Here is a 576,716-nt window from a genome sequence, read left to right as displayed (position 1 = left end):
GAAGCTATTCCCCTTAGGTCGACTACTGCCCCTGCAGTAGCCAAGGCCCTCATTGGTATCTTTACCAGAGTCGGTTTCCCTAAGGAGGTGGTGTCTGACAGAGGTACCAACTTCATGTCAGCATACCCAAAACACATGTGGAATGAGTGTGGAGTGACTTACAAATTCACTACACCATACCATCCACAAACTAATGGCTTAGTTGAGAGATTCAACCAGACATTAAAAGGCATGATCATGGGGCTCCCAGAAAAACTCAAAAGGAGATGGGATGTCCCCTTGCCATGTCTGCTTTTTGCTTACAGAGAGGTGCCACAGAAGGGAGTAGGATTCTCACCCTTTGAACTTCTGTTTGGTCATCCTGTAAGGGGACCACTTGCTCTTGTTAAAGAAGGCTGGGAGAGACCTCTCCATGAGCCTAAACAAAACATAGTGGACTATGTACTTGGCCTTCGCTCTAGAATGGCAGAGTACATGGAAAAGGCAACCAAAAACCTTGAGGCCAGCCAACAGCTCCAGAAGTTTTGGTATGACCAAAAGGCTGCACTGGTTGAGTTCCAACCAGGGCAGAAAGTCTGGGTTCTGGAGCCTGTGGCTCCCAGGGCACTCCAGGACAAATGGAGTGGCCCTTACCCAGTGCTAGAAAGGAAGAGTCAGGTCACCTACCTGGTGGACCTGGGCACAAGCAGGAGCCCCAAGAGGGTGATCCATGTGAACCGCCTTAAGCTCTTCCATGACAGGGCTGATGTGAATCTGTTGATGGTAACAGATGAGGATCAGGAGGCAGAGAGTGAACCTCTCCCTGATCTTCTGTCATCAGACCCAAAAGATGGCTCAGTAGATGGAGTGATCTACTCAGACACCCTCTCTGGCCAACAGCAAGCTGATTGTAGGAGAGTCCTACAACAGTTTCCTGAACTCTTCTCCTTAACCCCTGGTCAGACACACCTGTGTACCCATGATGTGGACACAGGAGACAGCATGCCTGTCAAAAACAAAATCTTTAGACAGTCTGACCATGTTAAGGAAAGCATCAAGGTGGAAGTCCACAAGATGCTGGAATTGGGAGTAATTGAGCGCTCTGACAGCCCCTGGGCTAGCCCAGTGGTCTTAGTCCCCAAACCTCACACCAAAGATGGAAAGAAAGAGATGAGGTTTTGTGTGGACTACGGAGGGCTCAATTCTGTCACCAAGACAGATGCTCATCCAATTCCTAGAGCTGATGAGCTCATAGATAAATTAGGTGCTGCCAAATTCTTAAGTACCTTTGACTTGCCAGCAGGGTACTGGCAAATAAAAATGGCACCTGGAGCAAAAGAGAAAACAGCATTCTCCACACCTGATGGGCATTATCAGTTTACTGTTATGCCCTTTGGTTTAAAGAAGGCCCCTGCCACCTTCCAAAGGTTGGTGAATCAAGTCCATGCTGGCTTGGAGTCCTTTAGCACAGCTTATCTTGATGATATTGCTGTCTTTAGCTCCACCTGGCAGGATCACCTGGTCCACCTGAAGAAGGTTTTGAAGGCTCTGCAATCTGCAGGCCTCTCTATCAAGGCATCCAAATGCCAGATAGGGCAGGGAACTGTGGTTTACTTGGGCCACCTTGTAGGTGGAGGCCAAGTTCAGCCACTCCAACCCAAGATCCAGACTATTCTGGACTGGGTAGCTCCAAAAACCCAGACTCAAGTCAGGGCATTCCTTGGCTTGACTGGGTATTACAGGAGGTTTGTGAAGGGATATGGATCCATTGTGACAGCCCTCACTGAACTCACCTCCAAGAAAATGCCCAAGAAAGTGAACTGGACTGTAGAATGCCAACAGGCCTTTGACACCCTGAAACAAGCAATGTGCTCAGCACCAGTTCTAAAAGCTCCAGATTATTCTAAGCAGTTCATTGTGCAGACAGATGCCTCTGAACATGGGATAGGGGCAGTTTTGTCCCAAACAAATGATGATGGCCTTGACCAGCCTGTTGCTTTCATTAGCAGGAGGTTACTCCCCAGGGAGCAGCGTTGGAGTGCCATTGAGAGGGAGGCCTTTGCTGTGGTTTGGTCCCTGAAGAAGCTGAGACCATACCTCTTTGGGACTCACTTCCTAGTTCAAACTGACCACAGACCTCTCAAATGGCTGATGCAAATGAAAGGTGAAAATCCTAAACTGTTGAGGTGGTCCATCTCCCTACAGGGAATGGACTTTATAGTGGAACACAGACCTGGGACTGCCCATGCCAATGCAGATGGCCTTTCCAGGTTCTTCCACTTAGAAAATGAAGACTCTCTTGGGAAAGGTTAGTCTCATCCTCTTTCGTTTGGGGGGGGGTTGTGTAAGGAAATGCCTCCTTGGCATGGTTGCCCCCTGACTTTTTGCCTTTGCTGATGCTATGTTTACAATTGAAAGTGTGCTGAGGCCTGCTAACCAGGCCCCAGCACCAGTGTTCTTTCCCTAACCTGTACTTTTGTATCCACAATTGGCAGACCCTGGCATCCAGATAAGTCCCTTGTAACTGGTACTTCTAGTACCAAGGGCCCTGATGCCAAGGAAGGTCTCTAAGGGCTGCAGCATGTCTTATGCCACCCTGAAGACCTCTCACTCAGCACAGACACACTGCTTGCCAGCTTGTGTGTGCTAGTGAGGACAAAACGAGTAAGTCGACATGGCACTCCCCTCAGGGTGCCATGCCAGCCTCTCACTGCCTATGCAGTATAGGTAAGACACCCCTCTAGCAGGCCTTACAGCCCTAAGGCAGGGTGCACTATACCATAGGTGAGGGTACCAGTGCATGAGCATGGTACCCCTACAGTGTCTAAACAAAACCTTAGACATTGTAAGTGCAGGGTAGCCATAAGAGTATATGGTCTGGGAGTCTGTCAAACACGAACTCCACAGCACCATAATGGCTACACTGAAAACTGGGAAGTTTGGTATCAAACTTCTCAGCACAATAAATGCACACTGATGCCAGTGTACATTTTATTGCAAAATACACCCCAGAGGGCACCTTAGAGGTGCCCCCTGAAACTTAACCGACTGTCTGTGTAGGCTGACTAGTTCCAGCAGCCTGCCACACCAGAGACATGTTGCTGGCCCCATGGGGAGAGTGCCTTTGTCACTCTGAGGCCAGTAACAAAGCCTGCACTGGGTGGAGATGCTAACACCTCCCCCAGGCAGGAGCTGTGACACCTGGCGGTGAGCCTCAAAGGCTCACCCCTTTGTCACAGCCCAGCAGGGCACTCCAGCTTAGTGGAGTTGCCCGCCCCCTCCGGCCACGGCCCCCACTTTTGGCGGCAAGGCTGGAGGGAACAAAGAAAGCAACAAGGAGGAGTCACTGGCCAGTCAGGACAGCCCCTAAGGTGTCCTGAGCTGAAGTGACTCTAACTTTTAGAAATCCTCCATCTTGCAGATGGAGGATTCCCCCAATAGGGTTAGGATTGTGACCCCCTCCCCTTGGGAGGAGGCACAAAGAGGGTGTACCCACCCTCAGGGCTAGTAGCCATTGGCTACTAACCCCCCCAGACCTAAACACGCCCTTAAATTTAGTATTTAAGGGCTACCCTGAACCCTAGAAAATTAGATTCCTGCAACTACAAGAAGAAGGACTGCCTAGCTGAAAAACCCCTGCAGAGGAACACCAGAAGACGACAACTGCCTTGGCTCCAGAAACTCACCGGCCTGTCTCCTGCCTTCCAAAGATCCTGCTCCAGCGACGCCTTCCAAAGGGACCAGCGACCTCGACATCCTCGGAGGACTGCCCCTGCTTCGAAAAGACAAGAAACTCCCGAGGACAGCGGACCTGCTCCAAGAAAGGCTGCAACTTTGTTTCCAGCAGCCTTGAAAGAACCCTGCAAGCTCCCCGCAAGAAGCGTGAGACTTGCAACACTGCACCCGGCGACCCCGACTCGGCTGGTGGAGATCCAACACCTCAGGAGGGACCCCAGGACTACTCTGATACTGTGAGTACCAAAACCTGTCCCCCCTGAGCCCCCACAGCGCCGCCTGCAGAGGGAATCCCGAGGCTTCCCCTGACCGCGACTCTCTGAAACCTAAGTCCCGACGCCTGGAAAAGACCCTGCACCCGCAGCCCCCAGGACCTGAAGGACCGGACTTTCACTGGAGAAGTGACCCCCAGGAGTCCCTCTCCCTTGCCCAAGTGGAGGTTTCCCCGAGGAAGCCCCCCCTTGCCTGCCTGCAGCGCTGAAGAGATCCCTAGATCTCCCATAGACTAACACTACAAACCCGACGCTTGTTCTAACACTGCACCCGGCTGCCCCCGCGCCGCTGAGGGTGAAATTCCTGTGTGGGCTTGTGTCCCCCCCGGTGCCCTACAAAACCCCCCTGGTCTGCCCTCCGAAGACGCGGGTACTTACCTGCAAGCAGACCGGAACCGGGGCACCCCCTTCTCTCCATTCTAGCCTATGTGTTTTGGGCACCACTTTGAACTCTGCACCTGACCGGCCCTGAGCTGCTGGTGTGGTGACTTTGGGGTTGCTCTGAACCCCCAACGGTGGGCTACCTTGGACCAAGAACTGAACCCTGTAAGTGTCTTACTTACCTGGTAAAACTAACAAAAACTTACCTCCCCCAGGAACTGTGAAAATTGCACTAAGTGTCCACTTTTAAAGTAGCTATTTGTCAATAACTTGAAAAGTATACATGCAATTGAAATGATTCAAAGTTCCTAATGTACTTACCTGCAATACCTTTCAAACAAGATATTACATGTTAAATTTGAACCTGTGGTTCTTAAAATAAACTAAGAAAATATATTTTTCTATACAAAACCTATTGGCTGGATTTGTCTCTGAGTGTGTGTACCTCATTTATTGTCTATGTGTATGTACAACAAATGCTTAACACTACTCCTTGGATAAGCCTACTGCTCGACCACACTACCACAAAATAGAGCATTAGTATTATCTATTTTTACCACTATTTTACCTCTAAGGGGAACCCTTGGACTCTGTGCATGCTATTCCTTACTTTGAAATAGCACATGCAGAGCCAACTTCCTACATTGGTGGATCAGCGGTGGGGTACAAGACTTTGCATTTGCTGGACTACTCAGCCAATACCTGATCACACGACAAATTCCAAAATTGTCATTAGAAATAGATTTTTGCAATTTGAAAAGTTTTCTAAATTCTTAAAAGACCTGCTAGGGCCTTGTGTTAGATCCTGTTTAGCATTTCTTTTAGAGTTTAAAAGTTTGTAAAAGTTTGAATTAGATTCTAGAACCAGTTGTAGATTCTTAAAAAGTATTCCAACTTTTAGAAGCAAAATGTCTAGCACAGATGTGACTGTGGTGGAACTCGACACCACACCTTACCTCCATCTTAAGATGAGGGAGCTAAGGTCACTCTGTAAAATAAAGAAAATAACAATGGGCCCCAAACCTACCAAAATACAGCTCCAGGAGCTTTTGGCAGAGTTTGAAAAGGCCAACCCCTCTGAGGGTGGCAACTCAGAGGAAGAGGATAGTGACTTGGAGGAAAATTCCCCCCCTACCAGTCCTATCTAGGGAGAACAGGGTCTCTCAAACCCTGACTCCAAAAATAATAGTCAGAGATGCTGGTTCCCTCACAGGAGAGACCAACACCTCTGAAATCACTGAGGATAACTCCAGTGAAGAGGACATCCAGTTAGCCAGGATGGCCAAAAGATTGGCTTTGGAAAGACAGATCCTAGCCATGGAGAGGGAAAGACAAGAGATGGGCCTAGGACCCATCAATGGTGGCAGCAACATAAATAGGGTCAGAGATTCTCCTGACATGTTGAAAATCCCTAAAGGGATTGTAACTAAATATGAAGATGGTGATGACATCACCAAATGGTTCACAGCTTTTGAGAGGGCTTGTGTAACCAGAAAAGTGAACAGATCTCACTGGGGTGCTCTCCTTTGGGAAATGTTCACAGGAAAGTGTAGGGATAGACTCCTCACACTCTCTGGACAAGATGCAGAATCTTATGACCTCATGAAGGGTACCCTGATTGAGGGCTTTGAATTCTCCACTGAGGAGTATAGGATTAGATTCAGGGGGGCTCAAAAATCCTCGAGCCAGACCTGGGTTGACTTTGTAGACTACTCAGTAAAAACACTAGATGGTTGGATTCAAGGCAGTGGTGTAAGTAATTATGATGGGCTGTACAATTTATTTGTAAAAGAACACCTGTTAAGTAATTGTTTCAATGATAAACTGCATCAGCATCTGGTAGACCTAGGACCAATTTCTCCCCAAGAATTGGGAAAGAAGGCGGACCATTGGGTCAAGACTAGGGTGTCCAAAACTTCCACAGGGGGTGACCAAAAGAAAGGGGTCACAAAACCTCCCCAGGGGAAAGGTGGTGAGACAGCCAAAAATAAAAATAGTCAAGAGTCTTCTAAAGGCCCCCAAAAACCTGCACAGGAGGGTGGGCCCAGAGCCTCTTCACAAACCAATCCTGGGTACAAGGGTAAAAACTTTGATCCCAAAAAGGCCTGGTGTCGAAACTGTAGTCAGTCTGGACACCAAACTGGAGACAAGGCCTGTCCCAAGAAAAGTTCCACTGCAAACTCCAATCCAGGTAACACTGGAATGGCTAGTCTCCAAGTGGGATCAACAGTGTGCCCAGAGCAAATCAGGGTCCACACTGAAGCTACTCTAGTCTCTGAGGGTGGGGTGGATTTAGCCACACTAGCTGCCTGGCCCCCTAACATGCAAAAATACAGGCAGCAGCTCTTTATTAATGGGACAAGTGTAGAGGGCCTGAGGGATACAGGTGCCAGTGTCACCATGGTGACAGAAAAACTGGTTTCCCCTGGCCAATACCTGACTGGAAAAACTTACACAGTCACCAATGCTGACAATCAAACTAAAGCACATCCCATGGCAATGGTAACTTTAGAATGGGGAGGGGTCAATGGCCTGAAACAGGTGGTGGTCTCCTCAAACATCCCAGTAGACTGTCTGCTTGGAAATGACCTGGAGTCCTCAGCATGGGCTGAGGTAGAACTAAAAACCCATGCAGCCATGCTGGGTATCCCTGAACTGGTGTGTGTAAAAACAAGAGCACAATGCAAGGCACAGGGTGAAAAAGTAGAGCTGGAGTCTGGAAAAATGGCCCAGCCTACCAAGAGAAAAGGAAAGTCAGTTGGGAAACCAACTGCAACACAGTCAGAAAAAGAGAACCTCTCTTCTCAGGAAGAAGTTCTGCCCTCTGAGGGAACTGAGCCTTTGGAGCTTGAACCTTATCAGGTTGAGCTCTTAGGCCCAGGGGGACCCTCAAGGGAAGAGCTGTGTAAGGGACAAGAAACCTGTCCCTCTCTTGAAGGCCTTAGGCAGCAAGCTGCTGAAGAGTCCAAGGGCAAGAAAAATGGAACACATAGGGTCTATTGGGAAGATGGACTCCTGTACACTGAGGCCAGAGACCCCAAACCTGGTGCCACTAGGAGAGTGGTAGTGCCTCAGTCGTTCAGAGAGTTTATTCTGACCTTAGCCCATGATATTCCCCTTGCTGGGCATTTGGGACAAACCAAGACGTGGGAGAGGTTAGTCAACCACTTCTACTGGCCCAATATGTCCCAGAAGGTTAAGGAGTTTTGCCTCTCCTGCCCCACCTGTCAATCCAGTGGTAAGACAGGTGGGCACCCAAAGGCCCCCCTCATTCCACTTCCAGTGGTGGGGGTCCCCTTTGAAAGAGTGGGTGTGGACATAGTTGGTCCACTGGAACCTCCCACAGCCTCAGGAAATATGTACATCCTAGTAGTAGTGGATCATGCTACTAGGTATCCTGAAGCTATTCCCCTTAGGTCGACTACTGCCCCTGCAGTAGCCAAGGCCCTCATTGGTATCTTTACCAGAGTCGGTTTCCCTAAGGAGGTGGTGTCTGACAGAGGTACCAACTTCATGTCAGCATACCCAAAACACATGTGGAATGAGTGTGGAGTGACTTACAAATTCACTACACCATACCATCCACAAACTAATGGCTTAGTTGAGAGATTCAACCAGACATTAAAAGGCATGATCATGGGGCTCCCAGAAAAACTCAAAAGGAGATGGGATGTCCCCTTGCCATGTCTGCTTTTTGCTTACAGAGAGGTGCCACAGAAGGGAGTAGGATTCTCACCCTTTGAACTTCTGTTTGGTCATCCTGTAAGGGGACCACTTGCTCTTGTTAAAGAAGGCTGGGAGAGACCTCTCCATGAGCCTAAACAAAACATAGTGGACTATGTACTTGGCCTTCGCTCTAGAATGGCAGAGTACATGGAAAAGGCAACCAAAAACCTTGAGGCCAGCCAACAGCTCCAGAAGTTTTGGTATGACCAAAAGGCTGCACTGGTTGAGTTCCAACCAGGGCAGAAAGTCTGGGTTCTGGAGCCTGTGGCTCCCAGGGCACTCCAGGACAAATGGAGTGGCCCTTACCCAGTGCTAGAAAGGAAGAGTCAGGTCACCTACCTGGTGGACCTGGGCACAAGCAGGAGCCCCAAGAGGGTGATCCATGTGAACCGCCTTAAGCTCTTCCATGACAGGGCTGATGTGAATCTGTTGATGGTAACAGATGAGGATCAGGAGGCAGAGAGTGAACCTCTCCCTGATCTTCTGTCATCAGACCCAAAAGATGGCTCAGTAGATGGAGTGATCTACTCAGACACCCTCTCTGGCCAACAACAAGCTGATTGTAGGAGAGTCCTACAACAGTTTCCTGAACTCTTCTCCTTAACCCCTGGTCAGACACACCTGTGTACCCATGATGTGGACACAGGAGACAGCATGCCTGTCAAAAACAAAATCTTTAGACAGTCTGACCATGTTAAGGAAAGCATCAAGGTGGAAGTCCACAAGATGCTGGAATTGGGAGTAATTGAGCGCTCTGACAGCCCCTGGGCTAGCCCAGTGGTCTTAGTCCCCAAACCTCACACCAAAGATGGAAAGAAAGAGATGAGGTTTTGTGTGGACTACGGAGGGCTCAATTCTGTCACCAAGACAGATGCTCATCCAATTCCTAGAGCTGATGAGCTCATAGATAAATTAGGTGCTGCCAAATTCTTAAGTACCTTTGACTTGACAGCAGGGTACTGGCAAATAAAAATGGCACCTGGAGCAAAAGAGAAAACAGCATTCTCCACACCTGATGGGCATTATCAGTTTACTGTTATGCCCTTTGGTTTAAAGAAGGCCCCTGCCACCTTCCAAAGGTTGGTGAATCAAGTCCTTGCTGGCTTGGAGTCCTTTAGCACAGCTTATCTTGATGATATTGCTGTCTTTAGCTCCACCTGGCAGGATCACCTGGTCCACCTGAAGAAGGTTTTGAAGGCTCTGCAATCTGCAGGCCTCTCTATCAAGGCATCCAAATGCCAGATAGGGCAGGGAACTGTGGTTTACTTGGGCCACCTTGTAGGTGGAGGCCAAGTTCAGCCACTCCAACCCAAGATCCAGACTATTCTGGACTGGGTAGCTCCAAAAACCCAGACTCAAGTCAGGGCATTCCTTGGCTTGACTGGGTATTACAGGAGGTTTGTGAAGGGATATGGATCCATTGTGACAGCCCTCACTGAACTCACCTCCAAGAAAATGCCCAAGAAAGTGAACTGGACTGTAGAATGCCAACAGGCCTTTGACACCCTGAAACAAGCAATGTGCTCAGCACCAGTTCTAAAAGCTCCAGATTATTCTAAGCAGTTCATTGTGCAGACAGATGCCTCTGAACATGGGATAGGGGCAGTTTTGTCCCAAACAAATGATGATGGCCTTGACCAGCCTGTTGCTTTCATTAGCAGGAGGTTACTCCCCAGGGAGCAGCGTTGGAGTGCCATTGAGAGGGAGGCCTTTGCTGTGGTTTGGTCCCTGAAGAAGCTGAGACCATACCTCTTTGGGACTCACTTCCTAGTTCAAACTGACCACAGACCTCTCAAATGGCTGATGCAAATGAAAGGTGAAAATCCTAAACTGTTGAGGTGGTCCATCTCCCTACAGGGAATGGACTTTATAGTGGAACACAGACCTGGGACTGCCCATGCCAATGCAGATGGCCTTTCCAGGTTCTTCCACTTAGAAAATGAAGACTCTCTTGGGAAAGGTTAGTCTCATCCTCTTTCGTTTGGGGGGGGGTTGTGTAAGGAAATGCCTCCTTGGCATGGTTGCCCCCTGACTTTTTGCCTTTGCTGATGCTATGTTTACAATTGAAAGTGTGCTGAGGCCTGCTAACCAGGCCCCAGCACCAGTGTTCTTTCCCTAACCTGTACTTTTGTATCCACAATTGGCAGACCCTGGCATCCAGATAAGTCCCTTGTAACTGGTACTTCTAGTACCAAGGGCCCTGATGCCAAGGAAGGTCTCTAAGGGCTGCAGCATGTCTTATGCCACCCTGAAGACCTCTCACTCAGCACAGACACACTGCTTGCCAGCTTGTGTGTGCTAGTGAGGACAAAACGAGTAAGTCGACATGGCACTCCCCTCAGGGTGCCATGCCAGCCTCTCACTGCCTATGCAGTATAGGTAAGACACCCCTCTAGCAGGCCTTACAGCCCTAAGGCAGGGTGCACTATACCATAGGTGAGGGTACCAGTGCATGAGCATGGTACCCCTACAGTGTCTAAACAAAACCTTAGACATTGTAAGTGCAGGGTAGCCATAAGAGTATATGGTCTGGGAGTCTGTCAAACACGAACTCCACAGCACCATAATGGCTACACTGAAAACTGGGAAGTTTGGTATCAAACTTCTCAGCACAATAAATGCACACTGATGCCAGTGTACATTTTATTGCAAAATACACCCCAGAGGGCACCTTAGAGGTGCCCCCTGAAACTTAACCGACTGTCTGTGTAGGCTGACTAGTTCCAGCAGCCTGCCACACCAGAGACATGTTGCTGGCCCCATGGGGAGAGTGCCTTTGTCACTCTGAGGCCAGTAACAAAGCCTGCACTGGGTGGAGATGCTAACACCTCCCCCAGGCAGGAGCTGTGACACCTGGCGGTGAGCCTCAAAGGCTCACCCCTTTGTCACAGCCCAGCAGGGCACTCCAGCTTAGTGGAGTTGCCCGCCCCCTCCGGCCACGGCCCCCACTTTTGGCGGCAAGGCTGGAGGGAACAAAGAAAGCAACAAGGAGGAGTCACTGGCCAGTCAGGACAGCCCCTAAGGTGTCCTGAGCTGAAGTGACTCTAACTTTTAGAAATCCTCCATCTTGCAGATGGAGGATTCCCCCAATAGGGTTAGGCTTGTAACCCCCTCCCCTTGGGAGGAGGCACAAAGAGGGTGTACCCACCCTCAGGGCTAGTAGCCATTGGCTACTAACCCCCCCAGACCTAAACACGCCCTTAAATTTAGTATTTAAGGGCTACCCTGAACCCTAGAAAATTAGATTCCTGCAACTACAAGAAGAAGGACTGCCTAGCTGAAAAACCCCTGCAGAGGAACACCAGAAGACGACAACTGCCTTGGCTCCAGAAACTCACCGGCCTGTCTCCTGCCTTCCAAAGATCCTGCTCCAGCGACGCCTTCCAAAGGGACCAGCGACCTCGACATCCTCGGAGGACTGCCCCTGCTTCGAAAAGACAAGAAACTCCCGAGGACAGCGGACCTGCTCCAAGAAAGGCTGCAACTTTGTTTCCAGCAGCCTTGAAAGAACCCTGCAAGCTCCCCGCAAGAAGCGTGAGACTTGCAACACTGCACCCGGCGACCCCGACTCGGCTGGTGGAGATCCAACACCTCAGGAGGGACCCCAGGACTACTCTGATACTGTGAGTACCAAAACCTGTCCCCCCTGAGCCCCCACAGCGCCGCCTGCAGAGGGAATCCCGAGGCTTCCCCTGACCGCGACTCTCTGAAACCTAAGTCCCGACGCCTGGAAAAGACCCTGCACCCGCAGCCCCCAGGACCTGAAGGACCGGACTTTCACTGGAGAAGTGACCCCCAGGAGTCCCTCTCCCTTGCCCAAGTGGAGGTTTCCCCGAGGAAGCCCCCCCTTGCCTGCCTGCAGCGCTGAAGAGATCCCTAGATCTCCCATAGACTAACACTACAAACCCGACGCTTGTTCTAACACTGCACCCGGCTGCCCCCGCGCCGCTGAGGGTGAAATTCCTGTGTGGGCTTGTGTCCCCCCCGGTGCCCTACAAAACCCCCCTGGTCTGCCCTCCGAAGACGCGGGTACTTACCTGCAAGCAGACCGGAACCGGGGCACCCCCTTCTCTCCATTCTAGCCTATGTGTTTTGGGCACCACTTTGAACTCTGCACCTGACCGGCCCTGAGCTGCTGGTGTGGTGACTTTGGGGTTGCTCTGAACCCCCAACGGTGGGCTACCTTGGACCAAGAACTGAACCCTGTAAGTGTCTTACTTACCTGGTAAAACTAACAAAAACTTACCTCCCCCAGGAACTGTGAAAATTGCACTAAGTGTCCACTTTTAAAGTAGCTATTTGTCAATAACTTGAAAAGTATACATGCAATTGAAATGATTCAAAGTTCCTAATGTACTTACCTGCAATACCTTTCAAACAAGATATTACATGTTAAATTTGAACCTGTGGTTCTTAAAATAAACTAAGAAAAGATATTTTTCTATACAAAACCTATTGGCTGGATTTGTCTCTGAGTGTGTGTACCTCATTTATTGTCTATGTGTATGTACAACAAATGCTTAACACTACTCCTTGGATAAGCCTACTGCTCGACCACACTACCACAAAATAGAGCATTAGTATTATCTATTTTTACCACTATTTTACCTCTAAGGGGAACCCTTGGACTCTGTGCATGCTATTCCTTACTTTGAAATAGCACATGCAGAGCCAACTTCCTACAGTGAGTCTGTTGTGTTGTGGGAGTCTGTTGTGGGTAGTGATAGTTTGGGGATAGTTGGGCTCTTTTAGTGTTTAGGTTTACATTTTTTCTGTCTTTGTACCCCTACTTTCACCCTTTTCCCCTTTCTATTTCTTGCACCCCTATTCCTTATCGTCAATTATAAGAATGTCTGGTAGGCCACGTCTTGGCAGGATGGGGGAAGAGGAGTTGGGGGGCTTCATCTGGCTGGTGACACATTTCTTGCCGCTCATGATCCAGGCAGGGGGCAGGGTCATACAGGGGTATCCGACAGAGGCGTGCAGAATCCGGTGGGGAAAGGTGCTGCATCACCTGCAGCGTGTGTATGCCAGCCAGAGGAGTGACCACCAGCTGAAGCACTGGTGGGCTGACCTCATCACCAGGGAGCAGGATCTCTTGGACCACCTGGGAATCATGATTGGTGGCTCTGTTGGTCAGTACGACTTATGTTAATGTGCACGATTAAATGCTCTGTAGTGACATCAGGGGATTAGTGCAATGTCTGCCAACTAACTTGCTGACTGTGTGTAATGCTGGGGAAATATAAGGGGATCATTGATGCACTATGGCAAGGATCACAATTGCTAGCTGTCAGGTAGCACGTGCTCAGCAAACTTACAGGTTACTTTTCCATGAAGGAAATTGGTGCGGCCTTTTTGTCAGAACAGCTAACAAAATAGGAGCCAATCATGTCTATATAGGGTACTATTGACAGAGAAGTACAGATGTACCAACATTTAGGCCAACTATGTTGACGCAATTGGTAGACTGACTTTAGAATCACTACATGATGCAGAAAATTAGTGCTACCTTCACGTCAATTGATAATAGCAAAGTGGCTCAGACATTTGTCTCATGTGAGTCTGGTGAGTGTGGAAGGATAGCGTTCACAGAAGTACTATGAATGTGTGGGATTATTGTGTTCCTTGATCTTTTTGGATACATGTCAGTTCTTGATTTGAAAACATCGTGAAAAGGTGTAAGGTGCCCTCATCTAACATCTTAAGATGTTTGTTGGAATTAGTTGAGCCACAATCCAAATATGGATGGCAGTCCAAGTGTATGCACATGGCTTCACATCTCCATGGTTGGTGCAAATCACCATAGCTGGCCCACATCAATTGACTATACTGTAACAACAGGATGGCTTACAAGAGTCCCTGCCCCTCCCTCTGTACATTGGGCCTATGTGCAATAAATGTGTCATGGCCACAAGGCATGTTTGACTGGTAATGCAGTCCTCAAGTAATCAGGCTTTGGATGTCTCTCTTGGATGCACATGCTGAGACGATTAAACTCCATATTTCTTAGTGTTCACCAATAATGGGGCATGTTTGCAACCACATGATAGTTAGGGCCAATGTATGTGTGCAGATATGTGTGTAACTGTCACAGGACACCCATGCTATGTACAAGTTGGCCGTGATAGATCAGATGCAGTACCATCATGCCTGAAAGGCTGCCATTTCCTTATTCAGCCTACACATTGTATATGTTTATGAAATTGTTGCACTGTGCACAGAGTTTGAGAAAATGTCTTCCTTCCATACCTTACAGGTGGAACGGCACCCTACACTGTGGGAGAGGTGGCGACATTTGAGGACCCGACCACTCCAGTAAGTGTTGAAATGTCTGTTTTGTGTTGTGTTTGCTGTTTATGGACTCGTGAGTTGGACGCATAGCAAGGTGTGATGCGTTGGGCAAGCTTTTCACTTGTTCATGAGTGGGAATGCAGTTCTCACATGTTTTGAGTTTGCCAATGCGTATTCAATGGTATCATGTAGGGATTGTAGGACATCCATGTAGGCCCCACTGTGAGTACAAGGGATAGTCATGTGTATGACACTTGTATCGCCAAGAGTCGCAATGGAAGTAAGCCCCAATTTAGTCAGCCTGTCAGACCCACATTCTCTAAGATTGGTAGAGCTAATAGCTTTCCAATAGACATTTGCTTTCCTATTTACCTACGTAAGTTTGAAACAGTAGGTAGAACATCCTAGCAGCATGTACTTCCACATGTAGTGCATCAAGTCTGTGGAACCTGAGTGCAATGGCCTAGGTGTGCATGCAATTCATGATCATGGGTGTTCTAGTAACTCTGTGTCTGATGTACGTCAGGCCTCACTGGAAGCATATGTTGTGTATCAAGTTCTGCATTTCCTGACATGTCTGATCCTATGAGTGCTCTAGGGTTTGCTGACTCCTAATTGTAGATAGACCTTATCAGTGGTGTGTCTGTAGAGACAAACATGTGTGGAGTTTCCTATACACTCCTCGGTGTACATGTTGTTGGCAAATTATAGTTGTGTATCCACCGCGCCCCCTCAAACACGGCCATGGGTTTGTGAATGGGGTACCTAGTACTGATGCTACCAGTATGTTACACATACATGTGAATAAGTGACGGTTTGGTTGCATACTAGTATACACACTCAGGTTTGGCACTTGGTACTATACTGGCAAGTCCAGTTACAACTTGCAGACCATGTGGCTTTAGTTTTGCTTTCCGTACACTGACATTTGTAGCCCAGCTCTTGGTGGAGGATATGCAGCATGATTCTTAGATGATAACTGTCAGAACTCAGATTGCAAGTCAAAGCCAGTTGTTACCCATCTTGTGGGTTATGGATGTGCTTTGTGTGATGTGACCTTTGTTGTCTGGCCTGCCATATACTTCCTCAGGGACATTCAATGCTCTGTATCGTGATATGAGCTGTTACAAGTACAGTAGATGTAATGTCTGATTAACTTGCTGTGCCGTTTCACACAATGCAGTTACTAATGTAGCATATCTGCATTTGTCTTCACCGCAGCTAACATGACTCCAGACCAGGTCCGTGAATTTCAGCGCCGGGCCATGCGATACCAGCACATCCTGCTGGTGGAGTCGGGGTTACGGAGGATGGCCCGGCGATATCGCCATGAACGTGCCTCCGGGGAATGGCGAGCCTTCCCACAGGGTGGGCCTACTTTGCCCACCACAGCCACCACAAGCACAACCACCAATCAGAGTCAGGTGGCCCCACCCACAGCTGCCACTGTTGGTCCAACATCTGCAGGACTTCCTGGCCCCAGCATTGCCACCGGTGCAGGACAGCCCACACAGACCTCCTCCACCGGTACCCAGACTGCCACTGCTCCATCTGTTGACCCTGCAGCCTTCAACAGAATTGAACATAAGATGGATAAAGTGCTGCGCAAGGTGAGCCACCTGAGCCGGGACGTGCAGCACATTAAACGGCGGGTCAAGGATATTAAGAGGACCCTCCGGAGGGCCAACCTCTAGACACTTTATTTGATGGACATGATACCCTCCCCTCCCTCCTCTTTCCTTGTTCTTATAGTTGGTGGGTTTAGGGGGCTTAGTGTTAGGTTAATATAGGCTGTTAGTTTAGTTAGTGTTAGTGGGTGTGGGGTGGGGGGGGCCTGCTTTTTTCTATTTTTTTACTTATTACATGGGTGGGTGGGTGGGTGGGGGGCTATGTTAGGGTTCTTGTGTGTAAAAAAAAAAAAAAAACATTTTAAAAATAAAAACACAAAAAATATATATTTGTTTAGGATAGTATAGTATGTGTTTAGGTTAGTATGTGTTGTCCTCCATGCGTCCCGTCTCATAAGGGGGGTGGGGGGTAGATGTTTAGAATGTTTCGTTACATGTGATAAGTAAGTGTAGCTTAGGTTAGTTAGGGACAGTTGTGGGTAATGAGTAGTCAGGGTAGATTAGGGTAGGTAAGACTTTTCCCTCAGTTTCCTCTTCTGTGATTCGCATTTAATAAATATATAGTTAACCCTTAACAGTATGTATTAAATGCTACTTGATCATGGGCTTGGAATTAGTGTACATGAATGTTGTTCTATTACATTTGTGTCCTATGCTACAAACAAATCCCAACTGAGCTGTAGGATTGGCAGCTACCCCAGAGCTACCTTGCAAAGTTTCTACCATTTGTTGCAACCACCAATCACAGTCAATATGGATCCCAATGTGTTTCTGTCGATAAGTATGTTTTCTAAGTCACAAACAGTGCTTCCAGACTTGGTATTGGGGGAACAGTTTTAGGTCTGACTGCAATGTGATGATCAAGGACACCCTTATAAGATGAGTTCTCGTAGGCACTCTTGTATTCTTGTCTTCATGACTCACATACGTCATTTGTGACACAGTTCAGCATGAGTACCTATTAGTATGTAAACTAAGACAGCTTCATTCATGCAGTTTTTGTATTGACAAGCTATGTAATTTGATAGTAGGCACATTTCAGTTATCTACTGCACAGTTGATATGTCACATTACCCAGAGACAGATTTGTTGTGTAAGTGCTATTTATTGAAAAGTGCTGTAGTGCTATATGTACATTGGAGTGACATCTTGCATTGTGATCCTACACAAGGGGTTACGGAAATGCTTTTGACATGCTGGGGTGATGTTTCAGACAATGCAGAGGGACAGGATTTGCCAATGAGTAAGAGAGAGACAATCACTGGGCAGGCTGACAAGATATACAGTGGTAAGCAGAACCGTCATTAAGTAGAGTTGTAAGACTGGCATGTTATAAAGTGCAGGTCCTTGGTAATAGTTGGCCATGTGGCAGGGACTAGTGCTTCCGGGTACTTTTCCGTGTGAAAGTGATCTGTTCCATGTCTTCTTCTTCTGATGTGTGTGTTGCCTCCTCTGTCCTTGTTGGTGGTGGTTGTGAAGGGGCAACACACACCTCAGTGTTAGAAGACGTGGAGTCAGACATCCTGGTCGCTGCTCTCTGTGAAGGTCTTAAGGGCAGTACTGCAGCAAGGAGGGCCTGCTGGTTCTTGAGAATAGCAGCCACATCACGACGGTAGGCAGCCAGGTCGGCCCTGAGCGGTTCAATGTTGCATTCGTGCACACGTTGACAGGATTGCTGTTGTAGGTGTTGGGTCAACTGTATTACAGCTGTGCTGATTTCCTTCTGGGTTTTCTGCAGTTCCTGCAAGATAGATGTTAGGGCTTGCATAGCTGCTGCCTGATCTGCAGATTACATCATGCACAAACGCACCCCCTCTAGGCTGGCTGCCTAAGTTTGCATCCCCACCCTCACCTCCTTGGCCAGCTCCCGCTGTACTCCAACTACAGTTCTCTCAAAGCTGGTGCCAGTGTCGTCTGAGTCCTCAGCTGTATTGGAGCTGGCAGGTCTTATAATTGGGGTGGTGGGTGGTTCCTCTGCGATGGCTGCTTGTTCTGTGCTCCTCCTTGTGACAGAAGGTGGGGTCTGGAGGGTTTCAAGGACCTTTTGGATGGTCTCCTGGGGAATGTTTATCAGCTCGTCATCCATGTCATCAGTGAAATCTGGGACAGGCATATCGGCAGGAGATCCATCTTCCTCTGCAATGAAACAGGGTACAATTAGTGTGTCTGTGGTGTGGCAATTTTGATGTGACGTACCTGCCTTTTGATGAATTCACTTTGTGATCTTGATTTGTGTTCATTTCTCAAGTCCTTCAGATGGGCATTCTTCCAGTCCTATGGCCCACCTGTGTGTCAAATGTATGTTATTGAGTTATCAGACTTGTCAGCCTCATCGCCTCCAGGGGTTGATTTTTGCCAAATAGACCCTCCGTGTACATCCATTCCCATGGTGAGACCTTTCACTGGCTGAGGGTGTACTGATGTCCCTGGCAGCACACTTAACAATCTGGACCTGCCCCAATCTCTGATCTTTCACATCGACTTAAATGTAATTGACATGTGGCATATCCTATGCATGGCAATGTTATGATCTGATATGGATGTTGACATTGGTAATGTGTGCTGCTGATGTTTGGGAATGTGTGTTACAATGGATTGCCCTGATAGTCGTATCAGTGTCCTATTTCCTCCTCTGACTGTGCAGGTGTATTTCAGTGACCAGTTACATGTGTCCCCTCCTCAATTCTGTTGTCTGAGCAGTATGAAATTTGGGATGTTGCCTTGTTACCCAGGCACAGGATGGACCCTGACTTAGGCAGCATGGGTGTGTCCTTAGTGCTGTGTAGCTCCTATTGTTGTTTACATTGGCTGATGTTTGTGACAACTATGGGCATTGACATTTGAGAGTACTGGGGCCTTTGTCTTATTTCTGGGGATTGTTGCAGTTGTCATCCTCACCCCCTAATTTAGGTGTGTATGATCCATGGGGAGGTTACTGCCATTGGCTACTTGAGCTGCACACAGAGCAGAGGTGGTAGTGGCAACTGTTGTCGCAGTTACATTGCAGTTGTCTGTATGGCTAGATGATTGCTAATAGGGCCCTAGTTAATGTAGGGGGTATGTTGGCTGACATGTGCCAAGATGTCAGTTTGACGTAGTGGCCTTCCCTCCTGTCGTGGCTTTCCCTTTGCTCCATCTTTGGCATGACAGCATGCCCCCATGGGACTGTTGTTGGTGTAGTGTAATGGTGTGCCCTAGCTTCTGTCTGTGCAGACCATGCCCCCATGCCGTGCCCCCTTACCCATGCCACTCCATGTATATGATGACTTACATGCAATGTGTAGTAGGTATTCCCCCCCCGGTTGCAGTTGACATAAGTGCATTATAATTCCCCATGCGACTTACCCTGCATGTGCGTTGTCTCCTGGTAGTCTGCGCTGTCCTGTCCTTGAATCCCTGTGACGATCTCCTCAGGGATGACGGCACCGACCATCTCCTCCGTGTGGTCCAGGGCCTCCTGGTGTGCTGGACTCCCACCTCCAGTCTGCAGTGCTGCCTTCCTGTTCCTGGCCATCTTTTCCTTTGTCCTGCGCTTGCAGTCATGCCAGCGTTTCTTGCACTCGATGACAGTTCTGCGTACTTCAGCCACACTGTTAATCTTGACGACAATTTGTTGCCATATGGCCTCTCTCCTACTGATTGGCAACTTTGATGTGACAAACAGTTGGTGCTGGTGTTCCGTCACCTCTTTAACCAGAATTTCCTGTTCCTCTGCACTAAAGCGACACTTTCTTTTCTTCTTAAATGTGTCCTGGTTCTTGTGTGGGTCCTCCTGGCTGGTTCCTGGTCTGCTGTCATCTTCCTGGGGTCTGTAGTGGCATCTGGGATCCATTTTGTCTCTCCTCTGGTGAAATGGCTGTGTTCGCTGGGGTTTTTGAGACTATTGCGTCCAAAAAAAACTGCGCATATCCGGTTTGCGTTGTCGTAAATCGACCCACAGTCATTTCCGCCGCGTTAACGTCATTTTCCTTTACGACTTGACACCGCGGTGTGCGTCAAAAATAATGACTCCCACATGTTGTTTGAGCCGCCGTGCGCCAAAGTATAAATATACGCCTGCACGGCGCACCAAAATGGCGTTAGCCGGCGGTAATATTTTTGACGCAAAACTGCGCCGGCGCAGTTTTGCATCAAAAAGTATAAATATGGCCCTAAGACTAATTACATTGATCGACATGCATGTTATGGAAGTTGAAGTGAGTGGGCCCTTGGGGGTCCAGACTACAGCTAAATGTTCCGGCTACTAACTGTGCCGGATGTTACACTAGGTAATAAGGCACCGACAGTGCTTTCAACCTAACAACGAGAAACTATTACAAGTGTAAACACAACTGGTTTCTTGCCCGGGAACCAGGTAGAGGCCCAAGTCTTTTTTCCTTTCAGCCATCGTCCTCCATGTTAGGAGCTCCGCTGTGGCTGTTGTCCATGTTCTTATTTCAGCTGTCACATGCCGCACCCCACCATCCAGTGATTCGCACTCAGGAAGTCCATGTATGGGGCGGGGGGGCATGTTCTCCATTGTTTTCTTTTTTTTTTTTTTTTCTTCAGTCCTGTGCGTGCAGTCCAGTGTTCTCTTGATCTTTAAGCACCAGTGCAGCCAGCCAGAACAGGCGGATCACAAAGTCTTCCAGAGGCCCTGCTGAGGCCTGTGCTGTCACTCCCCTGATGCGGATGTTGGATCGCCGGGACCTATTCTGCAAGTCTTAAAGTCTATGGGGCATATTTATACTCTGTTTGCGCCGGAATTGCGTCGTTTTTTTTTTTAACGCAATTCCGACGCAAAACTAACTCCATATTTATACTTTGGCGTTAGACGCGTCTAGCGCTAAAGTCCATGGAGTTTGCGTCATTTTTTAGCGTGGACACCTACTTTGCGTTAATGATATGCAAGGTGGGCGTTCCCGTCTAAAAAATTGACTCCGAGGCATGTGCGCCGTATTTACACTCCGGGCCAAAATTCACGCCCGGGAGTGGGCGGGTCAAAAAAAATGACGTCCAGCCGCTTTTGCGCCGTTTTTTAGCACCTGGACAAGGCAGGCGTTAAGGGACCTGTGGGCTCGGAAGGAGCCCAGAGGTGCCCTCCCATGCCCCCAGGGACTCCCCCTGCCACCATTGCCCACCCCAGGAGGACACCCAGGGATGGAGGGACCCATCCCAGGGACATTAAGGTAAGTTCAGGTAAGTATTATTATTATTTTTTGTGGCATAGGGGGGCCTGATTTGTGCCCCCCTACATGCCACTATGCCCAATGACCATGGCCAGGGGACAGAAGTCCCCTGGGCATGGCCATTGGGCAAGGGGGCATGACTCCTGTCTTTGCTAAGACAGGAGTCATTTCAATGGGGGTTGGGAGTCGAAAAAAATGGCGCAAATCGGGTTGAGGCGAAAAATTTGCCTCAGCCTGACTTGCCCCATTTTTTGGCGCCCAAGCTCCATATTCCCCTACGCCGGCGCTGCCTGGTGTACGTCATTTTTTTTCACGCACACCAGGCAGCGCCGGCGGCTAACGCCGGCTCACGTCATTGAATAAATACGGCGCCCGCATGGCACTTCAGAATGGCGTTAGCCGGCGCTAATTGTTTTGACGCAAAACTGCGTTAGCGCAGTTTTGCGTCAAAAAGTATAAATATGGCCCTATATTGCAAGTCCCAGTTACTTTCTTGGCGAGCAATAATCTCTTGCCTGTGATGGTCTAATTCTTCCTTCTGTGTGTCACAGGTGCACTCCACTGTGTCCACCCATTAACCCAACTCAACAACCCCTCCTTTTAGCTCCTTGATGGTGCTGGCAAGCTCCTGTCAGAGGGTGGCAAGATCTTCACGGAGCACCCCAAATAGTTGCTCTATAAAGTCTATTGTTACAGGATTGGTGTTTTGTTCCCCAATTTTGCCACTGCTGCCCCCCCCCCCCCCCCCTGGGTTCCATCCCTACACCGTGGGTGGGTTCCTGGTTTTTTGGCTAGGATTTTATCAAAAAGGTCTTTCAGGTTATTTTCTTTCTTGTCGCCATCACCTTCCAGGGAGGGGTGCACCTTCTGCGATTGTCGGTGTGCTCTCTCATAGACCACCCCAAGCAGCTCTGCCAGACCAAAAAGCTGTCTTCCCCCACCCAAACTTCTAGACCCTATTGTTACACCACCAGCTCTCTACTTCCAGCAAGGGTCACCTCTTATCCCCGCCTCCACATGTACTTTCTATTCCTTCTCTTTAAGCTCAACTGTCATTTCCTAATAGAGAGGGCCACCCGTCCGGCTTTTTCCCAAGACCTCCTACAATGCGGCAGCCATCTGCCTCTTTATCCACATGCCAGCCTTTGCTGTGGTCTCCATGCACCTCCAGGAGCTCCTTGCTCTGCATACCACTCTCAACTTGTTGGCCACCTGTTGTCTAGCCTCTCCCATCGGCCTGTCCATCACGCTCTCCGAGGGCCTCACCGTATCCTAGGGGGACCCAGGGGAGCCACCCGGGTCACCTGCTTGTCTCCACCCTGAGAGGCGAGGGCCGCTGTGCCCCTCCGCTGCTCATCTCCCTGCCACAGCGCGTTTCAGGCCCTCTCCCCGGGATCTCACCGCAGGCTCTCTTCTCTGATCTGAGGGAGCGATGAGCCGCTGCACCTCACACATCCAGCAGCGGCGATGCTCTTATTTACAGATCATCACCATGCCCCGGTGCACGTGGCCTCAATCTCTGCGCTCACGCTGCACCAGTGGGAGGGGGGCAGGTGTGGCGGCCCCCCGACTTGCTGGTCCAAATCTCAGGGCCCTGCAACCCACCACCCGTCCTGTCCGTTCTTCCAGCAGATGACTCTCCAAGCCACCATCTTGTCCACGGCTCGCTGGCTCTGTCAAAGTCCGCCTAGCACCTTCCTGCCTTTGCTTGGGACCTCGAATGGGCTAAGCAGAGCAATGAGTGTCTCCAGCGGTCCCCTGCTGGAACAGTGGGGCACCCACACTGCTCTAGCTGCTCCCTGCCCGAGTCAGACTACGGAGCTCCGTGATGGCGCTCCTAGTCTGCCGCCATCTTGGCTCCACCCCCCCATTTGACATTTTTGCCACAAACATCTGAAATCCCTAAAACTAGTGTAAATTATGGCTATGGAAAACCTAGAAGCAGATCCTGGGTTGAGTGTTCTTCTTCCAAGTATTTTGCAGTAGCAATTCCAGTAGTCATAGCAATCTGTCAGTTTTTGCCTTATAGCAATAGATCTTGTAGTCAACACTATAATTAACGTAGTTCATTATGTTGAAATGTTTTTGAATCCAGGAACCATAGGGACAGAAAGGACTGCTGTTTGCTCTTACTAACTGCCTTGGAAGCAGAGGAGGAATTGAGCAAAAATAAAGAATGGAGCTCTGGTGCTAGCCATTCTTTCTCTTTGACCAAGAAGCACTTGCCCTGTCCTCAGGTAGTTTTTGCTTTAAAAAATGGTTTCATCCAAGGGCCTCCTTATATCATGCTCCTTTAACAACTGATTCAGTCCTGCACCCGGGATTGTCAGCATGGAGGTTTGGAGAAGAGGGTATATGCAATTGGGTCTGTCTATATCAGATCCCAGGGCCTGCACATTTATGTATAAATTAAGTGAACATTTATTCATTGTATATTAGACATCCCAGGGCCTGTACATTTCTGCATAAGCCAGGTGAACATTTATGTTTTGTGTACTAGACATCTCCTTCTGATTTCACGTGAAATTGTAATCCATACAATTTCACGTGAAATTGTGTACTCTGTTAAATCCCAATAAAGATTAGGCAAAACCACAGAGCCTTTTTTTTTTTATTTTTTTTTTACATGTCTTCAAAACATGCTTCTTCTTGTATTGTATTGTAATAGTATTTATATAGTGCTTACTACCCCTGATGAGGCGTCAAAGCACTTTTCGGCGAGTAGTATGCTACTCTGGAACCCAACAAGAATTAGTATCGGGAAACATGAGTACAGTGTTAGTATTATTATGAGTTAATTTGGGCCGCGGATATGAGAGTTTGTTAGTTAGATTAACTGGAGTAATGGAGCGGTGGAGGAGGAAAGAAATCCAGAAGTGTTAATTGGGATTATATCCCTCATTTACTCATTCCAAATGTTTATGACTAATTTCCATGCACGTTGCCTGGAACTGCTGTAGGCACCTGAGACAAGCAATGACTCCTTCCCCCGGCTTCCAGTGCCGAGGTACGTGAGAGCCTTCCTATTTAAACCACACTCCCAGTAGCTCTCATTGCTTGGCTTAAAGATCCTTACCTGCGGGCTCCGGCTCCTGACTCCGCCTCCTGGATTCCCCGGTCTTACCTCCGGACCAAGGTGGTCATTCTGACCCTGGCGGTCTTTGACCGCCAGGGCGGAGGACCGCGGGAGCACCGCCGACAGGCCGGCGGTGCTCCAATGGGGATTCCGACCGCGGCGGTAAAGCCGCGGTCGGACCGGCACCACTGGCGGGGTCCCGCCAGTGTACCGCGGCCCCATTGAATCCTCCGCGGCGGCGCAGCTTGCTGCACCGCCGCGGGGATTCCGACCCCCCCTACCGCCATCCAGATCCCGGCGGTCGGACCGCCGAGATCCGGATGGCGGTAGGGGGGGGTCGCGGGGCCCCTGGGGGCCCCTGCAGTGCCCATGCCACTGGCATGGGCATTGCAGGGGCCCCCGTAAGAGGGCCCCTACATGTATTTCACTGTCTGCTGCGCAGACAGTGAAATACGCGACGGGTGCAACTGCACCCGTCGCACAGCTTCCACTCCGCCGGCTCGATTCCGAGCCGGCTTCATCGTGGAAGCCTCTTTCCCGCTGGGCTGGCTGGCGGTCTGAAGGCGACCGCCCGCCAGCCCAGCGGGAAAGTCAGAATTACCGCCGCGGTCTTTCGACCGCGGAACGGTAACCTGACGGCGGGACTTTGGCGGGCGGCCTCCGCCGCCCGCCAAGGTCAGAATGAGGGCCCAAGTCTCCTATGCTGGGGTTCTTGTAAAAGAAGGATGAAGAAAAGCATGGCACAGTAAGTGTTACCATGCCCCAGCGCCCCTGAAATACAAAGGTTAGTGAATACAAAATGATTGAGAAAACAGAGTTAAAGGCTGTCTGATCGAAACAGGAACTCTTACCTACCCACCTCAAAAAAAAGAAAAGGTTTGCTGCCATAGCACCTTGCTCGTTAGTTAAAATAAACAGCAATAACGTAGAACATTGTGAAATAATTTACAAAGTGACATGGTAAAAACTTATAACGATGCGCATTGTTTAATCTGCAGAATGTTTTTTTTTTTTTTTTTTTTTTAAACAGACAGCAATTCTGAATGTTATGTGATGGGACGAAGACAATGGCTTTCTCAAACCTGAGAGACATCAATGCGATATAGATGTTTTGGAGCTCATCTAGATATTGACAATTAACCTTTTAAGAAACTTTGGCCCCATCTAGTGCTTTGCATTAGTGACATAATAGTGGAATATTTTGTGACAAAACACCAAAGTTGTATTGTGTGAAAAGAACATAGTTGTATCGTCTGTTAAGAAAGTGAGCAAGATACTTATAGGTGTGTACTTTGGTCATTGACACAATCGCCGTTGGTGTATATTAAATAGCGGAGGGAAAGCCAAGCTCACAAAAACGAAGTCCACCTAAACGAAGATGTCCAGGACTGAACCATCCATGGCAGATCTTGCGCAAGCCCTAGCCTAAGTACAGGCAGAGGTAGCACAACTCAGAAATTAAAATTACTCCCTCAAAACAGAACTAGAGAAATACAAACTTAGGGTTAATCCTTAGGGACCCCCCCACAAGGTGCCACAGTCAACACTTATACCCAACAGGAACACAAACCCAGAGGAAGGAACCCCGGTGAATTTAACTGTAGTAATCCCCTGTACTTGTTCCCTTAGCACCCCAGAAGAGTTTCACCGGGGATAGCAGGAAATGACACCTTTATGAATCTGTCACCTTCAGTAACTTTGCAAACCAACTGCTTTCCTTGAGGATGCTGTTAAACTGGCTTTCGTTCTCTCCTACCCAACAGGGAATGCAGCTAATTGGTCTATTTCCTTGGTTCAGAATGATGGCCCCCTACTTGTATAATTCTTTGGTCTTTAAAGCCCAAATGAAATAATTATTTGCCAAACATACCTTTATGCAAGCAAGCAACACCGAATTCTTGAATCTAAAACAGGATAACAAGGATCTGTTGACCTATATACCAATTTCAACAGCTTGATTTCTGAGATTCATTGGACCGAAGAGAAACATAGGTCACTGTTCTATTGAGGTCTCCAAGATGACTTGAAAGTTGCAAATATAGGTGTTAAACTTGATCACCGCTTGAGTGAGCGAAAAGGAGAAAAGTTCAAGAGTGATTCTACTGGCCTCCTGGTGATGCGCACAGAAAAGAAAGAAGACAACAAATCCGACTGGTAGTAAACCCATGCAGAGGGGAGCTTTGTATGCCTCTTTCTAATGAAGAGAAGGAAAGGCGACGTTCCCATAACTTGTGTCTTGATTGTGCATGGCAGGCCATTTTGCTCATGAGTGTCCTATTAGACACAAGACCAAGGAGATAGCAGCTAAATGCCCCCCACCGAACATTCAGAAAACTAAATTGCCCAAAGAAAAATGGGGTCCATCTGTTGGGCACAAACCCTCTATAGTTTCAAAACACCGTACTTCCTAGACTTCTGCGTCATTTTATGATCACCATGACCATGATTTTACATACTCAGGTAAGGAAGGTTCAATCTGTTTTTCTTGATTCTGGATCGACAGGCTTGTTAGACTTTACTTTGGCCAGAAAACTGGGAATCACTTTCCTGTGCAAACCGGAACCAGAACCTGTGCGAGCAGTGGATGGTTTTGAAGTTATCTTCCAGACTTATCACGTACTATTGTCAGCCTATTACTTTAGTATGCAACAATGGTCACTCTACGTCCATTAACTTACATTTTATCGACGCCCCTACTTTAGGAGCTATCCTAGGGGTACAGTGGCTTCAACAACACAACCCAAGAATAGATTGGGACGCTTGGACTGTCACTCTCCACTCCACCTATTGTTTACGATATTGATATCAAGAGGCCTCCAACTGTAACTCTCCATTTTTGTGTGCAACTTCATGCGCCATTGAATCCGCTCAGCTCCCTATTCAATACCAAGCTTATGCGGACGTCTTCACCAAAGTTTCAAGCAATGAGTCTGCCCCCTCATCGCAGTTTTGACTGCCGTATAGATCTAGTACCTGGTGCTACATTACCTTGAAACAGGAACCTTTATCATTACCTTTATCAGAACCTGAGACTCAACATCTCAAACGGTATTTAGACAAATTATTGGTCATTGGTTTTATACAGCATTCCACATCTCCTGTGTCGTTCCATTTATTCTTCATTCCTTAGAAGAATGGAGACCTTAGGGTATGCATTAACTACAGGGGACTTAACAAAGTGACAATCAAGAACAAGCACCCTGTTTCACTTATTCCAGTCCTGTTAGACCAAGGCCCATATTTATACTTTTTTGACGCAAAACTGTGCTAACGCATTTTTGCATCAAAATGTTTAGCGCTGACTAGCGCCATTTCTCAATGCCACCCTGGTGTCATATTTATACTATGACGCTGGGTGGCACTAAGAATAGGTTAGAGCCATTTTTCCTGATGCTAACCATTGTGCCTTGTCGTAAGGCAAAATGACGTTAACGCAGGAAAAATGACTAATCCGGTTTACGACATGTAAACACGTCGCAAAATGGAGATGCACCATTTTTGCCTGCAATAGCGTCAAAAAGTGACGCTAACGGAGCAAACAGTGTAAAAGAGAGGCAAGATAGACCCCAAAGCGAGGTGAGACCCCAGGGAGACCCCAGACAACCAGGAACCAGCCATGAGGACATTGACAAGACCCAGGGGAGAGACAAGAAAAAAAGGAAATGTCGTTTCAGTGAAGAGGAGCATGAAATACTGGTGAGAGAGGTGATGGAGCACCAACATCAACTCTTTATCACCTCTAAATTGCCAATTGGAAGGAGAGAGGTAATTTGGCAGCAGATAGTGGACAAGATTAACAGTGGGGCTGACGTCAGAACTTTCACTGAGTGCAAGAAATGCTGGCATGGCTGCAAGCGGAGGACAAAGGAAAAAATGGCAAGTAACAGGAAGGCAGCACTGCAGACCTGAGGTGGGAGTCCAGCACCACAAGAGGACCTGGACGAAATGGAGGAGATGGTTGCAGCGGTCATCCCGAAAGAAATTGTCACTGGCATCACAGGACAGCGCAGACTACCAGGAAACAACACAGATGCAGGGTAAGGTGCATGGGGGAAAAATATGCCAAAATGTCAGGTGCAAGAAGGGGGAGGCACATAGCTTTTACACAATGCATGTCAGACCTGAAAATCAGGCAGTGGAAAGGGCAAAGAGGCAGGGCATGGGATGCCCTGCACTGCCCATGCCAGGTGCATGGGCTGTGCAGGGGCATCCAGGGGCACGTCACAGCACAGCACAGCACAGCACAGCACAACACAACACCAACCACCTCTGCATGGGGGTTCACCACCATACCAAGGATGGTGGAAATGCTGAAACAGACCAGGAGGGTAGCGTTGAACGTAAAACTGGTCTGGTGTCACAGGACAGCTGGTATTGCCAGAATGTAAACTGCCCCGTGCCAGGCCATTGGCCCACGGGGCATTTCCCATTGACAACAGTTGCCACTACCACCTGTGCTGTTGGCGCTGGTCATTTAGGAAATGGCAGTTAGGTGCCCATAGAACAAACACACTCGAAATGAGGATTCAATATGACTACGTGATTAATCCCCATCAATCCCTATCCAAGTGCAACTCCTGTCAACTGGTCATGTCCATAGACTCAATAACCACCAGGCACTGTCAGCAGCAGTAATCTCATACCCATGCATACCCTGGGTTTACCCCTGTGCCTGTGTCACATTAGCTGCAATGCCACTATGCAGCATCTCAGGTATCATAGTACAAAGACGACTGCATTGAGGGGGAGAACATATGTGTGTAGGAAGGCGAACACACCAGCACAGTCACAAGAGGAAATGGAACTCTGCATTGTCCATCAGTGCAATGCAACGTAGCACACATACGCAAACATCAACATGAGGAACTAGCTATGGTAACAAGTGCATTGTGTCTTGGCAATGCCATACATATAACAATGTATGGGAACCAAGATGACAATGTGCCACCAATAGGAAGTCAGTGACGTCACATATCAACTGCCACAACACAGAGACACTAATTGTACAAGATCTCATTGCAGAGGACGATAGCTCTCCTGTGGATCTGCCTGTCCTGGACTAAATTGATGACCTGGATGACCAGTTGACAACCGTCAGCCAGGAAACCCTCCAAGATGTCCTGGAAACCCTGCAGACACCACCTCCAGTCGCAAGGAGGAGCATTCATGTAGCAGCCATCCCAGAGGACCCACCCACCACCCCAATAGTATGACCTGCCAGCTCAAACACAGCTGAGGACTCCGAGTTCACAGTGACCACCTTTGAGAAGCAAGTAGTGGGAGTCCAGCAGGAGCTGGCCAAGGAGGTGGGGGTGGGGATACAAAGTATGGCAGCCAGCCTTGAGGGTATGTGCACGTGCATGATAACGGCCACTGAATAGACAGCAGCCAAACAAGGCACACAATTCCCACTGCATGGAGTCCAACAGTGTGTGAGGGACCTAACCACTGCTGTGAGAGAGTTGATACAACACCTGCCCTCCCAATCTCGCTGCTGCATGCATGACAACAATCAGGACTCCATGCACCAGAACTGGCCTCCCCCAGGGCAGACATGGCTGCCTACCACAGGGATGTTGCTGCCATACTCAATAATCAGCAGCTCTTCCTTGCTGCGGTGATGCCATATGTAGTTCCACAAATGTCAGCTGCCAGGAATTTGGTGTCCACTTCTCCAACCACTGAAGTGTGTGTGGCCCCCTCTACCCTACCACCACCACCACCACCACCATCAAGGGGAGAGGAGACAACACACACATCAGATGATGAAGATGTGGAACAGATCATCTTCACCCGTGGGAGTACCTGTAAGCACCAGCCCAGTGATTTCCCTTTGTCCTGTGCTTGACATCATGCCAGTGTTGCTACAGTTGGTGACATGCACTCTTCACCAACACACTGTTATCCTTTCCACTATGGACTGCAATTGTCTCTCACTACTCAATTGGCAATTCATGTTCCCCTGCACTGAACGACACTTCACCCCAGCATCTCCAATGACATGTCCCTCAACCATGGACTTGTGTTGAGTAACAATAGAATGTTTTTCACTAATGGGGTCACAGACCTGGACAATGTAAATATTGCACTACTATTGCACTTTGAAATGAACTGCACCTACACAACCACATTGTCTTTGTGTAATGTGACACATCTATCTTGCTGTTGATTTGTGATATGTGTAACGTCTATAGTCACTGAGTGTCAGTACAAGAGTGCAGAAATATTGGGGGCACATATCTACGCAGAAGGTACCTGCATGATGAACGTTAATGTTGTCCACATCCCCTACGAGCATGTCACTGTGTATGTGAAATTTGTTTAACACATTTATGCCTCACCCACTACATACAGCAGGAATGGCTGTGTAAGAGTGCTCAGACAATGTCAGCTGGGAGTACCAGTGAAACACATTGGTGTGAAATAGATACGCTTAACCTCATCTGAAATTGGCACTGCTCAGTTCAGCCAGGTTGACATGAACTTCAGGCTGCAGGCAGATGTCCCACAGTGCCCAACATTCTGACACACAACCTAAACAATGACAGCTTAAAAACCACACCTACCTGTCCAATACATGGGAACCATAGTCATCTTGAGTGGTGGGTACATTGGATGGCAGATGCATTGACAAGTAGATGTGTTGTAGCTGCCAATGTGACAACTCAGTTGGAAGTGGGAATGAACATGTCAAGAGAGGGATCTGGATGCAGGAACGAATCCCCAGGCGAACAGACAATTGGCACTGTACACTCATGCGAAGACCCTGAGACCCAAGCATATGACACATGCAGTAAGGGAGTACCTAAAGTTGTATTACATGTAGAAAACTGAACTGAAATCTATATTAAACACCTATCCTAACCTAATCTATACAACAGCAGCTACCACCACAGCAGCAGGGACCCCAAAGGCAGCGCAGAAGGCAGGAGAGAATATTCCGCCACAGAACAACCCTTCATGGCCTCAGGGTACACAACCTCATCCAGAGGTACAGGTTGAACTGGCAGGCCATTCAGCAGCTGCTCCGATACATTGAGCCGCAGTTGGCACCCACTTTGCTGACAGCCCGCACCATCCCAACAGAAACCAAGCTGCTTGCCGTACTTCACATGCTGGCAAGTGGCTCTTTTCAAACAACTGGTGCCCAGGTTGCCGGAATATCACAACCATCATTCTCTGCCTTTTTGCCCAAAGTACTGGATGCCATCATTGGACTTACACCCCGCCACACCTGCTTCCCTAACACACTGCAGAAGCAGCAGGAAACAAAACAGGAGTCCTAACTCATTAGTGGCTTCCCACATGTCCTTGGTGCAATCGACTGCACACATGTACGCCTTGTGCCACCTGCTGCAACTGAACACCTCTACCGCAACAGGAAGCACACACACTCTATCAATGTGCAGGCCATTGTCGATCACCAAGGATTGATCACCAACATTGTGGCTAAATATCCTAGGAGTGTCCATGACTCATTCATCTTCCGTCACTGCACCATCAATGAACACTTCCAGGATGGACGGTATGGCAATGGACTACTTGTTGGTAAGTACAAAAACCTACTTATATACACACTGCACAGCAACCCTCTAGGACACACAACACATTCTTCACAACAGCAACATGTGCACAGGAACACACTGAGGTCGTGACATCGCTAGCCATGTTTCTTAGGTCACCATTGAACCTGTCACACATCGGAAATTAGTGTACAGTCTAATGTTAAGACGTCAATGATCACAACGTATGGAGTGGGTTGCCTAAATGTCACCTTGCAAATTGTAAGTGTCCCAATGACATTTACATTAATCCATTGCATAAGTCTAAAGGTATGGGATGTCCAGGGTACATTGATATGAACGTGTTAACAACACTGTCAAAATTAATCTGTGTATGGAACTATCATCTCACCCCCAGTGAAGACACACGGACACCTGTATCACAAGTCACAATGCTAGGGAGGGCACACTGTACTGCAAATCCCAAAACATACTGCTGACAACCGGTCAGCAGCCAAACACTCGTTCAGCCAAGGAAACAACACAATGCAGATGGTACATCCTACAAGCCTAGGATGCGACATAATAACACAAAAGAGTCACAGACAACACAAGACAACTACTGCCATGAAAGGTAATTTCAATGGGGCTAGCTACATCAACATGATCCCCTTCATTTTCTCTTGCAGCTGATCAGGGGTGTGGCATCCAGCCATGGATAATGATACCTATTGGCAACCCGAGTACTGCAGCAGAGCATGCCTACAATGACGCACATAGGAGGACACGCACCATAGTCGAGAGGACCTTCGGCATCCTCAAGTCAAGGTTCCGGTGCCTCGACATCACTGGTGGTAGCCTCCTATATTCCCCGGAGATGGTCTGTAAGATCATCCTAACATGAGCTATTCTGCACAACATTTGCATCAAAAGGAACATTCCCCTCCTGGAACCCGAGCCACACATGCCTGAAGAGGAGGAAGAGGAGGATGGTGGCCTGCAACATGAGGGGGAACTACAGAACACGTCCGCTGGTATACGCAGGCAGCAACATATCGTAAACAATTTATTTTAAATATAATCACCATCACCACTTTATGAACTAATTTAAATAAACACCTATAATAATCACCATATCATCGTTTGGCTATTCATTTTTGCACATCTTCATCTCTAACTATCAGAATAAGAGTGTTGCCTCATGGAGCATTGCTGATATACCGATTAGGACACTGAAAATCCCAGAGCTAATGTGATGCGTAACATACAAAGGTCACATACACACACACTGTAAATGACATATATCATGTAAATTTCTCCTTTGAAGGCCAATAGCAGAGGACCACACCTGTTTCACACATACATGTTGAGATCAAGGTCCAACGCAGCATATGGCACACAACTAAGACACCATCACTCAATAAGGGGAAACATTGACTGATGTGCTTTTGCATCAGTAACAGGAATGTCTGACCAGACCCTTGACAGCAGTAAGTCCAACTGCATCCAATATTTGCAAGGACTATCTGTGACCAGAGTTCCATAGAAGCAGTACATAGACAGCACAAGTGCCACTCATATGAGCAGCATTGCGCACATGACATTCCATGTACATGTCAGCCCATTTCCTAACTCCTGACACACCCATGCACCTGGTCACAACCCACCTGTCTGAAGAGGTCCCTGGAATACTAAGATGTGTACCCTGATATTCCCTCCCCTACACAAACAGCTTGTCAATAGCAATCCAGTGTGCTACACCCTTTCCTATGGTATGCCATTGTCATAGAACATCTGACTGCATGGACGTCAGGTCAATTAATACACTGGCTTCTAGTTTCCAAGCCCTGTTAGCACCTGTAGATTGCTTCCCGTGTGAAAATGTCTGTTGGCCATTAGAATGCAAATCTCACCTACAGGACTTGTGAGAAACAGATGCAGCCCACACCTGTGATCACCTCCATGCACACCACCCATTACAACAAGCACTGCCCCTGCTGATGCCTGCAACAGCATAGGAGTTGCCATTTTGTCAAATACACCGTTAAGCATTGATACAAATTAAGCCATGTAACACAGCCCTTGGGTTCATTTGTCACCTTCAAAAACACAGGACATACACAGTTAGACATGTCAACTGTCTAGTTCATCCTCCAAACAGTCTTAGTCAGACCACTGATTATGTAACTTGTCAAATTGCTGTATCCTAATTCACCCTGCATTCTGTCAGCCTGACTGGCATCTGTCTGTGCGTCACACTAAAGTATCCCTGTGTCTACATATGTACCACACTTGAGTTAGCAAACCTCTCATTCATCAGGGGGTATTTGGGCATGTGCTTCTTCAATGCATACCCACATACATTGTATAGCATCATCTGCCTTTTAACTGTACCATATGAGTGAAATCCTCTGTGAAAACCAAAATTCATGGCCCATCCCTTGTCTGGGGTCATTTATGCATGAATGACAAAGTGTGACTGTGTCCCAGGGCCGTATGCAGGGATTGGGTAGGGGGCCTTCAGCAGAACCAGCAACCTCTGAAAATGTCTATGAAAAATCCACACGTGTCAGGACCCTGACAGTTCACACACACACACAGAATTACATTGCTCACAACATATTGATGGGCCGTGTGTGGTGAATAGCTGCCAGAATAATCAGCACAGAGGCTATGATGTTCCCAGATGCAGTGGGAATTGCAGAGGCTAACCTGTGTACAAATGTTGTAATGACACCTGCTGGAACATGACACCTGAGACATTATCTCACTCAGCATACCAAGGTTGCCCTGTTGACTGTCTCATTACACGTCTCTAGTGACAGGGTGGGACCATCCCCATGTAGGTTCTCATGTCCACATCCACTTTACTCACATTGATCAACAAAGGATACTCAGTAGATACAGGAATAGCTGCCACTGACTCATGATGAGTCCTGGACCGAACTGTGACAAATTACACCCCCAAAAATATACAGGATCAACATTGGACCACACACATGAATAAGACACCTATGTGTAATTGATCACTGGAAATATGTGGACATGTGCTGCCTCATCTGCTGGTCCACCACAGCCACTTGAGAGTTGTGGCTCACTTCTAGGACCTCAACTGTGGTGTCATCATACATTTGTGATTCACCTTTGTCTGTCTGGGCAAACAACATGGTACCCACTTCCTCAATGCATGTGTATGACTCACTGTGGGATTCACCAACTAGTGCCTAGGAAGCTGTTACCAAAACTCTAGGACATAGGATGTTGAAAATGTGGACCATTGACATGAACAAGCGTCTGCCATCTATCTGGTGCATGCTTTGTCATATGTGGTGTCTAAGTTACCCTAAATCTTGGAAGTCCACATTACGGATGTTGCTACATGTATGACTAACACATGAGGAAGCATTATTCTGTCCAACACAGCATGATGGTGTATGGTTTCTCACTTCATCAGATATGTCCCTCAGGAAGTGCAGAGTATGATGCAATCATGGCCACTGTGCAGATTTATCTGACTACATATTATCAGGACAGTTGTATTGACAAGCTACGTAATTTGACAGTAGGCACATTTCAGTTTTCTACTGCACAGTTGATATGTCACATTACCCAGACACAGATTTGTTGTGTAAGTGCTATATTTTGAAAAGTGCTGTAGTGCTATCTGTACATTGTCCATGATTGTGAGTCCATTAGAGTGACATCTTACATTGCTTTTGACATGCTGGGGTGATGTTTCAGACAGTGCAGAGGGACAGGATTTGCCAATGAGTAAGAGAGAGACAATCACTGGGCAGGCTGACAAGATATACAGTGGTAAGCAGAACAGTCATTAAGTAGAGTTGTTGCAAGACTGGCATGTTACAAAGCGCAGGACCTTGGTAATTGTTGGCCATGTGGCAGGGACTAGTGCTTCCGGGTACTTTTCCGTGTGAAAGTGATCTGTTCCATGTCTTCTTCTTCTGATGAGTGTGTTGCCTCCTCTGTTCTTGGTGGTGGTGGTTGTGAAGGGGCAACACACACCTCAGTGTTAGAAGACGTGGAGTCAGACATCCCGGTCACTGTTACCTGTGAAGGTCTTAAGGGCAGTACTGCAGCAAGGAGGATCTGCTGATTCTTAAGAATAGCAGCCACATCATGATGGTAGGCAGCCAGGTCGGCCCTGAGGGGTTCAATTTTGCATTCGTGCACGCATTGACAGGATTGCTGTTGTAGGTGTTGGGTCAACTGTATTACAGCTGTGCTGATTTCCTTCTGGGTTTTTTGCTATTCCTGCAAGATAGATGTTAGGGCTTGCATAGCTGCTGCCTGATCTGCAGATGACATCATGAACGAACGCACCCCCTCTAGGCTGGCTGCCTAAGTTTGCAACCCCACCCTCACCTCCTTGGCCAGCTCCTGCTGTACCCCAACTACAGTTCTCTCAAAGCTGGTGCCTGTGTCGTCTGAGTCCTCAGCTGTATTGGAGCTGGCAGGTCTTACAATTGGGGTGGTGGGTGGATCCTCTGCAATGGCTGCTTGTTCTGTGCTCCTCCTTGTGACTGAAGGTGGGGTCTCGAGGGTTTCAAGGACCTTTTGGATAGTCTCCTGGGGAATGTTTATCAGATCGTCATCCATGTCATGAGGGTAATCTGGGACAGGCATATCCGCAGGAGATCCATCTTCCTCTGCAATGAAACGGGGTACAATTAGTGTGTCTGTGTTGTGGCATGAGTGATGTGACATGCCTGCCTTGTGATGAATTCACATTGTGATCTTGTTTCGTGTTTATTGCTCCAGTCTTTCAGTTGGGTATTCGCCCAGGCCTATGGCCCACCTGCATGTCACATGTATGTTATTAAGTTATTAGACTTGTCGGCATCATCTCTTCTAGGTGTTGTTTTAGGCCAAATAGTGAATTGCCACCTTCGTGTCCTACTCAACCCTCCATCTACATCCATTCTCATGGTGAGACCTTTCACTGGCTGTGGGTGTTCTGATGGCACTGGCAGCACACTTAACAGTCTGGACCTGCCCCAGTCTCTGATCTTTCACATCCACTTAAATGTATTTGACATGTAGCATATCCTATGCATAGCAATGTTATGGCACGATATGGATGTTGGCATTGGTAATGTCTACAGCTGATGTTGGGAATGTGTGGTACATTGGATTGCCCTGATAATCGTATCAGTGTCCTATTTCCTCCTCTGACTGTGCATGTGTATGTCAGTGACCAGTTCCATGTGTCCCCCCCTCAATGCTGTTGTCTGAGCAGTATGACATTTGGGATGTTACATTGTGACCCAGGCACAGGATGGACCCTGACATATGCAGCATGGGTATGTCCTTAATGCTGTGTAGCTCCTATTGTTGTTTACATTGGCTGATGTTTCCAACAACTATCGGCATTGACATTTGACAGTACTGGGGCCTTTGTCTTTTTTCAGGGGATTGTTGAAGTTGTCATCCTCAACCCTCTAATTTAGGTGTGTATGATCCATGGGGAGGTTACTGCCATTGGCTACTTGAGCTGCACACAGAGCGGAGGTGGTAGTGGCAACTGTTGTTGCAGTTACATTCCAGTTGTCGGTATGGCTAGAGGTTGTTAAGAGTGCCCTAGTTAATGTGGGGGTATGGTGGCTGACGTGTGCCGGGATGTCAGTTTGACGTTGTGCCTTTCCCTCCTGGTGTGGCTTTCCCTTTGCTCCATCGTTGGCATGGCAGCATGCTCCCATGGGACTGTTGTTGGTGTAGTGTAATGGTGTGCCCCAGCTTCTGTCTGTGCAGGCCATGCCCCCATGCCATGCCCCTTTACCCATGCCACTCCATGTATATGATGACACATACAATGTGTAGTAGGTATTCCCCCCCCAGTTGCAGTTGACATTAGTGCATTTCAATTCCCCATACGACTTACCCTGCATGTGCGTTGTCTCTTGGTAGTCTGCGCTGTCCTGTCCTTGAATTCCTGTGACGATCTCCTCAGGGATGACGGCTGCGACCATCTCCTCCATGTGGTCCAGGGCCTCCTGGTGTGCTGGACTCCCACCTCCAGTCTGCAGTGCTGCCTTCCTGTTCCTGGCCATCTTTTCCTTGGTCCTGCGCTTGCAGTCATGCCAGCGTTTCTTGCACTCGATGACAGTTCTGCATACTTCTGCCACACTGTTGATCTTGTCAACAATTTGTTGCCATATAGCCTCTCTCCTACTGATTGGCAATTTTGAGGTGACAAACAGTTGGTGCTGGTGTTCAGTCACCTCTTTAACCAGAATTTCCTGCTCCTCTGCACTGAAGCAACACTTTCTTTTCTTCTTATAAGTGTCATGGTTCTTGTGTGGGTCCTCCTGGCTGGTTCCTGGTCTGTTGTCATCTTCCTGGGGTCTCTAGTGGCATCTGGGATCCATTGTGGCTCTCCTCTGGTGAAATGGCAATGTTTGATGGGTTTTCAGTTATCATCACAACTGTTGAGGTCAACCACGAAGGCATGTCCACTTATACATGGAGTTAAGGAGTGGACCACATGTGAGGAGGGCTGCCACCTAGGAAGCAGGTATCCATAGGTCATTCACATCTACATTTATGTGTCCAGGTGTGGACACCCATCAACAACTGATCTGCCAACACAATTTTCTAAACACCCACATTGATGCCAGCACACGTCTAGCATTGACCTGCATGCACACCTATTACATACCACATAAGTGTCACGTAAATGGAGTACAACGTATGGGGCATCATGCTGGGGGACAGTTACCCATCCAGTCCTACATGTACATTACAATACAGGGATGCACCAATTTGTGTGGAAAACTGGTGCATCATTGTGTTGTGAGAATGATGGTATGACCCAGTGCTAATATACTGACAGTGGTGCACTTCCAAGTCACATGTGGGACTACATGTGGCTACTAATCACCTTGTTCACACGCTGCTGCCTATTGCGCAGCATAGGACTCCCAGGATATGACTATCTGCTTGTGAATGGGTGACCCTTGCATGGGACACAATGTCACCATACAGCCTACTTTGAAATCTGATCACGTGCCAGCTCATCATTTCTAGCATTGAGTGCAACACACACGAGTCACTCACGTAACAGCCGCAATCACTACACGGGACAGACATTATCACACTTACTGGATACATCTGGGTCCGGAAATCTTGCCACATCTCCAATGGTGTAGGGGGCAGGTCCACCTGTAAGACATGGAAAAATATGCTCAGTGCCATATCACAGTCACTACGAGTGGACAACATATCATAGTGTGTAACATTTTAGATGAGTGACCTAGTGATTCTGCTTGAAGACAGTACAACAGACATACCACTGCAAACTCACATTTACACTGACACTCCAGTGATTGAGAGCCACACATCTGCACACATGCACTGGGCCAAAGACTCATGTGGTGCTATACCCTTACAACAACCATATGTGGCCAATCCATATAAGATGGTACTCAATGGCATGATTTGTATTTGGGTGAAAAACTCATGTCACTTCCCTGGTGCACTGCAATACAAGTGGCTCGGGTATTGTGGCTTGTGCATCAAGGCACACTGAGTATCTGTTTGATGGACATGGAGCTCAATTTTTATTCTGCAATTATCATGCATTCAGTGGTCCATGACTGATGTGGCACAGTTGTATGTAGGTAACAAATGCCCCATTGCCAGTGTCCCCTAAGGCGGGTAGGACCCCTTTGCCAACATAATGGCAGGGATCATGTGTGGGTAATGATGACAATGTAGCGCTAAACATGGATTGTCCACTTTGCTGTCAGGATCCAGTGAAATATAGTATGCTGCCGGTGTCTTGCCTTACCATCGTTGACAGAATGCAGGGGCACAGGTGTTGCCATGGCCCCTGAAACATGTGACTAAGTGATAGTCGTACATGGCTCAACAAACCTCTGACCTGCATTGCTAACATGTAGAGACGTGTGGACTCCATCTCAGTACTGGGACACTAACACTTCGTTCTGGTTGCAGCACGCCAACACATCTGCTACTGTCACTCAGGAGCATTCCACTGTAAACATGTCAATGGGATACTCACCGACAGGGCCACCGATCACCACACCCAGGTGGTCCAGCAGATCCTGCTCTCTGGCCACCAGGTCAGCCCAGCGATGCTTTAGCTGGTGCTCATTACGGCTGGTATGGCACACCCTCTTAAGGTGGTGGAGCACCTTGCCCCACCGCAGCCAACTCGCCTACGTCTGATACCCCTGTATCACCCTGCCACCCATCTCAAGCATCATAGGTAAGAAGTGGCACACCAGCCACACAAAGCCCCCAAGCTCCTCCTCCCCGATCCCTGTCAGCCTCGCCCTTCCTGACATGTCCCTCACACACAATTTGAAACAGTAAATAGTAAAAAATTAAATGAAAATAAAGGAAACTTACAGCCCAAACTTATGAACCCCAACTAATCCAACTAATCTACTACCCAGACAGATACCCCACAGTACACGTACTAAGTGAAATACAGTAAACTACACAAAATCACAGACACTGGTACAAGTAACAATCAGATTTCACAAAAGACACAACAAGAGGGACACCACAAGATACAATAATCGCCTACAACACATCAGCAACACCAAGACACTGCCACACAGTCAACAAATGCACAGACTGTAAAGTGAAAGTAAAAGTACACCTACTGTACCATGCCCGTTAACAGGATTTCCTATTACATCACATCCTGTCCCATTGCAACACGTTTTACGTCATGAGTGTATTTATTTGACGTATAAAATGTTTGCGTAACTATTTTCTACGCATTATCTACATGTGCGTTAATATACAACGCATTACCTGTAGACTTCGCTTTCACAGGATATCCGCATGAGTGTAGTGCAAGGGTGGAATTCATGCTAAGGGCCCATGTATCAGTAGTTTGCGTTCACGGGTTTTTTGACGCATTAACATACATTTTGTTTACTCTATCTGTGATTGTGTGATTTTGTTCTATTTATCATGGATGTACCCTGTATCAACATGCAAATGGGATGGTATGGGCTGCAGTGTGTAATATTTTGTGTCGCCACATGTGGTCGAGCATGCAACTGGTGAGCTGGGTGTGTATGGTCTGTTACAACGATGTGTGTGTTTCAGAATGAACGGCATGCAATACTTTAGACATCATGCATATGTAGGAATGTGTGCCAACTGTGTATCCACATTTGATGGCAGTCAGTGATCTACAACAGTCATGGTATGTGTTTGTAAAATGTGTTGACTCATGCGATGTTTGTAGTTGTTTGATTTAGAGGACATTATATTTTAGACGACAAACACCACTCAGGCATTATTGATGATGGTTGATGAGTGCTATGTAGGATATGTTACCCCTCATATGTCTCTAATTGTTGGTCTATGAGTTCATGGTGACTTGTGTGTGGACTACACAAATGTCTGCTATGTGTACATATTTGGTACGTACTGTGTTTGACACACCGGCCCATATTTATACTTTTTTAGCGCCACATTTGCGCTTCTTTTTGACGCAAAAACAGGCAAACTTTTGTAAGTTTGTGCCGTTTTTGCGTAAAAAAGTGGCGCAAATGAAGCGCTAAGAATGTATAAATATGGGCCAATGTGACTAAATTCCACCCATAAAATGTTTTGTACACATCAGTTTGACTCATTACAATTAGCTATGTTACTTGTTTTGCTGTGGTGGACCCTGGCTGCATGTGTTCACATAATTTCAGATGTGCATTCCACTGAAGTGTCCAGTCCAAGTGTGAGGGCATGTGTACCCTGTGTCAGGACTGGGATCCATGGCAGTGGCAAGACTGATTTCCAGGGATGGACTGCGCAGGGCAAGTGCTGTGAACATTGCTTGTCATACCCAGGACAATCATGCTATCCATTGTCACAAATGATGCCCCCACTTGTCACACAAGCTCCTTGCAGACATTACAAGTGTCACACTTAGTAATGTCAGTGGTCTGTCCATACATTCCTGTCCTGATATTTCACTTCCACTGCCTCATGTATGGGGCCCTTGTTTACCTTATAATTGGAGATGTCATAGTTGTGTGTCATGTGCTACAGTTGAACATGTTGGCAACGTGGATGTGACTCATATGCTGTGGTCCATTGATTGTTTCCTTTATTTGTGACATTCAAGTGATGAGTCTATTTGTTATGTGTGTGATGGTTGCTGTACAATCATGTGTGATGTTGCATCAGAAGTTGTCAGATTTCTATTTGTGACATGCTCCCTGAGGTAATACTCACATTCCTAAGGTACATGTGATGAAGAGTGAAGACACCAGAGCAGGATTGTGTGGTCAAGTAAGGTGTTTATTTACATATCTTAAGGTGTGTAGAATGACTATAAAGTGAAAAAGTTGTGTACTATTTGCTACCTGGGCCGCATTCCTACAGCTATGCTCTGCTGTTTCACCTAATTTTCCCTGCCACCATCCTCCTCCTCCTCCTCAGGCAGGTCTTAGTCCGGCTCAATTAATGGGATGCTCATCCTCACACAAATGTTGTGCAGGATAGCACAGGTCAGTATAATTCTACACACAATGTGTGGGGCATATAGGAGGCTGCCTCCTGTGATGTCCAGGCCAGGGGTGTGGAATTTATTAAAATATCTACTTGTCCAGGGGACAGGTTGCTTCTCAAATCTACTTGTCCGGTAAAAAGATCTACTTGTCCCTTTGGTGCCATGTAGTGTGGCGACAAATTATGGCAGCAATTAATAGCCTCTCTGATTATGCCAGGGCTACTACCATAGTAGGGCTTGAATACTTGGAGTTTCAATCCCTACTGTAGCAATTTCATTATTTTGCCACCTTTCTGCAGATCTGCATAATGGGGCTGGAGGAAGCAGTAAGCAATAGTTCCAGGGCTGGAATGCCTTTGAGTCTGCAAACCTACTAACCTGCATGTTTTAAAGATTTTTACCAGCTTCTCTCTAATATTTTCCCATAATAAGAAAGGTTGGACATTTACTCCTGACAATGGCAGAATTAGAACTTTTTCCAGGGTTGGGAAGAAAGTGGCTGGAGGGAAAATGAACTTGCAAATGCTCAATCGATTTTCACATGAGCAAATCTACACATCGTATTTACCCATGCTAAAATACAGTTCACAAATATTTTATAGGGGTTTAAGCTGGGGTTCCCATAAAACAAAAAGAAGGAAGAAGAAAAGCATGTAGCAGAAAGAATGTTACTGTGCCCCCTGGAAGACAAAGGCTAGTGAATACAAAATGATTAAGAAAACAAAGTTAAAGGCTGTCTGAGCTAAACACAAACTCTTGCCTCTCCTAAAATGAATTCACTACAAAAGCTCCTTGAACATTGCTTGTTAGTTGAATAGGAACAATAATTAAAAGGCAATACCTCAGAACATTGTGAAGTAATTTACAGAGTGACATGGTGAAAACCGATGATAATGCTGCACATTGTTTAGTCTGGAGAATGATATTGTTTCTTTAAAACAGACAGCAATTCTGAATGTTATGATGGCACTAACACATCTATAAACTACTAAACACACTCTTTTTGAGTAAGCATTGAATAATGAAAAACACAGTCTATTAAAGCTAAAGTTAGCCTAAGTAGAATACAAAATGGATTATGGTGCCATTTACAAAATTCACCCGTTTTGTCAGCGTTCATTAGGAAAAATCACACATTAGTTCATCAAGTATCAGTACGTTGTTAATTATGAATTTCATCAGTAAAATCTCTACTCTCACAATCTATACATTGACAATCAACCTTTTAAGAAACTTTGGCTCTATCTAGCGCTCTGTATTCGTGAGATAACAACCTTGGAATATTTTGTGACAAAACACCAAAGTTGTATTGCGTGAAAAGAACACAGTTGTCTTTAAGAAAGTATGCAAGATATTTAGAGGTGTGTATTTTGTGTCAATGACCAATCGCCCTATAGTTTATATTAAAAAGGTAGTGGAGGGAGTGATACTCAAGGCTAATACCATTTCTGTCTTTTCTATCCAGGGTCCCTTACTTTCAAGATTGTTGCATCCTAGCAACAGGACGCCACTGCTGTTGCATTCTAGAGTGTGGAGGCAGTAGTCACAAAGCAACCACTTGCTGTGGGGCTGGATATAAGGAGGGGTTGCCCATTTATCTTAAATAAACTGTGAATCTCAAGCTGCCGCCTCCAGTCTTAAGAAAATGGCGACGAGGATGGGATGGACTATCAAGGCAGATACTGTGTGAAGGAGAGAGGAAGGAACAAAACTAAAAGAAGAGGACGCCCCCTGACTCGCGCATACTGATTTGGGAAGATATAGTTATGTCTGCTCAAGGGAGCTGTTGTTCACGTTTTGAACTTTGGTGAGTGAATTCCATAAAAGCTGATTTACACTAATGGTGAAGAATGCGTGATTGGTTGCCGTTGGGCTCGCACGTTCATCAGCTCAGCATTGTCTTACCATTGTGGTCAGTGGGCTTTCATGATGCGCCTCGTGCGTGCTTTAAAAGACAGCAAGCCTTTAAATTGAAGAGTTAGTGCGTGTGGAACTTGCCATTGTACCGACAAAGCGTGCATTTGTTTCCGGTTCACGCTTTCCTCCTTGAAAGTAATCAGCGGCACGAGGTTCAGCCAGCAGCATCACAGGACAGTGGAAAGCATCATGGTGACGTGCGTCATGACGCAACATGTGGGGTGACAGAGTGCCTCACCTAGCTACGAATTGATGAGACTGCAGCGTACCGTTGCCATGGCGATAATTTCGGAGGCCACTAAGAAACCAGGAAGCAAAACATATGGCGAAAACAGCATTACGCTCAGCGTGATCTCATCAGAGGAGGACTGTCAAATCGCTGGGAGATCATTTCATTAACAATAAGCGGTGAGCAATCAGAAAATTGTCGAGACAAAGGTGACTACGGCCCTCATTATGACATTGGCGGTAAGTCCCCCTTAATCCGCCACTATACAGACACACAAACAAGTCCGCCAGCCCAAAGGTCAGTGATAAATTGGCAATACCAAAACCCACACCGCAACACCATCAGAACTACGCCCATAGCATTATGACCCACCAATTACCGCGGCGGACATTCAACCATGGTAAACCATTGGCGGTACATACCGCCACGCTCAAAATACACACACATATACAAAACTAAACCACATTGGACAGTTCAAACTACACACACGTGACACACATACACACACCACACCCACACACCCACACCACTATAAAATACACAACCACAATAACCGCAACCCCTTATGAAGAAAAAATATTGCCAACTGAGAGAGACAGACCAAGAGCACCCACAGAACCAGAACCACAAAACACCATCACCCATACACCATCCACGCACCTTACAGCACACACCCCAACACATCACCCCACACACCCTCACACACACCACACACACTACACCCATGGCACCACAAAGACACCCCAGGTTCTCAGAGGAGGAGCTAAGGGTCATGGTGGAGGAAATCATCCGGGTAGAGCCACAGCTATTTGGATCACAGGTGCAGCAGACATCCATTGCTAGGAAGATGGAGCTATTGCGGAGGATCGTGGATAGGGTCAACGCCCTGGGACAGCACACAAGAACAAAGGATGACATCAGGAAGAGGTGGAATGACCTACGGGGGAAGGTATGTTCCATTGCAGCAAGACACCGGATACCTGTACATAGGACTGGCGGGGGACCCCCACCTCCTCCCCCACAACTACCAACATGGGAGGAGCAAGTCTTGGCAATCATGCATCCTGAGGGCATGGCAGGAGTAGCAGGAGGACTAGACTCTGGTAAGTCAACTCTCTATTACTATCACCCCCTACCTGCATGCCATCACATACCCCCACCCCTGCCCTCACCACCTCACATACATCTCACCATCACAATCCACTCATCCCAATGCCAAGCCCTGCACGTAACACCCATGCACGGACCCCCATCACAGACCTGCATGGACACACTTCACTAAAGCATGCACACTTGAGACAGTCACCTAGCCTACCAAATCACTACTCACACAAGGCTAAGCTGCCATGGCAATAACAACCATATAGGACAACAAACCTATGCACAAGATGGCACACAGAGAAAAAATAACACTGCACTTACATCCCCACAGGTCCCCCATCCAACGTCACCGGAGAGGAGGTGCCAGCAACATCCAGTCCCCCCCCCCCCCAGAAGAGGCCCACAGTGATGACAGCAGCTCTGGACACCTGGATCGGGATGATCAACCTGGCCCATCAGGGACCTCCGGACAGTCGGTTACCCAGGCACAGTCACACACCACCACAGAGCCTCCCCCTCAGAAAACACCACCACAGCACCCACCCAGCGGGCCCATACCACTGTCCCCAGGACACGTCAATCTGCAGTGTGTCCACCACTACAGGGACCCCAGGCCTCCCCCCATACCCAAGACAATCAGGGACCTGGGGTCAGTTGCAGTGGGCACACAGTTCAGGGGACAGAGACACAGGGCAACAGGGAAGCTAGGAGGACTGCTGTATAGGCCCAGGGAACCGACTCTCCAGGAGGCACTCACCAACATCCTGGGAGCATACCACCATTCCTAGGAGACAATGGGCCAGATACTGTACAAGTTGCAGGAGACCCAGCGGCTGCAGGAGGGACAGTACCTGGGGATCAGGGAGGACCTAATAAAAATATACGCGTTCGCGGTCACAAAACAATCCTACATTGCACTGCGAGTTGCAATTAGGAAGGGAACACCCCTTACTAATTGCGAGTCGCAAACCCGTTTTGTGATTCGGTAACCAGGTTACTGAATCGCAAAACTGGGTTTGTGCATCGCAATGTGCTTTTTGCACGTCGCAAACAGCGAAAGTCGCTGTTTGCGACATGCAAAAAGCTACCTACATGTGGGTCTTGGTCCCTAATTAGGTCTGGTGTTAACAAAGACATTTTGTTTTTATTAAACTTCTATTTCTCTCTCTTTCGGCTGGCTTTACTGTGAGTGATCACATTCTGCTCTTCCACAAGGAGCATATTGCCACTCAAAGTAGTTTTGTTCAGTGTCAGGAACTACAGTGGCAATCAGTGACGTAACGAAACTGGAGGGTGCCCCTTTGCAAAGAACATGGAGGAGACCCCTCTCCAGACTCACTCAGGGCAGGTGCTGTGCTGAAGGGGCCCCCTGGAGGGCGGCTGCGGGGCCTTTGTTATGCCGCTGGTGGCAACGTGTGCTTTAAAAGTTAAAAACCTTTTTGGGGGGGTTTTGCCAATGTTTGTTACAATGTTGAGGGCCTGGTAGCTCCCACAACAATAAAGTGTTACAAAAGCCATGTCAAAACAAGACACGCATTGATGAAACTAAAAGACTTATAAAAATATGTCAGATCAGTTGGCTTTGTCAATGTTTGTTTATTTTCATGCTTCCCATAATCGTGTTGAAAATGGTTACACTGATTTTCCATTAGAAATATTTTTGGGAAATACTAGCATGCATCAACACATTTTACTAAATGACACTTCATTTGCATATAATCAGAGAGCATTCTGGGAGCATTATACTTAGCCTCTTAGCCTAAACTTTTCAAACATGTGTGTACACGTTTTTTTTTTTTGTACTGGAACCAACGTCAGTAGTGAAGTGTGACCTTAAAACATTTATTTACAGCACGCACCCTAATAATGAAGGCTTTCAAATAATGAACCATAAATACAAGTTCGAACAGCATTATCTTTTGGAAACACATTACCTCAACTGTAGAGAGTGCCACTCTCTGTAAACAAGCAGCCAAAGGGTTTGTGCTGCAGGGGGTTGGGCCTACTTGTCCCAAGGACAAAGTAAACATAAAAACTTGTTGCCCTTGACACCAATCAAGATGTCCAGGAATTCCACATTCGTGCAGGCACCTACTTCTGGATGCCAAAGATAATGGGAGTGAGTATTTTGTTAGTGCTTGCAACAGGATTGTCATGTAGCATGGCAGTTGATAGCTTGTGTTGTCTGTGACTCATATGTGTTTGTGGCATGGTGTGAGTTCCTGGGCTTCTTTGAGGTTTTCTCAGCACTGGGTTGTTGGACATGACAACTTGTATTTTGCTCATGGACCTGGGATATATGATTTGGTTTCCAAACTGTTGGTCAGTATGTATGTACCATGCGTTGTTTAGTGTCCCATATATCAGTGTGCTTTCACTGGAGGGGACATGATACATAATACACAAACAATGGGTTCAGATGTGGTGGTAACATGGTTGCATTACATGGCCTGGACACCCCATCCATTTAGACACGTGTAATTGCAGATGAAATGCAACACTGACGCCCTTCGAATTGGGTAGGTGACAATGCACAGCACATCTCCATAAGTTGGCAGCACTGAGCTGTTCAGTATTGACAATGCACGAATGTCACAAGTGTGACTTGTTTCTAGGCAACCCTTTGTTGTTCCCTCTGCCAGTTGCTCATATGCAACCATGCACCTACACTACCAACCTTTTTCCAGGGAACCTGGCTAACTGCCTTGTGGAGGTGGATATATCTGTGCAGGAAGGGCCATCTCCCTGTACATATGCTGTTTTGATGGACAATTGGCTCTTTCAGTGTGTGCAGCAGTGTGCAGTTTGCATTGGTGGCACATATGTTCATAGCACAGTCCACTTCCTTATTGCAACCTGCAAACGGCACCCCAGGAGTGGTGTTTAATGTTGTCACTGCCTCAGTATTTCCGTGTCACCTACATCTGAGTCAGCATTATAATGGTATGTGTCTCCTGGTGTTAGATCTGCTGCAACACACATTGCACACCACTTCCACGCTACATACTGCTTGGGAGGGTGGCCGATTGACTATGTGGCCTAAAGTAATTGTAAACAGTTCACCTTCCAAGTTGTACTTACAGTGCAGGCCATTTCATTGTCACTGTGGGCTTTAACATTGGCCCCTTGATGCTCTAGAGTGGCAGCTGATGTTTGTGGCAGCCGTCAGTTGTCCAGAGGTGTGTATCTCATTGTGTCAGGGTGTACAACATAACTACCAGTGTCACACCTCAGTGTCACCCTACCCACATGTCAGTGTAGTGGTGTATGTCTTGTGTGTCCTACAGGGTTGTTGTGCTGTGTGTATATTGCTAGGTTTGTTGACTTACCGACAAGTAGGCCATTGCCATACTGTCCATCCTGGAAGTGCTCATTGATCCAGCTGTGCTGGAATATGAAGGAGTCATGGACACTCCCAGGATACTTGGCCAAGATGTTTATGAACAGTCCCTATGGCCTGCACATTGCTAGACTGTGTGTGCTTTCTGTTCATGAATAGGGGCTCTGTTGCTGCAGGTGGGACGATACGGACATGGGTGCAGTCAATTGCACCGAGCACATGCGGGAAGCCATGGATTTGATAAAACCCCTGTTTTATCTCCTGCTGCTTCTGCTGGGTGTTGGGGAAGCTGATGTGGCGGGGTGTGAGGGAGATTTTGGCATCTAACACCTTGGGCAGGAAAGCCGAGAATGAGGGCTGCGATACCCCAGCGACCAGGCACCCGTTGTCTGGAAAGAGCCACTTGCCAACATATGCAGGACAGCTAGCAGCTTGGTCACAGGTGGTATGTTGTGTGGTGTCTGCAGACTAGCTGTTAGTTGTGGTTCAATATGGCTCAGCAGCTGCAGTATAGCTTGCCAATTGAGTCAATAGCTCCGAATGATGTCCTGTTCCCTGAGGCCATGGAGTGTTGTCCTTTTTTCTGAAAAGTCTCTCCTGCCTTCTGCGTTGCCTTTGTGGGCAGCGTGTGGGTGGTGGTGGTTGCTGCCGTTGGTCCTGTGCTCGGCGTTGTCTTGCAAGCTGCATCAGTATCACCTCCACGTTGTCCTGTTGGTCTGTAATGTGTGTGTGTGTTTTCCTTAAGTAGTGGTGTGTTTACCTCATTTTAACGTCTGCCCTGACCCAGGCGTTAAAATTTGACACAAATCGGAGTTAACGTCATTTTTTGGGGCCACCTCCCACCCGTGCGTCATTTTTGCCATGTTGGATAAATATGGCACTAGGGGGTTTGAGTCATTTTTTGGACGGGAACGCCTACCTTGCATCTCATTGACGCAAGGTGGTTTCATGAATCCTTAAAATGACGTTAACTCCATATTTTTTAAGCTAGACGGTAATGCGGCACAAAAAAGTATAAATAAGAGCCTTAGGCCCGTATTTATACTTTTTTAGCGCTGCATGTGTGCCGCTTTTTGACGCAAAAGTGGCGCAAACTTACAAAATACAATTGTATTTTGTACGTTTGCACCGCCTTTGCGTCAAAAAATGACGCAAATGCGGTGCTAAAAAAGTATAAATATGGGCCTTAGTGTCCCTAATTGATCCTAGGGCTTGCACATTTCTGTAGTGGTCAAGTGAACATTTATGTTTGAACCCCCCCATCACGGCCTCAGCACTTATTTGCTAGCTACAGGTTGCACACACAAAGCAGACACCAGACTCTACAGGATAGTTGAGACTGGAGAGGGGACCTCCCTTATTGACCTGAAACAAAAGTGGGAACACGATCTGGGGACTCAGATACAGATTCGGACTGGGATCGCATCCTGGAAAGAACACCCAAAATATCCAGGAACGCTAGGTTCCAATTCATACAGTTTTACGTGCTCTACTGTCACACTGTGATGCTTGCTGCATTGGTTCCCCCACACACCCAAAAACAAGGCCACAAAAAGGTTCCAAGACCTTGCATTTATCTTAGCCAAGAAAGAGCTGACAAGGAACTGGAAGAACCCGGGGGGCCCACAGCTCCGAGACTGGAGAAGGGAACTCAAGAAATGGGTAGATAGCGAAGGATCGGCACTGCACACGGAACTAAAGAAGGGAATGGGATCCCCTGAGATGAAGGAGGCTTGGGAACAGATTACCATAGCGCTATAGAGGGAACACCTGGCTCTGGGCGGGAGGGGACCCTCACAGATCAATGCACCTGATGACCGATACCCTCACAGAGGACAAACCAAACTACAGCCGAAACAAACAGTGCGGATCCCTGAGAAATGAGACTAGGATATCTCACATGACCTGTATGACCACGCACGAACGGACGGACATAATACATCACTACTACAGGAGGTAAGTTAAGGGAGGGGGGGAGCAACAAATAGGTTGAGCAATAAGCATCCTTAAATAGACAGACACAGTGTTTACTAATAGACGCATCATGATCTCCTCACCACACCACGAACATACACCTACTAACCTGGTGAGGAACAACAGACCAACCCGGAATTAGCACTGGCAGAAGGGATAGCAATAATGACCGTATCAACAATGGCAAGCGGAAATTGTTATTGAATTGTGATGCACACAGCTGCTATGTCTCTGGAACAAGGCTTTTAAGCTGGGGTTCCCATAAAACAAAAAGAAGGAAGAAGAAAAGCATGTAGCAGAAAGAATGTTACTGTGCCCCCTGGAAGACAAAGGCTAGTGAATACAAAATTATTAAGAAAACAAAGTTAAAGGCTGTCTGAGCTAAACACAAACTCTTGCCTCTCCTAAAATGAATTCACTACAAAAGCACCTTGAACATTGCTTGTTAGTTGAATAGGAACAATAATTAAAAGGCAATACCTCAGAACATTGTGAAGTAATTTACAGAGTGACATGGTGAAAAACGATGATTACGCTGCACATTGTTTAGTCTGGAGAATTATATTGTTTCTTTAAAACAGACAGCAATTCTGAATGTTATGATGGCACTAACACATCTATAAACTACTAAACACACTCTTTTTGAGTAAGCATTGAATAATGAAAAACACAGTCTATTAAAGCTAAAGTTAGCCTAAATAGATTACAAAATGGATTATGGTGGCCATTTACAAAAGTCACCCGTTTTGTCAGCGTTCATTAGGAAAAATCACACATTAGTTCATCAAGTATCAGTACGTTGTTAATTATGAATTTCATCAGTAAAATCTCTACTCTCACAATCTATACATTGACAATCAACCTTTTAAGAAACTTTGGCTCTATCTAGCGCTCTGTATTCGTGAGATAACAACATTGGAATATTTTGTGACAAAACACCAAAGTTGTATTGCGTGAAAAGAAAGTTGTCTTTAAGAAAGTATGCAAGATATTTAGAGGTGTGTATTTTGTGTCAATGACCAATCGCCCTATAGTTTATATTAAAAAGGTAGTGGAGGGAGTGATACTCAAGGCTAATACCATTTCTGTATTTCTTATCCAGGGTCCCTTACTTTCAAGATTGTTGCATCCTAGCAACAGGACGCCACTGCTGTTGCATTCTAGAGTGTGGAGGCAGTAGTCACAAAGCAACCACTTGCTGTGGGGCTGGATATAAGGAGGGGTTGCCCATTTATCTTAAATAAACTGTGAATCTCAAGCTGCCGCCTCCTGTCTTAAGAAAATGGCGACGAGGATGGGATGGACTATCAAGGCAGATACTGTGTGAAGGAGAGAGGAAGGAACAAAACTAAAAGAAGAGGACGACCCCTGACTCGCGCATACTGATTTGGGAAGATATAGTTATGTCTGCTCAAGGGAGCTGTTGTTCACGTTTTGAACTTTGGTGAGTGAATTCCATAAAAGCTGATTTACACTAATGGTGAAGAATGCGTGATCGGTTGCTGTTGGGCTCGCACGTTCATCAGCTCAGCATTGTCTTACCATTGTGGTCAGTGGGCTTTCATGATGCGCCTCGTGCGTGCTTTAAAAGACAGCAAGCCTTTAAATTGAAGAGTTAGTGCGTGTGGAACTTGCCATTGTACCGACAAAGCGTGCATTTGTTTCCGGTTCACGCTTTCCTCCTTGAAAGTAATCAGCGGCACGAGGTTCAGCCAGCAGCATCACAGGACAGTGGAAAGCATCATGGTGACGTGCGTCATGACGCAACATGTGGGGTGACAGAGTGCCTCACCTAGCTACGAATTGATGAGACTGCAGCGTACCGTTGCCATGGCGATAATTTAGGAGGCCACTAAGAAACCAGGAAGCAAAACATATAGAGAAAACAGCATTACGCTCAGCGTGATCTCATCAGAGGAGGACTGTCAAATCTCTGGGAGATCATTTCATTAACAATAAGCGGTGAGCAATCAGGAAATTGTCGAGACAAAGGTGACTACGGCCCTCATTATGATATTGGCGGTAAGTCCCCCTTAATCCGCCACTATACAGACACACAAACAAGTCCGCCAGCCCAAAGGTCAGTGATAAATTGGCAATACCAAAACCCACACCGCAACACCATCAGAACTACGCCCATAGCATTATGACCCACCAATTACCGCGGTGGACATTCAACCACGGTAAACCATTGGCGGTACATACCGCCACGCTCAAAATACACACACATATACAAAACTAAACCACATTGGACAGTTCAAACTACACACACGTGACACACATACACACACCACACCCACACACCCACACCACTATAAAATACACAACCACAATACCCACAACCCCTTATGATGAAAAAATATTGCCAACAGAGAGAGACAGACCAAGAGCACCCACAGAACCAGAACCACAAAACACCATCACCCATACACCATCCACGCACCTTACAGCACACACCCCAACACATCACCCCACACACCCTCACACACACACCACACACACTACACCCATGGCACCACAAAGACACCCCAGGTTCTCAGAGGAGGAGCTAAGGGTCATGGTGGAGGAAATCATCCGGGTAGAGCCACAGCTATTTGGATCACAGGTGCAGCAGACATCCATTGCTAGGAAGATGGAGCTATCGCGGAGGTTCGTGGATAGGGTCAACGCCCTGGGACAGCACACAAGAACAAGGGATGACATCAGGAAGAGGTGGAATGACCTACGGGGGAAGGTATGTTCCATTGCAGCAAGACACCAGATACCTGTACATAGGACTGGCGGGGGACCCCCACATCCTCCCCCACAACTACCAACATGGGAGGAGCAAGTCTTGGCAATCATGCATCCTGAGGGCATGGCAGGAGTAGAAGGAGGACTGGACTCTGGTAAGTCAACTCTCTATTACTATCACCCCCTACCTGCATGCCATCACATACCCCCACCCCTGCCCTCACCCCCATCACCTCACCACCTCACATACATCCCACCATCACAATCCACTCATCCCAATGCCAAGCCCTGCACGTAACACCCATGCACGGACCCCCATCACAGACCTGCATGGACACACTTCACTAAAGCATGCACACTTGAGACAGTCACCTAGCCTACCAAATCACTACTCACTCAAGGCTAAGCTGCCATGGCAATAACAACCATATAGGACAACAAACCTATGCACAAGATGGCACACAGAGAAAAAATAACACTGCACTTAAATCCCCACAGGTTCCCCATCCAACATCACCGGAGAGGAGGTGCCAGCAACATCCAGCCCCCCCCCCCAGAAGAGGCCCACAGTGATGACAGCAGCTCTGGACACCTGGATCGGGATGATCAACCTGGCCCATCAGGGACCTCCGGACAGTCGGTTACCCAGGCACAGTCACACACCACCACAGAGCCTCCCCCTCAGAAAACACCACCACAGCACCCACCCAGCGGGCCCATACCACTGTCCCCAGGACACGTCAATCTGCAGTGTGTCCACCACTACAGGGACCCCAGGCCTCCCCCCATACCCAAGACAATCAGGGACCTGGGGTCAGTTGCAATGGGCACACAGTTCAGGGGACAGAGACACAGGACAACAGGGAAGCTAGGAGGACTGCTGTGCGACAGGGGGAGTATAGGCCCAGGGAACCGACTCTCCAGGAGGCACTCACCAACATCCTGGGAGCATACCACCATTCCTAGGAGACAATGGGCCAGATACTGGACAAGTTGCAGGAGACCCAGCGGCTGCAGGAGGGACAGTACTTGGGAATCAGGGAGGACCTGAGGGACATCCACACCACCCTGGTCACCATTGCAGGGGTGCTGGCAGACATGGCCAACACCATAAGGGAGGCAGTGGCACCAAAGGGCCCCTGACACTAGCCAAAACAATGAACAGCCTTCCACCTCCACTGCCGCTAGTGGACAGGAACAACAGGCCACCAGCACCCCTCCCCCTGCAGAAGGAGAACCACCCCGTAAACGGTCCCTGCGATCCAGGCAGAAGCCAGAGAACATTGCCAAGAACCACGCCAGGAAATAAGACACTCCTGAATGTCACCCTTGTGTCCCACTCAGTCACCCTGTCCATCTTGAACTGCCATTGCTCCACTTCCTATGCCCTCTTGGACAATGCACCTGTGATACAAATAGATTGGACTCTTCCCTGGACTTTCCTCAACCTAGTCCATTGCAATACCCCATCCACTTATTAGCACCTAAATAAACACCCTTGGAACAAATACAAGTATGGAGTCTGTCAATTGATTGAAATATGTATTCGTTTAACAATCTGTAAACATTGCAATTCAACTGTACAGTAATGTATGCATAGGTATGACCTGTAGTTGGCAGCAGTCAACACACCAGGAGCCAGAGTGGGGCACAGATATCTGAAAATAGAGATGCCAAAGGGTACAGTAAGTAGCCATAGTAGTAGGAAAATCAGCCTGCCATGTACAATGTCCAACACAAAACTTTCAATGAAAGGTGAAGTTACAGTGTCTTACCTGTGTTTCACTGGAAGTACTGGCGTATGATTGCTGTTCTGTTGTCCTCATCCTCATCCTCTACCTCCTCTTTGTCACTGTCCACAGGGTCCACTGCTGCCACACGCCCATCTCCAGCCTCATCCTCCTGCAGAAAAGGCACCTGGCGTCTCGAGGCAAGGTTTTGCAACATACAGCATGCCACGATGATCTGACAGACTTTCATGGGTGAGTAGCACAGGGAACAACCTGTTAGATGGAGGCAACAAATCCTGGCCTTCAGGAGGCCGAATGTCCTCTCAATTATTCTTCGTGTTCGCCCATGTGCCTCATTGTAACGTTCCTCTGCCCTTGTCCTGGGATTCCGCGCTGGGGTCAGTAGCCATGAGAGGTTGGGGTAACCAGAGTCACCTGCAAATATCGATGGAAACCTGTTAGTCAAACACTAACCCTTAGGACCAACACCATACCCATACACCAACATATACTGGGTGGGAATCATGGGCTCACCTATTAGCCACACCCGGTGCCTCTGGAGTTGAGCCATCACATATGGGATGCTGCTATTCCTCAGGATAAAGGAATCATGCACAGACCCAGGATACTTTGCATTGACATGGGAGATGTACTGGCCCGCCAGGCACACTATCTGTACATTCATCGAGTGAAAGCTCTTTCGATTTCTGAACACCTGTTCATTTCTCCGGGGGTGGAGGGACAAATGCAATATGTGTACCATCAATAGCCCCAATAATGTAGCTGTGCATGTGTTTAATCAGTGCAGAAAACACTATGGTCAGCACTATTGAGAACATTGTCTGAGACATTATTGTTGCCAAGGCCACTGTAATGTGGAAAGAACCAGTTGCCAAGAAAAGGAGCACACATGGGACTTGCACAATAGGGGGGATACCAGTGGGGTGATGGATAGCAGATATCAGGTCGGGCTACGATCGATTGGGCACACAGTTCTGTGATTGTGGCCCTGTCAAGTCTGTAGGTGAGGATAATGTGCCTGTCCTCCATTGTTGCCAAGTCCACCAGGGGTCTGTACACGGGGGGATGTCTCCATCACCTATTCATCTGCAGCGGTTTTAATCTAGGGGGCAAAAGAGTGAGCAGCTGGTCAGTATTCCACATTTCCAAACTGTACACTGCATTGCATGTTGTGACAGAAACAGTATGTTTTTGGAGAGGCCCAAATGGTGCCTATGTGTACTGTGACTCAGTTAGGTGCCATGGCCCGCCCCCCCTGAAATGGGGCCTGCCTGTCCTGTGTGGATGGACATGTGGAAATGAGGTAATGCCGCTGACGTGCGCCATTGCGGGAGGCGGTCAAGTACCTCAGTGCATGCAACTCCTCATTTGTTGTCATTGGGCCCTATGGGTTACAGTGGGCAATGATGAAGCACCGCCGCGGACGTGACTGCCATTTTCTATCTGCTCACTCACTTGCTACCTGACCTTCAGCAGGAGAGGACCTACACTGCAAGTGCAGGTGTGACCTGTGTCTGGAACTGATCATAGCTCGAGTCACTAGGGAAAGGGCCCCTGCATTCACCGCTGCGGAGTTGGAGAGACTGGTGGATGGGGTCCTTCCCCAGTACCAAATGCTGTATGGGCCTCCAGACCAACAGGTGAGTACACTGTGAGCACAATGCATGGGGCATGAATGCATGGAGTGCTGTGTGTGAGGGCCTCGTGTAAGGGGGGGGTTGGTGGAAGGGTCATGGGCAGCGTGCTGCATGTATGGTGGGCAATGTCTGTGCATCAGGGGATGTGAGGGCTATGGTGGGCCATGAGTGTCAGAGGCCGAACAGTATGGCTGATACTTTTTTCTATGTTTATTTGTCTGCAGGTCAGCGCCCATCAGAAAAAGGGTATATGGCATGCCATCGCTAAGGACGTGAGGACCCTGAGGGTCTGCGGCAGGCAGAGCACCCACTGTCGCAAACGGTGGAAGGACCTGAGATGCTGGGCACGGAAGATGGCGGAGGCCCAACTGGGGATGGCCTCCCAATGAGGAAGGGGTGCCCGTCGAACCCTGACCCCCTGATGTTCCGCATACTGGCGGTGGCATTTCCGGAGCTGGATGGGCGCTTGAGGGCATCACAGTAGCCACAAGGGGGTGAGTACAGTTTCCAAATCTACTACTTGCGCGTGGTGGGGTGGTCTACGGGTGGGGGATGGGGGACAGTGGGTGCCCCTAGGCCGGACATTGCAGGGTAGGTCCTATGTTGGGCAGGAGCTGATGAACACCACCTACTACAAAGCTAGTATGCATCCACTACTGGGCAGGGGTCTGTGGGTATCGGGTATGCTGCTATCGGCGTTAGGTATTCCTGTCCTTCGGCTGGTGACTAGCATTGTGACTGGTAGTGCATTGCATAGTGCATATGCCCGTTCCCTGTGTGAGGGTGCTGTGTACGCCAACGGTGGTGTTGGGGCAGCCATTGACCAAGTGTATCCTTTGTCTCCCCCCCATCTTTTTGTTTTGTCACCCTGTCCTTATGTGCATTAGCATCATCTGGCGGAGGAGCAGAGGCACCGATGACAGAGGAAGCTGCATCCCAAATGGTCCATGAAGCCGAATGCACAGACGGTGAGGGCACCAGTGGGATGGAGGGCGAGGGGAGCACCACGGCGGAGAGAGGATAGGACAGTTCTGACAGTGATACCTCCTCTGATGGAAGCTCCCTGGTGGTGGCGGACACCTCTGTGGCCACCCCAACTACAGGTACAGCCGCCACCCCCATACCAGCACCACTCTCCCAGCAGTCCCTCAGTGAGTTTCCCGTGCCTGCTCACCCAGGAGGGTGAGCATCTCCTTCGCCCCAGGCACCTCAGGCCCTGCCCTAGTGAGGAGGCTATTGACCTCCTGCGATCCATTTCTTTTGGGCAGTCAACCATAGTGAATGCCATCCAGGGTCTAGCAGGCAATTTGCAACAAACAAATGCATTCCTGGAGGGTATTCACTCTAGCATGGCGGCCCAACAGAGATCAATCCAGGCTCTGGCCTCCTCCCTGATGGCAGCCATTGTCCCTGTCTCTAGCCTGCCCCCTACAGCTTCCTCTACCCAGTCCCATTCCCCTCAACCCCAACCTATCCCAAGCACACATTCAGACCAGCATGCACCCAAGACAACACACAGGAGTGGCTCGGACAAACAAAAGCACCACACATCATCCCACAGCCACTCACACAAACACCATCCAGATGCAGACTCACCAACATCCACTGCCTCCACTGTGTCCCCCTCCTCCTCGTCCTCCACCACCCTCCCAGTAGCGTCTCAACTCACACCTGCATGCACTACATCCTCATCCACTACACACATCACTATCACGCCTATCACTACACACCCCTCACTGGCAGTCACCACCCCCACATCCATGCACACGTCCCCTGTGTCCTCTCCCACTGTGTCTGTGCCCCCTCCTCCCAAAGTACACAAACGCAAGCACTCAGACATCCAACAGCCACCCACCTCACAACAGCATCCAGCCCATGCACCCAAACACAGCAGACTGACACCTCCTACAACCATTCCCTCTTCCTCCACTCCCAAACCTTCACCCTCTTCCCGCCCTAGTGTCCCTAAGAAGCTTTTCCCTCTCTGCCGTTGATCTCTTCCCTACCCATCCCCCCCATCCTTCACGTCGGGCCAGGGTGGTCAGAACCCAGCCGAGCAGCTCAGCCACCCAGTCCATGGCCACAGTAGTGTCGGCAGCTACTGCATGTGGGAGAAGCTCCAGAGTACCAGCCATCAGCACTGACAGTGTGCCTGCACCAGCTGCCAAGGGGAAAGGCAAGGAGGCACCACCAGCTGTCAAGGGGAAAGGCAAAGAGGCACCACCAGCTGCCAAGGGGAAAGACAAGGAGGCACCACCAGCTGCCAATGGGAGGGGCAAGGAGGCACCACCAGCTGCCTAGGGGAAGGGCAGGGAGGCACCACCAGCTGCCAAGGGGAAAGGCAAGGAGGCACCACCAGGAGGGAAAGGGCAAGGGCAAGGGGCCTGCCCCTGCAGGCTGGAAGGACAGGAGGCCTGGTGCTGGGACTGATTCTGGATCAGATGTCCGAGGCTGCAGGTGAAGGGCTGGAGCCTCCCACCACCTCTGCCATTCCCGACTCCAGCACCGCCACCAGCACCACTGCCTGCAGCACTGCCAGTAGCAGTGGCCCCAGTGGGCAGCCATCGGAGGCTGTAGGAGATGTGCTGGCGCCTCCCCCCCACCACTGCCAGCACCGCCAGCAGCCCCAGTGGGCAGCCGTCCGAGGCTGCAGGGGATGGGCTGGAGCCTCCTCCCAGCACCGCAAGCAGCCCCAGTGGGCAGCCGTCTGTGGCTGCAGGGGATGGGCTGGAGCCTCCCCCCACCACTGCCAGCTCCACCAGCAGCCCCAGCGGGCAGCCATCCGAGGCTGCAGGGGATGGGCTGGAGCATCCCCCCACCACTGCCAGCACCAGCACCGCCACTGCCACCACTGAGCAGCTGTCACCGCCGGCGGGCAGTATGTAGCCCTGCCTCCATGGACTGTAGTGCGTCCTGGACCCTGCAAATCCTTTGGGTGTGACACCCAGGTGAGAGACTGTGACCTTGCACTCCCCAAGTGCTGCATCACAGGGAACAAAGCCCCCTCCAGAACCAGTGGAGGAAGCCATCCACTCACCCCATCCTTGCCAGGATGAAGTACACTGGGCACAAGGCCCCCTCCAGAACCAGTGGAAGAAGCCATCCACTCACCCCCTCCTTGCCAGGATGAAGCTCACTGGGCACAATGCCCCCTCCAGAACCAGTGGAAGAAGCCATCCACTCACCCCATCCTTGCCAGGATGAAGCACACTGGGCACAAGGCCCCCTCCAGAACCAGTGGAGAAGCCATCCACTTGAGAGACTGTGGCTTTGCACTCCCCAGGACCAAGCAGCGGGCAGACCACCCACTAGAGAGACTGTGGCTTTGCACTCCCCAGGACCAAGCAGTGAGCAGACCACCCACTAGATAGACTGTGGCTTTGCACTCCCTAGGACCAAGCAATGGGCAGACCACCCGCTTGAGATACTGTGGCCGGGAGTCAAGTGGGGCCTTGGCCTATGTGATGTGGCCCTGTGGCCCATTGACATTGTGGACTGGGCTGTGTCCCTCCATTTGTATATATGTATATACTGTTTTAATTTTGAAGCACGATTTTCTACAATTGTATATTATTAAACTCACTTTAATCAATTCCTTTTGTCCTTGCATTATTCCTGAAGGGTACAGGGTAAATATTTTTTATTGCTGCATCACTTTATGTGTATGGTGTTGGGGGTGGGGTTGTTGCGTGTGCGTGTGTCTCTCTTTTTCCTCACCCTCCCTTGTGTGCTAGGCGGCAGTACTCACCGTGGTCATCTTCGCCGGCGTTGTTGTTCATAGTGAAGAAGGAGATAGACGAGCATGGGGAACACCTGCAACTCGGGCTCCATGGCGGCGTGGTTCTTCCTTGTGTCTCCAGGGGTGATTCCTTTGCCTTCTGTGTACTGTTTCTGACGTGCTTTTGAAGTCGTTGGTACCGCCCCGGAAAAGTTGGCGGGTAGGCCTGTTGTAATAGTGTGGGCGGTACGTTGTCTTCTGTCTGGCTGTTGGCGGTTACCGCCGCAGTGCTTGTTGCTACCCCGTGGCGTTCGGTGTGTTTAAGTGGCTGTCTGTGTGAGCGGTTTCCGCTGTGGTCATAATTCCACTTTTGTTACCGCCGGCCTGTTGGCGGTATTACCGCCGCTTTATCACCGACCACCAGGGTTGTAATGAGGGCCTATGTTTTTTATGTTCATTTGTTAATTAATAATTTCTAGTCAGCTGTGATAATTGTTTGTTTATGTTGGTTATTTTAGAAATAAGAAAGACACTGACTAAAATAATGACTTTAGTTACCAATGAGGAGTTAACCAGGTGTGCATGTCTGTGGTTAGGTGTTATAGTGTGTGGCATTGTGCCTGATAAGACACCAATTAGAGTAATAACAGACAAAATAAGACACCAGATAAAGTAATAATAGACAAAGGCCCATATTTATACTTTTTTAGCGCCACATTTGAGCCGCTTTCTTTCGCAAAAGCGGTGCAAACTTACAAAATACAATTGTATTTTGTAAGTTTGCACCGCTTTTGCGTAAAAAAATTACACAAATGCGGCGCTAAAAAAGTGTAAATATGGGGCAAAATTGTTTATATTTAAGAAAATGGATACTTCATCTGTAATAGCACCTCCAAAGTTTTTACAAGATCCTGGATCACCAATGGTATTAGAGGATTGGAGAGAATCCTTTGAAACCTATCTTGAGGCGACATGTGGGGAAGTATTTCCTTCAAGAAAGAAATTAGCATTGCTGAAGCATATTTTAGCCATAGAAGGAAGGAAGGTGTGAAAGACTTTACCTAAACCGTCACGAACAGTGACAACAAACCATGAAGGGGATTGCGAAGACATTTCAGACACTGAAGAAGTGAAAAACAATGAATATTTATGTGACATGAAAGCCTTGGTGAGGGGGAGAGGGTAAAGGTATGGGAAAAAGTTAAGTGTAGTTGTTGAACGGCACAAATGTTTTTTCTAGGTCACAACAACCAGGGGAAAGTGTTGAGCAATACGTTGCAGTTTTAAGAACACTAGTTGCAGGGTGCAAATTTAAATATATGCATGAAGAAATTAAAAGGGATCAGTTCATAAACAGGACCAGCAGTGTAAAAATACAAGAGAAACTATTAGAATTAAAAGATCCCTCATTGCAGAAAGTAATAAATGTAGTGAGACGCATAGAAAACAAATCAAGATATGTGAAAGAACTTAATAGTGAAAATAGTTGGAAGGAAGAAACCAAGGTAAATGTGGTACAAAAATCAAAAAAGGGCCAGTACTGGTGGCCAAATCAATCACAAGTAACGAAAGAAAGGCGTGTAATGGATGTGGGAGTATTAAATATACTGCGGATGCAGACACATGTCCTGATTCAAAATCAAAGTGTTTTAAGTGTAAAAAAGGTTGGTCATTTTTCACGCATTTGCAGATCAAACGGTCAGACCAAAGGGAAGAGAGCAGTAAATGTAGTATGTGATGACCAAGAAGAATACACAGATGATGAAGTAGAAGAGAATACAATTGAGGTGTTAGTTGTATAACAGAATGTAGTAGGTGAAATACAGGAGAGGTATCATCCTTCCAAGTGTGTCATAAGAATAAATGATGAAAATGTATTGTTGTGGGCAGACTCGTGCTCACATTATACTAATATAGACAAGGCAGCAATGCAGAAGTTGGGTGAAAGCAAGCTAGAAATCCCTGGCATAGAACCTGAAGGGTACTGTGGAGTGAAATTATCATTATTAGGATATTTCAGAAGCAAAACTGAATGCAAGAACAGAAACACTGTGGGTAAAATTTATATAGTGGAAACTGGAAAGGCACTTTTAGGATGGAAGGACCAAAAATACTTAGGCATCATTCTGAATACTAATCACCCTGACCAGGTATTGCTCACGGAGGAAGCAAGTAAGAGGCAGTGGCACGTGAAATATCCAAAATTATTCAGTGAGAGTTTAGGATATTAGGAGAATTTTGAACACCATATAGTGCTCAAAGCTAACAACATTCTCAAAGTTCACAAAGTGAGAAATGTTTCTCTTTCCTTGAGGGGTCAGTTGAAGGAAGAATTCTGTAGGTTATGTGAGGCTAGGATGATAGACCGATAGAATCATCGGAATGGTTGAGTCCATTAGTTTCAGCGCCAACGGCTAATGGCAAAATATGCATGTGCATTGACTTAAGAGACCTCAATCAACAGATTTGGGTGGATCACCACCCTTTTCCCCACATAAATGAGATGATTTCCAGTGTAAGAGTTGCAAATTATTTATCATCTATATACTTGTCTAGTGCGTATCACCAAGTGGGATTACACCCAGAGTCGAGACACCTTATGTCATTTATAACTCCTGAAGGAGCCATCCAGTTCATATGCATGCCATTCGGGTTAGCATCAGCTTCAGCAGTCTTCCAAAGGCTCATGAATAAGGTGTTAAAGGGTATTTCAAATGTATTGGTTTTCCAAGATGACATTTTGGTGTGGGCTGCTGACAGACTAAAACATAATGAAGTGTTGAATAGTGTTTTGGAAAGGTTACAAAATGTTGTATTATTAGTAGGTATGGACAAATGTAAATTTGGTGAGACACAGGTAGAGTATTTGGGACATAGTTTGTCTGAGGAAGGTGTCAAACTGAAAGTAAAACTGTAGAAGCCATTGAACATGCACCTACTCCCATAAACAAAGAACAACTTTGCTCTTTCCTCAGCATAGCTGAGTATTATTCTACGTTTGTAAGAAATCTTACTGACAAGGTGTTTGTGTTACAAGGTTTGATGAATGTAAGGAAATGGCTCCCTGTTGCAGTTACCCCCCACTTTTTGCCTGACACTGATGCTGACTTGACTGAGAAGTGTGCTGGGACCCTGCTAACCAGGCCCCAGCACCAGTGTTCTTTCACCTAAAATGTACCATTGTTTCCACAAGTGGCACACCCCTGGCACACAGATAAGTCCCTTGTAAAAGGTACCAGTGGTACCAAGAGCCCTGTGACCAGGGAAGGTCCCTAAGGGCTGCAGCATATGTTGTGCCACCCTAAGGGACCCCTCACCTAACACATGCACACTGCCATTATGTTGGTGGGGAGAAAAAGGCAAAGTCCACATGGCATCCCCCCAGGATGCCATATCCACAAAATACTGCTGTGGCATAGGTAAGTCACCCCTCTAGCAGGCCTTACAGCCCTAAGGCATGGTGCACTATACCACAGGTGAGGGCATAGCTGCATGAGCAATATGCCCCTACAGTGTCTAAGTCTATTCTTAGACATTGTAAGTGCACTGTGGCCATATTAAGTACATGGTCTGGGAGTTTGTCAAAAGCGAACTCCACAGCTCCATAATGGCTACACTGAATACTGGAAGTTTGGTATCAAACTTCTCAGAATAATAAACCCACACTTATGCCAGTGTTGGATTTATTTAAAAAATGCACACAGAGAGCATCTTAGAGATGCCCCCTGTATTTTACCCAATCCTTCAGTGCAGGACTGACTGGTCTATGCCAGCCTGCTGCTGAGAGACGAGTTTCTGACCCCCTGGGGTGAGAGCCTTTATGCTCTCTGAGGCCAGAAACAAAGCCTGCACTAGGTGGAGATGCTTAACACCTCCCTCATGCAGGAACTGTAACACCTAGCAGTGAGCCTCAAAGGCTCAAGCTTCGTGTTATAATGCCCCAGGGCACTCCAGCTAGTAGAGATGCCTGCCTCCTGGACACAGACCCCACTTTTGGTGGCAAGTCCAGGGGAGATAATGAGAAAAACAAGGAGGAGTCACCCACCAGTCAGGACAGCCTTTAAGGTGTCCTGAGCTGAGGTGACCCCTGCCTTTAGAAATCCTCCATCTTGGATTTGGAGGATTCCCCCAATAGGATTAGGGATGTGCCCCCCCACTCCCCTCAGGGAGGAGGCACAAAGAGGGTGTAGCCACCCTCCAGGACAGTAGCCATTGGCTACTGCCCTCCCAGACCTAAACACACCCCTAAGTTCAGTATTTAGGGGCTCCCCAGAACCTAGGAAAGTAGATTCCTGCAACCTTAACAAGAAGAAGGACTGCTGACCTGAAGCCCTGCAGTGAAGACGGAGACGACAACTGCTTTGGCCCCAGCCCTACCGGCCTGTCTCCCAACTTTGAAGAAAACTGCAACAGCGACGCATTCAACAGGGACTAGCGACCTCTGAAGCCTCAGAGGACTGCCCTGCAACCAAGGACCAAGAAACTCCTGTGAACAGCGGCCCTGATTAACAACCTGCAACTTTCTTGCTACAAAGAAACGACTTTAAAGACTTCACGTTTCCCGCTGGAAGTGTGAGACTTTCCACTCTGCACCCGACACCCCCGGCTCGACCTGCGAAAAACCAACACTTCAGGGAGGACTCCCCGGCGACTGCGAGCCCATGAGTAGCCAGAGACGACCCCCCCCGAACCCCCAGAGCGACGCCTGCAGAGGAAATCCAGAGGCTCCCCCTGACCGCGACTGCCTGTAACAAGGGACCCGACACCTGAAACCAACACTGCACCGCAGCCCCCAGGACCTGAAGGAACGGAACTCCAGTGCAGGAGCGACCCCCAGGCGACCCTCTGCCTAGCCCAGGTGGTGGCTTCCCCAAGGAGTCCCCCCTGTGCCTGCCTGCATCGCTGAAGTGACCCCTGGGTCCCTCCATTACTTCCTATCTAAAACCCGACGCCTGTTTGCACACTGCACCCGGCCGCTGCTGTGCCGCTGAGGGTGTACTTTCTGTGCCTGCTTGTGTCTCCCCCGGTGCCCTACAAAACCCCCCTGGGCTGCCCCCCGAGGACGCGGGTACTTACCTGCTGGCAGACTGGAACCGGGGCACCCCTGTTCTCCATTGAAGCCTATGGGGGTGATTCTAAGTCCGGCGGGCGCCAGACTTCCCCCACCAAAATACCGCTCCGCGGTCGTAAGCCTGCCAGCCCAGGGCAAATCAACCTTCCCACGAGGACGCCGGCTCAGAATTGAGCCGGCGTAGTGGGAAGGTGCGACGGGTGCAGTGGCACCCGTCGCGTATTTCAGTGTCTGCAATGCAGACACTGAAATACTTTGTGGGGCCCCCATGGGCCCCGCGGCACCCCCTACTGCCATCCTGTTCCTGGCGGGAGACCCGCCAGGAACAGGATGGCGGTAGGGGGTGTCAGAATCCCCATGGCGTGTAGGGCAGCGGAAAACCGGCGGGAGACCGCCGGTTTTCCTAGTCTGACCGCGGCCGAACCGCCGCGGTCAGAATGCCCTGCGGGGCACCGCCGGTCTCCTGGAATGACCCCCTATGTGTTTTGGGAACCTCTTTGACCTCTGCACCTGACCGGCCCTGAGCTGCTGGTGTGGTAACTTTGGGGTTGCCTTGAACCCCCAACGGTGGGCTACTTTGGACCCAACTTTGAGACTTGTAAGTGTTTTACTTACCTGCAAACGTAACCTTTAGTTACCTCCCAGAGGAACTGTTGATTTTTGCACTGTGTCCACTTTTAAAATAGCTTATTGTCATTTTTACAAAGACTGTACATGATATTGTGATTATTCAAAGTTCCTAGAGTACCTAAGTGAAATACCTTTCATTTGAAGTATTACTTGTAAATCTTGAACCTGTGGTTCTTAAAATAAACAAAAAATATATATTTTTCAATATAAAAACGTATTGGCCTGGAGTAAGTCTTAGAGTGTGTGTTCCTCATTTATTGCCTGTGTGTGTACAACAAATGCTTAACACTACCCTTTGATAAGCCTACTGCTCGACCATACTACCACAAAATAGAGCATTAGAATTATCTCTTTTTGCCACTATCTTACATCTAAGGGGAACCCTTGGACTCTGTGCACACTATTTCTTACTTTGAAATAGTATATACAGAGCCAACTTCCTACAATGAAGAAAGGTACATTGTTCGAATGGACGGGGGATTGCCAAAAAGTGTTTGAAAACATCAAAAACGAGATAGTGTCAGCGGTATCTTTGAAACCGTACAACCCACAAGACAAAACAATTGTGGTGGTTGAGGCTAGTGCTTGGGGCTTAATTAATGCAAAGGAAAAAAGGTCAAGAAAGGCTTTTGGCATTTGCATCATGTACATTAAAAGGGGTGGAAAACACATATTCGGTCATAGAAAGGGAAGCATTAGCATGCTGGTGGGGAGTAAGCTACTTTAAAACATATGTATGAGGAACCACTTTAGAGGTGAGAACAGACCACAAGCTGTTAGAAGACATATTTTCAACAAAGGGTGCAAGGAAAGCTACACCGAGAATAGCTAAATGGTTGTATTGCCTATAAGAATATGATTTTATCTTAAAAATATGTTCCAGGTATCAAAAATGTGAATGCAGATTGTTTGTAGCACTTACCTTTGCGTGACGACAAGGAAGATGAAGGAAATTATAACAACGAATAGTGGTTGGTCGCTAGTGTGGATGAAGTGTGTGGAGGAAGTAGAACTGAGGAGAAGTGGATGAGAGCCACTGATGCAGATGACATATTGAAGCTGCTAAAGATTTGTCTAACTGACAAGGTTAGTCAAGATAGTATGATCAAAGAAACCCTAAGTGACTACAAGATGGTGTGGGAGGAGTTGTCATGCGTTGAAGGAGTAGTAAGGAGGAATGACAAATTGGTTTTGCCTGTCACACTGAGAAAAAGATTAATGGAATTACTACATGCGGGTCATTGAGTTATGACAGGAATGATAAGAAGGGCTTGCATGGATTTCTGGTGGTCTGGATTGTATAGGGAAATTGAAGTATTTGTGAGTCATTGTGTGGCATGTATGTGCAGTGATAAGACTCATAGGCCCATATTTATACTTTTCTTAGTGTCGCATTTGCGTCTTTTTTTACTCAAAATCTGACAAACTTATGAAATACAATTATATCACAAAATGACGCAAATGTGGCGCTAAAAAGGTATTAATATGTGCCATAGAGTGGAAGAATCTCCTACTATGTCTACTAAGTTGCCAGAGAAGCCTTGGCAAAGGTGAGCAATGGATGTGTGCGGACCATTTAGCTATTGAGGAATAGAGGGGTTATATGCTGTAGTGTTAGTGGATTATTACTCAAAGTGTTCAGAGGTAGCGTTTATGAGAGAAACAAAAGCTTCAAATATTATAACTTTTTGTGAGGAGATATTCAGAAGGGAGGGATATCCCGAAAGTGTTGTAACCGATAAAGGGCCTCAATTTATAGGGATGGAGTTTCAGAGTTTTGTAAAAGAAAATGGAATAAAACATCATAGAACAGCAGCAAACAAACCCAGAGAGAATGGTTTTGTAGAGAGATTTAATAATGTATTAAAGGAATGTGTGCAATTGGCTTATGAGGCTGGATTAGGCTGTAAAAAAGCAGTCAAAGAAATGTTGTGGAACCACTGTAACACACCTCTTTCAGCAGCAACTGGAGAAACACAGTTTGTTCTCCTTAAGGGAAGGCAAGCTTGTTCAAAGGTTATCGCAGGGTAGATGAAGAGAACTGAGAGAGGAATGACGGAGAGGGGTGATGTGGAGCAGAGAGTAGCAAGATACCAAGATAAATATGTGAAAAGGCATAACAGCAGAGTGAAGAAAATGAGGTGCCAATTTAAGGAAGGTGATTGGGTGAGAGTATTTCAAATGGGACAGCAGAAGGTCAGATTTTCTAAATGGTTTAAACCCAAAGTGATTAAAAAAAACAAAGGAAGTTGTGTATGGTTGAATGATGGCAAAAAATGGAATATCAGAAGGGTGACATTGTGCAATGAATTGGAGAGTAGAATGTGGTTGAGGGAAAGAGGAAGAGAGAGATTAGAGAGTGACGATGGAATAAAAAAAAGATGGAACAAATAGAGAAGAAAAATTCAGTTCAACAAAGCGGATAAGGAAGAAACCAGTATAGCATGACGATTATATATGTACATAACTGTAGAGCTGTGGTCTGAAAAAAATGTGTAATAACTGTGTTATTAATAAGAAAGTTTTTCTTAAAAAAAAGCCAATTTATAAAATATATTGTCAATGTGGGAAAAGGGAGATATGTTGTATCCTAGCAACGGGATGCCCCTGCTGTTACATTCTAGATTGTGGAGGCAGTAGTCAGAAAGCAACCAGTTGCTGTGGAGGCTGCACATGAGGAGGGGTTGTTCCATATATCTTATATAAACTGTGAATCTCAAGCTGCCGCCTCCTGTCGTAAGGAAGATAAGAGCAATCCTACTAAGTGAGCACTGCAGGATCAAGCTGTCCCAGCACCTGTTATCTTTTACTTCCCTTGCTTCTCACTAATCCCTATACTTTCCCCCTCTGGACTACTCGCTCACTGTTTGTAGATACAACCTGTGATGGCCTAGTCCATGGAGTGTGGGTCTTGCTCTTCATTCCTGCAAAACCCTGGATTTAAGGTGAGTGGTCCAGGCCTTGTCACTCATTCCCAGGGTGGAAAGAAAGAGATTACATTTTATTTGCTCTATGGGGGCCTCAATACTGAGACCAAAACAGATGCACACCCAATTTCTAGGGCTGATCAACTGATTGACAGGTTAGGGACAGCCAAATATCTCAATACTGTTGATCTCACATCAGGGTACTGGCAGATATGTCTTACCCCTGGAGCAAAGGCAAAATCAGCAATATCTACTCCTGAAGGCCACTATCAGTTTACTGTTATGCACTTTGGATTGAAGAATGCCCCTGCCACCTTCCAAACATTGGTGAATAAAGCCCTTGCTGTGTTAGAGGACTTCAGTGCAGCATATCTTGATGATATTGCTGTCTTCAGCTCTACCTGGCAGGATCACCTGGCCCACCTTGGAAAGGTCCTACAGGCTCTGAAAAGTGCAGGCCTCACTATCAAGGCAAGCAAGTGCCAGATAGGGCAGGGTCAGGTTATATGCTTGGGCACCTTGTGGAGGCCAAGTTCAACCACTAAAACCCAAGATCCAGACAATTCTGGACTGGGTAGCTCCAACAACCCAGACCCAAGTCAGGGGATTCCTTGGTTTGACTGGGTACTACCGGAGGTTTGTGAATGGATATGGCACCATTGCGGGCACCTTTCACAGAACTGACCTCCAAAAAGATGCCCAAGAAAGTAAACTGGACTGTGAGCTGTCAAAAGGCCTTTGACACCTTGAAGGAATCAATGTACAGACACATGCCTCTGAACATGGGTTAGGAGCAGTCCTGTCCCAAATCAATGATGAAGGCCATGAACAACCTGTTGCTTTCATTAGCAGGAGGTTACTCACCAGATAGCAGCATTGGAGTGCTATTGAGAGGGAAGCCTTGGCCGTGGTTTGCTCCCTGAAGAACCTAAGGCCATACTTGTTTGGCTCTCACTTCCTTGTTCAAACTGACCACACAACTCTCAGATGGCTAATGCAGATGAAAGGTGAAACCCCCAAACTGTTAAGGTGGTCCATATCCCTACAGGGAATGGACTTTTCAGTGGAACATAGACCTGGGACTGACCATGCAACTGCAGATGGCCTTTCCAGGTTCCTCCACTTAGGATATGAAGATTCTTTTGGGAAAGGCTAGTTTCATCCTCTTTTGTTTGGGGCAGGGGTAATGTAGTAAAGCTCCCTTTTTGGCATGATTAATCTTCGTTTTTTGCCTGGTATCAGATGTAATTTCGACTGAAAGTGCACTGGGTTCCCGCTAACCAGGTCCCCAGTGCCTGATCTCTTCCCCAAAAACTGCACAGCCATTTCCCATTTGGCAAAACCTTGAGCACCCTTTGTAAGTCCCTAGTAAATGATACCCCTGGTATCAAGGGTCTGGGTTACTAAAGAGGGTGCCTAGGGGCTGCAGCACGAATTGTACCACTCTAAGGGACCCCTCAACAATCACATGACAGGCTGCTATTGCAGGCTGCATGTCTTGGTGCAGACAAAACTGAAAACATGGCATGGCACACAGCCTTTGTGCCATGTCCCCTAACACTGCATACAATATATGTAAGTCACCCCTAGGAGGCCTCACAGCCCTAAGGCAGGGTACATTATATTACATGTGAGGGCATATCTGCACAAGCATATATGCCCCTGCTACGTCCTTGTCAATTCTCACACATAGTAGGTGACCAGTGGAGCCATTTTAAATACATGTGCTGGACACTGGTTACTGACTTCCCCAGCTACATGATGGCTTCACTGAAGATAGGACTGTTTGGTATCAAACATCTCGCATTAATGTACCCACACTGACACCAGTGTTAGATTTACCAATACATGCACCCATGGGGCACCTTAGAGGTGCCCCCTGAAAATCTACCAGCTACTAGTGTGTTGACTTGTTGGTCCTGAGCGGTTCAGCCACCTTTGCCACGTTTCTGACCGCCTAAGGTGAGAACCAACGCTCTGGGAGGCCAGAGACAAAAGCCTTCACTGGGCGGGGGCTTGACACCTTCTCCAGACAGGATGGGCATTCCAGGGCGGGGAGTTTCAAAGGCCTAGCCATCCTTGTAATGCAACCCAGGTCTCTCGAAATGGCAGAGATGAACACCCCCTCCCCCCCATCCTGTACCCACTTCTTGGCAGCAAGACAGGAGGGAAAATTTGTCAGAATAGAAGTGGTCACGTCATGCCAGCCCAAATCCTAAGATGGACAAGCTGAAGTGGACTCCACTTTTTAAATTCCTCCATCTTGTTTTTGGGTGACCTGTAGGGTCAAGGTTATGTCCACTTCCCAATGGAAGTGGTCATAAAGAGGGTGTAGTCACCCTGGAGGTGGCCAACCAATTGCCTGAAACTCCCTGTAACATCCATAAATTGACTATTTAGGTGGCACACCTGAACCCAAGAACCCAGATATTGATGACCTAAAAGGTCCAAGGACACTGAACAGCTGCACCCTGTAGGAAAGTATCCTCTTTTTGGCATTGTTAGCCTCCACCTTTTGCCTGATGTCAGTGTGTTTTAACTGTATTCACTCTTTCACTACAAGTCACTGCACCAGGTCACTGTAAGTCACCCATATGGTAGGTCCTCCTAGCCCAGAGGGCAGGGTGCAGGTACCTGTGTGTGAGGGCACCCCTGCATGAGCAGAAATGCCCCTACGAATTCCAGCTCAATTGCAGTGGACTTCGTAAGTGCAGGGAAGCCATTTTACCCGTGTACTGGACAGAGGTGACTACCTCTGTCCAGCTACATAATGGTAACTCCGAACCCGGGCATGTGTGGTATCAAACATGTCAGAATCACACCTCAATATTGTTGCCAGTATTGGTTGTATGACTCCATGCACTCTGGGGACTCCTTAGAGGACCCCCAGCATTACTCCTACTGGTCTTCTGAGGTTTTCCGGGCACCCCGTGCTGCTGCCACCCCTCAGACGGGTTTCTGCCCCCCTGCTGGTTGACCTGCTCAGGCAGAGGAAGGCAGACCCTAGGATTTCCTGTGGGAGAGGGAGGTAACACCCTCTCCCTCGGAAATAGGTGTTACATGGCTTGGGAGGGGTAGCCTTCCTAAGCCACTGGTATGCTTTGAAGGGTGCATTTGGTACCTTCCTTGCATAAACCGGTTTGCACCAGCCCAGAGACCCCCCGGTCCCTGCTCTGGCGCAAAACTGGAAAATGGAAAGGGGAGTGACCACTCCCCTGTTGATCATCACCCCAGGGGTGGTGCTCAGAGCTCCTCCAGGTGGCCACTTGATTCTGCCATCTTGAATCCAAGGTGGGAACAGGCCCCTGGGAGCATCTGAGTGGCCAGGTCTGGTAGGTGACGTCACAGCCCCCTCCTGATAAGTGGTCACCCTGCTAGGTGACCAATCCCCCCTCCTAGGCTATTTAGGGCCTCCCTCTTGGGAAGGTACTCAGATTCGATGTGCCAGGTTCCAGCAGGACTCCTCTGCATAGTTTACTTCATTTTCTGGCCACTGAGATTGCAACTGGACCCTCAAGGAACTGACAATCTGCAACTTCAGCGACGACTCTGCTCTGCAAAATGGTTTCTCCAGCTCCTTCCAGTAACTGTAACATTTCCCTGGATGTGCATCCTCTGAGGGCGACAAGTCTTCAGCCAGCGCAAGAAGTAAGAAGGAAGAAGGAATCTCCCTTGGGGTGAAGGAGTCACTCCCCAGCATCCAAAGGCAGCAACTACAACAACAACTAGCAGCGTGGATCTTCTCTGCTCTGGAGCTGGGTGAATCCTACATCACAGGTTGTGGTCTGGAGTGGTCCCCTTGGTCCTCTCTACCAGCTGTCCAACTTGGGAGATGGTAAGCCCTTGCCTCTCCTTGTAGGACAGTACCCATGTGCACCGCAACTCTTGCAGCTAAAGGCTTGTTTGTTCCTCCTCCAAGGGATCGTAAGGGTTTGTGTAGCCCAGCCCCCAGCAACTCTTCTGCAATGCACAATCTCCTGGTTGCTGATCCATCGACATGGGACAATTCTCCAGGTGTGCTGAGTGGGCCTCTCAGCGACTCCTGTGTCTGCTGCCCGTGGGTCACCTGTGGAAGCTGTCTCTTTTCTTGTGACTCTGCCAGCTGCTAAGGGTCACTCCCGAATCCCTTCCCTTCCTTGGGTCGAGTCCCCAGGACCTTGCTGGTCTTCTTCAGCCTTGCAAACCTTCTTCTCTGACTCTTGCATTTGCCAGGGCTTGTTGGTGGTTTTCCAACACCACTGACTGAGTGCATCATGACCACCGACGTAGGACACCACTTGCATCACCTCTGAAACTCCTCTTCTGCTCCTGTGATGCACTGCTGACCTTCTTTGTCCACTGTCAACCTAGACCTGCATCCACAGAAGGGTGGGTAGTGGCTCCTGCCACAACCGGACACTCCAACTCCAACTACAACTTGACTTGGTCCCCTTTCTTTGCAGGTTTTCTTCTGTCAGAATCCACCTCTGAGTTCTTCCAGTCTTGTCTGGGGTGCCCTTTCTTTGCAGGTCCTCTTCTGTCAGAATCCACCTCTGAGTTCTTCCAGTCTTGTCTGGGTCTTGCACAATCCCTTTCCAAAGTCCTCCTGTTGGTTTTGGGGAAAACCCGGTACTTACCTCTGCTCTCCTGGTCACTGGGATTCACTCTGGTACTCACCTCTTAGGGTTCCTAGTGCCTCCAGCTCCCCTCTACTGATTCCACTGGGTACTGCCTTTAACATTCCACTTTTTTAGTACATGGTTTGGCCCTCCCCTAGGGCCCTCATTGTTTACTATTGCTTTTACCAATGCCTATTGCTTTCTATGCTACTTACTGATTGCTAATGTGTGTATATAATAGTGTTTAGTTATCTCCAGTTCGGGTATTGCCTATACAGTATGTTAGTATTTTTGTTACTATAATAAAGTACCTTTATTTTTGCAACACTGTGTGGTTCTTTCATGTGTGTAACTGCTGTGTGACTGTAGTGGTATTGCATAAGCATATGTCTCCTAGATAAGTCTTGGCTGCTCACCCACAGCTACATCTAGAGAGCCCTGGCTTCCTAGACACTGCCTACACCTCACTAATGGGGGATACCGGGACCTGGTATAAGGTGATAACACCATAGGTGCTCACCACACACCAGACCAGCTTCCTACATTGGTGGGATAAAGCACTTGCAATTGCAGGAAGAATCTGCGGAACACAACAGCCCTGTTAGGAACACTGCAGGTAGTGAGAAGGGGGTTCATGCCAGTAGGCCCACCTTCACTTCAGGGGAGTTGGTTCAGAGGAGGGATAGATCCTCCTCTCTCAATACTCATGTCTCCTCAGTATCTGAGGGGACCCACTGCTCCACCTCAGGGGAAGTTCCTTAGATAGGGAACTTAGGAAACGAAGGTTGGAGGAGGTCAAGCTGAGGCTGCAGCAGCACAGCTGACCCATGATTGGTAGTGTAAAAAGAGAGACCGAGTATGGGGTTAGCACCCCCTGGTGGCAGCAATCCTAGCTTTAGGGACATCAGATTCAGGGAGGACTCATGATTCTGGAAACCTGAGCAAGATTGTCCCACCTTACAAGGTGGGAGATGATATTTACAAATGGTTCACTGCTTTGGAGAGGGCCTGTAAAGTTCGGAAGGTCCCCCAAAGGCAGTGGGCAGCAATCTTGTGGCTCTCCTACTCTGACAAATGCAGAGGAAACTCCTCACCGTCAGAGAGGAAGATGCAGAAAATTATCCAGCACTCAAAAACACGCTGTTAGATGATTTTGGTTTGACCATTGAACAATACAGGAACATGTTCAGGGAAACCAAAAAACAAAATTGGTAGATTTTGTGGACTGCAAAGTGAGTGACTACCAGGGCTTATACAATTTGATTCTAAGAAACCACATTTTGAATAATTATATCTGATCAGATGCATCAGTACCTGGTGGACTCTGATCTGACCTCTCCTCAAGAATTGGGAAAGGAAGGCAGACAAGTGGGTCCGCACCAGTGTGAGTATAAAAACACACGGAGGTGACCACAAAAAGAAGGAGCAGGTAAGCATCAGGATAAGTGTGGGGACAAAGATAAAACTAAAGTCTTCATCAGGCCCACAAACCTCCCCTGGGGGTGGGAATATATCCTTGTCCTCAAATTTTAAGAAACATTGGTGCTACATTTGTAAAAACAAAGGCCATAGGGCAGGGGACATCTCCGGTCCTAAGAAATTCACCAATCCCCCTGCCACTACTAATCCCACTTCTACTCCTAGTGCCCCTAGCAATAGCAGTAGCGGTGGTAACAATAATAACAGTAGTCAGTCCAAAAGTGTAGCTGGGCTCCCCTTGGGGACTGTAGTGGGATCTGGGCTAGTCAGAGACCACTGAAGCTGTACGGGTCTCTGATGGGAGCATTGGCTTTGGCACCCTAGCTGCCTGTCCCCTTAACATGGGTAAGTACAGACAGCATCTCTTAATCAATGGTGTTGAGGCTGAGGCCTACAGGGACACAGGTGCCAGTGTCACTATGGTGACTGAAAAACTGGTGTCTCCTGAGTAACACCTACTTAGTCTCACATACCAAGTTACTGATGCTCTCAATAACACTTTGTGGCACCCCATGGCAGTTATGGACTTTAGCTAGGGGGAGGGGTACTGGCCCTAAAAAGGTTGTAGTGTCCTCCGAGCTATCTGTAGAATGGCCGCTAGGTAATGACTTGAAGAATTCAGCTTGGGCTAAAGTGGAATTGGAGGCCCATGCAGCAATGCTGGACATCTCTGGGCATATCTTTGTCCTTACCAGAGCACAGGTCAAGAAACAAAGAAAACAGGGAGCCCTGGAGCCTGGAACAGTGGCCCAGGAGGCTCCTAAACAAAAGAGCCAAAATGATAAAAAAGGTACCACCTACCCCCCAGCCTCCAGTTAATATTCAACTCCTGAGGTAGAATAATCTTGGGTGGGACCTGCACCAAAGGAGTTCAAAGCGGACACAGCTGAGCTCTTGGGTGCAGGGGGCCCACCAGGAGGAACTCAGTATGGAACAGTAAGCCTGTCCCACACTGGAGAGCTTAAGGCAGCAAGCTGCACCACAAGAGGCAGGGGGTGTCAGTGGCACCCATAAGGTATACTGGAATAACAGCCTCCTTTACTCAGAAGCAAGGAACCCTAAAGCTGGTGCCACCAGGAGACTGGTTATCCCTATGACGTTTAGGGAGTTCCTGTTAACTCTGGCACATGACATTCCCCTTGCAGGCCACTTGAGGCAAAGCAACACTTGGGGCAGGCTTGTCCCTCACTTTCACTGGCCCCACATGTCTGATGACACCAAGGAGTTTTGGCGCTCCTGTGTCACTTGTTAAGCTAGTGGCAAGACCGGTGGTACTCCAAAGGCCCCTTTAATTCCACTACCAGTGGTTGGGGTGCCCTTTGAGAGGGTTGGGGTGGATATTGTTGCCCCCTGGACCTGCCAACAGCTTCTGGCAATAGATCTATACTGGTGGAAGTGGACCATGCCACCAGGAATCCAGAGGCCATTCCTCTTAGGAGCATCACAACTCCTGCAGTGGCCAAAGCCCTCCTGGGAATTTTCTCAATGGTGGGTTTTCCTAAAGAGGTGGTATCAGACAGAGATGCAAACTTTGTCTGCTTACCTTAAAGCCATGTTGAAGGAGTGTGGTGTCACTTATAAATCCACCACCCCTTACCATCCTCAAACAAATGGACTAGTTGAGAGGTTAATAAAACTCTCAAAGGCACGATAATGGGACTCTCAGAGAAACTCAGAAGAAGGTGAAATGTCCTGTTACCTTGCCTCCTCTTCGCCTATAGGGAGGTTCCTCAGAAGGGAGTTGGCTACAACCCCTTTGAAATTCTGTTTGGACACCCTGTTAAGGGTGCCCTTGCTCTTGTGAAAGTAGGTTGGAAGCAATCTATCAAGCCTCCAAAACAGGACATTGTGGACTATGTACTAGGCCTCGGATCTAGGATGGCAGAGTACATGAAGACGGCTTCCAGAAAACATCAGACCAGCCAAGAGTTGCATAAACAATTACATGACCAGCAGGCTGTGCTACATGTTTACCAGCCATGACAGAAAGTGTGGGTCCATGAGCCCGTGGCTCCCAGGGCACTCCAAGACAAATGGAGTGGACCACACACTATTGTGGAGAGAAAGGGTGAGGCCACCTATTTGGTGGACCTAGGCATGCCTAGAAGCCCCCTGCAGGTGCTTCATGTGAACCACCTGAAGCCCTACCATCGTCTGACATGACATTACTCATGGCAACTGAGTAGAGACAGGAAGAACAGAGTGATCATCTCCCTGACCTCCTCTCCCACAATACAGTGGATGTCTCAGTAGATGGGGTCGTCCTTGCAGACTGCCTCTCTGAGTCATAAAAAGATGACTGCAGAAATCTCCTGGGACAGTTGTCGGAACTGTTTTCTCTGACACCTGGTCAAACTACATGGTGTGAAAAAACTATTGACACAGGTGACAGCCTGCCTGTCAAAAGTAAAATTTACAGACAGCCTGATCATGTCAGGGAGTGCATCAAATCTAAGGTTCAGAAGATGTTAGACATACGAATTATTGAGCCTTCAGACAGCCCCTGGCTAGTCCTGTAGTGCTTATCCCAAAGTCCCACTCAGAATGAGAAAAGAGAGATGAGGTTTTGTGAAGACTATTAAGGCCTCAATACTGTCACTAAAACAGATGCCCATTCTATCCTTAGGGCATGAGCATCTCTGACCTGCCTGCTGGCAGATGGAGTTGTCAGAGGATGGGAAAAGGAGCCCAGATTCAATCACTACAGGGAAAAATCCAGACTATTCTGTATTGGACTGCCTCTACCACTCTGGCCCAAGTCAGAGCCTTCCTTGGCCTGACAGGGTACTACTGGAGGTTCATTAAGAACTATGGCTCCTTTGTACCCCCCTTAAATGGCCTTACATATAAAAGAATGCCCAAGAAAGTTTTTGTGGACAGCTAGCTGCCAAAAAGCTTTTGATGACCCTAAACAGGCCATGAGCTCTGCTCCTATATTAAGAAGCTTATAGAGAGGGAGGCCTTTGCTGTGGTGTTGGATTTGAAGAAGCTGAGGCCATACTTGTTCGGGACTGGTCTTACAGGAAGTGCAGCATGATCAAGCACAACTGCTCTTGATCAGAATTGATGGGGATGGTTTGGTACCGATAGGCTGGAACTCTGCAGCTAGCCCCACTCTTCCTCTTTATCTCTGCTGGAGTGAGTCCTGTTACCAAAGGGATGCCCCCAGGTCCTGGACGTTTGACTGTATCAATGAGAGCTCCTCTTAAAGAAAAAGGTGAGAATCCTGAAGTTTGGGCTTCTCACGATTGCAAACAAGTCCACTCATGCTTGAACCTTGTCGCCCACCAACCCAAAGCTCCAGTGAAACCTATTTGTGCCAACAGGGACCGTTCTCTACGACTGGCAACCACTAAATCTGCATTTCGAGCTACAACAATCATAGCCTGCGTTGACTACCAAGGCGAAGCTCCAACAACGACTGGATCTTTGCTCGACAGCTATGACCATCTATGATGCTCTACCTGCACTTTGCGTGGAAAGCATCCTCCTTGCACTCTCCTCCAATGTGAATGGAACATTTTGTCAGACTGGAAGTTAACTTTTCAGTGGGACTAGCCTAGTCCCTGTACCTGGCCCATGCTCCATCATAATCACTCTAAGCATGCGACTTTCCCCAACGGGGCGCTCACTCTCACTGGATGAAAAAGAGGGAGCAACGAGTGGAAAGATGGAACCTATGCTGAGCTGGATTAGGCTTTCCTGGTGAAAGAAATGAGTTCTGCCGTCGCAGAACAAATGGCTGGAATGCTAGAGGTCGAACTTCATGCGTTTGGATTAGGCCCTTTTTTGAAATACCTATCGTCGTAATATGTAAATTTTATAATGCATTCTGAGATATTCTAGACAATAAGGCAACATGTACCAACAATTATTATTTTACTGCAAAGTCTGGATATTAAACCTAATAGGTGACCTCCACATCTTGAAATATTTTGACATGGCCAGAACATGTTTTCTACATGAATATGGAATCCTAATTGGCCAGTAAGTTGCCAGATACAAAACGTCATATTTTTCGTAAAACAAGTGTTAATAGACACATTTTAAACAAGTAATATGGATGCACACCAACTTTGCAAGGTAAGGAAACACCAACATTACGAATATAACAGCTGAATTCTAGCACAGAGTTCTCACGTGTCCACATTAGTGTTTCTGAACCAGGCCACTGATCAGACTCACTCATTTTTGTTATCATTCTTCTTAATATAACTGAGTAGATTCTAAAAATGACTAGATTGTGATAACAAATCAATGCATGGAGCTTACGTATTCATACATTTAGGTACAGTTATGTTTTAATATATCATTTTTAATACAGCTCCCTTACTATAAGTATTCTTCTACTAACAAGTTCACCCCTATTTTCATTTCCTGTTACAGGAAAACGAACTAAGTCAATTGCTATCAGCTTGAATAATCACTTGCCTCTCACGATACAATGGGTAGGCGGCATTCTTTCATGCCTTTGTGTAATATAGCATTGCCTTTTCAAGCTAAGTAAACATCACCAGTATGAATATAACAGTTGCATTATAGCAGTGAGAGTTCACACATATCCACTATTTCTAAACTAGGTTAATGGCCAGCCTCACTATTTTCTGTTACCATTTTGTTTTCAAAATAACCGAGTAGATTCCAAAAATGGACCAGTAGTTTGTCATAACAAATCAAGGCATGCCACTTAAGTATGCATACTTTTTTGACATGTTGTGATTTGCTATATAATTTTGAATACTGCTTCTTAAATTATATGTTCTTCTACTAATAGGTTTAACCCTACTCCCCTTTTCTCTGAAACAATATCTTAAGCTAAGTCACTTGATGAAATGGAATGAGCATGAAAAATCTCTTGCCTCTTAGGATGCAATGGGTAGGCACTATTTCATGCCTTTTGTCAGTTGAATATAACAATGCCTTCTTTCTGTGGGCAAAACCTATGAAATAGAGCTTCTACAATATAGAAGAAATATGTGATTATTTTATTGTGTTCTAAGAATACAGGCAAGCATTAAAACTGCTCAGTTTTGGGTAATTAGTCATCATACTGGGGAGAAGGGTGGGCAACCAACAGAGCCTTTTGCACCATTGCATCAAATCATAGACAACGATTGACTAAGGCGGAATCGGAAAGGGAGGAGCATGGTGTGAGGAGGAAGGACTGAGGACCGAGGCGGTGAGGGAAGAGGATCATGGCAGTAAGTGACTGGGCACCCCTATTCGCATTGGTGGCATTTCAAATCTAATCATCCACCAGGCAGCTGGCTCATGGTAGTTACATCCCACCAAGCCAAAGGGTGCCAAGCAGCAACTGCAGCAGTGGCTGTGTCCAGGGCGCTGCCACTTGAGGCTTGCAGCCGCGGCTCTCACTACCAGCGGCTCCAGAGGCCTGTTGCAGACTAATTTACATATCCAGCCACTAGGAGTAGGACCTGGGCCAGGATTTACGTAGTGGTGGCGGTGAGCAGTTGCAGGGGCATTGCAGGGGGGCACGCTGAGAGAGTTGCTAGGATGACTGACTGACCCCCGGCAAACCACTTCCTGGCGAGGGGGGCCTATCACTTTATCCTTTTGTATCGATTTGGAGTCTAGTATTGTGCAAAGGATTATGCAGAGGACTAATTAACTATCTGAACTAGAAATTGATACACCAAGGAATTGGTGAACGAATTAGCCTGAGGTACGACACCATCATCCTAAATCGGCATAAAACGGCATAATTAAAGCAAATTATAATTAAAGCACTCAGCATACTTATTATCCGCTCTCCTAGTTAACTCACCACAGCTGGGCCAGATTTATAAAGCCCTAGTGCCAGTGTAGCATCACTTTTTGCGACGCTTCGGTGGCGCTAACCACTTCTCCCTATTTACAAGGAGATGTAAAAAACACTTTTTGTGGCTTTACTCCTCCTTGCAAATATGGGCCCCTCCAACACAGTTTTCTGCGTCAGAGGGGCGTGCAATTAGTGTTGCAGCGGGCACCTTCCTGCACATAAACAGTCACACCCCTCAACACAGACCCCCTACACTAAGGTGCAAGGATCGCAGGCTGCTTAATTTAGCACCGGTGAAGGGGGAAACGGAGGGTTGCGCCATATTCTTGTAAATACGGCGCATCCCTGCTTTTCAAAACTGGTGCATTGTGGCGTTGCCCCAGTTTCTTGTAAATCTGGCCCCTAATCTTCAACCAGGTTGTTAGCCTGCCTTAGAGGTTATAAAACGAAGAGAACTAATAGGTTATTCAAAGGTAGTCATAAGGGTACGGTTGGCAATAGATCACCTATAATTAGGTTGAGCCCAGTAACTGCAGAAGCGCTCCAGTTAGGTATGGGTGCAGCTTTCGGTCTGGTGTGCCCCCCCCCCCCTCTGTTTTTACGCTCTACACCCTGGAAACCAGGAGTGCTCATAAGGCTGCACGCAAGTATCCACTAGGAAACAAAAGCCAACAAAAGACAAGTGGGAAGCTCCGGAAGGCCCACCAGCAGCAATTATGTTTGAGAATCTTCTGAAAATGAGATCTGGTAAAGCCTGCCAGCCGGTTACAAACAAGTTACGCAAGAGGCCGTCTTCTAAGGACTCAAATACAACTGATAAGTGACTAAAGGCAACTGATAGCTGCTTGGTGGAAGTCCTCCCATGAACTAATTCACCTGTGAAAGCTGGTAAATCAATATTTTGTTTTCTGAAGGATCCGATCGTGGCACTATATACAACCCCAGCCATGCCCTATCACCCCCGTTAAAATGGACAGCAACACAAACAGAAGATATCTAAGTCAATTAGCGTACGAGTACTTGATATTAACAAGCAGGAACTTACCCTGTGCAATTCAACAGGTGTCACTGCAGGAGGATACTCAATTAAACATGGAGGTGCAACTGACAAATGGCAAGGCCATTAAGGGGGTCATTATGACCCCGGCGGTCAGTGATAATGTGGCGGTAGTACCGGCAACAGGCTGGCGGTACATACCGCAACTTTATGACATTGGCGGGTTGGCTGAACCATCCCGCCAATTTACCATACCGACCGCCATGGCGGTAGCAGCTGCCGGGCCGGAGATAAGAATCTCCAGCCCAGCGGCTGCTATTGTACTGCTGGTGGCATCACGACCCAGCCTACCATCATGGTTTTCGTGGCGTTCACAACACCATGAAAACTAAGGCAGTAGGCCCTACCAGTGACAGGGAATTCCTTCCCTGTCACTGGTAGGAGGCTCACCCTCCAAACACTCCCCAGATGACCTCCACCCCCCCCTTCATCCACGCCCCCCCCCTTTTGATCCCCCACCCCCTTACACACACACTCGCAGACACGCACCACGCAGACACACTCACTCACAAAGGGATACACACATTCATTCATGCATGCATCCATTCACGCACACATCTGTACACACATTCACACCGACTTGCAGACACGCATTCACATTTCCCTTCATACACGCATTTTCACACATGCATACACATTCGCAAATAACACTACACACACATTTGCATTCACGCACACACTCACACATTCATGCACACAACCCCAGACACACACAACACCCCCCACCCTCCCTCCCCTGTCAGAAACTCAATTTACCTGCATCCAGGGGGTCTTCTGGCAGGCAACTGGGCGCTGCGACCGCCAACAGCGCCCGCCAGCAGAACACCACCAGGCTGTATTATTTTTCATAATACGGCTGGTGGTGGTCTACTGGCGTGGCGCTCCTGGTGGTAGCAGCGCCACCTTAACATCATCCGCCAGTATGGCCACAGCCAGATTTCTACCCTTCTTGTGGCAGAAATCCGGCTATGGTCATAATTTGGCGGAGGGATGTTAGCTGCATTTACCGCCAATGTCTTAATTAGGGCCTAAGAATCCTGTGGAAGTGGTGGTGCAAATTAATAGGCCACCTCAGCGGCCGAGGGATGGGATAGTCTGTTATCAATCAGGTCATGCGGCTGCCTTTGAAGCCATAAAAACACAATCCGAGCAGTTTCTTGGTACTAGAATGAATTGCACCTGGATGGATTATGGACTCTTTTGTTTTCAATTTTAAGTAATGCTGATGTGATGCAGGCTTTGGAAACTAAGACATCAAATACGGCACAGGCACCTAATCCCTTATCAGGATCAGGAACTTTTACATTAGTTGGCACGTTTCATCCAGCCTCCAAATCAAACTGTGGAAAAGATCTGACGCAGAATTCTCCAATGGAGGAGGAAAGAAATAGCAATGCAACAAGCAACACTAGGTCAGGGGTGGATGAAGGCCACGTTCCATGTAAAGCCCTGGTAGTGTCCTCCTCAATTCAATCCTCAATAAGGACGTCCACAGAAGACTTGCAACAAAAAAGTAATGTCAACTCCCTCCATGTCGAGACAACTTAATACAAGTGGCCAGGAAGTCCCTGAACAACAGTTGAATCAAGCTCAAAGTACACCACACTGATGGGACAGTTAAATAACGACATTACAGTCATCAATTGAAGCGATAAACTTTCAATAGGACAGGGCGGAGGCCCAGATTGATATTATGAATGTAGTAGCAGCATACATTGCTGGCATTAATAAAAAAAAAAAATTGAAGTACTAAGAGCTTTAATCAAAAGAGCACAAGCCACCCATATACCATCTCCTGTACAATGTTCTTGTGGCCCAATTATTGATAAACTACCTACTCTGCCTGAACTTTTGTCAAACATCGCAGTTAAACAGGTCACTGTCAGTAAAGAAAAAATTATTCCAATGTGAGGGCTCAAAGTGACGGAGGAGGAGAAGAGGAACAGTTGGTCCTTAGAGACAATGGGCCTCATTACGAGGCTGGCTACCATTGCGGAGCCGGCGGTAAGGACCACCACATTAAGAGTTGTGAGGTTTGGCAGATGCCAAACCTCGACAACCCCGTCTGGCCTGCTGCGGCTGGCGGTGAGCACCTCCAATTCGTCAGAAGGCCTCAGCCTGCTGGCCGGATTATGAGGTGGCAAACCGCCAGCCTTTCCGTGGCGGTCACCCCACCAAGAAAACCCTGGTGGTCACACACCCGGTGACAGGAATATCCATTCCTGTCACCGACACACACATACACACATGTCCCCACACATGCACACATCCTCCCCACCCGTCCACACACTCACAAACACCCCTTCACGCATGCATGCTTTCACATACACACCCATTCAGCATACGCATACATGCACTCAGACATCCCCACTCACCCACATTCATCAACACAGACACCTCCCACTCACTCCCATTCATCCAGACACCCTCACGCACTCACATTCATCCACAGACACCCCATACATGCGCACATACACGCACACACACATTCACCTGCACACACTTGCATACATGCACGCATTTACCATCCCCATCTGCAGACACGCACACACACACAGCTCGGACGCCCACTTACCTTTTCCATCGAGGAGGAGGTCCAGGAGGGGATGGGTCCTGGTGGTCTTCCATCGCCAGCACCACCACGCCAGCAGGACTCCGCAAAGACGTATTACAGCTTGTAATACAGTGGGAGGAGTCCTGCTGCTGTGGTGGTGCTGGTGATGCACCCGCCTCTGCACCGCAGGCCGCCAGCACGAATGCTGACGACTTTCCACCACAAAGATGGTAGACGGCTGCCAGCACTCGTAGTATGGCGATCTTGTGGTGGGTTTGGCGGTCAGGGAAATTGACTGCCAAAGTCAAAATGAGGGCCAATTAGATAAACGCCACCGATCAGGCAAAGTCATTGCCCCAACAGCAAGAGGAAGGAATTCATAAAGATGTCTCGAATACTACTAGTACAAGTTCCCCCTCCTCAAAATTAAAAAAGAGACAACGTAAGCGTATAAGGAAAGCCCAAAACAAGAAGGTACAATCAAAGGAAGTGGTGGGAAAGAATATCTATCTAATATTCACCAAAACTACAGGTAAGATAAACAAGGTGGTTCAGCCATCTGAGAGGAATGTCTTTCGTTACCTCCGCAGAGGGTACACCCCTGCAACATAATGTCAAGTCAACAAAACGAAGGCTTGCGCAGGCGGCTAATCAGGGTGTAACTTATCCCCTTTCTGAAAGTGATCCAAATCAATTATTAAATCAGAACTTTACTGCTGTAAAACAACACCAAATTCTTGATGCAAAGTTGGGAGTAACCTCTGCCAATTCTGAGGGTGTATTAAATCAGTCGACGGAAAAGAAGGCACGGATTGTCCAGATTGAGACCCTTAGTGAGAAACCATCTGTATTGTCCACCAACAAAACACAAGAAATGTTGTCAGGTCATCAATTAGCAGGACAGCCCGGAATCATTTCATCAGTTGTAGCTGCACAGAGCTCAGCTCAATGTTCCTCTCCCTCTCTTAATGATGCCTTATCACATACCAACTATGAGAGATCGATCTCCGTTGTCGCAACCCACTGATAGTGAGCAGAGGCTCTGGTACAGTACATGTTAATCCTGCCAGTAAGCCAACTTCTGGCTCAACATCTAAAGCAAAAGCTTGTCCGGAGAAACCACTGATTCTCAAACGAGTGACAGTATGCAGCCAGCCAGAATAAAGGCCATCTCATTTTGCTAATATCATTAAGCAAAAGGTCTCACAGGGCGACAAGTGTTTCAGAGTCTAGTGGGCTTCCGACCGTGCACCCAAACAACAAAGGTGGATCGGCTAAATTATTGTTCCAACCAGAATACACTTCACAAGGGCGGCATGAGGTCCTCAATAGGGGTAACATACTGAAGCTATTAAAAGAGATTCTAGTCTTGAAAAAATTTACCTCAGCAGAGTTGATAGCAGTTGAATTCTTGGCGGCACTTGGTAGTAATTAATCAGAAATCACCTCAACTACATGGAAGTCGGAAGCAATAGCAGACTTAGGGGCATATTGATACTGTTTGCGCCAGATTTGCATCACATTTTTTTACGCAAATCTGGCGCAAACTTAACTCCATATTTATATTTTGATGCTAGACCCGTCTATCGTCAAAATATAGGAGTTAACATCATTTTCTTACTGTGGAAACCTACCTTGCGTCAATGAGATGCAAGGTAGGGGTTCCTGGGCAAAAAAATGACTCTAAGGCATTTGCGCCTTATTTATCCTCCCGTGTAAAAATTACGCAAGGGTGAAGGAGGACCTTAAATAATGACGCTAAGCCTGCTTAGCGCCATTATTTAACACCTGGGTCAGGGCAGGCGTTAGGGGACCTGTGGACTTATTGCCATGTTCGGAGACCTTGGAAGCAGTCCACAGGTGCCCTTCCCTGCACCTAGGGACACCCCCTGCCACCCCCACCCCCACCCACCCCTGGAGAACAGCCAAGGATGGGGGAGCCCATCCAAGGTAAGTCCAGGTAAGTGTTACATTTATTTTTTCTAAGTGCCATAGGGGGGCCTAACTTGGGCCCCCCTACATGGCACTGTGCCCAATGGACAGAAGTCCCCTGGGCATGGCCATTGGGCACAGGGGCATAACTCCTGTCTTTGCTAAGACAGGAGTCCTGTCCATAGGGGTTGTGCGTCAAAAAATGACGCTAGTCAGGTTAGAGTTAAAAAAAATTACGCTAACCTGACTAGCGTCATTCTCTGACGCATAACCCCCAGTCTTCTCTACGCCTCCCCTGCCTGGTGAGCGTAATTTCTTTTGACGCTGACCGGGCTTTAGTGGCGGCTAGGGTCATTCCTTAAATATGATGCCCGGCTGGCGTCTAGGAATGGCGGCAGCCAGTGATTAACTTTTTGCGCAGGTTTGCGTAAAAAAAATATAAATCAAGGCCTTCATTTTAACTTTGTCCTCAATCTTTGAATGCTGGGGAAAAGTGCTTAGTAGACCCTACCATGCACATACCCTCTCCCGCTGTCAATGCAAGAGAAGCATGAACTGTCCCCGGCCAAGACAAGAAATTCAGTTTTAAAGAACGCAAAAGATAGACAACTATCTAAAAGAACAAATCATCAAAACAACCCACCAAATTCCCAATGAAGATCAATGGGATTGGCTTCCTCAAGCCTTAAATTAGTCTTGTGTAGCATGAGAAGAAAATGTTAATAATGTCCTCTCAGAGTAAGAATCTTTGCAGTTTTTATCTTGGAATACAGCTGGTGCAAAATCGCTGTTGCTTAATGGCACTCTCCCGAGAAACTGGGAACATATGGATATAATCACCCTCCAAGAAACCTGGGTCTAACAAGATCTCCCGGTAGTGGGCTACATTTACTACCAGACTAAGGCAGTTAAGCATAAGCAACTGGGCAGACCCAGTGGGGGCCTAGCCTCTTACATCTCCTTGCATTTGAAAGTAATCACAGAAAAACTGCTGCACATGGATACAGATTTCCAAATCATTAAGTTAAGTAATTGGGCATCACAAGACAGACCCCCCCCGTTATTGATCAATCTCTATATTCATCCCAGTCCTTCCCGGAAAAAGTGACAATAGAAAAGTTACTATCAACCATTACCAACAGCAGGCAATTATTTCCTGACTGGGACATAATATTGAATGGTGACTTTAATTCAAATTTAATGCAGGAATCAGAGGATGAGGAAATTCTTAATACAGATAATCTATGTTGGAATGTTACTCCGCAAGTAAACCAAACTACAAAATGACATGACCGCTAAAGGGAGCATTTAGTAACTTCAATGACATTTTTTTGAATGCGAGTTGTAAATGGAAGATTCCTAGATGACTCCCCACCAAGGTACACGTATTATGGTTTCAAATCCAGATCTATTATTGACTATACAGTAGTGTAAGTAAGTAATAATTTATTGTACAGATAATAAAATCCAATACAAATGAACAAGGAAAAATAAAATAAAACAATCAATGACAATCAAAATAAATACCCTCAAGGGGGAATTCAAACTAAAAGCACATCATAAATTGTGCATGCAACATGTTAAAAGACATTTCTCCCAATAATAAATAAGATACAAATCACCCAACCCAAAACCCCACATAAAACACAAGGCAATATACATAGGCACAGCCTTAACGTGCATGAATTAGTAATTGCGCTAAGCATCAGTTTATACCTTTAGAGCTAACCAATAGTGAGAAAAGTGACAAGAGTGTGGAAAGATTCCAACTACACGTGTTCGTTGCTCACAGTGCCATTAAATTTAGATCGTGCAATTTTAATAAATTTGGTCAGTAACACATTTAGCATTGGATTGCCAGGGTCCAGAGACTGGATAATAGCTTTTAGACAGGAGCGGACTCTCAATTTGATCCATTTGGTCCGGAGCAAGAGTCTACGGGCACAGACAAACCACATGGCCAATGGTTTCATCCGTATTACTACAGCCTCTACATGTCACGCTGTCCCCGGCGGGGTAGCAGCCATTTGGGCGGTGTTTTAAAAAACCCCAATCACCCATCCTTAGGGCAAGAAAGGCCTTTTTCAACCAAAACCCGTATGTACAAGAGAAAAAACTGGAGGGCATACCTGGCTTAAAGAAACCAATTACTGCCCAGGCATGCTTCCGATGGACAAGAAGAGAGCAGTCTGAATGATAAGAATACAGTTGGATAAGCCTTTTAATCTCTGATTTAAACAAGGGAATAGGGGGGATTATTTTCCCAAAGATCGCCAGCAACCAATTGCTGTTTGCATTCAACCAAAAATTGGGAATAGGTGCACTTCGATTTTGGCTCGCTAATTACTTGCCACAGGACTGCCTCCAAGTGGCCGTCCGAGGCCTGACGCATTTTATAACACAACTTCAAAAAAGCACCAGCGTCAACTGCCACCAAATCCAGAAGCCCAAATTCCAGCTGTACCTGCGCGGGTGAGGCCAGGTGTGGAACATGAAAGACTCTCTTGTAGATTTTATTAACCAACCTATTTAATAGGCAAGAGCCTTTGCCCAACAGAATTTCTTGACCACAGGCCATCGAGGGAGTGATTTTTGCTCTCATAACATCCATTAAAGGAAGAAGGGGCGGCCCCTTTAAAACCTTAGCTAATTTGGAAAAGGCCACCTGCAAAGCCACAGCTTTAAGTTCCATTTCCTTCTTATGTTTAACAAAACTGCCCCTGGAGTCAAAATGTACCCCTAGATATTTGTAGGATTGGTCGGAAACAAGTTTACGGTTTTTATAGTACCAGCTAAAGCCAGAATGTTTTTTCCTCCCAAAGGGAACCACTTTTGTTTTAGACAAGTTAACTTCTAACTGATTGGCGGAAGAATACGTGGCAAGTTGTTTGAGCAACCGTTGAAGGCCGATCTTAGTGCAACTAAACAAAACAACGTCGTCTGCATAAAGCAGGTGACTAAGACTGAAGCCACCAATCTTGGGGGGATGAGAGTTGATGGCGTTAAGAGGAGTTGACATATCTGCAATGAACAGATTAAAAAGAAGAGGAGCCAATATACAACCCTGTTTCACACCACAAGTGGTGGGAATTTTCCTAGATAAGGAGCGCCCGTCACCGAGCTTAATACGGACCCAGGTGTTAGTATGGAGTTCTATAATGGCAACCCAAAAGAACTGGCGGAATGCTTCACTTTGTAGTTTGACCCATATGGCACTCCGATGGATCCGATTGAATGCTGCCTTAAAGTCCACAAAGCAGCAATTCAGCATCAGGCCTAACGAGATCGCCCTATCAATCAAGATAGAGAGTGTTAATAAATTAGTTGAAGTGCCTGAACCAGCAGAGAACCCAGTTTGGACTATAGGAATTAGTGACTTCGATTCAGCCCACGCTTGGAGATCCTGCAACAAAAGGCTGGCATAGAACTTAGCCTCATTATCCATCAGGGCTATCATGCTAAAATGGGCAGGATCTGGCCTTGAGCCATTTTTATATAGAGGATGAAGAATGGCACCACACCAGGACTCAGGTATGCTTGAAGTTAAAAGGCAATGTTCAAACAAATGTGCAAAGTGGTTGGCCCAGAGGAGGGGATCCTGCTTGAATAATGCCTGTGGAAGACCGTTGGGACCGGGGGCTCCAAATTGCTCAGCCATCGAGATGTTGTGGGGGATGCATAATTGGAAAAACCTCCTTACTCCGTGCGGGGAGATTGGAGACCCTGTAAATGGGGGACACATTTTAAATGAGACTACGAAAGATCTATGGGCCCCCTCATCCAACGGTTTCCCATCCTGGTTGCTATATTAAAAAATGGGTGGTCAAGTAGGCCGCCCACGCTCCTTCTGAAATGTCAACAACGCCCGAGCCCCTTTGGTTACTGTTTAGATTATTGATAAGGGACCAAAATTATGTGGAGTTTGAATCTCAACTTGCACTTAAAAGTTTGACCCAAAACTGGCTGAGATAGATCTGATAGTCATCACAAACAGCCTTCCTATAATCTTCCCTCAGTTGTTTATATTCAATGAATAGACACTCAGAATCGGGGCTTTTCCTGATTGCCCTTGCTAGCCTATTCCGTGCTTTCTTTAAGTTCATGGTTCCCCTGGAGACAACAAAAGACCGGGATGGGGCACGATTGCAGGAGGATTGCTAGAATTTTGACCGTAAAAGGCAAGAAAGTTTGACCCACAACTTAATTATGGACACACAACCCAATCCCTCAGAATTAAAAAAGTTAATACATTCAATCAGTACAGCACCGCTAATAGAAGCATTCCATTTTATGTGCTTCAGTGATTCTAAACAAGCGCCAACACCCATTGTCCGCATGACATCATGAGCAGAAAATCTTGATTTAATAGATACAATTTGAGGACAATGGTCGCTCTCACTCCGGGGGGAAATCAGAAACCTTTCAATGAGGGGAAACAATTCAATATTACAGATGGTGTAATCTAAATAGGAGTGAGATCGACCATCGGATCTTGTCCACCATGGGGAGGCATCATCACGTAAGCGACCATTCAAAACTTTGAAACCTATACTGTTAAAATGCATTACTAAGTATTCTCCCAGCGGGCAGTCTAGACAACCCTGGGGCCTTAATTGTTCGGGAATTAGCTGGTGGTTACCACAATCTGGACCCTCAAGAGCCTCTGTTGTATCCTGAAACAGGTTTGTGTTGAAATCACCAGTTATAAGATAGCTAGCACGTGGGAAATCCCAAAATAAATTGGCTACAATCTGCGTCAGTCAAGACAGCCTGCCCCTTTTTTCCTTAGTTCCGGGGGCAATGTAAACATTGATTATTATGAGGGTCTCCTGCACAGTCCCATTCCTTATGACAATCCTCCCATACCAGAGGTAGTATACTCCCATCTAATTTGACGGTCACATAAATGGCCAAACCACCCTTGGCACGGCCATTCTTGCTCGTTCTATGGGCAGATTTCCATATCTCTAGGTACCCTACTAGTGCTCGGCCCAGGTTTCCTGGAGGGCAATTACATCGTGACTGTTAAAGAATGTTAAAAGGTTGGCCGAAGCAAACTTATGCACAGTTAGGCATAACTATGCCACTTAAAAAAAAAAATTACAAATGACTTACCTCGACTTACCTGTACTTACCTGGGATGGATCCCCCCATCCATGGGTGTCCTCCAGGGGTGGGCGAGGGTGTCCCTGGGGGTAGGGAAGGGCACCTGTGGACTGCTTCCATGGTCAGAGACCATGGAAATGAGCCCACAGGTCCCTTAACGCCTGCCCTCACCCAGGCATTAAAAAACGGTGCAAATCAGGCTGTGTGTAATTTTTTAAGGCCCGCCCACTCCTGTGCGTCAAAACGACGCGGGTGTATAAATAAGGCGCACATGCCTTAAAGTAATGTTTTGGACGGGAACGGCTACCTTGCATGTCATTAGCACAAGGCGGTTTCACACATCCAGAAAATGACGCACACTGCTGAATTTTGACGTTCGCTGGGTCGGGCGTCAAAGTATAAATATGGTGTTAGGTTTGCGCCGAATTTCCATCAAAAATCTTGATGCAAATTCGGCGCAAACAGAGTATAAATATGCCCCTAAATCTTCACACCATCGGCCTTAAACCTATTCAGGCACATTTGGTTCCATACGAATTTCAAAATATTGTAGGCTCCTCAAGAAGGAGCAGAAGAGGTTGGCAAGGTGTTTGAAAGAGTCCAGGAAATCACCTTCTGTGTGAACTTTTAAAGAACTCAAAAAGGGAATATAAGAAGTAAATTAGGAAGGAAAAGCTTGAAGCAAAATATATTTTCTGGGCCAAAGTAGTATACACAGCAAAGCAAAAGAACTCAAGACAGTTTTGAGAAATCGTTAATCGCCTAAATATCAAAGGCCAAACTATCAATAATTCAAACATCTCGGAGACTGAATGGGTGAACCACCTTAAAGAAACCTTCTTGATAAGACAGCAAAGATGTGATTATGGCATTTCAACAATAACACAGGCTATATCCTTGGTGAAAGCCACTCAAGGTCTAAAGTACTATGACTGTAATGAGACTCCAACTAAAGTTCAGAAGGAATTGACAAAGGCCTGCCATCATGGGACGCCCAGCCCAAATGGCTTGCCTAAAGCCTTATTTAAATTAGAAGCAGATTTCTAGTCTGGCTCATTAAGATCATTATATCAGGACATTAGATTGAGTGGGTCAGTTCCAGAAAGCTGGTGTGGCTCAATAATTAATCCAATTCATAGGGGCGGGGACAGATCCAATCCTGCGAATTATAGGTTTGGAGACCTCCTTGGTTCAGAGGCTAAGAGCTATGCTTCACTACTTCTTGCTGATTTATTAGATTGGACTATTCGGAACAACATTATCCCACCAAATCAAGCGGGCTTCAAAAAAGGAGCGGTCACAACCACAAATATACAAGTGACTGCATTTTTGGCTGAGCAAAGTAAGTGACAAAAGAGAAAATTATATCTTGGCTTTATCAGTTTCAAGGCCGCATTTGATTCGGTCAATAGACAGCTGTTCTGGAGCAAGCTGAAGTTGTGGGGGTTACCGGACCCATTGCTGAACGTAATAATCCTACTATACAAGTAAAAATGGGGTATGGTTCAAGGTTAACAAGGAAAATTCCTATGCATTTGGGCCTGAAGCAAGGCTGCGTGCTAGCCCAACACTTATTTAACTTGTTTATGGCTGATCTCTCTCCTACTCTGGACAAGGCAAATCTCCATCTGCCTCGTCTGGGAGCTTTCAAACTGACCCAGTTACTATATGCGGATAACCTCGTCCTGTTCAGCTACATAAAGGTGGGTTTGCAACCATCCTTAAATATATTGGCAAATAATGTCAAATCTAACCAGCAGAAGATTAACATTGCAAAATCAAAAAGAAAGTTGATCAGTTCCCAACGCTTGCATCCTATTCAAGAGGTCTTGAGTAACACAATGCTGGGTATAATGTCACACTACAAATACCTAGGCATATATCTGGATGTGTGGGGTGCGTTTTTATAGAAGAAACAATACATTGGGAAAAGGCTACAGCGCTAATGAGCAAGTTACTTACCTTTGGTAACGCTTTTTCTGGTGGATACAGTAGCTACCTATGGATTCCTCCCCTAATGAATTCTCCCCATGCGCAGCATTCGACGAAAACTTCTTTCAGCGCTGCACGTCGGCGAGGACGTCACAATTGCCCGACTCCACGCGGCTCCGCATGACGTCATCGTGGTAATAAGAGGCCCTTGCTGGCACGCTGACGTCAGTTTACGCCATTTTTTGACGTGCCTTTGAGACGAATAGGTAAATATTGAAATTTCAAACACCTCATATCTATATTCAAGAAAACTTTATAGAAAAGGCAAAAGTCAATAATAGCAACAATACCAATACACATTCGTAAAAAGTTTTGCACAATCATGAATGTATACCAATACATACAAATAGAACCCAAAAATACAAAAATACCTATAAATGTTCATCCTCATAATGCAAAACAATCAACAACACATGTACACACCCAAGGAAATCTTGGCATGACCAGACAGACTACGGGGAGGCGGGAGGGACCAGGAGGAATCCACAGGTAGCTACTGTATTCACCAGAAAAAGCGTTACCGAAGGTAAGTAACTTGCTCTTCTGATGGATACAACTACCTGTGGATTCCTCACCTAATGAATAGAGTCCCAAAGCAGTACCGCCTCGGAGGAGGGTGTCCGTCTGGTCATACCAAAAACTCCTGCAGCACAGAGCACGCAAAATGGCCATCCCTCCTCACCTCCGAGTCCAAGCAATAATGCTTTACAAAGGTGTGGAGGGATGACCAAGTCATGGCCTTACAAATGTCTGCCACTGGAACACCTCTAGGCAGGGCCGATGTGGTCGATTTAGCCCTGGTGGAATGGGCTCTTTTTCCCCTCAGGAGGATCTTTCTTCGCCAATGAATAACATATCTTAATACAAAGAACGACCCACCTGGATAGTGTTAGTTTGTGGACAGCCTTCCCCTTCCTCTTCCCCACGTAACCAACAAAGAGTTGGTCGTCCAAGCGGAACTCTCTCGTTCTGTCTATGTAAAAGCTGAGAGCTCTCCTTGGGTCCAGTCAATGGAGCCTCTCCTCCTCCTTAGATGGATGTGGAGGAGGGTAGAATGTCGAGAGAGTGATGGACTGTCCCAAATGAAATGGAGTCACTACCTTGGGGAGGAAAGCCGCCCTGGTCCTCAGTACCACTTTGTCCTTATGAAAGGTTGTAAAAGGTGGGTGAACAGAAAGAGCTTGAAGCTCACTCACACTCCTAGCAGAGGTGATGGCCATAAGAAACACAGTCTTTAGAACTAAAAACCTTAAAGGGCAAGAATGAAGCGGCTCAAAAGGAGAGCCCATCAAAAAGGTCAATACCAGATTTAGATCCCACTGGGGCATGAGAAACGGAGTGGGAGGAAACCTATTGGTAAGCCCCTTCAAAAACCTCAACACTAAAGGGGATCTGAACAAAGAGGGTTGATCAGGAAGACATAAGAAGGCCGAAAGGGCCGAAAGATAACCTTTGACAGTGGCCACAGCGCAACCTCGCTGTGCCAACGACAAAGCAAACATCAATATGTCCGACAAATGGGCGCTTAAGGGATTAATTTGTGTCTCTCCACACCAATGAACGAATTTAGCCCATCTGCTCGCGTAGACAGACTTGGTGGAGTGTCGCCGGGCTGATAAAATAACGTCCACCACTTCCGGTGGGAGAGAAAAAGAACTCAGGTTGCCCTGTTCAATCTCCAGGCATGAAGGTGCAGGCTCTGGAGGTGGGGGTGTTTAACCCGCCCCTGTGACTGCGAGAGGAAGTCTGCCCTGAAAGGGAGATGGAGCGGAGGGCACAGTGAGAGTTGGAGTAGGTCCGTGTACCACACTCTTCTTGGCCAATCCGGAGCTATTAGTATGACTTGGGCCCTGTCTTGGTGAATCTTCCTCAGAACTCGAGGAATCAAGGGTCTGGGGGGAAACGCGTAAAGCAACTAGCCATTCCAGGACATCTGAAACGCATCCCCTAACGCTCCCTGCATCGGATACTGAAGGCTGCAGAACGACGGGCAGTGCGCGTTCTCCCGAGTGGCATATAGGTCTACCTGGGGAAAACCCCACATCTGAAAGATATAAAGAACCAGATCTGGAAGAAGACGCCACTCGTGATCGTCTGAGAGGAGCAGACTGAGACTGTCCGCATGCATGTTTTGAACCCCGGCCACATGATTTGCTATTACGCAAACCCGATGGTCCTGTGCCCAGGACCAGAGCCGCAGAGCCTCTCTGCAGAGAAGATACGACCCTTCTCCTCCCTGCTTGTTGATATACCACATCACGGTCATATCGTCCGTCAAGACTTGTACCGACCGACCGCGAAGGGAAGGGAGGAAGGCCTTGAGGGCCAAACGTATCGCCCGCAATTCCAGCAGGTTGATATGATACACCTGCGGCACTGGAGACCAACAACCTTTGACCTTCAGGTCCCCAAGATGAGCTCCCCACCCCAAAGTGGAGGCATCCGTTATCACTGTGGTCACTGGAGGCGGCAACAAGAATGTCTTTCCTTGAGACAGGTTGCCGACCGCAGCCCACCATTGAAGATCCACTGCAGTGTCTCTGGAGATCCTTATCGACTCCTCGAGATCCCCTTTGTGCTGAAACCGCTGCCTGCGGAGACACCACTGAAGAGCCCTCATGTGCCAGTGTGCATGAGTGACCAACAGAATGCAAGAAGCGAACAAACCGAGCAAACGAAGGACCTTGAGGACTAGAACAACCGCTCCTTCTTGAAACATTGGAATCAACGCCTGAATGTCCTGAATCTGCTGTGGCGGAGGAAAGGCCCGATTCAATGTAGTGTCCAGTACTGCCCCTATGAACAGGAGGCGTTGAGAGGGCTCCAGGTGAGACTTGGGCACATTTATCGAAAATCCCAGACTGAACAACAACTGGGTTGTCATCTGCAGATGATGCAGCACAAGCCCCGGAGACTTGGCTTTGATCAACCAATCGTCCAGGTAAGGAAATACTGCTAGTCCCTTCCTCCTGAGGTCCGCTGCAACAACTGCCATCACCTTCGTGAAGACCCGAGGTGCGGAAGTAAGACCAAAAGGAAGGACCGCAAACTGGTAGTGCTGCGACCCTACCACAAAACAGAGATACTTCCTGTGTGACTTGAGAATGGGAATATGGAAATAAGCATCCTGCAAGTCGGCAGACACCATCCAATCTTCCTTGCTCAACGCCATAAGCACCTGTGCTAGAGTTAACATCTTGAATTTCTCCTGTTTGAAGAACCAATTCAAAATCCTCAAGTCCAGGGTAGGCATCAAGTGACCATCCTTTTTGGGGATCAGAAAATACCTTGAATAACATCCCTGACCCCTCTCCTGCTCAGGAACCAACTCCACTGCACCCTTTGCCAATAGGGATAGAACATCCTGTTCTAACAACAGGCGAGGATCTTCTGAACAAAAGGAAGGACAGGGAGGTAAGGGAGGAGGAATCTCCAGAAACGGGAAGGGCATAGCCTCGAAACGGGAAGGGCATAGCCTTTCCTTACCACACTGATGACCCAGGAATCGGATTTTATCGACTCCCACCTGGGAAGAAAAAGAGACAACCTTCCCCCTACTGGAGACACATGGGACGCAATGGTTAGAGGACTAGGGTTGCTTCCCCTGTTGCATCCCCCCGAGGGGGAGGAAGAGGAAGGGTGCTGTTTTTGGGTGGCCCCTCTAGTGCGGACTCTACCCCACCTAAAAGGGGTCGAAACAGCCTGCAGGCCCAAGGATTTTGCTGTTGCCCTACACTCCTTAAAGCACTCCAGCGCAGAGTCAGCTTTAGAGCCAAATAATTTAGCACCACCAAAGGGCAAGTCTAAGAGCGTGGCTTGAACATTCGATGAGAACCCAGACGTGCGCAACCAAGCATGACGCCTGGTGGCGATGGAGGTTCCCATGGCTCTAGCAACAGAGTCCGTGGTGTCAAGTCCCGACTGTATGACCTGCGTCGCCGCTCACTGGGCATCCGAGAGGAGTCCATGCAAGTCATGGGGCATGTCTGGCAACGCTGCTTTAGCTGCATCCATTATTGCATGAATGTATCTGCCCAGGATACACGTAGCATTAGCTGATTTCGGTGCCATGCTGCATGAGGAGAAAACCTTCTTGGCCGACTGCTTCATGCGTTTGGACTCCCTGTCAGATGGTACACCAGGGAAGGAGCCAGGAGCAGACTGTGACAAACAGGACGCCTGCACGACCACTCTCAGGAGACGGATGTTTTGAAAGAAATCTGGAGTCTCCAGGCGCTGACCTATACCGTCTGGCCTACGACCTGCTCACTGCTGACGAAGAAACAGGCTTCTTCCAAACCTCTCGTACAGGATTCATTAAATGGTAACAACGGATCCGCAATAGCCGTGGCAGGATGAAGCACCTCCGTCAGGATATTGGTCTTAACCTGTGCCATTGGAAGTTGGAGTTCTAGGAAATCAGCAGCCTTCCTGATGAGCGAATGAAATGAGGCTGCCTCCTCAGTATATTCCCCTGGCGAGGCCAAATCCCACTCCGGGGAAGTATCTAGCCCACTGGCCGTGTCCAACCCCTGAAACTCAGTTTGGGGCTCCGCAATCTCCCCTACCTCAAGGAGCTGCCTTTGGTACTCTCTCTCCTCCAACAACCTGGGGGCCTTTCTCCTGGACCGCAATTTCGCCTCCAGCCCCGGTGTAGACAAAGATTGTACTGACGTCAGAGAGCGGCGCCGAGAAGGCGTCATCACAGGATCTCTGGACCCCTCCGACGCCAGAGATGGATCCATTGGCACCGTGGATACTCGACCTCCACCCATCGACGCCATCCGGCTTCGGGACCCTTCCATCTCAATAGACACCGGCGTCGAAGACCTTTCTCTCGACGTCGATGGCTGCACCGCCGGCACCGGCGCCAGGCTAGCGTCTCCTGCCGGACAGAATGGTATGAATGGGGTCGGTCTGTACTGAGCCGGAGCGCCTAAGTTAAATGCCAAGGGACCAGTGGGGCCACCCGGCGCACCACCTCCCGGTGCCATGTTCTGAAATATAGCAAACATGGCATTAAGAAATGCCGCTGGGTCCGTCCCCGGAGCAGGGAAGGCAGGATACTCTTGAGGAGCCGGACTCGAATCCTGAGCATCTGGATGCGCCGGAGATGAATGAGGACACTGAGGCTCCACCACCTCAAAGACCGCTGGCGAAGATTGCGGAGTCAAAGGCTGAGGAGACACCTTCGGGCTGACTTCCCAGGACTTACGGCACCGGGCAGACGGAGACCTCGACCTCGACCGGCTTCCTCTGGAACGACACAGGGAGTCGCAATGGCGCCGCTTCTTATGACTCGACTTCCCCGACGAAGACCTATGGTGCCTCCTTTTCTCCTTCTTAGCTTTTGCTAAAAACAATTTAGCCTCACGCTCCTTCAGAGCTTTAGGGTTCATTTTTTGGCATGAACCACACTCCTGGATGTCGTGGTCCGAGCTCAGGCACCATAGACAGTGGTTATGCGGGTCAGTATCAGACATTCGACCTCCGCATTCCCTGCAAGGCTTGAACCCTGACTTCTTTGGGGCCGACATCTCGAAAAAAACACAACGTATCCCTTTGAACAGCAAACAATACAGGAGCTGGAGAAATAACCGTTATCAAAGGCACGGAAAAAAGAGAACTGACGTCAGCACGCCGGCGAGGGCCTCTTATTGCCACGATGACGTCAGGCGGAGCCGCGTGGAGTCAGGCAATTGTGACGTCCTCGCTGACGAGCAGAGCTGCAAACAAGTTTCCGTCGAATGCTGCGCATGGGGAGAATTCATTAGGTGAGGAATCCACAGGTAGTTGTATACATCAGAAATATCCTTTTTCTGCACTGGCTGAACAGTTGCACAGTCCCTCATATCTACTGCTATTAACAGTGATTTCTGCAGAGCTGCAACCGACAATGTCATACAATGGTGTGAGGCAGTACAGCCTGGATGCAACACTTTTGGATAAAATCCAGCTTAACGTGTTTAGGCGAGCTTTCCGTCTACCATGATCTCCCTCTCCAGCACAGATTTGCTTGAAATTTGGCTTGATCCGACGGGACTTAGACAGGAAAGCCAGTGCGATAAAAACATGGTATAAAATCAGCCAGGCTCTAGATGTTTTAAACAGTGGTCTTTGGTCAGCGCTTCAGAAGCACCAGCAGTCGGTTTAAAATAAATATTTGCAGTCCTCCATGAATCAATTACATCTTCAAGAGTTAAAGGAGGCCGGTCCTTCAGATGATTCTTTCAAAAAGGGTGTCAAATAGGGCTGTCAAATCACTGTCGTTTATAGAGGACAAAATCCGGTTCAGAGCCCGCTCTCAAGCTTGGATGGTCAAAGTACTATTCCAAACTGGCTCCTGCTAGTTACCTTTCTACCCCTTTTCCAGTTCGAATGAAGCAAAGCTTAATGATGTTGCGCCTGGGTAATATACCAACAACGGCTATCCTTCCTGCATGGAGGAACTCCACCTTGGTTCTATGCAGGCACTATAAACAGCATAAGGAAGACCATATTCATATAGTTTGCATCCGTCCTTGTCTGCATGACCTCCGGCAGAAGCTTTTGAAGAGAACCTTTAATGAGAGACTCAGTCGGACCTGTAGGGAAGCTATAGCAGTGGGCTTTAATCAGCATGATCCACAGCTAAATTGTAAAATTGTTAGATTCATGGAGAAAGCACTAGTGTATTATAAGGTCTATTATAAGAACCAGTCAAGCAAAGTGGCTAAATAGGGTTATATACTAGATTTTGAACCACTCTAAGAGATTCAACCATTTAGTTACCAAATTACAAATTTGATAGGTTCTTGGAGAAAGAACTAGTGCAATATAATGAAAATGTCACTTACCCAGTGTACATCTGTTCGTGGCATCAGTCGCTGAGATTCACATGGTATGCATGAGCTCGCCATCTGGTGTTGGGTCGGAGTGTTACAAGTTGTTTTTCTTCGAAGAAGTGTTTTCGAGTCACGGGACCGAGTGACTCCTCCTTCTGTGCTCATTGCGCATGGGCGTCGACTCCATCTTCGATTGTTTTCCCCGCAGAGGGTGAGGTAGGAGTTGTACTATAGTAATAGTGCCCGCGCAATGAAAAATGTAAGTATGTACCTATTAAAGGATTAAATAATATATATACAAATGTACAAAATTGAAGGTAACTTCTCAACTGCTACAGGCTTCCGGGGAGGTGGGTGGGTCCATGTGAATCTCAGCGACTGATGCCACGAACAGATGTACACTGGGTAAGTGACATTTTCAGTTCGATGGCATCTGTCGCTGTAGATACACATGGTATGCATAGACTAGTAAGCAGTTAGTTCCCCATAAGCGGTGGTTTAGCCTGTAGGAGTAGAAGTTGTCTGAAATAGAGTTCTTAATACAGCTTGACCTACTGTAGCTTGTTGTGCGGATAGCACATCTATACAGTAGTGTTTGGTGAATGTGTGAGGCGTAGACCAAGTGGCTGCCTTACATATTTCCTGCATTGGGATGTTTCCTAAAAAGGCCATTGAAGCACCTTTTTTCCTTGTTGAATGTGCCCTGGGAGTAATGGGCAGTTGTCTTTTTGCTTTAAGGTAGCAGATTTGGATGCATTTAACTATCCATCTGGCTATACCTTGTTTTGATATTGGGTTACCTGCATGAGGTTTTTGGAATGCAATAAATAGCTGTTTAGTTTTTCTGATGTTTTTTGTTCTGTCAATGTAGTACATTAATGCTCTTTTGACATCTAATGTATGTAGTGCTCTTTCAGCCACAGAATCTGGCTGTGGGAAAAAAACTGGTAGTTCTACCGTTTGATTTAGATGGAATGGTGAAATAACTTTGGGTAAAAATTTTGGATTAGGTCGTAGGACGACCTTATTTTTATGTATTTGTATAAAAGGCTCTTGTGTTGTGAACGCTTGAATTTCACTTACTCTTCTTAGAGATGTAATGGCGATGAGAAAGGCAACTTTCCAGGTTAGGAATTGTATTCCGCAAGAGTGCATGGGTTCGAAAGGTGGGCCCATGAGTCTTGTTAGAACCACGTTTAGGTTCCATGAAGGAACAGGTGGTGTTCTTGGTGGTATAATTCTTTTAAGCCCTTCTATGAATGCTTTGATAACTGGTATCCTATACAAGGAAGTTGAATATGTAGTTTGCAGGTATGCAGATATTGCTGCAAGGTGTATTTTAATAGAAGAGAAGGCTAGCTTTGCTTTTTGTAAATGGAGCAAGTAATTTACTATATGTTTTGGAGTTGCGTCTAGTGGTTGTATCTGATTATGATGGCAGTACCAAACAAATCTTTTCCACTTACTTGCGTAGCAGTGTCTAGTGGATGGCCTTCTGGCCTGCTTTATGACTTCCATACACTCTTGGCTAAGTTGTAAGTATCCGAATTCTAGGATTTCAGGAGCCAGATTGCTAGATTCAGCGATGCTGGGTCCGGGTGTCTGATCTGTTGGTTGTGTTGCGTTAACAGATCTGGTTTGTTGGGCAGTTTGATGTGTGGTACTACAGACAGATCTAGCAGTGTTGTGTACCAGGGTTGTCTTGCCCACGTTGGTGCTATTAAAATGAGTTTGAGTTTGTTTTGACTCAATTTGTTTACTAGGTAAGGAAGGAGAGGGAGAGGAGGAAAAGCGTAAGCAAATATTCCTGACCAGTTCATCCATAGGGCATTGCCTTGGGATTGCTTGTGTGGGTATCTGGACGCGAAGTTTTGGCATTTTGCGTTCTCTTTTGTTGCAAATAAGTCTATTTGTGGTGTTCCCCAGAGTGTGAAGTAGGTGTTCAGAATCTGTGGGTGGATTTCCCATTCGTGGACTTGCTGGTGATCTCGAGAGAGATTGTCTGCCAGCTGATTCTGGATCCCCGGAATAAACTGTGCTATTAGACCAATTTGATGGTGGATTGCCCACTTCCATATTTTTTGAGCTAACAAGCTTAACTGCGTTGAATGTGTTCCTCCTTGTTTGTTTAGATAATACATCGTTGTCATGTTGTCTGTTTTGACAAGGATGTATTTGTGGGTTATGATTGGTTGGAAAGCTTTTAGTGCTTGAAAAACTGCTAATAATTCTAGATGATTTATATGCAGTTTTGTTTGATGTATGTTCCATTGTCCTCTTATGTTGTGTTGATTGAGATGTGCTCCCCACCCTGTCATGGAAGCATCTGTTGTTATTACGTACTGTGGCACTGGGTCTTGGAAAGGCCGCCCTATGTTTAAATTTATACTGTTCCACCATAGAAGCGAGAGGTAAGTTTGGCGGTCTAGCAACACCAGATCTAGAAGGTGACCCTGTGCTTGAGACCACTGTGAGGCTAGGCACTGTTGTAAGGGCCTCATGTGCAGTCTTGCGTTTGGGACAATGGCTATGCATGAGGACATCATGCCTAGGAGCTGTAGTATTGTTCTTGCTTGTATTGTTTGGTTTGGAGACATGTGTTGAATGACCCTGTTGAAATTGTGGATCCTTTGTGGGGTTGGCGTTGCTACTCCTTTTGTCGTGTCTATTATGGCTCCTAGATATTGCTGTACTTTGCTTGGCAGAATGTTTGATTTTGCAAAGTTGACGGTGAACCCTAGTTTGTAGAGGGTTTGTATGACTTGATTTGTGTGGTTTGAGCATTGTGTGAGCGAACTGGTTTTGATTAGCCAGTCGTCTAGATACGGGAACACATGTATTTGCTGCCTTCTGATGTGTGCAGCGACTACTGCTAGGCATTTTGTGAATACTCTTGGAGCGGTTGTTAAACCAAAAGGCAATACTTTGAATTGGTAATGTATTCCTTTGAATACAAACCTTAGATATTTCCTGTGTGATTGATGTATTGGTATATGGAAATATGCGTCCTTGAGGTCTAGGGTTGTCATGTAGTCGTGTTTTTTGAGCAATGGTAACACTTCTTGTAGTGTGACCATGTGAAAGTGGTCTGATTTGATGAATGTGTTTACTACCCTGAGGTCTAGAATTGGTCTCAGTGTTTCGTCCTTTTTTGGTATCAAGAAGTACAGTGAATAAACTCCTGTGTTTATTTGTGTGCTTGGTACTAATTCTATTGCATTTTTTTGCAGTAGTGCTTGAACTTCTATCTCTAGAAGCTGTGAATGGTATTTTGATAAATGTTGTGATTTTGGTGGTATGTCTGGAGGGAATTGCATGAATTCAATGCAATAACCATGTTGGATAATTGCTAGGACCCATGTGTCTGTAGTTATTTTGTCCCATGCTTCGTAATATTGACGTATCCTCCCCCCCACTGGTGTTGTGTGGGAGGGGTGAGTGACGTGTGAGTCACTGCTTGTTGGTAGTGGTTTTGGGGCTTTGAAATCTTCCTCTATTCCTAGGGAATTGCCCCCCTCTATACTGGGCCCGAAAACCTCCCCTGTACTGTCCCTGGTAGGTGGGCGGTGCGGACTGTGAGGTGCTAGCTTGTGTGGCCTGACCCCGAAACCCTCCTCTAAAAGGTGTTTTGCGGAAGGTGTTATAAGATCCTCTGCTCTGCGGGGAGTAGAGTGCGCCCATGGCCTTGGCAGTTTCAGTGTCCTTCTTGAGCTTTTCTATGGCTGTGTCGACCTCCGGACCGAACAGAAGTTTTTCGTTTACTGGCATGTTAAGCACTGCCTGCTGAATTTCTGGCTTGAATCCAGACGTTCTGAGCCATGCGTGCCTACGGATGGTAACCGACGTATTAATGGTCCTTGCGGCCGTGTCTGCTGCATCCATGGAGGAGCGTATTTGATTGTTGGAAATGTTTTGACCCTCCTCAACAACCTGTTTTGCTCTTTTTTGCAGATCTTTTGGGAGATGTTCAATGAGATGCTGCATCTCATCCCAGTGGGCTCTGTCGTATCGCGCTAGCAGCGCTTGTGAATTTGCGATGCGCCACTGGTTTGCTGCTTGGACAGCAACCCTCTTCCCGGCTTTCTTTATCTGGGGGAGGTGCATCCCCAGAAGTGTGTGAATTTGCCCGTTTTCTGGCAGCCCCTACCACCACAGAATCTGGTGGCAGCTGAGAGGTGATGAATACAGGGTCCGTAGGAGGCGCCTTATACTTTTTGTCCACCCTAGGCGTCACTGCCCTACTTTTAACTGGCTCCTTGAAAATGTCCTTTGCATGGCGTAGCATGCCTGGGAGCATCGGCAGGCTTTGGTAGGAGCTGTGGGTTGAAGAGAGGGTGTTAAATAAAAAATCATCCTCTACTTGTTCCGAGTGTAGTTCCACATTATGGAATAGTGCTGCTCTAGCCACCACTTGTGAGTAGGCTGTGCTGTCTTCCGGTGGTGATGGCCTAGTTGGGTATGTGTCTGGGCTGTTATCAGACACCGGTGCGTCGTACAAGTCCCACGCATCCTGATCTTGGTCATCGTGGCTCATGGCGGTGTGAGCTGGCGAATGTGACGGGGTGTAAGTTGGCGAAGCCGGAGTTACAGGTGGAGGCGAGGGAGGAGGTGTTACCTTTTGTGCTGTTTGTTGCTGAGGAGTAAACTGAAGCGTTCTCTTTCGTTTGACAGGTGGAAGGGTACTGATCTTCCCAGTCCCCTGCTGAATAAAGATACGCTTTTGCGTGTGATCCACGTCAGTGGATTGCAGTTCTTGTTCAAATCTATGTTTCTTCATTTGTGAAGACATAGAATGCTCTTCAGTATAGGAGCCTGAAACAGGGTCTGATGTCGCTTTTTTCGGCTCCGAAAACCCTGTTGATTGTTTTTTCGGCTCCGAGGTAACCTTCCTCTTTTTCTGTGCCGAAAATTCTTGGCCTCTATGGTCTTCGGCGCCACTGTCTCGGCGTCGATCCGTGTCGACACCGAACTCTCGGTGTCGATGCTTCTGTTTAGCACTCTCTCGGTCCCGAGGAGGCTGCGTGCCGGTGTCTCGACCGAAGTCGGACGATCTCGACACTGAATGGGCCTTTTTCGGTGCCGATTGTTGGTCACCGAGAATTTGGGTGGAGCCATGGCCGGTTGGCAGTGGCGTCCCCTGGGCCTTCTTTCCTTTTTTAAGTTCTGATCTCGACGTCTTACTCACAGTTTTTGTAGAGTCTAGCTCGTCGGGGTCTGAATCCTGGATGGAAAAGGATTCCTCCTGTTCCTCTTCTGTCTCGAACTGTCGACGCTCCTTTGGCGTGGACGCCATCTGCAGTCTTCTCGCTCGACGGTCGCGCAGAGTTTTTCGGGACCGGAACGCCCGACAGGCCTCACAGGATTCTTCGCTGTGCTCGGGTGACAGGCACAGGTTACAGACCGAGTGTAGGTCCGTATAAGGATATTTGTTGTGGCATTCGGGGCAGAATCGAAACGGGGTCCGTTCCATCGGCGTTGTTCTCCACGCGGTCGGGCCGACTAGGCCCCGACGGGGTGCCGAAATCTACCCCGAAGGGCACCGAAGCGCTTCGATGTTCAACGCGTCGTCGTATGTGTCTATCTCGAACCGGATCGCAACGATACCGTCGAAAATCTTCTGGTTTCAGCTATCTTTCCGTTCCGAAACTCGGAGCGACAGGAACACGTCCGAACCCGATGGCGGAAAGAAAACAATCGAAGATGGAGTCGACGCCCATGCGCAATGAGCACAGAAGGAGGAGTCACTCGGTCCCGTGACTCGAAAACACTTCTTCGAAGAAAAACAACTTGTAACACTCCGACCCAACACCAGATGGCGAGCTCATGCATACCATGTGTATCTACAGCGACAGATGCCATCGAACCTGCTGTTTATTACAAGATCCTCTCAAGAAAGTTGAGTTTAATTATCTTGTGATCACTAGACAAATTAAGGTGATGTTTAGTAACTTGAACCATCTGAAATCAATTTGTTGCTGGTTGCTGCTGATTGCACATATACTTTAGGTCAGTTTATGTTGTACAAGTATTTCTTGCCATGTGTCATTTACAGGGTAGTTAACGTCTTGAACTACTAACATATTTTTAACTGCTGCAAACTGCAGGGGCACTGTCCCAATTAAATTTGTCATTTTGATGCAGCTGATTGCACAGGCCCTTTAGGTTAGTTTACTTGTATAAGAATTTTAGGCCATATGTCACTTTTAGGACAAGCAATGTTTTAACTTTTAGTATATGTGCTGTACTATTGCAAACTGCAAGTGCACTTTAGTTCGGCAATCCTTGGGCACCATCCCAGGAAATTTGTTATTCAGCTGCTGTTGATAGCACACACGCTTTAGGTCAGTTTACGCTGTATAAACCTAGCAGGCCAGCTATTATTTGGCTAATGTTCTGTCCTAATACTACTTTTGCTGTAATCATTGTAAAGTGCGGGTGCATTCTAGGTAAGCAGTGTCTGTTAACAATAAAATGATGTATTTTAAATTTTAGGAGTATCATAACTAATCTGGTAAATTTTTCTGCTTATTACCCAAGTGGTTTTTAGCTTCATGCTATTTTTTCGCACAAGGGGTTACAGAAACTATTGTAGTATTTTAGTGAAATATACTCATGATATGTATGATGGTCATTTTATTGTGATGGTTTTAATTAACTAAAACAATAAACAATCAATCAAATTATAGACATGGAGTATAAACATATCAAGGTCACTGAAGGCGTCAGATGAAAAAAATTGTGCATTCCTTTTCCCTACTCATTCCTCTGATCCTCCATTTATTGGACCTTGTAATTATTAAGTGTATAATTCAGGTATACTTAGTAATATGTGCTTGGAAAATGGAATTGATTGTTCAATACATTTGGGGTGCTCCTTAAAGCCATTAGCTATGGCGAAGCAAGGGTTTTAATATGCAGTACAATTGCTTAGAACTTCTTTGGTCCACCAACTTCAACATTCAAAACTGTCAATTGTCCCAGATTACCTTTTTGTGCTAGTTTTATCTGAGCTTTTGACTTTCAATTGTGTGTCACAAATTGCATCAATACAGTAAATTAAATGGCTGTAATGTTTCTGTGATGCTTTTGTTTTGTTAATATACATCTGTAGATTTAATTCACAAATAGTTGCCAGCGAAAGCTTCATTTTTCTGACCTGTGAGTTTTCGTTCAAATTTTGTTCACATTTTTGGATGCAACTAATCATTTTAATTTTGCTCTGTAAGCGCCCTGTAAGAAGTTTTAATGGTGAAAACAATTAAATAAACATCTCAATCTGCTACCCTAAAATCTGTAAGGGATTGCTGGCCTGAGCGTGCTGCTGCATCCTTAAAGGTACCACAATAATTGCTGGCATTCTAATCATGCGTTACTAGATTAGATATAACTTAGTGGTACAGCACTCTTGTGAAGATAGTTTGTTAATAGACCGATTAATTGGTTCAAGGATTAAAAAGCATGGACTTAAATCTTCAAAGAAATTTTCCTACTAGGCTGCAACTCATTTTATCTACTTTAAAAGGCACACTTCCACAAAGAAATTAAACTTACCCGTGCTGTGTTGACCTGAAGACTGAAATGGCTGGAGTCGAGACCTGCAACTCTTCTTCTGTATTAATGCCATAGAGCAGAATTTTGGTTCCTAGGGGTAAGCTACTTATAGAACAATAACCTGATAATGTGCTTATTTTCACGGCGAGTGGAAGGATGGAGCCAATTTTCAGACTCCACCAGAAAATGTTTCAAACTAAATCATATGCTTCTTTCTGTTGACTTTTCTTCAATACTTGTAGCAACTGCTACATCAGTGAACTTACTGGTTCTCTCAAGCGCAGGCAGTGCCATTTTGAAGAATGCCGTCATCTGTTTATGCCTGGTTTTGCCACATTAATCAAATTAATCGGATGTTTATCATGTAGCATGGAATTGGGTTGATATTACCTTGCTCTGTGTATACACAAATCTGAATTTTGTTGAGGTGCATGGTCAGCTAATAATTAGTAGATGCAATCATATTGGTATCGTAAGCAACAGTATTTTATTGGTAGGGAATTGACAGGGGTCTAAAAGCAGGTAAATCATTTTTACAGTTACAAGTAAGTGCATATTTGTCAGTACCTTTGCATAATACTCCTAAAAACTACCTAACTATACAGTGGGATATGACGTTACACATTCATACATGTTTCTAACATACTAAAATTCATATATGATCTGCATTTATAAATGTACAGCTCAAGACAAAGGGATGCTTTCCTCTTAAGGGCACAGCAATATGCATAACATCAACATGGGCCAGCCACATTCTATTATAAATCGTGGAGAATGCATCTGTGAATCAGTTACAGTACTTTTTTGTAGTTCCTCTCGGACACGTCAATCACTGCAAGACATTTTGCAACCTCCACTGACTCTATATGAAACAATTAAATACATACCGTACCATCGTTACGTACTTGGATGGTAGTTTGCCCCAAAATAAAAACAAAAATTGTGCAACCCATAGCAGCATATATAAGAGGGTCACACTGAATGATAACCGTGAGAGGAATGTGCATAGAACTCTGTCGTCTTCATATAACTTAACGTCCTAAGTGATACTCAAAGAAAGGCACTTCTCAGAACAGCCCTCCAGAGGTTACTGGTCCCATATTGCAAAGTGCTTTACCGTTTCAGAAATGTCACGTAAACGGGATCAAACACACCTTCTCCATTCACTCTGCCGTGCAACAAGTTTAAATACAATAAATAAGTCTTGGTATCAGTGCTTTCATGTCCTTCTGTCTTTCTATGGCATAGAGATGCACGTCTGCTCCTTGGACAGCGCATGTGGGACAAAAGTTTGGCTTGCATATAGTTCCGCAGGTTGAGATGCTGTTAGCAATTCCAGGATCCTGCGAGGAACTCTGACATGCTGAAGGTGATCTTTCCATATTCTCGTGTACTTGCACCACTAGATCATTGTTTATTTCTAAAAAATCCTTTCCTTTTAGACCCTGTTTTATATTTTGGTCACATAGTTGTTGGGGAACAGTCCTTGCTTTCCTCGTAATCTTCCTGTCCACCAGCCTGATTGATCTAGGCACAAAAAATATGCAATCAATTTACTAAAATAGTGATATAAGTCAATATTCAATTTGCCAATGTTATGATCACTTTTACCAAATTTATTTATCTATGTGCTTCACAAACTGCTTATAGAACAATCGCAGTGTTCATAGGAATGAGTGCGTTATTGGAATGAAGTTTTCATTCACGCTTGGCCTGTAAATGAAGTTTCTTCTGGTAAAACATGTGACCAAATCAGATCACCCACATTGATTTCTATACTTTACATCCTTTATTTTAGCCCCTCATTTTGCATGGTTGTTTGAGAAGTTTTAAGATTTTATTTTATTTTACAATTTTTTCATAGTGCTTGTCCTATACTGGAGTTGGTCGATTGCTTTAATGTACCATAGGGATGCTTCTTGAATCTACTAGCTTTAGTGAAGCAAGGGCCCTTATAAACATAACACTGGCTTGAAATGTGTTTGGTGTAACAATTTGAACATTCAGAACTGTAATTTGTGACATATTACCTTCAAATTCCCTCACTTCCACTCACTGTCAGCACTTTGCTTCTTCCATTTTCACCCGGACTCATTAGCTGCATAGTGCGTAACTCTTGCAAACCACACTTATTACCTGTTGAATATTTCTTCGCTATGTACTGCACATAAATGTTCACACACCTATTGCCCTACAGAGTACTGCTTCTCACTTATGGACCCCACTCACTGTCACAGCAGAACTTCTCTCGGAGTCACCACACACATTGCCTGCACTAGCTCAAACACTAAATGGCCAGTGTCATCGCATAATTATTTTCAACGAGAGTCTCTGTACATGGAAGCTTTTTCAGAGATATATGGTTAAGACAACCTGCAGGCAGGAGTCTTGGAGGATAATTTACGGGGGAGTCTTGAAGACTCAATTAGCGGGAGTTCTGCTTAAACCTGTGGGGCTCTCAGCCCATCAAATACATTTAGAGGCAGGGAAACGTCAATGTTTCAACAGAGAAGACAGCTCAAACTCTACTGTCAGAAACCCCAGATCCAGTGTACCACCTGCAACAGTGATACCATGTGAAGTTGTAGCTACTTGACATTTTGTAGGGCGGAGCTTCCTCCACTGAATTCTGCTTTTTAGGGCCAATCGAGCCGTGTCTGCTTTGAACCTTAACATGCTAACATTAGTGATGTAGTTCCATAAGTCCTAATTGAGAAAGATGAATCAATAACTAATCAGTGCTTACCTTCTTTTATGATATCTATGACATCATTGGCATTGAAGCTGAGTTCATCTGTGTCCTGAGCATCATAAGCATATAGGGCCCGGCACTGCGGCACCTGAGGCTTGGGTTTTGGCTGTGGTTTAGGTCGGCCTCCAGCAGGTGCTGGTCGGCTTGCCTGTCTGCGAACACTGCAATAACAACAATAAAAGTCTGTTAACACACTCATGATATGCCCAGCGCTACTGTAATAATGCACCCAAGACAAATGGCCAGAGCAAAGGTTGGGCTTACCAAAGGCCATATATGGAAGCATTTTACAAATGTTCATTTTACCTTCTTTTTTCATTATTAAATGAGGTGAGTGACACACCCAGCCAAGCTAAAGAATGCTTTCCAATGAAGGGAACAAACAGACAATTGTTGTGGAGGAAGTGATGTTCAGTTTGCCTATCAATATAATGCATATTTCTCCAGCTGGTTGTTTGGGCTCTGACTTCTCACGCACATCCTTATGCACTCAGACTACCACTTCTTACTGAGGTAGGGCGAAAGGCCCAGCATGTGGAAGAGAGATATGAGAGACACTAACTAGGCCTATACATCGTTTCTTCTGACCAACAAGTAAAAAGAATAATATCTACAGGCTCAGAAAGAATATATTGTCTACTCTAAAAGAACCTGATCTCTCTTAACCTGTCCTCATTGCAGAAATAACACTGATGCCTCCCACCCTATCTTCACTGTAGAAATAATACTTAATACTGTCTACCATGTCTTTACCACAGAAACAATACTAATCCCAAACACCTTTTCCCATAACCGAATCAATGCCAGGTCTTACCATCTCTCTCGTCATTGAAACAATACCGGGTGTCCCTAGCCCACCAACCAACCTGGAAACAACAGCTGGTCTCTTACCACCGCCATAAAAATACTTGTGTCTATTTGCCATCTCTATAAGCCAAACTTGCTGTAAGAAACAATTATTATTTGGGGTGGGTAACTATCCACCTAAAAGAATAATCACGGCCCATGTCAGGGTGAACTCTCAAAGTCACTAAATTAACCTGAGCTCGACCCTCTGGCAGCTATGGCACATAGCAGACAGGATTAACTTAGGGCAATGTGTAAAGTATTCATGTAGTGCCAAAACAGTAATAAAGTCAAAATGCATAGCAATCAAAATCCCACATTGAGGTATAATACAAGAGTAAAATGTATTGAACAAACTAAAAATCCAATAAGGAGACCCCAGAGATATGAGCTTTTAAAGATTTAAGAGAAACTAGCACCAAAAAGCACAAAGCACGAATGATAGTCTATGGTTGATCATAGATGCAATTTCAGACTCACCACGATGGTGTGTGGGTTATACCTCAACCAGGTTCCTCCTTGTCAAAGAGTTTACCTTCTGACAAAGGGCCTAATTTAGACCCTGATAAATCCAATTATAGCCTATGGGATTTAGTTTTTGGTGGACAGGATATCCGTCACCGGTCTGATGGAGTAACCCGTCTGTCAAGTTCTGAATCGGGCCCTTAGTCTTAAGTTACAATCCACTACAGGAGTAAACTTCTAAAGCTCCCAAAGACCTCCAGGGATCCACTCATAGAGTCAAGGGCTCTCTATCAGTGGCCAACACCAGGGTCCAGTCCAGTTCTAGTTCCCACTGGGCAGCTGGGTACTTCCAGGAGAAGGGCTCTTGTAGCTTGTCTCCCTTAGGTACTTCCAGGAAAAGGCTTCTTGTAGCTTATTTTCTCCATCTAGTCACACAGGAGGTCAGCCAACTGACTTCTGGAGTCCACTTCTTTGGTCACGTGTACAAGAGGAAGGAGGTCCAGTCCTTCAGGGCTCCTTTCAGATCACCTACAGCAGATCCAGCCCTCTTCTGATCTTTTGCAGGCCCATAAAGTGTTATGAATTGAGTGCCTTTAGGTACCACATTTGTGCCAGGCACCAGCTAGTGGGCGTGAATGACTCCAGGGCATGAGCTAAACAATGAGGTAAAAATTCCCAGGGGTTACCCTACACACTTTGCAGCCGTTTCTGCTTGCCTTACTGCAAACAGGTCAAAATGCCATGTGCTAGAGCATTTTCCAAATGTGAAACTCTACCCTCAGATTAAACATTTCCACATTAAATGTGGGTTCTGAGGGCTGGGTGTGTGTATAGGGAGTTTGGAGCAGATACTGTACACGTAACAAACCCAGTGACAGATGTCTGGTCAGATAAAAGGAGGGTCCTTCAGCAGCCAGCCAGTAGGTACACAAGAACTGTCTTGGCATTCTGTTCTATCCCTTTCAAGTCACCACAAGTATTAAATGACAATAGTCTAGTAGGCCAAAAGCAGGGTCCTTCAGCAACCAGACAGAGGATCCACAAGAATTATTTTGGCATCCTGTTCTGTCCTTTAATGTACGATCCAAGTGTTATACGTGGCTCAACAGACATGGCAAGCTGGATTGACACTATGGGGCATATTTATACCCCATTTGCGCCAAATTTGCGTATTTTGTTTACGCAAATTCAGTGCAAAACTAGCTCCATATTTATATTTTGACATTAGACCCGTCTAACGTCAAAATATTAGAGGTTGCACCATTTTTAGATGCATGTACCTACCTAACCCCATAGGCCCATATTTATCACCAGTGCTAAAATGAAGCACGGGTGGGAGGAGGGGCTAAATAATGGTCCAGAGCTTGCTTTGCACCATTATTTAACACCCAGGTCAGACCAGGCAATAGGGGACCTGTGGACCCATCTCCATGGTTAAACACCATGGAATGGGTCCACAGGTGCCCTCCTCAAGCCCCAGTAACACCCCCACCCACACCAAAGGGACACCGGAGGATGGGGGACCCCATCCCAGGTAAGCAGGGTAAGTGTTGTGTAGCCATTTTAGTTATAGCTCCGTGCACGTTATTTTAGCACACTAGGCCTGCCTCTGTGCACTTTAACCTACATATATTTTATTCAGCTTTGCTTATTATTTTAACAGTAGCCATATTTGCGGTCTTGTTTTATTTCTCTCTGTGTAGCTGTTCTTTGCCTTGGCCAACACTGTGTTCTTAAACATGACATTTCTTTCACTCTGTGCTTCTCTCAAGGCTGCAGTAAGATAGGTTGCTGGTAAACGTAGTAACGTTTTGTCTCTGGTATTCATAGAAATATACACATCCTTAGAGGGAGATTCCAGCCAGATGGCCACGACTGTATACTGATTGCTGAACACTTTGCTACAGCTGCTTATGCTTCAGGCCTTTGCTCAGGTATGGGGGATGATGTCTTCCCAGGGGAACCTGAAGGGAAGAACTAGAGCTTAACATGCTGTGCTCTAATATAGCTTAGGTAGGAATTAGTTTATTGACTCTAGAGAAAAATATGGTATCGTTATTTCTATGCTTTACTCTCTTTGTCACAATTTTAATCCTGTCAAGCTTTATCATCCTGGTTATTGCAGTACATGCTTTATTGTCTAAGATGAAGTTGCTTCATTAAAACCTTATTGAAACATATACTGCATCTGCTTGTCCTTGTATATGTGAGACAAATGTAACTGAGAGAAACGGATGAGATCTGAGTGACCACGACTTCCCTGAGGAGTCAATTGTGTCATGCGCTTGGCTGCCCAATCATCCTTGCTCTTGGGTAGAGATGATGCACTGCTAGTTAGCAGGAGCAAAACCCGGATTGGGGCGACAGGCGTCACCTGTAGTGGGTTAGACGCAGTCTCCCACACCGCAGGCAATTCTGCTGCTCAAAACCTGTAGCCTCATTAGAATAATGAGAGTCTACGCAACATAAGTATTTTTATTTTTAAATTATAGTGCCATCGGTGGCCCAACTTGGGGCCACATGCATGGCACGAGGTGCAATGGTCATGCTCAAGCGACACTGGTCCCATGTGCTGGCCATTGGGGTCATGTGATATGGATGGTTTTGCATAAAAAAAAATAGGCTAGTCTAGTTAGAGGCATTTTTTTGCCTCTAACCAGCCTAATGTCATTTTTTGGTGCAAAACCCCATTCTCCCACACATGCCCCCCCCCCCACCCGGCTAACGTCATTTTTTTTAATGCTAGCCCACCCTTTGCGCCAGCTTGCGGCATTCCATAAATTTGGCACCCAGGTGGCACTCTGTAATGACGTAAGCCGGCGCTATATACTTTTTGACGCAAAACTGCATTTGTGCAGTTTTGCGTCAAAAAGTATAAATATGGGCCTATGTTCTCAAAAGAAGGGCCATAGTTCCCACCCTCCATGAAAAAGTCGTTGTCTTAGCCCCTTCAGGTCAGCCCATTATCTGCTCCTTGGAGTAACTGCACCCCGTTTTCACACATATTCAAGGATAATCACTGGCTGGGAGAAGGTGGGGAGCCAATGCAAATTAGCCTTGAGGAAAATTAGGATGGAAAAATGAACCATCGAAAGGTTACTCTTCCTTAGTATTTATTGCAAATCTGAATTCATCTTTAAAGTGGATCTTTAATAATGATTAAAATATCTTTTTGGTATTAGTCACTGTAAGGAAAGGCTGACATTAAATTTCGGCATCCTACTTTTATATACCATGCATCCTACCTTGTGGGCTACAAGACATATATTGGCATGACATTAATATTTAAAAAGGGAGGCTGCGAGCAGTCAAAAGGGTTTATTTTGACAGGTTGAATTAAAGTTTTAGACTGCTACAATCAGACTACAATTGTAGGTCTGACACCATGTTTGCTCTGCCACTGGTGCTGTAGTCTACTAGTGGCATTTAATTTACAGGTCCTGGGTACACTTTGTACCATTTACTATGGACTTGTAGGCAAGTTAAATATGCAAACTATGAGTATGTCAATCCAATCATCATGTTTAAAGGGGAAGCACAGGCACCTCACAGCAGGGGTAAAGTGCACAGAGGTCTAACACCAGAAAAACAGATAGGGCAAAAATCTGGGGTTACAGGATGCCAAAGATAGTAATTTTATACACTAGCCTTTATCGGCTTTTCCTTTCTATAGGAATCATACTTGGGGCCTCCGTATAAGTTTGGTGGTCCCACCGCGGGATCTCCAAGCACACAGGGAGGAGGTCACCGCCATGGTGGTGACATTCCACCTTATTACAATGTTCACGCCAGGCTTCCCGGTGGGAACATTATAATACGCGGTTCCCTCCAGGCTGCCCGGCGGGAACAGTGCTACAATATTGGTCTAGGCCAGTGGTTCCCAACCTTTTGACTTATGTGGACCCCCACTTTATCACTAATGGAACTCAGGGACCCCCACTGAGTCATCATTGGAATCCGGGGACCCCCACTGAGTCATTACTGGAGGCAGGAGAACTAATTTTTCAATATTTGTTTTTTCATTTTGTAAGCAGTCGCAGTCCCCCAGGGGTCCCCGGACAACAGGTTGGGAACCACTGGTCTAGGCTCCCTTAAGGGAGCCAATGCCAATATCCAACTTTCCAGAACCCTCGAAATGCCCAATATCTGTAGACATTGCGCATTCCAAGGATGCTGGGCAGGGAGACCCCTGCACTGCCCACACCAAGCGGAGTTGTAATCAGCCAGTTGGTGCTGAGTTCAGCTCTCCCCTGGCTAAAAATAACTCAGGCTGCCGTCCCCCATCAGAAACCATGGTCCTGGTGGGGATGGCAGTCTTTAGGTGGGTCCGCCCACCAGGGCTGTAATGTGGCGGTCAGACTGCCTGAAGTGCGGCAGTCTGACCGTCAGTTTTCCCTGCTTTCACAGCTACACAATAAATACCAGATCTTTCCTTCCTTTTGACCACCACAATTGCAAAACTTGGTGTTTCCAGACTTTTCACTATCTCAGAAAGAAAACCTTATCTTTCATGCCCTTTCCTTTCCACGGAAACAACACCTGGTCACTTCTTACCAAAGAAACAATATCTGCTCTCTTTACCGGAGACACAACACATGTTTTCAGCTGTCCTGTCCTTAAGAAAACAATAACTACTCTCTCCCGTACTCACATTACCAAACAACAAAACCTGCTCTCAACTGTAATCTCCTACACAAAGAAACTACACCTGGATTCATCTGTCTTCTCTCCAAAAACAGTACTTTCTCTCCTGTCCTCTTCCTTACCAAAGAAACTGTACCTGGCCTCTTCCATCCTCTCCTTACTGAAGAAACAATGCCTGCTCTCTTCCATTCTTTCCTTACTTGCAGGACTAAAATCTCTGTAAACTTACAAACCTTCACCCCCCCCCAGCTTTCCCCTCCCGAAAAAGGATGTGGAACCAAAGTCCGGAGTATAAGTTACTACTGCCAATAGGAAATAGCAAGCCCAACACCACACATGGGCAACCTCTGATACAGCAAAACCCTGTCACAGAAAATAATGGAGATAGTGACCTAAAATAAAAATCTATTGTAAATACTGTTAAGTTAAATTATTTTTGTAAACAGGTAGACATGTACATATATTTAGTTTCATGTTAAAACAATCTAAAAATAATTTACATTCTCTAATTATGAAATATTTTAATTCCCTTTTTAAATTAAAACTTTAATGTAACATTACATTTTAAGAACATGTAATTACATTACTTGTAATTAATTCTATACATCCATTTGTATAATTAATGCATATTACAAAACATAATTGTTTAATTTTAAGTGCAAATGTATTCTGTCAGTTTAATATATTTAAATTCACTAAAGATTTATTTAAAAAAAGATTATTAATGCTGTAGCATTTATATACATTTAAAATAAATAGAATTAATTTACAATAAAATGTATCATTAAAATATTGTTACTAACTTTTTCCATGTTTGACAGACTTTTAACATTTTCTCTATACTTTACCATATGGAAATCTCCACCCAGACTGCGTAGATCACCGTATCATAAAGTATACAGAAAAGTGAAAGGTTTATTCAATTTGGGAGTAGTCAGTAAAAGTACGTTTAAGTTAAATATTATTCTACAATTCTTCTACGTTAATTTAATACATTTATCTTAAATCTAGAACAAACAAAAAAATGCTACAGCGCTGATTACTATTTTGAACTAGTTATTTAATTATACTTTAAAATTAAATTGTTGAAGTTTAGCTTAAATAAGGAAATTAATGCTTAAAGTTAAAAAAAAATCTTTAATATGCATAATTATTAAAAGTGATTAATTAAAAGTAATCTAATTATACATTAGTAACATTTAAAGTCACATTATTTGTTCAATTAAAAGGGTTATTAAAATATTTTATAATAATAAATACGTACGATCATTAAAATACATTTATATATTTTGTGAGCTATTTTAATTAATTTTAATATTACTTCCTATGAGGATTCATTTTAAGTCCCTATCAGTTGTTTCAGATGAAAGAGTGTTGCAGTACCAGTGAGTGCCCAAGTGTGGTGCTGAACTTAGTTCACCTCTGGGCTGGAGTAATAAACTACTGCTTTGAGTTGCATTTTGGCTGTAGTAATTTTAGAAGTGCAGTTTGTGAATAGGAATGGGCTTACTCTTTTGTGGGTGAGTGCATGTCCCTAAACTCACCCATATTCTTCTCTAAACCCTCCTATTTAGTAGTACGTATGTCTTCTTTTCCAGCCACTCCCCCGGTCCCTTCTACATTTACTACTAAATAGAAAACTTACATGTGTGAGAATCTCTCTATAAAAAAGGTGATGGTTTTGTTAAATTGCATTTTGTAGTAAGGTAAGTAGTACTACTGTAAATACTTCAAAATTCAGTTTGTTAATCAGGCCCTATGTGATCTCACTTCGCTACAGTAAAAATACCTAGAGAAACTAAATTTTTCCTGCTTTCTCCTTACAACGCAAACAATACCTGTTTTGTATATCTATACCATACCACAAAAAATAAACCAGATACCCCAGCCCTCTCCTAGCACAAACAATACCTGTTCTCTCTTGCCTTCGGCAACTTCACCAAGAAGAAGCCCAATACAGAGTTATGGAAAAACCCCTCTTGAAGGAGCCACCGTCACCACCATTAGGAAATTAACTACAGAAAGGGTTACTTTCATAGTTACAACGCATCATTTTGTGTGAAACTGGCGGACGCCTGGCTAATTGGCTGTTATCTAACCTTGAGTCTTCTAATACACAATATTTAGAGCCTGACAGTTGGATGTGCTTAGCAATACCTGCAGTTTTTCAGAATAGTCCTAGCAATGTGTATTTGTTTGGAGTGGGGCCTACAAAAACACTGCCATTTTGTTTTCCCTTACCGTTTAATTGCATATTGTTTATGGCCCAACCAAATATTCACTCTAATGGCCACTTCTGTTTAGAGGATAGAAACTTAAAGATATAAGGGCTGATTCACAGAAGCACTAATGAATATGGAAAGCAGTACTACAGGAATACTCTTTTGAGAGGTCCTACATGCCTTTGTAAATCGGCCTTAAATGTCCAAACTCCCTATCAGTAAAAGTGAAAGGGCACATTCCATTCTAGTTGTGCTAATTGCATATGATTATTCCTCAAATACTGCCATATTTAGCTGATTTAGGGGTAATGCACAACAACAATTAAGAGTACATAAAAGAGTACAACAGCGTTTTACATACATACTCAAACATTTTGACCATTGTTACCAAACCTCTGCTCTAATGCACAAAATGTTCTCAGGTAAATGACTCAATATATTGCTATTGGTAGGCTATACACCTTGTGGTGGTAAACGTCCAACAAACTTGAATCCTTTTGAGTTAAGTATTTTTGTGACAGTATTTGTTATGTCCTATTAGAACTTTGTTTCTTGTTTAGAATTTATGTTCTTATAATAATATGGTTAAATGTCCCAATATCAAGGTCAAAAATATCAACCTGTAGATGTATCGACTTAACAATGTTGGCTACCAGCAACTGCCAAGATAATCCTTTTTAATGAGGGTAGTTTAATCTTCTTAATATTTCAATTTGCCTTAAAGATACATCCGTAGTAGATGTTGAGAAGTCGAACTAAGGGCCCCATTAAGAGTTTGGTAGTCCCATCGCGGGACCGGCAAACTCGGGGGGAGGACACCACTGCCATAACAGTGGCGTCCCCCTTGCCCTATTACAATGTTCCCACAGCTCTGAACGACAGGAACATTGCAATAGAGCGTTCCTGCAAGTTACCATGCTAGGAGATAGGAACCGAGTGCTATCTCATAGAACAGAGGGGGCTGACCAGCACCCTCGGATTGCACACTGTCTGTAAAGCAGACAGTGCATGTTCCGATAGGGCATGGACAGTGCAGGGCCCCGTGGCACCCAGCACACCCACACCACCAGTCTTTTCATGCTGGTCAGAAAGACTGGCGGTGAGGGGAGTTGAAAGGGGAGTTGTAATCAGCCAGGCGCCCTGTGCTTGTATGTGTGAGACTAATGCAACTGAGAGAAAAGGAAGAGATCTCATACACCACAATTTCTCTGAGAAGGCATTCATGTCATGTGCCCGTTGCCACAAATCACTCCTGCTCTTGGGCGAGGTGAGGTGCTGCTAGTTAGCCGGAAAATCGGATTAGGCTGACAGTTGCCACATGGTAAGGGACTTTAGGATTCACATGGGACCATATTCATATAAGTTCAAATCATGCAGTTATGGGTTGTATTCTATGCTTGCCACAACACTAAATTATGTTGTTCACAATCTAATTTGGTATATGCTGGCGTGAGGACAGTATGCACGCTTCAAAAAGAGGCACATCTGCTTGCAGTGTATGAGCTAATGCTAGCCTCAAGAGCTACCAACATACCCTGTTTCCACTACTTCCCGATGGTGAACGACCTACTGAAGGCCCTGATGTTGCAGTACTACTTCTGACTTCTGTCTCGAGGTTGCAGGCTCTGCCTTTCCCAGAGAATTTGAGTTTCTATTTGTCAAATAATCGGTCGCTCTCTTTTTCTGTTATTGCTATGGGTGCCATGTTACTTCTGCATTTTTTTGCTATGCTTCTTTCTTGTTACCTGTCCTCATGTGACCATCCCAACAAGTGTTCTCTGCATAGGTTGTCCCTGGCCATTACTGCACACTACAGCTTCCATACAGTTTAGGTGCCATTATTTTCACTACCCCCGAAGACTCATCATCTTTCCTTTGCCACTCTGCGCCCTCTACAGAAACTGTCCCTGCTTCTTACTACACACTGTGCCCGCCATGCTGGGAGTGGGTGAAGTTTAATTTTTTCTGAGCCCCCATTCTTTTGCCCCCCCCCCCCCAAGCTTATTTTCAATTCTGGAAAGGTTATTGTGCATGAAATGGTTTGACATAGTTTTCTGAACCCATTAATACACAATGCATTGAGAGATACACATCCACCAAGGTGCCAAGTTCTGAGAGTAAGTAGTGTGGTGGCAAAGTGGACATTATGCAATTCTGATGTCATCCGTTACTACGAGGCATATGTAATGCAGAGTGAAATTGACCAAAGACGAACCTGATGAACAATACATTATAAATGACGAACTGTGAAATAAATACAGAGGTACTACACATCTATAAGATTGAATGGACTGAACTATCAAGTAGGCTGGTGCCAAGTAGCTGATCAGATCAAGACCCATCATAACGCAGCAACTACTGTATCTACTAATTTTGTACTGCATGTTGGCAGATAGCAGAACATTCTCAGTACTTGCTGCAAGGCTATGGAATGTGCTCTACCTCTATAAAGTTGACGAAAGCCTCAAAATGCATACAATGAGTTGGGCCTCAAGACTATCTAAAAGTTTGAATTGTTACCTCACTAAGATGGCTTAACAATGGTCAAGTATTCAGTTAAAAGTTCACGTTTTGAATACAGCAGGACAATACAGTACAATCTTTTCTTTCACATATATTGACACTCAGGTACTCCACTAATGTTACTAGATATATTCTTAGGGTGCATCACAATACGTGCATCTTTTTTTACCTGAGAAAGTCAATCCTTCATAGTGTGGCTGTAAGGAGACTTTATGCACAGTGGTATCTATTACCTCTCACTCTCATAACAGAGAAGACACCTACTGACATCCCTTAAATATCATTTATACTAAGGACAATTACTATTGGAAGACTTTGGGACACCTGCATTCTGAGGGCAACACAACCATGCACAGAAGCACAGCTCAGTGTCTTGCATGTTGTATGGCTCAGAAACAACCCAGAAAGGAGCTTTTCAACATACATTATCACAGCAGGCTGCTTTTAATTCAGCCAAAAGCCACAGAGTAGCATTAATTAGAGGCCATATTGGTGAACAGGAATGGACATGCGCCAAAAAGCAGCCATGCGGGAGGATTCCATCCGTTTCCTTTTTGCAAGCAACAGCCATTGTTGTTCTTCAATCCTGTACTCTGATGACCAAGCCCACATGCAGTCTGCAAACAACAGCAGCAGCGAGGCCAAAGCAGACACAAGTGGGCTCTTTCAGTGCAAACGGCTAATGCTGATCGGAGCATGCAGCGACTCCTCTTCAAGCAGTGCGAGGGAAGGGTCAGCGTTGCTGCTTGATGCGTTCATGCACTGGTGCACAGCCTCAGAAAAGCTCTGGGTGTTTTAATAGTGCAGTATCCAGGAGACCTTACCCGGCGGCACCTTGATCGGGCACTCTGAGGAAGTCCAGGCTTTGTGGTTTCTGTGCATTTTTATCTGAGCCACCTGAGACTTGCCTTGGCAGAGATGGCAGCTCCAACATGCTTGTGTACAGGTTTATAGAGCCCACGGCGTTCCCTGGTTTTGGATGTTGTCCGTATGGGGAGGGTCTTATCACTCCATTCTGATGATGACCTGGGATGAGAGTAAATTTAATGAACAAAACAAGAAGAAAACGATACAGCATATACTGGTTCTAAGAAACCTGTGAAAGCCATTGAAGAAAATATATACAAAGGAACCCTTGACTAATGCAGGGTGGTAACCAACCACAATGATACAGCATCCAAAAAGTTATAAAGATAGCTAGTGGCATAATAGACAGGACTGCAAATATCCATGACAGAAGCATGTGTGCACCCTGTGCATATGATGCTCCATGACACTTTAACCTTCTTAGCCAGGCAGCATGCATGTGTGGACATGGTTAGGTTAGGGCTCTTGTCGTCAAGACACTGAATAGAAAAAACCTAGTGAGGTTTTAGACTATCCAGTGTATTGTACTTGCATTTATATAGCGCTTCATACTTGCGATGAGGCACCGAAGTGCATTAGTGAACGCTACACAGTGGGGGAGGACCAGAGTCTATTTTCAGATATTCATTCTACCAAGGCTGCCAAGGAGAAATCCGAGTTTACCCCACCTATGACAGCATAAAGTAACATCTAAACATTGTTGCAAACTTCTTCGATCAAATGGCAGAACACTCAAGATCATGATGTGAAGTAGGATCCACTGTTAAATGCTGCTCAAAGTTGTATGAAAAAAAAGAAATACATATTTAAAGAAAACTCTACCAGTGGGTGTTAAATAAAAGAGCATTACTTTACCCGGAGGAGGTGGAGCCACTCTGCTTGGCTGCGTTCTACTGGTATTCCCTCGACTCTGTGCCATGTTCCTTCTTGTAGGGCCTAGAGCACATAAACAGAGTGTGAAAGGGCTGTGAAGAGCTGTCTGCAGAGATCATCCAGTGATGCCAACCAGTGGTGCCATGCAAACATTGCAAAAGATCATTCCAGAGATTATACACTGGGCCAGGCTTCTCTGACGAGTAGCTCATGAGCTATTCATAGCTAACCTGTGTGCATCAAAGCCACTAAATTAGAACCTTTGGCTTGGTTGAAATTATGTGTGTACACCTTAATCGTGTATTAAAGACAAAAACGTGTGTATTTTCCGAACTCATAAGGTGATGTTTGGAGACAAAATGGCTGACTTTAGAAAATATATTCAAAGCACATTTGTGAGTGATAAATCATGTGGCAAGACTTTACATATATTACTTTTGTGCCAGTGGCATTGCAGCTGTTGCTGTTTTGTCCCATGGAGATGCATTCCAAATTGACAAAGCTTTTTTACGTTACCGCTGGAATCCATGTTTGATGAACTTAGGTGATCGCTGGTAGTCACTAATGTAATCTTGTCTGAAAAGGTCACTATTACAACACTAATACAACACTAATACAACACTAATACAATTAGTATCTCACAATGATTTTGACTGATCGTAAGTGGCTTTTATTACACAAAAAGTTGGAGACCAGTGCACCGGTGGAATGGTTCTGATTTATTTTACAGGAAACCAAATTCCCCTGGGCTATGTACAAAGAAATAGAACATCAGGAGGCATCTCAACAATGCTTAGAATACAACTTTAGAATTATTTTTCTTCTCCAAACAGAAAGCTGTATTGACATGATTTCATGATAGGGATTATGTCAGAGATCTCCCTCAGTCCGATGTAGTATTCACTACCCCATATCTTGGAATTCCTAGTTCAGTATGTTTAAGAACTGCTTCTATGTTCAGAACCATACATAAGTATATTCTATATGTGCAAACTCCAACAGGAGCTTAATGTTAATATCAGCTCTGCCCTCCTAATAATGAACTCTCTAAGGGCCATATGTACGAAAGCTTTTTCCCATAGACACAGAATGGGTAAAATCCTTTGGTACATCTGGCCCTAAGTTACTCCACAAGAAATGCTAACACTTAAGGACCACTGAGAAGGACACCTTTCCTTTCCGAGACTGACTGCTCATACAGGCCCAATCACACAGCTAATACCTCACACTTAGACACCACAACCTCATTTTCCACAGTTTAGTATTTTGTAGATTATGCCACCTGAAGGGCATTATCCCAAAGGTATAGGAGGAGATATGGTTATTGGATATGTTGCCCATTTGTAAGCCCAATAGGGGGCCTGAATATAGAAAAGTGTGCATGCCATTTCCTTGTGCACCCCTGTTCAAACACCAGCTACATCTGAAACACCTCTGAGTGTCAAATGCCAAAATGTCAAACACCTGTTATAATAAGTTAACATAACTCAGTCAATGTGCGTGAAAGTGTGATGTGGGTCAATGAAACATCATGGAGTGGTTGCATCACCCATTACCCAGAGAAGATGTGCTGAAATTCTTTATTAACCTTTCTGAAGGACCTTTAAAGCCTCCCTCAAAGTTTAGATGCACATGTCCGAATCTGAGCGGCGTGGGGTGCCAGAACCTCTGGAGAACACCTACTGTGTTAGCAGGAAGAGTGGTTCCCAAATGATTTGTTGAACCGTCCATGCCACCTCCCATAACGAGGTGCTAAATATCTACCACCTCATTGAAAGGAGACATTCTACATGTCTTGGAAGCCTGCTCGCCCCTAAATGTGTTTCTGTATTACACAGAAATAAAGGAAATGCCACCGGTTGGAGTTTGCCACCTTTTCGGTGGCATAAGGCTGCATGCCAAAGAGGAAGAACCATCTAGTGATTGGGTCCAAAACCTTTGCCTGAAAATAAATAGTTTTAATTTTGAAAGACAACTGTAGGTGGAGCCAGCATAACCCCCAAATAACACTGGCTGCTTGACCCAACCACTAATTGGTGTATAAATGCACAGTATGTGAATCTAGAAAAGCTTCACCTTATGAAATAACCCTTTACAACAGGGTTATTAAAGAAGAGACCCCCTGGACTGGCCTGCGTTACCAAGATGCATCTGCTACACCTGAAACACCTCTGAGTGTCAATTGTGTAGGGATGCACTTTCTGTAATAAAACTCTGAGGTCTAATTCTGTTTCTCTCACTTTATGAAGTTGTGTAGGTTTGGGGGAAATGCATTCCTCGACTGCTAAAAAAGCAAGTGCTCAGAAAGACGCTAAGCGCCACTAATGAGTTCTATACAAGAGTGCACTATTAACATTAAACAACTTTCAGCTTATTTAAAGTTTATGTAGGTTTTGTAATTAGATTCAAAGATCTTAATAGAATCATGAGAGGACTTACGTGAATTTTTGGGAAGGCCTGGGCCGATACTGACTTGAAGCATCTTGCTGCTCGGCTTCAGAATTGCTACATCGCCAATACCTTGTGTAAACTGCACCTGGCGAGAACCGCTTCCTCCACTCCAAGGACCCCAGTTCTCCTTTTTCAATTTAACTTCAAGTCTGAGACAGAGGAATGCAAAGAAATGCAGAAAAATTAAATCAAGCAATGGCAAAGCCAAAAGGTCTCACCTTGGCAAGCAGATGTGGTATTCAAATTATTTCATTGCAACCATATGCCTTCTTATTTGAGCTCTGACAAAACAGTTTGATTCCTCCCTGCCTCGACCCTCCCTCATGGTTGTACAGCGCAGGGCTCTGCTTCGGATTCTGCTAGGAACACCTCAATGACGATTCAATCATGTCCCTTAATTGATGTAAGAGTTTCAGGCCAGTGGAGCAGCATACAGACCCCAACACATACACCTGGTTTTCCTCCATGTTTTCCAGGTTTTCCATTGCAGCCTGGTCTCTGTCATCCCATTCTATGGAGTTGCTGGTGAGTCTAGCGGAGATGCAGGCAGGGAGACAGAGGAAACATTGCTCTCTCCCTCTCTGTGACAGTAATGCTGACCCAGGAGGCAGGGAGCAAGCTGGGACAGTGGGGGCCTTCAGGTTCCCCGCACAGTCCCCAACATTGAGACTGGGTGCCCTGGGGGGCACCCAGTTTACACGGCAGGCCTCGGGGATGGGGTCCCCTGGGCCAAGATCAGCCTGGAGGGGCACGCAGCCCCCCCCCAAAAAAAACTTTTTAATCTTTATGCTGGGCCTAAGGCATGGGTGCACGGGAGCCGATATCAGCCTGAGGAGGAGGGACATGCAGGGTTGAGTTGTTATAGGTGTTGTCCGCAGGGATTGGCCACAGCCAACCCCCACTGCTCACGGCCTAAGGCAGTGCGCAGCGCAGGATTCGGTGGCTATAGGGGATGGCAGCAGGCCCTTCAGCCAGCCGCAAAAGGCCATGCGCGGCGGTGGTTGGATTAACATATAGTAATGAAAAAAATCATAGAAATTCAGTTATGGTTTCCTAAGGGCACAAGTTATAGTTACTTGAGATAGTTCTAACTATTACATTTAAAATGTGAGCCTAACTATAACGTCCCTGTAACCTAAGGTTTTTAAGTGAATTCCTATGTGTTTTAATTCTATTTCTTTCTTAACTATAACGGCCTTGTAACCTTTGTTTTTTTCATTATATATATATATATATATGGAAAATGTCACTTACCCAGTGTACATCTGTTCGTGGCATGAGACGCTGCAGATTCACATGCTATGCATATCCCGCCATCTAGTGTTGGGCTCGGAGTGTTACAAGTTGTTTTTCTTCGAATAAGTCTTTTCGAGTCACGAGATCGAGGGACTCCTCCCATTTCGGCTCCATTGCGCATGGGCGTCGACTCCATCTTAGATTGTTTTCCCCGCAGAGGGTGAGGTAGGAGTTGTTTATATAGTAATAGTGCCCATGCAATGGAGTAAGTATATATGTACATAGTGTGATTAAAAAGTGATATATTTACAAATTTATAAATGTACAAGTTTATTTTTATCAACTTATAATGGCTACAGGCTCCCGAGGAGGTGGGAGGGCGCATGTGAATCTGCAGCGTCTCATGCCACGAACAGATGTACACTGGGTAAGTGACATTTTCCGTTCGATGGCATGTGTAGCTGCAGATACACGTTATGCATAGACTAGTAAGCAGTTATCTCCCCAAAAGCGGTGGTTTAGCCTGTAGGAGTTGAAGTTGTTTGAAATAATGTTCATAGTACAGCCTGTCCTACTGTGGCTTGTTGTGTTGTTAACACATCCACAAAGTAATGTTTAGTGAATGTATGAGGCGTAGACCATGTGGCTGCCTTACATATTTCTGTCATTGGTATATTCCCTAGAAAGGCCATTGTGGCGCCTTTCATTCTAGTGGAGTGTGCCTTTGGTGTAATAGGCAGTTCTCTTTTTGCTTTAAAATAACAGGTTTGAATACATTTAACTATCCATCTAGCAATGCCTTGTTTGGATATTGGATTCCCTGTATGAGGTTTTTGGAAAGCTACAAACAATTGTTTGGTTTTGCGAAATTGTTTGGTTCTATCAATGTAATACATTAGTGCTCTTTTAATGTCTAATGTACGTAATGCTCTTTCAGCTACAGAGTCTGGTTCTGGAAAAAACACTGGGAGTTCCACTGTTTGGTTTAAGTGGAACGGTGATATAACTTTTGGCAAAAATGTTGGATTTGTGCGTAAAACCACTTTATGCTTGTGTATTTGTATAAAGGGTTCCTGTATGGTAAAAGCTTGTATTTCACTTACTCTTCTGAGAGATGTGATAGCTATTAGGAAGGCTACTTTCCAGGTTAAGTATTGCATTTCACACGAGTGCATGGGTTCGAATGGCGGACCCATGAATCGTGTTAATACAATATTGAGGTTCCACGAAGGAACTGGCAGTGTTCTTGGTGGAATGATCCTTTTTAGACCCTCCATAAATGCTTTTATGACTGGGATTCTAAATAGTGAAGTTGAATGTGTAATTTGCAGATAAGCAGAAATTGCTGTGAGATGTATTTTAATGGATGAAAAAGCTAACTTAGACTTTTGTAAGTGTAGTAAGTAGCTTACAATGTTTTTGCGGACACGTGTAATGGTTGAATTTGATTATTATGACAGTAATAAACAAATTGTTTCCATTTATTTGCGCAGCAATGTCTTGTAGTAGGTTTTCTAGCCTGTTTGATGACCTCCATACATTCTTGTGTAAGGTCTAGATGTCCGAATTCTAAGACTTCAGGAGCCAGATTGCTAGATTGAGCGATGCTGGATTCGGGTGTCTGATCTGTTGTTTGTGTTGAGTTAACAGATCTGGTTTGTTTGGTAGTTTGATATGAGGCACTACTGACAAGTCTAGTAGTGTTGTGTATCAAGGTTGTCGTGCCCAAGTTGGTGCTATTAGTATTAGTTTGAGTTTGTTTTGACTCAATTTGTTTACTAGATACGGAAGGAGTGGGAGAGGGGGAAAAGCGTAAGCAAATATCCCTGACCAACTCATCCATAACGCATTGCCCTTGGAGTGAGGCTGTGGGCGTGTTCCCCAGTTTTGGAAGTAGGTCTGTAGTATCTGGGGATGAATTTCCCATTCGTGGATTTGTTGGTGATCTCGACTGAGATTGTCTGCCAACTGGTTTTGAATTCCTGGGATGTACGCCGGCCCAACGGGGATGAGGCCGCAACATAGGAGCCGGCTCCTAATGGAGCCGGCGGTGTTGCGGCGGTGCGACGGGTGCAGTTGCACCCGTCGCGCTTTTCACTGTCTGCTATGCAGACAGTGAAAAGCTGGCGGGGCCCTGTTAGGGGGCCCCTGCACTGCCCATGCCAGTGGCATGAGCAGTGCAGGGGCTCCCAGGGGCCCCAGGACACCCCTTACCGGCAGCCTCTTCCTGGCGGTGCAAACCGCCAGAAACAGGCTGGCGGTAGGGGTGTCATAATCCCCAGGCCAGCGCTGCTTGCAGCGCTGCCCTGGTGGATTATCACCGCCGGGGCTAAAACGGCGGGAAACCGCCAGGGCTAAAACGGCGGGAAACCGCCGGCCCCGGCGGTGCGACGTCGCGGTCGTAATAAGGGCCTCCGTACCGCCAGCCTGTTGGCGGTACGGACGCTACATTACCGTAATGACCCCCTTAGTGTTCTGAGATCTAAAATAGGTCTCAGTGTTTTGTCCTTTTTTGGTATTAGAAAATACAGGGAGTAAACACCTTTCCTTTCTGATGGTGGGGTACTAGTTCTATTGCTTCTTTTTGTAACAACGCTTGGACTTCTAGTTGTAATAGATCCAAGTGCTGTTTGGACATGTTGTGTGCTTTTGGAGGCACATTTGGTGGTAATTGTAGGAATTCTATGCAATAACCATGTTGGATAATGGCTAGGACCCACGAGTCCGTAGTTATGTTTTCCCAATTTTTGTAATAATCTGTGAGTCTCCCCCCCACTGGTGTTATGTGTTGGGGATTTGTGACATTGGAGTCACTGTTTAGTTTGTGGGGTTTTTGGGCTTTGGAATTTCCCTCTTGTCTTAGGGAACTGTCCACCCCTATATTGTCCCCAAAAGCCTCCTCTTTGGTATTGGCCCTGGTATGTGGGTCTGGCCTGTGAGGTTGAAGGTTCAGTGCTTTGGGCCTGAAACCCCCCTCTAAAGTGTGGCTTCCTAAAGGTGCCTCTGCTCTGTGGGGAGTAAAGCGCGCCCATGGCTTTGGCTGTGTCCGTGTCTTTCTTTAGCTTTTCTAGAGCTGTATCCACCTCCAGCCCAAACAATTGCTGTCCATTAAAAGGCATATTCAGCACAGCCTGCTGGATCTCTGGCTTAAATCCGGAGGTGCGTAGCCATGTGTGTCTCCGAATGGTGACCGCTGTATTCACAGTTCTTGCGGCTGTGTCTGCTGCATCCATTGCCGATCGTATCTGGTTGTTCGAGATACTCTGGCCCTCTTCCACCACTTGTTGTGCACGCTTTTGGAACTCTTTGGGCAGATGTTCTATGAAGTGCTGCATTTCATCCCAATGAGCTCTGTCATATCTTGACAATAAAGCCTGGGAATTGGCAATGCGCCATTGATTGGCCGCTTGTGCTGCAACTCTTTTCCCTGCTGCATCAAACTTCCGACTTTCTTTGTCGGGTGGTGGTGCATCTCCAAAGGTGTGTGAATTTGCCCTTTTACGTGCTGCACCTACTACTACTGAGTCAGGTGTCAGTTGTTGTGTGATGTACACAGGGTCTGTAGGGGGAGGCTTGTACTTTTTCTCCACCCTAGATGTTATGGCTCTGCCTTTGACGGGTTCTTGAAATAATTGTTTCGCATGTTTCAACATCCCTGGTAACATTGGGAGACTTTGGTACTGACTGTGTGTCGACGACAAAGTATTAAATATAAAGTCATCTTCAATGGGTTCTGCGTGCAGTGCCACATTGTGAAAAGCCGCTGCTCTGGACACCACTTGTGTGTAGGCAGTACTGTCTTCAGGTGGTGATGGTCTTGCTGGGTAGCAATCCGGACTATTATCAGATACTAGTGCATCGTATAGATCCCATGCATCTGGGTCATCTTGGCTCATCCCTGTGTGTGTTGGTGATTGCATCATTGGGGGTGTTGCAATTGGGGACAGTTGCGGTGAGTGCTGTGGCGATGGCTGTGGTGAAAAACATTAGCCACCTTTGCTTTTGGCTGTTTTTCAGTTTCCTGGAAAGCGAGTTTCCGTTTCATTTTAATTGGGGGAAGAGATTCTTATTTTCCCTGTGTCCTTCTGTATATGGAGCCTTCTCTGTGTATAGTCTGGCTCTCCCATCTCTAGTTCTTGTCCAAACTTATGACCTTGTAGTTGTGAAGAAAGGCCTTGTTCTTCGGTATAGGAGCTTTGTTTCGGCTCCGAGGCTGGATGTTTCGGCACCGAAACCTTTTCAGCAGTCTTTTTCGGCTCCGAAGCTACTTTTTTAGGTTTCGGGGTGCTGATATCTCGGTGCCGAGTTTGGTCGGAGCCGGTATCTCAGTGCCGAGTATACTCTGTGCCGGTATCTCGACCGGAGTCGGATGTCTTCGGCTGGTGTGTGCCCTTTTTCGGTGCCGATGCTTGGTCACCGCGCTTACGGGTTAAACCATGGCCTGTCGGCGGTGGTGTCCCCTGGGCTTTAATAATTTTGGAGTGAGTTTTGGCCGGGGCTGTTTTACTCACTGTTTGTTGCCTCGCCGGCTGCTCACTCTCTGGCTCGGCCGAATCAGGAATGGAGAATGTCTCCTCTTCTTCGACGTCGGGGTGTCCAGCCGGCGTCGACGCCATTTGAAGCCTTCGAGCTCTCCAGTCCCGTAGCGTCTTCTTCGACCGAAATGCCCGACAGGCCTCGCAGGTATCCTCTTTGTGTTCGGGGGACAAACAAAAATTACAGACCAAATGCTGGTCTGTATAAGGATACTTAGCGTGGCATTCGGGGCAGAAGCGGAATGGGGTCCGTTCCATGAGCCTTGAAGACGCATGCGGTCGGGCTGACCAGGCCCCGTCGGGGAGTGGAAGCCCCAAAGGGCTACCAGAGCTCTTCTTTTCTTCGGTGTCGATGTGCTATTACTAACCCGATACCGAGCGCAAACAATACCGTCGAATTTTCCGATAGTTAACTAACTTTTCCGAACCGAAATACGGAGCGAAGAGGAACACGTCCGAACCCGATGGCGGAAAGAAAACAATCTAAGATGGAGTCGACACCCATGCGCAATGGAGCCGAAAGGGGAGGAGTCCCTCGATCTCGTGACTCGAAAAGACTTCTTCAAAGAAAAACAACTTGTAACACTCCGAGCCCAACACTAGATGGCAGGATAATGCACAGCATGTGTATCTGCAGCTACACATGCCATCGAACATATAGATATAGATGGAAAATGTCACTTACCCAGTGTACATCTGTTCGTGGCATTAGTCGCTGCAGATTCACATGCTGTGCACAGTCCGCCGTCTGGTGTTGGGCTCGGAGTGTTACAAGTTGTTTTTCTTCGAAGAAGTCTTTTCGAGTCACGAGACCGAGGGACTCCTCCCATTTCGATTCCATTGCGCATGGGCGTCGACTCCATCTTAGATTGTTTTCCCCGCAGAGGGTGAGGTAGGAGTTGTGTATGCTAGTAATAGTGCCCATGCAATGGAATGAATACGTATGTACATAATAAAGGTTAAAGTAATATATTTACAAATGTACAAATGCTGAAGATCTACTTCTAAACGGCTACAGGCTCCCGGGGAGGCGGGTGGGCGCATGTGAATCTGCAGCGACTAATGCCACGAACAGATGTACACTGGGTAAGTGACATTTTCCGTTTGATGGCATGTGTAGCTGCAGATACACATGCTATGCATAGACTAGTAAGCAGTTATCTCCCCAAAAGCGGTGGTTCAGCCTGTAGGAGTTGAAGTAGTTTGAAATAATGTTCTTAGTACAGCTTGACCTACTGTGGCTTGTTGTGCAGTTAACACATCTACACAGTAGTGCTTGGTAAATGTATGAGGCGTAGACCATGTTGCTGCCTTACATATTTCGTTCATTGGAATATTTCCTAGAAAGGCCATGGTAGCACCTTTCTTTCTGGTTGAGTGTGCCTTTGGTGTAATAGGCAGCTCTCTCTTTGCTTTAAGATAGCAGGTTTGAATACACTTAACTATCCATCTAGCAATGCCTTGTTTTGAAATTGGATTTCCTGTATGAGGTTTTTGAAAGGCAATAAATAGTTGTTTTGTTTTTCTAATTAGTTTTGTCCTGTCAATGTAGTACATTAGTGCTCTTTTGATGTCTAATGTATGTAGTGCTCTTTCAGCTACAGAAGCTGGTTGTGGGAAGAACACTGGTAATTCTACTGTTTGATTTAAGTGGAATGGTGAGATAACCTTTGGTAAAAAATGTGGATTTGTCCTGAGAACTACTTTATTTTTATGTATTTGAATAAATGGTTCTTGTATGGTAAATGCTTGAATTTCTCTCACTCTTCTTAGAGATGTGATGGCAATCAAAAATGCAACTTTCCACGTTAAGTATTGCATTTCACAAGAATGCATGGGCTCGAAAGGTGGACCCATGAGTCTTGTTAAGACAATGTTGAGGTTCCATGAAGGAACAGGTGGTGTTCTTGGTGGTATGATTCTCTTTAGGCCTTCCATAAAAGCTTTAATGACTGGTATTCTAAATAGTGAAGTTGAATGAGTAATTTGCAGGTAAGCTGATATTGCGGTGAGATTTATCTTTATGGAAGAGAAAGCTAGATTTGATTTTTGCAAATGTAGTAAATATCCTACTATATCTTTTGGAGATGCGTGTAATGGCTGAATTTGATTATTGTGGCAGTAATACACAAATCTTTTCCACTTATTTGCATAGCAGTGTCTAGTGGTAGGTTTCCTAGCTTGTCTTATGACCGCCATACATTCTTGTGTGAGGTCTAAGTGTCTGAATTCTAGGATTTCAGGAGCCAAATTGCTAGATTCAAAGATGCTGGATTTGGATGTCTGATCTGTTGTTTGTGTTGTGTTAACAGATCTGGTTTGTTGGGTAGTTTGACATGAGGTACTACTGAAAGGTCTAGTAGTGTTGTGTACCAAGGTTGCCTTGCCCATGTTGGTGCTATTAGTATGAGTTTGAGTTTGTTTTGACTCAACCTGTTTACTAGGTTTGGAAGGAGAGGGAGAGGGGGAAAAGCGTACGCAAATATCCCTGACCAGTTCATCCATAGAGCATTGCCTTGGGATTGATCTTGTGGGTACCTGGATGCGAAGTTTTGGCATTTTGAGTTTTCCTTTGTTGCAAATAGATCCAGGGATGTGGAATTCCTATGCCCGACGCCCGGGACATCTTGTTTGGGGTCAAGGGCAACAAGTTATTATGTTTACTTTGTCCTTGGGACAAGTAGGCCCAACCCTCTGCAGCACAAACCCTTTGGCTGCCTGTTTACAGAGAGTGGAACTCTCTACAGTTGAGGTAATGTGTTTCCAAAAGATAATGCTGTTCGAACTTGTATTTATGGTTCATTATTTGAAAACCTTCATTATTAGGGTGAGTGCTGTAAATAAATGTTTTAAGGTCACACTTCACTACTGACGTTGGTTCCAGTACAAATAAAAAAAACGTGTATACACATGTTTGAAAAGTTTAGGCTATGAGGCTAAGTATAATGCTCCCAGAATGCTCTCTGATTAGATGCAAATGAGGTGTCATTTAGTAAAATGTTTTGATGCATGCTAGTATTTCCCAAAACTATTTCTAATGGAAAATCAGTGTAACCATTTTCAACACGATTATGGGAAGCATGAAAATAAACAAACACTGACAAAGCCAACTGATCTGACATATTTTTATAAGTCTTTTAGTTTCATCAATGCGTGTCTTGTTTTGACATGGCTTTTGTAACACTTTATTGTTGTGGGAGCTACCAGGCCCTCAACATTGTAACAAACACTGGCAATAAAAAAAAAAAAAACATTTTTGAACTCTAAAAGCACACGTTGCCACCAGTGGCATAACAAAGGCCCCGCAGCCGCCCTCCAGGGGGCCCCTTCAGCACAGCACCTGCCCTGAGTGAGTCTGGAGAGGGTGCTCCTCCATGTTCTTTGCAAAGGGGCACCCTCCAGTTTCGTTACGTCACTGATTGCCACTGTAGTTCCTGACACTGAACACAACTACTTTGTGTGCCAATATGCTCCTTGTGGAAGAGAAGAATGCGATCACTCACAGTAAAGCCAGCCGAAAGAGAGAGAAATAGAAGTTTAATAAAAACAAAATGTCTTTAACACCAGACCTAATTAGGGACCAAGACCCACATGTAGGTAGCTTTTTGCATGTCGCAAACAGCGACTTTCGCTGTTTGCGACGTGCAAAAAGCAAATTGCGATGCACAAACCCAGTTTTGCGATTCGGTAACCTGGTTACCGAATCGCAAAACGGGTTTGTGACTCGCAATTTGGAAGGGGTGTTCCCTTCCTAATTGCGACTCGCAGTGCAATGTAGGATTGTTTTGCGAACGCGGGCGCAAACCAATGGCAGTTTGCACCCATTTCAAATGGGTGCTAACACTTTCACAAAAGGGAAGGGGTCCCCCTGGGACCCCTTCCCCATTGTGAATGTCACTGTAAACATTTTTTCAGAGCAGGCAGTGGTCCGCAGGACCACTGCCTGCTCTGAAAAAATGAAACGAAAACGTTTAATTTTTCGTTTTTGTAATGCATCTCGTTTTCCTTTAAGGAAAACGGGCTGCATTACAAAAAAAACAAAAAACTGCTTTATTGAAAAGCAGTCACAGACATGGTGGTCTGCTGTCTCCAGCAGGCCACCATCCCTGTGAGGCCGCCATTCGCAAGGGGGTCGCAAATTGCGACCCACCTCATGATTATTCATGAGGTGTGCATTTGCGAAGCCCTTGCGAATCACAGATTGTGTCAGGGACACCATCCTACATTCGGATTTGCGACTCGCAATTTGCAGGTCGCAAATATGAACCTACCTACATGTGGCCCCAAATTCTTAAAGAAAGTCACAAAAGTGCACCCATGGTATATGTCGTACCCCTATAAAATATTTGTGAACTGTATTTTAGCATGGGTAAATACGCATGTGTAGATTTGCTCATGTGAAAATCTATTGAGCATTTGCAAGTTCATTTTCCCTCCAGCCACTTTCTTCCCAACCCTGGAAGAAGTTCTAATTCTGCCATTGTCAGGAGTAAATGTCCAACATTTCTTATTATGGGAAAATATTAGAGAGAAGCTGGTGAAGATCTTTAAAACATGCAGGTTAGAAGGTATGCAGACTCAAAGGCATTCCAGCCCTGGAACTATTGCTTACTGCTTCCTCCAGCCCCAGTATGCAGATCTGTACAAAGGTGGAAAAATAAGGAAATTGCTACAGTAGGGATTGAAATTGCAAGTATTCAAGCCCTACTATGGTAGTAGCCCTGGCATAATCAGAGAGGCTATTATCAGAGCTCTTACATAATGAGATTGCTGCCATAATTTGGCGCCACACTACATGGCACCAAAGGGACAAGTAGATCTTTTTACAGGACAAGTAGATTTGAGAAGCAACCTGTCCCGTGGACAAGTAGATATTTTAATAAATTCCACACCCCTGAGATCTATTTGAGGTGTCCCCCAAATTTGAAAGTAATTGTTTAGTATTTGGGGGTGAATTTCCCATTCGTGGGTTTGTTGGTGATCTCGAGAGAGATTGTCTGCCAAATGGTTCTGAATCCCTGGAATAAATTGTGCTATTAGGCGAATGTGGTTGTGAATCGCCCAATGGCATATTTTTTGTGTTAGGAGGCACAACTGTGTCGAGTGTGTCCCTCCTTGTTTGTTTAGATAATACATTGTTGTCATGTTGTCTGTTTTGACAAGAATGTATTTTTGGGTTATTATGGGTTGAAATGCTTTCAGCGCCAGAAATACTGCTAACAGTTCCAAGTGATTTATGTGAAACTGCCTCTGATGTATGTCCCATTGTCCTTGGATGCTGTGTTGATTGAGGTGTGCTCCCCACCCTGTCATGGAAGCATCTGTCGTTATGACGTATTGTGGCACTGGGTCTTGGAAAGGCCGCCCTCGGTTTACATTTGTACTGTTCCACCATAGAAGCGAGATGTATGTTTGGCGGTCTATCAACACCAGATCTAGAAGTTGACCCTGTGCTTGTGACCATTGTGATGCTAGGCACTGTTGTAAGGGCCGCATGTGCAATCTTGCGTTTGGGACAATGGCTATGCATGAAGACATCATGCCTAGGAGTTTCATTATCATTTTGACTTGTATCTTTTGTGTTGGATACATGGCCTGTATTACCTTGTGAAATGTTTGAACCCTTTGTGGACTTGGAGTGGCAATCCCTTTTGCTGTGTTGATTGTCGCTCCTAAGTATTGCTGTGTTTGACACGGCAAAAGGTGTGACTTTGCGTAGTTGATGGAGAAACCTAGCTTGTGAAGGGTTTGTATGACATATTTTGTGTGCTGTGAACACTGTCTTAGCGTGTTGGTTTTGATTAACCAGTCGTCTAAGTACGGGAACACATGTATTTGCTGCCTTCTGATATGTGCAGCTACTACTGCCAGGCATTTTGTAAAAACTCTTGGCGCAGTTGTTATTCCGAATGGCAACACTTTGAATTGGTAATGTATTCCTTGGAATACGAACCTTAGGTATTTTCTGTGTGAAGGATGTATTGGTATATGGAAATACGCATCTTTTAGATCTAATGTTGTCATGTAGTCTTGCTGTTTGAGTAGTGGGATTACGTCTTGTAACGTGACCATGTGAAAGTGGTCTGATTTGATGTAGGTATTTAGTGTTCTGAGATCTAGTATTGGTCTCAGAGTTTTGTCCTTTTTGGGTATACGAAAGTACAGTGAGTAAACTCCTGTGTTTTTTTGTAGATTTGGTACTAATTCTATTGCGTCCTTTTGTAGCAATGCTTGAACTTCTAGTCCTAGAAGATCTATATGTTGTTTTGACATATTGTGTGTTTTCGGTGGGACGTTTGGAGGGAATTGGAGAAATTCTATGCAATAACCATGCTGGATAATTGCTAAGACCCAAGTGTCTGTTGTTATTTCCTCCCAATGTTTGTAAAATTGGCTTAGTCTTCCCCCCACAGGTGTTATGTGATGGGGTTGTGTGACTTGTGAGTCACTGTTTATTTTGAGGAGTTTTGGGGCCTTGGAATTTTCCTCGATTTCTTGGGAATTGGCCCCCTCTATATTGCCCCCGAAAACCTCCCCTCTGATATTGACCCTGGTAAGTAGGCCTTGTTTGTGAGGTTGTGGTTTCTGTGGATTGACCTCGAAACCCTCCCCGAAAAGGTGTTTTCCGAAATGTGCCACTGCTCTGCGGGGAGTAGAGTGCGCACATGGCTTTGGCTGTATCAGTGTCTTTTTTGAGTTTCTCAATGGCAGTGTCTACCTCCGGCCCAAACAATTGCTGTTCATTAAATGGCATATTGAGCACAGCTTGTTGGATTTCCGGCTTGAACCCTGAAGTGCGCAGCCATGCGTGCCTTCGTATTGTGATTGCAGTGTTTATTGTCCTTGCAGCTGTATCTGCTGCATCCATGGAAGACCGTATCTGATTATTTGAGATACTTTGTCCCTCTTCCACCACCTGTTGCGCTCTTTTTTGGAACTCCTTGGGTAAATGTTCGATGAAATGTTGCATTTCATCCCAATGAGCTCTGTCGTATCTTGCCAAAAGTGCTTGTGAATTGGCAATACGCCATTGATTTGCTGCTTGTGCTGCAACCCTTTTTCCAGCAGCATCAAATTTGCGGCTCTCCTTGTCTGGAGGTGGTGCGTCTCCTGAGGTATGAGAGTTGGCTCTCTTACGAGCTGCCCCGACAACTACTGAGTCTGGTGTTAGTTGTGTTGTAATATAGATTGGATCTGTTGGCGGTGGCTTGTACTTTTTCTCCACCCTTGGAGTTATGGCTCTGCCTTTAACTGGATCCTTAAATATTTGTTTTGAATGTCTTAGCATTCCTGGGAGCATGGGAAGGCTTTGGTACTGGCTATGGGTGGAGGATAGGGTGTTAAAGAGAAAGTCATCCTCAATTGGTTCAGAATGTAAGGTGACGTTGTGAAATTCGGCTGCCCTTGCGACCACCTGTGTGTAGGATGTACTGTCCTCAGGTGGTGAGGGTTTTGTAGGATAGGAGTCTGGGCTGTTGTCAGACACTGGAGCATCGTAAAGGTCCCATGCATCGGGATCATCCTGACTCATTGTGGTATGAGCTGGTGAGTGCATCAGTGGTGGAGTTGTTGTTGGTGATGCATGTGTTGATGGTGGTGGGGAAGGTGGTGGGGTTGTTTTCTTTGCCACCTTTGCCTGTGGTTGCTTGTCCCCTTGTTGAAAGGCAAGTTTCCTTTTTATCCTGATTGGGGGAAGAGTGGTTATCTTCCCTGTGTCCTCATGAATATGAAGCCTTCTTTGCGTGTAGTCAGGCTCTACAGCTTGAAGCTCCTCTCCAAATCTATGTAATTGGGAGGTTAATCCTTGTTCCTCTGTATAGGAACTAGTTTTCGGCTCCGAGGCTGGATGTTTCGGAACCGAAACCTTTTCGGAAGTCTTTTTAGGCTCCGAAGAAACCTTCTTTGTTTTCGGCGTGGTGTCTCGGTGCCGAAATTCTTTGGTGCCGCTGTCTCTGTGCCGAAGTTTCTCGGAGCCGCTGTCTCGGCTCCGAGGTTGCTGTGTGGTGGTATCTCGACCGGAGTCGGATGACTTCGACACCAGCATGCCCTTTTTCGGTGCCTTGGATCGGTCACCTAGTGTTCGGGTTAAGCCATGGCCTGTTGGCGGTGGCGTCCCCTGGGCTTTTGTGGACTTCTCGTGAGTCTTGATTTTCGACGTCTTACTCACGGTTTTGGTTGTTTCTTCGGCGTCGAGTTCTTCAGAATCCGACTCGTGGATGGAGAAAGCTTCTTCTTCCTCCTCGAAACGTTCTTGACCTGTCGGCGTGGAAGCCATTTGTAGTCTCCTGGCTCTTCGGTCTCTCAGCGTCTTCCTCGACCGAAACGCTTGACAGGCTTCACAAGTATCCTCCTTGTGCTCGGGGGACAAGCACAAGTTACAGACCAGATGCTGATCCGTATACGGATACTTGTTATGGCATTTTGAGCAGAAGCGGAATGGGGTCCGTTCCATCAGCCTGGAAGTCGCACGTGGCCGGGCCGACCAGGCCCCGACGGGGGATCGAAAAAACCCCGAAGGGCCACCGGAGCTCTTCAAAATTCAGTGTCGATTTGTTGTAACTAACCCGATACCGAACGCAAACAATACCGACGGTTTTTTCCGAGATTCTAACTAACTTTCCGACCCGAAACACGGAGCGAAAAGGAACACGTCCGAACCCGATGGCAGAAAAAAAACAATCTAAGATGGAGTCGACGCCCATGCGCAATGGAATCGAAATGGGAGGAGTCCCTCGGTCTCGTGACTCGAAAAGACTTCTTCGAAGAAAAACAACTTGTAACACTCCGAGCCCAACACCAGACGGCGGACTGTGCACAGCATGTGTATCTGAGGCTACACATGCCATCGAACATATATATATATATATATATATATACACACACCAATCAAATACAGCTCAGTGGATTGCTGGGAGCTCTTTGTGCAATAGCCTTTCACCCTCCAACATTAGAAAGTTGAGTATAACACTCACCTACTGCACAGTAGATGCTCTGCTGCCTTGAGGTGAGGGACAGTTCATGGAGGTGAGGCAGACGGATGAAGAGATACTGAAATTGAATGAAACATCATGCACTACTCACATGTTGCTAAACTTTAGAGGGAGTTTCCTTTGCATCTTCTCTTCGTATCGCTTTGACAGAAGGCTTAGAAATTCCGTTTTGAAAACCGAGTCCAACAAGCTGTCGTATTCTTGTTCGTGTAGGATAAAGAAGTCATCTTGTAACGTACTGTAAGGGAATTCAAACCATTGAGAATTTGACTAGCATTCACCTAACAATGACTTGACATGCTTTATGCTTCCTGGCTCGCTAACTTTTCTGATTTATAAAATGTAAACTGGAGCTGAAATAGCCGGTGTGTGTTCACAGTGGCGTGGATATAGTAAAGTTGTGAAGCTGTGAAATGCTAGCTCAGTCACAGGGGTAGTCTGTCCTAAGTGGAAATCAGTAGTCTTCAGGTGCTCACTGCTGTTGGTAATGGTCCACCAACCATATAAGAAACAAATAAAGACAATTACCCTGATGCTCTGGCACGTGTGCAGTAGTAAGACCTGGGGCTGTGCCCATGAATGAGTGGTAATCTGTTATTAGAACAGAATGGCATAAATGCCAACATATTTCCATGATACACAAATGCATGTATTATAACAATGCAGCACATAGTAAATAGAAATGGGTTCTATTTTCTTGCTGGGGATACTGACCCTAGATCTTTAACCAGTGTAAATTCTGCTAAATTTAGCTGATTAGAATTAGATTAATACCTCCAGCCTCAATTACCTTGTGCATGTTACGACAGAGTAAACATATGTGATTAAAAATGCTCTATCGTGTTATCTAAATGGTGCTGGATTTAAAGGGGAACTTTCAATTTAAATAACTACACAGAATTAGGAAATAACATCTGGAAATTTAACTTAATGCGCACTAACGTTTTCAAATATTTCCATGTAAAATGAAATTAATAAAGACAACCATAAAAGGCTAGGTTTTAATACCTTCTGTCACCTTTCCACAGCAAACGTATGTACATTCTTGTGAAAGTTTCTACTAATAAACTCTTAACACTAAAACAACATGCTTTGGTACACCAATTCATACTAGCTGGGTAACAAAAACAAATAACTAGATTATGGATGGTCTCTTCTAAAAGTAATACATTACTCAATAATATATAGTCATTGCGCGTCAGGGAACCTGAGCATATGATAAACCTAAGCATATGATACAGAATATAACAATGCAGCTCATCCTGGAACTACTTCTAACCACATTGTCTAGCAAAGTAGGCTTGCCATGCAGGGTATGGAGATAAACAGGCACCGTGCAGAGAATGGGACATACGAGTAGTGCACAGGGCGTAGAACAAACTGATGTGGTTTGATATTCAAACAGGGGATAACATTTCATAACTACTGAGGCACAATGGCTTGATATACAGAACAATACATAAGTGTAAGTATAGTCTGAGGTTAGTTTAGTCATCTAGTGGATATTTGTTCTTGCTAAAATAAGCACTACAAAGATCCTTATTACAGAAAATAGTACATTTGCTGGCCTGTCCAGGCTTAGCCATTACACCTTAGTGTAACAATGAATAGCAAATCATCCATCTTCTACTTGCCAAGTTGTCAAAAAAAGTGGATGTGCTGATTCCAAAACCCCCTGAAAATTCAGAGTTATTTTTGAAACCTTCTCATGTGTATGTACATTAATTGAATGCAGATGTTTGAAAGTACGGCACAAGCACATTTTGCAGGTCACCGCCTGTCCGGTCCCTTTCATCTTCAGCTATGACCAGTACGGATATGGCGACATATCACTTTCCTGTTTGTTAGTCTTGGGTACGAGTACATGAGCCACCATCGAACAACAGCAGCAATGTTCTTACATGAAGCCAATGCTCAGGAAGAAAGGACCCTGTCAGCATAGGTCTGGGGTTTAAAACTAACACTTAGTGCATGCACAAGGGCTCCTTTTCAGAACACTCATCATGAGTCAGTGCTTTATAAAGTGGGGGAAGCAAAACATGAATTTGTAGACCTTAAACAGATATTTCAGTAAAAGATGTCACAGCAGATCTGGAAACTCACCCAGATCTCACCTGGGAAATTAGCTGGCAGTGATTATCGCTGATACAGCAAATGGATAACAATAACTGGGTTATTTCTGTCATTGGATGGCAACACTTTAAAACTCAAACAAATTATGATTTTTTGGATTAAATAGCATAAAAGGCTTGGCAATCGATGGGACAGAGTGCTGCTATCAGCAGTCCAATCAAAGGAAAGGGTTGCTATGTTAGAGGCATGTGTATAGTGCACACACTGTCGTTAGTGTGCCTTCATGGCACTGTCAGCTATCTGGGGTGCCTAAGCATGTCACTCCTAGGTTTCCATAGCACACCGGGGTCCGAGTCATCCTGTGGTGGTATGTTACGGGCATTAAATTCTTGTCTTTCTCTTTGTGGTATGCAGTGGTTTGTTCAATAAGCTGAGGGTGTGTGATTTTGGTATCAAAGTAATTTGCCTGAAGGCATCCACCAATTACGCACACATATCTGGGGCTACTAATATGTTGTTTGCCTACTTAGGACAGTCTTGACCTGGTGGTACTGGCTATATGACTTCTTTAAACCGTGTAACAGTAAATATGTTCTGATAGGTTCTGTTGTATACCTGGTGTATCTTGTTGAGGCCAACTTGATAACCGATTATATGGCATATTAGTGCTGGGCTGGACAGGATATATAGTGCATCTTCGTGTGTACTGCTGGCGAGTTCAGCGTGATAACCAACTATATATGGCATATCAACGCTGTGTTGAACAGGAGGTGTGTCTTGTGTCTGATTGGATGTGTGTCTGTTTTCATGTTGGCCAGTGACATGCTTTCTCCTGTTGGATCTATCTAAATAGCTTAATCTTAGCTAGAACGACAATGCATGTCTGTACCCATTTGCACTAAAAAATCGTGACAGCGAAGCAGTCATGATCTATGCAATCCTCAAAGGGCAGTGGTACTGCCTATTTTTTTTTTTTTTTACTCTTATTGAAAGCGTGGTAAGAGACAGGTAAACAACATCTTGGTAATCAGACTGCATAATCAACTGAATAAACTTCATAGATCACAAGAAAATCAACAAGGTTCCCGCCCTTCCCAACAGTTTAGTCAACATTGGTGGAGGATCTAGGTGGATCTGCCAGTGTTCCATGGCAACCAGAAGAAACAAAGTCATTGCAGATCTTACCTCTGTAGCTATTCCGGGGCCCCATGATTTTTGACCATTTCCGGGGACAACCACGTCCTTCGTAGACCACCCTCTCAGCCAACATGCAACAATCCATGTCCCACCACCAGTCTCCCGTCTGTGGCCGCTGCTTGGCCCCCCAACAAACATGCAATATTGTGTTTGCCAATCATTAGGCCCAATGTCCACCAGATCAGCACCAGTTGAGTAATTTCTGTCTCATGGCACACGTTGAGGAGACACCATTTTGCAGTGGCAGTCATTGAACCCCCCTGAAACTTCACACATGCATGCCACCACATACTTCCAAAAGCCTCAGAATGCAGGACATGTCCATACAGTATGGTGGAACGTGCCTATTCCACCATATCCCCACTGACAAGTGTCTGAAGTGGCTCTACTCATCTTCATCAATGTAGTTTGTGCATAATAGGAACAATACAATATTTTGAACTGAACCAGGCAGAAGCCTGCGTTTATGGCCACCTCCCTTAGAGCCTCTAACCATTCATTTTCCAGCTCATCCAAATCTTTGGCCCATTATTCCCTCACGCGCTGCAGTGCATCAGGTGTGTGATTGAGTAGCTTTTTATATGTCGGGGAAATCGCTTTTCGTGAAAGGTGCTCGTCGAGTAGGTGATCTTCCAGGGGGGAAGATTTGGGAAGCTCTATTCCCCTTGCCAGTACTGCCCTGAGTGTAGTACTGCCCTGAGTGCGTGATGCACCTATAGGTAGCGGTAAACCTCTGTGGGAGGTAATTGATGGTCAAGTTGTAGGTCCACCCAAGGGATGATGTCCCCGTGTGCCCAAATGTCTCCCACCCGGGAGAGACCAATTAGGTCCCAGTTATCAAAACCTGGCTGTGCTCCCAGGGTGCCTGAGACTCTAGAATCCAATGGAGGGTAGCTTGTGTGATTTTACCTCACCATCCCTGGGTCTTAAGAGCTTTGTGCCAAATAGTCACTAACGTTCCTGTGGGGCCAATGAGGGAAGAGTTTTTAGGTGTGCCATATAATGCCCTGAGATGTTCAGATTGATGCATAATGAACCTATCCATCAGCAGTGGCAGTTCGTATGGGGGAGATGTACCCAGCTATTGACAGTGGTAAGCTGCGCAGCCCAATAATATTTCCGAAAGCGTTAGTCCACCATCGTACCAACCGTTGTGAGCTTGTGAAGTACAATTCTGGTCAGGCCCCCGTCCCAGAGTAGCATTCTGAGTTCTCTATTGATTGTTTTAAAATGTTTTAAAATAGGAGCCTGGTAGCTGGTAGGGTGCATTTTGCAGAACATAAGGGAACCGGGGTAGGGACATCATCTTAAAGAGGGCAGCCCTGCTTAGGAGAGATAAGGGCAGGGAACTTCAGTGACCAAAGTCTCGCCTCAGCCTATCTGGCGGAGGCAGGAGGTTCTTAATGTAATAGAGCTCGCGATCAGTGGTGATGTACATGCCCAGGTACTGGAACCCTTCAGTAGCTATTTTTGCTTCAGAATCTCGGGGCAGTCATGGCTTTCGGTCACTTACGAGGTAGATTAGGAATCTTTTCTAATTAATAGTATAGCCCGAGTATTGCCCCAAGGCTGTTATGATCTGCACAAGCATGTCGACAGTGTTAACGGGGTATGTAACATATAAGAGGATGTTGTTTGCATACAATAATATTTTGCCTTCCCACTTGTTGTCCTAGTGCAGTCCACGGACAAGTGGTTCTCGTCTAATCCATGCCACCAAGGGCTCCAATATTAGAGCAAAAAGAAGTGACAACATGAGGCAACCCTGGCGAGTGCCACGCTGAAGAGTGAAAACCCAGGATAGTCGTCCATTGACTTTTATATGAGCCACTTGGCCTGTGTAAAGCAGTTTTACCCAGCTGAGGAAACGTGGGCATAATCCCAGCTTTGCCAGGACCTCAAACATTTAGGGCCACTCCACGGCGTCAAAAGCCATTTTTGCATCAAGAAAGAGTACCAATGCACTCTTTTGAAGGTTGAGAGACTGACTCAGCATCGAGTGGAGGCGCCACAGGTTAAGAATGGTACTTCAGCATGGTATAAAGCCCAATTGGTCTGGATGGACCAAAGTTGAGATAACTCTGAGTAGGTGGAAAGCCAACACCTTTGCTAGGATTTTAACCTCAGTATTGAGGAGTGATAGGAGTCGATATGAAGAACAATCATCCAATGGCTTTCCTTCCTTGGGAATGACCACTATGGTGGCCAGACGTTGGTTTCTGGGCAATGAACCAAAACGGTGACTCTTCTCAAACATGCGTCGCAGGTAAGGGGCTAGTTTAGAGGCCAGTATCTTATACAGCTCGAATGGTACTCCATTGAGGTCAATGGCCTTGCCCAGATTAGGATCTTGGATGGCTTGACTTATTTCTGCTTCGGTCAACTCTTCTTCTAGGAGAGCTCTGTCGGATAGCTCAAGAATTGGAAGGCGGAGTTTGGCAAGGAGCTCCCTTTAGTCGCCCACCTCGGCGGTGGCTATCAGGAAGTAGATCTAGGTGGAGTAAGTGGCAAAGGCATTAGCTACATCCTCTGGGTCTCTCACCAGTGTTCAAAAGCCAGCCTGCACCTCCAGTACCCAGCAGCCCATCCCTGACCTTTTGTTTAACCAGGCCAGGAGTTTGCCTGCTTTATTTCCCACCTCGTAGAGGCAGTGTTGTGTAGCTTTATGACTTGCTTTGGCAGCATCAGTGGCTTCATCTTTATATTGCTTTTGTTTTGTTAAGGCATGATGGGCTTCAGTTGGGTCACGTTTCAGAATGTCTTTTTTCATCTCCTGCAAGTCTTTTATAAGGGTCTCCAGTATAGCCTGTTTACCTTGTCTGTGTCCTGATATCAGAGATAGACTCTACTCTCTAATAACTATTTTAAAATGCCTCCCATAGAGTCTGTGGCAAGACTATATAGGCATCATTCTCAGTGAAGTATTGGTCTGTGGTCTCGATAATACCCTCTTTAATACCCTGTACCTTAAAGTACCAGGGGCTGAGTACAATGTTGCACTGTCCCGACTACTTGTGGAGTCTGAAGGCCCCCCAAATCAGAGAGTGGTTTGATATGCCTCGGGCCACATGATGGATGTCCAAGTAGTGGTGACAGTGATGTGTGAGGGTTAGGAGATGGTCAATTCAGGAGAGGCTCCCGTGTGCCCCTGAGTGGAAAGTAAAATGTTGTGTGTTGGGGTTATGGGCATGCAAAGGTCAGTTCAGCCGAGGGGAGGAAGGAAATATGGCAGCAGCTGATGGGAGGAGCCAACAGGTCTGGGAGGAAAGCAGTCTCACTACCCAAGCAGCAGGGAGCTTAAGTTGGACAACAGTGAGTCATGAAGGCTATGCGGGACATAAACAGAACAAACATTAATTGTTACACCCTCCCAGGCCTGCGTATCGCCCCTGGGTGTCTGACCAAGTTTGATAGACAAGTAGCAGGAGTGACTTACATATATTGCGTGTATGGCCATTCTATATCCCCACCTGTCTAGGGCACAGTAGGTGCAGTCTGTCTTGTGAGTCTCCAGGAGGAGAATGATAGTGGGTAAACGACTGATGTATTGCATCACTAATCCTCTTTTTTTTTTTATCTCCTAGGCCATTTATAGTACCAGGAGAGGAGTTATATGTTGGACATATTGGAAGGGTCACCCATATGTGTTTGCATTTAGGAGCCTTCGACTGGCCAATCGGACCTCACCCATCCTCATTTCTTGTGAGATATGTTGTTGTATGTGTGTGTCTTTGCTGTCTGTTCAACAGAAACACAACGCAGCTGGACCTTCTGAAACAAACCAAAACTACAAACAAAACCCCTAAACTTCATCCCCCTCCCTGCCTCTCTTCATAGCAGACTTGGAACTGCCCAACCGCCAACACTGCAGAGTGCTTTTCGCCCCCCAACTAATACTAAAACAAGGGTGGCTGTGGCAACCACCACCAACATTCGCCCGCCCCCGGCATAGTTTGAACCTGTTAACAATAGTCTTCCGTCAGCATCTAGTACATAGGCAGCCATGGCGGAGTCAGCAGCCGGTCTGGTGTCTTATTTTTATGAAAGAGACAAGAGGAAGATGGTGGAACAAGGTGAAAATGCCCCCATTTCTGAGTCACTATCCCAGCATATGTTGCATCAGGTCGTTGTATCATCCTGCTCCATCAGCCCAGTCTTCCTGCCCAAATTGCCGGCGCTCCACTTCCTGGGCTTGTTGTTTCGGTGACCTTTACTCATGCAGCTTGTCCCCCGAGTCATTACAGGGGGTCTGTGGCCTCAGGAAGTTTCCGTTGTTGTTTGGAGTGGTTTATTTCTTTTGCACCTCCAGCCGGCCTCTAACTCTCAAGCAACTCCCATGCCACTTCAGGGGTAGTGAAATGCCAGGTCTTCCCCTCTGCCACCACTGGTAGTAGGTGCCGGGAACAGTAAAGAGTATTTTAACCCTGATCGCGCAATGCACCCTTCACTTCCAGAAAACGAAGGCACAGCTTTTGAAGGCGGAGTGTAACATCTGGGAAGAAGCTGATGATGGTATGCTCACATTTGACTGGAGGGGCACTTTGCACTGTAAAATCACATTGCGGTCTCTGAAATTAAAGATGCAGGTGATTATTGTGCAGGGTGGTGCTCTTGGTTTAGGCCTGGTGCTCGGAATTCTATTGGGCCGCTCAACTAAGAAGAATTTTGAGAGCCCACAAGTTTGGAGGCCTGTAAGAATGCAATCTTCCACAAAGAGATCAGCTTCTGGGCCTTTTGCCTTCTCCGGGACCCTGACCAGATGTGCATTATTACTTCTTGAACAACCCTCATAGTCTTCCAGTTTCACTCTCATGAAATGGACATCATTTAGGGGTCGCCAGGGTTGCAACTGTGATCCCTGACGTGTCCCTTGCGACCCCTGTAACTACCTTTGCGTCCCCTGACCTCAGAGGTGGCAAAATCAGTGCCAGGAACACAGTTGCAGCTTGTGCTAAGAATGGAGTATAATTAGCTGGAATATGACCATCCCAGGCAGCTGTGGTGAGTAAAAAATGTTTTCAATGTATGTTATGTGCGTGCTTGCGGGTAAGAGTGTGTTTATGTGAGCGATATTGTGCATTTGTGTGAATGTGTGAGTATATGTAATCGTGTGTGTGTGTGAGTGAAAGTAATGGTCAAATGGCATGTGATGTCACGTCCGCTATCCCTGGCATTTCGGTGAATTGACGTTCATGCTCATGATCAAATTTTTTACTTGCCGCCGCAAAGTGGCTGTTTCCGTCTGGAGGACCGCAAGGGAGTTTTCCTCCTCTTTCAAATGGGCATTCATGTTGTGGAGATCTGCCCCCACCAGCGTGACCTTCATGTACACCGTATCTATTTTGGTTTCCAGCGAACCAGCCATAATCTCTTTGATTGTGAGCAACTCAATTTCATCTGACTCCGAGTCTTTTCAACAGGGCCAGCCGTGACCTCCATCTTTGTTCCAGTTGCACCTTCATAAGGTAGCGCAAATGTATCCAATTTAGTCTGGTGGGTGGCCCATGCTCCCCAGCTCCCATCATCACCGCTCTTCCCTCCAAAAGAAATAGAGACAAACATTTGACTGGTTTCAACAGAAAGATGTATGGTCGTTAAGGGCATAAGCATTGTTTAGTTGGTGCAAACAATACTGCTTTTTCTAAGTTTGGAAGTGACCTTGTTGTAATGTTTATATGTTGTAAACATATAAAGGTACACTTGCACTCACAAGTGTATGAATGAAGGGATCTATGTGTAAGGAAGTTGATGGATCAAGGGAATTGTATATACGGAACAAGGGTGATACCTCTATTACAAGTAAAGGTTTCAATAGCCTGGCCTAAAACGTGTTTGAAATCAAGTAAAAAAGGGCGACCCTCAACCACAAAAAGGCAGCATTGAAAAAACTGTAAAAACAAACATGTTTGGGAGTGAAGTACAAGTTACTTACCTTTGGTAATGAAATATCTCGTAGAGACATATTCTAGTTGCAGATTCCTTACCTTATAATTTTCCCCCAGGCGTCAGACTGGATCCGGAGATTTTTTTCTTCGAGCACTACCCCTGCGCTTCGGTAGGTGGCACTGGTCGACTCCGAGGGTGGGAGGTCGGGAGCCGCCGCCTCAGCGCAGTGACATCGGTTTCTTTTAACGACTTTCCATGCCAAAGCGCAGAGCTGCTAAGAACACTGAGATTGGTGCGCCAGAGCTAAGGACCTGAAGGGGGAATCCCTGTCCCTAGAAATCAGTTTGCAAGCGGGGAGGATGGGTGGGTCAGTAAAGAATCTTCAACTAGTAAATGCCTCTACCAGATATTTCATTACCGATGGTAAGTAACTTGTACATCCGATAGAGACTTCATGTTGCAGATTCATTACCTTAGAATAGATACCCAAGCAATGCCATCCTCGGAGGTGGGCTGCGAACGAAGATCATACTAGAAAATCCCACAGGACCTAACGACCAAAGTAGCTGTCCCGGCGGACTTGACTGTCCAGGCAGTAATGTTTAGCAAATGTGTGCAGGGATGCCCACGTAGCTGCCTGACAGATATCCAGGACAGGAACTCTGCGTGCTAACGAGGGGAAGCAGCAGTTGTTCTGATGGAATGAGCACGCAAGCTCTCAGGGGGTTGCTTCTTGGCCAAAGCGTAGCACATCTTGATGCAAAGAAGTACCCATTGAAAGATGGTATGTTTTTGCACCGCCTTCCCTTCTTCGCACCCACATATCCAACAAAGAGTTGATCGTCAACCCGGAAATCTGTAGTATGATTTAGATAGAACACCAAAGCTCTTTTTGGGTCCAGACGGTGGAGTCTCTCCTTCTCATGGGAAGGTTGTGGGGGGGTGTAAAAAGTAGTTAAGGTGATAGACGGGCCTACATGAAAAGGCGTAACAACCTTGGGAAGAAAGGACGCCATAGTGCGCAACACTACTTTGTCAGGGTCCACAGACAAGAATGGAGGCTTAGAAGAAAGAGCTTGAAGCTCACTTACTCTGTGAGCAGAAGTGATGGCAACAAGAAAGACAGTTTTTAAAGTGAGGAGCTGTAAAGGACAATTGTGCATCGGCTCAAAGGGAGTACACATTAAGTAAGTAAGGACAAGACTGAGGTCCCAATGAGGCATGATAAATGGAGTGGGAGGAAATAAATGGGTGAGACCTTTAAGGAATCGATTGACAAAAGGAGACTTAGGCGGTCATTCTGACCCTGGCGGTTGACTACCGCCAGGGCCGGGGACCGCAGATGCACGGCCAACAGGCAGGCGGTGCATCCGCTGCAGGCAGCGCCGCCATGGGGATTCCGACCCCCTTACCGCCAGCCTGGTTCTGGCGGTTTTGACCGCCAGAACCTGGCTGGCGGTAAGGGGTGTCGTGGGGCCCCTGGTGGCCCCTGCAGTGCCCATGGCAATAGCATGGGCACTGCAGGGGCCCCCTAACAGGGCCCCACCAAGATTTTCAGTGTCTGCCAAGCAGACACTGAAAATCGCGACGGGTGCAACTGCACCCGTCGCACCCCTTCCACTCCGCCAGCTCCATTCGGAGCCGGCATCCTCATGGAAGGGGGTTTCCCGCTGGGCTGGCGGGCGGCCTTCTGGCGGTCGCCCGCCAGCCCAGCGGGAAACTCAGAATTACCGCGGCGGTCTTTTGACCGCGCAGTGGTATTCTGACGGCAGGACTTTGGCGGGCGGCCTCCGCCGCCCGCCAAAGTCAGAATGACCCCCTTAAAGAGTGAGGACTGATCAGGTAATCTTAGAAAGCCCAAAATAGCTGATAAATACACTTTAAGGGTGCCCAAAGCAGAGCCCTGCTGGGCTAAAGAAAGAATTAACAAAATAATCTCAGAAAGAGGAGCAGAAAGGGGATCAACAGATTTGTTGGTACACCATGCCACAAATTTATGCCAACGACAGGCGTATACCGTTTTGGTGGAGGGACGCCTGGCTGCCAAGATAACATCGCAGACTTCGGGTGGAAGATCAAAAGTCGTCAACTGCTGCTGCTCAATCTCTACGTATGAAGCCAGAGATTGAACAGGTTCGTGTGGAGAACCGTCCCCTGTTGCTGCGACAGAAGATCTGCCCAAAGAGGCAGTCTGAGTGGAGGATCGGTGGCCATGCTCAATAGCTCTGGATACCATACTCTCCGTGCCAGTTGGAAGCCACCAAGATAACTTGGGCCTGGTCGTTCCTGATCTTCTTGAGAACTCTGGGCAGAAGTGGTATAGGCGTAAAGGAGGCCAGAGTTCCACACGAGACGAAAAGCATCTCCGAGCGAGTGCCGCCTTGGAAACTCCAATGCGCAAAATAACTGATATTGTGCGTTCTCTGCGGAGGTGAACAGATCTAACCAAGAATCTGCCCACTGCTGAAATAGGCCTTGTGCCACCTCCGGATGGAGACGCCATTCGTGATCGGCTGTGCATCGATGGCTGAGTTCATCTATGCTGGGGTTCAGAGAGCCCCGCCAGATGTTGAACCACCAGGGTAATGCCCTGATATTCCAGCCATGTCCAGAGGCATAGTGTCTCCTGATAAAGGGTCCGGGACCCTACTCCGCCCTGTTTGTTGCAGTACCACATGGCGGTAGTATTGTCCATGAATAATTGCACTACTTTCCCTTTGAGAGAGAGAAGAAATGCTTTCAACACAAGCCTGATTGCCCGAAGCACCAGAAGATTGATATGGAGCCCAGACTCCGCTGGAGACCAGAGGCCTCTGATCCCTGCCTCTCCCATGTGGCCGCCCCAACCTAGAAGTGACGCATCTGCCACTATGGATAGATCTGGCTGGGGAAGGGAGAGGGATCTGCCGTGGACCCAATGTGGATTCAAAAGCTACCACTGCAGGTCTTACGCAGCCCCCCACCACCCCCCCCAAGATCTAGACCACGTCGGAGAGATTTCCCTGATGCTGCGCCCACTGGAACTTCAAGTCACACTGCAGAGCCCGAATATGCCTTCTGACATGTGTCACTAGCAGGATGCATGAGGCCCAGGAGCCTTAGAGTCAGTTTCACCGAAAACTAAGACAGAGGCTGAAAGATCGGAATCATAGCTTAAATATCTTGGATTCGCTTTTCAGGAGGATAAGCTCGAAACTGCACTGTGTCCAGAACAGCTCTGATGCAAGGGAGTGTCTGAGAGGGAGTCAATTGTGACTTTGGCACATAGATAGTAAACCCCAGCGTGTGCAGGAGGTTTACCGTAGTCTGAAAGTGGGAGACAACTTTCTGGGGCAAGTCTGCTTCAACAGCCAGTCATGGAGGTAGGGGAAGACAAACCCCTAACTGGCGCAGATGAGCTGCAACCACCGCCATCACTTTCGTGAACACCTGAGGGGCGCTGGTAAGGCTGACGGGGTGCACAGTAAAATAAAAGTGCTCATGACCTACCATGAATCTCAGGTAACGTCTGTGGGCAGGAAGGATGGGAATGTGGAAATAAACGTCCTGCAAGTCCAACGTTACCATCCAGTCTCCTGGGTCTAAGGCAGACAGGACCTGAGCCAGGGTGAGCATTTTCGAATTTCTCCTTCTTGAGGAAGTAATTGAGGTCCCGAAGGTCTAGGATAGGATGCAAGCCCTTCTCCTTTTTCGGCACCAGAAAGTAGCGGGAATAACAACCACGACCTACTTCTGTCCCACGGACCTTCTCTATGGCTCCCTTGGCCAAGAGTGCGACTTCCTGGCGGAGAAGTGCCAAATGATCCTTCAGGAGATGGCTGACTGAGGGAAGCATGGCAGGTGGGGCAGATTCGAAGGGGAAGGGGAGGGAATAGCCCTTTCAAACTATCTGCAAAACCCACCTGTCCATGATGATGGATTTCCAGTGGGCAGGTGATGGCGAATCCTGCTGCCAACTGGATTGGAGTGAGGGAACAGACTAGGAGGGTTTGGAGGCTGCAGCGGGGGCAGCGGTGGACGGGGCAGACCTCTGGTTTACGGTCCCACGCCCATGTGGGATTCTGCGTCCCCGGCCACGCAGTGGCTGAACAGCATCGATGGCGTGGTGGCTGGGTTGGGGACACGACAGGGAGCCCCTTCCGTGGCCACGAAAGGGGCGAAAGGCGGACTGTTGGGGGCGAGGGGCAGCGGAAAGGCCAAGGGACCGAGCCGTAGCCCAGGAGTCCTTGAACCTCTCTAAGGCTGAGTTCGCCTTGTCTCCAAAGAGACGCGAGCCATCAAGGGCATGTCCATAAGAGGCTGCTGGACACCCCCCGAAAAATGCAACCAGGTATGGCGCTTCAAGGCCACCGTCATTGCAACCGATCTGCCTAAAGTCAGTTGAACCCACATCGGATCATGAACTTTGCCGCATCTCGCCCATCGGTGACAGGTTGGGTATCTGCGGCAGAACTTGCGCAACCGTATCCCCCAGATAGTGGGTATAGTGGCCCAAAAGGCATGCAGTGTTCACGGATGGCACCGTGAGACCGGAGGAAGAAAACATATTCTTCCCAAATTGTTCTAGCCTTTTTAATTCCCTATCCAGGGGTGCGGAAGGGAATGCGCCCAAGGAAGAGGAAGCCTGGATGACAAGACTCTCAGGCGTTAGGGTCATTCGGGGCGGGCCGATGGCAGTGTGCAATAGTTTTGTTCACAGGAGTCCGTGTGTTGGGTTTGGACCAAGTATCCAAGAGGACATCGGTGAGGGCTTCATTGAATAGCAGAAGGGGCTCAGATGTGGAAGCCCCTGTCTGACGCACCTTCATCAGGAGATTTGACCTGACCTGAACAGTAGGCAGCTCATGGCCAAAGACCTCAGCCACCCTACTGACCACCATAGAATAAGTCGCTCCCTCCGCCGTAGCCACGGTAGGAGGAGACAGCATGCCAGCGTCTGGAGAAGTGTCCAGGCCACTGGCCTCGGCCAACTTCTGTGCCCAGTCCAAATTAGTGTCTTCCTGGTATTCATAAGGGTCCAGGGACCCCTCAATCCTTCCCCGAATTAGTATCTATAAGAAAAAGGGTCCAAATCCGACCTGGGGTGAGTAGGCCCCATTGAAGACAGAGACGGCGTCGGTCGACACCGTTCCAACTCTGTGTCGTCTGGGATGAGGATCGGTTGACGTTGATGGTGGGAGCGTCGACAATCGAACCAGCACTGGGGAAGGCCTCAGTGGTACAACCGTCGTCGGTGCGGATCCTCTTGAGGGGACCTCGGTGGCTGAAGCTGAAGACGCCAGCGTGGAACCCGAAGGCCAGTCGACCAAACCCCATGAGCCTGAAGGCGCTGTATTGGGGTCGGCCGGCCCAAAAATTAGCCGCATGGCCTCATAAAACTCCTTTAATTGGTAGGGGTCGCTCCCGGAAGTTCGGGGAAGTGCAGAGTGGACCCAGAAGCAGGCTCCGAAGATGGAGGCCTCGAGCATAGATGCTCCTCCTGCGTCGCATCAGCCGAGCAACGGGGTGAAGGTGAAGGGTGACGGGACCGCTTTGACTTCTTCTTTTTACCTGTGCCCGAAGACTTGAAGGAAGAAGAATGGTGGTGGCTCCACGTGCGGTCTCGAGACCTTCCCCTTGAGTGAAAAGGGGCCTACGCGGAGTCGAGCGCCGGGCCTCCATGAGCTTGAGGGACCGCTCCCTCAAGGCCTTTGGGTGCATGGCCCGGCACTCGGAGCATGACTTCGGGTTGAGGTAGCGCTCCAAGTACCAAAAACAGACCAGATGCTGATCCGTCACCGACATCATGCGGTGACAGTCCTCGCACGGCTTGAAACTGGTCTTTGGGGACATATCGACGAACCAAAAAAACTCGACAAAACGGTCGAAATCGGTCAAAAAGAGACCAGGGTAGCTCGCTCCGAATCAGCGTGCGGCGTGGAAAGAAAATAATTTACGTCACTGCGCTGAGACGGCGTCTATGTACTACCCCTGATGTCATCACGGCGACTTTGACGCCAACAATACGCGAGGAGTCAACCGACACCACCTACTGACGCTCAAGGGTTTTTTCTCAAAGAAAAAATCTCCGGATCCAGTCTGACGCCTGGGGGAAAATTCTAAGGTAAGGAATCTGCAACTAGAAGTTTCTATCAGATACATTCAGTTTTTAAATTAGCAATGCAACTTGGTATTTTGTGTAGTTATTTGGAAGCCTTTTCAAAAACAAGCACTAGCAAAGCGAACATGTTTGTCAATGGCTGGAATTTGGGACCGCATACTGAGAAGTTTTGTCCACCTAAACAACTTAAAATGTCTGGAGGTGCAACTACAGTCTAGGCAACTTAACATTCTAACTTGTAAATGCATCCACATGGACTGAAGTTAGTTGTGGAGTCTGGCCAATATTTCTAACTTTGCAATTAGAACTTTTTTGGTAGTAAGGGCAGTTTACTGTGAACCAGCTTGGGGGTGTTGCACAGCTAACACATTATAACATACATGTCTTCTACAAACATCAGACAGGTACTGACCTTACAGACACAGAAAGTATTCTCTCCAACTCTATCCTTCGTTTCAGTATCTCCTTCACAAGGCCTTTCTCAGGACCCTGCTTCATCTTCTCCCGGCCAATCAGGTACACTGCTTTTGGGGTGAGGACAAGGTCACGCTTCACACCCTAAATTGTGGCAATGCACATAATGAACAGGTTCAACTGTCTAAACATACATTATTTACACTGACAAAGATGTATTTAAAAGTTGCTGTAGAATGTATATTCTGCAGAAAGTAGTTAGGTAGAAAATATGTATTCTACTAAACGTTTTAATGTGTGTGACTGAAGAATATACAGAATGTACATTACAGAACATACATACTGGAAAATATATGCAAGACGTATGCTACTAAATGTATTCTTCTAGTACAGAATGTTCATGAAACAGATCAAAAATGCCATAGAAAGTAAACATTACAGAACGGTTCTATCAATGGAAAGTAAATGTCTCCTACCAACTGTCTACACATACTCCTACCCACCCCTAGGAGACAAAGGGCACATACACTAGTATGGGGAAATCTGGAGTAGCTCAAAACACAATGGGCCTGATTTAAACCTTGGCGGACGGCGGAGGCCGTCCGCCAAGGTTCCGCCGCCAAATGACCGCACCGCGGTCACAAGACCGCGGCGGCCATTCTAACATTTCCTCTGGGCCGGCGGGCGCTCTCCAAAGAGCGCCCGCCGGCCCAGAGGAAATGCCCCTGCAACGAGGACGCCGGCTCAGAATTGAGCCGGCGTAGTTGCAGGGGTGCGACGGGTGCAGTTTGCACCCGTCGCGTATTTCAGTGTCTGCATGGCAGACACTGAAATACTTTGCGGGGCCCTCTTACGGGGGCCCCGCGGCACCCCCTACCGCCATCCTGTTCCTGGCGGGAGACCCGCCAGGAACAGGATGGCGGTAGGGGGTGTCAGAATCCCCACTCCGCAGCCATGGAGGATTCCCCCGAGCAGCGGAAAGTCGGCGGGAGACCGCCGACTTTCCGCTTCTGACCGCGGCTGAACCGCCGCGGTCAGAATGCTCGTGGGAGCACCGCCAGCCTGTTGGCGGTGCTCCCGTGGTCGGTGGCCCTGGCGGCCACCGGCCGCCAGGGTCAGAATGACCCCCAATGTGTGGTAAAGCGCAGACTGGCAGAGGGGCTAAAGCCACCATGGTATATGTAGATTGGCACAGGGCATTAAAATCAGTTCAAGGCAAAAGGGGTGGCGTGGTGACTTAGACTGACAGACAGAGCGGCAGAGTGCATGTGAGATGGCACATAAAAACACAATTTGCTGTGCAGCAGTAGCTGGATCCCATCAGTTCAAGGGCACTAGGGCAGCTGAACCAGTTGTACTAGTTGCATAATTTCTAGACATTTTGCTTTTGTCTTACATACCGGGCACTGCTGGTGGAGGACACACCTATAGGAGACCCCTTCCTTAGCTCTCAGATGAAAGGCAAATGGTTGATTTCATGTAGGTCATGGCGAATTTTATTATTTTTTTAAATCTCTTGAGAACTTCAAAGTTTCTGCAAGTAGGCATATAATCTTAAACCCGTATTTTAAGAACTGCTCGCATTATAATTCTTGTTTTAATCTGTTTAGGCAAATAGGAACATGCACGCCAGCCGGGCATTTCTTTACGTGGTCCTGAGCAAGTTAACAGAAGTAAAGGTTCCGATAAATTTTTCCTACTGTATAGATTCTGAAAAATATGAAAAATATTGGATGCCAAGTGAAGTGTGTTCTCTTAAATGCCTCAGATAAGATTGTTTTCCTTTATAGAAATAAACAAAAATGTAATTAGAATTTGTTTGGGATAATCGGTATCGGTATCCCAGTCCTACAGGTATTTTTTCTTTCTTCTTCAAGTTAATAATCTACGACACATATTGATTGTCAACAATGTGATTAGAGGAGTTTCCCCACCAGGTATAGATTCACAAAATAACACGTTTTCAGGGAGATTCCCCTCTTGTTTGTAGAAAAAGTACATTTCATCAAGATTCAATTTCCTCTTTTAAATAGTGCATTTCTTTGGGTCACATATTGATTTTTTTAAATTTGTCATGGTGATGGATATGCAATGTATTTAGTTACAAAGTTACATTTTCAAGTCAGAAATGATTATTTTTTTGTGTTTTTCAAGGGAACTTTTTTATGTAACCAAGTTTAATTTTCTAACTCCACATACTTAATTTCTGGGGACAAAAATCGCTCAATTTTTCTTGTGGCATGCTAAATTAATCTACACGAATGACTTTCATAGCTTCTGCCTCTGTATGAAAAGCAAATGCGTGAGATCATATTAATTGTAGTTGGCAGCTCCCAAAGGCTTTCAGCTCACCAAAAGGCACTCACGCTAAAAAATACCCGCATAGTCACTTCTGGAGAGACTAGCATTTTGATTTGTAGGCCTTCTGTACATTAACTATACAGCAGATGTAATCTTCCTGGGTAGGGGTACAGACGAGGCTGGTGATCTTAATTACGTGTATAAAAGTGTTTAAAATCAGACAACATGATAATAAAGCACGCGTTACGGAGTGTAAGCATCAAAACTTGAAAAGCTGCAACAATTCAGAGGCACATCCCTGGTAAATGTGTGGGAATACACAGACAGCAAGTCTCTCAACCCAGCACTTCGAACTGTGAATTAAACGTGCCAATTGTTAATGAGTGGAATGTGTTTCACTTTTTTTCCTATCGGAAGCCGAAGTGAGAGTGAACTGGGAGCCATTTGGTGAAATGCACTGTTTTAGAATAATACAGCAATATTAGGATGTGAAGTCCACAACGATAACAATCCCACTATAGAGGGGAAATCATGTTATGACACATGCCTTTTTCCACCAACTTCATGTGATATAGTATTGAGAATGTCCACACAAGTTGGAGTATAGTGAATTTATGAATTTTAAATATTTGAGAATCGGGCCCCAATGTGAGTAAATAACTAAACAAGTCAGATTGAAAATTCAATTCAATAATATGCCTGCTGCATAGAGTAAGGGTAAAGTCCCAAGTTTGAACGCTGGCATGGCGGGATCAAGATCGATAAAATTAGGACTTTATTGACCTACAAAATAAAACCTATGCTTCACAGTGCTGTGAGATGCAAAATAAAAAGTAAAATATTATTTTTGTGACAACCCTCTCTAGAGGCTAGATCGGGACGACTGAAGTAGTTTGGAATTTGGTGTTAGAAGGATAAAGCACTGAGGTCACACCAACACAGCTTCACGGTAAAGCAGGCGGAAGGAAAACCAAAGATGGTTCAAAAGGTGTGCGACTTGTATCCTGGAAGTCATCACAAATCCTTAATGAAGCTTTGAATCTGGGCATAGCTCATAATGCAAGTAAGTGCAGAACCTGGGGGTACTCAAAACTATTATAAATAAATGGCATTCTTGTTATATCATCCAATAAGAGTTTAGTACATCTATGCGTTACAAGACATTGTATTTTGTTTACATTGTTCATCACCTACTGACTGCTTCTCCTCACATTACAAACATGCTCCAACTGGGGAAACTGAGCCTGTGTGCAGCAGGAGAAGCACTGCACAGGTAGCCCATGCATTAGAAAATGCCTGAGTTCAGCAATGAAAATAAAAATGGCAGCTAAAAATGGTGCAGCACATGGGTTCAACGAGGTCATTTACAAACTGCTACAGGTCTGATAACGCCTGGCATTGATCTGCACAAATCCTGCCATCTCTCTTCAGAATGGACACTGCTGCTCTAGACCAGCTCCCACATATCTGCTCAGATGTGCACATATCACTTTTTAAGCTCAATTTATTTGGAAAAAGGTTGCGTGGTTTATAAGCTGGGCTCCCTTGTGGGCACCAAAAACCACAAGGATGGTGTCTTTTTAGGGGTTCTGCAAGCTTCAGAGTACGATCCTCTGAATCAAATTTGCAGGAAAGCAGCCTTGATTTATTATAAGGCGCATCCTGATTCGTAAAAGATCTGCATCCACAGGGTTACGACATCGCATAGGCGCAGAAAAATAAGCACTTCACAAAGATGTGCAGGCATAGCCCGGGAAATCAATTGTGGATTTGCACTTGTGACTACGTAAAGTGCTTACCTCGTGCTGTTGTACATTGTGTACACTTGTGTTATGGGGTACACCCTGGCATTTGTGCATTTTTTATTGCCTTTTTTCTTCTTCAGAGGAAAAGTATTTTTCCCACGAAGAAGCCTCTGCTTCTCCGTCGATTTTGGGGGCATTTTCCTTCTAATTCCCATCTTTGAAAGGAATTGAGGCGCCTATATAATAAATAATTATTCCATAGCCCCTGAAGGGTTAAAACTCAGGCCCTTACTCTCGTCTTTGACAAGAAAACAATTCTCAGACCGTTTCTAGAGTGGAAACCGGAAATGGGTCACAAAAACGTTTGTGAATACTCAACAAACCCTTTAGTTTGTTGTTCCCAACCTTTTCCTAGGCATTCCTGTCAGCAAAGACCCACTCCGTGCCCATGGAGTAGGATTTACGTATGTGCATTGCTTATGTGCTATTCTACACTACTGTGGGGTCACTTCACACATAAAATAATCACTTTATTAGTGCAAGTACACTTTTTCTGAGCAAACTTGCTCATGCAAATCAAGAATTTGCACAAGTAAGATGAACTCACATGCGTAGATGGATATGTGAACAAGGTCTTGTCAGAACCCCTTTCAGAGGGCCATGGGCAAGCGGGAGATGACTGGGCCCAATCATAGAGGTTGAGGCCTTTTATTCCTGATGTCCCGGGGCCCGTATCAGTCCTGAGCAACTGGGCCAATTACACCTTCAGCACGGACTCTCAGTAGTACAGTGGGTCGAGCAGTCCAAGGAATCTCAGGGGAGGTAGATGCAAGGAGCGCATACAGGCTCACAACTCAAAATATGTCCAACGTCAACAGAAAATGGTTGTCCAGTCAAATAAAGTTTTTATGACCAAAGAGTATTTATATATCAAAACAAAGTAAAATACGGCATACACAAATAATAACCACAATCCCCTTGAGTTCAGTACTTTAGTGTTAGATAGTCAGGTCCCCGAGTCCCAATTCCTTCTCTCTATTAGTAGAGGCTGTTCCCTATTAACAAAAGGTGATATTCAGGCTAGGCCCCACTAGAAGTCCGAGTCTGAGCAGTCCCACTCTGACTCTTCTTAAGTCAAAAATATTCCAACGCCCAGTGAGCTACAAAGCATAAGAAGTTCCCCTGAATCCTTCAGCCCTGTGATTACCCACTCCCACAGGGGTTGCTCTAGCGGAGATCCCAGGAGCGCAGGCGTTGTGGAGGTCTGTAGCGGCTGCCAGCAGTAAGTAGCACTTTTGGCTTTGCAGGGGCAGCGGCTAGTTGTTGCCGGCGCTCCCTCCAGTAATACTCTAAGTTGCTCTTTCAGTTGCTGATGTTCCAATGCTTCAGCTGGGGCCCGGCCTCTTGACGGTCACCGTGGCGGCCATCCCTCTCAGCATCAGCATAACCAGTAGACCACCCTTGCTCTTCACGTGGTCCCTCTCTGGCATCCAGGGTTGAAGATTTACTCTGCACAAAGGCTATGGCCCAATCGGCACAACAGTAATTCACTCTTCATGGCGCTCCCTTCTGGTATACTTAGTTGCCAACTTTACTCAGCACGGGCTTCAGCCTAATCTGTACAGCAGTAATACACTCTTCACTTAGCCCCCTCTGGCATACGGGGCTACCGACTTCACTCTTACATCGGCTACGGCCAGATTGGTGAAGCCGCTTCTTCACATCTCCCTATTGGGATTCACTCGCCAGGTTCTCCCAATGGACCTCGCTCTCTTTAAGTGCTCTCCTCTTCCTCAAGGGCACATTGGTCTTGGCAAGGAGGCAGACACTGGTGCTCCAGGACACGTGGCTTTCAATTTCCCTTGGAAATGTCCCCTCACCCAGCTGGGATTCTGGAAGACATTAGCCCTTAGTCGTGGTCACAGGTAGAAGTCCTGCAGAGCTTCATCTCCTTGACATACAGCCCAACTGGCTGATTGGTAGTTGTTAGTTTTGGGGGCCTCAAGCTCCCCTTCTCATAGTCCATTTCCAGAAAGAAAAATGTGATTTAGTGTCTGTTCGTTTTTTGTTTGGTTTAATTAAAATATCAATACCAAATCGGAAAAGCATGTATTTGTGGGGAAAATGTGTGTATTTTCATATTTTTTCAGAAGCTGATGTATGGAAAAAATGGATGAAATTGTAAAATGTATTTAAAGCTGATATATGAGTGATAAATCATGTTGAGTTGGGGAGAGTATTACTGCTATTATTATGCTAGTGCCAGGGGCATTGCAGTTATGGCTCTTATATATAACTGATGTGTAGGCACTCCAATTTGATAAAGTCTTTTCTATGTAACTGATAGTAACCCTGCCTGATGCACTGAGGTGATCACTGTTGACAATCTTGCATGCGGTGTCCACTAATGTAAATTTGTCTTCTATGGTTACTTTTACAACATTATTAATATTAGTAGCTTCCGATGATTTTAATTGAACAAAAATAGCTCTTACTACAGAAATGACTGGAGACCCTGAGGCTCACAACTGAATGTCAGTCACACTGATGTGTACATCAAAGGGTTATCAAAGGGCCCCAGCCCTCATATAAGCTCCATCTCCTTCCAAAGATATGAACAGGCCGCTTTCCAGTGACCTCTCCCTGAATTAAACAACACCCACTGAAGTGGCTCTCCTTCCTTCAGTGTGTGCCCTACCCAGCTCTCAAGAATGCAGCAATACACAAATCTGTCTGAGGGGAATCCTCTACCCCCTCATGCTTCTCTAGTCAGCCCTGGGCCTCCCAAAATGGAACTCAGAGTCCTACATGTATTGTACCACTCAGAGGCACACAGCACACACATGCACCCACACATCCACTGTAGAGCGCTACATACTAACCTGATGTAGGCCAAGCGTGAGTTAAGCTCACAGCAGTTACAATTTACATGAGTGGGCCTATAAGCCTCACCCCAGTGGCACAGGTAAAAGACCTGTTCACTACACAGTATGCTGCCACCCACTGTTCTCGTGTTACTTAACTCCTGGTAAAGGAACCACCATGAGGGGTAGCACTTTGGGCACCCCTTCCAGTCCAACAAAAAAGCAATCTGTTAGACAAGCTGATGCTATGGCAAAACAAGCATGATCTGTGTTCACGCAAGACTAAAATAATCAGTACCAAGGATCCAGATATCATTGCAACTGAGGCACTCAGGGCAAGGGGACTTTTCTGTCCCAACAGGCCTCCAAAGAGGAATGCATCTGAAATTATAGCACGAGCATTAAAGATCATGGTGGCACTGTGGGAAATGCTGGATCATTTTGAGATTTGTGTGTTTAAGCAAAGGCAGTGAGACATCTGCAAAATTATATACAAAATCTAGCAAAGCACAATTTTGGCCTTGTGTACCAATTTTTGGCATTTAGCTGTTAAAACAGAAATTCTCATTGTGTGATAGCATTAGCTGAATATTTTCTGTTTGATTTAGAATAGCATACCTTAAATCTTCTGTCATACTTTGTGACTGTATCTGCAAAATCAATCTTCTCTCGCTTTCCCACAAACTGGCGCAGCTCCGGGTGCTCTTCCATCCCAATATAATCTCCAATGAAGTTCCTGTTGAGGCTGTTCCGCCGCCGCTCCTTCTTGTTAAGCAAGAGATCTGAGGCTAAAAGGAAAGTGGAGTCTTATAGATATGTATTTGGATTTATCAAGCACAAACCTAGCGCAGATGCAATGGAGCAGTATAGAAAAGAAGAGGGGTACATGTGTGGGGGGGACTGGGGTAAGAGAGAGGCAGGAGTGGTAATGGTAGCATGGGAAAGGGGGTGATCTGCAGCCAAGAGGTTGGAGGATTCCCCCTCAACCTTGTGCCATACATCCATAAATCAAAAGCAAATATATAGATAAAAGTACTCTGTCAACACAAAAAAATTACTAGAGCATTGCAGAAGACAGTTTTGCAGTGGATTTTTTTTTACTTTGTGACATAGGCACGTAAAGCAATTGAAACACAGCATTAGTTTTTTATAACCCACTTCTATGTTTTCACCTTGTTTTACATTTAACATATATAACATCATGTTTCGAAACTCAAGTAAGATGTAGTGATAGGCGTGGGCAAAAATATGCATTTATGGGGGTTATATGTTGAAACCACAAGTACTTCAACCACCCATGGCTCAACAACAAGTTTGAAACAACGACCTCGTTGGTATCACTAATGCCTTTACCAGGAATGCCTTTACAACGTTTTTTCGTTGTAAAGGCATTCCTGGTAAAGGCATTGGTGATCAGCATGCACGGTTCCAGCATGCGTCCCCCCTAACACCCCGCCCCTACAAATTACCGCAACCCCCCCACCCCCACAACAACCCCAACCACCTCCCCTAAAACCTAAAGCACCCCAACCCACCCCTAAAACCTAAACCCTGATCCCCTTCCCCCCTAAACCCTAATAACCCCAAGCCCCCACCCCCAAAAAACTAAAAATACCCTGAGTCCCCACCCGACCCCAAAATCTAAAGCACCCCAACCCACCCCTAAAACCTAAACCCTGACCTCCCTCCCCCTCTAAACCCTAATCACTCCGAGCCCCCCACCCCTGAAAAAACAGCCCCAGTCCCAGGCCAACTTACCACCTCCTTCACCTCGTCGACTCCCTTCTTCTGTGCCTTAACCACGCATGTATGTGGTTCACACATGCGTGGTTAAGGCCCGAAAACCAGGAAGTCGTGGAAAACGAAAACGTTGTTTCGCTTTCGTTTTCCACGACTTTGTGGTTTAGGAGTCGTCATTCCGGGTGTTTCCCATTTATGGGTAGGCTATGGGTGGCCCCCAATAACCAAAACGCTGCTCAAAAGGGTGGGACTGTGTAAGGGTCAATCTTAAGTTGAGCATGTTGTCAGTGAGGTAGAAAACTGTGGCAAAACATCCAGCCCTTCCTCTTCCAGGAGACTACTGCCATCACCAGAACATCACCAGCTAGAGCTGCTACCATTAACCGCAGGCCTGAAGTCTTTGCACTAGGTGGGCACACAATGACAATAGTCCGCACTTTAACACCCTCCTATCGCTTGGAAAGCTTTTAATCATGTGTCTAGATATTTATATGCATCACAAAAACTGCTCAACTTACATTCAAAAGAGCTTCATTGATTCTTGATTACATGACAGTTTCTCCTTACGGAAGCCTGGTCTTTGTATTTAATCCCAGTTCCAGAAAGGATCCATCTCCTTGCCTTGCAAACATGTTATTGCAAACTTTGTGCATTACGAACATTGCAGGGGTTTTTGATAGAAACTAAAAACCGTATCATAAATTATACATTTATGAAATTAGCTGACCAACAAATGTCAAAAACTGAGCAAGTCTACCTTGAGGTATGAAAAAAGTAGAGGACAGAATTCTCCTGTTATGCTTGACTGTCACCTCATCCTAGGAAATTGTGAAATATTTCGGGTTGATGAGCACAGATGGAGTTCAGGATGGTAAAACATGTGGTTATTAATTTATGTTGGCCTTATTTAATTTCTAGTCTTAAATACAGTTCATGACCATTTGGAATTCCAATGGCTTAAAAAGCAGTCAATGTAGATATTTTAGTATTAATGGTATGCGGTCTCTCTAGCCAACCACGGGCACCTTCTTTGCATCAGTGGTCTGGACATTTTGGAGACAGCAACCTATCTAATACTGCAGGGTTGGCAGGTTCCTTCCTTCTCTTACCAAATGGCTAGCTTCAAGCCACGTCCGGCCAGAGAGTCTGCCTCTTCCATTAAGGTCAGCCTCCAGCTGATGCCCCCTCACCACTGGGATGCTGACTGTCCTGCATGCAGTGAGCAGGCAAGTAAGAAAAGGCTGACTTCACCTAAAGGACCTATCCCATCCCGAACAATAGCACTGCAGTCCCACCCTATACTCTCATCAACTACCGAATGGCAGGAATGGCAGCAATTCAGTTTTACCGTCTGGGAAGACAACCTTGCCTCAGCCTGTGCACAGAAACCAGCCAGGGGCTTTCAAAATAGAACCCACAGTCCTCCATTACTCTGGTTCACTCATACATGTTATGTGCATGTCCATCCACATGCATAACAAGTACTTGGAATGTTAGTGCCAGGATCTGTGTTAGTACATGGAAGCAGAACTTTAAACAAGTGGGCCAGAAGGCCTCCACTTCAGTGACACAAATAACAGGGATTTGTCACAATTACTGAGTCATAAAACACAGTTTTCTGCCACCACCGCTTTGCATGTTAGATTTATGAAATAGACGGAAGTTCACTGTCACTCAAATTAGGGCATGCTTGGTGCACCCTTCTTTTGACGCAGGACCTCGCTCATGTCAAGGGGCAAGCCTAAATCTTCATGCACACACTGGATTAGTTTGAAGCTGGGCCCAAATAACAACCCAGGATACCAGATACTATGCATTCAAAGCAGAGGAACTCAACTGTACATCATTCAGGGAATATTCCTGTCCAAACGCAGAGTTATCTGGCATCTGTAGTTCACCTCTGAGACTTAGTATGAATCAATGCACTGGGCATTTTGGAGACAGCAACCTCTCCAGTACAATCATAATGTCAGTGACCAATTTCAAGAGAATTTTCACAGATGATTATGGAGTGGCCACTAGGAGAAACCCACACCGCCATATAACGCTCTCAACTTCTGGTTGAAAAAACTGACTGTGGGAGGGAACAAAAGGCATAAGGGAGAGCAGGACTTGGATAAACAATATTGTTTCTAAATATATCTATACAAAACTCTGGTTGTGCAGCAAACGCAACCTGCTTTGGAGAAACTAAATTGTGGTTAACATTTCTTCACTCTATCTAATTGTATCTGTCATCACAGTTGAGGAGTGTGGCCTCAGGCTGACATTTGGATGAAGAACACAGTCAGTGTTCCAGGGTTAACTGGCCTACAGGGAAATCAGGCACTCCCTGTAGGACTGGTCTCACAGGCAGGCGGGGCCCGTCCTTTAGGGCAGAGGGGCAATGCCCCCCCACCTTTTGCCCCTCATGAAGAGTGTCTGTCAGGCTTAGCAAAGGTCAGCCTGACAAACACTCTTCATGTTCAGGTCACGCAGTCAGGAGCAGACATACGCGATTTGCGCAGACTCCTGGCTGCCTAAGCTGAACTTTGCTGGGCTGAGGCGGTCACAGCTCCTGTGGGCGTGACCTCCCCGGCTCAGCAAAGGTGCCTCGAGGCCCTCCCCTGGGTGACAAAGAAAGCGTCACCCATTGACTTCGGCCCTGGGCGCTTCAGGTTTAAGCCCTGAAGCGCCCAGGGCGAGTGTCAATCAGTGACACTTCGTCACAGAGTGGGGTGGGGTCAGCAGTCTTACTGAGGGAAGGCAGCAGTCCCAACCCTCCTGGGACCTCCGAGGCTGAAGGTAAGTGTGTGTGTGATGTAAGTGTGTGAGATGTTTTTAAATGAACGGAAAGAATGAGTGTGTGTGTGTTGCGTGCTTTCCCGCCCACCCCCCCGCTCCCTCCTAAAGCTGCAGGCCGCCACTGCTCACAAGGCAGTGTGTGGAACATTGTTTTGGCTATTTGCTGGGCTCTTTTATGCTCTACATAACTGGTCTTTGCTATCCCTGGTATTAAAACATTGCCTGCAGCAAGCTCAAATTTATACTGTCTTTCGTACCTTCAAAAATACTTCTACATCGTGTCTTTAAAGACTACTCGATTTTACAAACACGGGCCACTTTTTCAGATTTCTATTTAATTAATGGGGACCGATTTTGTTTTGGTGCCTGGGCTCATTTTCTCTTCCGGTCCAACTCTTAGTGAAAAGTACATAGAGGTGAATAAAATCATGTCAGTTCTTCTGTTCTGTGCTGCACGACTCCTTAGGGTGAGTGGGATCATGAGTGCTCCCCAATCACTATGGGATCAACCCCCCACAAGATACATATCGCTTCTAAACTTGAGCAATATGTACAGGTTGAGAAAATTCTGAATTATGACATGATACAAACATATTTGTGGCAGTGTGGTCCTCTCCAATGCATTAATGTAGGTTTGTAACCCGTTAGATGCAAACACTGCAGCAGTGCTTAATTTGTAAATAAAAACGTGCCAGTGCTCAAAGCTCTCCTCTGAAACACGTGGTTGCTGAAATAAAACGTGCGAACACGGAATACTGAGGGAGGGTAACCCTGAAGACATTTCAGGCCTCTGTAATCTACTCCCTGCCCCTCCAGCTCACTCTTGCAGCTCTCTGCTTTCGAACTTTGTGACATTTTTTTCGCTTTTCTCTTCCCCCGTCTTTTCACTATGTGTGTTTTGCTACAAGAGCTCGCAGCAAATGCTTGAGGCAGAAGAATAAGCCCCGGCCCGCAAAAATAAGTGCCGGTGCTCAGCACCGGAAACAACACGCACAAGTTAAGCACTGCACTGCAGGCACGTGTCCCTCAAACCTCAGCAGCCAGCTTAGAGATGCTGATGGAACCGCCTGAAGCAGTTACTGCACAAAGAACCTCTATAGGTTTGCACTGCCACCTTCTCAAGATCGCTGAGGCAGTTTTTAGCTGTCATGCAGCACTAAACAAAACAGTATTTTTACCTTGTTCTCTCATTTGCACGTATTTTTTTCTTGCCACGTACTTCCGCCAGGCCTTCTGGATTGCCCGTGCGTAGCCGTCGTACTTCCTCTCCCTCATCTCCTCCAGCAGGAACAGCTGTACAAGATGGGTAAAAGACAGGCAATAATTGGAGCAAAGAAAAAAGACAGCTGCAATGCATTAGAGACATAGGTATATGATAGGAAAAGAATTGGAGACAAAGATAAAAGACAGACATTGCATTAGGGACATAGGCATATGACCGGAAAAGAATTGGAGACAAAGATAAAAGACAGGCAAAACATTAGAGACAAGGATAAAAGATAGGCAAAGCGTTAGAGACAAGGATAAAAGACAAGCAAATCATTAGACATAGGTAGGAGGCAGGCAAAGAATTCGAGACAAAGATAAAAGACAAGCAATGCATTAGAGACAAGGATGAAAGACAGACAAAACACTATAGACACAGGTGGAAGACAGGGAAAGCGTTAGAGAGAAGGATAAAAGACAAGCAAATCATTAGAGACATAGGTAGGAGGCAGGCAAAGCATTAGAGACAAGCAATACATTAGAGACATGGGCATATGACAGGCAAAGCATTAGAGACAAAGGTAGGAAACAGGCAAAGCATTAGATACAAAGATAAAAGGCACACAAAGTTGTAGAGACACAGGTAGAAGACAAGGTCATAGAGACACAGGTAGAAAACAGGCAAAGTCATAGAGACACAGGTAGAAGACAGTGTTGTAGAGGCACAGGTAGAAGACAGTGTTGTAGAGACACAGGTAGAAGACAGTGTTGTAGAGACACAGGTAGAAGACAGTGTTGTAGAGACACAGGTAGAAGACAAAGTTGTAGAGGCACAGGTAGAAGACAAAGTTGTAGAGGCACAGGTTGAAGACAGGCAAAGTCATAGAGACACAGGTAGAAGACAGGAAAAGTCATAGAGACACAGGTAGGAGACAAAGTTATAGAGACTCAGGCAGAAGACAAAGTTATAGAGACAAAGGTAGAAGACAGGTAAAGTCATGGAGACACAGATAGAAGACAGGCAAAGCATTGGAGACGTAAGAGTATGTGTTGTCAGCTACCCTCAGCTATACAAAGCGTTCTTCTTTCGCTTCCCCTGACCCATCGGGATACCCTAATTCTACAATATTAACCCTGCTGATATGGCACTAGGCTCTACCTAAAGCCAGGCAGTGGGGTCAGTAGGATCAGCCATGCATTGCAGGATCTCCATACCAGGGCCCCAAACCTCCATACCAGGGCCCCAAACCTCTCCAGCCACCTTCAACTGACTGCCCAAGTGTATGTGGAGGGAAAGATCCCTTTGCGGGTTTGCCCAACCTCCATACTGTGAGAGTGGCCCAAGGTCTGTGTTTAACACCCAGGCGTGGAAAGAGACCCCTTCTAGGGGAAACCGTGTAACATGTTGTAAGTGGAACTGGGAAAAATAAGGTGAGAAAACCTAAGTGTCCAAGAATGGAAGGCAGATTTACCTACATCATACGACAGCTCAGCCGGTTAATGTGCCTACTGTCAGAACAACTTTGAGCAAACTTGTGCTATGAAAAGATAAGAGGGCTGGAATCGAGTAAATTGCATGGCACTTGTCTAACTCTTCCTGATGTTGCTGTCGTATTACAAGCAGTGGCTAGCTGTCGTATTACAAGCAGTGGCTAGCTGTCGTATTACAAGCAGTGGCTCACTGTCTATCTATAGCCCTCATTCTAAACCCGAAGCCAGGCACAATCGGTTGTTTTGCCTGATTTCGGGTTTTGCGTTGTGGAAAATTACCATACAAGCCAGGATTTTGGTTGTGAAAATTCCCTCAGAAAATATAACCTGGAGGAATTTGAGTGGGAAAACAGGTAGGGAAGGTGAGCCTAACTCAGGAGTGGTAAAACCACCTCACCCGAGACTGTAAAACCCACCGTTGTGTAAAACTGTAAGGCGGAATAATGGCTGCCCAAGTGGGCTTAGTTTATATGATACTTCAAACATTCCTATATTTTTGCCAAGAGAAGTTGAGTTCAGGCCCAAACTTTGAATGATAAAAGCAAAAAACACAAACACACACACTTTGTGAGCTGTATTCTGATCATAAACATCACTGATACCCTTCTTATAAGTAACGTCATGAATCACTGGCAGAGTTTCTATGTATTTCAATTCTTTTTAAGACATGGCAGAGAAAGATTTATTTCTGATAACAGGGGTTATTAGATTCACGGTAATTCCACAGATATGGAGTATTTCATCTGGAGCCTCCAATTGATGAAAGGTGTCCCCTCAATCTTTTAAAATACACATTCAATTAACAGCTTGGCGTCCAGATGCCACATGTAGTTTTAAAAGCATATGTTGAAGGAAAGTGCGTTTTTCTCCGCAATTTAGACGCTGGCCTCAAATACTGCTTTACGCTCATGGTCCCTCTGTCCTGTATCGTCAGAAAAATGCTATTTCCTGGCGTCTTGTTCACCTAATCGAGCAACGCTATGAACATTTTAAAATAAGACAAACTCTAGTTCCTAGCGGTATACAATCAATGCAAAATTATGTACTATAATATAATTACATATTGTGATGCACCTATAACAGCAACCGAACTTTAGAATTACTCCCACCACAAAGTTAAACTATTGTGCGGTACTTCAAGAACTCTCTAGATGGTGCTATAGGACAACGGTGAGTTTCTTATGCTCTGCCGATATTGTCCCTTGTTGTCTGGTAGTAACTGTGCGCAATTACTGTAGCTACCTTTCTAGTCTCCGCTTCAACACTTGTATTTATTTGCATTTATGAAGCGCATACTAAGCCCGACTAGACGTTGCAGTGAACATAGTGGGCACTGGAATGTCAAAAATACTATTCTAACTCCAGCCCTAGAATATCTGGGGAAAGAGCAACTTTCCTCAGTGTTTTAAATGGAAATATAGAAGTGCAGGTACTCACTATTTAGAGTACCTGTTTGCTGCTTAGAAGTGCCGGTACTCTATGATTAAATGTATGACCACAGTGCTGAGAGGTGCAGGTACTCTACCATTAAATGTATGGCAGCAGTGCTGAGAAGTGCAGGTACTCACTATTTAGAGTACCTGTTTGCTGCTTAGAAGTGCCGGTACTCTATGATTAAATGTATGACCGCAGTGCTGAGAGGTGCAGGTACTCTACCATTTAATGTATGGCAGCAGTGCTGAGAAGTGCAGGTACTCATTATTTAGAGTACCTGTTTGCTGCTTAAAAGTGCAGGTACTCTATCATTAAATCTATGGCAGCAGTGCTGAGAAGCGCAGGTACTCCGCCATTAAATCTATGGCAGCAGTGCTGAGAAGTGCAGGTACTCTCCACGAACGTCAATTCACCAAAATGCCAAGGGTAGCCAAAGTGACATCACATGTTCTCTGACCTTCAGTTTCATTCACACACACATCCTTCCACAGACACACATTCACACTTACACAAACTCCCTCTCACGCAAACACACACATCCTCAAGCATGCACACCACATGAATTTAAAAGCATTTTTTACTTACCTCAGCTGCCAGGGAGGGCCATAGTCCAGCTAATTGTATTTTTATTAAACTAGCAAAGAATAATTAAACATTATTCACAATTAGTGTAATAAACAATTAGAGAAAACAACGAGAAAGGAGCCTCACGCGAAGGACGCACTGCCATTGTGCTCCTGGCACTAATTTTCCAACCTCTGAAGCCAAGGGTTGCAAAAACAGTGCCAGGGGCCACACGAGGCAAGCCAGGGGTCGCAGCTGCGACCCCTAAATGACATCCATGGTACTCTCTCTTTCAAGTTAAAGAAGTACAGGTACTCAGTACCGGATTGTACCTGTCCATTTAAAGCACTGACGTTCCCCCCAAAATTCCAAGAGGCGTATTTACTATCCCAACTCCACTCCTGGAATATTTTGGGGGAAAGTTATAAATTCTCCAAGTATTTTTGGGAAGGGTTGAAAAGTAGTACTTTTGAATAGCAGAATGTGCTGCCTGAAGGCACAGCTCAGGGCAACAAAACTAGGAATACCGACATGGGAAGGGTTCATTCCTGGCGGGTAGTGCCACAATGACCAGCGTGAGTACAACAAATGAATTTGGTCTCTCTAGGTATCTGCATCGCTCTAATGAGTCTCAAAGATGATGGTGGTTGAGGGACCCGGGAGAGATCTTTGGAGACTACTGGCTTTTCAGCAGACTCCACTTTGCAGGAAACTTCCAGATTTTCTTTTTCAGTTTTGGTGATTCCATGCCTGAGTTGCTCGTCCAAAACCGTTTGTTCACTCTGGTATTTTTAAAAAAATAGGTCCTTGAAGTATTGAATATACAACGGAATAAACCGCACAGGTATTAGAACGGGAAGTAAACATCCGAATGGGATGAGCTCCTCGCGCAGGAATTGGGAAAGGTCAGCTCTGTACCTATGTTAAGTTTGCATCTATAAGTTTCAGAAACCTACCGCTATTGGCTGAACACCAGAACTGGGTGAACGTCCCCCTCTTAATGTGGGTGGCTAGTGTCAGCTGTGCTGCCGATTAGAAGTTTATTGTGAGATTTCTTTTCCGATCACAGAAGCTAAAATGTGGACATGTTTGGGTCTCACACAGACTTGATTTTCGGATGAAATCCCTTTTTGGAAAGTGTTTATCTTTATGTGGCATGTATTTAACATCTGCACATTCTATAGGGCGATTTTTTTTTTAATCTGGCTACAGACAGTTTTAATCGTATGTCGACACAACATATAAAATCGACACTGAGGCTTTGAGTGAGCATCTCTCAGTCAATGGACTGATTGGGTGGGATCCCTACATGCATTGGCTAGATAGGGGAAAGATCCGGAACAACGCGTCCGGAACCACGCCTACGTGGTTGCCACATGCGTGGTTCCATTACACAACCGCTAGATAGAGTGTCAGTCACAGTTTGGTTAACAGTCCACATAATTTAAAGCAAGTTTATGTTTTCTGAAATTAAGAGAGAGCATATTTGGAACTTCTACCAAGGTAGATAATCTCCTTGCAGCTCATCTGTTCCTCACATTCACTTTGAGAGCACACAACACCCCCCCTCCCCCCCACACACACACACACACTTTCTAATATTAATTATGGCACTGTTTAGTCTATCATCTAAACATTTAGGGAAGTGTAGCCTGAGCTGTTGTGAAAATCTGCATGATGTAGAGCACTGACCCGAGGAGGATCTGTGGGTGGCAAGTGCTCCTGCGAATTACAATGGGGATCTTTCTAGATCAGTTAGAAGAGATTCGCTTTTATTTAACTCAAGGAGAGTCCCTGGGAACCCAGCCTCCTCGGCTTTTATGCACAAAACCGTATTGTGCAGATGTGACTACATATAGCCAACAAGGCCTACTGTTTTTGGAATTAAGTGACATGTGCGAACAATGTGCTTATTTATTCACAGTTCCTGACGTGGGAACAATTTATTTATTTATACACGGTACGCTGCCCGAGACGAAGGGGTAATGATAGCGTAATGATATGGATGGATTGTTTCAAAGAATTTGGATTTATTGGCAAGTTCTACATGTTTCAGAGATTCTTTCACTTTTCTATGATGAATTAAAAAACACATTAAAATCAGTGACGTTTTGGTAACCTCACAATCAGCGTGTTTATTCATGAATAAAAGCCACGGAGGCTTGAAAATGTGTCTGGGTGTCCTGGGACTCTTACAGAGAACAGCCAGATCTACTTGTCTTTGTGTCCTGAGACAGGGACAGACGGGCAGCACGTCCTGACTAGGATCACTCAGAAGAAATTAATACATTCAAGTGTGCACTCGAACATATACTCTTTAGTCATCTTTCTAGATCACATCATGATTCTCTACATCACACCATCATTCTAGATGTTTCCCGAGCACACCAGGATTCTACATCTTTCTAAATCACACCATGATTATAGATCTTTCTAGAGCACACCGGGATCCTAGATCTTTCTAGATCACACCATGATTCTACAGCTTTCTAGATCGCACCATGATTCTAGATCTTTCTAGAGCACACCAGGATTCTAAATCACACCATGATTCTACAGCTTTCTAGATCAGTGGTTCCCAACTTGTGGTCCGGGGACCCCTGGGGGTCCACAAAGCCTTCTCAGGGGGTCCGCGAGAGGCCAGAAAATTAAAAAATATTAACAAATATTGACAAATTAGGTCCCCAGCTTCCAGTAATGACTCAGGCGGGGGTCCCCGGATTCCCATGATGATTCAGTGGGGGTCCCTGGGTTCCATTAATGTTAAAGTGGGGGTCCACAGAAATCAAAAGGTTGGGAACCACTGTTCTAGATCACATCATAATTCTACAGCTTTCTAGATCACACCATGATTCTATATCTTTCTAGATCACACCACAGTGCTGCCCATAATTCACCACACAGCAGGCGGCATTCTGTGCCAGCTCTGTGGCTGCCGCTATCAGCTCCACATCCAGCCCTTTTACTCTCAGGGCCACTGAAGCAGACCAGGCCCCTAGCCCTCTTCAGCTGTTCAGGTTAGATGAGTGTCTCACTGTGCCTCCCCAATGCCTTCTCCAGCACACTGCCTAACCCAGCCAACTGAGGCTGGTGATGCCTCTCATCCCTGAAGAAAAACTGGCACTTGATTGGTTAAACCCATACCTCCAATAAGCTGGGCAATATGGCCTGCTACTCATGGGATTAGCTGTTGTTCATTGTGTTTTAGCTGGAGGGACAAAAAATGCAACAGCTGACTGCCCAAGTTATATATGATATGAAAAGTCTGACCAGCAGCAGAGACCATCTGCTGTGATTTGAAGAACTGATGATATGAAAGTAAACAAAGTCTCACATGAAACTTGGGCCGTGCCCGGTGAGTCCTTGTTATTCATCTTGAGATCCACACAGCTTGGAATAACCAGGAGACGGGCACAAGGCTGACCATAGCCGATGCATGACACTCACCAGCTCTGTAGAATTACCATGGTTCAACTGCCCATCCAATTTACACACTGCACCTCCTCAGGCTGCCGGACTCTGAGGACCAGCAACAGGCAGTAGAGGATCAGGTCACTGCTGCCGCCTCCAGGATCTGCTGGTCAGTGATGCTTCATCGTGGACCTCTATCTAGTACAGCTGCTCACGTACAGCTTGAAGCACATATAGAGCATCAACTCTGGGAGATGCTGAGTGGGCCACTGCCTACAGCTGTGTGTTTGGCCGCGCCCTGCATCCAACCACTGGCGGACCATGGTCAGAGCTTGAGTTGCTGGCTACTCAAGAGTTGAGCAGACACTAACTTGGGGCACTGTCCGGCTGAGGGCGCACTGCTCACCAGCGATGTAGAATTACCATGGCTAATGCGCACCGTTTACCATCCCTCTAAGTAATGCCACTTGTTTACGCCATCCTGTGATGACTGTTGAACTATGCTATGGTGCCAGACTGATGAGTGAGATCTGGGAAAATTATGTTTTGTTACAATATTTCACATCAGTGTAATAATAATGCAGTCACTACTCTGAGCCCTTGCTCCGCATAGATACTGCAACCTGGAGCTCACAAGCTCATATTTTGGTCAGGATCTACTTCACTGTTTGAGATAGAAAAATAAATGAAAATTGTTGATGTTAAGTTGCCAGATAAAACCATGTCAGTGGGTAATGGATCATCGTTCAGTAACACAGTGTACCGGTAGAATTGTTGTCTTGGTTCACTTTATGCAAATGGAATGCTTTTACTTAAGATACACTTGCAACAATTCACAATATTTTAAATTTCTGCCTGTGGAAGTTAAGTCTTGTTTATAACTAAGGCTCCCAGTTTTCCCTTTTTACTGAGTTTTATAGCTAAATACACACAGAAAACAATGTGTTCCCTGTCTGCATTTATTTCTAAAAGAGCAAAAAATACAGAAAATCGTGTTTCTTGTGAGTGATTCTCCATGCTGTCTGTCGTGAATTACAGGACAACAGCTGAGAAGATACACAGCATGGAGATAAAAAAAACAGGTTAGGATTTCCCTGAATACAGGTGTATGTTAAAATATGTGTAATATATTGCCAATACTTACCTGATGCTGTGTGTGTAGTGCTTTGCTATATTTGGCTGCTGAAGTTTCTAAAACACGACAAGCATCAAAGTATGAGTGCATGTTTATCAGCTAAACACATGTAAAAACATACCATTTTTGAATTTATGTGTTCTCAAACCACAAAACTAATATGGATAAATACCAATAGGATGGACCAAAAAGAAATATGGATAAATACAGATGGCAATGCAACTAAGTGTAAATACCTGTACCCATCAGTGTGTGTTGTGTGCACCCATGACACAGCTGCCATTCTGCTCCATATGTTGTAAATCTGAGAGCCCTGGGTTCTTTTATCATGTTACCGCGACATAACTATTGTGTTCTACTCACAATAAAGTTTTAATTAATTTGTTACAAATCTGACCCCTTAGTTTGAGGACTTCAGCTTCTTGTTTTGACTTTTTGATAAAATATAAAATATTGCTTAACTGAGCAAGCACCAGAAAAATAACGGACTACAGAAAACATTGACTCATGAGTGACCTGTGTGAAACACTGAGTCTCAGAGGCCCACTCCTCGCCCGAGGGCAGGCATGAAATTCAAGCCAGAGTCAGAGTGGCTCATACATGTCCTAACCGGTTGTGGTTTCAGAGGTGTTTTTTATTCAATACCCCCTCTAATTAGGACTGTAAAAAAGTTGTGTCGCTTTGATTATTTCAAACCACAATGACTAATGATAATGAGCATGGATGTGGGCTCGGATTGATTCCTTAATGCAGGTGATTTATTTGAGTGAGTGGGGTCTTATGGGACTGGAGAAGTCTTGCACTGCGGCTCTATACACCGGTTTAGGGTGCAGGTACCGAAGAGTACACAGTCAGCATTGTGGGCCTTTTGAAGGAATCTAGGGCCAGATGTAGCAAAGGTTTTTACCCATTCTGTGTCTATGGGAGAAAGTGTTCGTACATATGGCCCCTAGTACTGATGGAATCAGGTTACAGAATTGTGGATCCCAATTAAAAGTCTGATGCAGCACGAGTCTAATTAAAGAACCGTGGGTCAGGTTCAGGTAAGAGGTGCCCTGAAGGGGCGAAGGATCTGCTTCAGATATCGAGATCCCAATGGGGCCAAACCATCTTCTTGAATAAGATCTCTGACAAAGGGAGATACTCAAACTGCTTCATTTTTGGTTACCTTCACGAATGAGCACCCAGAGGAATTAAATGTAATGTCTCTGGGTCACATCTAAGAATTGAGCCTCAATTTTAGCTGCAGCTACCGTTTGAGCCCATTTCCCCTACCCACTAGTGTGAAAATCACATTTTGGATCAACTTCGAGATTCAGGTCTTCAAAGGAGCCAAACTGCAGCACTGTTTCCCTCATGAGCTTCAACAGTAGTTACATTTCAGCACTGGGCTCTGAACAGCTTTAGGAATCAGCCCCCAAAGGGATAACATTCTAGGACTTCCTTTAACGTCCTGAAGGCTGCTAGATATATAACTCAAAGCGGATGTCCTATTATATGTGTTTCCTCTCAGAAAAACAAAATACGCTTTACAAATGCCTGTTTAAGGAACGTTCTGCATTTGTATGCTGAGGCTGTAAAGGGTTAACAAGCGTCCCTCTGTCCTGCACAGCTGATGTCTGGGATTCTGACTGACAAGTCACTTTTTCCGAAGTGCTAAACATCAGCTCAGAAAGCCAGTGCCCAAAAGAGTCAGACTGCAGCGCCGTGAAGCGGTATCAACAAATAAACACCAGAAGTGTTGACCAATGCAACAATGTGTCAAATGTTAGGCTTGAGTTTCCAAAGATTCAGAGATGGGGGACAGAAGTCACTGCAGGAGAGGGGGAGACACGAAGAGGAACCCAGATGTTGTCACCAGTTCTGGTTTTGCCGAACGTTTTCGCATTCTTCACTTGAAATCAGATGGTTCAGCAATGGAGGAGCCGTGCACGGCAATTAACGTGTTTAAAATCAACTCTACCACATCAGGATAATCTCATTCACAAGGATACGCCAAAGCTGCCACCCTGCAGGCCTAGTGGTGTCTAAAGGACCCATCATGAGGTAGTGCTCTCCGATCACATGCATGCTAGTTCACAAAACTGGCTTCGTCCGTACTGCCACTGCTGCCAGTGGACAAGATGGCTCCAGGAGCGCACCACTCACATCTAGAGATATCTAGTCAAGGCCAACTCCCATCCTTCTGAGAGGAGTGAGTTGAGTGCATTCACTTGAGTAGTAGTGATGTGTGGAGTTCGCTTGGGTTGCCAACAGCCACTGCCCCTCTCAGCTATAGTTGGTGCAGCTCCATGTCTGAGAGCGCATTGTGGTCCAGGCTAGCAGGTTCCCTCCCAGCGCAGGTGTCTGCGCAGCGCTGGCAGAGCCTGCAGCTGCCGGGGCAGGGATGGAGAAAGGGGTAAGAGGATGGTGAGGGGAGATGCAAGGTCTCCAGTTACTGCATTATTTAAAAACTGGGACCCAGTGGCAGCGGGAGTTAGTGAGTGTGGTACCGCGGTAGAATGCCAGTTGTTGTTAAATATTAAGATAGAGTGCAGGAGTGTGTTCTTGAGCTGAGGGTGGCATGATGCCAGGTATTTGGAGTAGGGGAGGGTACTTCAAGGTGGTTGGCAGAACAACAAATAGATTACATTTAATGAAAAGATGGGGGCAGAGAGGGTCTGAAGGGGGTGGACCGTGTTGTGCATGGTCCAACTTGACTCATCTTCCCCTGAAGCTAAATCTGGGACTTCCTGAGCAGGGGAGGAGCGTTTGTAGCTGGGAGGGTCATGCGCAACCTAAAATTGCAGCTGCATATCCCTCAATAACGTGGAGTTCTCAACCTTAGTATTTCAAGTGACGTCATTGGCAATTCAAGCTTCACTCGCCTTCACTACTTAATGTCACTTGGGTTCTCTCGGTCCATAAAATAAATGCTATTGATAGGATCCGCTGGAAGCCCTTAGCAGTTAGACTAGATTCCAAACTCAGTTAATCCCTGCTCCTGTGGGAGGCCCCGTAAACACCAGGTTCTGCAGCTGTTTCTCTGCTGGACGCTCACCTGACATCTATCACTTCTTTCAGATCTCTGCAGATGTGCAACCGGGGAAAGAATGCGGGAGGCGCCTTTGTGCCGCGAACTGCCACCTCTGCTACCAGTCGTGTATCCGCAGACCGGCGGCTGACAGGGGATTGTACTTTGACTGAGTGGGAGAAGCTGACAGACACAGTCAGTGCGACGCTGGCCCTTGTTGAGAGATTCAGCTGAGAGAAGAAGGCTAGGGTGGTGGCATCGGAGAGAGGCGGGACAGTAAAGCTAAGTGGAATAGGCTGAGCGAAGTGAGACTGCGTTATGCATCGTTGTTGTGCATGGCTCCCCCATGACTCCTCTATTGCTGCACAAATGATCCACAGGATTACATGATCTGGGGTCCACAGATAAAATTACAGATGTGTAATGAACATAGTTCCATCACGTTGCTCCAAGTGACATCACATCTAACTTGAACTGCACTTACATTTCTGTTTCTCATCACTTGAGACCCCTGGCCAGAAACCAACCTTGCTATTGACTGTTATCCACCTGTATGGGCTTGAGGTGGTTGGGATGTGTGTGGCAATATAGCTTAAGGCCTGCGGGCATCAGTTACTGTTTGGCCCCACGGCCACACTGCCCAATAGTGGCAGACAGGCTGCCGAATGGAGAGTCCACAAATGAGGAAGACATTTCCCCCCAAAAGGCTCTCAGGGTACATTGAGTGATCACCTACAAAGGCAGTACTACAAAGGAGGGAGCGGGCAGGAATGGCACTGGAGGAGCTACCTTAAGTTTGTCTTTTGTTTTGTAACAATTCCCTTTTACGGCGTTTCCATTCATCTAACTTTTAATAATAAAAAGTGATACACACAGACATTCTAAAATCTATTGTGTGTCTGTGTGTGCCTGGCTTTGAACGCAGGAGGTGGTGGTAGTGGGATGGGCGTCACAGGAGCCAGACAGATGTACAGGTGAACAGCTTCTAGTGATGTACAATTACACACTGAAACGACAGTAACACGTTAAAGGGTTAACATTAGGGTGTATTCATCGCTATTGCAGCTTTAGTTAAAAGCATAATTACTTAAGTTTTATTGCCTACTGCTCAGAGAATCGACAGCAGTAAACACCCTCATCGGAGAGTGTTAACCAATGTCAATCCCACCCGAAATATGGGGCCTCGCCAAAGGCAAAGGCGCATAATCAGGAGAATATTAACGAACATGGGGGCAATAGGGATGTTAGCACGTGTCCCTATTTTCACCTAACGCAGGCAGGCAAACAGGCTGTCTCTGCCTACTGTATGGCCCTGCCTTGCACCAGTGCTTAATTTGTAAATAAAAACGTTCCGGTGCCCAAAGCCTTCCTCCTAAACACGCGGCTACTGCAATTAAATGTGCCAACACGGAACACTGAGGCAGCGTAATCCTGAAGCCATCTTGGGCCTCTTCAATCCATTTACAGTCACTCCCTACCCCTTCAGCTCACTCTTGCAGCTTTCTGCTTTCTCCCATTGTGACGCTTTTTCGTTTTCCTCTTCCTCCGTCTTTCCTATATGTGTCTTTTGCTCGCAGTAAATGCTTGAGGTAGAAAAATAAGTGCCGGCCCTTAAAAATAAGTGCTGGTGCTCCACACCGGAAACAAAAAGCAGAAATTAAGCACTGCCTTGCACTCTCAGTAATCTTAGAGTACAAAGAATATTAGTTAGAGCTCTAAGCAGTCTGACTGGGAGAGCCACTCCCAGCACTCAGTAGAGCGTGGAAACTACTAGAGAAGTTTATGTTCAGGTCAAGATCCTACCTGTGGTATCTACAGACCCAGGACGTTTTGTTTGTGTTGTTCTCTCTGCTAACACAATGGATCTCAGATAAACAGATGCAGTTTAAAGACAGGCAGTGGGAGTACAGTTGCATTCCCAATTCCAGCCCAGTGCAGACTGACAATACCAGAAAGGGATCCAGCTGTTTTGATATCAATTCTAGCAAATCTTCCGATGCATTCTGTGGCTATCATCCGTAGAAAGGTCCATGTTTCAGAAGTCTCCACAGTTCCACTGGTTGGCCTTCATGGCTAATAGGATATGGAAGCCAGCAGTTAGCTGAGGTGCCAGGTAGAGTCCTAGCTTTAAGAGAGCCAAAGGAAAGTGAGAATATTCAACCACAGCTGCTACAGCACCAATCTGGCAGCACAGAGTGCAGCAGGAGCGAAGCTGTGGGAGTGTTTAAAACCACCCACTAGCCAGAGCAAGAATGATTCAGAGGCAATATAGCAGGAAGTGATTATTCAAGCACATTGCAATGGGTAGAAACCACCGACTTCTGACACTTATTTTTTTGCAACTTCTGTCCAAAAAGTGTATATAAAGCACTGACCTTGGCAAACAGTAGCACAGTTCTACTGTGGGCTTTTGAGAAACAAACACACCTGGAGGTGCCAAAGAACACAACCTCTTCCTGTGATTTCACCACTGACATTTTACCTACAGAACAAGCATGTGTCATGAATAGGACCAACTCTGAGCCTTCAAAGGAATCGAGGCCAGTGAGCTTGTAAAAGCTGGAAGTAACTCCCACTCCAGCTTGCTCAACTCTTGTTTGTAAACTATCAACGCTTCAATGACTGACCTGCTTTCTTGACCACCATTGAGTACATCAGTTCATACATCCTGTTTGAAATCCTGCCACATGCTGAAAAGCGAAACTATTAATCTGCATGTACCCCCATCTTGCATCGCTTACTAGCGCTCCTGAAGCCTGCAGGCAGCGCCAGTACTCCGCCATGCCTCACCCTCTACAGGGGCATGCGCTCCTCGCTTCCTACCTACAGAGGGCAGTCTCTCTGGCTGCAACAAGGGGTCCAATGTACAAAAGGACAGGTTGCAATTAGTAGTCAAAACGGTCCACTGAGTGTCTGTGAAGTGCCTCAGCTCTAAGTCATAAATGTGCGTCTCAAAATCTCCAGTAGCAGAACGACTTGCCTAATGAATATTAATTAGGTAGGCCACTATTTGCAACTCCCAGTGATTGGCTACAATCAGAGGCACGGTGGCCTGCAAGGAAGAGCAAACCACAATACCTGTGTTTACATTCCATTTTTAAATATTTTTATTGCAGTTTTTTTTTTTAAAGAAAAAACACAAAAGTGAGAACCCATGGGGAGCATCTGAAATTTGTCAAACCATAAATACAGAAAAAAAAGTTACAAAAAACCCAAGAAATTCATGATTAATGCTACTATTATTAAAAAGTTAATGGTGGAAAGGGAGATAAAAAGCGGGATAAGGTGCATCTGAGCAAAAAAATCATATAATAAAGAACGAATCAATCATACGAAAGTGCATATTGTGTACATATTCTTATCCCAGTCCCCCCACCACTGAATGAACCAGTTAAGAAATGGACACTGGGGACGCAGTTGGGTTAACAAAAGAGCATAAGAGTTATCATTGTAACAGCCATGGGCAATTTACCTAAGAAAGCTGGGACCGACGATTCCATCCCGTAAACAGTGAGCAAGCACACTAGCCAATGACCAAAAGTTGGTGGGTATTGATCCAGCCAGGCAGACAAAATGCACTAGCGCAAAACTGCCATGGCGACAAAGAAAAACAACTGGCATGGCCCGGGCCACATCTCTATGCACTCCCAAGAGAACAAGTTGAGAAGTAATAGAGACATCTAAACGAAGTATTTACCACAAAATCGTGATCTCTTATTAATTCCTCAGGAGTTGGCCAGCTAAAAAACCTATGCGTCAAATCTGCCGCAGGAAGTTGACAGTGAGGGCAACATGTACCTACTAAGCCTCCCATTTAGCAATTTTACCAGGGCGTGTGATAAAAGATTGAATGCAGTTTTGTAATGTTATGCCTGCAGACTAGGCTAGGTCCAATGATTCCAGAAAAGATCAATCGATTACTTCCAGTTTCCAATGCCATTTCTCCATTTGCCTCTCATTTGAGTAAGAGTGCAGGGCTTCGTGGACACAGCTAATAGTCGGCCCTGAACCAGTAACTAAGATATACATCACTCGCGCTTAGGTAAAGCCGCTCGGTCCCCCGCAGATATTTTAAACAATCTTTTCAGGGGAGCTCAAAATCCATCCGTTACTCTTTAAAGGAGGCTGATCCACTACCAGTTATAAAGTCTCCCAATTTCCTCATTACTCAGGCCTCCCAATTGCGCGACTGTGCATTATGAAAGATCCAGGAAGGGACAGATTCCACTGCAAAGGGGTGTAATAATTATATCTCCCAAGCCCTAACTTCCTCCTCAGTGCAGTCAAGATCTTAAAAGCACCGAGGAGGGTCTTTAAACGAGTCTTCTTGTAATAGCTGGGTTCAACCTGTTTCAAAAACATCCCTTGGCCTCTGCTCCCAATAATAACTCATAGATAGGGAGTCCCCTGCAGCGTGTCCTGCTCCCTTCATCTGCATCCTTAATCAGCGGACGCATGTATTGAAGAACCGCCACCCAATATTATAGCTTAGAACAAGCCCCCTCTTTCCTGGGGGAGTGTCAAACATTTAAGGGCCCTCCTACGTTTAGAGTAGGACCAAATGAATCTATAAACCATTTCATCAATGGCTTTGATCCAATAGTTCTTTAATTCGAGAGGTATCGCCTGAAACAAATAAAGAACTTTGGGGAGGAATAACATCTTAAGTGCATTACTCCGACCTATTAAGAAGAGATGCAAATTGTTCTTCCTTGAGAAATCAACCTTGGCTTTTCTCAGCACTGGGGTGAGATTGTCCTCGACTATCTAATCTAACCTGGCTGCCATATTCACCCCCAAATATATTACATGCCTGGTATTTCTGATATCACTGCATTGTGTGTAGTTATTAATCACAATTTGTGTTTTAATCTGATTTAAAAAATACCCTGAGAATTTCCCAAACACCAATGCCTCCTTTCTAATCTCAACCAGCGCCACCCCAGGGTTGGGTGTCACCACAGCCACATCATCAGCATAAGCTAGGACTTTGGTTTCCCATCCCTGATTTTGTATGGGCCTTACTGCAGCATTTGCATAGAGTTTCCAAATCAGAGGATTGATATACACAGCGAAAAGCAGATGGGAACAAAGGCAGCCCTGTCTCGTGCCCCTCTGGATTTCAATTTTCCCACATTGACCCCCCCATGCGCTGAAGTCTAGAAGTTGGTTGCAGATATACTGCACGGATAGCAGTGATGTAACCGGGCCCAATTCCAAACCAACTCATAAGTAGCCATAGGTATCTCCAGGAGACCCCAGAGAATGCTTTTTTCGCATCTAAAAGAATCAAGATCACTTGGTCACCAGAGGCAGCGGATGCAACAAAAAGAGTAACTTCCTGTCTAGTGTGGTCCATTGTCCCCTTCCCTGGGACAAAGTCATGTTGTCCAGGGGAAACTAGTTTCGCAATAACTTGACTCAACTGCACTGCCAATCCCTTTGAGTAGATCTTAGAATTGCTATTAATAAGGATGATTGGTCCTTACGAGCCTGGTTCTTGCGGGCCTTACCTTTCTTTAAAAATACTACAATATTTGCTGAAACCTACGATTTGGGATCCGGCAGTTCCTTTTGTATCTGTAGAAACAGCTCAGTCAAAAGGGGACTTAGAAGGGGGGGGGCAAACACTTTATAGAATTCCAGCAGAACCTTACCTGTCCCCACTGCTTTCCCTGAGGGCAAACTAGCATAGGTCCTCTGCCGACATGGGAGCAATCTTCAGCGCACAACCTTATCCACTACAGCTGAGTCCAAATACTGTAGAGCATCAGCGTCATCCTGTCTATCTCCTTCTTTATATATAGTCTTTCATAATACTCTCAAAGTACCTCCTGAATATTATCAGGGTCTGTAACTAGAGCGCAAAAAACAAGTTAGGGGAGGGACCGGGAGGTTAAATGGTCCAGTGTACAATCTCCCAACTATAGTCAAATATATCGAGTACACTGTTCCAAAAAAAAAAAATGCTTATCATCCTAGGGGACCAATGGTCTCAGGAGCAAGAGCCCTCAAGCATCACAATGGATGACTAGTATCATCATCGGGAAATGCTCCACACCAAGCTGGTACTGCAATGCCTGGTGGGCACCCCAGACGGGGGCTCTAGACCATATTTTTATAATCAAGACTTATTATACAGTCGCAAGTGCCTACATTCAAGCACCCGTCTGCAAGAGAGGTCAAAAATTTTTTTCCTGTTCCTAAAGGCTCTATAATAATCTGGAACCCTTAGTATGTTGTGAAAGTACGAAGAGCATTATACTCTCTACATGACTTTCCTTTTTGTTTTTTAACCTTGGTCTTCATCTTCTCGATACTGATTAAAATATGATGTGGTTTGGGAGATGGATAACCAATTTTAATTAATTTTTTTTGACCTCTCTTGCAGACGGGTGCTTGAATGTAGGCACTTGCGACTGTATAATAAGTCTTGATTATAAAAATATGGTCTAGAGCCCCCGTCTGGGGTGCCCACCAGGCATTGCAGTACCAGCTTGGTGTGGAGCATTTCCCGATGATGATACTAGTCATCCATTGTGATGCTTGAGGGCTCTTGCACCTGAGACCATTGGTCCCCTAGGATGATAAGCATTTTTTTTTTTTTTTTTTTTTGGAACAGTGTACTCGATATATTTGTCTGTAACTAGAGCACCTTGGGCGTTCCTCACTTCTGTTATTTCACCCCAGGACATTTTCTGCCTAGTGTGAATTGCGAGTTGTTGCCCGAATCGCTCACTAAACTCATAGCACTGTTGCTTCCAAGCCAGATATTAATCCATTGCTTTTTAAAAGAAATATCATTAGTATCAGACTTGGCCAAAGGGACTTTACTCTGTGCATTTTCCAGATCCCCCTTGTCGTAGCCAACTGTATTAATTGGGATTCTGCATCACTGAGTTCTCTATAGAAATCTCTAATCTGAAGAACATGATTCTTTTGTCGGTTTATGCTAAAGCCAAGCATCTCTCCCCTCACCGACGTTTTAAACGCATCCCAGACAATGCTAATTGGGGCGCTTCCTCTCCGGCATCCAGTGGTTCAAATGTTCTATATGTGATTTGTCTGGAAGTAATGCCCTCTCAACTGACAGTTCTGCGAGACCCTCCCCCCATCAGGTACTGAAATTTAAACTACAAAACAGGAAACTCTTTTTTTCTTTATGGTAACCTGTGTTTGTTAAAGAAATCAGTGCAGCTTAAAAAAACGTTTCCTGTTTGGGAACACATTGGGAGGGCAGACAGTGGTTATTCGAAAACATTGCCAAAGCAGACGTTGTCCAACAGGGACAGCTTTCCTTTCGTGAATGGGTTACAACTTCCTTGAAGGAGTCAGTAACTTTACAATTGTTGGTCATCACAATTGTGGTCACAATCCATTGGCAGATCTCACTGTGATTCACAACTAAGATGGAAAATGCTTTTTATGCTTGTTAACTGCAATTCGGAATTAATTTATAAACCCACTTCACAATTCGAAAAGGGTTTACCAAATCACAAAATGGGTTTAGTAGGTAGCAGAATGGCATTTTGCAGTTACAAACCAAGTGCTTTTGCCAACTGCACAGTTTGCAACTGCAAAACGGCTTTGCACTTCATACTTACATAACTAGTGAAAGAAGAAAAGGCTGCCTTTTTAGTCTGTTGATTTTTCTACTCCGCCTTGACATTATGCTGGTGTTCCTCTAAATCATTCTTCTCCTTATAAGCCATAATCCTGTTTATTTCATTCCATTCATGGTTCTAAAATCTGCTTCCGCACAGTTAACATAAAGCATTGGCTGGAGCCCATCTGTGCACAGGAACAGTCATTGTGAGCTTGCAAGCGATTCACCAACTGCAGACACTCATTTCCTGGTGAGCATATGCCCTGGGCCTGTGACCTATCTGTAGTTGGTGCCCTGAACCTGTGTGGCCTGGCTGGTGTCTGAAGTCCTTACCTGGAATTATGCAAAACCTGGGTTTTCACTGATATTCTAAAGAAGGGGTGTTGCCGTTCATCATTTCACCCAGTTATGCTTTAAATTCTTAAGATACTCAGGCTTTATTAATATCTAAAAACTGACCAAATCCAACAGACACACTTTAGACATAAGGGTTCCAATCCTGAAGAGAAGTTATAGATTACTACCAGAATTTCAGATGTGCGTCACAACTAAGTTGTATGTAGGTCACATTTGGAAAAACAACAGACTCTATTCCAAAATCATCTGTTTTACCCTTTGGTTGTGAACCCAAAATTAAATTATAATTTCACCCACACAGTTATCAGTACCACTGAACTATGAACTTTGGTGATTTGCATCATTTTTGTCAAGTACTGTCAAGTCTACTGTAGTGTGTGTCTGATGCCATTTCTTACAGGGCTTGATCCAAGACATACTAAGTCCCTCGCTCATACTCACCGACTCTGGGGCTTTGATGAAGAGTTTGGTTTTTCCAAGCTGAAACTGATCCGGGTCCATATTGACGGATCGGAGGAGATGGAGGACGCCCTGCTTCTCATCCCCCCTCCAACTAGGCCACGTTTCAGGCGTCAGAATGGCATATCTGTTCCAGAAAACAGTGAACAGTTAGACATCAAAACTGCAAATAGTAGCTAAGTATACTGTACAATGAATACATATTGGAATTGTATCTCTTTGAAAACGGCACTTTGCCTCAACTATATGTGCAGATATCTCTGGTGCTGTAAAATCCTAGTGTGCCCTCACAAATATGGCATCCAGGATTACGTACAAAATGGACAACATGTTTACTTGCGTACACAATGGCAGCAATAATATAGATCAAGCATTGAGTACTGGCAAGGGAAAGGACTGCAGTTTCCATCTTAAACAGTGGAACATAAACATGCATTGGCTTAAAAACAATGTTAAGTAATATTATGTACATAAACTTAGGGCAGGCACATGAGATTGCCTTCACCTCGAACAATCGTTCCTTTACCGTGGTTTCATCATGCTGCAACTGAGCTCCCTAGATATGCTCCTTTCACCCTCATAAGACCTCGGCCCATGACGAGTAGTAGAAGCATTAAGGACAAACAAAACTCAAACAGATCAAGACGGATCCCATTACATGCATTTTTTTCTTCGTAACTTCTGACAGGCACTAATGGTGTTGCTGAAATTGTGCTTCAGTATGATACTGATGTAGCAGATATTTTAGTATTGCCTGTGACCTCAGGGGCTTTAATGCTTTAATGTATAAGATCCAATATTGGTCATTAAGTCAGAAATCTGAATGCTGAAGTCACAGTAATCATCTATACGTGACAGCGTATGCATTATGTTAATCAAAGTAGTAATAGTTTAGTTGTAAGGTGGTGCACTGACTAGATATATTAATGTGCATTCACTAGAAGCCGTTAGTTGGAAATGATGTGGTTTAGGCATTAAACTATATGTTTGACAAGTTAATTTGCTTTTACATTATAAGTCATGATTTAAATTCACAGTCTGCAGTAAAACGATAATAGTTTTCATCGAAAAAGTATTTTAAAAGTAACATACAACTATAGAAAATATAGTTCTGCACTATATTTACACGAATAGGCTGGGAGAGTCATTTGGTTTTGAATTTTCTGTAACATGTACATTAATAGAGCTTATTGATATTGAATTTAAGATTTAGAATGTTAAAATGTATATTAGATGCATAAATGAATGTGCCTGCAAGGCCCTGCTTCGGGACTGTGCAGAAAATGTTTAGTCATTCTAACTAACTTGTACTTTTCTTTCAGATATCGTAATCATGAGAATGTTAGCTTTGCAATAGATGCTCTATTGTCTTAAACATAGTGAGCTTGGGAACCCACCTTAGCACAGTACATGCAGGCACTGCAGAACTGACAAAGTATACCAATGTTTCTACCCCAGCAGATGAGCCAAGATGGAAGCCGTTTCACATGAAGAACCTGGGAATAGTCACTGATGTTTCAGTCTAGGTCATATGACTGTTTGCCACTGGGCAATCTCACCTTTTGTATCATATGGGGTGATGGGTGGACTAAATCATCTTGGCCTATAAACTTTAATATACCGTTCCCTGGCTGACTTTTGGTTGAAGATGAGTTGAGAGAGATCTTCACTGCATGCTCAACCCTTTGGACTCTGAGAGGTATAGCCGTCTGTACCCTTTGCCCTTTTGAAATGCTTTTCTGAGATTAAGAGATTTTTCCCTTGACCCAAGAAGACTCTTGGCCGAGCTTCTGAAATGATGATGTCTTCCATTTTTATCTGCTTTCTGCCAGATTTAGTCACCTGTTTCCCCAGATTTCCTTCTTCCAAATTATTTTTATCCTTTTAGCCTTTCTGCCCATAAGTGCTTGTCCCAGCACATACTAAATGGATCTGCTAATTCGTAGGGTTTCCCGTTGCCTGGGTTATTAGAGTTGCAACTTTAGAAATGCCAAATGATTAACGGAATTAGTCAACAACTATTTCGTCCTTTCCAGATTTTTATGTTGGTGCTTTGTGTGGAGTTATTAGAATGTTTAGTCTTTCAGATGTTAGTTTTCTTAACTTCTTTAGTAGGTTTGGACAGCCTATCAAGATCTTGTACCTTTACAATCTTGCCTTCATAATTGCTTATGTCACCCTGAGCCTTAATCTGTAATAAATACTGTTGGATTTTATTTCAGCTTGAAGTATTCTTTGTGTACCTAAATGCGCCATACTGTCCTTTAAAATGATTGTTGTGAAGCTTTATGGCCTTTCTCCACTCCCTTAAGCTGAGTGAAAACAAATATTTATCCCATCCGAGCATACTCATGAAAAGGAATATGCTACAAGAAATCCAAGTGCAAAAATCTTACAGGCATGGCACTTATAAGGTGGTGCAATGTTTATTTTTTATTGCAAGGATATGCCACAAAATAAAAATAGGTAATATGCTGCAATCTAAACATGACAGACATGCCTGTAATCGTTTTAAAAAAATAATAATAATGGCATATAAGACAAGAGTATATTTGCTATTCCCATGAGGCAGGTATACTTTTTTTTTTACATGTTTTTGCTGATATTTTATTTTACAGCATTCAGCCAGTGTCAAATTCTATACAGGAAAAAAAGAAAGAAAGAAATGCAGGGGCCTGTGTCATGAGCAATAGGATACCATTACATTACAATTATCATTTTATCTAGGAGATACATCATTGTAAGTCTTTATATATTTAGCGGATGAGAGTTCCTGCCAAGTATCTAACGTTCTATTACCAGAGAAATATCTCTGCCAATCTTTTTTTCTGTTGGTCTCTGTTATAAATCTCCATGAATATGTATCAACACATTCAGTCATCACAATAGGGGGGGGGGGTTATACAAATAGAGGGGGGATCTGCAGAGTTTCCTTGTGTTGTATTGGTGACACAAGACGGGGTCTCTGACCTTTGATACTACTTTCCTCAGTCCCTCTCATCTCTCTTTCCCCCTCACTGCTCCAAAGGGACCCGTAGCTGAATCAGTATCCGAGTGGCCACCTCCTTATCCGTCCCCTCAGACTCTTCCTCTGGGTGTTCCCAAGCAGTAAGAATCTCTGCCCAGAGCCCTGGCAGTGGGTATCGGCATATTCCTCTAGCATCATGCTTCAGCAAGGTCCTTTCCTCAGCCCCACTCCACTCTGTGACATCGGTTTTCCAAAGTGTTCTGCACCGGCCCTGACGTCGATTTCCATGCTATCGCTATGCACCTTCTCACCAACATCAAGGCTAGATCTATGAACCGGGATTCAACCCTATGGTTATGCGGTCTGGAAAACAGACCTCCAAAATGCAGGGAGGGATCTGTTTAATGTGTCATTGAGTGCCTTCACTACTGCGCAGCAGAACAGTTGAGGGTGAGGGCAACTCCATGTCATATGCCCGAAACCTGCATCCAGCCAGCGACATTTGGGACAGAAGCGGGTTTCACCTCCATAGATTACCCAATAGTCTGGGGTGGGGGTGTTAGATACGTCATGTGTAAGTAATTGAATTGGGTATATTTAACGTGCATATTTCTGGAAACCTGCTTCCACTCCCCTGCTAGGAGTTCCCTTCCCAAGACCTCCTTCCAACGATTCTTCAGCATCAGTAGGGGTTTACGGACCATGGCGTTAAGTGCTCTGTAAAACCACCTCACTAGGTGTCGTGCTGTTCCCAACAATACCAATGATTGCAAAAAAAAAAAAACACGCGTGGAGAGTCCTCCTGTTCGGACGACCATAGGTCCCCAAGGTTTGGGACAGAGCTTCGTAGGTCAGAATCTGGCCTGCTGGTAGGTCATAGTGCTTCACCAGGTCCTCTAGGGTGAGGAGGGTACCCAGCTGGAAGCAAATTCCTTACAGTTTCAAGGCCGGTGTCTGCCCATGATGACATCTAGTCCGTTGTAAAGTAAGTAGTAGGATTTCCATGTGGTATGCCTGCTAAGGACAAGGCGGGTGCATATAAGGGAGTCCCCCTGTTTTTTGCACACACCGTTTCCAACAATGTAAAGCCGCTGCTAATAGTATCCAAGGCCGGGAAGTCACTACCGTCGGGAGAAGGAGCTTCACTAATAACAAAGTTTTGTCCCAAATCCCATCCTCCACCCTCAGTTCACAGCTCCTCCACCCAGCTCCCCACCACCAGCCAGTGCAAGACCCATTGCATTTGGGCAGCCAAAAAGTACACCTCAAATTTAGGTGCCTCTAAACCCCCTCATCAAGAGGTCGATGAAGCACTTTCAGGGAAAACTGGTGGTGGCGCCGTCCCATATCAAATCCCACAAGAGGGAGTCCAGTTGGCGAAACCAGGAAATGGGCACCCTCACTGGAAGGTTCGTAAAATAATAGAGCATTCTAGGCAGCATGACAATCTTGGAGACTGACAGTCAAACCATGAGTGGCAATTTGAGAGAACGGCAAACAGGAACATATGACCTAAGTGCTTTCAATGCCTTCCTCAGGTTACCATCTCTAAGATCTTCTAGTGAGTGGAAGATCTGAATGCTCAGATACTGAAAGGAGGCGGGGGACCAAATCAGTTCGCGTGGCAGCCTGTCTGAGCACTGAGTACCTGGCAACAAATGAAATACAAGTCTTGGCCTTATTAGCCCGAAGGCCAGAGAACACAGTGTATCTGTCCAGTTGGTGCAGGGCCATCTTCACCCCTGTTGGGCCACCAGCCAAGTAAAGTAAAAGATCGTCAGCATAAAGGGAGATTATATACTCCTGGCTCTACACCACCATCCCCTGCCGGCCCCTTCCTGCCGCAAGAGCTCCACCAGTGGCTCAATGGCCAGGGCAAACAGAAGTGATGACAGAGGGTATCCCTGCCGAGTTCCTGGAAGACATGGTATTGTGAGGAGACAGTGGATCCAGTATTAACTCATGCCGTAGGTTGAGAGTACAGCAGCTTAATCCATCCCACCCATTTCTGCCCCATGCCTTTCCCCTGCATGACCTCAAGAAGGAAGTCCCACTAAGAGAGTCGAGCTCCTTTTCCAGGTGTACTGACATTATCGCTGCTTCTGATGTAAGTCTTGCCTCTTGCCGATAGAGGACTTGATAGAGTCTTCACAGATTAAGGGATGTGTTGCGAGAGGGGACGAAGCCGTTCTGGTCCTCATGGATAAGACCTCCCATGTGTGGGAGCAGTCGCCGGGTCAAGACCTTGCTCAGGAATTTTGAAATCCATGTTTAACATGAATAGTGGGAAAAACGCAGAAGGAGGGGGGGGGGGGTGGTGGGGGGGGGGGGGGGTCGGTGTCTCCTGCACCAGTGTCCCTCTTGGATTACAATAGCATCTCTTTTTTTACGGAGTCTGCATACAGGAGTTCTAGCTTCGGGGCTAATATTGCCAGAAAGCAGGAATAAAACTTGGCAGGCAAAACGTCTGGGCCTGGGTTCTTCCCAGCCACCATATCTTTAACTGCAAGACGAATTTCTTGTACAGTAAACGGATGTCCTAAGGCTTTGCAAGATTCTTTGGGAAATTCCCGCAATGGAAGCCACTTCAGAAAGGAGGTCAGCTCATCTGGGTCAGCCAGGAAAACCACTGGACGTCATAAAGAGGTCTTGTAATATACTTGGAAGGCGTCATTGATAGCCCTGGGAGAGTAAATGTGTCTGGTCCTGGAGTTACGATGTGTTTCAATGGGGGTTCCATGCGACTCTGGCCTGGTGAGCCAGGCCAATAGGCGTCCCTCCTCCTTATGTGCCCTGGCTATAAAATGTTCATAATCGTGACATTGCAGGTGCTCTACCACCACATGATACTGCTCCCGGATATAAAGGAGCCGCACCTCTGCACTTTTGTCTGGACCTAAGGCATTGCCCAACCTGTGTACTTTGCTCTCTATTTTCCCATCTATGGCTTTCTTAACACCTACCCAAGCAATGGCCCCGGACTACCACCTTCAAGGTCTCCCACTCCACTAATCTTACAGAGGTAGTTCCCTTGTTAAGCTAAAAGTAGTTGGTTATTGCATCTCTAAGCGTGTCTCTGAAGCATGTATATTCCAGAGCCTCGGGGTTCAGTCGCAAGTGGGGATCTCGGAACTTTCCTCTTTTGGCCAAAAGTCTAACAACAGGGGATTGTGGTCTGAAAGGGTGCGTCCTAAGTATTCAGTACATGTAACATATTGCTAGAGTCTGTCAGAACACACACATTGTCTATTCGGGTGTGGAGTCGGTAAAGGGGAGAGTAGTAAGAATAGTCTGATAGCCCTCAGTATGTCAACCAGTCTCTAAGGCCCTCTGCAGTTTTAAATGCTAAGGCCACCGTGAGGGGGGGCGTGGAGTGATCAAGTTGGACATCAGCTACACAATTAAAATATTCACCCACCAGAAGGTCATCTGAGATCAAGGGGGCCAGCAGTGCAGAGAGTGACCGAAGGGTGGTCACCTGGCCATGATTTGGGGCATAGATGCTTTTTATGTAATCCCCCTACCCAGAAGTCAGACCTTTATAAAACATAGCGGCCCTCAAAGTCAATAACTGAAATGATAAGTTCAGAAGGTGTCCATGTCCTTAATTAAATCAGAGACCTCCCGGCATATACAGAGATTGAGGTAGCATATAGCTAGCCCCGCCATCTGCGCCTCAGTTGCTCTGCCTTTCCACCAGTCAGATGTGTCTCTTCTAGCATAGCTATCTGTACCTTTTAGTCGTATTGGGTACCTATGAACATTTTTTCTCTTGCAGGCTGATCCTATACCCCTAATAATCCAGGTCAGGAAATTCAAAGAACGCCTAGTGTCTTGCGTTCTCAGGGTCAAACGTAGGCATCACCACTGGCCCCCACAGGCCTTCCACCGCCCCATCCACATTTCATAAGCATCCCAAGACAAATCAACTTTAGAATATAACAAAACCCCCTTAACTGTAAATGCCCCAATCCATAAGCAGACCGGCAACGGCTTACCGCCCAAACTAAAAAAACATGAACATAAATTTGGTCTCCAACCATTTAGAAAGAGGCTATCTATGGGGGAGAAAGCCAGTACCTAATGTAAGATGCTCCATTTCAGCAGCCCTATACAAGGCTTGCTGTGGGTAGTTCCCCCACAGGAAGGGACCCTGACCCTCCTGTCCTGACTCCAGGTAGGAACAAAGGGGTTCAGTGCCCTCCCAAGGCCTCCCCGGCAAAAGTTTACTAACCAATTAGCTAATATTTTGCCATGTGGTCTCCATGTACGGGGGACCTCCGTCTTTCACCTCCCCCCACGTCCATCAGCCCAGCTCGTCCACTAACTCTGGAGTCACAACAAAAGATGCTGGGCTATCCATCAAGGAGGGCCGAGAGTCTGAATTCTCAGATTTCTTATCTGAGGGTGGATCCAAGCCCACATCTGACTCTCCTGTAAGTGCAAGTGCTGCTACGGCCAGTATCGCAGCCGCTCACTCCTGTTCCGTTTGGGATGTCGTCAGTTGGTTCTGCTACTCTGCCTACCAATACTTTATGATCGGATTGTAGACCTCTATTGTTGTTTCCACCAGTTTTACATGATCATTCAGTTTGTGGTGTCCTGCCTGCAGCAGTCCAGACCCACTGATTCTGCACTAATGTCTTGCTGAAGTGTGTCCTTTGTGTCAGCAATGGCGGCAAGGATTTTGTCTAGGTGAAGATGGATATCGGTCTCCTCCGGTGGCTGAAGTGGAGGGTGTGAGTGTTCGCCTGGGCTTTGCAGTGGTCCTTCTGGCTTAGTAGTGGATTTCCCCATGTCCACACAACGAACAACCAAGTACTGCAGTTCCCAGCCTCGGACTCCAAGTCTATGGCTTCGGGTTCAATGGGTAAATTCCCCGCCCCAGGACACTCCCTGGGGAGGGGTGGGGGAGTCACCGGACTAGAGAGGGCATCTGGTTACAGCCAGGTCCAAACTGGGCTGGTCAAGGAAACTGCAGCTGATATAAGCCAAGGTGTGGGGCCCTCTCCCATGGCAGTCAGGCTCCAGCCATTCTGTCAGAGCAACAGGATCATATTACATATGATAGCAGTGAAATCCAGTAGCTCCCAAGGTGGCAAGCATCACCCTCCGCATGCAGGGGGCCCTCCACCTCTCCAGGGCCACTATTATGAGTCACCACTGGTCTCAAGGAACATAGGCAGTTCTGTCCGAGGGGTCTGCCATCCTCAGCCTGGTTCAGACAATGTAACACCAGCGCTTGCACTTGGGCCACCCTCTGACTCAGCTACATGTGCTCCCCAGGGGGGGGCAACCTCTGTCCAGCTCATTAGAGTCCGTGGTTCCCAGGCTCCATTCACTATTCTGGGCCTACCTTCCTCAGGACTGATTCATGCAGGAGTGTCCAAGTCACATCAGCTATTTGTGACCTCAGCAGCCCTCGGCTCCACCTCACCTTCAGAGGGCCTTTGCGTCCGTTCCAACAGGCCGACTAGGTCATCAGACTCGTCACGGTTCCAATGGCATTCTCCCGAGTCCCCTCCCAGGACTGTTGCAGTCACAACAGCAACCTGGTCCGACAGCCAGGAGCCCTGATCTCCCATCTCCGCATCATACCTGCATTCGCCTCTCGCGCCGATCAGGCCCAGCCTCCACCAGGACTCCCCAGTCTCACCCCTGTCAATCGTGGCCGACTACACGGCCCGGAGAACAGCGGGTGCCTGGTGCATATAAAAGCCTCATGTGGACTGCACAAATCAAGCGGTGGCCGAGGGACCATCCTGCCCTCAAGCGCTTCACTGCTGGCAGCACGGTCATGGCTCTCCAGCCGCCTCATTTCTTCACGGAGTCTCCGGCTCCTTGCGTCTCTCACCTCCCACATGTGTCATCTCCGGGGCTGCTGGCGCGGGGCTCCTCTGTGGAACCGGGGACCCCCCTCCTGTCGCTGAGTTGGACCCCGCCACCTTTCAGGGTCGGGAACCGGGGGATCAGGCAGGATTTTTGGTGGGCCACGAGCGAAGCCCACAGAAACGCGTCCATTGTGGCCGCCCTCTTGGCTCCTCCCTGAGTCAGGTATACTTAGAATATGTTTTAATGAACCACAGGAAACTAAGATTCCTATTAACATATAAACAAGGTACTGATAGCTTTGAATTATTGTAGCTTGAAGATATTGATTACACACACAAAATGACTTTAACAATCAACAAGATAAAGAATGGAAAGAAAAAGTATAGTGTTGGTTCATCTTCCCTGTTAACTGACGTGCATTTCTTTGCACGTGATTGGAGAAAATGAAATCACTCACAGTGTAAGAAAGCCAATTGCTGAAAAGCGCATAGACCCATGCTGTATGCTTTGGTAGGTGGAAGCAAAACGTGGCAGCTAAAGAGACCAATGGGTCATGCTTGTTTATATAGGTATACAGCTATTATTTTATTTTTTATTCATGAAATAGTTTGATTACAGGAGGATGCAGAAATCTAAAGCTGCCTCTAGACCAGATTTAAAAAGGTAAAAGAGAATTGAACTGTAATGAAAAAGGAGAATGTAGTATCAAAAAGTAAAACCTCAAATCTATAGTTTCATTCAAGCACTTGGAATACCAAGGGTGCAAAATGTGCAAATCTAATCTGACTAGGGAGTCATGTAAGGCACACCCCCAACTGAACAGAGAAGAGATCCAGTGGCTAAAAACTGTATTAAAATGAGCAAATCACTCTGGCAAAACAATTCTCCACAGAATGATTTAGCCCAACAGCAAACTTGAACCCTCGATTGTGACTACACAAAACTGATGTGACTCGTTAATTACCTCCCCCTCCAATTAAAATGATGGATATCTGCACCAACAAAATGGCACACACTTATGTGCACTCAGGGCCTATGTCATTCCCTCAAATGCAGTTAGAGCTAAGCTTTCCACGTTTTCCATGGTTCATGGGGCAAGCTCTAAAATGAGAATGTCAAGATGTATGTGTCTGATATTTATATTTAAGAAGCTAGCAAAAAAGCAGCAGTGCACTGTTTAGGGTTGAAGACAGGGATACAATTCGATTTTGTTTTGAGTTTTGAGGAATATACTATTTACTGCACCACAATATAGTGCTATTTAAACAGGTTTGTCTTCAGCGCTTTCCTAAATTAGAGAAGGGGGCGGGTGGTCCAGGTGGATACATGGATGTTGTTTGAGATCCTGGGTGCCTAGGCAGAGCAGGCCTACTGTCCAATTGTTTTAATCTATTTCTGCATTAGTCTGATAGTGTGCTGGCTGCTGGTGTCCTGAGAGTCGATGAAGATGGTGAGCTTCTCAGCCAGAGAGGCAGGGATTTCAGTTGCAATGGCTTTGTAGATGATGGAGATGGCCTTGAAGGTGTTGTGGGGTGTCAAAGAGAACCAGTGAAGATCCATTATGCCAGAGGTGATGTGGTCATATTACGTCAAGCCACTGGCATGTCATGTTGTAGTGCATAGCCCACCTTTGAAGAAGGCCACTGTGGAGCCTTGAAGGCTGTGCAGCAGTGCATTGCCAGATGTAAGAATATGAGATCTTGAACAGCTGTTTCACTTTCTTTGGTAGAGAGTGCTGGTACCATATGGTCTTGGCCTTTTTGGCAATGTGATTTTTGAGTAGGAATGTTAATGGAGAATCTAATTGAATTGACACTGACTGAAAGTCAATCTTTAAATCTCTCTAGGTTCATGCAATTAGGCCATGCTTGGATGTGTTGTTCCTTGTTGCTGTTTGAGAGAGAATAAGACATATTTGATTATGGTGTGGATAAGTTAAGGTAGGGGCTGTACACCCAGGCCTGGATGGGGCATACACAGTGTAAGGGATTGCATGTCTAAAGTGGACGAGACTTTCATGTAGATATGTGTGTTTCAGCAACTTAATGGATTTTCACACTTGTGTTGGTGAGTAGAGATCCAATGGGTTCCATGTAGGCAATGGGGAGCTCCTGGGATTAGGTGGAACCGAAAGATCCAATGTGAATAAAACAGTGCCAGTTGGATATTTGGGAGGACAACCAGTGAAAAACATTCCCAGTGAATTATTTTCGAGACTTCGGTGTGTCATATGACGGAATGGTTGACATTGCCAAAGGCAGCTGATAGGTCCAGCACTGCACAAGTCAGGGGTCATCTTTATCTGTGATCAGCAGGGTGTCATACACAATTTGTAAGACAGCTGTTTATAAGCTCGACGGTTATTTAAACTCGGAATGCTGTATGTCAGCAAGCCTAAAGGAAAAAGAGAAGATCAGTGCACTTTCTGTATAGTGTAAATTGTCAATGCCTCATGACAGAGAGGGCACAAATCATCAGCACTTAAAAACACAATAGTCCTCTTACTAGTAAACAAATCAATGTTCTAACCCAATAATCTGCTCCACTTTCTCCATGCCTAGAAGACCCTTTCTAGCTGATGGAATGGACTGGCCAGCTACAGAAATATACGAGTTGTGTTGAAAGTGCTCTGATGCCTCGTCAGAATTTTGAACCGTCATTCATACATGCATAAAGGAAAAAAACAACAGGTGCTTAAATTGGGCCACTACATATAGAACTCTGTGCCTTGGCAATGTGTTTTTTTAATTTTTATTTTATAAATCAGCTTTATCACTGCTCCTTTTATCACCTTACCACACCTTTATCACTGCTCCTGCTTGCCTGGTCAAGGACCAGTGCCACTGATGTCAGATGTATGCAAATGCCCCCAGCGTCAGGTGGCTCTGAACAGTGGCTTTGAATAAGGCACAGTGGCAGGCTGTCTTTTGGTGAATAAGACCTGGTGAAAGTGAGTGGACTCTGCCACAGCAATGAAAGTACTGAGGTATACTATTGGAAAACAAGATTGGCACACATCATTAATAATACCTGCACAGCTTCACCACCCTAGAGCCGCGAAAGCACAAGGTCCACTTTGGGAGTAATTTTTGGCCAGCAAAAATGATTTCAAGCACAAGTTCAGATAGTGGTAAAGCACGATCACTTCCACTTTTAGGCTTCATCTACAGTCAGTCCATTTCTCATCACAGAACACCAAAATCTGCTGGTTCAGGCAGAGATCATGTCAAGACTATATTACTACAGGCTATATATTTTGTTTGAAACATAGTAATCCACTTCATTTACATCCAGGCCTGCGATTTATGAATGTTAATTTGAAAGCCAGCAGCCTCTGAATAATCTTGCCTTCCCTAGGAATACCAATAAGCCCTTCGGAGGGTCCCCCAGAGCTACTATAATGTCATCCGCTTATAAGCAGATGGTGTGATTTTCCACGGCAAATCAGACACCAGTGATGTGCGGGTGGTCGCAAACTTGTTGAGCAAAGGGCTTCATGTAGAGCAAAAATGACAGGGGTGAAAGCAGGCATGCCTGTTGTATCCCCCTACGGATGGGAAAAGGAGCTTATGTGAGGCCGTTTACTCGAAGGGTCGTCATGAGGTGCCCATAACTGCTGGGTATCCAGTCACGAAACCACAAACCAAAACCAAAGTGAGTGAGTGTCGCTATTAGGTAGGGCAAGTGAACGCGAACAAACATCTTTTCGGCGTTTAGGGCTAGTAACAGGATTTCTTGTTTGGATCGTTTGGTCTTATCAATTATATGGAGAATCCTTTTGGTGTTGTCGCTACATTGCCGATGGGGAATGAATCCTGCCTGGTCTGGGGCTATCAAGCCTGGCACAAGCGGGTTCAGACAAGCTGCCAAATTGCTGGTGAAGTCCTTGGCATCGACGTTAAGGAGGGAAATAGGTTGGTAGGATCCATATTGACGTTTGTCCTTCCCCGGCGTGGGAATAATGACTATGTGTGCTTCCATCATGGAAGGGGGCATAGTGAGCAGATCACTGATGGAATAAGCGGGTCAGTATGGAGGTCAGACTGCCACAGAATGTCTAAGTTTGGGGATTAGTAGCAGATATCACTTCTTCTACACAAATTGGGCCCCTTGTATTGTTCTAAGTTGCGAGGTATGTGTACTGTGAAGGTAACTAACTATGTTAGCTGAAGCTACGGACTGGGCGGAGTAAAGATGCTCGTAGGATTCCCGAAATTAAGACACAATGAGTTCATCATTCTTGACCTCTGAGCCGTCGTTCCTCATCAGCTTCCTTACCTTAGTAGCCTGTCTCTGGGCATGCAGTAGATTAGCACTTGTTCCCCCTCGCGCAATACAAGTGTTTAAGGCCAAAAATTGAGTATTCTGCTTTATCAAGGTTTAATCTTGCAAGTTATGTCCTAGGTACCTCTAGCTGTCACCACTGCCTGGGAGCACCAGTGCAATGATGCATGCGTTCTAGTTTTCTTACTTGTTGTTGTAACTGCTCTGGTTTATCGCAAAGTATTTTGTTGTCCGCTGCAGATATGGCGAGGGATTCCCCTCTAATTACAGCTTTTAAGGTGTCCCACAAGACTGAAATTGAGGTGTCTGTTGTGCCATTGGTCACCAAGTCATTACGGATGGCCTGCTCTACTTGCTTAACCACTTAAGGCCTGTGGAGGAGGGAGGGTCTCCCCTAGGCGCCAAGGTTGGTGCCGACGAGTCTTGGGAGGGAGAGCTAGGTCTATTTTCACTGTTGCATGGTCTGAGAGAGAGTGCGGTGCTATGTCTACCGCGGTGACCAGGCCCTCTAGTTCTCTGGACCCAGAAAGTGGTCGAAGGGGGTGTAGGTATATTGTGCATGAGAATAGTAGGTGTAGGGTCTAGTCTGTTGATGTCAGGCACTCCACAGATCTCGTAACCCCATCTCCTGTAACCACTAAGCGCCTGTGCATGTAAGCGCCCCTGTCCCCCGATGCCGGGATGCTGAGTGGTTTTTGTTATTGTGGAAGACAAGATTAAGGTATCCTCCCAGTAATACTATCTGGTCTTCTAAGGGTATAATTTCCGTGATTGCACCGTGGATGAAATGCTCTTGACTCTTGTTTGGGGCACAGATGGAGCTGAGAATGAAGGCAAATTCCCGGAATGGCAGCCTTTCCAGCAACCCCAGAGAAAAGCCTGCTACTCTCTACTAATAAAGGGCTAAACCCAGAAACACATGTCTAGAGATATATAGCACTAGCTGCACCCAATAAGGTGAAGAACTACAGACTACAAATGCAGTAAGCACAAATTTGTACTGCATTTACCATAATGCTATGGGGCAAACTGCATGCTAGAGGGTGAGGCAGCGTGCTCCCAACTGTTTTGAATTCCCGGAATTTCACTTTATGAACGAGGAGTCGGCCCCTGATCTCCACTAACTTGTCTTCTACATTCCCCCTAAAGGATCTAGAGACTAGAATGGCCACCCCTGTTGTCTTGTTAGCTGTCAATGAATGGAATTGCAGTGGGTAGGCTCAAGACTAAAGGTGATGCTTGTCCCGGGCTGGCGAGTGTGTCTCTTGGGGCAGGCAGATGTCTGCCAGTGTTTTCTCTAGGTGTGACATGATTGCTCGTCTCTTCACCGGGTGGTTAAGGCCTTCCACAACGAGTGTGACAATCCGCGACCTATTGTGGGGAGATATGTTTGTGTGGTTACATTAGTGGTTACTACACCTATGGTCTCCCGGGTATCCTGTGTGTATCATTTAGGTATGAAGCCTAAGCTAGTGGAAGTTGTGTTTGAAAATGACGTTCATTAAAAGATCATGAGTACCCCCTGCAAACTTCCAGTTCTTTTTTGTAATGGCTGAAAGTGTAAGGGACACAAAATCCTTGCTGAGGCTTTGCTAACATGGACGCCTTTAAAAAGATTCCCCATACGTTCCTGGTTCTGGGACTTTCTGTGAGAGGGTGGGCAGGGCTCAGCCTACCAATTGCTTGACCTTTTCAGCACACAGGCCCTTCACAGAGAGCAGGGACTTGCTGAAGGAAGTATACATTTAAGCATATAAAGGCCCATTCAGCGCACCATTCTGAAGTCACAGAGATGCCAGGAAGTTCCCAAGGAAAACAGTTCTGGGGGGCATGCCTTTCCTGCCCTGCCCATCCTTCAGCCTGGCCCAGCTTTACCTACAAAGACTGGCGATGTTAAAATTGAATCGGAACCCAGACTTATGTCCCACGCTAATGTGACTGTGACACAGTAATCTTGGATTCAAACACCATCACTGTGTGGGTGTATGCGTCTCCTTGTTTTACAACCAATCCAAATCTGGAAACAGAAATGCCTGACCTTGCAGCAAGTCCATACCCCCAACTCACGAGTTAAGGATTTTCGTACTTAAAGTTCATTTCATAGATAACTTTCTATTGCACAAGAATACAAGTTGGAGGAGTCCAGAATGTACCTGCATGCACCACGCAGTATTTCGAAAACAAACTCACAACAAAAATATAATGGTGGCTTCCATGAGCACCAACACCTTAAAGTGGCGTAGAGTACCTGCAGCAACACAATATGCGACGAGCGGTAGGCTGCAGTGGCACAACATGCAAGAAGCAGCAGCAGCAGTGACACAACATGCTTTGTGGGTCATTACTCACGACACCAAAAAGTCTTTGACATAGTCTTATCCTAAGATATGTATTAGAAAATATATTCTAGGTCAGTTGATGCTACATCAGTGTTGCTTAGTGGTCATTACAAAGTTAAATCTGAACAAAATGAAAATTAAATCTATGGAGTGGTTTAAAATTTGGCAGAACAGAGTAGACGCAGGCATGTTAGAATAGGCCCACTCACAACCTATCCCACTGCCTTGGAAACAACACGTTGACTAGTATTATATGCTTGACCTTGCTATATGTGACAAACTTGCTTTTCCAGTACACCCGGGGGTCACGATGCACAACACTGGTCAGTATCCAACCTATGTATCAATCCACCCAACCCCCATCAAACATGCATGACAGGCAACACTGATCACCGATTCAACATATGTCTCAGATCCTTCAGCCACATGTCAACCATGTTTCACACAAACACAAGCCACCTTCCAAAATGTATCTTTATCTACCCACCACCCCTGCCAACCATGCATCAAAGCAACGGATACTGACCAACAATTGCCTCTTTCCACCCGAACCCTTTATACCACTGGACACAAACATATATTTCAGTTCACCTAACCCTCGGCTAACCATGCATCATACACAACACTGAAGACCATCCAACGAGTGTCTCAATCCATAGACCCATTCCCAGCTACACATTACACACAACACCAAACATCGTCCAATGGATGGTTCAATCTATCACACATCCTGCCAAACATGCATCTCTTACAACCTTGAGTGCGAATAAATAAATGAGTTAACTTGCCTAATCCTCCTGCCAATCCATATAAACCCTTGTCAACTATGCATTTCACACAACACTGAACATTATTTATATGGGTCCACTGAAAATGTTAAATGTGCCTAACGGTGCAACTTGCACTTAACGCTTGCTCTTTTTCTTTCAACTACTATTTACGTATGTCCAAATCTTACTTTACTATAGGATTTACTTGTGGGATTCATGAATATACACACAACCTTGAAAAAACCCAGACATGCATGCTGCATGGGGTGCAACACGTCAGCTGGTCACCATTTCCAAAATCTCGTTAAGCACTATAACAATGTTTTGAAGATCACCAAGGACTGCAAGATTAATAAAACATTTCACTGCAATATGATGATTTATGGACTTTTTTATTTAGAATATCTAAATTGGAATTTAACATTGGATTTACTACTTATGACTAACCTATATTCCTGTGTTATTGTTCTCCATTGTAGTGTGGGGTTTGAGGGGTATAACCCGCCTACAGGTTAGTCTAGTAGGATACAATTATTAGCCCTGCCTAAGGTGATATAGACCCCCCGAGATCATTACCCCTGCTCCTACTGGCAACTATTTCCAATGAAAGTGCAGCCCCCGCCAATCATGCATTACACATGACTATGGCCATCATCCACTATATGCCCCAATTCACCCAGCACCCTGACAGTCATACATCCTCTCCACTGAAAATCGGAGCACATGACAGTAAAGAGGCACTAATTGTGCACTATATATTTGACAGGATGATAACATGACAATCTACAAGCGATCATACTGATGGGCCCCAATCACAGCAAATAGATCGACCACAATCCCGGGCGCTCCCAACCTCTCAATATACCACAAACAACAGATGGGACTTATAAGGCAGTACCTGCTCTGAAGCGTGCCACATATAAGACTACTTTTCATGAGTGAGACCGTGCTCTAAAGCAGCTGTGGACCATAATGTGTGTGACAGTAAGTGGTTGCGCCTGAAAATGTGTGGGCGGATGAGTGAGTTAAAAGGTGAGCCTGAGTAAACAGATGATATAAGTATATCAAGGGTGCCACAGGCGTAACCTAGTAAAAATGCAAGCTTTACTGCACTTGCCAACTGGAAAAAGTTTAGCATCGGACACGGGGGAAGCTTCAATTATCCTCTTTAAGGAAACATGAGACCCAAAGGTTGCCCCCCCATTGACAAATGGTGCTCCATTTTGGTGGATATATTCTGGGGGACCCTTGACAAAATTGTAGCCGGATAAGGAGTAAAGTTTGAGAGCTTCAAATGGTGATGTCCTGTTCTGACAATGTACGAGCTCGCCAGCAAGTCTGTACATTAAGAGCTGTTGCACGGAGGGACACTAGTCATTGGTTGAGCTCAGAAAGAGCTTTCAAAGATAACATCTAGACAGACATTTTTCAGATATAAATTTAAGAAGTTAATAGAGATCCTGAAGCTGTTAGATTTGCTTGCAGATCCCACAAACACATATACAGCTTTTAAGTATCCCGCTACGATAGAAATGTAAGATCAGGCGAGATCAAGTGATTATATACGTATGGAGTGCAGATTTTTGTCCAATCTATTCCCATTACTTCTATCAAGCCTTTAACATCGATTAGATATATAAACACAAGCAAAAGGATGATAGACACAGATTAGAACTTGTCTGCTTGGACTCTTGCCTTGTCATTGCAGGATACCATGGGAAAATGGTTAGGAATTAAACAAGAAAATCACCTATTTGCAGCCACTGTACGACATTTAGGGCCATATGTACGAAATTCTGTTTTTGCATTTCCTAAATAGTGAATCCTAAGAAATCGCTATTTAGGAAATGCAAAACGGAATGTACAAAAAATAGAGATTTCCTAATAGGAAATCACTATTTAGTAAATGCTACAACATTTGTTCCTATGCACCTAAAGGCCCACAGGTACGAATAATTTAGCATTTCCAAATTTGCCGTTTCCTAATTGCAAATGACAAATTAGGAAATGCAAACCAAGGGTGCCTATGGGCCTACGCCCCACACTTAATGTACCCCCTTTAAAAAAGGTGGTGCATATGTAAAGTGCACAAATGCCCTTGGGGCATTTGTGCTACATGGCACTTTAAAAAATGCACATTGGGTGCCTTTTTTAAAATTGCACATGCTTACCATCACTTGAAGTTGATGGTAATAGCATTTCCTAAATGGCCATTTCACATTTAGAAAATGTTTTCAATCAATCAATCAGGAATTTGTAAAGCGCACTACTCCCCAGTGAGGGTCTCAAAGCGCTGACGGGGTTGGGGGTGAGGTTCTGTTACTGCTCAAACAGCCAGGTCTTGAACAGTCTCCTGAAGGGAAGTTGGTCTTTGGTCTGACGCAGGTGGGTGGGAAAAGTGTTCCTCGTCTTGGTGGCGAGGTGTGAGAATGATCTGGCTCCGGTTCTAGTTCTGCGGATGCGTGGGACGGTTGCGAGGGTGAGGTCGGAGGAGCTTTGTACATGTACTTAGGAAATCGCAAATAGGAAATCTCAATTTTCGATTTCCTATTTAGAGAATTGCAAAATGCGATTTCTACATGGTAGAAATTGCATTTTGCGATTCCCTGTCTGCCTTTGTACATGGAAAGGCAATTTAGTGTTTTCTAATGGATCAAAATTGCGATTCAGTCCGTTAAGAAATGCTAAATCCTTCCGTACATGTGGCCCTTACTGTTCTTGTATGGATTACTGGAAGAAAATCCTATACATATATAAGATTACGGGAAAACATTAGTGAGACTGACAGTTAAATGAGTTTGTGTTTTTTGTATACAGGATAGTAAGATGGTTCTGTTCATTTTTTTTATGTTCCTATTTTTCATTCCAGTTACATAAATGTTTCTGTTATCTTTTGAATGAACGACTTAGATGTTCTAGTTTAAAGCAAGTAAACATAAAACTAAACGATTGTAAGCGCGTGGAGAGGCAGGCCCGCGAGTGAATAAGTGCCTGGGTAGCTGAGTGAATTACTTTTTTTTTAATATTACAAAGAGTCTGAGCCAAACCTCTTCGGCTCATACTGATAAGTAAAAAGGGACAAAGTCTGGAGGGGCCATGTTTATGGAAAAATGAATCAAAAGGTAGCCTGAAGTTCTCCCTGAGAAACCCACATCTTCCTCATTGGGTACTAACCCCCATCATACATAGGTTATGTTTTCTGCATTTGCATAGCACACTTGCACCAAGTGCAGGGCACGGTAGAACCCTGGAGCCTGGCATCCTTTCCGTACAGTTTGGAGATTTTATTGACCGCTGGTGTAGGGCTGGGTGAGGTTGGCAGGGCTAGGTTTGTTCCACGTTTAGTTTTAAAATTATTCTTATTGGTTTATGTGAACTACAGAATGTGGCTAATCACATTCAGGGACCTTTGTAGCCTACTGTGTATGCAGAAAGAGCTGAGGCGTGTTCCACTGCCCAGCCTGTGCACTCTGTTCTCTAGACATGCATGCTGGCCTAATTATATACCTTTAATGAGGGCACTGCAGATTAAACCAGCCCCTGATCATCCATTTAACACCTGTGGAAAGCAAACATTTGATATCGACTGAAACAAAGTTTATCTTGCGACTTCTGTATGTGGCAACTCCGTGTGACTCTGACAGGCGCAACCTTCTCTTACTGCTTCAAGAAACTATAAGGTAGCGACAGTGTGGTACCTTCAGATGGATAGGACTTGTAATTAAAGAATAGCCTTTTGAAAGCCTGCTTGCTTAACAGTAATGGTTAAACAAGCATTTGCAATGCAATGGGTCTCGCATCTGCTTGAGTCAGAGCTATTGGCGTTGTAAATTCATAACTGGACCTTTCTTGCCACATAAACTGGTCAACCCTGCCTCATAATTTGATCTTTCCCAGCCACATAATTCAAGTGGCCCCGCATATAACTAAAGCACTTCCATTTACCTTCTTCCTCTATCTGCAGCCAAAAATGAAAATGTTGCCATTTAGCATCCTAATTTAAATCTGTCATGCTAATTCCAATAGAATACCACTTTCACCTCCCCACCATCAGAGTTGCTGGCTGGCTAACACAGTTTCCAAAACAAGACAGCCACGGAGGAGTAACGAGAGAAATAAACTAGAAGGATCACCCAAACATATCAAGAGTTTTTAAACAGTCATAGAGAAATAAGGATGTTAAGTTGGCCTGAGTCATGGTCATAATTGCAATAAGGAGATATTAATAAAAACAAATATAATTATCATATAACCCAAATAAAAACTTTAATCTGAAATACACGTTTGGCATTAGACTGTAATGCTCAGAACAGCCCCTAAAGGACACCACAATGAAAATAGCATTTATAAGAAACATGGTCATGTTACCATATAGTTAGCCCCCAGAAGGCATAACCACATGAAAAGAAAATTAATAAAAGTACTGCCATGTAACCATGTATTTAGCCCCTACAGGGCGTAGTGCATTACACATTTTCAGGGCTAGCAGGCCTACTGCAATGATATTACAAACAAGACTCTTAAAACACAAGCTACTCTCACCTGTAAAACAAAAGGTCCAGCCATGAGATACGTGAAAAAGACACTGAATAGAGGGAAGGGTTATTATTTTGGGGTCCCCCCTAACCTAGTGTGGGGCTCCAGAAAGGCAGAAAGAGCAGGTTGCGGTGAACGTTTTGAAGGTGGTCCAATTGTCCCAGGACTACCACAGGCAGAGTTATGAGCAAAACTTTTTTGTAAAAGAATGCCCTGCAAAGCATTATGGGATGACAGAGTGTAGCAAATATTGCAGTATGTTGACTGTAATGCTCAGAAGAGCCCCTAGAGGACACCACAATAAAAATGTCATTTGTAAGAAACATAGTCATGTAACCATATAATTAGCCACTAGAGGGCATAACCACATAAAAATAGAATGGCACAAAGTAATGCAGTACAACCATATATTTAGTTTCTAAGGGGTGTAGTGCCTTACACATTTTCAGGCCTAGCAGGCCTTCTGTAATACTAAGGCCCTTAAAACACAAATAACTCCAACCAATAAAACAAAAGTTCCAGCTATAAGAGAGGTTAATAAGGGACTGAATGGTGGGAGGGGTTATTTTGGGACTCCCACTAGCATAGTGTGGGAACCCATGGATGTCCTAAACAGAAAGAGCTAGTCATGCTTAAAGTTTTGGTGGTGATCCCATTGTCCTAGGAACACCACAAGCTGAGTTTTGGGCAAAAAGGTTTTGAAAAAGAATGCCTTAAAAGGCATTATGGGGTGACTTTTCTCAAGTGCAGTGAATATTGTAGTATGGGCTTTCCCGCTGTGCCAGGAGAGCCGTCTTGCGGACTACTGTGTTTTTTAGTAAAGCATTTATCAATTATAAGTGTTTTTGGGAAAGCTATCGAGCGTGAAGGTGGGAGCCAAAAGAAATGACTCTGATTTGGTAACAGTGTGAACAATGTGAACAATGTGACCAGTGCTCCAATATCTCCGATGGAGTTTGCGCTGTTGGCGCTGTTAGGGCCATGACTGCCATGTAGCACGAAGGGGAGAGACAAAAGAAAACAAATAGTTCACCCACGCTGAAGTATATCAGCAATTGTGCAATTATCCATGTATCAGGGTCAGTCTGCAACTGCCCCAAGGCAGGACAAACGTAAAGCAATGACCAATGACATCAAGGAATTTTTGAAAATCCAAGTCTATGAACGAGTGAAAGAGATAGGCGTGAGGTGGGTGTGGTTAACAGCAATTGTGAGCTCGACTTAAAAATACATTTTCTCCTAGATGTTTCACCCTTCACGGCTGCCACTGTGAAGTGCAAATTCTGAACCACTGGCTCAAAGGTAAAAATATATTGCATAGGCACTACAAAGGGCACTCAATGACACCCAGCGCTACCCTTGCACTCATTCTGTGCCCACGTTCACCAAACGTAGGAAGGCATATGAACCAATGTCCTCTATCAGACAAAGGCCTTTCACGAGGATGAAACACACATGTTCTGCCAATGCAAAATACTGTGCCAATGCCAAGTATCTGTAGTTTGAACTAGGACACACACACAGCATGCCCAGCCTAAAGCTCAAAAACACACTTACAGCAGAAGTGAGGCCCCCTTGGCCGTCACACCCCTCTGGCCTTCTGGAGGAAGATCTGTGCTAGACAAAAAAGGACAGCTGTATCAGCTTGTGTCTCACCTCTCTAAGAATTTCCTGAACACCCGCCTGTAGGCGTAGCCTGCTCTCCTCACTCGAATGTTTTCCTTCAGCCCCAGATATTCCACTTGATGCTTCACTCTGGAAAAACACATTTACATCACAGAATTTAGAATTTCTTTGTAAGTGTTGTACTTTTTACTCAGATTATGATAAACCGTTTCTATCCATATTACCATCTGACAACACACATCTTTGAGGTGGACACTGGCTTCTTAATTACATTGTATACACATATTCCATTTGCAGATCAGACACATTTTAAGATGATAATTTAAAAAAATTCTCTCATGGTAAATTCTCTATTAGTCTCAGGTCATTTTTCTTTAAAATACACGGGAACACAAGCACCTACTGGACAATCCTGGATACATCAAAGATAATTAGTTGTGAAGTCAAAGGTGCATGCCTAAATCATTAATACCTGTAATCCCTGAGTACCAGCTGGCTGGAGACCTGAGCTACAGATACTGAGATCTGATTGGAGAAGAATGAGAAGTAAGAATGCAGATGTACTTTAACAGATAAATCAGATATCATGACTCTTTACTCCGGTTAGCGTTCTCCTTTCCAAGGCATGGGAATATTACAATACAGAAAATAAGTGGTGCACTGCTAGCAGTAACAAAATGTACAGTGCCTCATTCAAAAACTGGTGTACGACATGCAACTGATGCTACTGGTGCTTGCAGGAAGCATTTGTGGTAGTCCAGGTGTGTGCTCTATGGATGTCATGGACACACACAAGAAAAGTGAATGTAAATGTAACAGCTTTGGCTGTGGCAGAATATGTCTGTGAGATGTCACACTATTCCTGGGAAAATGGAAGCTTGGAAAGCCTGAATGTAATGGGAATGTCACACCTAGGAAATAGGCCAAGAGATCACACAGTGCCACAGTTCTTACTGCATTTTGTTTGTAAGTCTAGACTTTTTGGTTTCTTTGGTTGCTAACATTTTCAAGTATTCCACAGTTTCACATGTAATCTTTGGATTTTGAAAAGCGCCTAAATGAAAAAGGCCTAGCAAGGCACAGCTTATCTGCATTTGCTAGTATTTTGGTGGAGTGAAGTAGGTCGTGGAGGCACACCACTAAATTCGGACCAACCCCCTCTTTTCAAGAGTCTCACTGCCACTCTGAGGTGGGCTTGTACACCACATACTCAAGGTTCAGGCTAAGACTGGTGTAACTTAATTTGCGATCAATGTGGAAATATTGTACAAGTGAAGTTCCTTACATAAAAACTGAAATAAACCTAGTCTATTGGCTTGCCACCTTAGTTGTGTCTCAAACTCTATGCACACTCTTGCTAGCAGACTCCCAAGTTACCTACCCTTATCTCAGTCATGGCACTCCCCCTGGCTCCTAGGTTTACACCCTGCCCCTGGCCTTTTTATAATACAAAAACCTTATCCCCACCTCTGCCTGCACTTAAGCAACAACGTTTTTAACTATGGCTCTGCTTGTAATCTGAACCAGATTAGTAACAAAAACATAATTTAATGATGCTTGCTGTCAAACTTTCAAGTGAAGAATATACGTTTGGAGAAAATACAAAAACTACCATATTATATAAGGGAAACGGAGATGAGTGAAGGATAACATTATATATATATATATATATATATATATATATATATATATATATATATATATATATATATATATATATACACACATAAATAAAAAATATTACATTGAGGTGCCTGAGGTACCCCGCAGAACGAAAGTAAAGAAAAAAACATACAACAAAAATCCTATGTTTTATGACAAAAACAAGCCATCTGAAACAAAACAGGAGCACAACAATGAAAAAAGGTCAAGCAAAATGAGAAAAGTTCTATAAAATAAATACCAAAGCAAAATTTGCAAACGAAAATATATGAACCCACGGTTGACAGCCTGAGCCTCCTTTAATTTATGTAGAATTGCCACACTGCAGAACTCTTGAAGCTGTGTTGTTTCGCTTTTCAAACAAGAATGAATGTCGCAGTTACGGGGAAAGTTACATTTTGAAAAAATAATACAAATAAGTCATATATAATTTTGAAAGGAACGTGAAAGTAAATATTGGATTACTACAACAGTTTTAAAAGGATTATGTCCGAACACCACTATCCCATACAGTTCTCCACTCCTACGAATGCAAACACGAATTATCATTACTTTTCATCTAAAAGGGTCACATGCTGCTATGAAAAATGTTTGTGACCCCAGTTTGTGTCTGAAGGTGTGATTCTGCTTAATATGAAAAGATGAATCAATATACTTGTCTATTGTTAAAAAAACAATTGTTACTGCTAGAAAATGTACTAACTTAGACATCTGTTCAGTCGCGGCTCGCTGCGCGGTGAAGGGGTGGGGCGGCACGCGGGGGCGTTAAGAATAAACATTTTTTTAAAAATTACGTGCCTCACTTTCTCTCCGCCACTCCTTCTTCCTGGTCAAAGGAGGCACAGGCTCCCAGCCTGCCCTGTGGCCAATCCTCAAAGCAGCATTAGGATTGGCTGGAGCACCCAGCCAAGGCGCTCCCGCTCCCAGGCAGACTGGAAGGCTGTGTCTGCTCTCTCCAGCCCGGCAGCACAGTGCCCGAGATGGTCGGCCAAACATACATGTGCACTGAGGGAGTGCATAGAGTACTCCCCCTCATCCCAGTGATTCCCAATGCCCTGCCCCTTTAACAACGAAACGATAATAAACATGGTTAATTATTGTTTCATTGTTAAAGGTTTGCAGCGGCTGCTGCTGGCAGGGGGGCGACGCTCCTCTGACCTAGCAGAGGAGCCGCTGCTGCAACTGCTCGTCAAGGGAGGTTGTGTTCCCACAGTGTGTTAAATTGTATTGATGCACATGAGGAAGACAGTGTTGCGCAGCTGCTGAAGCCTGGGTGCAATTGGAGAGCAGGGGAAGGGCAGTTTGGTCCTGGAGGGAGGAGTGGCTTCTCTGAAAGCAGTTCAGGTGCTGTGACGAGGTCTGAGACAGGGAGGACAGTTCTATGCTTTGTATGGGGTAGGTGACGTTTTGGTGGGGAGCGAGGGTAGGGCAGGTTTGGAATCGGAAGCCATAACTTGAGCGCACCTATCAGACAGTATGAAGTTGCATGGTGACAATGGTCTAGGCAGTGTGTCAAGGGCCCTAGTGCAAGCACAGAAATATGCCCCAGCTCCCCTGACTCAACTGTGAAATAAAGCAGTAATCAGGGCAGTAGCGACCTGTGTCAGGGAAAAGTAGTGGGGCAGTACGGGGCCAATAATAAAACAAAACAAATACACAACGAAAGAAGAACTTACTTGCCGCTCTTCTGCTGTGCACAGGCCAAGGCTCCCAGACTCCGATGCTACTTTCATGCTGGCAATACCCATGAGAGCAGCGTTGGGATTCAGCGAGCGGGCTGGTTTTGTGCTTAATCGGGGACTGGGAGCCTGTGCTTGCTGTTGCTCTCCACCCGGCAACGCAGCTGGGTTGGAGAAATGTCAGTGCTGAGATGGCCAGCCAAACCGACATGTGCACTCCTCCACCATTCTTCATATGTCCCCACCCAGAGTCTCAGCTCCTAAAGAAAAATAAAATGATAATGAAACTGTCACTGTCATTTTATTTTTCGCTTGACTCTGTTGGAAGGGGGGCGATGCTCCTATGCCATAACGGAGGAGTCACTGCTGAATCAGGGTTCATCGGACTCCCAAGGCCTCTTGGCCCTGGTGCCATTGCACCTACTGCACCAATGGAAGCTACGCCCCCTGCATGATGATGGGAGTTGAAGAAGAGGCCAAGGGTGAGGGCACCTAAGGGCTGCCAAAGCTTGCTGTTGCGACCTTTGGCACTGCCTTTGTGACCCCTAGCCTCAAAGGTGGCAAAATGCGAGGAACACAGGGGAATCTTGACCTTATGGAGGGCGGTCAGGACTCCACTCCCCTTGTTTTCTGTCAATTTTTCACTACATGAATATTGAATTATATTACATTATTGACTATTAGTGTACTAAAAAAGAGTAATACAAATAGCTGGGATATTACCTTCCCCGGCAGTGGTAGCAGAGGTGAGTTAAAAAAAAAATGGTTTTAAATGTATGGTGTGTGTGCTTGCGTGTGCTTGTATTAGAGAGAGAGAGAGATAGAGAGAGAGAAGGGTTAAGGTCTAAGGGCATGTGATGTCATTTCCGCTACCCCTGGCATTCTGGTGAACTGATGTCCACGGGTGAGCGGTGACATAAGCAGAGACTGGATAATTTCTCGTAATTACAGAACGACAGAAAAGCAGAGGCGTACCCCTCCACCTTCCAATGGTTACTCATAATCACATAACGGGGAGTTAAAATTAGGGAGGGAATGGTCCTCTTACCCTCTTGGCGGGTGGGCAGGCGACAGTTCACATAAAAAAAATGCTTATATTGAAGATTAAAATGCAAACAATTTATTTGCACAAGAGTCCAGTCTTCCTAGTGGGGACTTCAGTGTTGCCAGTCAGTTGCTGAACGCTTTACTATGAATGCATTGCGGTGCCCTGTGTTTGCCTGGTCGTGGTGTGTCTCCTCTTGGCTGGCTGCAGTCTGTGCTGAGCCCAGGCGGGGGCGTGCTTTGGCAGCAGTCGAAGGGGTGCGCTGCAGTCAGGGAGAAGACTCGAGTGCTGCAGGTGTAGAGGTGCCGCATCTCTGGAGAGGACCCCTGAAGGAGTCAGAGAGATACCCCCCAATACACGCGCAGTATGCTAGACTGCAGTGCATGGGTGGGGGGGAGGAGGGGGTCGGAGGTGGGTGTTCTATCCCGCCCGATCGGAGGAACTTGGGATCCAAGGGAATGAAGGAAGATTGAAGGGTAGATAACCGGGGAGTGGGTCAGTGGGAAAGGGTTCTGCTGGCCCCATGTAGCACAGTCAGTAGGATCAGTGTAGTTTCTGCAGCCGGCAGGGCTGGGGCCGAATCTTTGTGTGGTTTTGTCAGCTGTGTGCGGGCAGGAGTGGGAGGGCAGGGTTGTAGCAGCTGAAACAAGGTGTGGTCGGGTCATTCGTGCGGGTGGAGATGGGGGCCAAGGTGTGGGGGCAGGTGGGTAGTTTCTGAGTTGGAGGACAAAAGTGAGGAGGTCGGTGAGCAGTGACGGACTAGGGAGAGGCGATTGTAACTCATGTGAGAGCAGGTGAGCAGTGACGGAGGTGGGGTCAGGGGTGGCAGCAGGTGAGTAGTGATGGATGGGTGGGTGAACAGTGACTGAGGTGGGGTCAGGGGTGGCAGCAGGTGAGTAATGATGGATGGGTGGGTGAGCAGTGACTGAGGTGGGGTCAGGGGTGGCAACAGGTGAGCAGTGACGGAGGTGGGGTCAGGGGTGGCAGCAGGAGAGTAGTGACTGAGGTGGGGTCAGGGGTGGCAGCAGGTGAGCAGTGATGGATGGGTGGGTGAACAGTGACTGAGGTGGGGTCAGGGGTGGCAGCAGGTGAGTAATGATGGATGGGTGGGTGAGCAGTGACTGAGGTGGGGTCAGGGGTGGCAGCAGGTGAGTAGTAAAGAATGGGTGGGTGGGTGGGTGAGCAGTGACGGAGGTGGGGTCAGGGGTGGCAGCAGGTGAGCAGTGACGGAGGCGGGGTCAGGGGTGGCAGCAGGTGAGTAGTGATGGATGGGTGGGTGAACAGTGACTGAGGTGGGGTCAGGGGTGGCAGCAGGTGAGCAGTGATGGATGGGTGGGTGAACAGTGACTGAGGTGGGGTCAGGGGTGGCAGCAGGTGAGCAGTGACGGAGATGGGGTCAGGGGTGGCAGCAGGAGAGTAGTGACTGAGGTGGGGTCAGGGGTGGCAGCAGGTGAGTAGTGATGGATGGGTGGGTGAACAGTGACTGAGGTGGGGTCAGGGGTGGCAGCAGGTGAGCAGTGACGGAGGTGGGGTCAGGGGTGGCGGCAGGAGAGTAGTGACTGAGGTGGGGTCAGGGGTGGCAGCAGGTGAGCAGTGATGGATGGGTGGGTGAACAGTGACTGAGGTGGGGTCAGGGGTGGCAGCAGGTGAGTAATGATGGATGGGTGGGTGAGCAGTGACTGAGGTGGGGTCAGGGGTGGCAGCAGGTGAGTAGTAAAGAATGGGTGGGTGGGTGGGTGAGCAGTGACGGAGGTGGGGTCAGGGGTGGCAGCAGGTGAGCAGTGACGGAGGTGGGGTCAGGGGTGGCAGCAGGTGAGTAGTGATGGATGGGTGGGTGAACAGTGACTGAGGTGGGGTCAGGGGTGGCAGCAGGCGAGTAGTGATGGATGGGTGGGTAAACAGTGACTGAGGTGGGGTCAGGGGTGGCAGCAGGAGAGTAGTGACTGAGGTGGGGTCAGGGGTGGCAGCAGGTGAGTAGTGATGGATGGGTGGGTGAACAGTGACTGAGGTGGGGTCAGGGGTGGCAGCAGGCGAGTAGTGATGGATGGGTGGGTAAACAGTGACTGAGGTGGGGTCAGGGGTGGCAGCAGGTGAGCAGTGACTAAGGTGGGGTCAGGGGTGGCAGCAGGTGAGTAGTGATGGATGGGTGGGTGAACAGTGACTGAGGTGGGGTCAGGGGTGGCAGCAGGTGAGTAATGATGGATGGGTGGGTGAGCAGTGACGGAGGTGGGGTCAGGGGTGGCAGCAGGTGAGCAGTGACGGAGGTGGGGTCAGGGGTGGCAGCAGGTGAGCAGTGATGGATGGGTGGGTAAACAGTGACTGAGGTGGGGTGAGGGGTGGCAGCAGGTGAGCAGTGACTAAGGTGGGGTCAGGGGTGGCAGCAGGTGAGTAGTGATGGATGGGTGGGTGAACAGTGACTGAGGTGGGGTCAGGGGTGGCAGCAGGTGAGCAGTGACGGAGATGGGGTCAGGGGTGGCAGCAGGAGAGTAGTGACTGAGGTGGGGTCAGGGGTGGCAGCAGGTGAGTAGTGATGGATGGGTGGGTGAACAGTGACTGAGGTGGGGTCAGGGGTGGCAGCAGGCGAGTAGTGATGGATGGGTGGGTAAACAGTGACTGAGGTGGGGTCAGGGGTGGCAGCAGGTGAGCAGTGACTAAGGTGGGGTCAGGGGTGGCAGCAGGTGAGTAGTGATGGATGGGTGGGTGAACAGTGACTGAGGTGGGGTCAGGGGTGGCAGCAGGTGAGTAATGATGGATGGGTGGGTGAGCAGTGACGGAGGTGGGGTCAGGGGTGGCAGCAGGTGAGCAGTGACGGAGGTGGGGTCAGGGGTGGCAGCAGGTGAGTAGTGATGGATGGGTGGGTGAACAGTGACTGAGGTGGGGTCAGGGGTGGCAGCAGGTGAGCAGTGACGGAGATGGGGTCAGGGGTGGCAGCAGGAGAGTAGTGACTGAGGTGGGGTCAGGGGTGGCAGCAGGTGAGTAGTGATGGATGGGTGGGTGAACAGTGACTGAGGTGGGGTCAGGGGTGGCAGCAGGCGAGTAGTGATGGATGGGTGGGTAAACAGTGACTGAGGTGGGGTCAGGGGTGGCAGCAGGTGAGCAGTGACTGAGGTGGGGTCAGGGGTGGCAGCAGGTGAGTAGTGATGGATGGGTGGGTGAACAGTGACTGAGGAGGGTCAGGGGTGGCAGCAGGTGAGTAATGATGGATGGGTGGGTGAACAGTGACTGAGGTGGGGTCAGGGGTGGCAGCAGGTGAGTAGTGATGGATGGGTGGGTGAACAGTGACTGAGGAGGGTCAGGGGTGGCAGCAGGTGAGGAGTGATGGATGGGTGGGTGAACAGTGACTGAGGTGGGGTCAAGGGTGGCAGCAGGAGAGTAGTGACTGAGGTGGCGGTCAGGGGTGGCAGCAGGTGAGGAGTGATGGATGGGTGGGTGAACAGTGACTGAGGTGGGGTCAGGGGTGGCAGCAGGTGAGGAGTGATGGATGGGTGGGTGAACAGTGACTGAGGTGGGGTCAAGGGTGGCAGCAGGAGAGTAGTGACTGAGGTGGGGGTCAGGGGTGGCAGCAGGTGAGGAGTGATGGATGGGTGGGTGAACAGTGACTGAGGTGGGGTCAGGGGTGGCAGCAGGCGAGTAGTGATGGATGGGTGGGTGAACAGTGACTGAGGTGGGGTCAGGGGTGGCAGCAGGTGAGTAATGATGGATGGGTGGGTGAACAGTGACTGAGGTGGGGTCAAGGGTGGCAGCAGGAGAGTAGTGACTGAGGTGGGGGTCAGGGGTGGCAGCAGGTGAGGAGTGATGGATGGGTGGGTGAACAGTGACTGAGGTGGGGTCAGGGGTGGCAGCAGGTGAGGAGTGATGGATGGGTGGGTGAACAGTGACTGAGGTGGTGGGGGGGGGTTTGGGGCAGGTGGTTAGTGAATGAGAACTCAATGAACCAGCCCCACCCGTGCGTTCACCAAAGACACGTGGCTGAGGAGGGTCAGGGGTCCGGGAGGAACTTGGGTAGTGAATGAGGTACGGCACGGAGCTGGCAGCAGGTGGGTAGTGATGGGTGGGTGGGTGAACAGTGACTGAGGTGGGGTCAGGGGTGGCAGCAGGTGGGCAGTGGCGGAGGGGCAGGCGCGTAGTGGCTACACTGGAATTCACGGGGCAGGCAGGGGCGTGGCTTAGTAAGTAGGATGGGGGAAGTGACCCTCAGATTATCCAACAAATAGGACAAGCTGGGCACATAAGAGAGGCTAAAGGCAAAGGGGGACGAATGAAGATTGGCAGGGTTAGTAAGTGAGCGAAAACACAATCTTTTGTAAAGTAACCGTCATTTTCTAAGACTTTGAAAGCAGAAAGGAAAAAAGTGCGCGTGTGCTTTTGTCTGTTTTTACGCAAAAATTCCTGGTGAAATCCGACGGACACCTCACGCTACTTGACAGAAAGCGCTTGTGCCCAACTAATTGTCTGAAAATACACTTATTATTGGGTGTCATGCCCCAACCACCTCCCCCCCCCCCCCCGAAGCTAAACTCTGGGGGCAGGTGCTTAGTAATTGAGGTATGGGCAGAGGTGTGGGGCAGGAGGGCAGTGTCTGGGGTGTGGGCAGGGTCAGACGGGTGGTGATGGGTGGGGGGTAGCGTGTGTGCAGATGTGTGATGATAGGTGAGGGAAAGTGAGTGTATGCGGGGAGGCAGGTGGGTAGTAAATGAGGCAGAGGGTGGGTGAGTAAAGACTGGGGTGGGGATGGTGTGAGGAGAGGTGGGTAGCAGCTGGGGTGGGACCAGGAGCATACATGGTACCCTCGCTTTCTCTCTTACACACACAACCAGCCTCACCCTCCCTGGCAATGTCACGTCTCCTTCTCAACGCAAGTCGTTGCCACTTGTTGCCGTCCACATCCTTGTTCACTTTTAACCCCCGACGCAGCCCCAGTTCCTGTCACCCCCTCATCCCTGTCTGGCATCCATCCGTCACAACCATACTCCCCAGTCCTTGCCTCTTTATCACTTCCTGTCACCCTCCCAAACCCTGTCACAGTCACGTCCATGTCACTCATCCCACCCCTATCTGCCTTCCCCTTGCCAGCATCTTTTAAATGTCCCACCTCATCACCCGGTCACCCTCACTACCACTGGCACCAGCCTGTCGTACCTTCTGTCACCCAGCTGTTAGGACACCCCCAGCCACCCATGTTCACTGCTGCCCTTCACGTCAACCCCACTTTGAAAGAGCAATAACAGTGACTGCCAACGGTGCCACCCTTCTCTGGACCACTTGGCCCTCTCTGGCTCTGCCACTGGAAGGAGCCTAGGGAAAAGATGGGCTCTGGTGGTGCACCTCTGCCCCACCCCTCCCCCTTTCAATTACACAAAGCCAATAGTCTCCGCTTTCAAATACATTTAAAAAAAAACAGTCTGGAAAGTCATTTTTCGAGAAATTAATAGCAAGCAGTAACTTTTCCACATCAAATCTGTAAACAAAAATTAGCCCCATCTTGTACAGGTGCCTGAAACCTGTAACTCACCGCCCTGTACCAGGTTTTTATTTGTGACCCCCCCCCACCCCCCCAGCGTGTGTTGTTTGGATTTTAAAACAGTGATCCAAGCCAGCCTTGTAGATCTCGCCGATTTTGCACAATTCAGTGTACCCACTGCGTTGTTTTGATTGGTTTTGTATGTGTTTGCGTGTGCCTGAATCTAGCTGTATTTTTCTTTGTTTTGGGGACACTGAACATTGCCTCTCTGCTCAACGCTAACCCCAGACTGTCATCTGGGCTGGGTCTCTCAGCAGCCCGCTGCTGCTTGAGGCCCATGGACGTCAATTCACCGCATCTCACGCCCTTTCACCTCCACTTTCACTCACACACACATACTTATACATAAACACACATTCACACTTACATTCACTCTCTCTCTCTCACATAAACATACTCTCACCCACAAGCATGCACACAACAACATACACTTCAAAGCATTTTTTTTTACTTACTTCGGCTGCCATGGAAGGGGATGGTCCAGCTAATTGTACTCCATTTGTATGACCCTAATAGTGAATAATACGTTATTATTCACTATTAGTGTAACAGAAAAATGACTGAATACTGGGAGCCCCCACTGAGGTCCATGAGGACGAGCTGTCACTGTGTTCCTGACACTGAATTTGCCACCTCTGAGGCCGGGGGTCGCAAAGGCAGTGCCAGGGGTAGCAAAGGACAAGCGACCCCTGGCGACCCCTAAATGACGTCCATGCTGAACGCCCGTGTTACCCACTCCTGTGAGGACTCCATAGAGCACATTCCATGGCTTGCTGCACCACCGCCTTTCCTATGGGTTGTTTCCTGCTGCACCTGGGAGGACCCTCAGGCATGTACCGTGGCTGGTCGTATAGTAGCTGCTCCTCTGTTGCTTCACAATGGGTCCATTAGAGCTTACACTATGTGGCGGTGTTTTAATGACCATTTCTATGGTGGCTCCCTGGCACTCATGGGTGGACTCCCCAAGGCCCATGCCATGGCTTGGTGGATGATACCTATTCCTAGGAGCTGCTCCTCAGCGGCTATGAAAAGGACTACAGAGCATATAGTATAGTTGGTGGAAGATCGGACCTCCCAAGGGTGCCACTCTCCTGCTAGTCATTTCCTATATTCCATATTAAATGGGTTAAAAGGTGTGACCAGTTGAGACATAGCAGGTCTACGCATCTGCATCTATTTTCACATTCTCTCCTACAATCATGGGTATGTGTAACTACATGCTCGCCGAAATACGGTTTAAGCACTCTCTGACATCCACTAAACACCAAAACACAACACAGACCACACACGACTGACACAATTGCATCCAACCATAAAGTACATACTTACCAGGTCTACTGATGTAAGTGGCAGACTGCTGTTTTGGGGCAGCCCTACCGCCTACAGATTTGGACGAGTCATTAGACACCCTTTTAAAGGCTACTCGGCTGTAGCACCTCAGGTCCACGTGATCTGTATTGGCAACAGTGCCTGACCTGCGTTTGAGCCTGGCAGATCCAGGTGGTCGGTTCTCACTCCACACAGCTCGCGTTTAGGGGCGAGGAAGAGCTGAAGGCACCACAGAGGAAGCAGGCTGCCCTGGTGGAGCTAGTGTGGCATTCAGCCCCTTTGATCTCATCTCTTTTAGGAAGTTGCTAATGAGCAAAGTGCTTTTCTCGGTCATCTGTTCGGCTCTCTCACAAGCTGCAAGCCAAGACGGTGACTGTTTTTGATGCCATTCTCACGTGAGCTCTCCCTCCTCTTCACAGTCTGTCTGAGTCAACCTGCTTACAAGTTGACAGGGCAGCCTTGAAAATCCTGCTTATTATTAGAATAAACAAGTTCCTGAACCAGTCATCAGACAGTGCACGCTTCTTCCCGAATGAGAGTGATCAGAGATTGCACTTATAGAGCTTGGGAAGCCCCTGGAACAGGACATGTTTGGGGGAAACATCTCCAGCAGTGACATTTTCACCTTCTGAAAATATGAAAATGTATCTGCGAGAATGGGAGATAATGTTGGCTGTTTTGACTTTGCAAAGCTTAAAGCTACTGAGCTCCGACCATGTGTTTGCTTAGATATCACGCGCTATGAGGGCTACTCAACCCCGCTCTGTATGACACTGGTGTGAAAGCATCTGGTGGACCATTCCAGCCTCCTGCCTCTTGCCTGTCTGATTTTTGCTTGTTTCCACCTCCCTCTGCAGACTTAGGTAATGATAGTGTATGATCCTCAACAGGACTGCAATGGGAATAGAACAACAACAGGGAGGTGATGTCCGCTGTAGCCTAAAACCTGAGAATGACGTGTCTGGTGTCCCAGTGTAGGGAGGTGGAAGTGCCCCATTGCCAACCATTAATTGGGGCTCATTCTGTAGAAACCTCAACCCCTTCTCAACAGATCCAGGTTCTGATGGTGGCAGCGATCCTTAGCCAGGTCTCAACAAGAGTAGCATGGCACTGTGACCACTTGGCATCCGATCAAATGTTATTCTGGCAAAACTCTGCCCAGGATTGATGCTAAAGAGGTCCATGCTCGAGTTACAGGCCATTTATTGTCTTTTACTGTGATGTTATCATTATGCTTATTCGTTTCGTGAAACTTGGAAGTATCTTACCTTTTTTAGGTCACTGCATGTTTGGAAGTACGAAACTAGCATTTTATGTTTAAATGCCCTCTTAGTCCTTTTTTGGTTAAATTTAGACTGAAGCGGAGTGACAAAAAGACATGACAAGAGCACAGCTATAGTCCTCATGCACAAAAAAACACTACCCATTCAGGCCAACCTACAGACACTCGATTCCATCCAAATCACACTGAGTAAACTGCTACCCGTCCAAAAGAAAGGTTCAGCCACTTGCTAGGGACGTGAAGTGCTATACAAATGCAACTACAACACAACTTCAATACTATACAACATAGAGGAGAACATGTACTGATACACAGAAAGAGAAGAAAGAGACCTTAAGACACATGGAGCCTTTTAATCTCGCTGTCTATTTCCCTCCAAGAGCTGCGATACAGAGAACGACTGGACATGTAAGGTTACTCAACCAGAAACGTCCTTTGTTTGCAATATACATAGCACAGAAACCTGGTTTTGGGTGTACAAAATCTGTTTTTGGCATTGAAAATCCTACAACAAATAAATCGATTTTGTGTTCAATTGTTCCCTATAAACAAATTGTATGGTATTTGAATTGCACCTATATAGTGCTCCATACTCCACTGTGGAGCACTGAAGTGCATCATCGGGCGAGTAGGACGGCTTGGCTGATGTACTTGCTGCAAGTCTGTGTGCGAAGTGTTTAGGTGTCATGCCGGAGTAGTCAAAGCGGTGCTCTTTTCGTGTCTTGGGTGGTGGATGCAATGTGATGGAGGAGGAATATGCACAATAGGGCGCGCTCAGGTTATATTAGGTAGCTGTTACAGTTTACTCTGTAAGCCCCATATGGACTTTGTACTGTGAGCAGTAGTTGGGCCATCCACGTTATACGACATGTGGGTCTTGTGAGATGAGGGACAGGCCAGATGGAGGACACAGAGAAGAGACAGAGATCTACCTGGATGGTCTGTGTAGAAAGTGGTCCCATATATGAGTACTGCTGTATTCTGCTCAGCTGTGAATACACTGAGGGTTCTGCGTCGGCCCTGCATGGATGGACTCTAGTAATGTCTTCCAAGATGGATGCCATATGTGGCAGATTCCTTCATGCTTTGGCTGTGTGTCTTCTTAGGTAATGAGTGACTTGGTTTCTATGGATTGATGCTAGTGCTCGGACAGTGTAAGAGTGTCCAATCTTAGCTCTGGTCTGTTATGGTCATCAATAACACACCGGTTGGGAGTAGAATGGTCATCCAGCCTGCACTTTCCGCAGTTGGCTGTGGCACAGCCTAATTGGGACGATTCCTGTGACATATGAGCACTATTGTCTTCCAGCCAGCACTGAGTACAGCCAGCAAAGTTAGAGTCCAATTGTAGTGACTTTAGTGGAATTTCAACACCCTTGCCATCTAACCTGCTCATATCACAGCTCGCCATACCAATAGTGATGTTCATGTGCTCTTGGTCCCTCTTGGGCAGAGTATGCTATTCTAGTCTCAAATGCTGTTTAGGTTTGATTTCAGAGGTCCTGGGTTTTCTGTTTGCATCTTTATCTTGGGAAGAGCAGGTTTTAAGTAGCTTCTTGAACTTTGGATGGCTTTGTATAGTTCTTGTTTTGGCTCGCACTAAGTTCTAAAGTTTTGGTCCCTCCTGTCTGTTTGGTATTTTGTCCTCCATCACAGTGAGATGTCAGAAGAGGCGTCCTTGATATATAGTTGACCCTGGCCCAGTACTGCCGGTAAGGCATTACCCTGCGTGACTGTCTCCTGATTTTACTTAGGTATTTCTACTTAGTACATACAGACATTCACAGGGATAACACTACGCGTTCTGACTCACTACCTTGTACAGTCCTGATTTTTTTCTTTAAGAAGACGTAGACACAAGAGGAAAGGGGGAAATGATAAAAGGAGAGATTTCTAGAGAGCCAGAGAAAAAGGTTGACAAAGTTGGGAACAGTGAGAAGACCGAGGAAAGAGACAAAACTGAGAGCAGAAGTACGAATCGGAGAGAACGAGAGGGAGAAAAGAATAGAAAGTGAGTGTGCGGGAGGAAGGGGGAGGTGTAGCCAGCATGAGGAAAAAAAGAGGAACTAGGAAAAGTGAGAGACAAATAAACGTGGGAGGGAGAGAAAAGTGAGTAACTGAGAGAGCAGAGAGCGAGAGGGGTAAAGTGAACGAGAAAGAATAAAGATAAACATTGAGAGAACAAGAATAGAAGAACAGAGAAACCAAAGAGACAGAGAAAAGTGGGTGAATGAAGATAGGGCAGCTAGAGGGTAGAAAGGGGGAAGAAAGAATGTGAGATAATGGGTAAGAGCAAGCGGGGAGGGACGTAGTGAGCGAGAGAGATATAGACATGGTCTAGTTTTCTCCTGAATCCACATTCTGCGAGGAGTTACATGAGATGCCCTCTCCAGCAGCACATTGGTTCTTTCAGTGCCGGAGACTGAGAAACTCGTGAGTGCCCACTAATACTTGGAACACACCACTCTCTCCTACAGATGGCCCACTCTGATGCCTCCTCAGGAGACAGGGAGGTCTGGCTTGTCAACGGAGCTACTCTGAGTCACCAGAGCAGCGCTATGCTCTAACGCAGCCACAACTCACAGGGCTGGGAAGCTATCACTTTGTTGGAGGGGTCAGGACTTGAAGAGAGGCTTGGAAGTAAAAATCTCTCACTAGATATTGGCTCACATCTCATAAACTCCAAATACAAGGCACACAAGAATGGAAAAGGGCTGACAGTACTTGGATGGGTACCTTTCAGATGCTAGACATAGGACAGACAACCTCCACCTGCCTCACAGTTTGGGGATATGAATATAGGAAAAACATAATTACATTTTGGTGTGTCACCTTTTCTGATGCAACGTTACAGGTGTTTTGCTAGTTGTTTCACCACCCACTAGAGGTCACTGAGAGGCTGTTAAAAATGTGCTGCATGTCCTGATCTCAAAACAGATCGTCAGGATGTATCCTAGAATGGCCTGTGCTGAGAGGGCTCCTCACAGAGAGTAACCCCTCCTCAATCAATCAATCAGTTTTTTTGTAAGCGCGGCTACTCACCCATGAGCGTCTCAAGGCGCACTCTGTCTGCTGAGCTTCATAGGATTCAGCTGCAACCGCTTACCTCTACCCTGACCTCTAGCAGTACCCTGGCTTAATGGAAGCTGCTGTCTACGAATTACTGGACATCTTGTATAGCACATAACCTCCCAGAAAGTGCTACACCGACTGAAATGATTATTTTTACTCTGGTTAGACCCTGATAGTCATTCCAGGAGCTGTCTTGTCGGGGTCTGTGATGTTCTGGTAACTGTGGTACTTTCAAAGGAAAGCCTCGGCCTTTCCATCCACACACCCGGACTGTATTTTGAGACAATCGTCCCCACAGCTTTTTCCCACCAGCAAGCTGCATTATGTTAGGGTGTGCCCCCAGAAGGTTGGCAACTTAGGCCAGTAAGGAGGTTGAAAGGGGAGACACCTCGGGGAAAGTCAACAAATCTTTTAAATATTTCAATAAATGAGAGTGGCGCTTTCCATCTTATCAGAATTAATACTTGAATATCATTTAATCTGTCCATGCTCTGGTTAAGACTTAGCGGTTTCTCTAGATTTTGTAATCATCAGTCCATATCACAGTGAGTAATTTTTTAAGTCTTATGACATTCGCTAAAGTATTCCAGTCATTTCTTAAACAATTCTTTATTTGGCCTATCATAGGAAAGCCACACTCCAGCTAACCTGTTTCACTCCATTAGAGGGAGCTTTCTTAGGGCTATCTGTTCTAGATTTTCCCAATTTACAGTTAATGTCATCTGTTCTTCTATTCAAAATGTTGAAAGACCCTTGTTGTTTATCACATTGTGCTTTGCAATTTCTGTGCATTTTCGTGATGAAGTGCACTTGATTTCTTCCTGTAACCAGAGTATGGTGTGCTCCTCAGTGCAGGTCGTACATTATATATGATTGTGATGCATACAGGTATGCTGGCATGCCTCGTGGGCTCACCAAGAACAGCTGAAGCGAAAAATAACTTTATTTTACGGATGGCGCAAACTATTATGTACAGCAACACCTGAATTATGCAGCAACGGAGGAGTAAATTATGCGGCAGTGTTATTTAAAGAAGTATGCAGCGATAAATGGGTAAATTAAATTGCAGAACATTCTGTGGCAGTCTTGTTTTGGTATTTTGACATTGTATACACAATAAAGCTGTTCACCCAGAAGTTTCACCTCATGAGCCCCAGTGTTACACCTCAATACAGCAAGCAGCAACTGACTGGTGGCCAGTTAACATTTGCAAAGGGTCTGACAAGAAACCGTAGTACCAGAATTGTTTCACGTTTGATACGTTTAAGCTAGCAACATATAACTTGTTGACATCAGCAAATTATGCAACAGATGGTGGACTAATGTGGTAAATCTCTAATTATGTAAAAATAAATGGCACATCCACACCACTGAGTAATTTCAGTGGCCTCACTGTACATGGCTGATTACTTGCCGTAAAGTCACCTGCTGGCTTTTCAAGTTCTATTTCGTGTTTATGTACTTATACTCAGTGCTGGTAATGTCAGCCACACAGCGCCAGACGCCACTACCCCAGGTCCGATTCATACCTGCTTTCCTCCCAGTCCCGAGGCTTCTTGGTTTCATTGGGCTTGATGCAGCGGATATAGTGAGGAGTGCATTTCATCAGAGTGCTGACAAGGTCATTGGCTTGTTTCTGTAGAAGGAGAAACAATATTTACTCATGAGTCACCCCACAGCTGCAGGGCTTCTAACATGTCTGCAATGGGAACAGTGTGGCTGAAATACCAGGGGGGATGAGGCGAAATGAGGGAGTTTAATTACAATCTGGCACTTAGAGCCAGTTTCTCCTTTAAACCATACAACTTGGTTCTCAGTTACCAGGAGAGAATGAAAAGAAGACATTGATAAAAAAAAGGTGCACATCATGAATGTTACTACCAGTATAATGAATATTTACAGCTAAAATGTTTTAGCTAGAACAGTATTTTGCAAAATAAATGTAGGATAAAGTATCCTGTACAGCACACAATGAAGACATTACAAGTCATGAAGAAGTACTGTGATCATAGGGAGGAATGAGGCCAAAGGCAGGGCACCTTTATATGGTCATGGAACTGCCAGGGGATTTGAAATATTCCCATAATAGGTAGGGGCACTTTATTCCTTATAATGCATGGCCACACTATCACTCTCCCCACAAACCACTTAGATACTTGGTGTGATGCTTTTTTCATGTGAATTGGATCAGATGTTTTTAACCATGAAGAATAAAAGTAGAATATCTAGTGCAAATTAAACATACAAAAAAAGCAGTTAGATATTTTGTGCAAAAAGATATTAGATTCCGTGCAATACAAGCCAGATTAAAAACAACACTGCAGCTCAGAGTGTGTAGAAACATGGAGAGATTCTATTTTTCCTATAATTACCTAAAGTGTGGAAAAACGAAACATGTTGCCTTAAACATAGCCTTTCTGCTCATCACTGTTCATCTAGAAACAGAGCAGAAGAAGCAAAAGCCACGTTATATTTGCATTTGTTAGACTGTATCTTTAGTGATGATCTATGTACTGGCTCCTGGCTCCAGCAGCAAGCACTGGGAAGTCAGACCTCAAGTGTAATAAGGTTATTAGTCTTGATTCCAACCAGTCAGTGTAAAATCATTAGATACAAGTCTCTCCAGAAACAGCCAAAATGTGTTTAGTCCACAAGGACTTTGTCAATGTCTATTCATTGGCAGTATCGATGTGGATTCTGTGTAGAAAAAACTGGCAAGGTCTACCGACGGCCACGTTGAAAAAACATATGTGGGATGTGTAAATGGCATGTCTGTACCGGCTTAAGTTCACTTCTTTGCTATGTAACGCCATTCATTACCATTACTCTTACCTTTTGACCAATTCGGCCTAAAACAGCCATTCGGATCCAACTACTTCCTTCACGGACACTGTCCCACCAGCGCTAACATACTTTTCTGGCACTGCTTATTTTTTCCTGTACGTGGCTGGTGCAGATGTGCTATTTACACATCCGAGATATATTTTTTCACCTTGACAAAGTCCTTGTGGATAAACTCATGCCTGCTCTATATGCTATTGACCATGCTCCCATCTGCTTGTCATATAGTCTTGACTGACGGCTGCACCGGCCCACTCATATAACAACCTTAGGCAGCGGGGTGAGATTCTGGCGAGCACCTTTATAATACAATTTGTATTTCCCTTTTCTTACAAATAGCGACTGTAATTTAGTCGTATAATTAGCTTTACTCTTTTTTTCTTGTATCTCCGCTGCTATGATTTTAATAGTTGGTTTATACAGGGAATGCAGGCTCCTGGGTATCATACTGCTTTCATGTAAGCGCTAAAAACCATTGGACTCAGTGCTACTATATTTGGTAAGAGCAGCGCTTTAAATTTAGTGTTTAGAAACATCAGATATATGGTGACAAGTGGTGCATAAAAAGACAAAACTTAATAAAGACTGCTTCAATAACGGACAGAAAAAGTGATCCTAGCAAATGAACGACTTGTGTCCAAGTGCTATTAATGCCCAGGTTTTTTAGCGCTAGGTAAGTAACAATGACTATGGTGGTGGACTGATCGGCTGACTGAATTAATACAGGCTTATGTGTTGGACACTCCGACCTATGACTGACTGGGCAGATTTAGTTAGGACACTTTTTTTTTTTTTTACCCCAAACCCAACTGTTTTCGATGATAGAAAACTGCTGTGAGCTCCCATTGGTGGTTGTGCTCGCTGATGTCATACCTTACCATATGGTGTCATGAATGACCTCATGTGAGGTCACCGCTAAAGGAAAAGGCAGCCTGTTAACAGAGAAGCTCTGCTTCATAATATTCCATAAGCTAAGATGCAGTAAAAGCCAATGCAACAGCCAAAGAGCCCTGAATCTAACATGCTGCAGTGCTGTAGCACAGACAACCACTGGTGCAGTGGCCCTCGCCAAGCACTTCACACTTCAATTGTGAATTTACAAGCTATAGGAGAGCTGCTTCTCACCTCGAATGATGCAAAACACTTCCTGTAGGGATTGTCTTAACTTCTGAGGTTCTCGTGCTAACGCTGATAATGCGAAAAAGTTTGCTTGTCAGGTAGAAAGAAGTAAACTAACACGTGTTGCATCTCAGAAGCTGTGATGTTCTCCAGAACCACAGCTGGAAATATCCTGTGTATTCTAAGATGTGCTGAATGATCCACAAAAATCCTGACCAGAGCAGAAATATAAAGTCACGCGGCTCACACGCTGAGATTAAACTTATTCAAACATCCGAAAACCGCAGTTTGGCTACGGGTGGCCCAGTTGGGTTTGTGGGAACCATTTTAAGGACGCCGAAGGGTACATTTCCCGACATAAATAACACGAACTGTAACAACATCTGGTTTGCAATAGCAGATATGAGCCGTTTGCAGCAACTGTTTAAAACACTGCACCAAATCGATAAAAAAAAGCATTGAAGAAGCAGGGGTTTCGGCAACAACATAAATTCATCAGAATACCGGAAGTGACGTCACGCACGCTCTGACCCTCAGATGACACAACCACGTTGCATACCTTTTAACTTTATGTAACGGCTGGGCGGGTGGAACTCAATTTTAGCAGGAGACTCCAGACTTTTATTTTGTTCCGCAATGTAAGAAATTATTGTACCTATTTTACACAGTGTATTTAGAAGGCACTGGATGAACACTGATTAAACTGCAAGTCACATTCACGAAAGTAGTATTTATTTTTTTATGGGCCCTGACCCGCTTCACTCCTCCCAGCTGTGAAACTGTGAGCAACATTCTGCATAAACAGCTCAATGAGCTGAGGCTTCGCTTCTGGCAGAAAATGTTTCTATCAGCAGATCACTGACTCCATACTTGGCACAGCCCAGCCGGCCTTTCATCCCCCTCAAGGTTGGAAATCGACCACCATATTTTGCAAATAGTAAGATCAGTTATTTAGAGCATTGGAAACTCTGTGTAAAAAGACAGCTACTGCAGCCAGTTGCACCCAGCGATGAGGATGGCGGGCGAGTGGGCACAAGGCCCCTGAGGCGAGTGACCGGAGCGGTATGGCGAGGACCTCTTCTCCTGTCCTTAGTGCCTTAGCAGTCCCTTAGCTGCCACTGAGAGTCCACTGGAGGCCAGAGCGCAGACTATAGAAAGTACACATGGTTTCTAGAGAACTATTTACTTTCTCTTATTGACATTGCCTTTACAACCTGCGAGACCAGGAGTAGCCATGGCAATGTCAGGAGGCCACTGGTTCTAACTGGCGCCCTTGAGTAATGACGACTACAAACAATCTGTGATGGAAACAGGTTCCAACAGGTCTCTTCATATCAAGCGCTGGCAACCGAGTGAACTCCCTCATGGCGCCAACTGCCATCCCTCAAACCCTCCTGGTCCAAACGTCCTGCTTGGCAGAAGCCAAGGCACTCTGGGGGGACGTTACATATCTAAAAGGAGAGGTAAAGGGGGTAGTGACAATTGCACAACCTCTTCCTCTCCAAAACTCCTGTTATTTTACACAGTGCTGGACACTTGATGGCAAGTTTACAGTCTTGGAACTCCTCCCATCCAACCTTCTCCACACTGTTGATGTTTCTGTCATATTTCCTTCTGCCTTGTCAAGGGTAACCATGACTACACATGACAACATAAACCTGCTACGTTTTCAACTCCATCTATTATTTCTTTACCTAGTTCAAGCCATATGTGCTCGCTGTAAGGAAAAGGCTCCCTTTTGCAGTTACCCCCCACTTTTTGCCTGATACTGATGCTGACTTGACTGAGTAGTGTGCTGGGACCCTGCTAACCAGGCCCCAGCACCAGTGTTCTTTTACCTAAAATGTACCATTGTTCCCACAATTGGCACACCCCTGGCACACAGATAAGTCCCTTGTAAAAGGTACCAGTGGTACCAAGGGCCCTGTGACCAGGGAAGGTCCCTAAGGGCTGCAGCATATGTTGTGCCTCCCTAAGGGACCTGTAGGAAGTTGGCTCTGTATGTGCTATTTCAAAGTAAGGAATAGCATGCACAGAGTCCCAGGGTTCCCCTTAGAGGTAAAATAGTGGTAAAAAGAGATAATACTAATGCTCTATTTTGTGGTAGTGTGGTCGAGCAGTAGGCTTATCCAAGGAGTAGTGTTAAGCATTTGTTGTACATACACATAGACAATAAATGAGGTACACACACTCAGAGACATATCCAGCCAATAGGTTTTGTATAGAAAAATATCTTTTCTTAGTTTATTTTAAGAACCACAGGTTCAAATGTAACATGTAATATCTTGTTTGAAAGGTATTGCAGGTAAGTACATTAGGAACTTTGAATCATTTCAATTGCATGTATACTTTTCAAGTTATTCACAAATAGCTATTTTAAAAGTGGACACTTAGTGCAATTTTCACAGTTCCTGGGGGAGGTAAGTTTTTGTTAGTTTTACCAGGTAAGTAAGACACTTACAGGGTTCAGTTCTTGGTCCAAGGTAGCCCACCGTTGGGGGATCAGAGCAACCCCAAAGTTACCACACCAGCAGCTCAGGGCCGGTCAGGTGCAGAGTTCAAAGTGGTGCCCAAAACGCATAGGCTTCAATGGAGAGAAGGGGGTGCCCCGGTTCCAGTCTGCCAGCAGGTAAGTACCCGCGTCTTCGGAGGGCAGACCAGGGGGGTTTTGTAGGGCACCGGGGGGGACACAAGCCCACACAGAAATTTCACCCTCAGCGGCGCGGGGGCGGCCGGGTGCAGTGTTAGAACAAGCGTCGGGTTCGCAATGGAAGTCAATGAGAGATCAAGGGATCTCTTCAGCGCTGCAGGCAGGCAAGGGGGGGCTTCCTCGGGGAAACCTCCACTTGGGCAAGGGAGAGGGACTCCTGGGGGTCACTTCTGCAGTGAAAGTCCGGTCCTTCAGGTCCTGGGGACTGCGGGTGCAGGGTCTTTTCCAGGCGTCGGGACTTAGGTTTCAGAGAGTCGCGGTCAGGGGAAGCCTCGGGATTCCCTCTGCAGGCGGCGCTGTGGGGGCTCAGGGGGGACAGGTTTTGGTACTCACAGTCGTAGAGTAGTCCGGGGGTCCTCCCTGAGGTGTTGGTTCTCCACCAGCCGAGTCGGGGTCGCCGGGTGCAGTGTTGCAAGTCTCACGCTTCTTGCGGGGAGATTGCAGGGTTCTTTAAAGCTGCTTCTTTGGATAAAGTTGCAGTCTTTTTGGAGCAGGTCCGCTGTCCTCGGGAGTTTCTTGTCATCGTCGAAGCAGGGCAGTCCTCAGAGGATTCAGAGGTCGCTGGTCCCTTTGGAAGGCGTCGCTGGAGCAGAGTTCTTTGGAAGGCAGGAGACAGGCCGGTGAGTTTCTGGAGCCAAGGCAGTTGTTGTCTTCTGGTCTTCCTCTGCAGGGGTTTTCAGCTAGGCAGTCCTTCTTCTTGTTGTTGCAGGAATCTAGTTTCTAGGTTCAGGGAGAGCCCTTAAATACTAAATTTAAGGGCGTGTTTAGGTCTGGGGGGTTAGTAGCCAATGGCTACTTGCCCTGAGGGTGGGTACACCCTCTTTGTGCCTCCTCCCAAGGGGAGGGGGTCACATTCCTATCCCTATTGGGGGAATCCTCCTTCTACAAGATGGAGGATTTCTAAAAGTCAGAGTCACCTCAGCTCAGGACACCTTAGGGGCTGTCCTGACTGGCCAGTGACTCCTCCTTGTTTTTCTCATTATCTCTCCTGGACTTGCCGCCAAAAGTGGGGGCTGGGTCCAGGAGGCGGGCATCTCCACTAGCTGGAGTGCCCTGGGGCATTGTAACACGAAGCTTGAGCCTTTGAAGCTCACTGCTAGGTGTTACAGTTCCTGCAGGGGGGAGGTGTGAAGCACCTCCACCCAGAGCAGGCTTTGTTTCTGTCCTCAGAGAGCACAAAGGCTCTCACCGCATGAGGTCAGACACTCGTCTCTCAGCAGCAGGCTGGCACAGACCAGTCAGTCCTGCACTGAACAATTGGGTAAAATACAGGGGGTATCTCTAAGATGCCCTCTGTGTGCATTTTTTAATAAATCCAACACTGGCATCAGTGTGGGTTTATTATTCTGAGAAGTTTGATACTAAACTTCCCAGTATTCAGTGTAGCCATTATGGAGCTGTGGAGTTCGTTTTTGACAGACTCCCAGCCCATATACTCTTATGGCTACCCTGTACTTACAATGTCTAAGGTTTTGCTTAGACACTGTAGGGGCATAGTGCTCATGCACATATGCCCTCACCTGTGGTATAGTGCACCCTGCCTTAGGGCTGTAAGGCCTACTAGAGGGGTGACTTACCTATGCCACAGGCAGTGGGAGGTTGGCATGGCACCCTGAGGGGAGTGCCATGTCGACTTAGTCATTTTCTCCCCATCAGCACACACAAGCTGGCAAGCAGTGTGTCTGTGCTGAGTGAGGGGTCCCTAGGGTGGCATAAGACATGCTGCAGCCCTTAGAGACCTTCCCTGGCATCAGGGCCCTTGGTACCAGGGGTACCAGTTACAAGGGACTTACCTAGGTGCCAGGGTTGTGCCAATTGTGGAAACAATGGTACATTTTAGGTGAAAGAACACTGGTGCTGGGGCCTGGTTAGCAGGGTCCCAGCACACTTCTCAGTCAAGTCAGCATCAGTATCAGGCAAAAAGTGGGGGGTAACTGCAACAGGGAGCCATTTCTTTACACAAGCCCCCCCCAGCCCACAGGCCAGGAGACTCAGCCAAAGCTGGGAGAGTCTTCCTAGTCTGTCAGGCGAGGAAGAGTAGAGGAAATAGGCTGGTTTGTTGCAGGGCCTACTCTGCCTTACATCCTCCTGTTCAGGTCATTCCCTCTGGGGAACTGACCCACTTCCACAGTGATAGGACCCATACTGAACTGCCTCTTGTCTGTGCTTTTTATGTCTTCACCCATTCTCTCTATTTTGGGGTTAGAGGTATCCACCTCTGCTAATCTTATCTTAGCCAGGGTCACCCCTAGCTTACCCAAAGAGGTTACCCAGAGCTGGAGTAACCCCACCATGACCAACAGGGTCAGGGGGCCTAACTTGCTATTTGGCATGGGGTCAGACCACCATGCCAAGGATAGTGCAGCCATAAAGGCTAACACCCAGCAGAGGCCACTGACAGCTGTCAGTGCCCAGAACCACACCTTTAGCTCTTCACCTACAAGGGAAGGGGCTAAGTTACAGGCTTCTTTGGGTTCAGGGTGCCGGTCTGCTGTATTAGAGTGGGGGGTTACCACATCTTGTAGTAAACACCCTTCTTCCACTCTTTCTTCTGTTAGCTGAGGAGCCACCCACTCAGGCTTAACAGTTGCCTGACTAGCCAGGACTTCTTGTGGGTCAGGTTGGACTTTATCAGAGCCACTTTTGGAGTTCTCCCCTACTGGAGCAGAATCTCCTTGGCTTGCTGGAACCTTGGCTAAAGGTTGTCCACCTTTCCTACTCTGTTTCCTTTTCTTTTTCTTCTGGGGCCTACTTGCATTTACTGCAGAGGCAGGCACTCCAGAATCCTTGGGAGAGGACTGGCACTGGACCAGTTCCTCTCTTGGGCTCTGACTAACCTCTAGGTAGTCATTTCCAAGGAGACAATCAAGGGGGAGGTCTGTACTGACTACCACCCTTCTCCAGCTAAAAGTCCCACCCACTTCTATGGGAACAAAAGCCACAGGCCTATCAGTGACCCTGTCTGGGCTAACTCTTACTCTGGCCATCTCACCTGGGATGTACTGGTTTGAGAACACCAGCCTGTCATGCACAATAGTGTGACTGGCACAAGTGTCTCTCAGGGCAGTGGCTGGGATTCCATTCACCAGTAGGTGGTGGAAGTGTCTACTTCCCTCTGGAATCTCCAACTCACCTGTTGGGCCCTTTTTCCAATTGAAGGCTATGAAGACCTCCTCATCTGAGGAGTCATCTCCAATGGCTACACTGGTTACCCCTGGGATTTTGCTAGGGGGTTTGTTTTTGGGACAAGAAGTGTCCTTGGTGTGGTGCCCTGTCTGTTTACAGTTATGGCACCATGCCTTAGTGGCATCCCAGCTCTTACCCTGGTACCCACCTTTGTTTTGGGTTGTGTCTCTGGGCCCACCCACCGGGTCTGGTTTTTGGGGGCCTACAGGGGACTCTTTTTCTTTGTTTCTAGTGTCACCCACTTTCTCCTGGGGAGGCTTTGTAACCCCTTTCTTTTGGTCACCCCCAGTGGAAGTTTTGGTTACCCTAGTCTTGACCCAGTGGTCTGCCTTCTTTCCCAATTCTTGGGGAGAAATTGGACCTAGGTCTACCAGATACTGATGCAACTTTTCATTGAAGCAGTTACTTAAAATGTGTTCTTTCATAAACAAATTATAAAGCCCAACATAGTCATACACTTCATTTCCAGTTACCCAACCATCCAGTGTTTTCACTGAGTAGTCAACATAATCAACCCAGGTCTGGCTCGAGGATTTTTGAGCCCCCCTGAATCTAATTCTATACTCCTCAGTGGAGAATCCAAAGCCCTCAATCAGGGTACCCTTCATGAGGTCATAGGATTCTGCATCTTTTTTAGAGAGTGTGAGGAGTCTATCCCTACACTTTCCTGTGAACATTTCCCAAAGGAGAGCACCCCAGTGAGATTTGTTCACTTTTCTGGTTTCACAAGCCCTCTCAAAAGCTGTGAACCATTTGGTGATGTCATCACCCTCTTCATATTTTGTTACAATCCCTTTGGGGATTTTCAACATGTCAGGAGAATCTCTGACCCTATTTATGTTGCTGCCACCATTGATGGGTCCTAGGCCCATCTCTTTTCTTTCCCTTTCTATGGCTAGGATCTGTCTTTCCAAAGCCAATCTTTTGGCCATCCTGGCTAACTGGATGTCCTCTTCACTGGAGTTATCCTCAGTGATTTCAGAGTTGTTGGCTCCTCCTGTGAGGGAACCAGCATCTCTGACTATTATTTGTGGAGTCAGGGCTTGAGAGGCCCTGTTCTCCCTAAATAGGACTGGAAGGGGGGAATTTTCCTCCAAGTCACTATCTTCATCCTCTGTGTTGCCATCCTCAGAGGGGTTGGCCTTTTCAAACTCTGCGAACAGCTCCTGGAGCTGTAGTTTGGAAGGTCTGGGGCCCATTACTATTTTCTTTATTTTACAGAGTGACCTTAGCTCCCTCATCTTAAGATGGAGGTAAGGTGTGGTGTCGAGTTCCACCACATTCATCTCTGCACTAGACATTATGCTTCTAAAAGTTGGAATACTTTTTAAGAATCTAAAACTAGTTCTAGGTTCTAATTCAAACTTTTACCAAACTTTTAAACTCTAAAAGAAATGCTAACAGGGACTAACACAAGGCCCTAGCAGGACTTTTAAGAATTTAGAAAACTTTTCAAATTGCAAAAATCAATTTCTAATGACAATTTTGGAATTTTTCGTGTGATCAGGTATTGGCTGAGTAGTCCAGCAAATGCAAAGTCTTGTACCCCACCGCTGATCCACCAATGTAGGAAGTTGGCTCTGTATGTGCTATTTCAAAGTAAGGAATAGCATGCACAGAGTCCCAGGGTTCCCCTTAGAGGTAAAATAGTGGTAAAAAGAGAATACTAATGCTCTATTTTGTGGTAGTGTGGTCGAGCAGTAGGCTTATCCAAGGAGTAGTGTTAAGCATTTGTTGTACATACACATAGACAATAAATGAGGTACACACACTCAGAGACAAATCCAGCCAATAGGTTTTGTATAGAAAAATATCTTTTCTTAGTTTATTTTAAGAACCACAGGTTCAAATGTAACATGTAATATCTTGTTTGAAAGGTATTGCAGGTAAGTACATTAGGAACTTTGAATCATTTCAATTGCATGTATACTTTTCAAGTTATTCACAAATAGCTATTTTAAAAGTGGACACTTAGTGCAATTTTCACAGTTCCTGGGGGAGGTAAGTTTTTGTTAGTTTTACCAGGTAAGTAAGACACTCACAGGGTTCAGTTCTTGGTCCAAGGTAGCCCACCGTTGGGGGTTCAGAGCAACCCCAAAGTTACCACACCAGCAGCTCAGGGCCGGTCAGGTGCAGAGTTCAAAGTGGTGCCCAAAACGCATAGACTTCAATGGAGAGAAGGGGGTGCCCCGGTTCCAGTCTGCCAGCAGGTAAGTACCCGCGTCTTCGGAGGGCAGACCAGGGGGGTTTTGTAGGGCACCGGGGGGGACACAAGCCCACACAGAAATTTCACCCTCAGCGGCGCGGGGGCGGCCGGGTGCAGTGTTAGAACAAGCGTCGGGTTCGCAATGGAAGTCAATGAGAGATCAAGGGATCTCTTCAGCGCTGCAGGCAGGCAAGGGGGGGCTTCCTCGGGGAAACCTCCACTTGGGCAAGGGAGAGGGACTCCTGGGGGTCACTTCTGCAGTGAAAGTCCGGTCCTTCAGGTCCTGGGGGCTGCGGGTGCAGGGTCTTTTCCAGGCGTCGGGACTTAGGTTTCAGAGAGTCGCGGTCAGGGGAAGCCTCGGGATTCCCTCTGCAGGCGGCGCTGTGGGGGCTCAGGGGGGACAGGTTTTGGTACTCACAGTCGTAGAGTAGTCCGGGGGTCCTCCCTGAGGTGTTGGTTCTCCACCAGCCGAGTCGGGGTCGCCGGGTGCAGTGTTGCAAGTCTCACGCTTCTTGCGGGGAGATTGCAGGGTTCTTTAAAGCTGCTTCTTTGGATAAAGTTGCAGTCTTTTTGGAGCAGGTCCGCTGTCCTCGGGAGTTTCTTGTCGTCGTCGAAGGTCCCTTTGGAAGGCGTCGCTGGAGCAGAGTTCTTTGGAAGGCAGGAGACAGGCCGGTGAGTTTCTGGAGCCAAGGCAGTTGTTGTCTTCTGGTCTTCCTCTGCAGGGGTTTTCAGCAAGGCAGTCCTTCTTCTTGTTGTTGCAGGAATCTAGTTTCTAGGTTCAGGGAGAGCCCTTAAATACTAAATTTAAGGGCGTGTTTAGGTCTGGGGGGTTAGTAGCCAATGGCTACTTGCTCTGAGGGTGGGTACACCCTCTTTGTGCCTCCTCCCAAGGGGAGGGGGTCACATTCCTATCCCTATTGGGGGAATCCTCCTTCTACAAGATGGATGATTTCTAAAAGTCAGAGTCACCTCAGCTCAGGACACCTTAGGGGCTGTCCTGACTGGCCAGTGACTCCTCCTTGTTTTTCTCATTATCTCTCCTGGACTTGCCGCCAAAAGTGGGGGCTGGGTCCAGGAGGCGGGCATCTCCACTAGCTGGAGTGCCCTGGGGCATTGTAACACGAAGCTTGAGCCTTTGAAGCTCACTGCTAGGTGTTACAGTTCCTGCAGGGGGGAGGTGTGAAGCACCTCCACCCAGAGCAGGCTTTGTTTCTGTCCTCAGAGAGCACAAAGGCTCTCACCGCATGAGGTCAGACACTCGTCTCTCAGCAGCAGGCTGGCACAGACCAGTCAGTCCTGCACTGAACAATTGGGTAAAATACAGGGGGTATCTCTAAGATGCCCTCTGTGTGCATTTTTTAATAAATCCAACACTGGCATCAGTGTGGGTTTATTATTCTGAGAAGTTTGATACTAAACTTCCCAGTATTCAGTGTAGCCATTATGGAGCTGTGGAGTTCGTTTTTGACAGACTCCCAGCCCATATACTCTTATGGCTACCCTGTACTTACAATGTCTAAGGTTTTGCTTAGACACTGTAGGGGCATAGTGCTCATGCACATATGCCCTCACCTGTGGTATAGTGCACCCTGCCTTAGGGCTGTAAGGCCTACTAGAGGGGTGACTTACCTATGCCACAGGCAGTGGGAGGTTGGCATGGCACCCTGAGGGGAGTGCCATGTCGACTTAGTCATTTTCTCCCCATCAGCACACACAAGCTGGCAAGCAGTGTGTCTTTGCTGAGTGAGGGGTCCCTAGGGTGGCATAAGACATGCTGCAGCCCTTAGAGACCTTCCCTGGCATCAGGGCCCTTGGTACCAGGGGTACCAGTTACAAGGGACTTACCTAGGTGCCAGGGTTGTGCCAATTGTGGAAACAATGGTACATTTTAGGTGAAAGAACACTGGTGCTGGGGCCTGGTTAGCAGGGTCCCAGCACACTTCTCAGTCAAGTCAGCATCAGTATCAGGCAAAAAGTGGGGGGTAACTGCAACAGGGAGCCATTTCTTTACAGGACCCCTCACCTAACACATGCACACTGCCGTTGCAGATTGTGTGTGTTGGTGGGGAGAAAAAGCCAAAGTCGACATGGCATCCCCCTCAGGATGCCGTGAACACCAAATGCTGCCTGTGGCATAGGTAAGTCACCCCTCTAGCAGGTCTTATAGCCCTAAGGCAGGGTGCACTATACCACAGGTGAGGGCATAGCTGCATGAGCAATATGCCCCTACAGTGTATAAGTCTATTCTTAGACATTGTAAGTACAGTGTGGCCATATTAAGTATATGGTCTGGGAGTTTGTCAAAAATTAACTCCACAGCTCCATAATGGCTACACTGAATACTGGGAAGTTTGGTATCAAACTTCTCAGACTAATAAACCCACACTGATGCCAGTGTTCGATTTATAAAAAAATGCACACAGAGGGCATCTTAGAAATGCCCCCTGTATTTTACCCAAATACCCAGTCTGTGCCAGCCTGCTGCTAAGAGACGAGTTTCTGACCCCCTGGGGCGAGAGCCTTTGTGCCCTCTGAGGACAGAAACAAAAGCCAACTCTGGGTGGAGGTGCTTCACACCTCCCCCTGCAGGAATTGTAACACCTAGCAGTGAGCCTCAAAGGCTCAGGCTTCGTGTTACAATGCCCCAGGGCACTCCAGCTAGTGTAGATGCCCGCCCCCTGGACACAGCCCCCACTTTTGGCAGTAAGTCCAGGGGAGATAATGAAAAAAACAAGGAGGAGTCACCCACCAGTCAGGACAGCCCCTAAGGTGTCCTGAGCTGAGGTGACCCCTGCCTTTAGAAATCCTCCATCTTGGTTTTGGAAGATTCCCCCAATAGGGATAGGGATGTGCCCCCCTCCCCTCAGGGAAGAGACACAAGGAGGGTGTAGCCACCCTCAAGGACAGTATCCATTGGCTACTGGCCTCCCAGACCTAAACACACCCCTAAATTCAGTATTTAGGGGCTCCCCAAATCCCAGGAAATCAGATTCCTGCAACCTAAAGAAGAAGAAGGACTGCTGACCTGAAGCCCTGCAGTGAAGACGGAGACAACAACTGATTTGGCCCCAGCCCCACCGGCCTGTCTCCCTACTTAGACGAAAACTGCAACAGCGACGCATCCAACAGGGACCAGCGACCTCTGAAGCCTCAGAGGACTGCCCTGCATCTAAAGGACCAAGAAGCTCCCGAGAACAGCGTCCCTGTTCAACAAACTGCAACTTTCTGCAACAAAGAAACAACTTTAAAGACTTCACGTTTCCCGCCTGAAGCGTGAGACTTTCCACTCTGCACCCGACGCCCCCGGCTCGACCTGCGGAAAACAAACACCTCAGGGAGGACTCCCCGGCGAATGTGAGCCTGTGGGTAGCCAGAGTTGACCCCTGAGCCTCCACAGCGACGCCTGCAGAGGAAATCCAGAGGCTCCCCCTGACCGCGACTGCCTGTAACAAGGGACCCAACGCCTGGAACCAACACTGCACCTGCAGCCCCCAGGACCTGAAGGAACCGAACTCCAGTGTAGGAGCGACCCCCAGGCGACCCTCTGCCTAGCCCAGGTGGTGGCTACCCCGAGGAGCCCCCCCTGTGCCTGCCTGCATCGTTGAAGAGATCCCCGGGTCTCTCCATTGATTCCAATTCAAAACCCGATGCCTGTTTGCACTCTGCACCCAGCCGCCCCTGTGCCGCTGAGGGTGTACTTTCTGTGACTGTTTGTGTACCCCCCGGTGCCCTACAAAAACCCCCCCTGGTCTGCCCTCCGAGGACGCAGGTACTTACCTGCTGGCAGACTGGAACCGGGGCACCCCTGTTTCCATTGAAGCCTATGTGTTTTGGGCACCTCTTTGACCTCTGCACCTGACTGACCCTGAGCTGCTGGTGTGGTAACTTTGGGGTTGCCTTGAACCCCCAACGGTGGGCTACCTTGAACCCAACTTTGAACCCTGTAAGTGTTTTACTTACCTGTGAACTTAACAATTACTTACCTCCCCCAGGAACTGTTGATTTTTGCAGTGTCCACTTTTAAAATAGCTTGCCATTTTTGTCAAAACTGTACATGCTATTGTGATTATTCAAAGTTCCTAGAATACCTGAGTGAAATACCTTTCATTTCAAGTATTACTTGTAAATCTAGAACCTGTGGTTCTTAAAATAAACTAAGAAAATATATTTTTCTATATAAAAACCTATTGGCCTGGAGTAAGTCTTTGAGTGTGTGTTCTTCAGTTATTGCCTGCGTGTGTACAACAAATGCTTAACACTACCCTCTGATAAGCCTACTCTTCGACCACACTACCACAAAATAGAGCATTAGAATTATCTCTTTTTGCCACTATCTTACCTCTAAGGGGAACCCTTGGACTCTGTGCACACTATTTCTTACTTTGAAATAGTATATACAGAGCCAACTTCCTACACTGGTGGATCAGCAGTGGGGTCTAAGACTTTGCATTTGCTGGCCTACTCAGCCAATACCTGATCACACAACTAAATTCCAAAAATTACTATTAGAAACTGATTTTTGAAATTTCAAGCTATTTTTCTAAATTTTTAAAAGTCCTGCTAGGGCCTTGTGTAAGTCCCTGTTAGCATTTCTTTTAGAGTTTAAAAGTTTGTATTTAAGTTCTAGAAGTAGCTTTTAGATTCTTAAAAAGTAATCCCAACTTTTAGAGAAATAATGTCTAGCACAGATGAGATGGTGGTGGAACTCATCCTCACCCCTTACCTGCATCTAAGGATGTCAGAGTTAAGGTCCCTTTGTAAACTAAAAAATATAAAAACTGGGTCCAACCCTACCAAAGTAAAGCTCCAAGAGCTTTTGGCAGAGTTCAAAAGGGACCACCCCTCTGAGGATAATCCTTCAGATGGGGAAATTAGTGAAGAGGAGGATGACTCCCCCCCCCCCCCCTCCTGTCCTAAATAGGGAGAACAGGGTCCCTCAAACCCTGACTCCTCAAATCCTAGTCAGAGAGACTGGTTCTTCCATAGGGGAGTCCAGTACCTCTGAAAGCTTTGAGGGCAGCCTCAATGAAGAGGACCGCCTGTTAGCCAGGATGGCCAAAAGATTGGCTTTGGAGAAGCAGCTCCTAGCCATAGAAAGGGAAAGAAAAGAGATGGGTTTAGCTCCCATCAATGGTGGCAGCAACATAAATAGGGCCAGAGAGAATACTGACATCCTAAAAATCCCCAAAGGGTTTGTAACAAAATATGAAGATGGTGATGATATCACCAAGTGGTTCACAGCTTTGGAGAGGGCTTATGCAACCAGAAAAGTAAACAGATCTCACTGGGGAGCTCTCCTATGGGAAATATTCACTGGAAAGTGTAGGGATAGACTCCTCACACTCTCTGGTAAAGATGTAGAATCTTATGACCTCATGAAGGCTACCCTGATTGAGGCCTTTGGATTCTCCACTGAGGAGTACAGGATTAGGTTCAGGGGGGCTAAAAAATCCTCGAGTCATACCTGGGTTGATTTTGTAGACTACTCAGTGAAAACACTGGATGGTTGAGTAACTGGAAATGAAGTGCATGACTATGTTGGGCTTTATAATCTATTTATGAAAGAACACATTTTAAGTAACTGCTTCAATGAAAAGTTGCAACAGCATCTGGTAGACCTAGGTCAAATTTCTCCCCAAGAATTAGGAAAGAAGGCAGACCACTGGGTCAAGACTAGGGTAACCAAAACTTCCACTGTGGGTGACCAAAAGAAAGGGGTTACAAAGCCTCCCCAGGAGAAAGTGGGTGACACTAGAAACAAAGAAAAATAGTCATATGTAGGCCCCCAAAAACCAGACCAGGTAGGTGGGCCCCAAGACACAACCCAAAACAAAGGTGGGTACCAGGGTAAGAACTGGGATGCCACTAAGGTATGGTGCCTTCAACTGGAAAAAGGGCCCAACAGGTGAGTTGGAGATTCCAGAGGGAAGTAGACACTTCCACCACGTACTGGTGAATGGAATCCCAGCCACTGCCCTGAGAGACACTTGTGCCAGTCACACTATTGTGCATGACAGGCTGGTGTTCTCCAGCCAGTACATCCCAGGTGAGACTGCTGAGAGACGAGTTTCTGACCCCCTGGGGTGAGAGCCTTTGTGCCCTCTGAGGACAGAAACAAAAGCCTGCTCTGGGTGGAGGTGCTTCACACCTCCCCCTGCAGGAACTGTAACACCCAGCAGTGAGCCTCAAAGGCTCAGGCTTCGTGTTACAATGCCCCAGGGCACTCCAGCTAGTGGAGATGCCCACCCCCTGGACACAGCCCACACTTTTGGCGGCAAGTCCAGGGGAGATAATGATAAAAACAAGGAGGTGTAACCCACCAGTCAGGACAGCCCCTAAGGTGTCCTGAGCTGAGGTGGCCCCTGCCTTTAGAAATCCTCCATCTTGTTTTTGGAGGATTCCCTCAATAGGGATAGGGATGTGACCCCCTCCCCTCAGGGAGGAGGCACAAGGAGGGTGTATCCACCCTCAAGGACAGTAGCCATTGGCTACTGCCCTCCCAGACCTAAACACACCCCTAAATTCAGTATTTAGGAGCTCCCCAGATACCAGGAAATCAGATTCCTGCAACCTAAAGAAGAAGAAGGACTGCTTGTGGAATCACATTTCTCCTTGGTGCCAACTTGGGCCTAGTGGGCCCTATGATACACAATGACAATTGGGCCTGCTTCTGTTGAACACCGTATAATGCTAGATTAGCTAGGCCTTTGAGATGTGCTTATCTCTCTTGGAACGCATTATACTGCAAGGCTTGCTAAGGTTACAGCCATCACGAGACATCACTGCATGCTAGCTTGAGCAATCCTCACTTTCAAAACGTATGCACTTATTGTTCCTATTTCTCTTATTATAGCTGTATCACGCGCTATTAGATTCATAGGACATATTGTGCAAGTTCCTTGTCTATGATCTTAACCCTTATATGGAGCGTTATGAAGAATAAATGATAAATCACATGTGCTCTATTGCAAATTTGATCATGTGTCGGTATCAAGAACCAATTAAATGTATTAATGTGCTTGCGGTTTAATTGTATAAAAGATCATGTATTACTTCCTTTTTTAGACTGTTCAAGCTGGACTTAGGCTGCTCAGTCTCCATATACATGTTTTTCTTATTAAACTTTATCAAAAGAAGAGCGGGCTGGTCTTTGGTTTGTTTCCTGAATTGTCTGGATCTGATTTACATCTGAGTTGGCTTCGACATCTTGGTGCAGAATGCGGTGTTTGGATTGACGGTCTCCCCTGTCTGGCTCTGAGCTGTTTGGGGGGGGGGGGGGGGCACCCAGCTCTTGGGGGTTTCCCTGCCTTGCTCGGTGTGGCCCTCCCTGGAAAGGGTGCCAGTGCTGTGGTGAGTCTCTGTCACTTCCTGGTCCCCCTCTTGTTTTGTATGTATGCTTTGGCTGTGTCTCAATAAGTGGGAAGTGGAGTGATAAGGGGTGAAGTTGCTTTTGAGTTTTCTAATGTCCCTCCCCCGTGGACATTGTTTTTTGTTTCTGGCTCTTTTTCTGCTCTGCCTTCATTGGCATGCCTGTAGTGCCACCCCTGTTCAGGTGGCTACTCCTGCTTTTCCATTGGTGGCCGTCCACCACGTGTCGGATTCTGTGGTTGTGTGCTCCTTTCTCTCTTCACTTCTCAATTCCTTACCCCTTTTTTCAGGGCCAATACTGGTGTTTGTTTCCTCAGCTCCTGGGATGTGAGCAGGTGTCATGTTTTTATGAATGTGTGTAGCCGGTGGGGCTGCAGTGTGGTTTTCTGGACAGCTCGAGGGCTTGTCCAGGGTTGCAGCATGAGGGGCTGTAACAGTGGAGCGGTCAGCCGGTGGGGCTGAGGCGCGTGTTTTCCGAGACACCCAGTGGGGTGGTCTCTGGTCACAGCCGGAGGGGTTGTGACTGTTATGTACCCAGCCGGAGGGGCTGTGGGGGAAATCTGGCCGGGGGGCAGTAGTGGTCTGCCCCGGTAGAGCAGGCAGGGAGTGCACTGCTGATTTGCCTGTCACCGCCTAGGTTTGGTTCTTCTGTGAACCACTCTTCTGGACGCCTGATGCCCCGGGAGCCTCCGGATTGTCCCCAGGGATTTTTTGGCTCTGGGTGCAAGAGGTGGGTGGCGGGAGGGGTATTTAGATTGTATTATAGTACCTGTGTTTTGCATGTTGCCATTTATCACATTGTAGCATTGTGTTGTTTTCCATACTGTTCAGTTCTGAGCGTCTGTTCTATCGTGGTAAGGGCCTCTTTTTGACATTGCAAGGAAAATGACAGTATTGTTACTGTGGCTTTGCAGACATGTGTTGTTGTTACAATGCCGCCTACATTCTAGTAGCATATGGGATGTCCCTTGAATGAGGGGCTGTCCTGTATGTGGAGGATAATATAAAAATAAAAAATGCCTGAACTGAAGAATGGTTTCCTCCACATGGTGGGGGGGCTGACAAGGGCAGGGAAGATTGGAGGACGAAATAATTAGAGATAATAGGGGCTTACCAAGCTCCCTTCCTGTGGCGAGTGCACAGTCACGGGAACAAACACATCCATTTTTTTTGCTTGAGGACATTTTGATAGGCAGGATGGGAAATACACTACAGGCTGAGGGTACCACAACAGGGACCAAACACTCTGAGCTGCCTGCACAGCAGCAGGCAGAGACGGAACGTGAAAGCCGCACCCTAGCATGGCGTTTGATGGATGAGGAAGTGAAAGAAAAAAAAAAGAGAAAAAAAGTAAGAGACCTTATGAAAGAATTAGACAGTTATTCCTTAACCGGGGTTAAGAGGAAGTGGCTAACGCCATCAGAAAACATGAAGAGAAGTACGAACAGATATCACATGAACTGTAAGGGTATGTTGGCAAGGGGCGTGAGGGATCACACAATTTACTATGGGATATGTCCATGTATGCACATCACACGATCCATAACATCAAGATGTGGAAGGAGGTGCTCAGCAATACAAACACACAGCTGGAGATCACAAGACACAGTCTCTCGACGTACATAAAAATGTACAGAGTTAAACAGAATAATAGCCATGGGAGGGCTGTTTTGCCTGTGTAGAAATACATTGTTATCATTACATTCTTATTATTAAAGACAACACTAACCACTGAGTTGTGTTCTGAATGCTGAGTTTGTGCTTCTCCAGACCAAGCACTCTTAGCAAAATGCCTACCAGTTGGGATGCCATGTGAATTCTACACCTTGTACTCCCCTGTGAGAGGTGCTATAAAACAAATGAATTACATGTGACAAAGAGGATAGGGAGAGATGAGAGGCCCTTATGGTTTACTTCCTTTCCCCACCACATATTTATGTGTAAAAGCTTTCTTAGATCTTATATACCTAAAAAATAACAACAGAAATAGCTCCAGAAATAATTAAAGAAATTGCCCAAAGGATTCACCTTTCCTAAATAAAAGTAGTTGTGTTCGTGCCAGAAACTACTGTGGCAATGTGTGCTTTTAGAGGACGGGAAATTATATATATATATATATATTTTTTGCTTTTGCCAATGCTTGTTTATTTTTATTTCCCCCATAACTTTGTTGAAATGGTTACATTGATTTTTCTGTTATGATTATAATTTTTGGAAATACTACCATGCATCCGCACATTTTACTAAATGATGCTTCAAAGAAATGGCACCTAAAATTTCATAGTAGTTGAGCAAAATGTTTCTTTCCTAGTAAAAGTTTTGTGAAGATATTTTGAATGCAAAGAATAGTACATTTTACTTTCGAGCTTCTGCACATATTTGCATCTGATGATAGAGCATTCTAGAAGAATTGTGCTGGGCATCTGCCTACGGTAATTCCATACCCCTGGTTGTGCATTTCTTCATAGTTCTATACAGTACATACAAATAATTTAGTCATGTTCAATTATGGAAAAGATCTAGACATTACCAGAAGAGTTACTATGTGCTGAATTGTAAATGATATCAGGATATAATAGATATACAACATTAGGGTTCTTGTAGGCATGTAGAGTGAGTTAGTTCTGTGATAACATACTTCTGTTAGGGTGTATTGATATTCAAAATAAACATATTAGTGCAGTAATAATAATGATACGTGACGTGTTAGTAACAGTGATCGATTTCACTTAATAAGCGGCTAAAAGAAAATGACACAAGTGCTTGTCTATGTACACTTAGTACATGCAGTATGCTGAAGTCATGTGAGCGCAACTAAAGTATCAAAGGGGCAATAAATAAATAAATAAAAATGCAACACACATGTTTTTTATTTTATAGCAGTAACGGCAATACTGCTTATATTGTATCAGGACAGTAGAACTCCTGCAAATATTAATGGATTCTTTAATGGATCCAGCTAATTAATGTGCATTGCACTTTGTACAATGTCTCTCGTTATGGGAATATGTTTTGAACAAAAAAAGTGAATGTGATGTTTTAGGGTAAAAAAAAATACTAGTTACACATAACGTTTAAGATACACAAGGTGAATTCTGCACTCATAGTTCACAAACAAAATATAAATATGAAAGGAAATGCATTTATTGACGGGAAAGAAAACAAAACAAAAAGGCGAATAACACTTTCGGGTGCAGTTATGCACTGTTACAGGTGACGTCTCCTCCACAGGTAAAAGAAGAGTGCGTGTTTTTTTATCCCAAATGTATCCAATAGCGACTGGATGGTATTGATGCAATGTTTGTACTGTAATTTTATCTGTGGCATTAATTGATCATCTCTGGGCACAAACTTACCATTTATCTGCGAGGTTCCTGCATTGGTTATGGCAGTTAAGATTACCTTCCCCATTTCTGAAAACCACAGACTCTTGGCATGGCTCCGAGGGCAAAGGAGCACAGATTGTTGCAATATGTCACCATGACGAACAACGTATAAATTTACAGCTGAATGTTGATGCATAATAAATATTTGGATACTGTTAATTTGAAAGTTTATAGGATTTTCTTATACACCCTGGACGCAGGGATGTATGTATTTACGTATATATGTATGTGTGTATATCCAAGACTTATATAATTGGCTGCAGGAGGAGTATTTTTCTATCCATGTTTTTTCCTAGGTTTCAGAACATGGACGAGAAGATGTGTTTTCTGTATCCGTCTGTCTATGTTCCGTTTTATGTTTTCATAATTAATGGGAGTCTTCCGGGGTACATCTTAATGTGCACCGTGACATGGATTGCCTTCATGTGTTGGTAGATTGCAACTATATATTTTCCATACTGGTTTTCGGTATTGAACATACCTATATTAGGAGAGAGTTATTACTACCTTAAGATGTGCTGTGTAGTACTGCAATACAACTATTAATAATATACTTCTGATGATGAGGGTGCCAAATATAAATTGCATCCTGTTTGTGTTTTTGCACTGTGAAAGAGTTTAGCCAAAAGACAACTACAGGTTGTAGGCACCCAGTAAAGACTGGTGTGTGTCCCATGCCCATATTTTATCTTAAAGGGACATCTGCATTTCACAACATCACACTTGTACGAGAACGGGGAAGTGACTTCTGATGGCGGTGATGCCTGCAAGGTCCCAACCCCTCCAGCCTTGATGCAAATATTCTGTGTGTTGAAGGAGAATAATAGGATACAATGCTGTGTTCCAAAAATATTGGTTGTATACAGGTGTAACGTGTTTTCTCCTGACCTTTGGATTACCATTTGTTTGGTGAAATAGTTTGCGTGAATATTCCACTGTTACTGAGTGTCATTGTTATTTATTTTTTGAGTGCTGATTTCCGTTTAAGATGGTACTAGTATATGTGATTAGAAGGGCTATCCAATAGCAAATATTTGTTCATATCTATTAAATGCCTCAGTGATGGGACTTTAGATACAGGGACAGTAACAAAAAATTAATATGATGTTATCAGTAGATCTACAATGTCACTTCCGACTGTATGTCCTGTGTTACACTTACACTATAAGAGAAGGACTTGATGCACTGATTATACACTTGACTATACCATGATGGTTGGCTATTACTATTAATATATGTTTTCCAAATGTATTACTGCATATTAGAACATTGGAATGCTGGGGGCTCCATTGAAAACAATGGAGTGCTGCGGGCTTTTACTGGCTGGTAAAAGCCCGCAGCGCCAACATTCCAATGTTCGCTTTGTTCACAGCAACAGCTGTGAACAAAGCCTCACGGAGCCCGAGGGGATTTTAATCCCCTCGGGCTCCGTGAACATTTTTTTTTAATAGAACATTTTGCCCTGAGTGGCAGAATGTTCTAATAGCCTTAGAACCCGCCGTAGCGGGCTCTACCGGCTATTAAAGTCCCTCTCCCTTGTTAAATGCCCTCGCCTTCGGCTCAGGCATTTAACGCGGGGAGCAGGCCTTTAATAGCCGGTAGAGCCCGCTACGGCAGGTTCTAAGGCTATATTATTTCTCAAGTATAATTAAAGAAGTTTATGTTGCAAGTGTGAGGCGGTCATGAGAGGGAAAGAAATGTTATTTCTGTGTACAGATTTATGTCATGTTTCAATATACCGGTCTTCTTTCCGAAGCATGTGGTTACACACAGAGTAGAGAGCCTTTCCCCCCACGTACCTCGATTGGGTTTTCCTTTCCTGATTTAAAAAATTAAAACGAGATTAAAAAAAAAGATAATAAGGAGAAAAAAAACATTTTTAGATGGATATTACCCCTAGCTCCACTTTAGCCTCACCTAGTTGAGTTACAGGTTTCCGATGTAGCACATGTATGGTTTGCAGTGATAATGATTGTGCCTTTGATATGTGAATATTACTGTCCTGCCTACATCAGTTGAATGGGATGGTGCTACTAACGGTGATGTTGTATGTTGCATGTGTTATGATGATCTGGTTTTTGATATGGGTAACAGCTGACAGGTGGCACAATAGACTGTGGCATTAGGTGTGCGCAAAGAGGAGGGGGAGAATTAATTTATTTAATTTAGTTACCACATAAACCAGTCATATATGTCCCTTTATAAGGTTCTGTGCATCTGCTGAGCGGTTCTGGATTGATGCACTACGACTTGCTTCATTGGTTAAGAGAGGCATCCTTGACAAAGTTGTCAAACTGAGCACCGACTGAAATACTGTTTGACTGGCCTATGAACATGTCTGGTGCTGAGAAGTTATTATCTGATAAGACATTTTGACAGCAATTTGCATTGCCTTCAGTATCAGGTGCTGCAGGCCCTTCCTGGCTAGACAACACCACCTGGACATGATCTCCAACAGGGAGATTGGGCCTGGGTCACCTGTACAGTGGGAGGGACTGACCTCCTGGATCCACAGTTCTTACACCAAGAAGGTAGCGGAACATGGACATCCGCAGCAGCAGAAACGAGTGGAACAGCTGGTGGACCCACCATCACAGTAGAGTCTCCGCTCAACAAGGGCTGCTCGTGCTGCACGCCTCCAAGAGACCAAGGGTGTAAGCGGGCCCTGTTTGGTTCTAATACAAGGCAATTAAGTTATCCTTTGATGCCACACTGATGGGGTACCACCGACTGTGGCACAGCTGATTGCCATTCCATGGTACTGTAACTGCAGGCTGTTGCCTCCGGGAATAGGGTCCCTCTACAACTGCGACATTTAAGGATCTCTTCGTCTCCTCCAAATAGTATAACTTCACGGACTATGGGCACCGTCAACATCACCAACTGTCAACTTCTACTTCACAACCTTCATCTCCTGCAGTTCTGGCTAAAAGACCTCAGTAAACCTTCGGTTCTAGAGTCCCTGGCCTCCATTCTAAAATACCTTTTGCCTCAAGTACTGGTGACCTCTGGGGCAAAATATAAGGAATAGGGAATTGATCATTTTGACATTCTCTTTTGGAATTCAATAAGGCAATGATGTCTGACACCCCTTCAAGGCCCACCAAGAAATAGCCATGGGCACTAGATTATTTTTTGTGCTACTTCTCATGGTGTCTGCTGATTTCCCACAGATCACCCTTACTTCGAATAGGAGCATTTAATGACAATGAGACTTTGAAAATTAAAACTTTGAACTTCTTTCCCAAATTGTCAGTAGAGGTGCTGCAGGCCCTGCCCGAAGAAGGAACACCACCAGAGCACGGACTACATCCTGGCAACTGGGTGTGGGTCAAGGCCCACACTAGACGCCATTGTCTTCAACGGTGGAAGGGACCCTACCAAGTCCTGTTGACAACAGCCGCAGCAGTCAAGTGTGAGGGTCTCACATCCTGGATACATAGCTCACACACCAAGAGGGCCGCTGGACCAGAGGACATCCAATGACCACCTGCGGTGCCCATAAAGATTTCACCCTCACCGCAGGGGTACAACTTTCGCTCAACAAGTAACACAAGACAACACTGACAAGACTGCTTGTGCTGCCCCCTACAGGGGTCAGAAGGAGCAAGGGGGTCCTGCGGTGGCTCTTCACAGGACTGTTCATGCTGCGCTCCTACAGAAGTCAGGAGGTGCAAGAGGGTCCTGCAAGGATTTCTTCATAGACTGCTCGTGCTGCACACCTCGGAGGAGAAAGGGTGCAAGAGGGTCTTACCTGTATATATTCATTAAGTACCAATAGTGGTTTCAAGTGCTAGTAACCTCTGACACCACTCTGTGAGGTACCAAGAGGGAATAGAAAAATAAGTGGACCAACATACAAGAACAAACATTGTGATATTTGTTATACTGGAAGAATAATAATGCCTAGAAGAAGGAGAGAGGAAAGAAAATGGTCTGTGGTACTGACTGTCATATGTACCCCAGTTCCAGCTATAATAGTGACAATTGTATTGATACTATATGAAAAAGAAACACAAGTACCATTTCTAGACCAAGAACACTATGTGAATGAAAGTGGAAGTGAACAGGGGATTGTGAAAAGAGAACACAAAGAGAACACCAGCCTGGTGGAAAAGGTGGGGAACAGGGAAGGAGCAAAATGGGAGACAGATGGGGACGCTTACCGTGATAATGCATTTGTACAAATGGTTACATTGTATCAGGAACTGGTAAAGGTTTCAGATTGCTATATTTGCACCCACCTGCCCACCACTACCCAGGGGAGGACAAATTATACACACATTCCCTTAGCCAGTACATTTCATGTAAAATGGTAAGGAGTATATTGGAGAAAGAGACAAAGGTGAATGTGCAGAGTAAGGTCAGAAAAGGGGAAGTAAGGAAAAAGAGAAGGGAAAAGAGAAATAGAAAGTGAAGAAGAGAAAAGAAAAGAGAAAGTGAAGAAGAGAAAAGAGAAACAGAAAGTGAAGAAGAGAAAAAAGAAAGTGGAGAAGAGAAAAAAAGAACGTGGTAGAGTGTGTGACAAACTAATACCGAAACAAGGAGAGAAGGAACTCCTGGACGCATTTTACATAGAAAGGGACAAGAGCTATGCACCGGGGGAGGCTTACACAGGAATGAAAATACCATCCCTTCAAATACATGAGATGAAAGTAGCACCATGGTGCATTAGATACAGAAAGGGCAGCATCCCAGTGATAAACGCATTATATAGTCAAATATGCGCAGCTCTAACATCAGAAAAATGCACCAGCATAGACATCCCTGACAACAGCAGCATAGATGTGGGGGTCGGTGTCTGCTGCAAATACTCCACTCTGGACCAAATACGTGATGGGGAAAAAGGTTTGTCAATAGGCATCTCAGCCCTAAGGGGAATATTCTTTGTATGTGGGACATCTGCATACTTCAGATTGCCAGCTGGGTGGCAAGGCACCAGCTATCTAGTGTTTGTATTACCTTGCATGTTAGACATGACAGATCTGTCCAGGGTAATGAAGGAAGCACCCCGAGGAACACGCAGAAGAAGGGCACCCTCTTGGATAGATAGAGCAATAGCAGTGGAAGGAGTATTGGTGCCGCCATTCGGGATCATACATTCGGAATATCAAATACACAGATTAGCAGACTTAGTGGAAAGATTGGCAAGTTCTACAGCAGCAGCCCTGGGGAATATCACTGAGGAACTTGCATACCTAAGAGCTGTTATGATACAAAATAGACTTGCGTTAGACATCATTTTGGCAAAGGACGGTGGTGTATGTCACGTGATCCACCAAGAATGCTCTATATATATACCGGATAACAGTGGAAATGTAAGGAAGGCAATAGGGGAAATGGAGGAAATAGAAAAGGGAGAAAAGAAAGTGTCGGACTAAACGGGCGTGGGGAGAATACTGAGTGACATTGCCGCATGGTTCCATGGTTGGGGATCATGGCTGATAGAAGCATTGGTGGGGGGGAATAGTGGCATTAATAACATTGTGTGTGCTGATAAGGGTTTGTCCTTCCTGCCTATGTTGATGAAGAATATCTGTCACATGGATACTACGCATACCTGCAAAGGACGGTATGAGGATGATGCCAGGGAGGGTACCTCAGTTGAAATGACACCCATCCATCATGATACTTAGGCTGTCATTGAGTATCAGAGGGTGGAATGTGGAATCACATTTCTCCTTGGTGCCAACTTGGGCCTAGTGGGCCTTATGATACACAATGACAATTGGGCCTGCTTCTGTTGAACACCGTATAATGCTAGATTAGCTAGGCCTTTGAGATGTGTTTATCTCTCTTGGAACGCATTATACTGCAAGGCTTGCTAAGGTTACAGCCATCACGAGACATCACTGCATGCTAGCTTGAGCAATCCTCACTTTCAAAAGTACTAACGTATGCACTTATTGTTCCTATTTCTCTTAATATAGATGTATCACGCGCTATTAGATTCATAGGACATATTGTGCAAGTTCCTTGTCTATGATCTTAACCCTTTTATGGAGGATTATGAAGAATAAATGATAAATCACATGTGCTCTATTGCAAATTTGATCATGTGTCGGTATCAAGAACCAATGAAATGTATTAATGTGCTTGCGGTTTAATTGTATAAAAGATCATGTATTACTTCCTCTTTTAGACTGTTCGAGCTGGACTTAGGCTGCTCAGTCTCCATGTACATGTATTTCTTATTAAACTTTATCAAAGGAAGAGCGGGCTGGTCTTTGGTTTGTTTCCTGAATTGCCTGGATCTGATTTACATCTGAGTTGGCTTCGACATGCTGACCCGAAGCCCTGCAGTGAAGACGGAGACGACAACTGATTTGGCCCCAGCCCCACCGGCCTGTCTCCCTACTCGACGAAAACTGCAACAGCAACGCATCCAACAGGGACCAGCGACCTCTGAAGCCTCAGAGGACTGCCCTGCATCTAAAGGACCAAGAAGCTGCCGAGAACAGCGGCCCTGTTCAACAAACTGCAACTTTCTGCAACAAAGAAGCAACTTTAAAGACTTCACGTTTCCCGCCGGAAGCATGAGACTTTCCACTCTGCACCCGACGCCCCCGGCTCGACCTGCGGAAAACAAACACCTCAGGGAGGCCTCCCCGGCGACTGCGAGCCCATGAGTTGCCATAGTTGACCCCTCTGAGCCCCCACAGCGACGCCTGCAGAGGAAATCCAGAGGCTCCCCCTGACCGCGACTGCCTGTAACAAAGGACCCGACGCCTGGAACCAAAACTGCACCCGCAGCCCCCAGGACCTGAAGGAACCGAACTCCAGTGCAGGAGCGACCCCCAGGTGACCCTCTGCCTAGCCCAAGTGGTGACTACCCCGAGGAGTCCCCCCTGTACCTACCTGCATCGTTGAAGAGACCCCCGGGTCTCCCCATTGATTCCAATGCCCTACAATGCCCCCAGTGCCCTACAAAACCCCCCTGGTCTGCCCTGCGAGGACGCGGGTACTTAACAGACTGGAACCGGGGCACCCCTGTTTCCATTGAAGCCTATGTGTTTTGGGCACCTCTTTGACCTCTGCACCTGACCGGCCCGGAGCTGCTGGTGTGGTAACTTTGGGGTTGCCTTGAACTCCCAACGGTGGGCTACCTTGGACCCAACTTTGAACCCTGTAAGTGTTTTACTTACCTGTGAACTTAACAATTACTAACCTCCCCCAGGAACTGTTGATTTTTGCAGTGTCCACTTTTAAAATAGCTTGCCATTTTTGTCAAAACTGTGCATGCTATTGTGATTATTCAAAGTTCCTAGAATACCTGAGTGAAATACCTTTCATTTCAAGTATTACTTGTAAATCTAGAACCTGTGGTTCTTAAAATAAACTAAGAAAATATATTTTTCTATATAAAAACCTATTGGCCTGGAGTAAGTCTTTGAGTGTGTGTTCTTCAGTTATTGCCTGCGTGTGCACAACAAATGCTTAACACTACCCTCTGATAAGCCTACTCTTCGACCACACTACCACAAAATAGAGCATTAGAATTATCTCTTTTTGCCACTATCAGCTGTCAGTGGCCTATGCTGGGTGTTAGCCTTTATGGCTGCACTATCCTTGGCATGGTGGTCTGACCCCATGCCAAATAACAAGTTAGGCCCCCTGGCCCTGTTGGTCATGGTGGGGTTACTCCACCTCTGGGTAACCTCTTTGGGTAAGGTAGGGGTGACCCTGGCTAAGATAGGATTAGCAGAGGTGGATACCTCTAACCCCAAAATAGAGAGGATGGGTGAAGACATTAAAGGCACAGACAAGAGGCAATTCAGACTAGGTCCTATCACTATGGAAGTGGGTCAGTTCCCCGGGGGAATGACCTGAACAGGAGGATGTAAGGCAGAGTAGGCCCTGCAAAAAAACAGCCTATTTCCCCTACTCTTCCTCGCCTGACAGTCTAGGAAGACTCTCCCAGCTTTGGCTGAGTCTCCGGGCCTGTGGGTTGGGGGTGGGGGCTTGTGTAAGGAAATGGCTCCCTGTTGCAGTTACCCCCCACTTTTTGCCTGATACTGATGCTGACTTGACTGAGAAGTGTGCTGGGACCCTGCTAACCAGGCCCCAGCACCAGTGTTCTTTTACCTAAAATGTACCATTGTTCCCACAAATGCCACACAGATAAGTCCCTTGTAAAAGGTACCAGTGGTACCAAGGGCCCTGTGACCAGGGAAGGTCCCTAGGGGCTGCAACATATGTTGTGCCACCCTAAGGGACCCCTCACCTAACACATGCACACTGCCATTGCAGATTGTGTGTGTTGGTGGGGAGAAAAAGGCAAAGTTGACATGGCATCCCCCTCAGGATGCCATGAACACCAAATGCTGCCTGTGGCATAGCTAAGACACCCCACTAGCAGGCCTTACAGCCCTAAGGCAGGGTGCACTATACCACAGGTGAGGGCACAGCTGCATGAGCAATATGCCCCTACATTGTCTAAGTCTATTCTTAGACATTGTAAGTACAGTGTGGCCATATTAAGTATATGGTCTGGGAGTTTGTAAAAAACGAACTCCACAGCTCCATAATGGCTACACTGAATACTGGGAAGTTTGGTATCAAACTTCTCAGACTAATAAACCCACACTGATGCCAGTGTTGGATTTATTAAAAAATGCACACAGAGAGCATCTTAGAGATGCCCCCTGTATTTTACCCAATCCTTCAGTGCAGGACTGACTGGTCTGTGCCAGCCTGCTGCTGAGAGACGAGTTTCTAACCCCCTGGGGTGAGAGCCTTTGTGCCCTCTGAGGACAGAAACAAAAGCCTGCTCTGGGTGGAGGTGCTTCACACCTCCCCCCTGCAGGAACTGTAACACCTAGCAGTGAGCCTCAAAGGCTCAGGCTTCGTGTTACAATGCCCCATGGCACTCCAGCTAGTGGAGATGCCCGCCCCCTGGACACGGCCCCCACTTTTGGAAAACAAGGAGGAGTCACCCACCAGTCAGGACAGCCCCTAAGGTGTCCTGAGCTAAGGTGACCCCTGCCTTTAGAAATCCTCCATCTTGGTTTTGGAGGATTCCCCCAATAGGGATGTGCCCCCCTCCCCTCAGGGAGGAGGCACAAGGAGGGTGTAGCCACCCTCAAGGACAGTAGCCATTGGCTACTGCCCTCCCAGACCTAAACACACCCCTAAATTCAGTATTTAGGGGCTCCCCAGATCCCAGGAAATCAGATTCCTGCAACCTAAAGAAGAAGAAGGACTGCTGACCTGAAGCCCTGCAGTAAAGACGGAGATGACAACTGATTTGGCCCCAGCCCCACCGGCCTGTCTCCCTACTTCGACGAAAACTGCAACAGCGACGCATCCAACAGGGACCAGCGACCTCTGAAGCCTCAGAGGACTGCCCTGCATCTAAAGGACCAAGAAGCTCCAGAGAACAGCGGCCCTGTTCAACAAACTGCAACTTTCTGCAACAAAGAAGCAACTTTAAAGACTTAACATTTCCCGCCGGAAGCGTGAGACTTTCCACTCTGCACCCGACGCCCCCGGCTCGACCTGCAGAAAACAAACACCTCAGGGAGGACTCCCCGGCGACTGCAAGCCCATGAGTAGCCAGAGTTGACCCCCCTGAGCCCCCACAGCGACGCCTTCAGAGGAAATCCAGAGGCTCCCCCTGACCGCGACTGCCTGTAACAAGGGACCCGACTCCTGGAACCAACACTGCACCCGCAGCCCCCAGGACCTGAAGGAACCGAACTCCAGTGCAGGAGCGACCCCAAGGCGACCCTCTGCCTAGCCCAGGTGGTGGCTACCCCGATGAGCCCCCCCTGTACCTACCTGCATCGTTGAAGAGACCCCCGGGTCTCCCCATTGATTCCAATGCCCTACAATGCCCCCAGTGCCCTACAAAACCCCCCTGGTCTGCCCTGCGAGGACGCGGGTACTTAACTTAACAGACTGGAACCGGGGCACCCCTGTTTCCATTGAAGCCTATGTGTTTTGGGCACCTCTTTGACCTCTGCACCTGACCGGCCCTGAGCTGCTGGTGTGGTAACTTTGGGGTTGCCTTGAACCCCCAACGGTGGGCTACCTTGGACCCAACTTTGAACCCTGTAAGTGTTTTACTTACCTGTGAACTTAACAATTACTTACCTCCCCCAGGAACTGTTGATTTTTGATCTGTGCCCACTTTTAAAATAGCTTATTGCCATTTTTGTCAAAACTGTGCATGCTATTGTGATTATTCAAAGTTCCTAGAATACCTGAGTGAAATACCTTTCATTTGAAGTATTACTTGTAAAACTAGAACCTGTGGTTCTTAAAATAAACTAAGAAAATATATTTTTCTATATAAAAACCTATTGGCCCCGAGTAAGTCTTTGAGTGTGTGTTCCTCATTTATTGCCTGTGTGTGTACAACAAATGCTTAACACTATCCTCTGATAAGCCTACTGCTCGACCACACTACCACAAAATAGAGCATTAGAATTATCTCTTTTTGCCACTATCTTACCTCTAAAGGGAACCCTTGGACTCTGTGCACACTATTTCTTACTTTGAAATAGTATATACAGAGGCAACCTCCTACATTGGTGGATCAGCAGTGGGGTCTAAGACTTTGCATTTGCTGGACTACTCAGCCAATACCTGATCACACAACTAAATTCCAAAAATTGCTATTAGAAACTGATTTTTGCAATTCAAGCTATTTTTCTAATTTTTTAAAAGTCCTGCTAGGGCCTTGTGTAAGTCCCTGTTAGCATTTCTTTTAGAGTTTAAAAGTTTGTAAAAGTTTGGATTTAAGTTCTAGAAGTAGTTTTTAGATTCTTAAAAAGTAATCCCAACTTTTAGAGAAATAATGTCTAGCACAGATGAGATGGTGGTGGAACTCATCCTCACCCCTTACCTGCATCTAAGGATGTCAGAGTTAAGGTCTCTCTGCAAGCTAAAAAAGATAAAAACCGAGTCCAACCCTACCAAAGTAAAGCTCCAGGAGCTTTTGGCAGAGTTCAAAAGGGACCGCCCCTCTGAGGATAATCCTTCAGATGGGGAAATTAGTGAACAGGAGGATGACTTCCCCCCCTCCTGTCCTAAAAAGGGAGAACAGGGTCCCTCAAACCCTGACTCCTCAAATCCTAGTCAGAGAGACTGGTTCTTCCATAGGGGAGTCCAGTACCTCTGAAAGCATTGAGGGCAGCCTCAATGAAGAGGACCTCGTGTTAGCCAGGATTGCCAAAAGATTGGCTTTGGAGAAGCAGCTCCTAGCCATAGAAAGGGAAAGAAAAGAGATGGGTTTAGCTCCCATCAATGGTGGCAGCAACATAAATAGGGTCAGAGAGAATACTGACATCCTAAAAATCCCCAAAGGGATTGTAACAAAATATGAAGATGGTGATGATATCACCAAGTGGTTCACAGCTTTTGAGAGGGCTTGTGCAACCAGAAAAGTAAACAGATCTCACTTGGGAGCTCTCCTTTGGGAAATGTTCACTGGAAAGTGTAGGGATAGACTCCTCACACCCTCTGGTAAAGATATAGAATCTATTTATGAAAGAACACATATTAAGTAACTGCTTCAATTAAAAGTTGCATCAGTATCTGGTAGACCTAGGTCCAATTTCTCCCCAAGAATTGGGAAAGAAGGCAGACCACTGGGTCAAGACTAGGGTAACCAAAACTTCCACTGTGGGTGACCAAAAGAAAGGGGTTACAAAGCCTCCCCAGGAGAAAGTGAGTGACACTAGAAACAAAGAAAAAGAGTCATCTGTAGGCCCCAAAAACCAGACCAGGTGGGTGGGCCCCAAGACACAACCCAAAACAAAGGTGGGTACCAGGGTAAGAACTGGGATGCCACTAAGGCATGGTGCCAAAACTGTAAACAGGCAGGGCACCACACCAAGGACACTTCCTGTCCCAAAAACAAACCCCCTAACAAAGTCCCAGGGGTGACCAGTGTAGCCATTGGGGATGACTCCTCAGATGAGGAGGTCTTCATAGCCTTCAACTGGAAAAAGGGCCCAACAGGTGAGTTGGAGATTCCAGAGGGAAGTAGACACTTCCACCACCTACTGGTGAATGGAATCCCAGCCACTGCCCTGAAAGACACTTGTGCCAGTCACACTATTGTGCATGACAGGCCGGTGTTCTTCAGCCAGTACATCCCAGCTGAGACTGCCAGAGTAAGAGTTAGCCTCTTACTAAGAGATAGGCCTGTGGCTTTTGTGCCCATAGAAGTGGGTGGGACGTTTAGCTGGAGAAGGGTGGTAGTCAGTACAGACCTCCTCCTTGATTGTCTCCTTGGAAATGACTACCCAGAGGTTAGTCAGAGCCCTAGAGAGGTCCTGTACCAGTCCTCTTCCAAGGATTCTGGAGGTGCTACCCCTCCAGTAACTGCAAGTAGGCCCCAGAAGAAAAAGAAAAGAAAACAGTGTAGGAAAGGTTGACAACCTTTAGCCAAGGTTCCAGCAAGCCATGGAGTTTCTGCTCCAGTAGGGGAGAACTCCAAAAGTGGCACTGGTAAAGTCTAACCTGACCCACAAGAAGTCCTGGCTAGTCAGGCAACTGTTAAACCTGAGTGGGTGGCTCCTCAGTTAACAGAAGAAAGAGTGGAAGAAGGGTGTTTACTACAAGATGTAGTAACCCCTCACTCCTACACAGCAGACAGGCACCCTGAACCCAAAGAAGCCTGTAACGTAGCTCCTTCCCTTGCAGGTAAAGAGCTAAAGGTGTGGTTCTGGGCACTGACAGCTGTCAGTGGCCTATGCTGGGTGTTAGCCTTTATGGCTGCACTATCCTTGGCATGGTGGTCTGACCCCATGCCAAATAACAAGTTAGGCCCCCTGACCCTGTTGGTAATGGTGGGGTTACTCCACCTCTGGGTAACCTCTTTGGGTAAGGTAGGGGTGACCCTGGCTAAGATAGGATTAGCAGAGGTGGATACCTCTAACCCCAAAATAGAGAGGATGGGTGAAGACATTAAAAGCACAGACAAGAGGCAATTCAGACTAGGTCCTATCACTATGGAAGTGGGTCAGTTCCCCGGGGGAATGACCTGAACAGGAGGATGTAAGGCAGAGTAGGCCCTGCAAAAAACCAGCCTATTTCCCCTACTCTTCCTCGCCTGACAGACTAGGAAGACTCTCCCAGCTTTGGCTGAGTCTCCGGGCCTGTGGGTTGGGGGTGGGGGCTTGTGTAAGGAAATGGCTCCCTGTTGCAGTTACCCCCCACTTTTTGCCTGATACTGATGCTGACTTGACTGAGAAGTGTGCTGGGACCCTGCTAACCAGGCCCCAGCACCAGTGTTCTTTTACCTAAAATGTACCATTGTTCCCACAAATGCAACACAGATAAGTCCCTTGTAAAAGGTACCAATGGTACCAAGGGCCCTGTGACCAGGGAAGGTCCCTAGGGGCTGCAACATATGTTGTGCCACCCTAAGGGACCCCTCACCTAACACATGCACACTGCCATTGCAGATTGTGTGTGTTGGTGGGGAGAAAAAGGCAAAGTTGACATGGCATCCCCCTCAGGATGCCATGAACACCAAATGCTGCCTGTGGCATAGCTAAGACACCTCACTAGCAGGCCTTACAGCCCTAAGGCAGGGTGCACTATACCACAGGTGAGGGCACAGCTGCATGAGCAATATGCCCCTACATTGTCTAAGTCTATTCTTAGACATTGTAAGTACAGTGTGGCCATATTAAGTATATGGTCTGGGAGTTTGTAAAAAACGAACTCCACAGCTCCATAATGGCTACACTGAATACTGGGAAGTTTGGTATCAAACTTCTCAGACTAATAAACCCACACTGATGCCAGTGTTGGATTTATTAAAAAATGCACACAGAGGGCATCTTAGAGATGCCCCCTGTATTTTACCCAATCCTTCAGTGCAGGACTGACTGGTCTGTGCCAGCCTGCTGCTGAGAGACGAGTTTCTGACCCCCTGGGGTGAGAGCCTTTGTGCCCTCTGAGGACAGAAACAAAAGCCTGCTCTGGGTGGAGGTGCTTCACACCTCCCCCCTGCAGGAACTGTAACACCTAGCAGTGAGCCTCAAAGGCTCAGGCTTCGTGTTACAATGCCCCATGGCACTCCAGCTAGTGGAGATGCCCGCCCCCTGGACACGGCCCCCACTTTTGGAAAACAAGGAGGAGTCACCCACCAGTCAGGACAGCCCCTAAGGTGTCCTGAGCTAAGGTGACCCCTGCCTTTAGAAATCCTCCATCTTGGTTTTGGAGGATTCCCCCAATAGGGATGTGCCCCCCTCCCCTCAGGGAGGAGGCACAAGGAGGGTGTAGCCACCCTCAAGGACAGTAGCCATTGGCTACTGCCCTCCCAGACCTAAACACACCCCTAAATTCAGTATTTAGGGGCTCCCCAGATCCCAGGAAATCAGATTCCTGCAACCTAAAGAAGAAGAAGGACTGCTGACCTGAAGCCCTGCAGTAAAGACGGAGATGACAACTGATTTGGCCCCAGCCCCACCGGCCTGTCTCCCTACTTCGACGAAAACTGCAACAGCGACGCATCCAACAGGGACCAGCGACCTCTGAAGCCTCAGAGGACTGCCCTGCATCTAAAGGACCAAGAAGCTCCAGAGAACAGCGGCCCTGTTCAACAAACTGCAACTTTCTGCAACAAAGAAGCAACTTTAAAGACTTAACATTTCCCGCCGGAAGCGTGAGACTTTCCACTCTGCACCCGACGCCCCCGGCTCGACCTGCAGAAAACAAACACCTCAGGGAGGACTCCCCGGCGACTGCAAGCCCATGAGTAGCCAGAGTTGACCCCCCTGAGCCCCCACAGCGACGCCTTCAGAGGAAATCCAGAGGCTCCCCCTGACCGCGACTGCCTGTAACAAGGGACCCGACTCCTGGAACCAACACTGCACCCGCAGCCCCCAGGACCTGAAGGAACCGAACTCCAGTGCAGGAGCGACCCCAAGGCGACCCTCTGCCTAGCCCAGGTGGTGGCTACCCCGGTGAGCCCCCCCTGTACCTACCTGCATCGTTGAAGAGACCCCCGGGTCTCCCCATTGATTCCAATGCCCTACAATGCCCCCAGTGCCCTACAAAACCCCCCTGGTCTGCCCTGCGAGGACGCGGGTACTTAACAGACTGGAACCGGGGCACCCCTGTTTCCATTGAAGCCTATGTGTTTTGGGCACCTCTTTGACCTCTGCACCTGACCGGCCCTGAGCTGCTGGTGTGGTAACTTTGGGGTTGCCTTGAACCCCCAACGGTGGGCTACCTTGGACCCAACTTTGAACCCTGTAAGTGTTTTACTTACCTGTGAACTTAACAATTACTTACCTCCCCCAGGAACTGTTGATTTTTGATCTGTGTCCACTTTTAAAATAGCTTATTGCCATTTTTGTCAAAACTGTGCATGCTATTGTGATTATTCAAAGTTCCTAGAATACCTGAGTGAAATACCTTTCATTTGAAGTATTACTTGTAAAACTAGAACCTGTGGTTCTTAAAATAAACTAAGAAAATATATTTTTCTATATAAAAACCTACTGGCCTTGAGTAAGTCTTTGAGTGTGTGTTCCTCATTTATTGCCTGTGTGTGTACAACAAATGCTTAACACTACCCTCTGATAAGCCTACTGCTCGACCACACTACCACAAAATAGAGCATTAGAATTCTCTCTTTTTGCCACTATCTTACCTCTAAGGGGAACCCTTGGACTCTGTGCACACTATTTCTTACTTTGAAATAGTATATACAGAGCCAACTTCCTACACGAGCTACCCAAGTTACTTCCTCCAACCTCCACCAAATATGTAATTTTCAGCTATTGCCCTATGTTCAGTCACACCGCGGAACCATTCACCCTCACAACTCTGTAAATGTCGATAAAAAGTCTCTGAACATCACATAAGAGGCAGCCTTACGTTTGTCATAGACTCTTTCTTGGGTTCATTGTTCTTCGTCGACGTGCATGTCCTCAGCATGCCTCCATTTTCCCACTCCTCCCACAGACACACTAAGTGAGGACACAAGCTAGACACAGTAAAAGTTCCCCCAAGTGCTCGCAGTGGTGTGATGAGCCCACAAATGTAACTGTATTGCCTCCTTAAGAGATACACACCCGATCTAAGGCAACTGTGTAGTCACGTTTATACTGTTCCTGCCTCCTCACAACCTAACCTAAACCATTCCACTTCTGTAGAAGGTTTGATGTGTCTAGGAAGGGGAAAGGAACACATTTATCTGTTACAATTTAATTAGGGAGCCTTTTCTTGAGAATACCTGCTAAAGGAATTCAATAATGAAAATGTCACTTACCCAGTGTACATCTGTTCGTGGCATCAGTCGCAGTAGATTCGCATGTTCTGCAATAGCTCGCCATCTGGTGTTGGGCCGGAGTGTTACAAGTTGTTTTTCTTCGAAGAAGTCTTTCGAGTCACGGGACCGAGTGACTCCTCCTTTTGTCTCCATTGCGCATGGGCGTCGACTCCATCTTCGATTGTTTTTCCCCGCAGAGGGTGAGGTAGGAGTTGAATTGTAGTAATAGTGCCCATGCAATGGAGTGACTAAGTATGCACCTATTGAAGGTTGAGATGACACATATATAAATAATTGAAGGTAACTTCCAAACTGCTACAGGCTCCCGGGGAGGCGGGTGGGCACATGCGAATCTACTGCGACTGATGCCACGAACAGATGTACACTGGGTAAGTGACATTTTCAGTTCGATGGCATCTGTCGCTGTAGATACGCATGTTCTGCATAGACTAGTAAGCAGTTATTTCCCCAAAAGCGGTGGATCAGCCTGTAGGAGTGGAAGTAGTCTGAAATAATGTTCTTAATACAGCTTGACCTACTGTGGCTTGTTGTGCGGATAACACGTCTACACAGTAGTGCTTGGTGAATGTGTGAGGCGTAGACCATGTGGCTGCCTTACATATTTCTTGCATTGGGATGTTTCCTAGAAAGGCCATGGTAGCACCTTTCTTTCTGGTTGAGTGTGCCCTTGGTGTAATGGGCAGCTGTCGTTTAGCTTTAAGGTAGCAGATTTGGATGCATTTAACTATCCATCTGGCTATACCTTGTTTTGAAATTGGGTTTCCTGCATGAGGTTTTTGAAATGCAATAAAGAGTTGTTTAGTCTTTCTGATGTTTTTTGTTCTGTCAATGTAATACATCAATGCTCTTTTGACATCTAATGTATGTAGTGCCCTTTCAGCTACGGTATCTGGCTGTGGAAAGAACACTGGAAGTTCCACTGTTTGATTTAGATAGAACGGTGAAATAACCTTTGGCAAAAATTTAGGATTGGTCCTTAGGACGACTTTATTTTTGTGTAGTTGTATAAAAGGTTCCTGTATTGTAAACGCCTGAATCTCGCTTACTCTTCTTAGGGAAGTAATGGCGATGAGAAATGCCACCTTCCAGGTTAGGAACTGTATGTCGCAGGAGTGCATGGGTTCAAAAGGTGGACCCATAAGTCTAGTTAGGACAACATTTAGGTTCCATGAAGGAACAGGTAGTGTTCTTGGTGGTATAATTCTCCTAAGGCCCTCCATGAATGCTTTAATGACTGGTATCTTATATAGGGAAGTTGAATAGGTAGTCTGCAGGTATGCAGATATTGCTGCAAGGTGTATTTTAATGGAAGAGAAAGCTAGGTTAGATTTTTGTAAGTGAAGCAAGTAACCCACTACATGTTCTGGAGTTGTGTGTAATGGTTGTATTTGATTAATATGGCAGTAGCAAACAAACCTCTTCCATTTACTTGCATAACAGTGCCTGGTGGATGGCCTTCTGGCTTGTTTTATGACTTCCATACATTCTTTGGTAAGTTGTAAGTGCCCGAATTCTAGGATTTCAGGAGCCAGATTGCTAGATTCAGCGATGCTGGATCTGGGTGTCTGATCTTTTGGTTGTGCTGTGTCAACAGATCTGGCCTGTTGGGCAATTTGATGCAGGGTACCACTGATAGGTCTAGCAGCGTTGTATACCAGGGTTGCCTTGCCCAAGTTGGTGCTATCAATATGAGTTTGAGTTTGCTTTGACTGAGTTTGTTTACCAGGTAAGGAAGGAGAGGGAGAGGAGGAAAAGCGTAAGCAAATATCCCTGACCAGTTCATCCATAGGGCATTGCCTTGGGATTGTTTGTGTGGGTATCTGGATGCGAAGTTTTGGCATTTTGCGTTCTCCCTTGTCGCAAACAAGTCTATCTGAGGTGTTCCCCAGAGTTTGAAATAAGTGTTCAGAATTTGGGGGTGAATTTCCCATTCGTGGACCTGTTGATGATCTCGAGAGAGATTGTCTGCGAGTTGATTTTGGATCCCTGGTATAAACTGTGCTATTAGGCGAATTTGGTTGTGAATTGCCCAATGCCAAATTTTTTGTGCTAGCAGGCTTAACTGCGTGGAGTGCGTCCCCCCCTGCTTGTTTAGATAATACATTGTTGTCATGTTGTCTGTTTTGACGAGAATGTATTTGTGAACTATTATTGGTTGGAAGGCTTTTAGTGCTTGAAAAACTGCTAGAAGTTCTAGGTGATTGATATGCAGTTTTGTTTGATGTACGTTCCATTGTCCTTGTATGCTGTGTTGATCGAGGTGTGCTCCCCACCCTGTCATGGAAGCATCTGTTGTTATTACGTATTGTGGCACTGGGTCTTGGAAAGGCTGCCCCTTGTTTAAATTTATGTTGTTCCACCACAGAAGCGAGAGGTAAGTTTGGCGGTCTATTAACACCAGATCTAGAAGGTGACCCTGTGCTTGAGACCACTGTGATGCTAGGCATTGTTGTAAGGGCCTCATGTGCAGTCTTGCGTTTGGGACAATGGCTATGCATGAAGACATCATGCCTAGGAGTTGTAATACCATCTTTGCCTGTATCTTTTGTGTTGGATACATGCGTTGTATGATGGTGTTGAAATTTAGAATTCTTTGTGGACTTGGAGTGGCTACTCCCTTTGATGTGTCTATTATGGCTCCTAGGTATTGTTGTACCTTGCGCGGCAGAATGTTGGATTTTGTAAAGTTGACGGTGAACCCGAGTTTGAAGAGGGTTTGTATGATCTGATTTGTGTGATTTGAGCACTGTATGAACGAATGGGCCTTGATTAGCCAGTCGTCCAAATATGGGAACACATGTATTTGCTGCCTTCTTATGTGTGCAGCGACTACCGCTAGACATTTGGTAAAGACTCTTGGTGCGGTTGTTAATCCGAAAGGCAGTACCTTGAATTGGTAATGTATTCCTTTGAATACAAACCTTAGGTATTTCCTGTGCGATGGGTGTATTGGTATATGGAAATAAGCATCCTTGAGGTCTAAAGTTGCCATGTAGTCGTGTAGTTTTAGCAATGGCAATACTTCTTGTAGTGTGACCATGTGGAAGTGGTCTGATTTGATGAAAGTGTTTACTACTCTGAGGTCTAGGATTGGTCTCAGTGTTTTGTCCTTCTTTGGTATCAGAAAGTACAGTGAGTAAACTCCTGTGTTTATTTGTGTGTTTGGCACTAATTCGATTGCATTCTTTTGCAATAGTGCCTGCACTTCTATCTCCAGGAGATTGGAATGGTGTGTTGTTAAATTTTGTGCTTTTGGTGGTATGTTTGGAGGGAATTGTAGAAATTCTATGCAATAACCATGTTGGATAATTGCTAGAACCCAAGTGTCTGTAGTGATTTTCTCCCATGCTTTGTAAAAATTACCTATTCTTCCCCCCACTGGTGTTGTGTGGAGGGCGTGAGTGACATGCGAGTCACTGTTTAGTAGTAGGGGTTTTGGGGCTTTGGAATCTTCCTCTATTTCTAGGGAATTGCCCTCCTCTATATTGTCCCCGAAAACCTCCTCTATACTGTCCCTGGTAACTGGACGGTGTGGCTTGTGAGGTGCTGGCTTGTGTGCTTTGACCCCGAAACCCCCCTCGAAAGGGCGTTTTACGGAATGTGCTGTAATTCCCTCTGCTCTGCGGGGAGTAGAGTGCGCCCATGGCTTTGGCAGTGTCCGTATCTTTTTTGAGTTTCTCAATCGCTGTGTCCACTTCTGGACCGAACAGTTCTTTTTCATTAAAAGGCATATTGAGACCTGCTTGTTGAATCTCTGGTTTAAATCCAGACGTTCGGAGCCATGCATGCCTTCTGATAGTTACAGATGTATTAATTGTCCGTGCAGCTGTATCTGCAGCGTCCATGGAGGAGCGTATCTGGTTGTTGGAGATGGTTTGTCCCTCCTCAACCACTTGTTTTGCCCTATTTTGTAAGTCCTTGGGCAGATGTTCAATGAGATGTTGCATCTCGTCCCAGTGGGCTCTGTCATAGCGCGCAAGAAGTGCCTGGGAGTTCGCGATGCGCCACTGGTTTGCAGCTTGTGCTGCGACTCTTTTACCAGCTGCATCGAACTTGCGGCTTTCTTTATCTGGGGGTGGTGCATCTCCAGATGTGTGAGAGTTGGCCCTTTTCCTAGCTGCTCCTACAACGACAGAGTCTGGTGGCAGCTGTGTAGTGATGAAAACCGGGTCCGTAGGAGGCGGCTTATACTTTTTTTCCACCCTTGGTGTGATTGCCCTACTTTTGACCGGCTCCTTAAAGATGTCTTTTGCGTGCCGGAGCATACCAGGGAGCATAGGCAGGCTTTGGTATGAGCTGTGGGTGGAGGAGAGTGTGTTGAATAAGAAATCATCCTCGACCTGTTCTGAGTGGAGGCTTACGTGGTGAAATTGTGCTGCTCTAGCCACCACTTGAGAGTATGCGGTGCTGTCTTCTGGTGGAGATGGCTTTGTAGGGTATGCCTCCGGACTGTTATCTGACACTGGGGCGTCGTATAGGTCCCATGCGTCCTGATCTTGGTCACCCTGGCTCATGGTGGTGTGAGCTGGGGAGTGTGATGGAGTTTGTGCTGGTGAAACGTTAATCACGGGCGGAGGAGAGGGTGGTGGTGTAACTCTTTTCACCACTTTTGGTTGTGGTGTTTGTTCCGTCTGGAACTCCAACCTTCTCTTTCTCCTAATGGGGGGAAGGGTGCTTATTTTTCCTGTCCCCTGCTGAATGAAGATACGCTTTTGCGTATGGTCCACATCAGTTGCTTGTAGCTCTTCCTCAAACCTATGCTTCTGCATTTGGGAGGTTAGCGAGTGCTCTTCTGTATAAGAGCCTGAAGCTGGGTCTCTTGCAGTTTGTTTCGGCATCGAAACTTTGTCTGCGTGTTTTTTCGGCTCCGAGGTGACTTTTTTCCTTTTCGGGGCCGAAACCTCTCGGCGTCGATCTGTTTCGGTGCCGCTGTCTCGGCGTCGAGCCGTGTCCACACCGGCATCTCGGTGTCGAGGCTTGTCTCCAGCACTTTCTCGGTCCCGAGAAGGCTGCGTGCCGGTGTCTCGACCGGAGTCGGACGATCTCGGCACTGTTTGGGCCTTTTTCGGTGCCGACGGTCGGTCACCGAATTTATGGGTCGAGCCATGGCCTGGTGGCAGTGGCGTCCCCTGGGCCTTGTAAATGTTCCTCTGAGTGGATTTCGACGTCTTACTCACGGTTTGTGTATCGTCGAATCCTTCGGAGTCTGAGTCTTGGATCGAGAAGGTACCTTCCTCTTCCTGTTCCTCGAACTCCTGTTGGGCTGTCGGTGCGGACGCCATCTGAAGTCTTCTGGCTCGACGGTCTCGGAGTGTTTTTCGGGACCGGAACGCACGACAGGCCTCGCAGGTGTCTTCGCCGTGCTCAGGTGACAGGCACAGGTTGCAGACCAAGTGTTGGTCTGTGTAGGGGTATTTATTGTGGCATTTGGGGCAGAAACGGAACGGGGTCCGTTCCATCGGCGTTCTTCAGCACGCGGTCGGGCCGACCAGGCCCCGACGGAGGATCGAAAAACTACCCCGAAGGGCACCGGAGCTTTTCGATCTTCGATGCGGTGTGAAATCTAAGTACGCCGATCCCGAACGCAACAATACCGACGAAAATCTTCCGAAATTAACTAATTTTCCGTTCCGAAACTCGGAGCGACAGGAACACGTCCGAACCCGATGGCGGAAAAAAAACAATCGAAGATGGAGTCGACGCCCATGCGCAATGGAGACAAAAGGAGGAGTCACTCGGTCCCGTGACTCGAAAGACTTCTTCGAAGAAAAACAACTTGTAACACTCCGGCCCAACACCAGATGGCGAGCTATTGCAGAACATGCGTATCTACAGCGACAGATGTCATCGAACATACCTGTTTTTGGTTTGGGCAAGAGTTTTGGTTCAATTAATTTATTGAAATATACAATCACTTTGTTCTTATCCCCACACAGATCTTCAACTGCTTCAATATCAAACGTTTGCCAAGGACCAAACAGCCGATGAACTGGTGTAACTTTTAATCAGGCAATCCTTCAAATATCTGTCCTCTGCAGGCCTCCAGTATGCAATCCTTAATCTTTTAAAAAGAGGAGTCCTAACAAAATGTCCACATGGGCTGGTGCAGTTAACCCGCTTCTTAATGCAACAGGAGTATCAACTTCTCACCTGCCAGATTACATCTCCAGGCCCTGGATTGTTCATCGCTTCTTTTGCAATACAGTTGTAAATTGTGAGTTAGAAGTTTCTCCTTTTGCCATCCGTGCACAATATGATTCCTGACCGCTTCGTACTCTTTCACTCTTGCAAGCTTTCAACCATTCTTGTTCTGATGCAGCACTGTCCATTCAGCTGTCTCCATTTAGGTAGCTCCAAGGCCAGATGTGAACCTTCCTCGTAACTTTCGTTCGCCGCCTGCTAAGGCCATCCTTAGCAGGTTGACAGATATTCATATATATACATTTTTCACCTAGGGAATACTTGCACTTTTAAAGGTATGTTCTTTTAATTTGCATGCTAATGTTGCTAGACATTTTGAAACACTGCAAATCCCACCCATGAAAGACAAGCGGTTTGTGATAAGTTTATACTGCTGAATTCTCATCTCCAAAGAAAAGTCTTCTGCAGTTCTCACACAGATGAGAATAGTTTCTCTGAAATAGCAAACACTTGCTCTATGTCATTTTCTTAATGTAAATGCAATTGAATTTTCTTTGCTCCCTTCATACCGTGAGATAAGAGCCAATAATACTCTTATTCTATGGCATCAGGGCTTCTATAGACTGGACCTAGGTGTTGCTCTCCTAACTTCAATCATGTAACATGAGTACTCAACTTCATGTCTTAAATCTTTACAGTTTTCCTGCTTTTAGGTCAATCCACTGTCCTCTATTCTACTTAAAAGAACCCTCAAACCTTTGTGTTCACGTTCTGGTGCAGCATACATCAAGGTATACGGAAAGGCGTGCACTCCTCCTAGCTCTCTGAACAAGGCTGGTGGTGCTGGAACAATTTTCCGAGATGGGGTGTCGTCATTAATGTTACTTCACTGAAGCCATAAGGCTTTCAAAAAATTCAAGCGCCACAAAAAATAAGTGTAGCAAATATGCCACACCCGTTCAGGAGAAGAGTGGTAAGGGTGTGGTATGTATCTGGTGGTGCATTTGTAGCACATTCATTTATAGGCAGCGCATTATCCATTGAAATGGCCACTTAACTTGCAAAGATGTGCAGTTTTACTGATAACACCCTACAGCACACAAATGATATTGTGCAGAAGTCAGGTTTCAGCGATCACCAAGTGTCTAGATTTGATTCGATCCTATTAAAATCTTTGTTTCTACCATACTTCAGAATTACTAAAAAATGTGCTTCACTTGTGCTTTCCTAGCTGCTGAGAGAGATTTAGAAAGATGCGTGTAATTCATGTAAAGGCATTTAAATGTTGTTGTGTGTTAGAAAAAACGGACAACATACAGCCTTTCCTTTCACTCTCTTTACCCCAGTTTGTCACCTTAGTCACTTTAAAAAAAAACCCTCCTCAAAGTGAGGACCCGTTTCCCAGTTAAAATAAGCAGCAATTTGTCAACATAAAAAGCCTAGTATTTGACCTTTGGCTTTGAACGCACAGCCAATGTGACAACATAAAAAGTAATCTTTTTTATTGCTCATTGATATTCAGAACTCTAACATGGTTATTTTGAGGGCCTTTGAAAAGGGAGTGGGACTTTAATGGCCAGTAGAGCCCACTAGAGCAGGCTCTAAGGCTATTAGAACATTCTGCCACTAGAGGGCAGAATGTTCTAATAAATAAAACAAAGTCCTCCTGGAGCCGAGGGCATTAAAAACCCCTCGGGCTCCGTGAGGCCTTTGTTCCCAGCTGTTTTTCTGAACAAAGAACATTGGAATGACGACGCTCCAGGCTAAGCCAGGAGCACTCCATTGTCTGCAATGGAGCTCCTAACATTCCAATGTTCTAATAATTCTTCTTACATATATGAATTAATTCCTGACCTTATGTAAAACCTACCGCAAACAGTGAAAGCAAACCATCAGATAAAACAACATGCTCATTTGAGGTTTGCAGGCAAAAGGGAATAAACAGAAGGTCAACATTCGTACTGGTGTCAAAAGGTTCTGAAGAGATGTTAGCATTGGCATAAAAAGAAAGGCAGAGTATACAATTATGTTACAATACATTCTTCTGGTTAAAAATGAATAACTTTTAAATTCTAACATTCTAGTGTATGGCACTGAGCAAAGAAGATTACATATGGCACAACCAAGTGCAGTGTTACGTGAAGGGTACCAAGCATAGTTCTGTAGAAGAGCAAAACCAAAATGGTTGCAGCTGAAGATCCTTGATGTAAACGATGATGGTGGTGCACATTCGAGCATGGGGCAGAAGGCCCATGACGCTTCAAAAATGCATTCCCGGGGGCTGGCAGGAACCCCTCACTCACACATAGAATACATTACAAAAAACTCTGACAGCCAAGGCAAGGCCATCTTTTGAATGTGGCTCTGTAACAACAACAGAGAGAACAGCAAAATGTGCTTTACAAAATGTTTTCCAACGGCAGATGTGTTCATAGTGCCAAACCTGTATTGGGACTGGCTTGCTAGCAACAACCAATTATGATGCATGGCCCCAAGACATTTTTCCCCACACATCTGAGTACAGAGCACCTTTTTACTATCAACCAATATTTGTTAGTGGAAGTTCATTAAAAATGTTGGCTCCATCAAATCAGAGCAATATTTATCAGCGGTACAGCTTAGAAGATCCCAATGTAAAGCCTTGAATGGATCCCCATGTACAACGGGACATGCAATTGTAAATTATATTTTACACAAATTACATAAAGCTGTGATAAATTGGACAGCGGTACTTAACACTGAGACACCCGGTTAACTAAAATTAAGTAGCATTCATCACCAACGAGAATCACTTAATGTAAATGAAAAATCACTAAACGTAAATCATTAACTCGTGAGCCAAGAGGATCCCACTCTCTTCTTACTGGGCAGAGGCGGACAATGCCAAAGGCATTAACTACCTAAGTGCCGGAAGGTTTTCAAACCATTTGAAAACACCTTTTACATACTTTTTCATATTTATTAGTTGTCATTGGTACAGGTCACAGCTTTTTCTTGACAAGAAACGTATTTTTTTGAACATCTCAGCTCATATCATGCGTTCCACAAATGCCAGTTTACCCTCACAAAAGTGGCGCTTTGGATCAGGCACAGAAAGGCAGATCTTCTCTCTACACAATCTAGTAAAGAGGGCAGGCGAAAAGGAACTGGATGCAGAGTCAACCATGGGGATGCGAGAAGATTTGCTTAAGCACATAATGTGAATTATTATTATGAGAATAAGCTCCAGGACATTTCCGTTTACTTGTCCCCTAGAGAGCTCTTAAAGAGATATTCTGGCAATATTTTTGAGAGACCATAAAAAGCCACAACATAGAACACAAATACTTAATATCTGTATTAGCACATGAATCTTAATTTAATGAATGAAAGATGGATAGCTGTTTTACCAAACCCTCTGCCTGCTAGCATGGTACAATCATAAACAGCAAGATATATTATACACCAGGGGCGTTGGGTGCCCCCTCACTAGGCAGCTTAAGCAGGGCTGCGACTGGGTGCCAAGGGTTGAGGCAATGGGTCACAGTAAACATTAATTGGTTGTTTATGGGCCTCTTCTGTCTGCAGATCAGGTGACAAAGTGCTCCTAAATAACACCGTTTGGCAATAAATGACAGTAAAGTGGGAGGTGGTCAGACATCCCAGAAAATGAAGGAGAAAGGAAAAAGGGTGATATCACGAAAATAGTGGAAATCACAAAGGATTAAATAGAAAAAGTAAGCACGAAAAAGTAAGTAATGATGGAAGACAAAGGATGGGTAAATAGGAGGCAAGAAAGAATGGGGGGAGAAAGGAAGGATGAAATGAAGGAAAAGTAAAAGGAAATCAGGAAGAAAAGGTGAATTGTAGGATGGAATGGTAAAACGACTGATAGATGGAAGGGAGAGAGTTCAGATGAAAGAGCAGAAGAATCGATAGGTTGTATGGTGAATGAGTGGAAGGAGGAGGAATGGAAAGATGGGGAAAAGTGAAAGGATGGATGGGTGGAAGTATGGGTAGAACTATTTGTGGACATATTGATGGATGGATCCGTGAAATTATGTATGTATGAATAAATAGATGAACGATTGAAGGGTGCAGGTAACTCTCCTAGGGCTTGCTTTCTTGATGTGCCTGGGGTGAGTAGAGGTATGGTTAACGTTGGAGGTAGTTTCATTTTCTAAGTACTCCCTTGTAATACACACCTTGATTTTGCTGCTGGCAGTAGTTGGGCGACCTTTCTTCTCTGCCTGAAGGTTTTCAGGGAAGAGGGCCTTTATGAATGGCCTGGAAAACCAAAGAGATTGTACTGATATGTTCATGTTTTAACTTTGATTGTGATTTAATTGAATACATTATTACAATTACTATGCTGTAAGGATGCATACAATGTTTGCCATATCTTAAAGGGAAACTAAATGTGTTGCAAAAACTGCCCACATCAAACTGCCAAACCCACCTTACATAAGACAATTTGAACTTAAAAACAGAAGGACCGTCTTGCACACAGCCATTGAAGGCCCTTAGATCTTTCACACAAGATATTATGCATATAGGTGTAAGTCAGAAACACATGTGAATTCCATGCACATGCCAACATACATCAAAACATGTGTAACACATGAATATATGATTCAGAAGGAAATACAAATAAATAAGCAGACATTTGTAACTAGCATTGAGCTAAGCGCAGCTGCATCGAGAAACAAAGGATTTTGGCTGGAATAAATTTCATGAGAGTAATTAAGTTAAAACACAACTCTGGATCTAGAACATTTGGCCAAGTGATTTAGGGCCTTATTACGACCTTGACGGAGGGGTTTCCTCAGTCACAAATGTGATGGATATCCTGTCCACAGTATTACGATCTCCACTGAATATAATGGGATCGTAATACGGCGGACGGGATATCCGCCACATCTGTGGTGAAGGAAACCCCTCCGTCACGGTTTTAATAAGGCCTTTAGTGTCTTATTTATAAAACTGGAGAATTTAGATTGTATCCCAAATTCGTCACTCAACCTATTTCACGGGAATATGTACAAATGAATTTGTCTCTGTGCGCCTCAATTTCTTAATATATGTAATGTTCCCATCCATCTCCTTACTTCCTGGTTCATGTTACACATTCTGTTCTACAAGCAGCACCTCATGTCTGAGGCACTCCTGCCGAAATGAAAAAGTTGTGTTTAAATAGTAAATAAAAAATAATATGAATAAATATCTACCATAACAAATGAGGTCAACATATATCAAAATGTCTTTACAGGTTTATTATTGGTTAGTCTTTATATTGCCTCACTCACACTGCAGACACTCAGGGACCCCATATTGTCCCTTCCCCTGGCAGGGCGTTCATGGGGGGGGGGGGGGGGCATTCTGAGCTCCTGAGACTCCCTATGGAGTTCAGAGGCTTTCTCCAGGGCTGGGAAGGAATTGGTTATATAGACCCAGGGCCTAGGGCTATGTGATCCTTGAAGGGTGTGGAACCATGAGCTGAGGGAATATACAAATACTTCAGCAGCCCACAGAGCACTGTCCCGCATTTAATATTTCTTGCTCCCAGCCCCTGACCGCCACACATGGGGCTCCCATATCCTTGTGAAGGGTATATCCAGACCATGCTCCCATCACAATCCACTTAAGAACCTGGGGACAGGAGGGGGTGAAACAGATGTGGTGACTCAACGCTTGGTTTCTATCTGATCAGTTGTTCACCCAAATATTTAAAGTCCTGCTGAAGGCCTTTTTGGATATCAGTCGGGGGACAGTGGACTCACCTGGGACACTGTGGGAGGAGTGTAAGACTACTATGAGAGGGGAAGACACAGTCCTGTATTAGCAGCAAATCTTGTGAGAAGTCTGCCGGCATATCCGACCTAAAAACTCTATCTTGGCTTAAGAGACTATGCACCAGGTTATTCCTGGGGAACCGGTGTGCCATTACTTGACGGTGGAGAGGGCCACTTTACGCCAACTGTGTCTGGATGAGGCCCGCTGGTGTTAGGAGGCCTCCAATAGATGAGTATACGAATGGGGTGATAAATCCTGCAAACTCCTACAATAGCTTGTCACCAGTTAACTTGGATCTAGAATAGTGCCTAGAAAACCGGACAAAAAGGGGTACAAACCGTCACTGCCCCTGAGATTGCCTCCGCCTTCATGGATATCTATGGCTGCCTTTATGCCGAACACACGTGCCAGAAGGAGATGGCACATGCCCCACTTCTTGTGAACGTTACATTGTCCAGAAGGAGCCTCTCGGAAAGGGAAGATCTAGATCAGCCATTGCCTGTGGAGCAGGTCAACAAGGCCCTCTCGGATATCAATTCGGCCAGGACTCCTGGGCCGGAAGGATTCCCAACGGAATATTATCACAGACTGTGCCACAACATCTTACCTCCCATCCTGGACATGTACCTGGAGGCAACCAGTCTAGACCATTTTCCACCAGAAATAGACCTAGCCACCATGGAGGTGCTCCAAAACCCGACAAGCCACTTGACCTGTGAACCTCCTACTGGCCTATCTTTCTTATAAACACAAAGGTTAAATTGTTCACTAAAGTTCTTGCACAATGCCTTACTTGAGTACTGCGCCGCCTGGTCAATCTAGACCAATGCAGCTTTATGCCCCACCATAACAGGAGGCACTGTATTCAAAGGGTCCACATGCTTCTGGCCTGTTTCAGGTCCCTGCAATGAGCCTCAGCCCTGATGCTCCTTAATTTCGAGAAGGCCTTTGATTACTTACGACTGGGCCTACTTACAGGAGATACTATGTAAATTGAGCCTTGTTGCCAGTTTCCAATCCTAGGTTTGCATATTATATGCCAGGCCTCTAGTCCAGGTGCATGTGAATGGGGCAAATTGTCCGTAGATTTCCCGATCTGACGAGGCACAAGGTAGGGATGCCCCCTGTACTCTCTTCTTTTTCCCCTAGCAACAGAAACTTTAGCAACCTGGGTATGGTGTGACACCCAAACCTGGGTATTCAACAGGGGAATTGCAATGGAGGATATGATTACCTTCTATGCTGACAATGTTCTTCTTTTTAAGGCCCGACATAATGTTAATGTTTCCGCCTTATTGAGATTCTAAACATATTTTGGTTTGCCTCCAGATTGAGGGTAAATTGGTCAAAATCTCTCCTAGTCCCTCTGAAGGACGACAGGGGGGGGGATGAAAGTTAGCACCCTGCTCTCCCTGTGTACCAACAGTTATTGATATCTAGGGATCCACATGACCTGGGAATCGAATCGAAATTGGCCTGGAGCCTTAATATTCAGCCGCTCACTCATGCCATCCAGGCAGATATGGACAGATGGGGTAAACTGCCCCTCAATTTATTGGGGAAGGTGGCCTTATGTAGGACGTGGATTCTTCTGCGCCTGCTGTATTTCCTGCAGAACTTCCCCTTCTCCATCCCAAACTCCTGTTTTGCAGCTGTAACGCCTAAGGCCCAGACATTTCTATGGGCCAACAAACCCCACAGAATATCTTTTTATAAATGTGTTTTATCTACGTTCGATGGAGGCCGGGACATGGCCGACATACTTCTTTATTATTGGGCTGTACACATATTGGTGGTAAACAACTGGATTTACGGTGGATGGGAGGATCCTGCCTTTGGGCGGAAGTCTCCCTAACCGGCCTGGACAATATTATGGGCATACCATATGGATCATCTATCACAAAGGTGCTTCCAGGGGTTACCAGGGTAGTACTTCAGGTCTGGAGGTCAGCGTTGCGATGGCTGATGTAGGATCGCCGTGTGACACTGGAAACCCCCTTTGGACAGGACGATGGCTGGACCGAGTAGCTCATTTCTAATGTTTTTTTGGTATGTGACTGGATGGCGGTGTTGAGTCTGGGAGATGTTTGGCAGGGGGACCATATGAAATCTTTCCTTATGCTCCAAACTGAATTCTCCCTACATAAATCTCAGTTCCACTACTATCTCCAGCTTAGACACACACTGGTGAGGCACAAGAATGCACTCATCATGCCACCGGAATACAATCCATGGAGGCAAGAATACTCATATGCCTACTGAATACGGAAGGCAGCTCCCAGATATATAGGCCTCTAGTTAATCACTCACCATGCACGTTACTGATTCTTAAGGCACGCTAGGAGGAATAGCTGGGCCCTTCAGAAAAGATGAGGTGGAGTGAACCATGCATGACACCTCTCCCCTAGATCACATTGGCCCGTTTGCGCCTCATTCAACTTAACTTTCTTCATAATACATATTTGACACACTGAAGAGTGTGAAAAGACCAGAGACTCTCCGAACGTACCTGTACCAGATGTAAGCAGGGTGTTGGAGATTGTTTCACATGGTATGGGGATGCTCATTCAGTCAACGATATTTGGTTTGCATCTTTGGGACCCTCTCAGAGGTTCTGGGTCAAGAGCTAGAGGCAACCCCCAACATCGCCTTGCTCAGTCTTGTAGACGAGCTGGGAGGTCTGAGGGGGGATAGAATGTTCATGGGAATGGGAACGCTGTTAGCGAAGAGGGATGTATCCAAATACTGGAAGGCACCAGATGTCCCTTCACTGCAGGAGTGGAGGGCAGGTATGGACCAATGTGCTAAATTAGAGGAAGCAATTTATATAGTACGTCGGTGCCCCCAAAAAACCTCCAAAATCTGGGGGAAATGGTGGGCGTGCTACGGACTAAACAGGGGACAAGTCTCAGGCTGGGGAGAAGGGAACAACAGGAAATTGAGATTGTTGCGAATCACTCTTGACAGCCCCCTGTGTGGGACCACATTGTATATGTTTTTTCTGTTTTGTGTTCTTATTAAAACCAATAAAATGTTGTTATAAAAAGATTGGCGAATCTTTAATAGATGATAACGTAACTATGGGAATATTTATGCCAGAGTGAGGAGACGAGAGGAGACTTTTGATAGTAAGAAGACATCAATTGACCTTCCTTTATGATCTAATCTTGTCAGGAGCATGTACCTCATAGATGAGGGCACACATTTCCTCTGTGCTATGATGGTTTATGCTACCTGCACACAAATGATAACACAGGCTTTTGGGCCTCGCCAGTTTAGTGTTACTACGCCATATTGCCTTTGATGATAAGTGTCCAAAGGGACGTGCTGTGACTGATGGCAGTCAGCACGATCAAATCTTTCCCAAGTCATGTGCAAAATGCTCTGGGAAGGAAACCTCTTCTCACTTAATGGATATGTACTCTGAGTAGTTATCATGTTTGCATTGTCTCTTATCTACTTGAACCAAATCAGATTCATTTAAGAGGTAGACTTTACGAATACACCAAGATGAGAAGTACTGATGAAAGGCTGTAGCCCCACACCCCTTATCTGTTATTCTAACTGAAATCATTAACAAAACCCTTTTTTCTTTAAGGTTAATGGTGAGCAGTGGATACAGATAATTCATATTTAAGGAGACTCAAACAAAGGCTAGTGGGTGCATGCTGAAGTCTTTTGAATAAGCAATTAGTCTTCACTGTTGGACTATAATATTGTTTCTAGGGCCACTTACAGTTCACTGCTCTGCATCAGCTCAATCAAGTCCATGAAAAGGACATCTCGATTTCTCTCGCAGAATCCATCCATGTCGTAAGACACCTAAGAAAATTAGAAATAAAAATGGAGCAAGCACTGGATCTTTCAGCACATCAATCATTCTAATTTCTTAGTGGTTTAGCTCAAACATACTTGTTGTTTATCAATTACTCATAACTGAAATTAAAGTCCAAAAGAAAAAAACAGTTTACATAAAATGCCTGTCTCTGTAGCTATAAAGAATGGCTGGAAGGCGTACTATGTATTCTTTTGCTGAACACAGTAAATTTGGTAAATTTAGCCCTGATGATGAATCTGTTGGGTGAGCTGATAGCTACAGTTTGGTGGGCTGTCATATTTTGAAAGGCACGCCAATTAATATATTAAAGTATTCAAGACTAATTACATGTATGGGTTCTATGATAGACCAGTACAAGCCAGCTGATAGTTGACGATGATCTTGCTGTTTTGTCAGTCAGTGAATCTGATCTCATAATGGCACCAATGTGGCTCTTTACATAAAAATGTTTGAATTCTCTGCGCCACACCTGCAAATCTCTCACCATAAGTAAATTTAGACGTCTATGAAACTTAATAGAAACAATCTTTAAAGTAAAACACACTAGATGAAACCAAACTACACAACATCAAACTAACCACAAGCAACCTCACTGGGTTCACTCTGGCTTAAACATATTCTGACATGATATCCAGCAAAATGGTTATACCAAAATGATTGTCATCATTTCGCTGAACACATACAGTCACAACCACTGTGACAGTGTTCAAGCATACATAACAAATGAGTCTCTGCCTTTTTACAAATAATACAGTATCATACAGAACCTCAACAATACAAAAAGCCACAGCACAATGAATCAAATTCAATCTAAACCCAATGCAAAAGAACCAAGCCACCAAGACTCAGGTCAAGTTAAACTAAATTACTAAAGCAATACAACTCATTCCCAACCAAAGTAAAACTAACCAAACCTACCACAAAGCACACTAGCCAGTTATGACTCAATCACAGCCTATTCCAAAATGCCAGGTTTCCTGTCCTACAGCGATTAGAGGAGAGCACATAGAAACATTTGCTCAAACATTGACCTGTTAGCGCCATCCATTAAATGTCACATTATCACTGTGTCATACCTCCATCAACGATAGAATTACTTTATTTAGGCTGGGAAGGGTCTGGATACTATGAAAGCCTGAGCAACGGTATTTGGGAAAGATTTAAATACCGACTATGGTGTGTATGGAACTTTATAAGTCAGGAATCCACTTCTAGGTCAATAGTGGCAAAGCACACATCTTCTTGCCTGACAACAAATCATAGTTGCGTTTGCTCCCATTTATGCCTCGATCCGTCTAATCTGCCTTAAACACACCCCTCCCCCAACTCAATTCCTTGTTCTCTTCCTTCCCTTTCTGGGTTAAGTCTTTTCTCAGAGGACTTCCCTTCAGCTTTTTGTCTTTGTGTGAGGATGTTATTAGTTTTATTATCCATTTGATACTGTTTGAAGAGCTTCTGGTCCCTCTGCATACTATGGGTCAATGCTGGTATCCTGTTCGACTGATCTCATTACCACCTTCTCTGCCCTTGAATGGGGTAAGCACTTTCACAGTGAACTGATGCAGCACAATTATTACCTTTTATATTGTGTAAATGTACATTCACACATTTACGACCCTTAATAACAACTCAAAACAACATAGCGCCTTAGGAACATTCAACAAACTATCTTGATAGCAGACACCACTCTTTTCTGAGTATTCTAGACAACCAAGACAGGCCACAACTGAGGTATTTCCTCCTTTCCCTATTTCCTCTTATTTTTTTATGCGGGTTATGGAATCCTTGACAACCTTAGAAAGACTCGGGAACTACGGGGATTCGCAGAGGATCAACTTCTTTGGTTGAAGTTTGACACTAAACTTTTCAGTAAAGAACTAGAATAACAATCAACAATCATCTTCACATCAAATCATTCAGTCCAAACGAAGCCAGTGAACCCACCCTTTGCTAGCTATTATCCAACCACAACCAAACAAATACAAATGAAATTCAACCTATCTCAATGCTAACCAAGCAGAGCAAAATCAAAACACACACAAAATACCCAAGTACTTTAAAATGGCCTGTAGTTCCCATCCTAAAAAACAACTTAACATAAATTAAAACAAACTAAATCAACAAAACTTGTACTCAACAGAATCTAAAGGGAGCCTTGCAGATCAAATTCGCTCCAGCCTAACTTAGCTACTAACAAAGACAACCCCCACTATCAACTATCCCAAATTAGGCATCTCATTCCAATCCAGTCACCACACTGCAACATGTCACAATACCAAATATATAACCAAAACAAAGGTGACCATAATCTCTGGCAAAAAAAGGCATGGTTTGAGGGAAAAGTCATTGAGGCGGTGACTTCTATAAATATTTGAGAGTCTGGTTGGATCAGGGGCCGCCTGCAAGCTCACATCACTACTCAACAGGGGGTTTCCTGCTCCCTTAAAGGGGCCTTCTGCAAAGTAAAAAAAAAAAAAACAGGCAATATCCCTGACTCATCGAAACTGCTGAGGGTAATAGGATGTACATTTCTCCCTATGGTGGCCTATGGGGCTCTGACCTTTAGAAACAGAATGGCCAACTGATTAGATAGATCACAGTCATCTTGCTACCGGAGAGTTTTTTTTTTTCCCCACACTGCTCAAATTCGGCTAGAATTTGGACTAACCTTGCAGCAATGGCTATTAAAAGCCAGGTTTCTAGCTTACAGTCTGAAAGTCAAGCAGGCAAGGGAGCACACACTCAAACTCTATCTGGAAATTAATATGCCGGAAACAAACTGGCATAAGTTTCTCATCCCGGCCCTAGAGGATTTAGAGGCATGTACAATCTGGACAAGCGGGCTTCTGGCACCGATGAAGGCCAAACGTTGATCAAACAAGTCAGACTAATCTTAGCAGAGAAAGATGCATATGCAGTGAAAAAACTGGGGCACAGTAGACTGGCTTTGATGTTGTATGAGCCAGGGACTCTGCCGCTCTACTTTGTCCTTGCCCGTTAATACAACTATAAAACAACAAATAATGGGCTGGCCCTTTGGGCTAGTCCCCCTGAAGGCATAATCAGGAACTCGGTGGAGGAACTCGGCGAAGGAGGATAAACGATGTTGCCTTTGTGCTAAGAGTGAAGAGTCTTTGACCCATGTGCTATGCATCGGTGAGGAACTGATTCCACAAAGAAAATTCTGGCTTCAGGCCGCTTTAGCGAATTTTAAACATTCAGACTTGCCAAGTCCTAGAAGTCTGCTTGAGAGGGGAATCAGCGCAAGTGTCAGCTCGCTTCATGAAGTTCATGAAAGCGACAGGAGCATTGCTGACCCCTCAGCAACTACAGGACTGCTCGTGGATAAAACTTTGACAATAACTGCCTGCTTAGTTGCGACTCCCCTCGCAAGGTCAGGTTTTAAAGCTCAAATTAACTATGCTTCCGTTTTTTATTGTATGATTTATCATGTTTGTGTTTTACCTTTACTACATTGGTTTTTTATCAACATATAAAGGCTTGTTATAGATTGTAATGATTTTAAGTAATCATGCAATAAATAAATAAATCAGAATCTGTCGTAATACAAAGTAACCAAGCTAGCGCAATCTTACCCAAAACTACCAATAATTACCTCAAGTTCAATCTACATCACATCAAACCAACAGGCTCAAAGACTGGAATAAGGAAATAAATCACAAACCAGATCCATATCAACACAAACAAAACTCAAAGCCAAACCTGACCATCAGGTCAATATGCACAAGAGGAAGAGACTTCTTAGATACCACCTTGATGAGTGACTAAATATTATTAAACAATTGAGGCAGAGCTTCTAGAGTAAGATTCAAATCTGAATCCAATGCTGCGCAGAATGAATGCTTATCCAGGTCAACAGGTTCTTATCTCCGTCTTATTTTAGATGGCACTGTATTGAATACATAGGTGACAGATAACCACATTTAATTTAACTGCAGACTAATGGCCTGCCTGCAGTACCTTTCCAGCATAATGGTGAATGATGAATCCTTGGTTCCAGCTGTTAAAGTGGTCATGTGTTCCAATCGCCATTTGGAGTTTCTGAAGAAGGGTTTGATCAGCACCCTCTCCGACTGCGTGCATGGTGGCACAGACGTCATCCAGGATGCTCATAATGCCTGGGGGATTCTGGAAAGAAGTTAAAAGGCACAGTGAGTGACTTTTCATTGGGAAAAGACAATTTCACTCAAATATTTCACATTTCCGTTTCCGACAATTACAATAGTTATGCATGCATTTTCTGAAGTTACACACAAAAATACTTAACACAGACTGTACAACACATGTTCATACTTTTGTTGTAGTGCACTCTCACTGAAATTAAACCTAGGGCACTGAACACTACTGAATCATAAAACAACAATTATTTGTAGCATCTGTTGGCCATTCATTCACTTGTCACGTGCAAAAAAAACTGTACTGAGACCTGTCACATGAGGTTATGAATCTCTTTACTGATCTAAGTCAAAGAAAATGTATATGTATACATATATACACACACAGAGACCTGTCTAAGTAAGAAGGGACAACAAATTATCACGGAATTGAGACAAACTAGAAAGAACCAGTGGCTTAATTAATTGGGGTACTATGAGCACCTCACACTCTTGGGCTGGCATTACTATAATTCTAGCACAAAGGATTTCTAGGTAGCTATGCAAAAGCACAAAAAAAATAATGTAAAAAATTCATAAACGGCACATAGAATGCCCATCTGGAGATGCTCACCCATAGGCGATGAATATGTTGATATGCATTTTTGCATACAAAGAACCCCAGATGAAGCATCACAACTTTTTACTGTAATCAATTGATCCCTGAGCTGATGCTCTAGCATAGGATACAGTGGGACATTATTTTGGCACATTGCCCCTGAAAGGACAGACTATTGATATTTTTGGATCAAACCTGTTTTTCGCTGGGATAAGAACAACTTTTTTTTCCCCAGTACCGAATGTATCTACGTTTCAGATCCCACAAAGGATAAGTAAGCAAAAAGCTAAGCATGCTTGAGTCCAGGTGGATACTTCACCATTCCAGGGATCACACACCCTACTGGGGGCCAAAGCGTTCAGTGCAGGTTTTCTTTGTGGTATCTCTAAAAAGGAGATGCCCCTCACCTGGAGTGAACGGAGTCCCACCGTACGTTAGGTGCAAATAGGGAATTCGCTTGGTGAGTCAGAGGTCCACAGATGCCCAAGTTACTCTGTTCAGGATCAGGAATGGGAATCCTTCATACAAATATAATGGGACGCCAAGAGCATGGTGCCTCAGGAGGAATGCATCAGTCACTGAGCATGCAATGTAGGTCTCAGATCAGGAATCCAGTGTTTAATACTTCATTACAAGGGCAGCAGGCCAATCTGATTTAATCTTCCCTTCTCTGTTTGATCCAGTTCAGGCATACTGAGAATTGCCTGCTTCACTGCTCTAAATCTCAAGCTGGCTTGGCAGATTTAATTAAAAAAATACCACCGACCAGCAGAGGCCACAAATCTTGAACCTGACTTGGAGCACAGCAGTAAGCTTTGTAAGACAAGAGCTTTGTTTACGAAAGAAGACCTTTCGAGGGCTACATAGAGATGTTGTCCTTAAATGAGCTACTTTCTGTCCTGTCACCAGAACAGGGTGACTCTTGTGCACTGTCACAGATTTGAGACTAATGTCTCGGCTGGACGTCCTGTGACGGAAAGCAGCCCTTCAGCCGAGAGTGGGAGGACTTGTCAGCCAAATTTGGGATAGCTCTGTGGTAGCCCCCCTTTGAAATAAGCGGCTGCTGCAATTAAATGTGTGAGCAATGAGGCAGCGTAATCCTAAAGCCATCTCGGGCTTCTTTAATCCATTACAGCAACTCCCTGCCCCTTCAGCTCACTCTTGCAGCTTTCTCCCTTTGTGACGCTTTTCTGTCTTTCTCTTCCTCTGTCTTTCCCATATGTGTCTTTTGCTTGCAGCAATTGCCTGATGCAGAAAAATAAGTGCCAGCCCCCAGAAATAAGTGCTGGAGCCCCGCACCGGAAACCACAGGCTCAAATTAAACACTGAGGAAGGAGAGGCTATTGTACAGCACCGAACCGCCTGCCTGAAACAAATACACTGCACTGTCTCTGTGAGTGGAATATAGCACATATTTGGTGAGATATATACATATTTTCGTCAAACGCACCCTGACATTTAATTCAATTACATGGAAAGAAGGAAAGGACGACAGATGCTGTGACGTCATAAGCAAATCTTTAACTCATGAAGACATAATTGGCATACTTTGAAAGCACAACATTTCAAAAACGATAAACAAAATGAAAAATAGCCGGTCTTCTACCAGAAAGCTAGGAATCAATGCACGCGCGTAGCTAAAAACACAAAGTATTTTCCGTACAGCTGCCTATCAAAGAGGTTCCTTTTACCTTCTACCAAACCTATTCCAGGGCAACAGCAATGAAGACCGTTCTTCTTCATGTGCCTTTCTCTGCTTACACAAACACTCACAACTGGCTAAGCAAATCCATTTTTAGGTTGAGCGCGCAAGCGCTCTGGCCTGCTGTAATCTATCTGTGAGCTTTTAACTACGCCCACCGTACGTCCATAACTTTCACTCGTTCATGGGCTTGCCTTTCAAAAATCCTTTGTTATCATTGGTAAATGTTTAAATTTGTCCTTCCTTTGGGCAGTTTTGTTACCGCCTTGGCCATCAACCCTGTTACGTTGATAACTGCAGGTTTGCTGATACGTTTGCCTGCCAAAGAACGTATTTTTTCCTTTTGTGTCTCTCCTTCGTGCTCATACTCATGGCAGCCGTGGCGCTTTTAATCGGCTTGCTTATGCCAACAGCCTTACTTTTCATTTTCAATTTAGGTGGCAAGAAAAGTCCAGTTAGGAATTTACAGTGCTAGTAGCTCTAACTCGAGCAAACGCAAGACCCGTTACATTGCAAATGCTTCTTTTCTTAGCCTGTTGGCTGAGCACTTTAGTGCCTCGCTGGGGCACCAGATGAGCCAAACCACATAGTGGAACATGTATATATCAGTGCTTAATTTGAGTTGTGGTTGCCGGTGCAGGGCATCAGCACTTAATTTTGAGGGCCAGCACTTTGTTTTTTGCATCAGGCATTTACTGCGGGCAAAAGACACATATGGGAAAGGTGGAGGAAGAGACAAACGAAAAAGCGTCACAAAGGGAGAAAGTAGAAAGCTGCAAGAGTGAGCTGAAGTGGGTAAGGAGTGGCTGTAAATGGATTAAAGAGGCCCGAGATGGCTTGCACGTTTAAATGCAGCAGCTGCGTGTTTCAAAAGAGAGCTTTGGGCACCACCACATTTTTATTTACAAATTCAGCACTGGTATATACATTTTGGAGTGCTCAGACTGACTTGTAATTCTTCATTGATTGTGTAGGTGGACACTTCAGAAGGTGCTGATCTGAGTTCAGGAGGAAGCGTCACTATCCTGCATAAAAGACTAATGCAGAGACCAGCCCATGTTCAGGCAGTGCTGACAGCCGTGCACTATCTTACAGCAGACAAGAGGTGGATGATGGGAGCAGGAATCAGGTATTATATAGGTTGAGATGAAGTTAAGGCTGCTCCAAATGTTAATCGTTGGATTGATGCCACTCGCCAGTAAATCTAGAGTAGTGAGCATGATACTGTGTGAAGAGTTAGAATGAAATAATGAGAAAAGCAGTTCGTTAAATTAAAAATTCTATTTTGCAAATAAGCTGACACTACCCATTTCTAATGTAATTAAACTTTGAATCATTTGGTTCGAATTTTCATTTAGTTTGTTTTTGTGTAGTTTCCCTAACTTCAATCCTAGCCCTAACCCTATCCCAAACCTTAAACCTCACCCACACCCTGTCTCTCACCTCAGCTTTCAGTTACAGCTTTAGTAACAGCAACATAACTCCCACCCTCGTCATAACTCTCACCGTAACCCTAACTTTCACCTGACAAGACAGGAAATTCATCGAGGGACCCAGCCAGAGTCGAGCAGGGGTCCAGCTTGGCTATAAGGGCCAGATCAAGGGCCAAGCCCACCAAAAATCATCATGTGAAACACTGTTATTTTCTTTCATTCTCCCCTAATATCGTTATCTGCCTCGGTTGTCTTTTTCTCACTTTTTCTGTCTCACGCTCTGTTTCTCCTCTGTTTCTCTTTCTCTCTAACCTGGATCCATTTTCTATCTCTCTTTGCTCCCTCGACGTTTCCCTCCTCTAACCCCAATCTTTATCTCTCCCTTCTCTCGCTGTCTTTTGTTTTTTCGCTCCTCTACTTCCCTGTTTACCTTTTTCCACCCTTTCTTTCTCCTTTTGTCTTCCCAGTTCTCGTTTCCTCCCTCCTTCCAAAAAACTCGGTCAAAAGCCGCCTCGCCCCCAGTATTAGTTGCACCCGGTGTTGGTTCCTGGTGTTTAGCAGTTCGCTGTCTCTGCTCCTGCACTGGTATTCCCTCCAGCCCCTTCCTTCCAGGTCGCTGCTCTCTGTGAGTTCAGGGACCTGCGATGAGCGTCAGCAGCCCGCACCCGCCGCCACTCCCACCTGCGTGAAGATGCTGAGACTGGAGTGTACCACAAAAGGAAGAGCCCACCCCTGCAGGGGGGCCACTGGCTCTCTCACATCTCACAGACATTCTTAGGCCTTTGGCCGAAATCCAACCTCCTGCACCCCCTACTGCGCCACAGGGTCGCCCACACACACACGCCGCTCGTCATCCGTGCTCTGTGCCCCGCAGCTCAGTGGGAATGTCTCGAGCCATCGTACTCTGCTTGCAGAGACGCTGAGGTCCTTCTGTCAGCTCTCCCCTGCAGCCCTCCCATGCACACCATTGTATCATTCTCCAAGGCTCTCTGGGTGCAGAAGAATAACCAAGCGCAGAACAGCCACACCTGAGCCATCTAGGGAGGCTTACAGAACGATGTGCTTGTTTATGGGAGGGATACAGAGGAGACAAGAAGCCATCACCTTGGGCAGAACCAGGGCTGGACATCGGCCTCAAGCCTTGGGTGGGCCTGCCCACTTCCAGTCACTGATAGTTTTCGCCAACAAAGCAATGTCGAGGTTTGAGGGACAGAGTCCAAACAGAAAATTGTCTATTTTTTAAGGACATTTAAAATGTGCCTCTTTTATATGCTTCTTACACCTGGACGGGGGAACTGCTTTGCCCCTTTAAATCAGGCGAATCACATGCCTTTTAGGAAAAACCTTTACTGGTTAATTCTTTCCTGTGTATAGTTTACTCAGCTCTTTTTTGCTTTATTTATATTGCCTGGGGGTACCCAGGCGGTCCTTACTCGTGTGTTCTTTTGTTAATTTTCTCTCAGTGCCATGAATAACTCATTGCCCGATGGCCAGGTGCTTTAGAAGTGTCGGCACGGGAACCCCCTACATTCTTACACCTCAAATAACACCTCAGTAACACCCCCACCGATGGATGGGTCAGTGAAATTGTTAAACCTCAATATCATAGGGCAATGTTTCTCAGGACAAGGCAGTGGCATAACATTAGTCCCTGCAGCCCCTGCGGTGCACTCGAGCTTCAGGGGGCCCTCTTGGCACAGCCGGCACTGTGCACAGGCAGCTTCTGACTGGGTCAGGCTCCATGTACTTTGCAGGGGGGTCCCATTCAAGTTTTGATACCCTACTGTGACAAGGCACCACACAACGTATCAAAAATACAGTAAATTAAGTAAGAGCAGACTCAATAAGCGGGTTCTAGGGCAGAATTAGAACATTTACACAGATTTATTACAAAACTTCAAGAGTACAATTGTGTACAGCAGATGCATAAGTCACTACCATAAATGCTCAGTCCCAAATGAAAAGCAATTCAGATAGAAATCGGGCAGCATCCCTTTAGCATCAGAGGTCTCAATAGAATTCTGGCTCACCCCTAAGTTTGTGTGTTTATTTAAGAAAGCTTCTCGCCGACTAACAGCGGAAGCTCAAAATCATCATGGTGTGCACGAAACGAATGACAATTTCAGCAAATCAGAGCACTTTTTATTAAACGTCATTTTGCCTTACCATCTAAGCACTATCCCACTACATAAACCTTGATTCAAACTCTCTAAGCTGATGTCATATGGACATGGCAGGACCAATTAGTTACAAAACCACAGTGAACTACTGTGAATGAATACAGTAGTGAGCTAGTGGAAGAGACATTGAGTGACTACAACATGACTGAGCCCATGCAGGAAAGTTTTGCCCGAGAACAACTAGAACATCTTCAATAGAACAAACATGACTTTGCTTGATTGTGTGCAGCAGAATTTATAAACAGTGAACGCACAGGGTGAGCCAACCATTTTAAAAGAAGACGGCGCTGAAGCCTGGGGCCTAGTTAGCATGTGCTAGGAAAAGGCACCTTAACATATCATTGCGAAATCATTTAAAAAACAATAGCATCAGATCAGTGTGAACATTTCAATACAAGTGTAAGGCCATATTCTGCATGCTGTTAATAATGCACAATTTTATAAATGTACAAACCCCCCACACAAGTAATGCATAGAAACAGAAATAGAGAAGGGGTTAATTTACCCAAGAGGGGCTAATTATACGTTTCCTGTTGTGAGCATGGACCTTGCACTTTGTTTTTAGTCTCAAAGCTCTTGCAAACTGGTTCTGCTGGGCTCTCTGATTACGGTGGTGTTACTAGGCAGTGGTACTATGCCATGGTTACAGGAGGTGGCATAGCTGCAACTCTAAGGACCTTATGTGCTAGTCCCCGTGAGATTTCATGTGAAGCAGCCTGTTAATGAATGGAGGACAAAGTCTCCAGATGACATTTCCTGCTATCCATGTAACACCTAATAGTATTTGAGTTCACCATTTCATGTAGAACACATCTGGATAAAAGCTTTTCAGATGTTAATTAGTTGTAATATAAAAAAAAAAAACTTACATTCACTCTTATGAGAAGTGAAAAATATGTATAGTAAATATCTGTATATTGTACTTAGTATAATATTTTATTTCAATGACAATCAATATGTATAATGAAACAGAAACGAAACCAGGACACTACACCCCCCTCCTTTTGCAACACAAATGATATAATCTCTACCAGACACCTGCTCACCACTCATCTTAGAGAAACACAAGGAGTGCGATAACCAGAGCTTAATTAGAGTCGGTGGTAGCCGGTGGTTGCCGGTGGGGGGCACTGGCACTTAATTTTGGGGTCCGGCACCTATTTTTCTACGTCGGGCATTTACTGTGAGCAAAAGACATGGAAAGACGAAGTTAGAGAAGGATGTAAACGCGTCACAAAGGGAGAAAGCAGAAAGCTGCAAGAGTGAGCTAAAGGGGTTGGGAGTGGCTGTAAATGGATTAAAGAGGCCCGAGATGGCTTTAGTATTACGCCGCCTCAGTATTCTGTGTTCGCGCCTTTAATTGCAGTTTCACAGGAGAGCTTTGGGCATTGGCACGTTTTTATTTACAAATTAAGCACAGGCGATAACCCTAAGCTTATTTCAGAAATCATACTTCTAGGGTAAAGTTCCTACTTGTGCAAACATATACACAAAAGGGTAACTCTCAAATAAAGGGTATCTTATAACCTGGGGTCCAAGTATTTTGCAACTTGCAAAGGTACACAACTACACAAAAGGGCATTAAATTACATTTTCGCCTTAACCCTAACCAAAAGCTAGTAGAGTTTGAGCCGGCAAAAAGCCTTGCAGTTTAGGGCTAAGCATGCATATGGAAATACAAGATGTTCCTATATTTTCAAGTGCAAAAAGGGATGTTTGTGGTTACTTAATAACGAAAACCGTTATGAAACTTATCAACGTTAGCCATGACACCTAAATGTATTCATTTTTAAATAGTTTAGCCCACAGTGTGCACGAAAGGTAAAATATACTTAGGAACTTGTAAAATGGCTGCTGATTGATAATTGAGTTTTAGCTAAATACAATAAACAGAACCGTAAATTTAAAAAATCGGACTATGTCTCTTTTGGTAATACTTGCACCTGGTTAATGATTGTTGAAAATTGTCCATTCATAGAGTTTCTCTGATGCAAAATCTGTTTTTTCTTTGACTATGTGAATGTATTATTTGTAGCTACAAATTCTATGTTCTGTATTAGTTTTAGACAAACGACTCTAGTTCCACTAATACTCCCATATCTACCTCTTCGACAGAATACACAGGATCCTAGAAACCTCAAAAGGTGACCAGTGCTAACACCATTTTTCTAGCTTTCATTGCATATAGATATAATGCACTCCTTTATGCACATACCTCTCAGATTCCCTAATTTAATCTCAGATGGATGAGGCCTGAAGTTTATGAGGTAGAGGACAATCAAGGATGAATCCGGTCAGAGGAAGAGAGAGAGGGAGGCAAATGTTAGAGTCTGCCAGTATTGGCTTTCTTCGAAACATATATATTTCCATACATTGACAGCTGAGCATTTTAATGCAGCATAATGCCAACTGATGTGGTATTTCTTTAGCAAAAAGGCTGAAGGCATTGCAAAAGAACATGTGCAAAACCAATCAAATTGTTTTGGACTCTCAAGAAAATGGCAATTGCAGAGCAATGCTCAGCTTATTCAGGCCCCAAACTCCTCAGTATATCTGGAATATGTGTTTATTCCTAGCGTTGGTCCAATCGAATGTATCCACCTCAACAGCATCTATAATCCTCAAAGAACGGGAACAGGCCGGCAAGTGGATAGAATATAAACGAACAAAAAGGGCATTCATTCTTGATAACGTTCACAACTGAACATTAAATTAAAAAAATTCCGAACCCCATCAGTTCACAGCAAATTTCTATCAAGCGCCACACTTAGCTCAGCAGAAAAGCATTTTTGGCAATGCATGGGCTCATATGACTTCACTTACAACCACAAAAGCATATGTGCACAATAAATATCATGCAGGTCAAGCCATTATTATTGTCATAGGCTTTCAGTGCAGTAGTTGCTGTGCAAGGAGAAACAGCACAGCAACATGGAAACAGAGACTTCTGTTTACTATAAACCTTATTTACTCAACCCACAAGAGGTCATGAACTCCATCACTATGACAAAGAGATCCCTGCCTATCTGGATAGGATCTCTCTGCTCTGAAGGGAGCCACAACCATGTCTGCTCTCTTCCTGGCAGTAATGTTTGCTGAACGGAAGCCATGTTTAAAGTGCCTGCTCGTTATCTATTTTTGTTCAGCGAAAACAAACTCTCAAAGCAGGTTTTTTTTCTGAGCAAAAAGTAAATGGCACCGGTGCACAGGGAGATTTTACCCCGAACATGGGGACCATTAAAAAATGTCTTGCATGACAGACAAGGCAGGGATAATGAGAGTTGATAGTCCTGCTTCCGGTACTGTGATCCAGCTGTCCTGTGGTGGACGGACTACCGGGTCAAGGGTTACGGCTGGCAGAGCCAGTAGAGGTTCCACCAAGGACGGCTCAGAGTTCTGCCTGGCTCAAAATAAGGCAGGGATGCAGTGGGTTTGTTGAGGGGGGGAGAACCCCAGGTTTAAGGAGTTCCTCGACGCTGTCAAACATTAAATACTACCCTGTGTCTTAGGGCATGTGTAATGAAATCTTATGCAGGTATGGCAGCAAACAGCGTTTCATGTACTGGACGTCACACACAGGGGAGGGAACACATCGTTAACCTGCTGAGTGACTTTAGAGTGACACACAGGGAGAGATATAACCAGCACGGATTGGGAAGTTATAACTCCCCCACAATCCTGCTTGAAAGTCAGCATAATATGGCGATCCCTCGCCTGTGTTATGATGTCCAGCACCGTACTATCGAAAACGGCCTTGTATGAGTAATCTGAACTTGTGATATCACTGGTGATGCCCACCTAGTGTATTTTATTCGGTTCCAGAATTTTCACTACCCAAAGGGATAAAGATGAATTTAAAACAATCCGATGAATCCTACCAAGATGGCGTAACTAATAAGTGCCACAATCATATCACTCCTATGTATTTTAGGAAAAAGACAATAAGGTTTTGTTTCCACTGCAGTAAACGAATAAGCTGTTTCTGCAATGTCGTGCATTTCAGTGCAAGACATAAAAGGGTGGGTGGGGGGGGGGGGGGGCAAGAGAGCAAAGGATCGGAGATCTATTCATGCACCCCATCTCAGCAATGCATCACCACTCGAAATCAGGAAACCACTAATGAACATGTGCTTTAGAAAAGTGCGAAGGAGTTTAAGCTTGCTTGGCTGCTCTGTGCTTCTCTGTACATTCACTGACTTTGTTGCAGGTGTTTTTGCACAGTGAAATAAAATAACTTTAATACATCAATACACGCTGAGATCTTCTTCAAGAACTTGACTCTGTACAGTCTGAAAGTCTATAAACTGTTAGAGACATAAAATACCACAGTGTTACGCTTACAGGTGAGTGTGTTCCACTGAAGTTGTGTCTTTTGAGCAAGGGGTGATGAAATAGGACTTGTCAATGGAAGCATCGCAAGGATGCCCTTCGCTAAGAGGGGGGTGAATGCAAGAGACGCCCCTCGGCAGGATCCATGAGCTCAGCATCAGTACCAGTGTCCATGCAGCCACTAGACAGGCACAGGCCCATGATCACAGTGTAAGAGCAAAGACAAAGAGACAGTAGAGATCGCTGTGTTACCGCTGATAGAGACATGGGTTGACAATGTGCCCTGGTGATCCGCATCAATCAGCCACACCTCTGTGTCTAAACAACCTTTCCCACGGAGAACTGACCACACCTTTCATATTGTTTTACTACTCGAGATGTTAGATTAGTTTGTAGGTGAAATGAAATAAACCTGCATTTACTGATAATCACCAAAGCGAAAAGAACAATCCTTTCAGAAGAGTTACTTACAACTTTGTTCTCGATGAGGTCACAGACGATTTTGTTGTTGAAGTAATCAATGGGTGTCCACCTAATCCCTTCCTGGACATACTCTTCCTGTTCATCAGAAAGCGAGACGTTATCATTGTTATCACAACTCATATCAAAAACATGGATGATACAATAACTAAAAGGAAAGCAATGAAAAGAACGAGTGCAAAAGGTCCATTCTCCATCACTATCTGTGAAGTTCCTCTCTGATTCAAGGCACCAAGAAAGCTGATCAATCGAGAAAGTCATACAGTTTCATGTAGTAATAGGAACTTCCTTTTATTTAAGTCTATCACTACCCAATTGATGGTACACCAATTATTGAATTCAGAAGGATAGAAGGCTGTGTTTGGTCATGTAACCAGTGGTTTACACAAGTTTAACTATGGATGTCTCCTACTTTACTTTGACTGCAGATTTACTGAAAGGTTTTGTCTTGCTGGGATCCCAAGGTGTGACTTGCAGGACAGACACACCGCTCACACTCACTCTGCCAGGACTCTGTTTTACAGGACTATTAATGGTTTAAACAAAACAAGTAAAAGACCTCTACTCAGATAGTATTTCATACAAAGGAGCTTCTCTCCACCTAAAACTTGGGCACTATCTATGATTCCTTCCTCTTTTTTGCGTAATGTATGCAGGACTCTAAGCCTGAAAGGGCATTGTTTTGACTTATACTGGTTGCTCCCAGGTGTCTGGGCAAAGTTATAACTTTCAAAGGAGTTCTAATAAGAGCAATCCACATGTGTCAGGGGTTGCTTGTGATCATTCCAGGTTGACTTGGCTGGTATTACACCAACCCAAAGCTGTCATACTGTGCCTGGAATGGTAAAAGGCTTTTGTCATTTTTCAGCGGTGCACGGATGACACTTGCTAATCCTATGCTAAAAAAAATTGGTGTAAAAATGGCTTTGCCACTTTTTTGCTCAGTGTGAATAGCAATGCGCTAATCCCATTCTTAAAATTTTTGCTAGAAAAACAGACATTTGAGCTGAGCAGATTTGGAGTGTTAGTGGTGCTGTAGAGTGTACAAAGGAGCTGCCCTCCACCCTGCTCTTTTTTGCATTTGAATGCTGTAATAAACACATTCCTGGACACAGCTGGGGTCATTCATGTACTCCTTACTGAAGATTATGAAATTGCAGGGGTGGTTAACCCTGCTAACAGCACAGTAACCTGTGAAACCTTCAAATCTCTGCATTCTAAAGCACCTGACACCTGATGCTTTAAGCATGCTCTACCTGATTACATTCAGGTGCTGATACTACTGATTGTGCAGTCATGGCTGTTCAGTGTCCCCATGGCAAAGGTTTCACTTGAAATCACTCCTGACTTTTAACAGACATCACTTGGTATACTGGAACTTGAAATCTTGCTGTTTAACCATTGCCCCACAAACCCCATCAGTAAAGTGCATATGGATAAAAAGCTAGGATTAGCTCTATTACACATAAAAAGAGGACACCTTGCAGCTATGAATTTTGTTGGTAAGTGGAAGGTTTTGTGTCATATTTTCTCCACTATCAAAGGGTTTTACCCATTCTTTGTCCGTGGGCAATTGTGATAGTACATAATGGCCTATATTCTTATCAGCCAGCCATTTCACCAATAAGTGAAATAATAAAAAACTTCCAAAACATCAAATGTGATTTTAATATTCCCAGGTTCTCTATAGGGTATAAAATAATTAGATAAGACCTAAAACATACTTCTAAACCCTGCACCTTTAATCCAAGCACACAAAACTGGAGGAAACAAAAGAAAGAAGTAATAATATTTTAATGACATGCCTAACTAACAAACCTCAAGCAGAATAATCCTAGCCCAGTCTTTCATGCTGCACCCTTATATAGCAAAGTTACACTATGCTGGCATCTTCAGAAAAAAATATATAAGACTATTTCTCTATGTGTTTCCTTTCTTTGAATGCCATTTTAATTTGTGGTTGTGCAGGTGTTTATCAGTGTTTATATGTTTTTTCTGATTAGAAATGTTTCCCTTTTGGTGGGGTTTCATCAGTAATTATATGTGCAAACCTAAAGCAGGACAGCCCACTAAACCTATACTATATGCTACATTAGATTGCAGGAGATTTTTTCACAGTTTATAAGACAATGTTCTGTGGGTCATGTCTGCATTATATGCAACTGCTAATATATGAATAAATACCAAAATACGAATTATGTCCTACAAAGATCATTCTGTGTTTAGTGCTCAAAGTACTTGTTGTGCAGGAGAAAATGCCTTTACAATAATTTAACCCTGGCAAGTTTTACAAATGAAGAAATTACTGAACCACAGGTACTAATTTTAGATGGCAAGCGTATGATGAATAATTTTAAATATTTTGAAATATGTTAAGAGATTTCTGAAAACCACAGTAGGCTGTGCTCTTGTCCACATGCGAGTTGGAGACTTTTCTAAATTATTTAATTCAGTCACTTTCTAAATACCACTGCATGTGCATTCTGGTCATTAATATGTTTATTTTTCAAGAACAACATCCATCTTTTTTTATCCTCTAAAGGAAAAGCTTTGACAAGATTGTGCATTAAACATGGCACCCACTCATCACAATTTCAATACATTCAATGGAGCCTTGACAGCTTCATTGACTTATTTATTAATATTTGTCATGTGCAACACATGCCACGGGTCCGGTTTCTAGGCATATGAACATTGACAACAGAAAACAAAACAAGAATTGATACAAATCAGTTTCTTATGTTAGCAAATTGAAACACTGACAATGGTAAACAATACGAGTATAATATTAGCAGTCTGTTTAAAGGAGGGGTGAATATGAACAGAGAGGTAACCTTATCACAGTCGGAATCTGTTTCAGAGAAGGGAAAACATGTGTAAAAGAGGTAAGCGGGAAGCATGGATGGAGAATGAGAGTAATGTCAGGGCATGCAGACAGAGTACAGAGCTGATTGCAAGGTATTCTTGATTGGTAGACAAACTTTTTTGTGGTAGGTTGGAGGGACCTTGTGGTTATGCAGTTTAGTTCTCCTAGGCGTGAGATTGTAGAAAAAAATGCAGGGGGTCTAGTTAGAGTTATTAGGCTTTCTGAAGTAGCATTGATGGATAATTATTGCCTTCAAAGTAGCAGTTGTTTTAGGAAGTTTTTGAAATATGTGAATTCGCTCAGTGACCTGATTCCTATAAGAAGATTGTTCCAGAGTCTTCCTCTAGACACTTTCAGAGTTTTGCCTTCAAATGTTGTTAATCTCCATTCAGAGATGTCCAGTTTGCACTCTTATGAGAAACGCAGCATCATTGACATTTATTGGAACTTTAAGAGGTTTGATAAGTATCTGGGAGTTTCTGCATTGATGGCTTTCCACATCAGACATGGGAATCTGAGTTGTGTTTTGTGTTCAAATGTTAGCCAAGTTAACAGTGACCTGAAGGAGAAGACATTGTAATTTTTCTTCAGTCGAAGAGGATCCTTAGGGCATAGTTTTGAACATGTTGTAGTTTTGCAAATGTCTTTTTTGGGAGACTTAGATAAGTCTTCATAAGATAACTTTTGTGTTGGATGGTAGGTTACGGCTGAAAAACAGAACAATAGTGCATTAGTCACTTCTTGCTTGGACTACTTGAATAGTCTTTACCTCGGTTTATCTGATATGTAGACTTCAATTAACCCAGAATGCAGACGCGGGACTAATAAGGAGAGTCCCTTGTCACCACCACATTTCTCCTCATCTGAGACATCTGCACTGGCTCCTGGTCGAACAGTGCATCAAATTGAAAGCTATGACACAGGCTTTTAGAGCCTTTTATGCTGAGGCCCAGACTGTCTCTTTATGGCGAAGAGAGGGTACTTAGATCCAACAACAGCCGACTTCTATGGATTCCCAAGTTTCTGCAGTCCTGTTGTGAGGGCTGGTCTTTTTCTGTTTTTACTGCTAAACTTTGGGACAATCTCCCACCCAACCTGTACCGGGTTGAATCTCTGACAACCTGACAATGTTAAAAAAACAACTCAAAACCTTGCTTTATGATGAGGTTTAATTGTTGGTTACTGTTTGCTTGAGCGCCGGGATGCTTCTGTTCGGTGCAGCTGTGCATTTTAGCAAGTATTGTTTCATTCATTCACTTTAGGTTTATCACATAAGTGATTATCTGTTGATTTGATTGCCACTTGAATTTGAGTGTTGAAAGATAGTTGTGCGTCAAACAGGACACCAATGTTGTATATCATGTCTTGGGGAAGGGAGTACAGGTTAGCCAAGTGCAGGACACCAGGAGATATTTGGAAGAGGTGACTTGTCATTATTTAGTATTAAGATTTCTGTCTTATCACTGTTTAGGCAGAGTCCACTGAAGTACATTCAGCCTTTGACAGATAGAAGGTAATGGCATTTGAGGAGCACTTCAAAGTTATAGATGTTGCTTATTACAAGATGTGCATCATCTGCATATAATGGACATCAAATTGATCAGGTGGGCTAGAGGGCTAATGTATTAGTTGAAAAAGAGGGGTGCAGAGGTGATCCTTGAGGGACACCACATACCATGGCAGTTCACTCTAGATATGTAGATTGAGTTTGATTTTGACCATTCCCTTGCTTTTCCGATAAGTTAAACCAGAGTTTCAGGCAGTTTAAGGGCTATGTTGTAATCAACAGTGTCAAACGCAGCCAAAAAGCCAAGTAGGACGAGAGTCACTGGGTGATGTTGGTGTCTTAAGGTTAGTGTTTTTTCTCGGATATCCATCACTATGGTTTCAGTATTTCTTAGTGGGCGGAACCCAAATTGTGTGTCATCAAGCAGATTTCTGGATTCTATGGAGTTCTGAGGTTGGTTGGCTACCTCTACTTCAATGATTTTTGCCAGTAAAGGAGGAGTCAAGTTGGACAAGTAGTTGTTTGGATTGGGGGCATCTTGTAGAATGTTTTTACAAGCAACTTTTTGCTTATTGTTCTAAATAAATAGCCATTTGGTTGGCAGCATTGTTGAATTTATATGTTTTGGGATAACATTGTAATTACAAGGGCAGAGTTGGTGGTGTCTATGGCTCTGGTAGAAGATGGACAGGAATGTAGATCTTGAGGAGTGGGAATAGTGGTAAGTTTGTCTGGGGATGGACTGGAGAAAAGGGAAAGTGAGACAAAGATCAAAAGTGTAACAAAGAAGAGGAAATAAGTTGAGAGAGTTTGAGGTGTCGAAATGAGATTAGTATTGATGGAAGGGGTAACGTGGAAGAGCAAATAAGGAGAGAGAGGGAAGAAGAGGGAGCATGAAGTTTAGAAAAAGGTATATATATTTAGCTCAGTGTACAAACTAAGGAAAATGGCAGGGATGGAATAAAAAAGGGAGGAGGAAGTGAAGAGGTAACTGGTATAGTCGCAAACTTACACAAAAGTGTAACTTTACCTTTGTGAATCAGCCCTCAGATTTGTCTGTAAGGTATTTTTAGTGTGCGTATCATACAGTAAAATTTGAACTTGATGTAGACTGAGAAGTGGAGCCAGTGAAGTGTGTTGTAATGTATTTCTTAACCTGGCATGCCAGAAGCTTTTGCAGGGCTAGAGATCAATAGATTTTTGAGGCCCCTCTTTGGTTTCCAATGCAAGGAACATGAGGCTAGGGAAGGAGAAAACACGGTCTCTGGTGCCACCCAGTGTTAACTGTTACATTAGCTGCATCACAAAGGCACAGGTTGCTTGCGAGATGCTTTAGTAGTTAGAAAAGGGCTCGGAGCCCCGTCCATGTCACGTCAGTGTCTTTCATTGGTTCGTGGGCTTGCCTTTTAAAATCTGCTTGCTTTCATTAGTGAAAGACATGCATACATCATGCCTTTTCGGGTGGTTAGCCCTCCCCGAGTGCAGCGAAGAAGTACTGAAAAAATACGAGGCTTGCTGTTTTCTGTCTGGTTTGTGGACTACAATTTTTTGTCTTTTTTCGCAGCACGATCTCGCTTGGCAGAAGTCGAGCGCTTTGCATGCCATCGACCCTGTTACATAGTTAATTGCACTTTTGCCGGTTACGTAGATAATTGCATTTTTGCCGATAGGTTTCACTACGAGTGAACTGTAGCAGCGCGATCGCGCTTTCCCCCCCATTTAATGTGGCAAGAAAAATCCAGTTGGGACTTTACAACTGCTAATAGTTCTAACTCGGAGAAATGCGAGACCCGTTGCATTGCAAATGTTTGTCTATATATCTGACAGGGGTGCGAGGCCTTAAAAGTGCAGGAGCAAACACCCCTAAGCGGTACCTTTGTGCACCGCACCGTACCCCCCTCCTGTCTGTGTATCAGTTAATGGCAGATTGTTTTTACAGTGTCTGCACAGGAGTTATTAGACACTGTAAATGGCGCAAACAGCATGTAAAACCTACCTAGTGGAGTGGGAGGCATTAGGAGCCGAGGGCACGGTCCTTTTGCAGTGTTTAGTATAAACTGGTGCTATACAGTGGTAGGAGGTTGGCGATTAGCAGGGAAACAGGTGACGATGCATGATGTACTGGCTGAACGGACAAAGGAGCCAAGTCAATTACCGCATGAGACTTAAGGAAAAAAGAAAAAGCAGGCAGGGTGGAAGACAAGGAGGCTCACAGGAGCAAGCAGAAGCAGGGAACATTCCTACGGCGAGTTTGAAGGCTGTGAAAAATGAATATGAAACAATAATATTAAACCTGCAACAAAACAGCAACATTGAAATGAAAATGTGGGGGTGCATTATTCTGGGGACCCTGCATTGAGGCCAGGATTGGTATTTGGGTACGTATCAATACAGTTTTACCGCAAATTAAAGAGGACAGGATGAAGCATTGCACAATGATCCAAGTGACACTGATGTGATCTAGTCCTTTTGCAATGGAGGCCACAGGTTCTTGCTTACCTGCTCCGCCTTTAGCGTCAACTCTATAAAAATCTGCTGTAATTTCTCATTCACAAAGTTGATGCAGAACTGTTCAAAGCCATTTTTCTGTAAGAAACAAAGTTCAATTCTGATACATCTTTTAAATGAATACATTTAGCAATATCATATGAATACATTCATCTTGTTGTTTATCTAACTAATTCAAGGAGGAGACTCTGATGAAGTCTGGGTGGTGTCTTGAAGTATGTACTAATAGGACATCAAGCCTTTAATGTGCTTGTCAATTTTATATTTGCAGAAATATTAACAGTTTATACTTGTGCCAAGAAAAATAACATGTATAGCGTTTTTAAACCTGCTACAGTAACATGGCAGCATGTCTTTGACATTACAGTCTTGTGATTTTTTCAATTTATTAGATAAAATTAATTTTCCTTTTCTCTTATATGATCTTTTAGCATTGCTACTTCTTCGGTAGTGCAATATTGTTTTCTGTTTTAATGGCATTTATGTGCATGAGTCTTGATATAAATGCAAAATTAAAACCAAAGCACAATTTGAGCCTGAAGAACGTTTTTGAAGAATATTTCACTTTTCCGTGCGTAATGTTAACACACAACCCCCTCTACCTGGGCTCATTTGCTCATCCAATACTGTTGTGCCTCAGTACCTGTTCCTGGCCACCTTGTACTGATTTGCTGTTGTTGTCTCCACCACTCCTGCTGGAATATTGTTTAGTCGCTAGACATGAAAATATTGTCTAGGATCCACCTAGTCTCATTTTATCTTCATTATGAAGTTCTCTGTTGAAAATATGGCTGCATCACAAACAGCTTTACTCCCTGCAGGAATCTGAATATCTTACCTGGAATATCTCAAAGCCATAAATATCCAAGACTCCTATGTTGTATTCCTGGTGATCCTTCTCCATGGCTTTATTGATCGACTAACAAAAGAAAATGTAAGCAAGACATCAAGATATTTTAACAAACACAAGCACATTTCCTCTAGCGAGCAGAAATATTAAACACAAGTGATATAAAACCTGAGTCACCTTTGTGTGCTTCGAGGCGGACAGGATAATCCATTATTTTTTCGAGCATTCCTGACACTACACTTTCCAATTATATGTTTTTTCATGATGTGTGCTACACGGTATTAACTTCCATACCTTGAATTTTATCAAAACGTCTTCAATTAAGGTCTTTATTTACTGCAGATAAGAATTTACAAGAAGCAAGTGAACTATTCTACAAAGCCTGCACTTGTGAGTAACTTGACTGATCTGTTATTTTGTGGTATTCAATGCACCACGTTCAGACAGGTCGATGGCTCATGCTTCAACAATAAACAATCAAACTAAAGAGGAAAGGATCTGAGTTCTACCAGAGGCAGAAGGACGGCTGCTTGCTCTTGCAGATATGGTAACAGCATGATCTGCAGCATCTAACAGTGGCAGCTCCTCCGCTATGGAGGAGGAGCCTTGCCACCCACCAACAGCAGCTGCACAACTTGAAAAATAAAACGATAATAAACCATGTTTATTATTGCTTTATTCTTCTAGGGGCGGGGCCATGGGGGATGACAGGCATGAGGGGGAGTGGTGTGCATTGTTGTCAGTGTGCACATGGGTTTGGCCATCCGTCTCAGGATGGCCAAATTGACATGCGCACTGAGCTTTCACCAAACCGAGCTGCGTTGTCAGGTTGGAGACAGCAGGCACAGCCTCCCAGTCTGCCTAGGAAAGCAAATCGAGGGTACTCTGGCCAATCCTGACGCTGTTCTCATGCTGCCAGCAGCATGAGAACAGTGTTAGGATTGGCCACAGGGCAGTCTGGGAGCCTGCAGTGAAGCCTGAAGAGCAGCAATGCCGCGGGTGGCAGGTATTTTTTTCTTTCTGGTGATTTTCTTTTGTGAACCCCTACCCCCCTGCCACTTTGCCCCAACACCAGATGTGACTGGTATCTAACTCCTGACTGGTATCTAACTTCCCTCAGGAAGGGTCAGCAAAAATTAGCTTAAGAGCTGAAAGTCAACTTGTATTTACAAAGATGGTTGGCATTTGCTTAAATTATTATCAATGGATACAAAATACATTGTGAAACTAAAAACTAAAAAATTGAATATTTCACTTATTTCTCTCACATGGGGCGCACATATTACGCTGTACATTATACCACATTATGAGTCGCTATGAAATTCACTGATGTTTTTTATAAATACTCTTACATTCAATCAAATTACTTTTCATTATTGCGTATATTTAAGATGTTCGGTACAATAATAACTACATGGTAGAATTAATAAACACTAGCATAATAAAGATCATGAACACAACAACCACAATATTTTTTTACAGGTGATATACATATCATATTCAATAGCTTAAGCTACTTCAACCTATGAAATGAAAGGAAAATATGAATATGACCCCTGGCACATGTAAGATTGTATTTATTTATTTGATTTTATGTTGTGAAAACCAAACAACAAAGTAATGTAATGGAGCACTGTAGAGTGGGAGGGGAAGTTCTGGGGGGATTGTGGGTGCAGAGGGAAATGTGTGATGGTAGTAAGTGAGTCGCCATATAAGGTGATGGGAGGTTACTGGAACATGTGGGTGCAGGGCAGATTATGCCATGAAAAGATGCTCTTTGATGAGAAGAGCTGTGGGTTTTTCATGAAGGTGCGTGGCTATTCAGACTGAGATGGAGTTGCAGACCATTGGAATCCTGCGCCCAGTCTTTCCCTTCTTACATCTTATTTCTCTAATCTTGTGGTGCTGTTGCGGCATGTTATTTAAAAACTAATTGTATTTTTGATCTTGGGTGCTTGATAGTATGGGGCTCCTCTGGGTACAGCACTTAAGATCATGAAACAGATCTTAAAGGTGATGCGGGAGGAAACCGGGGGCCACTGGAGGTCTCTGTGCCATATGAGATGATGATCAATATGGAACATCTGATTATTTTCATAAAATTGTAATGTTCATTAAACTTACCAAACTCAATCCCTCTACCACATGCAGTTTACAACAGACACGTTGATACTCCTAACTGCAACAAGAAAATTCATAGCCGATGTGTTGCCATAAGCGGTCTGATTTTCTTTAATATTTCCTCTGGCTCTTAGGGTCTGCTCTAGGTCATCACCCAAGAACCATTCTCACACCTAGGAAACGTTAACTCCTTAACAACAACTCTAGACTAATAGCGGTTTTAAAAACTCTAGCAACAACCCATTCTGTTACACACTGGTCTATTTTAAATCAAAATTCCCTGTTGTAATTATCCCCGAGAATTATATACGGAAATTCATTAATGTATCAGTAATGTATACATCATGCCTATACCTCTTTTATCTTTCAGAAGAAAATAAATCATATGATAAGTATTTATAAAACTATGACTTGATATGGATGTGCATCTACAATATGTAAAGTAAATAGTTTGTTCTTAGTCTTCACTGTGTTGGACAGGGTAGGAAACCCGCGCAGAATGTGCAAATCTATCACGCCTAGAACTCATGCTTAGTGCAGTCTAAAAGACCAATCTTTAAAAAAAAAATCAGATATGTTTTTTGTACCCTCGGGTGCGACGCCAGGTTATAAAACTCCAATATTTGTAGATACAAATGTACTGCTCTCCATTTGAAGGGGGGTCAATGCCATGAAAGGGCACCATACAGCATAGCTTTCCTTTTAATACCCCCATCATAAGGACTTGGTTACTGTGGAAGACACTGTCACCGTATGCTTACAAGTGCCTGAACCAGGAGTCACTGGGACACATGCAGCAGTCCAAGATGCAAGAATGTGATTAAAAAGATGCCTTATGGCTTCAGCCCTAATTAAACTCTGTAAAATGTCATCCTGTCTTTAGCTCTCTGTAGGAACTGAATCTCAGACTGCGGGGGTACAGACATACCACTCATTACCCAGTAGAAACTCGTGTAACAAGGGTGCCATAAGCAAGGGAAATGGGGCCGCTGACCACTGATTAGATAGTAAAAGACATCTATATCTGTGGTGCTATTGCACTAATATTAGCCGTGACCCTAACAGAAACGCATCTTTTGCCTGGAATCAAGGATAATCTTGTCTTTGTTGATCAATCAGTCCGGGTGAAGAGGTTTAATGGACCATGTTGTGAGCTTAGATACGGGGCTGGAATTCCATGCATGGTTACTCAGGTCCATGAAATACCAGTCTTATTTTCATTAAAGATGTTCCACTGATGTGCAAGTCCATGTACCATCAGGAGTTAGAGGCGAAGTCAGCCTGAGTTATTGGAAATAATGCTTGAAAGTTGATAAACAGTAGAAACAACAAACGTGTGCATCACTGGTTCTCAGTGCTTTAAATGGAAAAATAGAAGTGCAGGTACTCTGTAACAGAGTACCTGCTTGTTTCCGAGAAGTGCCGGTACTCTCCAATTAAAAGTATTACGTTTTTCTTGAGATAAGCCGGTACTCTCCCTCTCAAAATAAAAAAGTGCCGGTACTCAGTACCGGAGAGTACCGGCCCATTTAAAGCACTGCTGGTTCTATTTTTAATAAGGTAGAGGAAATAATTCGATTCCGACATGGACCTCGATTTACTGAAATCTCAGGGGTAGCAGAAGAGACATCATGCACTGCCTTATCCTCTAACATCATTAGAAAATTTGCCCCAGATTCCAACTTTACCCCCCAAAAGGCTCCTATAAGTGCTAGGAATACTGGGGAAAGCAGACTGTGCCCATGGCTCTCGGGCTCTGTTTACTCTCTGTTCTGGCTGCTGTCTTTTGACCACAGAGCCCAGAGGTAGCAAGGCAAAGGCCAACCCGGGCAAGTATCTCCTACCTCTGGCTTCCTGCCATTGACACTCCTGCTTGTCTGGAAGTGTGGAGTGAAATATACTGTGGTAAACAATAACTGTTCAAGTATGTTGCTATGGAAGGCTTGTAATTTCCAATACTTTCTTGTACATGCTAAATTGGTTTGTGTACTTTGCATGAACAAGCTCTCTCCAGAACCAGAAAAGCGACAGAAGAATAAAGTGCGCTGTTAAAAGCCCTCTTACTAAGAAGTAGAATTACAATAACAGTGCACATGCAGAAAATCAAGAATATTAAACATGCTTAGGGTATGTTTTAATATGCTATAGAGTATATCTTGAAAAGATGCACAATGTCAAACAAATTCAAAGTGTATTACTGTCCATTATATTACAAATAAGATTAAGGTGGGTTCAATGCGATCACTCATAATCCAAAGTTCTACCTCATCTTCTGGTACTTACGTCCACCAGGAAATCGAAGATGCGGGAATGCAGGGCCTTGGCTAGGGCGTCCCGTGTATAACACGCTTGCTCCACATTTAGCGTGACATTGATGGACTCAGATTTGCCTCCCCACTTGCTATCCATCTGGCGGCTCGTCAGCTTGTCCTTTAGTCGCTGCTGGTTAATGCCCAGTAAGAAAGCAGGGAAAGCCAGAACTAGGGGGAAAATGATTTTGATTATGTGTTTGGAGAGGAGTAAAAATCAGTGCATGACATTTTGAAAGCAGAGTTTGTAGCATATCATGAAACCTCACACACCTCAACCAACATCTACCACATAGGACATAACACTTCCAACACTCTTCCAACCGCTGAATTCAGAAAGGGTGCCAAGGAACCGCTTAGAATTGGAGCACTTTGCAGACTCATCAGGGATATGAAATACTATATAAATGCAGCAACAGAGTACATTATTGGTCCTGTAAGACCTAATAGAACATCATATCAACCAATGTAAGCCAATAGAAGCTGACAGATAGGCAACAGATCTTGCAATGTCTACTGCAGTTCTGTAGGGCGAGGAGCATGCTTCTATGTCCATGCTGTATCACTAAAAGGGAAAGTGCGCCCCCTTGTGTTCAATAATGGAAGGCGTGGTTAGAACCCTTCTCCCCATTCAAACGTTCTCAATATATTTCAACAGAGGAGATGACAAACAGTTTGAATGTTATGGTGAGTAGCCCATAATCAATGGGTTTCCTACCAAAAACAAAACACAAAAGAGATTAACAGTATGCATATTTTCACTGAAAGTGGTCTAAGAATACAACTAGAACCAAAGTAAGGACCAAGGCTTAAGAGCTTTGTTTATATAAAGAACAATAATCCTGATGGTACCCACTCTAGCCTGCTTGTTGGACCTACATCCAGCCAGCTTCTTTTTAGCAAAGGAAAGGTCTTTGGATAAATGTGTTTCATTTTTTGTAAATATGCTTTATTTGACTGCTGCCTGTGTCATTTTAATACAGAAGGTCGAAATCCTCCACTTATTCCAATTTTCAAATTGAACTTAAAAAAAAAAGATGATGTCACATCTAGTACATTATAATGGCTCAGGTGGCTTTATAATCCCTGCACATTTATGATCCACTGCACATTGACAACAACTCAATGCAAGAGATTTAAATATGACAAGGCACAGGCATTCTGAGGACTCTGCGGTGCGGGTTGGTCCTCACCCATCTCAGGAACCCTGTGGTGTACAGTACCAATGGATATCTCAGCTACGGTCAGTGACATTCTACAGGCATCCTGTCACAGTTTTGCAGGTCCTGTACTGTAGTCAATCAGCAGATGTTTTACAGCACAGCCACAAATGGCATCAAGTGTAGCTGGACAGTAACAAAATACCCTCTAACAGAACTTTTTGCTATGGGAAAATAAGCCCCTGAATGATTGTCCAGGAAGTGCTGAGAATCCTCTCACTGGGACAGATGTCACATCACTAGGTTTCACCCACCAGACAGCTTCTAGTTGCTTATAGGTGAAAACCTCTTGTAAAGCATACCACAAACATCGAGTTGGCTTAAAGCCTGCTGACTTCTTTCCGTTGCCTGGCCATACTACTCATTTCCATTGCTTCTTATTCAATGGCATGCCTTACTCTTGCATTTGGATGTCCCATGGTGCGCAGCCTCTTCACCATCCTATTGATTGCATGACTTGTATTCTTCCACTGGTTACATTCAGGAACGTACTTTTTTCTTTCAGCCCTCCATGAAAGTGCAACTATTTTCTACCTTTTTTCCTTGTGTAAGCTGCTTACACCACTACAAACCTGCACTCTGAGTGCACTCCGAGTTGCCCCCTTATCCCTTTCAGCTCGTCTATCTTTCCCCACCCTCTTCTCTAGCTTTACATGTTTTATATGTTTTATTCCTCCCTGTAGGGCCAGCCTTAAGTACCCGCCATTGCTACATCACCTACTCCCTGTTGCTTCCTCCCATTCAACTATCCCCACACTTGTTTTATCTGCTACTTCACTGCCCCACTCTTATGGTCCTTTAATATTTTATTTTTCACGTTGGAAGGCCAAGAATCTGCCATTTGCTGCTGAGTCACTTCACCTTACAAAAAGTGCTTTTGTTCCAATTGTTTCTATTGACTGAGAAAGTGGAGTCTGCCATCTGGAATGGGGTAATAAAAAAAGGTTGCCTGCATCATTTCCTATGCATGTGCATCAGCACCAGCAGCAGCCATATCAGTGTACCTTCCTTTTCTTTTTGTTTCTTTTGGATAATGCTCTGCAGCATCAGCAAAAATGTTTTTGCCAACGCTGCACTTCATCCACAAACAGCAGTGGAATAGCCAATAGCTCCAAAAGATGAAACCAACTGGCTTTCTGGCTTTGCCAATGCTTATATTTACTATGCCACTGGTCCATGAGATTTATCCTCGCATCTCTCTTCAGCCTGAGCACCAGTGAACACAACCTCTACTTTATTGGTCATACCAGCCATGCCAGATGCCTCAGCTTCTTACTGCACACGGTCAGACCTCCCCTTTGACACGGAAGCAGACACTCCTTCCAGGGTGTGCCAGCAGAGGATGCTCTGTGCAAGCAATCCATTGAGAGGGAGTATCATCACTCTGAAGACTAGGGTGTCCAACTTCCCTAGGCTGTAATGAATGCATGGAAAATGGCCTCATCCTAACTGGGTGCGAGTGGTCCCTTCCTCTCACCCATAACCCCCAGTACTGCTGCACCTGCTTCTTTAATGAAACCACTGACGGGTCCTGTGTACGAATGCTCTACCCACTGAATAGCAATCAACGCATGTTAACAAACACTGGGTCAGTAAATAGTAAAAACTACATAGAGTATATGATTATTGCAAAGGGTATTACATTTTCACCTGTGGTCCGCAGACCCTGGTGGTCGGCAAGCCTACTTAGGGAGTCTGGAACTGTTTAGAAAAATAAACATCAAGACTAATGGCCGAAGTATAAATTAAGAAGCAAAATTGCAAATTTTAAAACATTTTGTCAATTGAAAGGGATTTGAAATTGGTGGTTAAAAATTAAGTTAGTAAGTATCCTTAACTTGAATCACTGGAGTTGTGCCAATACAGCAAACAGAATACAGTATAGACGATGGGTAGTCTCAATAGAAGCACTGACAAAAAAAGCATGCAATAGGAGCGAAAAAGACAATGTGATATGCTAGAGTTTAGCATAGCTCCTCGCCTCTAAGAATGAAAAATGAACTCAGAAAAGCTACACCCTTCCCATTAAAATTTAGATTTTTCAATATCTGTTTGTGGAGTAAATAAAATATCTCAATATTTGATGTAAACTTGTGTCTGTATTTTATGTATTGTCTTGAGGTTCAAATAGTAAAAATTGCTTAGGCTGGAGGTGCCTGTTTTCCACTAATGATTCAGGGAGGGTCCCTGGATTCCAGTAATAAGTCAGTGGGGGTCCAGAGAAGTCAAAAAGTAAAGAGCCTGTGCTATAGGGGGCTCACTTTTTACAAACCCCACTACATAGGATTTGAAGGTAACTTCAGGGGGAAGTTAGGTGTTCTCTTTCAAATCACTACAAGCATCGAAGTTATTTCTGCTGTAGACTTCAATGTGTTTATTGTGTGCTAGTGGGAAAAAAGCTCATTGTCAGACTGCAAAGAGAACAAAATCAGGCGGCCAGACTGTGCCTGCTTGTGTTGAAACGGGAGTATCTGAAGGGACATTTGAGGGTTGTCTGATGAAAATGCTATGGGGATATTTTATGAATGGTTTTGTGTAGTCCTTGCACAACCCAAAAGGGTGCAGGGTGATATAAAAGCTATAATGAGATTTATCAACCCATGGAAGGTCTCCTTGCGTGGCCCTGCGTGGCTTGGTAAATCTGGAGTAACGCAAGGCAGCACTAGTCACTGCCTCGCATTCATCTGCCTCTGAGAGGCGTTTCAAGGGTGGAACTTGTATTTTCCTACCCATCCACCCATGGATTTTGGCGCATTCCGAGATTTGCCATTAGTGGTAGACCTGGTGATGCATTAAAATCCAACCCAGATGACGTGTAACAAGGAGAAATATGTTTATTTCTCCTTGTTTTCCCTCTTTCTATGTGTGCATGCAGCACACATAGAAAGAGAAAAGGGCATCTGAGGATTCTTTTTGTGCAGAAAGATGTCCCTGTCTGCACAAAAACGATCCAGTCTACTACGCAGACACCCTTTGACCATGGTGCACAGGTGCCTACATTGGCGGTAGGCAGCACACTGAGCACCAGTGCAGGCAGAGAGCAGGAATGCAGCATGTAATGTTAAATATGGCACATTCCTGCTTTCTCCCTTTCGCATAGCGCAGCAAGATGGCTTGCTGAGTTCCATGAAAATTTGATAAATATGTCCCTCCGTAGTTTGAACAAAAGTGTTTGGGCAACGATAATGGCTTCTCCAAAAACTGACACTGTGCTGCACCCTGGACAGGAACGTACTACACCGCGCGACTTTCCTGACCATGGGCGTAGGAAGTGTGGGGGACGCGGGGGATGTATCCCCCCCAGATTTTGGAGGGTGGGGGACACGGGGGACGAAGGTGGGGGGGACAAGGGGACACAATTTCCCCTCTCACATCTATTATTCAGAGGGCCATTAGCACACAAAAGCGCTACTTATAACAGCCCTGTACCGACCATCCTCCAATCTGATGGTAACAGCATGAAGGTGAGTCAGGAGGCCCCCTGCGCCCCCTGCTCTTTTGTTTGTCCTGTTCACACCTGTGGGCATTAAGGGTGATCATAAGAACAAAGGGCACGAGGAGGAGAAAAGAGTTTTGGATGATTACTGTCTGCATCACCTGCTGCCTTGAAGAGGAGCACTGCAGTATGCCTTCAAGAGGAGCTGCAAGACATTGAGCAAGATCTAAAGAGATAACAGAGTCCCACTCAGCCTGACACCTGCAGGCTAGAAAGGAGACTCTGTGAAACACAATGTTTGTATTTGCCTAAGATCACACCAGTTCGTGAAACAGTGAAGTCGAGATTGGGCCCAGATTTTACCTTTTCACGCAACAATTTAGCTATTAGAAGGGTATATTTTTCTAACATTTATGTTTAATGTTTTGTTATCTAGGTAATGAAGGGCTTGATTATAGAGTGGCTAACAGGGAGAAGCCATATTTCATTTTGGGCCGTTATGTCTAGCGTTATTATTTATGTTGTTATCGTTACATACTTCAGCATATTGAAGTATATTATCTTTTCTCTATCTTTTCTTCACTGTACTCTGAAACAATCTACCCTATGCCACTGCACCCTACACCACTTTTCTCCACTCTGTGCTACTCTACGCCACTGCAATCTATGCTGTACCACTCTACTCTACACCACTCTACTATGCAGCACTCTACACTACGCCACTGCAATCTATGCTATTTTACTCTAACCATTGCACAATACACCCCTACACTCTTCACCACTTTACTCAAATCCAATGCACTCTATGCCACTGCACTCTATGCCAATCTACTCTGCACCGCAGCACTCTATTCCACTGCTTTCAATGCCACTGTACTCTGCACCACAGCACTCTAGGCGACTGCACTCTATGCCACTCTACAATACACCACTGTACTCTGCGACCCTCTAATCTGCAACATTGCACTCTGCCACTGAACTCCATGCCACTCTACTCTGCACCACTGCATTCAATGCCACTGTACTCTGTCCCACTGCACTCTTTTCTGCACCACTGCACTCTAATCTACTCTACACCACTCCACTGTAGGCCCTTCACTCTACTTTGAAATCATCTCCTCTATGCGACTGCAATCTACGCAACTCCACTCTATGCTATGCCAGTCTAATCTACCCTGCACCACTCCAATGTACCCTGCGCCACTCCAATCTGCTCTGCACCGCTCTATGCTACTGCACTCTACATCACTATGCTCCACTCTGCAACAATCTACTCTTCACCACTATACCGTACTCTGCAGCAATCTATTCTATGCCTCCGCACTCTATGCAACTCTATTCTACTCTGCACCACTGTACTCTAAGCCACTCTTCTCTACTCTGCATCACTCTACATCACTGCACTCTACACCAATGCATTCTATGCCACTCTACTCTACACCAATGCATTCTATGACACTCTACTCTACACCACTGCCCTTTATGACACTCAACTCTGCAACACTGCACTCTGCCACTGAACTATACTCCTCTCTACTCTGCACCACGGCACTCTACTCTGCACCGCTCAACTATATGCCACTCTACTGCACTCTACACAAATGTACTATATGCCACTACACTATGCCACTCTACTCTGAATCACTGCATCCCACCATTGCACTCTACACCAGTCTACTCTACCTTGCACCACTCCACTCTACCATGCACCGCATCACTCTATGACACAGCACTCTGAACAACTGCAATCTATGCAGTGCCACTCCACTCTGCTCCCCTCTACTCTTCACCACTCTACGCTACTGCACTATACGCTAAACCAGTGCTGTCTTCGTCAATGCACTCTACACCACTTTACTCAAAACCAACGCACTCTATACCACCACACTCTACGCCAATCTACTTTGCACCACTGTACTCTATGCCATTTCACTCTAGACCACCCAACTCCACTCTATGACACTTCACTCTGACATTACACTCCATGATACTAGACTCTGACACTCTATTCCATTAAACTCTAACACTTTCTCCACTCTGTAACTCCCTACACAACTCCCTGTACGCCACTCCATTCCACTTTACTCCACACCACTCTATGCCACTTCAATCTACGATACTCTACTCAACGCCACTGCACAACCCTCTATGCCACTCCACTATTCAACAATGTACTATGCTCAACAACACTCTACCCCACTTTCTCTATGCTAGTTCATGTTACTTTACTTCACTCTACTCCAGTTCACTCTTATTTATGCCTTTCCACTATACGACACTCTGCCACTCCACTCTATTACACTGTGACAATACTCCACTCTACTACTACTTTATGGCATTGGCGCTTGATTAGAGATTCAGATCTCCATTGATTGCCTTGTCACTCATATGAGACGTGAGTCAGATTTATCTTCGCCATTTTGGTTACAAGCACTATGTAACCCTTTTAACTCAAGCTTAACGAAGGCTTAGGATGATCCCGATACCCGTCTAGGGGATCGAAATATCGTCGGCCAAAGTACCTTGACTTGAATTTGTGATATTGTACATAAGTTGGCATAAGCATAGGTACTATGAGCTAATGACTTCTTGATACACTATTTGAGTCATTCATGTAAAAGTGGGTGTATAACAGCGTGTAAATCACTATTGTGGATGCTAACCTTGTAGGGAAGTAGACTCTTTCTAGCTTGGTTACCCCCACATTTGGCCTGTTTGCCAGTGTGTTTGAGTGTGTCTACTGGGATCCTGCTAATCAGGACCCCAGTAGTTATGCTCTCTCCCTTAAATTATGGTTGTTGCATACTGGTAACCCAGTATTTCACCCAAGATTGGCATACTGGTGCCCCCTTATAAGTACCTAGTATATGGTACTTAGGTACCCAGGGCATTGGGGTTCCAGGAGATCCCTAGGGGCTAAAGCATTTTTTTTGCCACCCATAGGGAGCCCATGCAATGGCTTCTACAGAACTGCCATTGCAGCCTGCGTGAAAAGGTGCATGCACCCTTTCACTGCCAGTTACACCGCACCAGGTCACTTATAAGTCACCCCTATAGCAGGCCCTCCAGCCCTGAGGGCAGGGTGCAGAGTACCTGTGAGTGAGGGCACCCCTGCACTAGCAGAGGTGCCCCCACGACCTCCAGGACCATTTTCCCAGACTTCAGGAGTGTGGGGATGCCATTTTACACGTGTACTGGAAATAGGTCACTACCTATTCCCAGCTACATAATGGTAACTCCGAACATAGGTATGTTTGGTATCAAACATGTTGGAATCATACCCCAAGGCTTTTGCAAGCATTGGTTGTATGATTCCATGCACTCTGGGGGCTCCTTAGAGGACCCCCAGTATTGCCATTCCAGCCTTCTGAGGTTTTCCAGGCAGCCCCAGCTGCTGCCACCTCTCAGACAGGTTTCTGCCCTCCTGTTGGTTGAGAAGCTCAAGCCCAGGAAGACAGAATAAAGGATTTCCCTTGATAGAGGGGTGTTACACCCTCTCCCTTTGGAAATAGGTTTGGAAGGGGTAGCTTCCTTCCCCAGGCAACTGGAAATGCTTTGAAGGGCACATTTGGTGTCCTCCTTACATAATCCAGTCTACACCGATTCAGGTACCCCCAGTCCCTGCTCTGGCACGAAACTGGACCACCACCCCAGGTGTGCTGTTCAGAGCTCCTCCAGAGGGTCCCTGAGTTTTGCCATCTTGGATTCCAAGTTGGCAGCAAACTCTGGGAGCATCTGAGTGGCCAGTGCCAGCAGGTGGTGTCAGAGCCGTCCCCTGATAGGTGCTTACCTGTTTAGCTGACCAATCCCCCTTTCAGGGGTATTCAGGGTCTCTCCTTTGAGAGGTTCTTCAGATTCAGATTGCAAGACTCTGCATCCTTTACTTCACTTTCTCACCTAAGAAACTGCATCTGGACCCTCCAGGAACTCCACAAACTGCAACAACTAAGCAAAGACGACTTCTGCAACATTGTATCTCCAGCTCTTGCCAGCAAATGCAACTGTTTCCCGGTTGTGCATCCTCAGAGGACAGCCTGTCTTCAGTCTGCACCAAAAGAATGAACGAATCTCCCTTGGAGTGAAGGAGTCACTCCCCTGCTTCAGCAGGCACCTCTCTGCAACGATGACCATCTGCATGGGTCCCCTCTCCTGACGAGTTGCATGGATCCTGCATCACGGGTGGTAGACTGAAGTGGTCCTGATGGTCCTGACGTCCTACTGTCCAACTTTGGTGGAGGTAAGAGCTTGCCTTCCCACGCAAGACAGTACTCCTGTGCACCACGTGTTTTTCAGTTGCCAAGGCTTGTTGGCATCCTTCTATGAAACTCTTTGTGTACCATGTAGCTTCGGCCCCCAGCACTCCTTCCTGAGATGCACCGCTTCCTGAGTGGTTCTCTGGTGGCGTGGGATCCTTTGTTTTTGTGCTGCGTGGGCCTCCTTTTGCAACTCCTTTGTCCCCATGCTGGGGACTCGTATGTGCGCTGCCTGGTATTCCGTGGGCTCTCTGAGTTGCTGAGAGCCCCCTCTGACTCCTCCTCCTGGGTGGCCATTTTCCGCTAACCATGAGCTATGCCTGTGCCAAGGCTTGTTGGTGGAATCCAGCGATGCAAACCAGACTGCAATCATCTATCCGGTGTGGGATATCATCTGCACCAACCACGAACCCGCATCCATCTTCTTGAGTGCAGTACTGACTGCTGTTCTTCACCAGTGGTTCTTATTTTGCACCTTGATTCGGGTTAGCAGGGGCTCCTGTCCTCCCTGGACTCTTCTGTGCTTCTTGGACTTAGTCCCATTCTTCCACAGGTCTTTAGGTCCAGGAATCCACCCTTTGTGTCTTGAAGTATCTTCTGGTTCTTGCATTATCTTCTTTCTCGTGTTCTTGTGTGTTCTAGGAAAGTTACTGTGATTTACTTCTGCTTTCCTGGGCTCTGAGGTGGGTTCTATTACTTACCTTTGGTGTTTTCTAATACTCTCAGCGCCCCTGTACACACCACACTTGCCTAGGTGGGAAACCGACATTCGCATTCCACTTTCTTAGTATATGGTTTGTGTTTCCCCTAGGCCCATTTCTAACCATTGTGATTTTCACTAATTGCTCTGTTTTCTAACGGTTTTTATTGCTATTGCTGCATACTAGTGTACATAATTAGTGTATTACTTACCTTCTAAGGGAGTATAGTCTCTATGGTATTTTTGGCATTTGTGTCACTAAAATAAAGTACCTTTATTTTTGTAACACTTAGTATTTTCTTTCATGTGTGTGAGTACTGTGTGACTACAGTGGTATTGCATGAGCTTTGCATGTCTCCTAGATAAACCTTGGCTATAGCTACCCCTAGAGAGCCTGGCGTCTAGACACTGCCTACATGTCACTAATAAGGGATAAATGGACATGGTATAAGGTGTAAGTACCATAGGTACCCACTACAAACCAGGCCAGCCTCCTCCAAACCACTGTACTATATAGGTTACTTTTTAAATTTTTCTTGTAATTGGTGACATTGGGTCATCCAGATAACTTGTGTAATGCCCGAATACCAGTCTTTCTCGATTTCCCCTGTTGATGTTTTCCCACTACATTTGATCTTTTATATTTTGATTGAATAAATGCATAAAACATTAAATTTGCATACTACTTTAATATCATTGTTTATGGGAGTGGTGTTGCATTTTATTCAAGGGACCCCTGTTCCTTTAAAGTTAGTTTACTGCTCCATTCTAGGACACTCTACTTACTCCATGATACTACGCCACACCAGTCGGTGACACATCATTTTCCTTTATGCCATTAACTTTCAGCCATGCTGAATAGTAGTCTCACTAGTGTACAGCATGGCTAAAACACATTGGCAAAGGCAATATAACTTGCATAGGCGAGATCTATTGGCTATGCCAATGCTTGTTTATAAGGTATGAACTTTAAGGTGACTTGCAATATCCTTATGTACACAGGGGGTATTTTACCCCATATAATACATGGTCACACCACCAACTTTCCCACAAACCACTTAAAACCCTAGTGCATAGCTTCTGTTATTCCAAGCTATTAAAGTATAGCAGAAGAAAGAAAAGCAGCATTCAATTTATTTGCTTTAAACAGCTGCATTAATTATGCTCTGTGACCTGATCTGCCTTTTACCTTGGCTGCTAGCTCTGGCAGAAGACAATGTAATGTCATAATTCGACTGTAATAACCCTATCATAGTCATTTTCTGATGTCTTTTCTTTATAATCAGTGAATGTCTTTTGTTTACATGCAGTGACTTGGTGCATCACAAACAGCTGTTTCTAAAGAAATTAGTGACTGTAGTTTATACAGAGATTAGAGAATGCATGTGTATATAGCCTGTAACTCCAAGAGCTTCTTCAGTTGAAATGCTCCTAGTTATGATTGATGTGGAGCTGAGTTTCCCAAGATCACACAAAGGAGCAGAAGTGTTATTAGAACTATGGTTTCCGAGCACAGTTTACAACTGTTGTAAGTAATCGCTTTTGATCTCTCCAGTGCGGTTCCAATTGGCATGAGGCGAAGGGCATGATGGGTGTGGGGAGCAAAGAGTATGTTCTTCCTTTTTACCCTCCTACCTTTATTTGCTTGGTGCATGAAGATGCAAGGTTAATCAACATGTTATTTTCACATTTGAGCTAATTACTTTGTGAATGTAAATAACAATAAAAGATACTTTCAGACTGTGAAAACATGCCTTCCTTTCTCCCTATTTCACTTCCAATATATATATATATATATATATGATTGTGTATATTTATCTGAGCCTGCAGTTCGTAAACAACGAGCGATTTGTATAGGGTTGATTGAAAGTCCCCCAAGGCTGTCCCTGTCCCCCCCAGAAATGTATTGTCTCCTACACCCCTGTTCCTGACCCCACAGCTTTCCTCTGAGAGGCTAAGGGACAAATAAAAGATCATTCGGTCTTGGAACCTTTGAAAACCGAACTCTTCCAGCAACTTCAAATTATATCTAAAATGGTACGAGGAACTATGAAAAATGTCAGGTCGTCACATCAGGCTGGACTCTTAACTCTCGTGCTTGCGCAACTTTCTCTGTAGGTTTTTCCTGCTGTTTCAGCGCCGTAACGTGATTCGAGAGTCATGTAGTGCTTTCCAAAACTCCTTAAAAAATTAATTAAAACCAGGTTGCTTGGCAGCTTCGGGTGCTTTTACACTTTTCTAATAAACATGGCACACTCTGGATTACCGAATGAGTCAGCGTCGTCGAGTGGAAGAATCACCCAGTTCCTTGTGCAGCTGCATGAACAGGTGAGTGACGCGGGAGCGTTGTGTGCTGCTGACAATCCCAGCCTAACAACGGATTTAAACACGTTATTGTTCATTAGTTACTGGGAAGTGGCATTTATATATAGCACAAATGTAGAGAACTTGCGCAGCTAAGATAAACAACTACAGTTGTGGACTTAGCCATTGTGCATTGAATTTCCAAACAATGTACCATTAGGGATCTGACGCCGGAAGTGAGGCAATGCCGGACCACGTTGTCCAGCGGAAGAGGCGGGGCGAGCACAGTGGGCTACGCGCGGTAGAGTGGCTCGAGCACAAGTACAGCTCTGCGGGTGCAGTTTCCTAGCAGCACAGTGACTGCACAGTACAAAGAAGCAGCTTGGAGGTCTGGGGCTGGAGCGTAGATCACAAAAGCCATGTTCTCGGCTAAGTCTCCCGAGTGGCTCGCACAAGGAGGTCAGTCGTCCCTAGAGAGGCAGGCCTGGTCCTCCCAGCAGGAAGTAAAACAGCCGCCCTAATTATCCACCAACTGTGGAGAAGAATTTACTGAAGGTCGTCGAATATGGGCATTTTTAGTGCAAAGACAACGCTACATCTGGCAAAATGGTATCTCCCCTGTAGTGCTGAAAATCTTTGCACCATTTCCCATTAAACGGACAGCAGCATTCTCCCCTCACATCCTCCTCTCACATCACTGCAGTAGTTAAGAAAAAAAATGCTATTTTACTGTTTATATGTTTTAATTAAGCACACTAATAAATTACTAATTGCAGGACACCACCCTTGTTTTGTACAGAAGCTAAAAATGAGTGGTTAGTAGTTTTTGCCAAGGTCCAGAGCTTTAAGAACAGCAATCTAAAAAGCCCAATTAACAACCATTAATTGAAAATGAGGCGTTAATATCATGAATAGTCTTGTTTTAACTACTATTGTGATTCCTTCGTGCTTTCTCTTCATTAGTTTTTAAAACATGACTGACACTATTACAAATCTGTGCTGTGGACCCACGTTGTGCTCATTTAAAATCCCACTTCTAAGTATAAGGGGTTTAAACCCTCCATAGCTCCATATAAGTGCGGCAAAAGAACACTATATGAGGTGGGTCTAGTTTCATGTCGCGGCCACAATCCCATCTCTTAACTTTATAATCCGCTATGTGTCATATACTCATCTGTAGACCTCAACTTGGCCCAGTCACATACCTAGCATTTTAGATCTAGGTAGGTGTCAAATTTGGTGACGTCAACCTCTGAAGTCAAAGTGACGGATTTGCTGATTTACTCCCACGCTTCAGCACTGGATAACACAATCTGGCCACTTCAACTTGTTGGGGTCCAAACTGACTTTAATGAGGAGCCCCATATACGTGGTTAAAGGTTTTTAGATCACTAATTCTCATTGTGGCTTTTTATCGATTTTTGCTCAGTCCTCTTGACCCTTTGACCGTGAATGTCACTCCACTGTACTGAACTTCTGACACCTGCCCTAGTTTACTCACACCCACGAGCCAAGTGCAATCAGATTCCTTTAATCCGAATGTAAGCACCTTAGTTTTTGAGCATTTATGGGCAAATTGTTTAGCTTGACATATTCACAAAAAACATCACGTTGGTGCTGGAGACGAGAATTTCAGTTCACTTTGATATATCGGGGACACAGAAATTAAAAAGGGTTGGGGCCGGTGCTATCGGGGACTTTTTTTTTTTTTTTTTTTAAATGCACGTGTCCTAAAACAGATTTATCACCTAATCCAGTCCAGGGCACAAAGATGTTAATGTCACAGTCCGCGACTCAAGAGACTCTTAAACATCGGCCTGGATCACAAGGGCTTAAAGTCTTGCTCCAGGACAAAAAAGCATCTTAATATCCCGGTCCAGTTCTCAAAAGCATCTTCCAGTCCCTGTCCAGGACACAACAGAATCTTCATGTCATGCTCCAGGACACATATGCATCCTAAAGTCTTGGTCCAGTGTTGAAGATTATCTTAAAGTGTCATCCCAGGCTGTAAGAGCATGTTAACATCTTGGTCCAGAATACACAAGTGTCTTAATATCTTGGTCCAGAATACGTGAACGTTTTAACATCTTAGTCCAGAATACGTGAGTGTCTTAACATCCTGGTCCAGAATACGTGAGCGTTTTAACGTCTCGGTCCAGGACACAAAGGCATCTTAGAGTGTCAGTCCAGGATACAAGAGCATCTTAACGTCTCGGTCTAGGACACAAGAGCATCTTCAAATCTGAGTTTGGGACACAAGGAGGAATGACTCTCCTCTCATCACAGTCACATCTCCTTTAGGCAGATGCATCCAGAACTCTAGGGGGAAGCTCACTTTCAGAGCTAGCGTGTCTTGGGATCTAAAAGTCACCAAAATGCGAGGCAACACTTTAACAGCAGAACAAAGGGGATACTTTCACTGCACTGATGATGTCAATCTTTGAAATCATGACAACTGAAGAAAAACCTCTACTGAACTGAGCCTCAGTGGAAAGGGGTAGCTGAACCAGGACAGAACAGGATCTCTCATTGTAGTAATAGGCCTGGCAACTGTGACTTGAGTTGCTGATATGTCTATGGGTTGGAGTCATTACAGTTGTAGAACCTCCCAGCTATGAAAGGAGGTGCGCCATCACATGGATCACCAACAAGTGTAATATCTGGAGACCAGGCATTTAAATGTGACTGGTAGATCGAGGACAGCCGGGCTCATCTACTGCCTACTTAAAAATGGCTGCCATGATCAGATGTCATCCAGCTGGGGACACAACTCTGATTGGTCACTATCAGGTTCCAGAGGTGTGGTACCCACAGCTACAGAGCGGGAAATGGCACAAGAGTTCTGAAGGGTGCTAATTAATGCACCCCCTCACCCCAGTCAAGACTTCATTACACAGTTCACCAGGGGAGTTTTGAGGCCAGGGTGGTGGACTGTCAAGACATCCATCATGTCTTACCTTTGTTCTGTGGGAATGCACCTCTGGTCTGGTAGGCTGAACTGTTTCTGAAACAGGCCACAGAATCCATGGAAGTCTTGGCCACAGACCCCGGAAACCATGGTGCCCCTAATGAGAAGCCAATGTAACTGCATCTTTATTTGCACGCGGTCACTTGAAAACGTGGGTCGCTCATATGAGAAAGAACATCACCCATGGCTGCATCTCACCAGGCGAGGGCCCAGATACCTACAATCCAGGTAAGACTCTTCCGTGGAATCATGCCTCAATTAATGTTTTATTTATCTTCGGAACGCACGCATCATTAAGGCCTCTTGGCTCGGACAGATAGCACTGAAACAGATACACACACACGCCCCCCCGCCCCCTTCAGTGAGGGGGGAGCCAGCAGCGCTCCCATCCTTCAGCTAAATAACAACCCCGTGAGGTGTTTCTTCGAAATAAAAATAACTCGTAGTTTTCATATCGCTTCTTGCTGCGGATTTTACTACTTGATAAAAGTGTCAATTAACATTTTTGTATTAGCCGACTTAATGGAAACTTCATCGATTTGGAAGGATGAAAGGCTGAGATGGCCCTAGCAGCATTTTACCCTGTGGATTACAGATTACATTGATGTCTGCAGAGGGTACAGTGACCCACAGAACAATACTAGTTTATACATATATATCTATGTTCCACATCTGTGCTGTGGTGACTAAGGTACTTCGAAGTAGGTTTCAGAAACATCGCGGCACTAAATAAAACAAATCATTAACATTAGAGATATAGATAAGAAAAGGGCTTTTAATAAAAATGATTTCATGGAAACTCATATATCTGAATCAGCCCAAAACATGCCGACTTTACAAAATAAATACTAAAATTGCCTGCTTAGGTGTTTGCACTACTGCGGGACAGAGCATACAGCTGTGAAGCTCTTTACCGCAAGAGCATCAAGTTGTCTCAAGTACGAACCCCCCTCAAAAACAAGGTTCTCCGGTAAAACATCCTCTTCTTCAGGACCCTCGCAAATGTTGAGGGTGGGAGGAAAGCATGCTCCGCAGAGTACGTGCTTTCAAGGGCCCGATGCCCTCTGATGCAAACAAGCCTGCATTGGGCCTGGCGCGTTCATCCCCAACTAAGCCTCGGTCTCTTACTCATGTCCCGCCGCTAGGTGGCGCCCACACTTCGGCCCTGTGCTGGCGGGACAACACACTTGCATAAAGGCAACATTTTCAAACTGGGAACTGGTGGATTTTCAGAATAAATTCGGGGGAATGTATTTCCCCACTGATTATATTGTAGCATAAACAATTTTAAGTAAGAAGAGACAGCGAAAATAAAGCTCGTTTTGGCTTCGAAAGATGGGAGTCTCCCGCCTGAATAAGGTCTACTGGCACGAACGCACTTGGACAGGCTCGCGCCTTTCAGCCTGGGTCACTCAGGTCCCTCCTCATCTGCTGTACCCGTTCGGCACAGGGGCTGCTGCTCATCACGAACCCCTTGGGTAGAAACACCCTGGATTGCAGATGCACGTCATTTATCCTGTGCTAGGAGAGTGCGGGAAGGTGATGCGGTCAGTGGGGGCTGGTGAGAGTTTCAAGTGGTGGGGCGTAAATGCCTGCCTTGAATGCCATGTGGCGAGGAAGGCTAATTCTTACAATTCTGGAGGCCAAACAACGAACAGGGAGAGTAGCCCACAGAACTACCTTAACAAAAACAATGTGTAAAATACAAACATTTAAACATTTCAGAAAGTAACAAGCTGTGGATATTTTTACCTGTCAGACAAAAAACAAATAGGACAGCACAGAAAACCATTTAAACCTTCAAAAGTCCGAATTTAGAGGTTTTTTTTGTAACATGGGATGATATCCTCCAAACCTTACTTGAAAACTCAAGACCTCCGAAAGTGAGTTTAGTGTCTATGAGAGACCTCTCCCATAGAAGACACTAAAAAAAAAATGAGTTTAATGAAGTTATTGTGGAAATAAAAATGACTCCAAATGTGTGCAGTGTGTGTTTTTTACTTCCCGTGTAGGATATACTGGTGCACAAACCCAGATGCTTTCAATATTAAGTATGGCCAGAAACACTCTATTGTACTTAATGCACACCAGGAGTGATGATTCAAGACTGACAGTACGTTACTGAAAAGTGAACTAAATTATCGTTTCTGGCACAGTAGCCCAACAGTGCACACTTTTTACATTTGTTACCGCTCATTTAGATAGAATTGGTAAAGGGCTATATGCACGTTCAGTAGTCCTTTGCAATGCTGCTCATCCAGTCCTCCTGTGATGCTCACTCAGGGCTGCTCTCACCCTGGCATGCTCAGCAGCAGCGCCTTCTCAAAGCCCGAAACACATGCTATTCCACTCAGTGCAATGGCAATCAGTGTGGTGAACATTCGCTTCCTTGGCCCAGCCCCACCAATCTCAACTTCGTTCTTTAAAATAGAAAGTATTAGACTTATTAAAATATATGAGAGCAGTGGCGGGATTGGCTTTAGCAGGGAAACTACGCTCAATTGGAGAGAAGAGTACGGCCGTCTGGGTCCCAAAGGCTCTCTGCTATGACGTGGGTCAGAGGCCTTTAAGGTGCGCATGTCAGACTGGGCTTGCAACAACTCCTGTCCAGCCCAACCTGTGCATTTTAATTCATGGCAGACCTGTTCTCTAGAGGCAATACAAGAGGATGGCCACCCCTCCTCCACCACACACCTGGAACTGCAAACTTGTGGTGCAACCTGCATAATATTTGGTAAATCTTTTCAGTTGACAGGGAGAAATACAAATTGAAGAAACAACTAGTGCATTCATCCAAAATTGTGTGGCAGATACTGGCTAGAGGGGCAATGCTCATTTGCCCTATGGATGAGCCACTGGTGGAAGCTGCTGTTCTGTACCTGTTGCGCACGTCTGTATGAGCGTGGTGGGGTTTTCTTTGTTGTTTTCTGTTTTATTATGAAGGGAGTTTACAGTGCTGCTGTTTGTGTTGTTCATTTTCTAAGGGCGTGTAAGAGAGAATGGAAGTTTGCTTGGTTGTTTTTGTGCTGTCTCTGCAAACTTGTGGACAGTCTGTTGTGTTGTGTCTCTGGGTTTGTTCTAGTGACCCATGCACTGCCTCTGGTTGTGTGAGGAAAGCTTGCACTGCTTCTGCTGTACCATTTAAGTTGTACGAGGGAACCTCACACCACTTCGACCTGTACAGGTTAGTTGTGTGAGGAAGGTTTGCACTGCTTCTGCCCATGCTGTCCATTCTGCCCAGATTCGTTGTCTAAGGGAAGCTTGCACAGCCTTCTTTCCACGCTGTCCATGTTCATTGTCTAAGTAAAGCTTGCACTGATTCTGCCCATGCAGTACAGGGTAGTTGTGTGAGGAAAGCTTGAACCATTTCTGCCAGTGCTGTCCAGGTTCGTGGTCTGAAGCAAGCTTGCACCGCTGATGCCCAGGCTGCCTGGATCCATTTTTTTGAGGGAAGCTTGCACTGATGATGCCCATGCTGCTCAGGTTTGTTGTGTGAAGGAAGCTTGCATCACTGATGCCTGTGATGTCTAGATTTGTTGTGTGAGAGAAGCTTGCATTGCTAATGCCCATGCTGCCCAGGTTCACTGTGTGAGGGAAGCTTGCACTGCTACTGCTCATGCTGTACAGGTTTGTTGTGTGAGGGAAGCTTGCATTGCTGCTGCATATGCTGTACAAGTTTGTTGCCTGGGGGAAGTTTGCACTGCTGATGCTCCTGCTGCCCAGGTTCGTTGTGAAAGGGAAGCTTGCCCAGCAGATGCCCATGCCGTCCTGGCTCATTGTGAGAAGGAAACTTGCATTGCTGGGGAAGATACACAGCTACCACCCATGCTCTGTTTAGTGTGTGAGTGAAGCTTGCTATCCTGCTGCTGCTTGTGCAGTGCTTGCTGTGGGTGAGGGAGAACCTCACTGCTGCTATGTGCACTACCTATGCTTTATCTGTTCCTGGTGTATGAGAGAGGATTGCACTGCTGTTATGAAGACTGTATGTGTTGTATGTGAGACACCAACCAGCATTGCTGTTGCCTCTCCTCTACATCAGTGTGTGAAGGAAGCTTGTTCTGACCATTCTGTACCTCCTCTTTTTAGGTGGATTTTGTACTATCCTAGTCAGTACTTTCCTTGATGACATCATACACCCTTAGCATCCTACTGGAGCCCTACATTGGCACACCATCACAGAGATAGTTCACTTTGCGTCCCTTCATTTACTCTTTTCACCACTCGGCTTCCTCGCCTCAGTTGCTCAGGGTGTACATCACTATCTCCTGTGAATTTGTAAAGTGCACCGTGTCACCCACGAGTTAAATGTGTCTGTCTGTGACTATGTGTATGTGTTTTGTACGTGTCGTGTCTGGTAGGTTATACTAGGTAGTGTGTATGGAGCACATTGTTTGCCAAATATGTGTATTTGGACTCTAGGCAAACTGACAGAACAAGATTTGGGTGGATCTGTGCTTGTGTTCCTGTCTGTGAGTGGCTCTGTGTGTGGATGTGTTAGTGTGTGTGCACACAATCAAGTAATCGGTTTTACTTAGACTTCGGTGAAACTAGAAGTTTGTGTTCACTGCGGCATTCTGGAAACTGCGTGACTGATGCTTTCGGGTGCACTGAAGAAACCGAGTGAGTCACAGGCGTTTTGTAGAAGACGGGCAATGTTTTCATTACTGGCGCATTGTTAAATCTTGCCGTGTGTGCTATGATGCCGCTGCAGAAACATTCGAGCATTACAGACCAGTTGTAGGCACCGTGCAATACGTGCATCACTGCGGCACTGCTAAAATGCAGAGCTCGCCTTTAATGTGAAACTGCCAATGCTATGTTTACTTGGGCACCTTGAAAACTTGGCAATGTATGTTTTATTCCGAAAGGTTGAAAATTGGTTGTGTGTTTAGGAGCATTTTGGAAAAAGGCAGTGTGATGAGGGGCTATCGGCAAACAAGGCAATAGTTTAGTTTATATTGGATAGGTAGGTAGTCATTAGGTGTTTGTCATTAGGGTCGGTATATGCTGGGCATTGCACTGAATGCCACTTTTATGTACTTAAGATATGGAAATTATAGTAGGTGCTCACGTACATTGGGTGTATCATTCTGCTTATGACAGGAGCAATTGTGTGCTAACACTTTATCTTTTGATGAGGCAATATGCAAAATTAGATCTTCTGTCGACTGAGAATGACCATGGTGCTGCTGATGAGTGATGGGTAGAAATAATGATGAAACAGGGCACTGTAGGACAAGCCCCACATGGTTTGCCTGGGGTTCCACTAGTGGGCTTGAGTGTGCGCTGGCGCTGATCATAGGACGTTTTATGGGGAGCTGACACTTATGGTTACCAATCACAGACACAATTTGACTCTCAAACTTAGTCTACTTTAGCAGCAGCATCTGTCGCAAATCTCAAGGGAAGGGGCAGGAGTGGGGGGGGGGGGAATAAAATATATTTTAAAAAAACACAAACTTACGTGCTGCCGTTGCCGCCCGTCTCAATTCTCTTTCTGCAACTGTGTTGGTTTCCAAGCATTCCCTGGGACACCAGCTCAGGCTCCCCAGCAATCATGGCACTGCTCTCGTACTATACCCAGCATGAGAGCAGTATCAGGATTGGTCTGAGTGGCTTGTTATGCCACTCAGACAGTGTACTGGGCTCTGTGTAGTTTCTTCAACCCGGCTGATAACACAGCCAGGTTGGCGAAACATAAGTGCGCATGTCAGTTTGGCCAGCCTAAGACGGCCGGCCAAAATGATATGTGGACTTAGCGCACACTGACTACCACTCCCCCCTCCACCCCCTGCATGGACCAGCCCCACCCCACCCTGCACCTGCTGGCTGAGCCAGCAGCTGAAAAATAAAACAATATTAAAATATTGTTTTATTCTTCAGCTGCTGACTCAGCCAGTGGGGGCGACGCTCCTTCGCCATTGCGAAGGAGCCGCCCTTGTACTTTAGACTTGCCTTTAGATCACACTTATAGCTAAATTTGTGTTCAAATGTATTGTTTGCAAAATAGGCACGAGATGCTATGTTTGAAAATTCAGATGGTCCCACAGATTGTCTCAAAACTTGTGACACTGGGCACAAAGAAATTTCTCACAAACCTGGGCCGGCTTACAATCGTACAATACTCAAGTGTATGACTTTACCACCCCACACTAGGAAAGAAAGCTTTTTCGCAAAAGACTAGCCCTCCCCAGCAACCCACCCCCAATGACAGACTATCCCGCAAAGCAATATTCACCCACAGGCACAGGGGTTTGACATGAGGGCGGTATTCAACCTTCCAGCTATTGCTTTAATGTTTGTGCAATGGCCTACTCCCCTCAGCGGCCTTTCTGACTCGATCCAAGACTAGCAGAGGCACATGCTGAGGGAACACGGTGTCCCTTTCACTTTGCTGACGTTGATCTGCCGCGGACTCCTTCAGCCGGATGCAACTCAGCTCCTGCATGGCAGCGGAGATCACCATTAACGAGTCAGGCAGAGACGGGAGATTTTAATCTTTAATGGCGGAAAGAGGTTAGGTTTTCAGAAAAACATGTTTTCCTCATTTTCTTTACTCAGCATGTGTTTCACGTCGTTTTTGTAAGACCATCCTCTCCCCACCTTGGTACTAGATTGCAGAGCATGTTTATTTTCACTTTTTTTTTTTTTTAACACATCATGCTATTTTGACTATATGAAAATATACCATTTGATGGCAGACACAACTTACTATGCTATCCGGCCGCATCTGCCTAATTTGGGAGTGAATTATATGTATTAACAAGCATTTGCAATGCAATAGATCTCTCATTTGTATGAGTTGGAGCTATTGACATTGTAAATGCATAATTGGACTTTTTTGCCACATTAGTTCTGCTGCATATTTTGTTCCCTTCTGCCACATAATTCCAGTGGCCCTACATATAGCTAAAGGGCTAGTAGGCCTACTGGATTTTTTTTTTTTTAAAACAAGGCCCTTAAAACACAAACTACTCCCAGGTGCAAAACATATTTACTTGGCAGTTGGTACAGGCGACATTGTCTGTGAGGCAATGAATGAATAATTGTATTCCAACAATGCGTGCTTAATGGATCACTGTCCCTTTACTGCAGTCTGGGGAGTTGAACAAAACACCCATGATATTTCACACGCTTAAGGAGAGACACTTCACAAGATGGTAATGATCGTCAGTCAGTCTTGAACTGAAATATTAGTTATAAAATACTGACCATTGTACAGCATAATCAACTGTAAGCACTCTTTGAGATTAGTTTTATAAATACATGCACACACAGCTCAAGTTTCACAGACTCAAACATGTGTAGTTCATCTAGTCAGGTTTCTGCTTTGTATTTGCAGCTTGTATCACATTATAAAAATAAAACTACAAGTCCCAGAATGCAAAGTTGAAACAATCTAAATGAGCGAATCACGCATTGAACTCGTGAGCTGGACAACTTTATGAATACTACTCCAAGGGCTGGTGTCCAGCTTGCATCACGTTATAAAAAATAAAACTACAAGTCCCAGAATGAACATTTGTGCTGCAAAGAACATGTACTAAGCAGATCACAGTGCATGTAATGTAAAAATGTAAAAATAACTGTAGCGATTAATGTTCTTTTTGGAGAGAGAACGTACCTTTGTCTAGTGGCAGTTTGGACTCATTATAAGGTAGAGCACAGGGTTAATGTGCCTGCTGCAAAGAACGTGTACTAGGCAAATCACAAAGTGCATGTAATGTAAACATGTAAAAATAACTCTGGCGATGTATGTATCTTTCTGGAGAGAGAACATACTTTTGTCTAGTGGAAGCTTGGAGTCATCATAAGGTAGCGCACAGGGTTAATATGCCTGCTGAAAGAACATGTACTAAGCAGATCAGAGTGCATATAATGTAAAAATTATACCGCCGACCGAGTTCGCGCTCTGAGCGCTGTGAGCACCACGGCAGCCACGAAGTGCAGGCAAAAGGGAAAAAAAAGGAGTTTGCCCACGCCTAAATATATCAGCAATCGTGCAGTTATCCCTATAACAGGGTAGGTGCCCAAGGCTGTAACCAAACCACCCCAAGGTGGGACAAGCGTAAAGCATTTACCAATGTCATCAAGTCTTTTTTTTTTAAAGGCAAGTCCACGAACGAATGAAAGTGATGGGGGTGTGAGGTAGATGTGGTTAAAAGCCCACATTATTTACAACAGGTCAAAGCGCGTGCATGCTCAACCTAGAAAGGAAATTTTAGGCCAGCTAAGGGATTTATTTTGTTAAGTCCAGTTGACAGTTCAAAACTGCTCACACGCTGCAAAGGCAGGCCTGAGACATGCGTTAAGATGCTAATTAAGTAGGTGGAACAATATGAGCTGCAGGCCCGCTAGTAGCATTTACTTTCCCTGCCAGGGGTATATGCATATGCTATACTACTTTACTAGGGACTTATAAGTAAATTAAATATGCCAGTCAGGTGTAAGCCAATTTTACCATTATTTAGGAAGTGATCACAAACACTTTAGCAGTGGTAAAGTGCACACAGACCAACAAAAATTAATTCAGCAAATCAGGAGTGGAGAAGGTAAACAGTTTGGAGGGAGACCTCTCCAAGGCTGATAGGTCTAACACACATGAAGGACCAGACTATGGTGATGACCTGTTGAAAAATTGTTTGGGAATTTTAAAAAGAATCTTTTGCTAAGAGAATAAAATTCTTGGCAACAATATCGTGTTTATGAGCTCAATCTTATCGATCAGTGAAATCACTAGTGGTACCCAATGCTGAATATCTCTTTTGAGTTTGATTTGTTTGGACATGTTCTTGTCCATACTCCGCTCTCTGAAATGTAAATACTGAGGTACTTGATCCCTTCAGATTTTATCCTAAGGTTTTATTTTAATCTCAGTCTAAGTATCAATCTGACTGACTTTATTTTATTGGAGTGCTGATTAGCCCACACTTTTGAGTAGATTTATTCCAATTGTCATATAAGCCAGAATGCAGGTTATTCAACACCTGTAGGACCTCAGGGCCTGTGGTGTCTGTGCCTATAGTAAGTATATATAGAGATCACCCATATACAGCAAAACATTGTCTACTCATTCAGAATCTCATTTAGAACCTCTAATATCGTCATGTGCTCGATCTGATAATGGAATCAAGAGGTACAGTTCCCAGTCACATGCAACAGGTGATGGAAAAGGGACATGACAATACTCTGTTGACCAGCACCTTTACTGCAGTTATTATGAAGAAGACCCATATAGGTGAGGAACGTCAGGCTTAAACCCAACATCTCGAGCACCACAAAACCTAAAACAATGATCTATAGAGTTGAAGGCAATTTTGAACTCGATACGAAGAATGGACGCCAGCCCAGTCACTCTAGGTGCGAGTGCAATGGCATTGAAGAGTCTTCCAATTACATGTCTTGTGGACCTGTTAGGCATGAAGCCACACTGATGTTGATGTATTAACGATTCTATAACAAGACCCAGAGGATTAGCTGCTATTTTGGCAATGAGATAGGACAATATGAGTCACATTTCTTGGAAGATCTTCCGCCTGCCGCACTCCTGCACGTGGCAGGTTCAGTTGAGAACCTCCGCTTTAGAAAAGGGGAAAGAATGGGTCAGACTGCTCCTGCGCCAAAATTGTCCCCACGCTTATCCCCCAATTTCAGCTCCACTGTCACCCTAAGGCAGCTCCATAAGCCCGTCAAGAGTGCAGAGGGAGTGCCAGGGGCATAAGCACCAACCCTCCTGTAACCATACAAGCATCCAGCTGCCCTCACCTGGCCCCACAAGCTGCCCTTGGTGCACTGCTCCCCTCTGCTAAAGGGCCCAAAGCCTACTGCGCCCTATTTCAATCAAGTCGATCTTCCTCCAACTCAAATGCTGTGACCTGGGCGCAGTTCCAGAAGCCTATCTGCCATATGAGGCGGTGTGGGCCATTGCAGATACCCCAAAGAAAGAACCTCACTGGTCTGTCCTGCTCCTCAGGCCCAACTGTCGCGGAGGCTCAGCCTGGCACCCACTCCCTGACATGCAACATCCATCACCGTACCACACCAGTGTTCCACTCCCAGCTGAGGGTTAGGCCCAGATCAGGGTCCTTGCTGCAGTTGTGTCAGAATTCTCGACAGCGTGGAGAACTGCACTTCACCATGTCAGGCAGGTTGCCAAGGGCTTGGCTTTCTTGAAGAGCATCACACAGGCGCACTGCAGGCCAGGATGTTGAAGGATAAATGGTGTGTCTGTGACAGTACTAGAAGAAGGTGTCCACAGTCTTGTATTGTAATTGTATTTACATAGCGCTTACTATCCTTGACACAGCATTGAAGTGCTTTTCGGTGAGTAGCACGCTATTCTGGAACCCAAAAAGATTAGTGGTGACTTAGTATAAGGAAATATGAGTTAATTTGAGCGTTGGGCATGTGAGCCTGTAAGAAGGGATACATGAGGGAAAAATTTAGAATCGGTTGTTTGGTAGATCATAGCAGTAAAAGTAAACACCCCCCCCCCCTACTCTGTATTGTTTTTCTGCTGTTTTTTGCTGTGACAGTAATAAACAGAGACTAAGTAAAATAAGCAAACTACGAGCTATTGCCCCCTCAACATCCTGGCAAACTAATCGTTCTTAAATCACTAAAAAGATCCCAGGTTTTAAGCTACTGCTGTTTTTTTTAATGATAATATTATTTAATCCTAGATTGTTTTTATCCAAAGAACTTTACACAGGACATCTTACCACTGCCCAGTCCAAATTGTCAATCACTTTATCAACCCCAGGAGGATGGACTGCAGAGCCATCTTTGTCAGATTTCGAACATACGACGTTCGGACACCGAGCCTCCCAATCACTTGTTCTTGGTCACATTGTAAGAAAAGTGATCCATGCCATGCTTCTTTCCCGGCTACACGGAGTTTCCTGAAAGAGAACTCGGATCTGGTTTTGATTTAGCGCAGCCCCCTGATCCAGTGACCAAGATTTCCAGATGTTGAGGGCCGGGGCCGAGACAGGAATAGGAAGACTGCTGGGGGCAGTAAACCAGGCGGGAGGAAAGTCTAGTAATTGGAGAAGCCAAAAGCGCCATCCATCCCGGCCAGAGCAGAGCGTGGCTTTGACAGAAAGGAATGCGCGCGAGCACAGGAGGCAAACCGGAAGCCCAGGCGTCCTCGCGAAGGCCTCGGATGCAGCATCCGTGACATTGATGTTACAGCTGCGGCCCCTCTGGAGGAGCGGCGGAAGAAGGGAGAAGAAAAGGTCACTGTGAACAAGGCCTCACGTGCCAGCCGCCCTGGGTGAACCCCCTCTGTCTTGAGACAATACCAGGCAGCTTGAGTCGTCGCACCCTGTGTACAGGCGCAGCTCCTCACACAATGCAAGAGGGTGACTCACACTGGCCTCGTCATGCTTTCATTGTAGCCGAGGAAGGTTCTCGATGAAACAGATGTGCCGTTCAGCTGGTAATATGTCCATAAACAGAAGTAGCTCGTGAAAAGACTGTATTATAGCCAATGACTGTGTTAGGGTGGCCACTTTTCCATTGTCACTTTGCAGGACACTTTGTGCCCTCAGCCCCACCTCTGCTGTTGCCAAAACACGGAAGGAGCCTTCAGAAGACATTCATTTAGGGTGGGATGGAGTGTGGGTCAGTGAGTGCGGTAGGGTGTGGGGGTGCATTTCCTAGTGTCTTGCTCTAAATCAGGTAACTGCATTTTTAAAGGTACTGATGTGATATTGAGTTTACTGAATAACCACCTACTGCTCGGAGACCCTTAGAATAAAGCCTTGCAGTCAACTCATGCCTTTATTTTCCTTAAATGCAACAACTGGGAATGATTAGACACAGGCTCAATTAACGTACAAGTTGCTTTAAAACAAGCACTGGCAAAACTAATAGGTCTGGCTTTAGTGTGCTAACACGTGCGAACACAGGCATGCATTCATATCAGAGGTGCTCACCCTCAGGGAGGGAGGCAGTACACAGGTTGGCAGTCTACCCATCAATATTTGTGAAAGTTATGGGCGTTGAAATGAGTATTCTAAGTTGCAGTGTTGGTTCTTCTACTTGACAGTTTTATCTTGATGACTCTGTCCCCTGTTATTATGTGAGAGTTTCAAAATAGGTCCCATAAAGGAAATATACACAAATAACATAATACCAGATTCCAGCACTGTCATCTACTCCTAAACATGATTCTGACTTCATCATAAGTTCATGAACCTGTGGGGAATAATTGCAAAGGTAATGTACAGGCTTTAGGGTGGTGACCTGTCAATTCAGGGCCACTTCACAGCACACAGCTCTTTTCGCTCTTGCAGCTGTCCCCAAGATCCGGAAAAGCACAGCAGGAGGAAGATCCTTCTCCTACCTCGCAGCCCGGACATGGAAAACACTACCTCGCAAGCTCAGGCAGACCGCATCACTGAAGCAGCTCATGAAGGGCCTCAAGACCTGTCTTTTCGACTGAGCAGCACGCACACAAACAGCACCTTCAGACCCCACGGGTGATTAGCCGCGCTTTACAAATCTCTGATTGATTTTTTTAGCTAGCAAATCTATAGGTAAACAAGTTGCTGCTGTGGCATTGTGCAAAACATGTGCTGCAGCTCCTTTCAGCCAGTTACTAAGTCAACAAAAGCTAGCCTCTCATACCAACCCCGTAGCTGTTGCTCACAGTGTGGGTGGCTGGGTTACTCTTCCAGACAGCTAGAGGCTACCTAGCCAGCATGTTTGTCTCATATCCTAAACTCCAATTTATGAATTGCTCTGGGAAGTATGATCTGACTTGTTTACACGAGTCCCTCTGTCTGCATCATTCTCAGAGAAGAGCAGAAAAATGTGACATTTGGTGTTTCCACTAGCTTAGTGCGCAACACAACACTTCAACTGTGGGACTATCAGGCAGAAATCAGAATGGTTGGCAATCCTAGCCTATGTGATGACATGCTGTGCATGTTTGCGTCTGGCTAGTTAAAGGTGCGCTGCAGTGCAAACATGGACAGTGGGCCCTTTACATAATGCACCCCCTGTTATTGAGCACTAAGTTGCTCTTTGGGTTGAGTAAAAGGCCGTTTCCCCAGCAGGCTGGAAGGATGGGGGCTGCTTTTGTTATGGGGGTGGTTTTGTAGCAGTGCAGCAATTGTAAAGGCGCTGCAGAGTTCCTTGTACAGCCAACAGTTTTGAGGCAACAATAAAAGTGCCAAGATAACTCTGGTAATTAATGTACCTGTTGGAGAGAGGTTGGAGTTTTGTCTAGTAGCAGTTTTGAATCATCTACAGTAGCTCAGTGGATTAATATGCCTGCTGCAAAGAACTTGTACCGTGCAGATCACAGAACAGTATTTTATTTGCACTGCTCATTGGGATACTGCTTTTGTCACAGAGCTCCTTTTGTTACTATGCAGTACAAAGGTTACAATCATAACCTAGCACAGTGAGCTATGGACTGCCATCAAAGAGCTGCATGCAAACTGCATGCTACAGGTTAGTAAGTTATATTTTTTGCCCAGTCTTTGATTACTCTAGTTTGACTAAAAATGGTTGTTTGCCTAGAAATAAATTGTTATTAGAAAAGTCAACCCTAACCACTGTGTTATGTTTTGAATCCTGAGTTTTTGCTTCCCCAGACCAAGCACTCTTAAAAAAGCCTACCAGTACGGATAACATGAATCTTACACCTTGTAGTCCCCTATTTCTTATGTAACGTTATCTATGCTCCGATGTACACATGTATGATTCATTGTCTCTAGATGTGTGTGTGATATAAAGTTCTCCAACACCCTATGCTGGTAAGAGTGGCACTATGAAACAAATCAAATACATGTGAGAGAAGTGCTATAGAGAGATGAGAATCACTGTTAGAAGGTGAAAACCCCCAATAAAGAGTGCCGTATCCTGGTGCACGGTAAGGTCATCGTTTTACTATGCTTTAGAAACTACTACAATTGAATATATAATGAAAAATGTGTTGTAGAAGGCACGTTTTTGCCATTTTTCCACAATTTTCTTGAGGGGAGAACCCCACCTGCCCCACTGCAGTGGTCAGGGTCACTCGCTATGCACTCTATAGGGGCTGGTCTGACAAAATCTTTGGGTTCCCAGTCCGCCCCTGATGAATATGCTCTTTACAAATACATGTTATGTTATGATGTTACATTACAATTTTCCTAGAGCAAAGGAGGTGGCCTCAGATGCCATTGTGCTTTCCAGAAAGGTTGGTGTGACATTAGTTATATCTGAAAAGCTGTAAGCTATGTTTGCAGCTCTGATAGCAGCACCTCTCCTCACCCTGCCCCCTCCAAGGAGCCTCCACAGGGAGTTTGTATGGAACAGTGTAAATGATTCCAGCCTTTGCTGGTCTGTAATTTGAATGTAAGCATGTTTGCATTTGGGTTACTTGTTGTAGCAATAAACAGGCTGCATTTTTTCAATATATTGTTTCATTATTTTATCTTGACTGTTCAGTATATTGCTTTATCAGCATCTTGTGCTAGAGTAATTGTACTTGATTGTGAATGTGGTTCTTCATATTTTACAATATTCTAAAATGTAAACAACTGAAAATTTGAGCTAGCTCTGCATATAGCTAACTGCTTAAGTCTAAGGTTTCAAGTGATATAATTCTGCCTTAGAAAAACGGTTTAGAAAAATACAAAAAAATATGTATATAAAACAGACAGACAAACACACATATATATGTACCTGTGTGTGTGTGTAATACATACATATATATATATACATACACACACACATTTATGTATTACGTGACAATTCCATGCAATTATTGTGTTATCTTCTCTAGCATTCACATAGGTGCATGTTAATGAAGTCATGTTTAAGACAACCAAATAGATTTTGTTGTCATTTCGATGTTTAAATTACCAGACTGCACTTTAAAAAGAGGTTTCTAGCGGGTTTGCGGTATATTGGGTACAAAGAATCTTTAAGCATTTTTTTCTGGCCACCTGACATGCATCACCACTTCCATGATAGAGAGAAACTGCAGAAACGCGTCTGAGCATGTCACTCCACCCGGAAACGCCCAATAAATACACCAGCCATCTTTTATTGTGATTGAATTGTGTCCAGTGCAAAATATATTCCAGAGGTTTGGAAATTGTAAGCCTTACATAAATAAACTATGTTCTTCGGGTTGTAAAGGTCATCAGTGAAATATTCAAATAATATTTAGATACAGGGGTGGCGGGAAGTAGAAAGTAGGCATAATTTGGAAGTAGGGCCGACATTTTAATATCATAGGATTCCTGGACGGCACAGTTTATGTTTATAATATATTTATAACTTGTGCAAACATGTAATTTATAACAGCTCCAACAGTACAGACTTTTTGCAGATGGCTTTAGAGCAGGGTAAAACAATCTCTCCAGATGATGTTTCCTGTCCCATTAAGAGTCCTGTTTCCTAGCTTGGAGAGATTATTAGCTTTGATAACAGATGTCAGCCTTAGGGGAGCAACACTCCTTTGGTCAGTTTTGAACACCAGATACCAATGACGAATATTTTATTTTTTTAATGCTCTTTATTAGCATTTATGGCAACACATAGTATATTGAAGTGATATTTGTTCCTTTAGTGGATTTGTAAAGTGCTGGGTTACTCCACTCGGAGTGTCCTGCGATAGTATTCCAAAGCCACTGTGGTCCCATATTCCTAACTGAGGCCTAACAAGATTGTCTGAAAAAGCAAGTTTTCAGCTTAGTTACAGGCATCACAATTGCATTTGCAGCTGTATGCGCTTTTCCTTCTAACGTTAAAGCTTGAGCTAATATTGCTCCCATCTTATGATTTCTAGATGTTTTACTTCGTCTGTTTGGTTCAGTTATTGCTTTCTTTGCGTTATGATAAAGAACTTAATTCAACTTCTTAACAAAGAACTTAAAGGTCTATAGGTCTGTGTTTCGTGCTTAAATAATATTAATTGTAGGACTGTTGCTGCTGCTGCATGCAGTTTACGATGGCCTTTTCTTCTAGATTATATTTTAGTGGATTGGATTGCCGAGCAATGGGTTTCTTTCCAAAGGTTTTGGTTTTCTCTCTATCAAGGCCCATTTCTGTACCCATCACCTCCACTACTGCAGTAGGAGGTGGGGGATTTTGATAATTTCCAGGCCACAAAAAGAACCCTTTTCACCAGAATCAGTGCCATATCTATATATAAACCGTGGGTTATTTGTCTAGGGATGTGGAAATTGCCCCAGTAGACTGGTCTGTACAACCCTAATTACTCGTCGTCTCTAGACGATTTGTGATATTTTCCCAGTAGTGTCCCAATTCTAGTTGACTTCAGACTAAGGGCCTTATTATGACTTTGGCGGTCAATGGACCACCAAACTTGTGGTGGTGGTCAGACTGCCGCGCTCCTGGCAGTCTGACCACCAGTTTATGATCCTGGCAGTCAGACCACCAGGAGACCACTGTCTCTGCCGGGATCAGAGATCCAGACGGGTGGGAGCAGAAGAAGTAGTGGTCAGCCACGGTGGTGCCGAGTTAAGCACTGCCATGTTGATCGCGACTTCACTTTCTGCCAGCCTTTTCATGGAGCGGGGTCCCTGCCATGAAACGTCTGGCATAAAGTCAGTGCTGGGGGCAACAGGGGCGGTCCCTGTACTGCCTACGGCTATGTCATGGGCAGTGCAGGGGCCCCCCTTGCAGCCCCCTCAGAATGCACACTGTCTGCTATTGCATACAGTGCGCACTCCGAGGGTGCTTGTGTGCGATGGCATTGGCCTCGGCCTCGGCTCCCTAAGGGAGTCTAGGCCAATGCCGCGCACTGTTTCCACTGGGCTGACCGACAGAAATGTCATCAGCCCGATGGAAACATGGTAATATGATGGGGCTTGACGGCAGCTTCACACTCCCCCCCCCCCCCTCCCCGTCCCCCTTCCCCCTGTATTGGCTGAGATAATAATGAGGCCGTATATGTAGAATTATACTTCTGGTTGCTAGCTCCTCAGATGATGGTGTAGGGTTGTAAATTCATCAGAGTTTCTAGTTGTGAGGTATGCCATAAGCAAATAGTTAAACTGCATTTATCTGAACCAGGTATTTCTAGAGGCCTTGTTGTGTACCTTAGTATATGTCCCCATTCTGTCCTCTTTAATTCTTAGCCTTAGCCCTCCTCCCCTTGTTTAGGCTGTACTTTGACATGTTTAAAAGGGCCTCGTAGAACCAGGTTACCAGACCTTTCCCACAGCCAACTGTGTAGAACAGTGTAGGATCTCATGGGAATGAGATTCCGTGTCCGTATCTCCCTATCTCTCCTGCTTGTTGTGTAATTTACCTATTGGTAGGCTGCTGTTTTAATGAGGTCTTTCACAACCTATGGCTGGTTGACTCATACCAGCTGCCCATGGGCACCCATGGGGTTGGGAGAGAAGGGGGGGTGCTTGCCCCCCCGCCAGATTTATATACAACCTGGTGTGCAGGCTCACAGTGCAGCGTAACACTACGGCCACTGTAGTGTTATGCTGCCTGCACTAGTACGGCTGCGGCCCCGCCAAAAACAGTCCCGGATGCCACAGACAGCCCCCAGTCCTGAAAAAAATTCTGGGGACGCCCATACAGCTGCCCTCTACGAGACACTTGCAGTGGCTTTCATTGTAAAACAAGATTATAGAATTCAGATATTCACATTTCACACCCATCTGAAATTACCCCCTTGTGTTAAAAAAAATACTGAAATGTACGTAAAATGCGCTTTATTGTTAAATGAAGTGAAATATTAGTAAACCTAAGAGTCAGTCTATCAAAAATATAAATAGGAGTCACAACTATAGCTACACTGAAATTAAGTGTTCCAACCTGAAATAAATTGTGTGTGTGTTTGTAAACGCTCCAGATTGTGTGTAGGGGTCGATGAGTATGTGGGGTTGGGTGTGTGAACCTATTTGTCTAAGAGTGTATGTAAGAGTGCCTGTGTGAGAGTGGACGTTTGTGGGGGTATGTGCATGTTGTGGGGTCGAGTGAGTGAAGTCAATGTGCAAGAGTATTTGTGTGATAGTGCAAGTGTTAGGCGTGCATATGTGCATTTGCTTGTGAGAGGGAGGCTATATTTAAGGATAAGTGGAATACGTGGCTTAGCCGTGCTTCCAAATGGATTACTGTCTTCCAGCTGCTAGACAAATAGTTTACGGGCAAAACAGATTACCAGTGAGAATGGAATACACATATTTATACAGGCTCCATCTTTTACACTGCATTATTTGGTTCCAGTGCTGAGCACCTGAAGGACTTGCTGCAAGACCGAGGGGCATCTAATCACCTCTACCATCCCCGGCGCTAGGGTTTCCTTTCCAGAGAGGAACACTTTCCAGATGCCCAAAATTGGTGTGATCATTTGTGTTCAGGGGGTGTGCTAATATCCACATAGGCCCACCACACTATTTGGAGTCAGACACTGGCTAACAAACTCATCCCTCACGTTTATAAGAAACAGGCAGGAATCGAACACAGAATCCAAACTACCAATTTAGTGGTAAAATAAGAAAAGCTTGGAAGAAAAAGCCGACTCTTGTTGAGTCATCGTAGTGCCCACATAAATGTATTTTTAACACTCAGACTACCACCAATAGAGGGCCAGAATTTGTACCAGCAAACCTGTGGTTGTAACTTAATTCAACACAGGCATCTTTACTTCAGAGTGAATATTTGTATATTACCTAGCCACCAACTTGGAGGTTCAAAAGGTAACTACAATTAAAACTGTTTGATAGGAGAAGACCTACATGGAATTCTAGTTTTTATGTGTGTGTGTTTATGTGTATATATATATATATATACACACACACACACACACACACATATATATATACACACACACACACACACACACACACACACGTACAATTTACTGAAAAAAAACAATGGTTACAGGGATGTTATAGTTAGATTCTGATTTTACTCACACAAAACCATAGAAATTCAGCAGTTATAGCTACGGTTAACTCAAGTAACTATAACTCGCACCTTAAGGTAACTATAACTCGCACCCGCGCCATGAACAGTTTTTTCGCATCAATAATTTTATTGCAGATGTTGCAGTGATAATATCAATGATGCCATAGAAGATGTCATCAATGATAAATGTGGAGTAATTAGGTGTACGTGGTGAAGGCGTGAGTTATACTTACCTTAGGGCGCAAGTTATAGTTACCTGAGTTAACCATAACTGCTCAATAACTGCTGAATTTCTATGGTTTTGTGCGTGTAAATTCAGAACCTAACTATAATATCCCTAATGAGCCCCTCAATCTTAAAAAAGGATGCAAAATGTCTGGAACTCTTCTTTGGTCTGAGTGCCCACTTGAATTAACAGCTGCTTTGGAACACTTTAAACGTTAATTGGCAGGGATAATGAAACAAAATAAAACAAATAATCACTTTCCACCTGTTTGCGTCATATAATTAAAAGTATGTTGCCTGTTGTAAACAAACCGATCCCTCATGCCCATCATACTGGTATGTTAACACCATGATCTCTGAATCACAATTATTAAGCACAAGGTATTACAAGCTTTAGTGCATTTTATATACAACATTTCTAGGAACGTCTGACTTGAGTTCAGGCAATTTCCCTTTTAGTGAAATCTGTAAATGCACATCGTGTATTATCTAGCAGACCCCCAAAATACCCTGAAAATGCTTCTGCAGCATACAATTAAAAGGTAAGCCAGAGGGTTCTTTATACAATCAATTTGATAAAGCTGTGATTGTGGTAGTGTTTAATCAAACAAAAAAAGAACACAACAGAGTGTATTCATACTTCACACAGATACTGTCATATTTCAAATGGCATTCCCTATGACTAGGACATATCATTCAATTCAAAATCTTTCTTTTGCTTTACTGACTGATTCCTTGATATGGATATCCCCTCCAAAAAGAAAAGGACTATCGATTGATTAATTAAGTTGTTAAGTAGTGGTTGGGTTAATGGATGGGAATTTAAAGTCCAGCTGTAGCAGCTTATTTTGTATAGGGTGTTTCCATTTGACCCGTAGTGGCCAGATTCATACCAGACCTTCAGGCTAGCCAATTGGAATACACTGAGATATTATGATGAAAAATGAAAGTATATATAACATAATTGAGGGTCTGCAATCCCTGTGTAAAAGTAGGGGTTGGATGAACTCGCAGAATTTAGCTGTCACACAAAAACTCAGCGAGATTCTGCAGACTTCTGCCAAAAAGCAGAGCTGAGTACATTGTGCTGCTCACAACGTGGTGTAGCTCCTGGAGAGCGTTCTACACTGAACAATCAGCACAAACTGCACCACACAGTACACTAGAGGGAGCAGCTACTCAAGTTGATTTTCCTGCCACTCGAGTAGATTTTCTACTCGAGGGGCAGCCTTCTGATCACAAAAGGTCATGACTGCCCGCATGAGAACAATCTCACTGGATGTCTTCCTCACGACTGGAAATTGCTCTAGGAAATGCCAAATCTCACTCATCAACATACTGTCCTGGAGCTGTGTGAGAGAAACAATTCTGCCACATGCCGACTAGTGGAATTTGGCTGGAACTCTGCAATACAGGACCAACTTGGAATGTCCAAAACTCCGCCAGTTCTACCGGTAGTACTGAATATTAAACCCACCTCTATATAAAAGTCTGCCTCTAATTTCCTTATTATAGTTTATTTGCGACGTCTCTGATAACCTCCAATAATAAAATGATGTAGGTGCGTGCAACTAATAAGTTATTAGAACACTGGAATGTTGAAACACCATTAAATACAATTATGAAACAGTTGTAAGATCATAGCAGGGGCTTAAACACACGAAAAAAGAGAACTACCTTTTCATTCTGCTGATTTAAAGTTCTGAAATGAACAGTGCTTTCCAGGTCGTCACCTATCCCTTTATCTAATTTGAAGTACAACATTAATAAAACTTAACTGTAAAGTTTTCAGGGCAATGCCTTCTGAAGTTCTTCTTAGACATTAACATCTAAAACGTTGCCATGTGAGTATTACCATTATATTGGTTAATACCAAAGCGCCAAGTCACCGTAAGAGGTTATCGTGCTCTCTATAATTAAAATAGAATAGTAATAATAAGTAAATCCTGGACCGCAGAACCATATATTAACAGAATGTTTGGAATCTATTGCTTACCCGGGGCAGCGCTCAGCTGGTTATAGGGGACTTTCTATCTGAGCTCAGGTGCAAAGAATGAGCAGCTATTTCTATAGCACGGTTCTATAACATGTTGTTGTGTAAACCTATGTAGGCCTCTCTTCCTATACGATTCAGACAGAACAGATCACAGTACACTACTTTCTACCAATATTTATCTGTTGCTACTTACATTCTTCACTCTCCACTGCTGCATAGTTCCCCTTCTCCTTGAAGCTGATGTTTCCTAAGTGCAGCACCCCGGCCACAATCTGCAGCACCATTGCTTGTTCCTCAGCAAAGATCCCAATCACATTCATTGCATGCTGAAGAGACAAAACGTTCACATTAGCATCCAGTGAAAAGATCACAGGTTTTATTGACATTCTACTTTATAAATGTATGTACACGTATAGGATGCAAGAGGCCAACCCGCTGCCATAGGCAACTTGTGTTGCCTTTGCACCAGTAAAAGCTGCCATGGAAATGGGTGGATTGTGGGTACTTTGGCAAGTTGCCCTATTTCTGATTAGATATGGACTAGTGCTGGCTGCATCAGGGTGGCTATCTGTTCCTTTTTTAATTGTATTTGTTCCTCATTGATAAACGACAATGGTGACCCCTGCGCTGGTAGTTCTCCTCCTGTGCTTAGTTTCTTACATTACTGGGCAGTGGTGAGTTTGCAGATCCAGATCACATCTGCTTTTCTGTGTAAATAGAAGAAGTATTTTAGGCTGAGGTATTACCAGGCTGCTTTCTAAGCCAAGCTAAGGGCTTTAAAGCTGATCTAGTTCCTGCAAGGGGACTGTTTATAGGTTTAAAGGTATTGAATATGTGCCTTGAAATCAGAACACACTTCCTCCCACACAAATAACTTTACATGCATCACAGTCCTTTGATGAAAACACGCACCATGGTCTCCTGAAAGTCTCGCTTGTCGTTAATGTCGTCCACCTTGTAGGATCCAGACTGGCTCAGGTAGTAGTAGTAGTCGATGGTCGTGATGCCCAGGTTGTTTCTTTGCTCTGTGGATGCTCCTTCAATAAGCTGTCAAGTTAAGGCAAGAAAGCAGAGTTTAAACTTAAGGTAGATGGCCGTAGTCAGGGAAAACACAAAAATATGGGCCAAGATTAACCGATGCAGCTTTGCAGTTGTGATACAGATAAGGTTAGGATATTTCTTGTGGGCTCCTGTTCCCTCTGAATATTACATAGTTTAAAACGAGACATGGTGAACTGATCTTCATGTGCAAATGCACATTTGTGGGTCACTGGGGATTATGTGGAGAAAACAGTGATCTCTGTTTCAGATAGAATCTAATTTATTTCAATTATTTGTAACCGCTATTTCGCTGTATGCACGTCTCTAACAGCACATCCTAACATTTAGCAGAAACAATTGCACAGTCTCCCTGGCACATTCATGGGTATAACACAACACCAAACGTGTACGGCTGACAATGCGTCGCCACGTCACCTGCGTATCAACATCCTGACTAGTGACATGCCAAATGCATTCAGAACAAATGAGCGTAAGAATACGGCTCTCACGTTACACTGCACGGAAGCCACGCAGTTGCGTAATGACGTCAGCGCATAGGACAGTCTCTCCAGACCCGACACCAGGAAAGGCAATGAAACAAATGACAAAGTCCTTCGGCGCACGCATCCGTGCACAGAATGTGCTACAGTGAGCTACACCATGGCCCGACGCCGCTTCTTCATCCCATTAATCACTATCCTGTACCTTGAAAAGACAGACCTGTCCTCGCCAGTGACTTGTGGGCCACAATTACTGTTCAATGAGAAACCCAGAAGCACGATGGGCCACTGATTCCAAAAGCGCTGCTAACACCCATAAATCGTCTTGAGGTAGCACTAACTGGACCCACCCGTGTATAAATGTGGTATGTGCTTTATTCATATGCTTCTATGTGCTTTGCTTGAAATCAGTAAATGCCATGTGCTGAACTCTGCAGAGAGCCCCCGCCACAGCCTGTTACAGTCACATGCACTGCGAAGGCCGGCAGGTGGAACCAGTTTGGGGAAGGGGATCAGATCCTTTGGACCACAGTCAGGTCTCTGGTGCGGTCAACCAGAGATCAAATATCAAAGAGAAAAAGATGTCAGAATGTTTCATCGATCCATGAGGATGCCAAGGTGGAAGGAAGCAACTTCAGCATTTATTAGATCTGCTAAGAAGCACATAGGGTTGCACACTTTTGGTTTTCAACTGACAGAATCCACTTAATGTGTTGTCTGACCTGGTAGAATATGTGAAAGCACCGCTCGCCAGGGTTCCTCATCACAACACGAGATTTTTCCAGGAGGAAGTTGGAGATCTTTCCGCCATCTGGCTCGCCACCTGGGCTGAACTGAATCTCAAAGTATTTCCCCTGCAATACACAATAATAGGATTTCCTCAAAGATTAATACAGAACTGAAGCCTTGGCCAGCATCAGGTTTCAATGGGACGTGGTGGTACGAAAACATTATGTGATTGTTCTAACAGGTGCATACTGATAAATGCTCGGATTGTTTTCTAACACACAGAGACCGATTCTTTATAGTTGCTCGGAATAAACCCTTTTGAAGCAAAATAGTGTGCTTTACTTTCCTATAGCAAACTTCTTTATCTTTTCAGTTTTATATAGCGCAAACTCGACCCAAAGGTATTGAAGTGCTTTGCATGAGCACCAGTTATGTTACAAAAGGACACATCCATTTTTAGGTGGCACAGGGAGATTAAGGACCTCCGAAAGAGTCTGGCGGATGGAAAAGTGTCTGCCAAACTCCTGACAGGGTGGCTGTCGCCTACACAGGGACCTCCCCACCGGAGTCATTAAGAGTTTCCCGCTAGGTCGGTGGGAGCAAACCTAAGTTTCTGCCCGCTGGCTTAGCAGGAAACAGGTTACAGCATTGTCTTGGGCCATAATTGAGCCAGGTGGCAATGCTGTAGCCAGCAGGATGCACCAGCAACCTTGCAGGTTTCACTGTCTAATTGCAAGGGTGCATGGGCAGGGGGTTCCTACACTGCCCATACAAGTGCAAGGGCCCCCATGTAGCCCCCTGAACTTGTTCTCCACCAGCCTTTTCATGACGGTGTAGCCCCCATGAAAAGGCTGGCAGAGGACGAGGTCGTAATTCGCAAGGCAGCTGCCCTGGCGGATTAAGATCTCTGCCACCCCCAGACCGCCGGGAAATGAGATCCTGGCGGACCTGCTGGTTCCCTGATGGTCGGACCGCCAGGGTTGTTTATGTGGTGGTTGGACTGCAAGGGTTGTTATGTGGCGGTTGGACCACTACCACAAGTGTGGCAGTCGTAAGGCCGCCACACTCAGAATGAGGGCCTAAGTGATTTGCCCAGAATCACAGGATGTTGAGCTGAGACTTGAACCTGGTTCTCCAGCTCCAAAGTCAGCAACTCTGGCCTTTACACCACATCCCCTCCCCAATTCATTATTAATTAATTTATGCTGGCAGTTGCAAATGCTGGCCATTGCCCTCAGGACTCACTGTGTATCATCAGACTTAGACCAAGGGCAAGAGGCAGAAAAGAGGAAGATAAAGAAAGAAAAGCAGTGACAAGGGGAGAGATCTGGATAAAGGAGAACCTGCAAGAGTAAGAGACGGGAGGTGTAGAGTGGTGAAAGAAAAGCCAGAAGGTGGATTCAAAAATAAACATCATTGGTATTAGACAGTCGTAGCACTGGGCAGCAGGATGCTCCCAAAAACACTCTGGGCCCCTGTACTTTTGTCCTTGTGTGTGCAAGGGAATCCATATTGTAACTGTGACTACAGCTGTGCTCATACTGTGCTTGTGATTATTAGTGAACACATACTGTAACTGTAATTGTCAGTGAACATATTGGGCCTGATTACAACTTTGGCGGAGGGTGTTAATTCGTCCCAAATGTGACGGATATCCTACCCACCATATTACGAGTTCCATAGGATATAATGGACTCGTAATACGGCGGGTGGTATATCCATCACATTTGGGATGGATTAACACCCTCCGCCAAAGTTGTAATCAGGCCCATAGTGTCTGTGATTATTAGTAAACCCATACTGTGCCTGTGATTATTAGTGAACATATACTGTGCCTGTTAATATTACTGAAGACATACCATGACTGATTATTAGTGAACACATACTGTGCCTGGGATTATTACTGAACACATACTGTGCCTGTGATTTAGTGAACACCTACTGTGCCTGTAATTATTATCGAACACATATTGTGACTGTAATTATTAGTGAACACATACCGTACCTGTAATTATTACTGAACACACACTGTGCCTGTGATTATTAGTGAACACACACTGTGCCTGTGATTATTACTGAACACATACTATGCTTGTGCTTATTAGTGAACATATAGTGTGTCTGTGATTATTAGTGTACCCATACTGTGCCTGTGATTATCACTGAACACAAACCGTGACTGTAATTATTACTGAACACATACTGTGCCTGTTTTTATTACTGTGTCTGTGAATATTAGTGAACACATACTGTGCCTTTGACTATTTAGGAACCCATATTGTGATTGCCAATATTAGTAAACTAGTCGAGTTCCTTTGACTATGAGCCTGTAGCGGACCTGTAATTATTCCTGAGTCGACTGCTTTCCAGTGATTTTGGTTTAAATCGATAGCGCCTCTGGCCAATTAAGAAATTCACGTAGGGGGTGTGAAACCAGCCTTTACATGTGGCTACTGCTGGCCCATTTCTGCACTTGAGGTTGCTGCTGAATGCTGAGCCAGTTATGTGCCTGTGAGTAGGCACATGCTGTCCTGTGTCAATAACTGAACCCATACTGTGCTTGCTATTTGGTAAAACCATGCAGTCAACCCCTGCGGCCATTTCTGAACTCATGCTACAGCGGTGATTATTAATGAGTGTTTTCCCTACCTGTGGTTATTGCAGATCCATATCTGTGATTCTTAGTTTAGCATAGAGACCACCTTGGCTTACCAGACTTGTGTTCCAAATTATACATAATAAAAATATACCTATAATTCCACTCAGGGGATTTCGGCCAGCCCTCTTTATCCGTTGGTTTATTTAAACATCATTCACATTTTTTTTCACTCACCACATCATAGAGCATGGGCAGTAGGTCAACCCACTTAATCTATCGACCGTCTTCCAATGTGAGTAACAGCATTTTGCCTAAGCAGGGGCACAATCAACTGTAAAGGAGTGTTTTTCAGTGCCAGGGCTAGTATGCCTCGGCTCGTGGACCATTCATTTATTTTATATTTCTGTCATTTATTTGCATATTTCATATGTTTACAAAAATAAAGAAATATTAATTGGTAAAGTTAGCAAAATTAATTTTGCCAGTGTTTGTTGATTTTTGCTACACACCAGGATTAAAAGATGGTTGCCAAACTTGAACTTCACCTGCCTTTATTACAAAAACTATCCAGTGCTAGTGACTTTATGTCACACTGACAGGGTGGACGTTGTGGATAGAAGACGACATTTTGGACTAGACTTCATGAAGAACAAGTCCGACGTGAAGCAGCAAGGGAAACTGTATTCTCGGTTCAAGATATTGTGTCAAGTTGTAATAATCATTTTCTACCATGGTCATCCAGACTTCGGCTGTGTTTAAATGGTAAATCTTGGTACTGATAAGTGAACGTTATTTTCACTTGGGCAGAAACCACTAGAGCCCTTTTCTGACCACTGGATGACTTTTTCATGCTTCAGATATGGACTATTCTGAACACATTGTTATAAGGGAGAAAGTCAATAAATAAAATAATCGCACTGACCCATGGCCACCGCATTTACTTTGTGAATGTTACATTCCATGGATAATTCACAGAGTCACTGGAAATATGTGGCATGGCAGAACCAAATTATGTGGCAACTTTGACCACATTATTTATGCTGCGTAATACTCTGCATTCTGTTGCAGTATTATTTCACTATTTTGTCTTTTTTACACACATTAACAGCCTCTGAGCAAGGGTTCCTCCCTCTTAGTACCAATCCAACGCCTGAATACATACAGCTTATCAACAACTACATATGCCACTTAACCTTTGCAGAGGGTTTGGCACTGCACAGCACTATCTGTGGCGCCTTCTTAGTAACATGCGGTCTGTTTCAGCTAGAAACAAATGTATTTTGGTTGACATCTGCAAATAATGCCTCAGGTGATGGACTGAGTGAAAAGCATGGTAAATCCATAATCTGGCGGAAAATGTAGGGGGTGCAGAACTGCATAATTCCTGGTGGTCCTGCTAATGTATACATTTGAGGGTTCACACCTGACTACAGCACTGTACCTCCAACTGATCTCCTCGCTTGGCCCTGGTTTTAGAAGCATTTAAGGAAACTGATGCTGCTGCAAACCCCAGGTCACTGAGAAGAGACACCAAAAGCAGATGTCATTTTTTGTGAGGAATTATAAGTGTGCTGCGACCTGTTCTTCAAATCTGGTGATTTATTAGGTGAAAAAAGTATTTTACTTTTGGTCCAGTGGAAATTATGTAGAACATGAACACTTTTTTTCAAGCCTATCGGTAGCCACTGGTCTCAGGCTCTGAGCCGCCTAGTATTAAATAAAATAGCATCCTGGTTGCAAATGGTTTCACAGAATGAGCCCTGAGGTCGACCGAACTAGAGGGAACTTGAGATATTTCTCACACGCTTTTACACCTGAAAGGCCAGAAGGCCGGAGAAGTGTCAAACACTATCAGCCTTTTCTGGGGTGTGAGTAGCTATTCCTTATGCATACCAGCCCTTTACAGACACTGACATATTTACTTTCATATGAATGACAGATGGACCAGCCTATCAGAAAGCTCATGATTGTCAAGATTGTCTCAGAGCAGTCTTCCTTTGGGTGAAGCCTTGAGGTATATCTGCCATCTCACAACTACTATACGCCATTCAATGTTCCATGCCAGTAAGTACCTTTGTAGTTCTCTCACTTAGACCAAAGTAGATTCTGACCTACTGCTATGTAGGTCACCTGTGCCCGCATAAAATGAAGACAGACACAGCTCACTCGTGCAAAGCAGTGCTGCTTTCAACAACTGGAAAGGTTCGCCTGAGTCTCGGAGTGTTCAGCACTGCTGTATCCTCTGCCCTTCTTCTGTAGGTTGCTCAGGCATCCCGGTCTAGGTAATAGTAGCACACATTGGATCTGCTACGCTCTGAACCATTAACACAAGGTGCAGCCGACATGCTTTTCTAGCAGAGCAGAAAGAGACGCACCACAGGGGTATTCGTATGTGATTTTTAGGGTCGAGCCTGCGTTGCATGCGTATCGCAGCGAGACGCTTTAGCTATTAGAAAAGGGCTTGGAGCCCTGTCGACATCACGTCAGTGTTTTTTATTGGTTCGTGGGCTTGCCTATTAAAATCCCCTTGCTTTCATTAGTCGAAGGCATGCACACGTCATGCCTTTTCCGGTGGCTAGCCCTCCTCGAGCGCATCGACCAAGTACAGAAAACATGCGAGGCTCGCTGTTTTGTGTCCAGCTCATGGACTACTTTTTCTCTATTTTACTAGCGCGATTTCGCTTGGCAGAAGTCGAGCGCTTTACACAGTTAATTGTACTTTTTCGGTTACGTACATAAATACACTTTTGCCGATAGGTGAAAAGTTGGGTTAGGAGTTTACGCTATCAGCTCTAACATGAGCAAACGCGAGACCCGTTGCATTGCAAATGCTGGTTTTAAAACTGGTCTCATGGGGTAGGGCTCATGTTTAAAAACAACCCGCTTTGCTGATCCCTGCCTTAGGCTCCAAAATTCCATTCGGCAATCCCAATGGTGCAAGGCACTCAGCCAATAAAACCAGGAGTGCATTAGAGAGGCCACCCGGTCTATAGCCAGAGAGTGCATGAGGCCTCACCTATCACCCTTTATGATTTCAAGGCGGTATTTAAACAGGAGAGTACTTGGAGTGACCTCTCAGCATTTAATCAAAAGCCAGAACCATATACTCAGTATCTTGTATTGCCTTGTTCCCTCCTTTTTTGTCCAGATAAATGTACACTGCTTGGAAAAAAAAACTGTTGCTACCCTAAAGGTCCTGCAAATGTCAGGTATATGTGTGTGCTAACGTTTAGCACAGGTGCACAAAGTTCTATTATGGACCCACCTCAAGCAGGCTGCACAGCCTTATTTTTAACGTATAACCGAGATAAATTCCTTTGCAATAAATTTTGAAAAAGGACACAAACTTCAAATTTGAAGCACATTTGTAATCCGATATGAGAAATTAAGTTGCAGGAGTACATTTTGATTGTCCATTCTCCTTATCTGTATTTTATAGTATTAAATAGAGACTGACTAAAGCTCGGATGCGGTATTTAGCAGCGTTCATTAATGCTTCTGGCTACCTTCCTGTTCTTCACATCCAATCTCGTGGGAAGATCCAGACCGAACATCTCTAAACATAAAGGCCGGTAACAGTGCTTAATTATTTGTAAATAACAACGTGCCGATGCCCAAAGCCCTTGCCTGAAGCACGCTGCATTTAAACGTGCGAGCACTGAATACTGAGGCTGCGTAATCCTGAAGCCACCTCGGGCATATTCAATCCATTTAAAGCCACTCCCTGCCCCTTCAGCTCACACCTGCAGCTGTCTGCTTTCTCCCATTGTGACGCTTTTTCGTTTTTGTCTTCCTCCGTCTTTCCCATATGTGTCTTTTGCTCGCAGTAAACGCCTAAGGCAGAAGACTAAGCGCCGGCCCTCAAAAACAAGTGCCGGTGCTCAGCACCGGAATCAAGAAGCACAAATTAAGCACAAAGAGTACGGGTAAGAAACATAGGACAGGTAATATGTCTTGTCTTTTCCGACTCTAGGGTCAAGAATTTAATCCAGTAACAGCAGGGTCGTTAAAACTAGTAAAACTTTAACGACGGTGAAACTGAAAAGCCTAAAGAAAAAACATAATCCCGATCCACCTTGAATAAGTGGGGAAAACGCAAAAAAGGCAAGTTGTCAAACTCGCAAACAGTTGGGTAGAAAATGAAAGTTCCTGCCGCCGCCGCTTTAGGATGAGATTGTGCTGAACTCTTTAGGGCTCTGTTTTCAAGGGAGGCAATGCCCAGGGGCCCGGAGGGAGGCGGCGTGACTGGGGAGTGGGGCGCGCTGACTGAGGCGCTGAAAAGAGAAGGTGATGGTGACGTCAATCGGGGGTGAGGCCTCCGCGACAGAAGGTAAAGGGTGTAAGGTCAAGGGTGGGGTCAAGGGTGGAAGCACACGTCGAACAGAGGCCCAAACAATGCGTAATTGTGCGTGAGGGCTTCTTACTGCAGGGTGTCAGTGGAAATATTGTTTATTTTATTTTTTGATTTTAGGCAGTTTTACGTACAATCAAAGCATACATTATATATGTCCCTGTCATTTAAACGCACACTATTGTGAGCCTCTTCACTCAAATCTTGTCAGACAAGCAGTGAGAGTTGTTTTAAGTATATTTATGCAAGGTCGCTTGGGAGTCTCTGTATTTGCACAAGCGTCACATTGGTGCACTGAATGATTTTTTTTCAGCACAGACCTATAATTAGAAACTTTAGCACGCAATGTACAGTTTCCAACTCACCGCATTACAGAATAGACGCCTCCTGTTTTTTTCTGCTGTCAAATCTATCATCTAGCAGATCCAGTTTTAGTTAAAATGAAAGTAAAAATCTGAATATAGCTTCTTGTGTTTTGTGATGCAGTTGTTGCCTCCAGCTTCTGCTGGTTGAAAACCAATCCGTTTGTTGGAAACCCGCTCTTGTGTATACAGCACATCAGGCGATCTGGCGCAGTGCACCAGAAACCGAGCACCACAGTCTTGTGAAATATTCAGACTGAATTCTGAGCCATGGCATAGAGTTACTTCTTTTAAAATCCACAGCTAGCTGCTTCAGCCACTGAAAGCAGACAAAGCGTTCCTATTGAAAAATTAGGGATCATTCCAGCAGGTCACTGTGCCTCGTGGCAGAGTCGCTGCACACAGACCCGTCCGCCTTGCAGCACTTTACCGACTTTCTCACTTGCGACTGACCCTCCCTGGTGCTGTCTTTCAGGGCCACCGGCCCAATCTCTGGCTTTGCAGACTATAGCTGCCCCTCCCCCCCCCCCCACACACACACATACAATTCAACCTTAAGAGGCATTAATATGTAATTATGCATTCCGATTTTTCTGTAAGCATGCGGCCTTTTTGTCCCAATACAGCGTTCAGTGTTGAAGTTTTCTCAACTGTCCTGCGATGGACTCTGCCCCAACCCTACCTTTTCAGGAGAAATCTCCAGACCATTCAGCCTCAGGTGAAAAACATTTCAGATCAAAACCTCCATACAACGTTATGACGAAACAGTCTCGCCCACCTAATCCAATAAACTGACACTCTTTTTTTCTATCTGCAACAGCTGAAATACCATAAAAGTGGTATAACCTTTTCACAGGACAGGACTTGCTTCAGAGTTTTATATCCAGTGAATTCCAATTATCATTTGTAGCAGGGGTCACCAACCTTTTCTGTAATAAGAGCTACTTATGTTCAATGAAAATCATCCTGAGCTACTAATATTATTAGAGATGTAATAGTTACCACATCAAACAAGATCACATTACTGGCCTCCATATGCAAAGATTACTAGAAGTGATCCTTTTAGTGTGTTAGGAAGGGTTAATTGCAGTAATGTAAAAATGCTTTGTCAGTGTGAAATGCGTCTGTATGGGCAGTACTTAAAAGCCATAACTACAATGCCCCCAGCACTAAGTTATTATTATAAGTAATAAGTCTACCCAACACCGTTAGATTTTTATCATTCAAATATTAGCATTAAATATATTTTGGAAATTCAGACATATTTCCCCTAAACATCAGCTTTTGAGTTCTGAAAATAAACACATTTTCATCTTTAATACAGACTCTTTTAATTTCAGTATACATATATTAATTCAACAAAGCAAAACTTTCTAATTTAGTTATTCGGCTGCACACACAAGAGCTACGTACAGGTAGCTGGAGAGCTACCAGAAGCTCATGAGCTACTTGTTGGAGAAGCCTGATTTAGAGCCTGACAGAACAGGAGCACTCTAGTTATGCCAAAATCAAGATTCCCTTATTTGGAGCACCAGGTTTATACTGGCACAGCCTTGGCTGGCTGTGCTGAGGTAAAGTGATTGACACTACAGCCAGTTCGCCACGGTGATGCCACTTCACAGTGGACTGGCCCTGCCCTACTGAGGGTGGGGCAATAGTCACTTGTTTTCCCTACCCATTCCGTGGCAGTCCCTGGTAGTTAAAACATACAAAGGCCTCCACGCACAGGGAGAAACCCCCCTGAGTGGCAGGGTAATTTTTCTGTGCTCTGAAATCAAACTCCCAATTGGGAGTTTGCCTTAGAAATGAAAAACTTTGCTACATCAAACATAGTGCCCGGTCAAGAAAGAATCAATGCCTTCCATGGAGCCACTACAGAGGATTCCTGAGCGCCTGGCAGAGATATCTGAATGTGGCAATAGGTACTCCCAAGAGGAGAGCAGGGGCCATAGCTTCTGATGACCCAGTGGTTTGCCCACCCCACCAGATTAATACATAAGGCTCTGATTCTGAAACAACAGCCACACCTTTGGTCTTATGTCAGATATTTCTTTACTGTCATTGGTTTAAAATGTAAATGTCATCACTGGAAACTGAGCTATATCCCGCTGCCCTGCTGGAGTTCGATCCTTCTCCCGCCCCGCTGCCGAATCCTGGAACGCCTTTCCCCTCCACCTTCAAACAGCACCCTCAATTCAGACTTAAGGAAGGGACTCAAGACCAGTTTCTTCAACTGAGACCCTCAGCCCAGCGCCTGGATACCCTGATGGGTGATAAGTCTCGCTTTATACATACAGTCTGATTGATTGATTTATTGAGGTAAGACTCCAGGGCTCTCCTTGTAGATTTCTCAAGGGCTTGTATGATAAAGAACGGGTGAGTCATGCTATAATCTGTTGTGTAGCTGCTACTGGCAGGATTAGTGTCTGGGATCTACACACCACTCCTGAGGATGGTGGAGACTTGGAGGCTTTTAAAGATGCCGCAGGAAGAGGAGGAAGAATGATTGCATTTACTGGATCGTGACCTATGGAATGCAATAAGCTCCTGGCAGGAGCTTGGACATCTCTACACAAGTAGCTTGTGTCAGCATAATACAGTGTTTATATATGTACTCCCCTACTAAAAGAATCTTGTTCTGCAAATGCAATACCAAAGAGAGTGACACAGCATGTTCAGCTGCACCATGCCTCCCACAAATTCAAATTAAAAACATCAAAAACGTGGGGAACATTAGTTCTCCTGTTTAGCAAGCCAATCAAATTCCATTCTGAGTGAGGAAGCTGGTGATACCACCTAAAATATAACAGGACTTGCTCTATCACCACCTTCCTCTACAAATGAGTAAGGATTATGCGTGTGCTGATGGGCATCTGTGTTCATCAAAAGTGTAAGGAACAGCGAAATCCTAAGAATAACAGGGTCCATCATCCCTGATGATGCTAGGAGGCTTCCAGGCCCCAGGTGTTGCAGCAGCCCCACAAGCCACCTGTCATCTTTACCCTGCATTTGCTGCATTTATTTAAAAAACAAAGTCGCCTGACCCTGCTCCTGTATTTAGAGCTGGTTTTGGTCAAGACCTTTAAATATATATATATATATATATATATATATATATATACACACACACACACACACACACACATATATACTGGAAGATGCAGGATCACAAGAAAACAACAGCCAGCCAGGGCAAAAATCTGGATCCCAAAGGATACAAAGAGCCACAAGAAAATGTAATATCCAAGAAAGAAGTGACTCAAACAGATGATCTCACTAAAGAACAAAAATATATTTCTACTACAACGTTTCAGCTTCCGCCTTCCTCAGGTAGTACAAGATGGTTTGCTCAGTGGCTGCACAGCCGACACTGGTGGATTTTCAAAAAGCATCATGATATATATAAATATATATATATACACACACACACATACATATAACCTTACACTGTTCAAAGGCACAGGAGCGGACACTCCAAGCTTTACTCTGTTCACAATAAAGAAGCGCCATTTTCTTCCCATTATATAAACACACGTGACTTGTGACAAACAATGGACACAGAAGTGCAAGGTTTCCAAACTGACTTATTACTTCATGCACATAAATACAATTATTCATCCAAGTGAGATGATTCATAAATTATAAAACGCAGAACGACATATGTTTTAAAGAATTACTGCTTGGTTACCAGTTTCATTAGCGTACAGTGCGCGCTATGACTAGTTGCAGCAGGCAGATCACCTACACTCAGAATCAGCTGGCCAGTTTAGTCCAAAGTTGTGAAACAAATCGAAATCCATACATTAAAATTCAAGTCTTATGGCTCCAAATGGAGTGAGGACCGAAGACAAAACATTCAAAAAAGTCAAAGCTCTTTCCATATATCTCATTTTGCGCAGCCATTTGAAACTATTATCTAGTTATATTATCGCGTAGTACGTATTTTCATTAGTGGCGACAAGCAAACGGCGTAAGTTTAGACTCAACCAGTCAACATACTCAAAGTTGGGAAACAAAATCGAAATCAATACATTTAAATTAAAGTATCGAGGCTCCAAGTGGAGTGCAGATTTAGATTTTGTTTCCAAACTTTGGGCATGTTGACCAGCTGATTCTGAACGTACGAGATTGCTTCTCCCTACTAATGAAAATACACATTATGCGATATTGTGTCGTGTATCTAGATAATAGTTTCAGGTGGCGCCGCAAATTGAGATATATAAATATATAATTATATATATACTTAGTTATAGTCTTTCGGCCAGCTCTATTCATCCATTGGTCTGTCAGTGTGTTACTCACATTTTTGTACCTCCCACGACAGGATGCATCATGGGGCACAGGTCAACTCACTTCCACCATTGGCTTAGATCTACGTGACTGACAGCATTTTTCCTTTGCACAATGTGTACTTACACACAAAAAGTAGTCTCTTTGAGCAGCTTAACGAAAACGATTTGCAAACATTGGCAACCCTAAAAGTTGGTATCCCATGCAGAACTATTAGCTTTGCCAAAGCTATTTTTATTTTTAATTAAGGTCTGCCTGGGTGTTGGCGGGGCCCTTAAAAGTACTTTGTATGACATTCCCACATGTTTCATTAGACGCCTGAGCTATTTCAGTTCAGAAACTGAAATAAACCATTTAATCTTACAATTCAGAAATAATCAGGAATACATAAAAACTGATTTATATAAACAGCCAAGTGACTTTCCTAAGGAAACAGAAGTCTGGCTGGCTCAATCCACAAAGGCGCTGAAATACAACGACATCACTCAGAGAAGAACTACTTACAAATCTGCTGGAGTTGTTGTTTCGTACAGTCTTTGCATTCCCAAAAGCTTCCAATAAGGGGTTCGACTGTAGAATGATGTCTTTGACATGCTAAAATGAAATGCAAACACAATATCTATAACGTCATCTTAATTATTTTGCGTACCTGTAGCACAGCTTTGATAAACGACTTTAAAGATTTTGTATTTCATAGAAAAGTACATGTGTGGTGAAATCTAACTGGCATGAACATGGAAGAATGCTCTTTATCACCGTGGCACGGCCTCTTGCCCCTAAGGAGTCGACATAGACCCAAGCAAGGGTCTCCATTCAGTGGAACCCTGTCCCTGGGAAGTACTGGAGGTTATACATCCTGAGAAGTCCCAGGCTGGCCCTGGAGTTTTTGCTACCCTTGGCGAAAATGCCAAATTAATTTCGCCTCATCACACCTACCTCTCACCAAATACCCACAGACGCACACGCACATCACACATGAACAGATGCTGTGCCCATTTCACCTTTTGCAAATTAATTGTATCTCTTCCACGCTTAAAGGAATAACTGAACTTAGAACTCATTGAAAGCGTACAAAAGAACACATTTACTGTGACAAACATTTAAAACACAGCACGTTTCACTGCCATTGAAGAAATAAAATGTACTGCCAGCTAATGGTTTTACATTTTAAGAACGAGGAAAGGGACAAAAAATTGTTAAAGTTTTCTTTAAAAAAAAAAAATAGAAGCATTGCATTTTATTTACTCAGTAACAACAAGTTGAAGGTTTCCCTTACCATGTCTCAATAGCAACCTTCAGATTGCTGGTCACATTTACATTTTCTTTGTGAAACAGACATCCTGGCGATAAACCAATTTTGTTGGGATGAAATGGTTTGCTTGAAATTCGTTCACAAAGCTGATTTCAGAAGCTACACATTTGGCAATCGCTGGCCAAGCCAACAGGTCTTGCAGTAGTTTGTTTGAGTTTGCCACAATTTATGTCAGAACACATTAAGGTGGCCGCCCATGCGTGTGAAAGGTGGCCATCTTTTGAAGCACTAGAAAAACCATTCCAAGATGGCCTTCATGTGTTTGCGTGCATCTGCATGTCGAGTAAATTCTTGGGAATGGATTTCTTATGCCTTATAATACTAGGGGTTGCGCCACTGAAAGGAGTTTGCCAAACGTTTTGCTTTGCCAGTGGCTTTGGCTGATGCTGCAGAGCATCAGCAAAAATGAATAAAAATAATTACTCTTGATGTTGAACAGCATGTGTAAAAACACAAAAAAATAGCTCCAGCATGATGATATATATGTGCATGCTTCTGCTGGCATGCACGCATATGCAGTATGACACATCAACAGGGAGTTTTTCTACTTTTAATTTACCCTTCAAAGATGGTCGACACCCGCCTTGGAGGGATAAATTAAAAACAGAGAGAGTGCAGTAAAGAGAAAAAAGGGGCATCTCAATAGCAAATTACGGCTGTTGGGCCTTGCAAAAAAGAAATAGGAACATTTGGGATCGGGAACAATGGACTGGGGATGGGAAGGAAGCAGGTCGGCCCCACCGGGTGGCGTGTAGTAACGAATTACAAAACAATGAACAGTTAGCAGGGAAGAGTGATTGAGAAACTAAGGAGCTGGAAAGGCAGAGGGGAATGAAAAGCCAAGTGGTTCGGGCAGGGCACAGAGGATGCAGCTGATGAGCTGGGGGAAGATAAAGATGGCAAGACAGGGATTGTGGGGGTGAATGTGTGTGCAGAGTGAAGCAGCACACAGGGGAAAGAGCAAGAAACCGTATGCACTTCAATAGTGTTGAAAGCAAAAGAAACAAGCATTTACAATGCAACGGGTCTCGCGTTTGCTCATGTTAGAGCTGATCGCGTTGTAAACTCCTAACCCGACTTTTCACCTATCGGGCAAAAGTGCATTTATGTACACAACCCGAATAAGTGAAATTAACTATGTAAAGCGCTCGACTTCTGCCAAGCGAGATCGCGCTCATAAATTAGAGAAAAAGAAGTCCACGAGCCCGATGGAAAACAGCGAGCCTTGCATGTTTTCTGTACTTGGTCGCTGCGCTGGAGGAGGGCTAGGCACCGGAAAAGGCATGATGTATGCTTGCCTTCGACTAATGAAAGCAAGCAGATTTTATTAGGCAAGCCCACGAACCAATACAAAAACACTGACGAAGTTGACAGGGCTCCGAGCCCTTTTCTAAATACAAAAGCGTCTCGCTGCGATATGCATGCGCGAGCGCATGCAACGCAGGCTCAACCCTAAAAAGTAGGTCCCTGAATGTGGAAAGATTCAAGTCATCCAATTAAAGGTGTAGTGAAGAATCTGTGCTCCAGGGGCAAGGATAAATACAGGAAGGCGAAGCAAAGCCATTGCATAACAAGTAAAAAAAAAAAATGAGATTTACAAGACTGCCAACCAATGGTAAATAATTGGCTGACAAATGCCCACTGTATATATTGGTTTTGTTCACAACTGGGCTTTGACAACTGAAAGCTGTCTGTAGGAAAGACCGCAAGACACTTCCAAGGCAGCCTTCATGGATTGTTTTTGTCCTAAAGTAGAAGATATAGCAACCCAAGATGGTCACCATACCTGAACACATGCGGATACACGTATAGGCACTGGTGGCCATCTTGGAAAGGTTAAAACCCATTAAAAGATGGTCAGCCACCCCTGCATTAGAGGGGGAGAGCAGATGGAACGCTGGAAGGGCAAATAGGTGCTATGGGAGAGTGGATTAAAAATATATATATATAGTGAGCAGGAGGCGAGAGAGCAGGGAGAACAAGCAGATAGAAAGGGAGAGAAAATAGCCCCTCATGCACTGAAATGCAAGGTCCTGCTGTGAGCAGTGGAAATACACAAGCCATGCAAACTAAACAAAGTGAGATCAAAAGGCTGCCAAGGTAGGAAAGCTACCAAATCAAGGGCATGGACTGAGATGGACAAGAAAGCCATCAAAGCATGAGCAAGGCTCAACGCAAAGGCCATTATATCTATGTATTTGGATACAGTATTTCTCTGAAAAATAGCCAAACTGTCTGTAGGCAAGACTTAAAATAAATCACATTTCACACTGCTGGTTGTATCTACAACCAACATATATATGTAATGTTTAAATAGTCTGAAACTCTCCTCTGGCCACTGCATTAGTGTAATATTGTTGAAGTTCCTATAGTGTTTTTACAGTTTGACAGTTACTGAATGGCCATTCTGGTTACTATTCAAATGCAGACAAAATAGTAACAAGCATTTGCAATACAATTGGTCTCGCATTTGCTCGAGTTAGAGCTATGAGAGATGTAAACTCCTAACCAGACTCTTCTTGCCACATAAATTGAAAAATAAAAGTAAAACAGTTTCACGTTAAGCAAGCTGATTCACAGAGCTACGGCCGCTATTAGCACCAGCGTGAAAAGACACACAAAAAGTAAAAGAAGTTCGCTCGCAGTCAAATTTATCGGCAAAAGTGCAATTAGCCATGTAACGGGGCGATGGCCAAGACAGTAACAAAACCTCCCCAAGGAGGGACAAACGTAAACCATTTACCAATGTCAGCAAAGGATTTTTGAATGACAAGGCAGCGAACTAGTGGTAGTGATGGGTGTGTGGTGGGCGTTGTTAAAAGCTCAGATACGCACCAACACGTCGGAAAAGCAGCGCATGCACGCTGCCAAACTCGACCCAAAAAGTAACTTTGAAAGCCTCCTGGCTATGTCTGGAATTCGGATCAATTAAGAGAAAGCACGTTATTTGGAAGCTCAAATTCCAAATGAGAGACAAGGCCATGAAAACCAAGTGAGCTTGCTTGTCACAAGTATATCACGTAGAGGGCTTGTGAAGGCACCCAAGTGATTCATTGCCAGCATGTTGCCTTTCTCGCCACCAGATGTGCCATAAAAAGTATTTTGACTTCCAGAAAGCCAGTGCTTGAGAAAACCAACATCTGTTTACGTTTGCCCAGTGAAGAATAACAAAGAGATCTTTGTAACTGGGAAAATTTCTTAAAGGTTTTATTACCCGTGCCCTGGGAAGTGTTTCTCCATATGTACATAATGTGGGTAATAGAAAAATATCAAGTTATGTCTTTTGGATAAATAATAAAGACTGGGATCTATGCATAGGCATTTTTATAAGTGCCTAACCGGAGGCAACATTGGTAAAGTGGTCAGGATGATAACAACAGTTCGTGATTCATTAATGAAGACATGGGTAATGACTACTGTGAGATATGGTAGCACGACAGAGCAATTGTGCTTGTGCTCTCTCCTATATACATGGTCAAATTAATTGCCTTACACCCAATTGGCATTTTTAATTTACTTGTAAGTCTCTAGTAAACCGTTACCTCACGTACCTAGGGCCTGTATATTAAATGCTACTACTGGGCCTGCAGCACTCCCTGTGCCACCCACTACAGTAGCATTTTAGACATATCTCAGGCCTACCATTGCAGCCTCTGTGAGCAGTTTTAAATTGCCATTTCGACCTGGGAAGATAAACCTTTTGCCAGGCCTACACCTTCCTTTTAAATACATATAAGTAATCCCTAGTGTAGGTCCTAAACAGCCCATAGAGTAGGGAGCAGTGTATTCAAAAAGTTGGCAATGCACTTTTAACTTTCACATGGACTGGTAGTGTAAAACTCTTAAATTCGTTTTTCACTACTACAAGACCTACCTCTCCCATAGGATAACATTGGGTTCCCTTATTACATTTAATAAGAGGCAACTTTCAACTAGGAGCATTGCTCCCAGACATTGAGACAAAGGAGGAATAGGTGTTGGCAGGATGGGCTATCTGTGACTTGATAGGAGACGGTGCGGTCACCTACCACAGTTGCACATCACAAAGCCTCTGCCTAAGCACACTCACAAAGGGGCTGACACTAGTCTTTTGTGTCCACAGACAAGCTGGACATGATATTCCAAGCCCCTCTGGGGGTGGAAACTCTAGTAGCTTCTCCTACTTCAGAGTGGACACCAGGTATAAATATTGGGCCCTTAGATCCAACTCTTCAGTAACCACCTGGACACGTGGATACTACAGATGGGCTGCAGACCTGCTCTGCTGCCAGAAGGACTGCTAGCCTGCTGCCCTGCTGTATGCTGAGAAGGAAGACTGGACCAACACCCTTCATCTCAGGGTGAAGTGACTCCAAAGGTCAACTGACCGACCCCTTGTTCTGAGGAACAGGGAAATAAGTTCTAGATTCTCCATGCATCTGCCCGGTTGACATGCTGCCTGGACTTGTCTGAGCCCTGTTGATCTCTGCTAGAGTGAGTTCCCTACTCTATCAAGAAAAGGAGAAATCCTGAAGTCCTGGGCTCTTTGCGACTGTGAACAGGCCTGTTCATGCCAAGACCTTGTCGCCCGCACCGCACACCAATGCAAAGCTCAGGTTATACCGACTTTTCACATCACTGCGACTGCCAGACACACCCAGTAATGCGAGATCTGCTCTTTGAGCTAGATCATCATTGACCGCAAAGACGAACCACTAACAATGACTGTCCAGGACACCCAATAGCAGTGGTTTTCAAACTTTTTAAAGCACAGCCCCCCCAATAGGGGTGGGGGAGAATAATCGCCCCCCCCCCTCAGAACTTTTCACAATTATACTTTTAAGTTGGCAATGTTTAAACATGTCTAGACTTATTTAAACATTGTACTTGTTATGTTACCTTTTTTTTAAAAAAAAAGCAGCAAATTGTTTTCTACATAAAACAAAGAACTGTTTTCTGCACAATGCTTTTTTTGGCCAGAGCCTGCATTACCCCCTCCTAGGATCACTTGAGGCCCCCCTAGGGGGGCCTGCCCCCCAATTTGAAGACCCCTGCCCGATAGGATCTTCACGATACAGCAACAAATGTCTGTGACCCCTGGCATGCTCTTCGCACTGCAGCGACAACCATCTGCAACGCTCTCCCTGCTCCTCTTGTTCCCCTCGACCACGAATGGAACTCTTCGTGCTGGACTTCTGAATGCAACTCTTTCAGCAGGACTAACCTGGTCACTGCATCTGGCTCAAAAGCCATCTCAATAAGGCCTGAACTTGTGACTTTCACCTGGTCTTGCAGGACCAGATCACCATGAGTGGCGTTTTGTGCTTTTAGACACTTTACTTACCTGAAATCTTCATTGCATATCTCTGAATCTACAAATTGGATTTTTGACGTTTTTGTCTCAATTTATTCAATTTTACTCTATTTTTCTAAATTAGTGTGGGATTTTTTGTGTGTTTTGTTTTCACTTTATTACTGTTTGAAGTGCTGCATGGATTCTTTACACATTGCCTCTGAGCTAAGCCTATCTGCTTTTGTGGCAAGCTACCAGAGGATTACGCACAGGTTAAGTTAAGGTGAGCTTATGTTTCATCCTCACAGAAATTGTGGTTGCTGCCTCAGTAGGGTTTCGACCCACCCTCAACCAGTAACCCAGTTCCCTACAGCTAGTATCTGGTGAATCTGAACAGCAATGCCATTAGTTATGTACCCAAGCTCTTGACTGTTAGATTCCCCCTTGTGGAGCTCACCTCACACCCAAATGCTCATACTAGGGAATAAACCAACTATTGATAAGAAGCTCTCATTGCATTTATAGATGACAAGCAAACACTTGAAATCGTTAAACCACTGCCCTAATACCTCTAGTTTTCATCCAAGTTGAATTACTTTGACCTGCCACCCCTCATAACTTAATAAGATTATACATTTATCAGCGTTTTCAATTTGCCCCTTCGTATCCAGTGGCGGCTGGTAATTTTAGGAGGGAGGGGTGCGGGCAGGACGCACATACACACTCACTCATTCACACACACGCGCACACACACACACACATCCATTCACAACACTCATTATCAAACATTCAAACATACATGCACGCACCATTCATGTAAAAACACACACACACACACACACACACACACACACACTTATACTTCAGCTCAGCCTTTAAGGTCCCAGGACGGTTGGGACAGCTGCCTTCCCTCATTGGCTGACCTTGGGCCAGCCAATGAGGGAAGGCAGCTGTCCCAACTTCGTCACAGAGTGGGATGGGGTCAGTGAGAATGCTGACCCCACCCCGCTCTGTGACAAGGTGTCACTGATTGACACTCGCCCTGGGCGCTTCAGGGCTTAAACCTGAAGCGCCCAGGTCCGAATCAAAGGGGGATGCTTCCATCGTCACTGAGGGGGAGGGCCTCAAGGACCTTTGCTGAGCTGAGGAGGTCACGCCCATAGGAGCTGTGACCTCTTCAGCCCAGCAAAGTTCAACTGAGGCAGCAAGGAGCCTGCGCAAATCGCACATGTCTAGCTTCTAGCTGCCTGAGTTGAAAAGGAAGAGAGTCTGTCAGGCTGACCGCTGCTGAGCCTAACAGGCACTCTTCATGAGGAGCAAAAGTTGAGGGAGCGTGGCCCCTCAGCCCCAAAGGACGGGCCGCGGCTGTTCACATCTAATAAATGACAACATGGCACTTCACATTAAGTTTTATTTCTGTCTTTCCTCTTCTGAAGGATCCTGGCAGTGCCTACAGGGAATGCACCTCTCTTTAGGCCCAGTGTAACATATCACCTTCAGTCATAACTGAAATATCTACCTAACATCCTCAGTGTTTTAGTGAGAAACGTATGTCAGCAGTGCTATAACATACTGTATACCTCCAATTCACATGCTGGCCTACCCTAGCCTGTAGTCTTTATTTAAAATGATGATCCAGCACAGCCCACTAGGAATATCGCTACATCACGGTTTACTTCTTATACATTTTATGTTTTACGACGGGTTGATGCCAACCTCACTGCAATCTGTGGAAGGTAGAGGGAATCCAGCTCATCTGCCTGGGAAGGCCCGCCTTGGGGTAGATCTTCAGTCAATCTCAAGTTAACTTACTTAGGGCCTAACTCAGCAGACAGGTTACTTTGTCACAATGGTGACGGATAGCCTGTCCGTCAAAATCTAAATCCCATTATGTCCTATGGGATTTAGATTGCGTTGGATGGGAAATCTGTCACCGTGTTGTGATGGAGTAACCCGTCTGCCAAGTTCTAAACCGGACCCTTGTTCTCCACTGCTTCTACTGGTAACAGAACATCTACATGTCTTCAAATCAAAGACACCCCACACTACTTTCAACAGTCTAAATATATAGACCAATCTGAACTCTCTGCTCTGTTAGTAGGCAATGACTCTATCCTCCCATTGCTTTTTTTGCTAAAAATGAACATTAGTGCACTGAAAACAACATTGTATAGTGCTGTGCTGAGATGGTTAAAGGGTCACTATAATACAGACCAGGGTATAAGCATAACATTTAATTTATATTATCCATGCATATCAAGCAAAATGCCAAAGTTCAGTGCCCGTACTGCATTGCTACCAGTTGCAACACGTCAACTAGTGTAGCAAAGGGCAATTGGTGATTAGAAACGCAATAAGGCTGTGATATGCATATCTTGGAGGATGTCTATATAAATACCAGCTCAAAAATCATTGTGCAATGACCATTTTACAGGCGTTAAGCTCGAGATTTTGTTGGTGTCCTGTAACAGTATGAAGCATGTGTAACTTTGTTTAGTGTGGTTTATCTTTTCATTATGTTCTTTTACTTTTTTTTGTATTTGTATGTATTTTTTATACATCTTTACCGTTTTTTTTATTACTACGGTCACTCTTAATTTAAATGCCTTCTACTCTTTTACTTTGTCTATGACCCTGCATACGATTGTTTTTAACACCAGTGTTCACGTTCTTTCATTTACTTTCTGTTTCTTTTTATTTTTCTCTATTTTTTGTCTAAGTCGTTTTCTCTCTTTGTTTCAATTTCATTTTATCGTTGTGTCCGATGTGCTTGTGTCTCAGTTTCTGTCCTTTTGTTAACCTTTTTGACTTTGTCTATCTTTTTTATTTCTGTTAGCTAATTTCTCAGGCTTTTTTTTTTCTTTTCCTGGGTCTTAACATTTCTCTATCTGTGTCTCTCTCCGTCTTCCCATTGCAATTTGATAGTTTCAGTGATGTCATTAATGATGCCATGTGTGATGTCATATGCAGCACAAGGGGCTTGCATTAAGAGTTTGCACCATAAACCATGTCAGATGAATTTCAGTGGTCTGACAACGTTTGAGCCAGAACAATTACTCAGTTTGTTTGTTAGTGAGTTTTACGGGGTTTTTATGATGCACTTAATTTCTAATCTACACTTTGCATAGCCATGCGCCCAACACTCAGTGGCAACCTATCACCTCTGTGCATGTCTGAAGGGTATTCAGTACCCTGTGCATGGCCTCTGGCCATAGCGCTTGCTCTGCAGCCAGGTCTTGTGCCCAACCCTCCAGTGATGCAACCTCCACTGCATACGGCCTTCAGCTGTGTGCAGTGGGGGGTTTGCCGCAGCGCCTGTCCCATGGCCAAACCTTTCAACCACCTCACTAAAGGCATCCAACCCCTACTACGCATAGGGCTTGGCATATACAGCTTTGCCTTTGGCATGCTATGCTTTGTTTGGGTGTTTACATTTGTTTTGGATTTGCAGACCCTTATTTGATACTACGAATCCATGGCAAGCTTCATGCCCGGATACCACGAACCCAGAGGATGCCTGACCCATCCATGCAGCTCTTTTAAGAGTTTGTGGTTCTGAATCCATACCCGCATGGGTTGGTGAATCTTGCCAAGGATTAGCAATAGTTGGGCTTGAAGCTTGCGATGGAATCACGGATCTTTTTTCCAAGATACACAGATCCCGGATACAAAAAATGGTGCTGCGGTCTACACTATCTGTCTCAGTACTGTGGACTGTGGCAGTGATTTTAGGTGTCAGATTCGCAAATGCATAAAAAAGGATTTGCGGAGCCAGTAACGTGTATCAATTATTTTTTCTTTACACTGGGGTGAGATTTTGAGGATCTCCCTACTATGGCCTGGGGGTCAGGGTGTTCACAACCTGCCCTGTTACATAAACTTCTAACTTTTTTCTTCAGGATGTGGGGACAGTGCACAGTGTCCTGAAAGGGCAGCTGCAAGAAATGTTATTATTGTGTCCAGGTTTCAACTTTGGAACCATTCATAGGAATTGGACATGGGAGAAAAGGCTCCCTTGTCGAAAATGGCCAGGATATAAAAAAAAAATGTTAACCAGTTAAAGTCCGTCCATTAACTTTTTCAAACATTTATATCTCAAAAACTACAGAACAGATTTACACCAACCACCGGAAGCACAGTTTCTGACTAAAGCTCTACTTTTTGGCTAGTTTGATGAAAATCCGTACAGCAGTTTTGACTGTTGGCATGAGTGAAATTTTCTATTGGAGCTAAAAAGGGGTTATCTCATTAACCTTATTCCCCTGCACGGGGCTGCATGACAAATCTATACTGTGCTGGCTCGCTGGGGCTACAGGGGGCCTCGTGGGGGGAGGCGGGAGTGATGGGTGGGGGGGGGTAAAAGGAATTAAGGAACTTTAAGTTAAAAAATAAATAAATAAATAAATAAACTTACCTCCGCGCCGCAATCCAGCACAGAGTCAGGATTGGATGGGAGTGCCCAGCAACTGTGTTGCTGGGCTGGAGAGAGCCTACTGCGCATGTATGTTTGGCCAGCCCGAGACAGCTCGTCACCCCATGGCCCGCCCCTTTCACAAGGAAGGGACAATAAACATAGTCTGCAGTTTGCAGCTTCTGCTGCTGGAGGGGTTGGGGGGGGGGGGGTAGGGTGCAAGGCTCCTCCGCCCAGACAGAGGAGCCGCCACTGATTAGCTGACTTCCATATGCCAAGCGATTGCTGAATTTGGTGCAGACCTGCCCATGGGGTCAATAATTATACGTTGATCAAGAAATGCCTTTTCTTTTCAATGGAAAGTACAGTGGAACCATTACCTCATCGTCCTCTGCCTCGCTTCCTTTCATTACAAACTTGAAGCAATCCTGCCTCACCAGACACCTATCACATGACCCTTCGCCTGTAAATAAAAAGACCCCTCCCCCTCAATCCTCATGTTCTTCTTTGTCTTATCAGATACGTCAGCCGTACTCGATGCTGCGGCTGTTTCCTGTTTGGAGTTTCCATGTTGTGGTTTGCCAATCAGGCACTGTGGGGCCGGTATGATCGGCATTTCAGCCTTGGGATGCACTGGTTAGAGAGTGCCATGGTGCACCCTTCTCTCGTGTTCCTCTTTGAGCCGGTAGACGGTGTTTGCCGGCTCACCGTGGCTGGGGCAGCGCTTCCTGGTCCTGGGGGTTTCCTAGTTGCTACACTGGTGGAGGTTATGGCAGCGCCAGGGGACGCCTGGCTCCTCGTTCGCCTGCTGCACACAGTAAGGGCCTCAGGTGAGGTCTTTTTCTTTCTTGTTTCATTTTGGTTCGATATCTTGGATGCCTGCATGTTTGATATCTTTTGGCACAGTCAGTGGATGGGAGCAGTCTCCTTGTGCCTTCCAAAATGGGTGTGTCCTTGTGTGGCATAGCTAGTGCACGTGCAAGGTGCTCCACTACCTTTGGGTGATAGTTGTGCTATTGTTGCACTATTGTCATCTGCTCCAAGAATACATTTTTGGTCCCTGTCATTTTCCCCCCCGCTTTGGGGGTAGGGCACTTCTTTCCTGTTTGTATTTTAACATGATGGTGGGGAAATGTGCTATCGGGTGGCATAGCAGGTCCGAGGGCTCAGCTGTGCCTCCAGCCTTTCTCAGGTCCAGGTTATGTCTTAAGCTACTGTGTTCTGAGCTTTGGAGGACAGGCCGCAGTCTGGAACCAATGGCAGTCGCTCTTCCGGGGGAAGGGTTGCTTCTCTATCTGGTGCTTCCATTGGTTCTGAAGTGGTCATTCCCTCCACTTCTGCAGGGCAATATATGTGTAGGATGGTGGTTCCAGTTGTTCTGCAGCACATTCGGGGCGATTTGGGTTTTTCTCCTTTTCTATCACATGCTGGTGATGGAGGCCTCTTCCCTCCATTTGTTGAGCCTCCTGTCTTTGCGTTGACTTTTCATGGCTGCCTTTTGGATTTCATCACTGGGGAATGGTGGGGCTTGGACCACGCCTCGGTTCCCTGTTTGTTTGTGGACACGGTTTCCTCTGGAGGAAGGAGTGGACTCTCTCTGCCACACCCCGTTCTGTTGGCTGCTATGTTGGCTACTCTCGTTGGTCGCACAGCCTTTACTCCTGGGGACTTTTCCCCCCGTTGCTTTGGACAAGGGGGTGGAGAGCACCTTTAAGTAAGGTTTTTCCACTGCTGCTCCAGTTCTGACGGTTTCAGACTTTGTGGCATTGGCCTCTTCTTTTCTAGTTGAATCAGACTGTTCTATTTTCTGGTGCATATGGTGCCAGAAGCAAGGTTTTCGGTGGATGTGTTGCTGTCCTCGGCCACCGCTACTGGGTCCGTGGGGTTGAAAGGAAGAAATCCCAAGATGCAGGATTGTGACGTATCTTTTTTGTTGTGTTTCCTTTTTGTCAGTATGATGCTGTTGGGGGGCGGCTGGATTCCATGATTACTAAGCATTCGAGGATAGGTTGCCTGCTCTGCCCTACAAGGGGACGTCTTTTTCTTCTCTTTGCTTCTGGTGTCGGCCTTGTTCTTCTTCTTCTTCCTATTTTCGTTCCTCCTCGTAAGGTCCTCAGCTATTTTTATGTAATGTAGATTGCAGGTCCAGCCCCGGTCGCTTTCTGCCTCAGCAGTTGCTGTGAGGCCGCAGGGTTCCTCCAGGCAGTGGTCCTGCCAGTTATGATCCATTGGCTTCCATTCCGGTTGAGCCTTGAATCTCTTCGGGAGTGGCTATCGTGTAGGCTTTGCCAGTCAGTCTTCCACGTTGGGCACTCTCCATGCTCCTGTACCCGGGGATCTGGTGTGGGGCAGGCTTTTTTGGATGGGGTTCATGCCTTTTGGTGATAGATGCTTTTGTCCTGGTGCCAGGGTGAGAAAGAAGTAGTGGAACTTTCTCAATGTTGCTTTTGGTACAGAGGGTGTTTGATGCATTTGGGCCTGTTCTGGTTCTATGGGGTTGGCCGAGTGCATCGGGTCTGTGCTTTTCTAATTGGTCACCTTACTGGCCATCATTTCCCTCTTAAGCGCCATCGTCTTTCTGCCTTCTATCGCTCTTGAGACCCCATTGATGGCTTTGGCGCACCGTCACATATTTTCCTTCCTCCCTACCTGGACGCTTGGCTGGTTCATGCGCCTTACAGGCTCTTGGTCCTGGGACACGCAGTAGGGTATGTCCAATTTGCGGACGGCTTTTTTTTTACCTCTGGGAATTTCCCCTCTTGTTCCCAGTCGAGTACGTCAGTTTCTTGGAGCAGGGTTTCATACTGTTGGTCACCTTGCCGGATGTGAGGGTGGCATAGATCTGGCCCCAAATTGTGACTCTTTTGGCCCGGCCTTTTCCAACGGCTGGTCTTTGGCTGCAGGTTCAGGAGGCTTTGGGGGGTCGCTATGTTTTTGGTCCCCTGGGCTCGCTATCACTTGCACTGACTGATGACTAGTGTTCTGGCTCGTTGGTCCCCTGTTTGGCTCTACTGATTTCTTATTGTGAGTATTGGTGCTCCTTCAGTAGCTGGTGTCTGTGTAGAGGTTCCTACTTCCGGTGCTTTGTTCACTGTTATGGTGTTTCCCCTGTATGGGGCTTCTTCAGGGTTATAGGTTGCCACCCTTCAGCTTTCATGGGCTGCTCTTACGGTCTTCAGGTGTTCTTGGGTTACTCTGTCGGATCCTGAAGTTTTGGTGGGTCGTTTGTTTAAGGGGTGGTTGACTGTCCTCCCATCTCCTCATGGGCATTTCCCTTCTTGGGATATTTCTTTGGTTTTGGTGGGACCGCCTTTTGATCCTCTGGATTCTGTTGCTCTTCTGGTTTTTTGGATGGATGGCTCATGTCAGGATCTGTGATTCCCTATTTGTGAATTTTGGCCCTCTGACTGCTGAGTTGCGGCCTTCCACTTCCACTTTGTGTCAAGGGGTTTGATCCTTGAGTTCTCTGGTATACATGGCTTCTGGTCTGGATTCTCCTGTGAGAATGCAGGGTAGTTCTCCTGGTTCCATGTCTACCTCTTGGGCTGTGATTTACAGGGCTCTCCTTGCTGAGATCAACAGGGCTGCATCCTGGTCTTCCCCTTTGCTTTTTTGTCTCTCATTCTCGCATTATTCAGGGTGGTGCCCCGGTTCAGGTGTTTGAGTCTATGGTATTGGTACCTATGACATCTATATGGTATTCTGTGGCTGTTTCTTTTGCATTTGTTCACTTTGAGTTTGTGCACGGCGCTTTGGTTGTTCTGTGTCACTTTGTACATCTCATGTTTGTAATGAAGGGAAGCGAGGGAGGGGACGATGAGGTAATGCTTCAATTACTCACCTGGTAATTGCATTACTCCGAGTCCTCTTCCCTCACTTCTATTCATGACTTTCCTCCCCCCCTTCATGTGCCAAGTCATCCAAAACGTTTATTTTTCGGTTGTGTCAGGTGCGTGGTATACACAGGAGGGTGTGTGGTTCTTTTTATTTACAGGTGAAGGGTGTCATGTTTGTAATGAATAGAAGCGTAGGAAGAGAACTCAGAGTAATGCAATTACCAGGTAAGTAATTGAAGCATAAATACACACTAGCAACTGCAACTATGTAGTATGGATAAGGTTAAGGTACGGATAGTTTAATACCATAAAAATGGATTAAACTTTTTATTCTTACCTACGAAGCAATGTTTTGTGTGACGTACTTACTCCCAATGTAACTGTATTAAAACTTACCCACAATATAATTCTTGCAAAGCAGGGATGCCTCTTGTTGTTCACCCGAAGTAATGGGGGTACACCATGGAAATATGCCCTAAAGGGTTTGTATGATTGAACTGTCAGGTACAGGTGGTCCACTAGGAACATACTCCAAAGAAGGGATCCGAAACTGTGAAAAGAGCTGTCATTGTTAATATACGGAGCAATGCCATTGCAGATTCCGGGTGTGTGGCCAAAGTAGGATCTGTGAATCATGGATTTTCTACTGAAACGTAAAGCACAGAGGGATGTTTAGTCTTTGCAAAAAAGGGATCGAGGCGCTCCAGAAAAGGATGGCTTCTTGGAGAGATATTTTAGAGTTTGAAGGGTCATGGCTTTGCATATAAGGCAGCCAGGTCCCGTAGAGCAGGGTGTCTTGATTGGGAGCCACTTAAGGTGGGCAGTAAGGTGGTCCAGTTTCTAAGTCTTTGTGAGAAACGTGGAAACGTGATGTTGCTTGTAGAACTGCTTAAGAGGGGCGAGTCCATTCTATGTTTCGGTAAACTGGTGAGATGGGCACAGTATAAATCAAGAAGGGACACTACTATAGCCTCAACTACTAACTTCAAACCCTGGGGGGAGTACATTTGTTTTGAAGAAATAAAGATGACTTGATTCTGTCTGTGTAATTTATAAATACTTACTAAGAATTAAAATGCAGCCACAAGTGAATGACTAGAAATGATTTTGTTCATTTAGAAGTCCCTATTTTAAGGGTAAACTGTGTGATATATGCCTGATCAGTTTCGCTACTATTTTGGTTAAGCTTCTCTATTTTTCTAGTCTCTCATTATGGCTGTTGTTGTATTGAGGTTGACATCCTGGTCTGAATAGTACTCCGGCACATGCAAGCTACACAACAGTCTCTCTCCTCTTCTAACTTTCCATTAGCCCCCCCACTGGTAACTCCACCAGCAGCTTCAAGGGATGCGTCTGGAAAGCTGTATGTGCTTTATCAGGGTTATCCTCTGTGGAGGATTATTTTGATTGCCTTATACTGGTGTGCCATTCAACATGCTCATCAAAGAAGATAGTCAGTTGTCCCTGTGCAGAAGGAGGAGCTGTGCTGAAAGCAGACATATAGTCCCAATTTTTTTCTGATGTGTCTGTGCACCATAAGGTCTCCTGTGTTGGTCAAGAGTGAGACCGTGAGCCAAGGTTTCCATCATCCACCTAAGATGGCAGTCTGTTCAGCCTGTGTTTCTACTCTTTATTTTCTTTTTAAAGAAAAAATACTAAACTAGAGGATTCTAAACTCGTATCGAGGGACCCGCTTCAATGTCAAAGTTGTGGCACCTTTAGATATTTTTCACATCAAAGCCTATTCTAAGGCCACGCCGATTTTATGATCCTACTTGAGGGTTCCTTTAAAGAGGTGCAGCTTCAGCACTCATCTATCTTGGCAGGAAGGTGGCTTTCAAGTACAGGTGTTTGGTGGCACAGCGGATCTCGCTATGCCCCAGTGGAGCCGAAAGTCCTGTTGGTGGCTAGGAACTCCTGTTACCACTGTAGGCTCCTGAAGCCATAAGAGGACATTGTGATGAAGTGGCAGAATGAAGATATTCAGTTGGGGTGTGTGGTAAAGGCCACAAGGGCCACAGGGGTGGTCTAAAGACAAGATCTCATTTCTGGCACAGTGACAAATGGTGCCTTCAAGTGTTAATTTATTGTCAGCACCGTGGAGCAGGGCAGATGTGCATCGTTTTGCAGCTCCTCAAACACTTGCCTAAACATTCTAGACTATGCTAGCACAGGTGTTTAATAAACATTATTAATGAGTGTTTATGTATTTTGGATAATAAGTTTATTTAGAAAATAAAATAATGTAGAAAAATAATGCACGCATTTGAAAATGTGATTATGAAGAATGGCCACTAATGTTAACGAAATGTACTAATCAATGGTTTAATATTATGAAATATTGAATATATGTTAGACTAATGCAGTAATATGTCATATTAAGGGTTATGAATTTTGTTTTAGCTTTATTAATTGTAAGCCTTAACTTAGTGAGTGTATTGGCCTATTTGCCAGGCCTCATGCAAAAGCTGTATTTCTTAGCGTTTAATAAAATGGATGTCCAAGAAAGTTAAACTGTGAATTTCTATTGTATTGTTTAAATGTACTCATAATGGAAACTTTTCATGAGAACTGAAAGCTAGGAGATGATGTTCTTGCTAATGCAACATTTTATGTGTAATGAGTGTGAGACTGACTTTCCCAGGACAAGAACAATGAAGATACTGACTAGAGTAGAAGCTGCAACAATATTGTTACCTGACAAGTCGGATGACAAACCAATCAGCATGTGAACGGAGTATTATTAGAATTCATAGATTTGGGATTTTGGTTTTATTGGACGAAGTGTGAACATAAGATTAACTGACTAATAGGGATTTGGGGGGTAGTTTTAACAGTTTTGACTTAACAAGGGTACACGGAGAGAAGAGATTCATTCTGACCATTGTCTATATTGCGTCTTGACAAGAGACATGCTTAACTTTAATGCTTAAAGACTTTGCTTTTTCAGAACTTTTCTGAATGTTGTACTGAGGACGAAGACTGGCTTTGCTTTGCTTATCCATACTGAGGATAAGGTATGACTATTATGCATATTTGTTTTTTCTTTCTAGGTACCAACTGCGCTGTTTTGCTAGAGCCATTGTTAGATGTTTTTCCAAATTTGTGTTACTAAATTGTTTTGCAAGAAGCCCAACATGCTGATGCTAATCTGATGCTAGTTAAGGATTTCCACTAATGAATTATGATAACAGGAACTAATGCTTGATGAATTTCTCTGCTAAACTTCATGTATATAATTACATTGACGCAGTTGACTTTGCCATTGATTTGCACCATAACCTTAGAATGTGTTGTTGTTCAAGCTCTGATTAGATTACGTTTCTTCCCCCGCTTTGGACACCCAGTGTTGTTTCAGTATGTGTTTCATTTGATTTTGAGATTAATCTATATGACCTTAGCATTGTTAATATAGGGAAATAAATATTCTAACTTTCACTAAAAGGTGTGGTTATTCATGACTGAAAGGTCATGGTGTGTGACAATTACTGACTCCATTGATTATTGAGGTTATTGATTATTAATGATTATTGATTAATATGTATTGATTATTAATTATGTACTGGAGCTATGGTAAGAACATCTTAATTGCGAGTCAAAAGGTTCATCGACCTATTCGCGTCCCCTTGTAAGTTTACTTATTAAGGTCAGATGGGCTAACAGACAGTCACATTATTAGAATTATGATGATCTCACGATACCAGTTAAAAGTGTAAGGATATATCTTCTTAATTTTTAAACAATATGAATAAAAAATAAGAAAGAAACAAAAGGAAAATACCTACAATAAAATAGTAAAACAGGAGATGCATCAAACATTGAAATATTATACTAACAACAGTAAATCTAATCATGTTCTTCTTGAATTTTGCCAAAAACAAGGATGTCATTGCTTTAGTTCACTGGTATTATCACTTTTATAATTATGTCAGCTGCTGAAGATATTCCAAAGTTCATTCTCTTACACTGAAATGCTCCAAGGTGTGCTGAGAAAACCGTAGTATACGATGATTGCTCATCGAAGAACTCAAAGTGATGCTATCCTTTACTCAGATCTAACTATGAGAACCCAAGTTACTTCTGAGTAAGGATACCCTCAACTTGAGTGAGATGACAGCTTACCTTATCTTCCAGCAGTGACCCAGGGTGTTGCTTTCTTTCAATGGTGGTGTTTGGTACTCGCATATCAACAGAAACAAAAATCTTGTGTGTAACCTTTTTTGGAACTACCACAATTGGGGTTACCCATGGTGTTGGTCCAGACACTAGCTCGATTATGTCTTGTGCCAAAAGATTCGGGGTTTCTTTTACTTTTTTTGTAGATGGATTGCTATCCTTCTATGATTCTGGGCTATATGTCATACTGACTAATTTATTTGTAGAGTTGATTGAGAAGTTTTAAACTGCCCAAACTCTTGAAACAGTTGAGGACATTGCTTCACAATTTGATGTTCTTCTGTAATCCTGCAAATCAGAGGCATACCAGACCCATAATTTGCACGGCCACGATACTTAACAGACTAGGAGCTGGAAGTTGCTTCTCAGTACATGGATCACTTCTTGAGATGTTGTATTTCCACATGTTATTGTTTCTTCAAATTTTTTGAAAGATAACGAGTTTCCCACTAAAATATGTTGATATTGGATATTTTGAGTAGAGATTTAGGGATCATCTTATGTATTCTGCTGCATACATTAAGTTACAGTTGTGCCACTGTCTACAAGAAAAGGTTTTAGATGCTGCACTATTTGTAATTGTACCAACGTTGTTTTCGTTATCTTACTTCGGTCTATAAAATTGATATTTTCCTTCCTCTCTGTCATCCATTAGTTTTCTTTTTCAGAAGGAGTGTCTCTTTGCCATTTTCCATTTCTTCATTCTCTATTTGGTTGACGTACTGCATCTTTCTTCTGGTGTCCTTACCAAATGTCAAGCATTCGTTAGGCTGCATGACTCCTCTGCTCTTACAGGAAGGTTAGCATGTATTTATAGCATGCCTAATTTTCTACTGTGTTTTTGTGCTAACTTTCCTTTGACACTTCTGGACTTTTTTTCTCTGCCATTTAAATTTTTCGCACTTGCTCAATAACTCTCTTCCTCCCTACCTCCGTGCCCTGCTGCAGGAGCTTCATCTCTTGCTTGAGTTCTTGCGTGCTGTAAATTATTTGTTAGGTCCATTGACTCTTTTAATAAATTGAGGTCAGTTGAGTGGTATCCTCTTAGTTGCAGTCTTATGGCTTCATCATTGCTAAATGTATGGAAATCACAGCAAGTCACCAATTTTTTTTAGACGTACGTCAAACCTGACCATTGCTTCATCCTCGATCTGACATGCAGTAACGGAAATGTATCTGTCATAATCAATATTTCTCTGAAGGTAAACCAACTCTTTTAAACATGTATTTATTCCTTTGTATACTCTTGGTTATATAGGGTATGTTACTAGCAGTTCTTCCACATCATCTCTCACTAAATTTAAAAAGAGGTCTCATGGTTGTTCATCAATATGGCTCTTACATGTTGCCTCCAAATTATGTTCACATCCGCGTTGCCACTTTTCCTACCTTGCTCCTAAAGTGTGAGTCCAACATATCAAACGGTGGTGGTCTAATATTGCACAAAATCTTCGTCAGTACACCACCTTGTTTTTGTCTGTGATGTGGCCTGGCCTGTGACAAGCGTGCAGTCCTATTTCTTTTTCTTTCAAATATTGTTGAATATTTTTCAACTTTTACTTTTATTTTCCTATTGTTTACACATAAATGTGTATTCTGTTCAATGTCTGTTTTTTCATTTCTACATTATTTTCCTCATATTCTATTTTTCCCATCATTGTGAGTGTGTTCTGGCACATGCGTTTTGATAGAAGTTTGATCTGACGCATAAGAGGAGCATCTTACGCCTTTTCACGTGCACCACTTGGCCTTATTGTGGCCTTGTTTCTCCATGCACCCGGTTTCTGATATCTTGTGTGTTCACCAGCTGATATTTTGACACTGCATGCTTGTATGTTCTTGTGCTCATGTTTACATTGCTTAGCGCTTGCCATGAGTCTATTCTATATTTGTATATATTCTGACCCCTGCACTTTTATCTCCTACAGCTCTGCGTCTCTCTGTTTAGCCAAAGCATCTCCTGGAGGTCACCTTCCAATCACTTGTTTGCGCTTTTTTGCTAGATTTAAGTTCCTCAGGTGATCTGCAGTTTACTTGTAGTGCAGGTGGCTGTCCCGCTCATAGTCATTGTCAAATGGAGGCAACAGAGCTCAATGAAGCGTTCATTTAAAGTCAGCAGCCTGGAGCAGGGCAATTGCGCAACCTTTTTCAACTCCTCAACAGCTTGCCTAACCAACCCTAAACCTAAATGTTCAAGACAGTCACTCTTGCTTACCCTCCCCGTTTGTTGAATGTCTGGAAATATGACTTCCTGGTCCGCTCCCAGTGCTACATAATCACTTCCGGCTGCAAGCCCTGCTCTGCCGAGGCGAATGGCTGTGAGCATTACTCCTCCTCACGATCGATCCCGGTGACTGACTGCTTCAAGATAATTAAACTAAAAGCATGCACTTTTATTGATCAGAGTTCTGAAATTTGAACTCCTTCCCATAAAAAGGAATGATCAATCCATTAACTGCTGCGATGAAGGGCTACGGTAACTCCATTAGTTTGGCAGGGTAGGGGGTCTGCGGTCAGGGCACAAACTATGGTGAGAGGCCTACTCCAGTAAAGATATAAAGAAATTAGACACAGGATGGGACTGTACACTACACTCTTCTGACTCTGAGCAGTAGCCGTCTCATCGCTAGGCAGACCGTAAATGTACAGGTCTCTATGATGCCTGCTTTGGCATCAGTGCCTGGACTTGCAGAGTCCATGATGTGGACTGGTCGAACAGAGTGCAGGCCTGTCATTTCACCAGCAATTTGTGGGTGTCACCCCGATTCCAGTTTTAACACCTACAAAAACAGGTTTTCGCCCACATAAAGATTGACTTGCACTTGCAAGGGACAGAGCTGCAAACTATGTTTGGAGTAAGAAAAGGTCAAATGCGTGCATCTGCTTGCAAGTAATAAAGACCACCAGCTATTAGGTGGCACCAAAAACTGGCCTCGTTTGTGTAGAGCAGCGGTTCTTAACCTGTGGTCTGGGGATTCACTCCCAGGGAGTTCGCGAATGCTTACAAGTTTAAATAATGTTAACAGATTAATAAATTGTATATAAAGAAGCATAATTAAAAACTGAAAATGTTAAAATGTTCCCTTGATGTAAAAGAAGTTGAAATTTGTGGCTAGAAATTAAGATGGTGTTCTCAGACTGATTTGTGGGGGCAGTGCAAACGCATCAAACAGAATATAGCATGGAAGATGGGTGGCCTCTGTTGAATTTAGAAAAGCACCCAACCTTCTCATTACAATGAAAATTTAATGTGCATATATTTGTGCGAGTTAAATAAAATATGTAATCATTTACATATTTGTTTTATGAGTGCTTGTTTCTGCACTTTTGTATATTGTTGTGAAATTCAAATGATCAAAATTGCTTACGCGGGGTTTTCAGACTTCCAGTAATGATTCAGTGGGGGTCCTCCAAATCCACTAATGATTAAGTGGGGGTCCGTAGGAGTCAGAAGGTTAAGAAGCCCTGGTTCAAGGGATGTGCAGTCTCTTCCATCTATGACCCGTTTTAATCTTTAGTCTATGCCGCATGAGAGTAAACAGCGAGGGAGCAGGGATCCAGGCCAGTTCTGCACTGCTGCAGGGATCCTGCATGATGGATTCTTGTCCTGGTCCTGGCACCATGAAGGAGTCCTCTCTGTCCCTGCAGCTCACCCTTTACCTGCACAGTCAGAGTAAACTAAAGCCACGCAGTGACCCTCTTAACTTCATGACTTCACCTGCATTTTTGAGTTTAGAGGTTGATAGGTATGAGCGCGACTGTCCCTGCTTGTGGAGTGTCTGGAAATGTTACTTCCTGAACTTTTCCCAATATTTCATAATCACTTCCGCCTGGAAGCTCTACTCTTCAAAGGCTGGATGACAGTGAGCATCACTGTTCTTAATGACGACTAACCCCGATGAATTACTGTTTTAGAATAATTAAAGTAAATCCATTTTGATGGACCAGAGTTCTGAAATTTGAACTTCTTCCCATAAGGATGAATGATCAGTGGTGAAGGGCTAGAATAGCCCCATTAATAAGGCAGGGCAGTAGAGTCTGCGGTCATGGCACAGGCTCCGATGAAAGATCCACTCTTCAGAGCACGTGATGCAGTGTGCACAGGAGCCTTTCTATTTAATCCCAGCGCGCACTTCTATGGACCACCCAATGCCATGAGATTACAAGCACACATAGCAACCATTTTCAGTTCATGAAATGCCTGGTGTACTGAAAGAGAACTGCATGCTTTGTGCATTCTATTTGAGTGCTGTGAGGAGGTGTTGTTTGCCGGACAGCAGGTCTGAGGAGGGCATTTGTTCACCAGAATGAAGGGGTGGTACGATTCATGGGTGTGACGAATGTCAGGTACTCTGTGGCTAGGTTCTTTTAGGTTTCTTAATGGTTTAGTAATATGGAGTTGTAAACGTTCTTGATATGTATTCAAAAGCTTGCCTCTGACTCACTGAAGAAACTTGTGTTTTTGGTCAGCCTTTAAATCCCTTTACTGTTTCCAGGAGGAAGAAACGGCGACATGAAATATGATATGCACCTAACATCTGGCCTTCAGGGGACAGGGTCTCACCGACTTCGAAAACTTGGCACCATTAAATGTAGGCAACGGGAATTTAAGCTCCAGACATCCACATCAGTTCATCAGATGCATAGAAGCAACACAGAGGAAGTACCAGCAGAAGACTAACCTCCAAGCAGTGAAGCCTATAAACCCTAGCGTGACCTGATTAAAGTCCTGCTTCAAATATAGAGTCAAGACCAAACGTTGCGCACGATTAGTCATAAATGCACCTAGTTCCGAGTCGCCAGAGAACGGAATATGTCCTGAATGGCAGCATATTGCATTATTCAGGCTAAAGTCCTTCTAAAGTAAGAGAACTGAAAACAGAAAAATTACAGGTCAGAAAGAGGTGCCTGCACTCTTTACTCAACCACCGTCGTAAACGTAACTACGACTTCATAGAACTCCTTGTGGAGGCCTGGAAGCAGTATGTGGAACAGAAGATAAAGAACACGGTACCTGGATCCGTGATGAACCTCACTGAGCAAATGTGAAGTTGGCCAACAGCGCCGTAGCCTCAAGTGTTGTATGCCTGAGGATTTAGGGTGGTACCATTACAGATTACCATTGTGCAGCAAATTGTGCATCACACATACTGTGCTGTAGCATCTATCTCACAGTTTTGCATGAAATAAGATGCCTTTTTTCCAGCAGATTAGAGGGGAAACTGTGAGTTCAAACACTTAGCAGTAGGGGCAGCCAGCTCAAGCAGGTGGTGGTTTCCCAGTGCAACGCTACAACGGCATTACACCTGCATTGCTTCCCTTGATAAGGTAATACATTCCACAGTCTTTAAGAGATACCTAAACAGTGTGTAGCTGGTGGAAGATCTTTACGTATGTTTCAATATTTATATTTACTTATTGCATTTATATAGCGCTCTTAATAACTAACCGCTGTCCGAATTCATTAGATTGGCTGGCTAGCTCAGTGAACAGAGGATGAATTAGAACAGAATATCTTTTTAAGGGACTAAAGCTTATTTTTGTAGCTCTATTGGAACATTAGATGTACCAAGTATCTTTAGACATCTTCCCCAGATAAACAGAAGATTAAAGAACAGTTTGGTAACCCAACAGTAAGGTGTGACCATCTCCTGTAAATATCTGGATGACTTACTGGGCATAAACATAGTTAGAACCTTAAAGCAATTTTCTTTACTCACTAGCAACCATAGCACATGATCAAACATTTTTAGATCAAATATCAGATGAGCATCTACATTTTGAATCCGCTATAATTTGGCAATATGTTTTTGGATATTCCTATATAAAACACAGTGGCGGTAGTCACTGTATAGTCATGACTCAGCAGTACTTTCCATTCAATGTGCATTTTCTGATCTGCTTATTACAATTGGTCCAGTGGACAGATTTGCACGAAACTTGCCATTTTATTAACTCAGCTAAGCTTTGGCAGGTAAGTTTCTTGAATATATGTCCAAGGGAAAAAGTTCAGGGGGGGACGGTGATAAAATATATCATTTCCACAGGAAATTTTGACAAAACAGAGCAAAATCACAGAACAGAATTACACCATACTTTGAATGAAAGTACAAATTTAATCAGAAAACATGTTTTTTTTTTTTTTTGGTATGAATTCGTTTAGTAGTTTTTGAGGTATTGTGTTTAAAAAAAGCTACCTGGGGAGCTTTATGGGTTAACATTTTTGTATAATTACTAGTTGAAATGCCGTTTCTTAATTGTGAATAACTTTGGCACCGTCTGATGAATATGCCTGAAATATGGCCGAAGGGGGGGGCAGAAGGGGGAAGTGTTCATTTTCTAATAAGCTTGGCACAGTGTGACACAGCTGCACTATATTTAACAGAAGCAAGGAAGGATTGGTTTCCTATTGGTATGTCAAGTTTTCTGAAAACCCATCATGGTGGGGTGCAACTTTAGAAGTGGGGGATATAACATTTTCAATTTCTTATAACTTTAGCACTCTCAGATGAATCTGCAGCAGATGTGGCAGACATTTGGCAAGTCACTTTGAGTGCAGGTGTTTCATGTTTGTTGCTGAACCAATGGGGTGAGGGAAGACAATGAGGGCCTTAAACATTTGTTATTTGATTTACTATTTCTGACACCCTATGATGGATCTGCACAAAATTTTACAGAGTCTTAGCATGTTTAGACTACTCTTGGTTTACTTATTTTCATGCAGACCCATCAAGAGGGAAAGGTTTCAGCCAGGATGATAATATTTACTGAAAAAACGCAATTTAAAAAGCGAGTTTTGGTTCTGGCTCAAACTTGAGAAACCACTGAAATTTGCCAGTTATGCTTAGCATTGCACACACCACCCTCCATGCTCCAAACACCAATGTGGCGAAGATACAGAAACAAAAGTGCAATTTAAAAAAAACACAACATGCTGCAATGGTTGGTGCCAGGAGTTACAACGTATGTTGTGTGCTAAAATACAAATTCACTACGGCTCCCACCAAGATCGCTCTCGCTGTCTAATCAACAATAAGCAGGTCAAGGTTTTAAGATCATAATACAGTTCAAAAAGTGGAGAGTGGGATATCAAATCTGTGAACTCAACTCTTTAATTTTAGCTTTGTTTCCAATCAGCATCACCTCTGTTTTCCCTATTAAGCTGTTGCCAGCTGTGATTCATCCTAACTCAATATCACATAAGCAGCTCAACCTGCACCACTGGGCCAGGACAAAGAACTGATCACTACAGTATTGTCCTAAACACAATTTGTTGCTAATTTACACTTGTTCACCTTCTGAACATGCAATATAGCCATAACATACAACACAACAAAAACAGAATAAGGATGGACTAAAACTCCCCACTGAAATGCACTGAACAGAATGGGGTTTAACATGAACAGAAATAGAAAAGACATTCAAATATGGTCAATTCCAGCCCCAGCTTGGGGAATGGAGTGGTAAACCAAGGATTGCCCACTTCCAGGCTAGACAATTCTTTCAATTGTATCATTTCACCCCGCTTCCTAGCACGCCCCTTCAGGAAAACATCGACTCACCTGCACTTTGGGGCCACCACCCGATATTTTTGAGATGTAACTCATGATATATTTAGCAGCCACAGTTTTTCCAGCACCACTTTCACCACTAGGAGACAAAGACATGAACAGAAACATACATGCATGAGGCGGGTCATGGGAATGACGAGTGAAATGACACAGAAATGACGCAACATGAGATGCCATCATGCCCTGTTCTTTTGGAATGGTGCACCCCGCGAGCCCCTCCGTTTCCAGAGAAGGCAGCTGTCAGTAGTTAGTGAACAGGTGCACTGAATGAAATACATTACTCGGACAAATAAGGTACCACAAAAACACTGATTACCATCACTGAGTGAGTTGCTTAACAGGAAACAAAGACGTTCTGACAGATCAGTACTTTTGAAGGCCCAGTAGATTAAGAACTCACCTGTTGCTGACTACCCCTGTCCTACTGGCCTCTTGAAGTAACTGCCCAGCCCACATGGGCTACTAGTTGCCCTCTGCCAGTCAGGTGTTAAGCCAAGGCACCATTTAATGCACATTAAAAGCATAAAAGTTAAAGAGCGCTTACAGCAAAGAGAACAGTCACTTTCTGACTTCCGAGAGGGTAGGCGTGAACAGGAGTGAGGGGTCTAGATGTTCACCTCTAAAGATGACCAGACAACCCACTCCCATCATCAGGAGTCTGCCGGCAGGGGGAGGAGGAAGAGATGTCACGGCACACAAAGTGTGACAAAGGAAGATCCTTATATCCCTCTATAAGAGAAGAGAACCCCCACCCATTCCCAAAAAAGTATTAACAGTCCTTTCCTCACATTATAACCAGGGAACCGCTTGTCTTGCAGGTTGGTTCTGACCAGGCTCTGTGCTCTTCCATCAGTGGTGCTTGGAGCTTCTGGTGATTCACGTGGCTCTCCTATTCACTGGATTCTCTTTCCTTGATAGGGCACTCCACTTTCTTCTGCTCACCGGGGTGAAATACCACATGGCCTCCCTTGCAATGCGCACCACCCTACAGTGCCTTTGGGCATCCTGACACTTTGTATCAGAGGGCACTTTCACTGAGTTAACTTGTAAAGAAGTGCCAGGGGCCAGGGTATTTCATGGGAAGCTATTGCTGTTTGCACCACCCACAGAACCACACCACTGCCAAATACAAGTGCTACTGATACCTACTAACCAACACATGCCAGTTTATGTCACTACTTCTGACGATTCCACCTCACCCAATAAAAATACTAGGTTGCACAGGCTGTGAGAATGGCATGGGCAACCTGGTATTTTTTTTTAATGTAATTGGTCTGTTACACGTTGTCGCTGATGTGCTCTATTAAGAAACAAAAATAGAGAGCGCTACCATGTGGTGGACGGTGAAAAAAGTGCCAGTGCTAAAAAATAAGTGCCAATCTAAACACTGGCACAAATTAATCAATGCCACATGAACATTATGTGAACATTTACAGAATATTTGTAGTTATTTATTTGTGGTTGTATATAGCGTCAGAGTAATTTTTATAATGTGTGCTATACTGGCCGTATACATGTATGTATAGGTGAGTAAAGGACTAGATACATGTGCCTGTATTAGGCTAACATCCTCGATGTCACCAAGTCTCTGTGCTACACGATCACTTATAAATGGCTTCATATCCATTTTACCTAACTGGTCGAATCATGCAAGCAGGTGTCTGTATGACGTGCAATTTGTCTCATCTGATTATGTGGCTAGACTCTGGTTATCTGCCCTTGGCCATCTGTGGTTTTGGCAGTGGCTTCAAAGAGCAGCTGTTCTTCTTCTGAGTTGAAAACCTGGCCACTCTTAAGAGAGGTTGTATGGACATATGCGAAACAGACTTTGTACTTGTGCACATGCTAACATATGGATGTTCGCGACTTCTTGTACGTAGGGAAAACCAATGATGCTGTTGTAGAAGCCGCATTTCTAATCAGTTATTCTGAAAATGAAACTCAATGGAAAGGAAGGAACACTCTCTTTGAGAGAGAAAATAAATAACAAAAGGGGAGACTGAAGGAAAACCCAGAGTTCGCCCTTCCTAGACTACAACTATACAATAAGTACCCCAGGTATGAAAGGAAGTATGAAAGTTTCAGTCTATTCAGTTGTGAAGGAAAAGTTCCTTTCCTAGGGCGAAGGCCCTCCGCGGCAATGGAGCCCTTACAGCACTGTGCTCTTTGAGTTCAGGTTGATAATAAAAAGCAAAGTTACCATATATCAATTTCATGCATTTCTTCTCCCCCAGGCCTGTATAATGGAAATACTATAGTCCCAGATTCAATGGTTGACAACAGTAGCCTGAAGATGCAAAGTGCAGCTGAATTGTGGGTGGAATCGGCGCCAAGGCATAGAAAGAGTGAGGGTGGCACAGCAGCAGGGCCCCTAAACAGCCACCCAAGGATATATCAAATAACTATAACGTTTTAGGAGTGAAGAGACGAGCAAAGATAAACTCCTGGGGGAAAGCATCCACATGGGTGTTTGGCATTGTAGAAACAAACATGTACATAAACAGGAAAAATTATAGATGAAAATAAACACAAGTCCCATGCAAGTGAAATGAAAGGAAAGACTCATTAAAAAAACTGAAGTGACACAAATAAACTTTAAGAGAACTGATATCAAGAACAAAATACAAATGAAATTTCATTAAGAAAGCATCTCACGTGTAGTTGAGTAGCAAGGGTGTCATGAGTGAGATGTAAGCAAGGACATTGGCCACCTACCCCCCGTTAGGCAGTGAAGACCATACCTAGCATTCACAGGGCTCCACCAAACCGGGCCCTGGTGCTACTGCACCTGCTGCATTAGTGACAGCTAAGCTCCTGGCTGAGGGCAGCTCATGATTACAAAAACCAACCAGCTGGGATGCATCAGTTGCAGAACAGAGCAGTGTCTGTGATGAAACTCGCTGCCCTGCAGTGCCTAGGGCTGCTTCCTGCTCATGAGCACAGCAATGAACATACAGCACTGCGGCAGCACTTACAGAAAGTAATGAATGAAACCAGGCAGTGACATGTGCAGACAGATGCTCTGTGTGATGGAACTCAATCTACTGCAGTACAGAGAGCTGCGTCCTGCTCGTGATCACAGCAATGACCCCAACAGACGTACAGCAGGCTGCTCCTCACTACCACATCCAAACAGCAGCTCTAGATTCGAGTAAACAAACCACTTTAGGGGGTCGCTCCGGATTATAGAAAACAACCAAAGGCAGTACAGGGGACTGCTAACAAGTACAAGCACAGAGAAGTGCAGTGGCTGCTGCAGATTACAACAGACAACTAAAACAAGCATTTGCAATGCAATAGGTCTCACATTTGCTTTTCGTGTCACATAAATTGGTCAACCCTGCCACATAATTTGGTCCTCTCTGCCACATAATTCAAGTGGCCCTGCATAAAACTAAAGCACTTCGAGTTACTGCAGAGTCTTGCCCTGATGACCTTGAACATTTCTTAGCATGTTTTTTTTAGTATTGTTTTCTTTTAATTTATTTGTAATGTGGGTGATGTGTGAGGGGCTGTTACTGACATTTCAGAGAAATGTGTTTGAATCCTTACAGGATGCAGGCACAGCCACTGCTTGTCTCAGATTCACATTACGGAATGCAGACACAGGCACTGCTGGCCTCTGCTCCAGATTACAGGATGCAGACAGTCACTGCTGGTCTCTGATCCAGATTACAGGATGCAGGCACAAGCACTGCTGGTCTCTGTTCCACATTACAGGATGCAGGGACAGGTACTGCTGGTCTCTGTTCCACATTACAGGATGCAGGCACAGGCACTGCTGGTCTCTGTTCCACATTACAGGATGCAGGCACAGGCACTGCTGGTCTCTGATCCAGATTACAGGCTGCAGGCACATCACTACTGGTCTCTGTTCCACATTACAGGATGCAGGCACATCACTGCTGGTCTCTGCTCCAGATTACAGGATGCAGGGACAGGTACTTCTGGTCTCTGTTCCACATTACAGGCTGCAGACACATCACTGCTGGTCTCTGCTCCAGATTACAGGATGCAGGGACAGGTACTTCTGGTCTCTGTTCCACATTACAGGATGCAGGCACAGGCACTGCTGGTCTCTGCTCCAGATTATAGGATGCAGGCACAGCCACTGCTCGTCTCAGATTCACATTACGGAATGCAGACACAGGCACTGCTGGCCTCTGCTCCAGATTACAGGATGCAGGCACTGCTTGTCTCCGTTCCATATTACAGGATGCAAACACAGACACTGCTGGTCTCTGCTCCAGATTACAGGATGCAGGCACAGGCACTGCTGGTCTCTGTTCCACATTACAGGATGCAGGCACAGGCACTGCTGGCCTCTGCTCCAGATTACAGGATGCAGACAGTCACTGCTGGTCTCTGTTTCAGATTACAGGATGGAAACACAGGCACTGCTGCTCTCTGTTCGAGATTACAGGGTGAAGATACAGTGTGGCTGGCCGCTCCTGAGCAAAAGCCAAACAAACCCATCAGCATCAGTCACTGGTCCTGCATACTACAAGAACCTAACAATATTTTCTTCGTAATATGACAAATTTCCTGACTACGGCTATGATGATGGATGCGGAGGAAAATTCTGATCCCTGTTCAGACTTTCTTAAAGTTATCGGGGGAAAATATATGGGAAGAATACAGTGATTCTGCCTTTAATTCCCATTTTTTTTTGCTTAGACTTATAGAAGGTGGTATTTACCGATTGATGTAGATACCTCATCCTCTGCCCAGGCACCATTAATCAGGGATTTAGAGGTGACCGTTGTATGGGGGTGTTTGTAAAGCTACCCTATGTGCCCAGCACATAATGGGATGATTCAGATTTTGTTCTAATAGACAGAGATACATTTTGAGCAATACACTTTAATGGATTAGAATAGGAGGCTCTTCCGGGCTCATTTTTAAAATTAAAAAGCAATAACAGAACGAAAAAAAATGCAAGTCAACCACAACCATTGCATTAGTAGTTTTTCCACCAGAAGTACACAGCAAGAGCAGATCAGTTTCTGTAAAAGAACTATAAATGTCAGCAAGCATGGTGGTCCTTTCACTGAACAGGCACTGACACTGCTTACACAGTAACAAATCCTTCCTTACTCGTAAACTGGCATTACAGGGCTTGCTTCACTGACTTTGCACTAAAGATGGTGGCAAGAACCCTCCAGTTTCTGACCTGTAGGTTCTGAGGGTAGGGCCGCCGGATCAGTCTTCCTGCAAGCAACCTCCAGCGTGCAGAGTCACCAAAAGGCATGTCATTGATTCCACGGAAACAAGTAAAGATACTGCACACTGCTCGATGACACTGAATAACAAAAGTGGCCTTCCTGCCAGCGACCACCAGCGCAGTCACCAAAGGGCATTTCACTGATTCCACGGAAACAAGTAAAGCTACCGCTAATCTCGGTGAGATTCAAGAAACAATTGTTGCCGAGTTTAGCGCTGGGTGTGAACATAGCAGAGGCGTGACAAGTGTGATCACAGCTGCACTACCACACCTGGCCCCGCTCCTGCCACATAGTACTTCAGGTCGTGTTGTGTTACACATTGCAGGCAAAAATAAAGCTGTCCACAACTAAAGGTAGCCAACGCCTGAGTGCCTGGCGAGCAGGCCTCGGTTCAGCCAGCAGCAGGGAGGCGTGCCCATGGCCCCGTTAACGTCCAGTCCACACACCAGCTTTTTTCCTGTTCTCTCCCACTCTAGTAGGTTTCTGTTTTGGAAAGGACCTGCTATAATGTGTCTTCCTTAAAAGGTGGTACACCATGTCTGGCTGTGGTTTACCGGCACTGCCAGCGGTATTCACACGGTCCTCTTCATGACGACTCGGCCGCATGGTGCCTGCGGGGTCTTCTAAACAAGCCACAGCTAGGGGGCCCCGGCATCCTGCTTTGGGACCTGAAGGAGTGATGCTGCACTGAGAATATATAGGGTCTTTGGTGCGCGAGTGCTGCTGAGGACGTAGGGCGTGACATGACTCAGTGCTGCCAAGGACGCCCATTCCTGCTGGAGCGCAGAAGTAAGAGATGCTCTGTAACCTATAACGTAGAAGCCCCCGCTGACAAGCTTCTCCCAACACATCAGGCATATGGGATCCAGGAGTGCCAGAGAAAGATCTTCACCTTTGGGCAGTGTCTCCAGTCCCGCCAGTCTGCTGAAGCTGCTGGCACCTGCTGCTGGGACAGGAAGAACCTGTCTGCTGGGCACTGTGAAGTGGAAGCCTGGGCTGATGAGAAGGGCCTTTCTGCTGGCGGCCACAAAGAGAATGCAGCAGAGGGGACCAGCATCTGGAGGAAGAACTGCCCTGGAGCCTTCCTCCTGGATGAGCCAGACCAGCAGGATCTGACCAGGAGTCAGTTGTCGAGGCCAAATTGTGGTGAAGACTCAAACAACGCACAGTTTAGGAACAGACTGAGTTTTATTTCACAGTCTGCTTGGTATGTGGCTTCCCTCCCGCGAGCAGAGATCCAACTCGCTTCAGTGGAATCCAGGTACCATGAGGGTCCAATTGACATTGATAATGGAACACAAGGCACAAGATGCCTTAAAGGCTTAACAAGGACGTAAAAGGAAGCTACTGATGGAGATTATAGTAATCGGACCACTGGACTGTGTTGACTCAATAGGGGATTCTGCTGGGGCAAATGTAAGAATGGGGTCAAGGTGGAGAACTGGGCATTAATGTGTTCATAGCTTTCATAGGATTAGAAATGCCAACACATGTAACCACTACCACACCAGCAGTCCAGAAGACTTTACTATGACCAATACTTTGGAATTGTTGGTTGAGGTACAGAGGCAGGAACAGTCTTCACGGAGTCTTCACCGAGTGACAAACCTATATCCGCAAACAGCCGGCGCTGAGGAAGGACCTCTTTACGCAATGGGTCCTCGCCAGGTGATGCGATACAAATAGGCGTGAGGTTAGTTTCTGGCATACCCCTTGCTGCCCCGTGCAACGTGCTGCCCACATGCACGTCCTTGGGCACCTGGCAAAGGGCATGAGCTCCAATTCAGGGTCGATGTGGCCGACAGCAGAGTGGTGGTTCACAGCCATTGCCATGTTCTGTCAGTGCTGGTGCGAGCTTGCTTCTCCGGGGGGTGCGGGTGGTCCGCAAGCAGTGTGTCTAGCCTTGTGTGCACGGGGAAGGGTCAGTGGGTGGCGCGTTTGTGCCTGGCATTCATATGTGCATGAAACTAATAATGTATTTCATGTGAGCATTCATGTTTACACCTGTCTGGCAAGCATGTTCATGAAGTCTTGTTAAGGGATGACATTTTTCTATAGCCATGTGCGTGAAAAGCCACCCATTCCCTCCACAGAGCTCTGGGCCCTAGCGCATGTCTACAGTCGATCACAGATCACGCTTAAGGTAAAGAGCTCCTGTTTCATGCCAGGGAATGAATGGGCAGTTATTCAGGTTGATAACTGCTGTCTCAGGGGTATAAAGAGCTACGCAGGTGGATCTTAGAGATTGTCTTATGGTAATTTTGGTCGCATTTGTCAGGACAGATATTTTCGTCATAGCTCCTTTACCCCGGTACTGTAAATGTCAGTACCAGGGCTGGCACCAGCACGCTGCCTTGATGTAATGCAGCTTCTATGTGGTTGCAGATGGCCCGCACCTCCTGGTGTAGTTGAGGTGTTCGGTATTCTGTTCAACAGGTGCTTAAACCAGACCACGCTGAGAGGCCACGTTAAGAGCAATGCAGCACTATACAGGTCTCCGCAGAGTGTCCTGTTATGCAGCCTCCATCTGGAACCGACATCTAGTGCACGCCAGAGCTGGCTCTGGTTAATGCACAAACTGCATCTTAGATTTGCACACACTGCCGTCCTCCTAATAGATAACAAACGTTCTGTCTACTTCCCTGTTCACTTCTGTGTCTACCGCGGGCAGCCAGGTCTACATCGGTGCTGAGGGGACAAGAGCCTACCCATAATGCCTTTTTAGTGAATGCAAAATTAGCCTCAATTTTCTCTGAAACGAAAATAACTTAAAATGGAAATAAGAGCAGGCCAGGCTGAAAGAAGTGCCTATTTTCGGAGTTCCTGGATTTAATTATACAGCTGTGTTAATCACATCCTTGGCAGTGCAGCGCTGGCTTCCTCTCTGCCAGGCTCATGACGCTGGGTCACACTTGTGTCCTTTAATTGGGGTCCTCTTCAACACGTCCCACGCCTTCCTTCCTGATGGATTCCTCAGCTGAATTTACAAAGTCACATAAAAAAAAAAAAGCAACATATTACAGTAGCCTGGCGATTCTTTGGTTAAAACAAGACTATTTAAAATGGAAGACCAGGTATCACCATATACCACTAACACGTGCACAGGGAGGCACAAGCCAGGACATGGGGAGTACATGACGAGTGTTTAATAATAAAACGCGGGGTTATCCCTCTGTGGTGTACAGAGCTCCGGTGCAGGCACCTTCACTCTCCTTCCCTACTGAAAAGAGGTTTTAGAGAGTACATTGCTCCATTGGCGCTTTGGCCGCACAAGGGTAAGAAGGCGCTATGGAAGTACCAAGGCAATATAATATCATACAGTACAATCTTAATCAGTTCTTTTGATGGGGAGATAGATCGATTGAATGAATAAATGATTTACTGAGGGTCAGTGTCTGTCCATAAACCAATAATATCTGTACAGGGGTTTGGGCATTCCTACCCTGGGATTAGCAAGGCTTTTACTACCTTCCTGAATGTATTGGTGGTTCAGGAAGCTAATGGCAATGGTTATTAACAAACTAGGAGTTTGCACAGTGTATGATCTACTCCCAAATGTGATCTTACAGAAAAATGACACTGGGTTTAAACTGATGTCAGCCAATCTGTATGTTCCACATGGGATATACTGGACAAACTCTGGGAAGAGGAAATGGGAGCCTCCTTGATAGGTAGCAAGTAGAGTAAGGCCAGAAGGTATTGGATTACATATTCCCATCTCGAAAAGGAGGAGGATTGTAATGTTTCCAGCCATCTAAATAATTCTAATTGTCTGGTAAGGAAGGTCAGTAACAGCCTATTTATATAATCTGCTCAAGATGATAAAGACAGGCACTGCTGGTCTCTGCTGCAGATTACAGGACACAGACACTGCTAGTCTCGGTTCCACATTACAGGGTGCAGGCACAGACACTCCTAGTCTCTGCTCCAGATTACAGGATGCAGACACTGCTTGTCTCAGTTCCATATTACAGGATGCAAACACAGACACTGCTGGTCTCTGCTCCAGATTACAGGATGCAGACACAGGTACGGCTGGTCTCTGTTCCACATTACAGGATGCAGGCACAGGCACTGCTGTTCTCTGCTCCAGAATACAGGATGCAGGCACAGGCACTGCTGGCCTCTGCTCCAGATTACAGGATGCAGGCACAGACACTGCTGGTCTCTGCTCCAGATTACAGGATGCAGGCACAGGCACGGCTGGTCTCTGTTCCACATTACAAGCTGAAGGCACACCACTACTGGTCTCTGCTCCAGATTACAGCATGCAGGCACAGGCACTGCTGGTCTCTGTTCCACATTACAGGATGCAGGCACAGGCCCTGCTAGTCTCTGTTCCACATTACAGGATGCAGATACAAGCACTGGTGGTCTCTGCTCCAGATTACAGGATGCAGACAGACACTGCTGATCTCTGATCTAGATTACAGGATGCAGGCACAAGCACTGCTGGTCTCTGATCCAGATTACAGGATGCAGGCACAGGCACGGCTGGTCTCTGTTCCACATTACAGGCTGCAGGCACACCACTGCTGGTCTATGCTCCAGATTACAGGATGCAGCACAGGCACTGCTGGTCTCTGTTCCACATTACAGGATGCAGGCACAGGCACTGCTAGTCTCTGTTCCACATTACAGGATGCAGATACAAGCACTGCTGGCCTCTGCTCCAGATTACAGGATGCAGACAGACACTGCTGGTCTCTGATCCAGATTACAGGATGCAGGCACAAGCACTGCTGGTCTCTGTTCCACATTACAGGCTGCAGGCACATCACTACTGGTCTCTGCTCCAGATTACAGGATGCAGGCACAAGCACTGCTGGTCTCTGTTCCACATTACAGGCTGCAGGCACAAGCACTGCTGGTCTCTGTTCCACATTACAGGATGCAGGCACAGGCACTTCTGGTCTCTGTTCCACATTACAGGATGCAGACACAGGTACTGCTAGTCTCGGTTCCACATTACAGGATGCAGATACAAGCACTGCTGGTCTCTGCTCCAGATTATAGGATGCAGGCACAGGCACTGTTGGTCTCTGTTCCACATAACAGGATGCAAACACAGGCACTGCTGGCCTCTGCTCCAGATTACAGGATGCAGATACAGTGTGGAAGGCCGCTCCCGAGCAAAAGCCAAACAAACCCATCAGCATCAGTCACCGGTCCTACATACTACAAGAACCTAACAGCATTTTCTTCGTAATCTGACAAAGGGACTATGGTCACGTTGAGTTGAAGTACAAAGATTGAAACAATCCAGGGTAGTATATCAAAGGTGATATACAGCTCTGTGCTGACCCAGGGATCATGGCCTCCCAGAACTGTCATTTGCTAAAGACCCTCAAAGGGTGGTCCGTGGGCATGCAATGCGTGATCATTTTTTTTTAGCCGATCACTACATGCTCCCCAGGAGGTGTCTGTCAGCAGGATCACTGGAGGCAAAGTGTACCTAGGCGATACATTAAAAAAACACCATAAAATGAATGAGTGGAGAGAAGATGTATAAAGCGATCCATACAGAGATGCTCTCTCGCAAAAGATATTGGTATACCTCAGTTAATATTTGTGCCTGCTGCAAAGTTCTGTGTCTAACCTGAGGTTTAGACGTTTAAATCCTGGGATCCCTGACTCATCTTTTATCCTTCTGTGATTGATAAAAGGAGTGTTGTCCAGATTTGTGAATCTGGTGACAATGTACATGTTGTACACCTCAAGCTAAAATGTTTCATGGCGCTAAATGTTAAGTACCGTTACATCCATGTTCAGTGGTTCGCATTTTATCAACTGCAGAGCAATAGAATTGTGAGTTTGTTTTGCTGCGATTCATGTTTGTGAAATGCAGCTCCACACGTGTCTCGGGGGCTCAATGCACTAAGCTACTTCAGTGGTAATAATACTCTTGCTCCTTACACTGCGGTGAGCCGCGAGACTTTGGCACCAAATGCAACATGCAAACTAGGTCACTAGTTTCTTCAATTTACTGGATTCGGAACCTGGTGGATGTGTAGGCTATGATGGGAACATACAGTGAATTTTCAAAATTGTGTGATTCTTGCATAGTTAGGAAGAGAACACAAATCTACCTACACCAGGTATGACATAAGCTATCATAACATCCTTCCACATTATCATAAGTGTGCAGAATTAAAGCCCACAAGAAGATCCGCCTCAGTAGTCTCAGACCCAGCAAAATAAACATCTTCTGAGACTCCTTTGTGCTGGCCATGCCTCTGGAGAGACAGCTAGGCAGCAGGAGCCTCTCCGCAAGGGGTGCCAACGCCAAAGAAAATAATGATGTGCGCAACTAAATAATCAAGTCTGCACACTGGCTAAATTACATAAAAAGCAAGTCTGCTGATGGACGATTTCCAGGGAAAGCCATCTTAGTTCAGCATTCTGCACTGTCCAATACCACTGTGCCTTTCTCAGAACACAGGAAACGTACAAAGGGCTCATGCGGTAGATCTGTTGCCCACTGGACATCTGGAAGGCTTTCAAAGGATAAAGTTATTTCAAACCTGAATACAAAATCAGCATACCAAAAGTCAAAAAGGAGAACTTAAATGTGATTATTGTAAGTGTTCCACGCAGTGATGTTGTCAGAAGCCCAAGTTTAGAGAACTGGATTCAGTGAGACCACAGTGCACAAAAGTGACTTACATAATATCCTCATTCCAGAAAGTATTTTCAGACTTTAATATTCGTAACAATATTAGTAAGAGTTAGACTCACTTGAGAGTAATTTTAGGTACAGGTACCTAATACGACTGTTCTTAGGCAGACTTAATGTAATTCAGAATCCAAGAGAGAGCTAACTTATCAGAGGCACACCATACACACTGGGGAATTTGGATTTCTGTACCACTGACTAGGAGCTGGAACTATGCTGTAAAGCACAGCAAAAGGATGAACACTCCACAAGAGTTGGGAACTGAGGAGTCATCGGATCGTGGACGACACCATGTGACTAAACGGAGAGATTCATGGAATTGTGTTCTAAGGCAGGCGACTGGACAGGAGGATACATTAGAACCTGCACCACACAAGGGGACTGGACATGAGTATTCACAATGTCCTTCTTAAGGAGCAACACGCTGGGGTGGGACATGAAGTTCCACACAAGGAATTCTCATGGCCGGTTGAGGATTTTTTCAGACTCAAGTAAGACATCATTGGACTATTTGTGTGCACATCTTCCATATATAGCCATATCTCATACACAGGGAATAAAACATTTCATGCTGATTGTAATGAAAACTGTTAGGACTGCTGGGCAGTGTGCTAATAAAATCCCACACAGACCATAAATAGTTCCTAACTACTTTTTGGAGGTGTGCCATTGCTGGCGGCGAGGAGTATATAATTGCTTACTGGTTTGATTCCAGGAGACGTTTTCCATTGGCAGAACATTTGTGTATGGAATAGATCCGTGCACATGGATCTATTTCTTTTCAAATGGGGCAACAACTTTTGTGTACCTTCAAATTTGAATGATTCCAATGCCATCCTCAATGACCTCCCAGACTCTGCCCCCCAGGCCTTCTACCCACTGTATCATCCCTCACGAAGGGCCTGAGGAAATACAACCACATCACCCTTAATCTGACAGAACTCCACTGGCTCCGCTTTTCAACCAACACCATTTTCAAAACCAGCTGCATCACCTACAAAGTCATCACAAGTGGCCCCATCTGCAGCGGCGGTGAGGACAATTACATCCAGGACACCGTCAAATTAGATATGAAGAGGTGCAAAAAACATGCAAAAGATCAATCTATGTACCATGGATCTGGAATGGCATCAATGTACCCCACGCAGACCACCCAACCGTTCTCCAGTTTAAGAAAGAGCTGAAGACACATCTCTTCAAAGAATGTAACACAATGACAACGCATGGGGGTTATTACAACTTTGAAGGAGGTGTTAATCTGTCCCAAAAGTGACGGTAAAGTGACGGATATACCACCAGCCGTATTACGAGTCCATTATATCCTATGGAACTCGTAATACGGCTGGTGGTATATCCGTCACATTTCGGACGGATTAACACCTCCTCCAAAGTTGTAATAACCCCCATGGTCCTCCTCAACTCTCAGAACCTTCGTCACCTTGAATCACTTAAGCTATGCTACCTTTTGGCCAGGTTCACTCTAAAAAATAACACAAACATGCATTCATAAAAAGTAAATCATGCAGAAAATGTGGTCGCTAATAGCTTCAGCTAAAGCCAGCAATAAACCACAGCCTATATCTCGCTCCTCGCTGAACATTTAACATTAAGTGGTTTGTTAATTATAACACTATCCTGTTTCAATGTCTTTATCATTAATTGTGGATGTTTGGGAGGTGATCTAGATCTGTGCAATCTCTTTTTCCATTTTTTCAGTAAATAAGTCTGCCTGTCCTGCAGCAGGGTTTCCTCCATTGGGCTTATAAGGAGTCAGGAAGGGTTACAAAGCTATTTTGCCTCTAAGGCAGTATATTTCTGGTCTTTAGGTTGGTTAAAAGTATTTTCTTTCATAAAAAAATGAGGGCACATCCCACAGAAACTTAGTCTGCAAGACCAGTAGCTTTCCTGTTCTTGAATATACTTTCAATGAAGCTATTTGCGCAATTAACCTTTCAAGCCTAGACAGGAAAAGATTCACTGAACAGTAATAATGAAAGACTTAAAGGGTCTCATCGGGTTTGGCAGAGCAGGAGAACCACCATAAATCACCCGGTCTCCTTGTGTAGTGAATCCGGGATTCCACCACGTCATTTAGAGATGAGGGAACTCACAGGTTTCCATTAACGAAGCCTCAGCTGATCTTTATCCAGCAGCCTATATGCCACAGTGCACCAGCTAGTGTCCTGGTTAGGGTGGGCCTTCATACATTCATTTTCCCTGACAAGGACTACCATGCAAGGCATTGCAGGCCCGTGCAGGAAGCAGCCCAAATATCTATGATGTGCAGAAAATAAGCTCCTTCATGTCAAGACATTTATTTGCTCGTAAAAAAAAAAAAAAAAACTTTGAGATTGTCGGGCGACGATTTTTTTACAGAATGTTCTTATGCCACGTTGGCGATTGCACATGCAGCAAAAATTCTCCACCCGACATGGCTTGTAACTTTCCCTATAGGAGGCAGGCTACTACGGCGTGGGGTCTTCACCACCCCAGTAGCTCAGCACGCACCCACCTAACTAAAAATAAAAATAAAATGTTTTAGTATTATCTAATACCAAGAGTTAAAAGCCACTGGCTCACAAGCCCTGGAATTTTTGTGACTTTTTACAGTCGTTTTTATGTAATTATATGCAGCACTTCTCACAGTCTTGGGGGAACCTAAATTATGACGTGTACCTAGGCTTCACTAGTATCTTATGATAACCTAAAGCACTACGTCTGTAACGCATGTTTTATGTGTACAGTTGCTACTACGATATTACAAATGAGCTACAACTGACTGTAAAAAAATAACAGGCCTTTTTACAAGTATATAATTCTCAGTGCACAAGATCAGTTATTACATTAGCTTGTAGGGCCCAAAAAGTCGGCACTATATTGCTTCTCTGCACTAGGGACATAGTATTTGATTTGTAGAAAAACAATATTCTGGAGAAGCCGAGAGCTCCCAACACAACCGGATCCTGTGCATGTCCTGGGAGTGAAACCGAGCACGTGAGCTGGCCTTACCTGATGATGACGCACTGGTTCTCCCTGTCAATGATCATGTTTCTGTACATGTTGTCTGCCAGCGCATAGATGTGCGGAGGGTTCTCATATTGCGCCTGGAAGGGAGACAAGCACATCAAGAGGAGGAAAAGAGAATCCGGGTCATTTCTTGAGACAATGCTTGTTGCAGTTAGTACCTTGTTATAATTTGTGCTTAGGTTTCAATTCGTATTTTTGGAAATGACACAGTCACAAATCGATTGCTCATTTGGTCTTAGGACAGGAAATTGCAAAAGTGCACAGAACAAACAGTTCAGCAAAAAGCGTCAAAGCCTGATTCGTCAACAAGGATAACTGCAGTGATGAACACGGACCTATTCTATGGATTAGCAATGAGGGGCATAATACAGTATTGTTTACGACAAGGGATGGCCTAGCCTGAGAAGGTAAATATTGCATCTGGTGAGGGGTTTACCTCACATGGCTTATTTCAAGGCAGCGTTTCATAAGGGCCTGGCATGGCGCTGAATAAGATGGCCGCCTACTTGGAATACTCCCAGCTTTCACAATACAAAAGTTTTAAAATGCATCTACGACTCAAAGAGTGGTGCCGTCCACATCTGGCAAGACAACAAAAGCAACAATGGCTTCACAAGGCATATTCATATATTATTAAATATTCATATATTGCCTTTAGCACATGCCATATTTGATGAAAGGCTTACAAAAGCGGATAACAATTATAAACATGGAAAAATAAAATTACGAGAATATCAGTAAGACATCTGCAAAAAACAAAATCTCGGTTTATGGTAATGGTAAGATATTAATGCCCAGGTGACGATGATATAAGAATCTGGCGAGGCAGGTGGCTGTGATGCTATTCTTTGGGTTTGACCAATGACTTTGTGTTTCACCACTGCGCATATTAGTTGCTCAATGTTCACCAGTAGCACATGGTATGTTTTGTTCAGCCTAGCCGCCTATTGGCTTTGAAAGGGCATTAGCCATTAGTTTCTGTATCCAGTTTAGCCGCCTACTGGCTTTGACATTGCATTAGCCATTACATTCTGTATTCTGCCTATTGGCTTTGACATGCGGTATTCAGTTTAGCTGCCTATTGGCTTTGACATGATATTAGACCTTGCATTTTGTATTCAGTTCAGCTGCCTATTGGCTTTGACATGACATTAGACATTGCATTTGATATTTAGGTTAGCTGCCTATTGCCTTTAACGTGGAGTTAGACATTGCAGTTGAGAATCCAAGCTGTATTTTTCCAAGCTGTGTTTTTGCACAAGATGAAACCAGCTGTTTTCTTCTCACACTAGACTAGACCTGATAAGAGAGGGTACATTGGGTGTTTTTCCTTCCTGCTCAAGCTTGGGAAGAGGAGCAGTCTAGGAGATCTGGCCAGTCTCCAAAGGCTTGCGTAGTTTTCCTGGGTCTGAGAGGAGGGGGAACGCTTTTCTAAGGGTGGCTCAGGGCTTCAGACAATTAGATTCGAATCTGCCTGACTTCGGACTGGAACTTGGCGCCAGTTGCCAGTCTCCCGTGTGGGTAGATAATCTCTTTCTCGCAGTTGACTGGAGTCATCAACTTGCAGACCCCAGAAAGATGAAGCTGTAAATAGTTTCTCACACGGTGAAGTATTTGTTTTGCTTTGCATTCAATATCTTATATATATAACCTGCTGTGTACATTGAAAATATATTTTGTTTTCATTGAACGTGTGCTTGAAATCTATTAATTCGTCTCTTACGAACTTGTGGGTGGGGAAGAATTAACAACAATAAAAGTCTTCTTTGAACTCAGAAGTGCATTCTTGATATGTTCTGTAAGCTCTGATTATGAGATAAGAAGGAAAGCAGAACAGTGGCCTATTGGACTGGTAGTAACGGACTACTGGCCTCTCTATTAGATTACAACTGTGGAGGTACAAATCAGTGATGCAGCCAGCGGAGGAGGCGTAAACTGCGGTGTGAACTACTGGGATGACCCTAAATGTAACAGGCTAGAGATGCCCAGCAGAAACATACAGCTCCATAGACACTGTGGCCTGGGGTTGTGGTTCAGCAGCCGGAGAACGCTCTGTTGTGGCTTCAGGAATATGGACCTGGAAACAATAATTAGGTGAGGGTCCCAGGCCAGCGCTTTTTGAGAGCCCTGCACAAGTGTTCATCATTTATTTAGAGGTTTTTAAAGGAAAACTGTTCTATCTATTGATAGCTAAAGCCCCTATGCGGTGTCAGTTGCTGCTTCTGCTGGTTTTCACTTTGACTTCAGGGCATTTACTTAAAACTTTGAAACAGGTGCTCCTCCTTTGAAGGGCTTTGCTTCAGTTTGTTGCTCTGGGATGTGTAAAATCTTTTGATATATCTGGTGTCAGACCAGAATTTAAGGTCTAAATTACACTCTCTCTGGAGTTCCTTTCAATTCCACAGACATGGTCTAAGCCTCGCGCATGGGGGGGGGGGGGGTCGTCATCTTCATCGACCCACTGTGGTAGATGGTTGTAAGCATGCTGAACTTCGGCTCAAAGCCTAATCCTAGATACTGCTATATAAATCTCACAAAATGGATGGAACATGAACGCTGTATTCAATGACTGAAATGCAACATATTCAAGAGTCAGAACATTAAAGTGCTTGTGATAAGGGTAGCGTTAAAGGTGCTTAGCATTAGAAACGAGATTGAAAGTTGGAGGTGTAACAAAGAAAGAAAGTAGGTGTTTTGTGTGAATGCTGTGCCATATTTACAGTAGGTAAAACAACATTACTCTTGCAATGTGCATAGTACATACAATAGCTATGATATATATGCACTTTGTGTACAGACTCAGTAAAATGAAAAAAATGCACTTACCGCGCCTTGGTACATTTCAATCTCTTTATCTCCAAAGTAAGGCATTTGTTTGAAAGGATTGATGGAGATTAGCACAGGCCCGATGTATGTCTGCGGCGGGCAGTCAAGGTCATTGAATATGCACGTGAATGGGGGTTTGTGAGTGCATAAGAGCTACCACAAACCATCACCAACCATTTCCTGTTTGAGCATGTAAAACAGAGATTGATTCTACCAGGACATGCAGAGAGTGGCATATTACATCACCACTGAGACTCATGGAGCAGCAGAATGGAAGCCATACAAGTGAATAGCAGTGCCCAGAATGCCAAAGTACAACACATGTACCCGCATCACACCCTTTACGCTTTCATCTCGCTGAGCTTTCGCTTATAGTGCAAACAGTGTGGTTAGTGGTTAATTTGTAAATAAAAATGTGCCGGTGCTCCTAGCTCTGAAACTCGCAGCTGCTGCAATGAAATGTGCGAGCACAGAATACTGAGGCAGAAAAACCCTAAGGCCCTCTTGGGCCTCTTTAGTCGATTTACAGCCACTCCCTGCCCCTTCAGCACAATCTTGCAGCTTTCTTTCTCCTTTTGTAACACTTTTTCGTCTTTCTTTGCTCCATCTTTCCCATATGTGTCTTTTGCTCACAGTAATCGCCTGATGCAAAAAAATAAGTGCGGGTGTCCCATACCGGAAACCACCGGCTTAAATTAATCACAATTAATCAGTTCTGGGCCAGAGGTCCCTTTGACCATGCCTTAAAACGCCTCTGCAAACAACGACTGATCTTCATTGCGACAAACCCATTATATGGACATGGGTGTCACCTCGTCTGCCATTACCATGACAAGGCTCTAGCACTGCCAAAGCTGGAGCTCGAATAGTGACTCTTTCAGGCCAAGGGCACAGCAAGGAGACGTAATGGCGAACTTGATATTGGTGTGAAATGCTAACGTGGAGGTTAGATCTGTAAGGTTGAATGTGCTGTCCTTACAGCCACAGCTGCTTAGCAACCCCAGTACGCATGCAGTGCAACCGCTGAGGAGTATGGGAAGGTGGAGATGCAGGCGTGTTGAGTTTCTACGTCTGCCTGTGGTGGTGGGCCGTGGTGGCAGAAATTAACGGGACGTCCCTTGTGTGGGTCAGAACTGGCTGGGAGAGACCACCAGCACTGTCTGCTAAGATTGTGCCATCACCAGTCAGTCACTCAGGATGAAGTTTGAGACAGATATCCTTTTCTTTGTCAATTAAGCCTCATTACTCACAAATCATCAAAGCGTTACAAAGCATAGGTTCCAAAAACACACCTCACATATACATATTTTATGTAAGACAGTATATCCTTTTAAAATCTCAAAGTACGTTTCAGTACATAAGGGAATGGTCCCTATGGTAGTGCCATAATATGTCCTACCTTATTCCCAGTCAGATGCTTAAGGCCAACATCGATTCCTTCATCCAGGCATTAATAACTCACGCACTTTTCAAGGCATTATTGCCTAGGTGCGTTGTTCGATGTTTTTTTTTCTGACACACTCCTACCCTGTTGGGTGATTATCTGGTTCAACATAACAAGTTTCTTGCAAACGTACCATACTACAAACCTCCACTTCCATTGGGACCTGTATATGAACGTGCTCTGAAGGGACCTCAAGGTAGCCAGAAGCACTTTACAGAGCCCCAAACAAATAAAAATATAAATGTTCATAGGGTCAGGCATTTCAAAAATATTAACTGATCCATATCTGTACCCATGCGGACCTGCTGTATGAAGACTGTGTGTAAATTAGATTTACGTTATCTTCATATTCTCTTCTGCCACTGTTGTGAATGTCAAATCCATGCCCGATGTCCAGGATATGAACGTAAGATAAACTTAAATAAGATCAATTCAATGGGGGCAATTTACATTGTCAGTGGTTATACTGAAAATACGTCATTGCTTTTGCCCTTGTGTACCAGTGCTTGACTATGACGTTTAGTAGATCAAAAAGTAATTTTGGTCTGAAAACTTGTGATTTTCTTGGATGCCAGGCACACACCTAACTCAGCCAAACCATTTGGTAAACTGGACAGAGGATCACTTTGCTTTTTGGGCCAGATGGATGTTGGCCCTAGAAATTAATACTATATGGGTTCCAGTGAGAACACAAGTTCATAAAAAGTATTAGCTTGTAAAATCTGACAAATAGTAAGTAGGGAATCCTCAAAACATCATTGGCATAAACACTGCAAACTTCTCAGTGATGGTATGGCTTACATAGGGAACAACCACTGGCTAAGCTTTTGAGCCCTTGAAACAAATCCTGCTCCAGTGAAAATAAAACAAAAAAAATTGCTTTCTGTATACAAATGCATCTATGAGATGAAGAATTTAATGTATCATGATTCAGTGTACTTTTGAGATGTAAAAAAGAAATCCCTTGAGGACTGTAATGAAAATACTCCATAGGAGGCGGGGTGATAAACCAAACAGGTAAAAGCACTAGGTGAGAAAGATATACTCCTCTGGTTGGAGCCAAAGCCCACTCTATAAATACTTTAATGAACTAGCAACTCTAGATCAACCAGACAGATGCACTTCCAAGCCAGATCCACAAAGGTGGATCCCCTGTATGGCTGGATGCGGTGCCATTTAACAGAAAGACGAGAAATGCTGATTGCACAAGGTTGTGGTGGTGTAAGGACAAGCAAGGCTTACGTGGGTCTGCAGGCAGAATGTACCCTGAAAAAAGCAAGGTTTATGGTCTCCCATGTGAAAACCTTAGACGAAGCGCCCAGCGGACATGAAGCTCCGACTGGGCGTTGTTAGCCACAGAACAAGCCCGTATAGCTCATTTATGACCTTTACTGAGTACAGATGGACCACACCTTACTGTCTGCAAAGGATTGTTTTTGCTCAGCTGAAACGCACAATTTAATGCGAAAACATCACATAATGCCCGTCAGTGCTCAACAGGCTCCCTAAACATCACAACTGTGCTCAGTCAAGGGTTCTGGCATTCACGCGAGGAGGGCGAGGTCAGGAAAAGCACACGCATGAAATCCTGAGATCTTAACTATATATTCAATTGAATTGGTGTTTCTACCCCCCACCCAAAAAAAAAGAGCAGATACAGGTCACAATCATAGATATGAAGAAAATATCTCACCCACTACCTTCAAAATATGGTTAATAACATTATGACCTTGAGGAGGGAAACTCAAGATGCGTCTGTTTTAGTTGCCTAAGTATATCTGTTTCTTCAAAGCACAGCTGGGGCATCAATAGACATTATTCACAAAAAATGGGCAAATTAATACAACAGGTTTCCGTCTACCTCTGGAATAAAATCAATTTTTTTAGGAATTCACAAAGCAGTCCAGGAGTGCACCTGGGAATCGACGACTGTTGCAGGTTTCCAGAAATACTCCTGGTATCAACTGTGAATTCCATGTAGGACCATGCAAACGCATGTGAAAAGATACACAGAACACGTGTGTGCATGCAGATATGCAACACTGCACTACAACTGCATTTCCAATGTTTTTCTCAATGGGAACAATAGTCCACCAACATTGGGGGTGTACTGTCCCCATTCTGTCCCTGAAAGCAGATAATACTGCCTTCCAGAGGTCACTGGTTTATCTAAGATAGTACATCCTTTTCAAATCTCAAAGTACACGTTTCAAGTGCCCTATGCACAAGTATCCCTGCCTTTGACAGGAGTAGATATCTGGATACAAATACTACGAAGGGAAGGGTCAGGAAACATCTGTGAGTAAACAAATAAGTTAGCGCTAATTTGTGGGTGTTCACGGTATTCCAGGGGCATTAACGTTATGGGAAGCCACCTCCCTGCCCTTGTGTGAAGATTTACTCACACGAAGAAGTATGTGCAGGCAAATTATTTTACTGGTGGAAATCAACATTTTGAAAATACCTAATGCAGATAGATGCTTGTATCTAAACGTTTTTGCACACCCACGGTGAACTGAGTAACATAAAGAGCTTTATCAAATAGGGCCTTTGCTTTCAAAGCAAACACCGCCAACAGTCCTAAGTTGTTGGTACCTGAGAACCTCCGTTCAGATCCCATCATCGGCACCAGACAAAAACGTTCTGTGATTCTTCACAAGTCTCTCCATCCCCCTATGCCTAGATTTGTGGAATTCAATGGTGAATATGTACTGTAATTGTGTGATTGAAAGAAGTAAATGGCCCCAGGTGGTGCACCGGCTTGTGTCACCTTCCAGCACACCCCTGTTGCTATTCAGCTAGGTGAGTGCTAGTTAAATAGCAGTAGATACACTACACATGCTCTGAACCTGTACCTGCTGTCAGCAGTCAAACACTGGAGCCATGCATCCCACGGAAAAGCCAATGACGTCGTGGCATAGCTAAGGTCACCTGGTCTGTAACTACCCCAGAGCTGGGGCACATGATGGGAGTGCACACACAAAGTACACACGCACCAGCTGGATAGCCCAGAGGAGATAAGGAAATCTCTCTGAAAGGTTCTCAGAAATTAAAACCACCTGCTAATGTAAAGGTCACACACCTCTGACCCCAGACAGCAAGCTGAAAGGGAATGCAGATTATGAGCTCGTGAAAAGGCCCGAGCCCCCCTGCACATAAGAGAGAGGTATTCATAGCTCCAGGTAATCTGAATGTCAGAACCTAAAGTAATCAAAGAAGAATGCTGCAGTCGATCTACTTGGACCAGAACGCAAGCAAGAGAGAGAAACGAGCACCGGTAAAGCCAATAGGCCTTGCTTTAATGTGCCTCATGTGTTACACACGTACACATAAGCATGCACAAATGCCGTTTGCTTGTAATACATGCACAAATGCTGTTTAGCACTTTAAAGCAGACCTACTGGCTTTGCCAATACGGAGTATAAAGGTAGCAAAAAAGAACTACATTGTACAGAATGCATTTAGGAGATAGAGTGTGACAGGGTGATGACCGCGATGCATTCCAATGGAAGCTCTTTCTATAAGACCGAATGATACAGCAAACAGCTAATATAAAATGGGAGAGAAAACACTCCTCTAGGTGGAGCCAAAGTTCACTCTAGGTATATTGTAAAAACTGGCAACAATACGTAGTGCACAGTGATATGCTGTCAAGCCAGACCTAAAATGCACACATTGCCAAAGGTGGCTCTGCTAGTTCTTAGGACTTTCAACAGATATTTGTATTTACTGATAACATGAAGAGTCAAGCATGCAAACATTCACTGCAATCTTCACTTTAACATAGCAGTACGTGACAGATAAGCATCTGAGAGGTTACAGAATCATTGTTAGCCAAAAAAAGGAAAATCGCTCACCTGGGCCACGGCACCAAAAAGCAACAGGAAGTGAAACAAAAACTGGCATAGATTTCTAAATGTTTGACTAACCTTTGGACTTACAAACCATTCAGCGTCAAACAACAGGCTGTCTCTCGTCTGAGCAGCCCATGGGGAGTTTAGTACAAACCAAGCTGCAGAGACCCAAGAACCCACCCAGAGCCCCCTGGAGACAACTCTCACACCAACTACACAAAAAACGACCAATCTGGTATTGACGTGGGTTTGTAGTGTCTGCTCTTTGAACGTCAACAGGAAGTCAAGCGGAGGGTGGACACCACTTAAGAGACACTCTGTAAATTAGACCTTGTCCAATTCATTTAATGATGCATATGTGTACAAAGAGAATCCTCTTTTCAAAAAATGCTTGCCAGCAGAGCAGGTATTTATAAAATGTGCACAAGAAGGTCTACTTGGACGCAAACAGATCCGTGGTGCGGTCCTGTACCCCAGGTACACCTCACCTCTAGTCTTTCATACATTGGCCTAAATTTCATCCCACAACGGAGCACGCCTGCCAATCACCCTGTAGTATCAGTAGAGTAGCAGAGCTCATCTTGAACATTCCTCCTGGAGGTACATGGTGCAGCTGCACTCTGCAGATGTAACCCCAGGCCACATATTGCCAAAGGCCTACCCAAAGGCAGACAGATCCATGCCAGATATTCTGGTCTCGCAGCCAGGATATATTTATTTATAATGAATCTCCAAGCAACTCACTGCCGAATCAAATTGAATAAGCTTTATTTCGGCTTTTGAACAAGCCATAAAACTCACTATGAAAGTCAGGTGACGTATCCTACTTCATGGAGGGAGAGCCGATGGCCTCTCAGCCTGGAAGTGAGGTAAGGTTCCTTGCTCATTGACTACAAAAAAAGTGACCCTGGTTAGTGCAATGGTCACCTGAAGGCAGGACTGATGCCACAGTGCAAGATTGCTGGAGCGCTCAGTGGACAACCCGCGAAAAGTGGGAGGACTACATCGCCACAGCGCCATTGTACTGCTTCATGATGAGCATTAATATTTACATCCCTACACATTACCACAGACCCACGCTTGTCACAAAAGGGCAAGCACTATACACAGTGTTTTGTATTATGACACTGCAACCTCCCTCATGCATCGTTTTTTTTTTTTAAATATGTGTGACCTCAAGTACAAAAACAAACCTCAAACCAAGCCGCCATTGTGTGCCTGGCAGGCTCTGAAGTGGTGAGCTCTGTTGGTAAACAATGCCCACATTTAGCAGCAGAGCTCTACTCGCCACCCCGAGTGGCACAGATTAACGCTAATTCTTTCCTGTCCTTCTAACAATTGATTCAGAAGCCAGTCAGCATCCTGACCAATAAAGCTGTATGAGGCTCAAGAAGGGCGCGAGACAGGATGAAGCGTCGGAAATGTATTTTGCACATGGATTACGGGGTTATTTCTTTTTAATGCAGCGCGATAGCACCGATATTACTTGCTGCCTGAGAAATGTTGGCACCTTAAGACGGTACAAAGAGTAGATAGGAAGATCACATGTTGATGGTGGAGGGGTGGCTGGGTTCATGATGCAAAGGGCCAATGACAAGTGCACAATGCCACAGATGTCCACCGCATGCCATGAAGGGCCAGTCCTGATGCATCAGCCAACAGTCCTAACACTTACGTTCACCATCATAATTAGGGGCTTAAAAATCCTTGCATGTTCCCCCTATAACTAGGTGTTTAGCAATCCCAGCATGCTTAGTGCTGTTTGTATTAAAAACAGGGCTGGATGAAAGTCACAGCGTGAGATGAAGCTAGCTAACACCAATGTGACACCAAAAACGGAAAGTGCCCTTCAGCAACCGGAAGTACAGGTTTGTATAAACACAGGACCTCGGTATCTGGGAGCACAGACTCCACCACGGTGCACTTCACCATCTTGAGTGTGAGTAGTAAAAGCACTCATTTCATCTGAATTAAAATCCTACATTCGGCTCCTTTTATTGTGATTGTAATTAAAGGCTTCTGAGAATGACGTCTGGCGCCAACAATACTTGGAAGAATTAAAGATCCAATATGCACGAAACAGCGAGAAGTAATCTGTAGACACGTGGCGCCGCGCTGCCTGTAAAGACCACGCACAGACCTCGTCGTGTTGCAGCCACACTCGGAACTGCGTCACCGCAGTTCCGTCCTTTATTTATACACTCGTGCTCCGTGCCCCTCCCGGACACGTTGAGCACGTTAACATAATGCAGAGAGCCCGTATGGCTCTCTGCTCCTCTTTACATCTCCCCCATGTTTCACTCCACATGGAGAGGGCTTAATCAAAGGAACCTAAACGAACACTAACCTTTGTAGTACTACACACTTTTAACTGAAAAGATTAAACTAACTCGTTCTCGTTAATAACACATTTTTGACAATACCCCCATTAAGTTTCTAGGCACCCAGATCGTTAATGTCACTCACAGAGTCCTTTTTACATGGCCGGGGTTGTGTTACACTGTTCCCAACATTTATTTTCTTCATGCAGGGCATTTATGCTTGAGCAAAATGTTCACCAAACAAAATCTTTTAGATGACTACTCGGCACTGGATTAGGGCGTAAGTTATATCTTCCCCTTCTGGTGTTACCGCTTCCATGTTCCCGAGCCGAACCAGGTTCCACCTGGTCAGTCCCGGTAGGCTCCGGGTCAATCTTCCTCTCTTCACCCAGACTAGGTGACTCCTCAAAGATGTCCTCCATCTCCTCACTTCCACTGGTCAACTCTCGTAGACCAACCCTTTTGAAATGTGACACATTTCTCGTGACTCTCTGTCTCCCTCGGGCGGCTGTTATCATGGATCCCTTAATGCCGATCACTTCCCACACCTCAGGCTCAAAAGGCGTTCGGAATTTCCCTCCTCCGCGCCTACATCTCACCACCACTCGATCTCCTTCTTGGAAACCCCTATACCTGGATCGTCGTTGGCTACTCGCCCTTTGGTTGGTAGCTCTTCGCTTGTTTTGAGTAGCTTTTATATCGAATGCTGGAGGTTTCCATTTAGGGTATGCAGGAATGCAGTCGCGTGGAGACACTTTGAACATTAATGATGAGGGAGCACAACCAGTCGTACTATGTGGAGTTTGACGGTAAGCACTTAGAAATTGATAAAGACACTGTTCACTGTTCTCAGGTTTCTCGACTCCAATCCTAAGAGCCCTATTCAGAGTTCGCATGAACCTTTCTACATCTCCATTGGCTTGAGGCCAATAAGGCATTATCTTACGATGACGAACCGCCAGTCCCTTGAGATAGGACTGAAACTCTTGTCCATGAAAAGGGGGACCATTATCCGTTCGGATTTCATCAGGCAGACCAAACAAAGCAAAAGTCTTTTGTAGAACGGGCCTTATATTTTCAAACGACGTCGACGCCACCACATCCACCACTGGGAATTTGGTATAAGAGTCAATTAACACTACCGTCAGTCTTCCATCTGGGAAACTCCCAAAGTCCATGCTTACTTTAGCCCACGGTTTCAGAGTAGGCGGTTCGGTTATTACTGGGCAAGTCGGAGGTTCTATAGACGTGATGACACACGAATGGCACTTTCCTACCATCTCATCCACCTGCGTATCCATTCCTGGAAACCAGACCTTAGCTCGTAACCTCGCTTTTGTTTTGGCAGCCCCTTGATGCCCTTGATGAGCCAACTCGATGACCCTTGACCAGAGACACTGTGGAAGCACAATTCGCCGTCCTCTTAGAATTAACCCATCACCATCCATAGACAGCTCCTCTCGCACCCTCCAGATGCTCTGCATAGCCACCTTTTGCACAGGGCATGACACCTGGGTCTTCTCTAGAAAGTTCTTCCATTGCTTGCGACCTAAGGCCTCTTTGACGGCATTCAACAGCACATCGTCCTGTGTGGCACTCACAATATCAGTCACGAGAAGAGCATTTGGACATGCCGACTGCACCACCATGCTCACAAAAACTTCCGTATTTTCTTCTTCTTGTTTCTGGCGGCCATCAACACTATCGGGAGACGGATGTCGAGACAGATAATCCGCCGGATTATTAGCACCCGGCCGATACACTACTGTGAATCGATACGGCTGAAGCAAAACTGTCCACCGCTCTATTCTCGGAGGTGCAAGACGCGGACTACCCATAAACAACGGGACAAGAGGCTTGTGATCGGTTACTACTGTAAACTCGTGTCCATACAAATACAGATGAAAATGGCGGCATGCCCATCGAATTGCTAGCGCCTCCCTCTCAATCTGAGCATATCGGGTTTCCACCGCCGACAACGCCCGGCTGGCGTATGCAACGGGGATCCATTCCTGATGTCGCTGTTCCTGCAAGAGCACAGCTCCCAGCCCAACGGGACTTGCGTCAACTACCACTTCCGTTTTCCTACTCGGGTCAAAATATGCCATCGTTGCTTTATCTAGTAAGGCATTTTTAATCTCTATAAAGGCCTGCTGAGCACTGGAAGTCCATTCCCACCGGTGTTGCCCTTTCGTGAGCTGTCTCAGCGGTTCAGACATGGTGGCAAGTTGGGGTATGAACCTTCCACAATAAGTAGCCATTCCCAGAAAGCTACGAACTTCTGTTGGGTTCAGCGGAACAGGGGCTTGACGGATAGCTTCAGCCTTCCTGGGATCCACTTGCAAACCTTCTTTAGAAAACACGTACCCAAAGAACTCTACTGAGTTTTGAAAGAACGCACATTTCTTCTTATGAAGTGTTAGTCCTGCCCCAGCCAATCTTTTCAACGTCGCTCTCAGATGACGATGGTGTTCTTCCCTCGTTTTAGAGTATATCAGAATGTCATCACTCAAGTTAATCACTCCTGGTAGTCCGGACAGCGTTTCTCGAATTGCATTCTGAAACACTTCAGCGGCTGACGACACTCCAAAACTTAATCGTTTGTACCTTCGCAACCCTACATGCGTCGAGAAAGTAGTAATGTTCCGACTTTCCGGCTCTAGCTCTAGCTGATGGTAACCGGCATTCAGATCTAGTTTGGAGAACCATTGGGCTCCGTTCAAATCGGCAATAATATCGTCCATAGTAGGGGTTATATGTCGCTCTCTCTTGATAGCCTTATTAGGCAAGCGCATGTCTACACACAGACGGATCGCCCCCGGCTGTTTGGGTTTCGGCGCTATCACCAACGGTGACACCCATGGTGTCGGCCCGTCCACCTTTTCAATGACTCCTTGTTCCTCCAAGGACAACAGCTCTTTCTCAACACTCGGGCGAAGATGAAACGGCACTCGACGATGTCGCAGAGCCACAGGGACTACATTGGGATCTATGTGCAACTTGATGCACCTTCCTTTCAAACGACCCAGACCTTCAAACAACTGCGGAAACTCCTGGAGAAGGCACTCCACTTGATTATCATGTACCTGACGCGCAAAGAACACCAACTCCAAAACTTCGGCCGTGTGACATCCAAGCAACGTGCCACGATCTCCAGCTACCACATAAAATTTCGCCTCAGTCGATTTGTTTCCACTAGTCACAGCCACTTCTACCGTGCCTTTAAGGGGGAGCGGATCTTTACCCCCATAATTGTATATTTTAGTTGCTGTCATGGTAAGTGGCGGGGCAGGTACCAGCTTTTTGAAGAGGGTTTCGTCCATGACATTGACGGACGCTCCCGTATCAATGAGTACCGACACCAGCGTGCCATTGACATGGACCTCACTCATGGGTGGGGGTCTCCTTTTCCCCGGCTTTCCCCGCGTAAAAGATATTACAAAAATGTCTTCTTCGTCGTCCTCTTCACCAACTGGACCACTCGCCATCATTAGATCCCTTGCCTCCTCCACACTTTTCGATACAGCCCGGACATTCGTGTCCCTTCCTTTCGGTTCTCCTGGCTTGTTCCTCCTGGATCTGCACACCTTCGCAAAATGATTAGCTTTCCCGCAGCGATTACACGACTGACCTTTGGCTGGACACCCCGCATTCTGTCGATGTTCATAGCCACAACTCCCACAAACTCTCTCACCGGGTCTGCTGGGGTTCACCTTGCGAGTTGTGGCCGGACGTGTCTGGATAGCCTCTACTTGTTCCTCCTTGACCTGAACAGCACGAGTCGAAGAAGCAGCAGCCAACGACTGGCCTCTCACCGCCGCCATCGCATCAGCTCGCACTGCCGACAACTCATGTGACCTTGCTAAAATCAGAATATCGTCAAGGGACATGCCCTGTTGCCGAAGGATAAGCTTCCTTAACGCATTGGACCGACATCCTTGAATCATCTGCGCTCGGATTTCTTCTTGCTGGTTCAGTCCTGTGCACGAACTCGCTAGTTTCCTCAGTCGAGCGTAAAACATATCCATAGACTCTACTTCAGTCTGTTGCGCCTGTCTCAGTTTGAACCTTTCATAATCCGAGTTAAGTTGAGGATCAAAATATCTATTCAACGCCGTCACTGCTGCAGGAAAATCCGACCTGTCACCTGTATCCGGCAACAAATCAAACAACTCTTGTAACTCGTCTCCCCCCATCAACAGCATCACCGACCTGCGTACTTCACCATCCGTTTCTCGGGTAGCAGAAAAATAGTTTTCTAGGCGATTAATCCACAGACGCCACCTTGGCGCAGCAGTGGCGGGGTCAATCAGCTGGCTAAACGGTGGTAAAGAAGTAATCGAGGAGTGAACACTATTGTGGTGTAGTGGAGCTGGCAGACGGGGATTCCCTGGTGGTGGAGGGGGATTGGCATTATTTGCATTGTCTGGCGGTGGCGCACTCATTTTTTTACACCCCTTCAGTGTAGGGTTTTACACGAGTCACTAATGTTCCTTACTTATTTTTCTGTTGTACAAGTCCTTTGTTTATTTGTTGCCTTTTTTTCAAAACACACACAAAAAAAACCTTCTCTCTTTTTTTTTTTTTTTTTTTTTTTTTTTTAACACGTTCCCATATACGTGTCAATTACAGCTGAGGCCCTTTCCTGGGCAGCGCTCAGCTTGCCGTTCCTCCTTCAGCACATCCGCTGCTTCCTCCAGCAAGCGGAGTGCTATATGCAGCCTCGTGGCCCCACGTGGCAGACACGCTGTCTCGCTTCCAGCAGAACCCCACGTGATGGACGCGCTGCTTCGCTCCGGCGAGCAGAGCGTCGTATCAGGGCCTCGGGACCCCACGTGACAGACGCGCTGCTTCGCTCCCGCGAGCAGAGCGTTTTTTTTTTTCAACAACCGCTGCCCCACGTGGCAGTCCACCAAGGCGGGGCCAGGCCGGGCTTCCAGCTACAGCTGCTCCGGCAGCCGCGAGGACACGCCCGACGGGGCGGGGCTGGGCTCACCGTCTTGGGCTTCCCCGACCGGGAAGCCAACCGCACCACCTCCGCCGACGCAGGACTCCGCACGAGGCGCCCGGGCACCACCCGCGGTCTTCGCCTCTTCTCAGCTCCGACACCGCACCACGTGGTCTTCTTTGTGTTTTTTTTTTTTCCCGGGACCAACGCTACACCACGTTTCAGGTACGTGTTATGCGTGAATCATCTCTTGACTTTCGGTTAATTGTAACACCATGTTCTTGGATCCCACTCGTCGCCATTGTAGACACGTGGCGCCGCGCTGCCTGTAAAGACCACGCACAGACCTCGTCGTGTTGCAGCCACACTCGGAACTGCGTCACCGCAGTTCCGTCCTTTATTTATACACTCGTGCTCCGTGCCCCTCCCGGACACGTTGAGCACGTTAACATAATGCAGAGAGCCCGTATGGCTCTCTGCTCCTCTTTACATAATCCATTTCTTTAGAAACAGAAAAATTGCTGCCTGCTTCTCCTTTCTAGCTGGTCTGTGCAAGTCAGCAACCTGCCGTATCAAGAACGGTCGAGAAAATGACCACATCCCACAGCAAAAAACTGTAAATCAGGTGTTACGGCCATTTCTCAAAATACATAAAACTGATCACGCAATGTGAACCAACAACCTTGACACACGGACCCGCTCAAGGCCCCCTGATGTCTTTGGTCTGGAGAAGAAAAGTTTTAAAACAATCCATTCTACATTCCCACATTATACCCGGTGCGGATTGGGCATTAGGTACCAAGAGCCGTTTTAACGGGAATCAGCCTGAACAACGATGCGGGAACAACGAGGGTCGCTGTCCACGAAAGCGAAACAACGCTTTCCTGACCAACTACCCTGTTTTCCTCTGCCTTAACCACGCATGTCTGAACAATGAACATGCGTGGTTAAGGCAGAGGAAAACAGACTCAGGATTGGAGAGGACGCGGTCAGGTATTTAGGGGCGGGGTGGGAGGTCGGGGTAGTTTTAGGTTTTAAGGGTGGAGGGGGGGCGGGGTCGCTGTAGTTTTCGCAGCTGGGGTAGGGGGTTGCAGTAATTTTAGCTTTTGGGGTGGGGGGGTCACAGTAGTTTTAGGGTCAGGGTAGGGGGTCAGGGTAGTTTTAGGGGCGGGGTGAGGGGGTTGGGGTAGTTCAGGTTTTAGGGGCGGGGTGGGGGGCCAGGGTAGTTTTAGGGAGGGGGGTAGTTTTAGGTTTTTGGGATGGGGGTGGAGGGGTTGCAGTAGTTTTAGGTTTTAGGGGCCAGTGTGGGAAGTCGGGGTAGCTTTAGGTTTTAGGGGCAGGGTAGGGGGTCGGGGTAGTTTTAGGGGCGGGGATGGTGGGTTGGGGTAGTTTTGAGGGTGGGGATCAGGGTAGTTTTAGGTTTTAGGGGCGGGGTGGGGGGTCGCGGTAGTTTGAGGGGCAGGGGACTCAGGGAGGCCACATGCTGGGACCACGCATGCCTTTACCAGGAATGCCTTTACAACGAAAAATCGTTGTTAAGGCATTCGTGGTAAAGGCATAAGTGGTAACAAAGCGGTCGCTGTTCCAACCGCAATGTTCAGGCATGCGTGGTTCCAGCATGCGTTGTTCCGACATGTATTTGTTTTAAACTTCACAAGAAATAAACAGACTTAGTGACTCATTCTTTCCATTTGATTGATACCGTGATTTCATATGAAGGCATTTGTAACGAAATAGACATCTGGAAAAACAAAAGCTTGGGTATTGCGCCATGCTTCCCTGCTCATGGTCCTTGGATTGCCATTTGTTTGGGGAATGGTTTAAATACATCTTCCCAAATGATGAATGCACCTTGGAGGTTGTCACGTGGGGCATAGTCAGGGCGCTGAATTATGCAGCAGGGGAAGGCCAAGTTATGCTGTAGGAATCAATAAATTGTGTGGCAAGAGAATGCTAAATATGAGGTAAATGTTGTGACAGTACTACTTCATCATTTTGTCATTAGGGTTGAGTGTGCAAGTGCTCTGCCCTGTCTCCGTGGACTTTTAACCACGCCCACTACTGCTAATCTTTCTTTGTTGTGGTTGTCTTAAATGCTTCAGTTTTATTGGTGCATTTTGTGAAATGCTCCTCCTTTGTGTGCGGAGTTCACTCCCAGGCGATTTCACTAAGTGAACATTTGTTGGCCATCACACTACGTCACGCTTCCTCCTGTTACAGCGTGTTGTGGTCCCTCCTCCGACTTTGGTTTGCCCTTTATTCCAGCCGCGATCATTTCTAGACATTCGCGCAGGGAGGCAATAACTCCTGTGCTCATGGCGGCCGTGGCAGTTTGAATCAGCTCACTTATGTCAGCTGTTTTATTATTCCTTTTCAATTTATGTGGCAAGAAAAGTCTAGTTAGGAATTTACAATGCTAATAGCTCTAACTTGAGCAAACGCGAGACCCATTGCATTGCAAATGCTTGCTTTTATTCAAGTTAACCCTGTCTGGGAACTGGTTGAACCTCACTAATACCAGTTTAACACCAAAATATAGCAATGAGCAACAGAAAGATGACTGGTCTATCTTTGCAAAGGACTTTCTACTGTGCAGCAACAAGTGTTGCTGCGTTTTTAGTCATTTTTAACCATCTGAGCTACAAAAGATTATGCAGTAGATGATGGATTATGTGGCAAATCCATAAATATGCGAAAAACGTCACTGCCACAGAATTGCATAATTCCAGTGGCCCTAAGCATAGTGTACCAAAGGGGTTTACCCATTCTCTTTCAATGGGAGACACCTTAGCACATTAGAGCTACGGGACAAAGCTCCACGGCTGCCATGATAGGAGTGAAGAGAAGGATAAGTTACTTACCTGTAAATCCTAGTTCTCTTCCAGGGGTATCCTCATCAAAGTCATAAACATTGAATATTCCCGCCCTTGTGCGGGGACCCCGGAGCATATATAAAATACACACATATAAAGTATGAAATATGCACGAAAAATATATATATAGCATTTTTAGTAGACCTATTTTTCATACTAAACTCATATATACATGTGTAAAACAGCAATGCAGGCTATAATCATAAACAGGCTAAAATGCTTTATTTCTATGAAGTTTTTTTTTTTTTTTTTTTGTAATCTTTATAAAATTACAATAGAGAATAAATATCTACCCAAGCCCCAAAACTGGGCTTAGGGAAATAAGCAGTAGTAATCACTAGAGAAAAAGAGAAAAAAACTACATTGAAAAACAATGGAGCATTCTTAGCCAATAGGCTGCATGCAGGTTAACACAGGAGAACCATAAAAACTTCGGCACCGTGCCTTTAAGACCCTGAGCACCTCCAGTATCCCACCATGCCTCAGGGGTGAAGGAGAGGTGACAGTTGGTTCACAGTTAGGTCAGTACTTTTTTACGGTGACAATCTGTGTAGCCGATTCGAAAAATAGTCTGTCCTGCACTTATAGGAGACGTGCGTCCGGGGAGGAGGGTGGGTTGTTTATGACTTTGATGAGGATACCCCTGGAAGAGAACTAGGATTTACAGGTAAGTAACTTATCCTTCTCTTCCAGGGGATCCTCATCAATAGTCATAAACATTGATTGAATAGATTAGCAAGCCCATCCCTAAACTCTGCGGACTGTCCAATAGAAGTGCAGGAATAGATATGTATCATGCAAACAAATTTCTCAGAGAGGCTTGCCCCACTTGGGCGTCTGCTCTTGCATCTGAGTCCAAACAGTAATGTCTAGTAAATATTTGTACAGAGTTCCATGTAGCAGCCTTACAAATTTCAGATATTGGAACATTGTTAAGGAGGGCAGCAGTAGCCGCTTTTCCTCTTGTGGAATGCGCTTTAGGTCTAGCAAGTAGTTGTTTGTTAGCCAACTGGTAAGCATTAACAATACAAGAAACTATCCATCTTGATATTGTTCGTTTAGATGCTGCCTCTCCTGTCCTCAAATGACCATAATTTACAAACAAGTGGTTGGAATGTCTAATCAATTTTGTTTTATCCAAATAATATTTTAGCACTCTTTTCAGATCTAGGGAGTGCAACGCTTTCTCCGGATTGGGGAAGAAAGTTGGTAGAGAAATAGTCTGATTGATGTGGAATTCTGACACCACCTTCGGTAGGAATGATGGGTGAGTTCGCAGAACTACTCTTTTGTCGTGAAAGACTGTGTACGGTTCTTTGGAAGACAAAGCCTGAATTTCACTGACCCTCCTTGCGGAAGTAATGGCTACCAAAAAAGCTGTCTTCCACGTAAGGTGTTGCAAAGAGGCTTTGTGTATAGGTTCGAAAGGAGGGCCCATAAGTTTTGACAGTACTATGTTCAGTTCCCATGGAGGGGAGGGTTTCCGAATGGGCGGAAAAACTTTTTTCAAACCTTCCAAGAAATCCTTGACTACTGGTTTCGTAAAGAAGGATTTCCTGAGAAGGTGACTTACGATAGGCTGTAATGGCAGACAAATGTACCTTAATAGATGATACCTGCAGACCAGACTTTGCCAGATGGAGTAAGTAAGACAATATGACGTCCTCCTGAGCCCGTATGGGATTCTGACCTTGCTGACAGCACCATATGTAGAACCTCTTCCACTTAAACGCGTAAGAACGCCGCGTGGAAGGTCGTCTGGACTCTTTCAAGATGTTCATGCACTCCTTCGAGAGCCCTAAGTGCCCATACTGCAGGAATTCAGGAGCCATGCTGTCAAGCTCAGAGAGGGTAGGTTGGGATGCAGAACCCTGCCCTCCATCCTGCTCAAAAGATCCGGTCTGCATGGCAGCCTCCTGTGAGGTTGTTCCAATAGGTCGAGGAGATCTGTGTACCAGAATTGACGGGGCTATTGCGGAGCTATGAGAATCATTCTGGTGCTGGATCTGTAAAGTTTGTTGATCACTGCCGGTATGAGGGGAATCGGTGGAAAAGCGTAGAGAAATATCCCTGACCAGTCGATCAACAGGGCATTCCCTCGAGATCCCGGAAGGTAGAACCTGGATGCGAAGTCTGGGCATTTCTTGTTTACCTCGTCTGCGAAGAGATCCAATTGAGGTCGACCCCATTGAGCGAAGATGTCTTCGACGACTTCGCCGTGTAGGACCCAATCGTGGGCGTCCTCTAGGTGTCTGCTCAGGAAATCTGCTTCCACGTTTTGTTGACCTGGTAGGTGAACCGCTGTAAGCGACATTCCTCTGGCCAGATTGTTTGGGACTCCCGAGATAGGGGTAGGGATCTCGTTCCCCCCTGTCTGTTCAAATAATACATTGTGGTTGTATTGTCCGTTTGTATTAGGAGAGATTTCTCCTGAATCGATGGAGCAAAAGACTTGAGAGCCAGATGGACCGCTCTGAGCTCCAGCAGATTGATGTGGTACTTCCTTTCGTTGTCGGACCACAGGCCCTGAGCTTGAAGGGGACCTAGATGAGCCCCCCATCCTTGAAGAGACGCATCCGTTACCAGAGTGTCGGATGGAATTACCTGGTGAAACGGAGCCCCTACTGATAGGTGAGGTTTGTGCATCCACCATTGCAATGACTGATGTGCTGCTATCGGTAACCGCACTCTGTCCTCCCAGCGAGCTGTCCTTTGGTTCCAGTTGTTTTCCAAAGCCTCTTGGAGGGGCCTCATATGTAGCCTGGCATTCGGGACAATGAAAATGCATGATGCCATGGAGCCCAGCAGAGATGTCACCTGACGGGCCGTTGGTGCGTCGGATCTTAACAGGTCTTGACACTTTTTCTTTATTGAAAATTGTCGTTCCTCCGAAGGATACACTCTTTGGAGCTCTGTGTTTAGTATAGCTCCCAGGTAGTGGAGGTTCTGTGTTGGAATCAAGGTGGACTTTTGGTAGTTGACTTGAAGACCTAGAGACTCGAAAACCTTGAGCACAATGTCCCGATGGGTTCTCGCCTGCTCCGGAGAGGAGGCTTTCAGTAGCCAGTCGTCTAGGTATGGGTAGATGAAGATTTTTTGTTTTCGAAGATGTGCCGCTACCACTGCCACACATTTCGAGAAGACGCTGGGGCAGATTTCAGGCTGAATGGTAGCACTTTGAACTGATAGTGCTGTGAGGCTATCTGGAAGCGCAGGAATTTCCGATGCTTGGGAACTATCGGGATGTGAAAGTATGCATCCTGCAGGTCGATGGAGCACATCCAGTCTCCCTGATGTAGCTGAGGGAAAATCTGGTGAAAAGCCAGCATCCTGAACTTTTGCTTTCTTATGTACTTGTTCAGAAGCCGTAAGTCCAGAATCGGTCTGAAAACGCCCTCTCTGCTTTTTTCGCCACCAGAAAATAATGGGAGTAAACCCCCTTTCCTCTGTGCGCAAGTGGAACTTTTTCTATTGCCTTCTTTCGTAAGAGGGCGAGAGCCTCTTTGCGCAATAGGCTGACGTGAGGTGGATTGCATTTGGCTGGTGGCAAGTGCGGTGGAGGTTGTCTGAAAAGAAGAGAGTAGCCATTTTCGACAATGTTGAGCACCCATTTGTCTTTTGTGATAGAGTGCCACTCGTGAAGAAAATCTGTGATACTTCCCCCCACCGGAGTGGTGCACAGTGTTGAGGGAAGCGAGTTCTCATTGCTTGGCCGGCGCTTTTGGTGTGGACTGTTGAGGTCTACTTGGCCCTCGTTCCCTTGTGGCCTTACGAGCCTGAAAAAGAGGGCGTCCCTGCCTTTGATGTGGCCTCTGGGACCAGTGAGGGGTTTGAACCCTCTGCTGGAAAGGGCGCCTGTCATAAGGCCTATACCTCCGCCTGAAGTCCTTCTTCCTTTCCAGGCCTACCGCCCTCATGGTGTCCACTTCAGTCTTAATGCGCGCCATTTCTTCGTCCGTATGGGTACCAAACAGCGAGTTACCGTTGAATGGAAGATTTAGGATGCGCTATTGTGTTTCCTGTTTTAAACCAGTCAATCTCAACCAGGAAGACCTTCTTGCACAGATTCCATGTGCGTACCCATGTGCAGCTAAGTCTGCCCCATCTGCCGCTGCGCTGATGACTTGGTTGGATACCAGACATCCCTCTTGAAGGATCTCTTGGAAGTCCTGTCTGTCTTCCCTAGGTAATTTTTCTGTGAACCTGTTGAGAGAGTCCCACAGAGAACGGTCAAATCTGCCTAGGAGTGCAGACACGCTGGAGACCTTCATCACAGATGCCGCCGTGCCGCACATTTTTCTCCCCAGAGAGTCTAGATGTCTGCTCTCTGTGTCCGGTGGGACCGTGGAGGATGATGCCACTGAGTGAGTTTTTCGGGCTGCGGCCAATATGACTGAGTCCGGCGGCGGATCCGTTCTTAGGAATAAAGGATCTTGTTCAGGCGCTTTATATTTTTTCAAAATCCTAGCAGGAGCAGATTTGAGGGTGGCTGGCGCCAAAAAAGTGTCCATGGTTGGCTGCAACAGACCAGGCACTAGTGGCAGTAGCTTTTTCGAAACTGCTCTATGTTGTAGAGTCTCAAAAATGACTGATGAGGAGGTTGATGGTTCTGGAACCTCTATATTTAACTTCTGTGCTCCCCTGAAAAGTACCTCATTAAAAGTAGTGATGTCATCCACCGGTGAAACTCTAGCTGGTGGAGAATCTGTTAAGGTGGGGGAGTATCGTCCAACGGATGACCCGGACGATGACCAAGAGGGCGATCTTCTGTGTCTTGATCGTGACCTAGATCGTCGCTGGGAACGTGACCTGCTGCGAGACGCTGTAACAGAGCGCCCAGGCCTCGTGGTCGGTTGGCGAGAAGCAGAACGAGCCCGTCCTGCCCGCGCTGTCGGTGATGGTGTTCTCGGGAGAGAGGCAGTAGGAGAGTACATCCGTGAATACTGCGAATCCGGGGAGGCCGCTGGTCTGTTAAGGCTCTCCAACCATCTTGGTGACAAATTGATGGGTGAAACATGCCCCGATGATGCCGCTCTCGAACGAGATGAACCACTCCTTATGGAGACCACTGGAGATGGAGCGGCCTTATCTGCTGGCGGAAGTCGATGTTCTACTTCCTGCAAGACAGGTAAAACCTGTGTCGACGTCGACAGCTGTAATGACGTCGAAGGGAGCGCCGCCGGTTGTTCCTGCCTCGACGTTGAGTGCCTCGACGTTGAGTGTCTTGACGTCGAACGGCGATCTCTGGACCTCGACCTGCTCGCCGTCGTGTGCATTGACGTGGAGCGGTGGGCGGCCGACGGCGGATGTCGCTCTCGCCGCTGTGGCGATTTCGACGTCGCGTCTCTTGACGTCGAGGGGTGTGAGGCCTTCGGCGGCGAATGGGCGCGCCGGTGATGGCTCGACGTCGATCGGCGGGCTGCCATCGACGGAGATATGCCCCTGCGATGGCCATGTTCTCTCGACGTCGTATCCTTCGACGTCGGGCGGGTCGCCGTCGACCTATGGCGGTGAGATGGTGGCAGCGACGATGTCGACGGGGAATAAACAGGTACTTTCCTACCTGCTGACGTCGACCTAGCCATTCTCTCCTGAGAGTGGCTTGTTGGCTGCCTGGGAAGCGAAGAGGATGATGTTTTCTGCCTCTCGTGAAGCCCATGAAGCCTGATCTTTTCTCTGTCCTTCAGAGTCCTCTTTGACATGTTCTTGCAGTGTTTGCAAGTGTCAGGGCCGTGACTCTGAGGCAGGCACACAATACAAAGAGTGTGTGGATCTGACTGGGCCTTCTTCTTCCCACAGGAAGGGCATTTCACAAAAAGGGAAAGCATTTTTCTGTCAGGAAAAAACTGCCAAACTCGGACAATGATGTTAGATGTCGAGTAAAATAGGAAAAAACGCTGTTTTAAAGTATTTTTCTGAGAAAAACTGAGAGCTCAATGCTCCAGGATTCTCTCAGAAGAAGCCGGAAAAATTAACTAACTGTGAACCAACTGTCACCTCTCCTTCACCCCTGAGGCATGGTGGGATACTGGAGGTGCCCAGGGTCTTAAAGGCACGGTGCCAAAGTTTTTATGGTTCTCCTGTGTTAACCTGCATGCAGCCTATTGGCTAAGAATGCTCCATTGTTTTTCAATGTAATTTTTTTCTCTTTTTCTCTAGTGATTACTACTGCTTATTTCCCTAAGCCCAGTTTTGGGGCTTGGGTAGATATTTATTCTCTATTGTAATTTTATAAAGATTAAAAAAAAAAAAATTCATGGAAATAAAGCATTTTAGCCTGTTTATGATTATAGCCTGCATTGCTGTTTTACACATGTATATATGAGTTTAGTATGAAAAATATGTCTACTAAAAATGCTATATATATATTTTTCGTGCATATTTCATACTTTATATGTGTGTATTTTATATATGCTGCGGGGTCCCCGCACAAGGGCGGGAATATTCAATGTTTATGACTTTGATGAGGATCCCCTGGAAGAGAACAGACATTATCCCTAGTGTGAGGCATTTACTGCATTCTGATAAGGTATGGGCAGTCACCAGCATCTGTTCCAAGGTTCTGGTTGATGGGGAACCTCTGAATGAATCAGTATACATTCTCACACCAGAGGCAGAAAGGCCCATTGTTGTCAGAGCTTCCAATGGAAATAAGAATGTAAGTTAGTTCCATTTAGAATAAATGCATGTGAATTATCGTATGCATTGCATTGTATTTTTAAAAGCTGGCAATAACCCTGCCCTCCTGGACCTGCATTTGACATCTGTGGTTTAGAAATCCCCTTCCTTGTCCCAGTTTCTTGTATCTTTACATGTATTTGGAGCACGTCCACAAACTGCGCATGCCTAATCTATAACTCCCTTACGGTCATTACAAAACCAACACACTTTTCAATAGTGCAGTATAAAATGGAGCCCAGACTCGTGAAGAAAATCAAAGGCATTTCCCGAAAGACTCCAGGAGACGTTTAGCATTGTTCAACGGCATCCAGACTCTGTTGGGCAAAGGGGCAATTTTTCTCATCCCTGCAAACCGGAGTCTACCAGATTGTATTCAATTCTAGTCTTGGTTTCCAAACCAGACAGCAGTTTTCACCCGATTCTAGACCCAAAAACCCTGAACGCATTCGTGACAGTGGAACACTTCAGGATAGTGACTCTTCAATCCCCGATACCTCTCATAACCCAGGGATATTTTCTCATGACAGAGACCTTCAGGATGCATATGTTCATGTTCCAGTGAATGTGGTGTGTCAACAATTCCTCGGGTTGACTGTAAGGGGGATCTCACTTGCAGTTTTGTGCTCTCCTATTTGGCCTGGTGACGTTCCCATGTGTCTTCACAAAGGTATTGGCACCTGGGACGGCTTTTTTTTGCAGCTTCAAGGTTTACTGTTTTTCCGTATCTTGATGGCTGGTTGCTTTGTGCTCCTCTGTTTCTAAGACAGAAGAGACGGGGACAACAGTGAATACCTTGCTTCAGCAACTTGGTTCCTTGATCAACCTACAGGAGTCTCAACGGGTGCCATTGCAAAACAACCAATTCACTGGAGACCAGTTCAACACAACAGTGGGTGCAGTCTTCCTACTGGACGACAGGTGGAATGCCATTGTGTCGATGATCCACAGTCTCGTCGAGCAATCACAGTCAATAGCCAGGACTTGCCTCAGGGTTCAGGGCCTTCAGCAGCATCAACATTACAAGCAACGGATTTCAGTCTCACCTGTGTTGTTCAAGATCTTGCATGGTGGATGGAAGTCAAGTGTCTCCAGATAGGAATTCCATTCCAGTTCCCATCCCCGGTGATATCAGCAACAGATGCCAGTCTATGGGTTTGGGGGTCAGGTCTGGAGGGTCAGGAAGAGAATGCCCGTAGGTGACCCTCAAAATAACATTCGTCCAACCGGAGAGAATTGTGTGCCATTCTAAAAGCTCTTCTGTTCTTTTAGGTTCAACTGTTGAACAAACATGCCCTAGTCAGAATGAACAATCAAGTGGCAAGATCCTACCTGAGCAGGTAAGAGGGGATGAGGGTGGCTTCTTGTTCAGAGACAGTATCCATTCAGGCATGGGCGGTGGATGCCATGGCAATCACAAAATAACAAACCACGCCAAAAAAAACTGCATGTCTTTTTTAAGTTGCAGTAAATTTTGTTTTCGATTTTGCCAAAAGAAATTAGTAATGTCTAACTGTATGTCTGCAGCACTTGTGTTAAAGTGTTCCTCTACGAACCTATTTCCTCCCCGCAAACAGGAGAGCAGGTGTTTTTGGATGTTTTTGCTGAAATAATGAAGAGGCGCTGGGACAGGGAAGTATCTACTATCAGGATAATTAGAATGGTTGCTTACTAGTTAAATTAATGCTAAAGCGGCTGCTCCATGCGTCTGACGCAGTATCTGAGGGCATAACAAAGGTAACGACTATATTTGTCAATTACAAAACAATAAGCGAAGGGCCCTAACCCAGCAGAACATTACTAAAGAGGAAACCAGTGGGTCAGGACAATACATTTGTGAACACTTTCACACATCTTCAGACTTTTTTACCCAGCCAGTGTCTTTATCGGACAGGTAAACTCTTTGGGAATTTTATCAACAGGTCAGCAAGAGCATAGTATTCCCGTTTTATCCAGGATACACCTTCTAGGGTTTATAATTAAGGAACAATGGTCCTACTTTGCTTACAGTCATTGGCATAGGTGCTTGTGTAGATATACAAGGTAAAGCCTACTTTTTGGGAAATCTTGCAAAGATAGTGGTGCTGTAAGAACATCACGAAGTGGTAGTCTAGCCTATTAAGTGTTACCTCCACCAGCCAGGGGTAGAAATGTTATTAGTGCAGCAGGTGCAGTGGTGCCGGGGCCCACTGCACTTCAATTATCGGTGTCTTTAATGCCCATCCAGGCGGGAAAGAGAGATTGATTTCCCTTGCATGTATTGGGACCCCGGGCACTACTGCTGTGGCACCAGCTGCAAATAAACCTTTTCCCACTAAATAGTTTCTTCTATTTTCATGGGTGGAATTACTTTATCATAGAACAAACTACTAATTGATAGAAAGAAAATAAGTATATGAACAAAACAGAAGGAGTCAGGTCTTGTGCCACCTCAGTCAAGTAGAACCACTTTCCGTAGGCGAGAGGGCAGCTTTAACTCCTGTGGTGAGAGGATAACAGATAATCCAGTGAAAGATGGATCCGAGGAGGAGGGCCATGCGGTGGCTTCTGAAAGTTCAGCGTTCCTCACCAAGGGACAGGGCCTGTGTGCCCCAGCACTGCAGTATTATCCTGGTCACAACTTTAGTTGCCCAGAGCTGAAGAGGCGGGTTCTAGGAGGGCCTTTTTGTTTAAGGAGAGTGACAGCTGATGAGGAGATGATAGAACATGGATATTAACTCCTGCTATACTGTACTGGCGACCACAGCAGGCTCCCGGTGCTGCCAATCAAGGATGTGACACCCTACTGCCCACCAGAGAAGGTACCTATATGAAGGAGAGAGGTGATGAGTACATTAAGAATACACGTTTTAAAAAAAATCATCTTTATGAACCCACTTTTATTTGTTGGCGGTATTTATCCATATATATTTTGCAGCCTGTGGAAAAATAAAGTTGCACTTACTGTAATTCCACATTTACCTGATAAATGCATGCACACATATCAATATGGTTTTAGTGCGCTAAGCACTGTGGTAAAATAAAACAGAACACTCACTAGATAAAATCAGCATTGCAGTCCCATTACACAAGCTCATTTACGGTCATTTGTCATAGTTTAGCCCGAAAGACATGGATATTAACCAATCGTAGATGCTTTCCAGCCTTATTAGGTCTCATGGGTTAAATGCTATATTGAGCCCATGAACAGCATCAAGACTTATTTTCATCTGCTCGGTCCCACTCTGTAATCACCTGGAAGAGCTCAAATTGGTGGAATGAAATGTTACATAGACGGATTCTCTGTGACTAGGAAGCATTGGTTCACATATTTTAAGAACTGACAGATCAATGCGTAACCATAAGAGAAGTGAAGTATGGCTTTTCCGATAAACTCATTGAAAGAGAACAATTACATGCTAATAAAACTTCGATGTAAGTGTAAGAAACTCTGAGCATGTGTACATTACCATTCTTCTGCGAGCTCACTATCACCATGCACTGACAGCCAAGAAAGGATACAAAAATGTAATCATCCATGTAGCGTTTCTTCAAGTTTTCCACGATGGCATCTTCTGTGATTTTCGAAAGCAGGACCATGTCATCCACTCCACTATGCTTGACATTGTGGCTCTGCCAGTGGTACCTGTAGTGCCCTTTGCTGCCCTGTAGGTTGAGAAAACACGAAGTTGATAAATACTGCTGATATTTAGCACATTCCATGACAGCGCAGCACTTGGTCTTGCCAGTGCCTGCATTATGCACGTCTATGATTAGGGAAATTGGCACGATTGGCATACATTTATTTACACAAGCATACAAATCAGAGCATGCATCATTGAAGAGTTGGATAGAAATACATGCTGATTAGTCGGACAGAACAAATGATGCGCTTGTATATGCGCATTTTTCTGAAACATCTGTGAATCAGCCCAATTCTCTTTTTGAGAATACATTAGCTGTTTTTGACTCCAGGATTTCTGCTCTAAACTTTTGCAACCTTTTCGCAGAAAAAAAACGATTTCACCTGAAGCTCCTAGGCCGCTCTGCATCCTGCGTCACAATGAGGCCTTGGCTCCTTCACTAGAAACAGCCTGCAGGTCAATCCCTGCAGGAACAGGACCACCTCTTGCATGGCCTCATCCCTCGACTTTGACGTCTGACCGTTTCATCATAGCATCTGGACTTAAAACCATGCCGCCTTTTGGTGCTTGGTCTGTTATGTTCTGTAGGTAGTGGTGGATGGTGCAATTTTAAAGTGGTAGGGCAGAAACAACTGATAGCGCTCCTAAAGGAGGCTTCCCAAAGTAGCTCTGCCCCAGGAATGTTTTTAGGTCGAGCCTAGGCAGCGCATGCCCTGTCTCTATGAGACATGCTGTATTCACTCTGTGCGGCTGAACCCTGCCCATTGCCTTTTTATTCATTTTTTCGATTGTCTTTTAAAAAGGCTTGCTTTCTATTGGGTAATATCTCCTCTTTGTCCCTCCTCGTGCTAATTTGTTTCCTCCCAGGAAGCAGTGCCTAACTACTTGTGTTGTTCCACTTTAGTGCTTTTCAGATTGTGTCGCAGACTATTTTTTTCTTTCTTTCATGCTTGTGTTTGTCGCACCAGCATAAAGGCATCCAGCCGCTACTGTACACCCTCATTCCATGTAAACAGCTGTGTTGCCTTCCTTTTTTTCGTTTTTTGTAAGTTTGAAGGATTTGAAAAGTGCTTTACTGGCATCTAAGATGCAGTGTCATTATGCCTCCAGCTCTTGTCGCTGATCAACTTTCACCCGCCATCTTGTACGGCAGCAAACAATCAGGGCTGTGGCAAAGAGAAGCAGAGGAAGATGGCGTTTCTGATTGTGCCCCACAATGCAGTAGGGGTTAGGATTGCCTGCCCTCCTGCTGCCATAGCCACTTAAGTGGGATCGGAGTTGTGCTGTAAGCCGGGAGCATGTCTGTGCCGTGTTGCGTGGGGCAGGTATGAAGAGATCATGCTGCTGTGCTGAGCAGGCACTGTTAGCATTGCCTTCACATATGGCAGCCCCTCCTTTCTCCTCGTTGATGGATGGGGATCGCAGCCTCACTTGTTGTCGGCGCTTTACTTTCAGCAGTTCTTCATATAAGAACTAGCTGGTGATGTGGTGGATACCTTTTCTCTCGCCTTTTCTTTATCTTCCCTTCCCGTGGACCTAGGTTCTTTGCTCCACCCTCCTCTTCCTTGGTGGGCCTCTGTCCCTCCTATCTTGTGATTCTTCATGCCCTCTTCCATTGTCCCTTTTACTCCCATTCATTAATCCTGCCTGTCCTCACCACTCTTCTTCTGCCCTTCCTCTCTCCCCTATGCCTCTGTCCAATGGGCTGTGCTGGCAACCGTCTGGCCCTGCTAGGGGTGTCCCTCTACCCCCTGCCACAGCCTGGACAATTCTGAGAGACACATTTCCTAGTTCTTGTGTGCAGGAGAGGTGAGCGGCAGGTGGGCAGGCAGAGCGAGGGACGAGGCAGGACAGTTGTCAACGTTCAGGCAGAGTCCGACCTAGGGTCCTAGGGACAGTCTCTGCAGAGGTAAGCGACCGCCTCCTTGGAAGGATCACTCCGGCGAGAGGTACTGCAGTCTGTACGTGTGGTGCAGACTTATATTTTCTCAGACATTTTTTGGTGCTATTTACGATTACCCATCCCGTTGACTAACACCTGCCCTCCCATTCTTCAACCCCCACCCTCCTGTTGTCTCCACCCGTTTTCCCTCCCCCACCCCCATCCAACTGGCTAAGCCAATAACTTGCCTATTGGCGAGACCTATTGGCTTTGCCAATCCTTGTTTAAAACTAAAAAGCAGTGTGGTGCATTTGACAACACATTTGTTGACGACGTTGCACATCAAAACCAATTCTGAAGGGATACTCATTAAATATTTCAATAGTTCTGAGTTTACCCATTTAAGCATTATGTATCTGCAATAATTCAATGCATTGTGACCAAAAATACAACATGGTAGTTGGTAGTCCAGTAAAAACACAGGCTCAAGAGTGTTCTTTATCGTCCTGGGTCCAGGTATGCAGAATACATTTGTAGAGTACTTCATACCAGTTTCGCCATTTCTAAGTGCTATGCATAACAGATGTTCGTGAAATCAAATTAAATTGCACTCAATGTCTACTGACCTCAGGCAGACGAAAATTTGATATGTCCCCACAAGGGATCCATTTGATGACCTTCAGATTTCAGCGTGTGTGTGTGTGTGAGAATTTATTTCCCCTGCTAGTGCAACTGATTTTGATGAAAAGTACTCCCAATCACCGATTGTTTGTAGGAAGGCAGAGTAGACCCTATCTGGCATTCTGTACTCTAGCAAACATTGAACAACAGTCCATGAAATAGCAGAATATACTTCACTCCGCCCCCACTACATTAAAACATTGTTGAAAATGAAGGGTTGTCAAACCTTAAAACAGACAATCAGGCTCTGATACACTTCACTTTTTAAAAAAATATGTCAAAATGTCAATAAGACGTGTAGTTCAGTCGTGTAGTTCAGCCGGGCAAAGCCCCAAAGCTCCAATACCCCAGTCACCACTGTCTGAAAGTGTAGCAAGAATATATTGTTTTACTGGACTTTCCCCACACCATGTCATCAAAGTCTTATTACAGCAACTGCTGTCCTCAGAAAATTGTTTCATAATTAGAACAGGCTTATATGATATGATCTTGTGCAAGTATTAGCCCTTACAAAATAAATTCCCAGCACCTGCACAAGTTTTGTTACTTGTATCTTACATTGAAATTCCTTCTAGGAAACAATTAACCAAGGACATGGTTAGCAAAAATAACTGAATTTGTGGCTGATGATCTATATACACAATTATAATCATAAAACACAGTTTAAGAATACCTAACCTTATCAAGGTCTTCAAAAAAGAATGAACTCTAGTTTTTTAGAACTTTAAAGTTCACCAACACCCTTCCTCTCTAGATAATATATAGAGTGCAATTTAACAAGCAACACAATTATAGGATTCCCTGTTACAGACCTTGTTAGAGGAGCTAATTAATTTACACCACTAATTGAAAAAGAGCAGTGTGCTAATCACTTGCTAATACATTTTCAAAGCATCTAAAATCCAATTATAGACAATGATCCAGCATTAACGTTCTCCGTGAAATTAACACATTCCTGAAACCAAGCAGTATTAGTATGTCAGCACAGTATTGTTAGAAATGCATAATACTAAGAGTGACATATAACAATCAGAAAACAGCGAACTGGAGTTTAAATAACTAGGCCTAATCAAACAGAAAAATGAATTAATAGTGAATAAAAATGAATGTTAATCATACTCCCGAAGGAAACCAACCTACAAAGTGCACTACGTACTGACTGATACAGTTGCTATTACAAATCCAAATCAGTGCTTCTCAAACCTTTTAGAACACAACACAATTTATAGAATACCAAACTTTCCCAGCTCACCTACATTTAATGGACAAGAGGCGGAGTGTTTTTTTTAAATGAAATAACAGCAAATGTTTGTAAACTTCACAATCTTGAACACACCCTTTGATATCAGACTGTGGCCGTGATATCAAACTGGCCATAAAAGGGGAAAATGGTGAACTGCACTGGAATCTAGAGCTGGAACACTTTTCAGAATGGGGTAGTGCCCTATGGCATCCATTCACTAAAATCACAAGGCTTATGAAAAATCCTGTTGTTGATACAAGTGATTTTCAGTACACTTTAGAAAGAAACCAGATCTGCAGCAGAGTATGGGGTAAGGTATTGAATCCTTTTGTGTGATAAAACTATATATATATATATATATTCCAGATTACATTACACAAGGTCAGATTAATTTTATTACAAGCACAACAGATTAAATGATTGTCAAAGTATGTTGAAAATGCTGGGAATTGAACACAGTTCCCCAGATACATAGTCAGCAGCTCTGCCGATTAGGCCACACCTACATTTCTCAATTTATGTGTGAAAGTGATGCACAAGTGATATTATGGTTGTGTATGTTCTTGTATAGTCAACACATTCTTTATTCAAATGGCTTTGTGAAGTACAAAAAAACAGCAGCAACGAATAGTAGGTTTACTCAGAGTCTGGTTTGGGAATACTTGCAAGGGTTTCTTTTAAAACTGGACTTGGTGACATTGGGATACAGAGGCAAGGGGACATGTTTCAGCACCTTTGCGCTGGTGTACAAACAGGGCCACTCATTTTAAATATTTTAAATATTACCTTCATACAGACCAGGACTTTCAGTACCCACTGAAAATCAGCTTGCAACCCACTACTGGGTCCCGATCCATAGTTTAAGAAAAGCTAATACAGACCAATAAAACAAGTTGCAACAGTGAGCCCTACTCCTGACACAGAGTTTGCAGTCCCCTTTCTATGCCTGGTATAAAAACATTAGTAAAATACAAAGGATAGCGGGAGAATGAAGGTGTCTGACTGATGGAAAAGAACAGCCCTACATTTTGGAGAACCCATTCCTCTCTCTATGCTAATGAAAAATATAAACCACTGTCAAGCAGGCATTATAATTTTAGTAGAGTTGCACTGAGTAAAACAAGGCATTGGGTGTTAGCTAAGAGCAAGAACTATAACCAGTATAAAGGAAACTGCACATCCCTCTGTCAAAACTATCAATCTGTGTCTGCACCCCCTGTTAGAAGCAGTAAACGTTTTAAGTCCCTCCTGAAGCCATTATAGAAAGGATAAAATAAAAAAAATCTTATAAAAATGGTTTGGGCTGGGCCAAAGATCCTTGTCTTTAGGAAGGACTCTGACAAGAAGGTGTATGGCCCAGAACATCACAGGTAAGTAAACCGGCTGCAAAAAAGTCTGCGGCTGGTAAGGTGGTGAAGGTCATAGATGCATCTGTCATATTTGGAGAAAAAGACCAACACCCTGGTAAATGCAAGAGGTAACAAAAACATGCAGTCCAGTATGTAACAGAAATTAACATTAAAAAAAAACGGCCACGCATTTCACCAAAAACTAAAACGTACAAACCACAGGGCCATACTGAAGCTAAATATACCCATACAAATCAGTACTGCAAAAGACACGGCACATCATAACAAACAGAACATAAGGATCAAAGCAGTAACAAAGCAAGGCACAAGTAACAGGGCACAGGGACCTGGAACGCTCGCCTTTGTGTCTACTCTTATGTTTGGAGTCGGTTTGTCACTTGCAGGGCATTCACAGAGAACTGCGAGAGGACTGGAAATGTAGAATAGTCAATGATTTCCGGGGGTGCTCCTCCCAGTGAGCAGACAGTATTGATTTTCAACACTGTGGAAAATCTGCGTCAATAAATCATGTGGACATTCGCATCTTCACATGTATCACTGGTATTATGTTTTTCCACCGATGGGGAAAACCCCTGTGAAGAAACTCCTTCACCCACCAACCCATCAGATGTGAGCACCTTCCCTGTCACAAGGCGTTTACTCGGTTTATCATGGTCGTAATTTTAAGTGCATTTCCAGGTGGTGAATTACCTGAAAATATTTGTGTATAATGCCTCTTTCCACCTATAGCCTTAACTTTATAACATAGTATGCTAACATTGTTTTTACAGAACCTACTATGTAACTATGATAAGGACAATTTTATCTATACAATTCTACAAAATCCTGATTCTGAGTTAGGTGGAGGAATATTCTCCCATTATGATTTTTTAGCATCTAAGTTCCAATTAGGTGCACATAAGCGTTTGTAAATCAGATCCACAAAAAGTCAAACAAAAAACTAAGAAAGATTTCACTCACATACATCTTTCTCAGGCTCCTCATAGAATACCCCGATTTTAATGTATCTGAGCCCCTAAAAAGCATGTATAGTCAGCATGATTTCAGGTCCTATAGTCCCTCACACATCTTAGCACCCACTTTGCATAATCGTCCTAACAAATTTGGTCTTTTTGGTGAAAGGGAGCCTTGATTGACTGGATAAGGTTTTGCGGCAGCGCATATGCACCTGAAATAGGTCAGTCAGGCAGCTAACCAAGCTGTCATTAACAACAGATTAATACAGTCAATGCCAATAGTGTCATTAGCATATGTAAATAGCCTCCAGTGCTACCACTGCACTCCGGCTTGAGTCTTTAAGGAAAGTCTGATAAGTAACTGTGAATTGTCGGTGAAACTGTCTCCACTCATCAGCCTGTGAGCTCTCTGTGAGGGCATCTGGTGGCTGTACATGTAACTGCAGTCTGTGGACATCAGCACGCCTTCTAAATATGGTGCCATCTGGGAAAGATGCTCATAGTGATGTCCCAGTGATGTCACCAGGAATGTCATGGATGATGTCATTTGTGATATAATCTGCAATGTTATGTGCTTGCATTCAATCAATCAATCAGAGTATTTGTAAAGCGCACTACTCACCTGTGAGGGTTTCAAGGTGCTGAGGGGAGATTGGGGGGGAGTTGGGGGTGGGGGTTGGGCTGCTACTGCTCGAACAGCCATGTCTTGAGATGTCCCCTGAAGGTAAGTAGGTCCTGTGTCTGACGCAGGTGGGTGGGAGGAGTGTTCCCCACGTCTTGGTGGCGAGGTTGGAGAACGATCTGCCACCGGTGGTCGTTCTGTGGATGTGTGGGACAGTGGCGAGGGCAGGGTCGGCGGAGTGAAGCTGTCGGGTCAGGGTGTAGAAGGAGAGTCGTCTGTTGAGGTATTCTAGTCCGGTGTTGTGCAGTGCCTTGTAAGCGTGGGTGAGGAGTTTGAACGTGATTCTCTTGTTGACGGGGAGCCAGTGTAGGTCTCTCAGGTGGGCTGTTATGTGGCAGTGGCGGGGGATGTCCAGGATGAGGCGCGTGGAGGCGTTCTGTATTCGTTGCAGTCTTTTCTGGAGCTTGGATGTGGTTCCTGCATAGAGGGCATTGCCGCAGTCCAATTTGCTGCTTACGAGGGCTTGGATGACCGTCCTTCTGGTTTCAGTGGGGATCCATTTGTAGATCTTCTGAAGCACGCAGAGGGTGTTAAAGCAGGGACATTTCAGTGGTTCTTAGGTTTTGGATCAGAACCATGACAGTCCACTTAATGAGGTTTAATTAATTTTTTTCAGGGAGTTTTAATGCGTCATAGAACACCAGTTAATATACAAGTTTACCAGAAAATCTTAAAGTCCCTATATTTGGGAATAATGAGAGAGAAAGAGAGAACCCAGGGGAAAGAAAACAAGGGAAAGATAAAGTGCACAAGAGTGAGAAAGAGAAAAAGCGATGGAGAGAGATCGAGGGAGAGGCAGAGAAAGAAGGAATGTAGGAGAGAATGAAATGAAAGAGAAAGAGGTGGAAGCAAGGTAGGGAAAACAATGGAGAGAAAGAAACAGAAAGGACAGAGAGCTAGAGAGAAAGAGAGACCATTAGGGATTCCTCATATGTAAATCCGTTTGGCAGCCCTTCTAAATACAATTTATTTAAAAAATCACTACTGAGTAGAAAAAATAAGAAGAGATTCAGAATAATTACTTTGTGTTATCGTCCTAAAGTGTCTTTGAGGATTGTTGTGGGAAAATAAGAAACCACAAGGACAAAAGCCCATTGCTCTGTGAATGGCAGCAGCAGGCCGAGATGGCTCTAGTGTATCAAAGTACATATTAAGTCAGCCGCTAAGTACTTTTTATTTTTAACTTTAGGTTTCCCACTATCTCAATTCCATAATTCACAAGAATCATTTCTTTTCACTTAAATATATAAAATAAGTCACAGGTATGACATAATTCCTGTAAATAATGGGTCTTGAGACGACTACTGTTTGTGGACTAGCAAAACCCAGGCATGTAATTAACATACACATAATGCATAGTTGGACATCGTTAACAACCTTCCAGACACAAACAGATCACATCATCACATATTATGGCCAATTGAAGAAGCATCCCTATGTGTTATCACTTTGTCACATGCCATCTGATGTCGAGCTGCAGCAGGCAATTTCCCTACTGGTAAACTCTACAGAAGAGAACACTCCAGTAGGAGTGTGCTGTTTAGGAATATCACGCAGCACATTGTTAGAGCACTGGCCATGCACCAGTCCTGTGCGTAAATTGTGCTGAAGCCTCAGTCACAAAGCGGAGAACACAAAGGATGCCAGTGCTAGGGGACTGACAAAACCTTGCATTGAAAGAGGTCATCCACCAGAGCTAGGTCTTCATCTATGGATCTCCCAGTGCTTTCTCGACCAGACTCTATTTATTAGCTCGGGTCTATGACTCTGGAGGCGGCCTTTAACAAGCGTTATAAGCCTCGGCAACGGGCTATAATGCTAGATTATGAACACATTGAGAAACATGGAGGTACCGATAGATGATGCTTTATTGTGGCAATTACATAAGACAGCATTGACCTAATCAGCATACCCTAGTAATGCTGTGGTTGGCTTAATTTAGAGGGTGTAGTACATTTGATTTTAGTACAGATACCCTATGCTTTCAGGGTGATTTCTGTATAATCCTATTATGGGTACATTCGTTTTCACCCTGAAGGTAGACAACTCTGTAGACCCCAGTAAGATAAACCTCACAATGCCAACTGGTTCAATGATCGAAACTTAATCCTATGGTATAAAAAAATACATCGGATATCTACAAATCCATTCTTCTAAATAAAACCAGAAAAAATAAGAAGCAATTTAAAATCCGAAAATCATCAAAAGTGTCCTAAAATAATGCAGGGAAATCTGAAGCACGTGTTGTTCTAAAGAATCACAGATGTCCAATGCTTGACGTACAGCGACATACAGCAGAAAATATCCAGATTTTAATCCATTTCTTTTCAAGCCTTTATTTCACTGGATTGACCTTTGGTGGCCCAAACCAAATTTCCCTATGCCATCCAAGATTAATTACAACAGCAATAAGAGAGACAGTACAAAGCCACCCTTAAGGATCTCATTTCGACTCTTAAACTGGGCTGTTTCCGCTCAGTGACTTCTAGCAAAGCAGGGACATATGTTACGTCTCAGTATCATTATGACCTACTACTCCTAGAGAAGCGCTAAGCAGGTGGAACTTTTTTTTTTACTCTTGGGACAGCTGGCTAAACTTTGATTTGTGTACAAACATCTCTTTGCTTGGGGCTGAATAGGAGACACGTACTATTTCAAACCGTCCTTTAATTTAATTTTATAACATATTTTAGGACAGTGCTGGAGGGACACACATGACTCTACAACACTCCTCAGTCACAATAAAAATAATTTTCAAGGATGAGTAAAGATTTAAAACCCAACCTCGTGTTCGATTGTGTAAGATTAAACCTCAAATATACATTAACTCAATGAGAAAATATACCCCAAATATTAAGTACATGCATAAGTAAAACAAAATGTATTTTTTTTCAACAGAATGAATTGCTACAGATCTTTAAACCAACACGCGGAAAAGGCACCTTCCACCTCTACCCATCAATATCCACAAGGATGAAACTATGTTCACAAAACACATGCACATGTAATACGCTGCAGCTGAACTCACTACCTCCCTCACTGCTGTTCATTCTTAGTATCCATCTACTCTTGCACAGGCCTAGCCACAGCTAGCTGGTGAAGGCCCTCCTATTCGGCCTTTGTGAGGACAAAGAAGTACACCCACTGATTCTTAGCCAAAGGCCATGCAAGCCTCTTCACAAAGTAAATCTATAATGCTAACAATGCCCAAGGAAGTGTCACCAAATCATTCAAGCACTAAGTCCAAGTTTAGCACCTAGACAGTGTACACTCTAGTTATATGTGTCAAGGAGGTGCTTGGTAGGAGTAGAAAGGGGCTGTTGCTGGCCTGTGTTTAATTTTGCTTCAGGCTTCACGTGCATTCAAGCCAGGTTCTTGATTTGTATAGAGAGGGTGTTTACATTTGGACCGGGGTAGCTTTGTGTCACTTGCCGGGTGCGCTTTCATGCTTGTGGAATATTCTAGAGGCAGACATAAGCTGCAGAATGCCTGGGAGGTCATCCCAAACGTTGTGGCTGAAAGGGACTGAAAACTGTGTGTGCAACAGTTTATGTGAGAAGTTGGGGTTAACTTGGAGACTGAATTAGCTGCACTCTAGGTCATGATCCGAAGTGGTCCCAGGATAAAGCTTTCACTTTAGCAGACTCATCAGGACTTATCCCATGTTAGATCATGAAAGAGTTCTCAGGTTCCAGAATTCTGATCTGATTTCAGCTAACTCAACCTCTTACATTAATTTCAACCTCTTACATTACTGTGGCACTGTGAGTCAACCGGTGGACCCGGTGCACACTAGGATCACCAATGAACCACCAGGAGGCCAATTCAGGCTTACTTTGTAAAGTAAACAATGTCACTCCCAAGACTGCGAGCCAGCGGCTAGGACAGACTAAAAGATATTTCATTTGAACACTACCAAAATAACTTTTTGATGAGAAATATTCATGAAGAGCTGCTTTTATGGTTTATAAAAGAGTTATGATGAGGTAGAAAGCAACTGTTAAGGTATTGATTGTCAGTACCAGCTGTGTGGTTATCACTGGCAAAGACAGACATACATATACATTCCTTGCATTTCTAATCCCAATGAAGCACGCACAAGTGAATGATACATATTTACATGGGTGTGAGAGGGCACTACTCCTTTTCATCCTTCAAGTTGCACTACACAAGCCTTCAGTGCCACTATGAACTCTCGGAGAGATGGGGTGGTTCGAAAGCAGCCCCCAGTTTAGAACTGGTAGGAGGCTACCTTTGTCTCAGTTAGTTACTGTCCTGAGAGAAACTAGATGTTAAAGTCACGTGACAATTACATTCAGCAGAAGATTTTCTTGACACCAGGGAGCAGGAGGTAGTAACAAAGAGTGGTCAACCTTCTTAAGAACATCTCAAAGTAAACAGGATCCCCAACCCAATGAAGTATAAAGAGGCTTTGCCCAGGGCAAACCACATACAGGCCTGCACAGGCTGAAACAGCCACACATTTACAATATACTGACAGGAGTATCAGTTGAAATTCAGATAAACTCAAGCATGAGTAAGCTACACATTACAAAGGGTGCAGGTGATATCTCTATTTGTAGCCCTTCTAGGGCCTAGTTTCAGGCTCTTAGCGCTTACTACAGCACTCTGAGCTATAGCATGTAAACTTCAACTGTTAGCATGGCTGGTTGTCATATGCCAGTTTGCACATATTCCTGGTATTGTTGTAATAAAAGCTCACATACACCTTCCCTCAGGAAACTTAGAGAGTGAGATTTCTTCTCCTGTTACTAGTTCTTTAGAGAGCCATACTAATAGGAAAAGGGAAAGTGTGGAGGAAGTCTGGTTCTGGGGCTATTTAGAACTTACAAGTGTGTAGCCTCAGCCAGATATGGAAAAAGAAGAAATAAACATATAAAAAAACAATAGGTTGAAACACACTACAAAAGATACCCTCCTACTCAGCACTCCTCACATTGGGCTCCTTCAGAAAACTCATCCTCTTAGCAACTAGCAAGAAGACATCCATGCAAAGCAGAACAGCCGTCAAAGGGAAGACTTAATGTAAAGCAACAAAATCTACTGTTCATCACAACGCAGAAACGAATGCATTCATTGAACACAACTGTAAACTAACAAAATGATGAAGCAGGGACTGGGAAGAGATGTGCAGCCAATGGGTGAATATGAAAAGTCTAAGAGGAATTGTGGGAAACAGAAAAAGCCCACCATTCTTCTGGAGATGTTTTTAAGCCCTTTGTCTTCATCTTCAGTAGGAAATAATCATACATAATGTGTGTAATGTGCATGACAGTCTATTATGGTGCACCGATCAGCAACAAATACCTTCTTCACTGGAGGGCACTAGGCACTAGATCCCTCACTGAGTGTTGTAAAATAAATAAAAAAAGCTGCACTAAACCCACCTTACTTTAAAGTCGCCAGTTGTAAATTTATGCAAATAACTAATTTTGTAGACGTTTATCTGCACCCACCCAATTTTCATTAAGTGAATGTATTTTTTAATGATGCATTTTATAGGTCCTCTCAGGCGGTGACTAGAAAAGAAAAAAACGTGAACATCAAATCCAGTTTAATTGTAGATCAAAGTCATGCGAGGAAACTGACATTTAAATCTTGTTATTTGTGCAGTCAACACCTCTGATCCGGCCCCAAATCAAGAAAGATGATTGTTCAGCATAAGTGGTGCACATATGGGGTGGATGGATAAAAGAGGGAAGAAAGCACCAGAACGTGCAACTATCTGATGAACTGGCTAAAAGGACAAGGAAATTAGATGGAGTTTGGGTCTGAAAGACGTCTAAACATACTTTTACTATCTACAAATAGTTTTGTTATCGCCAAAATATATATAATGAATTTAATAGGTTAATTTTTTCTGAGCAAATGCTCTAGAATAACAACATGAATTTCTATTGTGATATTCCATCCTTATGGACTTCCTAATGGGATGCAGTGTTGTAAATGAGTTATTAAAAATGCAACACAAAAAAACAGAAAGTGTGTTATTAATTTGTAATCCAATGAGTACGTTTAGGAGAATGCCTGTAGTTCAGTAAACTTGTGTTTCAATAATAACTGCAACAAGCTTGAAACATATAATATGAAAAATTGTCATCAATACACATGAAGTATTGTTGTGCATTTAGTTGCATCTGGGAAGTACATATGTCGACCACTGGAATTATAACCAGTGGACTACATATATTAGACAGATCCCTGTAGCAGGCACATTAACCAAGTGAGATATCGGATTGGCTATATAAACAAGCATTGACAAAGCCAATAAGTCTGGCTTTGGCACCTAGTGAGGTCGTTATTTATTTTTTAGGCAAGTATATCCCACAAAAAGAAGAAAAAAAAAAAATACAAAAATATGCCGCAGATAAAACATGATGACCATATGCCCACGATAAAAAAGTGAAATTAAAACAGATATTGCATATAATTTCACTAGAAATGTATGGGTGCAATTGGACTTAGAACAAGTATAGAAAACCTTTAAATTTCTAATGCAAATCGGAGGAAAATCTGATTCTAGCTGGCATAAAGAAAAGGTGCTACTGGCGTTGAATTAACTTAAACTGAAGGCATAGTTTAAACACGCAGGGATAACTGATATAATAAATGTTAAAGGGTGGAGAAAAAAGCACTTGCAAAGCGAAGCACTGGCCCAACAACCCGAGTACTGAAGTGCACCTCTTTTTAAGTGTTTGTGCACATGTGAGCAGGAATGTGCCATCACTTACAGTTCAAAAGTGCCACTGGCTGAAGTGGACTGACTCATCCAGTGATGGGCAGAAGCAAAATGTGAATGACAGCTGAACAGGACAATGGGTGAAGATGACCCAAAACCCCTCGATGTATTTTATTTTGAATATTTCGATAACCTAGGGCTGAAAACAAGCTAAAGCTGTCTCTAGGTCAGACCTTAATAACAATGTTCATACTAGAATTGATTTTGAACATTAAATTAACCCTGGCGCTCATCCTTGCTGCATGCATCAATGTGTAGAACATTATTTTAAGGTCTGGATGTATCAGGGACATTAAACAGCTTTAGCTACAAGATCCTGCAAATGTTGCTATGTCTAAATGTATCAGTGAAGGGAAAACACAGACAGTCATTGAACCTGTAACACTGTAGTCCACTGCCAGACTTTTGTATCAAAAGAATTATATATGCTTTCAAGTTTTTTTGTCTCGTGTTGTTCCCCTTTCCTTGCGTCAGGCCTGTCCATGTGTTCTTATTAAGCACAAATGAGACCTGATTCAATTATTCTGTGTGGTTCACACATCTCATTTCTGCTTAGTTCCTCTTTATAATAACAGTATTTGTTTCCAAAAGTTGACCGTGTGGCTCTGTTATAACAGCTGTGAAAACAATGATGTTCGGTGAAAAACAGATGTATTTTATTCCTCAAAAAAAATTCTCAGTCTGTGGTCCCACTGTACTCTAGCGAAATCCACAACTCTAAGGGTGGGTCTGTAATAGGGCAGACAGGACACACCGAGTCTGCTCACAAGGTGTAAACTTTTTCTGTCACAATCCATACTTTGCGTGATCTGTGGCCAATTCACAACATTTCTGCATGTGCTCAAAGTGTAGTATTCTATTAATGACCTCTGCTGATGGTGGGGAGGAGCCATGATTCATGAGAGCCGAATCCTCAAATCAGTCATGATACCACCCGCCCCCTGCAACTATGGTAGTAAATAGCATGTTACACTGACTGAACAAACATGTTTGGGGTATGCCATACTATTTTTCATGTGAGCAGTTATAAACAAAGATGTTTAACCATAATAAAAGGCAAAAGATTACATCCATGCAAATAGGCATTGTGAGTTTTGCCCCAGTTGTCTATCCCACAAATGTATTCTACAATTGACTCTCTGAGGTTAATCGATGGTTTCTCGAGTCAGTTGGTTTCTATGGTGGTAATAATGCAGTTGCAATGCAGTAATGTGCAAATTTGTGTTTATTAGCACACGTTTCAAATAACATGTTATTGGGCAACATTTATTTTCATCAAAGATATTTATCCCAGGTTTTGGAAATAAGTGTATACCATACACATTTTCACTCATTTGTTAGCACTGTGCAAAGGTCATATTCTACTTTTTATCTCTTCAAGGATAACTGGCTGGAAGAGATATGCCTGTTGTCGCACAAATTCTATCCTGGAATCAGTTGACCGAAGAAAACAACTGAGACAAAGTCTCACCACATTAGCTATATTGAACTATATATATATATATATATATATATATATATATATATATATACATATATATACACACACACACACACGCAGTCCATATTACATTAGGATGCTAGGACCTGGGCAAAAATAGACAAAGATGATTCAGAAACTAGTGCAGAAATATATATGAAATATCTGCTGCTTCCAAACCAATAAATCTAGCGCAATGCAGTTTTTTAATAAAGCAAAACCCTTCTCCATCAATAGTCTTTGTTAAAGACATAAGTGAATTCATCTGCAAGGTTTGTGCCCTTTCCTAATGAGAAACAGGTTACTGATTCTATCTCAAACCTGGGTTTGTTCCAAGGCTGATTTGCATGTGGATAGCTCTAGTCTAATTACCAGTGGCTGAACTGAATACAAGGATTACATCCCATACTTATATCTCCGGCTTAGAGAATCACCCTAAGAGGGACAGGTATACCAGGATCCTTGTCCAGCAGCTCTCTGGATCACGAGACTCAAGTTGCACACCACTGATGAGATTCAACAGGGTTCAAACGTGCCTGAGGATGCTGAAGTTCTGTTCAGAGAGGTGATCTAGCAGCTCAGTCCAGGTTGGACTGTTCCTTCTTTGTTTGGTTACAAGACTGATCTGTACATGGTTGGTCCCAGTCATTGGTGCCATGATGAGGACAAAACTCCCTAGATTGGATTGCAGCCCGGAGTAATAAACATTGGCTGTGATTAATTAAAGCACTCCATCTCATTATTGTTCAAACTTAGTTTCAACATCTTCAAAGTTTTGAAGTTTGACTTTTGTTCCTTTAATCAAGTCCTTATTATGCAAACAAAGAAAAGGCTAATTTAGGTTGCTTCATTTTTAGGTTTCGCTTATTAGACAGCATATCTGTTGCAAGACATATTGTCCAGTTACAGTAGGTTTAGAGCTGTCGCCCATGTACTTCTCCTCTTGTCTGTAATCGAGTTGCCCTTTCTCGGCCTGTGGCGCTTATACTCGCACTTTCTTTCCCATATGTGTGCTTCACCCCTCAGCTCCATGCTGTGCTCTCTCGTTGGTTTGCTTCCCGTGCTCCACGCTCTTCTCTCTCCATGTTCTACCCTTGCCGTTCCCTCCGTTTCGCTTCCCGACACATGGGCTCACCAGTTACTTCGCTTCGCCTTTGTGCATGCCCATCCCTACCCTCTGCAATTCCAACAGCCCCCGAGTTGCTTTCTCCCACCCATGTTGCTTTCTTACATCTACTTGCGCTACTTCTTTTATTTTTATTTGCTGATCCGAACTGGACTGTAAAACAAAGAAGAAAAAAAGTAGCTCTTGTGTTATTTTGTAGGCGCGTGCAATCTGGGTACGTGTGCCTACAAAATTGTGTAGGCTTTATTTCTCATTTTTTGTCATGCTGCAAACCCCTGCTGCAGCTGATGGGTACCAAAGGTGAAAGATATTGGCTTTGCCAATGCTTGTTTTTCATGGTGCGTGTATTTTATATGGATTGGGGCAGATGTCGTTTACCTCACTCCCGAGAATAAGCTTCGCATAAAACGGTGCAGTAAGTGCAAACTTTAGGTAATGACCACTCACTCACCGACCCGTGCCTACTGCCACCCTGCGCAGCCGCCACCACTGTGATCTGATTTTCAGAGGCAGTGCATCACTTCCAGATGGACCAAGCAGCGGCAGGGCACACTCACTGAGCTCAGCCACTTTTTAGTCCTGATGACGTAACCCACAGCCATGCCAACTTTTTATTTTACCAAAAAAAGGCAGGCAGCAGAGAAATGACTGCCACGGCGATTTCCCGCAGCAAGAGTCATTTCCTGCCTTTGTGGGCTCCGGACTCTCAGGAATGTTCAGCACCAGCCCCGTTTTCCAGGCCGTGTTGATACTTCCACATTCCTCGCTGCTCCCTGAAGAGGGGAGGCCGGGAGAGGCGCTGCTTGCTGTGCGCGGAACTAGACTGCCAGTGGCGCACGTGGCGGGCGGCCAGCGGGGGTCAGTGTGCAGACACGTCTGATGACAGCTCTCGCATCCAGTGCGCTGTCTGGCAGTCGAGCTGCTGGGACGGACACACGTGCTGCTATGAATGTCTCGCAATGTCGCGCAATGCAGGGCTGTGAGGAGGGGGGCTAACGATTAAAATCGGCGGTCCCAGGATACCAAAAATAATTCAATGGGGGTCCCTGGGTTCTATAATGATTAAGTAGGAGTCCACATAAATCAAAAAGTAAAGAACCACTCACTACACTAGTTCATTCCGCCCTTGCATCTGGCCAACTGGAGACTCCCAACGAGGCAACGTGATTTTCCCACAATCACAAAATATAGATTATAGACGAATGGGAGGCCGAGATAAGAACACTTCTTTCATGAAGCCAAACTCACCCATTTAGCCACAAGTCCAAATACATCCTGTGCTTGGCACCGCTCCGCGCAGAACACGCACAGAAGGTGATCTGCAATTTATTAAAGCGATGAAGTGGTCTATTCTGCTGGTACACTTTTTCCCATTCACTTTTGCGAGTTTGACTTTTAAGACATGCAAAAAAGTTGTCCTTTTCATCTAACGCAAGGCATGTAGTATACGCATGTCCTAAACGTAATTTAACTTTCTTTCATACCGTTTCTAGCCGGCAGTACAAACTTTCCACCTACTTAGTAACTTCACACACCCCTTCACCCCATCAAAGCCCATCCTTGATGCCGATGACGTCATAAGTAGGGCGCTCATACAGCAGCCGACCTTTGCGATAGTACAGGCGGGCACAGTGAAAATAAAATAATAAATAAATAAATAAATAAAATAAAAGTAACCTAATTCAGAACATCAAAATGTTACAGACACACGGAAAACCCCCGGTCACTTCTGAGTGAATCCGGTGCCGTTAGTTGCTGTGATACACAGAATGCCTGCCTCTGCCTGTTTCCATGGGAACGAGCTGTGACAAAAATGGCCGCATGTCTGCTGGTGTAAGTGTTGAACTCCTGGAGAGTGTTATATCTGAATAAGGATCTCACGTCGAACGGCCCGTCATTTATGACGTGGGAGTTACCGAACCCATCGAATTCAAGAGATCCGCCAGAAGTATGCAAATAGGAAATATTCCACCCAAATACTTTGGCTGCGTTGTCCCTCAAAATACTGCAACCGGCAGAATTACCACGCCCCAGAATTACTGATGCTCCTGGTATCGGCAAAGTAGAACTAGCAAGACCACTGGACAGAGTACTACCCTACTTGTATGCCTCCCACGAATACTACCCTACTTGTAACCCTCCCAAGGAGTCTTGGCAGCAACCTCGCATGGCTCCCAAGTTATGCAGCAATGCCTGCTGTTGGCATCGAGGTGGCACTGAAGACAAGCAATCTATTCTACCGCATTATTTTCTCTTAGCTCAAACTAAAGGTGGAGTATTTGTGGTAGTAATCCTAAAATGGTGGATATGCAATATTTTGTAGCATTGAAAGGGCTCCATTACAGCACGGTGACTTGCAGGAATATCTATAGGGAAAATAAGTCGTATGACCAGCAGGTGATTCAGGTTTTGGATAATCTAGACCTTGGGTCCTGAAGGTGATGCTAACTTCAAATTCTAAATGTCCACAAAATACTTCTGTGAGCCGCTGAATATAGCAATACACCAGGTTTTCTTGTTCTCGATCTTTTTCTCTTTCGTGTTCTCTCTTCCTCTTCACACCGCAGCACCATGACACTCGGACTCTTGAAATATTTCTCTACTGACACCTCAGTGTCCTCTTTCAGTAAGCAAGGAACACCTTTGCCTGATATACTCCTGATCGAAAAGTACTTCTTCAGTCCCAGACTCACTGCACCAATCAAGATCCCCTATAGATCCCTTCGCCTATTCCATCCCCTCCTGCTGTCTGTCACAGCCTGCATTAGCTGGTCTTCGACCTCTAATAATGCTCCCATCTATAAATTCTGAAAGTCCAACTTTGCCTTCAGGCTATTGCATCTTTAAAGAGACTGCCAGATCCTGAAATTCATTAATCTGCACCACACTGGCTACAAGCGCAGTGCTTTAAAATATTCAATAATAACATTTATAAATTGCAAATAAGGCAAAAAGCACAGATCAGAAGAGCTAAAGACAATTTGGATCGTACACCAGATGGCCTGACAGCCTGAATAACAGGACAAGCTTTGGCAATACTAATAGGTCTAGCTTATGGATGCATTGTCGAGCCCAACTTAGAATGTAATTTATGTTAATGACTGCCCTCCTCCCATCTGTACTGCGGTTAGTGAAAAAAAACCTTAAATTATCTAGTTATCTAACATACTTTGATAACATTACGACACACATGTGTGTGCCCCTCAAAGTTCAAGCTCAGGCAGCTGGATAAATACACAAAATGATCACAACTGTGTGGAGGGCAAACACTTTTTTTGTGGAAGCACACAACGTCTGCCCACTCAAAACATGTACTCCTGGATCCCAACATGTGTGTGGAGCTAAAGGCCCTCCCCTGATGATTCTCATTTAATTGTCTGGCAACAGCTGTGCCGTCAAACTAGTCCATAAAAATAAACCACCTTGCATAGACCATTAAAACCCTCTGTTGAACAAAGTCAGAATTAAAATCCACCGTCCATGTTCAGGGTCCGTGAAGGCACATGCTATGAATACATGAAGAACCTTGCACCAAAACAGATTCCAAGATAAAACCTCAAGCCAGGCTCATCACCCAAGCCAGAGTCAGACACATGAAGCAGAGAGGTAAAGATATCAAGTTATTGGACCATCACCAAAGGAAATTTACTCCCATCTGAAGCACCTGTTCTTGTCCTTCAAGGAGTCATCCACCACAGGCGAAAATCACAGGCACTTCCCCTCCCCGAGTAGGGACCAGGCCTCAGCACCCAACAGCAGCATTTCACAACACCCACACGCGCCAATCAGGGAATAACCAGGCACCCATCTGAGGGGTATTGTACACCCCACCATGGCAGCAGGTCTGTGCCCACGAGTTCTATGTACTTGACCTTCCAATGCTGTGAAAATATCATAAGGTGACATTTGGGAAGTTACAAAAAAAAATATTTGAAAATCGCCAAAAGCATCACTATTTAGAAAAAAATACCTGTTTTCAGCAAGGATAGTAAAGCTTTGCTTTGTGAGCACCTGGATATACAGTATAAATGTGGTTCATACAAACATATTGGAAAGCTTTCAAGGAAAGAGTGTCCAGCAGAGCATTCCAGGAGACATTCAGTGAAATCTTCTAATTCTAATTGGGGGCCATTTTTTTGCATCTGATCAGCTAATTAAAAAAGGGAGTTCAAATAGCTATGGATGCTTGTAGTTCTGTTATTGCCAAAGCGGATATGAAAGCGCCAATGAAAGAAACAGAAATGTTGAAACCAGATTTGCCAAACATATTGTGGTGGTGTGCACTACTCAGGGCCGAATGTAGACTGATGTCTGGAAACACTTAGAAAGAATTCATTCCAATGTATCCTGAACTGATTTCCAACAAAAATATCAGAAAGGAGACGGAGCTGAAAAGAAAACTTTAAAAAGAAATATAAGACAACATACAGTAGGAAGCAAAAGGATTCATGGGCATGGATAATTTGCAGAGGTGAGGCGGTGCCACATGGATGTGCTGCCATTCTTGGTCACCTTTCTCTGCTCTGGAAACTAGCCCGCTAATCCTTGATCATCTAGGCTAAAATACTCCTTTCTATACCTCGTGGTGAAACAGCATCTCACCTGACTCCAGTATCTGCAGAAATGAGACCCAGACACCAGTGGGACGATCCCCCTTGGGGGTGGGGGGGTGCACAGAGGTAAGGCTGCTCCACTCAATATCCCCTGCACAGTGCGAGATGGCACAAAGCTTCATCGCTGAAGAACACATTTTAAGGGAGAAGGGGGAAAAAATATATATATATATTTCTTGTCTGTATATTTAGCATTCTTACCTACACCCTCACAAGAATTTTTGTTTGGATGTCAGAAATTCAGGCAGTATCTATAGACGTGAATCAGGTCGATGTGGCTCTGTGTTGCATTCACTTACATGTGTACTTCTCTCCTGCCCCATCAGCGATGCAATCACCCTAGAGTTTCCCTCCTGCCCCCGCCTGCATTCTCACCCCTGTGCTTCTTTCACCCCCTCAGGTCCATGCTCCTCTCTCGCTCTCCTGCGTGCCTTGAGAGCATCCCCAATGGTGAAGTCTTGTGAGTGTGTCCCTGAGGAGAAATGCCTTATGAGGGCAATCAGAGGTTGGACCTCTGGGTAACGTCCCATAGACTGGACGATTCCATGTGGTGGAGGCTTGAAAGGACGTTCAAGATGGTGGAGCCTTGGGAGAAAACTGTAGAGGGTGGGGCCTTAGGAAGATGATCCATTAGGTGGAACCTTGAGAAGGCATTCAAAAGGATCCCAAACGTATCCAAAAAACCAATGGAAAAAACATGAATCATCATCACCCCAGAAGAAACTGCCACCACCATGAAGTCCATCCACTCAGGGGCCCAACCCTGCCCCCTGCCTCCACCGTGCCTACTTCAGAGAACTGCAACCCATCAGCACCATGCTTGCACCGATTCTGAATTCCTCCACCCTATACGCGACCTTCCCCAATGTTGAAAACATGCAATAGTCCTCCCATTGCTGATGAAATCCTCAGAGGGCCCTTCAATGCTCACCAACCATAGACCAATCTCCCTGCTACCATTCACCACCAACGCCCTAGAGAAAATCATTAACAGATGCCTCACCAAATACGCCAACAGCCACCAACTTCTCAACACCACTCAGTCCAGTTTTAGACTGAATGAAAGCATAGATACTGCCCTCATCGCTGTCATGCATGACATTGACATGACTTTGGACAGAGGAGGCAGGGCAGACCTCACCCTCCTGGAACTCTCCGCTGCATTTGACACAGTCTCATCCTTATCCAATGCATACAATACACACTCAGATGGATCTGCTCCTTGATGACTGGGAGGACCTAGTCAGTCAATACAGTCAGTTTATTTATTATGGTGTGGAACTCCAACGGAGGTCCCCATGGCAAAAAACAATAAAACAATAAAACAAATAAAAAAAGACGAGTAAAGAATGTATAAAATCATCAATTCAGTACGCTCATGAATACAAAACAACATCAAATATCCATTACAAACGTCCTAAATGAGAAAAAATAAAAGACACATACTCGAAGGCTTCCTTTTTGGCCTATATAAGTGCAACGTGCACAATGTAGCCTCTAAAATATTAAGTATGCAAGAAATAAAATATGAACCATTCCTACACGTATCAGTGTAAATACAAACAATAAAAATACCAAACATGCATGCTTAAAAGTATGACTAAAGAATGCTGCTTCCCACACAATCCATCAAAAACTTCTCTACAGAATGAGAAGAATGAGTAAAAGGGTCTCCATACTAATCAACTATACAGTGAATACATTGCAATAATACTTGTACACTCATCACTAATGTTCCAGGGCCCTGATATTTTTCAAAGATCTACAAATTTTTTTTTAAAAAACAAAACTAAAAACGAAAATCCCACCCATCCTACCCTAAGGCACTAGTAGAGATTCATAAAGGATCAAGAGACAAGGTGGACGAGCCTTCATGATTAAAGCAGCTCAAATATGGAGATACGTTCTGGACCACTTGAACTTAATGCACTTTAGAAAAGCTTTAAAAACGTGGCTTTTCTCTAAAGTTGTGCAACAGTGTGGAATTCTGTTTACCAAGCTTACACTTATAGAAACTTTTTATTTTCCTCGCCCCCAGTAATTCAAGAACTCCAGGATACCTGTTGGGTAGCAGATGCGCTTTATAAATGTTATAAATAAATAAATCTGGAAAATTGATGGTTCTTAATATATACCCTTTCATTCGCAGGTGACAGTTTACATTTACGGGCCTCCACAACAGAATGTACATTGTATTTCTTAAATAATCGTCTTAAGAAGTGGCAACGGATATTCAATAACAGGGGACAAACAAAGAACACAATTAAAATCCTGAATGCGTAGTTGACAGCTCACATCTATCTTTTTTAAGGATTTCATCCCAAATGTCCATGATCATACATAAGGGGAGCAAATCCACTCATCAAAAGAGTCAGCCTTCAGATCCCATGAGGTACATTCCATAATAAATACAGTTGAGGTTTACTCCCCAGATTGCTTTCCCGCCCCACCGGTTTACGGGGACTTGACTGACAAAGGTTGATATCTCTGGCCAAACTTATCTGAGACACAGGGCCCTTAATTACACTCTTAAAACTAGACTTGGACATAAACCCATGTACAATCAGATCAATCCCAAAGGTTACATATGCCCACTCAAAGGACCTGAAAAAACGCACTCCATTTTTTCAAAATAGGAAAAAAAAATTGACCTTCAAGTTTGCCTGTAAAGTACCACCCTCCCACTCAGAAGAGAGTTTCTCCACATTAAAACAACAGCCAATGAAAGAGAGTAGGAAGATACCAAACCAAACTCCAAACGCAGGGCATAAGGGGCTGCAAGAGTGTTCAAATTGCATATCTGACGAAGGATTCCACCTTCAATCCCTCGAAAGAGCGACATTAACTCACATCCAGTATCTCAGATGCATAACACATGGAAGGAGGGATTTTAACCCTATAGACAGAGCATGGCCAAAATGTCTCCTCCCACAGACTTTATTAAATCTGTCTAAGGCATTAGCCTGAGAAAGGCCCCTGCTCAAACAGAGCTTAATTTGATCAATATCCCTACCATTCTTAGAGAAAACCTTCCCAAGATAGAGGTACGAATCCACAATTTCAAGTTTCTCAGAATCCAAGTGCAATTAAGATTTTTATTTAGTCTAACCCCTTCTTACGAAAGACTAAGAGGGTCATTACAACCCTGGCGGTCTTTGACCGCCAGGGCTGTTTTGGAGGAAGCCCCGCCAACAGGCTGGCGGTGCTTCCAGGGGAATTACGACCGCGGTGGAAGCGCTGCGGTCGCATCGCCTGGACCGGCGGTTTCCCGCCACTTTTGTCCCGGTGGTTTAAATCCCCCAGGGCAGCGCTGCCCAGGGGATTACGAGTCCCCCTCCCGCCAGCCTTTTCATGGCGGTTTGAACCGCCATGAAAAGGCTGGCAGAAAGGGGAGTCGCGGGGCCCCCTGCCACGACCCCATGCCGCTTTTCACTGTCATCATAGCTGTATCAATGCTGAAATACAGCGCTGCAAGCCAACTGGGGTCAAATCCATGATGACTACATCATTTCCATATAATAGTGATCCAACTAACAAGGCAGCAATTCTGGCTGGGTGACCGCTTACGCAATTTAAAGAGCCTGGAAAATTAGATGTATAAAGAAAAAACAATAGACGGGCCAACAAGCACCCTTGCTTAAGACCATTATAAGTTTGAACCTTCCTCGATAAGCCCTGTGTCCCTCCCATCAGAACTTGACACCAAGTGTTTGAATGAAGCTCCATTATTAGACCCAAAAGGTGGTGTGGAATCCCCAAATGGATCAGCTCTATGAAAGCTGTGGAGAAATCAATAAATGCTGTTTAGACTAGCATTCCACTACTGTCTTGAGGACCGCAATATTATCCAGAGTGCTATGATTCCTGCTAAAACCAGCTTATTCCGGATGTATAATGTTGAATAGAATCCTGAGCCCACTACTGTAGACAGAAAAGTACACTTGTGGCAAATAGTTTGCCAAAGACATCCAGCAATGCTATCTGTCTGTAACTTGCCAGATAGCATTTGAAGCCCTTCTTATATAGCAGAACGATGATACTACCCTTCCATGACGGAGACATTTCCCAAAAACGATAGCAATATCTAAATAGCGGGGCCAAAAAGATCCCCGCTTTTTCAATGGCTGCAATGGGCACCTCATCAGGACTGGTATTCTTTATAAAACCCACCATCTCATCCACTGAAGGGGGCCCATACTCAGAAAAAGAAGCCTCCTCCACACAAGTACTCATGAGGGTGTCTGCCTCAAGGTTACGTGCATACAACTGGGAGATGTAGTCGACCCAAATATTTTCGGTAATTGGGATTGCCCGTGCATTTGCCCTTGAGTCACACAATTCAGCAATCAAACACCAATACTTCCTAGAGTGGCAGGAGAGGACAGGACTGGAGGCAGCCATCTTACAAATAAACTGCGGACAGCAAATTGCGGCAAGTGAACAGGTTTGCAAGCAGGCGAGAGGGCAATCTGGTGGACGGACTGGCAGGGGGCCGGCTAAGAGTGAATAGCGAATTGCTGAATGCAGTCAATAAATGTGTGGCACAGTGCGAGGTATGCAATCACTCTATGAGGGGCAACCCTCACCAGCCTAATGCCGGCAACTTCCGAACCAGTCTAGAGGGTTGGCTGACCTAGGGCCTTACCTACGCACTGCAACAATTATTATTTTTTTTAAATATCTTTATTGGTTTGTAAGGAGTAGGTCAACATTATCCAAGTCACACACTGCATTAAGTATATAAGTGAGCATTACAGATGATTACATGCTTATTATGAGGTAAAGCCAATATGACGTAACGCTGTCAAGTTCAGTTTAGCGTTCTTATTCAGTGTTGGGCAATTCTTATGGCTATCCGTCCATATCTACAAGACCAATGCTACCTGGTTTATAAAACATACTGCACTGTGGTATGTGGTTGCAGAACCATGTAGAATGTCTGGCGAGTAATGGACAGTGGCAGAGTCTGCGGGAGGAGGAGTGACAGAGAGCACCAGCTCAGAAGAAAGTTCCTCTCATGGGTCCTAGTACGAAGGATGTAATGTAGAGGGTTTTTGTTACAATACTCTCTTTGGTGTTGTCATGTGTGGGCGGACCTCCGTCTACCCGTGTCTGCTTGGTGCCCTTGGTCTGTGCGGTTTTATCTATAAGGGGACTCTGCTAGGGTGATCCAGTGTTGGATTGTGCTTCCAATCTTTCCAGGTATCCCTGGCAATCTGGAGGTCTGGCTGGTGGTGTGGCCAATGCCCTGGAAGTGAATGGTGCCCATTGCTTTGCCAGTATCCTGGGGCGCAAGTCTGATATCAACAAACTGGTGGGGGGCAGAAGCAGACTTCCAGCTCATTGCCAGCCTGCGCTTGGCCAAGACTAATGCTAATTCAATGAGTTTATTGAAAGGCTTACATTCTGTGGTGTGGGAAGTGACCCCCAGGATGTAGTGTAGCCTATGAAGTTGGTATCCCACCCGTGTATGTCCTCCCAGTAGGGGCTGAGGTGATTGTAAGTCCACACCATATGTATGAAATCCGCTTCATGCGCCTGGCAGCACAGATATATATCTGCTCCTCATAGGTATTTCCGCGATAAGCACTCTGGTGTGAGATAGGTGTGGTGTAGGTAGTTGAACTGTGTGTATTTTGGCCTGGCATTGGTGATGATTTTGGGTACTGTTAAGCTCTGCATCCCTCGCTTATCCACGTGTGTTATGTTGGGGGCTGCTTTCCAGTAAGATCTAAGTGCATGTAAGGGTTTCTCTCTATCCGCACATAAGGAACTATAAAGGTTGGTGATGGCTTTTTGCGCACCCCCATGTGTCAGCAGCATATGAAGAGAAACTGAAGTTTCTGGCTCGTCGTGCGTCTTGTGCCAAAACTGATTTAAATAACGTGTGAGCGTGACATAAATTAAGAAGGAGCCCAGTGGTATGCCATAGTCGTCTACAGGCTCTCAAATGTACTCAATATCTGGTCTGTAAAGAGGTCATCCCATTCAGTAAGGCCTGCCTCTGTCCGAGAGGCTGAGCCTGGGAGCGAGTATAGCTCAGAGTAACCTGGCATCGCCCAGAGAGATAGTCCAGCATGAGTGTTTTGTGAGTGTGTAAGTAGACCAGCACTTCTTGGTGACCCACATCAAGACATTGTTATCCACTGTAGCAGACATGTACTGAAGAGCCATCGCAACACTTGGACAGGTGTGGTCCCCGCTGCCAGTTCCCCGGTTTGTATTGATTCTGGCCAGCCAGCCATCTCATGGGCCACTGGTGCTGAGCGACCTCACAGTAGCATTCATATTTTGGGGCCTCCACGTCCAGTGGGGCATACAGATTGGAGAGGGCCACCCAGCGTGTCTACCTCTGCCCCACCAGTGCTGTCAGCAGAAAGCATATCAGTGAACAGCCCGTGCAGAGAAGGGCATGGATGGCAGAGACAAAATAGAGGAGCCAGAATCTTGGAGATAGCGATGCTACCCGCCGGGGAGAGAGGGAGGGAAGCCCAGAACTGAAGAGATGACCGCATTCCGGTAAGGATCCTGCCTCTGTTTCCATCTATCAGATCCGTCTCTGAGTGATAGATTCTGACGCCTAAATATTTAATGGAGTCATATGCCCCTGGAAGTGGGTAAATGGATAGATACCCGCCTGCTCCTCTTACAAAATATGCAAGACTTATCCCAGTTCACCTTCAGACTCAATGCCCCACCAAACAATTGCAGGTGGTCCATCAACTGGCTCAGTGCCATTGCATCATCGCAGAGGTATACCACTGCAGCAATTAATTAACCTCTCCAACGGTGATGCCTGGCTCCAATGCTGCCTGGGTAATGCCGTTGCCAGCTATGATCGACTCAGCCAGTTTCCACACACCCCGCTACAGCCGCTTCTTTGCCTGGGAGAGCACCGCTGCACATTTCCTGTGGATCCTGCCTCGCTAACCTTGCAGGTTCCACTGCCAGTCAGTCAACCTGCCACTGTACACCTATGACACCCACAACCTCATCTGCAGAGTTGTGCAAGCATCCTCCCTGAGCCCGACTCTGAATTATTGGACTTGTAATCCTGTTTTATAATGTATAAACAAGTCCCAAAATTCAAAGAAAAAACACTGACCTGAAGCAGCACATCATGCATGGACTCTGGAAACTTGGCAGGGCAGATGCAGAATTGTGGAAATGTCCTAAAGAGAGCAGCCTTGGGCTGGCATTCCAAAGAGCAGATGGTTAGGAGGACATTACAGAAGTTGATTACAGAAATTGGAACTCTGGAGGACTTTCCAGAGGTCAGAGCCTTGGGCATGTATTAACCTGCTCACAGATAACTTTTTTGAGTCTTGCAAATGGAGCTGAAATGCTGAGGTTAAACAGTGGTGTTGTATTATACGTGTGGTTAGGAAAGGTGGCCCTGGGAGTGGAGCTGTTGAGCTTTATGTACCAAATGCAATCATGAACTGCAGCCTTTCTTTAATCTGCAGTCAGTGAAAGGTGTTCACTGAGGGACAATTAGTGCTAAGCAGATCACGGCAGGCACCTCCAGATTTCAGGCCGAGGACAGGATAATAACTCCGACCGCCTGAGTTCCAGGGATTATTAAAAAACTAAGCAGTTGAGTGCAAGCTGCAGGAGGGCTTAGGGTTTGAATGTAGATTCTATATGCCTAAATCTCTTACTATGTATCTTCTTGAGAAGGTGAAAATGCACAGGATTGGAATACACAACTAGGGCTACTGCAGGATTTTCGGGGTTGAGGATAACATGTTATGCACGAGGTGCATGTGGCCTAGCTGCACCAATGGGGTTTGGTACTTTGCTCTGGTTTTGAAGATTCTGTTGCAGACCTGAGCTGAGTCTGTTTTTTCAGAGTTGCAAATCGTAGAAAACAATGTGAAAATAACGGATGTTTGTTTTTGGTTATTAGCATTTTTGTGAGTCTAGTTTGGTATCACTGACTAAGCCCTGCACTCTGCCTTGCTGCTGCATTCCCTCATTCCAAGACACGAGTAGCCTTGCACGCTATTCTTGGGTACATTTACTGAAGGTGACTTGTGGTCATCTATATCGGGGCCCATGTTTGTGGCAGCGAGCCATCTTACTGTTGGGAAAAGGATACTGTCAGTAACAAATGTCTACTACACTGTTGTCGTGGTGCAGAAGGGAGAGGCTGCTGCCATCGAGCACCTCGGGGCCAGTGACTTCATCTTTGGGACTGCAGCCCGAGAAAACTTTGTCGCATCCCTGGGTGAAATTCCGCTCAAAATTCCTCAGGGTAGTTTTCCCAGCCTTCGTTCCCGTAGTTACTGTACGTTCCTGCATTCACGTCATTCCTCAGTGTCTCCTTCTGGACAAGGTCAGGTCAACAGTACGCCCTACAAGGAAGCTCTTTTCTCTGGATGGCAGCTGATATAACTTTACCTGTTGAACTCTTTCGTCGCCCACCCTACCCTCTTCCCGCTGCAGGGTAAGCAGCGCGTGGCTTGGACGTCCTCTCCGTCATCCAGCTGCTGGCGTCACAGGAGTGACGGGGACGCCCTCTCTGCGGGGCCCAGCGACCACAAGCCTACTGAAGGCGCGTCGCTGACATCAACGTCACACTGCGTCATGGTGATGCGTGAAGCCAGCTGAGGGCTGGAAGAACGTGTTTTTACTATCATTTTCTTTTACACTCGCAGAATTATCTTCTATCATAATAATAGTTAATATTAGAATTGTTAGTTGTATTATTAGTACTATCATGAATGACACCAATAATAATAATAATGAAGAAAGGAAGTGAGAGGATGCATAACTCAGTCCCCGCGACACATGGTCCATATAGTATGAATTCTTCACAGAGGATACATCTCTTGATCCCTCTCTTGCCCTTAAAAGGACACTCCGGTGGGACCACCTATCCTTTATTATTTTGTCCTTTTCTTTTTAAATGTATTTCCAAAAAATAATCAGCCCAAAAATATTTTACAGGAGAAAGAATAGTTGCATGTAGAACAAAAAAACGAAAATATTTGTAGCATGGATTAAATGCGCCGTCAGTGTGAACATCTGGGCGCGGGCCTAGGCGTCCCAGCGACGTAAAGGTGTATAACTAGCTGTATAGGTGTGAAACGTTCATTTCTACAGCGGATGGATGGAGAGAGTGGGCAGGAATCACCCGTTTCCTCTAAGAGGCTGATGTCACTTATGTTCCTCTTGAACCCGTGGATGGGGGCGCTGCCCGGATGTTTGGCGGTAAAAGCTCCTTCGGAGAGCGCCCGGAAGACAGCGCACGGTGGCTTGGGCATAGCCAGGGACTTCCGGCTCGGAGTGCACCGACAAAAGATGGGCCAATGACATTCGAGGTTGTATATAATCACAGTATTTTGTATGTAGCTGTACTTATGGCCGAGGGCCTGCGGGCTTAGTGAAAGTAATGTCAGGTGCACGAGAAAAACACTTCACTGTTGGCAAAACCAGCTCAGTATCCCGAGGTGACAGTCTCCCCAGGGCGCCCGTCGAGTCCAGTTTCACCCGCCACCCTGGACAGAGTTTCCAGTCCCCTGAGACACGGCACTGATGGCGACGTGTTTTCGGTCCCATTAGACCCTGCTAATGTGTGTGGAGCTTTGCCACTGTCAATACACCGCCTCACTCTGGAAGAGGTAGCTTCGGTCCCATTCCGCAGTGCTTAATTTGAGTCGGTGGTTGCCGGTGTGGCCCACCGGCACTCAGTTTAAGGGACTGGTACTTATTTTCCCGCATCAGACATTATGTGAGCGTAACAGAGGGGACAACTAACACCCCTGTGACGGAGGAAGAGAAAAGCGGACAACGGACACAAAGGGGAGAAAGCAGGAACCTGCAGGAGTGTGGTTAGGGCAGGGAGAGTCTGATAGTGCACGGAAGAGCCATTAGGTGGATTTAAGACCCGGCAGAGTTGCTATTCGGCGAGCTGACATGCAATAACGCCGGCTGCTGCTTTCTGGTAAGAACTTTAGGTAACAGTCCTTATTCTATTGCAAATTAGGCATTCACTATTGGATGCAAGACTCGGGATGAAGCGTTTCCGGTGCCACCAGACACCCGCACTTTGGGCAAATTGTTTCCAGTTCCATTAGACCCCAGGATTTTGGACTGTTTTCAGTTTCATTAGGCAGGCTCTGGGGATGAAGTGCTTCACTCTAGGATAAGTGTTTGCAGTGCCATTACTTGGAAATCGGGCTGAAGTGTTTCCACTGCTATTAGACCCCTGCAAATGCTAAGACACTTCCAGAAAGCATTGAAGGCAATTGCGTTCACAGGCCCTCCTACAATGAGCCAACATCCGGACCATCTTGTTGGATGATGGAGCCCCACCAGACCTGCTCAGAGGCATGCAGAGCATGGATGGATTCACCCAGCGGCTACCATTGCCCAACTGTCCACCAACAGACCTGTTCCAGCGCTCCCCATCACTGACCTGCTGACCCAGCAGCGCATCCGTGAGGCCACGTGCATGGGACATTGTGCATTGTTTTTTACCTACACTATTCATTCCTATACGAAGATGTTTTACTTACACAGTACCCATCATACCCACGGCCTGGAAACAAAAACTGCAATGTTTGGTGCACTTACCCACATTGATCTGCACTCCCTACACGCGAATACTTTCAGGTACAAATTAGGCTCTTTGGTAAGTGACAAAATACATGCACACCGTTGTGAATGTTCTGCTGGTTGCAACCACATGTGCTTTGTGTTTAAGGGTTTTACATGCTTTCATATTTCACAGTCTGCACTTCAAAGGCCAGTATTAGGCACTTCGTCAATTACTCCTAATGCAATGAGTGTTCTTCACCACTGACATTTGTTGTACAAAAGCTCGTTGGTCAAAGAGTCTTGCCAACGTTCTATATATGGACCTCCAAATGAACTGATCCAGTGTGTTCAACATATGCTCCAATGTTTCCTGTCCAAATTACTGTGTCTGGTTTCGGATTGTATCAATGTGCACATGTTGCCTAGTTTTATGTAATAACTTAAAGTGACTGTTGTTTGGACTGTTTATAACCCAGGTTCCCTTTTGGAATATAGTGCAGCCATCTTGCATTTAGGATTCTGGTATTTGTAGTCCTCTAGTGTTTAGCCCTTTATAGATTCAGGACTATAACTCCCGAGAAGGCACAGAAGAACCTGGACGTGGTGAGCTACTCACGCATGGAAACCTGAGAGCTCTTCCTAGTTCATTACACCTTCGAGAATCAAATGTAGTAACGTATGCTTAGTAATTTCAGAGATAACAAAACATATTTAGCTGCATTAAAAAAAAAAAGCAGGAAGGAAATAAGTGCAGCCTGATAATATCATACAAAGCTGCACTGACTGCGTAATTTTCATAACCGGTTGGATCAGAAATATCACGCGCATTGGCAACCCTGTGTTTGCAGTTGGCATTTGCTGCACAACTTCCAGCTAGTAACACGCTTTGTTTACATATTCTAATCCACAGGCCCTGTAACGAGATCCCCTTACATCTGTGGCGAGTTCCACCCTGTCATTGCACATGTGCTAATTCTGGTGCCATGGACCTGTCACGGGGATGTGAAAAGCAAGTTTGTCTTGGAGTTCACATCTGGATTATATTATAATCTTTAAATTGTTTAAAGGGTAAATCTGATGATAAATGTTGTTTGCATTTTTACTTTGCCTTTTGTTATTGCTTTTTTTTCCCAATGCCCACAACACTATTTTACTTTTTCACACTCATTTGCTGCTATGTAACGCCTGTTCCATGAATTCGACGCCTCGTGGGACTCATTTCTGCTACATAAAACTACAAAAAATAAAATAAATACGATGTCATTTCCCCACCACACCTGACCTTTCCACAGTTTTTTGTGTGGCCTTGGCCTTTAAAAAGCTGCCTTCATGGGCTTCAGCCCACCAGGGAAACGCCCAGAGCAATACAAGACCTGTCCGGCCTGCATGTAGCCGCTCTAGAAACTGGTGTCGATTTGAACCAGAGTACTGCGATCCAAACTAGACTTACACCCCTTCCCTCTGCCGGGTTGCTGTGATCCAAACCACACTTGCATCCCTTCCTTGTGATGTTACAGGAGGACACAGAACGCAGTTCCATGCATGCCTTCTCCTGATACAGCATATCTGTCAGGCTCCATCCCTCTTCCACTTCACCAAAGAACTGAAGATCCACCTCTTCTAGGGACCGCTCGTGGCAGGGTAAGCATCAGTCGCTGGTTCTTTCCAAGGAGATCACAACTCCACAACTTGCAGACCCCTCCTAGTGCTGGCTTGTCCAATAGTCCCCCTGGCACTGGCCGTGGTATATTGCTTTCAGAGGTTATGAAGGAACTGGAAAGAACAAAAGGTCTACTGAGCTTACTTTCTGTAAATTCCAACCCCGGCTCCCACCTGCATCCTCCACAGGGCGACGTGCAAGAGGTGAGACCGTTCTACCAAAGATCTGATTCCAGATCATTCAGAAGCAACATAAGAACGTTCTTCATGGAAAGGAGACTAACCCATGTAGTTAACAGGTAAGAGAATGAAATAATCCAGGAACTGACACAGGGGACTTGGAGAGCTGAGACTGAGCCGGACAGAAAGGAGTCCGCACAGTCAAAGCACGCCTAGAAATGTGACGCCTAGGGTAAAGCGCCCCCGCCAAAGTGGGGGGGCGCGGCCCGTTAGGAGCCGGGGGCTACGAGGCCCGGCACTCCTCACGGGTGCGCACCTGTGGTGCGCAGGTGGCCGGGGGGACTTCCGCCCCCAGGCCTCGCGAGGCCTGGGGGCGGAAGTCTCCCCGGGAGCAAGCGTTGGGTCCACGTTGGACCCTGACTGGTTCCGGTCGCCGCGGACTGGTGGGGGGCTATTTAATGGCCCCCCCAAGAAGGCAAGCCCTTCTTTACCTTTCTGCGGCGGCTGGACGTGAGCGGGGGTCCCGCGTTTAACCCACCCACCCTCTCCTTTTGTTAGGCAGTAGGCACACGTATTGCGGAATTGAGATATAAATGTGACTAGAAGCAACAGGGGGGGTCCCCGAGGTGGGGCCCCCGGGAGGACACCTGGGATAGGATCCTGAAGTTCTGAGCCAACCAACGGATGTACACACCAGATCAAGGGGTAAGGGAGCTCAGATCGCTGGGGGGAACATGGGGCTCCAGCCCTTGGCCGCCCCGTTACACCCCGAGTCTGATTGGTGTTTGGAGGAGGGGGCGGAACCCGAAGCATGAGGACAAAGTACAGTGTAGTCAGGGTAACCGCCCCTCCTAGGGATACAGGTGATAGATGGGTCACCTGTGTGGTCCAATGGTGGTTCAGGACAGGAAGGGATCCTGTCAGAATTGATTTATGGTCACAGAAATGCTCATGACATGTAGATAAGGAGATGTAAATATATAATATGCTTGAAAAGTTATAAGATGTTTGATGTTTGAATAAACCACTTCCAACGTTTAAAAAGTTGTCGGTTTGTGTATTTCTGGTGGGGAGTGGGGGTCGTATGGAGGCCTCCGGGTCCTATAGACTTAGTGGTCCTTATATCCTAAGACATAAATCTCTATATCTGTGCAACTGTAGGGGGTGTCCTGGAGTGGGTGAGAAGCACCAAGCCCTAACCTCAGCTTGAACAGTTTTATTTTTCTTCTCAAGTGTGCCTTTTGTGATTTCTATATACAAATAGGCGGTATACATTGGAAGTCGTGTCCCACCAGCACTTATCATATAAAATAAGGTCCAGCAGTTTGGGGTACCAATGCAGTGACGCCACTTTGCACGAGACAACCGGCCTGAATGAAGCAGAGGCGACATTCCTGGTGCCTTGGGCAGCTTGTGTTCACTGCGCAGCCCGCACGGAGCTAAAAATATCGGTATTGTTTGCTGAACATGAACAGCTTAGGCCAGAGGATCCAGTGGAGCTTAAAAAAAGAGAAAAAAAACAAAAGACTAGACTGTTTTCACTCTGAAATCATTGCAGCCCCACCCTGAGCTAATTTACTTCAATCAAAAGAGTCCCAAACAATGAGATGTCTTCAGATTGAGACATTTTGTGATGTTTGCCAATTATCACAAAATGTTGTGAAAACATACTTTGGACAACATCCTTTCTTCAGACTGTCTGTACAGGATGTGATCATTACAATATAAGACAATAACACACACCGAGGGGAGCACTCAAAGGATATCTGCAATCCCTACCTAACTGCAGAAAATTAATTTTATCCTCCTCAGAAGGATGAAACGATGAGTAGCCCTTAACAGGTTTCGAACCTGTTACCTGGATATTCCACACAGCTCTCTGCAGCTGCAACATTAACCGAATGAGCTAACCAGCTCACGGGGCTCTTTTATAAATGCACACACAACCTCATAACCAGGAAACCCGCGCACATGTAACATTACATTAAATATGTACTATTTGTAATGCAATGTGATTTAAACGCTGCAAAATGCTGAACACGTCTTCCGACGTGAACTCTAAGGTACCACTTGCGCCGACAGCCTGGACTAGCTATGAAAGGCAGCAGTATTTGGAATCCATGTGCTTTAAAAGTGGTCGCAATGAGCAGCGTGTGATGATTGTCAGTGTCCATGTAAAAATATATCTAGCAGTCAAATCCAGTTGAACGAATTTGCATTTGCGCTTATAGACCAAAGGTAAAAAGCTTTTGTAGGAACATCTCTCATTTTCTTATTTGAAAATATCATGGATCTCAGGCTCTGCTTGTTCACCAAACACAACAGAGATTTTCTGAAAGATCCTGGTCCACTATTGAGAAGGGAACAAAGCTGATCTATGTAAAAGCCCCAGGGCCTTGGCACCCGTTACCACAATCTTTTGTGCTTTTTGAGACTAGCTCGTTCGACCATGAAAACAATGCAACTGTGAATTATTATATAATGACGTAAGCAAGTCATATGCGAACAAGGACAGTGAAATAACCTCGAGATTTGGCGACCTTCAACAAATTCGGAAGGAGGAGCTACAAAGGTGGCTGCCAAACATGGAATAGTCTTTGTATCACAACTGGAATAATAAATCTAAAAAATAAACTGATAAGCCCCGTAGCCCTAATTGATCACAGGCACTGCACGTGGCGCTCTTGGCAGGGTGAGGAGGCAGCAAAGGGCCACTTCCCTTAGGGCTACATTAAGGTTTGCATCTACCATGTCACTGGCAGGTACCAAGAGAGGCAGAGGGTGTTCCAGATATGTCACCTTTCATCAGGCTGCTGGCCAGGTGGACACCAGAAACTTGTGCACACTGAAGGGGGACCCTTGGGGGAATTAGGCTCCGTGTCTTGTTATGTCACCACCTTGTGCGCATACACATCAGTGTCAATTTCAAAAAGCGCCTTTGGTACCTCTGACGGTACCTTTTCTACAATAGCACTAACAGTGATGGTCAGAATACTTGAATTAATCTCAGTCACTCGGGTCCACATTCCATTCCATCATTTTTAGCTTGTGCGTACCTTTACAGATGGGGATGTAACAGATGGCCCAGGCTGACTTACTAGGCCTGGTCCACTCTGAAAGGGGGCGACACTGAGTGTGAGGGGTATGCCCATGCACTGTGCCAAAGGACTCAATCTGCGTCTTGCTGACGAGTTGCGACAAAACTGATGTAGGGATCTTTCTGCCCCCGTTCCGAGGGGACATGGCCAGGCTGTTTGGGCTGGCCAGCTCATATTGTGGCAGGTCCGGCCAGCTCCTGTAGTGGGCGGATTTACAAGAAGCTGGTCCCTGTCTGGAGTGGCACAGTGAGCGAAAAAATGATGGCGAGGTGTGTGGCCCGAGCAATCACCAGGGCCTGAGATTAACACAAACGTTTATCCATCACTTTTTGTATTTCTCCGTGCCACTGCTAGTCCTATTCTCAGCGGTCTTGAAGTAGAGGGTAGACCCGAAATTAAACAGGACCCCGTGAGACATTTTCACGTTCTGTGGTTTGCTCTTCGCCGTCCCTGTGGTCCCACCGCAGCACAGGCCAACCCTCGGATCTCATCATGCTTTGAAGGGTGTGTGACGTCACTTCCGCTGGCCCCGCGCTGTGACGAAAAGAACGACTAAAAAAGTAGCGCTTTACAAAAACCAGGCAGACAAGCAGCAAACCAAAGCAAGCGCAGAGCGCTGGGTCGCTGCTGTGATGCCATTAAAGTCTTGCGAGGAGTTGGCCTAGAGAAGTCGGATGTGGCGAGGGTATTTCTGGTTCGGGGTTTTCGGAACCACAATGAAAGGCATGAGTGGCTTATTGTTCTTGTGCATTAAAGGACCGGACATGGCCTGATGACGGGTCCCACCCGGGCGGTCGGGAGCAGTGGGGCTTGTTTTGTCTGCAGTCGCAGAAGATCACGGGCTCCTGTCAGTAAACAGGCAGCGTCCGAGAGGCCCTCCGCCCGACCCCTCCAGGGAGCGCGGGTGGCCGTCCTGAGAGGTGCGGCCCACACAGACGCTTGTCTCATTGGCGTGTCTGTCTCTGGCACTGGAAACGCACATCAGACTGAGCTCAAGAATAACATTTCCATAAATACTCACTGATTCAGGCAGAAACATAGGGGCAGTCGGCCAAAAATGTATCACATGCAATACTCAATGTGCAGTACTTTACAATTTAGTAGCATTTCTCCAGTGCCTCTTACCACCGAGGAATCCCTGAAACACATTTCGGTGGCACTGAGCGCGCTCCTCTGTGGCTTGGGATTGGTTAGAAGGGCGCTGGTTTGCAGGACAGCTTTCATGAGAAGTGTTTTGGAGTTGCGGTGATTGTAGAGGTGTTCTCATTGTATCGTGAGTATCTGTGCGTAACCATTCAGTAGCAAGGACAGGAGTGAGTGACAGAGCGGCTTATGCTTGTATGTGCCATCCTTGCATTTGCTTTGTAAAGTGTGGATTTGTCGCGTGGCTCCTGTGGGGGGGGGGGGGGGGGTGTTTTGTTGACGTGCTTAATGACTACAGGGATGTTCTTATTGTTTCACACAGACCTCCTCGCTGTGTTTAACTGCAGAGTGGAATGAGAATGAGTGAAGCAGACCTGGCTTTAACCTGCATCAAGCACTGGAAATCCAGTTACCATGGCATGCTGGGCTTACTCTGTAATCGACTGTAGGCTCTGAGCAGTTAGATCCTCAACCCCATTCCAGAAACACTTTTTATTCCCGGGCCCATGCCGGAATGGCCCCCTATCCTTGACCAGGCACGGGCCCTCCCACCTGTTCACATCCCCAATGCTTCACCCTACACAGACAGCTTTCCCTCACCAGATACTGGCCCTGCATTGAAAATGTGTCTACTCAGTTCCAACCACCTGCAGAGGAACGAAGATTTCACAGAAGTTCTAATTTACTCAGGACACCCCCCACCACCACCTTAGGACATCTCCCACGTGCAGGCTCTTGTTTGCATCATACCCTTGGCTGGACTGCTCCCCTGTTTAGCAAGTTCTGCTCTCCAGAAACACCGAGACGTGTAGTGCAGATGTTCTTGCTCAGAGCAGCTTGCGCAATCTCTTGGCATGATTTTTTCATCCCAAAGCATGCAATGCTCCGTGGGAGCCGAATGTATCTTGAAACAAGCCCCAGGTGCTATAGTGTGCTTTGCTAAGACTTCGAACAGAGGTAGAAGAAGAGGTTTGGTGGGTGGGCCCGACTACAGTTGAAGCCACCTGGATTTCATCCAAGCAAGGTCACCAGAAAGACATTAGCAAACATTACTTCAACAAAGAAGATGGTCATCATCAAACCCCAGAAGAATCTGGGTATCGCCAGTGTACAAGGTTGAAACTGCAGGATTTAATGATGATCCAAAAGGATGAGGCGGGGCAGAACCACCTTGGTCTGCGATCATTTGAACCTCATCAGATATTGTTAGAGGAACAGATTCCATACTGTTAAGATGGCAGAAACTGTATCGAGACGAGACGTTTAAGGGTAAGAAGAGGGGTCAGGGAATAGAGCAGTAAAGAAGTGAATCAATTCAGAGCCGTGTGGAAACTTGGCAACGGCGTGTGGGATGGTGCGAACACAGTTGTCAAGAACTGGTGCAAGGGAAGAGTTGGTCTTTGTAGAGGGACTCATATACGCAATATTCCTAGGCAACAAGTGAAGCACTGTGCAGGTTCAGCTACACTATCCTTGTGCACACGCTCAATGTACAAATGTTAATAACAAACATAGTGGGGGTCGCCACTATTGATGGAGCAGTTGCCATGATACTGGCCGCCGTCTGCCACATATACACACCAGTGACTCTCTCCACCCCAACTGTGATACTGCTGCCCTTCTAAGGAGGTGAGGTTGTGGAAGAGGTCACTTCTGCATTCCTAACAGAAGAGGAAATAGACGATGGAAGTGTACAACTAAAATCCTCCTGGCACAGTGACGTAGGGCCTCTGGCCAGATATCAGATTGACCAGCAGGGACATTCACCAGTAGGCAGCAGAGGTTTGGAGATGCCGGCACGTTCCAAAGAGATTGGCAGTCTGAAGGCAATGACTTCATCTCCGACAAAAGTCCTCAGAACTTTCAGTGCAGGACTCTAGAAGCCACTGTCTGGTGCTGCGGAGGTTGCCCTTGTTCCCATACTAAAGAGGTCTCTAGTCTTTTAGCTTGTCACCTGTGAAACCAGGAGATCTGGGCTCTGATTTCTACTTCTCCCTTATACCACAGCACATGACGTTGGGAAATAAATTAATCACCCTGTGCCTCAGTTCCATTATTTCTCAACATTGAGAAAGCTTAGAAACCGGCTACCTCCTGTAATATGCCCCAGGCAATAACTGAATATTTACATTTTACATTTGAACCCTTTATAGGGCACAATGATCTTTATAGTTTGTGAAGCACAGTTATGTAAATAAATTCTGTATGTTGTTCAAAGGCTGTATGTGGAAGCCCAAACCGTATTTGTAAAATAGGTTTAACTCTATGTCAAATACAAGACTTTCATACTAAGTTGTTTTAATGCCAAATACGCATAAAATAAGAACACATCTGACTTATGGAGATGGTTTGACATCTTTTATTAACTGGCTCAATAGGATACTAGAGTGGGAGGCCCAAAATACCTACTCAAACACAGCTGCATTTCTAAAAATAATTGATCAAAGAAAACAGACATCCAAGTCACAATAAAAATGACATATCTGAAATCCCTGAAGTCTGTAAGGACTGAGGACAAAACCCTGTGTGCAGGTAAACTATGAAATTGACACCGTGTCCTGGATGTTAGTTATTTAACGTTTATACATGTTGTGTACAAGGACGGAGAGCATCAGCAGAGGGCTTCACAACGCTAAAGGAAATACAATGAAAACAAGTGTACAAAGTAGAATGAAATATATACAATGACAGGTATGTAACACAGGATCACACCTTCCTGCTACAAAGGGGCACTGGAACTAAAAGGTAGTGAGTAATAAGGTAAGTTCACAAACATAGGAAGTAAAACAGTATATATATCAACAAAAGACGAATCCGCTACAAAACAATTTAAGACATGCTTTAATTACTAGGTGAGCCCAAATCGGTATTCCTGAAAACAGGAATACTAGGTGAAACGAGGTCTTCCGTCGACTGCACAACATATCTGCTCAAGAAGTTATTGCTTTCATGGATCTCAAACATCTGAAACAAATGCACACTCCACAAGTCTCGAAAACCACAGATTGCCTTCTAGTGGTGCTGGAAAATGCTGATCTGATGAATTAACAACGAGGTTTGAAGGAAGGGAAATCGGGTTCAGAGAAAATCTTGGACATGTTTGAAGAGCCACTTGCCTTACACATTCTTACACCAATATCAGAGCACAAAGGCCACTCATAAATGATGATTTTACTGATTAAGTTTGCAGTTTAGGACAGTGAAGAGAAGTGGGACCCCACTGGCTCAATATTTGTGCACCCCATGCCCACTGATAGTCTAGGCTGAGCATGCTAATCCACAGTTGCATGAGCTGCTATGTGGGAGACAATCTGTTTTGTCCGTACCATGCACGCGGCAGAATATCGTCACTTTCCAGAAGCGCATAAAAATCTCACAATGAAAGTGCATATAAAATTAGGAGAGGTCACCCTATTTTCGATCAAGATTCCAAACCCTCTACCCTTGATGCAAAGATATACTGAAAAGCCACAGCATGACAGGTGCTACTGTGATACTAGATCCCCTGCTGGGGACACAGGGATCAGTTCAAGAATAGTTTCTGGAAGTAACCAGGCTCACAAGGGACAGTGTTAATTAGCATTAATATTATCGTCTTTCAATACATGGAAGTCTGCAATCCTTGTGTAAAATCTGCTTATTTTTTTTACACTTATTCAATTACAGTTGTGACATCCTCAGTTGAATGTAATAGGAAAATGAGTTACTCTACTGTAAAAACGTACTAAAGGCATGTAGTGACGTCACAAAGCCTGCAGTCTGGGTCAGCAGAAAGTGAGACAACAATGTGACAGAGAAGAATTACAACTTCTACTGAAACAATGAAAACGAGAACCAACATTTCAGCTCTTCTGAACCATTTCCTCCCAGAAACAGTCACTTCAGAAAGCAGGCCTTAATGGCAGCATTTTTGCATGGCTATAGTTTATTACAGGAAGCAACACTCTTTACGCACTTTACCACACTCCATGAACTAGAAGCATATATTTGTATTGCAGGCTTGATAGGACTGACTAATATTAAGGCCATTGTAAAGAGAACCCTGGATGCCACCACAAAGAATGCCAGACTGCAAATTAGGGCTTCAAATAAGGCTATTTTACCAAAGAGCGGGAAAAAAATCTTTCACTAGGACTCCAAACACGTGGCTGTATGGCATTCTGATTCTGTCCAGTACATTTCAACTGGAAGTTAGAGAGTTTGCTTCTCTCACAATCAAATCAGAAGGAGAGCTATAAGCCATAAAAACTACATACCACCGGGCTCATACCACTGGGCGATTCCTTTAGGGAGGACCACAGACACCTAAACAGAGTCCAAGAGATCACATGACAAACCAAACCGACGTACACATGAGGTTTTAGTTCTGTATGAAGAAACATAACGCATCTGTCAATGTTCAGGATGTGACAAATGCCCATATCCCCACCATGCAAATCCCAACGTACCCGCTCACGTATGGCCAAAGCCTACCGGTCCCAAAGAACCTTACTCTTTCAGGCCTCCCCAGCAACTTCATTCTACACACTATAATCCACCTCCATCAATCAAGTTTTACAAGACCCATCCCTCAGGACAAAAAGAACCTTACACTAAAATTAACCCATCTACCTCGCTTAAAAGAATGACCATCCATCTGCGTAGAATCCCACATTCCTCTAGTTGCTTATGGTCTCAGGCTTAGATTACTCAAAATCCCATTTGGTGGGCAACTGCAACACGGGCATTGTCAAACTCCGGCTTTGAGAGAATCTGGCAGCACATACCTTTTGGTCTTAGTTTATAGGCCACACCCCCTACCCCTTTATTAACTTCCTGTTGCCACATGGGAGGAGTTCAAGGTCCTTAACACAGCCCATGCAGCACCCTGGGATAAGAAATGAAGTTGCCTACCGAACATTCACTGTGATTGCAAATCCTTGGTTCAAGTTCTTTCAAAGTTCCTCGATTCCAATGGGAAAGGCTGAGAATTAGAACCTGGTTAGTCAAAGAAGCTCATTATGGGGATTCTCTTCCATGTAGCCCCACAGATATTGAGAATGACATGATATTAAAAAGATTCTCTAGAATCATTCCTTCGTTCAGGTATTTTCCAGATGCCTATGTATCATTCTGGGCTGCAGGTATGCTCTCGGAATCCTGAAGCACCTCCACTTGGCCTATAAATGCAACCTAATATCATTAAGTTAAATGACAATACAACATAAATTAGCATACCATGATCTAATACAATATATACTATAGTGTATTGTTAACATCACAACCTAATATCATAACGTTACATGACGTAATACCACATAAGTAGCAGACCATGATCTAGTCCAATATACTATAGCCTTGTAAAATTGCAACCTAATATCATAAGTTACACAACTTAAAACTACATAAAGTATCATACCATGAGGGGCTTAGCCAGCAGCCTCCCACATGTGCTTCCGGAGGGGCAGTTGCGGAGGAGTTGAGCATGAGGCATGTTTGTAGAGATGACAAGTTGGAGGATGACTTGTGAGCACGGTCTGCCATGTTCTCACACTTAAAGGAACCGCCGGTGGTAGCCATCCCCGGAGCTGGGGGAGAGTGACTTAACGCGCACACCCTGGCAGGGGTGGGGCGGGGGCAGCCCTCACCTATACTAGGCCTGGATGCACTTTAGACGCCCACCGCCATTTGCCGTGAGCTTTATTGCCCTGGTGGCCAGCTAGTATGCGCGAGAGCGGGGGAGGGGCGACGGGGAGTTCCCTTACCAGCTTACAGATGTCGGGTTACATAGGGCTGTCTGTTCCTGTCATTTTTATGTCTCCAGCATCGCCGTCTTTTGGTGCTATCCTATTATGATGTTCAACTTCAGCTTTGGACTCAGCCATGCGGTTATTCTAATCCTGTTTCCCCACTTTGTTACACATGTATGCAGAATATACGAAGGTAGTTGTAATCTGGATCTGAAATGTACATTCACGTCTGCTTCTGGAACCTACACGTTGTTTTTTTGACAGGATTATGTATGCAGACTACGCTGTCAATGAAACTCAATAAAGTTACTTAAAAAAACAAGACACCTAGAGCGGCGATATTTTTAAATACACGTTGGCGCGCCAACAAATTGACAGGGAGAGCTGAGCTCCAAGATCTTGTGCACAGGCCAAGCCCTGAAAATGATTGGTGCTTAAATCACACAACGACCATCACTTTAGAATATTATAGCGTGTCATCAAAATAAATTAAAAAAGTGTATCTTTTTGACAAGCAGAAGGTTTTCACCTTAGTACATCAGATGACAATGCGAATTGTGAATTACGAGGCAAATTAGGGGTCATGTCTACCATATATGTGGCCTACAGCTTGATCTCGCATGTGATAAAAAAAAAAAAAGGAGGAGGCTTGGTGAAATTAAGCATTTGCCTAGGATCACACAAATTTGGTTAAACAGGGAAGCTGGGATTCAATCAATCAATCAATCCATCAGTTTTTGTAAAGCGTGGCTACTCACCTGTGAGGGCCTCATGGCGCTGGGGTGGGCAAAGGGTGGAGCTTCGTCTGAAGAGCCACGTCTTGAGGTTCTTCCTGAAGCTGGTGAGCGATGGGCTTTATCTGAGGTCTACGGGCAGGTTGTTCCAGCTTTTTGCTGCGATGTAGGTTAAGGATTGTCCTCCGGCTGTGTGTTTTTTAGAATGCGAGGGATAGTGGCCAGAGCCAGTTGAGCGGAGGGATATGGCGGGGGTGTAGAAGGAGACGTGGTGGTTTAGGTATGCCTGTCTGACGTTGTGTATGGCTTTATACATGTGAGTGAGTAGCTTGAAGGTGATTCGTTTATCTATCCGGAGGCAGTGGAGGGCCCTTAGGTGCTGGGAGATATGTTCTTGGCTTGGGAGTTTAAGGACAAGTCTGGTGGTGGTGTCCTAGATGAGTTGCAGCTTTTTGATGCTTCTCGTCGTGGTGCTGGCATAGAGAGCGTTGCTGTAGTCAAGCTTCCTTGTGATAAGGCGTGGGTAACTGTCCTACGGCAGTCTACTGGGATCGATTTGAACATTTTCTGGAGTTGGGAGAGGGTGTGCCAGCAGGAGGACGTGACTGAGTGAGTTTACCTGTCAGGTCATAGACAGGGAGGAGTCAAGGCTGATGCCTAGGCTGTGGGTGTGCTCAGTCAGTGAAGGCGGGATGCCGAGAGATGTGGGCCACCAGGAGTCGTCCCATGCTGAGGTGGCATTTCCGAAGATGATGAGTCAGAGTGGAACTTGAGGCAGCTTTCTCTCATCCATGTGGCGATGGCTTCCATTCCCGAGTGGAAATTCCTTTTGGCTGTGTCCGGGTCTTCGGTGAGGGAAATGATGAGTTGTGTGACATCTGCGTATGACACAAGGTTCATTCTGTGGCTTCTGCCGATGGCTGAGAGTAAGGTCATGTATATGTTGAAAAGTGGTGGACTCAGAGAGGATCCTTGGGGAACTCTGCAGCTGACCCCTGTGGGTTTGGATGTGTAGGGAGGGAGCCTGACCCTCCGAGTCCTTCTGGAGAGGAAGGAGTGGATCCATTTCAGGGCTGTTCCATGGATTCCTACGTCGTGGAGTCTGGTGCACAGTGTGCTGTGGGAGACCGCGTCGAAGGCCGCTGAGAAGTCGAGGAGTATGAGTGCTGAGGTGTGGCCGTGGTCTAGAAGTGATCGGATGTTGTCGGTGGCTGCAAGAAGAGCTGTCTCTGTGCTGTGGTTGGTGCGGAACCTTGACTGGGAGCTGTCCAGAGAGTTGTTGACCTCGATTAAATTTCATAGTTGTGTGTTGATGGCTTTCTCCAGTACTTTGGCTGGGTAGGGTAGCAGCGAGATGGGCCAGAAGTTCTTTTGTTCTGATGGGTCGGCTGAGGGTTTCTTCAGGAGGGGCAGTACTTCGGCATGTTTCCAGTCCTCGGGGAAGGTGCCAGTGATGATGGAGCGGTTTATCATGTTCCGGAGCTCGGGGCGATGGATGTGCTGGCTCTGATGTAGATATTGTGCGGGAAAGGGTCCGTGGGGGCTCCAGAGTGGGTGCTGTTCATGATGCTTTCTGTTCCCTCCGTGGTGAGCACGGACCAGCTGTGGATGGACTGAGTGGGTTCTGGGTGTGGGTCAGTCGTAGGTTCTGGTGCCTGGGTTGGTTTTCTGGGAGCAAGCTGTTGTAGATGTCTTGGATCCTGCGATGGAAGAAGGTGGCGAGTTTGTCGCAGAGGTCTTGTGACGGGGGATGCTGGTGGCTTCGGAGGGGGGATTTGTGAACTCATTGATGACTGGTAAAAAGTTCCTTTGTGTTGTGTGTGGAGGAGTTGATGTGTTCCCGAAGTGCATTCTTTCTTGCGTTCTTGATGTGCCGGCGGTGGGTGGCGGTTGCGGCTCTGAAGGAGGCAAGGTCTTCCTCCATTTTTTCTCCAGGCGCCTGCAGGTGTATTTGGATTCTTGGAGTTCGGTGGTAAACCAGCTGGCTTCCTTTGGAATGTGCTTGGCCGATGTCAGACGGAGGGGGGCTAGAGTGTTGGCGCATTTGGTGATCCATGCTTTGAGATTGCGCGCTGCGGTGTTGGCGTCATCGGAGGGAGACGGGAGGGATTTGGCAAGCGTTGTGGTTATTTCATTCCATTTCCTAGTGGGGAGGTCCCGAGGGCACTGATGCGGCTGCTGGGTGCGGTGATGATGAAGTGTAGGCAGTGGTGGTCAGTCCAGTCTGGGGTGGAGATGGCCTTGATGGCAATCCGGTTGCTTGAGGTGAAGATGGGGTCCAGGATGTGCCTGGGGGATGTGATCAGCTGTCTGAGGCCGAAGGTGGCGAGGCTGTGAGTAGAGCCGTGGTGTTTGGATCGTTGCAGTCCTTGAGGTGGAATTTCAGGTCACCAAAGAGAAGGTAGTCGTCAGACACCAGGGCCTGGTGGGGGGGGGGGGGGGTAAACAATGTCTACAATGTCATTGATGAATGCTGAGCAGGCGCCAGGGGGTCTGTAGACCAGGAGGAAGGAGTTGTGATTGGTGTGGACCAGGAAATGAAGGTGTTCCATGGTGGTGCACTGTTCTTCCGAGTTGTCCTTGATATGTAGTGAGGACTTGTGTATGATGGCGAGTTCTCTGCCCGGGCCGGTCCCTCCTAAGCATGCTGTATCCGCCTGGGATGCCGATGGCGATGTTCCGTCCCAAGGTGGGGTTGGTTCAGGACTCGGTAAGGAAGGTGATGTCCGGTCGGGCGGTGTCGATCAAATCCCAGAGATCGGTGGCGTGCTTGTGGAGGGAGCGGATGTTCAGGAGGAGGCAGTTGATGGGGTTGTGGTGGGAGTTGGTGTTTCTGGGTGTGGGGAGTGCCTTCTGCTTGTTGTGGCCGGCACTGAAGTTGCAGTTCCTGCTTGAAAAAGGTCTGTGGGTGTCCTTGGGGGACATGGTACAGCAGTCGCTTAGACGTTCAGTGTTAAGGCGATGGAGGGTCACAGCCAAGGGACGGCTTGACAGAGATCCAGGGTTCCTGGTGCTGGGCATGGTCCGAGCACAGACGGCCTTGCCTTTGGCACACCAGCTGCGCAACCGCACTGCAGCCACCATTAAGAAGGGGAGGGGAGCGGCACGTTCCCAGAAAAGGCAGAGGCAGCAGCAGCCAGAGGAGCTGGGGAGGGTAAAAGACGCTGACCAGGTCAGTGTAGTTGCTCTCTCACAGCGCTGCGGCCGCTAATTAAGAAGGGGATGGGGGTCCAGTCAGCTGGGAGGTGGGAGAGTGGGAAAGGCACTTCGCAGGGGATGGTGGGTTGGGGCCGCAGAGGCAGGAGCGGCACAGGAGGGAGAGGGTCAAGGAAAAACAGAAAAATAGAGAAGAAGCCAAAAAGTAAAAACGAGTGAAAGAAAAGGCAGATGTAAAGAAGCATGAGTAAAGGAGAGAGAGATACTTATTTGTGATGGCCACTAGACAACCAGGGAAGAGGCACAGGCAGGAGCCAGCGGGTGGAGGAGTGCCTCAAACTGAGAGTTGGGCAGGCTCTCAGTTCGTTCCCAGGCAGGGCAGAGGCAACAGCAGCCAGAGGAGATGGGGAGGGCAGCAGACGCTGAGCAGGAGGTCAGTGTAGATTTATACCAGGTTGTACTGCTGGAACATTAAAATACTGGCCAACCAGGTATACACATGGCCAGGTGGATATCTTACATTGGGCCAGGGTCCAGGGTCCAGGTCAAAGTGGGCAATATGTGCCTAAATGATAAAAGTTGCTGAGCAGAGATGGTACAGCCCAGTCTGGTTCCTACACTGGTGATATTAGGGCATGCAAACTAACAATACAATTTACACTACTAAGATACACTGGCCTGCTTTGACTACATTACCTAAAAGGGGCCACTCTTGGCAGGCAACAGTGCAGTCTAACAGAAGCAGGATTCGGACTAAGACCAAGAATAAACAACATCAAATGCAACAATTCTATTTTTGGGTCCTCTTGTTCATGATACAGGCTGCCCATGATGCTTGTGAGTGGCTACTGCTTTTTGGCCTACATGCAACTTGTACCTGCTCAGGGTCTCAAGTGTATTCTAGTGCTTACTGATCCACGAGGAAAGCCTTAGGGCCTGATTTAGAGTTTGGCAGATGGAATTTACTCTGTCAGGGCGATGGAGTAAAGTACTTTCTCAACCTAATGGAGTACCCACCTGCAGATTTTAGAGATGTCTGCTGGCCCAGCAGACATATCTTGTATTGGCAGGAACTGCCCTTACAGTAGTACCTGTCAATGCATTGAAAGTTTGAGGGAAAGCTCCGTCAACATGATAGAGCTATTTGGCAAACTTTCAATATTATTTTTTTATTTTCAAAAAGAAAATCCCAAAGCTGGATTTTCTTTATGAAAAAAAAAAATATGCCCTCTTGCTATAGAAGTTTTCTCACAGTAGCAGAAAATTGCATTCCCCAATCGAACCTCACTGGACTGGCTACTTACCTGCCTATGAATACTTCTGCCACCTGATCTGTGCTTGCGTGCATTCAGGGGGAATGATATGTCTGTTTAAGTGGAGGAGGAGTGGTAAATTTGCAAGTGCAAGAAGGGTGGTGTGCCTGTGTGAGTGCAGGGTGAGCAATGTACCTGTATGAATTCAGGTTGTGCAGTGTACCTGTGAATGCAGAGTGAGTGTTCGGTCTATGCGATAGAAGTGTGAGTGGTGCCTGTGCATGATAAGCCTTTGTAAGTGCAAGGTGAGCTAGCTGCCTGTTTGAATGCAGGGAGAGCAGTGTTGGCTGCAGTGGCAGCTGAGCACCACCCCACCCCCTGCCAGCAGCGGCAAAACTTTTACACAGTTTATTATGTTTTTACTGTAAAAGAGGTGTACCCATGGGTGTGACAGGGCCTTCTCGGGCCGGCCAAACATACATGCACACTAGACTCTCTCCAACCTGGCAACGCAGTGCCGGGTTGGAGAGAGCAGGCAGAGGCTCCCACTCTGCCTCGGAGCACCCTAGCTGGGTGCTCCATTCAATCCCAATGCTGCTTTAATTCTGCCAGCAGCATGAAAGCGGTGTTAGGATTGGAAGCAGGGCAGGCTGGAAGACTGTGCCTGCAGCTGCAGCAGAGGAGCGGCACGGTGGTGGCAATGGCAAAATACGTATGTTTTGTAAATTATTATATATTTTTTTAGGTCCCAAAGTCCCCCCCCCACCCATCAAGGGCCGCCCTGTCCCTTTTCCCTCCTGCAAGCTGCGAATGGTTGCTGTGTGAGAGCAGGGTGACCTGTGCACCTTAGTAAAGGCAGAAAATGCGAGTGCAGGGTCGGACTTCGGTCTGGGTGTGCTGCATGGGATTTGCAGGAGGACACCATTTGCACCCTTTTTTTATTTCAAAAAGTTGTAGTACGCTTTCTTAAAATATCTTTAGTAAAAAAACACAATTTGCATCTAACTGAGACAACTCCCCATACACATCCTCCTTCAACTCGGGATTCCTCACTGAGCTAGCCAGCTGGTTATACTCAATTCAAACCATTTCGCACCACCACTCTTAAAATCCACCAGCCACCACTGCTAGAGCCAGTTGTGTGGCACGAGATCATTTAAAATGAGGGGCACAGTAATTGGCCGATGGGGCAAACCTGCTATGCTTAACATATTAATGCGAAACAGCACAGCAGCATCTTAAACTAAATCCCACCGCTGTGTAGTACTTACATTCAGCCAGGGAACAGTCCTCCCTGATCAACCTCTATTTTCCCCTCCCCCACCCCCGCCTCCCTCACGGTGCTGCAGATGGAATGTTCAGCCGCGTACACGCTCCCCTTGTTCATAATAAAAGCCATTTGTACAGGGCTTAGGTTGCCCAGAGCTCGAGGGACACGTGCCAAAACAGAGAGGCCGCGCCATATCAGAGAAGTATCAATCTGGTGCGTTGTTCAGACTCTAGCAAGATTTACAGACTTATATTTAGCCACGCAGATGACAGAAGCCAGCAGTTCACAGATGTGGAGTCAGCTGACTGAGGTGAGTCAGCGAGTGACGCTGAGCTGGCCACAAAACCCTTCCTCGCGTTTCCTGACTGCAGGGAGTGTAATCACTATAGAGGGCTGTTGATCCAACCTTGTGGACGGCAAGCCGTCGTGTTTACACTTCATACTGCTGAGCTCAGCATCAGGAGTACTTACTAGTCCAAAAAAGGTGCTAACAGCTGCATTTTGGATGGAGTACACGACCTCTGGAAATGGAGAGGCTAGCAATTATTAAGGAATGGATACAGGACAAGGTACTAACAACTCAACTCGCATAAGACTGAAGAGGTGATTTTCTGAAAGGATATCTCGTCACTGGACTCTGCCTAGTGACCTACGGCTCTAGCATCCACCCCTACCCCAGGCACACAAGCATGATACCACGCATCATCATCGACAGCAAGCATGACATGTCCGCCCGGGTCAACACCATCACCTCGGCCTGCTTCCACACCCCCAGGATGCTGAATAAGACGTTCATGTGGCTACCTAACAACACTAGGAAAACCATCACACAGGCCCTCATCACCAGCAAGGGGACACCCTTTATGCCTTAATCACCAACCACCTCATAAAGAGACTCCAGATCATCGAAATCGAAGCAGCCAGACTGGTCCTCAAACTCTCATGACAGTCTCACATCATACCTCACTTAAGGGATCTACACTGGCTCTCTACATATCAATGTGCACAATTCAAAATCCTCGTCCACGCATACAAAGCACTACACAACACAGCCTGCCTAACACCCGCATGCAGTTCCAGGCACTGGCATGCAGCTGAACTCTCACTGGATCACGTACCCCAGAGATGCAAAAGTAGACCAGAAGGCCATGCCTTCTCAAACAGCACCTCCAAAGCATAGAACAATCTCCCACTCCACACTAGGGCCTGCTCTTTACTTCCTAAATTCTGCAAGAAGCTGAAGACCTGGCTCTTTAAGTAGGCTACTCAAGGCAAATCCTACAACCTGCAAAGCGCCAGGATACCCTCCATCGTGATATAGCACTATAAAAATAAACATACCAAAACATAACATTAGGCAACCTGTCATGCCCCCACTGCCTCTACAAACCGTAAATGAGGTCCATTGATTTAGAAGGAATGCTCACATCAACTCAAATGGATCAAGATGTAAAAGTTTCTGCTTTACCATCAGAGCCAAAAACATTTTTAGGTCCAGGGAAGAGTGGTGCAATCCTCAAAGTGACCCAAACTGCAGTCTCTACTTCAATACTGACAATCTCATTTCTAAACACTTCAGGTCTCAAGCACAACCAGGCTAGGCAAGACGCCAGCCTTTTACCTGCACAAGACAGGATCATTGAAGAAGCTCTGTCAGAGAGTAAAACGAGTGTCAGGATTGACTAAAAGCATAACAATGTCAGCATAATGTACACATACAGTAGATGCACTCCAATAGTAACTTCAAATATTTTGGGAACACTAAGCTTGAAAATGTCTACATAAGACAAACTGTATATAAATCAAAAAGACAAAGATCCTGATAAATGTAGTACCACGATTACTAAGTCAAATGACAATAAATAAATTCAATATCCATAAACCATTGAGCGAGTATACCACCTGTTCTTTTTGTATACGAGTCTAACACCGGGGAGGGCAGTCTCATTCGTGGGCATTCCTAATGCCACTATTGCCATCAGATGAGGCTCACAACATGGAATAGAAATGTTTCTGTCAAAGCATTACAGCTGAAAGTATCACGCTTGCAGGATCTTGGACACTGCACTTCGAGATGATGTGTGCAAGCAGAAGAGAATTTGCTGTTCCTTAAATCATTACCTATATAACTGAAGGGTAGAGTTTGAGAAAAAGGGATGGGACGGAAAGGTTGTCATGTATACTGGTATGGCTAGGACCGAACATTGATCTTCTCTGGGATTATTCCAAAAGATGTGACTTTTCATAGTCAAGGCGGTCTACCGTGGTCAGAGAGTACTAAGACACTAAACCACTGTGTGAGCACCTGCAGTCCATCCAATATTTTCAAAACAATACCCATACTTAAACATTTTCACCTCTCTTTAGTCCTCACTATCCAAGTCCTACCCTTAAGACTGTAAAAGGAGTCCAAACAAGAGCCAAACTGCATTTATGGTGCACTTAACACCACCCAATTCTCCCAGAATCTAAGTCACATGGTCCATATTAATGCCATATAAAGCCCATTGAAGAACTCTGGCTTCAATATAATTTGAGTCATCTCAGATTGAAAAGTACCCCCTGGTTTTTGATTGATGTGAGCCTTTTCCAAGGCCACCTTGAAACTCAGTTTTAATTATTGCCTTATAATTCTGTTTTTTTGTGGCCTAAAATCTTATTGTTTTTTTCACGTCATAATGTATTCCTCTGATCTGGGTCAGTACAGCTTCAAATGAAGCAGTAAGAATCTTCACTCACGTAGTCTTTAACCACATTGGTTATGTCCAAATAACAATTCTGCAGCATTAAAATCCATTAATTATGGACTGAAATGATTGAACGGGCTTGTTTAGGAAGCCTTATCCGGTGCCTAATTTGTTAAAACAAAAAAGAAAGAAAACAATGAGTGCCGGTGCCCAAAGCTTTGTTCAGCCCATGGCCGCTGCTATTAAATGTGGTAGACCGAATGCATAGTCCTGATTCCACCTCATGCTTCTTTATTCCACCACCAGACACTCCCTGGTCTTTTATGGCACACTTGCAGGTTTCTGCTTCCTCAATTTGCTTCGGTTTTTCCGTCTTTCCCTTCCTCCTTCTTTTACTTGTGTTTGGTTTTCCCTCTCTTGTCAATGTCTGTGAGGAAACATAAGGCCCAATCTCCAACAAGCATTTGCAATGCAATGGGTGCTGCATTTGCTTGAGTTAGAGCTACTGCCGTGGTAAATTCTTAACTGGACTTTTCTTGCCACATAAATTGGTCAACCTCGCCTCATAATTTGGTCTTTTCCTGTCACATAATTCCAGTTGCCCTGCATATAACTAAAGCACTCCCATTTACCTCTTTCCTCTATCTGCAGCCAAAATAAAAAATGTTGCCATTTACCATCCTAATTTAAATCTGGCATGGTAATTTCAAAAGAATACCGCTTTCACCATCAGAGTTGCAGGCTGGCTAATACAATTCCCAAAAAATAAGCCACAAGACAGCCAAAGAGGAGTAACAAGAGAAATAAACTAGAAGGGTCACCCAAACATCAAAAGCGTTCAATCAATCATAGTGTAATAAGAATGTGTTACGCCACGGCCCTCGCCGCGGCGCTCGCCGAGGCTACGGGCTCAGGGTGCCGCGGTGCGGCACGTCAATATCACCGCGGCCGAAACCCGGGTCGCGAAGAGCGCCGCGACCGGCGCTCGGTTCACAGGGAACACCGCGGCTGACGCCTGGGTCGCGGGGGATACCGCGGCTCAGGCAGGAGCCGTGGAGGCTCCTAGGAGCCGGTTTACGGGTTGCGGCACTCGCCGCTTACCTTATTTTAAGCTCTGCCATAAAGGCAGACGTTACTTGGCAACATACAGCGCATTATGCGCTTAACCATTTATTACTTGCATGTCCACTTACCGATATCCTGGGAACAAACCTGAACCATTACACAAGGAGCACTTTATACTTTCCCTTTTTCTTCCCAGCATGCTGACCTCTTCCTCTCTGCCCAGCATGCATTGTTAGACGCACGTTTCTGATTCACTATTGTTTTCTTTTCCCCAATCCAAGATGGTGGCATTTCTACTTCCTGTTTTCTACTTCCTGTCTAGGGGTATATAAGGGGATTCCAACTGCCTGTTCATTGCGTTGCAACACTCCTTGGTGATAGTCACGCTCCTATTTGATATTCCTCTGCGAATCTTGTCTATTCCTGATCTGCCCTGTTTTCCTGCCTTCCTGCTCTACGGTCCTAATACCCTGGTGTCCTCCTTTTCGTTTCAGGGAGTTCCTGTGGAGGTTTTTTACCCTACTGGGGTTTTTCCTCTGGGACTCCTTCTGGAGGGCACGGACTGTAGTGGTTCGCTCATACCAAACAGCACCGTGGCTACCGGAAGGGGTCGCCCCTACCTCGGCCAGAGCAGAACCCGTCGGAACAAGGACCGTTCCCCTACACCTCTCAGCTGCGAGGGTAAGACCATTGAAAACCGCGACAGATTGCAACGCCCAAAATTCCAGTTGCAGTCCGGAACTATGGATAACCCAGTGGCAAACACGGAACCTACTAACCAGGACCTACTGGCTACGAGACAACAACAGGCTCAAGAACTCCAGCAACTACGTACTGAGAATACTGTTTATCGACAAGCCTTTGCCTCCAGGACCACAGATGTCCCTGCAGTAGCCGCCTCTACACCTCGATTTTCCGGGGATCCCACCACATTAAAAGAATTCCTGGATGCCTTAACGGTGTACTTTGCCTTTCGCCCCTCGCAATTTGTACAAGATAAGACCAAGGTGGGGTATTTGATTAGTGCCTTATCTGGACCAGCCTTGGCCTGGGCCACACCTCCAGTAACCAGAAACGATCCCTGTCTATCTAATTATTCCACCTTTATCACTACTTTCAAACAGATGTTTGAACGCCCTGGACTCGAGGCGTCAGCAGAAGAGGCTCTTTGCGAAGTCCAACAAGGGAGTCAAGATGTATTACAATACATCACCCGTTTCAGACAATTAGCTGCAGAAACAACCTGGGTGGAACGTACCTTGGTGACACTCTTCCGTAGAGGTCTAAGAGAGGACATCACAGACGAACTAGTACATTCTGCCAGGATAGAAAACCTTAAAGGGTTGATGGACCAGGCACTAACGATAGAGTATCGGTTGAATGAACGAAGAATGGAGAAAAAGAAGAGTTGTTTGTCTTCTCACTCATTACCATCTCGTCCCTTCGCCCATCGTTCCGAGGAAGTCCGCCCTGAATCCAAAGGGAATACCGAGGAAGAGCCCATGCAGATTGACACAGCTCGCGGACCTCTATCCGCCAGTGAAAGGGAACATAGACGAAGAAAGGGGCTTTGCCTATATTGTGGTGCAGCTGGTCACCTAATTCGCGCCTGCCCCATTCGTCCAACCAAGCCCTTGGGAAACGCCAACTCCCGTCCCCAGTAAGAAGGGTGAGGACGGGATATCGTGATATACCTTCTATTTGCTCTTCCAGGGAGGAAGGAACTGCTCTTTTTCTCTTACCAGTTACCCTCCATTTAACTGATGGCCGCGAGGTAAGAACTTTGGCTTTATTGGACTGCGGAGCCAGTGGCCTCTATTTAGATGAAACCTGGGCCAAAGAACGACAGATAACACAAATCCCCAAAGAAATACCAGAACAGGTACATACCGTTGATGGGTCGCTCTTGGCCTCTGGGCCTGTACAATACACCACCCCTACTCTCTGTTTACAGTTTGGTAAACATCAGGAAATTCTCTCGTTTGATTTAATCTCATCACCACACCATGTCATGATCCTGGGAATTCCATGGCTTACACGGCACAATCCTTACATTAACTGGGAAACAAAAACCATTTCGTTATCCTCACATTTTTGTCAACACCATTGCTATCCGGCCGGGGATTATTGGTCCCCAAAAAGTCTCTCAACAGCACCTTCTCAGGTGGGAAGATCCATTAATGTCCTACAGGGAGTTCCCAGACAGTATCAGGACTATATCGATGTATTCCAGAAGCCAGAAAGACCCGAATTGCCACCCCACAGAGAATACGACTGTGCCATTTCTTTAGAACCAGACACTGTAGTTCCTTTTGGGCGGATGTACTCCCTCACTGAACCAGAGAAACAAATTTTGAAGGAGTACCTAGATGAGAATCTACAAAGTGGGTTAATAACTCCCTCCTCTTCACCCGCCGGGGCTCCTCTTTTCTTTGTACCAAAGAAAACCAAAGATCTGCGTCCCTGTATTGATTTCAGAGGGTTAAACAGGATCACTATCAAAGACCGGTATCCGTTACCCCTCATCAAAGACATCTTAGAAGCAGTCAGAGGAGCCAAGAGATTCACCAAGCTGGATCTCCGAGGAGCCTATCATCTACTAAGAATCAGAGAAGGTGATGAGTGGAAGACCGCCTTTAGAACACCTTTTGGTCACTACGAATATAGAGTAATGCCCTTCGGACTCACTAATGCCCCGTCCATCTTTCAAAGATTCATGGATTCTATCTTTTCTGATCTTTTGCAACAAACAGTGGTAGTGTATCTTGACGATATCCTAATTTATTTGGTTCATCCAGAGGAACATTCCAAGCACGTCCGCCAAGTCTTAGAGAGACTCCGACAACATCATTTGTTCTGTAAGCCTGAAAAATGTGAATTTGATCAGATAGAAGTAAAATATTTGGGATACTGCATAGACCAAACCGGAGTTGCCATGGACTCAGACAAAGTACAGGCAATATTGGATTGGCCATCTCCTTCTTCCATCAAGGAGACTCAATGTTTTTTGGGACTAGCCAACTTCTACCGACAGTTCATAGCAGACTTTGCCCAGAGAACCAGCTTCATTACCCAAACCCTCAAAAAAGAACACCTAAAGAAAGGTTTTTGTTGGACACCAGGCGCTGAGTCAGCTTTTCAGGACTTAAAGAAAGCCTTTATTCAAGCCCCTATTCTTCGACACCCAGACACCAGCAAACAATTCATTGTTGTCACAGATGCCTCAGAAAGAGCCATTGGGGCTGCCTTGTTACAAAAACAAGACGATGATGACCTAGAACACCCTGTATTTGATCTATCACACATTCTATCTGATTCTGAGCGAAACTATTCCGTGCTAGAACGCGAATTACTCGCCTTAAAGGTCGCGTGCACCGAATGGAGACACTTTTTGATGGGATCAAAGGAGCCCTTCGAGGCCCGGACTGATCACAGAAATCTACAGTGCTTAAGAAATTTCCAGTGCCAAAACAGCCGGCAGGCTCGATGGGCCTTCTTTTTCAGCCAATATGATTTCTATGTCACCTACATCCCTGGTTCTCAGAACATTCTGGCGGATGCCCTGTCCCGACGTTATCCTGGGTGTGGTGATTCTGCGGTTCAAAACGTATTTGACAACAATAAAATCATAGGGGTAACACAGACCTTTTTAGATCAAGTCAAGTCTGAATATGCCCGTCTACACGAAACAGAACTAAAAAGGTTACGTCCACAGTTGCACATAGATCGTGACTACTATTATCATGATAAGGCCCTGTTTTTACCCACAAAAACAGTGCAAATCGAAGCTTTACGCATGTGCCATGATTCCCCCATTGCAGGTCATCGAGGAATGAAAACGACTCAAGATCTTTTGCTTCGCTCTTTCTGGTGGCCAACTCTCAAGGCCGACACAGAGGCATATGTGTTATCCTGTCCTACATGTGCTCAAGCCAAGACACCCCGAACCAGACCAGTGGGGTTACTCCGCCCATTACCTGTTCCCCCAGGCCCATGGCATACCATATCCACCGATTTTATGTGCGCATTACCTTCCTCAATGGGAAACCACGTCATAATGGTAACTGTGGACTCCTTCACCAAGATGGCCCACTTCACAGCCTTGAGAAAGCTACCTACGGCAAAGGAGTTGAGTCAGGTCTTTACTCAAGAAATTTTCAGGCTACATGGGCTACCCAAAGTTATTATATCGGACAGGGGTCCTCAATATATCTCCCGTTTCTGGAATCAATTCTGCAAGATCTTGGGGATCCAGGTAGCCTTATCATCCGGGTTCCACCCTCAAACCAATGGACAAACGGAACGACTCAATCAGGGTCTTGAACAGTACTTACGTAGCTTCTGTAACGCTACACAAAGTAATTGGGCTCCCTACTTACCGCTTGCAGAATTCTCCTATAATAACTCTCTACACAGTGCCTCTAAAGTCTCTCCTTTTTATGCCTCTTATGGTTTCCATCCCAGGGCTTTCCCAACTCCCCTGAGAGACAACTCCAATCTTCCCGCCATCTCCTCCTTCGTTCGACAGCTACGGGGCATACAGCGAATTATCCATTCCAACCTTGTGTCCACCAAATCCTGCATGAAGAAAATGGCAGATAGGAGACGCTGTGCGGCTCCTCCGTATCAGGTCCATGATAAAGTCTGGCTCTCCTCTAGATTCCTACCTCTCCGACTTACCCAAAACAAATTCAAACCCCGCTTTTATGGTCCCTTTCTCATTCTCAAGAAAATCAACCCAGTGTCTGTACGTCTTCGCCTACCTCGGACGAGGAAGATCCACCCGGTGTTTCATGTCTCGCAACTGAAACCCTACCGTCCTGATCCTTTTCAAAGACAGTTGCCCTGTCCCCCTCCTCTGTTGGTTGATAACGTACCTGAGTACGAAGTTCAAGAGATCTGTGACTCTCGGTTTTTCCATGGGCACCTCCAGTATCTTATTCATTGGAAGGGCTACCCTATGAGTGAGTGTTCCTGGGAGGATGCCTCCTCAGTTCATGCTCCTCTTTTGATCCGCCGCTTTTTTCGGCTTTTCCCTCACAAACCCGGGGCCTCGGGGAGGGGCATACTGTTACACCACGGCCCTCGCCGCGGCGCTCGCCGAGGCCGCGGGCTCAGGGTGCCGGCGGCGCGTCAATATCACCGCGGCCGACACCCGGGTCGCGGAGAGCGCCGCGACCGGCGCTCGGTTCACAGGGAACACCGCAGCTGACGCCTGGGTCGCGGGGGATACCGCGGCTCAGGCAGGAGCCGTGGAGGCTCCTAGGAGCCGGTTTATGGGTTGCGGCACTCGCCGCTTACCTTATTTTAAGCTCTGCCATAAAGGCAGACGCTACTTGGCAACATACAGCGCATTATGCGCTTAACCATTTATTACTTGCATGTCCACTTACCGATATCCTGGGAACAAACCCGAATCATTACACAAGGAGCACTTTATACTTTCCCTTTTTCTTCCCAGCATGCTGACCTCTTCCTCTCTGCCCAGCATGCATTGTTAGACGCACGTTTCTGATTCACTATTGTTTTCTTTTCCCCAATCCAAGATGGTGGCATTTCTACTTCCTGTTTTCTACTTCCTGTCTAGGGGTATATAAGGGGATTCCAACTGCCTGTTCATTGCGTTGCAACACTCCTTGGTGATAGTCACGCTCCTATTTGATATTCCTCTGCGAATCTTGTCTATTCCTGATCTGCCTTGTTTTCCTGCCTTCCTGCTCTACGGTCCTAATACCCTTGTGTCCTCCTTTTCGTTTCAGGGAGTTCCTGTGGAGGTTTTTTACCCTACTGGGGGTTTTCCTCTGGGACTCCTTCTGGAGGGCACGGACTGTAGTGGTTCGCTCATACCAAACAGCACCGTGGCTACCGGAAGGGGTCGCCCCTACCTCGGCCAGAGCAGAACCCGTCGGAACAAGGACCGTTCCCCTACACCTCTCAGCTGCGAGGGTAAGACCATTGAAAACCGCGACAGAATGTTAAGTTGGCCTGAATCATGGTTATAACTGCAATAAGGAGAGATTAATAAAACATACACAGTTATCATATAAACCCAATAAAAACCTTTATCAGAAATACAAATTTGGCATTAGATTGTAATGCTCAGAACACCCCCTAGAGGACACCACAAAAAATAGCATTTGTAAGAAACATGGTCATGCACACTATAGTTTGCCCCTAGAGGGCATAACCACATGAAAAGAAAATGACTGAATGAACTGCAGTATAACAATATCTGCATTACACATTTGCAGCGCTAGCAGGCCTACTGCAATGATATTACAAAAAGACCCATACAACACAAACTACTCTCAGCTATAAAACAAAAGTTTCAGCCATGAGAGGGTGGGATGAAAAAGACAATGAATGGAGGGAGGGGTTATTATTTTGGGGTCCCCACTAACCTAGTGTGGGGACCCAGAGATGATCTAGACAAAAAGAGCAGATTGTGGTGAACATTTTGAAGATGGTCCCCATTGTCCTAGGACCACCACAGGCTGAGCTATGAGCAAAAATGTTTTTTAAAAGAATGCCCTGCAACACATTATGGGACGAATGAGTATGTTACAGTAATTCTCAAAATAGCCCCTAGAGGGCACCACAATAATAATATAATTAGTAAGAAACATGGTCATGTAACCAGATAATTAGCCCCTAGAGGGCATAGCCACACGAAAATAGAATGGCCCAAAGCAATGTAGTGCAGCCATATATTTAGCTTCTAGTGCCTTACATATTTTCAGGCCTAGCAGGTCTACTACAATACTTTCCCTGAGTGCAGTGAACATTGTAATATTGGCTCTCCCACTGTGCCGGGGGAGCCGCGTTGTGGATTTCAGTTTTTTTTATGTAAAGCATTTGTCAATTCTAAGTGGTTTTCGGAAAGCTATAGAGCGTGAAGTGGACAGCCAAAAGAATGGACTCAGATTAGGTAACAGTGTGCACAACGTGACCAGCACTCCGATACCGCCTATGACTTTGCGCTGATAGTGCTATGAGCACTGTGAGGGCCATAACTGCCATGGAGCACTAAGGGAAGAGACAAAATGAAAACAAATAGTTCACCCATGCTGAAGCATATCGGCAATCGTGTAATTTTCCATGTAACATGGTCAGTCTGCCCACCCCACAGCGGGACAAATGTAAAGCAATTACCTAGGACATCAAGGGATTTTTGAAAGGCAAGCCCATCAACGAGTGAAAGTGATGGGCTTGAGGTGGCCGTAGTTAAAAGCCCATAATGCTTACAACAGGTCAAAGCGTTTGCGCTCGACCTCAAAATGAGTGCTGATGGGCCCCACCGGCAACCAGCGGCTCATATTAAACACTGGCCTTATTTATAAGGCACTGTTGAACTATGTTCTCTAGTTCTTGGTATGTTATTTTACAAAGTCTGATAATCACTGTTACATATGCAACATAACCGCATTTCTTCCCTACGGTTCTGGTTACTGGCCGCACTGCATGTCCCTGCCTTTTCTCAGCTGTCTGCATCCTCCGTCCACTGTTGAGTGCCAAAGATGTACATGTGCCTTAAGTGTGTGAATCTTCCCAAAAGGTCATTGAAAACTTTCTGGAGTAGCAGGATAAGTGAAACAAAAACATCTAAGAATCTAGTGACAATGGAAAAACCACATGATTTCCCTCTTAACATAAAAGCGTTGACTTTTCCCATTGGAACAAACGGCATATATCCCCAGACCACACCATCAACAAGTGTTTGCAAAACGAACTGGCCTTGGCTCCCAGGCTTTTGGCTTTGGGAATGCTTGTTTTGTCATTTATGTTGGGAAAGTTGCCATGCACCTGTCTAAAAAAAAAAAGAAATTGGCTAAAAAAACTGATCTCAAACAGCACACGTTGCCATAGTTGTCCCTGACATTTAAGGGATCTACTTGAAGTGTGGATGTGCTCTATGTGAAAGGGAAAAATGATGTGCGTCATAGTGAAATTAGCCAATTGATTCTGTGGGCTGACCCACTGTATGCTATAGTGGAGAGAAGAAAAAATGTTAATGACACAAAAATGGGCCAATGGATGAAGAGGGCTGGCTGAAGACCATATAGTATGCATATAATGTTAGTACAATCAAAAGATCTTTACTATCAACAGACCTAAAAATAATTGTCTTTCAGTTGAACGACAAATCTTTGACTTTATTTTTGGTGACCATACCTACATATGCAAAAAAAAGTATTTATTAAAAAAGTATGTTAAGTAAAAGGGAAGACATAAAGCTTTATTTCTCTGTTAATATTACTGGCTCCCCTTGACTTATCAAAAACGGACTGATTTTAGATGTGGTTCAACACCTTAATGAGGACAATGCAATAGAATAGCAATACAAAAAAGCCTGGAAGATCCTACAGAGGATATTTTGAAGTATGGACCTTCATAAGATGCATATCAATTGCAGCAGACAATAAAGGTACAGTCATTAAATCTCGACTCAGCCTCGAGCCTTGCTTGGCCTTCCCACCTCTAAAGCTACACAAATCAACTGCATTATGCATAGTCCACCACAGCCCAACCTGCATGTTCCTGCCCCCTCCGCTCACAACTATAACATGGTTACAAATAGACAGCAGATGTCATACTGTTTACATCTATGTTTTAAGATGTTCCTCCAACAGTCCTATTTCTAATAGCTAATAAATAATACAAATGAGTAGAAATCACCCTACCATTCACAGCCAATCACGCTGTGATATTTATTAAAAAGACAATTCTGTCATGTTAAACAAGTAGCTGTCACCATGGTCTTGTCTTATCCACTGCTACCTGAATGGTTCAATGCACTCAAAGCAGAAGACAGCTCAGAGGCGACAGCCATGTTGTGCTGCTCAAAGGATGAACAACTGTAGTGAAGTGATGTGTTTGTGTATGTATCTGATTTTTCTGTAGGCTCTGTCCTCTAACTACATCTCAGACACTGTTTTCACACATTTCAAAGCTAGGTTTCTCAGCTGCGCACTACATTTATGAGACATCTTTGCTGCTTGTAAACATTAATAGCGGTTACCTGATTCAATAAAAAGTCGCAAATTAAGCACACAATTCATTTGCAAAAGGAATATTAACTTCTAGCTGCAGAAAGCTAATATGGCACTATCGGACTTGGCCGTTTTTGCAGGGTCTCCGCCAGTTTTTTGCCTTCTCCTGCTGAACCTGTTTTTGTTGACATTAGGATTCAGTGCACCTTTTCACTGCTAACCAGTGGTACAGTGCTTGTGCTATCTCCTGTTGGCGCATACCTCATTGGTACAAATAATTTACTTGTAAGTCACTAGTAAATAGTGCTACATGTAGTTTGTGTGTCGGAACAACCCAGGTCTTTAGCACGCCTGCCTTAAGAACGCGGCCCAAACCACGAATGCATCTCTGCAACGCATTCTTTTACCACGCAAGTCATTACAACGACTTGCCTTGGGGAAAGCGCTGGACTTTGGAATAGTATAGTTTACTATTCCAACTCCAGTCATCGTGACAGGATGACTGTGAGGGGCTGTACCCAGCCCCATTTACATTTCAAAGGCCTTTGGCTCCTGCACACACAAATAAATCTGAGACTAAGCCTGCCCTGTTTTTTGTCACTCCAGACAGTTTGGAGTCTTGACAGGGGAAGAACTTTCCAGACTAGGTATGGGGGGTAGGACAGGGAATCCCACCCCCGCCACGCACAACGACTGACACCAGGTGTAAATACTGGACCTCCAGAGCCAGTCATCAGAACACTCATGGACCTGTGGAAATTACAGAGGATGAATTGCCCTGCTGCTGAGGACTGCCTTGCTGTCTGACAAGGACGTTTAGACCTGCTTATCCTCATCAGAGGCTAACCTGAGCGGTTCCAAGGATCAGCTGGCTGACCTCCTGGGAGGCCTCAGGACAGGGACACATCAAGCTCTAGAGGCTTCCCTGCAAATGCCCAGCTGATTCGCTGCACTGCAGCTGCCTGAGCCTGCAATTGGTCCTGCCAGAGCCCTGCTGGCCTCTGCTGAAGTGAGTTCCTAATTCCCAAGAGGTGCTCCCTGGTCATGGCCCCTTAAGTTCGAGCTCCTCCAAAAAAGAAAAGGTGAAATCCTGAAATTTGGGCTGAAACAGCCCACAGTGACCACTAATGCAAAGCAACGACCATCAGCGATTCCAGACTGGCTCTTTGCACTACAGCAAGCTGCCTGGACTGCTCTTCACGCTACATCGACGACCATCCATGATGCTCTCCCTGCCCCTCGTTGCTTCATCCAACGTGAATGGAACTCTTCGCGCTGGACTTTTAGACAGTAAAACTTTCAGCGGGACTAATCGGTTCCTGTATCCAACCCACGCACCCCTGCAATCAGCCTAAACTTGTCTCTTTCCCCCATTCTAATACAACCAGATAACCATGAGTGGCGCTTTGTGCTTTTAGGAGCTGTTTACCCTAAAAACGTTTAAATTGCATTTCTCCGGTTCTACTGATTACATTTTTGTTGTTTATCAATTTATTTATTAAAATGTACTCTTTTTTTCTAAATTGGTTTTGGATTTTTCTTGTGTTGTGTTTTCGCATTATTACCGTTTGTGTGCTGCATAAAATACTCTATGCATTGCCTCTAAGTTAAGCCAGATAGCTTTGTGTCAAGCTACCTGTGCGCCACCCACCCCAGGAATCACCACGAGCCACAACTGCAAATAATTGCAAGCCTTGGAAAGGGCACTGATAGGTTAGAAATAAGCATTTGCAATGCAATAGGTCTCCCATTTGAGAGAGTTAGAGGTACTGGTGTTGTAAATGACAATGAGGGTCATTATTGCGGATTTCACCACCAGCAGGCTGGCGGTGAAATCCCTGGTATTACGACCGCGGCGGAGGCGCTGCGGTCGCACCGCCGGTTTCCCGCCACTTTAGTCTCGGCAAGAGTAATCCTCCAGGGCAGCGCTGCTTGCAGCGCTGCCTAGGGGATTACGAGTCCCCCTCCCGCCAGCCTTTTCATGGCGGTTTGCACCACCATGAAAAGGCTGGCGGAAAGTGGAGTTGTGAGCCCCCTGCACTGCCGTGCCACTGGCATGGGCAGTGCAGGGGCCCCCTGCCACGGCCCCGGGCAGCTTTTCACTGTCTGCTATGCAGACAGTGAAAAGCGCGGCAGGAGCAACTGCACCCGTCGCACGGCCACAACACCGCCGGCTCCATTTGGAGCCTGCTCCTGTGTTGCAGTCGATATCCCCACCGGCCCAGCGGGGATCTCCTGATGGCCGCGGCGGGAGTGCGGCCGCATTGGCGGCCACCCGGCGGTCAGACCTTAAGCCGCCCGCCAAGGTCGTAATGACCCCCATAGTCTTTTACCTATGTGTTTTGGTTCTTACAGACTGGCTGTGATACCCCAGAGATACAACCCCTTCTGCTTTACACATTTCTTCTGAGATAAGTCTGACTGCTTGTGGCAAGCTACCAAGTGGGTGAGCAGGGGTTATCTGAGCGGGTATCTCCCTTATCCTGACTAGAGTGAGGGTCCCTACTTGAACAGGGTGCAAACCGACTGCCAACTAGAGTCCCCATTTCTAACACAGACCCAGGAATGGATGAACCTAATGGGTGTGGTAAAAACCCATAGAAAAGATTACAACAGGTCAAAAAGCAGAGCTTGTGCGCTGCTATGCTTGACCTAAATATAAAATGTGAGGACAGTGGTTGAAAGAACATTCAAGATAGTGAAACAATGCATGCAACCAATCTAGGGTTCACAAATCCAAAGTCTACTTTGTGACTGTTAGAAAATAGGGTCTCTAGTTTACACCCTGACCAAGTAGGGACACTCATTCTAGTCACACTCCTAAGATTACCCATGCTTACCCCCTTGGTAGCTTGGCACGAGCAGTCAGGCTTATCTCAGAGGCAATGTGTAAAGTATTTGTACATACCCACACAGTAACACAACGAAAACACCACAAAAGTACTCAACATTGGTTCAGAAAACTAGTCAAAATTTATCTGAATAAAATAAGACCAAAACGACAAAAATCCAACATACACAAGAAAATATATACATTTTTATAGTTGAAAGAGTTTTAATCCATAAAAGTCAATGGATGTGTTGTTTTTAGCTCAAAGTACCTGGTACACGTAAAAAATAAAGCCACAGGAGAGGTGATGCATCAGAAAAGCAAGCAATGAGTCGATTCTTTACTCCGGTGAGGCTGTGCATGGATTCTTTCCCTGCCATGGTAGGCAATGCTACCATTGTTTCCACGATGCGTTGATTTCCAACCATGCTACCCCAGTTATTTGCAATGATGTTGAAGATTCGATGCCCAGGGACAATGCGTGGAAAATCCAGACGCACAGCAACAATAGATCTGCGCTGAGGCAACAGCTCTGGTGCTTGGAGTTTTACTCAGGTTACCAGCTTCCACTTCCAAGGGACCAGGGACTTGATTTGGCACCACTTGGCAATTCAGGACTCTCAAAAGAAGAGCCCAGGCACTGGCAGATGAAGGCTTTGATGTTCCTGAGACTTCACAACAGGAGGCAAGCTAAATCCAACCCCTTGGAGAAACTTCACAAGCAGGATACACAGCAAAGTCCAGTCTTTATCCTCTCCAAAGCAGAAGCAGCAACTGCAGTCCAACCCAGCAAGCACACACAGCAATGGGGCAGTACTTCTCCTCACAGCTCTTCAGCTCTTCTCCTTGGCACAGTCTCCTTTTGATCCAGAAGCGTTTTAAAGTTGTGGGGTCAGCAGTCTGAAACTAATACTCATTTCTGCCTTTGAAGTAGGTAAACTTCTAATGAAAGTCTTTGTAGTGCACAAGACCCTGTCTTTCTTGCCCTGGTCCCAGACACACCCTGGGGGGTTGGAGACTGCATTGTGTAAGGACAGGCACAGCCCTATTCAGGTGCAAGTGTCAGCTCCTCCCACCACTGTAGCCCAGGAAGACCCATCAGGATATGCACACCTCACCTCCCTTTGTGATACTGTCAAGAGTGAATTCACAAACAGCCCAACTGTTAGTCTGACCCAGACGTGTATTCAGCAGCCAGGCAGAGGCACAAAAGGGTTAAGCAACAAAATGCCCACTTTCTAAAAAGGGGAATTTTCAAACTGACAATTTAAAACCCAACTTCACCAAAATATATATTTTTAAATTGTTCAAAGACCCCAAACTCCAGAACTCTATCTGCTCCCAATGGGAAATTACACTTACAAGTTATTTCAGGGTAATCCCCATGGTAAACTATGGGAGAGATAAGCCTTGCAATAGTGAAAAGCGAATTTAGCAGTATTTCACTATGAGGACATGTAAAACAATCTACTGTATGTCCTACATTTTAAATACACTGCACCCTACCCATGGGGCTCCCTTGGGCCTACCTTAGGGGTGCCTTACATGTACTAAAAGGGAAGGTTTTGGGCCTGGCGATTGGGTGCACTTGCCAGGTCAACATGGCAGTTTAAAAGTGCACACACACACACACTGCGATGGCAGGTCTGAGACATGTTTACAGGGCTACTCATGAGGGTGGCACAATCAGTGATGCAGGCCCACTAGTAGCATTTGATGTACAGGCCCTGGGCACACATGGTACACTATATTAGGGACTTACTACTAAATTAAATATGCCAATCACAGATAACCAATCATAATCACAATTTACACAGGGAACACTTGCACTTTAGCACTGATCAGCTGTGGTACAGTGCCCATAGTACCAAAACCAGCAAAAACGAAATCAAGCACAAAGTCAGAAATCCAGGAGGCACAGGCAAAAATACAGGGGAACCACACCAAGGTTGCCAGGTCTAAAAGTAACACTCAAAATAGGTTTCTGACTTTAGGACAAATTTGTCACATGGGTCTTCATCAGGACCTAACAATAATGTCACAAATCATCATAGCAAAATATTGTGAAAGATTCAAGGTCTATGCCTGGAGTTCCAAAGTAGATCACTTGAATAAACCCCAAATAAATACAAAGGTGGGGTAACGTTCAGGTGTTGTGATGTAGCCAAGTACCCAACTCAGGATGTTCCAGACTGTAGAAGGCTGAGTGGAAATTAATGTACCACATTAAGGTGCTTGAACAATTCAACGCTTTAAATTAATTGGTTGTTGTATTGCTCAGTCTTGGAGTTAAAGAAAGTCTACCTGCAAAAGGCTATAGAAAGTTCCTCTTTCAGACTGCGTAGTACATAACCAACTTAGCTACTACAGGACCCAGCACACTATAAAGGTAAGGCAGAATTTGTTCCCCATTTTCTGCTAGAGAAAATCTTTTACTGTTAGCTGACCTACTGCTTTAATTGCAGATAAACAGTGGAAGAATTGTTAAGTTTATGTCACCAGTGTACGGAGCAAGCTTAATGTCCCAGACTATGTTTATTTATTTTTGTACAATGATGGGTTATCAAGGAGGTTGTTTCAATGTAAAAGGCAGGTAGAAGGGTAATCAGCTGGGATAATAATAAATAACAAACTGTAGATACTGTAGTCTAATTATTAGTAGACAAATACATCAAAAACTTGTTAGAAGAGTTGAATTCAGGAATTTGCTTAATTTTAGGGAGTTGTTTTCCACATGGAAAGCGTGGCTTTAGGAACTATTTATAATCTGTCACTAATAATGCTTTAATCTGCTGCACACAGCATGAGGTTCATCGACAGATACGAGATGGGTGGACTGAAATATATCCTAGCGAGAAGATCCATGTCACAGAAATCCATCACCTTCAATTGTCACCTTCTGATGGGGTGATAAGGCTTGACAGTCATGTTACATGAATACATGACCCATTACCTTGACTCCTGTGACACACCCCTCCTTATTTCCCCTAGCTCTATCTCTACTTCCCTACCTTCGATTTGGTGTGTGCCCCGCTCTTGACTGCCACCCACTTCTGTTCTACTACGCTCATACATTTGTTCTGCCCCTCCTAAAATGCCCTTGAACTGTGTTGCTTTTTTTGCTGCAGATTTCACATCACCGAGAAGAACTGAGCGAGACCTATCTTTCAGAAAAAGGCATATCCAGCTGAACACATTTTTCTCTAAACTGTCTCCCTAAGCCTATGCAACAATATAGGATGGGGGACTGTGTCAAACAAACTGTGAGGTCTAAAAGGATAAGGCAAAACTTGGTATCCTTATCCATATCCAGATGGAGATAATGAAGCCCAGCCATCAAAAATGATTCAGTAGAATGAAATGGGTGAAAACGGAATGGTCACTGTTCCACCTGTGAGCCTTAGGGTGGTCTTTCCCAACACTTCTTTGCCTGTTTACTTCCTCTTTTTCTAATTCTTTGTGTTAGCCTTAAAACTCTGAGCACTTTATCACTGCTGACCAGTGTTAAAAGGCATGTGTTTCTCCCGTAAAACATTAATCAGGGAATTTGTAAAGCACACTACTCACCTATGAGGGTCTCAAGGCGCTGGGGTGGGGGCTGCTCCTGCTCGAACATCGAAGCCTTGAAACATGGTAACATTGTTTCATCCACAACTGGGATATTTAATTTATCTGTAAGTCCCTAGTAGACAGAACTACCTGTGCCCAGGGCCTGTAAATTAAATGCTACTAGTAGGCCAAGTATCTCTTTAAACATTGATGTCATTGGGCGTCGCCTGGGGTTGAGACTGTGGCCCCTGGCATTGGCCTTGTGACCCCTGGCACTGCTCTTGCGGCCCCTAGCCTAACATGGTGCAAATGCAGCACTATAAAACAGAGGAACAAGGGCATATGGCTGTGTAAAAAGCTCCGGCGGATTTGTGGAAGCATTTCTCAAGACTGTAACACTTGCAACTTGCAACTGTTACAACACTGATTAATTCAGCTGAAGTGTAGCTGAGCAACACACTTATCAGGCCCCGGAGAGCCGTATGCAAACTGTCGAGAGGGCACACATTTTTGAAGAATTACTATAAATATTTTTATTTCACATTTGTAATTCATATTTTGTAGTCATTCCAGTGCACGTTTAGTTGTATTGCAGTACTACGTTATAAAAGCATCCTATTTCAGGCACTTTCTCCTGCTTTTTCATTCAAGTCTGTGTGAGAGAGAAACTGAGGGGCAGATTTATCATTGTTTCACGCAGTGCAGCACTCCACCTTGCAGCGCTGCACGAAAGGGCAGGAATGTGCATTATTTACCATTATGTAGCACATTTCTGCCCTTTCCTTGCCCTGGCGCATAATGTGGTACCTTGCTCGAAAGTAGGCACCCTTGAACCATGTTGCAAAGGTGCCTGCTTTGCAGACAGGATTGATTTTGTGCAGGAAGAGCAACCTTCCTGCACAAAAAAACAATACTTAGAGGCATTTTTCTCTTTCGAAGTGTGCTGCAAAATGCAACACAGTTCGAAAGAGGCAACAACGGAGGGGAAATTAAGATTTTTCTCCTCATTGTGCCTCTCCTGGGAAGTCATAGCATTTTGATACAATCCCAAATTTACCAGTGTAGGTAAATCTGGGAAGGCATCAAAATCCATAGTTGGATGCCTGGCAACACCCACAAATTGGGACAGAGTAACGCAAGGCAGCAGTTTGCTCTGCCCTGAGCTACTCTGTCCCAGATTTATCAAGCCACTGAGGGCCACATAAGGTTGCCTTGGATAGCTAAATAAATCTGACTTTGCTGTTGCATTGCCTTCGCACCCTGTTGCGTCACAGAGAGGTGATGCAACACAAATATAAATTTGCCTCTGAGTTTTCACTGACCAGCAGGACTTGAGTGTGGCTGCAGATAACATTTGATGTGTATGTACTGAGGTGTATGCATGAATACTACAGCAGCTCTGCCAAGAGTCATACATATGGGGTTATAATTGGGTATTTCACTACAATCTCTGCATCTCTGCTCAGACTGCGATTGTCCCACAAACAGCTGAGCAAATAAGCTGAGTGCTGTATTTCTGCCCTTCATGGTCAACTATTGTGTATATATTTCTCTTCAGCTAAGCTCTATCCAGAGCCTTTTACACTGAGGGTGGGGATGATGCAGCCAATTTCACCAGCATTGAACTCTTCTGCTGTCCAGGTAAGTGGGCTGGCCTCCATTGGCTAACTTACTGCCTTCACTTGAGGTACACTGCTCAGCACAACCCGCTCAAGTCTGCCACAGATTTGTCCACCTACCCTTAGGCACATGTATTTCAAAATTGGGTGAAAAGACACTTTCAGCAAAAAAGCCAAGGGTGACGGAAGGAGGCATGGAACAGGTAGTGACAGTCCTGCTTCCATGATTCTCCTCAAGTGAAACACACTTCTGCTATTCCTGACATTTTGGTGAATCGACACCCATGCCTTTAAACATGTTTCAGGCCTGCCACTACAGGGACTGTGTGCACAGTTTCACTGCCATGTCGACTTGGCATTTAAAACCTCTTGCCAAGTCTTAAACTCCCCTTTTACTACATATATGTCACCCCTAAAGTAGGCTTTAGATAGCCCTCAGGGCAGGATGCTATGTAAGTAAAAGGTAGGCCATGTACTTTTATGTTTGTCACGTCCTGGTAATAAAAAACATCTTCATTCGTTTTTCACTACTGTGAGGCCTACTTCTCTCATAGGTTAACATTGTGAACTCCTTACTACACTCTTAAGCTGTAATTCCTGATTGAGAAGGAGTATCTCTATCATGTTTCCTATCATTGGAATGGTAATGATAAATCCTCTTTGCTGGCAAAGTTAGATTTAACATTACTATTTTAGAAATGCCACTTTTATAAAGTTGGGATTTCTCTGCTCTTAAATTCCTGTGTGCCTGCAGCTGGTTTCCAATACACATCTGGGGTAGGTGAGAGCTTGACTTTGTGCATTCCATCTAGACAGCCACACAGCAAAGGAAGAATAAGTGTGTCTGAGTGCCCATCTGCATTCTGATGGCTCCTCCTGGGCAGGATGGGAGGGAGGAGCTGACACACCTGAAAGGGTCGTGTCCTATTCCTTACATAAAGGGCTAATTACCCCCTATATTGAGTCTGGAGCCAGGGCAAGGTAGAAAAGACCTCCATGCACTTCAAAGATCCTTCTTTGAAGGTATTCCTGCTTCAAACACACAACTGGATATACTGGTCTCTAACCCCACCAAATCAGACACTTCTGGACTGGCAAAGAACCTCTGAAAGAAGGACTGGTGTGCTGCTATAAGGACTGTCATACTCCTGGACTGCTGCTCTGTAAGAACAGTTTTTCTGCTGTGCTACCCTGCTGCCTGCTGCTCTCTGACCCTGCTGAGGGAGAGCTGGACTCTGCCTGGAACACAGAGTGATTACCAAGAGTGTGCACCCCTCATCTTGCTGTTGCGACCATGATCACGATACTGTGTTCAGCAGGCCTGTGTGTCTCCTGTATCTGGCCCACGCTCCATCACAGTCAGCTTGAACACTTGACTTTGCCCCAGCCCAGTGTGCCCAGATAACCCAATTGGTGCTTATTGCTTCTAAGCACTACAGACACTTTTATTCCTTAAAAAAATAATTTCTTGACTTCTACTTTTTGGGTTTTTGTCCTTTTGGTCTTGATTTATTTATAAAATCATAATCTGTTTTATTAACAAGGTGGGGAGTCTCTTTGTGGTGTTTTCACTGGGTTACTGTATGTTGCACAAATACTTTACACATTGCCTCCTAAATTAAGCCTGACTGCTCTCTGTCAAGCTACCAGAGGGTGATCACGTTAAATTTAGTGTGTACTCAGACTAAGATTGTGGCTCCTGCTTGGATAGGATGCATACCTCAGCCAACCAGAAACCCAATTTCTAACAGTCACCCTCCTTTTTTTTTGTTTTTAATAAAGGAACCACAGGTGTTAGAAGTATGAAAGATAATCCGACCACCCCTCTCTGGCAGTGGATGGCACCTCCAGTAGACTCAACTTTATCATGAAAATAGTTAGATAGCTGGTCACAAAAAGCTTGGGAAGGCAGGATAACTTCACAGCATGGAGAAGCTAATTCACATCCAATGCCAAAATATATTTGGCTGTGTGGGAAGTGCCTGTTATTCTTTTAGCAAAATATGCAGCAGGCTTCTTTTTAATCTCAGCCTTATAAACTTTCGTGGCCTCACTATAAATTAACTTTTTGGGCATTAAAGTTATTTCTCCATAATCTTCAGCTTTTTTACATGCTTTCTTGAGATTTTTTCAAGTTATTGTGCACAGGTGTATTGGGCATTCAATGGTGACGGTGACCAATCAGTTTAAGGCAGCTGTGATCCAATTATTAAACATTAGTTGCTGCGGAGACAACATTCATCTCAAGAATGGGTTAATTTTTACCTAACTTTTCCTGCAAGCACAGCTAGAACTTTTTGCCCATGGCCTGTCTCAAGGGTGTTTATTTCTGGAGCTCTCCAACCTTTGAGCTAAAACTGAATACGTAAACAATACAAAATTGATCACAAGGGATGGAAATTCAGTTGGCTACCACAATGCTATGAAAGAAGGCAAGGACAACAGTGAGTGTGTCCTGGTTTGTGTGTAGGTGCCTCATTAAATTGGTGCAAGCCAAGGTTGCAACAGCCTTGCACAAACTCCTATGCCTTAGTAATGTCTTCTGTCCATAAAACACATCATGCACTAGGAGGAAAGTTGTAGATTGGGGGACATAGGGAGATAAAGTTTTCACTTAAAGAGGAAATAAATGAAGAATTATGATCAGGAGGTGATAAACAACTCCACAAGACAGCAAATAGGTGAGAAGATATTGACTAGCAAACGCTTAGTGTTATAGTATTAGAACAATTTCAACAGAGAACCCTCAAACAATCTCTGAAGTTACCGGCATTCTCAAATCCAATCCTGTGTACTATTTAACATCCCTTAGGAATATCAAAAGAAGGGTCCAAATATGACTCCTCTTGAGGCCAGGTTTCAGTCAAGAAAAATAATTCTGGTCTAATTCCAGAATAAAATCTCTATATGCAAGTGTGTTTTTAATCCTAAATCAAGAATGTACCACTTTAATTTAAAGTCTCAAATTGATCACGAATGTGGTTGAAACCACAACATGCACATGTTGCTGCTGTTAACTATCAGTGCCAAAGCTCCACCCATGCTTCTCTGGAATAAAACCATTTCAAGTCAGTAGTACACATCACAGCTTGCTTACATGAAAAACTTCCACAAGACACGCAGGAAAGCTTGGCTAGCCGAACATGGCTAGTAAACCAGTATGGACAACGCTTTAAAAATCGTATCTCAGACTTGGATGTCAGAAGACAATAAAGAGAGAGACATGAGCTGTCCTGAACATGTGGCGGGGGCTATGGAAATGCAAACGCTGCAAGTTGTCAAAGGACGTAAAACACATAGACGTGGCACTTGCACACATTCTTATTGACATCACAGACAGTAAAAATTAAGCACTCAGAAGTTAAATCAAAGAGTCTGTGAAAATGAAAGCCGCAGGGAGATCAGGGTGATTTATCTATGGATGAATGTACTCAGACTGATGGTGCTCTGTGGCTCATAGTGATTCAACTTTGAAGACTGCGGACAGAGACACATGAAGCATCTGATTCGAATTCTATAACATACACATGCAATGCATGTTCTGAGCAACTAGGAATCTGAGCAAGCTAAACGGATTAACGCAGTGGTTCCCAACCTGTGGTCCGGGGACCCCTGGGGGTCCGCGAAGTCTTCTCAGGAGGTCCGTGAGAGCCTAGAAAATAAAAAAATATTAACAAATGTTGACAAATTAGGTCCCCAGCTAACAGTAATGACTCAGGCGGGGGTCCCCGGATTCCAATGATGATTCAGTGGGGGTCCCTGGGTTCCATTAATGTTAAAGTGGGGGTCCACAGAAATCAAAAGGTTGGGAACCACTGGATTAACGTATATGCCTAAACATTTAAATGCCAGATACGCAGGACAGACACATCAAGATACCAAGTAAAATGTTGAAAGTTCCTTTGGAGTTAGTTATTATGGAATGATATGTTTGATTAGAGGTAGAGAGGTGAATTAGCCCAATACTGGGAGTCAAACTGGACCTGCCCAATACTCTGTATCATCTGGGATAAAGGAGTCAACAGAACCGGCCCAGTCTAGTCTTGAGTATTATCCTGGATCAAGATTTGCAACTGCATCTACTCATTATTAACCATCATCCTATACAAAGGTTTTCAAGTGGACCAGATCAATCTTGGACATATCCTGCACAAAAGAATGACCCACCACATTTGAACCTTTTCCATAAAAAGGAACTGAACTGCATCCACATAAACTCGATTTTAACAATAGTCAAAGATATCCAACAAGACCCAACCATCTTGGTAATCATCCTAGACAAAGACATGTAACTGGACTCATCAGTGTTGGGTATCGATAAAGGTAAAGATAAAGACTTCCCAGATAAAAACTTTTAACAGGACCAAGCCAACTCTTTGTATCATCCTGGACAGAAACACCCAGAGGGATGCACCCAATCTTGGGATTCATCCCAAAGCTATCCAACCGGACCAAGGTAAGCTTGGGTGTCATCCCATTGTACGGCATTAGACTGAACCAATACAACTTTTTGGTTCATACTGCACAAGGTGCTGAACTATACCCGGCTCATCTCGAGTTTATTTTTGGATGGGGAGACTACAGCTTTATTAATGCTTATGCACTGTAATTCACTGCATGAGTAAAAAGCCAGGAATTGCAGCCAATCTAAAGGTACCTGAGGTACCTCAGTTTTACAATAGCCACCTTCTGCTGTATCCCAGAAGACTGTACCTGCAACAAAGTCAAGATACCTGGATCACCTTAGATTTTGACCAAACACCTTTCACTGTACTCGCAGAGGCTCGCACAGCAGAACACCTCCAGGTGCCTTGAGCACCTCAGATTTAAAGGAGACATGTGTTACCTTATTCCCAAAGAGAAACAAGGACTATTTCAGATTTAAACGAGCAATCGTTCCCCAAATGCTTTAAATGAAAATAAAGACGTGCTGGCACTCACTGTCCAGAATACCGGTTTGCCCCTAAGAAGTGCCAGCACTCTCCCTTTGAAGGTATTGCAGCAGTGTTGAGTAGTGCAGGTACTCTCCCTTTCCTATTAAAGAAATGCAGTTTTTCAGTACCTGACAGTACCTGCCCAGGTAACGCACTGCTGTACCATATTTACAAAGATGGGTACCGGAGTAAATCTTGTTATATCGGAGTATCTTTGAAGCACCGATTTGTGATCATCCTCTGAGTTAATTGCAGCTGTAAATGTAATGGTAAAAGAGCTGAACCTGACGGGGCGTAATGGAAATCTCCTTGCCTTATTGGTAAAGCAGATTTTGGCGCTGGTCAGTCCAATACCGCATAGATCATCCCAATGTAGTTATTTGTTTGAATCAGCATTGAAAGCGGTCTATCCTGAAATGTATAGGTTGAGCAGTGCTGCAGAATGGTTGAATGAATTACATGTTCAATGGTACCCGAATCCATTCCACTCGGGGAAAGGTGGCTTGCGGCACAATCTAAGCTGCTACTGTTAATCCAAAAGGTATTGTTTTGATGAAATGCTTTGTAAAATTTCAGATCAAGTAATTTAATGAACGGCTCTGTCCAATTAAAAGACCTGCACTGGGCAGCCTTTATCATACTCACTATGTATCCACTGTGATTTCAAGTCTGACGGTCCATAAATCTAAATACACAGGGCGTCACAGAAGAAATCATTTCTGTGCACTCAATTGCCACTGAGATATGCAAACTTTTCACTTCGGACAAGGAAATTCCAGTATTAATTCACAGAATAGCAGGGGCAGCTCCTTCGCTATGGTGAAGGAGTGTCACCCTCCTGGCCAAGAGCCAGGAGATGAAAAATAAAGCGATAGTTGCACTATTGTTTCAGGTTTCATCTGCTGGCTCAGTCAGCAGTACAGGGAGGGGCGGGGCAGCGCCGCAGGAGGTGCGAGGGGGGAAGAGGAGAGAGTGCACCTAAGTGCGCATGTGTGTCTGGTCAGCTTCCTTGGGCTGGCCAAACACACATCCACACTTAGGTTTCTCCAGCCCGGCTGGGTTGAACAGCCGGGCTGGAGAAACTGCACAGACCCCAGGGTTGTTTTCTGAGCAGCAGTCACAGATGCTCAGACAAATCCTGATGCTGCTTTTATGCTATGTATAGCATGAAAGCAGAGCAGGATTGCTGGGGAGCCTGTGTTGGTGTCCCAGTGAGTGCTGGGACACCACATGGAGGGAAGAGGAGCGAGGCAGCAGGAGAGAGGGACGGAGATGACGGTAAAGTAAGGTTAGTTTATTTGCTTTTTTTAAATGTTTTATTTCCCCCCCCCCCTGTCTCCTTCCCCTCTCTTCTCCCCCTCCCCTTGAGATTTGCAGTGGTCGCCACTAGAATCAGAATTGGCGATTTGTTTTCATGCACAAAATGCATCTGTGAATATTGAAATGCCACATATTGGAAACGTCTCTGTTGCATTCGGAAAGAAGAGAGTTTGTGGGCGTACTTGGATGGGTCCTCTTGTAAAAGTTGGTAAACTCATTAGGCCTGGGTAAAATTGTAATTATGCCAGCATAATTTGCATACTTTCACGTAATGCTTTCTGTGAGAAATTCAAAAAATTACGCCATTATGACAATGAATGGAATTGTGCACCATTCACAGAAGAAAAAAATAATAATACAGTGAAACCCAACATTTCGCGCGTGAATAAAAGAACACAAGTGGTTGCTGTCTGTGGTGCTTTTATTTAAATGCGTCCTCGCTCCAGAATTGATGCAACAATGCACTTCGTGCAAAAATATCGAGCAAACTGACGAATTTACAATCACCATATTTAAACATATTTCATGTAATCTTTCCCAAATTTTGCATAATTACACGAAAAGCAAATTTTGAGAATTTCACACCCAACCTAAAACTCATTTGCAAATGTAATCATATTTAGGGCAGCAGTAAGCATCTTTTTCAAAGTCCGGATAGGCATCACCCCATATATTAAATGGGTCTGACGCTGAAGGGCTTCCTTCACTTCACCAGGAAAACTATTTATCCCATAGCTGATAAAAAAAAATAAGTAATGAGTGCAAATTAATTTTGTGTGACTTTTCTGAGTCAATTGAACACATTTAAATATTATGTATGTACGTATGCGTAAACATTTACAGGAATGTTAGTTCCCTAGAAGAACTCTTGGAATTCCCTGACATTCCAAAAGAGTAGGAACTTTTCCCAAAATGTTGGAGTAATCCTACAGGAGTAAATGTATAGCTTTTTCACCTTACCTTTTGTGTATCGACCCCAAAGCAACATATGCAAAATGTAATCTTGCAAAACATAGACGGGAGAGTACATTTAAACAGCAATGCAAATCTGCACCACGTTTCACTTTCTCGAGTGTTTTTTATAGAGAAACAAAAATGGGGCATTGTATATTACAAAGTTATGAGAAAAATTCTAGGGCTGTATAAATAAATGATCATTTAAACAAATATTGCTCCTTCTGCACACTCATTTGCGCCTTGTACCCAGATGGGACCTATTAAAAGATATTGATAGGACCAAAGAAGGGAAAGCAGCCATCCAGGAGCCAAAAATCACAAAGTCTGGGAACATTTGTGGGAATAGATGCTTTTTTTCTCCAAAAACTACATATTGAATTCTTGAGGCTTTTGCTAAATTGCTGCTTTCAGAACACATTCATGTGTTCTTCGTTGTCATTTGTCTTTCCTAAAAGAGCAAAAATACAGAAAGAAGTTAATCAAAAAAGAAAGACTTCTAAACAGTGAAAATTAACACTGCCAGGAGACAACGTAAAGTCCTGAAAAAAAGCAACAGATCCAAAAATAAACACGCCGCTAAATGAAGGGAAAAAAGGATTCTCTGCCTCTGTGGTGCAACTGATGCTGCTTTTAGTTGCTCACACACGATCACAAGACCATACAACTGAAAGAATTTTCCATGCTTCTACCTCTGCGAAAAATAGAAAAAAAACATAATGCAAACCATATGCTTCCTCCTGTCAACTATTCCACATCTGGGGAAGTACAAGGCTGGACCTGAAGCTACTGTTTTCTGCCTCAGAAAACAAGAGAGCAGACAGGGGCCTGACACAGCCGCCCTCTGAAGATTCACACAGGGCGTGGCTTTTATTAGTGCAGCAGTAGACGAGGCACCAGGCCCACATCTGTTGGCCTGTTGAGGACCTCACTGTGCCCCAATTATGAAAATAGGTTTTAACTCAAATGGTTGAGAAGTAGCAGTTCCTTGTTTACACTAAGGGCCATTTACAATGGCACCCTAGCTAGGCGACTGGGGCTTCCTCGCAGTCCTATGGGCTCCAAAGTTAGAAAGCCACGAAGGCCCACCATTTTTCAAATCTGATGATAGTTTGGGTAGACTCTAGTGGGCACGGTTAGTTCAATGAAGTGGTCACCACGCCCAGGTCTGTCCAAAGCCATTAAGTATTAAATAGGTAATAGTTAGATGCACATACACCATCATTTGCACGACGCGTCCCCATGCAAATTAGAGACCGCCATTCATGATCCCACTGGTTCAAACTGTCAACATCAGGAATAAAAATAATCACATTATACTCGTTTTCAATATACTTTTTCATTATAGATAAAACAAACATCGTACAGTTAAGAACACAGGATAGATCACAAAATATTACATTTACTTGATTCCTGAATTTGGTATCTATGAAAAGAACTGAAGGTATGCCCAAGGTGGTCGTATAAGGTAACAGAATATGGAATTTGTAGCGAGGTAGTAGAATGTAGATAACACCTGTCAACATATTACAAAGAACGGTGAAACACTCACCTATTAAAGACTTCTTACGCACTGGTGTGTCTATATATGTCAAATAATGGTGATGTGCACACCTATTGGTGTGTCTATACAAGGCAAGTAACAGTGACGCACACACCTATTACTAAGTCTTTGGCATCACTAATCTACCTGTTTTCACATATCAATTTAATTTACACCCATTGTGCACCTATGCAATAATTTAGATGAGTTGGTTATTGTTACTACCTAATTTTAAGCAAGATATTTCGTTACTATTGTGTTAAGTAGCTAAAATGCAAAAAATCACACCTCCTCAATTTTGTTTGTCTTTCCCAGCAGAACCTGTAATTAGATGGTCCAAATGGAAGAAGGTTTTTTTACACTATGCCCGAGTGTGTGGAATTTCTTTAAGTGCAGAAAGGAAGACATCTCTTCTTCTCCATTGCTTAGGATCTGAAGGTCAGGAGGTTTTTGAACAGCTACCTGACATGGAAAAAAGTGAGGCAGAAAATGTATATTAATCTGAAGTGTGTTTATTAAAGCTAGATAAACATTATCTCTCAAAAGTTAGTACACTACTAGAACGATACCACTTTGGGAAAAATAGTTAAAAGGCCACAAGAAACAGTGGAGAAATATTACTGACCTGCATACATTAGGAGCCACTAGTAAATTCGGAAGAATTGAACACTCCCTTGCCTGAGTAGAGGTGATAAAGAAAGAAAATGATTTGCCTCACTTGGACAAGGAATATACAGTAGAAAAATCACCTAGCTGTCATATTGATAAATATCCTCACAGAAGTTTGTAGACGTATAGAAGAGAAACCTCTAGATGTCCCAAAAATGTAATTCTAAGAACGTTTTCAAGGGAAAGTGTTTCCAATGTGGCTCTGAAATTAATCTGGCGAATGATAAATTCTGTCCCACACTATTACTCAAGTCCCGCAATTGTGACAAGAAGGGGCATTTTGCTAAATATTGTAAAATGCAGTTGAAATTTAATAAGGTAAAAGAAGTTGAACTTGAAGTTGATAGTGATTGTGAGAACAATGAATTACACTGTGGGGAAGTAATACTCCAGGTTAAATCAACATAATGTGCACAAAAGAACGAGTCCTATTGATTCAGTTAGCGTGAGTGGTCGAACATTAGCATGCTATTTGATCTGGGCAACATTTATTTGATCCCAAAAGATTTGTACCTTAAAAATCTGAAAGGAAAAGTCAAAGTGTTCCAGCCTGATATTAAGCCTTTAGCATATGGTGGACAACTCATAAAGTTGCTTGGATATTTGTTTGGTGATATTGAATACAAGGGATGCTACACTGCAGGAAAAATGTACATTTCTTGAAAAGGTGACAGCATCACCAGCTGGTTTCACCAGAGGGATCTTAATGTCAAGCTAGATCCTGACAGTGAACTGTGCATTATTCTTAAAGAAAGGTCACTTGATGAGATGAGTGATGTGAGGTTGGAGAGTGAAACTAATGTTGTGGATGAAGTATGAATGTGAATCATTCATGACCTGAAGAGTGAATTTAAGCAAGTTTTTTTGTGCCAGTCTAGGTTGTGTGTTTAATTATACACACAAGATTATACTTACAGAAGTTGCTACTCCTGTGGCAAGCAAACTAAGGTGTGTTCCCTTGGCATTGGGTAAGGCAATGATTTCTGAACTCATTAAGTTGAAAAAGAGAGTATTATAGAAGAAACTGAAGTAACAAAGTGACTTGCATCTGTAGTTATTGCCCACAAGGCCTCTCGTGAAATAAGGCTCTATGTAGGTTCGCGCGCTCTTAACAGAAATGTGGTGGTGGACATATATCCACTTCCTAATATCACAGAAATGCAGTTGTGTTTTCTACACTGAATCTCAGAGCTGCGCATCATCAAATTAAACTAGATATCAAGCCCTCTGATTTTACTTCATTTATTACACCATTTGGCTTGTTCACATTGATGAGACAGCAGCATCAGTATTCCTGAGAGCCATGGAAGATGTTTGGGTAGGTTACCTAGAGTGAAAATTGATCAGGACGATGTATTAATTTATGGTTCTTCTCAAGGTTAACATGATTGCAGGTTGAGGTTGGTTTTAGAGAGATTTAAAGACAGGGGCCTCACTTTGACAGAAAATAAGTGCAGGTTCAATTGTACAGAAATAGAATACCTAGGTCATAGGCTAACTGAAGAGGGAGTTACATCTGAAGAGAATTAAGTAAAAACAATTGAAAATCTACCTACTCCAAATGGTAAAGAAGAACTTGTCAGTTTTTTGGGTATGGCTGAATATTACAATAAATTTGTACCCAAATTTGCTAGCCGTACGCATATGCTTAGGTTGCTTTTAAAGAAAGGTATAAAATTTTCTTGGTCACCAGAATGTCTTTGTGAGTTTCAAAACAAAAAAATGCCTGAAGGACTGTTCCATCTCTGCAAAGCTTTGACACTACGAATTTGTCCATTTTGGTCACAGATGCGAGCACTAAAGGATTAGGTGCAGTTCTCAAGAAAATTAACGATGGGAAGGAAGTGACCATAATGTTTTGTCCAGGCCTTTAGTGGGTCCCGAACATCACTACTCAGTCATAGAAAAAGAAGCCCTGTGTATATATTGGGCCATAAAGAAGTTAAAGAAGTTTCTCTGGAGCAATGAGCTTGTGGTTCATTCTGACCATAAACCTTTAAAGGATATTTTTCTAAAACATAATTTAGAGGCGATCTCTTCCAGAGACTGTAAATGAATTGTTGCTTTACAAGAATATGATTTTAGAGTTGAATAGATACCTGGCTCAGAGGACAGAGTAGCTGATTGCCTCTCACGACTAGTACAGGAGCAGGTTGGAGAGGAGTCTAGAATGGATGAAGATCAATTTGCTAGTTTTAAAGTGTGTGAGGTAACTGACGGAGTACTGGGAGAGGATAAGTGGAAAGCCTCGATATTAAAGGATGTTGTCTGACAAGAAGAGATTAATTTCTGGTCTGTAAGGTTGGGGTACAAAAAGTGAATTTAGTAAAGGAATTTTAAAGTACTGGAACATAAGGAACAAGCTGTCTGCGAGCAAGGATTTATTATGGAGAGGCATGAATCTTGTTCCTCCAAGTGGGATTAGAGAACAACTGGTAGATTTAGCCCACCAAGGTCACAAAGGTATTTCAAAGACTAAAGAGAGAATCATGCTTCATGTTTGGTGGTCAGGTATTGACATGCAGTAGAACGAAGGGTGAAGAAATGTCTATAATGCAGTATGAGTGACAATGTTAACAAGACAAGGGTACAGCTGATGATCATGAGGGATGCTCCAAGTAGGGTTTGGCAAGAAGTAGCATTAGATATTGAAGGACCTGTGAATAGTAAATCTGGCCAGTACTATGTTTTCGTTTTCATGGACATGTTCTCACGTTGGCCAGAAATACGTATTACACAGAGCATAAGGACCAATAAAGTCACTGATTTCTTTGAGGATATTTCCAGTAGAGAGGGTTTTCCTGAGTACATCATAACTAATAATGGAGTACAATAAATGTCAACGAGAAGGAGGATTTTTTTTTCTTTCTCAAAGAGAGAAATAAAACACAAAAAATGCTCTCTATCACCCAGAAACAAATGGCTTGATTGACAGATTCAAAGTGTTGAAAGATTCTTTTCAATTTGCTAAATCATAAAACAAGGACTACTGAGATAATTAAATTAAACAGGTTGACACCCCATTTAGTCACTGGCAAGGTACCAATTGGTTAGTTCAGAGGTAGGGTACCTAATACTATGATGTATCCTTCTCGGATGGTTAATAATGATGTGGTGGAGTTCTCTGACAAAATAAAAAGAGATGAAAAACACAATGAGATGATGAAGAAAAGAAAGAGTAATTCTGATATGAGACATGCTGTGTTGGAATCAAAAGAGAAGGCTGGTGGCATTGTGAAAGTAAAAATTTCCCAGAAATCTGGTAAAATTCTCTAACCCTTACAAGGTCATCAAATTGTTCAATAACGCTGTGAAAGTGAATGACAATCGTATTTGGAATTTGAACAGGACTGTGGTTTTGCGGAAAGAGGGAGTGGGGTGTTTAGATGCTAATAGGAAGAAAAGTTAATTGTGATATAGTTCTGAGAAAAAGTGAACGTGTGGTGGTTTGTCCCAAGTATTTAGATAGTGGTGTGTAAAAAGAAAAAAATATATAGTGTTCATTATACTTATTTATCTTAGGAGGTGTATTAGCATGTAGAGGTTTATATTATACTCTTATGCTGTGGTTCTGTTTCATACACATATAATTTTGTTTCCTCGATTTTCTTATATATAAATGTCTTATTTAGTTGTGATACTATGAGAGAGGAGTTGTGTGGTATCTATGACAAGAACTGAAGGTGTGCTCAAGGTGGTTGTAGAAGGTAATAGAATATGGGTTGTGTAGTGAAGTAGGAAAATGTAAAATGTTTATAGGGACAGTTGTTGTGGGCTGATCCTCAGGATGGGACATTTCCTTTGTAACTAAGGATTAGAATACATATTTAATTATATTTACAACACCCCTGTCTTCAGCAACTTCTTCACATTGGTTGATCTACGAACAATGCCCATGAACATAACCACAATCCTGTTTTAAAAAAGAAAATTCACAATATACTCATTCAGAATAAGGCACAGCTTATCATATGGTTTAAAGAATTTCTCAAAAAAATCCTACAGGTTTCTGCTCTATACTTTGCTTATTCTGAGACTTCCTCGATTATTTCTTCAGTACGCAGCTCCTTTCTACTCTTTGGGCTTTAGAAATGCATACATTTTGTCCTAACTAGACCCAAAAAGCCACCTATCGATTTAGACGTTGGTTACATAGATCACTGGTCAGAGCCGGCTTATGGGTTGTGACTTGCGATCAACTTAATTTTTGTCAAAAGGTTGATCGCCCCCAATCTTGATTATGTCCCAGTCTATCACAAAAGGAGCATAAAAGGCATGTTATTTACATTTCCAACACCTGTCTTTTCTATGGATTTCAGCAAACTTTGAACATTCTTTTCTGTCAATCCATCGACCTAATCTACAGAAGTTCGGGATATCTGACAATACCTTGGTACAACTTACTTCTTTCCTGTCATCCCATAGTTTGCAATTCCCAGCATTTTCCAAAAGTGGACACGTCATTCTCTCCGCCTGTCAGTTTCTCCAACTTTTTACTATTGTTTTCCAAAGTCAGCTGAAGGATGCTCGTAGACTATTGCAATTGATGAAAGTAGAAGACAGCCATTTGGAATTAAACTTTGGTTATTAAGTTGAAAAAGAGATAAGAAGTTAGGTGATTTTTCTTTGTCAAGGCACTGCAGCAGCCAGACAATCAACAGTTAAATGAACCTGTTTTAAAAGTGTAATAATTATAAAATGAATGAGTTTATTAATCAGACTTAGACAAAGCCCCCAGGGGCGTCTTTGGGATGTTGATAGGGTCGCCAGTGGACAAACATGGCCTTCCAACTCACTGCACGCCTTTCCAGACACAAAAGACCCTTTTTTCACCTGTCACAGTAGTCATGGCCGCCGCTCAAGCTCGAGGTTGGAAAGAATAAATACTTCTCCATAAAACAATGTTCCTCCCGCTACAGCCTTTATTCTGAAATCTTGTGGCTCACATTCACAAGGCACTCGGTATGAGTGAGTGTGAACGGCTCATTGTCACGTGGGGGGGTCACATTCATGGTCCTAGGCCACAACACAGCGCCTATGTCTGACCCTCCTCATTTACTACACACCTACAGGAGTGTGACCTGTCAGGGCCGGCTGTAGGGCGGGGCGACTGGTGGTGCAGCCACAACTGGTGCTGACTTTGGTGGTGGTGGTGGGGGGTGGGGGTTTAAAAGCAAGTGAACTTCTTTGTGTGTACAACAGTTTTCAGGTAACAATAAAAATGTCATGATAACTGGTGATTAGTGTTACTGCTGGTGAGAGATAGGAAAGTTGTCTGGTGGAAGTTTTGACTCATCATAGTACCGCAGAAGGTTACTGTACCTGCTGCAAAGAATATGTACCACGCAGATCACACAAATGAGGGTGAGTGAAATATGAGTAGCGCTATAAAAAAATGAAATGTACGTCAGATATGGGCTTCTGAGTAATGTGGGGCACTGCTGGGGGGTGGTAGCGAGGGAATTAGTGGAGAAGGAGGTCAAGGGTGGAAGAGGGCGCCAAAAAAAAGACTGGTGCCTCCAGCTCTAAAACCGGCCCACCCAGCGGGCAGTGGGTAGCGAAGTCCTGGAGCTCTTCAAGTTTGGATTCTTCTTTTTGAAAAACATTTTATTGATTTTACAAATCGGTGTTCCACGTAATATGTACAACGCATGGCATCACGACCAATATTCCAACCAAGCTTAGATTCTTGCAAAAACTCCTCTTACATACGGTCTCTAAAACCTGAGACTTTTTAACTAACTTATTTAAAAAAAGTGTCTTTACAGTGCAAAATTCATCAACATCGATTCAAAATAGAGCAGCATGGACGTTTTCCTCCAGTTAGCTTCACGGAAATGAGAATGATAACATGCAAGCAGAGTACTTTAAAATGTTCACAAAAGTCAGTTGCCAAGACAGATAGGAAGCAGTTCTTCAGCACTCGAAGTCAAGCTCAGATAGTACGCATGAACTGCTAACACCCACATAAAGAGGAAGTCATCACAGCTACCAGTACCTCCACTGCAAGCGACACTATAGATAGACACATGACAAACCAAGATTGACTCTAACCACACATGTCAATTACCTTAGCCACTCAGCAGCAAATAGGAGACTGTTTAGGGACTTGGGGTGGAACACGGGGTCAACACCGTGCTGTAAGTGGGGGTCAATGTGGGCATGAAGTCATTTTAACTGCCATAGCATTTTGGTGCATTCAAATTTCATACATTGCCTGATTCACCAGTAGAATAAACCAACTCATCACCAACATACAGATTGTGACTGAGCAGGATACTCAGATGAAGAGCAAATCTGAGGAGGTGCCCTTGGCCCCCACTGTTGGAGCTCCTGCTAAACTATGGCCAACAATGGCGCTACTGCATGCAAGCCACACTGTCCCCTTTTGCGCTAGGATGCACCTTAACTATGTGTGCCCTGTGGACATGGGAAGGTGCACCCCTTTACACAAAAAGGGGTGCCCTCAGCGCAGGCACACATTCTTGCAGCTTCAAATCAAATCAAATCATGAACATTTATAAAGCGCGCTACTCACCCGTGGGGGTCTCAAGGCGCTAGGGGGAGGGGGGGTTACTGCTGCTCGAAAAGCCAGGTCTTGAGGAGTCTCCGGAATGCGGAGTGGTCCTGGGTGGTCCTGAGGCTGGTGGGGAGGGTGTTCCAGGTCTTGGCTGCCAGGTAGGAGAAGGACCTCCCACCCGCCGTGGAGCGGCAGATGCGAGGGACGGCAGCAAGCGCGAGACCAGAGGAACGGAGGAGACGGGTGGGGGCGTAGAAGCTGAGGCGACGGTTGAGGTATTCCGGTCCCTTGTTGTGGAGGGCTTTGTATGCGTGGGTGAGAAGACGGAAGGTGATCCTTTTGCTGATTGGGAGCCAATGCAGGTGTCTCAGGTGTGCGGAGATGTGGCTGTTGCGGGGTACATCGAGGATGAGGCGGGCCGAGGCGTTTTGAATACGTTGCAGGCGTTTTTGGAGTTTAGCGGTGGTTCCAGCGTAGAGGGTGTTGCCGAAGTCCAGGCGGCTCGTGACGAGGACGTGGGTCACGGTTTTTCTGGTGTCGGCGGGGATCCAGCGGAAGATCTTGCGGAGCATGCGGAGGGTGAGGAAGCAGGCGGAGGACACGGCGTTGACTTGTTTGGTCATGGTGAGAAGAGGGTCCAAGATGAAGCCGAGGTTGCGGGCGTGGTCTGAGGGGGTCGGTGCGGTGCCAAGGGCCGTGGGCCACCAGGAGTCGTCCCATGCGGTCGGGGTGTTGCCGAGGATGAGGACTTCCGTTTTGTCAGAGTTCAGCTTTAGGCGGCTGAGCCTCATCCAATCCGCGACGTCCTTCATGGCATCTTGTAGGTTGGTCTTAGCGCTGGCGGGGTCCTTGGTGAGGGAGAGTATAAGTTGGGTGTCGTCGGCGTAGGAGGTGATGATGATGATGTGCTTGCGTACGATGTCGGCGAGGGGGCTCATGTAGACATTGAAGAGTGTCGGGCTGAGCAAGGAGCCTTGAGGTACGACGCAGATGATCTCGGTGGGGTCTGAGCGAAAAGGTGGGAGGTAAACTCTTTGAGATCGGTTTGAGAGAAAGGAGGCGATCCAGTCCAGGGCCTGGCCTTGGATCCCGGTGGAGCGGAGGCGGGTTATTAGGGTGCGGTGACAGACGGTGTCGAAGGCAGCCGAGAGGTCGAGGAGGATGAGGGCGACTGTTTCACCGTTGTCCATCAGGGTTCTGATGTCGTCTGTGACTGAGATGAGGGCGGTTTCAGTGCTGTGGTTGGTTCGGAATCCGGTTTGTGAAGGGTCGAGAAGGGTGTTGTCTTCCAGAAACTTGGTAAGCTGTTTGTTGACGGTCTTCTCTATTACCTTGGCAGGGAAGGGGAGGAGCGAGATGGGGCGGAAGTTTTTCAGGTCGCTTGGGTCAGCCGTAGGTTTCTTTAGTAGGGCGTTGACTTCGGCGTGTTTCCAGCTTTCGGGGAAGGTAGCAGAAGAAAATGAAGAGTTGATGATGGCCTGGAGGTGCGGGGCGATGATGTCGTCGGCTTTATTGAAGATGAAGTGAGGGCAGGGGTCCGATGGGGCGCTGGAGTGGATAGAGTTCATGGTGGTTTTGGTTTCTTCAGTGTTGATGTGGGTCCAGGCGTTGAGGGTGATGGCCGGGGTTGTGGGTTCGGTGATGCTTGGTTGGGTCTGGTGTCCGAAGCTGTCGTGGAGGTCGGTGATCTTGCGATGGAAGAAGGTGGCGAGGGAGTTGCACAAGTCTTGTGAGGGCGTGACGGAGTTGGTGTTGGCGTTGGGGGTGGAGAACTCTTTAACGATGCTGAAAAGTTCTCTGCTGTTGTGGCTGTTTTTGTCCAGTCTGTCGGTGAAAAAATTCCTTTTGGCTGCGCGGATCAAGTGGTGGTGTTCGCGGGTTGCGTTTTTGAGGGAGGTCATGTTGTCGGCAGTGTGGTTCTTGCGCCAGGCCTTCTCGAGGGCGCGACAGGTTTTCTTCGATTCCTTAAGGGTGTCAGAGAACCAGAGAGCTTTTTTGGTGATAGCCTGTTGATGCGTGCGTCTGAGGAGAGCAAGGTTGTCTGCGCAGTTGGAGATCCAGTTCGAGAAGCTGAGGGCTGCATCGTTGGGATCGGTGGTGAGGGTGGGTTGGTTGACGGTGAGTGCGGAGAAGAGTTGTTCCTCGGGGATTTTGTTCCACTGTCGACGAGGGATGGGTTGAGTGCGGAGGTGGCGGGTCTCGCGTCGGAATGTGAAGTGGACACAGCTGTGGTCGGTCCAGTGTAGAGCGGAGGCGTGGCTGAAGGAGACGTGTTTGCTGGCGGAGAAGATGGGGTCAAGCGTGTGTCCGGCGTTGTGGGTGGCGGTGTTCACCAGTTGCTTGAGGCCGAGGTTGGCGAGGTTGTCGAGCAGAGCGGTGGTGTTGGGGTCGTTGTTTTGTTCCAGATGGAAGTTGAGGTCGCCTAGGAGGATGTAGTCCGGCGAGGCGAGGGTGTGCGGGGAGACTAAGTCGGCGATGGAGTCGCTGAAAGGGGCGCGCGGCCCGGGAGGACGGTAGACGAGGGATCCTCTGAGGGTGGTCCTGGGATCGGTGTGAATCTGGAAATGCAGGTGTTCGGCGGCGAGGGGGGTGTCTTCGGTGGAGGTGGTGACGCTGATGGAGTCTTTGAAGCCGATGGCGATTGTTGAGTACAGTGCATTAGTGGAAGACAGGACCACAGTTTGAGCAGGGGAAAGGCACCCCCTGCAGGTGGGTGCAGAGAGGTACTGCACCTGCCACCAGGGAGGCGCTCAATCTGCCTCCCACCCAGTGGTGCTCTGGGAGGGAAGGACACTGACTGTGTGCCACCTCAATGTGTCATACAGATAGTAAGCCCCCCGATGGCTTCCTTGCCTGTGTATCACAACAGTAATAGAAAGCAGACACAGAGACAAAGGGGTTCCCTCATTTGCAAAGGCCATGCTCCTGCGCAACTGAGGCAATGACACATTTGATTGCACGGTCACAAAATGTGCTCCGGTGGGATCCACATTAAAGGAGGGGCTACACAAGCATCTGTGATAGGTAGGTCGTGCTGGGCCATGGACTGCTTTAAAAAATACTAAGATCAGGAGTGTGCCATGGAACCAGTGTTTCATAGCTAGCTAGCTAGCCACCTTGATGGTTGTGTTCTTCCCGAGATTGAATAGGATCGAGACGAAGATGCTCACATTATCCAGGGTGACAACAATGTACCTGGGGTGGCCAACTAAGAGGATGTTGTGGTACTCAACCCATCTCACGTCAGGGATAAGAATTGGGCCTTCAGTGGCATATGAAGGAAGGAGGTGGATTTTAATAATATTCTGTTGAGGAGTCTAGCTCTGACAGCTGTGGTTGGCAGCAACATTCTAGTGGCATGTCAGGCTGTGAATTCCAGCACAGTATACACATGGCATGTTTTTAAAAGCACATTAAATATTTAACCTCTTGATTGTGACAGGCCTTTCTTTGGCAGCGTGGCTAATAATAGCAGAAAGGCTGCTCTATTATTCATCCTACTCTGGTCTTAATGTGGCATGCAGTACAGTTATATGGAACGAGGGCTTTATCTGAGTAATGGATAAAGACCTGAGCATCAGGAGTGTTGCATCCTTCGCTCATGAGTGGAAACAAGCTGTGCACAGGAGTGATGGCAACCATACCACACAGGCTAAAAGGCGGCTTTCTTCGCAGATCACTGAGCGGTAGCGCCCCAAGAGAGTTGCCAACAAGGATCCTAATAACTCACCCTATACCCACGGAGATTTGCCAGCTTGGGTGCAGTAGATAAGGAGGTTTGGGAGCTCATAAGTGGGGACCAAACACCCACTGCCCTAATACCCGGCCCTCCCGTTTCATTGTTGTTGTTCGCCATCTTCACAGGAACAGAGGACTCCTGGATAACGGCAAGGAGTTACATATTGAAAGGACCCTTTGGCAGGTGGTCTCACTCAGTTTGTTGTTCCAGGCCAGAATGTGGAGGATGAAGGCTTTACCCCACTCGCGACACTGCCCCTGCCCGCCATACCATGCCTGGAGGGTGGTCTCCAACAAAGAAGGACCCTGCCACAGCTCTGCCTGACTGGCCTGCGGCTAAGCATCTCTTTTTTATTGATTAAAACAAATTGGAAGCAGACCGATATATTATTTGATATCCTGTTCTGTTATATTATGTGAACTGGTCTGCTCCTGTTTGGTGAAAGTATCCTGATCACTGAGACGTCTATGTACGATAGCGCCCTTTAATTGATGGGACCAGAGGGAATTGTCAAATCGCTAACATATTTGAGTCACGTGGTGTTTTCAATGCCTGGCAAGAGGAAGTACCTGCGAGGATGTTGGATGCCATCGCATGGCCTATGGGAGGCGTGCTGGACTGGAGAAAGGAGTTCTGCACAAAGTAGTTGGTGCGTGGCTGGTCGGTACAGTGTGATACCAAGCAAACGCAGGTGCAGTGACATACGTACTCAAGAAAGGGAAAAAAAAAAAAAAAAAAGCACAATTATTGGCTGTTGGAATCAAATGAAATGTATCAAATGAAACACAATGAGCATCGAATCTGCAATCAGATGTTGGTAAAGAACTTTGTGCCATCTCCATCATGGGTAATGGCACTCAAACCCTAGGGATTGCTATAGTAGGCGTTTCTTAACACCCCCTAAACCAAGGAACAGTAATTACAGTGAATGCACGTAATACGTGCTCCTGTCAATTTCAGAGCTGGCTATTCACATGTACAATGCTTCAGAAGTGTGGGCGGCGCGCTCAGGTAAGATCGGAATTCTGGCCGTGCCTTCGAAAGTTTGTTCGAGAGGAGCTTGACAAACTGGTGTTTGGATCTATCTCCCGGGGCGGCTCTCTGGTTTCTATTTGTTACTGGGGTGATTTTACGTTTTGTAACATCCAGGTCGGTCAGATTTTACACCCCAAATCGATACACAAACGCACATCCGCGCTCACACACGCACGTCTTTCAAGCGCTTTAAAAAGGTTATTTTCGGCACGTGCCTTTGATGCGCAGCTGCACAGGGTGAGATGTGCGAGACCGATGTCTTCCGTCCTTGCACGTGCTCCCTGCTGCTCCGCCTTCAGTCACCACAGCCCGGAAATGAAGACCTGCTCACACGCCCATCTCTGTGCTGCCTACAGACTAAAGATGCTCTTAATACCTCTCGAGTTGGTATCTCCTCGAAGGATCTACATATATACCGGTCCCTGCCTCTTCCTGGCAGTATTATCTCAACCACTCACGTTCCACCTACAGCAGCAGATTCACAAGCCCAGTACGAGAAGCCACAGAATATAGGAAGAAACAGCAGAGTGTGAGAAGCCACAGAAAAGATACTACCGAGTATGAGAAGCAGTAGACCTGACACAGCTGATTTTGAGAAGCCACGGAGTAAGAGAAGTGAGACAAAGGAGTTTGAGAAGCATAGAATATGAGAAGCCATTGAAAAGACTCAACAGAGAAAACATCCAACAATTAAAGATATTAGACTTAATTATCAAACAGAAGCACAGCCAAAAAAGATCCAGATGAATGCCAGACATGTAGAGAGTGATCAGTGTACTGAAAACCTCCAGAAAACATAAAACTAAGCAGATGTCTTGCCGCTCTACTTGGACAATGCTCACAACATTTTAGACATGAATAGGTTACTACGAGACATTGGGGTCGATTTACTTTACAATGCTGTATCTCCTTCGCAGGAGGTGCCTTAAGCAGGGGTTCACTAAGTCTAATGCGGCTAATGCACTATACGTGCTAGAGGACAGTCCGCAACAGCCACTCAACCACACTCAAAAGTGGACCTAAGAATGTCACAAGTTGGGGGAATCTAGAAGCATGTGTGGAAAGACATCTTACAGCCAGGCACATGTTGAAGCTGTTGTGGCCAACATGAAATTACGCATTCACATAAACTACAAAGAGGCTCATAGCTGCAGTCAACCACAGAAAGACAAGCACACAAAATAAATCTCAGACATTAACTTTAAGTTGACAAACTACATTCAAACAAATACATACCATGACAACAGTTAACACACTTGGAAACTAACCAAGCTGTTTGAAAGCACTCACTAGTGCAATTATTGACACCATACAAACAAACTTACAAATGCTGATGGGAAGAAGGTTAATTTTGTACCAAATTCAGCCTTGCAGGGGGGCAAACCAAACAGGTGGGTGATGAGTTATAAGACGCGGAAGTACAGTTCAAATATTCTTACATACACGGAAAAAAAATGGAAAGTCCGGTGGTCCAACCAGAGACGTTTTTAGGCATGGGCAAAGTGGGCTGTGGCCCTGGGCCCCAGCCTTTCAGGTGGCCCCTTGAAATGCAAGTTCAGTTCTGCAAACAGTCTTGCCCCCATGACCTTGAATAATTATTAAACAGATTGTTATAAATATGTTTTCCTTCAATTTATTTTTAATGTGGGTGATGTGTGTCTATTACAGACATTTGGCAGAGAGATGCTGTGTTTGATGTATGCCACATCCATGAAAAAAAGATTATTTTAGATCAAACAGAACCTTATATATGAGAAATGGAAGAGTGTGACAGATTATTTGCAGTGATATTCAGTGGGTTGAAAATGTTCAATTCCCTTAGCCTGTGCTTGACAGCAGATGCTAAAGATGGGTGCAATATGTTACTTATGTTTTCAGCTGGTATCTCTTTTTCCCAGGGACGAGGTTGTACCTCCCTATAAAGCCAACACCCACGTTCATGTTTTCTATAAATAGAACACACTCTGTTTACTGAAACTTGATTAGACTCAGAAGAAACAAGACTGAGAGGCTTTTCTGGGAAGTTTAGACCTGGCACCTCTGTGATGGAAACTCTTCCCTTCCAACCCCCAGATGATTCCACTCTGAGACCTACAACGTAATTTCCTTTACAATCCAGCCACTCGTATCGGGTCAAAAAGCATTGAACTAAATCACTTGGAAAGACGACTGTGGCCATTTTATTTGTGCTATTGTAAATACTACTTAATTTACTGTACTTCTATAGCGCCTGTGCAAATGAGAAGCCGTTGTATGGTCCTGCCTGGGGCTCCAAGCAGGACAATGACATCATAGACGTTACCAACAAAATAGGGGCCCAGCGCCCATTACACTTAGACCTCAGTGATGCTGGACTGATGACTGGGTTATGACAGTCCTATAGCAGGCTATGCTACCAGGACGGCTTCGGGGCACAGACCTTGAGAGTAGCGCAAACAGCCAAACTTTCAAATAGGATTTTGCATGGAACGTATCGCTTATTAATATCCTTGCTGCTAACAAGCAGCGATTTCCATACGGCGCATCAAAAACTTTAAAAGACTCTACCTACCTACTAACAAAGTTTTTTTGTTGCCCAAACAGGCTTAATTATAGCTACACTCCAGTTTCAAGATATTTAATTTTTGGACATTTCGGTGTGTATAGATATTTATTTTTCCTTGGCGTATTAGAATTGAACAGAAATTACTTTTAGACAGTGAAAAACAATAAACTTGTCATTAGTCTAATTCAACATCAATTTACCAGATAAATGTACACTTGGACTTTGATGTATGTAGGTTTTTAGGCAGTCCTTGTGCATAAACAATACACTTCCACAAAATAAATTAATTTTAGCACAAGCCCATGTGCACATCAGCAGCTACTTAAATTCAATCATTAAACGTTGGCCACATATAAACACCCTTTTCTGTCAGTTTGCAAAGTTATTGTACAAGCAGCCATGACTGGCAGTACGAAGAATCACCCAAAAGAAAAATCTAGATTTTGCATTTTCTGGGAAGCCACTTGTTTTCATCTGTATTAGTAAAAACTGAAAACCTGAAGCCTTACAGATTGAGATGGTTTTAAATGATAGAATTAAAGGCCCTGCTAATAGGAGGCTCAAATAAGGTACTCAGTGTCCTAAAATCACTCCTTCTGTCTCCATAAACAACACGAGGAATGTGCTTTTTTAGCCCACTTTTGTAAGAAGCAATGCTTTCTGTGTTCTGAACACACTGATATACTGAGTAAAAGTCGAGAAGAAACTGTTAGACAGCGCTCCCTTAGGGAAGAGAGGAAAAGACAATGCCCTGACCATGTTCTGTGGTCACCCATTTACAAGAGATTCTAATACCTGGTTTATAGAGGCTTGTGAGAGGGCAGAAAAGACCTCCAAACTTTCCTATGGCGTTATTTATCTATCTTTTCACATTTAGATTCCACTTACTTTTCATAAAGTGCTAAACTCTCCTAAGGCATCTCTAGTTGACATAATCCCACCCCCTTAATCTGGAAATCAGTGCAAGACTGTTACCGCTGTCCCCCAGGTGTCGGAAGTAATCTTGATGCCTGCAGCACGCACAATGGAAAACAAGTAAATGTTCAAATATATTAAGGACTTATTTTTTGACTCTCTCTTTCTTGTTTCTTCCCCTATGATTTGATTTATCCATTATTTATTCCATTCTTGCCTGGATAAAAACCTCTGTCTTATTCCTCTTTTCCTGTTCTTTCTTCCCTTGTCAAATCCATGGATGTTGGAATTCCCCAAGGTTTAGGACTTCCCCAGGGCTTTAAGTGGGTCGGGTCCCTCCGGGTCTCAGACTCGGTAGTAATTTAAAACGGACACTGAAACAGGCCACGTTCGGGCCCCTGTTTCCAGGTCCTTAACTTCTGATGCAAAAACACTGTTCAATTTCTGAACAATGAGTGTAAAAAATGTTAAGGTAATCCATGTCGTTCCCGCTAAAATTTCACATGCTTTACTTAATTCTTGCAGTTCCTATAAGTGTTTGCTTTTTTCCAGGATGTTGTATTGCAATTCTTTTTTTTTTTCCTGGCAGCATATTATACTCTTCTCTGGTGCATAATTTGAATTGAGTCGCTTCCAGGTGTTCATAAGGGGGCATAATTGAGCTGTGGCTGAAGGCAGTGCGAGTGCCTGTCATTGTCACAAAGGTGATCAAAATATGTGGTTATCCAATCATTGGCCTCTCTGGAAAGAGCGGAGAGCAATGGGTCACGCAGGCCAGCTGCAGTTGTGATTCTATGCATATGAGCGTCCATTGGGGTGGAGGGTGCAGGGGAGCGCTTGCCCTCTTGGCGTTAGGTACAACCTGGTGTGCAAGCTCACAGTGCAGCATACCAATATGGCCACCGCACCAGTACGGCCGCGGGCCCCGACAATATCAGTCCGGAACGCCTCCCTTGAAAAAATATATGTGGACGCCCATGATTTGTGGATAGCGTGAGAATTTTAGTATTGTATGTTTAATGCATGCCATTAATGATATAGGGCCTGTCCCTTCCAGGCACGCTTCACTTTTTTCATCCCACCTGAAGTCCTGGACTTCCTCTTTAGACTTCTCTATTGTCATAAGAGGACATGCAACAAGCCATTCAATCAGTATATGAAAGGCTATCTCCATCTCAAATAATAAAAAAAAAAATCTGTGGTATCTAAAAAGGACTCACACAGCCCCGTCCAATGTCCTGTGTGTTAATGTTTTCTGCTCCCACCGGGTCCCTTGTGTTATTTTTGGGTGTGGCCCATTAGGGCCGGCTTTAGAGTGATGCAACTGGCGCAGCTGCACCTGGCGCTGACTTTGGTGAGGGCGCTTTGTTTAAAAGCATGTTTACTTCCTTGTGCATCCAGCAGTTTTCAGGCAACATTAAAAATGTCAAGATAACTCTGGTGATTCATGTTCCTGCTGGTGAGAGATTTGAATTTTGCCTAGTGACAGTTCTGGCTCATAAGAAAGTAGCACAGAGCATTAATGTGCCTGCTGCAAAAAGCGTGTACCATGCAGATCACAGAACTGTGAGTGAACTACGAGTGGTGTTATAAAAAATTAAATGTATGCCAGAAAGAGGCTTTGGAGATATGAGGTGTACTGTTGTTGTTTACACATTTGTTTGAAGAGCAACGTCAGTGGGGGTTGCCACAGAGCAATTAGGGCAGAACAGAAGAGCACATGTAGTACCGCAGGGGGCTCCAACAGGTAGCTTTGGAGCACCCTGGAAGTAGCTCCCTGATCTGCACTTCAGAACTGTGTATAATTCAGAGGGTCTAGCCATTTTGAAGAAGGCAGCATTGGGTGTGTGAGGGCTCTTGCTTCTACTTATAGAAGTGCCTAGCTGACCTTTGGTTATCCCCTTGGAATAGTGTACCTAATTATTTTGCACTGACTGAATGTACAGGAGATGGAGCGAGGTCGGATGCCACAAACATTGGCATCCTTAAGGGATGCTGGAGAACATACTCAAGTTACTCTGCTGATCCCCGCTTGACCTCATGGCCACACGTTGAAATCATGTTAGCTTCTCATCCTCCTGAGGTCCATTAACTGAGTCAGTGAATTGGGTAAAAATAAACATTTGTTACTCATAGACTTGATATGCTACAGGATGGAGCTGTGCTTTATGGACAAATATCATTATTTACATTACTACTTCTTATGCCTGTGTGAAAATCTTCGACAAAAATATACTCAAATGTATTTGAAAAAACATTAAATGAAAAAAAGAAGACCCATGTCTGGGGCTCGTGTTGGTCAATGAACAACTTAATGCCTGAAGCCATAGTTGGCTACTACTGTAGTCACCTGAATGAAGGACCATATCCGATGGCCAATTCTAAATGATACTCCAATTTACTCCACTCTACGCCACTTTACTCCACTCTATACCACTTTCTGCTACACCACTCATCTCAATGACACTTTAATCTATTCTACGCTGCGCCACTCCACGCAACTTTACTCCACTCTGTGCTACACCACACTTTGACACTCTACTCTACGCCACTCCACTCTATGCCTCTCCACTGTTTGCCTCCTCACTCTACGACACAACACAGTATAACAGCTGTTCTTAACCTTTTGACTTCAGTGGACCCCTACTGAATCATTACTTGAATCCTGGACCCCACTGAGTCATTATTGGAAGTAGAGTACCCTCGGCCTAAACAATTTCCATGATTTGAACAACAGACAAATACAAAAACAAATATACACCAAACACATGCTCAAGATGCCTCTTCAAGCTTCTCACAGACACTGTACTCCACGACCTTTCACTCTATGATCCTCCATGACCCTCAGACACTCTACGACAGTCTATTCTATGGCATTCCACTCTACAACACTCCAAGCTATGGCACTCCACGTCACTTTACTCCACTCTAAGCCACTTCACGCTACAACACTCCACTTCACTCCACCTTTGCAGCACTCCATTCTATGCCCCCCTACCCCACACCAGGCCACTCTATTTCACTTCACCCTTCGACACCCCACTCTAAAAGACTCGGCAACACACCATTCCACTCTACTCCACCCCATTATGACTCTCCAATCTTTGTCCCTCCACTTTACTTCAGTCCACTCTACACCACTCGCTTCCACAACACTTTTCGTCCCTCCACACTACACCACGCCACTGAACTCCACTCCATGCTATGCTCTTTTTCAAGCAGCCTGCATCAATTAGCTATCTTTTTTAGAAGCACTTCCTTCCCTGCCTCCCACCGCAAGCATTAATGAACCTGGCTGTCTTTATTTCAGATGATCTGGTTTTGTGGAGCTGTTTTATGAAAAGCATTGACAGGCCAGGATTAATGATCAGGCACACACTGCTTCCGCTGTGGTGTGTGTTTTGTTCCATATTCAGCCCACAAGCTGTATGCTCCTCAGAAAGGTGTTTTGTCCAAAACCATAGAAGGCTGTGCCTCGGGATGGGGGAGCTGCAAGGTATAGAGAAAATGAATCAGTGATGTGGAGGGCCATGTAGACAGAAGATGCCCCCGATCTTGTCCATTTACACTAAAATGTTATCAATGAATAAATGTAACCAGTAGAAAACGCTCTTTCAGGTCTCTCTGGCAATGTTTTGTGGGGCCAAAGCGTATAAACTCTCATAAGCACTGTTCTGCAAAACAGACACTGTAATTCACAAAAAAATTAGCATTGAGCACAGCAGCCCTAAAAGTGACTCCTGCTTGTGATTAGCTACAGGCAGTGCCCCTGCCAATATTATCTCGGAGTGGGCCCCCAGGAAACAAGAGGCCTCTGGGTAGGTCCTTCAGCCAACAGGAACCTACCTATTCAGGGATGGACTATAAACAAAAACAAATACAAAAAAAAAAAAAAAAGTCAGCCCAGGGAAAAATACTTAATGCAGCCCCACAATGAAGAAGGCTACAAACTGAAGGGGCCCAAAGCGCTTTAATTGTTGGGTCATGGTAGACAGTTTCTCTCTGAAAACAACCACCGCACTGGAGAAAATTCCAGCGTGGCAGTAAGAGCCGTTCAGCCCTCTATATTTGTACCCTGGAAATCTGCAGGCAACCCTACCTCACAAGTACATTCAAACAGCGCAAACATTATAAATAGCAGTTATCTACAGCAAGGCAGGCAAGAGATAGTGAGTTTCTCTTAGACTAGGAGGACTCTCGCATTTTCACAACTGACTGCGCGTTTTCCACCCACGCCTGTTCCTACGAGCTGCCTCACCTCTGCAAAGGGCTCCCTCGCTTGACCGGGTAATGGAGACGGGCTGTAGCGCGTGGCAACAAGGACTCGACCGAGGAACACCGCCTGCCTCGGATAAGTGAGCGGCGCAGTCAACAAGGGCACTGATTGGAGGCGATATCAGTGTTTTATTTTGTGACTGAAAGAGCCGAGTTGTCTCCACGAACCTGATAATCTGATTGGCTCGTAAGAAGTCGGTTTTAGCCATAGAGATGGGGCAGGATTCTCACTCACTATCTCTAAACTCACAGGCGCAATCTTAGCACGAGCGGGGGGGGGGGGGGGCGAGAGCCACTGAAAGCTCCAGCCTGAAGCCTGGCTCTGGCTCAGCTTGAGGGCCTGTTGAAACGACAAGCCAATAACGAGCCGAGCTTTGCTGTGGCTTCTGCCTGCCACCCTCGCTCTACTCTGGACACGGTGTTATGGCCAGACCGGCCGACTCTGAAACATAGGGAACCAGGTTTGAGTCTCGGTTAGTTCTTTAAGTGAAAATATAGAAGTGCAGGTACTCACTACTCGGAGTAACTGTTTGCTCCTGAGAAGTGCTGGTACTATACCCATTAAATGTACTGCATTAGTGCCTTACAAATTAAGGAAGTGCAGGAACTCAGTACTGGACAGTACCTGCCCATTTAAAGCACTGGTCTCAGAGTTGGCTCAACATCTTGTTTTTTGCAGGTCGAGATAGAGCTATGTAAAAACAGCAGAAAAATGCACAGTGAGGTAAAAACAAAACACTAACCCAAGAAGAGACAAATACAAAACTGTACAAAGTAAAATCGTAAAACCTGGCTAGAACATGTCTTCCCCGCTTAAATTCTACAATTGTGGGCAAATATTTTATTTCACCCAAACTCCTTTCTCTTCATAATCTCGTATGAAACCACTTTCAAATCCATGAGTTCAGAAAAACAGCTGCAAAAAAGTTATTGTGCTTGATTAAATAGACTATATGTTGCGCCATATGAATCTGGGCCATACAAAGGGTTCACATGACAACTGCCGTGCCTTTTGGTTCCCTAATGGCACTATCACTTTTAATAAGTACTTAGTTCAAAGCTGTAATGTTAAATATTACTGTCAAAGCTTCCACATGTTAAAGAAGCACACTTTTTTGAATTTTGAGGAGACTTCATCATATTTTATGCAAACATTTGTAGGGCTTGGCTTGTACATGGGCTCTGAGAACCAATCCATATGCCCTTGGCTTGGCTCTCTTTTTTTATATGTTGGCTCGCCCTCCTCTACACGAACCAGGGGTGGTCCACTCTGCTTTCTTTGTAGGTGAAATGCAACGAAAAAATTTAATTGTGAAAGAGGAGCATAGCTACTATTGACAGAGCAGGTGTAGTGGCACCGGGCCCAGGGTGCTCAGGGGCCTATTAAACACTGATAACTGCTGTATTTTACTTCCCTAACAGCAGCCAAAGAGGCCAAATCTTTGCTTACACTAAGTCCCATGGTGGCATCTTCGCTACACTACTGCTGTGAAATATTTATGTAATTGTTAATTACAATTGTAAATTGTATTTCTATAGCACTTACTATCCGTGGATGAGTAGCATTCTACTCCATGACCCAAGATTACAGTTTAATAGTTAGTAGATTAATAATAAGTGCTTGCTTTTTCCCATGTAGATTAGTTGTGTTAAGTTTGTGTGTTTGATGTTCTGTATGTTTGGTAGAGTTTGGAGTAGGGGCGTATATTTTTAAGTAGCATGCCTTGCTTGTAAATCGCTTTGCTCACCTTAAAGGCTGTGCAATGATGAAACGCTCAAGGACATTATCATGTTTCTGAGTCACCAGCCACTGGGTGAGTGCTAACTTGTACAATAGAAGATTGAAATAAATGAGTGACTGTGCACTGAACAAAGGGGTTTAAGGAGTCCCTAAAAAAATAAAGATACCAGATTGAAGGAGACATGATTTTTCAGAGGAGGACCCTGGAGCTGGGACAACATGGAATGTTATGTGCAGATGTTATATATCCCTAATATATTTTGATACAATACAGATTTTTTACATGCCATTTATGAGACATTGAGTTATTGTTGAGAGGATGGAATCCTAGTCATGCAACAACCGCAATTCCTGTCAGGGTGAAACACAAGCAGACCCAAATTAACCTGAGCTCAACTCTCTTATAACTTGGCACAAAGCAGTGGGACTTAACTTACAGGCAATGTGTGAAGAAGTTATGCAGCACTTCAAACAGTAATAAAGCGAAAACATGACACAAGAAGAATCCCACACCAATCTAGGAAAACAGATTACATTGTAATAAATACCTTAAGAGAAAAATGACAGAAATCCAATTAGTAGAACCAGAGATATAAAAATGTTAAAGGTTTTGGAAATATGTAACACTTAGAAGCAAGAAGCACTGATTGCAGTTATCTGGTTGCAGTAGAAGGGTCCAAGTCACAAAGTCAGCTGACCTCGAAGAAGAACGGGCCGGATTTAGGAGACTGAATTCAGTCCGGTGTTAAAACTACCATGAGTCCTGGGTGTCAAGATGTGAAGTCCTTGCATTGGCCTGTATGGTACAGGCATCGTGGAGGTACGGAAGGGGGGGGCTTGCAGTGCAAGGTCCTATGTCAAGATGAGCCGCTCTGTGTCGGTGGATCTGCCGGTTAGGAGCTACATTGCGCTGCATCGAGGCCAATGAAGCTGCTGGTGCTGCAACTATTTGCATCGAGATGCATCAAGCTGGGCCAGTTGTCGGCATCGAGATGTGTCAAGCTATGCCGGTTGTTGCTGTGAAGACGTGTCACACTGGGTCGGTGCTAAGGAAGCCATCAAACAGAAGCTGCAATACGTGGTCCTGCATCAAGATGCATCAACCAAAGGAGCCTGTTGTGCCCCTATAGCTTAGGGCAGAAGGCTAGCCAACTAGCCCTTGGAGTCACTCCGGTGGTCCTCGGTTCAATATGTAGGTTCAGTCCTTCTTCCTCAGGCAGCAGGGAAGCAGAGCAGTCCTTCCTCTGAGTTTTCCACAGGTCCACAATTGATCTGAATAATTGGGTCTGAGGGTCCACTATTTATACCTAGTGCCTACTTTGAAGTGGGAGAGGCTTCTGGAGTTTCTCCCTACAGAGGGGTCTGGAATGTCTTGCCTCCCTGGTTTCAGTATGTCCAGAGGCACAATGGACGAGTGTGAAGTCCTTGTGTGTGAACTAAGTCAGTGCCTTTGAAGTGCAAGTGTGGTAGGTGACAGCTCCACCCCCATTCTGCCAATGATGACCCATCCTGCCAACACCCAGACCCTCTACTGTGATACTGTAGGGGAAAAATGCACAAAGGCCAACTGCCAACTACACCTAACCATGTAACAGGCACCAAATGGTTAGCTCAAAAAATGACAGCATTCTTTAAAATTACAATTCCTCAGACACCAAACATTACTCCCCTACATGTTCAAAATGAAAAGTTATAACTTATTATATGTAATACATAACCCAATGTTATCCTATGGCAGGGGTGTAGCTTGGTGTGTATGACTGATCGGCAGGGGGGAGCTTCAGATTTCCCAACAAGCACGCTAGGACATCTGGTAAAAACACACCATATGAGAAGCACGACACGAGGAGTGCTTAGTGGATAGTGGAAAGAAAGGAGTGCAGATTGTTAAATGCAATAGTGTTGAAAGTAATCAACTGATTTTAAGGCCACAAAACACAGGCGTGAGAGAGTGTATAGGCATGTAAAAATCCCAGATGAAATCCAATGGACACTTCACATAACCGGACTGAAAGCTCTTGTGCCCAACCATTTAGTAAGAATACATTGTTTAGGAGGGTGTAACATCCTAAAACACCCCTCGCCTAGGAGAAACGCCCCTGCCTATGGGAGAGGGAAGCCTTAAAAAACTGAAAAACTAAATTTGAGAGTTTGTCACTACTGGAACTTGTAAAACTTAAAAATACATGTTCAACTTTTTAAATATAATGTACTGTGTCATAGGGGCTGATTATGGCCTACCCTAGGGGTGACTTATAGGTATTAAAAAGGAAGGTTTAGGCCTGGCAAAAGGTTTAATTGTTGAAATAGTACCACCTTACTAGGGACATAAGTAAATCAAATATGGCAATTGGGTGTAAGCCAATTTTACCATGTTTAGAGGGAGAGATTAGCAGTGGTAAAGTGTGCAGTTTCCTAAGGCCAACAAACGCAAATTCAGCAAAACAGGAGGGGTGAAGGCAAAAGGTTTGGGGTGACCTTGCAGAGAGGGCCGGGTCCAACACCACATATACATCGTTTGCAGACATTTTCTTTTGCCCATGTTTTCCACATTCTACGCATCTCCCCAACAACTTATCCAGGATATGGGTTGTATCCGTGGATGATCTCCATGACAGAGCTGGCTTGCTATAGGCTACCAAGCTGTAAAGGTATGCTCACATGAGGCAATACCTCAATTTTTAGGCAGGCTTTGTAACATAAATGTGCTATTTTATTCACTAATTTATTCAACCAATTCACTGTGTGAGTGGCTCTGTCCAATGTGAAGAAGTGAGGAGATTGCAACACAGGGTGTTAACTCTATTTTTCAAAGTGGCAAATAAAGCGTGCAGATACTGTCTACCTGCTTACTTCTCCACGCCGTCCGCGGGGAGGTGTTTTCCCATTAGGGGAAGAGCAGACCTGTCAAGAGCGTAGGCTCGCCCTCACACACAGTACTGCTTTGTGTCATAGGCTAACATTGGCCGCAGGTCCACCAAATTGATGCTACATTAAGGCTACGACAGGTAGCTGCCTCATGGTGCTACCACGAGATGGCACCAAATTGCAACACATCTGCCCTTAAATGGCAAAGCTCTGGAAGAGGTGAGGCACTCAAGTGACTAAATCTGAAAACCTTTGCACTAGTGCTAATGCAGTGACTCTGCTCACATGTACCCGTACTGTCTCATTACAGAAAAGCAAGTCTGCTGCCAGGTGATTGTAACACAAATAGAAATGCAACAGCTTTGCTGATAACTGCCAGCACTATACAATTGAAGTACAGTTACCTTGCTGGCTATTTACTAACATTTCCAACTAAAGGTACAGCAGCCCTGCTGCCAATGTATTGTTATAGCCCTATTAAAAGACCAGAGCCTTGCTGGCAGCTGCCTGTCCTGTGCCATTGAGGGTACAGCACTTTTGCTGACAATTGCCTAAACTGTTCCAGTAGTGATCCACCAAAACACCTGGTGAAAAGTGTTAGTACTGCAGCATTACAAATAGAACAGACCCGGTACCAATGCAGGTGCTCTCAAAAGATATCAAACATTGGCAAAACCAATAGGTCTTGGGTTGAAAAGGCACAGCTATTGGCTTTGCCAATGTTTTTTGTGTGCCAGTCGCCTGTGTCATGATGCATGTGCACATCTGGGCACTGTCAGACAATCAGTTTCCATAAAAGGAAACCTGTTGTCCAGTTGATGTTCTCGTGGGGGGAAATATTTGAAAGTTAAGGGACGGTTGTAAAAAACGCCAGTTGAGAGCCGGCTGTTTGATGGGCTTGGTGTTTGCATGTCTGCTCCGGTATCTGAGGTATGTGAAACATTACCTGCTGCCAGAAGTACTGCTTCCGTACAGCTTACAAAACCTATTCCAAGATGGCTGCTGATGTGTGCTTGTGACGCTTCTGGGTCCATGCACTGTGAGTTTACTAAGTCATACGGCTGCGGTAGAGCGGTAAATTAAAAGTAAAATAAAGTGACAATATGTCTGCCAGGATAAAAAAGTAAAACAGCGGCCTGGTAGTACTTTGAAGCTGCTGAGCACTCATCAAAATAAATAAAAATAAATAATACAAAACTGAAATGGAGAGCATTTCATGATAATAAAAGGAGCTGGTCAGCACAAGAAAACGGCACAGGTGGGCAAGGAAACCAGAGGGGTGCTGTTTAATGGTGGTGGCAGCAGGAACGTCATTCAGGAGCTTCTGGAACCAGAACATATAAGCGGCTCTAAAAATTCAAGTGCCTACCTGCATGCAAATCTTACCATCATAACACAAGACTGAGACATATTGCTAGAAAAAAAAGTCTCATCAAAGCAGCATGGGAAGGATACAAATGCTCTACTTAGAACACTGAGACTGAAATGCCTAGGTTGGGACAAACACAAGAATAAGGAGGAGAGCCACTGACTCAAGAGCAGACACCTGAGATAGACATCAAAGCCATCCAATCATTAGCAAGGGGCTGACCCAGAGCCCGCTCCATGTATTTCACAAGTACTGTGAACAACACGTCCGCCAACACACAGCTGAAAATGTCTGTAGCGGAGACTTAAGATGTTCATTTATTTGGAGTTTGGTAACATCTGCCTTTTACTAGCCTAGAACATTTCTAAACATAGTCTGCTCTAAACCCAGTGGATGTAATAATACATCCACATCAGGTATGTCTTCCATGGAGCCTCGTCTATATTACAGGGACCATTCGGTGAATGATTACATATTCAGTTGCAAAACTCAAACATCATCCAACAAAGACACTTTCTAGAATTTCTATTATTAGTAATCGTCATTGGAGCAGGAGTGCATAAATAGGACTGCTATGTATGGTTCATGGACTGCTGTTTAGAGGAGCAGATGGGAAGCAAAGCTTCTCACTGTTACTGTCACAAAGGAATTTCAGGCCACGCTGACAGGGCTCTCAAAGAGCCAATTAGTGTACAGGGGCTTGAGGGGCGGCAGGACACCAGATGTGATACAGGGCAGTGGCCGAGGAGGTTGAGAACAAGTTTGGTTTGAAAGCAGGAGCAGATGATTTAGAGTTTCATACACAACATAAAATTATAGATGGGTAAAAAGTGAACATTCGGGATGTTTTTCACATCAGGATTCTGAGTGACATCACTGACTACTCACGCTTTGTTCTCGTTGTGTATTTCATGTCAGTCAGAACCCCTCAGTGAAAAACATTCCCAGAGACAATTTAAGGAAGCAGCAAAGTGGGATCTGACCCAGGGCCACAGCCTTTCAGGTGGGGGGGACATGATACAGCCAGCTCTGTTCTGCAGAGGGTATTGCCATGATGACCTTTAATAATACTTAAACAGACTGTTTTAAATTCTGTTTCCTTTAGTTTATTTTTAATGTGGGTGATGTGTGGGAGTCTATTACATACCTTTTGAAGAGAAATGTGTTTGTTTCATGCAGCATCCATGAAAAGTTTCTTTTTATATTAAAACAGGACCTCACATATGAGAAATGGGCGGGTGTCACAGAGATTATCTGCAGTAATATTAGTGAGCAGCTGCTGCGTTACAATATTTTACAATATTCGCTATCCCTGAAGATTAGATGTAAACACATTTAGAATTTGGAGGATATCTGCATGTGCACTTTCAGTGACCTGGCCAAAGAGAGATTGAAAAAGATGAAATGAGATCGGAAATTCAAGGCTCTTTCCAACAAGAGACCCCAAAATGTGCTTGGCATAGGCCCCCCCAAAACCTTTAAGATGTCACCGAGCATCCCCTTATTCAGAGCCCCATCTATAATTACATGGTATTATTTTCATTTTACAGAAAAGCCTTTTAAACCAGTAAGGTGTACAGGGTGAACTCATGCACCTGATAAGGTATGGTCACCAGTAGCATACAATCATGAAAAATTAGGGTATGAAGGCTTAAAGCATAGGGGCCCAATTATCAAAAAAAAGAAATCAAAACACAAAATTGAGAAATATGTTGGATAAAACTGGCCCTTATCCAGGAGTAATAATCTCTGCAGTGTGTGTTTAATACATATCACGGTTCTGTCAGCGGACTTAATAAAATAACTGAAATCACACTCGGAGCTCCGGCAGACAAAGGAGGCATTAATATCTTCTGCTTGCCGCAAGGCCTGTGATGGGCTCTTCACACAGGTGAAGCCAAGCTGCCAGACTGAAGAAAGGGCTCTGTTCAGGGAGGCTCCCTCGAGTCGTCTCAGAAATTGTAAATTTAAATCTCTGGAATCCAAGTTAAGACCACACGTATTACTGAGCAGGGTCTATGGATCAAAGCTTGACAGGGACAAGGCAGCCAGGAGTGGCTACCAGGGAAAAGATGCATGTGACAAATCATGGGAGCATAGGAAGAGAGTACTAATAAGCAGTGGCGGCTCATCCGCTATGACGGAGAAGTGTTGTCACCCTGCCAGCAGCAGCTCCAAAAATTTGACAATAAAATGATAATAAAATTTTTTCATTATTGTTTCAATTTTATAGGGGTTGGGCCATGGGGGATGACAGGCAGGGAGGGGGAGTGGTGTGCACTCCCCTCAGTGCGCATGTGTGTTTGGCCGGCCGTCTCTGGACACCAGTGCTCTGAGCTGTCTCCAAACCGAGCTGCGTTGCTGGGTTGGATACAGAAGCCACAGGCTCCCAATTTGCCTGGGAGTACAAAGCTGGAACTCTCAGGCCAATCCTAACACTGCTCTCATGCTGCCAGCAGCATGAGAGCAGAATTAAGATTGGCCGCAGGCTAGGAGCCTGTGCCTTTTTGCTGTACAGACCGGAAGTGCGGTGGTGCGATTGGGGTGGGGGGGTCGGAGAGGAGGGAAGGTAAGTTTATTTTTTTAGTTTTTGTTTTGTTCAACCCCCTGCCCCCACCCTGCTGTTTTGCCCCACCGCCAGCCGCGACTAATAATGTTGGGGTGCCAGTGATTAGGCGAGAGGAGGAATGTGATGACATGGCATGGATGTAAGGAGACAGAAACGATTGGAGATGGGTGAATGAAAGGTCAGAGGAAGACAAGGAGGACACCATGGGACATGGGGCACGTGAAAGGAGCAGCTAGTGGAAGAACATATACAGATAGAAGGCATGGGCTGGGAAGTTAGCAAAGTCACATGACACACATGAAGGAAAACAATGTGAGACAGGCCCTTCAACTGGATGAAGGAGCGGGTCGAAAAGGGTATTGGCCAATAAAGATAGGGAAAAGGTAACTGAATGGTTACAGAAGAGAATTTAGAGGAGAATGGAGGTCAGAACAAAAATGGTAGAGATAGAAAGAAGATATGTGAGTGAAGTACAAGGGTATTTCCGATGTCTACTAGGTGCAGTCGAGCAGGGGATGAACAGGTGACCTGCCTGAGGCATCGAAAGAGACCTGATGATTTAGACAAGTTGAAAGAGACTTAAACCTTGAAAGAGCAATCTTGAGGCGTGTTCCACCCCAGAGTGGAATAGTTCAGACAGAACATCTTTATTGTCTGGCGCCACAACCAGGCTCCTTCTGAGAAGACTGCAGGATCTAACACTGCAGAGAGGAGATCCGTGCTTAATGAGAGAGAGAGAGAGAATGCCACAGCTCATAATTTTTCTTATGAGGCCCCCACCCACTTTATGAGGGCCCCACCCACTCTCACCACTGGTGCCACCCACTCCCTGTAGAGACACTGCCCAACGCCTTCAGTGTTTTTATTACCTGCCTGGCAAGTTGTTGAGTAGGGGTGGGAGAGAGAAAGTGTTTTAATTTTAATTTGGCATCATTAATGTTGTGCTTGTGCTTCACCCAACAGAATAAGCCCTTAGATGTTTGCCAAAACCTAATGAAGACGGTGCACACTCTGGTCAGGTGAGCTCTGCAGAATGTCGCTTAGCATGTGAAGTCAGTGGCCTCTGGTGACCTTCGGAAATGACGGGTAACACAGGCCCTAAAATGCCGCGAGCAACACCTGCTTTTGTGAATGCGGTTTCTGGTGGGCTTTCCTCATGAAAAAAAAGTTTTAAAATGGGATTAAATAGCGCTTTTCAACGCATAGTGATCAATTTAAGTCACTAAAATGTCAAAGGCTCTGTAAGGGCCCTCATTGGGTGTTTTCGTACTTTGAAATGGTGATAGATCACCATACTCCCCAATCAAAATATGAGTTCATCTGTGTGACCCCGTTGAGCCTGATTTCAGTGATGTTTCTCCTACCAAGCGCTTTAAACTTAACACTCATGTCCCTGTAAATGTCTCACTCACTTGTCTTTTCCGCACAAACTAGTCTGACTTGGCCTACACCTTGCTTGTATCCCCTAAGGTAAACAAATACTCTCTCACTCATTGGCCATATTGAAGGGACAATAGTGTTTTGTTTGGTGTCTATGAATCTGCCCTAACGCGTATATCGCCCCAGAACCCTGCTGCCCACACAATGTGTAACTTTGGTTCATTGTACTTAAGCCTTGCAAAAGTATTTGTGGTCTTAATTATAGAACAGTGAATGCTAGACAAGCTTCATACTCAGGAGCTGTTACTTAATTTGACTGCGGTTTACTTCCAACTTTATATCAAAGGGATATTTGTGTTTACAAGGAATGTGAGCTAGTCTTGTATAACCTTTGCGTAGGCTGTTTTAACTCCAAGCCTGGCCAGAGCTCCCACCACAATCCAGGAGGTGAAAAAATGTCAGTTCCATTAGGACACTCTTTTGACACCCTAAAAGTTCCACTGACTGCTCAGCAGCTCTTTTGCCACAACACCCTTCGAGTCCCAGCCAGCCGTGACACCATCCAATGTCCCTGGCACTCCATGGCACGCTGAGAAGTTCCACCACTGTGGTTACACCCTGAAAGGTAATGTCCTAAAAGCAACTTGGCCCTATCATAATAGCTTAACAACGCCATGACACCCTAGGAGGTCATGTGAGGCCTCTCTACTGGCAGGACACCCTGCAAGGTATTTGGCCCTGCAGAGAAACCACCGGCACCCCTTGTCTCCTACCCCTATCATGGTGTCTCTGGACCTTCTGTGACACTATGAGGTCTCTGGTCCCGTATAAGCACTCGCAATGTTCCCAGCTGTGTTGTGACACATTGGCATTTATTCGCTTATTTTTCAGCTTTATATAGCATGGGCTTTGCCTGAATAGGTGTCATAGGGCTTTACATAAATAGTGATGATACCTAAGCACTTTATGTTTGTTACATTGTACTTTGGTGAGTACGGGTTACAATCAACATAGGTAAACCCTTATTCCAAATGATTCGAGTAAAAGCAGGTCCAAAACTGTATGATGCGAAGTACCTATAGTCAGTATCCCACATAAAAAAAAGAGAGCTATGGGTGATACTCTGCTGTACACCATCCACGATTAAACTCAAACTCACAAAACAGCAAGGAAGCTGGTCTATTTCTTATCCTTAGTGCAGTAACAGGACTTCACCCTTGGGAACCAAAAGACAAAAGATTTGGATGGAAACACCTCACCCACATTATAGTGACATGCTTCATCATTGGCTAGTCCGTCCCACCATGTTAACATAAGGCTATAATACTTCTGTGTTAACCCAAGGTAATATTTTTATTTGATGGGTACACCGGGCAGGAATAAAATAAAAATCAGGATGCTACTGCAAGCTTGTGTCTCAGACATCCTTTCTAATTGCAACTTGTATTAGAAATAAAAGGTATTACCTAGGGTTGCACAGAGGCTGTTTGATTAAGTTACCTGGACCCCTTATATGGACAGAAGAAGTTATTCTGTTCTCCCTCTCGCCGAGGTTGAGGCCATCATGTTGATATTGTCTTAACATGGTAGGGCAGACTAGCGAATGATGAAGCATGCCTACTACAGTCATCCACTGAAGGGCTCAGCTCTTCAGAATTTTATAACTGGACAAGGAACTAGGTTCCTGGCAGTGATGTGGCATGCCGTAGGGGCCTAACCTTTACAAACATTGAGATACCTGGCCCTTCTGTGACACCCAGCAACCGTCTATTAAAGCAGACATTGGAGATGCCTTCATTGATCAGAAACAAAGTGCTTTATGCTTCAGCTACCTAATTAACCATGGCAGAGTTTGGAGCTCACGTTAATGGAGCAAGCGCTCAATGTGTAGACGAGATCACCCCTTCTAGCAGATACTAAATCCAGCACTCGGGTACTTGCTCTCTAACCAGAATCAGTAAGTGCGCTCATCAATTAGATACCCACCACAATCAGCAGAAGGATTATAAGGGGGGAAAGAATGAAACTTCACAGCAGCTGAAATACTATCCTACTTGCTGGGCAGACTGGATCAAAACGGAACATTCTGGTACTTGCAATAATTCAACCCCTGTCCCGTCCGCACCATCATCTGTCGATGTCCGGGCTGGGGTACACAGAGCAGCTGGTCACTGGTCCATTGGACCCAGGTTGAGTAATCTTCACTCCGGTGTGCAGCCGCCAGGTTGGGTCGGAGAGACAGATTAGGCAAGGATGCAGAGTGGACAGGCAGAAGACTGGTAGCCTTCAGCAGGGCTGCAGAACAAAGCAATAGAAACACTGTCAAGGCATCATTGACGTGGGCAGAGAAATGGTACTAGGGCGGCTTGTGCAGTGTTGCCCACGTTATGCCCCACTTACGAGCCAAACACAGTATTAAATTAATCAATACAAGTTGGAAGGCACAAGGTCACAACTGCCCGCAGTGATCCGTTTTGAAGGATCATGGGAATTACATGGGCCCTTTTTTTAATTTTTTAGGACAAGGTACCATGTGTTTGGCTCTACATCCACAATGTGAATGCTTTCCTGGGCCTGGGCATGTACGGAGGGACAGAACGGGCAGTTTTTGGAAATTACTGAGATCATTGGCATTGCTGCATGCAGGATGGATGGAAAAGTGACTGGTGCCCCCACCAGGAAAAGCAACTATTACCATAGCGTCTCCATGGTTTATCCTCGAGTCTCAAGTGCTTGGGTCAAATTCCTGGGTTTTAGTGTGAAAAGTTATTGCTCTGGGTCATCACTGTTACAAGTGAATACACCTTAAATTTTTAAATCAGAAAGAAGGTGTTTCATGATAGCTACAAGATAAGCAATTTCCATGTCATATGAAATAATAAAAAAGGCACAGGAAAAGGGATTCACTGTAAAGTGCAACGGCACCAGCTGCATTGTCGAGAGATACAAAGAAGTGATGACCTTGGCACTAAATTGATGAGTAGTCTGTAAAAGCGCCTACCACTGGCTGCTAATCCTGACAGCTTTGACGGGCAAGGGAACGTAGGCACAGAAAGGTGTTTGTTTCGGATGGATCTTGCAAAGTAGTCACATGAGGAAGCCAGGATTAAATCCCGGCTCCACAATCAGCAGACACTAGATCACATCTCCTTCTTAAGTGGACAATTCTATTTTAGGCAAGGGTGCAAGCTCTGGAACAAACACTTAAGATAATGGGTTGATTATGGCAATTATCATTGTAATGTAAACATGCACTCCCCAACGACCTGCTAGTGGTGCACACCTAAACTACAAACATAAAGACGCATAGAGTGCATAAAAAGAAGCTCAACAAGTGTATCTGCAATTATAGGAAATGGGTAGATACGATGTAGGCAATCCCTTTAAGCGCTTTTTACTCGTAAAATTAATTGTTCTCTTTATATTGCAACATCGCATTTAGGTGTGTCATATGTCAGATACCACTTCCCGTACTTTCACCTATATTGCAGACTGTCATTTGTAATTAAGTGGTTACAGAAACGCTGCAACACACAAATATTTGGCCTTCTACAAGCTCATCAAATCAAGCATTCGTTTGTCTGTTCATATAATACACAAAACATACCAAATAAAATACATTCAGGAAAAAAAATGCATGCAGATATGACGAAAAGGAAATCCACAGAAACAACGCCTGACAGCCAATGGCATTAAAAACAAAGAGGATATACCGGTGGCGTCACCAGTATTTTAAACATACGAAATCTGTAAAAGTCCGCACTCCCGATTTAGAAGTTTATCCCCAAATAATTGCCCAGTATCCGTCGCAAGCAACCCCCCCCACCCCAGGGTTTTGATCTAATCCAATTATAAAATACTAAATCAGGGCTCGCCCGTGCAGTACTCTCGTGCCCTAAAAGCTTCACGGATGAAAAGATCGGAGATTTAAATATGGTGCTTGTGAGCAAGTTCAAGAACACAGGGCTTTCAATGCAATGACGTCATCGTTTAATGTTGCACATTCTCACTGCTGCACCGTCAGCAGCTTGGGATTGGATGACCATAAAGTCCGCTTTCAGAAGCTTGGAGCGGGATGACGATAGGCCCCACAATCCGCAGCCTGGAGTAGGATGGGCATACAGTCCTAGATGCAGCGGCGGCTGCAGCATAACTCAAGGAGAGGGCCTAGGGGTGTGGGGGGCGGAGAGGAGGTGAAAATTAAAAAAAACAAAAAAACAATAACACACACTTACCTCGATTCCTCCATCCCTCCTGCCTCGCTCGTCGCTCCTCGTGTTGTCACAGCATTCACTGCTGGGATGCCAGCACAGGCTCCTCATGCAATCCTGGCGCTGCTTTCTTGGTAAACTTAGCATGAAAGCAGCACCAGGATTGGTCCGAGCGGCACGGACTGCCGCTCAGGCACAACTCTGGGGCCTATGCAATTTCTCCAGCCCAGCTGTTAAATACAGCCGGGCTGGAGAAACCTAGGTGCGCATGTGTGTTTAGCCGGCCTGAGACAGCCGGCAAAACACACATGTGCACTTAGTGCACACCACTTTTCCTCCCACCTCCCGTGGCCCAACCCCACCCCTCCCTGCACTGCTGGCTGAACCAGCAGCCAAAAAATAAAATGACTATAATTTTTTTTCTGCTACCGGCTCAGCCAGTGGGGGCGACACTCCTTCACCATAGAGAAGGAGCCGTCCCTGCCTAGACAGCAGTTCCAAGCCAGCTTCTCTGTAAGATCCTAAGCTCCTTTGATGTGCAAGACTTCTTTGGTGCAGAATCCACTCTATGGTTTGAATGTGGGGTTTCAATGGTTGTTGGTAACTCTTTCACAATAGACTAGATCCTAGATCTTCTGACGTAATTCGTATCCACATTGTGTTAACTATTGCATTTTGGAGAAGCTTGTCACCAGACAAGTTGGCATGTTTTCAAATCATGAATTACATGAATGCACTTTAGCTGACAGCACTAGCCAGGTTATGTTACAGTGTTCGTACTTCAGTAAGAAATGTCTCATATCCCTATACAATTACAGGTATAGCTGACAGAAGAGATAACAGCATTGGCTTGTAGATCCAGTAGCTGTGATGTATCCAAAACAACTTTCAGGATCATGCATGGCCCAAGTTGGTCAATATGTCTTGGAAGTGAAACCGAGTTAGGTCTATAAGGAAAATTCAATATTTGTGACTCCGAGGCATAACAATTCTGTCCTTGTCGGCTGTCAGAGTATTTGGTACCTCTTTCATCTTCTTTCTGTGGTTTCCCAAGATTACCATAGGTACAATGGCATCAGTGATGTATATATGATCCACCATGCTGATGTAAGTGATACCTAACTGGCTATATCTGATAGCTCAATCCAGTGGATCCAATAGTTAATTCTGATGTATGTGCTATCCACTGCAGTGTATCTGAATGCCTCTTCAAATGCATTTGACAACCCTAGTCTGATACATGTGATAGTCCACTGAAATGTATCTGATAGGTCATTGTGATAAATAGAATAGCCCACATCTTTCTTTACGTTAGAACGAACAACTGTGAGTGAAACTCCCTCGCTCCAGATATCAAGATACCGGCTTCGCCTCTATAGCTCCCTGTGTCAGTCTGAACTAGAGCCTAAAGAACTGATGAAAATTATTACAGTGCTAGTTCTGACCCACTGAAACCCACTGTGGTGGCAGGATCTGGCTTCAAGGACATCAACCACTGCTGAAACATCCACAGAAGTCAACAGGTTACAAGCTCCATTAACAGTTAAATGGAATTGTTAATTAAATGTTCATTTTAGAGTGGTAACACCTAAAGGGCTGCCTGCATCCTATGAAGGTGAAAGTTAGATTGGGTCTAGGGTATTTTCTTTTGATTGACTGGAGAACCCTGCTTTGAGGTTGAGCTTAAACATTACTGTAGGTTGGTTACAGGCTGGAAAATAGTTGATGTTTGGGATTCTTAGTTATTGTTTTGTTTTTTTACGACTGCATTTTTAAGTAGACTGACTGTCTCTCTCTGTAATGTTGCTGCTACCCAGCTGAGATAGTGCTGGCAATATTTACCAAACCTCCCTCAATAAGTAAGCCAGTCAATAGTCTGGTAGCGCCATGCTACTGCAGCCGTACTCGAAGCACTTTCTCCTGCTCTAGGTAAGGTTAGCTTTTATTCCAGCAGTGCCGATTGAGATGAGGCTCTGCTCATTTTCATTTGTTGCAACAAATCTAGTCAATATCTGTATGGAAGTCACCTTACCAATAAAAGCAGAGACAACAAAGCTAGAGATTCTGAATCTGGCATGAATTCCATAATTACTTTGTTTTGTGAATGTGTTTGTTATTTATTATTCAATGGTTTGGCTGTATTAAGTGTCCTCCACCTCCGACAGGAAGTCTTTACGGTCATGCCAAGCGAAAATTATGGTAACAAGATGTACGCAAACAACCCAGTTGAGCAGATGTTAAATCTACAACACCCTTAGAAGAAACTAGCTCATCCGATCCCCGCATGCTGCCTGGAAAACACGTCAAACCTGTTTTGTTGGGCCTTTGCCAGCATTGGTGAAATAGCTACATCAAGTTTTAGAGACATCCTTACAGCAATACCAACCAACTGAAAAGACAATTATGCTGAAACATACATGAAAAAATATGTCTGCCGCTGTTCTTCTACCAAAGCAAATTCTGGTGGACTATGTAACTCTAACCTCACATAAATTCAGGAGGCACTGAACACATATCTCTTTAGGCAAGCTTTCTACAACCTCTGTGCTGGACAGCAGCATGTTTCTCCTCTCTTCCTCCTTCCAGGTTCTTCAGTCTTCTAGTGCTTAGCTCGGTACTAAGAGATTGGAGGTGGTTCCCGGGCTGCAAATGCGCTCTGCAGATGATCATGCTACCTGGAATTAAATACATTTACTTTGACTTGTCTCCACCCACAATCTTTTCATATACCCCAAAACACTTTAATAATCTTCACGCAGCTGCTTGTTATCAACAAGCTTTTCTCTTGTTGTTTATGTGTCTTTGTCCCCATGGCGTGCTTTAGACACCATAGATCTCGAGGACGAGCCACACCACTTAACGCGGATGGCGAACGTGAAACATCTACATTAAGAAAGCGATAAAAATTAAAACATAAATATGCCCCTGGTGAGGGAAATAGTTTATGAGCATTGTCACTATTTCTAAATAAATACAAAGTAGAAATAAAACGTTTGATGGAAAGAGAATGAATTCCAGTGCAGTATAACAATTCGACATTCCTTGCCGACGGCATAAATTTACAAAACACAATTTTCTATGCTATTGTTATAAAAAATAGGATTTTTTGAAGGGGGCACTGTCTGTTGGTTTGTCTGTTACTAGGGAGTCTAGATGCACTACAAAAGTTTCCCAGTGCTGGCTCATTTTCTCTCTCTCTCCCCCTCTTCCTCTACAGCTCAGGAATCTGGGCCCCCCCTTTGAAACAGGAAGGAAGGAAGAGAGGATCCCGATGCCATGGTAAACGTTTTGCCGTGTGGCTGGAGTGGTGCACACTAATTTGGCAATGATTTGAATGAATCAGGCTGAATGATGGGGCATATATTTGAAACAAAAAGGCTTGAGCAGTGAATGCTTGTCCATATTCTCTTTAAATGCTCCTGATTTTCCTTCAGATGTTTGCGATTTTGCCTTTGTCTTATCAAACAATGACAGATGGAATGTCTGAATTATTTTATGCCACTTGTGCGCCACATCCCAGTCCATTGTTTTTTGCCTGCCATGCCACTCTAGACAAAGACCTGCCTTATTCAAATCAGCACATACCCTGCTCCCCATCGAAAGAGTCTGTATGAACTGCCAGACGAGGTTCCCTCTAGAAGAGACCACAAGCAACCCCACGCTGGTTTTGCTCGATTTGGGGCGCGTCAGTGAACTCCAGCTTTAGTTCTATGTCACACGAGTATGGGGCCAATGTTTGGACATACATCACACTTCACTTTTTTTTATATTTTTCACTGTGACACGCTAAACATGATGCCTATGCCCATACGTGGGTCTCAGCCTCACTGAGCCACTGCAACCAAGCTGCACCCAAGTAGACCGAAATCAGTCTTGGGTATCTTATGTTGTCATTCAGAGAGGACCTGGCTTGGCGGTTTAGGCTGGGCATTTCCTATTGGAGCAGGACAAAGACTGATTTGCCTATTGCTGGGTCCAATCTGAGGTGGCATAATGGGCAAAAAGAAAATGACGGATTAGGAAGTATCCAGAGCAATTAACAATGGATGATATTAATTCAAAATTCCATCCATCTCTTTTTTTGTATTTTTCCATTGTGTACAAAGATAGGCACAGAAGAGGGGAACTGGGCAAACAATGAATAAAATGCACCACACATTCTGCGGAATTCACTGAATTTTTAGTCAGTCTTTGGGGAAAAAAAATAAAAATAAAAATAGCGCTGGCCAATTTCCCTAATCCTGTGTATAAACACCATAAGCTAAATTGATAATTCCTTTCTTTATGACCATATATTTAGATGATATGACACAAACTAAATGGTAATTTAAGAGTTAGGCACTGAACATCTGAATTGGAAGCGTGCCAATGATTGTAGCACTGCGAGTGATCATTGTTCAAATATATCAAGCATTTACTCAGAACTGTTATTCTCCCTGCAGTCAGTCTGTGGCCACTGGAAAATACTGGTTAAACAGCGGTCAAGTGTTTGCAATATCAAAGTTGTAAAAGTTTTTGCAAACTTTTAAGTCTAGTGTACACCAACTTACTATGCCCCCACTAGGTCCAAACAGGCTTTACAATGGTGCTGCAGACCCAGCTTCTACATTCCACCTTTGAGCCAGTTTGACAACAGCTGCACCAAGCCTGACCTTCTCGAAGGAAACTGAAAGTTAAGAGAGGCAGGGATAATGTCTAAAGAAACAACATACATGATGTAAGATAGTTATCTGGCTGCACAGCATTAGCATCAAATCAAATAATTCACTGTATAGCGCCTAACTGGAAATCATTAAAAGCAGTGCATGTCTTCAGAAGGATAGCTCAAATGAATTTACTGGTAAAAAGGGATTATTTCAACAGTCCGCACCTAGAGAAAACAATGTTCTGCTCCTCAGCCATCCTAGGAAAGGCTGATTTCAGCTCTCTGATAGGCACGCACCAGCCTGTGGCAGAATCCAGCGGTTATACACTTGCTGATGTAAAAATGTATCTAAATGTATTCCAGAAGCCAGTACAAAGAGCAAAAATTGAACTATATGAATCACCGCTGTTGCCGCATAGCTTTGTATTTTTTGCAGCTACCTAATCGGCTTATCTGGAAACCCAAGACAAAGGCTACAGCAGTAAAGAACCAAAGTGCCAACAAAAATTGGCAAAGCCAATTTACAAAAAAAAAAAAAAGCCTGCTACATTAAAAAAAACGATTGCTTCCATTACACAATGCATTTTCAGATAAATAATTTAATGTGCTATATATAAATCAGTGTAATTTAGAGAAGTAAACTAGTTCCTCATGCACTTCAATGCAAGCACCCCAGGGATAACTGAGGGTTGATATATAAAACAGCCAACAGTTTGAGAGATGTGAGATGTGAGAGAGAGAGAATTCTCAAACGGTCTCAAATCCCACTGAATGCATATTTTAAAACACTGGTAACAATCGGTATTAGAGGCATTTGTGCTGTAAAGCCAGGCATAAACATTACTCGAACAATTGAGGCCAATGCTTGGGCTTTAAGGAGAGACCGGTGGTTTGATGGTGAAAGGAATATAGTAAGCACAGTCACTGCATCAGTCTGGTTTTCAAAAGATAGGATGGGTGAATGTAAAAACCGAAAGATTTAACTTGAAATAGCTGTAGGGGCCAATTGAAGAATGTATCCATGATCCACTTGCGTGAACATCGTTTATCTCATAGGCACTTGTGTTACAGGGTCAGGATGAGGAGGTGGGCTGCTCTGGTATTGAGGATGTTCACATATAAAAGGCACAAGTCTCCCACTGAGAGAGACGGGCAGAAGGGGGGTGCAAGGGTCAGGAGCAGGCATAACTAAAAACATGCAACACTGGAAAGGCTGGCCCAGTCTGTCTGTGTTGCCAGCCTGACCAAAGGGCATTCACACAAACATACTCTCAAACTAATGAGCTAGCAAGCACGAAGGCGACGATTGAGAAGACAGACTTTAAAGGTTGTGCACACAAGTGGCACCTAGTTATATATTTTATAAACAAGTGGTTGAAAATCTTCTGCACTCTTGAAAGTATGTTGCTCACTTCTCGACCTGCTTACCTATAAATATGTTTGCACGTCATTACGTATGCATGAACTGGGAACAGCGTGTGGAGCTTCACCAGTGTTTTAACACTAAGGGCCTCATTACAAGTTTGGCGGGTGGAAAAGGCCGCCCACCAAACTCCCGCATTCAGGAGACCGATGCTGCGGTCTCCTTACTACTGGCCCTATTATGAGTTTCCCGCTGAGTCAGCGGGTGGAAACACTTTCCATCCGCTGGCCCTGCGGGAAACGCACAACAACACTGACGCTGGCTCGTAATATGGCCGGCGGCAACGCTTGTGTGCATCCGGTGCACCAGCACCAGTCGAACAAATCACTGTCTGCAAAGCAGACAGTGATTTGCATGACAGGTCGAGCCAGGGGGGCCCCCACACTGAACCCCGTCTCCACAAGCCTTTACATGGCGGTGAAACTGCCATGTAAACGCCGGCAGAGAGAGGGGTCCTAATCCTGAGGGCAGCGCTGCATGCAGCACTACCCTGGTGGATTGAGACCACCAGCACCGCCAGGCCGTCGGCAGGGGGCCCGAAAAGTGGCGGTGCTGGCAGTCTGACAGTGGCCAAACAGTCACGGTCATAATGTGGCAGTATGACCCCCGTTTTGGTGGCGGTCAGGCCGCACCCGTGAGTCTGGCAGTACCAGGACTGCCAGACACGTAATAAGGGCCTAAGTGACACCCATCGGCAATCTGTCCTTAAGGGCAGAGGGGCATCCAACCCCACCATTTCCAAAACTTGAAGCAACTGAGCAAAACCCAACCTGACAGACACTCTTATTGTCCAGGCAGCCAGGTGCTGTACTTGTACTAAATGAGCAGGCACCTGACTGTCTGAGCTAAACTTTGCCGGGGTGAAGATGTCACAGGCCTAGGGGCATGACCTCTTCAGCCTGGCAAAGTGCTTGGTGGTTCTCTCCCTTATGATGAGCGGGAGTGTCACTGATAGTTTCGTCCTGTGCACTTCAGTTGTAAACCCTGAAGTGGACCGGGGCTGTGTGTCTATCAGTGATGTGCTCACAGAGTGGGGTGGGGTCAGCAGTCTCACTGACCCATCCACAACCTAACAAGTAAGGAGCTGCTACTTCATCTCACTGGCTGACCCATAACAAGGTCAGCCAATGAGAGGAGGCAGCAGTAAAAATAACCAGTAACCACTGAGACTTCCCTCCCACCACGCAAGATCAATGCTGTGGCCTGGGAAGTGTTTTTTTAATGTTTTGTGCATGCGTGCTGTGAATGGGTGTATTTGTGTGTGTGAATGCATTGGTGTGAGTCAGTTAATGTGAATGTGTGGACCGTCCCCTGCTCAAATTACCTAATATGAGAAAACAGACCCGCAGACTACGCTGTTGCCACAGCTGGGAAATGAGCAGGCAATGTATGCTTTGTGATCCTGATTTGCTGCCAATATTTCTGTGTGTATGTATATTAGTACTAAATAAATAAGTGAATTTTGTGCATCTTTTTATCAATGTATTTACGTATCTGCTTACCCAAGTATCTTTGTGTACCTGAGTAAACGTATGCCTATGCATATACTTGAAACTATGCATACTTAGCTACATATTTCTGTGTCCTAGTATCTATGTTTGTGCATCTATGTATCTGTGTACCTATTCACTCACATATTTATACAACAGTGTACTTCGGTATCTACAAATCTGTGTATCTATGTACTTGAGTATTCACGTAAATACAGTGTTGCTGGAAAATATGTCTGAGTGGGGTGCTACCATCAATGATATATCTCTGAAGTTACAGGGATTATGAATAATCCAGGAGTCATGCAAAGATGATGTGTCACAAATGCATTCAGCAGGAGAGCTTTAAGTGTGTAGTATGTAGCTAGTGATGCATTTTGGAGCGCTTTGGCACAAATACATTTCTAAAGAATGATGTGTTAGCACACAGTCATTTGCAGGCAGTATATTTTCTACTGAAGTGGCAACAAACTTCGCACTGACATGCAGTTTTAGTGATAAAACTATACAGCACACAAAAGATAAACTATGGCAAGCGGGTTTTAGCAAATACTTATCATTTGCAGGATACCAAGTAAATTGGCTTGATTTGTTTTGATCCTATTAAAATCTTTATTTCCATCAGACTTCCGAAATACCAAACCGCTGATATGCTTAGAAATACTTAGAGGGATTTAAATGTTGTGTGCTACAAAAAAAACTCATATCCTGCAGCCTTTCATTTCCCACACCTGGTACCCCAGCAAGATTGTTAGACAGAGCAACTTTACCAAATTCCTCTAAGTTTGCAGTCAGAAAAAGAAAAGTAAACACCAATCTACTTGTTAAAAGAATAATCATCAATTTGTCAGAATACACAGCCTGACATTTGACCCCTATCTTTGACCACACAGCAAATGCAACGGTATAAAAACACTTAAAAGGCAACTGTAGTGCTCATTCACCTTCTGAAATCCAGCTTCCTTATTTTTGTGGTGCTGCAGCACTTCTGAGTCCCAACTTCAAGCGCCTAAGCATTATTAGGACTTCTATATGTAGACCCCAAGACCCTGGCACCCCCTAGCGTTTCCCTGGTAGAACTCAGGCTTCTGGCGTGTCCTGGTGCAAGCCCTCTGATAGAGGTCAGGCCTCTGGTGCCTTCTAGTGTACCCCCCTCCAGCAGAGTAGAGGCCTCTGGCACACCCCTGGTATAACTGGGAGACTCCCAGTGTGCCCCCTTGAGTACAGCTCAGCACTCTGGTGTCCTCTGGTGCAGGTCCTCTGGTAATGCCCAGGCTTCTATTGCCTCTGGTGCACCCCCTCCTGTAGATCTCAGGCCTCTGGTGCCTCCTGGTGCTCCCCCTTCCATCATGCTCAGCCTCTGCAGTATCCTAGCACGTCCTCTCTAGTGGAGCTCAGGGTTGTGGTGCTTGTTAGTACATCCTCCGGTAGAGCTCGGGGGACAGCTGGTATCTCTTGGCATGCTGCATCTGGTACAGATAAGATATTTATTGTATCCTGATGCGTCACTCTGGCACTCCAGGTGTGCCCCCCCTCAGAAGAGCTCCGGCATCCTCGTCCTGCTGCGTGCATCCTAGTACAGCTCCGACCTCTGGCAACTCTTACTGGTGCCTATGTGGGGCCTCCTGGCACACACGCTGGTATAGGCCAGGTATCTCATGCCTCCTGACGGTACGGTGGTGTTCAGGCCTAGCACCTCCCGGCGTGCCCTCCTCTCTGGTAGAGCTCAGGTTATTTCTGGTGCACCTTCTCACTTCAGATAGCTCAGGCCTTTTGGCACGTCATTCCACGTGCCTTGCCCTGTTCTTCTGTGCTTCCAGGTACAGTGCCTATTGAAGGGCGCATCCTTCCCTCTGCTGTTTTATGCCCTCCGGAAGGGCTCAGGACTATGATGCTGCGGGGCGCCATCACTGGTGCAGCCGAGGTCCAGAGACAACGCTCGCCACACCTCCTCAAGCTCCCCAAACCCCCAAAGTTCAATCCTCACCCTCCTGTTCTGCACTCTTTGGAACGCAGCCAGGCGCGCTCCTTCTGGTACACGTCAGCCTTTCGCGCTTCATAGTGCACCCCTCACTCCATAAAATTAAGGCCTTTGGTGCCTCGTGGCACGTGCGCCTCTTTAGACACCCGGCCTCTGGTGCTCAGCCCCGCGCCTTTGGCGCGCGTGCCCCCTGACCGATCTCGGGCCTCTGGTGCCCGACACACTGTGTCCCATTAGGGACTGGCGTGGCGCCAATCTTTGACTGAATTTAGTGGACTCATTAGTTGATCGCACACTGGAGGCGGATGCCGTCTCTGGGAGCTGCCTACCTGTAAATGTCCGCACCTAGTGCGCGTCAGCCGAGCAGTGGAACCAGTTCTGCGCTCAGCGGCGCCGACACTGGACCTAGAGGCGTCCCCGACCTGCTCTGCAAGCGAGACGCGGGGCGAGGCCGTGGCTCATCCCTCACACTCCGCTCGAGTGGATACCGTGAGAAAACTGTCTGCGCCCTCTGGCCTTCCTTCGGGCGTCTCTCTCCAATCTATCTTTATACTTTCCTTACTCATCCCCTTGTTCTCTACCAACACCTCTCCGCCTTCCTTGATCTCTTCATGTCTGTTTCTCCTTGCCTTATCTTCGTCAGCTCTCTCTCTACGTCACACCTCTTCCACTCGCTCTCTCCCTCCCGCTCATTCCGCAGCTCCGTGTTCCCTCTCCGGCGCGCGCTCTCTCTCGTGCTCCTGCACTCTGCTGCCTCGCTCTATGCCTTTCCTGGCTGATGCACCGGAGAGCACGTGGACTTGTTTTAGAGTAAGTGCAACACGTAGGATGTGTGACCACCAAACTGTCTGTGCCACGGATTCGGCACCCTGCTATCTAGGTGGCAGCGGGGTTCCCTTGTAGCACTTACCACCCCGTCTGCCCCCCACAGCCTCCATAGTGGGTCCCTGGTGCATGGTGGGAGCAGCTCTGGGGCAAAAAATGTCATTTGGGCCTCTTCCATCTTTCTAGGCCGGCATGGCAGACCTACCTACCATCACCGAAATGTGTCCCGGAAGTGGACCCCAGTATTGGGAGCAATCTCCAGGAGCCACATACAAAATGTCGCTGATACACAAATAGGTTTCAGCCAGCCTCCAGGGGGCATTTGAAAAGATCTCTGGTCTGGTTGGCCATGGACAGTGACGGTCTTTTACTGAAGGGACGCAGATGCAAATGGTGTCCAGTGAGCCATTTCCATAGATTTCTGGTTAGTTATTAGGGAAACCCTATTTCACTTCCCTTAAATGGGGTGGTAGAACGAACGTTAGCTAATTTGGCATAGGAACCACTACGGTCTGTTGTGGTAATAGAAACATTCTACAATAAATCAACAACCCCCTCCCCAAGTCACATAAAACAAATAATTTAATTCATTCTTAAAGTGGTGTTGCTACTGGCAGACTGGCCCCCAAGTGCGAGGTTCCATGCCACACGACGCAAACAAAGAGAAGGTTTAGATCCAATGAAAGGATTCTTGGTGCCTCAGGCAAAGCCTTTCCACTTAACACCTCAGGACATGGGCAACGTTAGTAACACAATAGACTCAGCTGGCTTTGTGGGCAAGGGTGCAAAGGGTTGAGATGGTGATATGCATCCGATCCAGGAATGGCAATGGACGGGTAGCGTTCCATTACTACTCTGTAGACACTCAGTCATCTGCTGATGGCACACAACTCTGTTCAGAGTAGAAAGGTCTGACGAAGACTTCTTACCACTACACTTTTTTCCCCCGGGGATCAAGGAATGGTTGAGGTGCACATCAATGGAGCTGAACCTAAGCTCTTTAGCTTTGCCCATAAAAACAGAACTAGGATAAGTCTGACTCAGCTGCTCTTCTTTCAAATTTCCAGAGTTTTAAGCCTTCCACCAAAGTTAGAAAATTGGGGCGTGACATTAACACTTATGACCTGTCAAGGTCCAAGTTGGTATACCACTATGTAGCTATTTTATCTATCTCTAAACCATAAAAATATATTTTTAGAAATCCCTCCAGCTACAAGACCACCCTCAAACAATTAGAACTCCAACCCAAATGTTTGACTTGTGAAAAATGTAAATGCCAGTTTGCTGCACAACCTCCACAACTAGAGTAATCTTTCATATTCTATTCAGATTTGTGCCAGTTTGACCACCTTCAAGAACCTGCCAGGATACCTTTTATCGGATTCAGCTAGGTCACACGTGCCTAGACACCCCTGCATGTATTAGTGCGCTGTGAAACCCTACGTAGGGAAGAGGGATTCTGTGGAGTAGCTCAAAAGGAACAGAAGGAAGAGAGTGAATGAATTTAAGTTATATAGTCTATAGAGACCCTTAGAGAAAGAAAGGAATGGAGAGTCTAAAGGAAGAAGAAGTCTGGTAGAGAGTTTAAGGAACTGAACGAACACTAGGAAGAATCAATATAGCACAAGTAGAAATAGGTAGCCTGGGGGAAGAGTGGAATGAACGAGCAAGCAATGAAAGAGAACAAGTGAAGGGAGGGAGGAATCCAGGAAATGCCCAACTGGGTCCAGGGTCACTGTCCAGACAGGTGTCCTAATGTTTGTGGAAAGGTAAAGAGAAGGAAAAGCAAGAGCTCGGGTATACCAGAGTCAGAGATGGCCTCTGTCCAGAGAGCATCCTGGGCGATACCAAATTTGGGGACCCTCCATTCATTCTCTTTCATTGTCTATGTATTGAAAATTTGGGAAGAGAAAGGGAAAGATGAGAGGGGAAAGGTTAAGGAATGTGATGAAAAGAAAAAACAAACAACAAGCAGACAAGGGGAACAACAGCCTTCTAAGAAAGTGTTTAAAAAGACACTTCTTTGAATCCGGGTCAGAGGGAGACTGCTGCAGACAGCTCAGGCCCCTCTGGACGAGGGCTTCCTGGGCGTAGGGCAAGCTCGCACATTCTACATGCCGTCCCTGACCACAGGGGAAACACCAACTACAACGCGGTCACTACCACGCACTACTTTTACAATGCATAACTTTTACCACACATGCCTTTACAACAAAAATGTATGTATAACGCAGGTAAGTAGTGGTATATATATCTCTCTCTATGTATCTCTCTCTCTCTATATATATATATGGGTAAAAGCTTTTTTGGGTATAGGGTGGGCAAGGGTATTTGGGTAACAAGAGATTGATGCGTGCAAATGAGAATTATCGACATAAATGATGCATGAGTTTACAAAGAGGATTACAATTGCAGTCTGGGAACATAACATTTCTTCACGAGTACCCTGTAAGAACAAGGTAAGCAATTTTATTTGAATCTGGTGTAAATTCGGACAGCATGTTGAGAAATTGTAAGAAATTGCTATTTTCACTTTTATTATTTCCTAACAAGCCCTGTCTGTGCACTTTGTAAATGACGACACAAACCAAAAGTTAATCCCCTGGCACTTGGTGGACAAGAGCAACTTACTTACTCATGCTAGAGACCGTGATAGTGGAAAAATATTAATGTATTTGTGTGATTTGCATACATTTGCATGGTGGAGATGGGAATGTATATAATAGACATATTTTATGAACAGACGTATTTTGTGCTGATGACATTTCCACATTTTTCAATTGGGTTCATCTTGTCTAATAAATTGGAAACCCACACATGCTAGCAGAAGATATAAATAATTTTACATTTTAATGGAAATAAAGGACCCCACCTGGAAACCGCCTATGGTTTGTTGGAAGGAATGTGGGGGTAGGGACCAGATATTTAAAAAAAAAAAAAAAAAAAAACAGGGGCATTCCTCAAACACAGAAGTAGGACTGCAATTTTGCCTCATCTGAGAAACAGAGAATGGGTTGACTGGCTGCAGTCATTGGTGTTGGCATACGGCTGTTCAGCATGGTCAAATAGTGTTTTGTTAAGGTTTTTGCAAGCTTGATTGTTGGGGAAGCTGCTGGGCCCACATCTATCTAAGCACAAAAATGAATAAGGCAAAAATATGTTTTGGTCTGAAAAATCAAACATTGCTGATGTAGTCACTGGCACTTAACAGAACTACTGTCTGTGGACATGCATCTTGTGGAAGGGAAAAAAGCAGTAATTGACAGTGAAGTTAGCCAATGCCACAAGGCGGCTAACCCAATGCCCCATGATGTGCAGTGCAATGGGCCGAAGAAAAATATGAGTGACACAATATTACACCTATAGATGAAGGGCACCAGCTGAAAGCCCCTATAAGTATGAGTATATCAAAGATATCATTTTAGTACGATCAAAAGGCCTAAATGCATAGGCGTCATTTAGGGGTCGCATCTGCGACGCTTGGTTTTCCCCTTGCGACCCCTGGTTTTCCCCTTGCGACCCCTGGCTTCAGAGGTAGCAGGATCAGTGGCTGGAACACAGGGGCAGCTCCTACTAATGGATGTTGGTTGGGGTTCCACTTTACTGGCTTTCTGTCAATTTTTTTATTACTACAAATATGTAATAATATTATTCTCTATTAATGTAATAACAATGGAATACAATTAGCTGGAGTTTGACCATATCTGGCAGCTAAGGTAAGTAAAAAGCGCTTTTAATTGTATGTTGTATGCTTGCGGGTGAAAGTGTGTTTATGTGAGCGACCGTGTGTATGTGTAAGTATATTTGTGTGTGCCTTAGTAAAGATCAATTAGCGTGTGACGTCACTTCCCCTAACCCCGGCATTTTGGTGAATTGGCGTCTATGTCTAAATGTCAGACCTAAGAACACAGACAAGGAGGCAGCAAGGGGAATTCAACGCAAAACGTCTACAAACAGTATCATCTGTGTTAACTAGACTGCTTTCTGCTAGGGCCTCCTAACTAATCCTGCCCTGGAACACAGGACGGCTTGCCTCCCTGTGTGTTCATTTGACAATCTACAAAAAACGGTATATGTTCTAAATTTACAGACATTTGCCTGGACAGCCTGTTAAAAACGCGTTCTCCTGGTAAATCTGTGACACCTGGTCACCCTAACTTGGGGTTCGTTGTTTTTGTTCAAAGAGATCCACTATACTCGTGCAAGTTAGTCTTGGTCCTGCTCAAACAGCAATAGCCCAACCCAAACATCAAGGCCAGGTCCTCTCAGACAGGACCACAAGCAACTAGAGCCTAGTTCCATCCCAGTTGGGCCTCATCAGAGAGGTGCAGTTTGACTCCTGTGGTACGGTGAGCTCAACACCCACACCATGACATATCTATCACGCCTAGGGCATGCAATGCAACAGACATCAAACTGATGGAAGGATGCTAGAATTAATTTCAGCCACTGCCAATTGCTCGGACCACATTGCAGTCCATCGTTTTTTTTGTATGCAGTGCCACTTTAGACAGGGGTGGCCCAGATGTGCATGTTATGCCCATCCTATGACAGCCCAGCAACCAGGCTAGGAAATGAGTTACAGGCACTGCAAGTCCAGGTGTGGCCCTGCGACTGGGAAGGGAATGTGCAGCCAATACTGCGGGTCCAGCGTTGGCCCTACAACTGGACAGTTTATGGCCTCGTCAATGGCCCGGGGTGTGTGGCCTATGCCACACTCCCAGCTACGAGCCAGATTGTCTGATAGGGAACAGGCGACCCACGCTTCTCGCACAGCTGCGGTCAGCCTGCCAGCTAGGGGACAGACCAACCCATGCGCCCATCCACCTCTGTACACATGCGCTACCGTCACTGCCCGGCTCCCTCCCAGAGTCTGGCATCACCCCTGAGCGGGAGGCAGACAGGGAGGGGAGCCAGCTCGGTGTTGATACTGAGCTCCCGCAACAACACTGGTCCCTTTCAGCCGCTGTGAATTGGATATTCAGCCTCACCTTCCAGTGACACCCAGTGCGAAAATGAATACACGTTTACAGTGTGGCTGTGAAAGCACAGGCAGCACTGCGCGGATTTATCTGCAAACAGGGAGCCCTCTGTCACTCATGGCTTTTTATGTCACCAATGAAGAGCACCAATAAGCAGGCGGCCATGATGTCACGATACAAGCCGCACGACCTTATTGGCTGCTTGATAACTTCCTCCACACCCTTGTTTTCACGCCACAAGTCACAAAGCCTTATTGGCTACCGATACTTTCCTCCACCCCATGCTGTCACAACACAAGATGCAGTGTTATATCGGCTATGTGGTAACTGTTTAGGCAGCAAACTAGAAACATAATCAACAGTGCACATATGTGTGTCCAACTTACTGGTCAGAGGTTCAAATCCTAGCCGGTCCAATTTTGGAGTCCATCCATCCTTCTTAGACTGATAAAAGGAGTACCATTAAGGTGGGTGATACTAGCACCTATCATACAAAAAATCCAGTTCCTGGTGAGAGCTGTTCTACAGGTTGCTAACAAACCTGGTGAATGCACAAACGCTGAAAAAACGTGGATCCCTGAGATGACATAAACATCAGATAGTCGAGTTCAAGACAAATTAGGGAGCAGAAGGGAATTCTGGAAGGAGCAGCCCCGGCAGTGGTTGGGCCTTAAATGTTTGTACTTTATCTGGCATGTGGTTACAGGAATTGGGTGCTAACATCAGCAGATGCAATGAGAATAGTCTTTCAAACGGGGATCCCTGATGAAGCCACTAACACTTGGAAACATGTAAACTGCACAATTTACAGCACAAGCGACTGGTGGCTGGCTTCTAGGGCGTCCAAAAAGGGTTAGGTTCTCAAACATTTCTGCATGGAGGTCCATTTTCCTCCAAAATAAATAGGCATGAGCTGATGCTCTAATTTATTTAACTGTATATAATTACAACTAGATTACACATTTCACTAAAGTTGGTGTTAAAGTACTGATCCTCTGAGAATGGCCTACTATGTAATCATCTATTACATGGTACCTAGACTAAAATTCACCATTCCTTCCCATGTACCTATAGACCTAGATTAATCCTTATGCCACCCTTGGCTTCAAGATCTGAATCTGCCATCTCACATATTATTACTCACATGTAATTATCACCAGTGCTTAATTTGAACCGGCTTTTGCCGGTGCTCTGCACTGGCACTTAATTGTCAGGCGTGGCACTTATGATAGTCTGCCACATGGTGGCGCTGTTTGTCTAATTTAGCGATACGCACACGTTAATTAATTCATGTGGTGTGTATCTCTAAATTACACATAAATAATTTCTAATTAAAATTGGATATTCTTATGGCTTTTGAGGCCTGGAATAGTCTGAATTATCACAGCTGTGTGTGTGTGTGTGTGGGGGGGGGGGTGATGGTTAGTGGTTGTGTTGGTAATGTCATTGGCAGCAGGGGTAATGGGTAGTTCAAGCTTCAGTGGCCTCCTGACGAGGACCCTGTCACCTATAGTTTTACAAATTTAGCGCTGGCCTGGACCCCCGCCCCCCTCTTTTTTGTCCTTTCATGACTATTTCATGGTTTCTAAACATGAGCAATAGAGTTGACGTACTGCGTGGAACTGTTGTGCAGCACACCGAAGCCTGGAGTGGCTGGTTCACCATAAACAAAAATAAATTAACAGATATAACCCACGAGTACCATTTGTACGGCTGTGCTCATTTCCCATATACTCCTCATATTCTCAAAGTCTGACAATCTGTATATGTACCTTAGAGTCTGCACTATACCATGGCGCCCTGAAGCTCCAGCATGTGCTACTGCAAAAATGTATTCAAGAAATATATGCTCAGCATACTCTGACAAACCCTGTGACACGGCATTTAATCAGCGAAGCACTTCCGACATCTATATTTCTCCTTCATGAAAAATAAATGTTAAATGGGCTTTGGTCATCGCTGAAGAGATCCAGCGCTCTAAGGCAAGAGAGAGTAGTCTGGCAAGACAGCTCAGGAGGTCGACACGCCTGCTGCCGAGATCTGCCCGAGTCCAGAAGGCAACAACTATGCATATTGTGACAGGCCGGGGCATCTGAGAAGTCCGCAGGCGTGTGGGTGGCTGACCTGTGACTAAATGTACCCCACCTCCGACTACTGGCCTTATAATAGCACAGTCCTATCGTGGACAAAGGCACCCCTCGTTTCTTCCCTTCTGTAAAAATCCCCTTCCAGGAGGGATTCTGAATTCTCTGTCCAGGGGCAGGACGGGATGTTGACACAGCCTGGCTGCTCTCGGTGGGCCGTGGTTGGCTAGCAGTGCCTGGACGGGATCCCATCCCCTGCTCCCGCCTAAAGCGCGGAGCTCTGGGCAGCAGGAGTCTGGCATCTACTTCCGGCGCGGCGCTTCGAGATGGACATGCTCGGCGTTAAGCGCTATACCATGCCAACATGGGTACACAACCCCTTAGTATTTCAGCTAGGCTGGTGGTAATAGAAATATTGTCTGCTATCACTACTAGTAATTCCAATTGACGTTAGTGATATTAGTAATAATGATACCAACAATATTACCGATTATTAGTGTATATGCTAATCATCTGCCCCGTGTGGGCAGTTTTGAGAAAGTTTACATACTATTCATGGAGACCGTTTTCCTTATTCACACGCACTGCTCTGTGGCGTTGTTTTAATGGCGCTTGCGGTACCCTGGAAAAGCTTCTAAGCACGGACAGCAACTTGTACTTGAAGGTGTCGGAGGCGGGGACATGGGGGGGGAGGTCTGATTAGGGATGAGGGCATGTGGTTTGTTACAACATTGTGTCATGCTGGAACCTGCGCGTCACTGTCGCATCGAGGTACTTTAACAGCACATGCAAGGCACCACTCACTGTGATTGTTGAATCTAGCCCACAACTGTGATAAATACACACATGTAAAAGATGAATAGACACCCAAGTACATGAACGAATGAGTAGATGCATAAACGAATAATCCGACGTATAAATATGATAGACAGACAAGATCAGACACTCGGTATGAGTTCATAAATAAGCCAATGAATTAATGGCTAGGTGAACACAAAATACATATTAAAAGTGCTTTGCTCCGTTGAATGAATAGTTAAATGAACACATAAGTCCGGGAGTGAGTGGCCAGCTAGATGAGTAAATAAACAAGCAGTCTTCCTAGGACTGACAGTCAGACACAGGCAGACCCCGGCCGGGGACCGGCGAGGCACTACTCACCATCCTGCTACTGTTGACTGTCTCTCCAGCTTCTTCTGGTGATCCCCTGAACGTAAACCACTTCGAGTATCCTTAAATATGAATTAATTCCCAAAAACGTTGCGTTTCCCCAAAAAATGAAAAATAAAATCAGTGCGTGAAGTGCCCGGGGCGGCGCTCCATCCAGCCGGGATCCCCTAGTCCTGCAGAGCGAGAGAGAGAGAGGGCCAGGCGCTGACAGTTGGTCTTCTCTAAGCGCTAGAGGCGTAGCGCTTGCTGCAGGCTTTGGTCGAGGCGGCCGTGCGCAGCCCCTGACTGTTGTGACGGCAGTGCTGCTCTACGCCGGTCTCCAGCGGGAGCCGGTGCTGCTTCTGGCCCTGGGAGGAGACTGCCAGGGCAGCCTTCCTGGAAGACTAGCGGCTCTATGCACCGCCGCCTCCTCCTCCAGGGCGGCCGGCCCTCCTCTGCTGTACACACGCGGCGTCCCTCCCCTTCTCCCACTATTACCGTACTCACTATAACAGACGTGCCTTCAATTTAGTTGTGAATTACCAAAATAATTTATCTACATTTTTTGCATGCCTATGACTGCCAACGTTTTGTAAATATCACGACTCTGACCAGGTTCTTCCAATATGTCTTTATCGACCGTGCTACGGTATTGATATGCCCATTAAAGTGACAGGTAGTGAACCGCACTGGAGCCTAGCGCTGGAATATATTTCCGAGTTTGGGTACTGGCCTGCGGCATTCATTCACAAAAAGCACAAGGCTTCCGAAAAATCTTAGTGTTGCTACCTTGGTGCTAGTAAATTAGAGAAACCCTCATTGTTTGTTAAAAAAAGAAAAAACGAGGCCCACTGCTGCACTTTGGACTCCACATTTCTTAATTTGTTTGTGGAAGTCAATCACTAGTTGCCTGGTTGTGTACCATGCCATAGAGTGGTCACATTCTTCAGTGAAATGCCTTTGGAAAGTAAAAAAAATAGCAACAACAAATACTGGCAGGTTAACCGAATGTCTTGCTTGGAAATGCTTGCAGCGTTTTTAAGTGGGGCATAAACAGGCTAATCATGTTCAATATGTCGATGGTTATGTAACAGGGGCTACAGCAAACACATTTTCTCCAATCCATAGTACAAAACACTTTTACACGAGACTGAGAAAATAGATTGAGCATATGTTGCTAATCTGTTGCTTATAAATCATACATGCGTAATAAAGATTTTTACGAATACATAGACTACAGCTATTTTTTTTTTAATACAGCAGCCCACTTACAATGAAAGGATCAAACTAAATTGCCTCAAACTTTGAGCAACGAGAAGATATGCAAATGCTTCATACTTTCAATTTTGCTTATATATTTGTAATAATAAATTTTAGAAGCAAGAATTCAACTTGTTTTAAAGACTCACCTACAGGAAGCTGGTGCCAATACTTGTTGATTTGCATCACAAGCATTGGTAAACCAGCTGCGTTGCCCTGCAATCTAGATTACAAAACAAATATTCCAAGTTGGCGGTCTCGTATGCACAATGGCCACCTTGTAATGGTTTCTGTTATACTTTATGAAAATCTATTACAATACCTCAGCTGAATGTGCGTGGTGCACCTTATGATTTCTGTATCATGCTTTATGGACAACTATTACACGATGGCTGCAGCCATCTTGTAATAGCTTTTCTTATACTTATGAAAAACCACTGCAAGTTGTCCTCCTTGTATGCGCACATATGAACGGTGGGTATTTTGAAACAAAAGGCAATAGGTGAATACTGTAGGAAGGTAGCCTCTTTCTAGCCTTGTCACCCCCACTTTTAGCCTGTTTGTGAGTATATGTCAGGGTTTTTTCACTGTCTCACTGGGATCCTGCTAGCCAGGACCCCAGTGCTCATAAATTTGTGGCCTATATGTGTTCCCTGTGTGGTGCCTAACTGTATCACTGAGGCTCTGCTAACCAGAACCTCAGTGTTTATGCTCTCTCTGCTTTCTAAATTTGTCACTGCAGGCTAGTGGCTAAATTTACCAATTCTCATTGGCACACTGGTACACCCATATAATTCCCTTGTATATGGTACTTAAGTACCCAGGGTATTGGGGTTCCAGGAGATCCCTATGGGCTGCAGCATTTCTTTTGCCACCCATAGGGAGCTCAGACAATTCTTACACAGGCCTGCCACTGTAGCCTGAGTGAAATAACGTCCACATTATTTCACAGCCATTTTTCACTGCACATAAGTAACTTATAAGTCACCTATATGTCTAACCTTCACCTGGTGAAGGTTGGGTGCCAAATAACGTCCACGCTATTTCACAGCCATTTTTCACTGCACATAACTAACTTATAAGTCACCTATATGTCTAACCCTCACTTAGTGAAGGTTGGGTGCCAAGTTACTTAGTGTGTGGGCACCCTGGCACTAGGCAAGGTGCCCCCACATCGTTCAGGGCAAATTCCCCGGACTTTGTGAGTGCGGGGACACCATTACACGTGTGCACTATACATAGGTCACTACCTATGTATAGCGTCACAATGGTAACTCCGAACATGGCCATGTAACATGTCTAAGATCATGGAATTGTAACCCCAATACCATTCTGGTATTGGGGGGACCATTCCATGATCCCCCCTGGTCTCTAGCACAGAACACGGGTACTGCCAAACTGCCTTTCCGTGGTTTCCACTGCAGCTGCTGCTGCTGCCAACACCTCAGACAGGATTCTGCCCTCCTGGGGTCCAGGCAGCCCTGGCCCAGGAAGGCAGAAAAAAGGATTTCCTCTGAGAGAGGGTGTTACACCCTCTCCCTTTGGAAATAGGTGTGAAGGGCTGGGTGGAATAGCCTCACCCAGCCTCTGGAAATGCTTTGATGGGCACAGATGTTGCCCATCTCTGCAAAAGCCAGTCTACACCGGTTCAGGGATCCCCCAGCCCTGCTCCCGTGCGAAACTGGACAAAGGAAAGGGGAGTGACCACTCCCCTGACCAGTACCTCCCAGGGGAGGTGCCCAGAGCTCCTCCAGTGTGTCCCAGACCTTTGCCATCTTGGAAACAGAGGTGTTGGGGGCACACTGGACTGCTCTGAGTGGCCCGTGCCAACAGGTGACATCAGAGACCCCCTCTGATAGGCTCTTACCTTTCTTGGTAGCCAATCCTCCTTTCTTGGTAGCCAAACCTCCTTTTCTGGCTATTTAGGGTCTCTCCTCTGGGGAATTCTTCAGATAACGAATGCAAGAGCTCACCAGAGTTCCTTTGCACTTCCTTCTTCAACTTCGGCCACGGATCGACCGCTGACTGCTCCAGGACGCCTGCAAAACCGCAACAAAGTAGCAAGACATCTAGCAGCAACATTGTAGCGCCTCATTCTGCCGGCTTTCTCAACTGTTTCCTGGTGGTGCATGCTCTGGGGGGTCATCTGCCTTCACCCTGCACTGGAAGCCAAGAAGAAATCTCCCGTGGGTCGGCGGAATCTTCCCCCTGCTAACGCAGGCACCAAAAGACTGCATCACTGGTCCTCTGGGTCCCTTCTCATCCTGACGAGCGTGGTCCCTGGAACACAGGAACTCTATCCAAGTGACTCCCACAGTGCAGTGATCCTTCAGTCCAAGTTTGGTGGAGGTAAGTCCTTGCCTCCCCACGCTAGACTGCAAACCTGTGTACTGCATGATTTGCAGCTGCTCTGGCTCCTGTGCACTCTTCCAGGATTTCCTTCGTGCACAGCCTAGCCTGGGTCCCCAGCACTCCGTCCTGCAGTGCTCAATCCTCTGAGTTGGCCTCCGGCGTCGTGGGACCCTCCTTTGTAACTCTGAGCCAGTTCCGGTTCACAAATCTTCTAAGTGCCTGTTCGGGTACTTCTGCGGGAGCTGCCTGCTTCTGTGAGCACTCTCTGAGTTGCTAAGCGCCCCTTCTGTCTCCTCCTCCAAGGGGCGACATCCTGGTCCTTCATGGTCCTCAGCAGCACCCAAAAACCTCTACCGCGACCCTTGCAGCTAGCAAGGCTTGTTTGCAGTATTTCTGCGTGGGAACACTTCTGCAACCTTCATCGCGACATGGGACATCTTCCATCCAAAGGAGAAGTTCCTAGTCCTCTTCGTTCTTGCAGAATTCCATGCTTCTTCCATCGGGAGGCAGCTTCCTTGCACCTTCATCCGGGGTTTTCTGGGCTCCTGCCCCTCCAGTACCCTGTCGCGACTATTGGGCTTAGTCCCCTTGCTTTGCAGTCCTCGGATCCAGGAATCCAGTTTCAGTGCACTGCTGATGTTTGTTGTTCTTGCAGAATCCCCCTATCACGACTATTGTGCTCTTTTGGGGTAGTAGGTGTACTTTACTCCTACTTTTCAGGGTCTTGGGGTGGGGTATCTTGGACACCCTGACTGTTTTCTTACAGTCCCAGCGACCCTCTACAAGCTCCCATAGGTGTGGGGTCCATTCATGATTCGCATTCCACTTTTGGAGTATATGGTTTGTGTTGCCCCTAGACCTATGTCTGCCTGTTGCAACCTATTGTAATTCTACACTGTTTGCATTACTTTTCTGACTCTTACTTATCTATTTGTGGTTTGTGTAGATATAACTTGTGTATATTACTTACCTTCTTACTGAGGGTACTCACTGAGATACTTGTGGCATATTGTCATAAAAATAAAGTACCTTTATTTTTAGTAACTCTTATGATATTGTGCATATGATATAAGTGGTATACAGGGAGTGCAGAATTATTAGGCAAATGAGTATTTTGACCACATCATCCTCTTTATGCATGTTGTCTTACTCCAAGCTGTATAGGCTCGAAAGCCTACTACCAATTAAGCATATTAGGTGATGTGCATCTCTGTAATGAGAAGGGGTGTGGTCTAATGACATCAACACCCTATATCAGGTGTGCATAATTATTAGGCAACTTCCTTTCCTTTGGCAAAATGGGTCAAAAGAAGGACTTGACAGGCTCAGAAAAGTCAAAAATAGTGAGATATCTTGCAGAGGGATGCAGCACTCTTAAAATTGCAAAGCTTCTGAAGCGTGATCATCGAACAATCAAGCGTTTCATTCAAAATAGTCAACAGGGTCGCAAGAAGCGTGTGGAAAAACCAAGGCGCAAAATAACTGCGCATGAACTGAGAAAAGTCAAGCGTGCAGCTGCCACGATGCCACTTGCCACCAGTTTGGCCATATTTCAGAGCTGCAACATCACTGGAGTGCCCAAAAGCACAAGGTGTGCAATACTCAGAGACATGACCAAGTAAGAAAGGCTGAAAGACGACCACCACTGAACAATACACACAAGCTGAAACGTCAAGACTGGGCCAAGAAATATCTCAAGACTGATTTTTCTAAGGTTTTATGGACTGATGAAATGAGAGTGAGTCTTGATGGGCCAGATGGATGGGCCCGTGGCTGGATTGGTAAAGGGCAGAGAGCTCCAGTCCGACTCAGACGCCAGCAAGGTGGAGGTGGAGTACTGGTTTGGGCTGGTATCATCAAAGATGAGGTTGTGGGGCCTTTTCGGGTTGAGGATGGAGTCAAGCTCAACTCCCAGTCCTACTGCCAGTTCCTGGAAGACACCTTCTTCAAGCAGTGGTACAGGAAGAAGTCTGCATCCTTCAAGAAAAACATGGTTTTCATGCAGGACAATGCTCCATCACACGCGTCCAAGTACTCCACAGCGTGGCTGGCAAGAAAGGGTATAAAAGAAGGAAATCTAATGACATGGCCTCCTTGTTCACCTGATCTGAACCCCATTGAGAACCTGTGGTCCATCATCAAATGTGAGATTTACAAGGAGGGAAAACAGTACACTTCTCTGAACAGTGTCTGGGAGGCTGTGGTTGCTGCTGCACGCAATGTTGATGGTGAACAGATCAAAACACTGACAGAATCCATGGATGGCAGGCTTTTGAGTGTCCTTGCAAAGAAAGGTGGCTATATTGGTCACTGATTTGTTTTTGTTTTGTTTTTGAATGTCAGAAATGTATATTTGTGAATGTTGAGATGTTATATTGGTTTCACTGGTAATAATAAATAATTGAAATGGGTATATATTTTTTTTTGTTAAGTTGCCTAATAATTATGCACAGTAATAGTCACCTGCACACACAGATATCCCCCTAACATAGCTAAAACTAAAAACAAACTAAAAACTACTTCCAAAAATATTCAGCTTTGATATTAATGAGTTTTTTGGGTTCATTGAGAACATGGTTGTTGTTCAATAATAATATTAATCCTCAAAAATACAACTTGCCTAATAATTCTGCACTCCCTGTAGTAGGAGCTTTGCATGTCTCCTAGTTCAGCCTAAGCTGCTTTGCCATAGCTATCTTCTATCAGCCTAAGCTGCTAGAAATCCTCTATTCTACTAATAAGGGATAACTGGACCTGGCACAAGGTGTAAGTACCACAGGGTACCCACTATAAGCCAGGAAAGCCTCCTACAAATACTCAATATTAATACTGCAACATTTTCACTTTGCCATTGCTTGCTGTTTACATGTGAGTGCACAGGGAAAACCTTAACACACATAGCCTATTTCCTTGACTATTTGAACACACAGGGAACATTTTAGAAATACTGTCAACACCCTCATTTTTAGGTCAAGTGCGCAAGCGCTCTGGCCTGTTGTATCTATCTGTGGGCTTTTAACCACGCCCACCGCATGACCATCACTATCACTCGTTCATGGGCTTGTCTTACAAAAATCCTTTGTTATCTTTGGTAAATGGTTTACGTTTGTCCCTCTTAGGCACAGTTTTGTTTCGGCCTAGGCCATTGACCCTGTTACATGGATAATTGCATGTTTGTTAATAAATTTAATTTGAGAGCAAACTTCTTTTTCCTCTAAAATGAAGCCAAAAGCTAGAGCTTGCAGCGCAATTTTCAAATATCTCAACCAAAAGCCGCAGTTGTTACACTCACTTTCCACTGGAAACAGCATTTACAACGATGGTTTTACTGCGTATTCCACAAAGTTGAGCATTTACAATGCATGCCTTTACTACGCATGGTACGTATATTTAAGGTAAGTATATGTATAAAAAAGCTAGGGTGTGTGGGGAGTCCAAAATAAATGTACAGTACACTGAAGTTTGTGTTCAGATTTTAAAGTTGTATTGTCATCAGGTCAACATGCAATTCACAGAAACTTATCATACTTGTTATGTCATCAAACACACAGCATTAGATATATTGCAACACAAATACATAGCATAATCGCTGAGCAACCAAAATTCAAAAGCACACAAATAATACTAAGAGGTGAACAACATGTAGAAGGACCTGAAAGTTATACAGGCACCGAAGTTGCCAACACGTGTTTTGCGGACTTCAGGGCAGGTGCAACCAAACTTCATGAACATAAAGCCCGAAATCTTGTTAAGTGCAAGTTTATCAGGTCATCTTAAGACTCGATGACAGAAGTTCGGTTGCAGCTGTAACTGCATTTGTTGTTTGGTTTTAGACGTTCAGTCAATGTTTGATTTGGAGGTTGATCGATGGTGCTAATTGATGTGAGTTGTGGAGCATAAGGAATTCATATATTTTACTACAGGCTCGTCTCCATTATCCTAGTCAACTGTATGACACAGCCCTCCTCCCCAGGCCGATTTTGGTCCTGGGGACGCCATCTCCTGGGGCCCGGCACCTTTTTTAATTGGGGAGGGGACATGCAGCCGCCCTCCCCTGGTCAATATGGGCCCCGGTACCCCATCCCTGGGGTCTGGCCAATCATTAAAGGGGAGCACAGAGCCCCATTCCTGGGCCGATTTTGGCCACGGGTACCCCATCCCTCAGGGCAAGGCCAACCATTAAAGGGGAAGAGGGCATGCAGGGTCCATCCCGGGGCTGATTTTGGCCACGGGGACCTCATTCCTGTGGCCCGGCCAAATAAGGGTGAGTGCTCTGGTGCATCATTGTGGGCAGGGAAACAGATATGAAGTCTGATCCTAGCTGGCCGGAGCATTTTTAAGCCTCCCACCAGCTGGGAGCAAACCGTGTTTGCACTCACTTGGCAGGAGCTTTGAAATTGCTCCCACCAAGCAACAGCAAGCACAGGTGTCCCTGCTCACACCAGTGCAGGCAGGGAAACTGCTATGTCCCAGGGTGGGCACCGTGGAAAATAGCAAGAACCGCCCCTGGGGGATTGAATCCACAGGGCCATTAATTGCTCCAGGCAAAATCAGCCCAGGGAGTGGGGGGGAGAGGCCCCAGGGATTGGGATCCCCAGGGCCATGCAAGCCCACCTCCCCCAATTATAGTGCTGATTACCTCCCTGGGACCTGGCCCACCCAGCATTAAAAAAAAAAAACAAGCACACAAGCCTGTTCTTGTTGTTGTTTTGTTAAATTATGCCACAGATTTGCAGAACCTCCATGAATTTGCAGTAACATTAAAAACACTTTTTGGCCTCAGGTGGGTACCCCACCAACAGGCCTTGGGGGTCAGTGTATTCCCTACACTGCCCACTTCCATTTTTATCCATTTTATTGGGACTCGGGCTGATTCCAGAGCCCCAAAATGGCTGCTGTAGTTGAATTTCCTATCAACAATAAAGAAGTGACGCAATTCTAGTAATAACTGAGTATTTATAAGCAAAATAGAATACGGCCGGGAGTACAGCACAGTTCTACAACTGAAGCTACACTCAACTCAGCTCTTACACACAGTGATTTGTATACACTTGGTGGGCACTTAAAATCCACCTCCTTCACAACACTTATAATTAACAAAACAATAATTCTTTAAATGCTATCTGACTTCTTTTTACAAAAATACATTCATGGTAGATATATTACGTACATATTATCGAACGTACACAATGTCCTTCGATCCTGCCCTGTGACCTCTACCAATATGTTCCCCCTACACGTCTACCAGTCTCTTGAAGTTTTTACGGCCTGTCTCCTCCTCTCTGCCAGCCTTGAAACACGAACATCTAACGCTGTGTCTCCCTTTCAAGTCTGTCATGATTTACCCTTCTCCTTTCCTGATATCGGAGAGTAGCTCAGACTCTCCCTTGTGTGTGCGCGTCCTACTAAGTTATCTGTGGTATGCTAAGCTGAATTGTAACTGCTTTACCCTGCACCTTGCCTCTCTTCTCATTCTCCTTTCTGTTCCTGCGTTCCTGATTGACCATTATGTTCAAACCGAGGCCTGTACTTTTCTTGTATAATATAAACTTCTGCATGTTTGTTTTCTAATTCGTGTGTTGACCAGAGTAGGCCCTCTACAGTTTTCTTAAGACCTATTACATTCCCCCCTCTAGTTGAATTTTCAACTACATGCTCACCTTTCCTGCCCAATGTACCCATCTCGGTGTAGGCATTTTGCTTCTCCTTCCACTCCTTACTACCTAATCTATTAGTAAACATCCCTCCCAACTTCTGACTACCTGATTTGCAACATCCTACAATAACCTGAACTAGGCAATATATTAAATGGATTATCACAAGAATTGGAGGAGGTCCTTTAAACAATTCAGGTAACCAGGCAGGCATCCACGAAAACAATCCTGGAAACTACTCGTTGGAGGCACCCCCTTCTTCTACTATGCTCTTCTGTAGATTGTGCAAAGTCTGTATAGCCTCTGTTATCATTCCATTGTCCACATCATTAGCTGGCACGTATGTGCAACACGCCGTACCGATTTTGGCACAGAACCCACCTTCCATTGCCGTCATTAAGTCTAACACATATCTATGTTGCATAAGCATCACTCGCACTGCCCACAATTCTTCTTTGATTGCATTGAAGCCATCTTCTGTTGCATTGATAGCTTTCATCAGTTCCCAACGAGTTATTTGCAACCAGCGAGCAGTGGCTTTGGCCTGAATGAATGGGAGGATGCTTTCAAAAAACAACTTGGCGTCGTTGAACAGTTGATATTCCTGTGGAATATTTGCCCATGTTACAATGCCAAAATATTCAGCAGCTTTTGTCCTTCGATGACGGTGCAACAAAGTCGTTGGATGGCTCATAGGATGCTCATGTAACTTCGAAACATCCACTCCTGGAATTACTAAGGAAGGGGTGTGCACAGTGACTAAAGAACAGAGACCATTCCATCCTGCAGGAAGTCGCGTATTTAGCCATTCTCCACATTGCCAATAATAGTCCATTAGAATGGAAGTGCCCCATTGCATGTCATCATTATATCTTGTGATGATACAATTAACGTTTGTCCCTACTAAAATTGTTCCATTACCCTTAAAACATAAGGAGAAAACACTTGGTGTTCGACCCACTCAAAGAGTTGTAAGTGTTTCTACCCAGGTTAAACTTTGTATATTTTCATTCCATATTGCCTGGCAATCTTGTTGTATATTAATGCTTTTCTCACTCTTCTCCCATAAGGAGAGAGCTCTACTTCCAAATACTGCACCATGGTGCCATTGACCATGGCCATATACTGACCCATTTACCCTAAGATAAGTCTCTCTTGACAATCATAAGGCCTAGGTGTGGCTCTATAATCTCTAAAAGAGAAGATCGTGATACCCCTAAAAATCCTTGTCCTATTATTCTAGCTTTCCATCTACCCCCCTTGTACCTTTGAGCTCCTGTCCTTGACATTGCTTGTATTTTTGTCTCTATGGGCCAGATGTAGCAAACTTTTGCGAGCTGCAAATGGCCCGAATCGCAATTTGCGACCCCGCAAAATCGGAAATGGGATGCAAAAATCCCATTTCCGAATCACAAGTTGCGACGCAAGCCATTACCGACTCGCAATAATATCGACCCCATTTTGCGACCCGCAAATAGGAAGTCGAAATTTGCAAGTCGCAAACCATATGAAATAGCCACTCGCAAATTGCGACTAGTCGCAAAAAGCCCATTTTGCACTTCCAATTTACCACTAACTCAGAGCAGGTGGTAACCAGAACCAAAGTATAAAAGGAGACCCAGAAGGCACCTGGGCCACACAAGATGACGGAGATATATGTGATAGCAAGGAGGAGGAGAGCCCACGCCGCACAGCAGATGAGGAGGAGGAGCCAGAGACAGGAGAAGATATACAGAACCAGACAGACACTTTTCCAACAAACTGAGGAGGAAATATATGATAAATACGGACTTAGCAGTGCAGCAATCCTAGATTTAATAGATCTACTCAATCCGCAGCTTCAACGTCAGACTGTGCGCGGCAGCGCCATCCCCACACATATGCAAGTGCTATGCTCACTGCACCGCTTGGCCTCGGGTAGCTATCAGGGGGTCATTGCCGTGGCAGGTGGGGTATCTCAAAGTGCACTCTCACGGTTCTTCAGATCATTCCTAGATGCCATACTCACACACATGTCCAGATACATATACCTACCCAGGAATGAGGCAGAAATCAACAGCACCAAGGTGGAATTCTACAGGATTGCCAACTTCCCACATGTAATAGGGTGTGTAGACGGGACACATATACAAATATGCCCTCCTGCAAATCTGGAATATCTGTTCCGCAACAGGAAGTGTACCCACTCACTGAACATTCAGGTGGTATGTGACGCCCATTATGTCATCACTGACATGGTTGCCAAATTCCCAGGGAGTACACGTGACGCCTACATTTCAGGAACAGTGGGATACACCAACGCCTAGAACGTGGGGAGTTTGGAGACGGATACCTCCTAGGTATAGCTGAATACACCTTGCAGACATACACACAGGTCAATGTGGAACCCATCTATGCCCAGCTAACATTGTACATTTTGTGCCAAACAGGTGACAGTGCATATGCACTATGACCATGGATACTTATACCATACTTAACACCCAGCAATGAGACAGAGAGGCTATCGCCAGTGCACATAGGAGGACCCAAAATATTATAGAGAGGACATTTGGACTGTTGAAGGCAAGATTCAGATGCCTCCACAGAAGTGGAGGTGCCCTCCAGTATGCCCCATTAACAGCATTCAAGATCGTTGGTGCATGCGCTATACTGCACAACATTGCCACCAGATGTGGGCTACATCTCACCCCAGAAGACCCAGATTCGGAGGATGACGAGCAAGAGCTACCACATCGCCATCATGGGGATAGAAGCATTGCAAATTAAGGCAGACAGAGATGGGACCACATTGCAAGCCAATACTTTGGAAGGTACGTGCTAACTGTCACCACACACACAAATGTCACACACAAAGGGCCCAGGTGTGAAGTGGAACAAACAAGAACTTTAATGATGTGAACCAATAAACTATTTACAGAAACTACTGATCAGGGGCTGTAAAAGTCCACCTGCTATGAGGACACATTAACCTCATGTGCCTCCATTGTATGTCAGTGTGTAGCTCACACCCTACGCCATGCTTGTCCAGCATGGCTGGTTCCTGGAGGGTCTGCAGTGCCCTGCCGTGCACTTCCACTACGCAACACCCTGGTGTCTGTGGCTGATGCACTACTTATAGTAGAGCCCTCCTCACTGTCTTGCGGCATGTCTGCAGCACCCCTACCCACCTGTCGTGCCTCCATCATGTCGACTGCGTGGCTAATGCGTCCCAGCCCACGAGCCACATCGCTGGCAAAGTGGCCCATGTCCACCTGTAGGCTGACTGTGCGGCATGACAGCCCTGTGGGGTTTACAGCCAGCCGGACGATGGAGGCAGCTATGCGGTCTAGGCGGTGGATGAACTTGCACCCTCTCTCTCCGTGACAAGTTCAGCCACCAGTTGTCTGATTGAGAGCGCAAGGTCACCTACATTGCTGTTTAGATGTTGTAGGTCTGTGTGGACCTGTTGCAGCCCTGTTGTTTGGTTTCTTTCCATGCGCCGCATGGCCCCTGAAATAAGTCTAATTTCCCTTGTCTGTAGGTGCTGACCATGGATGAGTGCAACCTCAGCGGTGGAAATGGAGGTGTCCCCTACTTCTCCCTGTGACACTGTAGGGACAGTGGCACGTCGCCTGCGACGCAGTGGTGGTTCTGTGTCCTGTACGCTGGCCCTGTGGCTGGGACCGGGTGCTTCCTCAATCTCCAGTATGGCCACTGGTGCATCTGGAGGGGACTGTGGTTGGGTGGTGCAGGTCCCTGAGGTGGCTGCTCCTGGGTCCTGTGCTGCCTGGTGGCTGACCTGTGGCCCCTGGACGGTGTGGCTGGAGGTGGTGTCTTGTGGGAGACCTGTGGGACATAGGGAACACACTGTCAGTATCTACCATCTGTTATATGCTTCCTAATAAACTGTTGCCTATCAGCTGCCTACTTGACTACATTGCCAATAATGCACCATTCAGGTGGTTGCTACTCTGAAATGGAGCTATTTTGGATGTGCATGCTGCTGTGTACTAGGTGGGTGGGGGTATGGCAGATATGGGTGTACATGCATGTCTCCTGGTACTCACTGGTTGATGGTCCTGGCGCTGACGTGTCCAGCTCTCCTCTTCCTGACTCTGCCTCTGGCTCCAGGGTCTCCTCCACTCTTTCCTCCAAGGGTGTGGGTGGTGGTATGGTAGATGGTCTTCCTCCAGTGCCCCTCATCTCCCGGAGGCGCTCTGCCACCCTCTCCTTGGTCCGGGAGCGCAGGTCATACCACCTTTTTTTGAGTTCCTCAATACTCCTGTGGCTCACACCCATTGAATTTACTTTGTCTTGGATTTCACTCCAAATCCTCCTTTTTTCCTGCTCTGGCACACTGAGGGCTGCTCTCCCAAAAAGTTGATCATGGTGCTGGCAGCATTCGTCCATAAGCACCTCCAGTTCTTTTTCTGCAAATGTTATCTTTCTCTTCCTGGCTGTTTCTTCCATTGTAGCTGCTGTTCCTTCTGATGGCTGTTCAGCAGTTGAAAATGGGTGTGGTCCTCCCTCCTCCCAGGTGTATTAGTAAACTTCCTGGCTGTGATGTCATCATCAAGAGCCAGGAAGTGTTTTCCAGAGTGTTCTGCTGCACCTGCATTCAATTTGCGGCACAGTCGCAATTTGCGACACCCACTCGCAATTTGCGTGTTCGTTTTTAGCGCAGTCGCAAAAAGCAACCTCGCAAACAGCGGACTCGCAATCTGCGGTGCGACTTCATTTGCGAGTCGCAAAATGAAGTCGCTTTTTCTTGTTGGATACCATATTGCGAGTCGGAAATTGCGAGTCGCAATGACTCGCAATTTCCGACTCGCATTTTTTTAGCTACCTACATCTGGCCCTATATCCTTACGGTCAGTTAGAACTTTCGTTATGTCAGCTAGTCCTCTTTCATATTGTGTGATGTTTACTAAGAATGTTCTCTGCTGCACTTGTGAAGGTTGCATCCGAGCCCTCATTCTACATAGGAAAAGATGTAGCAGACACTGTGTAACATTAGATGATACTTCTTTAGATGATTGCAATCTATCTGAATCACTGGCAGTGGAATCAAAGAAGATACTAAACACGACTCATTAGTACTTTGCTTTCCTATTTCCATCATGTGTCTATACCAAGCATTTTCAGTTAATCTATAATGAATAGCATGAGATCTATTTGTATACACATTTCTTTTAGTATATGTCATCTTTAAGCATGATTCTGTACATGGACTAGAATACCATTGCAAACCAGCAGTAAATAGGAAAAAACGTAAAAAGACAAATACAAAAATGATCCCAAAAAGTATTTTAGCTGAGCTAATATGATGCTCCACTCGCTCTTTTGAAAAAGTACACTGTTATTTCTCCACTGGCTCATTTTCCTGCAAAAGTTCCTGTGCCAATGGCGACGCTTGACACAAAGTAGGAGCCAGTCGAATGTCCGACAAATGTATCCATGGTTTCCTGCCCTCCACTTTCACAAATACCCACTCATTCCCTCCCCCAATACTTCAGCAGTTTTATGCGCATTTGTCCTCTTCCTTGCTATTGTCAACGGAGTTGGCATAGGGCGTCCTGTCACTATCTGATGCGGAGTGAGGTTGTGGTCACTTCCTGGCGTATTTCTCAGAGCGTACAGGGCCAATGGAAGACAGTGGAACCAATTTTTATGCAAAGTAGCACACAGTTTACTTATTTCATTTTTCAATAAACTGTTGAGGCGTTCCACTATTCCATTACTTTGGGGATGATAGACAGATGACAGTTTATGCTTTATCCCCAGAGACATACAAATATGTTGAAAAAGGACGTTTACAAAATGGCTGCCATTATCTGATCTAATTGTTTCTGCTATTCCCCATCTTGGTATTACTTCTCTCATCAAAAATTTAGCTGCTGCTTTAGCATCATTATGTACACATGGTCCTGCCTCGAACCACCTTGAAAAAGGGCAGACTACAACTATTAGATACCTATAATTGTTACACCTATCAATCATGTCAACAAAATCTAAATGTAGATTTTTAAATGGACCTGTCGAACAGGAAATTGTTGATGAAATGACTTTTAATGTAGGTCTTGGGCTGTACTGTTGGCATACTGCACATTCAGCAATATATATTGTAATCATCTCCGACAATTGTGGGATAAACCAATCTGCCTGCAACGTAGCTAGAAGATATTCTTTGGCAGTATGCACAGGAAGATGCAATTGTTCAAGCGCTGTGTGCAACAAAACGTGGGGCATTACAGGTTTCCCAGTGCTTTCCTTTCTATAGATAAAATCTGTGGGTGATTGTATACATCCTCGCTGTTCCCATCACTCCCTTTCATGTGTTGGTGCCTGTTTCTGCAACTCACGTAAATGTAATTGTGCTGTCTCAATGTACGAGGGTGGTAAGTCAATATCATTCTGTTGTCTACTTATTTCCAATCTACTCTCTTCTGTATCAATATAATTTGGAGATGTCTTAGCTGCCTCCTTAGCTGCCCAGTCTGCCAGAGCATTACCCCTGGAGACGAGGCCTTGCTTATTTGTATGGGCTGCACATTTAATTACTGCCACGTTAGATGGTAATGTTAAAGCATGTATCAATTTTGCCAATAAATCTTTGTGCATGACTGGAGACCCATCAGATTTAAAAAATCCTCTCCTTTCCCACCTGGGGATGCTTGAATGCACAGTAGTGGTAACATATGCTGAATCTAAATAGATTGTAATGTCTAGTCCCGCCGCATGTTGTAACGATTTTATAATAGCCACTAATTCTTCAGCTTGCGCTGAAAAATGAGAGGGTAATGGTACTTGACTCACTATCTGCAATGTGTCAGACGACCCTTGCTGTTCAGCTTTTACAACTGCTGCTCCTGAATGCCTAATCCCTGTTTCCTGGCCTATGAAAGAGGATCCATCCACAAAGAGCAACATGCTCCCTGGGATGGGATCTTCTCACACCTTACTCCCTTCTTCTGGTGAATAATTGGCATAGTCATGTACTTGTTCATTGTCAGGAACTGGGTGCGCAAAGAATGTCGCTGGATTAACTGTATGACATCAAACCACATGTAAGGAGGGTAATGGAAGTATTACTTCATACCCAGACACTCTCTGAGCCATAAGAGTGCTTTTACTTTTTTAGCAAAATATCAAATACCGCATGCTCTACTGACAGTGTTAAAGGTGATCCCAACACAATAGTAATGATTTACTGGACCGCAAACGCTGCTGTAGCCAGGGCTTTCTCACATGGATAATGGCCCTTCATGATAGGATCTAGCAGCCCACTGTAGAAGGCAATTGGCTTATGTCCCGTAGATGTTTTCTGAGTTAATACTGCAGTCATAGTCATTCCATTACAATGACAAAAGAGGTAGAATTTTTCCTTGTAATCAGGCGTACCTAACACTGGGGCATTCATTATCACTTTCTTTGGCTCTTGGAATGCCATCTCTCCGTCCTCTGTCCAATGTATTTTATTTGCAGTTTCATGGGATTCTTTTAACATGTTGAGAAGGGGTGCTGTCATCGTAGCATAATTAAACACACACTGCCTCACATAATTACAGAGTCCTAGAAACTGCTGCATCTGTTTGGTAATCGTGGGCTTGGGCATGTTTTTTATACTTTCCACTCTGTCAGGTGTCACTTTTCGTCCATCTTTAGATATTAGTTGTCCCAAATAATGAACCTCTTTTTGCACGTAGTGTAACTTATTTTTATCCACCTTGTAACCTTTGTTTGCAAGCTTGCAGAGAAGACCAACAGTATCCTCCCGGCATATCTCCTCAGTGGCACTACAAACCAAAATGTCCTCCACATATTGTAAAAGCGTACTTTTACATTGAATGTTCGCTAAATCCTTTTTAACTGTTCGATTAAAAATACTTTGGGATTCACAAAATCCCTGAG

At 45.3% G+C, this 576,716-nt stretch overlaps 1 protein-coding gene across 4 annotated transcripts; it reads right to left on the bottom strand.

Annotated features, from left to right (window-relative positions):
- Nucleotides 1-108,639: 108,639 nt before the first annotated feature.
- Nucleotides 108,640-560,017, bottom strand: MYO1E (myosin IE). Of its 4 annotated transcripts, none has more exons than XM_069222077.1 (28): nucleotides 559,573-559,988; nucleotides 427,973-428,116; nucleotides 402,354-402,443; nucleotides 399,510-399,604; nucleotides 384,591-384,678; nucleotides 358,526-358,615; nucleotides 346,413-346,544; nucleotides 345,062-345,196; nucleotides 344,343-344,475; nucleotides 308,125-308,321; nucleotides 303,709-303,789; nucleotides 302,862-302,948; nucleotides 295,981-296,067; nucleotides 285,113-285,280; nucleotides 281,030-281,115; nucleotides 275,706-275,787; nucleotides 227,833-227,939; nucleotides 210,744-210,842; nucleotides 188,341-188,485; nucleotides 168,861-168,975; nucleotides 163,777-163,946; nucleotides 156,247-156,392; nucleotides 140,670-140,816; nucleotides 125,806-125,966; nucleotides 123,349-123,429; nucleotides 122,535-122,652; nucleotides 110,921-111,087; nucleotides 108,640-109,701 (listed from the first exon to the last, which is right to left on the bottom strand). In XM_069222077.1, exons 1-28 carry the CDS (start codon nucleotides 559,573-559,575, stop codon nucleotides 109,625-109,627), a joined length of 3,231 nt encoding a protein of 1,076 aa, XP_069078178.1. In that variant the 5' UTR covers nucleotides 559,576-559,988; the 3' UTR covers nucleotides 108,640-109,624. The 4 variants fall into 4 exon arrangements, with proteins under 4 accessions (XP_069078178.1, XP_069078176.1, XP_069078175.1 ...); XM_069222075.1 differs by having other exon boundaries at nucleotides 108,641-109,701; nucleotides 122,451-122,652; nucleotides 559,573-560,017; XM_069222074.1 differs by lacking the exon at nucleotides 559,573-559,988 and adding an exon at nucleotides 543,522-543,647 and having other exon boundaries at nucleotides 108,641-109,701; nucleotides 122,451-122,652.
- Nucleotides 560,018-576,716: the final 16,699 nt, after the last annotated feature.

This window comes from Pleurodeles waltl, chromosome 3_1 (assembly GCF_031143425.1).
Source record: "Pleurodeles waltl isolate 20211129_DDA chromosome 3_1, aPleWal1.hap1.20221129, whole genome shotgun sequence".
NCBI lineage: Eukaryota > Metazoa > Chordata > Amphibia > Caudata > Salamandridae > Pleurodeles > Pleurodeles waltl.
This window is presented reverse-complemented; position numbering and strand designations above follow the sequence as displayed.

Excerpts from the sequence above, each read along its gene's own strand:
- MYO1E (XM_069222074.1), bottom strand. The coding sequence starts at position 543,542 with ATGCTGCTGTCCAGCACAGAG. Across the intron at positions 402,444-427,972 it reads ACATGGATGATTACATTTTT|ACATACATCGGGCCTGTGCT; the intron begins GTATCCTTTCTT and ends TGCCCGCCGCAG. Across the intron at positions 163,947-168,860 it reads CGTGCAAATGAGAGAACAAG|CCTCAGATCTCTTGCTTAAC; the intron begins GTAAAAATACTG and ends CTTTCCTTTTAG.